Source organism: Delphinapterus leucas, chromosome 12, assembly GCF_059928025.1.
Source record: "Delphinapterus leucas isolate spDelLeu-1000000601 "Yukka" chromosome 12, BTC_Dleu_Yukka2, whole genome shotgun sequence".
Taxonomy (NCBI): domain Eukaryota; kingdom Metazoa; phylum Chordata; class Mammalia; order Artiodactyla; family Monodontidae; genus Delphinapterus; species Delphinapterus leucas.
The window spans coordinates 93633986-94087613 of record NC_143140.1 but is presented as its reverse complement, the minus strand read 5'-3'; the positions used below and the strand labels follow the sequence as shown (position 1 = coordinate 94087613).

The 453628-nt window shown below is 48.8% G+C and overlaps 4 protein-coding genes and 1 long non-coding RNA gene across 14 annotated transcripts; 4 read left to right on the top strand and 1 right to left on the bottom strand.

Moving 5' to 3' along the window:
* Positions 1 to 22500: 22500 nt before the first annotated feature.
* RPS6KA2 (ribosomal protein S6 kinase A2) lies at positions 22501 to 371283 on the top strand. Of its 8 annotated transcripts, none has more exons than XM_022560954.3 (23): positions 73244 to 73365; positions 73457 to 73507; positions 281042 to 281158; positions 286726 to 286807; positions 292633 to 292698; positions 301069 to 301149; positions 303616 to 303695; positions 306467 to 306573; positions 309747 to 309784; positions 312109 to 312251; positions 316237 to 316307; positions 317978 to 318066; positions 329837 to 329901; positions 337670 to 337772; positions 344651 to 344781; positions 345792 to 345917; positions 355738 to 355827; positions 357550 to 357708; positions 359199 to 359360; positions 361911 to 361987; positions 363216 to 363333; positions 367396 to 367533; positions 368195 to 371283. In XM_022560954.3, exons 1-23 carry the CDS (start codon positions 73324 to 73326, stop codon positions 368318 to 368320), a joined length of 2262 nt encoding a protein of 753 aa, XP_022416662.1. In that variant the 5' UTR covers positions 73244 to 73323; the 3' UTR covers positions 368321 to 371283. The 8 variants fall into 8 exon arrangements, 7 of the variants coding, with proteins under 7 accessions (XP_022416645.2, XP_022416662.1, XP_089778371.1 ...); XR_016395277.1 differs by lacking the exons at positions 73244 to 73365; positions 73457 to 73507 and adding an exon at positions 208537 to 208818 and having other exon boundaries at positions 368195 to 368489; positions 368789 to 371283; XM_022560937.3 differs by lacking the exons at positions 73244 to 73365; positions 292633 to 292698 and adding an exon at positions 22501 to 22542.
* On the bottom strand, positions 133682 to 140482 carry LOC115802039 (uncharacterized). The gene is made up of 3 exons (XR_004022413.2): positions 139471 to 140482; positions 138831 to 139014; positions 133682 to 137812 (listed from the first exon to the last, which is right to left on the bottom strand). It is a non-coding gene; the product is annotated as an uncharacterized LOC115802039 (long non-coding RNA).
* Positions 371284 to 388021: 16738 nt separating the features above from the next.
* On the top strand, positions 388022 to 399434 carry MPC1 (mitochondrial pyruvate carrier 1). 2 transcript variants are annotated; one of them, XM_089922243.1, is made up of 5 exons: positions 388022 to 388215; positions 393149 to 393152; positions 397726 to 397822; positions 398454 to 398586; positions 398910 to 399434. In XM_089922243.1, the coding sequence occupies exons 1-5, from the start codon at positions 388145 to 388147 to the stop codon at positions 398932 to 398934; spliced, it is 330 nt and encodes a 109-aa protein (XP_089778369.1). In that variant the 5' UTR covers positions 388022 to 388144; the 3' UTR covers positions 398935 to 399434. The 2 variants fall into 2 exon arrangements, with proteins under 2 accessions (XP_089778369.1, XP_022416617.2); XM_022560909.2 differs by lacking the exon at positions 388022 to 388215 and having other exon boundaries at positions 388569 to 395457.
* A 26586-nt stretch (positions 399435 to 426020) lies between these two features.
* Positions 426021 to 441553, top strand: SFT2D1 (SFT2 domain containing 1). 2 transcript variants are annotated; one of them, XR_016395276.1, is made up of 9 exons: positions 426021 to 426154; positions 433612 to 433698; positions 434316 to 434398; positions 435543 to 435624; positions 436568 to 436603; positions 437986 to 438044; positions 439564 to 439593; positions 439717 to 439792; positions 441022 to 441553. XR_016395276.1 is itself a non-coding variant. In XM_022560880.2 (8 exons), exons 1-8 carry the CDS (start codon positions 426092 to 426094, stop codon positions 441059 to 441061), a joined length of 480 nt encoding a protein of 159 aa, XP_022416588.1. In that variant the 5' UTR covers positions 426022 to 426091; the 3' UTR covers positions 441062 to 441553. The 2 variants fall into 2 exon arrangements, 1 of the variants encoding a protein (XP_022416588.1); XM_022560880.2 differs by lacking the exon at positions 439717 to 439792 and having other exon boundaries at positions 426022 to 426154.
* Positions 441554 to 449249: 7696 nt separating this feature from the next.
* Positions 449250 to 453009, top strand: PRR18 (proline rich 18). Its single transcript, XM_022560875.3, has 2 exons — positions 449250 to 449494; positions 449592 to 453009. Exon 2 carries the CDS (start codon positions 449623 to 449625, stop codon positions 450424 to 450426), a length of 804 nt encoding a protein of 267 aa, XP_022416583.2. The 5' UTR covers positions 449250 to 449494; positions 449592 to 449622; the 3' UTR covers positions 450427 to 453009.
* Positions 453010 to 453628: the final 619 nt, after the last annotated feature.

Here is a 453628-nt window from a genome sequence, read left to right as displayed (position 1 = left end):
GCATATGGTATTTGTTTTTCTCTTTCTGACTTACTTCACTCTGTATGACAGACGCTAGGTCCATCCACCTGACTACAAATAACTCAATTTTGTTTCTTTTTATGGCTGAGTAATATTCAATAGTATATATGTGCCACATCTTCTTTATCCATTCATCTGTAGATGGGCACTTAGGTTGCTTCCATCTCCTGGCTATTGTAAATAGTGGTGCAGTGAACACTGCGGTACATGACTCTTTTTGAATTATGGTTTTCTCAGGGTATATGCCCTGGGATTGCTGGGTCATATGGTAGTTCTATTTTTAGTTTTTCAACGAACCTCCATACTGTTTTCCATAGTGGCTGCATCAATGGACATTCCCACCAGCAGTGCAAGAGTGTTCACTTTTCTCCACACCCTCTCCAGCATTTATTGTTTATAGATTTTTTTGATGATGGCCATTCTGACTGGTGTGAGGTGATACCTCATTGTGGTTTTGATTTGCATTTCTCTAATGATTAGTGATATTGAACATCCTTTCATGTGTTTGTTGGCAATCTGTATATCTTCTTTGGAGAAATATCTGTTTAGGTCTTCTGCCCATTTTTGGATTGAGTTGTTTGTTTTTTTGATATTGAGCTACATGAGCTGCTTGTATATTTTGGAGATTAATCCTTTGTCAGTTGCTTGGTTTGCAAATGTTTTCTCCCATTCTGAGGGTTGTCTTTTCGCCTTGTTTGTGGTTTCCTTTGCTGTGCAAAATCTTTTAAGTTTCATTAGGTCCCGTTTGTTTATTTTTGTTTTTATTTCCATTTCTCTAGGAGGTGGGTCAAAAAGGATCTTGCTGTGGTGTATGTCATAGAGTGTTCTGCCTATGTTTTCCTCTAAGAGTTTTATAGTGTCTGGCCGTACATTTAGGTCTTTAATCCATTTTGAGTTTGTTTTTGTGTATGATGTTAGGGAGTGTTCTAATTTCATTCTTTTACATGTAGCTGTCCAGTTTTCCCAGCACCACTTATTGAAGAGGCTGTCTTTTCTCCATTGTATATTCTTGCCTCCTTTATCAAAAATAAGGTGACCATATGCGTGTGGGTTTATCTCTGGGCTTTCTATCCTGTTCCATTGATCTATATTTCTGTTTTTGTGCCAGTACCATACTGTCTTGATTACTGAGGCTTTGTAGTATAGTCTGAAGTCTGGGAGCCTGATTCCTCCAGCTCTGTTTTTCTTTCTCAATATTGTTTTGGCTATTTGGGGTCTTTTGTGTTTCCATACAGATTGGCACTGCCCTTTTTAACTGTAGGAATTCTAGTAGGTTGGTGGTAGTACCTCATCTGGTTTTAATTTGCGTTCCTCTGGTGACAAATCATGTTAAGCTCTTTTTCATGTGCATATTGGCTATGTCTGTATCTTCTTTTGAGAAGTGTCTAATCAAATCTCATGTCCATTTCAGGGGATTGTTTGTGTTTTTATTATTGTGGTGTAGAAATTCTTTACGTGTCGTGCACACCAGTTCTTAGTCAGATATAGGTTTTGTAATTTTTTGAAGTTGTAGCTCGCCTAGTTATTTCCTTGATGATACGGTTTTTGTTTTGTTTTCTGTTTTTGTTTTTTTGACAGTGCCACACAGCACGTGGGATCTTAATTCCCTGACCAGGGATTGATTCCGCGCCCCCTGCATTGGAAGCGCAGGATCTTAACCACTGGACCGCCAGGGAAGTCCCTCCTTGACGATATGTTTTGATGAGAAGTTTTTATTTGAATAAAATCTAATTTTTTCTCTCATGGTACTTCCCTCTGCGGTCTATCTAAGAAGTATTTGACTATTCTTAAGTCACAAAGGTTTCTTCTTACATTTTCTTCTGAAAGTTTTGTGGCTTTAACTGTGATCAAATGCAAATCACTTTTTGTGTAGAGTATGAGGGGTCAAGATTCCTTTTCTTACCACATGGTTATACAGTCATTCCTTTCCTCATTATTGTTTTGGCGTTTTTATTGAAAATCATGTGACTACATAAATGGGGGTCTATTATTAGGGTCTCCATTATACTCCATCTATTTGTCAGTACTTCTGCTGAATCATACTGTATTCTACTGGCTTGATTCCTGTAGCTTTTGACAAATCCTGAAGTCAGGTAGTTCAAGTTCTCCAACTTGGTTTTCCTCTTAAGGGATTTCTTTGGATATTCTAGGTTCTTTGAATTTCCATATAAACTTTAGAATCCGCTTGCCAATTTTTATTTTAAAAATCTGCTGAGATTTTGATTGCGATTGAGTCATTGGGTTGAATGTGTAGATCAGTTTGAGAAGAGTTGACATCTTAACAGTACTGAGTGTTCCATCAATGAATATGATGTATCTCTCCATTCCTTAGAATTGCTTTAATTTCTCTTAAAAATATTCTGTAGTTTTCAGTGTAGAGATCTTGTGCATCTTTTGTTGAATTTATTCTTAAATATTTTATTTTTTGATGGTATTTTAAATGTGCTTGTTTTAAATTTAATTTTCCATTTATTTGATATTAATACATAAAAATATGAATTTTGTTTTTTAACCTGATTACCTAGCACTATGTTATATTCACTTATTAGTTATAGTAATTATTTCATAGATTCTTTAGGATTTTCTATATATAGAGCATTTTATCAATAATATCCTTTCCTGTGAGAGAGAGAGATATGTATATACACACATACACATACATAATACATATATATATTCTTTTTCAGATTCTTTTCCTTTATAGGTTATTACAAAATATTGAGTATAGTTCCCTGTGCTATATAATAGGTCCTTGTTGGGTGTCTGTTTTATACACAGCAGTGTGTATATGTTAATCCCAAACTCCTAATTTATCCCTCCCCCCCTTCCCCTTTGGTAACCATAAGTGTGTTTTCTATGCCTGTGGGTCTATTTCTGTTTTGTAAAGAAGTTCTTTTGTATGATTTTTTCAGATTCTACATATAAGTGACATCGTGTGATATTGTTCTCTGGCTTCCTTCACTCAGTATGAGAATCTCTAGGTCCATCCATGCTGCTGCAAGTGGCATCATCTCATTCTTTTTAAAGGCTGAGTATATATATATATATCCCCCACATTCATTGGTTTTATTTTATTTTATTTTTTTTTGGCTGTGCCATGTGGCTTGTGGGATCTTAGCTCCCTGACCAGGGATCGAACCCATTCACCCTGCAGTGAAAGCATGGAGTCCTAACCACTGGACCACCAGGGGATTCCCTTCATTGGTTTTTTTTTTTATTTTGGCTGCGTTGGGTCTTTGTTGTTGCACGCGTGGGCTTTCTTTAGTTGCGGTGAGCGGGGGCTACCCATCGTTGCGGTGCGCGGGCTTCTCATTGCGGTAGCTTCTCTTGTTGCGGAGCATGGGCTCTAGGCGAGCGGGCTCAGTAGTTGTGTCTCGCGGGCTCAGTAGTTGTGTCTCGCGGGCTCTAGAGTGCAGGCTCAGTAGTTGTGGCGCACTACTTCTCTGTGGCATGCACAGCTTCTCTGTGGCATGTGGGATCTTCCCAGACCAGGGTTCGAGCCCATGTCCCCTGCATTGGCAGGCGGATTCTTAGCCTCTGCGCCACGAGGGAGGTCCCCCCTTCGTTGGTTTTAAAACCAGAAATTCTAGCTGCTGTTATCTTCCCAAATCCCAAACCTGTTTCCTTAATTCAGGGGGACCACCAGACTCTATTTAGACTCTTACTTCCTGCTCTGTCACCTGGTAACTCTTCTCAGGCAGTAATGTGGGGCAGTCCTAGGCTTCACCTTATCTGTTTCTCTTCTTTCAAGCAAGTGGTCAGTGGGATCTGTGTCCTGAGCTGAAATTTAATATGTCCAGTGTCCAGTCAAAATGATCAGCCAAGCAAAGGAACAGAATATGATCCATATCCATTGTTTCACATATTTTGAAAAATATATTTGTCTCATATCTTTTTATTTAAGCTCGGAGGGCAAATCCAGACCCTGCTACTTCATCCTGGCTGAAAACAGAAATTCCTGTGGGTTTTGAGCAGTTTTAGCTGAACCGTACTGTGAGGATGCCCAAAAAATCATAAAATAAGAAACTCACCGTGTGTTATTTCTTAATTCCAAATTTTGTCTCCCTTCCAGAACCTGCTTTCGTTTGTCCTCAGAGCCTTCGGGTAGTTGTTTTAGTATTTTGTATACAGTCAGTGATTGTTACTTTCAGGGGGTTGGTTTGTTGAGTGATGACAACAAAGTTTATCTTTTCTGAAAAAAAGCGTTTTACTTAATCCTTAAACACTACTCCTATCAATACTGTCAACCAATGTAAAAAATACCCTCATGCTGTGGTTCTTTTTCGCCTGGACCCAGTGTCAGTCCAACCTGCAAACTCCCCTGATAAACCCATGCTAACTTCCTCCCCTACCATCTGGCCTGTTTTCTGACCTGTGCTGGTCCTTGGACCACTTGACACACAGCTCCAGCTGGAATGAGGTTTGATCATTCTGTGACGGAAGCAGTGTTAAAGTTATAATAATAATTCACTTTATTAATTCATTGAGCAAATTCCAAGGCATTCTGAAGGTGTTAGAGATAAAGCTGAAGAATTAAGGTCTCAAATCATTTGATTCCAGGTCAGAAGACTGAACAGGCGGGCATAAAGCATCAGGGTGTGAAAGTAAGTACAACACACTTAGGTAATTGTTATAAAGGTCCTAAGGAAATCCAGTGTGGATTTAAGAGAAGGCTTGTGCAAAGCAGCCTGGGAACAGGGTCACTGCATACAGCTGTGTAGGCACAGGACAATGCTAGTGGCACCATTGACATTACAGCCCCCCTCCCGCCATGAGTTGTGCCCAGTGGTACACAGTGGCCTTGGAAGGATACAGGAAAGCCTCAAGGAGAAGAAAAGAAAGCCTCAAGGAGAACCAAATTTTGAAGGAAGACTTGAAGTACGAATAATCAGTCACCAACAATGATAGAACACATTAATATCTGTAGAGTTGATCGTGATAGACAAAAGCCCTCCACACTTCCACAGGCATTAACACACTTGACCCCCTAACAACCTGGTGAAGTTAATAGAGGTGACAGGTTCCCGTCCTCCATGCCCAGCTGGGGCTCCCATTCAGGAGGTGGTGGCCGGCACATGGAGGAGGGAAGACCAGCCACCGAGAGCACCGCTCTCCCGACCCAGCAGGACTCACTGTCTCCACTTATTCCAGATGCTTCACTGAGCACTTAGCTCCCTCACCATCTGACCCATGGACAGCTTTCAGGGGGCAGCCCTTCCTTCCTGGGTTCTGGGTTTGCACCACTCTGTAACGTAAGTGGGAGATGCTCCTGCCTGTCTTGGAGCCGGGAAGCTCACTGATCATCCTGGGTGTGTTACCGACCAGGGTTCTTGGCCTCTTTAGCTGATAAGAGAAATTGATAAGAAGCCAGACAAGAAATCCAGGCGAGGCTCTATTGGGGCCCCTGCTGCAGCAGGGCGGAGTGAGGACAAGTAACAGTTTCCCTTGATCGCTTGCTCCAAGGTGTGGGGAGGGTCAAGCTGGTTCCTTATTTGGGGTGGGGGTGGGGGGGGTCATTAGGTGGTCTGCCCACCCCTTAGGCGGTGGTGTGTGCGGGGGGCATGCGCAGTGCCCTGCTTCTGCTTCCAACACCCTGTTTTTGCTCCTGGCTCTTCAGAAGTGGCAGTTGGGTTTTTGGTGTTTTTGTATCTTTTTGTCCATAATTTTCCCCAGCTGCACATGCACAGTTATTTTTAGTCCCTTATAGTTTCTTTGTATTTTGTTGCTGGAGGAGACGTGTGTCCAGGTGCAAGCCCTGCAGCAAAGGCACCCAGGTCCCAGGTCCCAGCCTGTCTCTGGTGTGAGCTGTGGTGTCCAGCAGGTGTGGCTGCCATCGTTGGTGTTTGTAAGGCCAACATTCTTGTTGCTGTGGAGGAATTGAAGCCCAGAGAAGGGAAGCCATCAACCCAGGTCACGAGATGAGTAAATACAAAGCCGGGGTGTGGACTTGGGTCTTGGGCTTGGACTCTGTGGTCTTTTTAGCCCAAGCTCGTGTTCTTTCCGTAGTGGATTTAACACCTTCTCTTTATTCACGCTCAGGTCATGAGTCATCTGCTGAGCCGTCTGCTCAGGGGCTCACTCGCCGCCTTCCCCCACCTTCCCGATTCTGTATTTTATGTGGGGACTATGCGGCACCGCTCTGCTCTCGCCCTGATCTGGCCCAAATGAATCTAGCTTTTTAGCTTTGTTTTGTTTTGTTTTGAATCCACTTGGAAGTTTTCCTCAAGGCTACACGGTGACGTACATCCCTGTCCTTGCGAAGAGTACTCTGGACACACTTGTACATTTCACCGGCTCACCTTGAGCTGCCGTCTGGGGTCCTACGTCTAAACGTACAGTTGCATCCTGGTTTCTTGGAACATTTAGATCAGATGGCAACCGTTAGATCACCACCAAGAATGTAAGCAAAAAGAAGTCTATAATTTACCCAATTACTAATTTTTTAATTTTTGAAACTAATTTTTGGACAGATGGTTCATTAAAATGTAGCAGAAAACATCAAAAGTGTTACAGACACGTAATGAAATAGAGGTATAATGCTTCAATTTCATGTTTGAAGAGACGCCCTCCCCCCAAATAGGAGAGAGGCAGAAAGTTTTGTTTCTAAGCCAAAAAGGAGAGGGAAGATTTCATAAATATGTTCATATTAACAACGATGTGGATTTGTCCATCTATTTCAAATGTAATTACATGAATTATGCAAAGGTGGTCGTGGCAGACCTTTTCTGTCACTTTGGGATTTTAAGTATAGTCTTTAAATTTTTTTTTATTTTTGGTCACACTGCGTGGCACGCAGGATCTTAGTTCCTCGACCAGGGATCGAACCGGCACCCCCTGCCGTGGGAAAGCAGAGTCTTAACCACTGGGCCACCAGGGAAGTCCTTAGTCTTTAAATTTTGTGTAGACAAATCTGTTAAGTCTATTCCTTGGTGATTTATTCCATTTTTATGTTTAAAAAGTTATTCCCCAACCAAGTCACATAAATATTCACCTATATTTTCTTTTTGTTGTTATGATTTCATGTTTTATAATAATGATTTTAATTATCCCTAATTTTGTGTATTTGGGAAGTGAGATTTAAACTACTTTTTTTTTTTCCAAATGGTCAATTTCCCCACAATAGTCTCAGATAATCTGTCACTTGGTAATTGGTAGTCAGTATTTCTTCTATCATATTTTAAGTCCCTGTATATTTTCTGCAGCTACTAACTGAACTGCTCTCACCTACGGTTTGTGTGTATTTTTGTCCCATTACCACTTTGTTTTAATTAATGTGCCTTGAGAGTGTATGTTATATCTGATATAGCAGGGGTTGTTCTTGTTATTGTTTTTTTAAACTCTTATTTATTTTCTTAAATAATAAACCACAATTGGATTTTTTACTGTAGTCACAATACAATTAAAATTAATTTTTGTAGACTATACACATATACATTTTTCAGCTTTTCTAGTCAGGAACGTGGCATAAGACTTAATTTATTCATGTCAGTAAGTCAATCCGTTTAATGCTCCCATATCTACTTTCATGAAAGTCGGCCAGGACGGAAAGTGTGTCTGAGCTGTAGAAATCTTTCAGGACACTTCTAACATCACCCAGAGAAGCAAAGCTCGTGTCGCCTATTGTAAGATGAACCTCGCATTAAAAGCTATTTTATTGTAGCGTATAACAAGAGGCATGAAAACGTTCATAGCCATGTACCTTGCAAGGCCACATTTGGGGATTTTCTGAAGCACAACACAAAAGCTGTGTGCACAGAGGTGTTCACTGGAGCAGAAACAGTCCTCTGTGGGGAGCGATTCCACAAATTCAAGTATGTCAAAATAATGGGATGTTACATAGACATTTCCAGTGATTCTGAGGATGTAATAGCGCTGGAAGCATTTTTAATATGCTGTGTTTTGAAAGATGCCTGCAGGATGGTGCGTCACTTGTAAGCGTTTCTTCCTTATGTTTCCTACTTCTTCCCCTTTCGCTCCCTCTCCACCAGCCAGACCGCCTCCCTGATTTTTCTCACACTTGCACATGCCTAGGTCATGGCGCCCTCAGGCCTCTGCACCTGCTGGCTCTGCTGGGACGGTCCCCCCACCACCAGACGGCGCATGACCGTGCCCTCGCCATCTCCAAGTCTTTCCACAGACTCTCTTCCCGTGCGGACCTCCTGGACTGTTCCATCTGGAATTTCAGCCCCTGCCTGGCTCCCCATCCACCTGCCAGTCGTCATGTGTCAGATACAGAGTGCTTAGCTGTTGGTTTCTCGTCGCTCTCCTCCAGCTAAAATGTGACCTGGACAGGGAATTTTGTCTGTTTTGTTCAGGTCATATACCCAGGCCAGATGGAAAGGCACCTGGGCACATAAACAAGTGCTGTAAGCAAAGTTGAAGTGATAGAGGGCCTGGGACCATTGTGTTACTGATTTTCTCTTATTTTAGCTACATCAGCTTGTCAGTGAGGATGGAGAAAGCTGGCTTGGCTCCTGCTAGAAGCAGCTTTGCACACCCATCCGTATTCACTACTGAGGATCTAATAGATAAGAAAAAAACGGGGAGGAGGGACAGGGGCTGACCCGAAGGGGCTACAGCCGGCCAGTTTCTTGAGGGCGGTCTCAGAACAGCTGGGAGGGCGCTGCTTCCCTGGGTGAGAGTTAGGTGGGAAGGGTGTCGCCATTTCAGCGGCGGAGGAGCATATGCCCTCCCCGCGCCCCTCCCCTCCCTCACTCTGGATTGGGCTGGAAAGGCTCCCAGGTTTCAAGCAGGTGTGAGGACCCTTACCTATGAGAGTGGCCCCTGCTCGGGACACTTCCTGCCCCCCAGGGTCTGATGACTTTGAGTCGGTCAGGGAGGGAGAAGGCAGATGCAGAGAGAGGCTCAGGGAGTGTGGCCTGCGTATCGCGCTGGCCAGACTCAAGCCGACATCTCAGCCTCCTGCCCTTCTCAGAGGAAGGCATGGTTGACAGCTGGGCATCGCCTCTCACACCCCCGTCCCCCAGGCTGGTCGACCAGACGACCAGTGACACACAGTCTAGACGTCCTAAAAAGCTATTCTCCCTCTCTTCCGGCTTTCCGAAAAGTTGTTTAGAAACTATTTCTTCAGAGACAGTAAAGATTTATACGGATGAGGGATCGGCATGTGACAATGCAGAGAAAATTCCATAAGCTCCAATCAGAAAACATCTATTTTTACCGAAGAAAAAAAACGTCTAGCTGAGCCTTCTCAGCTGACGGAAGTGCCACCTAAAAAGGCTGCGGTCACCAGCTGCGTGGAAGAAAGACACATTCAGAACACGAGACACAGGCTGTTTCTAGAGAAGATCAAGCCAGATAACAAAAAAAGCTGGATGAGATAAACAAATCAGAAGGCTATCTGGCTTGTTTTAAAAAACCCAGACTTCAGTATTTTTATGTGAAAGGAATCCAGGATACGAAAACACGTAATGAAATCGCTGGCAGAAAGTGTGAATGTTCTGGTCCCACGGTTCGGGCTCCAGGTGGGTCCAGCAGGTCCCCAGAGAGGCGGGACATGGATTTGAATAAGCACTTTGATTTTAGCTATACTGTGGGTGCGACATGCTGGGGATCAAATGTAAAAGCTGGAAAGAACAGCGCAAAGTAATCTTCTTTCATTATCAAGGGTGTTCAAGGTTGCCCAGCTCCACACCTGATTTCGTCATTCAAAAGCCCAGAGGTCTGACAGCTGTGAGATCGCATCCAGGGCAAGGCTGACCCCCTGTCCATCGCAGGGAAAAGCTAACGCGTGTTAGAAGACCCAGCCTGTAAACACAGTTGTGCAGAAACCGTTGCATTTCTTTTCTATAAATCGAATGAATTTTGAGATTAAATCCCAGACCCCTGGGGGACCTCCGGAGGTCTCCCCCTAGTTATACGATGGCTGTATAGCACTGGGGTCCTCTCTGGTCATCTACTGCCCCTTCTCCCTGTCCCCTCCAGGTCCAGCTGCTTCCCTAGGCATCTGTGTTCATCCACGGGGAACCTGTGTGGCTGCGAGCTTGGGGTGGTTGGGAGAGGAGGGGGTGTGCTGTGGGCAAACGGAGGCCCCCGAAGCCGTGAATCCTTGACGCAAACTCCTGCTTAGGCCCAGAGGGCCTCCCTCACTGGCTGGATGTCCCAGCTCAACCCAGGAGCTCTATCTGCCATCACCTTGAAGGATCGGTTTCCTGGGGACTTCAGGGGGAAGACCCAGAATTAGCTTAACCGAAGACTTCTTATCCTTGCAAGAAATGCATCCTACTTAATTCCCTACATTAATTTGAGAATTCAAGGTTAGGTTGAACTGTTCTCAAGAAATACCTAGCAATACTAAAGGGACACCTCCATTAAAAAAAAACAATGTCCTGCTATGAAGATTCCTTTACCAGTGTTTTCATTAATGCACTCAGTATTCATCTTAAAGAATTTGCATTTAAAACTGGGGGAAAAAAATCATCACTCTTCTACCCCTATAACACTTTGGCAAAATCAATGATCAACGCATGCATCCTGGGAGATAGATCTTGCTGGGTCCCATCCATTGTTTTTATGTCCTACCCCTACCACTCCTAACAACCAACCCCTCAAATATCCCTTTATCCAGCAAAGACTTGTCCAAAGACAAAATGTAGACCCAGTGCTGTGCTTGTCTGCTAAGTGAGAGTCCTGCCCTCGGGGGGGCCCACAGCAGAGCCACAGCCCACGTGGTTTTGCTTGGAAGAGTGAAGAACCCGACAAAAGGGGTAGAGAGTGCTTGGCAATTCTGGAACTTCATTTTTTCCGGGAAGTGCATGGGTTACATGTGCACAAACACACACACTATTTTGCTGACACCTTAAAAAAAATCCCCTTAGCAGCTAATCAGTTATCATTTATTAAGTGCTAACACATATTCAGCACTGCATTGGCTGCTTTGGTGAATGCAGAATAACTTGTCCTCTAGCATTTATTGGCATCTTGGTTTACGTTAATAAACATAAACCCTGTTCCTGAAGGAGGGACAGAGCTACCCCAACCAGCCTGCAGGTGAGTCTGAGGCTCTTGGGCCCACACACGGGACACCTCCAGTCTTGACCAGGGGAGGACTGTCACTGCAGCATTTTCTCACAGACTCCCTGACATCCCAGCCTGAAAGGGCACCTCTCTGGTTCGGAGGAATTTTCATGCGCCCTTTGAGACCCGTCAGGGTGAGGGCGAGTACGGTGTTAGGTGTGATGGCGGTGGTGGTCCTTCGGTCTTATCGGCTTACTATCCTAAGGGCACCTCTCCATGCTTTTGCTTCGCAGGATTCCTCTCAGATCTCAAATGCTGATGCAGAAATGGCTCTGGCCACTGTTTTTACTGGTCTAGTCATCCCTTAAGCTAAATGCTTCAAAGAAAATCCTTCTTCTTGTAAGACCTTGTGTCAAGGTTAGCTTGTTCGCTCTGTGCTTACATTTTCCTAACAAGATAAGCAAGCGTGAATCTTTAAAAAAGAAAATCAGATGTAGACAAAGTTAAGAGCATGAAGAAAAACGAGTCCACACAAGCAGAGGAGCCAGAGCTGGGGCTTCCGGCACCTAGAATTTGGGTGTGTTCTTGCAGTTGGAGAAGTGCATCTCACATTGGAAATGCTCCTGCCCTTGGGTTCCTCTCTTGAGGAGCCTAATTCAGTTGTGGTTTCAAATGGCCCATCTCATTTCCATTTTCTCCAATAAAACAGAATTCTGTACCACTATAGTAATTATTCTGTAATTGTGACTATTACCATGTACTTCAGGTACTTTTCACCAGGAGTAGATACTTGATTCCGTAGAGTATTCGGAAGATTCCTGTGTTTCTAGTGGTTGTTTGTATTCTAAGAGAGTAACTCTCATGGTTCTAAGAATTTACCAAGTACCATTCGTGCATATGCTTAATTTTTCTGATGTCAGTACAAATTATGACTGGTTCCAATTCCTTCCAAGGTCTAGTATAGAGTCTGGGGCAGAACGGTCTTCAAAGTTTTACTATTTATGGTCTTTAGTTATTTTTATTGTTTCTCGCCTTCTTGCATTCTTAACCTGATAACTGATGGTCATTTCTTTCTTAGTAAAGAGACTCAACTATTATTAAAACATAAGTAAAACTAAAAATAGAGCTATTATATGACCCAGCAATCCCACTCTTGGGCATATAACCAGAGAAAACTGTAATTTGAAAATATACATGCACCCCAGTGTTCATCGCAGCACTATTTACAATAGCCAGGACATGGAAGCAACCTAAGTGTCCATCAACAGATGAAAGGATAAAGAAGATGTGGCACATATATACAATGGAATATGACTCAGCCATAAAGAGGAATGAAATTGAGTTATTTGTAGTGAGGTGGATGGACCTAGAGATGGTCATACTGAGTGAAGTAAGTCAGACAGAGAAAGACAAATATATGATATTGCTTATATGTGGAATCTAAAAAAAGGGGGTACAAATGAACTTATTTATATAACAGAAGTAGAGTCACAGATGTAGAAAATAAACTTATGGTCACCAGGGGATAAGAGCAGGGGGAAGATAAATTGGGAGGTTGGGATTGACATATACACACTACTATATATAAAATAGATAACTAAGAAGAACCTGCTGTATAGCAGAGGGAACTCTGCTCAGTACTCTGTAATGACCGATATGGGAAAAGAGTCTAAAAAAAAAGAGTGGATATATGTATTTGCATAACTGAGTCACTTTGCTGTCCGAATCATCAGTCTGGGCTGGTTACTGATACTCTTCACTTCTCCTCAAGGCCAGACACTGTGTCTACGGTTTCCACAGACTTCACACTGTCTTTTTAAAGAGGTATTTTATATATTCAGCTTATAGATATCAACATTAATATTTTTGTTTTCAAAAGGAACCTGAGTTGTTTCAACAGGGAGTGGTTTTTTAAAAAACCTAGAAATATATTTATTTTCCTTTAACATTCTTTTTTTTTGTGTGTGTGAGGTACGTGGGCCTCTCACTGTTGTGGCCTCTCCCGTTGCGGAGCACAGGCTCCGGATGCACAGGCTCAGCGGCTATGGCTCACGGGCCCAGCCGCTCCGTGGCATGTGGGATCTTCCCGGACCGGGGCACGAACCTGCGTGGCAGGCGGACTCTCAACCACTGCGCCACCAGGGAAGCCCAGCATTCTTTCTTGAAGGCCATGGTTTCTCACGTGAATTCCAGCAGAAATGCCTGGTATTTGCAAGGCCAGCATCTTTCAGATGAGGACTGGCTTAGGGGAAACGGCAACGGTCCCACATCTTTCATATGATGTTTTGTTCCTGTGGCGTTAGCTGATGTGCTGTATGGTTAGGCTATGAAAGTGGAAATAAATTTTGGAACAAACATATGTGGCTCAAAGCTAAATTAAATAAATCCCTGAAAATTACTTAACTGACAATTACTGCAGCGTATACCGAACTAGAAAGGAGGACAAGCCCGGCAAGTTAGTAAGACTCCCAACCGGGAGGCTGCACATCACCAGGTGGTTTTTTTTTTTTTTTTTTAACATCTTTATTGGGGTATAATTGCTTTACAATGGTGTGTTAGTTTCTGCTTTATAACAAAGTGAATCAGCTATACATATGTTCCCATATCTCTTCCGTCTTGCGTCTCTCTCCCTCCCACCCTCCCTATCCCACCCCTCCAGGCGGTCACAAAGCACCGAGCTGATATCCCTGTGCTATGCGGCTGCTTCCCACTAGCTATCTACCTTACGTTTGGTAGTGTATATATAGTATTTTTACAAGATGGTGCTAATTTCTGGGAAGCGTTACATGTGGGCGAAAGAGTGAGTTGAAGAGGTCAGTGTAGCTATTTCATCATTTTTACTGTCTTCTGTATTTGCCTGTGCATGTTCTTTCTTACGAATGACATTCATGCGGCTGGAGCCCAGGGCTGTGTTTCTACCCGGAGGTGAGGTGCCCTCATGGCACAGAAGACCTGGGGCCCAGCTGAGGCGGCCAGAGCTCCCGCGGCTGGGGTCACACTGACTTTCCCCAGCAGAGATGAGGCGTTAGTTGGGAAGCCTGCAAACAAGGCTTCTTCTTTAGAATGTTCTCCTAGCATATAATTTACTTTTCATAATAAAGAGATGCTGTTTACTCTGTGCTCAGCCGTTTTTTCCTCCTCGTGCATAATTTCTTCTGGAAAGAAGCCACGGTTCTGGTTCAGCGTCACGACTCTGTAGTGTTGGAAATGGGGCTTTGGATTCCAGTGAGCTTTTGTGTCTTTCTGGACCAAACTGCAGGATGTTAGTATATAAAGTGGCTTCTGGAAGCCTCTTTGGAGACTTAGGCTTCTTTGAAGCTTAACAATCGCCAACTGAAATGTTGTCCCCTGTGCCCTGGCTCGTCCCTGAAGAAGGAAGGCGTGAACCGGGGTCTCCGTGAACCAGTCTGACTGGACCTTTGGGTCCTCATCACTGTGGGACTCCTGATTCATTGTTATAGCCTCCCCTGGTCCCCTGGGGGGTGTTAGCTTGGCTGCCATAACAAAGGACCACCAACTGAGGGGCTTAAACAATAGAAATTTCTGTCTCTCAGGTGTGGAGGCTGAGAGTCTGAGATCCAGGTGCTGGCAGCCCGGCTCCCTCTGAAGGCCCCTGGGAGGGTCTGCCCCAGGCCGCTCTCCGGTTCTGCCAGCTCCCTGGCTGTGGCAGCAGAAGCAAGTCCTCACAGGGCCTCCCCCTGTGCCGGTCTGTGTCCACATTTCCCCCTTTTGTAAGGACATCGGTCGTAATGGATTAAGGTCCACCCTACGCCCGTATGATCTCATCTTTGCTAATTACAGCTACACAGACTCTATTTCCACATAAGGTCACATTCTCAGGTAGTGGGGTTAGGACTTCAGCTTGTGAATTTTGTGGCAGAGGGAGCTGGGGAAAATACAATTCAGCCTGTAACAATGGATACCATGCCTTTCTGTTAAAATGAAAATTAATTTCGTTTTGAGGTTTTTGGAGCAATTGAAACCTGGAGAGTGAAATACCAAGGCTGGTGATCACTTCACTAGAAATGAGTAATTCTCTTCACTTTACCAAATCCTTTGGTCACAGCAACCTGCAAAATGGAACAGCCCTGGGTAAACCGTTGGGTCATTTAGTGCGGGCGTCAAGCCCGTCTTATCCTCTCAAGTACCCGGTAACTCGAAATCAGCCGGGGTCCCTTCTTTTAGGTCAGGAGACACATTTACACACACATTTCCTGCCGTGTTGTCTGTGAGAGAGACCCCAGCATGCAGACAAGAAGGTGAACTGCAGAGAAGTTGGGTCTTGGTGGCAGAAGTGGGGCCGCTATCAGATTTTCTGATTCCCACCTCTGTTCCGGGAAGAGTCCTTTGGCTGTGGAAACCACAGGGCGAACGGGCTCTCTCCCTCCGCCGCCCCCCCATCTCCCTCCTGCCCGTCTTTCTCAGAAAAGAGACCCCTTTTAAGATTCAAGGCGTAGTGAGTACAGGAGGTGCTGGGAATTGTTCATTAGTTCAGGAGAGAGAGGATTTTTGTTGGGGGCTGGTTTCCGTGAGTTTGATGTCAATTCGCACATCTCGTTTCACAGTGACTGTGACCAGGGGCTCTTGAGACACTCCCGCTGCTTTTAGTCTGCAGGCTTTGCTTCGTGAAAGACTCATTTCTGCAAGGATGCTTCAACTACTGTTTCTTCTTGGAAATTGATGCTCGTGTGTGGGGTTCTTGGAAATCAGCTTCTTTAGGTGTTGTTGAAAAAGTTGTTCAAGTTTTCTTGGGATTTAGGACTTAATTTCTTTGTCCTTTATTTGCACCGTTATCCTTTTAGTTATTTGGGTGTCATCATTATTTCCCTTCTGAGAAATAGTCCTCCTCTCATTGTTCCCGTTTTCTAATTCGAGCTTTACAAATGGGGCTAATCTTTTACCGGACAGATACATCTTTTTGAAAGTTGTCTTTTTTACTTTATTTTATGTTTTGGTTTCCTAGGTAGTCTGTTCTTCTTTCCTCTCCATCCGGGATGCTAGGTACCCTGTCTGGGCAGGTGGCACCCATGGAGGCAGACGTGGGAGGAGACTTCACTGAGGTAGTTGTTTGCTTTTGAGTAACAATCTTCCGTGTTTGAAAGGCAGCCGTGCAGAGTGCAGTGGGCACGGACACGTGATCCCAGGCTCCTGGGTACAGAATCCAGTCCCGCCCCCTTGATTGATCACTTCACTCCTCCAAGGAGCCTCTGCTTCACCTGCGAAACCGCTGAATAGACTTCAGTCTCTTTATCAGTGTCACATTTGCATAGTTTAAAAAGAGATGACATGCTAAACGATGCACTGTGTTTTCAGCGACTCCTAAGATATACCTTTATTATGAGCTCTTTTGTGTCTGCAGACAGCTCGTCTGATCTGTACGATTCCAGCCCATCAGCCCAGGGATGCAGGCGGCTGGTCCATCACAGGAGGTCCCATCCAGCGTTCCTTTCCCCCTTGCTCCTCCCCCAGACGAAAGGACCAGTGTTTCCCTTCAGTCTGCCCATCTCAGAATACTTGTGGAAAATTCCAGGAAGTGTAGGCTTTATGAACTCCCAGTAAGGAGCCCCATTTTACTTTTCTCCCCACTGCGCTTCAAGATCTCCCTGTGCTCAGTCCTTCAGATGGAAAAGTCTTGACATCTCGTCAGCACTACTTTTTACATCAGTGATTTCCCTCTCTTTATTACGCAAAACCATTTCAGTTTATCTGTTATTAATCTGTGACCTTTTACTTTATGCCCCAAATTACCTTACTTTGGTGAACACATTGGAACCCTTCGCTCTGATCTGTCAATCAGTGAATGCAAACTTTGAAAACAAACAATACTGGTATTATTTTTATTTTAATGGAATTAATTTTTAAGATCCTTACTGGTCCCATTTTATAGAAAGATAAAGTGACTTTTGTAAATCAACACTAAGAACGGAAACTTTACTGTTAATTCTGACTATATTTTTTCCTCTGAAACATGAAGTATCTGGGAATTGAGCGAGCTTGTTGTTGTTTTTCACTTTGATAGTGAATTGGATTTCTTAGGGATTTTATTTAAAAATAAAAACAGAGATTACTGATAAGTTTTGGAAGAAGTAAGCCATTTTCTTAGATACTTTTCCCAGAGATAAAGGAATTTTCCATAGAAATGAATACACTTCTTCCAGAAGCAGCATTAAATTGTATTAGACTTTAACACCATTTCCCAAAAGAGGGAATCAAAAACAGATTAGCCTCAGAAATGTGGGGAGATGAATGTATTTCCATGTGCACATGTCTTTTGTTCTAAGACAGAAACGGTGTGAGAAAATAGACAAAAGAGACCAAGAAAAAAAAAAAAAGAAATAAAGGAGGGAAATGTTCCCTAGAAAATTGCACTCCTGGTTTCCCTCCTGCAGAAAACTGGGGTCATAGATCCTCAGCTGAGTCAGCCTGGACTTCACTTCCGGTTCTGCCACTGGGGGAGTGTGTGTCTTTGGGCAAGTTCCTCTCTCTGAGCCTCAGGGTTTTCTCACCTATGAAATGGGATGGTAAAATCCACATCAGATGGAAAATTAAATGAGAAACTGTGCGTGGTGCACGCGGCATCTTGCCTGGAACTTAGCAAACGGCTGATAGTACGTTGTTTGGATGAACGTTCCTCCCTGCCCAATCCCTGTACGGACTTCAACAGATCCCATCGTTTGGGAGTTTAAGCAGCCCACCCTCTTTTCATCCTGTCTCCCGAGAACAGCACAGCTGCTACATTGCCGAGGTGCTGCGGCCACACTTCTGCCCCAGGGCGGCTTTGGCTGGAGCAGGACAAGCCGAAGGCCTCAGGGAGAGGCAGCAGGGCGCCGGGACCCTGGGCTCACTCCCAGCCTTCCTGGGCCCTCCTTTCCTTTTCCCCGAGGGTGTTGTCCTAACGCTTGGGGGGGGCGGGCGGGGGGACCCTCTAGGGGAGAGGCTGCTGCTCCAGCTGCCCCGTCAGCGGCAATTCCACGATGCAGGGAGTTTCTGAAATATTGATGTAGGAAAAGCAGCTCCCCGGCACCTGGCCTCTTGCCTTGGCCCCTAGTGCTCCACGGGGCTCAGAGGAGTCCTTGGCAAAGGGAGGGGTGTGTGTGCGTGAGTGCACGCGCGTGTGCGCTGGGAGGGATCAGGGCAGAACCTGCTGCAGGCCCCCTCCTCTCCTCCCCTCTTCCCCAGCCCTCGGTTGCTATGAGGTTTCTATGGCAGCGGCATCCTCAGACCCAACTTTCACCCATCATTTAGAGCCAATTAAGGTAAAATAGTGGGGGGAGGGGAGGGAGTGGCAATGTAAGGGGGAGGGGGCGAAGCAGGGAATCCAATCCGAGGCTGCGAGGGGAGCGCTCACTCCGCCAAAGTCGCAGCACGGAGTCTGAAGCTGCAGCTCTGTCTCCTGCTTCCCCCGCCCAGCCCGAGCGAGCGGGACGCAGCCGCAGCCCCTGGCGCAGCCCCAGGGCCGGCGTGGGGCGGGGGAGGACGCGCTAGCAGAGCAGCCGTGTTGAAGCCCCACGGCCCCCTCCGCACACCAGGACCCCAGGGCCCCTCCGGCGCCCGCGGTCGTCCCGGCCTGACTTCACCCTCAGCAGCCCCCTTCCTGCCAGCAGCGCCGGCCTCCGCCGCGGGCTCTGACGTCCTGTCTGGCCATCTCTGTGCTGTTTGGGGCCTCTGGTTATCATCTTTCTCACTCTCAGTACTTGATCAGAGGGAAAGTTTTCAAAGATGCCGATTGCACAGTTGCTGGAGCTATGGAAAAAGATAGAGGTGGAGCCCATGGAAATAGAGGTGAGTAAGGGCGAGAAGAGTGTCCTTTTCCACAGTATCCTGAAAAACCCTGGCTCTGCGGCCGGCGGACGGTCTGTTTACCGTAATGAATTCATGTTTATTGAGTGGCTATTACGTGACCGAGTCTGGGATTTTTAACGAGCATAGCTGTGTATGTGTGTACACACATATGAACAGTACATATCTGTGTGTACACGCACCCACACAAGGCGTCGTGTGTGGTGTAACAATATGAATGAAAATGAGTGAATTGAAGAAAAAAAAATGGTTGCTCTTAAGCCAAACTTCAGGGTGCTTCTTAGAGTCTGTGTTTGCCTTAAAGGAGTCACATGCTTCCAAACTAATCTGCCTCAGTGTGATTTCCTTCAACAAGTGGCTTTAAATGCTCAGACCTCCCCAGTTGCTGCAGTGCAGGATAAAACCAGAAGGGAGAACCAATGATGAATTCTTGTTTAAGAAACAAGGCATAAAGATTATGCAGCCTTAATAGGGTGTATGTTTGAATAAAGGGGAGCGATTGAAGGTGAAAAGATAGTGAAGTGAATGTGTCAGGGCTGGCTGGCCTGTGGGGAGCACGTCTGACACCGCTTAACTATATTCTCCCCCAGGGACATGGAGCTCTCCTTGCATGGATTTTGATTTGTTAAATTTGAATCAGAAACAATCAACGTATATTTTTCCTAGAAGAGAAAGTTCCCCGAAGTTATTAAACCTATTAAATTGATATGCCTGTGCTGTGTTTATAGCAACTCAGATCGCATTTATAAATGGCAGATTTTAGTAACTGACTACCTCTTTGCAAAATCCAAGCTTTAACTTTTGCCTTATCTCCTGTATGCGGCATTATAAGTTCAATTCTTACTATTTTAAATGTTACTTATTTTTATATATACGTACTATATACTGAGACATTCACAGAATTTTAAAGAGGAGGATTCTGTTTTAGAAGAGAAGTTAGTTAATATTTTACATTTAATACTTTTTCGGAAGCCCGACTAACTTATTCATGCTTGGAATGTATACTTTGGTCAAAGGAGATTGTCTGGCATAGCACAGATATTAAGCCTAGTGTTTAGATGGAACAACACAGACGCTTTGCTGGTGAGAAGCACCTAAGTGGAAGGAGATGACAGCACGGCTCTCCGGGGCTATTGATGCCTCTCTGCACACCATGTTATTCTTGGTGGCGGCGGCAGTGCCTGAGAAAGAGCCTCTCGCTTACAAAGGTTGCCAAGTCACGTTTATTTTTTTCTTTTGAGAAAGATTGGGTTTTTAAAAAGTTGAATTAGCGATGGACCAGAAGTCCCACTCTTATCCTGATGCTTTCCGAACCCCTCCTGGTTATCTGAACTTGCTGGTGGTGGTAGAGGCCCAGCTGTCAGCCCCTCAGCAGCCAGGCCCCGTGAAGGAAGCCCTTCTGTAGGGGGGAGGATTTGGCCCTGGGCTTAGAAAAAAGAACAGGGGCGAGGAATGAAGGAGGCTTGGAGAATGTCTCCTGGGACTCTGGACTCTACGTCGTGGCCGCTGACCCAAGCTCTGAGGAGTAGCGTGTGCTTAAAATACTTCCAAAATGATTGAAAGTGGACCAGCAATGAATATACTCACATCATTAAAAAATGATATCATGATCCTAGAAAGACCTTGCAAACTGGAAGGATCTGAAGCAGAGCTGGCTGAGAGACTGCACTGCCTTGCCACCCCATTGAGAGGGCAAATTTATAAGTTTTTGAGGTTGATGTGTATATGCAGAAACAAATGATGAAAATGCCATAAATTCAATGGTCCTGAGGCAAAAGAAAATTTCTTCAGGCTTCCTGGGTAAATGTTTTTCGGGTAGTAGATCCTATGCAGTGTGTTAAGGTAGAGCATTTAATCCCTGCTTATTTGGAACCCAGAAGTGAGAGCTCTTTCCACAGAAAGATTAAACCTCAACTATTAACCCTGAGATATTTCAGGTTCTTGGGAAAATATGAAATCTCTCTGTTTTGGAGCTCAGAGGCTGATTTTACTTTCCAGTTTTGCCCATGTTTTACGTTGTGTGATGTTAAAATAGCTCACATATCAGGAAATTGGGCAAAACCAGATGGAGTACATTTGGCCTCTGAACTCCAAGTTAAATGTCATAAAATCCTTGCATAAAGAGCATGTGTGCTTTTCATGAGAAAACCTGCTGCGTGATGTTAGTGCTTACAGTATCTGCTTTTACACGCATTTAACATGACCGGTCATTGGTTTTCCAGGGGTAGCAATCAACGCTCTTGGATTCTAGGTTTTTCCTGCCTCTATGAGTTGCTTCCCCTCTAATCTCTTTTCTCATCTGCAGTGAGAGGGAACTGAACTAGGTTGGATTTGAGGGTCAGTGGACTGTATCCTCGTGTACTGTATCCTTACAAAAATCATTTCTGCTTCAGCACACAGACCAGGGGAAATTCATTTCATTGTCTAGGAAAAGCATTTATGGTTTATGAATTGTTTTGAGGTATTTTGGAAGGCGTATTTTACCCACGAATGAGGCATGTTGAGGAGGAAACGTATGCTAATTAAAAACTGGGACCTCCATAAAATCCCGGAAGGAGCTGGCATCAAAAAGAAGCATGCAGTGTTGTGTGAATGGTGTTTCAGCGAGTTAAACGCACGTCTCCAAAGCAGGACTTTTCAGTCACTGCCTTCAGCGGGGGCCCAGCACCCAGGGCATGCTCTGGGGAGAGGTGAGGACACTGGAGGTGTCCTGAGGAAGGCAGTGCGGGAACCAGCCCACAGGGGTCGGCGGCCCATTTTGTTTGTTCCTTCCGAGGAGTGAGCATGATTTCTCCTTCGGGGATGTCATCACGCATTAGAGAAAGGAGAAGCTCCATTTTTAAACGGTGCAGATCAAACAGGACTCCCTGAAGTTCACAGTGTAGCTTGTACAGGGATGATTGTCTCACGGCTCCTGGGCTAGAAGTGAAGCTAGGAGAGGTGATGACAGCATCCGACTCTGAGTGTCCACTGCTCGCTCAGCAGAGCCAGTGCTAAGTGCTGTGAGGTCTTATTTCCCTGAATTCTGTCCGTGTCTCTAGGCGGTAGATATTCTTATGGTCCTGATATTATATATGGGGAAAGTGAGGTGTGGGGTTAGCAATATTGCCTAAAGTCATTAAGTGGTAAGTAGAGCTCAGACCCAGACCCTCCTGTTCAAGCCTTACCTCGTGCAGAGACACAACGCTTTATGTTTTTATGAGCCGGAGACTTGACTCTCTCTGATTTAATTCATCCTCTGAGCTTTGGCCTGAGATTCTGAATTTGTTCCACTCAGACAGCTCCCCTGTAACCTGTTTCTGTCCTGACAGCCCGAGTCTTTCAGGGTCATGTAAATCTACACCCCGCCCTCACCTTGCTGGTCAGGGCTTTATATAAACCACCTGCTTCTCCTTGCAGTTGTGGTATAAGCCACACACATTTGACTGATCTAGTAATTTGTAATCATGGATATAAACACTCACTGCCTTATTTGCCTCCTATTATATAAAGGAGCTGTCTCTGGCATGAAGCATCATAGGGTTTCAAATAAACTCTGGTGGAAAGGGACCTTGATGCCATTCCCATGTCCTACTGTCCTAATACCGAGTCTCTAGTTGGTCATTTGCGTTCATTACCTGTGTGATGCTATTTACAAGAATGTAGGCATGCTAATAGCATTTAATGTGTATCTTTTGTCATCAGGCCACCGCGGAGGATCTGAACCTCGACTCGGAGCCCACCGTAGCAGACGCTGTGGAAGAAGTAACTTTATATAGTTTATTATCTGGGGGAGGAAGGTGGGGTAGAGGGAGGAAATGGAAGATTGAAATTAATAGCCCCCAAGTGGTTATTTTAGTGAAATATGTGTATATATACATACATACGCACAAACACGCGTGCACATGGATAGGTTGCATGCATATTATAGTCAACAGTTTCCCTCAAGAGGGATACTTAGAACACAGGAGGAAAAATTACCAACCAAGGTAAGATTCAGAGCCTTCCGGTGTGAACTTGTCAAAGGAGAAAAGGCAGGTAGGTCACTGCCAATTAAGGCAAGTGTGGAGAAAGCCAGTCGGGCATAGAGAAGTGATGAGTCGTTTTACCTGCCGGATGTCAGGTAATGTAGCCTCTTAGAATGTTTGGTGACATAGGGTCGGAGCCCCGGGCGGAGGTGCGCTCCCTTTGCCAGGAAGCAGCCCCTGCAGCGGTGGCGGAAGGAGAGGCGTGCGCCGGCGGAGGGCCGAGAGGGTCTGGAAAAGGAGTGATGGGCGTTGCCGGGAGGGGGGTGTCCTGCGGTGGACGTGGAAGGGAACAAAGCGCATTGGCATCGCTGACCGCCTGGTCCTCCACTTCCTGCCCGGGCGGCAGGGGCCCGATGGGCTCTCGCCGAGGGGAAGGTCCAGGCGGCATTGGCGTCGTGGGGGAAACGTGACCGACGAGCACTCTCAGAGGGCACTTAGGACATCCAAGAGCTACATCCAAAGTAGAATGACGCTGTAGTAAAGGAATCCTGTTTAAGCAGACGTATTTCCACCCCTTGTAAAGAAGTTCCCTCAGCAGCTGGAGCCTTGGAAAGTCGACAAGGCAATTAAATGGAGGCCTCAGCTACCGAAGCTGCTCAGCCCTGTGCCACTTGGAACCATAACAGTTGTAAAGTTTTGCAACTCTGTGGCCTTTTAAAAATGGCTGGTGAGGGGGGTCCGCTGGGCTGGGAGGGGCAGATCCGTGGACACTGCGGGCTTTGCGAACGGTCTGCTGGGATGCTGAAAAAGCGTGTCACTTCCATCCAGACGTGTCCGCACCGCACACGTTTTAAGCCCAGTGCCCCTGGATCTTATGATCACATGACGTATCATGTGGGTTAAATAAAGAAGAAAAGCAAGAAGCTGCCTCATCCTTGGCTGGCTGCTTTCCTTCTGTGCTTTCGTCACTGCTCTGGGAGCGTGGAGCCTAGCTGTGCTCCTGGCTTTGCGGTCATCTTCCTGCGTTCACGAAGAGAACATTTGGGGGCTTCCCTGGTGGCGCAGTGGTTGAGAGTCCGCCTGCCGACTCAGGGGACGCGGGTTCGTGCCCTGGTCCGGGAAGATCCCACATGCCGCGGAGCGGCTGGGCCCGTGAGCCATGGCCGCTGAGTCTGCGCGTCCGGAGCCTGTGCTCCGCAACGGGAGAGGCCACAACAGTGAGAGGCCCGTGTACCGCAAAAAAACAAAAACAAACAAACAAAGAAAACAACAACAAAAAAGAGAACTTTTGGCTGGTAGGTGTAGCCCTGCTTTTGCCAGTTCCACAGAGGTCAAAGGGTAAATAGACAGGTGAGCCCCTGGCTTATTTGAAGAGATGGATATTCAACTGCATACCTGCCCAGGGGCAGGGGCAAGTACGGAAGGAATACCCACCCCTGCAGATGAGCGAGGCCCCAGACCAGGGTCTCCGAGGATCCAAGCCACGCTGCGCCTGCCACTGGGGTGTGTGGGGACTCTGATTTCCAGGGAACCTTCGGCGTATTTCTTGCGTACAGACTGCTGAGGTCCTTCAGCTGTCAGCTGCCAGAGGCAGGCTCTGCAGTGCTCACGGTGGTGATCAAACTGGCGACACGATTGCCTGTGTACCAGGACCCCCTCGACAGTCTGTTACTTCATGAACTACGGTGATTTCCTGAGACCTCCTGGTCTCAAGTCATCTGATCCCTCACACTTCTGATGGAAAGGTGGGTGTTAATTTACCGCAGGAAGGCAGTCATATCAGCGGACCCCCTTGAAGTTATTTATTTATTTTTTGGCGGTACGCGGGCCTCTCACCGCTGTGGCCTCTCCCGTTGCGGAGCACAGGCTCCAGACGCGCAGGCTCAGCGGCCATGGCTCACGGGCCCAGCCGCTCCGCGGCATGTGGGATCTTCCCGGACCGGGGCACGAACCCGCGTCCCCTGCGTCGGCAGGCGGACTCCCAACCACTGCGCCACCAGGGAAGCCCCTTGAAGTTATTTTTGACAACAGAGCACGAGATAGAGGCAGTGATGACAGTTTCCCCATGTCACCTAGTCCGGATGACAGAATACCAGTATATCTTTGGCTCTTAATGAATGCGGAGTATCTTAGGAGTATTTTACAGGACACAGCGCTGATGTGTGGGCGCATTCGTAGCGCTTGTGGGGCTGAAGGACATGGCGTGTCCAGCTGTTGGCGGCTGCTTCTGACAGATGATGCTGAAAACTCTGCTGCAGGTTCAGCCCAGCAGCGGGTGAATGTCACCTGGGGGTTCTGAGCGGTTGTCTAATTTTTATTGGGGCCAGATTTCCCCTGTGCGTCCCCCTTAGCCTTCAGAGTGGCGCTCTGCAAGCCATCTATAACCAGAGGATTTGTGGCTCAGATCAATGAAATCAGATGGCAACCGAACTGGGCGTGAAAGGCTTCACACCTTTTGCCAGTCTGAAGGTGTACGATGACTAAAAAGTCTTGTTTAGGGAAAAATATGATTCACCTCAGCAACAGTGTGTTCGTCCATTCAGTCGATCACGAATATTTATTGGAGGCCTGTGGGTAAAGCCTCATGCTCGGTGTGGAAGTATGAGCGGATGAACTGGAGTGACTGTGATGCTTCCAGCCTTGTAGCACCTTTAACTGATACGGCTTCTTGCGTGTGGAATGTTCTTCAGGTACGCGTGTGTGTGTATATTAATACATATATGTATAAAGTATAGGACACATTTGGGATATTTTATGCATAAGTATCTCCACATGTGACTCTTGTCCACTTGTATCTCATGCCACAGCTCTGTCCAACCTCTGAAAAAAGAGCTCTGGTGAAGGTCAAGACTAAAGATTGAAAATGAGACAGGAGTCGGTGTCAGAAGCTGCGTGTTCCTGCCACTTACCTCTTCCTCACCTCTGCGGAGGGAAAGGCTTCCTCTCTCGGAGAGTCCATGTCGTGTAGGGATTTGTGTCATAAATTCACAGGGGGGTGACTCAGCATGATTTCACTTGACCTGTCAGAGGCCATCACCCTTTATACTCTGGAAAACAAAACAAAACAAAACAAAAAAGCCTCAGCAGATCCCATTAGGAAATATTCCCTCAACTACTTGTTCGAGGGGTTCCTGGAAGGGGCCAGGCAGAGAGAACAAGTCTGAGGCACCTGCTCTGTGGGGTTTTGTGGTCCTATTTCCCTGCTCCTTTTGGCAGGTGGTGCGTAGCAAAGCCAGTGGAAATGCTGGGAAATTAGGACACCGAACAGAGTTAAAAGTTTAACGTGGAAGCACATGCCTCGGTGGGCTGGGACACTGCGGTGCAGAGTGGGAGCCTCTGGAAGGTTAGTCCAGGGGTGACCGCAGCCTCCCAACCCTGCTCACAAGAGCCCCGTGGTTGATCTTGAAGGTGGGGGAGGGGTGCTGTGTGGAAAGGGGAGAGCGAGGCCAGGGGAGCAGCGGCCCGTGGCTCCGGGCTGTTTCCACGTTGCAGAGGTGGAGGTGCTGAGCCTCTTGGTGCTGGTCAGCAACAGCTCCTGCATCCTTGCTCCATCCTTCAGCCTTCCGTCTCCAGGTATTTCAGACACATGGGGGATTTTTAGGCGAGTTTCTGATTTCACAGAACAACCTGTGGAAAACATTAGAACTTGTTGCATGTATTTTCTCAAGTGCTTAGATTTCAGGAGTCTGTTTATTAATAAAGACCATTTTCTTCTCTGGTCAACCTTAGAGACCAGGTCCAGAGAAGCTGTTTCCAACATTATCGTGGTTTCACTTTATTTCCTCGTGACTCCTGGGGTGTTTCCCTCTCCTCCTAAAATTCTACCCTCGGTTTTCATAGCAGAAATTCTGGCATCTTGGAGGCAGAATGGAGCGGGGGTGGGGTGGCAGTCCTGTTGTCAGCCATCGGTTGGCAGGAGAGCGCTGTTGTCACAGGGACCTGCCCCCGAGGGGTGTGGAAGAGGGAGGCAGATGCAGCTCTCAGGGCTGAGTGAGGATGCTTCAGGATGGAGTGCCAGCTGCCCGGCCCCTACCCTCTTCTCGGGGGTCAGGGGATGAGCGGGCAGTTCCTCGGGCAGGCGTACCGTGACTCCCAAGCATCTGTCGGCTTGACCTCCTTCAATGGCCAGCCACCTGACTTCGGAGCAGCTGCAGCTTGGACGTCTGCAGTTCTCTGCTGGGGAAGAGGGGCGAGGGGCAGGACAGGGACAAGCTTTGGGGGAGCCCTTTAATAAAGCTTGAAGGAGAGAATGACCCAAGAGTGTTTTCAAAGCCCTTTGGCCTGAGTCATGGGAACAGCAGGCTCTCGGCCAGGTCAGGACTGAGCCGCCTGCACCCAGGTCACCTGCAGATGCCAACAGATTGCCTCTTACCTGTCCCGCCCCGGGAATCTAGACAGTTTCATTGCTCCTTAAAAAAAAGAAAGACGGAAGAAACAATCCAAACTGGATTGCATAGAAATGAGACAAGAAGAGTAATGAAACCTCAGAACGAATAAAGCAATTACAAGCAGTGCAGTTACAGCTTAAGAAGATGGTTGCGAGTTTGAAAAGAGATGGATAGATGATCTTCCCAGCCTGCTTGTTACCTGCCGGCAGTCTGCCTTCACAGCATCCACCTGTCTCTGGGGGCTGGAGTCGGCAAAGGCATGTCGACTACGTCACTGTTTGCATTTGCGTTCCGTGTTGTTTTCTGCCCAGCAAAAGGCAGGAGTCCCCGTAAGCCTTACGGAAAGTCTAGAAAAGAGCAATGTCAACACAGTGCATTTTGGAGAAAGGCTAATGTGACTAAGCCACCGTTTAAATGCCCTGCACGGCCGTAACCGTAACATTGGCTTCACCAAACAGCGCTTACTGGGGCAGACACGAAGGAAAAGGCACGATTTGGGGCTGAAAATTGGTGGAGCGTATTTGATGTGTCAGTGGTAGTTATTTGCAAGAATCAACGTGAGCCAAGAAGCCTGGCTCTGTCATCAGGAGACATCGGCCTTTTCGTTTATCACATCATCCTTAAGTGTCCGCCGTAACCACTGTTGGAAGCCGGAAGCCGGCTTGCAGCTATTTTCGGTTTCTGCGATCCTTGTCTTTCTGCTTCTGTAGCCAAGTCAGCAGGAGCACGTTTCAGAGTGCTTTCTCTCTGAGAATAAAAGGACTACTCCGTGCTAACAGGAACAGTCTCTAGAACCCTGGGCACCCGTGTGGGACGCTGTCTGCTGCCGCCCCATCTTTGGGCGAGCAGAGCGAATTGTTCACATCTTATTGGGTACCAGCTGTCACCCGTGTGAACAAGCCAGCGGCTTGCGTCTTCCTGACAGCCCTGGGGGGCAGGGCTTTCCCTGCCAGCACAGTGACTTCACGGGTGGTCTCGCCGGGAAAAGGTGCCCACCCTGTCATGGCCAAGAGTAACCTCCTGTGTTGAGATGGTTGCCAAATCATGAAGCAAAACCGCTAGTCAAAGCTGCCCTTTCCCTGCAATTTAATGCATAGCAGTGGCTTGGAGGAAGCCCTGGGATCGAGTTTGGGTGTCTTTTAGGGCCTCCTGTGTTTGAACCCCCATAGGAATGACCATGCACCTCTGCCTGCAGAGATGCTTTGTAAGAACCCTGCTTTTAATGTATCTGATTTATATCCTCTTCCATCTTCCCAGACTCGGGGACCTGGAAGGGAGGTCTGTTACTTTCCCTATTTTTCAGGTGGTGAAATTGAGGCGTCACAAGTGATGTAATTTGCTAATTATAGCAGAGAACCAACGAAAAGGGGACTTCAAAGCTTTTTCTACTGGCTTATTTTCTCTTCCTAAAATCACTGATTGCCCTCAAGATACCTGACGTTAGGTGGTAGATTGTTGGCTAATGGAATCAGGGCCTGGGGTCAAAGGCTACACTCTGTCCTCTTCTCTGGGTTTAAAACAACATTACAGGTGCCTCGGGGACCCTGCCCCGTGTCCCCGGGGGCTTAGAAGCAGCCTTGCTGTAGCCCCATCTGTTTCCAGTGGCCGCGTGGAGCCCACTGACCCTGCAGTGTCACTCTGCTTCTCTCCCCTTTTCTCTTTTCAAAATTCTCTCTCCTTCTTCCTTCAAATTGGGAAAATAGAAAACTTGATCTTTTTTTATGTGTATGGAAAACACAGGGGAGCTTGAGCTGGAGGTCCTGTTGAAAGATTACACACCCCACCCCTGCTTTTTTGGCCGGTGTCTTTGTCATGTGTGGGATACATTGTTGACTTACTAGAATCACAAAAGTTTCTTATACTTTATTAACATCAAATGGATCATTTGAATAATTATGGTAAGAGAGGATATATATATATATAGAGAGAGAGAGAGAGAGAGCGAGAGAGAGAGAGAGAGAGCGAGAGCGAGAGAGCGGATTTTCCTCCATAATAATGCTGTACATGTGTGGGTAAGATTCAAAGTATGAGATAGAAAATTGTGTAGTGTCTTATCCTTCAGATATTTTGAAGTAAAACAGCCCCCTAAAACCCTTTTGCTCTTGTGACACAGATGCAGCTGGGAGCTGGGTGCGGAGACATGGACTTTGCAATTTATGTGAGTCATACAAATCTCTAGGGAATCATTCAAACACTTCTTCCGAGATGTGGCACCAAAACAGCCCACACTGCCAAGTGCACGTTGAGCGAGTGCCTGGCTCATTGCAGCAGACGCCTCCCTGACTGCTCCCTCCTCTGGGCACCTTTGGGGACACCAGCCGGGGGTCCCGGCTCCTCCATCCCTAAGTCGGTTCTCACCTTCTGTCTCAGGTAGAATGAACGGAGCAACCGCATGTAACATATACGGAGAAGACAAAAGAAGGATTCCAAGTCCCGATTTGAGGATTCAGACACATAAGTGCCTATTTTTAAAATAATAGGATAAATACAAGAGGGTGATTTGTAGCACCCTTCCTAGAGCGATGGACGGTCTCAGGTGTATCCCGGGTGGGTGTGGCAGGTTGCCTTGGGCAACACAGCCCACGGCTATACATCTGGCTCAAGCCAGTTCTCCCTCCCCCGCCCCTGCCCTCCCTCTGCCTCCCTTTTCTTAATTGTTTCGGCAAATGTCTACTGAGCGATGGTGCCGACTCAGTGATTCAGATAAATGAGGCCAGCTTGAGTCTCCGCAGCACGCACCTTACATCTCAGTGTTCTTGCAAGTGAACAACTGACTAATGAGATCATTCCGTGTAGCAGTGAGGGCTATGGAGGGAGAAAGCAAGGAAAGCGAGAGTGATTTGAGCTGGGGCCAGATTAGCAGAGCAGTGGTTAGGGAAGGCCTCATCCAGCAGGTGGAATTTAGGTTGGGACTTAAACGATGGAAGAGACCAACCCCCCAGACCTGGGGGAAGATGGTTCAAGGCAGAGGCAGCCGCAGGGCAGCTGGGGGGCGGGGGGGGGGGGACGGGGACGGAGCAGCCCCTGCCTGCAGCAGGCCCAGGCTGGCGGGAGCTGAGGGAAGAGAGGAAGGCCCTGTGAAGGGATGCGGAGACCCGGCAGGTCTTCGGATTTTATTCTGAGTTTTCTGGGAAGCCACTGGTGACTCCTAGGCAGGAAAATGGTGTGATGGCGTAGATTTTCTTAAAGCACAGTCCCTCTGGTTGTTGGGTGGGGAAGCAGGGAGTTCGTGGGGAAAGAGTGAAGGCAGGGAGACGGGTTAGGAGGCTGCCGCCGGGTCCCGGCGAGGGGCGGGGTGTCGGGGTGCAGAGTCCCGAGGTGTCGCTGCGTTGCAGCTGGGCCTCTTGCGGCCGCGGTACCGGATCCTTTCCTGGGCTGCAGAAGGAAGTTCCACGGACGGGGCAGCTTAGACAACAGCAGTCCGTTCCCTGGCTCTTCTGGAGGCTGGAGGTCAGATCAAGGTGTCAGCAGGTTGGTTCCCTCTGAGGCTGTGAGGGCGAATTCCCCCCAGGCCTCTGGCCCAGGCGTCTGTGGCGGCCGCGGTCCTTGGGGCTCCTTCCCGTGTGGACACACCACGGGTCTCTGCCTCTGTCTTCCGCGGCCTCTCCCTGTGTGGTTTTCACCTGGCCGTCTTCGATGACGACACCGGTCGCATCAGAGCGGGGTCCACCCTGATGACTCTCCTCCTGACTACGCCCGCAGAGACCCTGTTTCCAAATGAGGGCACTTTCTGAGGCGCTGGGGCTTAGGGCTTTGACAGATCTTCTGGGGACAGAGTTCAACCCATAACAAATATGACACTTGGGACTCTCAGTTTTGTTGGGTTCAGGTCTCAAAAGTCTTGGCCAGAGACCGTGCTTTTCCGGGCGTGAACTAAACCCGTGAATGTCCACGGACTGGATTTCTGTGGCCCTCTCTGGCTCTCCTGCCCCCGCCAGGCCGTGTGCTTAGTCCCATCTGCTGCGCTCTGCCCGGCACACACTTTCACGCAGCAGAGGCCGGGTCACTTTTGAGGCTTGTCTAAGGGCACCAGAGCACAGGCGAGCACCCGAGACTTGGGCCACCCCGAACTCCCGGTGCTGGGGGCGCCCAGTTTGAGACCAGAGAATACTTTGCGGTGGTTTTGCATCAGACCCCTGTCCTCTACCTGCATGACCCTTACCCTGGCCAGTCCTTGTCCCATTTAGAGGGTAGTCAGCTGGGTGTCACACTGACACCAGTGAAAGGGAGGAACACGACACAGGTCCTGTCACTGTGCTGTGGACACCCTCTCTCGCCTTCTCTCAGAGAGGGAGCCCGACAAACAGGTCCTTTTCTGACCCGGCCGCCATGCATCTCTGGGGGCCCAGGTGCAGTCCCCGTGTTGTCCTCTTACACACCTGTAAGAGCTGCAGCCTCACACCTTTTCATTTCTGTTTTCTTGCTCTGCAGTTAGGTTCCATTCTTGTCCCGTCATCTTTCTTCCTGTAACTTTGAAAGGCTGTGTCTTCTGCAGCTTTCCTGACACCTGACTCGCTTGTCCTCCGCCCTTGGTGGCTGGTAGTCCTGACCTGAGACCCCTGCCTCCCAGTGGCCACTGCAGAAATTAGAACACGTTTGCGGTTCTGTGTCCGGAGCGCTGCTGATGAAACTGGCGAGGAGGTGAAGTCCGGTCCCTTGGCTTTTGGTGGCACTTTGGAAGCCACCCCCCACCACCATTTGCCCAGCCCTGGCACAGGCTGTGCCAGGCAAGCTTCCTGTGGCCTTCGGACCTGGGCTGCCCCACAGAGGGTCAGCTGTGCCCAAGCTGGGAGGAGGGATGAGAGGGAGGAAGCCATCCAGCTCCCCGGAGGTGCGGACCCTCCGCGGGCGTCGGGTCCTGTTTGCCGAGCTCGAGAACCCCCTGCAGGTGTTGACGAAGCTGCACGTCAGCATCAGTGGGCCTCGGTGGGCCTGAGAGTCTGCATTTTTAATTGGCTTCCTTCCCAGGGATGAGGTTCTTCTGGTCCTTGGACCACACTCCGAATTCTAATGGGGACAAACCCTCAGAACAAGGGCACGGTACTCAGAGAAGGCACTTCTAGGAGCAAAGGAGCCGCCTGGGGCAGTCTGCGAGAACACTGTCTGTCACTGGCTTCCAAATCCTTTTTTCTCCAAGCAAGTGGCCTTGTGGCATCTGCTTTTTTGTTGTTGTTGCTACTGTCTACTTTTATTGCTGTGTCACAATATTTTGCAAAACATGTGACTAATACTAATTTTATTCAGTGGTTCAGCTGGTGATCTCCTGGGGAGGTAGGCTTTTGTCCTTTTCTATTTTAATTATTACTAGTTTTAAATAACACAAACTGGGACTTCCCTGGAGGCGCAGTGGTTAAGAATCTGCCTGCCAATGCAGGGGACGCGGGCCTCTCACTGCTGTGGCCTCTCCCGTTACGGAGCTCAGGCTCCGGACGCGCAGGCTCAGTGGCCATGGCTCACGGGCCCAGCCGCTCCGCGGCATGTGGGATCCTCCCGGACGGGGGCACGAACCCGTGTCCCCTGCATCGGCAGGCGGACTCTCAACCACTGCGCCACCAGGGAAGCCTGGCACACACTTTTAATCTCACAGTTCTGGAGCGCAGACATCCACCGTCACTTACATGGGGCCGTAATCATCGTGCTGGCAGACGTGTGTTCCTTGTGGGAACCGCGGGGAGAATCCGTTTCCATGTCTCCTCCCACTTCTCAGCCGCCCACACTTCTTGGCTGGTGGCTCCTCTATCTGCAGAGCCAAGCACCCTCTCTCCTCTGTGACTCCTGCTCTGACTGTGACCTTCTGCCTCCCTCTTTTAAGGACACTTGTGTTACACTGGGATGGCATTCGTTTTTAAACCGGTAAACTCAAAAGTCTCCGTTCTAAGACGAGAAATAAGACAGTTTAGTTTACATTTAGAAAATAAATGTAAAGTAACTAAACTCTCAGATATGGTGTATTTCCCCATTTCTCCTTACTCCATCTTCTTTTATTTTTCTTAAAAGTTACTCTAGGAATAGTAAACATTTATCCAGTTATTTATCTAAGAAATATTTCTTCAGCATCTGTCCTGTAAAAGGCAGTTTACAAGACCCGGTGATGAATGACACGTGTCCACTGGTTTCAGGGTGTTTGTTGTGTAGGAGCAGTGATAACTATGGTACAAAGTATATAGTGATAAATGCATAAAATGATGCAGAAAAGTATTTTATTTTATTTGTTTATTTTTTTAACATCTTTATTGGAGTATAATTGCTTTACAATGGTGTGTTAGTTTCTGCTTTATAACAAAGTGAATCAGTTATACATATACATATGTCCCCATATCTCTTCCCTCTTGCGTCTCCCTCCCTCCCACCCTCCCTATCCCACCCCTCTAGGTGGTCACAAACCACCGAGCTGATCTCCCTGTGCTATGCGGCTGCTTCCCACTAGCTATCTACCTTACGTCAGGTAGTGTATGTATGTCCATGCCACTCTCTCGCTTTGTCACAGCTCACCCTTCCCCCTCCCCATATCCTCAAGTCCATTCTCTAGTAGGTCTGTGTCTTTATTCCTGTCCTGCCCCTAGGTTCATCAGAACCCTTTTTTTTTTTTGATTCCATATATATGTGTTAGCATACGGTATTTGTTTTTCTCTTTCTGACTTACTTCACTCTGTATGACAGACTCTAGGTCCATCCACCTGATTACAAATTACTCAATTTCGTTTCTTTTTATGGCTGAGTAATATTCCATTGTATATATGTGCCACATCTTCTTTATCCATTCATCTGTCGATGGACACTTAGGTTGCCTCCATGTCCTGGCTATTGTAAATAGGGCTGCAATGAACATTGTGGTACATGACTCTTTTTGAATTATGGTTTCCTCAGGGTATATGCCCAGTAGTGGGATTGCTGGGTCGTATGGTAGTTCTATTTTTAGTTTTTTAAGGAACCTCCATACTGTTCTCCATAGTGGCTGTATCAATTTACATTCCCACCAACAGTGAAAGAGGGTTCCCTTTTCTCCACACCCTCTCCAGCATTTATTGTTTGCAGATTTTTAAATTTTTATTATTTTTATTTTTTGCGGTACGCAGGCCTCTCACTGTTGTGACCTCTCCTGTTGTGGAGCACAGGCTCCGGACACGCAGGCTCAGCGGCCACGGCTCACGGGCCCAGCTGCTCCGCGGCATGTGGGATCTTCCCGGACGGGGGCACGAACCCGCATCCCCTGCATCGGCAGGCGGACTCTCAACCACTGCACCACCAGGGAAGCCCTTTGTTGAGTTCTTTGGTTAATTTTTCGGTGAATATTTTTTGCTTAAGTATTTTTAGGTGAAGTGTGTAAACCGTACGTTTCACTCCTAAATATTTCAATATGCCTCTCTCGAAAGGAAGAATGTTTTCCTGCATAAGCACAATGCCCATCGTGACTGAGAGGTTGATGCTTTCATTCTGCCTTTGCCAAAACCGCTGAATCAGGAAGGTCAAAAGCACTTCACTTTATAAGTTAAAAGCTACCCACCCTTTTCTCCATGTCATTTTTACTTCCTTGAAAAAAAATCAGTTTAGCTAAATTGTACCTCTGTTGGACAGAGCATTGATTTCTAGCTGTTAATTTTAACTGAGAGCATTCGCTGCTGACCTCCTCCTCCTACAAGGCTTTTAAGGATGGGGGTGCCCAGCCCATGACCCAGGCCTTCTGTGTCTACCACGCGGGGATTTGGGGTTTGTGACCTGCAGCCTTTGCCAGCACTGGCTCTGTGTGCCTTGGAAGCAGGAGTGAAAACGAGCTCTTAAGCTAACTGTGAATTAGGACAAATTCTGCTTCTTGAGTGTCACTTCTCACATGCAAGCTGTATTTAATTCTGAGGGGAAAAACACTTGGATAGGTTATCAGTAAAATCAGTAAGCAAACAATTAACAACAAAATGCTTTGTTGTTCTGGTTCTGCTTAGGATGTAGAAAAACAGAGAACATTGTCAAAATGAGAAAAAACCAGGTAACCTGCAAAGTTATAACTTTCCTTGAGCCCATCAGAGAGCAGGCAACCAGTGAACTTCACCCTAAAGGATGACAAGCCCCTTCAGGGAAGGCTGGGGCATGATCTGTTTCTCCTGGGCAGAGAACAGGTAGAAGATACGGCCACCATGAATGTGGGTGAGGAGGAGACAACCGAGTGTGGGCTCGTGCACCAGCCTATAATCCAGGGGCCCCAGGTACGGGATCCCACCCTCCCTCACATGTTCTCTCCGTGGGCCTTCCCTGGAGGTATGTGGTGTAAAGTCAGGGCCTGCCTTGAGGGAGCCCCTCAGTATGCACAGCACAAACCCCTACCCAGCACGTGATGCAAAAGCCTAAGACACTGGGAGGGCGTAGGGCACAAAAAGCATAAAATATAAAAGAAGAAATAGATATGACTTCTAAAAAACTAGATTTCTGTCCTTGAAAAGACACATCAGAAAAATTAAAAGACTGGCCACAGACTAGGAGAAAATATTTTCAAAACACATAACTGATAAAGGACTTATATCCAGATTACATAAGGAACTCTTAAAACTAGAAATAAGACTAACACCCAGTAAAAACTGGCAAACTATTGGAACAGGTATTCTAACAGTGAAGATCTAAGAATCGCAAATGAGTACATGAAAAGATGCTCAACATCCTTAGTCACTTGGGAAAATGCAAAACCACAGTGAGATACCACCTCATACATAGTAAAATTAAGAGTCCAACAATATCAAGTTCTTGAAAAACTGTGGAGCAACTGGAACTCTCTTACATTGTGGGTGGGAATGCAAAATGGTACAGCACTTCAGAACACATTGGCAGCTTCTTGTAAAGTAAACATACACTTACCATACGAGCCAACGGTTCCACCCTTAGGTATTTACTCAAGAAAAATAAAATCTTGTGTCCACATGAGTACTTACATGTGAACATTTACAGGAGTTTTACTCATAATAACAAAAAGCTGGAACTAGTTCAGATGTCCACCAACTTGTGAATGGATAAGCAAATTGTGTCACATCTCTACAAAGGGGATATTTCTCAGCAAAAAAAAAAAAAAAAAAAAAAAAAAACAAAACTAAAAAGAACATGCAGCAACATGGCTGCATCTCAAAGTTCTTATGCCAGTGAGAGAAGCCAGACCCCGGAGACAGTATACTCTAGGATTCCATTATAGAGGGACAGAAATTAGATCAGTGGTTTCCAGAGATTGTGGACTGCAGAAGGGCATTGACCCCAAAGGGACATGAGCGAGCTTTTAGGATGAGGGACGTGTTGTATATCTTGATTGTCATGATGGTTACATGACCAGATGAATCTGTCAGAATTCATTGACTTGCATACTTAAAGGAAGTGAATTGTTCTGTAGACAATTTATATTTCAATAAACCTGACTTTAAAAATGTATAAACTCTGGGGAGCTACAGTTTGAAAGATTATGTAATAAAGGAAAAGTCCACACTTGCAGCCATAAACTCCACGAATGAGGCCCTCATCAGTACGGACTGTGGATGGGTGAATCTGTGCTGCTTCTGACCCTTCCCTTTGTTGATTAAGAATGGTCTCTCAGATCACCTGGCTGGGCCTATTTCGTACCTTCGCAGCGGTGTGACCCTCTCTGTGCTTCAGTTTCATCACGAGTGAGTGAGGATAACATTTGTATCCTCTTCATGTTTTGAGGATTGAATGAGGTAATACTGTGCAAGTGCTTGGCTAACGGCCTGCATTCAGTGAGCCCTCAGTAAATGTTCATGCTAAGATTATTGACCTCGTCATGGAAGGAAAAGCTTGCGGAACATCTCAGCTAGGCAAATTAAATCGCTCTTACCTAAGGGAGCATGCTGTTTTCAAATACATTGGCAAGATGTACTTACAATGAGAGATTTTAATGTGAAAGTTACAAAATTCTGCTCTTTAAGGCATCGTGGACAAAGCTTTGGCTGAACAGTGCTTTCCCAGAATTTACTTCCTTTAATTATGAGGGCTTGAAAGTAATAAAGGTTCATTTAGAAAATATTATGCATCGGTCATGGTTTTTATTAATTCAGGCTGTTTGTTTTTCCACTGAATTCAAATTAATGACAGTGAACATTCAAAGACAAAAGTTTAGTAACACATCTGTCAATTTTCTGGTTCCTATACATTTTTTAATGTTGAAATGGTGGGACATTTTGATTTTCCTGGCACACTTTTTGAGACTTTCTGAAGTTCAGAAAAAATTTGTTTTCAAGATGAAACTAGTTTCTCTTGAGTTGACCTAACAGAGAAAACACCAATGTGATTCCCACTTTTCTGCTATTTATTACTTTTAAGAGCTGGTTGTTTCCTGTGTGTTGTGTTACGGTCTCTAGAAGCAGTAGTGGCAGACCAGGGGCAGAATGCCCAGGGCTCCAGGCCTAGAATCTAGGGCCTGTCAGAACTGGATTCGAACTGAATTCAAATCCTGGCTTGGCTTCTACAAGTTCGAGTAATTGCAAATAGGCATCAACAGTCTAGGTTTCTACTCCAGCTCCACTGGACGATGCCCCAGCTTCATGCCCAGCATGTCCAAATCTGACTCCTTGTGACCCCTCTTCTTCCTACCTTCTCTAGGCTTGCAAATGCCGTCACCACTCTTTTCTTCCTGTGTATTCTCTTTCCTTTAATCATTAAAAGTATTCCCAGGTCTCTCTCAAAGCCAAACCAGGAATCTGGTATGCATCTTGTATTCCACCTCTGTTATACGATTCATCCCACCCATTACTGTGTACACATTTCCTGTCTGTCTGTCCATCTGTCTATCCATCCATCCATCCATCTATTATTTATCTATCTATCCATTATCCATTATTTATCTATTATTTATCCATCCACCTATTGTCTATCTATGTACTGATATCTATCTATTTATCCATCCACCTATTATTTATCTATCTATCCATTATCTGTGCATCTATTATCTATCTATCATTTGTGTGTCTGTCTAGCCATCCATTTATCTGCTATATATCAATCTATTATCTACCTACCTATCCATAGGTAATCACATAATTATGTGATTATATGTGTGTATGGTGGAATATCATTTGTTTGAAATACTTGCTGTTGTCATTGCTCTTCTCAGTTTTAGAATTTCTCTGTATAGTCTTTAGCTACTTGACTAGGCACAGGGAAGATGAGAATGAACATTGCAAGGAAAGAAGAAAGAGAATGTGTGTCCTAAGGGAACTCCCGCCAGGAAGGGTGAAACCTCTTCTGCAGGAGGACCACTGCTGTCAAGAGGTGCAGAGAAGGACAAGAGAGTCAACTCAAGGGCTTTGTTCTCGTTGTGTGTAGAGTTGATCCCTTTTCTTTTGGCAGGGGGAAGGGGAGGTGTGATGGTTGTATAGAGACACGCAAAGAGGTCTAAGGGTAAATTTGAGTGGGAGGGGTATTTATCGCCTCTCCCGGCCGGCCCTAGAGTCCACTTGCTTCTTCAGGGAAGCTCTGTGGTCATGATCTCCAGGGTCGAGGAAGGTCCTGAGGGAATGGTCTCTGACAGGGCCTCTGGTTTCAGCTGCCTGGAACTCAGACTCTGAGATGAACACCTGCCTTCCAGTAAGTTTCACAGGAGTGCTCTCTGGGTCCCCACTTGTGGGGATGAAGGGAAAGATTAGGCAGAGGGAGAGGTTGTACACACGTGTGCAGTCACAGCACGGGCTTCACCAATCCTAACAGGAGGGAGGGACCGGGTCATTGCACCCCATCCCTGGATGTGGGATACCCCAGGAACGGGGTGAGATTTGGGTGAGGGGTTTCTCTGAGCTGAAGGCAATTCCCTGGAAGGTGTTAGTACCCCCAACAGCTGGAGGGGGGTATGTGCTCCCATCCTGCAGGGGTGGGGTTGGCGATCTGGGCAGCACCTCCCAGTCTGCAGTCAGGCACCTGGTGATTCCATGGTTTCAGGGAGGCCTTTCCTTATAGATGTTAACACCCCCACTGTATGGCATGGTCCAGCTGCAAAGACGAGAGAGGATCCGGCCGTGCGCATTTAGTGGTCAGGGCTCTAGTGAGATGGAAAGAGTGTGGGAAACGGTTCTAGTGTAGAAGGGAAGGGGAAAGTAGAAAAAATACCGAAAATATCAAATAAAAGATATTAAAATTTGGCGCAGAAGTCGGGATGGAAGCCCACGCGTCTGGGATCCCACCCCGGACCTGGAGAGGGGAGGTAAGGCAGCAGCGCCAACTCCAGACCTGCTTTCAGGATCTAGAGCTGAGAGAGCAGGGACTGGGTGGATGAAAAGCACACCTGTGGGAATGCAGACTGGTGTGAACTTACTGAATTGCACCTCTGGGACAACAATCCTTGTTTCACTTGCCTTGCAGAAAGATGTCCATGAACTTGGTATATATTATTTCTTGTGCATGTATTGAGAGAGATGCTTCATACTTTGGATCAATGATGTCATTCTTTGGGGGGGATAGTTTTAAAATTGTGGTAAAATACACGTAAGATTTACTATCTTAACCATTTTAAAGTGTACAGTTTAGTGGCGTTACGTACATTTGCATTGTTGTGCAACCATCACCACCAACCATGCAAGAAGATTTCTTTATTTTGCAAAACTGAAACTCTGTACCCATTAAACAATAACTCTCCATCCCCTCTTCTGTCACTCTCTCCCCCACAAGAAATAGACATTATTTTACTGTCTCCATGACCTCGACCACTTGTGTAAGTGGAATCATACAGTTTTTGTCCTTTTGTGACTGGCCTGTTTCACTGAGCATCATGTCCTTTAAGTTCATCCATGTTGTAGCAGGTGTCAGAATTTTCTTCCTTTTTAAGGCTGAATAATATTCCATTGTGTGTATAGACCACATTTTGTTTATCTGTTAATCTATCGACAGATTGGGTTGCTTCTGTCTTTTGGCTCTTGTGAATAATGCTGCTGTGAACATGGGTGCACAGACATTTGAATCTCTGCTTTCACTTCTTTTGTGTCTATAACCAGAAGTAGAATTACTGTACCATCTGATAATTATATTTTTAATTTTTTGAGGAACCTCCATACGGTTTTTCACAACAGTTGCACTGTTTTACGTTTCCAGCACCAATGCACAAGTGTTCTAATTTCTCCACATCCTTGCCAACATTTGCTGTTTTCTGTTTTTTTTTTTTTTTTTTTTTTACGGTAGGCATCCTACTGGCTGTGAGGTGGTATCTCATTGGGGTTTGATTTTCATTTCTGCAATGATTGGTGATGTTCACCATCTTTTCATGGGCTTATTGACCTTTTGTATATCTTTTTTGGAGAAATGTCTATTTCAGTCCTCTGTCCATTTTTTAACGGGAATTTTTTTGTTGTTGAGTTGTAAGAATTATTTAACATTCTGGGGATCAGCCTCTTAACTGGTATATAATCTGCAAATATTCTCTCCCATTCCCTGGGTTGCCTTTTCACTCTGTTGATTGTGTCCTTTCATACTCAGAAGTTTTAAATTTCGATGTGGTCCAATGCGCCTATTTTTTCTTTGTTGCTGTTCTTTTGGTGTCATATCCAAGAAGTCATTGCCAAATCTCATGCCGTGAAGCTTTTCCCTGCTTTCTTCTTTAGAAGTTTATAGTTTTAGGTTTTATGTTTAGGTCTTTGATCTATTTTGAGTCAACTTTTGTATATGGTGTAAGGTAAGGCTTCTTTCTTTAGCGTGTGGATATCTTGTTTCTCCAACACCATTTGTTGAATCAACGATGTCACTTTTTAAGGTACGTTGAACATTTTTGTCTCTGGCCTTCGTAAGGTTTTTTTGTGATAAGTTTATTCTCATGAGCAAAGCACTTTCTTCACTTCTACCATGGAAATAGTAAATGCAAAAAGAATTCTGGAAGAAAGAGTCAGGGAAAAAGCAGGGTATGGGGTGAATCTAAATGGTTTGTCATGTGGTCCTGGGGACTGTGCTATGGCAGCATCTTGCTTGAATTCTGTCCTGGGGCAAAGGTTGGGCTGTGGAGTCCAGGAGGAAGGGCTAGAAGGGCAGGCTGGTGGGGGTCGCCTTCCATGCCATTCTGGCTGTTGGGCACAGATTCTGCTCCCACATCCTATGGCCATCAGAGGAGTCACCACTGGCAACAATACGGGCTAAGGCTGGACCAGGACAGGGTGAGCACGGGCATCACGTGCTGGCTCCGGGTGCTGACTTTCTCCATTGTGAGGTTTTATCCGTGGGGTTTTATGTTTTCCCTCCAGTGTGTGTTCGTGGTTCGTGGTACCACATTCTGTGAGGTTGACTTGCAGCATGACATCTCTTCCATGGAATATAGGCATCTGTGTGGTTCTTAAATACGTTTGTATCTACCCTACATGCCAAGAGGAATCTGACCCACGTCATTAACGATGCTCCCAACACAATAGCCTGAAACTGAAAACCAGATCAAGGTGATGGGGAACATGAAGTGAAACAGGAGATAAATCCCATCCTCCCAACTGTTAAAGGAGGGTTTAGAATTTAACTCTGAGCTTCCCGGAGGTTGATGCAAAAGGGGAAACATTATCAGTTATGCAATTCACAGCATCTACACATTAAAACACAGGAGAATATAGCCTTTCTTAGAGCTATGTGGTCTGAAGTTAATTCTTCCGTTATGTGCCCATCAAGGGTATCCTGTATAAGGCAGTGGACATCACTCTCAGAAATAAATCTCCACAGTGAATATAGCATTGAATTTTCTATAATCCCTCATATAGTATTTATAGATATAATCTGAGAATTTACGGCAAAACAGAGGTCAGTGAACAGTTTCATGGGAGACAAGGCATGTGGTACAAGGTGGAGCCTGTGATTTCTCCAGCTTAATTTAGGGGCAACTTTATACCTTGTAGAAAAGTGCATGGGTGGAACACTTTTCTGGCAATCTCCAAGGAAAGTGATTTACCTACTAAGCTTTTGTAAGAGCCAATCAGAGTTCTCTGCATGCAGGAGGGTGGCAGAGTCCTCCTTGAATCGTGCACCCCTGACTCAAATCCTTGACCTTCCTTTCTGAGGACGTGGGCTCGCGTTCCCCATGGTGTTAGCACCCTGCTTGGGACACGGTAGGGGCCAGACAACTAGCCGCTCTTTGGGTTGATTGTATATAATAGAATTGAACATTCTAAACGTAACAAAGATGTGGAAATAGTCAACAGGTATTACTACTTTTCTGTTTCTTCAGAAGAAACAGAAACCTTCCGATGAATTTTTAGATTACAAACATAAACACATACTGACTTAGAGTTGATTCGGAGAAAACAAGGGACAGATGGGTGATGCTCCACTTACTCCAGCCACTTAATAACCTTTGCATCTGTTGTCCCCAATAAAGCTTAAAATACCCACCAACCTAGAAAATTTGCCCAAAGAGAACATCTGTTTATGTCCAAAGTGTTATTTAATGACTCATTGTTGTATTTGCCTTGATGCATTCTTTCAGGTTAATTGAATTCCGTTGTCTTTATTTTCTCTCAAGATTGCTGACCTTAAATGCAGGACAGTAGGGTGACAGCCACACCAAGGGCCCCGGTCTTTACTGCGGGGAGATTTGGTTTGCAGGGTCCAGGGTCCCCCACACCAGGGTGACGTCCGGCTGAGTCCTGGCAGGGGTGGGTGTGTCTTGGAACGTGCCACTACCTAAAATAAGAGTTCCAAGTTACCTCCTTTTAGAAAACTTTGCCTTCTGCGCAGTCCCAGCTCCCTAGACTCAGGGGTCACGGGCTGTGGGGAAAAGCAGCAAGTTCACCTTGGCTTCTGTTCCCTGGGGTCTGGTCCTGTCCCTTCCCGGCCAGTCGGCAGGTGCACACCCGCTTCCCGTTGTCCGCCCAGGACCTCCAGCCCAGGCTTCTCCATTCACTTGGAGATGCAGCAAGTCAGCAGGCTGGGTGGGCGGGGGCAGGGCGCTGGGACTGCAAGGCAGCAGGTGATTCTGACGCATGTGACGCTTTGGCTTTTAACTGTCACAATGGGACAAGTTCAAGGTTACACACAGGCATATGCGCACACACAGCCAGAAAGACTTGACCTGTAATCAGATTAAATACTCAAGTTTTATTTCAAGTGCAGTTGGGAAGTGTGTCCCTGCAGCATCTTACAAAATGAAAATCTGATTCTACCTGCTGACACAGCCCAGGGCTAACAGGCTGGACGGGCCGCAGGCTGGCGTGAGCCACCCAGCAAAGGGGGCTGTTCTGTACTTAGTGGCAGAGGATGGCCTTAGCTCCAGCGCTGGTTTTGGTTCAAGCCACACTTTCATCACTGGTCCATGCACAGCTCTCCTGACTTGTTTAGTGAGTTATTTATTTTCTACAAACATTCTTCTACACAACTCCTGGAGTATATGCAGAAGAGTTTCTCCTGGATGTGTTGTCGTGTGTGTACCAGTACATGTACACACACACACACACACACACACACACACACACACACACACCCACCACCTGAGATGGGATTGCTGAATAAGCATGCACGTGGAGAATATAATTACTCAACTTCAGGGGGAATGCCATGCCATCTTCCAAATCCGTTGTGCTAATTTACACGCGAACAGCAAAACACAAGAGATTCTGGGGCTCACCACCCTCTCCCACACTTGGTATAGTCAGACTTTAAAATTTTTTTACCAGTTAAATGGGTAGAACTGCACTTCTCAGTCAAATAAAGTTTACGTCCTTTTGTATTTTTAGTGGCTACATTGATTTGTCTCCTGTGAAATGCCTCTGCATGCCCTTTGCGCTGCACAGTTTCTGTTTTGTTTTTTTTTTTGCGATACGCGGGCCTCTCACTGCTGTGGCCTCTCCTGTTGCTCTCCAGACGCGCAGGCTCAGCGGCCACGGCTCACGGTCCCAGCCGCTCCGCGGCATGTGGGATCTTCCCGGACCGGGGCACGAACCCGTGTCCCCTGCATCGGCAGGCGGACTCTAAACCACTGCGCCACCAGGGAAGCCCTAGTTTCTGTTTTTATACATACATTTATTCAGGAAGATTTTAAGCGATAGGGGACTAACATAATGGACTTGTCTCATCCACTGCACAGCTTCAACAAGTGTCCCTCAGAAAACCTGGTTCACTTCCCCCACCCCTTTCCCCCGAGCCCACCTTCTCCAGATGGTTTTGAAGAAATTCACTACCACATCATTTCAGCTACAGCTGTTTCAGGCAATGTCTCTAAAGATAAGATGTCTCTTTAAAAACACACAGATGTGCACAAATCCAGCATAGTGAATAAAAGTTTATAATTTGTCAGTATCATCAAGTGTCAAGTCTGCAACTTTCCCCAGTTATCTGATTTTTAATACTTTGCTTGAAGTAGGATCCAAGTGAGGCCGTATCTTGTGACTGGTTGATAGGTCTGTTAAGTCTCACTTAATCTGTAATCTCCTTCCCACCTGTTGTTTTTATTGCCTTTTTATTTGCTAAAGAAACTGGATTAGTTGTCCTGTAGCGTTTCCAGTGTTCTGAATCTTACTTCCTCCTTACGGTGTCGCCGGACGGGTTCCCCTGTCCCCTGTATCTCCTGTAATTTCGAAGTTGGATCTTGAGTCTTACTGATATTCAGGTTTGATTTTCTGAAGACCTCGCCGGTGGAGACACACAGTGAGTGAGGCAGACAGGTGATGGTCTTGTGCTGATTTCCTCATTGGCTGAGAGCAGCCCACAAACAAATACAGCAGCTGGATGGCGTGGTGGGGACCATGCTGGACGTGACGTGGGCACAGCGCAGGAACCCCAGGACCAGGAGTGTGACTTAGGCTCAGCGTCCCTGAAAGCCGTCTGCGCTGGTTCGCTCGGGCTCCATAGACGTACACCACAGACTGGGCGGTGCATAAACAACAGAAATCTATATTTCTCGCAGTTCTGGAGGCTGGGAGTCCAAGGGCAGGGTGCTGGCAGGTTGGGCTCCCCTGAGCCTCTGTCCTTGGCCTGCTGCTGCCGCCTGCTGTTGCCTCTTCATGGGCTCGTCCCTCTGCCCACAGTGTCTGTGTCTCTGCATCTGGGTCCTCACCGCCTCTTCCTAGAAGGACACCAGTCACGTTGCATCAGGGCCAGCCTAATGAGCTCATTCTACCTTAATCACCTCTTAAAGACCCTATTCCCAAATACAGTCACATTCTGAGGTCTTGGGAGTTAGGACCCCAGTTTGGGGGACACACTTCAGCCCCTAAGACTGTAGAAAATGTCGAGCAGTGCACAGTTATGAGCTGATTTGCTTTAAAATTGACTTGAGCTGTGAGGACAAGCCTGCCAAGGTGCAGGGGAAGCAGGGCGCTAGCCAGGAGGCCACTGCTGCTCGGGAAGAGGCGCCCGCGCGGTGGCCTGGGAGCAGCGGCTGGTGCTGCAGATAAAGGGGGAGGCCTCGACCCGGCGGACGCCCCGGGTGTGATGGGGGAGAGGAATTCAAGGAGGGGCCTACACTGTTAACTGGGAAGGGGGACAGCGGAGAAAAGTCTGTTTGAGAGAGAAGACTTTTCAGAGCTGTGGTGTGAACACCTTAAGACGTCCATTAATGACCAGCGGAGAAGCCAAGGATTAGCTCCAGAGAGAGGTCTTGGAAAGGGCAGGAAGCAGTAGAGAAAGTGAGGCTCAGTCCCCTCCCCTACATCCAGAGCTTTCTTCCTGCCACCTGCGCCCCGGGGCCACCATCCCTCCACCCCTCCACCCCTCCACCCCACCACCCCACCACCCCTCCACCCCTCCACCCCTCCACCCCTCCACCCCTCCTCCCCACCACCCCTCCACCCCGCCACCCCGCCACCCCACCACCCCACCATCCCTCCACCCCTCCACCCCTCCACCCCTCCTCCCCTCCTCCCAACCACCCCACCACCCCTCCACCCCGCCACCCCTCCACCCCACCACCCCACCACCCCACCACCCCACCACCCCACCACCCCTCCACCCCTCCACCCCACCACCCCTCCACCCCACCACCCCTCCACCCCTCCACCCCTCCACCCCTCCACCCCTCCTCCCCACCACCCCTCCACCCCGCCACCCCGCCACCCCACCACCCCACCACCCCTCCACCCCTCCACCCCTCCACCCCTCCACCCCTCCTCCCCACCACCCCTCCCCACCACCCCTCCACCCCGCCACCCCGCCACCCCTCCACCCCGCCACCCCGCCACCCCACCACCCAACCACCCCTCCACCCCTCCACCCCTCCACCCCACCACCCCTCCACCCCTCCACCCCTCCACCCCTCCTCCCAACCACCCCTCCACCCCTCCACCCCTCCACCCCTCCACCCCTCCACCCCTCCCCTCCCCGCCACCCCTCCACCCCGCCACCCCGCCACCCCACCATCCCTCCACCCCTCCACCCCTCCACCCCTCCACCCCTCCTCCCCTCCTCCCAACCACCCCTCCACCCCTCCACCCCTCCACCCCTCCTCCCCACCACCCCTCCACCCCACCACCCCTCCACCCCTCCCACAGGAACCACATTCGTGAGCTGGGCAGCGCAGAGGCCCCAGAGTGGATGGCCAGCACCTGTGTTGAAGGAATCATGCTCTGGCTTCAGGCTCAAGTCCCAGCAGCATTTTCTCACGTCACTTTGCCTCAGATGTCCACAATACAGGGGACACAGAAAGGCTGAAAGAAACATACACTGAGTCACGTGTGTGGCGGGTTTTCCAGATTTCTGCCTGAGAGGGTGTCACGCTCTTCCTGTGGATCTTGAGGAAAGGCAGCTTGTTGACTTCTGCAGGAGAGATTTCTCAGCGTCCCCTGCAGCACAGCAGGGCCTCCTGAGTGCCTGTCTGCTGCCCCCTCGAGAAGCTGGAGACTTCCTAGAGACCACATGTTCCTTCCTGTTAACTAGGGGTTGTGTGACAAACTCTTTCCCACTTTGCAGGAAAAAAGAGAGCCAACTTCTAAAATCAATGTACCAAGTCATTTGAAGCATTTATGAGACTTGATGGGATTGATTCAATCCTTGCCTGTCAGATCGGCCTGAATTCACCAGCTCCTCTCCAGCTGCTGAGAGGCGAGGCAAGGAGGTCTTGTTTTGTACCCAGCACTTATAAATGATTTCCTGTACTTTTCACACCAGGGTGGATTCAGTGCCATCTGCATAATAGAAGACATTCCTGGTTCACTGCAATGCAGTCTTCTCTGAATGGGTATCGCGTGAATGTCACCTGTCATTCCTGGAGTGTTTCTGATGGAAAAGGAGAGTTAAAAAAATGCTTGTCTAGGTGTTATATGGTCACATCTATATTTTATTTTATTTTTAAATTTTTATTTATTTTATTTTATTTATTTATTTTTGGCCGCGTTGGGTCTTTGTTGCTGCGCGTGAGCTTTCTGTTGGGGCGAGCGGGGGCTACTATTCGTTGCGGTGCGCAGGCTTCTCGTTGCCGTGGCTTCTCTTGTTGCAGAGCATGGGCTCTAGGCGTGTGGGCTTCGGTAGTTGTGTCTCGCGGGCTCTAGAGCGCAGGCTCAGTAGTTGTGGTGCACGAGCATGTTACTCCGTGGCATGTGGGATCTTTCCGGACCAGGGCTCGAACCCGTGTCCCCTGCATTGGCAGGCGGATTCTTAGCCACTGCGCCACCAGGGAAGCCCACATCTATATTTTAAAAATAAAGTCATTTGACAGTTTGAAATAACACTTCAAATGTGCCTAATTTACACTCTTTCATCCTAATTAATGCATAGAACTCACACATCCTAGCTCAGCTGGCCTGTGAGTATAAATATGGTTCCATCAACATAGATGCTCAAATCTTAATAGCTCTGAGTCCCTAGCTTTCTCTGTGATAAAATACTATTTTGTGCTATGTGTAAAAATTTATGTGTTGGAGATACTTATTACTTTTACTTACATAGAATTTAGGCAGGGAGGAGAGATTTCAAATAATGTTCCTAAACTAGCAATTAACAGGGCACTTTTAACTCAGCAATTGATTCATTATAATTTAAGGCTATCATAAGTGGGTTATTTTTTGTTAAGGAGGCGGTTTACTCTCTTGTGACAAACATAGTTTAAAATTTCATGAGCACAATTCTTTACAACAAATCTGAGGAACTTGGTTTCCTATAACATGTGTATAATTCAGGGGTACAAGTCACCTGTTCTTGGAATCATGGAACAAACCTTTCAATATTATAAGAAAGGGTTTGGTTCTTTGCAGCAAAGAGACATTCAGTCGCTCAACTTTGTGGTAGTGAGATAAAGGGCTTGCTTTGAATCATGCACTGACAGGCACGTGAATGTTTTTTATCTTTTTGACCAGCCTGGGGACTTCACATTCCCAAGACAAAGCCTTGCCTGCTCAGGCTTCTCCTTAAATTCCACTGATGCAGCCCAGGAATCCAAACATAATTTAAACCAAGTTCAATCCGATAACTGGGGCTCAAGGGAGAGACACTGAACCCAATCTCAGGTTGAGGTAGAGGAAGGAAATTGGGGAATACTTTACGGAGGAACGGTTACTCCTCGTGGCCTTACTTGTGTAGCCAGTTACTGGAAACAACCTATTGTTGTTTAGGCAACTAATGGAATAAACTGTGGGGCATCCACAGAATGGAGTGCTGTGCAGCCCTGAAAAAGAATGAGAAGGATCCCTGTGAAATATTATGGGGCTGATTTCTGGGATTTACTTTTAAGTTTTTCACTAAAAGACTTTGTAAAGTATAATATGTATATAGCGTGTTATATATATACCTTTTGTGTAAGAAGTGAGGGAAACGGAAGGGTAAGCTGGGACAATGTGAGAGAGTGACATGGGCATATATACACTACCAAACGTAAGGTAGATAGCTAGTGGGAAGCAGCCGCATAGCACAGGGAGATCAGCTCGGTGCTTTGTGACCACCTAGAGGGGTGGGATAGGGAGGGTGGGAGGGAGGGAGACGCAAGAGGGAAGAGATACGGGAACATATGTATATGTATAACTGATTCACTTTGTTATGAAGCAGAAACTAACACACCATTGTAAAGCAGTTATACTCAAATAAAGAAAAAAAGTAGAAGTGAGGGAAACTTAAAATGCACATATATACTTTAAATATTTAGAAATATGAAGTATAAATATAAATAGTTGCTTATTTTGTAAAAACAAACACCACACAGAGGGGATACACCAAAAATGAATAGAGCGTGAGTAGGAATGGTGCAGAAAGCATAAGGGTTAGATTGAGACTTCTCAGGTACTTTTAATATACTTCAAACAGTTTATTTTTGACTTTTAAACGGGGTGTTTATATACCAACAGCCATAACTTCATGGCTTTGTCCACTGACAAGGATTTCCAGGAGGGCACCCCAGTAGTCATGAGAGAGCCTGCACCTAGATCTTGTTTTCTGAGTTACATCCCCACTGAAGCGGACGGAGGATGCCTGGAGTGGCGATGATTCCAGGTCTGGAGCAGGCAAAGCACAGGCAAGCCTGGTGGAGACGTGTAGAACATGTAGCCTTCTTTAGAAGACCTATTAACCAGATTTTGAAAAGTTATGCAATAAAACAAATAATAGTGGCAATAGATTATCAAGCCTAGAATGTAAAAAATTGATGAATCTATTGTGATACTAAAAGGAAAAAAAGTGAGAGGGGCCTCTCACTTTTTTTTCCAATTTTTAAAAATTGAGGTGTAGTGGATTTACAGTGTTGTGTTAGTTTCAGGTATACAGCAAAATGATTCAGTTTTATATATATATAAACATTTATATGTGTGTGTCTATATATATATATATATAAAACTGAATCAGATCCTTTTCCCTTATAGGTTATTACAAAATACTGAGCACAGTTTCCTGTGCTATAACCTTGCTGGTTGTCTGTTTTATATGTAGTAGTGTGTATATGTTAATCCCAAACTCCTAATTTATCCCTCCCCTCCCTTCCTGTCTGGTAACCATAAGTGTGTTTTCTATGTCTGTGGGTCTATTTCTGTTCATTTGTATCATTTTTTTAGATTCCACATAAGAGATATCATATGATGTTTATCTTTCTCTGTCTGACTTACTTCACTTAGTATGATAATCTCTAGGCCCATCCATGTTGCTGCAAATGGCATTATTTCATTCTTTTCATGGCTGAGTAATATTCCATTGTATATAGACAACATCTTCTTTATCCACTCCGCTGTCGATGGACATAATTAGGTTGCTTCCATGTCTTCGCTATTGTAAACAGCGCTGCAGTGAAAATTGGGGTGCATGTATCTTTTTGAACCAGGTTTTTCTCCAGATATATGCCCAGGAGTGGGATTGCTGGGCCGGATGGTAGTTCTATCTTTAGTGTTTTAAGGAACCTCCATACTGTTCTCCATAGTGGCAGTATCAATTTACATTGCCACCGAGAGGGAGCTCTTCTTAATAGAAGGAAGTTAGTTAATAAATGACAAAGGAATGATAGAATTCGAAAATCACCATTTCAACCTCCAGTTACTAAGGAGTACAGGCAAGGATCTGGGGTGGACACTGAAACCACCGGGTGACAGGTTGGGAAGCAGGGCAGTCACACAATCTCCGTGTATCGCCACACAAACCACTCGTGACCAGGGACTAGGAAGGGGACCTTTGCAGTGAGAGGTCTGGCAGACACCTCCTTTATCATCCGATCACACATGGCATGAGCAGTAACATTCCTCTGATGAGGGGCAAAGGACGATACACAGCACCACTTCCGCAGCCTTCTCGCCAAAAACAGCCTTGGCCAAAAAAAGGTCTAATCTCATTCTAACAGGAGGAAACAAATAGAAAAATTCAGGTTGTGGAGGAGTCTGCAATGCAACTAGCCTGGACTCTTCAGAGATAAAAGGGTGAGGGTTTTTCTAGATTAAGTGAGACTAAAGAGCTGTGACAGCACAATGTAGAATAATCAACATTTTGATCCTGGCTTAAAAAAATGCAGCAAAGGGCTTCCCTTGTGGCTCAGTGGTTAAGAATCCGCCTGCCAACGCAGGAGACACGGATTCGAGCCCTGGTCCGGTAAGATCCCACATGCTGCGGAGCAACTAAGCCCGTGCGCCACAACTACTGAGCCTGCGCTCTAGAGCCCGCGAGCCACAACTACTGAGCCCGTGCACCTAGAGCTCGTGCTCCGCTACAAGGGAAGCCACGGCATTGAGAAGCCCGTGCACCACCACAACTAGAGAAAGCCCGCGTGCAGCAACGAAGACCCAACACAGCCAAAAAAAAAAAAAAAAAAAAAATTTAAAAGATTAAAAAAAAAATGCCGCAAAGACATTTAGGGACAATTGGAGAAATTTAATTAGAAACTGTACATTTTATAATATCATTAATTTTAAATTTCTCAGACATGATAATATTATTGTGACCATGGAGAACATCCTGGATCTTAGAAGAACATGCTGAAATATTAAGAGGTTGAAATGTCAAGATGCTTACAAGTTACTTTTGATAGGTTTGGCCAAAAAAAATTCGTATGTAATTATATAGAGAGAAATAAAAGAAATATTGCAAAATGGTAGCAGTTGGTGAACCAAAGCAAAGAGCACATGGGTGTTTGTTGTTCTGTCCGCCTTTCTATGGGTTTGTGATTGTTTCACATAGAACATTTGGAGGAAAAGCTAGACTCTCAGCAGATCTCAGAGGGGGTCATAGCAGCTGGCGGGCAGGTTTTTAATTTTACAAACCTGTGTGTGGTTCTGCTTTGCTGATTGTGGTCCGTGGTATGTGTGTGCGCAGTGTGTGTGCATGTGCGCAGTGTGTGTGCGTGTGCCCATGCACGTGTGTGCTGCTTTCTTGATTGGCTCACGAGGATCTGTGTTCCCGTCTGATTACAGAGCAGTGATCTGTGCATGGCTGCATTGAGCCACCAGGAGTGGTTGTGAATTTTGTGGCTGGGAAATATCACGGCTTCTGGTGACATTTTCACATCCAGTGCTTATGTCGTGGTGCTGAGGGAGAGAGGCACAGGAAAGGGAAGAGCGTAGCTTTTTGACATTCAGGTCAGATTTGTGACTTTTATTAGATGCTATTAGAATGAAATACATATATGTTTTATTCCTTTTGACCCTTTACTCCCAAAGGCTCACACATTTCATCCTATTTCTGTACAAGATAAGAATCTGACTTCTCTGTTGGAATCCCGGTTTAGGTCACTGCAGCCCCATCCGGAGGAAGCCTGTGCGTTTGTGTCTTGGGCGTGGACTCCTGGGTGCATGAGCCCTTAGTGGTCCCGACCCATGTTGGACCCAGGTATTTGTCAGTGGGTTACTGCTCTACGGACCAGTGCCTTGTGAGTTATTTTTTTAAACAGTATCTGTCTTAGGAGGGAAGCATATGAATCCGTGTGAAGTTGAAACTTTGCTTCTTTTCCCCTAGTTGCCCATTTGATAACCTCCTGAGAGGTTATCTAATTTTTTTAATGCTTCCACTGAGTAACACATACAAGAAGTTCTGGTTTCAAATATTTTGAAATCAGACTGAGTCATTTTATATCCACTTACCATTTATTTTCCTCAGAGAACGAGTAATGCGGAAGGTGTTCCTACCATCTTCCAGTTCAGTTCACTTCAGTGATGTCTTGAGGTCAACGCTGCGCGCACACTAAGAAAACGTAGACCCTGCAAGGTCTTGCGATGTGGCACATGCAGCTGTGGAACATACAGCAGAATTCCCATGTAAAGTTGTGGAAGGGTTCTTCCCTTATTTTAAAATCTCAGTGGAAGTCTTTTGTATATCTGTCATCCATACTCATGTTTTAAAAATTGCGGCATAGGGCTTCCCTGGTGGCGCAGTGGTTGAGAGTCCGCCTGCCGATGCAGGGGACACGGGTTCGTGCCCCGGTCCGGGAGGATCCCACATGCTGTGGAGTGGCTGGGCCCGTGAGCCATGGCCGCTGAGCCTGCGCGTCTGGAGCCTGTGCTCCGCAACGGGAGAGGCCACAACAGTGAGAGAGAGGCCCGCGTACCAAAAAAAAAACAACCAAAAAACCAAAAAACTTGCGGCATAGTTTTTACACTTCTTCATCTTTGACATCTTTAGAACAGGCATCAATATCAACAGCGCTATTTTTTAAAACTACTGAAAACTGTCTTATCAGCTTGGTGCTGTGTAGAAGCAAATAGTACGGCTACTACCCTCGGTGAGCTACGCTGTGGTTTTTATTCACTCCTTTTATTTGTAGAATGAATTAGTATAGATGGAAAACTAAGGCAAAGTAGGCAAAGAGCAATACAATATCCCTGTCCAGGGTACTGAGCCCTCCTCGGGCTAAAAACTTCTGGGATTGTTCCCTGCGCACTCACTCAGCAGTTCCTTTGAATTTCTCTTTTTATTGTCTCTTTCTGTCTGATTCTGTTGCCATGGATACATCTCAGGCCCTCGCGCTCTCTCTGAAATGCCTGTCCTGTTGGCTGAATGGGGGGAAGAGATGGGAATGGACCCTCAAAGGCAGCGCCACCTCTCAGTGGGAATTTCTCCTTCTGAGCACTGCACTGTTTCTTAAATTAATTAGTATCTGTAGGTCTTAAGTTATAGGCTAGATGATACAATTTTGGTAAAGTATGTTCGTTTGAATTTAGGTTTCAATAGTATGTAAGTCATACGGGCGTTATCGTATGTTAGCAGTTAGAAATCAAAGGAGGCTGAAAAGAGTAACAAACTATCCCAATAGCTCAGCAGTTTGAAGAAGTAAGGGTTCATCCCTCCCCGTGTCACGTCCAGTAAAGTATTTGGTGGGCAGCCTTTGCAGGCAGTGCGCTGCGGCCCGGCCCCTTCAGTTGGTCAGTGCCACCACACCCTGGTTCACCTCGCAGGTCTCACTGGGTCCCCATGACAGTGGGAGGGGAAATGGAAGAGATGAGAGTTCTTCTAGACTGCAGATTGGTGGCTGCAGAATAATTTCTAAATTCATGTTTCACGTTCATAAAAAGCGATCTTTGATCATTGTTTCTTTAATGGATCCTGCACAGGAAACGGCACTTCCCTTGGAGCTCTCTAAAATGCTAGGCTCAGATAGATCCAGCTTTAGAGAAGGCATTAGCACGTGTTGCCAAGATATTTTCCTTTAGCTTCAGTGAATAATAATGGGCAATTTGAAAGGTAGATATTTATTCTTGCTCTGCTGTGCCTTTAGATAAAAGGGCTCATATGATTTTTAGATTAGATTTTAAAAATATGTTCTCTTTTTTTAAAAAAAATGTGTTCTCATGGTTCTTTATGGGTTAACATAGCCAACATTTGAAAATGGTTCTTGATTATAATTGGTTTTGCAGACAATCCTTTTATAAAACATAATATCTTTGATGTGGTGTCCCAGTAAGATGGTCTGGGTGCAATTAGAAGTCTTGGGCATAAAGCCATTCAATATCTTTGAAAAACTTTAAATATATTTTATGTTTATTATTCTAAAAATGTGTGTATACCAGTGACATGGAGTTGATCAGTAACTATCAACCAACCAGTCAATATTTATTGAGTGTCTGCTGTGGGCCAGATAGAATACTAGGTACCAGTCATCCCTCAGCCCTGACGTACAAGACAGTCCAACTTAAATATCCATCATACATGTGCTGGAGGAAGGTGAAGTAGAAATCTAGTCTATCTCCCATGTTATTACTCCATAACGTGCTCTAAATTCAATTATAATTTTAACATGCTTCCTTTGGAAAAAAAAAAAACAACAATAATGTCCAAAGAGTTTTCTTTATAGTGAAAGTAAATGTTCCAATACTATGTGTTACGGGTTGACTTGAGCCCCCGCTAAAGATGTGCTGTGGTCCTAACCCCCAGTATTTGTGAATGTGACCCTTTTTGGAAAGAGGCTCTGCAGATGTAAAGAAGCGAAGGTGAGGTCTTCAGGGTGGGCCCTGGCCCAGCATGGTTCTCAAGAGGAGGAGAAGAGATGCAGACACACACGTGACAACGGGGACAGGGGTTGGGTGATGCTTCCACAAGCCCAGGAGCACCGAGGGTTGCCGGCCACACCAGGAGCTGGAGGAGACAAGGAAGGGTCCTCCCTGCAGCTTTCAGAGGGAGCCCAGCCCTGCCAGCACCTTGACCTCAGACTCCCGGCCTCCAGACTGTGAGACAAGCACTTCTCTTGTTTTCATCCCCCCAGTTTGTGGGGCTCTGTTATGGCAGCCCTCGGAGACTAATACAATGTATTATAAATAAACTCAGAAAACAAATGATAAAATATAGAATCAGTTCCTTTTAATCTTGTTAGAGCGCAACATAATCGAATCTGGTTTTAGCAGAATCACCTTATAGGTTTTGCTGGCTGTAGGAAGCTGGTCGTGGGGGTGACAGTGAGGTTTGGGCGGCAGCAGCAGGGAGGGGATTTGTCAGATGTGGCTCCTGGTTCCCGCTCTGGGAGCCTCCATGTCACCTCGATCCCTGGAGGGTCGAGAACACAGAGACAGGACCCAGAGGACACAGAGACGCCCTCACGAGGGTCTCATCATTCAGTTTGAGTCATTTGAAAATACAACCTATGAGACCGCTTTTCCTCTGAATTGTCTTAGTTATTTTCATTTAGGAAGGGAGAGTTTTCTGACTTTTACAGGAAGTACTCTTTATCTGGGCGCTGTTTAGTTTGGGACGGGATCGTTGAATTTATAGCCCATCAGACGCTCCTTGGCAGATTTCTCAGTGGAGGAACAGTGGACCTAAAAGGTGGAAAACCCGTGACACTGTTAAACTGATCTGCTCATTAGATCACTCGAAAACATGCAACTGGGTAGGGCCTTTCAAGGTGTTTGACGCTTTTAGTTTAAAATTACTCATAAAATGAGGTGTGAAGTTGCAGGAGCCTGCCTGAGAAGGTGCTGGGAGCAGGTCACCTGAGCTACTTCCTGTTCACTGTCGAGTCAGGGGAGGGGGCCAGGTGTCCAACACACACGCGGCATCAGGGTTTCCACTGTGCTAAAGGCCAGGAAAGAAACACAGAGGACACTGCAGGCTTGAGAGGGTGTCTTAGGGCACAGGGGACTCCACTCCACAGTGCTGCCTGGGGGCCCCCCTCTTAGGGTGATGTTTGGACTGAAGCCAAAGGGGGCTGTATCGATGGGTTGGACACCTGCTTTCATCCCCTCATCTTCCAAGACGAGATGGTGGTAAGGTTTTATAAGACGTTCTGTCTGCACAGTTCTGAGCCTACAGTGACTGGTAACCATTGTTCAGCTTTATAATTAACATCCTGAAACAGGTACTGAAATACCTGAGATGACTTTGGAACCCCTGGAGAAAGAAAGGCTGCATTATATTCCAGGCAATTTTCTTGTTAAGTAGGTTTTAATTTTTGAGAGCTATTGTTCTAGGCATTGTATATATGATGACTTAAGAAGAACAATTAACCAAGACTTTCCATTCCTTGATCATGCAACTATAGCTTGCATGCTGGACTCAGATTTCCAAAAATGCTATTTTGGACTTATTTTGAAAGGTCGGGGGATACCTGCCTTTGATCCAAAGATTAAAAAGAATTTTTGAACATGTGAACTATCTTTTTAAATTAGTAAGTGTTGATTCTAGAGTAAATTTTTTCTTTTCTTTTTTTTTTTTTTGTGGTACGCAGGCCTCTCACTGTTGTGGCCTCTCCTTTTGCGGAGCACAGGCTCCGGATGCGCAGGCTCAGTGGCCATGGCTCACGGGCCCAGCCGCTCCCCGGCATGTGGGATCTTCCCGGACCGGGGCACGAACCCGCGTCCCCTGCATCGGCAACCACTGTGCCACCAGGGAAGCCCGGCACATTTCTTTTTAATAATAATAATAATAATAATAATAATAATTTCTCAGGAGGATAGGGGAAAGGCCAGCCTGCTGCCTTGGTTGCTGGACCTGCCAGTGCACTGGTTTCCTTTTGCGGGTTCACTACATGCATTTTCTTTGATTGAAGGCTAAGTATTTGGGATGCTTTTCATCTCCCAGCTCCACGTCACCTCTCCTGTCAGTGCAGGTACACAGATCCCTTCCGTTCAAGGAGAGAATAATCCCCACAGGGGGATTCCAGAGGACATGAATGCACAAAATGCTTATATCTTTCATAGAATTTTTAACATTAATGGATAATAACAGAAGAGGGATAAAGTACACAAATAGAGGGTCCTTATATACAGATAAATATACAGTACTCTTGGTAATGCCTGGACCTTTCATGGTGCTCTTTATTTTTATGGGCCTGAGGGTCATAATTTATCTTATGATAGGAAACTTTAGTGCTAACTGCAGCTTTATTTTCTTTTTTAAAATTTATTTATTTATTTTTGGCTGCGTTGGGTCTTCGTTGCTGTACGCGGTTGCGGTGCTTGGGCTTCTCACTGCAGTGGCTTCTCTTGTTGCAGAGCATGGGCTCTAGGCGTGCAGGCTTCAGTAGTTGTGGCACGTGGGCTCAGTAGTTGTGGCTCGCGGGCTTAGTTGCTCCGTGGCATGTGGGATCTTCCCAGACCAGGGCTCGAACCCATGTCCCCTGAATTTGCAGGCGGATTCTTAACCACTGTGCCACCAGGGAAGCCCTAACTGCAGCTTATTAATGAATTTATTTTTATGTCTATATAGTCTCTTAGTCATATTTATTATTTCACATTGTAGTGCTTAACTTTTAAAAACCAGTTAGGGAGATCAGAAGCATAATCGAAACAACAACCAGAATCTTCAAGACTTTAGGAACCTGACAGAAATTTCAAGAGGAAAATTCTCAGAGGCTCATGTGTGTACAGTATGGGTTCCACAAGAACAGACTGATAATGACATGTGATTTCAGTGGCAGTTCCACAGCAGCCGTACATCTAGCCATCCTCTAACATCTTAAAAGCAATTTTCAGCCATTTTTGCTCATCGCCTCGGGAGTTTCCACGTGTGAATCTTAGAAAATGGCTTAGAAATGCAGCTATGGAAAATTCAGGGACATTTTCTAGATGTTATGCAAATTAAAACATCACATGCTTCCCAGCTCTTCCCTCCGAGGTGACCAGAAGCAACGCAGAAGAGCGGAACAAGGCCCCGCCCTGTGGGTGCCGAGTCCCAGATCCTGTAAAGTCTAGTGTGGGACGTGGTTTGCAGGCATTTGGCGCCCGGTGGTCCTGGCCAGGCCTGTGATTCAGGTCTCGTTGCCGGGCTTGTCGGGATACTTCCTGCCCTGTGATTGCCACGACTCAGATCTTTAGGTAAACTGCCGGTGTGGGGCTCGTGACAGGGATCCTTTCTTCTTCTTGCTTCCTTAGTGCCTCCTTCCTTTCCTGCTAGAGCGCGTGCCCAGCCCACGTCCTCCTGCTGGGGTTTCAGGAAGGACCATGGGACCCTGTGTGGGGGCAGGACCCTCACCAGGACCCTTGCCCCCACTGCCTTGCCCACGGGGGCTTTTCGTTCTCAGTGGCTTCTCACCTGTGCCTTCTCCCATGTCTCTCACCTCCTCAGCGTGGCCAGGTCCTGGATGAAGGGCAAGGACACCCTGGCTGGGGTCCTCACCTCACAGATCGACCAGGTGAGCGGGGCTTAAGGGCCCATAACTGTGATGTCCAGCCTGGCTCGGGCCTCTGTTTCACAAACAAAACCACGTCTGAAATAGAAGGGCTGTTACTTGACACTTGAGTCTGCATCTCGGCATCCTGGTGGAGCATTTATGAACTGTGGGCACGGGTGCACTTACTTTTGGTACAATTACGCTGCAAATGTGAACACGTTTTACCTGTCCAGGTAACGCCCAGTGGGCTTGATGACCGATTTGCTTCTCGTGCACTTCACCAGTGGAAGCTTCATGTCTCAAATACTTTTGATTTTCCTTTTGGAGGATATTTAGTCAAACTGCACAATAATTTCTGGGTCCCATTTCTGGACATTCTCTTTTTAAGGCCCTAATTAATTAGTCTGTACAAAACCTCAGGGCCAAAGAGACATATTTAATACCCAGTATTTAAGGAGTATTGGTTAAAAGAAATGACATACAGTCAATTTAGGTTTTAAAAATTGTTCTACTTGGTCTCATTTCATCATTTTATAAACATGTTAGGTGCTGTGTATCATTTGATCACAGAGATGATCACTTTAATAGTAGTAACTATACTTTAAGTAGCAGTTTAACCTTATGGTTACATACGAATAAATTATTTTGTGTTTATTAATGAGGTGGCTTGTCTAATTTTCTCTATTTCTTAGTAAAGCTTCCAACCACTGGTTAAACTTTGCTCTGATGTAATTAGTCCAGGGAATCTTCTGGGTCAGTGGTGGGCTGGGCGCACCTGGCTTAGTGCTCCCAATTCCCGTGCCTCAGTTTCTCCATCTGGGGGTTGGGGGTGCCTGCTGTACCACACCCCCTGCCCCGAGAGGGGGACCTAAAAACATCCGCTCCGGTGCCTGGCACCTGGCATCACCCAGCAGAGGTGGTGGCTTTGCTGTGGGAATGTCCCCATCTCCTGGTGTCAGAATTCTACCTTATTTTAAGCACTTAAGACCCTCCAAAATCTAAGACTGGGTCTCATTTTAAAATCTTATTTTATTATCTAGTCTATTTTTTCGTGAATAAGTTAAAGTAAAGAGCCCCTACAACTAGCTGGAAGTAATTCACTTCTCTTCTGTGTTTGCTGAAGTCTAGGGAGGGATTTAAAAAAAACATTTTCTGAAAACGGCCCCCCGCCAAACCCTACCCTGGCTTTTTGAAATTGCACACCTTTAAGACTATGAAATAATTATTCCTCCTAATCCTTTTCCTTTAATCGGTTATAAACTATTTGCATAACTAATAAGTGATAAAACATAAGTTGAACAAATTTGATTTCTCAAAATATTAAATTTTTTGCAATCAAATATACTCATTGATTTAAAATTATGTGTGTGAATATATGTATGTGAAACATTTTTAATATAAAATTTTTAGAGTTTAAAAGTTGAATATAATTATAAAAGTAAAACTTGTTTCATTAAAAGTTGTATAAACCTTTCTTTTCCCTTTACCTCCCCTCCCCCCTGCCCCTCCTATTTCATTTCTCTTTTCTCTGGATCCTCTATGTTTTACCTTTGGATCGATAACTTTATCAATTATGCTTTTTCTAGCTCTGATATGCTAGATAAGTCTAGCACATCAGAGCCTTTTAAATGCTTTAAATTTCTTTAAAAGCACACAGTAAGTGTCCTTAAAAGATACACGGTTAAATTATTACGAAACCGATGACAACACTTCTGAAAAACCACTTACGAAAGTGCTAATTCCCAGTTTAAATCGTTTTCCTTGTCTTCTTCCGCAGAGACATTGAGTCCGTAAGAACCTCATGAATTTCTCAATTTCACTGTTAATTCTGTTATATCTAAAACTTTTGGCATTTATCCAGTTCCTTTTGTAGGGTCGAAGTTTTATTCCTTCTGGATTCTTCCTGTTTAAAAGCTGAAGTGAAGAATCATATGTCAGTTATTTTACATTATAAATGTCCTTTGCAGTTAAGAGCAGACTGAAGCCTTATGCTTCCAGTGCCTCTCATGAAGTAAAGTATTTTCCCTGGGACAGATTATGAAGTTAAGGGCGAGGGAGTTTGAAATCATCCCGGGTGAAGGAACGCTGACTACGCAAATACATACAAGTGCGATTTGGCGGGTAGCGCATTCTTACAGTTTACATTTCCCTTCTCAACCCCTTCCTTTTTAAAAAAAACTTAGCCGCTCACAGCTCCTGATATAACAGGGGACCAGGCCGTGGAGATGGACCGTGTCAGGAGCTGGGCTGCATCTCGTCCCCTGCCTGTGTTCTGGGTGGGCTGAGGGCAGACACTGCCACAGATGTGTCAGAATCACCGAAGACCTTTTATCCGGACTCCTACTCTGTGGGCCTAATTGCACCAGAGTGTACTCCTATCTGGGACTCAGATGAATCACTGACTTAAAATATTTTTCTAGAACTCCTGAGGAGTTGTCCTAATTGAAACAACTATTCTCCAGGATTTAAATGAGTTAATCACATCAGAGAATGCTAGACTGCTAGAAGCAAAACAAGTGCCTGATTTTTTTTTTAACATCTTTATTGGAGTATAATTGCTTTACAATGGCGTGTTAGTTTCTGCTTTATAACAAAGTGAATCAGTTATACATATACATATGTTCCCATATCTCTTCCCTCTTGCGTCTCCCTCCCTCCCACCCTCCCTATCCCACCCCTCTAGGTGGTCACAAAGCACCGAGCTGATCTCCCTGTGCATGCGGCTGCTTCCCACTAGCTATCTACCTTACGTTTGGTAGTGTTTACATGTCCATGCCACTCTCTCACTTTGTCCCAGCTTACCCTTCCCCTTCCCGTGTCCTCAGGTGCATTCTCTAGTAGGTCTGTGTCTTTATTCCCGTCTTACCCCTAGGTTCTTCATGACCTTTTTTTTTTAATTCTTAGATTCCATATATATGTGTTAGCATATGGTATTCGTTTTTCTCTTTCTGACTTACTTCACTCTGTATGACAGACTCTAGGTCCATCCACCTCACTACAAATATCTCAATTTCGTTTCTTTTTGTGGCTGAGTAATATTCCATTGTGTATATGTGCCACATCTTCTTTATCCATTCATCCGATGATGGACACTTAGGTTGCTTCCATGTCCTGGCTATTGTAAATAGAGCTGCAATGAACATTTTGGTACATGACTCTTTTTGAATTATGGTTTTCTCAGGGTATATGCCCAGTAGTGGGATTGCTGGGTCATATGGTAGTTCTATTTGTAGTTTTTTAAGGAACCTCCATACTGTTCTCCATAGTGGCTGTATCAATTTACATTCCCACCAACAGTGCAAGAGTGTTCCGTTTTCTCCACACCCTCTCCAGCATTTATTGTTTGTAGATTTTTTGATTATGGCCATTCTGACCTGTGTGAGATGATATCTCATTGTAGTTTTGATTTGCAGTTCTTTAATGATTAGTGATGTTGAGCATTCTTTCATGTGTTTGTTGGCAATCTGTATATCTTCTTTGGAGAAATGTCTGTTTAGGTCTTCTGCCCATTTTTGGATTGGGTTGTTTGTTTTTTTGTTATTGAGCTGCATGAGCTGCTTGTAAATCTTGGAGATTAATCCTTTGTCAGCTGCTTCATTTGCAAATATTTTCTCCCATTCTGAGGGTTGTCTTTTGGTCTTGTAGGGCCCCTAATCCCAGTGGAGCTGCTACTTTGCAAATCCCGCACCAGACAGAGGGGTCTCCCTAGCTGGGCGTGAGGGGAGGGGCCGGCAGATAACCCTTTTAAAAGAGTTGCATCTAACAGTAATTTTTGTTCGTTACAAAGGGGATATCTTCTGACATTTAAAAACGTTGGTATTTCCAAAACGTTGGTATTTCCAAATAAAACAATTGCAGCACTCTTAAGCGTTTCCCCTGGAATCTAAATGCTGTAGCAATTTGATAACCTACCATGATTCTTCTGAAAAAATACATGAAAATGCTTTTCTCTAAACAGGCAAAAATATTTTGTGACTCCTTTTTCTCCTTGAATTCAGATTTCCGTCCCACTTGCCACTTAGAATATTATCCTAATGTGATATACATGAATATTTGCTAGAAAGTCTTTTATTCCTTATATTCTGGCAGAAAAAGTCTGTTCATAAATTGAAATTGATTTTTAAATTTAATTTTCTGTACCCACAAGACTCAAGTTTCTTTTCAATTATTAGAGTTATTGGTATACAGTTGATTAAAATAAAATATTTTAACTTGATAATTATTAAATATAACAAGTAAAATGATGGGAAATTCAGAGTATGTGAGTGACAAGGACAGCCCCCCAGGTTCATGTATCCACAGAGTGCTGCCACAGTGAGCAGGACCAAGCATCAGTGTTTTCTTTAGTTTTCATTCTTACGAGCTGAGGCAACGTGGTCACATAAATAGAAGTGAAAGATGGAAAAGGAAAAAGATTTGACAGAATAATGTCAGGAATGTTTTCAAGCTCCTTCCAAGCTGGATGCCAAAAATCACCTTGTGATTATTTCTAAAGCTCTTATCAGCTGAAAATTTGAATAAATTCTCCTTCAAATTTGTTGAAAGTAAAGAACTGGAAACTGTCACACTTGCTAGAAGATTGGTTCCTCGGTCATCCGAGTGCAGTCAGCTACTCGTGTTTCAAACAGGAGCTCTGTCCACACTCGGGGTTTCCATCCTCCAGAGGAAGGTTTGGGGAGGGGTGAGAGGTGTACCTTTATTTTGCAAAGTGGAAGCAGAGATTGTGAAGGGGCAGGTGGAAAAGGGGAACTGGCCAGAGGAGTTCTTACATAACTTTTAGAAAAGAGTTGAGGATCTGGAAATCATACACAGCTGCTTTAAAAGTATTTAGGGGCTTCCCTGGTGGCGCAGCGGTTGAGGGTCCGCCTGCCGATGCAGGGGACGCGGGTTCGTGCCCCGGTCCGGGAAGATCCCACATGCCGCAGAGCGGCTGGGCCCATGGGCCATGGCCGCTGAGCCTTTTAAAAACAAAATGCTTTTAAAAACAAAATGTTTGGAAGCAAATTATAATGGTTAAGAATATAGGCTTTGGAATTCAGTGAATTTCAGTTCAAATCCTAGCTCTACCAGCTGTGTGACTTTGGGAAAATTTCTTACCCTCTGTCAGTGTTCGTTTCATCATCAGAAACGTGGAGTTCGCACCTCGTGGCGTTACCATGGGGACCGAGGCAGGGAGGCATCTAATCTCTTTGCTGTTCTTCAGATGTCTTCTGGAACACTGTGTACAGGAGGTAATTACTTTAGAAATAATAAACCTTGTAGTAAGTAGAAGAAAAGAGCAATAGCTCCCATAAACCAACAGGGCGACTAGTGTTTATCCATCCTTCGAACCCCTGACATGGCGGTGAGGCCTCTAGAGCCGGTCTGAGCTGCCCAGGCAGCCTAGTGGGTGGTGCCGCGTGAAGTGTCAAAGAGAAAAAGCAGCGAGTCCCTTCCCTTCCCGGGGAAGGGGGAGATTTCACATCGAGCTGGAGGGTTTGAGTGTTGCAAGGACTGTGAGAATCCTGTCATTTCAGGATAAGAAGTGCCCTTAGGAATGAAAGGGACTGAGCTAGTCAGGATTCCCCAAAGAAACAGATCCACAGGATGTATGTGTATATCTGTACAGAGAGAGACAGGCAAGAAATTTATTATGAGGAATTGACTGACACGGCTGTGAGGGCCGGCAGGTCTGCAGTGTGCGGGACGGCCCGGCAGGCTGGCTGCTCCAGCAGGAGCTGAGGACGTAGCCTGATGCGCCATCTGGGGGCAGGATTCGTTCTGCACGGGGACCTCTGCCTTTTAAGGCCTTCAGCTGATGGATGCAGCCCACTCACTGCAGGGAGGGTCATCTGCTTTTCTCGGAGCCTAGTGATTTAAATCTTAGCCGCGCTGCACCTGAAAATAGCCTTACGTCCACAACTACACTGGTGTCTGACTGAACTCTGGGCACCGTGGCCCAGCCCAGTTGACACATCAACTCGCCATCCCGGGAAGCAACGGCGTATCTCTGGCTGAGGCTGAGCAGACAGGTCCCAGGCGGGGCTCTGCGCCCATCCAGGGCAGGGGCAGCACCAATGTGCTGGGAAACTCCCACATCCGGGGGGTTCGTGAACACATTCTAAGCGCATGCTCCTGCCCTGCACACATCCTGGTCTCTGTCAGGCACGAGGCTGAGAGGTGGGGACCGTCCCTGACAGCAGGGAGGCCCTGGTCGGTGCGGCTGGCAGCTTCCCTCTGGAGCCTGGTGTAGCCGCTCGCCTCTGCCCTGCGGATCAGGCCTGGAAGGATCCTGCCCGTGCCGAGGGACGGTTCACGGCGGCTGGCCCTGCTCCCTGGGCCTCGGAACCCAGGCACGCTTTCTCCTGGTGGCTCTGACCTTGAGCTACAGTCTTAGTACAGGGCTTCTGAGCTGTTCTGGAGAGCGTGGCCAGGACCTGTTAACGGCCCCATGTGTGGGTGTGAGTCTCCTGTGATACCCCGGTCCTCGGCCTCCAAACCCGGCCCGCAGCCCCGACAGGCTGGAGTTTTGCCCCTAAAGCCCTGGTTGGTTCTCGCTGAGAGGCGACCTTGCCCCGCCCCGGCCCGGGGGATGCCTGACACTTTGCGGAGATGGTTTTGGCCGTCAACGAGGGCGGCGGCAGCGCGTGCTCCTGGCACCCGGCGCGTAGAGGCCAGGGATGCTGCTAGACATGCTACAGGGCGAGGACGGCCCCCCGCACCCCAGGTGTCAGCGGTGCTGAGGCTGGGACAAGGGGCCCCAAATGCTGGCTCCAGGTACCCCGCCAGCTTCATCAGCCGGGGTTCAGCAGCAGAGAAAGGGTTTATTCACGGGGGCGCCGTGCAAGAAGATGGGAAGACAGATCTCAAATCCACCTCCCCGGAGGCGAGGGCCTCGCGGCATTCACGGGGTAAAGCTGAGGTCTGGGGAGGAGGGGAAAGGTGACTGGAGAGAAGAAAAAGGTGAGGTCGTCAGGGCCCTGTGAAGGCTCACCTAACGCACAGGCTTCTCCCTGGGACGCATGGCAGCGTTGGCCTGCTCCGAGGGTGGAGTTTCCGGCGTCAGATGGTCACCGAGGGGACACTCGCGCATGCCCAGTTGGCGGGTCGTGGGTCCCAACCAGTCTTAACAAACTTGAGCTCGAACTGGGCACCGCTGACTCCAAGCTCCCGAAAAACCACTCAAGCAAACATCTTATCGCTTAGGCCACATGCCTCTTGGAGGACGTGCAAGATTTTGTGAAAACAGAGCAAGCTCGGTCGGGGAAGGCGGCTGACAGGTGTAAGTAAGGGATGTAACTGACTGCTCATCCGCGATTCCCTGGGAAGAGCCCGCCTCTGGAACCTCCCGGATCCACCCCTCCTGTGTTCCGCTGTCTCGTGGTTCACGGCTCAGCCCCCTCTCTGATCTGAGATGCCGTGTCCACACCTGGCTGCTCTGCCCTCTGACGGCAAGAAGGCTGCCCTTCGGTCCCTCCGTCGTTTGCAGCTGGGCCTGCCGGCAGACCACCTGCCCAACCCCAGGAGTGTACGGGATACCGGGAGTCGGGGAGTTAAGTAGGAACACACTCCAAGGACGGGAGAAGCCCCTCATATTATCTCAAATAATCCAAAAACGCACCATCAATTTGTGGACAGTTAAGAATGAAATAGCTTCTAGCTTCTTTGGGAGAGTGGTTGATACCCAACTTGGTCCTAAATACCCTTGTTTCCAGGCTGGTGGGAGAGGTGGGTCTTCTCCACACCCGGGTCCTCTGCCCTCAGTTTAATCCGTATACAGATACAGATTGGTCTTCGGAAGGCACGGCCTTCTTAAACGGAGACAGAGAGGAAGGAGCGAGATGGTTTGTGTTTCCATGAGAGGAGAGACTCTGCCCCAGAGTCCTGCAATACTGTTTACTTAGACGGATTTCTAGTCCTCAAAGGCTGGGAGAGGGCCTTGGTGTTCTAGTCGGATTCGATAATAAGTAGATAATAGTCTCTTTGTAGTAGCAAAACAACACAGGACATCCAAGCGGTTGTGATTTGGACAAGGTGGCCATGGGCCACGTGTGTTACTGAACGAGCAGTGATTGCTTGGCGTAAGACATTTCAGAGTCAGAAAAACTGGGTTTGGTGACCATGGTGACCACGCAGGACTGACTTGCAGAGCAGTGCTGTGGACGCCTGAGTACTTTAGCTAAGCATGTATTTTCTACAGGTGCAGAGAAAGGCTGTAAACAGCACGTTAAGCGCGCATAAGACAATCCCAGTGGACTCTTCAATGTCTAGGATTGGCTTATATTTCAAGTCTAATTACTACAATTGTTTAAATACTCAGTGGATATTTTGACCTAGTTCTCTCGCTATTCTGGGTTGACCCACAAAGGAGTCCTCTGGCTTCCATGACTCTTCTGTCAGCTAGAGGTGCTGTAACGGATACCATGACTGGGCAGGTTAAACACCAGAAATGTGTCTCCTTTCAGTTCTGGAGGCTGGATGTCCAAGATCGAGGTGTCAGCAGAGTTGGTTTCTTCCTAAGACCTCTCTCCTTGCCTTGCAGATGGCTGGCATCACCCTGTGTCCCCATGTGGGCGTCCCTCTGTGGGTGGCTGTGCCCTAGTCTCGTTATATGTGATTAGGGGCACCCACATGACCTTATTTAATTTAATCACCTCTGTAAAGACCCCATCTCCCCACACGGTCCCATTCTAAGGCGCTACGGGCTAGAGCTTCAAAATATGACTCTTTGAGGGAACACGACTCAGCCCACAATAGTTTGTATTTATAAATGATAGGTGTGTTTTAAATTTTTACATGGATCCCTTTTGAAACTTACTGTTTAAAAAACTTTTGGTATTTTTGAGGTTTATTCATGTTGCTCATGTGCTTCTGTCGCATTCATTGTAAGTGCTGTGTAGTATTTCATGGTATAAAAAATACCAGCTTATTTTTCTGTTCCGCTACCAAGGAACCAAGTTAGATGACTTGCATTGTTTTGCTCTTCTAAGCGGTGCTCAGTGGAAAATCTTGTATGTCTCATGAACATACACTAGAATTTTTCTCCCTGGTCTAGAGACTTAAAAATGAAATTGTTGCACAACGAGACACGTGCATTTTCAAATTAACTTGGTATTGAAAAATTCCTCTGCAAAGTGGTTAACTCATTTATTCTCCTTCTAGCAACGTTATGAGATTTCCTGTTTCTCCAAGTACTCGCCAGCTGCCGTTGGATACAATTTGTCCCACTCATGCTGTTTGTAGGAGCAAAGAAATTCTACTCCTAGATGAATACCCAGGGACTCAAACCCGGACATGCATGTTCATTCATATACACGCACGTTCATACATGTACATACATGGTCATAGCAGCATTGTTCACAAAGGCCAAAAGGTGGCAACAGCCCAAGGGTCCATCAACAGAGGAATGGATAAACAGACCACGGGGTGTACAGACAGTGGAATGAAGTAGTGACACACGCTACAATGTGGACGAGCCTCAAAAAGTTGATGCTAAGTGAAAGGAGCCAGACACAAAAAGCCACGTATTGTCTTGTCAACCTTAGAGAGAACAAAGAACAATTTTATTTAAGCAAAAATGAGTTTACTTGGGAAGAGCAGAGGAACTGCAACTTGGGACAAGCAGGCTATGGTAAACCGTAGCCAAATCCAAAGAGACGAGGGGAAGATTGGCCTGTATTAGGTTTTAGGAGGAAATTGGGGAGGGTTGTTTTGAACCCAGGTTTACCAGGGAAGAACCTGGAGTTTGAGGTTTGGCGATTTCTCATTGGCTGCAAACAGCAGCTAGCGCCTTATCGTTGGGGCAGGGAGGGATCGGACCTTCCTTCTCTTCTTAAAGCAGGAGATGAAATTCCTGGGTGAAAAGTGTCCTTCCTCGTCAAAATGATTCTCATCTTCCTTCTTCCCGCTGGTGATGAAGGGCTGGTGTACAAGGGAGCGTTGCCCCTTCAGGGCTCCCCAGCTCCATTTAAAATGAGGTTCCTTTATTTATTTTCACAGTCTGATTCCACTGGTGTGAAATTTCCAGAGGGCACATCCGCAGAGACAGAGCGTAGACTGCTGGTTGCCAGGGCCTGGGTGCGGGCGGGGAGTGGGGAGGGACTGCCTGATGCGCATGGGGTTTTCTTCTGAAGTGAAACCATTTTGGAACTGGATAGTGTAATGGTTACACAACACCGTGGATGCACTAAATAACCACTGAACTATACATTTTAATTGCTTCATCTTACGTGAAATTCACCTCAATGTAGAAAATTTTAAAAAACCTAAACAGAGGTTGCAGACCCCAGGGGTGGTCCAGCCCCCTGGGCCCCCTCTTTTAGCCCCCGTGGGTTCACCTCTCCTTGCTTCCTTTTTACAGCTCAGTTATTCATTGAGCCACTTTCTGTTCTGTTTTCCCTCATCTCTAAGTGTGCACAGTGACATAGTCCTCGGGTACCTTTATCTGCTTCTCACCGGAGGCAGATGTCCTGTGAGCAGCTCTCCGTCCATTAATCGCGGGGCAGAGGGGAAGGAGCCGCAGCTGCCAGGAGGGGCACCCATTCCCATCCAGTCAGGGCTTGGCCTCCCCCGCAACTAGTGACACACCCCTTGGTTTGTTTTATCTAGAAAGGACACAGGTCACAGCCCAGAAACCAGCAAACGGCTGAAGAGGGCAGGTTTCTTGGCTGACACTGTAACACACCTATTAACCCCTTAGAGCCCGTGGAAACCCAGACACGGCCCACGGATCTCTGGAGCTTTGGGTCCCCAGGGAAGGGGGAGAGGAGGGTCTTTAAGGGAGAGGTGATGGAGAACAAGCCCTGCCTTCCCTACAGTTGGTCCGCGTGTGAAGGCAGCGCGTTATTCCCGGGAGCCTCGGTAAGGCCTGAGGACGGAGGCCTGTCCGGCAGCAGGGGCCCAGGCAGGAGGTTCTCCCGGGCTGCGTCCTGTGCTGCCACCTCGTGGTGGACGACGCCGGCTGGGCGGGAGAAGCCAGCGCGATGAGCCAGGGTCATAGGACACGCGGACCCACAGACGCGCCCGAAACGGCAGGCCCCGCTGCAGGGCTGTGTGTGGGGCAGGGGTGGATGTGGACACTGAAGCCACCGCCATGCAAAGACACTTAAGACTCAGTACGGCAGAGGAAGGGTTTATCCAACAGGTTAAGTGAACTGTTTTGGTAATTTCTAAAGGGTTCCAAAACGACAGACCCTTGCGTTGATTTGTAGCGTACTTGTTTATAACAAGTAGGATTTGGGTGGTATCCAGCGCGGTCTTGGGGTCAAGCAGGCCTCAGTCCTGTGTACCAGTGTCTCTGGTGCCCTCTGCTGTCTCTGCTTTGCTGTTCCACCTTCACAAGCCGGCAGGTGGAATAAAGGACCCTTAGATCTACTCAAGCCCCTGGATGCTGACTCCTCGGGGATCCCAGAACGGATGGCAGTGCTCGCAGACAAGGGCGGGCTGTCTTGGGGCCCCTGTCTACTACTCCACTTGGAGAGCCCCTTCATCTTCCTACAGCATCCCCGTGGCCAACACTGACTGAGGCTCCTGCATGCTGGGCGCCTAAAACGTACAGCTCGTTTCTCCCAGCTCCCCCAGACGGCAGGTACTGCCTCATCTCAGCTTTGCAAATGAGGAGACCGAGGCACAGAGGTTAAGTGACTCGCCTAGCGCCTGGTGCCCGGAAACACCCTCTGGTCTGCTGCTCCAGGGCCTGAGCCCCAGCCCCACGCTGCTGCATCTCCTGAACGGTCAGCAGTGCTGGCTGCTGGGCCGGGTGGCGGGGCCAGGCAGGAGGGTGAGCGCCAGCCTTCTCCAAGGCCGGCAGCCGTCAACTGTGTGCACATTTGTTAATTAAAGACATCGGCAATACGCCAGCCAAGTCCTGGCTTGAGAGGACCGAGCTCTCCAAGAATCCATCCCATGTACTAATCTCATTTAGGAAGTAAGAGCATATTCATTCTGTCAACTGCTTGCCTAACTAAAGCGGCTTTTGAGGACTGCACACAGTCTTCTAGTAAACAGGGGAGCGAGCCGGACCCCTCTCGCATTATAAAACTGGACTGTCAGCTTTATATACTTAAAGGCTGCTGTTAAAAGACCCACAAAGATCACATAAAGCTTTGTCATCCAGACGAGAAATTCCAAACACTGTGAACACAGCAGCGCATGCCTCTCACATGTGTCCCACAGCACACGACTACTTTCTAGAGCTTTACGAAAATATTCAAGCCACGTTTTTTCCCAAAATGGTCATTGATCATTTGTTTAGAAATGTTTGGTATTTTATTTCAAACCAATAAAACACAAAAATAGTTGCTGGCCCAGGTTTGTTTCCCACAAACAAGGCTGACAAGTTTCCTCTTCACAGAATACGCCTGGAGTTCAGTCCACTTGTACGAAGGGTCTTACATCACTGCACTCTAGCTTTTGTTCCCTAGCAGAGCTAGCCGTGATGCTATTGAAATCACGCTAGACACATTTTGACGTGAACGAGGTGGCCGGGATGTGACAGGACGGGCTCTGGGGAAGAGGAGGAAGAGGAAGGAACATGGACCGCTTGAGAGTCAGGATTTCCCGCTGGGCCGATAGCAAACCCTGAGCCGGGGGTGTCGTCGGGAATTGTGCGCATCCTCGCCGTCCCACTGCCTTCTCTGTCTTCCAGCCCACCTGCCACCTGCACGTGTGCTTCCGGGGAAGGAGGTGGGATCTGGAAAGGCACCCTGTGCTCTCCACCTCACCGGGGACTGCAGTAGTAAGGCCTGGGGCTTCACCGTTGGAGTTGAAAGAGCCCCTGCCCCCATGCACCCACGTTTGAGTTTGGCTGACCGTGGAGTGGAGGGGACGTCCGGGGGGCAGCGGGAGGGAGAGGACAAACCAATGGCGGGAGAGTGTGGCTGCGGAATGACTGGAGAATCATCATTTCTAAGTCATTCCTGATTCCCCCGTTCAGTTCTCTAAACCTTACCTGCAAGTGGGGACCCAGAAAAATGAGAACGAGGATTAGTGATCCTAAAGGAGGGCATATGCAGAATTTAGCAACTTGTCTTTTTCAGGGAGAACCCCAAACCTTGCGTGCCCGTGTGCACAGTCCCTGGGTTCTGGGATGGCCGGGGTCAGGGTGCACCCCGCATGAGAAGGTGGTCCTTGGGGCTTGGTCGTGGGGTAAGGTAATGGGTGGATGCATGGTGTTGTGGTGCTCTGGGGACCCCCATTTCTTGCTATGAGGCATTCATTTGTAAACACATCACTTACGTGGCGTCAGGGCTCCACCCTTTTTCATGCTGCAGAAGCCAAATCGAACTGGCTTAAGCAAAACTGTCAGTTTATCAGCTCCTGTCATTGAAGAGATGGCTTCTGGCAGGTGTGAATCCAGAGGTTTTGAAACTGTCAGTAGGACGCTGACTTTCTCTCCATCTTTGATTCCAGGCCCATTTCCTAGGTAACAAACTCCAGGCTCAGAGCATCTGCATAGTGGCCACCAGTGGCTCCAGCCTGGGCGGGCCTCCCCTGCTGTGGGTTTCATGCCTGTCTCTGAGCCAGCACTGCACCCAAGCATGACGGGGCCTGACTCACACCCCCGCCAGGGGTGGGTGATTGTGTTGGGGTCGCTTTCACTGGACCGCGTGGGGTTTCCTTCCCACAGAAGAAAAGGTAGCTTTTGCTGAAGAGGGAGAAGCGCTGTGGGTGGAAAGACCATAGACGTTGGCCCTATGTGCCTCGTGCGGTGCAAGCTGGTATAGGAGCTGCAAAAACAAGCAGCAAATCACGTAGAAGGAAACGTGTTCCTGCCATTTAACGGTCACCGTCCAGCTGGGGGACATAAAGCCAGGACAGAAGAGCAGGGGCCGGGCTCGCAGCCTTGTCTGCACTGAGCTGCACCTGGAGGTGTTACAGGGACCGATGGGCCAGGATTCTGTCCCCAGACGCACTGGGTTATTGGATCTGGGAGTTTGTTTCTAACGTGCATCCAATGTGGAGAACCAGGAATGTAAAGAAATTAAAGCCCTTGCAGGTAACTGTCCTCTGTCAGTGGTGTTGGGACACAGAGGCGGTGTCACCCTTGCAGGGTGAACTTGGGATGGTAGTGACCGCTGTGCAGATTTCTCTCTCGGTGGAGTCCCCCCAGGGCCCCCATTCTCGCCTGTTAGGCAGGAGCGTGTCCCGAAGTCATGGGGGGGATTCGGCCCCTCTGTCTTCTGACCCTTGAGCCACCATTATTAGTCAGGGGTGAAAGAGATTAACTTAAATGTGGCCCCTTTCTCCATCTTGTGTTTTAGTGGGTTTGAGCCCAGGAACAGAGAACAGAGGAGAAATGAGGAATAACGCAGAAAATGAAAATTGCACATCCACAAGGTCGTGTGTGCAGAAGTGGGCAGAGGCGTGATTTCTGTTCTCCAGACCCTAAAGTCACGTTCCTAAGTAAAATCTTCAGCCTATTTCAAACTTTGATTCCAGCCAAAGACAGGCTTGGGAAGAGGAAGAGTGTCCTCGACGTGTGTGTCTCTAGGCTGAACCCCGATGACTGAACATGTTTGGAATTTTAATTAGGCGTTCCTTAGCCTGTTTACAGATTAGAATTCTTCTCCCCTGTAGCTGGAATGAACACCTTCGTAGGATGGAGGGCCTTGAAGTCACCTTAAGACGTTAGCCCAGCCCCTGGTGATAAGCACAGCTCCTTAGTCAAATGCTGTGCGTTTGGAGATTAACAAGTGACTTTTTTTTTTTTCTGGTTGCGTTTTGAGGTTGGTGATGGGAACATCACTTCCTTTGGCTGAATCGTAAAAGTTGCACAAAAGTTTGCCAGTTCCCTTCTTTCGGTGTTTACTGAAGGGCTTCCTGAAAGCTAGTGAAACTCCTCAAATTATTGAAAATCATGTGGAGATTTATGTTTAGAAGCAGAAAACTGCCAGGCTTGGTGAGTGTCCGTGTAACTGTCCTCACTAAGGAGCTACCGTCAACGAGGCCCTGTGACTTAAAGGAATTTTCTTCACTTTCTGCTCCCACAGGGCAAGTGTGACCTGACCTCGCTTGAGACAAAGGCAGCCTTGTCAGCTGAGGTAAGTAGCGCTCACGTTGGCTTATCTTCCTGCATGCAAATGTCAGTTATATTTTTTTAATGTTAAACGTGAAGTCTTTTTCAATTTTCTTTGGTTATTTTACGCTGCCCAAAGTCCAGCAGAGCCAGCTGTGGTGCGCTTTCAGAAGAGCACAGCCCTACACAGTACAATTTAAATTCTTTGATGTTCTGCGTGAAACACAGAAACGCGAGTTGTGTAATAACGTCTTTGTACGGCAGGGGTCTGCCTTGTGCGTCAAACTGGGAAAGTCATCCTGCTTTCCCAGGAAGACTGAGAGTTTTATTCTGAGTCTGTGGGCCATTGGGGGTATCATATATGTGATTTTATGTGCAGCCATTCTTTTAAAACTCTATTATGTGCCTTCACAATACGCTGGCATTAAAAGCAGCAAGTGAGATATCAAAGCAAGGCAGGGCTGGGATGCCGGGTGTCGCATGCCGTCTGCCTGGGGATTGGTGGGCTGGCGGCCGGCCAGCTTCCAGACCCTACTGCGTGCGTGTTCAGGGTCCATCAGAAGCTTTTGCAGGAATTAGGCCTAAAATGAATTGTTTTAGATGGAGGTAGATTTCTCATAGTATTTCAAGTAGCTACCTGGTTCGAATACTCACATTATAAATAAGGAATTTTATGAGGCGGTTTTCTGGGTGTTTTGTTTCTCCAGCTCCCATGATCCCAGCAATAGTAATGCTATGTGTACTAGCAAAGCCGAGGCACCTGTAATTGTCGGGGCTGCAGATTCCCCGCAGGCACGGCAGGTACGATGGGCCCGTTCCCTGTAGCTACCAAACAGGTCACAGAAGCCAGGGTTCAGGTCAGCCTTATTTAATTTACGTGATTGCATCAGACTACGTTCTGTTCCTCCTAGACAGAAATACTGCTGGTTTTCGGCATATTGGCATCTTTCTAATAGTCCTGTTTCACCAGCCTTGTCAAGGTGGTGGGCCACCTGGAACCCATGCAGGTCGGGAGCTGCTCCAAGAAGTGATGGCTTCTCAGCAACTCACCGTGGGTCTGGGGTCCCCAGGGGCTGTGCGGAGCCCCAGTAGTTCCAGGACCTGTATTCCTGGAGCAAAGGAAGCTGCGGCTGTGAGTGGCCGAGCTTGCATTTGGTTGCCGGTATGCGTGCAAACAATGCTTATCACCGAATGCCAGGGTCTTACTTTTTACACACTTGGGCTTTTCCTCTCTGGGTCTGATTGTATTTTTATCAACAGCCCAACACAAAGAATTTGGTTGAAAAAAAGGTCCTCGCTACTGTCAGCTTGTATGAATTAGATTTCCTTATTAGACATAAAAATTGTGTCAGTAGAATTAAAAATTAATGATTTTTTACATGGCTGTATAAAATCAAGGTGGTTCTAATTATTTCAGCTAAGTGACTAGACAGATGTCAGGACTATTTTGAACTGCGTCCTAATTTTAGTAAACTCAGGAAGCAAAGTGAGTTGTGGCACGAAATTGATCTTTTGTACTTTTCTCATAACCTTTTCTAGGTCTAGTTTATAACCTGTTCAAGGAAAGAATAATTAAGCTCTAGCTGGTGATTCTTAGTAAAATTTCATTTGGCTTTATATGGAAGCACACAGATGTGGGAGGGACTGTGTGTCTGTTGGAAAAATCAAGTCTCATCGTATGATCCCCGTGTAGACCAGCCACAGCGAACAGGAGTGACGTTTCAGGATGAGCACGTTGCTCTTTTCTTGGTCGTAGAAATGAACGTAGGCAAATAAAAGGAGTCTGGTGGGGGATGGACTGGGTACTGGGGTGGGATAGAGATGCGGGGCCCTTGGGCATCATTTCCTGTGCAATCGATGGCCAGGCCTACAAGGTGTGACCTGTAAGAGCCACGGTGGGGACTGCAAAGCTTTTCAAGGAGGGTGGTTGTTTCCATCAGGCCTGGATCACATCCTAGTCGAGGCTTCTGGGAGCCCGGGAGCAGCTGCTGGGGGTGGCTTCCTCCCCTCTAGGACCCTTAGCCCTCCAGTGGGTGAAAATGCTTGGCCGTGTTTTCAGATCCACCTTGAATGTGATGAGTAGGGGTCCCTTCTTATACTGAGGATAAAACCCACGAATCAGGCCTGGGAGCACCTGAAAGTGTGGAAAAGGTCCTAGGACAGCCGTGGATCACAGGAGTTTTCCTTTCCCTCTCTCTCTCCCCCTCTCTTTCCATATGTATTTTTAATAAGACTTTGCAAAACTCTGTGTTAAACAGATCGTTACACCAACTGAGAGTATTAGAGGGGCTCCTGTTTAAAATCCTAACACAGATTTAGCTGCTGGGGTGTGAGCAGGTGCTCCTTACAACTTTGATAGGAAATACAATGATATTTTACCAGGAATGTCGTGGAAGATGCTGATTGGCTGACACAGCGATTAGTCATTTGCATCTTTCACGTGATAACCGCCCCCCCGCCCCCACCCCCACCCCCCCCCCCGACGCTGGCCTCCTGTTTAACAGCGAATTGAATTTCCTCTTTTTCTATTATGGTTTCACTCTTTATTTGATTTTATAAGAAGAAATTTAAAAAGGAGACAGAGGAGGTTAAAATTCCAAGGGGATGACGTTTCTTTGCCCAAGCACTCACCCTGCACAGGACAGAAGGGTGGCTTCTTTAGAGCAGCTTCTGCCCCTGTAAGGGTGGTTTTGGTCTTTTCCCTCTTTTTCCTCTTTTTTTTTTTTTTTTTTTTACTGCTTTGGAATGAACACACATGCCCTTTTTAGAGAGTGGATTGTTCAGTGAGCTATTGATTGGGCGGAACTTTATAAGAAAGAAAAAGCAATTGTTCCCTCAGTTTCCTGCTGTTTGGAGCAGAGGAATGAGGCCACTCCTGGTCATTACTGTGCAGGACTTGAGGCCAGACTGCAGCTTTACCAGGGGAGACGAGGGCAGACATACAGTCTTGCACGAAGATGAAAAGCAAGGCCAAGGCTGTGCCCGGTTGTAAGGTCAGGCCCTGTGCCCCACACGCACCTGTCCACCGCCTGCCTGACATCAGGGTGTGTGTGTGTGTTGTGCTTGTTTGGTGTTTTTTTTTTTTTTTTTAATAAATTTATTTATTTATTTGTTTTTTATTTTTGGCTGCGTTGGGTCTTCGTTGCTGCGCACGGGCTACTCTTTGTTGCGGTGCGCGGGCTTCTCATTGCGGTGGCTTCTCTTGTTGCGGAGCACGGGCTCTAGGCACGCGGGCTTCAGTAGTTGTGGCTCGCGGGCTCTAGAGCCCAGGCTCAGTAGTTGTGGTGCACGGGCTTAGTTGCTCTGCGGCACGTGGGATCTTCCCGGGCCAGGGATCAAACTCATGTCCCCTTCATTGGCAGGTGGATTCTTAACCACTGTGCCACCAGAGAAGCCCTGATGTTGTTTTAATTCCTAATAATTTCTGAAACAATCCATTCTTTTGCCAGATACCTCAGTATGCAACTAAATAAGGTGGTGACTCAAACTTAACCCTTTGAAAAGAAACTTAGTTAAAACTCTGCTGGTGTGCGTGGAACATGGTGGCCACTCAATAAATATTGGTGGAATATTAACCCGGCCTCGCCTCTTTTCCGGAATTCCTGGCGAGTGGAGGCCCGGCTGAGACACTCCTGTATGACAGACAGTCCCCAGCTGCGTCACAAAGTAGCTTTCAGTTTCGCAGTTTGAAAGGGGAGCATGAGCTGGCTTCTCTTTTCTGTTTTGCCTTGTAATGACCATGCCTTAAGCTGCTCATCCAGGACCAAATTGATCCTCTGAGGATGTGGAGCCCTGGAATAAGGGTGATTTTTCTGTTTTACTGCGTCTTTGTCATCAGATCTTTTCTTGCCTCTGCCTTGAGTCCTGAAGCGTATGAATTGATGCTCACAGGTGCACTCTGCATGTTGATGAGGTGACGGTGATGGGTGACATTAACAGATGTGTGAAGCAGAGGGAATCAAAGGCAGGAATCTGGGTTTTCAGTCTGTTTCCAGGGACAGAAGTTCTACCATGGAGCTGAGCTGCCTCCACCTCCACTAACTCAGCTCCGGGTTAAGGCTCTTCCCGCGTTCAGGCCACAGTGGGTGTGTGGACGTCTGTGCAGGGCAGGGGTTACATTGCCCCCCCCCCCGCCCCATCGCAGACCTGGGGCAGGTAAATGAAGGTACATCAGGACTGCAGTGTCACAAGGATGGGTGCAGACATCTCCACGGGGCAGGTGGGGCACCAAGGGACGGTTCCAGAGCAGTGGTGGTAGCAGAGGAGATGCCTACAACTAAAAAGAAGCACAATGCAACCTCTGCGCTTTTTTTCATTCCCTCCTTGAACAGTACGAAAGAGACAAATACAGTCTCATTCCTATATTTCTGTAGTTGTTGGACGATCTCTCCCAGTCTGCCTGTAGCCCTTCAGTGGAAACTAGCTAAGTATTCCGAGGCACATGTGGAGCTAGGAATATCCTTTGATCGAGGTCATACTTTTAAATTTCCTTTGGGGATATCTGGGGAAAAAACTAAACATTAATTTTAGGGAGAAACTCACCCCAAATTTTAACGTATTCAGCTACAACTTAATTCCCATCCCCCAACCAAAACTGACAAGATTTACAGGCAAAAAAATCCCAGAATTCCTAAGCCTGTTCATTATGTTCTAGGATCCCAGGTGATCCTTTTTTCTTCCTCATGCTTTTCTTTAATTTCCAAAGAAATCTAAACTACTAATGCAATAATCATATCTTAAGAAATAATTAACCAAGACTCAAGTCATCCTAAAAATATTAAAATAACCATAATCATTGGGTGATGATTATATTACAGATGTCTGGGGTTTAGTAACAGATGGCTAACTAATAGCTTACATAATTTCACCAACTGAAGGGGAAGTTTAGTGGCATTTAGTGACAAATGGCATGAAAAGAAGTAGTCAGTTCATTAATTGACAAGTCATTGTCAGTTATACACCCAAGCAACCCAAAGGGTTTGAGATTTCTGCTTGACATTTGTAGTTCACCTTGTAAATGTCTCAGTCATAATCAGGGCTGTAATGACATTGCCCTGTGGCGAATCAGAGAAGGAGGAAGTGCTCTGTTTATTTCTAACGGCATTAGGACTGTGCCCTCGTGAAGGCCAGCACCTCACTTCCTACTCACTCCCTCCACTCATCAGAGCTGTGTACCTACCATCGGTCAGGCAGCTTCACGGGGTCACTGTTTCCTTACTGTTGTTACTGCTCGTACAGACGAGGTACTGGAGGTCAGTACAGCCGAAAGGTGATGCTTAGTCTTGTGTCTTTCAAACAAGCAGGAAGCTTTTCAGTTCTCTCTTCTAAATGCCAGCTCGCCATCTTACACCTGGTACTGCAGTTTAGGGTAGCATTTTCTAAATCATGGTCTCATGGGGGAGAAAAGAGCCATGGGAAATCAGAGCTATCTTTTATAATCTCCTAAAAGTTAAACAAAGCTACTATTGTTTTATTACAAGTTGGCCTTGTATGAGGCTCTATACTAGTGTGCACCCGCCTGTCGATCAGCTACAGATGCAGTGACTCCAGGGGGGATTAAAAATGTCAGAGTGGAGGGGCTTCCCTGGTGGCTCAGTGGTTGAGAATTCGCCTGCCAGTTCAGGGGACATGGGTTCGAGCCCTGGTCCGGGAAGATCCCACATGCCGTGGAGCAATGAAGCCCATGCACCACAACTACTGCGCCAGTGCTCTAGAGCCCGTGAGCCACAACTACTGAAGCCCATGTGCCTAGAGGCTGTGTTCCGCAACAAGAGAAGCCACCACCATGAGAAGCCCGTGCACTGCAGTGAAGAGTAGCCCCGCACACCACAACTAGAGAAAGCCTGCGCACAGAAACAAAGACCCAACGCAGACAAAAATAAATAAATAAATTTATTAAAAAAAAAAAAAAATGTCAGAGTGGGGAGCTGCTTGGCCGGCCAGCCGTCCCTGACGCACCTGCGGAATAGCAGCCAGCAGTGGCCCCGGCAACGCCTGGGAGCTTTCCCCAGCCCTTGGTTTTCTGTGGAGCATAGCCTGGGAAACACAACTTATTGCGCTAGAGATGCCCCTGGCCTTACGATGTCAACACCCGTGACTGGTTCAACAGAAAGAGCTCTCCATACTCCTTTCTCGAAGGCGTAATGTCGCCCTAGTCCTGTGATGCTTCTCATATGATTTTACTTGGGGATGCTTCCCTTCCTCAGCACACAGCGACCGCTCTTTATACCGTTCGTTACAGCACTGGTTTTGGCCAGTAGTGTGGTCACGTTGTAGGGTTAGAAGAGGACCAGACCAGAAGCTCACAGACCTGGGGCGGAGTCCTACCCTTGCCCCACTCGGCTACTTGGTAAATATGACTTTGGTTAGAGGCCAGGTCACCTGGCTGGGTGGCTGTGAAAGGATGGAGCTGAACAGGAGACAAACTGTCAGATCTTCTAAGTACTTAGTTTTTCTTCCATATATATATTTATACATATACATAAACACATACAGATATACTCTCTCTATAAATATATAAATGTGTAGTATACAAATGATACGTTCACAAAAATATAGATACATTTGTTGCTTGTGGTCTCCAGATTCTTTTCACAAACGTTCCGCTCACGTTATTAGAAGTTGCTCATTCGTCATCAAGGGTTTCCACGGCACTTTTGAGAGTATTGACCCTCCAGCTCCGGTGCTTGGGAAGGCTCATGGCCCTGACTCGAGCGGGTGGTAAAAGGCCAGCATCCCGCCACCCCCGGTCCTGCACACCTGCTGGCAGTGGGCTGACCAGCCTTCCCGTCAGGACGTCCCCTCGTGTCAGCTTCGCCCCTTCCCACCCCCAGCCCTCTCTGTCTGCCTGTGACCTACTCTGGTGGCTTCGATCTCACCACAGCCGCTCTTATGAGAAGGGAAACGTGCTCCATGTTGCTAGATCCCCTGCATGGCCTCCTGGTACGTTTCCAGCTTGATCTTCCAGCAGCGGCGGTAGCGTGGACCACACTCCCTCTCCGGAACGCCCGCTCCCTTTAGCGGTGGTGGGTCAGGCCCCTGGCTTCCCCTTGCCTTGTGGTTCTTCCTTGTGGGCCCCCTCCTTTGGCTCCCTTTCTTCCACCCACCCCTGAAGTGTACCTAAACCCCAATGTGCTCTCAGCTCCCGTGCGCCAGGAGGGCCATCTATACCCCTCCCCCACTGGGGGTCACCAGCCCCTGAGCAGTGATCCCCAAAGTGCGGGTGTGACCACATGCTCGGTATTAAGACACTGACAGCAGCCCTGGTGTCCGCAGACTCCACACATGTCCCTTCCATTTAGAACTCTGCGTGCTTTCCACTCTTTCTAGCTAAACAGTAAGAATCCTAAAATAAATGACCTTAGAGGAGTTCTTGAAAAGCGTTATGTGTGATATAATCAGTATTGGATGGTGGACGTGTGGACAAAAAACGAATCATGAGGTCATAAATTTGAGGAAAAATCTTTAAAGGACTACTTGATATTTTGCTCTTTCTCAAGATAAAAGGACATTTGTATCTCTTGCTTTGTTGATTTCTTTGGTTTTTATTATTTCTTTATTTTTTGTTTTCCTTTAATTTGTTTAACAAACCCTCGTATCATACTTTTATGTCCCAGGCACTGCTCTAAGCACCTTACAGACATTAACTCTTTAATGCTCATATCCGTATGAAGTAGTCACCGTGATCGTTACTGTCCCCGTTTTACAGGTGGGAACACTGAGGCAGTTACTGCTCAGGGTCGCACAGCCGAGGGTGGAGCTGAGACTTGAACCTGAGCTCTCTGGCTCTAGGGTCTTAGCCCAGCGATGGTGCTAAGTTGTAGACATTTGCCAAAATCAAAGACGGTTTTCTCCTGTGATTTCTTTTGTGGAAGTAAATAACATTTTTACATTCTCTTCATATAACCCTTTGATGACTCAAAAAGAATTTGAAATTACTCTTAGCCTCCACTTTTTCCATGCTAACCAAACGACATCAAGCAGGGTTCAGCTAAGCCTGGAAGTCAGAAACTCTGAGGCAAGAAATCGGGCTCCTCCTACGATCCTACTCTTTGCTCCAGGACCTCTAAGTCAGCGGGTACCCAATTTTTTTTTTTTTTTCTTAGTATGAGACTCCTTGTTTAAAATAAAAACAACAATAGTAAATCACAGGCCGCCCAGCCACATCCCAGTGGTTGCATTTTTGTTATCCATGCATTGAGCAAAGCTGCATGAATCCTTCGGCGCCTCTAAATGAAATGAATTGATTCATCGTGCTGTTCGTACTTGCAAGCTACACCACGTGTACATTTATTTTTTATTTTATTTTTTAAGGGGCTTCAAATGCTTGGCTATTTATTTATTTTTGTCTGTGTTGGGTCTTCATCTCTGTGCGAGGGCTTTCTCCAGTTGTGGCAAGCAGGGGCCACTCTTCATCGCGGTACGGGGGCCTCTCACTGTTGTGGCCTCTCCCGTTGCGGAGCACAGGCTCCAGACGCGCAGGCTCAGCGGCCATGGCTCACGGGCCCAGCCGCTCCACGGCATGTGGAATCTTCCTGGACCGGGGCACAAACCCGCGTCCCCTGCATTAGCAGGCAGATTCCCAACCACTGTGCCACCAGGGAAGCCCATGCCCTTTTAACGTCACTTGCACTCCTGATCCCAGCTGTGAGGACTCAGCCACGTGGTCCCATCCTAACCAACCCGCCTGCATCCCGGGCCTGGGAAGAGGAAAGACGCAGTGAACCCGTGGGGTGGCTTTGGACACTACAGCTCTGAGATGTCTGTCTGATCCCTTGGGGGCCCAGAGAAGTGGAATTCTAGGTTTTGTAAAGGAAGCCACGGCCTGATGCTTCAAAGGTGACATTATGGTGTCATGGAAGCACAAGATGGGTGCTTTTTAGAGTGGGGATGGTGGTTTATTTCCTGGGCTTGATTGTGCCACAGCATTTTTGATTCGGCTGCTGGAGGACAGATGCCCAGTCTGATAGCGGTTCCTTTCAAGCAGGGACCAGAAAACAGTGGTAGCTGTTTTTCAAAATAATTTCTTTTAAAAATGTATTTGGAAGATGAGTAAGCCAAGATTGTCATGACAATTTTCTATGGCATAAAATAAAAGGCAATTTCTTGCTATAGTCACCATGGCAACATTCAGTTCACATACTTACACATACCTGCCGTTAAATTCCATCGGCAGTGAAGGGTTTCTATCGCAAAGCCACTAGATCTGACATGACCGTGGCTTAGCCAGAGACCCAAGACCCCATCTTTTTGCTAATGCATTTTCCAAAGGACTAAGCCCGAGGTAATGACCTTTTAATTCCTGTGGAAGTTTGAATTGAACTGCGGTTAGGATAGTGTTACAAAGAGTCTGATCATTTTAGGTCGGGGTTGTTCAGACAGACAGATACAACGTTTACTTGGATAAATGCGTGTTAATCAATTCTCCTATTCAGGAAAAAGAACATATAGAATATGTGCTCCAGAAGCAATGGAATGAATGATAAGCTGTTTTGGAAGAACAAATTTCCTGGAATAGCAACCACTTGAGAAACAACAACCGTACTTCAGCCATTTTCATTTGATTGGAAAGATGTGTTTAACATATTAAAGGACGAGATGGGCAGGGCTGTGCACTGCCCCAAATCTGGGCCATTTCTGTCCATTTCAGTCTTGAATATCCTCTTTATCTTCAATTCCTTCTTTTCAGGCCCTATCATTTTATACCAATATATTTTTACACCCACACCCTTAACCATGACTTGTATTATCCGTCACCTAAAAAGCTGATTGTTAGTTGGTAGTTTTTTCATATTTCATGTTTAGGTCTTCAGAGGAGGAGCCTGTTTATGTATTAAAAAGAAGCTTAAAAAAGGAAACTCTTAACCAGCAAAGGTCCACCTCTGAGCTGCTGCTCTCCTCTCAGAGGTTGCTTTGATGCTGCACCTTGCATGCTTCTGGCTGTACCAAGACACAGCTTGACGCACAGCCATACAGGGCTGATCGTTCTGGAGGAAACATAGGGATTCAGTTTTCACAGGGAAGGCAAAGCAGACTTTTTTGTTACCCACATGGGACATACTCCAAGTTGGCCTGCAGTAGATGGAGAGAAAAAGTGCATGTGCATGGGAGAGCGTGCACCTGTGCACGTGTGTGCACGTGTGCATGTGTGAGTGTTGTGTGCGTGCGTGTGCAGGTGTGTGTGTGCATGTGTGTTTGTCTAGGCGTCCATGTGGAAGGATTACTTAAAGGACTAATAACACCGGATAACGCAAACCTTGCACAATCAGTGCGCATTAGTTGACCCGGTGCCACCTGAAAAAATAAGCCACCGTTTTTTATTTTGCCCCCTCCTCTATCTGTCTCCTTCTCTCAGTGCCTGGGGGTGCCTTTCGCGCGCCGGCAGGTGGCAGGTGTGCTGCGGCGAGGGGCTCACAGCCCGCCTCTCGTGGCGTCTCTGAAAATTTCCCAGTTTTGAACACTTGACTCGGTCCACGTGGACTCCGGCTTCGGCGATTCGGCCGGAGGCCGGGTACACCTGTTGAGGCTGCGAGCACTGCGCGTTAACTCTGCGAGGAGACGGACGCGGGCAGCCTGGGGGCTGGTTCTCCGCTCCTTCCCCCCCCCCCCGGTGGGCGCGCAGGCCGTCTGGGCTGCGGCCAGAGCACGTGCGTCCCGCCGCCAGAGCCGTGTCAGCCCCGCGGACGTCCTCTGCTGGGGGAGGGGAGGGGCGGGGAAGGCGGGGGGCGTGGTCCTGGGCGGCGGCCGGGATGCTGGATGGGAGGAGGCGGCGATGCGGGATGCGGGACGCGCGATGGCTCAGACCAGCCCAGCAGCCCCTGGGCCTGCGGACGGAGGGGACGGAGGATGATTGGGCTGCCGCGCAAGAAGCTGCAGAAACTGTTTCTCAGAAAGGTAGGGCGAGCCCTCGCACTAGAACTGGGGTCCGGGGAAGTTTTGACGGTTTTTATTTTCTGCTGGGAAACTGATAATGTGACAGATATTGGCAGGTGAAGGGCAAGTTCGAAAGTTGTTTTCTGGGACAGAGTGAAATTCTGTGTGTCCTTAAATGTGAAAGGGTCATAGGTCACAGATGGAGGCAAAGAGCAGGTCGGCAGCTGGCGTGAAGGCGGTCGCCCTCTTTTTGAGGTTGTGTTACAGCCCGAATGGATTTAATCTTATGCTCTCGTGTGCTTTCACAGTCGAGGGGAACCGGGGCCACTCAGTCATTTTCCTGCAATTTTAGAAGCGAAGGGGAGAAAATGTGACAAAGTTGATGTTTATTGAAGCTGTTACTAAAAGGTAAAGTTACTAAAAGGTGAAGAGAATCAGATTTAGAAGTTTGCCCTTAAAAACATTTTTTTTGCCTTTTTTAGAACCTTTTTATTGTAGTAAAATATACATAACATAAAATTTACCATTTTAGCCACTTTCAGTGGCATTAAATACATTCACATTGTCGTGCAGCCGTTGCCACTGTCCGTCTCCAGAACGTTTTCGTCTTCCCGAACTGAAGCTCTGTGCCCATGAAATTATAACTCCCCATTCCTCCTGCCCCACCCTGCCGAGTTGGCCCGTTTTTAAGTGAAATAACTCAAACACATAATAGTCATATGTAATAAGTATGCCTCAGATTACAGTCCAAACCAGGTCATGCAGAATAACTCCTGCAGTCTGTTCTCTGGATTTGTTAGAGAAATTACTTTGAATTTTATCTCATATAACTGTCTTTAAAAACGATAGGTATGAAATGCAGGGTTTTAAAAATCACAGACATACGCAGGGGTATAGGATTTGTGAGTCATAACACTTTTTTGAAGAAAATCTGTGACTTTCCAACAACGTGCATATAACTTTTTTTAAGTTGGGCAAGAAATGTTCTGATTCTCTTGTTTTAGTAACTATCTCCAGGTGTGCATATGCATATATGGCAAACTTGTGGTTAATAAATATTCTTTATGTGTAGATCTGTACGCATGAAAATATAATATTGAACTAAACTTATGTTTCACTTTAAAATCACTCCTGAAATAATATTTCTAATGATTTTATAAAGGGAAGTGAAAGACGTTTCCTTCCAGTTTGGGGGTTAAGAAAACTGAGGCATTAAGGAACCGGGCACATGCCCACTTTCAGAAGCATGAACAGATCTACTCGTAAAAGCTGCACCCTCTGGATCCCAGCCCCTCACCCAACCCAGCCCTTACGTCTGCGACGTCCTTACCCTCATTCCCCATGTGGCCCTTTGCTCTGATGTAAATGAACCTCACATCTCTGGGAGTATTTCCGTACTGAAACCCCTTCTTATTCCCAAAGACATCGATAAAGTTAGCAAATACATTCAATAAGAGATTAAAAAGTGAGTAAATGCAGATATGGAGGCAAAGGAAGCAAGGCACAGCAGGCTGGAGGCCAGCTCTGAGCTGGCTGGCTTCCCAGGGGTGGACACAGTGTGAGCTCACATCGCAGACAACAGCCCAGACCCAGTTGTTCGGGTGGACACATCTCTTTCTGTCCCTGAGCCCAGAGAGGAGCATCTCCCACGGGTCCTCCTAAAGAGGGCACCGCGTAAATGCAGTGAATGGTGTGCCTAAGGGTAGCCTCTGTGAAGTGCAGCATGTTTCTCAGTAATGCCTTTTGTAATGCTGTGAATTGTAAGCGGAGGGGGTCAGCCCAAAGTACAGAGCAGAAAAGCACTTCTATCCAAAGTCAGCTGTATGTGGTTCAGGTAAACAGCTCTCTGGAGAGCTGCATCATCCAGGGACATTTGAAGCCATCTGATGTCACACCCCCAGACAGTTCTCCGTAGCTTTGGGGAGGAAATCCATAAATTTCGTTAGGATTTAGTTTGGGTTCCTTGACAAGTACAGGAGTGCAGATTCTCTATGTTGCAGGTTACGAGGAGGGGCTCATAACATTTGGAAGCTGGAAGAGGTCTTAGAAATCTCACAGCCCATACACTTCATTTTCTAGATGAAGAGACGGGGGGCCTGAGAAGCTGAAATGCCTTTTGCCCAAGATCACAGGGTGAGTGAGTGGCAGAGCCTGGGCCAGACCTGAAGCTTCGGACACCCACTCCTGAGCTCTTCCCTTTATCCCATGGTGGGGAGGGTTCAGCAGAGCCGCTAGAGGGCTGGAAGTGTGTCTCCCCGCCTGTGTTAACCCTGTCTGTATTACGGGGCTGCTGACCCTGGAGTGACCGCGCTGTCCCAACGGGCTAGCTCAGGCAGATTCCAAATCCCTTGCTCGGGAGGGCACCTTCCGTATACAGACCAACCACCCAGAGCCCACACCCTAACCATTCGCTCTGTGGCGCTCTCCCACTCCAGGCCATCGTCCCCTGCCCTGATCACCCCAGGGCCAGGTACCCGACGGCTGGGGACAGCCCCGGGAGGGGTTCAGACTAGCCTGTGCTGAGCTTTGCTCACCCAGCTGTGCCTGTTCCTTCCCGTGGAAACTACTGTAAAGGCTCACCCCCGCCCTCCTCCCACCTCCTGACTGGTCGGCCTCCCGCCGTGGTCCTCCCCACACAGGGAGCCAGGGGCTTCCTTCCCTCTTGGGAACTGTGGGTAACAAACCGTCTTCTCAGTGGTCGTTGTCTCCTGATCCACTGGCCTGGCCACACCTAAATAATAATAATGAAACCTGGACTTTAAGACACTGTTAGTTGTTTTTGAAACTTTCAGCACGTATGTTGTGGGCAATGAGACAGTAAGTAGGACCAAGTTCCTGAAATTGAGAAACCACTCCAGGTGAGGACGGGCACAGGAGTGACTGTAATGAAAGCAAAGACCACACAGATTCTGCTTTAAGGAGAGGCTGCGGTGCTACGTGCCCTGTCCTGCGAGGGGCTGAGATAGCTAAGGGCTGCAGGTCTGGGGCCGCCCAGCCTGGGGGGCAGCAAAGGAGCGCGTTACAGGTGAAGTGCGCAGCTGAGCAAAGGTGTCTCCCAGAATCTGGGTTCCTCGTCATTGTTGCGTTGGATTACTAGGTTACTGACACTGATCTGTCCTGAAATTTCAGGTAAGTGAGCATCTTCATGGTTTCCTGGTTAACCCCGATAGCCCACGGGCAAAGCAGTCCTGGATGTTTTTCCAGCTTCACAGATACTGAGGACTGTTTCGCAGTCACACTGCCTGTGATAATAATAGGAACTTCGTGATAGTCACACATCACGCTAACAGTCTACGTAGGTAGCAGTCCAAATGGGTTTCCAATGATGTGATGAGTTCCCATGCTGACAACAGTTCATCTGTTTCCCTGTGGGTACATTTCCAAACTGTGATGTGATTTTATTCTCAGAGCCATCTGAGTCAGTATGTTTTGTGCTTTTACAACATGAGAAAAGACAGCTGTGGAAGAATGTTGCATAGCGTCAACCCAGAGATGGTGATTTTTATATAAATATAGGACATTTTGTGTTTAATGAAGGATGAGAGGAAAACTTCTGACAGCATCATACACAGCTATTTTGTGATATAAAGTGTAAGCAAAGTTTTGACTTGCTCAGATTAGGGAGGAGAAATGTAATTGTGTTGTCTTAAAAACGTAAAATTGTGACAGATTTCTACCACATTTAAGAGCCACGGACAGAGACGCATTTTTGTTTTTTTTTTTTTTTTTTTTTTTTTACGGTACGTGGGCCCCTCATTGTTATGGCCTCTCCCGTTGCGGAGCACAGGCTCCGGACGCGCAGGCTCAGCAGCCATGGCTCACGGGCCCAGCCGCTCCGCGGCATGTGGGATCTTCCTGGACCGGGGCACGAACCCGCGTCCCCTGCATCGGCAGGCGGACTCCCAACCACTGCGCCACCAGGGAAGCCCCAGAGACGCATTTTAAAAAGCAGTTTATATTTGAGATGATGTGAAGACGGCTAATCCCAAACATTTGCTGTTTGAATTGTTAAAAAGTGGCTGCAGAAATACATGACCCACGTCAAGGAGGAGAGGGCGGGGTCTGCAAAATGTATCCAATAAACATTTGCCAATTTATTGATTCTCTCTTCCCATGTTATCAATGAGAACTTATGTTCCGAGGAAGTTCACAGCAGCAGAGCTTCAGAGAAGCTGAGGAGACAGGGTTAAGAAGGTCAGCAGCTAGAATCCAGGGAAGAAAGGGTCAGTGTTCTTACTGTGGGTGTGACTCCAATAGCTTCGGGGCCATCCTTGTGGCTCTTAAAACCCCTTGTTTGTGGCGGTTTGAAAACAGAGTGGAAAGAAACGTGGATCCACTTTCTGTCATGCAGGGCGGTATCAAGAAAATACTGAGACGGCCCCTGCCTTGGAAAATATAAGAGATTTTAAGATATAGGGTCTTTACAGAGATTAATTTTCTGAAGTTATGGCTAAAGTTTTAGTTGCAAGAGGGTTATTTTGAAATGGACAAAGAAAATTGGGTGAGTCCCGCTATATAACCGTAAGAGATGGCATCTCTTTGCTCTGCCTGAGGACGATGGTCCATCCCCTCCATAAATACTTATTGATGGGGCACTTGATTTGCACCACCTGGGGTCTAGGGGTACAGCCCTAACAGACAGGTGGGCTTACGCTCAGTAGCTTACAGTCTTGCAGGACAGTCAGCCCCTGTGCCCTAGATAAATGATGCTGAGGAGTGAGATACAGAAATAGCATAACTGCAGACGAGAGGAGTTCGTTTTTAATGCAAGGGAAACGGCATCTTGTTTCTGCCCTCTGCAGTGACTACACCCACAGAATAAACTTCAGGATTGGGCCCTGTGTATCAGAGCAAGTAGGCCAGGTGCAGTTGGTGCATGGAAATATTTAGCTCCTAGCAGAATACATAAGGCTTGCTACGAGGATCAGGGATGGGGCCTCGGCAACCTCCCAAGTAAATCGTCCCCAAGAGCATCCATCCATCTGGCCCAGAGTTCACCAAGAAATGAACCGACACCAGCACAAAACTGTGGGGAGGATGTGGGGGGCGGGGGCGGTAATCTCAACAGATAGTAAACGATCTCCAAGGCCAAGAATCATCCTCCTCTATGATAACCTTATCACTCACTATGGATCTACCATCCTTGAGTTAATTTAAATACTTAATAACTCATTAATATTCTATACCAGTGTCATCTTTTGAAGTAACTCTCCCTACAGTTTTGCTATCTACTGCATAAAATGAGATTTCTCTCTCTCTTTCTGTTTATTTTAAATTGTCTCCTTAAACTCAAGTGCCTCCTGCCGTTCTTGAACCTGAAGCAGCAGTTTTCAAAGACCGTCTGTGCTCTAGTTTTCCCTTCAACGTCGTGGGTGTGTTTCACAGACCCACGACTCAGAGGCTGTGCCCCTGTGTGAAGTCTCCAGCATGTGTACAGATGGGCCTTAGGTGGGTACTGCCCAGGTGACTAAGGCTAGCCCTGTCTGGAGGGTCACAGATTATTAATAACTAACACAGAAACGAAGTCTTTATGTAAAATTATATGCATCAATTGGATCTAGTTTCTAGTAAATGCACATGAGCCATTGATACAGCCTTTAGAGCAAGATTTTTAAAATGTCAACAGCCAGGTGCAGATTAAATGCCCTCTTGTTTGGACAGGAAGAAAGCGGTAACTCGCAGTCTACACAGCCCCTGCCTGGTCTTGCCTCTGTGTTCTTTAGGGCCCCTTTTCATGAGATGACTGGCTTCCGCTTTTCAGGATTTTCTTTGCTCCTCGGGTATGACTATGAATGTCACGAAGACCATTCTGTTTGGTCTATAAATTTCCAGGAGTCTGTGCATCTGTTTGGCTTTGCATAAACCCCCCCAAATCAGCTAAGTATTAGAATCCACTAGTGATACAAAATCCGATGCATCTGGCTTGAGCAAAAAATGGGAACTTACGGGGCTCACAAACTGAAAATTTAGAAATCCGTGATTCAGAGTTCAGAGACACTCTCCATCCAGGCTCCTGGCCTGGGTGTGTTCTTCCCAGGCTCCACCTTGTGGCCGCCGGCTGTTTCAGACTCATGTCCTCACACAGGCGGTCCAGCAGAAGACAGGGTCCTCGTCCCTGCCTGCTGTCAGCATCTGGAATCTGTCACTGAAGGGCAGTTCTCCATGGGGACAGGCCCTGAGACAGACAGGCCCATACCAGCTTCAGGCTCCCCTCTGAGGGTTCAGGCACGTGCTGACCGTCTCCTGCAGTGGAGCAGATTGCCCGCAGTGAACCTAGAGAAGTCCCCCCGTGACTGGGGTTGTTGACACAGGACTGTGCAGTCCCCTCCCCTGGAATTCATCCGTCCCCTTGGCCTGTGAGATTCTCCATCTGATCTCTCCTGGCCACAGGGTCTTCCCACACCTCACCTATAAAGAACAAGCCGACAGCTTTTTTTTTTTAACATCTTTATTGGAGTACAATTGCTTTACAATGGTGTGCTAGTTTCTGCTGTAGAACAAAGTGAATCAGTTATACATATACATATGTTCCCATATCTCTTCCCTCTTGCGTCTCCCTCCCTCCCACCCTCCCTGTCCCACCCCTCTAGGTGGTCACAAAGCACCGAGCTGATCTCCCTGTGCTATGCGGCTGCTTCCCACTAGCTATCTATTTTACGTTTGGTAGTGTATATATGTCCATGCCACTCTCTCATTTCGTCCCAGCTTACCCTTCCCCCTCCCCATATCCTCAAGTCCATGCTCTAGTAGGTCTGTGTCTTTATTCCCATCTTACCCCTAGGTTCTTCATGACTTTTTTTTTTCTTAAATTCCATATATATGTGTTAGCATACGGTATTTGTTGAAGTCACAACTGTGAAGTTTTCAGGGCAGTGTGGGGTTAGCAAAACCTCCTGCTGATTTGCCGAACTAATGCTGTAATATCTTATTTCTGTGCTGATTCCCCGCTGACCCAAGGAGGCTGCCGTGACCTGTAGCTGCAGGTCTTAAGCCTGGTGAGCTCAGCGGTTTGCTGACACCCCAAGGAAGGACATTTCACACCTTCAGTGTGGCCAGGATGCGGCCCCGCCTCTGTTTAGGGCAAATAGAATTTGTCCCCCGAGAGCTGTGCTTCCTCTCTGGATGTGATCCCACTCTACACAGCAAGAGGGAGATCGCACCCCTGGGCCAGTTTTGAGTGACTCAACGCGGGGAGCTTGGATTTATGGGATTTCCAGCTTCATGGGTCACAGCGACGCGGCAGATCTGCTTTACTGCATCTGCCCCTTCCCGTGGATGGTGCACCTGGAGGACCCTGTGTCGGGACACGGGCTTCCTTCTCGCTGTGGTCACCCCACAGCGGGAGGCCCCACTGTCCTTCTGCTGAGGCAGCAAAGACACCCAGCAGGAGGGTCCCTGGCCCGGGAGAGCCGGCGTGAGCGTGCACTGGGTGCCCCGCGTCCACACTGTCGAGGCCTCCTGGCAACCAGGGTGAGCAGGTTTGCCGTGTGAGGACACGTACTCCGTCTCGGGACTCAGGACGGGCGTTGCTGGGGGACGTGGAGGGGGCATCCTTAGCACACAGTGGCCACTAGGCAGCCCCGTCGTCCTGAGATTGTTGTCAGGCGCTCTGGGTACTGCCTGGTGGCATCCTCACTGGGCACCCGCGGTAGCACCACGAACGTGCCATGGCTCTTTCCTATCAGCCCCTGTCTTCTGAGTCATCTGTATTTGTAGGGACGATGGATTACCATCTCCACATTTGGTAGATCGTTTTAGACAGTGACCTGCTAGAGACTCTTTGCCAGGCCTGGAGTCCCCCAGGGCCTGAGGTAGGTGGAAAAGCGTTGCCCGCACAGACTTGTGAGCTTGTAATGCTCACAGCAGCAGCCCTGGCCGTGCCTGCCTGCTCCCTGAATGAGTGGCCTGCAGAAACTCAGCAAGTGGATCCAGTCCTTGTTAGGGGCTGAGCTATGCCCTCAAAAGTCCACATGTTAGAGCCCTCACCTCCTGGGCCTCAGAATGTGACCATATTTGGAGAAGGGACCTTTGCAAAGGCGAGTAAATTAAAATGACGTCATTAGGGTGGGCCCTAATCCCACATGAGTAGCGTCCTGATAAGAAAGGTGATCAGAGCATAGACACACACAGAGGGACGACTGTGTGAGGACACAGGGGTAGGACAAGGAGAGAGGCCGGAGAAAGCAGCCCTACTCACACCTGGTCTCGGACTTCCAGCCTCCAGACTGTGGGATGAGACGTCTGCTGTCCGAGCCCTCAGTCTGGCTGTTTGTTACGCAGCCCTCGCTGACTCATGCAGTGAAGAGTGCTGAGCAGGAAGGCAGAGGGCAGGGGTGTTCCCACTGCCAGGACGCATTGCCCTGGAGGTTGGGGTGGTGGCCCCTCCTCCCGAGGGCGCTGCGTCCAGTCTGCAGCTGGAGTCCAAGTTCAGGCTCTAGTCACTGAGTGCACTGGGGTGATGCCCCTGCAGTCCTTCTGTAAGTGGGGACGGAGCACCGCCAGCAGGACCCCCATTCTCCCCGGTGTTTGTGGCCTCGCCCTTAAGGACGCCGCAGTGTGTCTGAGCCGTCAGGCAGGCGGGTGCAGCCCCAGCCTCTCCGGCTGAGTCGTCATCCCTGCGTGCTCTCTGCCCTCCTCCCTGTGCCCCTCTACCTGCGGCTCCGGCTCTCCGTGGGGCAGAGAGCCAGCCCGATTCTTTCTCCTGCCTGTTGTCGCGGAGGCCTGTGTTTTGAAAGGCAGGAAATACCCCTGGTGCGCGAAGGAAAATGCTCAAAACTCCCTTGTCCCTCCGAATCTCCGTTTTCTCTGCTTCTGCCTCGAAGGGAGACCAGGCCCAGCCCAGATGGGGGGCCAGGGCCTGCATGATGTGGGCCTGGTCTGTACTGGGTCCCATGGTGGGAAAGGTGAGGAGGGACAGGGAGAGGCCCCCTTGCAGCATCTGTGCCCATAGGACGGTGCACAGATCCTCCCAGTAAGTCAAAGCCTCGTCAAATCCTCGTGCGGGTCTCGCTGCACCAAGGGTCCCGAGGGAGCAGGGTGGCCCCCTGGGTGCAGGGGGCATAGTGTGCTCTCCACAGAGTAGCAGGGCTGTTGCTGTGTCAACCGGGGGCCACTGACTTCCTCTGCCTGTTCAAGTATGCACGGCCAGAAGCACCTGCCCGATGGTGGTTTTTGTTTTTAATTTTTTATTGGCGTATGGTTGATTGACAATGTTGTGTTAGTTTCAGGTGTATAGCAAAGTGAATCGGTTGTACATATACATATATCCAGGCTGTTTTTAGATTCGTTTCCCATATAGGCCATTGCAGAGTACTGAGTAGAGTTCCCTGTGCTCTACAGCAGGTCCTTCTTAGTTATCTATTTCCTATATAGTAGCAGATGGTGGTTTTATATCCCACACGCCTTAGGCCGCGGGCCGCGGTGAAGCACCGGAATTCAGAATGCACTTAGATTCAGGCCTGTTCTGCACTCTGCCTGGGCGTCTGGCTCCGTGGTTTCCCACGGGTACTGCTCTCCAAGTCCTCCCCAAGGGGCCAGTCCTGCCATGTGGGCCGAGGGGTCCTCGCCTGCCACGGGGCCTATGAGCCTGAGATGCTGGGACATAAGCTCTCCTGGGCGCCTTCCTGGAGGTGGTGGCTCAGTCCCCAGATGGTGCCTCGAGGTTCCCTGTGCGTCCCGTTGTGGGGCTGACAGCTCAGCCCCGTGCAGGAGGGTAGTTCTAGTCTGCCCTGGCTCTGGGCCTGCCTACTTTCTCAGAGAAATATGCGGAAACAAAGTACAGAAAAGGCAGCTCGGGTGGCAGCGCAAACAGATCTTTCTTGTCTTCTTTTTCCCTATCAGAATAGTCTTTGGGGAAATATATTAACTTTTTTTTTTTACAATTCCTTAGCTCCATCATAAATGTCTTGGGGAGAATTCTGGCGCTGGCGGGCGGATGGCTGGTCGCGGTCTATCCCAGCGCCTGTATCCCCAGCAGCTCCGCTTCCTTCCGGGAGCCTCCGTGGTGTTGGGGTCTCTGCGTGTCGCCCCACCGTGTGGGTGCAGGCACCACCTGGAATGTGGTTTGTCCTTGTCCTCTCATTCCCCGGATGGAAATTACATTTGAGTAAGCAATTCATTAAGTGAACGTTGTAAGTAGTAAAAGTATACGGAGGCGTGAGACAGTGATGCCGTGGAGAAAAGTAAAGGGCGGAGAAGGAATAGAGCTGGGAGGGAGGGAGGCTGAGGCGCGAGTGGAGGGGTGAGGGTCCAGGTTCAGCCACAGGCACGAGCACCCGGAGGAGGGTGGGCTGTGTCTCCGCCCTCACACAGCTGCTGGGTTGGGCCCTTCCTCACTTGCACGCGGGGTGGGTGTGAGCAGGACATGAGTCGTCAGCACATTCTTAATGACAGGAGGATCCTAATTATCCCGATTCAGTTAGGTGTGTGCTCGTTAGGGGCTGTTGAGTTACTCTCAAGTGCCAGCTTGTTTGTTTGTGTGAGTTTCCATTTTCAATTAGGAGGAAATTAAATTTAGGGACCTGTAAAGGATGATTTGACATTCAGCGTCTGAACTCAGATATAACACCCAGTACCCACCGCGCCAGAATAACATAGAGTATGTTTGCTTCAGATCGTGTTAAAATCAACCAGAGCCCCCTTCGAAAACCCCCTCAATCCCACCCGCCACCCAGTCCCCGCCAAAGGCAGCCACTGGCTTCAGTTGGACGTGTGGTCGGTCCCTCTTCTCCACATCTTTGTGTTTTAAAGCGTACGTATAACCAATCTGTGTATAAACAGCACGTGGAACTGTTTTATGCGTTTTCAGCATTTCATCAGTGGAATTACAGTGCACAGGTTTTTCTGCCACTGCCTTTTTCCTTCAACATGTTACTGATTGTTTTATCTTTCCCCTTCACGGGCACTCACGTTATCTCCACTTTTGGGCTGTTAGACACGGCTGCAGTGGCAGCCCGAGTTTCCTGCAGTTACAGCCATAGGAGTGGAATTGCATCGTAAAGTGTGTACATTTTCGACCTTTTTAGGTGCTGCCAATTGCTCTCTGTTTCAGTTTCTACTAAGTGGGAGGACTTGGTGTCTTCAGACTTTTTTAAACATTTTGCCAAACCTGTGCATGAAATATTTTGTGTTTCTCTGTTACTGGTGAGGTTCGGCATTTATTGAAATATTTTGTTGGCCATTTGGGTTTCCATGTGAATTGTCTGTTCACGTCCTTTGTTTATTTTTCTGTTGGGTTATGTCTTCTTCTTAGTGATCCCTGACGTTCTTTATAAATTTTAGACACTCATCCCTTGTCATTAAGGCTCCAAATAACTTCACGTGGTTTGTTGTCGTTAACTTTGTCTGTGTACGGGGTCTTTTGCAATACGAAGGTTTTGAGCTCTTCAAACCCATCAGTATTTTTGTTGTTTTTCTCTTTGTTTGTCATTTAAGAAGTTCTTCCTGCCTAAAAACATAAAGACCGTCTCCTTTTTCTCCTAATACTAAATTACTGTACTAAATTTGATTTTGTATATGGTGATATAGGAATCTAATTTTATATTTCTTGTAGAGAGACAGTTGTTCTCTGTGGATCCATTGCACAGTCCATCTGTGAGTTGCCCCTTTTTCTGTCTGTACATTTTAGGTGCTGTGAGCCCCTTAGCCGCCAGGGAGGTAAACAGATTATTAGGCTGAAAATTATTTTTGACGTAGGCACTAGGACACGTGATCATTCTGAATCATAGTTTTCAACCATGCTGGACTGGAGTCAGATTGTTTCTTAGGATGCAGAAGAAGAGGCATTGAATCTGGACCCGGAGCAGGGCCGATCACACCTGGTTACTGTGTTGTGCTCACACCTTGTGCTCTGCAGGGAACAGAAACCAGGAGGGGTTCATAGACGTCTTAGGGGCACCCTTCCCCCACCTGCTAGAATGTAAGGGCCTTGGACATGGGCCTCGGCACTTGGAGCAGGCCTGGCCCTGGAAGGGGCTCCGTAAATACTTAGTGAATAAGTTCCTGTAAAGCATGTCCTATAGGAAACAATGAAGGAACTGGTGTCGTAACATGCGGGAAAGAGCACAGTAAAAACAGGCTAGCTTTCCAAATACTTGGCCATTTTGTGGGGAGGGGCTCTGGATACTGTGGGTGCAGTGGGCAGAGGCCGTGGGGAGGCATGTCTGGTTCACACGAAGCTCTTCTCAGATTTGGAGCCTTCCCAGGATGCAGTGACTCACCTAAGTGGACATGTGTGTCCCGCCCTGGGGGTTTATGTGGGGTGGCATTGGCCAGCGGGTGGGCTGTGCAGAAGTGTGAGTGTCCTCTGTGATCCTGGTGGTCCTCAGCCTGAGGCTCCCGGTCCGTCAACAACAAGCTGCTTCTCTGTCCTCTATGGAATTTACAGGGTCTATGCTCTTCTGTCTCAGTCACCTGACTCAGGTACAGTGAAACCTTAAGAAATGGAGCCGATGGACTCCTGGTCTGGTCTAAATGGCGGTGCCCAGTTTTTAGAGAAAGGTCTAATAAGGATGTCCCTGATTAGAAGCTAGAGTGTTTTCATAAATGTTTAGGGTTATGCTATTGACCTAACAGTCATGTTCAAGTGATCCATTTGGGGAGCCTTATACCTAGTGGGTTTCTTGGAGTGCATAATTCTATCTGACCAAGGATTTTTTTGCATCACAGCTTTAAGTGACTTGCAGGTTTAGAACTATTTAAATATGGAATAGCACCGTGAAAAATATCAAGGCAAAGAGGAAATGTTAAAATTGGTGAAGACATGAGTTTAGACAAGTTAAGTCTGAATGGCTCGTTGCAGACACTAAGCTTGTCCTGAGTTTTATAAGTATCTGCTATAACTCTTGTAAGTTTTATTTCTGATGTTAGGGTTTATTTTTTCTCCCTCTCCGTTTAAAAATAACTCTTGATTTCTTCTACAGTCTCCATTGAAACAATATTGCTGGCATTTGTATGAGACTGTTCACATTTTTTTTTTTTTTTTTCGGTACGCGGGCCTCTCACTGTTGTGGCCTCTCCCGTTGCGGAGCACAGGCTCCGGACGCGCAGGCTCAGCGGCCATGGCTCACGGGCCCAGCCGCTCCGCAGCATGTGGGATCTTCCCGGACCGGGGCACGAACCCGCGTCCCCTGCATCGGCAGGCGGACTCTCAACCACTGCGCCACCAGGGAAGCCCGGGACTGTTCACATTTTCAACCTGTATGTGTTTTCACAGATACTCATCTTCTAAACATACAATCAATGTGTCTGGGCTCTAATCACGCCCCTGTTGTGTTAGGCTCGGGAATGTGTCATGGAACCATTGGCAGGAAAGGACTGAATAACCTCTAATGCCTTTGGGTATTTTCTTGGTGGCAGATCCCATTCCTGGAATCAAAGATTTCTTCTTCAGGACTTTTCTTTTGAAACTCCATGGATTGGTACCACCCAAGTTCTGTGTAAAAGTTTGCCGTCTCCCTGGCTCATCTCACTGTATCCAATTATGTAGATTTTTTAACTCAAGAAAGCCATATTCTCTTTCATCTGTGAAGTGGGACACATTCTGGTAATACAGCTTCTAGGGCTCTAGGGACAATGGAATTGGTCAAGCTTGGAAGACAGTTAAGTATGCCAAAGTGTGAGGCAGCACCTGGCTCAAGGTCACCGTGAAAGGCTCTAGTGTGAGCTGCTGCCAGCACTGCTGTCTGACTGTGACGGCCACAGTGGAGCCCTCTGTGTCACGATGCCTTGGCCTTCTTGCTGCCCAGTACCTGGCTCTGCTCTTGAATGGTCTTGGTACCTGGCCCTTCCTTTCTCCCTGCGCCTGTCCTTCCAAGTCCTCCTCCAAAGCTGGGCTCCATTGCCTTCCAGTAAGTAATGCATCTGGGGGACGGACCTATGGAATTTTCTGGAAGCGTTTCTAAAATGTTGGGAGACTTCCTCCCAAAACAGTAGTTTTTTAGGATTGTTGAGTTATAACTTTCCTTTCTGTCATTTTACTTATGATAATAATGAACTGGAAACAACCTACATTAATATAGGATTATATAAGTATATGACTGTATCCTGTACATTAATACAGAATTGGAACATTCAACAATAAAATAGATATTGAAATGTTAGTTGATAAAAATATCCACATGTATGAAATGCGAAAGGCGAATTATGCAGTCATTTGGCAAAAATTATATTTTAATTAAAAATGAGTATTATCTATACATACAGATTCTAGAAGGACATAAAAGACAATGTCAGAAGTGGTTCTCTGTAAGTGGTAGTGTTACAGACTTTTTATTTTACTTGGTATACTTTTTTCCCATTTCTTTTGTAATGAGAAATAGTAGTTTTTTTCATAATTGGAAAAATAAGGTTATTTCTCCTTATGAAAAAATTAATAAATAGGGTAAAATAAAGGGGATTTAAGGTTCATCTAAGCAGGGAATATAATGCTTTCAGAGTATTTTCTGAGCAGTGAGGTGGGCGGTCTGCTTCTGTGGGCGGTCTCTTGTCCTCTAATTGTCATGTGACTCCTGCCCTAAATTTTCCAAAAGTAGAGGCATATTTTTTTATCTCTAAGTTACATCAGGTAATATTTGAGCTCTTCTTGTGTACATAGCCACATCGGGGCTAGAAGGATGTTGGCACTGATGCCCTCGGGTAGCATGTAATCTAGCTAGGACCATAGGCTCAAAAAACTCTGAGACAGAGTTTCTGAGACAGAAAGAGGCAAGTACAGTGATGACAAGAGGAGAAGACAGATCAGGTTGTGAAAGTACAAAGGAGGGGAGGGGGGAGAGGGTGGGGGGGACCAAGAAATTTCCAGGGGGAAGGTGGTGTTTGGACAGTGCAATAAAAGAGGAGTGCATTAGTTATCTACTGCTGTGTAACAAACCACCCCAAAACTTAGTGGCTTAAAATAACCCAGGTTTATTACTTCACAGTTTCTGTGGGTCAGGAATCGGGGTCCTGAGCTTCAGGGTCTTTCACAGGCTGCAGTCTGGGTGTTGGCCAGGACTGGTCTCGAATGAAGACTCAGCTGGGGAAGGACTCACTTCCAACCTCACTTGGTTGGACCAAGGGCCTCAGTTTCTTGGCATACAAGCGTCTCGGACACAGCAGCTTGCTTTCTCAGAGCCTGCAAACTGAGAATGCAGTAGATCGCTAGCAACACGAAGTTATAATTTCTTGTAACCTACTTGCAAGAGTGACATTTCCATTGTCTCTGCTACATGCTGTTGGTTAGAAGCAAGATACTGAGTCTGACCCGCGCTTGGGGAAAGGGGGAGCACAAGGGGATGAGTCCCAGGAGGTGTGTTCACTGGGGACCATGTCAAAGGCACGTGTGAGTTCTTTGTGCAGATTTGGGGGTGGGGTGGGAGACTAGCTCGTTCAAAAGCAAGGAGCAGTGAGTAAAACAAGTGACGTTAGTTTCAGACACAGAGCCCTCCTCATAGCCCTTTCAGAGAAAGCACATCCCTTTTCCGTGCTTCGCTTTTCCTTCCCTGGAAGGGAACCACTGGTTTTCTCTACCGCTCGGCCCAATTTTTCCGATGTCAGGGTCGTTATATGAGCTTCTGGATCACATTTAAAGTGGCAGGATCGCAGCTCCTCTTCCCACAGAGACGCATTCCCTTGGTACCACGTCTTCGGGTTCACGAGTGTCAATGGCTCCTTTACACCAGGAGCCAGTCAGGGGACCTCACACCTGTGGGCCGCATCCTGGCGTAGGCAGGCGTGGCCGGCAGGGCTCCTCGCTTGAGTTTGTCTCCGTAGCTTTAGAGGAGTACGTGGTAGTTTCCTAGGTGAGAAGGCTCATTCTGTTAACTTGCAAAGAGGAAGTTTGGAATTGTCCTCCCTGCCTCCGGAGTGCACAGCGCCTTTCTCGTTTACCTACTTTTCACTGTATGATGCTGATTATGGTAGAGGTGGGTGAGTACACAAGTCGTTTCCCAAGGTGCCTGAATACACACGCCTAGGAATCAAAGGAGGTAATGAAGCACTTTTTGGAGTAAAAAGCAGACTGTGAGTACATGCCAGTTGTGTTACACCACGCTGCAGCTGGGGTGAAGGCCACGGCCCAGCGTGATTTATTGGGTAATAGGACGTTGACAGCTTTGCAGGCCTGTTTGCTTATTAGTAATTTACAAGTGCCGTCCCTTTCTCTGTAGATAGAGCACAGAATAATCAGTATCTGGCAACTGAAAGGAAATGACCTGAAAATTTTGTATCTTATGATTTCTCAAAGTCTAGGACCTTCCCGGCAATAGGACAACCTGCCTTGTCTATCCTGTTGCCCCTGTTAGGTCGATCTCTCTTGCCTTCTCTTCCGTTCCCTCCCCCTCCTCCCCTTCCTGTCTTCCCTCCCTTTAATCAGTCTGGTTCTGGAAGTACAGGTCTTCAGGGATTTTCCAATTTTGTCAAATCTGCCAGGAGGTATTTTGCATTTCCTCTTGCCATTATAACTGTCAGCTAGGCTGTGGTTCATGAACTTTCTAACTGGAAGAAAAAGGCTTCTTCTACTCCCTCTGAAATTCCCCTCATCAGTTAGCTGCACCGCCCCCTCCACAGAGAGCCTGCGCCCGAAAACTGATCATCCCCAGGGGTTGTGCAGGGATTGGGGGGTGGGGTAGGGGGCTGAGCCCAGGGGAGCTGGCAGAGCAACAGGACTGCTGTTTTGACAGGATAAGCTGTTGATATTTTAGCGTTTTTAGTGTTTTGCGTATTTGGAATGGATTTTTCTTGTGGCCAAGAAGAATTTTTGAGTGGTCTTGACCTTCCCCACTACACGCAACCTGGGTATTTTGTGCCTGTTTCTTGAATTTGGATAAATTTTACTGCCAAATGAAAAGGAATTGGAAGAAAAAAACAGCAAAAACATTACAGAGTCCATTCTGTTGATTCCATTGAGATGGCAGTGGTGGCAGAAATAAAATTTTAATTTGGGACTCACCTGAGAATAGTGTGTAGGTGATACACAGTGACGATGTGCTCTTCCTGTATAAAATCATTTTGTGTGGCTCTTGAGAAAAATCTCAACAGAGATCACTGCTTTGAAGTAATATCCAGAAAAGAACAGAACAGCATGACTCAGTGGGTTGAATATGTTTTGAGACAAGTAACTTCAGCCCTATCTTGTTAGATGTGAAGTACAGATGTCTTTAGGTCCACGAGCCTCAAGAATTTTCGGAAGGTAACAGAGATAATGTCACATGTGCAGATTTAATTTCCAAATTATTTGTATATGATTAATGTCATTTCAGTGGTAAACAACTAGAAAATTGGTTGTTCTGCATTTGTTGATGGGTCTGGCTGTTTCAGGGAGTTTTACCATGAAGTTTATCATTTGGGAACCTACATAACATATTTTTAATAAAACAGTCAGTACATTTTTCAGTGGGATTCAATTTGTACCCATAAATCATACATTATACTGCTTTATACTCTCTTAGCTTTCCAGAGCTCTCTGTTGTAGTGTCCCCGTAAACGTAGACTAGTCCATCATGAGGGTATTTTTATCAATTCTCTCACCTGTAGACATTCAGGATTTTTTCCTTTTTTGGTGTTATTATTATTTTGTGTTGCAAATCATTGTCATCAACTCATTTCCTTGTGCATCTATGGCATGTGCCTAAAAGCAGAGCAGCTGGGGAACAAAGGACAGTCATTGCCAGTGTTCCTTATGCTGTCGATGGCTCTCCCATATGGACAAGCAAAAGGACTTCTCAGCGTTCTTTCAGATTAGATGGAAATTTAATCTGAGATCGTCTTGCCGTGAACCAAGACTCAGAAACTGAATGTAAAGTTGCACAAGGATATAGGTGCAGAGTTTTATAGTTTGTAACCTGAGACTCCTTTCTGTTGGAGTAATGTTCTACTGATTGTGGAAACAAGGAGATAGGAACTTTTCAAATCTGCGATATTTTATCGTTCTGTGTATGAAAAGGCTGTCATGAGAAAGGTGAGGTTGCTTAATATTTCATGAGACAAATTTATAAAATATTTAAATACCCCCGAAAGCGGAACTGCTGTATAAATAAAGCACGGCTTCGCTCAACACTGGCTCAGCATCCCTGTCAGGTGTGCTGAGTTCAGCAACACACGCTCTTGTTCCCGTGAGCAAGTGTGAAAACACACCTGTCATGGCTACTCTGGCGGTGCTGTCAGGGCCCGTGTACCTGTGTGGAAGTTCATTAGGTCTCTTAACACCCTTAATGAATAATGACTGAGTTAATTGGCACATAAAGGAAATGACGGCTGGAACCTCCTAATTGCTTTATGACTCGATGCTCACGCATACAGAGTAGTGACGTCCTCCTGAGGTGTAAGATGCTGATGCGATTGCCGACACCTCATGTCTGTGTCTTGGAGTCTGAGCACGGGGAGGAGAACCCATTTACCTGACACTGGAGTAGATGGCGCTTCAGGAGAAAACTCTGTAACCCGTTGCAGTTTAAACACTCAATCCAAAGGGCCCAGGTCAAAAGCTCAGACCTCTGCTAAAGAGAAAGAGAAAACTGGGTGGTAAGAGTGATCACGTACTGTTAAAGGCATTGGAAAAGAGCAGGAAGAAGAACAGCTAATCTCTTGTCCTCGAGCTCAAGCCGTGCGCCATTCTCTTGCCTGTTTGTCAGGGGCCCCCTGAAACTGTCATCTCTCTTCAAGGCCCTCCAACTTCTAAACAAATGGCCTCACCTCCTATTGTTGGAGAAAACAGCAATCCATTTGCAGTCCGTCAGATGACCTCAACTTCCTGTCTCTCTTAATGAATGAATCTTTGCCTGGACCCACGTTCACTTACTGTGCACAGCCTCTGCGACCAAGGGCCCTCTTCCTATTTGAGGTCCACACCCCCTAACGCGGCAGCTCTGCCCTACCCTGCAGCATCCTTTGAAACCTTATTTTGTTCATTTTACCACCTCTCCTGTATCACCAAAGTTCTCCCTTTCTATTGGTGCACCCATTGAGCCTATAGACATGCTCACGTCCTTTCTCACGAAGACAGCCTGGATGGTTTAAGACGTGCGGTTGCGATCTCCACTGTGCCTTCCTGTCCGATGCTCTACAGCTCTGTAAGTAAGGTCAAGGTTGCCCTTCCCACAGGCTACACTGATTCCGAGTAGCTTGTCGGGCTAGTCAGTCAAGAGGAAGGGGTCAGAAATCCCAGTAACTTTTTAATAAACTTCCATTAAGAAAATACTGTATCTGTGTTTATAGACGTTATTAGAAATGACACCAAAGCCACAGCTGATGACTTTGCTCTCCCTCTCAACCTTTGCTGTCCCGCCCCACAGTTGTCCTAGGACAGCACGGCACCTGGGCGTGCCACCCTCCGCGGCAGACAGGAACGGGACCCCGCTTCCAAACCTCGGAGACTAGTAACCTTACCGGGTCATTCAAGTAAATATTTGTAGTGAAGATCGCGTCCGGCTTGACGACAGCTGAAGCTTGAGCACCCGAGAGGGCCCAGCTCTCCTGAGAGTGGGAGCTTCCCCGCTGGCTGTGTCCCCACCTCCCCGAGACCAGGTTACACAACTGGTATGTGAGGACCTCGGGTCACTTTGAAGGTCAAATAAGATGACCGTGTAAATTACTCACTCAGCAAATAATTGTCTCTCAAGAAAGGAAACAAAGGCTTGAGAGAGTAAAACTTCTAAAAACTATCATTCAAAGAACAAAGATAAGTTTTAAAATTTTAATTAAAAAGTATCAGAAGAACCCTGTAAACTTTCTTAATCAAAATAAGACCATGCTCCGGATGAATAATAGGATCAATCAAATTCTCTTTTGACTGCGTGGCAAAACTGGGAAAGTTGGGTACGTTTTCTTTTCATAGTTGGCCAAAAGTGTAGTATATTTAGTTACTAAGTTCTTTTCTACTTAAGAAATTATTTTTCATAATCCATAACGTTTATTGCTTGGATGCTGCCCTTAGTGGTGCATCTGAGCCACGAGCAAGATGCAGAAAGCTCTAAGGACACTTGGCATGATGGAGAACACCCCAAAGTCACCAGAATCGTGAGGAAGGGGCCTGGCGACAGGTTTTATAAAAATTGTGGTTGGGGGGCTAGAATGCGTAGCTGGGCTAGAATCTTTGAGGTGCTAATGTGGGAACCCAATTAAGTTTATTCTGTTCAGGTCCAGTGGATAAAACAGGAACAAATGTGGAGAAGGGGTTGGGGGGAGCCAGTCAGTTTTAGAGCAAGGTCGCAGCTCCTCCATCACAGCCAGGGCTGGAGTTACCTCCAGAGACAGTGGACTCCCCATTCTTGGCTCTTTTTGAAGAGCAGGTACCTGAGTGATGCTAGGGAAGGGCCATCCTAAAGGGGGTTTTGTATCTAAAATGCATCTAGATGGCCTCTGTGTTCTTTTCAATCCTGAGATTCCTGGACAGAAATGGCAGAACTTTATCCTCGTTAAAAATAATGGAAGTTTCATTTAAAATGCTCTAGAAGTCCAGTGGATGATAAAAAGAATTAATGTAGAGATAGCATCCTTTTTTTTTTTTTTTTTTGTGGTACGCGGGCCTCTCGCCGCTGTGGCCTCTCCCGTTGCGGAGCACAGGCTCCAGACGCGCAGGCTCAGCAGCCATGGCTCACGGGCCCAGCCGCGCCACGGCATGTGGGATCTTCCCGGACCGGGGCACGAACCCGTGTCCCCTGCATCAGCAGGTAGACTCTCAACCACTGTGTCACCAGGGAAGCCCCCCTTAATTTCTTTTTCATTTATTCCTGATCTGATCTTTATGATTTCTTTCCTTCTGCTAACTTCCGGGTTTTCTTGTTCTTTCTGTAATTGCTTTAGGTGTAAGGTTAGGTTGTTTATTTGAGATGTTTCTTGTTTCTTCAGGTAGGATTGTATTGCTATAAAGTCCTTCTAGAACTGCTTTTGCTGCATCCCATAGGCTTTGGGTCATCGTGTTTTCATTGTCATTTGTTTCTAGGTATTTTTTGATTTCCTCTTTGATTTCTTCAGTGATCTCTTGGTTATTTAGTAATGTATTGTTTAGCCTCTATGTGTTTGTATTTTTTACAGTTTTTTTCCTGTAATTGCTGTCTAGTCTCATAGTGTTGTGGATGGAAGTGTACTTAATACAATTTCAATTTTCTTAAATTTACCAAGGCTTGATTTGTGACCCAAGATATGATCTATCCTGGAGAATGTTCCATGAGCACTTGAAAAGAAAGTGTATTCTGTTGGTTCTGGATGGAGTGTCCTATAAATATCAATTAAGTCCATCTTGTTTAGTGTATCATTTAAAGCTTGTGTCTCCTTATTTATTTTCATTTTGGATGATCTGTCCAGTGGTGAAAGTTGGGTGTTAAAGTCTCCTACTATGATTGTGTTACTGTTGATTTCCCCTTTCATGGCTGTTAGCATTTGCCTTATGTATTGAGGTGCTTCTATGTTGGGTGCATAAATATTTACAATTGTTGTATCTTCTTCTTGGATTGATCCCTTGATCACTATGTAGTGTCCTTCTTTGTCTCTTGTCATAGTCTTTATTTTAAAGTCTTTTTTGTCTGATATGCGAATTGCTACTCCAGCTTTCTTTTGATTTCCATTTGCATGGAATATCTTTTTCCATCCCCTCACTTTCATTCTGTATGTGTCCATAGGTCTGAAGTGGGTCTTTTGTAGACAGCATATATATGGGTCTTGTTTTTGTATCCATCCAGCCAGTCTATGTCTTTTGGTTGGAGCATTTAATCCATTTACATTTAAAGTAGTTATTGATATGTGTGTTCCTATTAGCATTTTCTTAATTGTTTTGGGTTTGTTATTGTAGGTCTTTTCCTTCTCTTGTGTTTCCTGCCTAGAGAATTTCCTTTAGCATTTGTTGTAAAGCTGGTTTGGTGGTGCTGAATTCTCTTAGCTTTGCTTGTCTGTAAAGGTTTTAATTTCTCCATCGAATTTGGATGAGATCTTTGCTGGGTAGAGTAATCTTGGTTGTAGGTTTTTCTCTTTCATCACTTTAATTATGTCATGCCACTTCCTTCTAGCTTGCAGAGTTTCTGCTGAAAGATCAGCTGTTAACCTTATGGGGATTCCCTTGTATGTTATTTGTTGCTTTTCCCTTGTTGCTTTTAATACTTTTTCTCTGTATTTAATTTTTGATAGTTTGATTAATATGTGTCTTGGCATGTTTCTCCTTGGATTTGTCCTGTATGGGACTCTCTGTGCTTCTTGGACTTGATTGACTATTTCCTTTCCCATATTAGGGAAGTTTTCAACTATAATCTCTTCAAATATTTTCTCAGCCCCCTTTTTTTTTTCTCTTCTTCTTCTGGGACCCCTATAATTTGAATGTTGGTGCATTTAATGTTATCCTAGAGTTCTCTGAGACTGTCCTGAATTCTCTTCATTCTTTTTTCTTTATTCTGCTCTGCAGTAGTTATTTCCACTGTTTTATCTTCCAGGTCCGTTATCCATTCTTCTACCTCAGTTTTTCTGCTATTGATTCCTTCTAGAGAATTTTTAATTTCATTTATTGTGCTGTTCATCATTGTTTGTTTGCTCTTTAGTTCTTCTAGGTCCTTGTTAAACGTTTCTTTTATTTTCTCCATTCTATTTCCAAGATTTTGGATCATCTTTACTGTCATTATTCTGAATTCTTTTTCAGGTAGACTGCCTATTTCCTCTTCATTTGTTAGGTCTGGTGGGTTTTTACCTTGCTCCTTCATCTGCTGTGTGTTTCTCTGTCTTCTCATTGTGCTTAACTTACTGTGTTCGGGGTCTCCGTTTCACAGGCTGCAGGTTCACAGTTCACGTTGTTTTTGGTGTCTGTCCCCATTGGGTAAGGTTGGTTCAGTGGGTTGTGTAGGCTTCCTCTTGGAATGGGCTGGTGCCTGTGTTCTGGTGGATGAGGCTGGATCTTGTCTTTCTGGTGGGCAGGACCGCGTCCGGTGGCGTGTTTTGCGGTGTCTGTGAACTTATTATGATTTTAGGCAGCCTCTCTGCTAATGGGTGGGGTTGTGTTCCTTTCTTGCTAGTTGTTTGGCATAGGGTGTCCAGCACTGGAGCTTGCTGGTCGTTGAGTGGAGCTGAGTCTTAGCATTGAGTTTGGGATCTCTGAGAGAGAGCTTTCGCCATTTGATATTATGTGGGGCTGGGAGGTCTGTGGTGGACCAGTGTCCTGAACTCGGCTCTCCCATCTCACAGGTTCAGGCCTGACACCCGGCCAGAGCACCAAGACCTTGTCAGCCACATGGCTCAGAAGAAAAGGGAGGAAAGAAAAAGAAAGAAAGAAGGAAAGAAAAAAGTTATTAAAATAAAAACTATTATTAAAAATAAAAAAGTAATTAAAAAAAGAAAGAAAGGAAGAAAGAAGAGGGCAACCAAACCAAAAAACCAATCCACCAATGATAACAAGCACTATTAACTACTAAAAAGAAAAAAAGAAAAAACAAAAAGCAGACAGAACACTAGGACAAATGGTAAAAGCAAAGCTACAGACAAAATCATACAAAGACGCGTACACATACACACTCACAAAAGGTGAAAAAGAAAAAATATATATATTAAAAAAAAAGGAAGAGAGCAACCAAATCAATAAATCTACCAATGATAATAAGCTCTAAGTACTAAACTAAGATAAACATAAAACCAGAAACAAATTAGATGCAGAAAGCAAACCCCAAGTCTACAGTTGCTCTCAAAGTCCATCTCCTCAATTTGGGATGATTCGTTGTCTATTCATGTATTCCACAGATGCAGGTACATCAAGTTGATCGTGGAGATTTAATCCGCTGATCCTGAGGCTGCTGGGAGAGATTTCCCTTTCTCTTCTTTGTTCTCACAGCTCCAGGGGCTCAGCTTTGGATTTGGCCCCGCCTCTGCGTGAAGGTCGCCGGAGGGCGTCTGTTCTTCGCTCAGACAGGACGGGGTTAAAGGAGCCGCTGATTCGGGAGCCCCGGCTCACTCAGGCCGTGGGGAGGGAGGGGCACGGAGTGCGGGGCGGGCCTGCGGCGGCAGAGGCCGGCGTGACGTTGCACTAGCCTGAGGTGCGCTGTGCGTTCTCCCGGGGAAGTTGTCCCTGCTGCATCCCGGGACTCTGGCAGTGGCGGGTTGCACAGGCTCCCCGGAAGGGAGGTGTGGATAGTGACCTGTGCTCGCACACAGGCCCCTTGGTGGCGGCAGCAGCAGCCTTAGCGTCTCGCGCCCGTCTCTGGGGTCCGCGCTTTTAGCCGCAGCTCGCACCTGTCTCTGGAGCTCGTTTAGGCAGCTCTCTGAATCCCCTCTCCTCGTGCACCCCGAAACAATGCTTCTTCGGCAGGTCCAGACTTTTCCTGGACTCCCTCCTGGCCAGCCGTGGCGCACTAACCCCTTGCAGGCTGTGTTCACGCCGCCAACCCCAGTCCTCTCCCTGCGCTCCGACCGAAGCCCGAGCCTCAGCTCCCAGCCCCGCCCGCCCCGGCGGGGGAGCAGACAAGCCTCTCGGGCTGGTGAGTGCCGGTCAGCACCCATCCTCTGTGCGGGAACCTCTCCGCTTTGCCCTCCACACCCCTGTGGCTGCGCTCTCCTCCGTGGCTCCGAAGCTTCCCCCTCCGCCACCTGCAGCCTCCGCCCGCAAAGGGGCTTCTAGTGTGTGGAAACCTTTCCTCCCTCACAGCTCCCTCCCGCTGGTGCAGGTCCCGTCCCTATCCTTTTGTCTCTGTTTATTCTATTTTCTTTTGCCCTACCCAGGTATGTGGGGGGCTTCTTGCCTTTAGGGAGGTCTCGGGTCTTCTGCCAGCGTTCAGTAGCTGTTCTGTAGGAGTTGTTCCACGTGTAGATGTATTTCTGGTGTATCTGTGGGGAGGAAGGTGATCTCCACGTCTGACCCCTCCGCTGTCTTGAAGCTATCTGCAGTATACTTTTAATTTTATCTGGCATATTAAGAAAGACACTTATTTCAGATAGCAAGCAAACGCTGTGTTTACATTATGTTCTCTCCACCCCTAGGGACGCTTCCAACAGGGAGGCATGAGCAGTGATGCTCCAGCAGGCTCAATGTTCAGGGAATGAAGCAGCCTGTCAGGTCGGTCCAGGTCATCCTTGTGTATCAGATGCCTGCGTTAGAAAGCTGAGCACCACTTTTGAAGGGGAGAGCTTTTTCCTTTTATAATAAAAGAAGTTTTTCCTTGTTTGTCTATGTGCAAGGGGACCTGCTTGTGGAAGGAGAAGTGGTTCTCTTTGCTGTCAGCTCCCCTGGGTCCCACTTGGTCAGGGTCCTGCAGCACAGGGGAGTCAGATGGCTTGCCCATTGCCAGGGTTTCCGCCTCATGGGGGTAAGGTCGCTGAGTGTGGCAACGTCAGCGACTGTGGCAGGAACACTGCTGGGGAAGAGTCAACTTGCACAGGCGTGCACTTCCTGAGTGCTTAGAGGTTGAGAAGTGCTGGATGCAGATGGGAATTTATTATCCCTGGACTTCACACCCATTCAGTTCATTCATTTGGCAAAATGGATTGAGCACTTACTTCCCTATTTCGGGAACCCAGGAGTCTGGACTCCAGGTCAGTGCCCAGGTGAGATGGGCAGGGGGAGGGGGGCTGGAGGACAACATGGCTGGGGACACGTGCGTGTTAGAGCCTCGCGGGTAGACTTAAGAAGCGTTTATGACTAATGGAATGCAATAGTGCAAAAGCAAGAGCCCCAAATCAGACCCCAGTCTTTAGCCTGGGCGAGCGGGGAGACTGTGATGCTACTTAAGATAGGAAATCTATTTGGGGGGAAGGAGGTAAGTTTATTGTCAGACGTGTTGCTTTTGAGATTTCTGGGGTACTTTCTTCCTGAGTCTCCAGGTGACGTTTAGAAATGCAGATTTTAGAATTTAGGACTTAAATGGCAGCTTGAGGGAGAAGATGAATTTTTGACATGTAAGTGGCAGTAGAAGCCACATCACTGGATGGATGTCCCCAGGGCGAGCAGCAGGGGTCACCCCTGGGGAGGGGAGGGGCCGTAAAGGACTGAGGTGGTGGAAAGCATGGTGAGAGGGCAGGAGGAAGTCGAGGGGCGTGTGACAGAGAGGTCGCTGGGGCGAGGGCTGGGCTTGGGGGGCCATCGGGAAAGGCAGATGAGGGGTCAGAGCCTGCTGAGCAAAGGGGCAAAGCAGGTGGTGCAGTGGGGGGTGGACTCGGACGGGCAGGGCTGCCCAGAATGGTAACTAGAAGGGACACCAGTGGATGCAGGTTCCAGGGCCGGGACAGAGTCGGGAAGCAGCAGGCGGGGTGGGCGTGGGAGAGTCCAGAAGACCCGAGGGTGGAGGATGGGTAACGGGCGACTCGCGCCGTACGGCCCTGGCCTTCTCTGTGGAGCAAGAGCCCGGGTCTCCTCTTGAGAGTGACTGGGACGCTGGGCACCTCTCGGCACTTCTAGGACCAGCAGCAGGAAGGCGGCTCATCTCGGGGGTTTCAGAGGTACTTGAGCCGATAAATGAGGAGACATAATGGAAAGGACACCCTGCCACCTGTCCTCGCTCCAGGCTGAGTCTGTGTCCTGCAGGACGTCCAGCACGTCCAGCTGTCTGGCCGCCTTCTTTCTCCAGGGAGCAACCCTGGCCTCTCCCCCAGCACTTCTGCACTTTGCCGGAGACCGTCGCCTGCTTCCTCTCCCCTGTGAGTGGGTCTTTCCCTCCTTCAACTCTCCTGATCTAACTGCTCAACAGCAGAAGAGCAGGGCTGTCAGATTCTGAGCTTGAATAAAAGCTTGATACATAAATGGACAATGTGTATAAAAGCAAACCCTGGCTTCTCCACGTGGCCGTAGAATAGGGGAGAGAGAGAAAGGCACAGCCTGTCGCAGCCAAGCTCAACCAACCAAGCTCAACGTGTTCATAGGACGTTTTCACTCGGAAAGGGGAGTTTTCCTTTTAGGGCTTTGGTCACACTCTTTGATAGAGGATTGACTGTCCTCAGTTGTGTTTTACCCATCACAGTTACATGAATTCTGTGATGGTAACTTCAAAGTGATTGCAAGTATTTTACTTCCAGTAACTTAGACATAAAAGGCAGTTTTAGCACCTAACAAGATCTAGGTCTTGAGAAAGCTAAGACAAAGTTTGCTCATAATAGAATGTGGAAGCAAGTCAAGAGCTGATCATGTTCACCATCAATTTTTTAAATCAAATACAAGTTTGAATATTTGTCTTTTTTTTTTTTTTTTGCCGTACGCGGGCCTCTCACTGTTGTGGCCTCTCCCGTTGCGGAGCACAGGCTCCGGACGTGCAGGCTCCGGACACGCAGGCTCAGCGGCCATGGCTCACGGGCCCAGCCGCTCTGCGGCATGTGGGATCTTCCCGGACCGGGGCACGAACCCGTGTCCCCTGCCTCGGCAGACGGACTCTCAACCACTGCGCCACCAGGGAAGCCCGAATATTTGTCTTTTGATATGTAAGATTCTTAAACCATTATCTGAACGTTCAGGTTATCTCAGATGATTTTCAGTCATAATTTTCAACAAGTTGGTCACCTTGATATATTATAAATAAAGATTAAAAAATAAGTTGTAGAACTTAGGATGCTATAATACATACAGTTTTTCCAAATGTTATGTTTAAAAGAGAAAACATGTGGTGGCATAATACATACATAAAAATGTAGTTCTGAACCTAGGTTGTCTTCAAAGGTAAGGAAAATTGAGACTTTTTTTTTTTAACATCTTCATTGGAGTATAATTGCTTTACAGTGTTGTGTTCTGCTGTATAACAAAGTGAATCAGCTACATCATATACATATATCCCCATATCCCTTCCCTTGAGACATTTTTTTAAATAAAGGAGAAATCAGGTAATGGTGCAATGTTAATAAGCCTTTCTTTAAAAAAAAAAAAAAATTTAAATTAAGCCCAGCAAGCCAAGGGATATAGGGAAAGCCATGGAAAATAGAAAACATTGAGTCTATTTAAATACAGAATCAAAGCCAAATAACTGCGGGATTTTGTTCTAGAAGAGAACGTAAATGTCACCGACTTGAACCATGTAAAATCGGAACGAGCAGACATGGGATGGGGAAGATGAGGTGGGAAAAGCCTGCATCTGTCTCTTCAACGCTCAGAGCCACGAGTCAGGAGAAAGTATTTCAAGTTGATAAATCAAGCGTAAAGTTTTTGAGTTACTAGAAAAATTAAATATTGTGATTTAATAAACCAGAAATGAAAAGTAGAGGGGAGGTGGAGGAAGTAAGCAAACATGTTTGTCTTTCAAACTAGGTCACCAAGGGAGTCTGTCTAAGATTGATGAATCAGGGATAAATGTTTACATTTATCATAAAACTGTTTAATTAAAACAAGTGGTCCAAGCTAACAAAGGACAAAACTCAGGAAACAGACAAGTGACAAAACACAGAAGACAAAAGAAACAAGAAAACCGAGAAATATGATATGAAATATGACAACAAAATTAAGACCTAGCATAGCTGTCATTTCAAAACATATAAATGGGTTAAACATACATTTAAAACATTCTCAGATTAAGTTAAAAAACAAAACCTACCTATTTGTATTTAAAAAATGCATCCTAAATAGTGTATCTGTGAAAGATTGACTCTAAAAGTCTGGACTAAAAGGATTTCAAATAAAAAGGGAAGCAAAGTCTGCAAGATGCATAACAAAGAAGGTTCAAGCCAAGGACATTAAACGACACTCGTTATGACGATAAAGGTACAATCGATAATGAAGTTCTAACTGTCATGAAGCCATAAATCAAGCAGCAGCGTCAAAAGCCATGAAGCAAAACCTGCCAAAAATACAAGAGCAAAGAATCCCCAAGTTAGGAAATTCCAGCTCGCCTCTGTTGGGATACATTGGTCTCCCCAGCACTCTCCTTGCCCCCAAAGTGTGTCAGATCCACCTGTCATCACCCTGCACCCTGGGGACCACCAGCAGCTCCAGGGGGCTGGTGTCCGTTCTTCAAGGGGGCAGCTGGAGTCAAATTGCAGAAGGAAAATGAAAAAAAAGTGAGGACATTATTTGTGATCAGAGAATACGCTGTGATCAGAGACTATGGTCTGAACTGAAGCTACTTTTAGGAAATGACAGAGCTTTTCTCTGAGGACAAAAATCAGAGTACATTTCCCTAATATGCTTTGTGGATGCTTCAAAGGCAGGTAGAGTCTGTTTTCCGGTGTGGATTTCTCTCTCTGTCTCTCTCTTCATGTCTACGTCACACACACATGTATGTATCGGTAGGTTTGTATGCGTCCACATGGCGTCTCATTGGTCCTGAGGAGTTAGGGTTTTACTTTTCAGAAGGGGGACCTTGGAGATTCTTCACCGAGCCAGGGACAGGACCCTTGGCCACGGCCTAGGCTCTTAACACTGAGCTGGGTCCTCCTGAAGGCACACCTTCCCTAACTCACCTGTGGTTTTGTGTACTACCTTATCTGGTCCCTATTCAGACAGTATTCTAGGCCCTTGTACTGTTCATCTTTACAGAACGTCTCTGTAATTCCCCCTGAGAATACAGGCCCAGAAGATTGCGGTCAGCATGCAGATCTCCCCGAGGACCCCAGTACAGGGATGGACCAAGGTGGGAGGGGTCGGTGCCACGTGAAGTCATGAGGAGTGGGGCTGCTCAAAGAAGAGTGGCTGAAATTACTCCAGAAATGCAGAAAGGAACAGGATTCATGAACTGAAAATGAAGTGGTTGATCCCACAGAAATAGAAGAATAATTGAAAGTAAAATCTCAGTAGACGGAAGAAGGGCAAATCTCCAAAAGGGATGCACAAAGCACCAGATCTTTTGGAGGACGAGGTCAAAGAAAGTGAAAAAGCTTTCTGGCCACAACAAACTTCAGGCAACCCCAACTGAAAGGGGTCCTGGCATTTTTCTTCTAGAACTGCAGAGAAAGGATGATAAAAGAACCAACGGTGAACCCAAATCGAATGAGCATTTTACTCCCATCAGATGGTTGATAGACGGTGCTCAGCTCCATAGTGTATGACCCAGTGGTCAGCTGGTGCCTCGGGATGCGGCACGGGTATTTTTAGAGCCATGACCCATTTGTCCTCACGACCAAAAGAAGAACCTAAGATGTGGTGAGGCTTCCTACGAGCTTTGCCTCTGTTTCCCCATCCCCACTGCCCCTCCATTTCTTCCTTTTTATCTGCTTTGTTGAATGTCTGCCGGACCTTGCAAAACACTCCACCTTAAATCTGTTGTCAACCCTTCCTTCCCCTTGAAGAAGAGAAGTGGGATCTCTGACCTCTAAGTGCATGCATGCCCTGACATGACTTTGAAAAGAGGTTAGAACACAGAGCCAGAATTTGGAATGACCTTTGGGGATCTCTGAACCATTCCCTACTTCCATGTAACCAGTACCCAAACTGTATATTGCCTTTCTGGGCAGTCCAGTGTTTCAGAACTAGACTCTGAGGAAACCAGCACCTACTGATTTATTCTGCTTATATTTTCTGGGTTTTTTTCTGATTATATTTTGTCTCAGTTTTATTTTCTTACTATATTTTATATTTACTCTGCTATGACATTCCAAATAAAATCGACTGCCCTAACGACTATGCGTGTGACATGGGTAGCTAACTACTTCGGTGGCATCCTAGCAGGCAGAGCCGTGTAGTAGCAATAGGGCTGTTTTTGGATGGAAGGACGGGGGTCTCTGGCACTTGCCTTTCTGCTCTGAGTTGGCGGCCCCTGAAGGCAAATGGCTCAGCTGATGGACAGAAGTTGCAAAACAAAGAAGGGGCTTACTTTGAGCTCCCAGTTCTGCTAATTCCATTGCCATCCAGGGAAACAGCCCAGAGCAGCTCCGTGTGCTGGCCTTTCCTTGGGGTTCTGCCTTGGGGGAAAGGACTCATTCGCAGATCGACTGGGATCAACCAGCATTATGAGGAGAGCACACTATCCTTTAGTTTTTAAGCAGTTCTGGCATGTTCATATGTGATTTTTGCTCAGAAAACAAAAAGCCATTTAAAAAGCTACATCTTCAGGCTTCCCTGGTGGCGCAGTGGTTGAGAGTCTGCCTGCCGATGCAGGGGACACAGGTTCGTGCCCTGGTCCGGGAGGATCCCACATGCCATGGAGCGGCTGGGCCCGTGAGCCATGGCCGCTGAGCCTGCGCGTCCGGAGACTGTGCTCTGCAATGGGAGAGGCCGCAGCGGTGAGGGGCCCGCGTACCGCAAAAAAACAAAACAAAAAAAAAGCTACATCTTCTAGAAGTTTTTTGTGTTTTCTTTAACACCCTCTTTAAAAAAAAAAAAAAGAAATCCTCGGTGAGAGAGGGACTTGAGAATGGAGAGATGCAGAGGAGAAGGGCCTGGCCACGTGTGCCCCCTGCGGGGAAGCGATGCCAGGCTGGAGGTACAATTCCTTTTGTAACTGTCTTCACTGGGTGGTGAAAGACAGAGCTGGAAATGAGAACCACCGGCTGCCCAAAATCAGATTCTCTCCAAAGATGACAGAGCTCCTTTCTACATCGTTGGCCCCGTGAAAACCCCTGTAACTTCCACCACTTTCTGTCTTCTGCAGCTCCCAGCAAAGAGCCTTGCAACGTTTGAATGAATGAATGTTCTCACAAGGCACTTTAAAACCCCGCCTTACCAAGTATCCGCCAACCAGGGTAGCCAGTGGGAAACAGCAGGAAACCATGAATGGCACAAGGCTGCCCATATGGGGTGCTGCATGTAAATGTACTTAATCAGCTACAAAGCACCTTGGGAACGTACAAGAAAGTCCAGATGGTCTCGGTAGTGGACATCCTGGTGGTGGGCGTGAAGACCGAGGTTTTGTCCTGTTTATTTCACAAATGACTATACGGTACAGTACTTGTTATGTACGCGCCAGGCACTGTTCTGAGTACGTTATCAGTAGTAACTTATTTAATCCTCATAACCACTTATGAGGTCATACTATCATTACATTTTACAGAGGAGGAAACCAAAGATCAGAGAGGTTAAGTAATTTGCCCAAGGTCACACAGCTAGTGATAGGTGGACATGGAACTTGAACCTGAGCATCTGACTGCAGCGTCTGCTCCCTCACCCACTACATGAAGTTCTGTGTGTCGTGATGGACAACGTGGGAGATTTTCATCGGCTGCAAGACTGTTTGTTTAGTCCATTGATACCTGCCCACCTCCACTGTTCCTCCCTGTAATCCTGCCTGACTCACCAGGGCGTTGGCATCATACCTGCCAGCTCTTCTTTTGTTGGCGTCCCTTTACTCTGTAGTGACAGTTGTGGCTTTAAACAATATTGAAGTCTTTGGGGAAGTCAGTATTTTGTTACAGGTGCATAGTTAAAGCGCTGTACAGTCTACAGCTGATGTTCCTGTCTCATTGATTCCCAAACCTACCGTGTGAAGTACAAATGTGGTCATGATTATCCATGTTTTCCAGATGAGGAGACTGGCTCTCAGAGAATCCACACCACATGCCCAAGCCTCTGGTAGTCAGTGCAGGGCTCAGACCGGGGGTCCTGACTCCAAACCTGGATGCCTGCTCTGCAGTTTCTTCTCCATAAAACACAGGGCCCCAAAGTCCTCCAAGCTCATCCAAGACCCCGTTCACACGCTCTCCCACCCTCAAGGTCCCTCAACTGCCCGGGAGGTCCCTAACTGACCATGACCCAGGCTCTGTCCGTCTCCAGGGGCTCCCTGCTGGCCAGAGTGGGTGCTGTGGGCCGGGTCCCAGTAGCTGGGCTCCACATCCTCTCCTGGGCTCCACATCTGCTTGGAGAAGCTGCTCCAGAGGCAGGTGCTGCCAGAGAGAGAGCCTGAGAGCCCAGCGGGAGGCCAGTTCCTTAGGACCAAGCTCCCAAATAAACCTGGACCACTGAAGCCTTAGGGTGGCTAAAATTACATGACAGATGCCCTAGATGCAATTTATTTTTCATGATTATTTGAATATCAAGTCCTTGCTAAAATATAAACATTACAGATAAGGTGAAAGTTTGCTGGACCATAGAGTGTACTCCTGCCCTAAAATTCCCATCCTACCAAGCGTACCTGTCTCTAGAGTGGGTTTTCTTCTTATTGCAGAAACGTATATTTCGTTATATAAAGTGTACAGCAGTACTTTGAGAGGATTCATATAATTATCATAACTGCAACTTGCTTTTTCCCTCAACAGCGTGTCTTGGAGGTAACTCTCCATTATCCTTTTCAACAGCAGCTGGCAGGCATCGTCACCTATTAAGTTATTTCCATATAGATGGGCATTTAGAGCTGTGGTTTTTTTCTGTTGTTAACAATGATGCATGAGTATCTCAGGACCATTGTTCTGCTAACTGCCACCTGGCCCGAAGAGTCTCCTGCTGTAGCCTTAGAGTTGACAGAATTTCAGAGCTGGGAAGGACCCAGCCCTGTAGGCTCCAACTTCCTCATTTTAAGGATGAGGAAACTCACCAAGTGACTATTTCCGTCCACACAGAAGCAGACTGACTTCCGGCAGCTCCACTGAACCCCACCTGAAACCCGTGGTGTTTGTTTGGCTTCCCCGGCAACACAACCTCCTTTCACACCAGCCCCATGGTGTGGAATCAAATGTTTTGGACGTTTTCCCGAAGGGTGGCCTTCCACACAGGGGTCCTGGACAGCGAATCCTCTTCTAAGTTCACTCGGTTATAACTCTTCCTCTCAGGTGCTTTAACTTTTTGTTGGTGGCTGTGAGCGCTTTGGAAACTCTGTCCAAGTGGCACCATAACGCTTCAGGCATTGACCCTTTTGTTATTTCATTTGCCCTCATCTATAATTGTTTCCAAATTAAACCACTTTATTAGTCACACCAATTTTAACTACGGGACTTTGAGTTGAGATCCTCAGGGAATCGTTAAGCAATTTAGTCATCTCATAAAATAACATAGAGTATTTGTATGAACTCAGGTGTTATAAAATATGCAAGCCGGGAAAGTCACTTCCGTTTTCTGTGACATTTGTATAACAGGACTTTTAACAGCAAAATTACCCTTTATTATTGAACAAGCAGCTTCTTAAAAAGTATCTTCTTCTCAAGTATCTTAGGTTAAATATGGGAGTTTATTATGTGAGCACTGGGGCTCTTGGTGGGAGGTGATAGGAAGTTCGTGATGATTTAACAGGAAGAAGTGAGGTTGGTAATTACTCAGTGCTAGTTTCTCACTCAAGCACTGACTCAGTTTCCTTCGATAATGCATTTTTTGTCTTATGCCTTTTTTCTTGAAAGGCAGTTTTCTGTGGAGGTTGACGGCTCTGTTTCTGGGTGAGACAGCCTTGGGTTTCCTCTGGGCTCCTGGCTTAATTTGGGGAAAAGAAGTACATCAGTGGTATTCAACTTTCCACGCCATCTCTCGATTGTGGAGAGAGTAGTTCTTTTGTAGAGTTAACATATTCATCCATTCATTGTAATTATTAGAACATTACTCTTTGTAGTGAGCTTGGAAGATTAGTTAATATCATGCTCCCAACTCAAGGGTTTATGAAGTAGCTACCACATTCTTAGCACATAATAGGAGTTCACTAAATGGTAGTGATTGTTATACAGGATTTTCCAAATGTGAGTACTTACCACCTAAAATAAAATATGAATAGATATTTAACGCAAATGCCTATATTACATTTTATTTAAATACATATATTGAGTTATTACAATAAGAAGGGCTTATATAAGTGAAAGTCTTATTAATAGTAGTGATAAGAAGCAGCTCTTAAGGGGCCTAAGGACTTCCCTGGTGGGGCAGTGGTTAAGAATCCACCTGCCAACGCCGGGGACACGGGTTCGAACCCTGGTCCGGGAAGATCCCACATGCCACGCAGCAACTAAGCCCATGTGCCACAGCTACTGAGCCTGTGCTCTAGAGCCTGCCAGCCACAACTACTGAGCCCACGTGCCACAGCTACTGAAGCCCATGCGCCGAGAGTCCGTGCTCCGCAACAAGAGAAGCCACCGCAATGAGAAGCCCACGCACCGCAACAAAGAGTAGCCCCCGCTCGCCGCAACTAGAGAAAGCCCGTGCACAGCAATGAAGACCCAACGCAGCCAAAATAAAATAAATATATGTTGTAAATCTTTAAAAAAATAATAGTTCTATTTTCAGTTTCTTGAGGAACCTCCGTACTGTTCTCCATAGTGGCTGCACCAATTTGCATTCCCACCAACAGTGCACGAGGGTTCCCTGTTCTCCACACCCTCTCCGGCGTTTGTTATTTGTGTTCTTTCCGATGACGGCCATTCTGACGGGTGTGAGGTGATACCTCATTGTGGTTTTGACTTGCATGTCCCTGATGGTCAGCGGCGTTGAGCATCTGTTCGCGTGCCCACTGGCTGGCCATCTGCTGTTGATGAGTGTTTCGATGGTAAGTGAGCAGAATTTGAGATGCATCATTTAACCATTCCTTCATCTGATATATTTAACAATACATTATCGATCAGTGGACTGGAGCCGGAATATCCATCGTGGGGTTGAAGAAAACCTTTCAAAACAGAAGTGGATACACAGAAAAATGAGACAACGTGTTGTTCAATTGACGGTATTTCAATGGGAGAGAAGGCAGAGTAGGGCAGCACATACATGACTTCGAAAGAAATGGAGTTTTGCTCCAAGTTCTACCTGATCTCAAACCTCGCCTGCTTTCTGGTTGTGTGACATTTGGAGAAAGAAGAAGGCTCCGTCAGTGCCTGGGGCCATTTCAGCAGGTGGCACTGAAGGGTCAGAAAGCATCATGGGAAGACCAGAAAGTGGACAGCACCAGAGGCCACCCCCAGAGCAGAGCGGAGAGGGGCCTCAGGAAGGGCCCGCTCTCTGGTCCCCAGGAAGGGCCAGGACCCTCCTCTTGGCCTTCCCACCGGTTGGCTACCGTCCATTCCCAGTTTCATCACTGATGTGGTCATCCTTTGTTGACCCTCGAGGGATGGAGGCACCACAGTCCCATGTCATCAAGCCACTGCCCACCACCTGTCTGTGTGGTCCTTAAATTTAGAAAGAGTTTTACATTTTTACATGGCTGGGAAAAAATCAAAAAAGAATATTTCATGACCCATGAAAATTATGTGAAATTCAAATTCCAGCATCCATAAATAAAGTATTATCAGAACCCAGCTTCGCTCTTTAATTTACCTATTGTCTATGGCTATTTTCCTGCGGCAGTGACAGAGTTAAGTGATTGTGACAGAGGCTGGGTGGCCCCTACAATATTTCCTATCTGCCTTCTACAGGAAGACTTTAATCCACTGACTCTCAGAGTCAACCTCTGGTTGAATATTGAGGATTTCATCCCTGTGGTATTAGACAACCCTCAGGTTCTTTGGCTTCCTGCCATTCTTAGTAACTTTCAGATGTCCAATTACTTATCAATACACACATATATGTACATGTACACAGACACACATACAAGTAAGAAAAATATCTAATGGCTGGATTTGTAACCTGGTTGACCTTTTATTTACCACCACCCCCAATTTTATTTGCAAGCAAAAGGTCTGTTCAGTGTGTCTAGAAATATTGGGATCTCACTTTTCATAACCTCAAGGTCAGCTATTGAGACATAACTGATCTCAAAGTGTTTGCCAAGTTCACGTTGCCCGTGTGTGTGTGTGAGGGTGCGGATATCTTACAACAGTGGGTGAGATTTTGAGATATGTCTGTGTTGAAATATGTGTTAGTTACTTTCTTAGAAACACCTCATTAATCCATGTTTTGGGGTCAAGTTATTTTGACCATTTTAAGAGGAATATATGCCCAAACTCTTTTGTCTTATATTTTCAGGCATATTTGTATTTTACTGTAGGGTTAAAAAGTCAATATGTATCGGTTTAGATTTTGATACGGTCTTAAGATTATTCACTCTATTCAAACAAACATGGAACGCTTAGTCTTTTTAAAGGGAAAAGGCTTTATTTTCAAAGGCTTTTAGTTTTTCCTGATGCGCACTGGCTTAGGTTTCCCCTTGTGAACTAAAATTCAGCCTGACAGATAAGGCTGAGCGCTGTTTTCTAAGGACCATCCTGCAGTAACTTCCTCCCAAGGCCAGCCCCTGATAACTGCTATCTGCAGACAGAATGGCAGCCTGTGGGAGATAAGATCTTCGCTGGTTCCCTTTGTGCCTGTAACTAAGGAAGCTCTTAAGGGGAAGTGAAGGTAGACTCATAAAGCTATTTTTGTCTTTGTAGCAAAGTGCCCAGTAAAACAGTCATGAGTGGAAAATCTCTGTCAAGTGTACCTGCCTCAAGAGCGAGCTAGTTACGAAAAGCACTGCTGATGAAATGTCTGGGGCATTTCCAGGATGCCGGTTTGTATTACTGGGACATTCTGGAGCTTACACAGATATGCTCTGTGTGTCCAGCGCGCCCACCCCCTTCCCCCCCATCCTGTTCTTGAACTTCCACCTTTGTCCCCCCTTTGTCTCTCCTCCCAGGCTTGGTCCATCCGCCCATTTTCTGTCCTGGAATTCCAGTCCCTCCCACTCACTGGGCCCTTCTCAGCTTATAAACAGTTTCCTTGTTCTCTTACTAATTTGCATAAGCTCATTAGATGGCACATTAACTCTTTGTTATATACATGTTATGAATTATTTTTTTTTTGCAGTTTGTTTCAATTTTGGTTTTGATATCCAAAAGTTTTAAATTTAGTCTTGATTTCATTTGAAAAGTTGCATCCATCAAAGGATGACATAAATGTTGTTTTATTTTAATACTTTGGTCTAAATTTGTCACATTTAGACTTTTGATTTTTCTGGCATTTTAGGTTGTGAGTTGTATCCTAGGGATTTAACTAATTTTTGCCAAATTGCTGACCTATTCTCTAATCACTTGTTATTATAACTTTTCTGTTCTGACTACAGATATCACTTATGTCCTAAACTCATATATACCTGCTCTGTTTTTGGATTTTTCTCCTATATTAGTCTGCCTCTTCATACTGTTTCTTCCAGCTTTATTCAGATATAATTGACAAATAAAATTATATAAATTTAAAGTGTACAATGTGTTGATTTGATACACATATTACAAGATGATTACCACCATAATGTTAGCTAACACTTTCATCACAACTTATAATTCCCATTTCATTTTTGTGGTGAGAATATTTAAGTTCTACTCTTTTAGTAACTTCCAACGTATAATACAGTATTATTAACCACAGTCACCATGCTGTACATTACAGCCCCAGAACTTATTCATCCTATAACTGATCTTTGTACCCTTAGACCAACACCTCCCCGTTTTCCCCAGCATCTGCCCCTGGTAGCCATCATTCTGCTCTCTGTTTCTATGAGTTTGGCTTTTTTTAGATTCCACATATAAGTGATATCATACAATGTTTGTCTTTCTCTGCGTAGGACTTATTTCACTTAGCATAATGCCGCAAGGTCCATCCAATTTGTTGAAAATGGCAGAATGTCCTTCTGCCTCATGAATGAATAATGTATATATCACACATCTTCTTTACTCATTAATCTGTTGATGGACGCTTAGGTCTGTTGGTTGTTTCCATGTCTTGGCTATTGTGAGTAATATTGCAATGAACATGGGATTACAGATATCTCTTTGAGATCCTGTTTTCATTTCCTTTTGGACATATGACTAAAAATGGGATTCCTGGATCATATGGTAGCTCTATTTTTAATTTTTTGAGAAACCTCCATACTGCTTTCCACAGTGGCTGCACCAGGTCACATTTCCACTAACGGTCCACATCCTTGACAACACTAGTTATTTGATGTCTTTTTGGTGATGGCCATTCTAACAGGTGTGAGGTGATGTCTCAGTGTCGTTTTGATTCGCATTTCCTTGACAGCTAGTAATGTGCAGCACCTTTTCATATACCTGTTGGCCATTTAGATGTCTTCTTTGAAAAAATGTTTATTCAGTTCTCTGTCCCTTTTAAATTAGATTTGGTTTTGCTGCTGAATTGTATGAACTCCGTATATATTCTGGATAGTAACCTCTTATCAGAGATATGGTTTGCAGATACTTTCTCCTATCCTGTAGGTTGACTTTTCATTTTGTTGATGGTTTCCTTTGATGTGTAGAAGCTTTTTAGTTTGATGTAGTCCCACTTAGCTTTTGCTTTTGCTGCCTGTGCCTTTGGTGTCACACCCAAAAATTTGTTGCCAATTTTCATACTATTTTTGATATTATATTTTACACTTGATCTTAGCCGAAAGACCGAGAGATATTATATTTTAATATTTGCTAAGATAAGCTGCCTCTCATTCCTCTTCTTCTCCAGGAATTTCTGGGCTATTCTCACAGATTTAGTCTCCTAGATAAGTATAGTTCCTTTTATTTTATTTTTTTGTGTGATTTTTTTTGAGATATAATTGACATATTATATTAGTTTTAGGTGTACGACATAATGATTTGATATTTGTAAATATTGCAAAATGATCACCGCAATAAGTTTATTTAACATCTGTTGCCACATATAGTTACATATTTCTTTTCTGGTGATGAGAACTTTTTTAAAAAATGGTGAGTCATTTCTTTGTGCATTGATTAACCAGTTTGTGAAATACTAAAGTGCATAAGTAAATTTTGATCATAAAATTACCCCCACAGATATTCAGTTGTTGGTACCTACTATAAAAAGATCAAATTATATTTTAATCATAAAATTACCCCCACAAATATTCAGTCGTTGGTACCTACTATAAAAAGGTCAAATTATCTGTAGGACTCATTTTATTCCTGTGCACTCTAGAAATAAAATTGGAGATTGAATGTCCTTGAGCTTATGATGGAGTATTTCACATGAAAGCTATGCTTTTTAAAGAATTTGTTTTGATGGGTGACAGACAAGTTGAATATTAAAGTGATTTTAATGTAATGATGTGACTGTTTTTTGTTTTTTTGTTTTTTGGAATGGTTTGTTGTTGAAGTCTAGTTGATTTACGGTGTTTCAAGTGTGCAGCAGTGAGACCTTCCGAGAACTCTTCTAGCAGCTGTCAGGTTATCAACTTATTAACTATAGTCGTGAGATGTGTGTTACATCCCCAAGTCCTATTCACCGTATAACTGGAGTTTGTACCCTTTGACCCCCTTGACTCACCCCGCCCATACTCCTTTATAAAAGGCAGCTGGTGGGGCTGGTAGGGCTCCCTCGGCAGGGCTCACATGCCCACCTGAGAGCTGCGGGCCAGGAGGGTAGTTCACGCCCCGAACCCCTCCTCCTGAAGTGGAGTCTTGCCAGCTCACCTGAGCCCAGGTGTTGGAGCAGGGCACTGAGGAGCGTTGGCAGGGGCTCTGCTCACAGCTGCCTCCCTCACAAGGGTTCCTCCTACCCGTTCTCACTGTCCCCTTGCAGAGGCCTTTCCAGGGCTTCTCATGAACCACTGTGTTGATGTGGTTCGGTGTTTATGTCACCACGTCCCTAGGCTGGATCCAAAGCCAGAGAAGCACATGGCAGGACACGAGGCCAGGTGAGGGTGGCCACCTCACACGTGCCCAGGGCAGCATGAGGCCTGGGCCCTCAGACCATAGAGAACAGTCTAGAACACGGGGTTCAACACATGGTGCTGAAGCCAAATTGTGCCTTCTGACAAAAAGTTGCCCAGGAACAGGTAATAGTGTCCTGGGTGTGCCATCGTGAGGGTCTACAGACTGGGTGACGTTGCAGGAATTGAGTTTCCCACAAGTCTGCAGCCACACACTTGAAGGGCGTCAGCAGAGTTGGTTCCTCTAAGAGCTCTGAAGAAGAATCTGTTCCATGCTTTTCTCTTAGCTTCTAGAGTTGTGGGCAGTCCTTGGAGTCCTTGGCTTGTAGCCACATCACCCCAATTTCTGTCTTGTCATCACAGGACCTTCTTTTCTCTGTGTGTCTCTGTCTTCTCGTCTTATGAGGACACCCATCATATCAGATGAGGGCCCCCCCTAATGACCTCATTCTAGCTACTTACATCTGCAAAGACCCTATTTCCAAGTAAGGTCACATTCTCCGGTTCTGGGGTTTGGGATATCAACATATCTCTTGGGAGGACACAATTCAACCCATACTTTCTTTCTCCTCCTTCGTCCTCCATCTCATGGCTCTGTCTTCTTGAGACCTGAGCCTGCGTTATGGGGCTCAGCTCTGAGTCAAAGGCTTTTCTGTGAACCAAACGTGGTCCAGAGTGTTGCTTCCACATGAGGATGTGTCCATGTTTCAATCCAGTGGCACACCATCCAAACTCAAGTACCTTGCCTCCCTGCTCGCCCCCTGCAGGATGTTGGGGATATAACCAGTGTAGCCGTGTGGGGCTGGAACGACTGGACAGGTCAGGAAGAAAGGGTCCACCATAGACGATTGAGCAGGGAATGGACACGGTGGGGCAGGTGTCAGGAAAACTAGCCCAGTAGAGCTCTTGAGATACTTGGGAGGGAGAGTCGGGGTCAGACCAGCTACCATGGGGGTTGAGGCATGAAGCAGTGAGGCTTGGGACTGGGTGGCGGCCACAGTGATGGGGTTAATGTGGTGACAGCAGAGTGACTTTGTGGAAAACATCAACAGGATATGGGGACTGGTCGGCTGTGACGGGTGCACTGGTGAGCTGGTCACCATGACATTCATCACCTACGCAAGTAACATGGCCAAAACTGACCCTCGGGCAAAAAGGTCTTATTTATTTTTTGCTTCTGGTTTCACTCTGAATCTTTCATGAAGCTCGGAGTGTCGTGGTTTTCACTTGCTCATGTAGTGAATCTGAACAAATGACTCATTGGGTCTGGAATAATCTCACTTCTGGGACTTGTCATCCATTCCTTGTCTGTTCTTTTTGTGTTTTCAGCCACTCCTAGATATTCCTCTTCTTTGTTTTCCTTCTGTATCATGCATGAATGTTTTTATATTTCTGCTCAGGGCTATGACCCAGATATCTAGACATTTGTTGTTTAAAAGAACAGAGCAAAAAGCAGTAGCTGTTTTCTATATTTTTCTTGCACAATCCATCTGCACAGATTGCACCAATTTTTCATAAAAATCCTCTCTGTCATGCCCTTCAGTATCCCTTAGATTTATTTTTCTCATTTTATTCAATCAAGTATGATTTTTTAAAAAAACTCTTACACTTACTTTCTCTTGTTGTGTTCTTCTAGTTTATAGCAATCCAACTGGCCACAAGGTCAATCTGTGGCTACAGGGTTCCTACACTTTGAAGGGGAAAAAAATGTATTCTTAGACTAGGGTGGTGAGTAAAAGTCAGTGGTGGGAGAGTGTAGGTGGTGAGGCAGAGCGTCTGTGCAGGGAGATGTGATAGCCAGGGTGCTACAGGGGAAGGATGGAAACTCATCAAAAACTAAATTTGGGACCGAGCCCTGGAGAACGTGACCAATGATGCAGCTTTGGAGGAAAGACTGATCATTCCTAGTGATTTTATGACTGTGTTTTCATGATCTGTTCCTGTGGTTTTTGGCTTAATTCTAAATAAGCTGTCAGGAAGCCAGACCTCATTCGTGGAGAGTCCTCTCTCTTCCCAGCAGAACCTTCACTCCCACCTGAGGGCAGCAGAGCAAGTAATTAAACACAAACAGCTGTTACAGGAATAACTGCCAGGTGGAAGGTCTCAGATGCTCAGCTCCCAAATCTGCATGCTGGTGTGTTCTAATTAACCCACCTCCATGAGATACTGAGTAGCTTACTTCCTTGCCAGTAAAAGAAGAAAACTCGGGATAAACTTTATGTCTCAGTGGCCACATGTAGATCACGTTTGTCCATCCACAGAAATCATGACGACATATAGGATGAGGAACTGAGACGGTAGAGCCCTCCGGCTTCAGTAATTTTCTAGACATGTAGGGACACAGCACAGCTGTGGACCTTGGTGGGACCACATGGAGACAGCTCGGGGAGAGTAGTGGCCTCCCCAGGGCGTGCGGGGCTCATGCCAGTGCTGCAGGCAAGCGGCGCCTCTCTCCCCACGCTCTCATGGCCCCTCTGGGGTCTCCTTTTACCACCAGACTGTAAGCTTAGCCCAGCTCCTGCTCATCGCAAAGACCCATAAATGCTTATTAAATAAAGCCACATATAAACCTACAGGATGGGTGTTAACTCTGGCCCCAAATCCCTAGTAGTCTTCTGTATCTTTTAACTCACAGTCATCCCCTCACAGTAGCAAGAAAAAAATCTTTAATAAGTACAGTCCTTACACCTGGACAAGAGGAGCCTGGGCCTGGGCCCTGAGTACTAGAAGCTCCCTCTGGCCTGCACTGGCCTTGCCCCTCACTAAAGGTGTGCTCCTCCAGATTCTGTTCCCCTCCCTTCTAGACTATGCTCCAGGTGCCTGGGATCCAGAATTTCCTGCACCCATGACCACCAAGCCTCCTTCTTGAGCGTCTGTGGGACTCCTGTGGAGGTCCATCCACCCCAGGGGTGGACCACGCCAGCAGTGTGTCCGTCCCCATGTCCATTCCATCCATGTTGTCAAATATGTGTGCTGAGTTGTCCCTAGGATTCCCCTGTTAACCTTTCCGTGTCTGCAGGGTCTGTAGTGATGTCCCTCGTTCATTCCTGATGTATTTGTAATCTGTGTCTTCGCTTTCTTCTCTTATTTTCTGTTAGTGTTGTTAGAGATTTGTCAGTTTTATTGATCTTTTAAAAAACACAGTTCTTTGTTCCATTGATTTTCTCTTTCCAATTTCATTTATTTCTGTTCTTTCTTTCTGTTCATTGATTCACTCATTCATTTCCTTGTATTTATTTATGTCCTTCCCTGTGCTTGCTTTGGGTTTTAGTTGCTCTTCTTTCTTTAGGTCTTTGAGATGAGCGTTTTCTATTGCTTAACTCTCCGTCTCACCCGCTCCTTCCTCTTTTCCCTTCATTCAGCTACTTGAGCTCAACCTGTGAATTTTTATTTTGGTTATTGTGCCTTTCAGATTCCAAATTTCCACTTAGTTCTTCTTTATATCCCCTGTTTCTTAGCTGAGACTTTCCATCTCTTTGCTGAAGTTTTCTATCTTTTTTTTTTTTTTTATTTGTTTCCAGCCTGTTTGAAATTGCGATGCATTTTTTTTTCATGTCTGCTTTGAAATGTTTGTCAGGTAATTCTTCACATTTTTGTCATCTTGGTTTGACACCCATGGTTCTCTTTTTCACTCTGATTGAGATTTTTCTGGTTCTTGGTATGATGAGTGATTTTTTATCGAAACCTGGACTTTTGGGGTATTTTGCTATGAAACTCTGGATCTCATCTAAGGCTCTTGTTTAACAGGCGTGCTCGGACACCACTCCAGCAGAGGAAGTGAGGGTCTACCTCATTACCACAGGGATGGGTGCAAGAATTCCAGGTTTTCATAGCCTCCACTGGTACCAAGGGGAAGGGTGTCAATACCACTGGGCAGTGGTTGGAGCCTTTGTGTCCACTGGGCGTTGGTGGTGGTGTTGGGGCATCTTGTTCCCGCCTGGTGAGGGAGGACAATAGGCTTCTCACATGAGACAGCAGGCTTTTGTTGGGGCTTCTTGGTTTTTTTTGGTCTGTGCCCATTGCTATTTCTGGGTTACTGGTTTCTTCAGCTGCAAGTCTGAGACACACGAGGCGAAAAGCAAACCCGGGGAGCTCATCACCACTGCGTCGTTCCTCAGGGCCTGAAGTCTTCAGCTGCAAGTCTGAGATACACAAGGCGAAAAGCAAACCCGGGGAACTCATCACCACCGCGTCGTTCCTCAGGGCCTGAAGTCTTCAGCTGAGGCCTTCTTCTCTCCCCCTTCCAGAGTCTTTATGTCTGTTTTATATGAAATGTCCAGGGTGTTCAGTTGTTCATAATGAGAGGAATAGGGAAAGGAGCATGTGTTCCATCTTCCTGGAAGTAGAAGACGTAATATATGTACTTCCAGGAAAAAATTAAAAGAGACGGTGTTGGACCACACACACATACACACACACACCACACACACACGTGCGGGTGTGTGCATGTGCACCTTGTTTTACAAGAAAGTATACTGAAGAATTCAGAGCAAAGTGCATTCTGCTGGGGAAATGATCACAATACTGAAGGCAGTGTTTGCGAATATCTGTCCATTGTTATTGATTTAAAGCCCTGGCATGCTTCAGGGATTAAGGCTAAAGTTTTAGCTTTAATGCTCCAGATTTGAAATAAGGCTTAACATAAGCAAAATTGGACTGAATCTTGCAGATGTTCAGAGATTCAAGTTATACATTTTTCAGTTGACTTGCCCATGATGGTACCGAAGGAGTATCGTTACAGCAATAAATCAAGAGATTGGTAAGGAAAGGAGAAGAAGACATTGCATGGTGATTTTAGACATAAACATGATTAAACTTAAGTTGCATTGATTTCATTAGTATTCCATGGTTATTTTGAACATTATACTGTCGGTTCTAGTTAAATATAGAATATGGCGTCTATGAAAATTGAAGCCCTCTCAGATGTTTAAAGATGTCCTTCCATTTAGAAAATCATGGTTGTTCTGTACATGATATGAACCTTTTTAACCCGTAATTTGCTTTCAGCTGTGTTGAGTCAGAGGCAGACGCAGAAACTGAAGTGTTTACTTGAAAAATACTTCTTGATGGTAATTAAATCCATCCTGGAGAATAGAGGCTATGTTTATACATCTATAAATCCAAGAGATGGCAGGGACCAGAAAGATTGCATACAGCTCACTGAAGAATGGACCAGGATTTAATTCATCCTTTCTTCTCTTTTGTTATTTGACATTTACTGATCCTCTCAACCCACCTCTACCTCAGGGTCTTCACCAATTTCATTGGAGATTCTGACTTTCCTGAGAACAAGGTGGTGTAAAGATTAGGAATGATTAGAAATGGAATTTGAGGGACTTCTTTGGTGGTGCAGTGGTTAAGAATCCGCCTGCCAGTGCAGGGGACGCAGGTTCGAGCCCTGGTCCGGGAAGATCCCACACGCCTCAGAGCAACTAAGCCCATGCGCCACAATTACTGAGCCTGTGCTCTAGACCCCACGAGCCACAACTACTGAGCCCACGAGCCACAACTACTGAGCCCGTGTGCCACAACTACTGAAGCCCGCATGCCTAAAAGCCCGTGCTCTGCAACAAGAGAAACCACTGCAATGAGAAGCCCGCGCACTGCAACAAAGACCCAGTGCAGCCAAAAATAAATAAATAATTTTTAAAAAAAGAAATGGAATGTGATTTGAGATTAAGGTAGCGTACAAAGTTATCTTAAGTAGTTTCTTCTTCTCTGCATGTATTTATCCTTAAGTACATGTCCGTCTTTTTTTTTTTTTTTTTTTTTTTGGCGGTACGTGGGCCTCTCACCGTTGTGGCCTCTCCCTCCCGTTGCGGAGCACAGGCTCCGGACGCGCAGGCTCAGCAGCTGTGGCTCACGGGCGCAGCTGCTCCGCGGCATGTGGGATCTTCCTGGACCGGGGCACAAACCCGTGTCCCCTGCATCGGCAGGCGGACTCTCAACCAGTGAGCCACTAGGGAAGCCCCATGTCCGTCTTTATTTCTGGCTTCTGGGGCCATTGTTCTTATTCCTCCATCAATGAAAGTAGTGATTTGTTACATTTGTGCCCAGCTTGACGGGCATCTCCACAGGCATCATCCCTGTGATGACCCGGGGAGGTACGTATATGAATTATGCCCAGTTTAAGTAAGAGGTAACTGAGCCCCCGTTGGGATAAGTGATGTCCCAGGTGGCAGAGTCAGGGATGAGCCCTGTCCAGGCTCCCGGCTTGCACGTGTGTAACCCTGCTCCTCCTTTTCTTCTCTGACGGCTACACACTGTCCAGCTCATGACTGTCTCTTATTCCTCCTAGCTGTGTACATACTTAGCTCAGCTTAAGCCACAGAACTCAATACATTTTAATTTGGTGGTACAACTGATCATGTCTATTATTTCTTGCTCACGGAAACCAGTGGTGGGGACTTCAGTTTAGAAGTCACCTATTCCGATCACGTAGTGAAAATGTAAGTGTAAAGATCTCAGTTGTTTGGGAAAGTAAGCCATGGTGGTGAAACCTAGAGTAAGTTAACAGCTGTTAATTGTTCAGCTAGGGGTCCCCGACCCACGGGCCGCAGACCGCTACCGGTCCGCAGCCTGTTGCGAACCGGGCTGCACGGCAGGAGGTGAGCGGCGAGCAAGGGAGTGAAGCTTCACCTCCTTCCCCATCGCTCCCATTGCCACCTGAGCCATCCCACCCCACCGCCCCTGTCTGTGGAAGGATTGTCTTCCACCAGACCGGTCCCTGGTGCTAAAAGGGCTGGGGACCGCTGATTTAAGAAGCAGCACAGGTCTGCCTGGTTCCCAGAGCACACTGCTGACCACAGGCGCTTCGTCTACGAGACGTCATCCAGCATCTTCTGTATTCCTGGCTCCGAGCCAGAATCACAAGGCAGGACAAACGGGAGCTGCAGGGAAGAGCCTTTGTTTACACCAGTTACTTTTTAACATCCTAACAAGCATCCTGTTTACAGCATCCTAATAAAGGAGGCCATTGGTACAGCTCAGCTGTTGAGAGATGGAAATTTTCTGTGTAGAATCCAAGTGATTCAACTCTGTATTTGATATCAAGCTTATTCCTAGTATGTTTCCAACAGAATTAGTCATGACAAAAATATGCTGAGTTAAATTAGTTTTTTTCCGGATCCAATAAAGAACACAAACATTTTAATGAACTAAATATGAATTTTAACTGTCAATACACAGATATAATTACACTAGGGAATATTTTCCTTTTTCTGTGATTGTGCAATTTTAGCAAGAAAAAGTCTCTTCTTTAAAGATAATGAGCAGTAATAGGGACTTCCCTGGCAGTCCAGTGGTTAAGACTCCGCCCTCTCAATGTAGGGAGCACAGGTTTGATCCCTGGTTGGGGAACTAAGATCCCGCATGCCACACAGGGCAGCCAAGATAAATAAATAAAATATAATGAGCAATAATAATAATAGATAATTCTTTAGTCCACTTCTCAATCTAATTCCTCTTCACCTTTCTAGAATAACTCTCTCATAATTGCCCTTTTTCTTGTTAACACCTTTATTCTATATTTCTTCCATCATTTTAAATGTGCCCAGACATTCACTAACCTTTAGTATAAGTCAAGATAATTTGTAAATTTATTTATTTTTGACTGCGTTGGGTCTTCATTGCTGCGCACGGGCTTTCTCTAGTTGCGGCGAGCGGGGGCTACTCTTCGTTGCGGTGTGTGGGCTTCTCACTGCAGTGACTTCTCTTATTGTGGAGCACAGGCTCTAGATGCGCGGGCTTCAGCAGTTGTGGTACGCAGTCTCAGTAGTTTTAGTTCTCGGGCTCTAGAGCGCAGTCTCAGTAGTTGTGGCACACGGGCTTAGTTGCTCCCCGGTATGTGGGATCTTCCCAGACCAGGGGTCAAACCCGTGTCCCCTGCATTGGCAGGTGGATTCTTAACCACTGCGCCACCAGAGAAGACCTAAGTCAAGGTAATTTGAATTCTTCTGTTACCGCTAACCCAGCTTTGTCCCTTACCATGCCACTGAAATTGTTTCTAGAAGGCTACTGTTTACCTTTTCCTTAGTAAATCATCAATATTTCCTCATTAAGACTAATGCTGCATTTGGAAACTGATTTTTCTCTTATTCCGGAGCTGTAGCTATCCAGGTGAGATGGAGCTGGGTTCTAGTCCTGCTGTCTGCTTTTAAGGAAGTCACCTCTCTATCTATGTAAAGAGATGACACCGCCTACTTCAGTGTTACTGAGAACATTTTATAAGATGATAGATGTCAAGCCCTAACCACAAGGTAGATACCTAGTAGATGCTAGGTTTCTTTCTCTTTTCCTACTAATTCTCTTCCCTAAGCATCCTTTATTCTAGACTTTTCTGGATAATTTTCCTCTTCCCAATCACTGATTATGGATATCTCGGACTTGTTTTATTTTGACCCTATTTCCAAATAAAGTCCTGTTCACAGGCCCTGGTGATGCGGGGGCATGTGCATGACGGGTTACTTGCTCGCCAGCTCTTGGTGCTATCGTTCTTTTAAAATTTTGTATAATGGTTGTAAAGTGACATCTCCTCATTTTATTTTATTTTTCTCATCATGTTTAATGAGTTGAGAGTGTCTTCATATACTTTCCGGTCATGTAGATTTCTCTTGCTCCAAACTGCTTTCAAAATTTTCCTATGTTTCGATTGGGTTCCTGTCTTTTCTCATTGATAAGTACATTAACCATGTGATTATCTCTATTGATACAGAAAAAGCAGTTGATGAAATTTCAACACAGAAGTTTGATAAAAACTTTGTTTATTGTAGTCATAGAGAAATACTATTGATTTTTAAGCAGATTTTATATCCCTCAGTCTTTTGGAACTTTCATTAGTTTTAAGTCCCTCTGTTCTGTCGGGATTTCTATGGTTAGGACTGTGTCATCTGCCAATAAGGATATTCTTTCACCTTCCCCCTTCCAAACCGTGTGCCACTCGTTTCTTTCCTACCTCCTCTCCCCCTTTTTCTCCCCTTCTCCCGCTCCTCCCTCCCCTCCCCCCCCCTCCCTCCCCTCCCCCTCCTCCCTCTCCTTCTTTTATCTCACTGCATTGGTAAGGACCTTTGTTTAACAGTTGTGATGTTAAGGAAGAATCCTTGCTTCTGATTTTAAGTTTTCTCCACTAAGTGTGATATTTGCTAAATGTTTTGGGAATGTGGCCTTTACCACATTGAAGACATTTTCTTCCACTCCCAGTTTTCTGGAAGAGTTTAGATGGGGGTTGGTGATGTGCTCAGTCTGGTGTCTCTTCAGGGTCACTTTGGCCATTGCATTTGGAGGGTCCAGAGACGGGCTGCTGCGGTGGCCCAAGTCCAAGACTGCAGCCTGCGTCAGGAGGGTGGGTGGCGGTGGAGACAAAGAGATGTGAGTCATTTGAGGACTGCTTAAAGGGAGATTAATGGGACTTGGTGATAGACAGGATGTGGGGAAGGAGGAACAGGGAATGTCAGAGCTGACTGCCAGCTCTTGGCTTGCAGCTGGGAGGACGCCATTTCTGGGGTAGGGAACACGGCAAGAGGTACTGGCTGCACAAGGTGACATGGACGTGTCTTCGAGGTAGTCACAGTAGGGTGCTGGGTAGATACAGGACCCAGGGGCCTGGAGCGCAGAAGAGGGATCTGGGTCAGTCTAGACTCAAACCTCATTGAAAGCTAATGGATATGGACCACTAGGAAACCAGTGTGAACTTCAGTATTTTAGATGTTCCAGAGGGGCAGAATGGAACAGCAGAAACGGAAGCAGTAATCAGAGACACAGCTGAAAATAACTATCTGGGAAAAGATCAGAATACCCAGTTTAAAGAGGTGTTGCAGGGGAAATTGAAGAGGCTCCCATTCAGGCAGAAAGTTTTGTTCCTAAGGGCTAAACATTACATCACAAATTATAGCAATTGTACCTAAATGTCTAGGTAAGTGAATAATTATAAACTCCTCAAAGTTTTAGTAACAACTGTGAACTATGAAGAAACGAATATATTTTAATTACATGAATTATAACTCCGTACATCCACCACCATAACTGGGTTAAAAGTTAGTGAGACACTGAATGCAGTGAGCTGTTTTACCTTTGAAGTTTTCAGGAATGGATTGGCGGTGCAGGTGTGTTACTGTGAAGTATGCATCCTGCAAACTCATCCACTGAAAATAGCAAGGATTTGGGAAGATGTAGGGTTGGGATAGAATACTCAAAACCTTGGAAATTTTGTAACCGGAACACTAAGCAAAAAAAAAAAAAAAATCCTAATTAAGATCCTTGCACAGAAAGGGCGTATGAAATTCCTGATAGATGAAGTAAGCTGCGGTACACACAGAACTTTAATAAAGAGGAAGGCAAAGGCGGCTTGATGAAAGACCAGGGGAGGACGGGTGGAGGTGCCTGGCCTTGGAGACGAGGACAGAGGTGGATGGTTACAGGCAAACGCAGCGATGCCAGCGCTGGCCGTTCTGGACCACTGTCTGCGCTTGTTCCTTTTGACAAAGATCCGGAGACGCGTGCAACAGACACTTTCAAGGCGGAACATGTGACCAAACGGGACCAAGAGGGACAGCGTGGGGTCAGAGGGCATCGTTTATGGAAGAGCACGCCTCTGCGTCCTGCCCTGCTCACTTGTGTTAGCCTTTTGTGTTTAGTGTCGTGACTTACAACCCTTGTGTGCCAGAGACATTGGTCCACGCCCGCTGCAGCTTTTACGTTATATTCACACCTGATCGGTCCCAACTCCATCAGTTACACATGCATGTTATAAAACACGTGCCCCTAGCAAACCCGCTGCATTTCATCCACAGCTTGCGTATCTCTAGATGTGCTTTTTGTAGAGGGTCCAGTGGTGGGGAGATGCTGACTGTCTGCAGATGCATCTGGAAGGAGAAACTGACCTTGAACCACCTTGGCTGCAGACTGTATATTACTGTTCTATCTGAAGATTTCCTTGTAAGTGTGAGGGGTATTTAAGCGTCTGTTACTTATGATCTACTTGAACTTATCCTAATTATTTGGGAGATGGGGCAGTTCTTTTCCAGATGCAGCGCTCATATCTTACGCAAAATCAAGTTCCAACTCCTTGATTGTGAGAAAAATTGAGCCAATTTCTTCAAAAAAATGAAAATAATATCCAGAATTAATTTAGGTCCTTCTGAAGACAGCAGTTGGAAGAATTGAAAGGTGACCCCTAAGACAAATGTTCCCCGAGGAAGAAATGCCAATCTCTTCCATTTTTTTAATCAGTTACATTTCATATTCTCATAATTTATTTCATTCTCCTTTTGTTTTCTCTTGAGTGGAAAAAATTAACACCTTAAAGCAGAAAGGTACGCATAAGGTTAATTGAATTGCAGAAAAGAAATTGGAGGCTGCCAGTTTTTCTGAATCGTAATCACAGTAAATACAGTTTTGCATTCTTCTAAACGAAACCCTGGTTCTTTGATTTCGTGTGCTATGTATTACTTTTTCTTCTTCTTTGTATTTCTTCTGTGAAGAAATTTTGAGCAACCAAGGGGAACACTTGAGAAGAAGAGAAGATGTATTTTTAATGACGCAGGTTCCGAAAGCAATGGCACACCCCTGGTGGCCGCCGTTCTCACGGGACACACTGTTGACCTGCCTGAGCTCTGATTGTGAACTCACTCCCCTTCAAGGCTGTGTCTCTGTTTGATTAACGTGGCAACTTGGTAAAATCATGGTCTCTGCTTCCTCAGGAAGTTAAAACATATATTCTTTGAACTTAAAACTGATCTCAGCTCATGTGACTTGAACCCTGTGTACAAGCTAGGGTGTCAGTCCAAAGAAAGCTGTCATCCCTCTCCTATGGCCTACGGTATAGCATAAAAAGATAATTAAGATTCAAAATGTGTCCAGTTATTCCCATAATGACATAATTGGAAAAGGGTGTTTAAATCAACATGCTTAGCCGTCGACATCCGCCGGTGAATAAGTATTCCGTGGGTTGTAAACTTAAAATGACAACATAGTTGATAACATGGCTTTACCCGTTTTGCTTGGTGAGATGAGTCATGGTTAGAGAGCGACTAAGAAAGTTTTAGCAGATTGAGAGAGACGGATGGATGGGGGAGTCAGAACGAACGATGCTGTACTTGCTGAGCCCCCAGCAAAAGGCCTGTGACTGCAGGGAAATCCGTGGGTCATCAGGGGAAGCCAGTAAGGAAGGAGATGGGAGCGGTTTATCGGGGGAAGTCCGAGCAGAGGTACAGGGGACAGTTGTGTCACGGAGGACGAGCTGGGTGGTCAGACGTGTCCCAGGCTCCAAGGAGGCAGGCCTTATGAAGCAGGTGCTTTGATAAAGCCAGAGGGAAACAACTCCCAAGAGACATTCTCAGTGCACAATTTAGGCGATGCAACTTCACGTGGTCCTAATGAAAAGGAAAAGGGAGAAATTATTTTCAAAAATCCAGTCTGATCCCACAAGTAGCTTCCCAGGGGCAGCTTGGAAAAGCACAGGTGGGAAAGGCCAGAAGCAGACACACCAGGGGGATTAAGACAAATCCCTCATCACAGCATCAGAAGGAATCAGCCCCCGCTTAGGAAACAGGCATTTTGAACCTACACGCCGTCTTATGTTTGCCCGGAACTGTGAATGGTCAGCTGCACTCCTGCTGTGACCGTGAGAGCACCGTGTACCTCTTACCGCTCAGCGGCCACACTGGCGTACGAGGCAGGCACCGTAGGGCGCTTATCTCCCTTTATAAGATGAGATTACGGTTCTTGGCTTGTGGGACGCTCCCTGTAGCCTTCTCAAGGTCGCAGGGCTTGTAAGCGGCAGAGCCAGGGCTCAGAAGACCTGTTCTCAGGGCCCAAGCTTTCTTGTTTTGGGGATACACAAGGTTAATAGTAATAGAGAAAGGAGTATAAAACCTCTCTTTCGAAGCTCATTGTGGGTCCCAGTCTCCTGGTCTGGACAAGGTTCCTCACCGATTACATGTGTACATCAATCTATGAGTTTGTGAAACTGAAGATGTCCGAAGCCCGTGGATGACTAGATGAAGTCCAGGACGGACGGTGTCCACAAAGGACGGTCCACACGCATCGACGACAGGAACGGCAACTGATAGATAAAGGACCGGCCATCTCAGACCGACCCCGTTTACAGCAACAGACAGATCGTTCGGGAAGGTACGGTAGAGTCTCTGTCAAGGATGAAAGATGGAGTTACAGCCGTCGGATGAGTTTGTCAACCCCCAGGAGAGTGTGCAGCGGTCCCTGCAAGCTGACCAGAGCCTGTGTCCCTTTGTCGCGTCACCACTCAAGGTGCAGCCTCGTCAGCCAGTTGTTACCGTTCCCACACTCATGCCCTGTCTCCACACAGCCTCCCAAACCCAGCCTTCGGGACGTGCCTCTCCCCACCCACCCTTCCCGACTCCTAAACGCTCCTCTCGTATCCCTTCTGCTCTGTAACCGCGACCTGGCTGGTTCCTGATCCTTTGGGATCCTGTCCAGTGGAGGCCGTTTGCCCACCCACTGCCCCTCACGCCCGAGCGCTGGAGCTTGGGTCACTGTCTCCCTGCCCTTCGGGTAGCCTTCCGACCACAGCTCTTCTCTTAGCTGTTAAGCTTTTGCTCCTTTAAATCTCGCAGGATCTGGCCTCACCGCCTTCCCCTCCACTCCTGGCTGTTGTCTGCCCCACTTGGTGTGGCCGTGGCGCCTTCTCTGGCCACTTTGAGAGCACCCTTCCGTAGGGCCCTCGACATCCACACCAGGAACTCATCTCGTACACACGGTCTCTTACTTCCTTTGCCCCCTCACCCGCAGTGACGTTTTCTTCTACTCCAGACCGGCCCCCTCCTCTCAACTTTGTCATGCTGGAAATTAATCAGTCTTAATTTACAAAACCATTCTGTTTGCCTCTGTTTCCTGTCCTAACTGGCCAGGTATGGGGCCACACTGTAGGTTCTCACCCTCCTGTTAAGACCCTCCAGGCCATCGATGCGTCCAGCCACCTGCCCCACCAGCCCTTCCTGCCACCACTTCCCTTTCATCCAACAAGGGTCCAGCAGTTAGCCTAGTGTGATTCTCTGAAACGTCTTGTCCTATAGCCGTTTAATTCTGTTCATCTGGGAAAAGCACAACCCTGGAAGAAGCCAATCCTTTTCCGTCCTCCGTGTCTGTGTCTGAACCCTGACAGTAGATTACCAGGGAAACACATACCGGGTGGATCGTTACTGTAACAGCCTCATTAGCGAGCCTTTCAGGATGCCCCTTTCTTCCCAGCGTGGTCCTGCGCTCACTCTGCTATTTCTCCACGATGACTGTTTTCAACTTCCTCTGCTCACATCAGCTGGGCCCCTGTTCTGGGCACCATTCTCTCCAGTGGTTCACCCTGCTTCCTACTCTATAGAAAGAGGAAAAAAATAGAAGCCAACACTCAGAAACATCCTCAGATACCTGCTTCTGACCCTACAGCTGATACTTGTCTATACCCAGCCCCTCCTTCTTCCCTTCCAGCAATGTTAAGAAAGTATCTTACCCCCGCTAAGGGTAATCAGGAAATTCACAAGACTGTTCAGTACTCATTTCTTTTGTCTCACTCCTTTCTCATACTGTATGTGTTCCATTTTTGTTTAGCTCTGCCCTTGTCTTTGCTGTGTCACATTCACGCACACGTGCCTTCATTCTCATGCAGAGACACTCAGATGGTTCCTTAGAGCCACTCCCTTCTCTTCAGCAGATCTTTGTAACAGACATGTAACTCGATACCCTCGCCCCACTTCTTCACTTTCCTTTCAGTTCCAATCTGGCACTGACTCCCCCTATCTATTCACTCAACACATACTTGCAGAGTGCCTACCATGTGCAGATACCAGTAGTTCCGTCCTCTGGGCTGCAGCAGTGAACATAGAAGACAAATGTCACTTCTGTCCCCGCTGTGTGGAACCGCAGTGATTCCCCATGTGCGTAATCCCATGTGTCTGTTTCAGTTATGATAAAGCTGAACTGCTGTAACAAAGAGACTCCAGAATATCGTGACGAATAGGGGAGAGCTTCATCTCTCTAATGGAACGTAGTCCAGAGATGGACCGACAGCCCACGCTGGTGTGGAGGCTCCGCTCCATGAGGTCATTCAGGGGCCTTGATTCCTTCCATCTCCTTCCTCCAGCATCTTTCAGAGCGTGGTGCTTGTCCCTGGGGTTAAAAGCGGACCATTTTCTTTTTTTTTTTTTTTTTTTGCGGTACGCGGGCCTCTCACTGTTGTGGCCTCTCCCATTGCGGAGCACAGGCTCCGGATGCGCAGGCTCAACGGCCATGGCTCACGGGCCCAGCCGCTCTGCGGCATGTGGGATCTTCCCGGACCGAGGCACGAACCCGTGTCCCCTGCATCGGCAGGCAGACTCTCAACCACTGCGCCACCAGGGAAGCCCGGACCATTTTCAAATTAGGTTTCCAACCTTCAAAAACCAGAAGAGGTAAAGCTCTAGGAAGATGACTTCACCTTTACTGAGATGTCCTGGAGTTACATCAGTTTCCCCTCATGTTCCGTTGGTCTGACCCTAGCCACACAGCCGCACTTAGCAGTATACAGGTCTGCGAGGTAGAGCCCCCAGCGGGGTGGCCATGCACCCAGTGAAACTCTGTCACAGTCCAACCTACATGACTTTGAAGTAAACTCTGGCCTCATTCTCTTTCTTTGCTCTAGAGTTTATTGATGACATCAGGGTACCCTGTAACTTATATGAGTTTTTCTGGGGGCTTTTGTGTGTTTCGTTTTTTACTTTACCTTCCTCCCAGGCAACACCATCCCCTCTTTGGCTGATGTATTAGTCAGGCTTCTCCCGAGAAACAGAACTAATAGGAGATACATATATATACACTATATATATTATATATATAACACACACACACACACACACACACACACACACACACAGCGAGAGAAAGAGAGAGAGAGAGAGAGAGACAGAAGGGGATTTACTACAAGAAATTGGCTCATGTGATTACAAAGGCTGACAAGTCCCATATCTGCAGTCAGAGCTGGAGACCCAGGAGAACCAGTGGTATACGTTCCAGTCTGAAAGCTGGCAGCCTTGACACCCAGGAAGAGCCAGTGTTCCAGTTTGAGTTCAAAGGCAGGAAAAGGCTGATATCTCGGCTCCAAGGCAGCCGGGCAGGTGGAAGTCTCTCTCATGTTTGTTGTACTCAGGCCTACAGCTGATGGGATGAGGCCTCCCCACACTAGGGAGGGCCATCTGCTTCACCCCGTCTGCCGGTTCAAATGTTAACCTCATGCAAAAACTTCCCCACAAACGTGCCCAGAATAACGTGTGACCAAATTCTGGGCTTCCTCTGACCCAGTCAAGTTGACACATAAAATTAACCATCACAGGTGATTAGCAAATGGTAGGGCATTTGCTATGATAAGGAAAAATGGAGGAGCTGTTTGAGTTCCTGGCTGAGTCAGGGGAAAATGATGAGTTCAGGCTGGACGTGTTACTTGAGTCTCCAGGGAGATCGTGGAGTTACAGTTTCCAGCAGCGAGTGGATACGTTTGTCTGAAGCTTGGTAGATAAGTCTGGGACGGAGATAAGAATGGAGATACCATGTGAGTATAAATGGTGTTTCTCTAGCTAGCTACCCTGTCAGGTTTCTGACCATCACCTTTGCCCTCTCAGTTTTGTCCGCCCGTCATCTGGTCCATCCCCAGTCCAGCTGATGCTCCCGCCGACGAGATCTCCGCGGGCCTGCTGTTCACCACGCCCTGGCCCAGCCCCACCCGTCTGCTTCCTGCAGATGTGCCAGCACCTCTTACCCTTCTTTTCCAGCTCTTCCTGGATCAGAGTCAGTTACCACACAGAGTGTAAAATCGGAGAAAAACATTCTGATTAAAGCCCCTTAGTGGCCCCTTGCACTCAGGACAGAACCTAAAGTTCTGGAGAGGAAGGCGGGCCCCTGTCCTCCCTGGAGGCCCCTTCTCACGGGCGTTGAGTACACCAAGCTGTCTCAAGCTCGGGGGCTGTTCACATGGGGTTGGCTATGTTTTGATCAGGACTCCGTATTCTTTGTGTGGGTGGTTCTCTTCCCTTTTTTCTTTGCCAGGATAATACCTAACTCACCCTTTGCTTTTCATTTTCCCTGGGGCTCCCCTGTCTCTCTGGCCTGGGATGAGGCCCTCCTGTTACCTGATCCCATGACAGCCGTACATGCACAGTTAACTATGTTGTCATTTGTTCCATGACTGCTCCCCCACCAGAAGGCCAGCTCCGTGAAGCCAGCATCTCCCTGTTCACCACTGCTTCTCCAGAGGTTATTTCACAGCCTCAGGGATTAGTACTGATTTCCTGAATAAATGGATATTGCGAGCAGAATTGCGTAAACACATAACACACTGATCCCATTGGTAGCTAAGACGAAGCTGGAGGAAAGGTGAATTCCTGAGGTGATGGAACCAGAGTCCAGACATTCTCTCCTGACGACCATGTGTTTCAGCTGTTGATGGGAAACACACCTCAAAGCTGGGATTTTCTGAGCGGCTTGATGTGTTAATGTGAGTTAATTCATGGTATCTTCTATCTTGATAGAGAAAGAGAGTCATTAATTCCTTTCAGAAATGTTATTGCAGTATTAAACAATTCACATAGCTCTTAAATTTGCCTGTGTAACCTTAGACATGTATACACATGCATTTCATTTCAGAAATATTTATTGAGCAGGCAGGCTGCCAGTGCGCTGTGCAATCAGCGACCGCTCTCACAGCAGACCCGGAAGTGTGTAAGTGGAGGCCCTCCTATCCCATATTTTAAAACATTTAAAAGTTGTAAGTAAAACATGTTATCTGTTCCCACCCCAACAAATAGAGTTGCCAAACACCAAAATTTCAAAAAATAAGTTTAAAACTATGCGTTATCTATGATTGAAAATCAATAAAATACCCATAATGACTAAATTTAAATATTCATGTCTGGTTGGTGACAGGCTAATGACAGTTGGATGAGTAATAAAATTAAAGCATACATAATGTACAAAATATGTTATTCCATACATTTTATTTTTCTTCCCTTAAATTCAGCAGAATTAACTAATTATGCTGTTATAATCAGGTTTTTCACATACACTGTGCTTTATGAGCAGTAATGCCAAATTACATAACCTTTTTTGAGTCAGCGTACTTAACTTTTTATTCATTTAATTTTAGAAAACTTTAATTCTGCCAAAAGCAACTGAAATCATCCATAAAACTCTTTAAGGCGTACTTAGATTTAGATATAAACTGAGAATTTTGTATATCCTGCTCCACCTTTGTAATGAGGTCTCATAACTTTGTTATCAGAAAAAATTTTACAAAACGTTGTATTTCATCATATAAATTGATGTCACTCATGTTGATGTTTTTACCATCTCTTAGAGGAGCCTCTGTTTCCACACAGTGGAGGTGAAAGAGTCAGCAGCATGTTCATGCGTGTGTACGGGTACTTAGGGGAACAGGTACACGTTCAGGAAGGATGCGAATTGTTGAATATTGTAAAATCTTCCTCAGCTGCCCCTCGCAAGTTTTGCAGATCCCACAGTGCTGCTTAAATCGTGCATCGGCACGTGAAGAGAAGCGAGAAAACGTGCAGGTGGCACCAGTGGGAAGGGCATCCACACTGAGAGCGGGCTTGACTCGCCTTCTCTAGCTCGGTGCGGCCCGTCCACACCCGCGCCGTGGACCGTGTCCGTCTGTCTGTCTGTCTGTCTCCCAGGTCATCGCACTCACCCTCACCCACCTTCGTGGGGTTTGACTCTGCGGCTGGGAGTTTGGAATAGCAGTTCCTGGATCCTGAACAGAGCTGGTCACGACACCGACCCCTCGGGGCGTGGGTTGTGCTGAGATTGTGAAGGCGAGGACCCCTGAAGCGCGGGCCCAGGCTCTGGGTCTGGGGGTGCGACTGTCCTTATGAGGGCAAGTAAGGTACCCCCCGGCCCGCAGGGCCCTGCGGACAGGGGGCGACAGAGCAGGACGCGGCTGTGTGCGGGCAGGGTGGCCCAGAGTGCTCTGGAAGCGCAGAGGGTGGGTCAGAGGTGCCCCCTGAGAGCGGAACGGCGGAGCCAGCGTCCGGGCTGAAGGTGCCGAGCCGAGGAGAGGGTGGGTGATGCCGGGCTGGCAGAGCGGGAGAGCAGGTCGGGCCTCGGGCGCCGATCTCAGGGGTTTGGGCTCCTCCCTGAGGATGACGAGGGTCCTGGAGGATTTGAAGTTCTCATTTTAGAGTCGGTCTGGATGCTCCGTGCAGAATGGGTTGAGACGGAACTGGACCTGGAGGGCCCGGGCGGGGCCGGGGGTGGTGATGCTGCAGGAACCCAGGGGATGTGCAGCACCCGCCGGGGGGCCGAGGCTGGCAATACAAAGATAGGGCGGAGAGACGGGTCAGTGTGGGGAACAGAAACCACTTCCCCTTTTCTGTCCTGAGTCACTGGGTGGAGGACGTGCCGTCGCTGGGACCATGTCCTGCGCAAGCAGGGAGGGGGTGGGGAAGGAGTTCCGTGTGGATGTCTGGAACCGCGTTGCCTGCTGGACGCCCAGAGGACCTGTTCAGCAGGTGGTAGGTGCCGGGTTCTGCAGCTCAGGAGTAGGTGTCGGCTCGAGACCTCGCTTGGATTTGGCAGTCTGTGCGTGATGTTTAGAGCCGTGGGTAGAAGCCAGCCCCGCCTTCCTGGGGCCTGGAATTACAGCCTCAGCGACAACAGCCAACAGTGTCCCCTGCCATTTACTCTGGCCACACACATCGCACATAATGGGAGGTGGAGGCCCACACGGCCAGCCTTGGCACTGGCAGTTTCAAAGATCTTTTCATTTGATCAGGAACTCCATCCTCATCTCTTCCACGTTACTGGAAATCTCTGCACTGCAACAGTTACCGAGTCTAGTCACCACGATGCTGACTTCACTGTACTGGAAGACGATGGGTGGACAGAGGGGTGATTCCCAGCGACACGGGAAAAAAAGCAGACGAAGTTCTGCTCTTCTGAGACCCAGGTGATTGCTTCACCAGGAAACAAACACGTGGTTTCTGTGTAGCTATGATCTGCCCAGTGGAATTCTTTCCCAAGCCTTTAGTCTCCACGTGGTAGATAAACCACGTGTGGGCAGTGGAGAGCGTTTGGATGGGCCTCCCTGGGAGATTTATGGGCACAAAGGTACTCTCTACCTTCTTGTTAAAGATGATCCTTGTTAAAGAAATTTCCGAGGAACAGCAAATCCAGGTAATGCACGATAGAGACATTTCTTGATTTTGTCATTCAGCAGAATGGTGAGACTCATAATTAAGTGAGGGAAGAATGTCCTTGCAGGGAGGACGGAGAGACACTTATAACTAAGGTCATGTGAACTGAGGTTCCGGCCCCATAGCTCAGCAAACCAGGCCAGTAACCTTTGACTAAGAGGTGTGTCAGCCAGAGCATGATGGGTGGAGTTTATTTTGTACGAATTGCCTTTATTTTGCTACTTTCCCCCAAAATTGCTAATCCCAATTCAGCTGCTCTTGGGAAAGCACAGAACAAAAATCTAGCGTCTGTGGCAGGAATTTGAAGTTGGTGGACCTGCTGTACTAACGGGGAAACAGAACAACGCCGCCTCGCCGCTGTAGACTTTTTTAACGACATCATTACAAAACTGCTGGGAACATTGTCTGAATAATCTGAGTCTACTTTAGCTACTCGTGGCTACAGATTGGGAGAGAGGTTCTGATTTAGGACCGTACGGAGAACAGCCTGGACACGAGGAACAGAGAATCCTCTTTGTGGCTTTGTGGTCAAGCTGTGTGGCCTCGGACATAGTTCTCCCAGTGTTAAGTTTCTTCCGGAGAGGACCTACCCAGGGTGCAAGGAGGTCAGAGTTTCAAAACGACACCAACAGAGTCTCCAGGAAAAAAAATGCATAAAAACAATATCAACAATGCCATTAAGAATCCCTTTCTTGGAGACCACTTTGCAGCCTTCCAGGTGAGCGGAGGGACCACAGCACTGCACGTGGCCGTGAGGCCAATGCCCGCGGCTCTGTGCCGCCCTGTCACCTTTTGGCTGCACGACAGTGGCTGGCTCAAGACAGGCAGGCTTGCAGCAGAACAGGTGGCCAAGCTTGGAAAGCTTGCCACCCACGGAAATAGCAGACCCTATATTAAGTAAGTGACCCCAAGGCGCTCGATTAAGTCAGTTACTAAAAGTGGTTCTGACTTACCCTCGCCCCAAGGAAACGGAGCTGTGTCCTCGCCCCCTTTTCGGGTGGCGAACCTACCTGAATGTTTACAAACTTCTCTTGGAGTTTTGCTCTCTGACACATGGATGAGTAAGAGCCTCGATGCCTGAAGAGGAAGGCTGCTTGGTTCCCCGGCCATAGCTGACATCATTTCTCATTAGGGGTCATGCTCTCCTGCCTCCACCAAGCCTTCTCCAGATTCTGTGGGGCACTGTTAGTAAGTACCTTGGCTTACGTTTCTACAGAGCCCTTTGGAGTGTGCAGGGCTTTCTTTTCAACACGGTCCCCAATCCTATTTGGAAGTCAACTGGCCAGTCACTTAGGTAGTGATTTTTTCAAAGTCATGCATGACATTTGTAACCCTTTTTCCCCCTCTCTCCTTATTTTCGTTAATGTCAGACTTCGAGTATGATTTTTTAAACATTCACTTTTCTCATTTTTGTCTTCATTTGGGTCCAATCTCGTTCTCTTTTATTTCTGTTTTCCTTTCAGTTTGGGCTCGCAGAAGCGCCCCATTCTGCAGAGCAGGCGCTCTTTCTCCTGTTACTTAATCTTGTTCTTGAGTTTGCTGAAGTTCATTTTGTCCCGTGTGTCTCTGCACAGGTTCTGCCCACAGGGCTGCGTGCTTACGGGGGACGTCCCTGTGGTTTCTTTACAGTGAGGGATGATTTCAGTTTATCTGAAGCCTCAGTACTAGCCAGTGGGAGAGCAGTGTTTTCTTTTCTGTTTCTCTCGTACTTCTTCTCTCCATCTTTCCTTTGTCTTTTTCTCCTGATTTTATCCTCCTTTCCTCCTTTTCCTCCCTATACTTCCTTCCCTAAGGTAGCGGGTGCTGCTGGGAGGGTGACGGTCAGCCGGGAGGTGGGATCCTTGTCCTGGGCCTGGTCTGTGGGACTTTGTCTCAAGGACCCTCACTCCCATCTCTCTGTTACCCCTCTAGAATGTTGTCCGATTTAATTGCATCTTTGCTAATTTGTAGTTCTTTTCCCCCAACACGGGATACCCTGTCCCGTTACTGATCCCAGATAAAGGGGATGATTTTAATTGATGGACGGTGCTTCACTGAGCATCGTGAATGCTGCAGCGGCCTGCGGCCTGGGTAGCTTCCTTCCAGCCTACTGTGCTTCTTGCTCTTCTTTTCTAGTCTGTGGATAAGTAAGTAATTACCTGAGTAAATGCCTGAAATGTACTGAGCACTGTTCTTTGGAATGTGCCTTCGGTCCTTTTGAGGATAAGCTGTTTAGATAGGGGTTCTTAGAAACCGTTCCATCCCTCGTGTGTCACGCACATGGTGGTGTGAATGGAGGGTGCAGACAGAATCCGGAGTCCGGTGCGTGCCGTGGTTAGGAAAGCATCACGGAGAGGGTCAGGCCTCGCTGGGCCCTGCAGGGTTGAAGGCGTCCAGAGGGGACACTGGCTGAGAGCCCTGTGCCCTGGAGGACTGGGGATGGGGGGTGCAACGTGGGAGCGTTGAGTGCAGCGGGCCATGGGGAGAGGGAGGCGTCTGAGCGGCCGGCCCAGAGCAGAAGTGTCTGGGGACATTGGCCGGGCAGGTGTCACGCTGGACCGCTCTGTGTCCCAGAGCAGGTTTGACTAGTCGTTCTGGATACATCGTACACATTAGTGTGAGAGCCTCGGACAAAGGCCTCTGCAGCCCCAACAGTGGAGCTAACGACGGGTGTGGAGCTGGGAGGTGACCAAGGGCAGGGGTTCCTGACCGGGACTGTTGCATCTGGGGGTCAGGGATGTACAGCTTCTCGCCTTTATCTTCCCCCCTCCACTCCCACCATGGACTTTCCCTGGACAGGCCACCTCCCGGGGCCCTCGTGGGAAGGGATGCGGTCAGGACCCCTGGCTCCGCCAGCAAGATCGGGGACCTCGGAGATGCTGGTGGTCCCACTCCAGCCTCCTGTCAGTCAGCTTGGAGGCAGATGCCAACCTGGGGGTGGCTTCACCGGTCACGGCCTCCTTCTGCAGTGTGGGGCGCCCTCCCAGCAAACCGCCCTGGGGTCTGGGCTCAGCCCCGGGCAGTGAAGGCCCGGCAGGCGCCAGCTTCCTGAGTTCCAGGTGGACAGTTTTGTTCAGAGAGGTGCCAAATATTTGCGTAGGGACTATGTGGGGGGCACTTATTTAAATGACCTTATTTACAAAACAGAAAGAGACAGACGTAGAAAACAAATTTATGATTACCAGAGGGGAAAGGGGGGAGGGGTAAATTAGGAGTCTGGGATTAACATATACACATGACTATATATAAAATAGATAAAGAACACGGACCTACTGTACAGCACAGGCAACTCTATTCAGTATTTTGTAATGCCTATAAAGGAAAAGAATCTGAAAAAGAATGGATATATGTACGTATAAATGAATCACTTTGCTGTATATCTGAAACTAATGTGATACTGTAAATCAACTATACTTCAGTTTTAAAAAAATGGATGTTGGATATTGTCTAATGCCTGTTAGCATCCAAGGATCTGAAAACAATAAATGCACGAGGCGGCTATAGCAGCTGAAATGGTTGCATCTACTGCCCACAGCTGTCCTGTGGGGTCCGTCCAGCTGGTCCAGGGCTGCGGCGGCAGCAGGAAGGGTCTGACCCGGGAGGAGCACTCTGGGACCTAAGTGGTGGGACTGGCGCGGCTCAAACCCGACCTCCTCCCCTCGGCATCCTTTACTCGCTCATCCAAGGAGATGGTGCCTGTATTTTTGCTCTTTTCGTCAGACTGAGGGGACACACGCACACATACCCGTGGCGGGGCGCTCAGAGGTCTGCGTCGGAGGTTTCCTTGAAATTGTCACGATCTCTGCTCTCAATCCCAGGTGCCCAGGTTTGAGTGTCTCTTCCTGTGAATTCAGACATGAATTCTGCTTGCAGAAGGGGAACCAGTCCTTCTACAGTAGAAGAAATAGTGTAAATTCATACAGAAGCGTGAGGGACCTGGGGTTGGGAAACCAGTGGTTTTATGGCATGAAGTTCTTAGGGCAGCAGCCTTGAGTACCCAGAGTGAGGTCTGGGGGCCGGCACTGATCCCGGCTGGTCTTACACGGAGCCGAGAGGAGGGTGGCTTTAGAGGCCGCCTTTGGGTGGAGCTTGGTTACGTTTAAGTGGTTTCAGTTGTTTGGACTGAAGAAAGGGAAAGGTATCTCTACTCAGCTGAAGTGCTTCACTTCCATTCAGAGGACGGCCAGGCAGAGGCCCTTTCTCAGGAAATGTGGTCATTTGACAGAAACAGCCAAGGTGAAAAGCAGGCCCGTTAGGCAGCTGCGTCTTGGAGAAACAGATGCTGCCCGAGCCCCGTGGGCAAAGGGACCGTCCCTTTCTCCCCAGAAGGAGCTGAGCCCGGCGACTACTGGGCAAAGGCGGCCTGAGATGGTGATGGGAAGGGACAGCACCCCGTGGCATCACGGACGGAGGTACACGCACCTCTGGGCTGCGTCTGCCCTCCACGTGCTGGCAAATGCGCTCCTTGTTTCCCAAGCCCGGGCTCTGCTCCCTGATGAGTGAGCTTTTCTGAGCAGGGGGGACGGTGCAGATGAGGGGAAGGGAAGGTTCCGGGCCAGGAGAGGTGGGCGCGCCATGAGTCGGGGTCTTGGGGGCAGCGGTTGGGATCTGCTGGAGGGACAGGCTGCCGTCAGGGCACAGCGTGTGCTGGGGCAGGTGGACGGCCTGGGGTTCATTCCTTCCCGTGTCCCTGGAGTCGCACTCTGTCTGTACACCCCGTGGATTTGGGGGTCTTCCTTTGTCTTTGGCCTCCACCTTGAAGGGGTTCCCTTTGCACCATGAGCCCTTATCTGCTTACTGGGGGTTACGCCGAGGTTTTCTTGATGGTCATGACTTCCTGGGGCTCAGGTGTGCGTGGGTGTGCAGGTGTGTGCAGGTGTGTGCACGTATGCATGGGGGCTGACCTGTGGCTCACAATCCTGGGATCCCTGACCCCTGCGCTGGTCCATTTCCTCTCCACCTTTCAGCTCCGACCTCGCTCCCATAGCTACCATGACAAATATGTTCTCACCCAGGGTCTTTCCCTAATTCACTGACTCCGTGATGTTAACAAAGCCAGTCAAACTCTTTGGACCTTAGGTTTTAAATCTGGAAAGTGAAGTTGGGGTAGAATCCGAGGTTCTTTTTTTTATTGATGGATAGTTGATTTAGAGTATTGTGTTAGTTCTGGGGGTGCAGCATAGTGATTTGGGTTTTTTGCAGATTATATTCCAGTATAGGTTATTACAAGATATCAGGTATAATTCCCTGTGCTATGCAATAGGTCCTCATTGCTTAGAGATCTAAAATTCTCACTCCCCGATTAAAAGTTTGCCAAGTGCATCCCACATAATAATTCATTTACTCTTCGTAATTCTTGGCCCCCCCACCCTGCACAATTACTATCCCATTTTACAGGTGAGGAAACTGAGGTGCTTATATGTGAGTATGTCGGTGGGTATAAAGCTGTTCCCAAGCTCTCCTCGCATACAGGATCGCGTCGGGCAGCTGACCTGGGCGTTTTCTCAGCCCCGCACACACCTGTGGTTCTCCTCTGTCACCCCGGCTCCACTCGGCCGGCCTCACCCACACCTTCCCCTGCCCCGGTGTCACGTCACTGTGTGCCCTCGATTAGCTGTCTTTCTTCCCTAGAAATTTATCAGTGAGGATAAATTGCTTCTGCCGTTTGCTGAGTTTCCACGAGCGGACGTGGTGAGGCTAACCGAGTGCTGACCTGGGACGCGGGGTCCTCATTGCCGGCCTCTCCGGGAGTCCTGCCCTCTGCAGGGGTGTGGCTCGCGTGTGGGAACGTGACCCCCTAGCGGGGACCTTGGGGGTGAGAGAGCAGAGCCTCCACCCCCTGGCCCCGGGCCCCTGTGGTGCAGTGGGTCCACCAGGCGCAGATGCAGACTCGGCTCCTTTTCAGATCGCCCCGGATGTCCCCATGTGCAGCTTTTTTGGGGAGCAGGGAAGACAGGCCCAAGGTTCTGAGGGGCAGGCAGAGAAGGAGAACGACTACACCCACCATCTCACAGGAAACCCAGAAATCCTGCTGCATCTTCTACCTCCAGACACCCCCACCCGCTGTACCCCTGCCCTGGCCTTCCCACCCCCAACGCACAGCCTTCCCACCCAAGCCCAGGCCCAGCGGCCCCTGCTCGAATCCCCCCACACCTCCCCCCCTTCCCCCTCCCTCCTCTCCCCTATCTCCCTGCCATCAAATTCCAGTCCCACCCGACCGGGAAGCAGAGCTACTCTGCTTGCCCAGCTCTTCCCAAGCTGGGAGGTCCGGACTGGTGATGAACCCCTCCGGCCAACGGAACCCTCCCAGTGCAGGCCGGAGCCTTGGTCGTGAGCACACACGCAGTGCGAGAGCAGTTCTGGGGAACACGGTTACTCGCGGCTGTGCTCACTGACAAACCCTGATAGCGTCTCACACGGGGCGGTGTCTGCGAGCCACTGCCGCTTGCTCAGAGACGGGGCTGGGCCTTCTTTAAACATTCCCAAATTTAATTTGTTTGAACATTCTGTGTTTGCTGTTCAGCACAGAAAATCAAAGTCTAACAAGCTCCATCTGGGCAAATATAAATGATTGGATACATGCAATCCAAATAATGCAGTAAGCTGTCTTCAGGGAGAAACAAATATGATGACATCAGATGGACACCAGCAGTTTTATAAAATTTCTTAGCAAACTCTTTTTCCTCGAAACCACCTGTTCTTCAGTTTTAGTGGCAGGAAGTTCCACTGCCTCTGCGGGTCTGGCCCTGACCCCCAAGCCCCTGGAGGGATGCCCCAGGACAGGGAGGGGCTGCTGCCACCCTTTCAGGAATGAGTATTTCAACAGCACCAATTTACCCTCCACAATAGCGGGTTATACCGTCAAGCGCTTGAGCATGTAACTGTCCAGCGCAGTTCACAGCTTCACGTTCCTCGTCTGAAAGTTGGGCCTGAAGTGGGTGCCTGCCTCTCAGCCCGAGGTCAAGATCAGGTGAGGTCAGGCAGGGCTAGCGGTCACCTCTGCTCTGCACACAGTAGGCACTAAGCACGCGAAGCTGTTGTGATTAGGGGCTATCACGTTGTCAGAGATGGTGGAAGCAGGAGGGGGGAGGGGAGGACCACGTAGCTGCGCTTCCGTTTCTCTGGCCTCGAGCAGTTGTGGGCAGAAGTGCAGGTGACCAGAGACTTGGCCCATTTCCTCTCTTCCGCGTGGGTTGTTCCAGCAGCACGGGGAAGGGCTGCTGTAACCGTGACCTGCAGCTGCATCTCACACTGGACTCGGTCCTTCCCGGCTTGTCCTGGGGCCTGACTCTGCCACCACTGATGAAGGAGCCCCACAAAGACGAATGAGCACTCACTGCAGAGACACAAAGATGAACACAGGGCCCTCAGCTGGACTGAAAGCATTGCCACAGATGTTGTGGAAAGACAGATGAAAGACGTGTAATGTAGGGCAGGCAAGGCAGGCTTCCTGGAAGAAGTGGCAAGTTCCACGGGAGAAACAGGCTGGGCCAGGGGAGGCAGAAAGGAGGGCACACAGGCTGGGGCACAAAGGGCTGTGGGTGCGCCTGAGTCTGCAGGCAGAGGACAGGCTGCAGGGCGTGGTGTGTGCTGGGCAGGGTTTATCCTGAATGACCCGAAGGTAGAGAGGAGGGCAGAGGCTGAGGGTCTTTCCACTCTGGATCCAGTAGCCGAGGCAGGAGGGGCGGGAGCACAGTGATGGAAGCGACCAGGGCATCATCGTCCCCGCAGCCCTCAGAGTCCCTCCGTCCTCGCACCCGTGCATTTGTGCCAGTGCTTAAAGCCTCTGTGAGCATCTTCACACTGCTGCCTGCTGCAAGGGGCTAAGCAGGAGGCCCTGGCGGGCTGGAGGCTGCTGCCCAGCACCGAGATCTCCCCGCCCCCAGCATCCTTTTTGGGAAACAAATCAAGCTGTTTGGGGGAAAGTGTTTGATAAACGTTCGTGCTGAGAGGTGAAGCTTGGGGGAAAGTGTTTGATAAACGTTCATGCTGAGAGGTGAAGCTGATGAGAGCTTGTGGGGTCCCTGGGCCCTCTGGGGCAGGCAGCCGCGAGACCCCAGCCCTGCCTGGGAGGGCTACCTGGCCCTCGGTGTCTGCACAGCTGGATGACAAGACCTCCTAATAGACTCACGCGCTCCCCTAGTTTGTTGCTGGACGTGTGGGACTGATGGTGCAAGGTGGAATTCGGGCTCTGGAACCCTTTGCTGTGAACCCCAGTGGGCTCTGGGTCTCGATGCAGGAGAAGCTCGCGGGAAGCAGAGGGATCATTGTGTCGCTGGATGCCTGCGGCCGGTCTGGGTCTGATCCCGAGAGGCCAGGTGGCGGCCGACGCTCCCCAGACCCCTCTCTGGCTCACAGTCTGTGGCTGGTGTGGGGACCGGCTCCGCCATCTAAGCCGTGGGTTTCCACCCCTCAGGGTTCAAGGCTCTGGATACATTCTCCCTCTGTGCTTCTTAATCCGAGATGCTCTGGGGGCATTTCTGTGTATATAGTGATTTTCCTGACAGGGACGCCCTGCCGGGAAAAGGGACCTTTATTGATTAATGGAGGGAACTGTTTTAGTTCTGGATCATCCTTCGACGAATCACCGATTTATTGCAAATGAAACTGGACATTACGTGACCACATAAGTAATTAGGTAAATTCAAAACTAATCGTCCACACTGGGACCAGTTGAAATATTTCTGATCTCTGGGACGGAGGGAATGTGGCCTGTAGATTGTAATGGACTCCGAGAGGCAGACGTTTTGTTGCTATTTACTTGTTGCTGGATTTGGAGAATATTGTGTCCTTTCTTGCCTTTTCAATGTTTTCTCCTAATTAAGAGAACATAAGTGCGTATCATTTCTAAATTAAAACCTTCTGAGACCCTAGACGTCTGCGATCTGCAGTGGTTGCCTATACAGAGGCCCTAGACGTCTGCGATCTGCAGTGGTTGCCGATACAGAGACCCTGTATTAACTGTGATTGAGGATGCATTGGCTTCTGTGTCCAGCTTTGCCTCTGTGGCCAGGGTGCTGACAGAGGCCCTCCTGCCCTGTGGGTGACACTGGCCTTGGGGTGAGGCGGGAGTCCCTTCCGACAGGAATGCAGCTCAGTGACCTCAGGGCTGGCTTCACCAGACCAGCGACTGGACCACATGTCCACCTGCTGCCTGACCTTCCTTCCCATCATCCCTCATTTAATTTTCTCATTTATTTTTTCACTTTTTAAATAGAGTGATGTGGCTGTAAAGAACATGATGATAAAAGTTAGGACTCGAATGACTAAAGGTCTTACAAGGAACATCAGTTACAGAAGGGAATGCAAGTCTTAGGACGCCATGGAAGCACGGCTGTGTTTTTCCTTCAAGTGGGAGGTCAAAGCACATTCTGAGGACAGACAGACAAGGCAGTGGTTTTACTGGGTGGGGGGTGGAGGCTTATTTTTGGTTTCCAATTTCATTTCAGAGTGTCTGCTGAATCATCTTGTTCTAGGTATGAAACAACCCCTGTCTCCTTTGTGTCACTGTGTTTTTCTCAGCAGACTCTGGGGGAGCCTCAGAGCCTCCACCCCCTCTGGAGCTCGCCCTCTGCACCTCATCCCCACTCTCCCAGCCTGGCCTGTACAGGGCCAGCACCTTGCGGGCTGCGGGAGCTCTGGGCTCCGATGGAGCGAGGTGAGTGGACGTGCCCTGCTTTGACGGTGTGAGCTGGGTGTCAGCCCCGAGCACTAATATTCATTGTCTTACAGTGGCCTTTCAACACCAGTGCTTTATTAAATTAAAGGGACTGAAGGAAGAGCTAAGTGGTGCATGTGCCTTTATTTATTATTTTAAATATTTTTTTATAATTTTATTTTATTTATTTTTGGCTGTGCTGGGTCTTCATTGCTGTGCGTGGACTTTCTGCAGTTGCGGCAAGCAGGGACCACCCTTCGTTGCAGAGCACGGGCTCTAGGCATGCAGGCTTCAGTAGTTGCGGCATGCGGGCTCAGTAGTTGTGGCTCGCAGGCTCTAGAGTGCAGGCTCAGTAGTCGTGGTGCATGGGCTTAGTTGCTCCGCGGCACGTGGGATCTTCCCGGACCGGGGCTCGAACCTGTGTCCCCTGCATTGGCAGGTGGATTCTTAACCACTGAGCCACCAGGTAAGTCCCTGTGCCTTTAATTTTAATTGAGCTTTTATGTTCCCCAATTCATTAATGAAGGAAAAGGAGAAGCTGGTACATTTTATTGCCTATAATTATTCAGTGGAAGTTTATTTTGAAACATATTCCTTGGGTAAATTGCCCACAGGTTAAATGTAAAAGCAGCATCTGAAAACCCTTAGAACTCTCCTTAAGGATGAGCAAAATTTCACAATAAACAATATATTGTGTAGGCCATTTTTCTTTTTATATTCTTATTTATCGTCATAAGATTTAAACCTAAGCCCCCATCCTGAGAGAGAATGGCCTGGTGGGGGCTGAGAGACATGCAGAGGGAATTGAGTACAGGGTTCCCTCCCAGGACCGCTAGCCAGGGGCCCTGGAGGGTCGACGGGATTAGCATCCTGGGGGATGTGTCGGGGGTGTCAGGGCCCCAGCCCCAGCTCCTGGGGGTCAAGATGGGACGTTTGTCTCTGAGAGAGAGGCCCCCAGGAGCAAATCTGGAGCAGAAACTAAGCAGAAGCGCAGTTCTGGGACCTGGGATCTCGTGAGGAGGGGACTGAGGCTGGGAGCCACCCAGGCACGGTCTCCCCTTCGATGCCCAGAATCCCAGGTGCAACCAGCAGAAAGAAGGCTCAGCCTTCCTGGGGTCCAGGCCAGCACCAGGAGGCAGGCGTGAGAGAAGAACCGAGGGCAGTCCTGCCGGGTGAGGGTGCCGAGCGGGCTTGCTGATGGGGGACTTGTCCTGTGTGTCCAGACAGAGCTTGGAACTGGGACTTGGCTTCCAGCGGGGCAGTGATTCCGTGTATACTGTCGCCTCCCAGGCCGTCGGGTTTGCCTCGTTTTGCTGGGGTAATGAGGGTCATTTGTATTAGGGATGGTAAAAGTCAAGCCCGCCATGCGGCCCACTGATTCTTTCTGTCTTGGAGTGTGGTGTCTATTTCTGGTCCTCGGATGATTCTTCAGAGTGCGGTGTTCTAAGCTGTGGAGTCTTGCTTATACGTCTTCGAGTTTTTCCGGATCTGGGTGATATTTCGTGGAAAGGATTCTTTTGCTCCTGCTCTAACGTTCACTCCCGTTTTCCTTCTGGCTCTTTTCTTTGACTCCCCTCCTGTCTTTGGTCTTAACTGCGGAACAAAGACTTACTTAGAGCAGAAACGGAGAAGAAGAGACAGAGGAGACAAGGGACTGATGGGGAAGAGAGCACACTCCTGATTCTGGAGCTGCTCAGGCTGCCCACAGGCAGGCCTCCCAGAATAAAAGACGAGAACGGCCGTGAGGCGGGAGCATTTCTGACTTAACATCTGGCTGAGACTTGACCTGCGTTGCTGCTTGCAGAATGTCTCCTTTTACATTTATGTCCTCTTTTTGACTATGTCCTGCATGTTTTCTCAGCTTTTCTTAATTTGCATTGTCTTAAATGGCAAATCTAAGTGAAAATATTTATAGCCATCTCTCAGTATCCTCCGGAGATTGTTTCACAACCCTCGCGGATACCAGAATGGGTGGATGCTCAAGTCCATTATCTAAAATGGTGTAAGATTTGCAAGTAACCTACATGCACCCTCTGCCGTAATCCTGTAAATCATCTAGATTGCTTATAACACAGTGTGAACGCTATGTAAATAGTCGTAAATACAATGTAAATGCTATGTAGATAGTTGCCAACACTGCAAATTCAAGTTTTGTTTTTTGGAATTTTCTGTAATTTTTTTTCAAGTATTTTTAATCCACAGTGGGTTGAATCCAAGGATGCGGAATCCACGGGTATGGAGGGTAGACTGTACTACTTTTTTGTTGTGTTGGGACTTAAAAAGCAACCTCTCCCACTTACTTGTCTTTTTGCTTGCAGTTTTATTCTCAAGACTTACTGTTTCCTTAGGTATTTGTGCTGCTAGTTGGTGAAGCCAGGTTTTGCGATGTGAACTAAATCCTGTAGAATTAATATTTGTGGTTAAAAAAATTATGGTTTTATGTACTAATGGAAGTGATCCAAAATTTATTCTAGGAAATAATAAATTCACTTCTGGGATACACATCTAAATCTGCACAGTTCCTAGAGTTTTAAACTCTTTTGCCACACTTTAGAAATTCATTTGCGGTCACCAAATATTTCCGATGTACTTGTGTGTTAAATATGGTGAGCAAGGCGGGCAGGGGCTGCAGCAGGAGGTGTAGAAACTGGAATGCTGGATAACCAGCAAGGACCTACCATATAGCACAGCGAGCTATACTCAATATTTTGCAATGAGCTTTAAGGGAAAAGAATCTGAAAAAGAATTGATATGTGTATACATAACCGAATCACTTCACTGTACACCTGAAACTAACACAACATTGTAAATGAACTATACTTCAATTGAAAAAGGAAAGAAAAGAAAAAACCACACTTTGAGCCTTTTGGGCCGCTTCCCAGCTGGAGTCTGATGCAGGTCTCCTGGCCTCTTTGAAGCTCAGTCTCTCACCTTGCCTCACAGCCACCCCTCCCCTGGGTACGAGTCATGAATCACAGTAATTCCCATGTATCGGGTGAGGTATGAGAACATCTGCAGAAACGATCTTACCTGTTGGGAAAGATGTTACTGCATCATCCTCACCTGGCAGAGCTTCAGTCTTAGGAGAACCAACATTTCTTATGTGAAACAAAGGAGAGAAGAAATGAAGGCAGAAACTTGTGTCTTTATTTAAATTGCTTTTAAGTAAAATAAACTTGGAGAAGACTTCGAGCTAACTTGTTGTGGGATTCATCTTCGTTTGTTCCGTGGACCTTCGGGGCATCTTGAAGACTGTAGCTGTGGATGGATTTGATTCCACGGGTGGAGGCTGATGGCACATTCAGGGGGGTGAGGAGATGCTCTGAACAATGGAGCAGCCTTTCTAGGGAGCAGAGAGGATCTGAGGCCCTGAGAGCAGCTGAGTGGAGGGAAGTAAGGTGAAACGGGGAGGGGGCTGAGGACGTGGCCCCCCACGGTGGGAGACTGTGGTGAGACGTTACAGAGCCTGGCGGCCGTGTGTCCCTGAGCTGGGCTAGCCAGGGGGACACCGCACAAGTGCGGTTCAGTGTAGAAAGTTAGTTCTGTATTTGCTCAGGGTCCCAGCTACGTCTGAGCACACCGGCTTTAAAAGTGGCTTATTCCATGCTGCTCTGGGAGTGGTTTTGGTATTAGAAGCTTTTTAAAAGCCATAACCTCTACAAATAATGTACAACCACAGTCATTTGCTTGAGAGGTTAAATCCCTTCCTGCAAGCACATATAGAAGAAAAGAAAAGAGTTGAACAGACCTCCATGGATGTGTCACCACAGTTATATAATTTCAAAAATTATCAAGGAAAAGCCAGTCTTATTTTATTTATGCATCTGCCCTCTCTGCCTGCCCCCACTCCAGATTATTTTGAGACAAATCGTAGTCATCATATAATTTAGTCCAACAATGCCCTCTCTCAATTTTTTAAGTGGCAAAAATTAAGTAGCACCAATACCTACTTAAGGTTGGTAGATGAACTTGATGTGGACAGATTTATTATTATTTTTAAATTCTCTACGGTGAGATCTCGTACCTCCTCCTGTGTGTGCCTCTTGCTGGTCCCCATTTCTTAGTACCAGGAGATCCCACCTCCTGTGTGTAAAATCCAGCCGAGTTGGGTCTCCGGGGAGGGGAGCCAGCACTGACCCAGCTCCCTGGGGGAGTTGTTGAGATTTCCAGAAGTTCTGTCTTTATACATTTTCAAAATAGGCAAACAGCTACACGGAAATTCCCCTAAGTTTGGTAGAATTGAGTCCATTTGCGACAGGAGAGTCTTCCCTCAATAGTAAGTGATCGGTCAAAGCGTGGAGGCAACGGGAAAAATAGTTCATTCGTGATGATCAGCCATGACCGTGCTCGGTGGTGCAGGTAACATGCAAAGGTGTGAACTGCCGGAGTTTGAATCTGACTGGGAGTAAGCGTGTAGACTCTCAGTGGTGTTCATACCACAAGTTCAAACGTGTTGTCCGGCGGGGGTCCACAGAGTCTGCTCCCGGTGGGCATGGCAAGGGGGCGCCCCCGGAGCGGCTGCGCAGGAGGAAGCAGGAACATCTGGGGCCTCCACCTGCTCGGGGTGGGTGAGATCTTACCTTCATGACTGTAAATGAGAACGAGGGATTAGGAAGTGTGAGACAGATGCGGAGCCACTGAGGATTTCAGGAGCAAAAGGGCAGGGATGGAACTCACTTCAGGAAACTAATCCGCCCTGTTTCATAGGGGAGGCAGGGAAGGGCTGCTTCAGAACTTCAGGAGGGAAGAGATGGATAAGGATGATCTGAAGCTGGTCCACCCTGGAGCTGTCGTCTGTGAGCAGTAAATTCCTGTATCGAGGCAAAGCCAGTTTGCACTCGGCTTTCTGTCCTTACCTGGAGAGAAAACAAGACAGTGACCTCAGAGAAGCAAAGAGAGCTCGGGGAACAGATGAGACTTTAAAACCCGAGAGATCTGAGAACATACGGCACTAGAGCCATGACTAAACGGGATGGGATGAAGAAGGAGTAATCGAGGGAGAAGAAAGCATTCTTTTAGACTTAAAACATATTTGCTGGGCTTCCCTGGTGGCGCAGTGGTTGAGAGTCCGCCTGCCGATGCAGGGGACGCGGGTTCGTGCCCCGGTCCGGGAGGATCCCACATGCCGCGGAGCGTCTGGGCCCGTGAGCCATGGCCGCTGAGCCTGCGCGTCCGGAGCCTGTGCTCCGCAACGGGAGAGGCCACAACAGTGAGAGGCCCGTGTACCGCAAACAAAAACAAAAACAAAAACATATTTGCTGAAAAAAAAACCCCAGAAATAGTGGGGAAATGCTGACGAATTCTTCTAGTACGAAGGAAAAAGACACAGAAAATATGATTGAAAAGAGAAGAAAGTTCCTTAGATCTTCATCTGTCATGGCGGTGAGTCCGTCGCGTTCTTAACTCACCAGGGAGGAAGGGACCCGGTCATTGTGCACACCCGCGGAGGGAACCACCCAGAAGGGCTGAAACCAGGACCGGGTGACACAGGGGGCTTATGAACTGAGGGGAACCACAGGGCGACTTGGGAGCAGGGCTGGGAGGGATTGAAGGTGCCGGGGTTGGGGTGGGGGATGCGGGTCCCCTCCCCTCCCCCGGGAACAAGTGAGGGGCAAGGTTCCACAGGCCTGCCCGGGGCTCTCTGCTTCCTCCTGAGTCCTTTTCAAATGAGAAGGTGGGTGCTGACACCGACCGGGCGCTTGTCTGTCCGCGAGCTGGGCGGGCCAGTGCAGAGCCCAGGCCGAGGGCCCTGGAAGCAGGAGGAGGACCTCTGGAACCTCAGGACCTGACTTCGTTGTTACCGCAGATACTGTTCATGTATCTGTGTTAGTGTCAGAAATATTTTGTAGAAACACGAGTTGAAACAGTTTGCTTTGGGATCATGGTGTTTATTTCTGGTTCCCTTCCCACTTCTCTCAAGTAGGAGCTCTGTCTGCAAATAAGTCGTGAGCGCCTCCCTAGATTTCCTGTCCTGTGCTTCCTAATTCCCAGATGCTCAACTCAGCCGCCCCCCTGCAGAGGCATCAGCCCGTTGTTCTGTGTCCGGCGGGCTTCGCAGCCCGCTGTCCCCTCAGACCCAAGGCGCTGACAGCTGGCCACCTCCCTCCCTCCCCGGGACTGGACGGAAACGCAGTGTTCCCCTCCCTACCTGCTGCCCGCTGCCCGGCCCGGCAGGGTTCCCGCTGAGGGCCCACCCGCCTGTGTGTTCAAAGCACTGTTGTCCTTAATCAGAGGCAACAAATCTTCAAATAAGAGCATTCCTGTTTCGCAGAGATAACTTCCTGAATGCATTACATTGCTTTCCTTTTAAAAATAATCTGTTTATTGCCACGGATGACTATAAAGGAGTGTCTTGGTGAGGAGCTCTCGACATTTCCTGTTTTTGGACTCTGCAGGGATGTGAGAGCACTGGTACCCATTTTCTTTATCAGAAAGAAGAACTCTTTCCCCCAAGATAGCACCTCCCCTCGGTGCCCGTGGACACTCTGCGGACAGGAGTGTTCACAGCGCACGTCGCCAAGGGCGGGAGTCCTCGGGCTCTTTTTTGTTTGTCGGATGGCAGCCTGTGTGAACAAGCACATTAGGACCAGTGAAAATCAAGGCTATTTTTAGTGCAAATGGGGAGGAAACGGTGCCCGCCTCGGAAGCCTGGCTGCAGTCTGCACACCCTCTGTGTGTGCCCTCGGCCAGCGCGCGCCCCGTCCAGCATACCTGCAGGTGCTCCGGAGCTGGGGTCGGCCGGGGACTCAAGGATCCCCTTCAGGAGGGTCCCTGGCAGGTGACCAGGCGGCCAGGGCCCACCAGGCCGTGGGCTCCGTGCGCTGCCCGCCGGGGTCGGCAAAGGGGGAAGAGGCTCCGGCCCCAGGGAGCAGTGCTCCCCAAGGCCTTTCCCAGTGCAGAGCCCAGCTCTCAGGCCAACTGCCTGGGGCCCTAGATGTGTGTGTGTGCAGAGGACGGAGGCTGAGCACGGGGCAGGGGGCACGGAGGGGCCCAGGTCCCACGGGACTGTCCTGATAGTAAGCGTGTGTCTGACGGGGAGGTGGAAGGAGGTGGGGAGGGCGGGAGGAGGGCTGTCCAGGGCTGGACCCCCTCCGGCCCCTTTCCCGTGGCTCCCAAAGCCGGGGGCACAGGAGACTGTGAGGCCTGCTTCCGCGCAGGCTTCGGCCCAAGGTGAGGCTTCATCCCTCAGCCGAGAAGGCTTCCCTGTTGAGAGGCAAGAACTTCCTGTCTCTATACGCGGAGTCAGAAGGCTTCCCGGGACGGGAGGGGAGGCCACATGTCCCGAGATGCTCTGGTGTCTGACGAGCTTACCCTGTCTGAGACCGTGTCCTGGTAAAATGCTCACAGCCGTCAGAATCACAACAGATGGTTTACAGGACTGAGCAGTTTCTGAATTTTTCTTGTCTGGGATCAAGGAAAGAATGCAGAGAGATCTGATGAAAGTGAAATATCACCCTGTCTCCACTGCACTCAAAGAACCAAGATAGAGATTTGAAAATTTTCCACCGATTACTAGCTGAGTGTTCAAAGAGGGGGAATTCAGGAAATACTGGGATTTAGTACCTGTGGGTTAATTAATTGCTTGTTGTCTGGTGTGTGACACTAACAGATGCGTGTCGCCAGCTGACTGTTCTTACCTGCCCTGAATTTTGGAGGAACGTCACTTGGGTTCCAGAGGCCTGCGGCGCTCTCGCTGGTGTGTCCCCTCTCCCATCCCGCGCCCGCTGTGGCAGGGCCTCCTTCTACGGAACTCTGTGTGCCTTTAGTCTCCACTGATTATATCTCAAAACCATTTTCTTCTTTGTTTTTATGTATTCTCTCCAGACAGACGTCAGAATATACAGACAACCTGTAATCCCTCAGCTGGTAGGACCCTCCAGAGACTCAGGGACTGTGTACGTGGCTCCGACTTGTTAGTCAGGATGAGGTGGGCAGGGGCTGCCTCTGGCAGGAAGGCTGATTTCAGACCTTCAGCGTCTCCCCCTCCACCGAGCATCGACCTTTCTGATTCTGCCCCGTCTCCCTGTAAATCTGAGCCTTGGAGAACTCTTATCCCGATTCAGACCTCGGAGGCTGCTGGTTCACAGATGTGGAATTAGAAAATCCAGCCCCCCTGAGATTCCCAGCGTGGGCTGGTCCAGCCCTGACTCTGGCTTGCTGGGCAGCGTCTCCCATTCAGCCGGTGTCTTCGCCCAGGCTTTGCATTTCTCCCTTCACTCGGTTGGTCTCAGAGCCTAGAGGTGAAGGTGGATGCCGGTGAAGCTGACGTAGCGCCCTGAGGCTGTGCGATGCCTTTTCCCAGCATGACAGCTTAGCTGCGCTGGTACCACTGAGCGTGAGTGTCTGTCTTCTGATGTTGAAGAGAGTCATGCTCTGGGGCGGCTGTCCCTCCACCGTCCACACAGCACTGGGGGTGACACCACCTGCCTGGGGAATTCACATCCGGTAATCACAGCTGTTAATAAGAAATGCCTTCTACCTGACGCAGCTGCGGGTTGGTGCGTTGTGTCCAATTTTGCGTCGAGGTGGTTACCAGACACACCTGCTCTAACACGCTCCGCTTAGGTGGGACTAGAGGGATGGATGAGATATGCTCCTTCTACCCGAGTTGCACTTCACTTAAACCTGTCTGACCTTTTACTCTGTGGTGCGCTGGCAAAAAGGGAATCAGGAAAATTGCATGTAAGTAACACTTTGGACACTTAGTGGAATTGTAGAGCAATGCCTTTCATTCCTACCATCTGTAGGAACTATAAGTTGTCACATTTCAACGGTGACAAGTAAAATGTCGGATAAAAGGCTCTCGGAGGTGAGGATCACACTGTGACATGGTGCACAGCTGCCTGCTTTACTTTGGCAAATCTTGATGAATTAGCACATAAGATTATGCTTATGTTTAAAGAGGAATAAGCATTAAAAACTAATCATCTCAAAGTCTGGGAGTCGAGTCATGTTATCTCAGAGTTAAGTAGTATGTTTCAGCTTTTTACTCCCTGTATTAAGTACCTTTTAATGGTTAGCAATGTACCCCAAAACTTATCGGCATTAAAAAAACAAGCATTTTTTAATGCCTGTGGCCAGGGCTGTGGTCTCCCCTGAAGGCCTGACTGGTGGGGAATTGCTTCCACGCTCGCTCATGAGGCTGTTGGCCTCCGTCCCTCGCCACATGGGCCGTTCCGCAGGTCTGAGTTACAGCATGGCAGCTGGCTCCCCCCAGGGCGAGCCATCCAAGGGGTAACGAGGAAGCACCGAGTCGGAAGCCACAGTCTTTCTGTAACTTACATCCCGTCACTTCCGCTGTATTCTGCGTGTTGAAAGCAAGTTACCGGGTGCAGCTGGAATTCAAAGGCAGGGGATTGTACAAGCGGGTGAAGGCCAGGGCCAGGGATCATTTGGGACCTTTCGGAGGCTGCCCAGGACACTGTTGCTTAAGACAGGAATTATTCATTTCATGGGGAAAGAGGAGAGAAAGCAAGATCCCAGCTAACCTCTTCCTTCCGTATTATTCTGGTTCTTTTGTCCGGAGAAGAGGATCATTATTGCTGTTATTTTGTCAGCGTTGTGAAAATCCTCAAGGCCGTGAGACTGGAAAAGAAGGATCACTCCTGAATCACAAATTCTATAAGCAAAGTTCAGATCTTATGGAGGGTTAATATTCACTGTTGCCTAGATCTTTCTGTAGTCGGCATGAATTTCTTTTACAGTAATAGCATGGATATAAGAAATGCCATTTAAAAAAATCCCTTTAAACCAATTTAGTCTGCTCCGAGTCTGTTCCCCCAAAACTAGCAAGGGCGGCCCAGAAATTTCAGTCCTGTCGTTGTTCTCTTCTTCTTTGTGTTTTCCCGTCCCAAGCCCCGTCAGGAAACTCCATGGCATTCTTGAACAACCAGGAGGACACGTGGGGAGGACTCTCGTCTCCAGTCAGACCCGGTGGAGAAGCGCAGCTCGCTTCCCCCAGGGCAGAGAGTGCGACAGGGAAGCCCCATCACACGAGTGTCAGTCACGTCAGCCAGCGGCCCACCGACCAGAGCAAGTCATGGGCCGAACTCAGCATCTCAGGGTGAAGTGGCTGCGGGTGACGTGGTAGAGCGCAGGGCTCCGTGGGCGGGTGAAGAATTGGGGCGTTGGTGCCAGTTACCCTCCTGGTTAGTGACACTGGGAAGGCCGTCCTGAGGACGGGACTTGAGCGACGGCACTGACTGGGAAAGAATATTCTCTATTTTAAATTAAGGTGGTGGTGCTTTGCTTTGCACGTCTGTGAGCTTGGTCAGTGCGAGCCACCCGGAAGGGCTGAGGTTCTGCGCCTGCACGTGCGAGGGCAGCCCCCAGACCTGGTGACTGCCGGGCCACGCCTCCCAAGGAGGATGTTCTTGAGTGTCTTTAGATCGCGGTCTTTATATTAAACACTTTTTGTTAAAATAACTGGTGTGGTTTCTAGTGCCCTGATCAGCCCTGAGTCGTCCCCGTGCCGAGACTGTGCCCGGCTGCAAGAAAGTGCGTGTTTGGATGCTCTGTGACTCGGGGATGAAAACGGCCACAGTCAGGCTGGAAGCAGCGTGTTCTCGGCGCTGAGTCAGCCTGTGAACTTAGGGGCAAAGTTCAAAGGGCCCCTAAGCGCGGAGGAAATCCGGAGGGATTTGTGACCGTGCTTTTCCGTTCTGGGCTGTAGGCGGCCTCCTCACTCTGTTTTCTGCAGTTTGTCCAGATGCTCCAGTAACCCTTCATCATTGCTCCGTGGTCTCACATTCCAGGATCAGCCCCCAGATTTGTGTTTGCCCCTCTGGCCTTCCAGGGCCCCCATGCTCCCGTGCGCTGTCTGCTTCCATCAGGGAGATTTTGTTCAGTGGGGAGGTTACTCACTTCCCGAACTTCTCCTGGGCTCCCACGAAAGATCCTGTATTGTTTATACCAAGTACTCTGGATCCCACATCCAGACCTTCCGAATTTCTTCATATTCAAAATATGTAACCAATGGCGTTACAAGTGTGGTTCCCCCAAGAGTTGTTTATGATGTTCTGTTTACCCGGCCACTGTCTTCGGCACATGTTTCTACATCCTCACAACGGGCAGGATTGCAGTGGGCTCTTTTTGACCCATCCAGGTGGTCCAGAGTGGGAAATTTTGAAGGCTGCTGTCTATAAAGAACTGTGCATTCTTCTGATACATTTTGTTGACTAAATGACATGAAATCTGGCCGGTGTGCCTGTTCTGTGAAGAGGTCTGACAGTTCAGATTTTGCACAGATACATGCAACACCAAACGTTTCAGTATGAATTATAAATTCAACTATGGTTCGATCATGTTAAAACAAAATAGCAGGACAACAAGCTGTTTTCATTGAGTTTATATCTGCAGCAGTTTTTCATCCTCACATTAAAAAATTTTTAATTGTGGTAAACGACACGTAACGTAAAATTTACCGTCCTAACCATTTCTCAGTGTCCGGCTTAGTGCGATTCAGTGCGTTCATATTGTTGTACAGGCATGATCACCACCCATCTCCTCATGCATCTCTTTCTCATGCAGACCTGAAACTCTGCACCTATTAAACAGTAACTCCCATCTCCCTCCCCCTGGCCCCTGGCACCCATCCTTCTACCAATGCTTTCTGTCTCTGAAGCTGGTGACTCTCAGTAATTGTCCTTTGTGACTGACTGACTTCACTGAGCATAAGGTCTGTCTTCAGGGTTCATCCATGTTGTAGCCGGTGGCAGAACGTATTTCCTTTTTAAGACTGAATAACACTCCACTGTATGCATGGACCACATTTTGTTTATCCACTCAACTGTTGATGGACGTGAGTTGCTTCCCCCTTTTGGCAATTGTGAATAATGCTGCTATGAATGTGGGTGTGCAGATGTCTCTTTGGGACTCTGCTTTCAATTCTTTGGGGTATATATATCCAGAAGTGGGATTTCTGGATCATATAATAATTCTATGTTTAATTTTTTGAGTACCTGCCATACTGTTTCCAGAGCAGCTGTACCATTTTATATCCCCACCAACTGTGCACAAGAGTTCTGATTTCTCTACATCCTCACCAACACTTGTTATTTCCTGTGTTTTTTTTTCTTTATTATAGCCATTCTAGTAGGTGTGAGGTGGTATTTTCAAAGTGGCTTTGATTTGGATTTCCCTAATGATTAACAATGTTGAGCATCTTTTCATGTGCTTGTTAGCCATTGGTATATCTTCTTTGGAAAATTTATCCTCATGTTTGACAAATGAAAACAAAATATATTGGCATCTTAAAATGGTACTTTATAGTACTTCTACAGATGAGACAAATGTCCGATTCAGATACCTGACTGACCATTTAACCAAATGGAGCATTATTGACATCAGCAGGAAGAGGGATTGGTTTAGAAACCACCACCAACATTTAAAGAGTGCCCCTGTGGCCTGTGTCCCCGGGAAGATGCCACATGACCTGCTGTCTCTCTGACATATAGGAGAACATGCAGAGCCTAGTGGGCGTGGGTGACCCAGGCGTGCCTTATAGAGCGAGTCTCCAATTTTAGAGCTTTTGCCAAGGTCACGAACTTCTGACAAGGGTTCAGCCTTTTTCTTCTGTCATTTCTGGATCCCTCAGCTGGAAGAAGATTGCCTTTCAGTAACTCTTCTATTTTGGGATCGCTAATCACTGCTCTTTTCAGCTCACAGGCCCACGGGAGGATGAAGTGGACGATAAGCCCCCTTGATGTTTCCCACTTTGATGTAAGCCGTGCGTGTGTAATCTGGCTCAGCACCCTGACTCAAGGCAGATTCTCAGGACTGTGAATTTCTTCTCTGAATTTCCCTGCAGCGGCAGCCGGGCTGCGCCAGCCAAGCAGGGTCATCTGCTCTGTTCTGAGCCGCTCCTGCTTCTGCAAAGGTCCCTGATTTCTCCCTCCCTCAGCTTCCTTCTTGGTGACGTGGGGACAGAAAACCAAATTAGTCCCCAAGCGAAGCTCGGAACGAGTTCTGAGGGATGCGCTTTTCATTCCACCCTGGGTTTTGGTTGGGGCTTTGCTTGCAGCTCGCTGGGTGATCTTAGAAAGTAACTTCCTGCCTCTGGTCTTGTTCCGAATGAGGGTTGCACCAGCTCTGGGGTCTCCCAGAGTGTAAATGTGACCCTGAGTGTTTCTGTGCTTGTGCTTGGTTCCTGTACTTGATTCTTTCCTGAACTGTGATTGTCTGCACGAATGGGGACGGCCACCTGGAGGTTTCCCAGAGGAGAGGGTGGGACTGAGCTCCCGGAGGTTTTGTCTGACCACTGCTGCAATAGAGCCTTCGTTAGGTTTGGTAATAGTGCCTGTAGACGCACCGGAGAAAGCCCAGTGCCAGTTGCAAAAGGTTTTTTTTTTTTTTTTTTTCTTGTTTGTTTGTTTGTTTTTGCAGTACGCGGGCCTCTCACTGTTGCGGCCCCTCCCGTTGCGGAGCACAGGCTCCGGACGCGCAGGCTCAGCGGCCATGGCTTACGGGCCCAGCCGCTCCACGACATGTGGGATCTTCCCGGACCGGGGCACGAACCCGTGTCCCCTGCATCGGCAGGCGGACTCTCAACCACTGCGCCACCAGGGAAGCCCTGCAAAAGGTTTTATAACATACTTTGATTCCTTTAAGCCTTTACTTTGTATTCTTAACACCAATTTAGGGACGCTGTGACTTGAGTGCCCTGTAAATTCAACCACGGTGTGTGTGCCTCACGACAGATCCCCAGGGATCTCCTTCACCTGCCTCAGCGTCATCCGGGGCCGTTTCTCTGTGCACCTGCCCTGTAGAGTTTGTTCTGTTTGCAGAGCAGAACCCACCTGAACATCTCAGCAGCTGTGAGACTGCAGGCTGGTTTTATTTAGTGTTGATCTTCTGAGTATAAATGGATACACTTAAGAGGTGTACTGCCTTTCCTTCCTGGAGAATCCCATAAACAAATGTCTCTTTTCAGCACTCTGGTAGCTTCCACACTCCCCATGTTTCCAATGATCTAGAACTCTTCTCCTTTATTAAAAAAGAAATATTTTTGAAAGCTATTTCAAATACAGATAGATGGCTATACCGAAACTTGGTAATAGACGGCTCTGTAAAGTCATTCTTACATGCGTTCTTCACATTCGTTAACCATCTACTGTGGGCCAGGTAGCTATAGGATTCCGATGGACTCAGGTCTCAGTGGAGCACAACTGGGACGTGCAGCCCTCGTCGGTGGACGGTTCATGGGCTAAGTGCTGTGGCTTCACGTTCAGTGCCGTGATAAGAAACAAATGAAGTACTTTGTGCCAGCCGGCGAGGTGCCTGTCGAGGCAGGGCACCAAACCACCCTGTGTAGATGAGCCGGAGAACAGCAGGACAGGCGGACGTGATGGCATGAGCAAAGGCCCTGAGGCACAGAGGAGAGTGGGCCTTGGAGACGCGCACCAGTTGTTGGAGGAGGTGTTGCCGAAAACAGAAGCTAGAATGTCAGCTAAAATAATACCCGCAAAGCACCACGTGGGACATGCATGTCTGAGCCCACGGGACAGGAATCTGGGAGAGCGACGTGCTCAGACTTATGCAGGCAGGTTGGAGGGAGGAGGGTATTTAACGAGGTCACTGTGCTTTTCAGGGAAGAGCTGGAGAGCTGCAGAGGAACGCGGATGAGAATTCAAGACATTTACGGTAGTAACATTATCTTCTTGGCATAAAAATATTGGGCCCTCTAGCTTATGTTTATTAAACTAAGGATTAAAATAGGGCCATTATTCTCAACTGGATACGGAATCCCGTAGCTTCATTTGTGGAAACATGCTACAGGCTTGTGAGGTAGAAATGACCCCGGCTGTACCGGGGAGGAGGTGAGGGTCCAAAGGCGTCCAGAGCTTTTGCCAAGGTCACGCCGCCGTGTGGCTGAACCACGGCTGGACCTTGGTAACTGGTTATAATTTTTATTCATTTACCATCTTTTTTTAGTATGTATGCCTGCTGTTTGATATAGAAGAAGCCAAAAAGCTAGGCTGTATTGAATTTTGTATGTGGATAGTGGGGATAGAGGGGAGAGTTCACGCTCCAGACATCCACAGGCCTGTGGAAGGTCTGCTGGAAATTCCAGCAGCTAATTTTGGGTACATACACTTTGGCCAGAAGAAACCATGCTGTAGCCTTAAGTAAAAGATTGATTTGCAAAGTTTGACACGGCCTGCTTGAATTGGTGATCAACCAGTGATTAGTAAGATCTTTTTTTTTTGCGGTACGCGGGCCTCTCATCGCTATGGCCTCTCCCGCTGCAGAGCACAGGCTCCGGACGCGCAGGCTCAGCGGCCATGGCTCACGGGCCCAGCCGCTCCGCGGCACGTGGAATCCTCCCGGACCGGGGCACGAACCCGCGTCCCCTGCATCGGCAGGCGGACTCTCAACCACTGCGCAACCAGGGAAGCCCCTAGTAAGATATTTTTAAACATCCGTTTGGTCTTTACCATTTTGTTGTCGTGTTGACCCAGTGCTGGTATCGGACCGTCTGGCTCTCCCCAGGTCTAAACCCAGAGCGAACACTCTCACCTTGAAGATCTTCCTGAGGCTGATGGCTTGGATTGTTGCTGCCACTGTTCAGTCACGGGGGTGACCGTGAAGCAGTGACCCTTTCGCCCTACCTTCCCCTGCCAAGCACGGCCAGCATGACTGTGCAGCCCAGAGGAAGCAGAAACGCCAAGATGAGCCCGGGTGCCCCCCTCGTCCACCACAACCACTGGGACATCCAGAACTCTGGAGAGCCACAGCTACTGTCTCTCTGCATTAGCCAGCCCAGCCGGGAGTTCAGAGACCTCACCCTGCAGTCCTCATGGGACAGTCCCTCGATGACCTCCTGTGCTTTTCCCACCCTGGTGCTGGGTCGCGAGCGCACAGCAGAGCGGAGATCAAAGCAGCATGACTGCGGTGTTGTTGATCCATACGTGGTAACACAGTCAGGACCGTCCAGCCTGAACTGATAGCCGTGGAGGGAAATGAATGGGACGCCCCTTGACAGGTGTAGGAATCCCGTTGATACACCTGTTGGCACGGTGGGCTTCCAGAGGGGCTCCGCCACGGACAGGAAGTGTCCTCTCATCCTCCCACATCCTAAGCCTGTGTGTCCAGTTTCTCCTTACACAACTGCGTAGGTGACAGAGAAGAGTGCGTAAGACGAGCCAAGCTGGGCATCTTTGGTGATCGTGTGGCCGCGATTTGGGGTTCAGACACTTGCTCTTGATCTCAGAAAGCAAACTGGTAGCGAGCTGTGAGGACACACCTGGAAATCGGTCCCAGCTTGAGGTTTGCTTCTGGTGCTCTTCTGCACGTGCTGTTGTGTGGATGGCGTTGGACCCAAGTTCAAGAGCCTGGGCTCCGTCCCCAGATGGTCTTAAATGTACCAGGGTCCTTAAGCCTCGGGTTCTTCATGTGCAAAATAAGACATTTGACGAAAGCAGTGGGTCCCAGCCTTCTAATCATCTTTGTCATTATGTTTCCATGTTTTCTAAGACTTTTGTATCAAAACTAATAAGCAAAATATATTTTCAGAGAACTTCTATTATTCAAACACATAACTGCCAAATTCTGATCAGGATAAGTCAACCAGTTGTACAATGCCAAGTAGCTATAACTGTAGCCAAAAGCATGGAGACTTATCTCTTTTGTCAGTTTTATCATGGGAAAAAGTTTTATAAGAGCCTTTTCAAAATTTGAAAATCTGGGAACACGATTACTGCTTAAGAAGGCCACAGGGATCCCAAGAATAACATTCTTTGTCAGGTTTCTAAAGCTTCTTCTGGTGTCAAAATTCTATGATTGAGGGACTTCTGTGGCGGTCCGGTGGTTAAGACTCCATGCTTCCACTGTAAGGGGTGTGGGTTTGATCCCTGGTCTGGGAGCTAAGATCCCGCATGCCACGCAGAGCAGCCAAAAAAAAAAAATTCTATGATCAGTGCAAAAACACCCAAAAGACCTTATTATTTTCAAAAAAAAATTTTAATACAGCAGGTTCTTATTAGTTATCCATTTTATACATATTAGTGTATATATGTCAATCCCAAAAGGCCTTATTTTTTAGAGCGGTTTTAGATCACAGCAAGGCTGAGAGGAAGGTGCAGAGGTTTTCGATATGCCCGCTGCCTTCAGTCATGTACAGCCTCCTCCACTGGTAGCATCCACATCAGTGTGAGCTGGTGGACTTCCATCGACACACCGTACTCACCAAAGTCCATAGCGTGCCAGTTACCCGGAGTCCATAGCCCACAGCTGGTGGACTTGCATCGACACACCGTACTCACCAAAGTCCGTAGCATGCCAGTTACCCAGAGTCCATAGCCCACAGCTGATGGACTTCCATCGACACACCGTACTCACCAAAGTCCATAGCGTGCTAGTTACCCGGAGTCCGTAGCCCATTGGGGTTCACTCTCGGTGTTGCAGTCTATTAAAATTAGTAAAATTTTCAAGGTATAAAGATAAACTCGATGGACGAATGGGTAGAGAAGATGTGGTACGTATGTACAGTGGCATGCTGCTCAGCCATAGAGAGGAACACAGTTGGGTCATCTGTAGATACGTGGATGGAGCTAGAGGCTGTCATGCAGAGCGAAGTAAGTCGGAAAGAGAAAAACAAATATCATATATTAACGCATATATGTGGAACCTAGAAAAATGGTACAGATGAACTGGTTTACAGGGCAGAAATAGAGACACAGATGCAGAGAACAAACGTATGGACACCAAGGGGGGAAAGTGGCGGGGGGAGGTGGTGGTGGTGGGATGAACTGGGAGATTGGGATTGACATGTATACACTGATGTGTATAAAATGGATAACCAATAAGAACCTGCTGTATAAAATAAATAAGATTTTTAAAAAATTAAAAAATAATAAACTCATTACTGTTATACTTTGGGGAAGGATGAAGCCAAAATGGAAAAGGAAAAGTTGACTTTTGTGTAGGCACCACTGTCTCAGGCCCAACGTTATGAAGTTGGGAAATGAAGTCCTATTCTGGAAAGTAAGGGGGTCAAATGAGGACCGCATCCCCTCATCGCATCTCTCTGCCTAACCCGTGCGCTCGGCGCCCGCGGCGGGAGGGGCTCCGTGCAGGGGACGGGACGCCAGGGCGGGAAGCCCAGGCTGCTGGGGGTGGGTCTCGTCCAGCTGGAGACACGCCAGTGAGCGAAACCGTTGAGGTGGGAGGAACGCCGGGTGAGGAAGAGTCAAGAAAGGCGGCCGTGGACGAGGGGAGGCGAGCAGCCTCCCAGAGGAAGCTGTGCTGAGCCGAGGCTGGTGGCAGGGCCTCCAGGGAGTGGACTGGGCCCCAGGAGGTGCAGGTGGAACGTGGTGACTTGAGACCTGCGAGAACTCAGACTCCCCAGAGCGTGAGTGGTGAGGGGGGTTGAGTCTGGGAAGGAAGGTGGGATGCGGGTTTGGGAGACGCGTCCTAGATGGCAACGCGGTACAGGGTTCAGGTGGGGGCAGAGAAGAGCCGGGGCCAGGGAGGCTGGGGGCCTGGAGAGCAGACAGGGACAGCCTGTTTGCAGTCAGTGTGGGTGTCCAGAGCTGGGTATGTGTTTCATAAGGCTCAGAGACCTCCCTGCAGAGTTACTTTCCCTTAAACCCCAGGATAAAGTAAGGAAGGCGCGGGCCCACGGGGGCAGCTGCAGCAGCATCACCGACCAGGCTGGTGAGGCCGCCAGCTCAGGCGGGGACCAGGCCTGGCCGTGGCCGCTCTGTGCCCTCGGGCTGCGCTTCAATGGCTCACAGAGGCCGCAGCGCCGCTCTAAGGCTCCCGGTGCTTCTGTCGGCAGGACCGTGGACTCAGAACACCAAGCGGTACACTTTGCAGAGGGAGGAGAGGATGGTGGGACGCCTCCCCTGTGACCTGTCGGAAGGAGCATCGTGGCTGGAGCCCAGGGCTGTCTGTGTCCCGGGAGCAGCGCCATCAGCTCCCAGCCCCGCAGGCTGGCTCACGAGGCCGTGAGGGTCGGTGAAGCCCGTGGCCCGTGCCCTGCCTCTGTCAGGACAGACACCGCCACACAGCTTCGAAGGGACACCTGCTTAGCAAGCTGATTCCGTGACCAAATCCTGGCAACGCCCCTTTTCCTGACAACCGCCTCAATCCCACCAGCTCAAAGTCTTCAATCTTTGGCTGAAATTTGGATTTAAAATCAGATCAGGATTTGAACTCTGATTTTGTATTCACTAACTGCGAAGTGACTTATTTGCTCTGACTCTCAACTTCCAAATCTGCGAAATGGAGCCTCTGCCCCTGGGGTGGTCATGAGGATTATGTGATTTAAGGAGAGTGAAGCCTGCCGTTTGCACCCCAGATCTAGGAGGTGCTGTCAGTTGTAACGTCTCCTCTTTTCCTAGTCCAGCCACCGTGGAATAATCTCTCACAAATACCATGTAACAGGCCATTTTCTTCTTCTGTAGGTTCTAAAATATAATATACAAAATTGTAATTTTAATTTAGAAATAGACAAAATTTTGGAAATTGAATGTGACTCAGCCTAATAATTTGTTTATTATACCATTCAAAATTCTTTACCGATGGCTTTGCAATTCCTATTCTTAAAGAAGTAAAACACAATGAAACAAAATAAAACAAAAGGGGGTGTATGTGCGTAAGTATTTGTGTGTGTGTGTGTGTGTGTGTGTGTGTGTGTGTGTATTAATCTCTCAAGGACAGGCCCTTTAAAGCATCTTTTAAAGTCCACATTTGATACTGAGTATTTGTATGAGTGGTTCTAAGAACATTTTATTCGTAAGTGAATATCCCAAACATTGGCCGTGACTCTTGTCTCTCTTAAACTGTGTTTATTTTCCATTTGCTGGTGGCACTGGGCTTTGTAGGAAGAGGCATAATGCCTTGTTTGTTGCCAAGGTTTACTCAGAGTGATGGCCAGTAGAGACAAAAACAGAAACATCATGGTGATGTTCATTATGGCCTTGGAAGCTGAACAGAACAAGGGAAATTAAATCAAGTCCAAGCGTGATGCTAAAAGGAGTGGCCTGCGCCATTTGCTACGTGCAGATGGGCAAGTAAGATACTAAGAGTTTCCTCTATAAATAGAAAGTTTACAAAGCATTTTCAACCATTACTGAACTTTCCAGAAAACCTATGAGTTGGGTAGAGCTTGTCCTGTTTTACGGGTAATAAAACTGAGACACCTCTCGTCCGAGTAGCCTGTTTAAAGACCCACCGCTGACGGATCACCAATTCAGAGCTCAAAGGCCGGCCTGGACAGGGAATCTTCTGCCGCTCACTGGTACTGAATTCCTCCCTTTCAGCAGTGAATGACTACAGCGCCGCATGCTGGTTTCCTGGGCGCTCAAGCCAGTCGCCGTGGCCGTGTTCCCGTTCTGTCTTCGGGGGCTCTCCTCCCCCCTGCCACCCCCTCCTCCAAAGCCCTTTCAGGAGGAGGTGAGGACCTCCAGCACCTGCTTCTCGTCCAGGTGCTGTTCTAGGTGATCCAGGTTCCTTGAAGGACAGTGGGAATCATTATTCTAACCATCCAGAAAAGAAGGTACTCCTTTTGGAGCAACAAAGGGGGGTGCCCCTTTCATGCCCCCCATCCTTTGGGGCATCCCTGGAGCACCCCTCAACATGGTGGGGAAGCCACCTGGTCTCTGCGTTTTCAGGGGTGAACTCTGGGTTTTGGGGGTGAGTGGGAAGCAGGGGCTCTGAGCATCACAGCTGCAGACTGCAAGGCCCTCCTACTCCCCCAGAGCTGTCTTTACAGACTGCATCAATGGCTCCCCGGTGAAGCCTAGCGTGTCAGAGGAAAGATTTCATTCTTACGGGCAAGTCCAGAGAGGACGGTTATCCATCGGTTTTTGTTTCATGACAGTGTTTCAGTTCAGATCCCTGGTGGGGAAGCAGTGGACATGCCAGTTTTCTGTTAATGTACTATTCTCCTCCGGCTGCCATAGCAAAGTGCCTCAGACTGGGCGGATAAAACAGCAGACGTTTATTTCTCGAAGTTCCAGAGGCTGCAAGTCCAAGACCAAGATGTCGGCAGGGTTGGTTTCTTCTGAGGCCTCTCTCCTCCGCTTGCAGTCGGCCACCTTCCTGTTGCCCCTCCTCATGGCCATCCCTCTGTGCAACAGCATCCCTGGTGTCTGGGCCCAGATCTCCTCTTCTTATAAGGACACCGGTCAGATGGGGTCAGGGCCCACCCTAGGGGCCTCTTTCTTAATCACCTCTTTAAAGGCTCTGTCTCCAAATACAGTCACAGTCTGAGGTCCTGAGAGTTAGAACTTCAACATCTGAATTTGAGAGATGGGTACAATTAAGCCCATAACAGTTACTTTTGTTTAATGGGTTGTGATGAAATGTTGGATTTATACGCAAAACCAGAGAGCCCAGGTATGTGCTGCACGGGTCACATTTCTGTGCCCCCAACACTGTGTCTGGTTACACTCACATGCATTCAGTGATGTCGCTGTGTTAAGCTTATTTTGTTTGCTTCCACATTTACACTGAGTGCAGTGAGCCAGGCAGGCACAGATGGTTCTGCACGAGGATGGGCTGCTTCCAGACGGAATGTTTGTTCACCTGTTGTGCTTACATTAAGAAATCAGTCTTTTGTATTCCATTTCTGGTCTCTTTCCATATTTCTGCATGCCCGGACCTGGTGTTAATTGATTGATGTTGATACATAAACAACCCCTCATAATGCTAAGTGACGCTTTCCAAATATGGAAACAGGGAGGTTGGGCTTGCAGGCAGAGCTGTTCCTACAGCCCCACCCCCGAAAGCAGACAACTCACTGGAGTCCTGTAATCTGCAATCTGACGAGTCTCCGTATCCCCGGAGCCAGCCATCTCTCACCACTCCTGCATCAGATGTGGCCACTGCCTGCCCACTGAGAGCTAAATTACCTCCCCCAAAAGCCTTCACCCCAACTTTGCTTCACATATTAGAATGGCAACATCCCAGAAAGAGGAGGACCAAAGAATTAAATTCATGTGAAGCAATGAATTGTACAGCAGTGATAATCTTAAAAGAGAAAAGAGTAATTTGGTAAAATCTAAGGTGTTTGTAATCTTAAGATAGTAAATAGTTAGAAATATTTGTAAGATGGTAAAGAAAACCTGTCTTCTTCACATAAGGCAGCACTATTAAGTCAGGAACAGGGCAAGGATTCCCACAAACCCCACGAAGAATTCGTGTCGGTGAGGTGCTGCACGGGGTGTAACAGCCTGAGGCAGTTCTTTAATACTTAGTGTGTGATGGAAGAATCCTCAAAATTGGGGGAGATATATACGATCAGTAAGTCATGTTGGAAAGTTGAGTATGAGTCATGAAGACCCTCACTTTATTATGTGCTCCAAAACCAACTCCAGACGGGCTATAGTTAAAGAGAAATTACTAAATCATAAAGAAATGAAAGTATGGTTGAGTATTTAACTGATCTCAGAATGGGTAAGGGCTTTCAAAGCATATAATGGAAAGGGAGGAAAAAATCTCACAAAAAGACATCATTTGATTTGACTTACTAAAATATTGAGAACTGAATAATTTGACATTATATGTTAAATTTTATAAATAAGATGATAAAGCAATAGACTAGGAAAATATATATACCCAAACTTTGATAAAGGGCTAATTCCTTAATATATAAAGAACTCTTGGAAAATAGTGAGAAAATACTAACTTGCCAATAGAAAAAATGGGCCAATGATATGCATATACTTTACAAAATAAAAAAATACAGCCGCCAATTTTTTAAACATTACTAATACTGAAAAAAAAGCAAAATAAAATAGTAAACAATTTAAAAATATTTATTTATTTATTTGGCTGCGTCAGGTCTTAGTTGCGGCACATGGGATCTTCATTGCAGCACGCGGGCTTCTCTAGTTGTGGCGCACAGGCTCCAGAGCACGCGGGCTCAGTAATTGCGGTGCGTGGGCTTAGTTGCCTCACGTCATGTGGGATCTTAGTTCCCTGACCAGGGATTGAACCCACATCCCCTGCGTTGGAAGGCGGATTCTTAACCACTGGACCACCAGGGAAGTCCCAGTAAACGATTTTTGACCTTGCAAATTGGCACTTTTTTAAGGGCAATACTTACTACTAGTAGGTGTTCTTTGAGTGATGTGGCTTAACTCTGCTGTGGAGCGTGAACTGATTCAGCTTTTGGAAAACAACTTGAGATATGTATTATTAACCTCAAAATTTTTGTGATTTTTAACTCAGTATTCCAACTTGTAGGAAAATATTCTAAGAAGATAAGACGTTAATTAATGATTTATGTTCAAGGATACTCCTTGCAGTATTATTTTTAACTCAAGAAATATAACAATGGGGAAATGATCAAACTGCACTACCCCATATCATGATACGATGATGAAACCGTGAGAAAGCCTGTGGAAATGCCTGTTACACGGCCAGGCTTGAAAACTGAATGTCCCGTAAAGCCTTAGTTTGGTGGGTGTTCTCCTATTATACACTCTCATGTCACCCAAATTGTTCTTTGCGACACTTGACCTTTTGTGATTAAACCATTAATTGTGAAAATAATTGTTTGTGCTTTTCCAGATAGAATTTATGCTCCTGAGGTAGGAACTGTGTTTATTTTAGTTGTACCCCCAGGAAGGATATTCCCAGCATGCTGTGTTGTGTGTTAGGCAGACACTCAAATATTTGTTCAATAATCTCTCTCTTTCTCTCTGGCAGACACACACACACACACACACACACACACGCACACGCACACACAGAGTGAGATGCAGGCAGACTCACACCCACACACTGGAAGAGAATATACCAAAATAATAGTACTGTTATATAAGTAAGATTCTTTACTTTAAAAAACATGCCATTATGTTTCCATCCAATTTATGAAACAATTACCCATTATAAGTACTGTAAAGGAATTAAGAGAGTGAAATTCCTTAGTCCTCCTAGTGGGAAATATTAATGCACTGCACTTATCTAGTGCTTTCCAGTTTATAAAACTAATTTTTGAGTATTCTTAATTTCCCTTGAGTCCTTTGATTCACTCACTAAGAGCAAACATCCCCCCGTGTTCCCACTAAGGAGATGGGGTCCAGGAGGTGCTATCCCTGGTCACATGGTTGGTGTAGGAGCCAGAGGACAGCAGGACAGGGGCTGGAGAGTTGAGGCCGCTGAGTCTGGACACTCACCCCTGTGCAGTCCCATCACTGCCTCCGGGACCAGCGGCACTGAACCACCCTCCTCGTTCCACCCAAGTCCCTGGAATTAATAACCCACTACACTTGCAGGAAGTGAAATGCACATTCATGGCTCTAGTCCCAGTTTAGGAAAGAAGAAAACAAAACTTGGAAGCAAACACTTTCTTTGCAGGGTAGTGAAGAAAAAGAAGTAAACCCATCACCCCTGAATAACCTCAGCTCTGTCCTTCTGCAGAGCGGGTGAGCTTTCTGCGGCTGGCATCACCCAGAGATGTCCTAGGACTGTCAGGGCCAGCAGGGAACAGCTGGGGGAGATTTTTAGTGCAATTAGTTTTCTCGACCAGTATTTAAAAGAAAGACTTAATGAGTGATGCGACATAATTTTAAATTTGATTTTTAATTAATAGGGCTGACGTTGGGAAATGGCACTTTTTGTCTTCATATATTTACCATATTTAACTTGTGTTTCTTCCTAGCGCTGCATTAGCACTTCCTTTCAGACATCTGTCCAATTTGTATCTTCAGCTGGTGACTCCGTGGTCCCCGTGTAAGTGCCACGAAGGCCCCTGGCAGTGAAGTTGCTTTATGGTCACGTGCGGTGGGGCTGAGGAGGGAAGGACAGATGGTCACATGAATGGGGGAGTTCACTTGGGGGGGGGCAGATATGATCCTGGAGGGGCTGGAGGTTGGTACTTGTCGGGGCAGATTTGGCGGTCTTTGTTCCAGGGTATTTAATTATCCGGTTAAATGTCAGGGATGTTACATCAGGGCTACGAGGCGTGTTCCCAGCACGTCCCCTCTCTTTGTCCGAGCGCTCCTGTGTCACGCGCTGACACGCGTGTTGCACAGGGCAGACAGGAAATGGGGCAGAGTCGGCTGAGCTACCCTGCGTCGATGCCTCCCTGCTTCCCCGTCTCGGGCGCAGCCTCTGCTCCAAGAACACACCGCTGGTCCACGTCCAAGGACTCACAGCCGGAGTCTGTCCACTCCAGCCCCCAAGGACAAGTTCCAGCCACAGCTCCTACTCTCTTGTCTTCCTTGTCCTCTGCTGTCGGGGACGGGGGAGTTTAGGGTCTTGCGTTGCCGGGATTTATGTGGCTCAGCAAGCCCCCTGGAGATGCTGGAGGTCGGGATCGCCCACGTGAAAGCCACAGCCGAACCACGTGGGGAAGCCCAGCGGCTCCCACTTTGGTGGGTTTCGTGGCTGTTTCTGGTGTCTTCTGCTCCCAGAGCCCCTGGATGATTCTGTTGAGGTGTCACGGTGCATCCTCAGGTTGATGATGGCTCTTATTAAGCCGTTTGGCCTCTTTGTCTAAAAGACCTTCAGCACATAATTTTACAGTAGCCTCTGACTCAGGATGCTGACCTGCCCTGATGCGAGTCGTGTCTGAAGCCAGCATAACGAGAAGAGGCCACAAGTTGCAGCGGCAGAGGGTGTGTGATGCTGCCCGGGCAGGGCTCGGATGGAGCCTGGTCCCAAGTCTTCAGCTTAAACTCCCGCGGCCTCGGTCACCTGTGTACCACGGGCTGTCGGGAAAATTAGGGAGAATCTACATGAGCTCTTGGCAGGGTGATGGGCACAGAGTAGACGCTCAGTGTTGACACCTGTGGTTAATCCGGGGCAACCTTCCTCATTGCTCCCCATCTGTCACAAATGATACTCGAGTCAGAAATCAGCCCTGGCTGAGAACAGTCAGTTCATCCCAGCTCACCTTCGGCTGAACTGCACCTAAGTTTCCGTTCTCTTTCATAAGACGTCTCATATGTATTTGCATGGCTTCTTGCCTCAAAACCTGCTTTTCCCCATGTCCTTTAGGGGCGAAACCTGCTTAAATGTGAGGCTTTGCCCCTCTCCAGTTCCTCCCCCCGACACCCTTCTGCACATCCTGGCTCAGAAAGGATGCGGCTCTGCGTGTGCTTTCCGTCGTGTGGTCCTTTGCTGCGAGCTCCACACAGCCTTCCTGCAGTTCCCCAGAGGTTAGTCTTTTGTTACAGGAAATGAGGAATATTACGGTTATGCATATTTGAGCCTCATCTATGCCATCATTTGGTGAACTTCCTTTTTTTAATCATTAAAACGTACTTTTCTCTCCTAGTGTCTATTTAAAGCTTCCCTAAAGTTTTCTTTTTTTAGAAAATCAGCAACGGTGGGACAAACTATTTAGCATCTAGCATTTACCCAACACAAGGACACTTGTCCTGTCACCCAGCCTTACTCATTTGTTCTGTTTCTTTAAACTGGAAATGACACCCTCGCCCAGGTGGTGGATTTCATATCCCGTGATGACTTTTTAAAAATTTTATTGAAGTATAGCTGATTTACAGTGTTGTGTTTAATTTCTGCTGCACAGCAAAGTGACTCAGTTACACACACACACACACACACACACACACACACACACACATACATATTCATTCTTGTTTATATCCTTTTCCCTTATGGTTTGTCACACGATATTGAATGTAGTTCCCTGTGCTCTACAGTAGGACCTTGTTGTTTATCCATTCTATATATACTGGTTTGCATCTGCTAACCCCAAACTCCCACTCCATCCCTCCTCCACCCACTCTCCCCCTTGGCATCCGTAAGTCTGTCCTCCAGGTCCGTGAGTCTGTTTTGTTTCATAGATACATTCATCTGTGTTGTATTTTAGATTCCACATATAAGCGGTATCATAAGGTGTCTGTCTTTCTCTTTCTGGCTTAGTTTGCTTAGATGATAATCTCTAGGTAGATCCATGTGGCTGCAAATGCCATTGTTTCATTCTTTTTAATGGCTGAGTAATATTCCGTTGTATACAGGTACCACGTCTTCTTTATCCATTCCACTGTTGATGGACACTTAGGTCGCTTCCACGTTTTGGCTATTGTGAGCAGTGCTGCTATGAACATAGGGGTGCATATATCTTTTCAAATTATACTTTTGTCTGGATATATACCCAGGAGTGGGATTGCTGGATCATATGGCAACTCTATTTTTAGTTTTTTGAGGAAACTTCATGCTGTTTTCCACAGTGGCTGCACCAATTTACATTCCCACCAGTAACGTACGAGGGTTCCCTTTTCGCCCCACCCTCTCCAGCATTTGTTATTTGTAGACTTTTTAAGGATGGCCATTCTGACTGGTGTGAGGGGGTACCTCGTAGTTTCAATTTGCAATTCTCTAATAATTAACGGCGATCAGCATCTTTTCATGTGCCTATGGGCCATCTGTATGTCTTCTTTGGAGAAATGTCCGTTTAGGTCTTCTGCCCACTGGTGATGACGTGGCTCCTGGGGCTCAGGGACCAATGACGCTGCTTTTTAGCCTCGAGCCCACCTTCTGTCTCTTATCTCATTGGCTCGTCCCCTCTCCTGACTAGGTGCTTATTCCCATTTTGTAGGTGAGAAAGCAGAAACCCGGAAGGCTGAAGGCTCTTGCCCAAGGCCATGAAGGGAGTTAGTGACTCAGATCCTGGTCCTAAGAACAGAGCAGCTGTCCTGTCCTCTTTTTTCGGTCAAGGTCTCAGCAAACCCAGATGCTGACAAGAGTAGCTCTGTTGGTTGAGCACCGTCTGTTACCAGGACATTTACCCGAACCATCGGCTGTTGGTCAACAGCTCTTGGGAGGGGCTGTATCTTCTTGGACAAAAGGGGTTGAGAGGTTCTGTAATGTTCCAGCCTGTGCCAGAGCCTGTGTTCTGGGTCAGGGCCGTCCCCCTGCACATCCTGCCTCGCTCCATGCTGAACTGAGTCCAGTGATGGGCAGAGATGATGTCTCTCTGTGGACCTGTCATGGGCATCCTGGTGCCCATGGCCTTCAGCTTGCGGTGCAAACGCTTGTCTTCCTCTCAGCCTAAATCGAGAGCTCCTTGAAATCAGGCACCGCACCGTGCTGCCTTCTAATCAGTGTCTGAGCACGGAGGATTACGTAAGCACTGATCGAACCGCTGCGTGCTGTGCTGATCAATATACACTTGCTGATTTCAGCCTCCTGCGAGTGGCTCTATTTTAGGCAACTTGCAGTCTCTAATTCGGGAAGCACACAATGAACTAGGGGACACGCACGGTGTCTGAGTCACACCTTGTAAGGCATGTGGGGTGAGCACCCACACGGTCAACAGAGTTCCGGGCTCACGGCACCTCAGACCTCGGAGGAGCCATCTGAGCTGGGCTGGGAGGAAGAGCATCTCTCATTGGTTTGAAACACAGTTCACATGCACGAAGGGTGCCTGGAGGACAAACATACAGCTGAAGAAATGACAAGACGCCCCACTCAGGCCGGCCAGCCCTCCTCCCCTTCCAGAGGACACAGACGCTCTGGCTCTGTTTCCTTAGAGTTTACCCCCGCAGCATGTCCTGAGCAAGCAGTGTGTTTCCCCTGTTTCTGAAGTTCATGTAAACAGAAGCCATCTTCGCCATTTCTCTTGTGTCTCTCTTCTCTCGCTCATCCTTACACTCACGAAGAGTCTCCGTGTCACTGCGTGTGGTTGCGGCTCCCTGTTCCCTCGGTGGAGATGCTCTCCTGCCTGCTCTGCCTCGGTGTGTGTGTTCCTTCCACCACGACAGGTCATTTCCAGCGCGAGGCGGCTTCCTGGGCGTGTCTCTGAGCACTCAGCTGCCACATTCTATATGGTGGCTGAGGTCTGCAGTCCTGAGCCACGGGGCGTGAAGACCTGCAACCTTCCCAGATGGCTGCTTTCCAGACTGGTCACACCAGCTTACTCTCTTCCCAGCCTGTTGCCCTGCATTCTTGCCAGCCTTGAGTAGCAAGCAGGGTTTTCACAGCTGTCAGCTATTTCGAATTTCAACAAGAAAGGAAAATGGATCTTTTCGATACTTTTAATTTTTTATTTGCTAACTTTTGTGAAGTTAGTAACAAATAGAATCTCTCTTGTCCGACCTCCCATCACCCGCTCACCAGCCTAACCTGCTCTCAGCCCCGTCCCATGTGCAGAGCATGCAGCCCACACCCCTGGGCTGCACAGCCATGGCCATGCCAGGGCGGATCCTCCAGCAGGTCGGTGTGGCTCAGCTCCACCAGTGAAGTTACAGGCTTTCCAAGAACCACCTGTACTGGTTCCCTAACCTGTGTCCACGCTACTCTGTGTGCGTGGCATCATTTACTGTAGGAGTGAACACCGTCACTGAACTCTGACGCTCCTTACAATCACGCTGTGTCACATTGAGTGGGCAGTGTGTCTGCGTCCTGGGTGGGGTGTAAATAATAGTGCCCCCTGCAATCAGTGTTACCTGAGGTTCACGAGGTATGATAATTAATTACTACAAACAGATGAACCTTGAGTGTGGAGAAAAGAAAGCAATATCTATGGAAGGTAAATTGAATACTTTGGAAACAATCAACATACGTGAACACGAATGAGAACTGCTACTGAAAAGCGTTGGGTGAGATACTCGTAAACATTTGGGGAGGAGACTTACAGTTGTTTCGAGGGAGTCTGCCCTTGGGGTGCTTTGCAAAGTTAATTTAAATTCTCCCCTATTCTTCTACTTGAGAATTCACACCTGGAAATCGTGGGGTGCTGGAAACCGCTGGTGACCACCCACGTCAGCTTCTCCCTCTCTTCTTCCCAGGGTGCTGAGTTTGTTCAGGTGTTCTCCCCTTATCTCTACACCCATGTGTTTCGGGACAGATTCATCTCAGCCCAAGAGTGGGTGCACAGCCCACCGCACTAAGCCCTACTCCCTGCGGCAGGCAGCATCTCACTGGCACCTGACATTCTCTTACAGTGCTGTTGGTCTGGGCGTGAGCCTGTGACCTAAACTGGCCAATTAAACCAAGGGTAAAATTTCCTCATATCTCATTGGTGCTGAGATGTACCTTTTTTTACATGTTAATACTACTGAAAATGGAATGCATTTTAGAATGGGTAGCATGTCCGAAGAGATGAAGTATAGGATTCCATAATGGGGGCGAGTTCTCACTTCCCAGCTGAATGGATGGAGCCCTGCTTCACTTATGACTCTGAGGAGAGATGCACTTTGCATCGGGCTGACCTTGTGGATTGCAGGGGAGAGTGGGAATGAGCTGGGACCTGAGCTGGCATTAACCCTTGGAGCCCTAGATACGGGAATAAGGAATTTGTTATTACTTATGCCGGTTCGAATGGCTTGCAACTGAAAATAGCCTGCTACAGCCCCGTATGCGGGGGTATGGTTTAGCCAAAGAAGAAAATGGACCCACATTCAAAGAAGCATACCTAAAACATTTGGCAAATAAATACATGTGTTTTATGTTAAAATAGAGTGTTTGGGGAGTTGATCTCATTTTTTTCATAGCTTCCTTTATCTTAACCAAAACTTCGCATTTCCTGATACATTGCTGGTGGTGACTGGTCAGGTGAGACAGTCTCTGCTGAGTCCTGGGAGGAAACAAAGGCGTAACGGGGCGTGGAGGGGGGGTGGTGGACTCGGGGGGCGTGGTCTCTCCAGGGTGCCCGTGTAGGCTGCCTGTGAGCCCCGGAAGCTGGATACCTTTCAAGCTGGCTTTTGGAGGCCGAACACACCCGCTTGTATATCTGAACGCCGAATCTGTAGGCTGAATGGTCTTGTGCTTCGAGATGTGACAGCATTTAGCACCCCTGCTGCCCTGGTCCCTGGGCTATGGCAGGAGTTCCCGCCCTTTCTTGCTCATAGACAGACACTGAACCCTAGGACTTCCTGTGATGATGGAAATGTTCTGGAAATGTGGCCAGTGCGACTAAGAAACTACATTTTGTTTTGTTTTGTTCCGGCTTTTGTTTTGAAATGCTCATAGATTTACAGAAAAGTTGCTAAGATAGAGGGTCCTTGTACGCTCCTCACTGTTTCCCTATGTTAACATCTAAACGGCATGGCCACAGTACGATTGTCAAAACTGAGAAACCAGCATCGGTGTGTTATTATTATGAACTAAACTGCAGACTTGACTTGGATTTTTATCCGTTTTTCCTTTAATGGAGCTCAGCTTTAAATTGTATTTAATCTTAGTTAATATGAAGTTAAGGAGCCTCATGCGGCAGGTGGCTCCTGATTGGACAGCTCAGCTGTGGACTGTTTTCACGGTGACAGCCGAGGCCCCTTGGCGACTTTAGCTGGAGCTGCCCCTCCCGTTTCCCTCCCAGTGAAAGCCGAGCTCTCGCCCTGCCTGCAGGCGCCCCACACCCCCCATACTCCTGTCCCTGGACTCACCCCACCCAGCATGGCCTCTGGGAGCAGAGGGAAGTCGTGGTGCTAGTTACCAGTTTTGGTTCACATCACACAGGAAAAGACCTTCTTTCTTAGCTGTGCCGGGTCTGCAGGTGGGAGAGCGTTGGGCTCCAGAGACAGGACCACCTGATTCATTCATGGCCTCAGCATGTATGTACTGCTGGTCTTTGCCCTGCCAGGCCCTCTTCTGAGTGCTGGGAGGACCACAGCGGAAGGAACAGGCAAAGTCTCCATCAGCAGGGAGCTTGCCTTCTAATCGGGAGAACCAGAAAACGAAGCGATAGAGAGAGGTGTAGAATAAGCCAGGTGCCGATAAGTCACATGAAGAACGTAAAGGAGACACCTAGGCGGTGCTGCTGTCACTGCAGGTGCCTCGCATCCCAGCTTCACGCCTCTCCAGCCGAGCGTTCTCGCACCGGGAGCTCGCTTTGCTGGTTATCAGTGTCGTCATCGGTAGGATGGGGCTGTGCGTCTCCTTGATCACGATGAGGATGAGGTGGGATATTCCCGAGGTGCCCAGCGGGACGCTGTACGTGCAGGCGTCCTAGTAACCTTCCTGTCTTCTCCTTCCTCCTGATTAGAACCTTTGGCCACAAGGTCGGGAGGAGGGTGCATTTACCAGAGCTTGGTTATTCGTGTAAATGCGTAACTATATTGAGGGGGAAGGTTTAGAACGCACCCCCGAGAGCATCCATTAGAAACCACGCATTATAATCCAACTGCTGAGACTTTGCCCAACAAACCGAATGTATCTTTCTCCAGTTTTCTTGGGGGATTTAGTAAATAATACGGAGAGAGAGGAGCAAAAAGATCGTTATTTTTTCAGGCAATTTCCTTTACATTTCTCCTTCAAGATGGTAAGACCGTTAGGGGAAAGTTGGTTGGGGCACAAGTTACATAATCTGAACTTGGGACACAAGTTACGTAACCTGAACTATCTGTCACACCTATCATCCCCGTCGTGCTCATCCGTCACAAAGGGAAATGTCATCTTTACAAAGAGGATCTCACCAGACGGAACGTGGTAACTCAGTGACGGTCACTTGGCTTCCCGGGCCTCCGGAGACAATGCAATGCCAGGTGCTCTGGTTGCCTGCACTCTTCCTGCAAATATTCTATCTTTACCTCTAATCAAGAAGAAACAACGAAGCAAGTCCAGGCTGTGAAGCCTCCCCCAGGACAACTACCTGGGGCTTTTTCACAAATGTAAATGTCATAAAACCAAACACAAATAGAGGACACTCCCGTAGATCAAAGAATACTACGCAGACTTGACAACTGAATGTAAAACTTGATCCCTGGTTGGATCTTGGATGGAGCAAAATAAGCTGTTTTAAGGGTATTTGGGCGAAAATTAGAGAAATTGAAAACGGACTGCCAATTAAATAAATAACATTGCACATGTGCTAACTCTCTAGGCCGTGTTAACGACTGTGATTGTGTCGAGTTTGTTAGGAGATGCATGCTGAAGCATTTTAGGGGTGAATGCTAGCTACAGTTTGCTTTCAAAACCACCCAGTGAAACCATGTGTAGAAATAGTTATATGCATACGCATATGAATGAGAAAAAAACAGTAAATGTGGCGAAATGTTCACAAATTGGTGCATTTAGATGAAAGGTGTGCAGGACCACTGTACTCTTTCTGTAGGTTTTCAGTTTTTCAAAAATAAAAAGTTAGAGAAAAAGAAAAAATGCAATGGCAGACTAACAGGCCTTGAAGAACAAAGAAGCGTTTGAAATGACATCTAATAAAACTCTGGGGGGAAATAAGTGACGTCACCACTGGATTTCTCAGGTTCTGGGAACTCCCTTTCCAGTCCTAAGCTGGCTCCCGCTGCAGGCCGATGGCCATAGAGGGAGTTGGCTCCATTGCGTTCCTTGGTCTAGTGGGTCCCTGACAACATAACCAAGTCATAGGGTGACAAGATGCAGAGCAGAAGGCGTGCAGCATCCCTTAGGCCTCTGAGGCCCGTGTGGCCTCGGGGTCCATAGCAGCTCTTCACCCTCTCAGGGGCTGATTACCCACCCCTACTCCTGCCACGTGGCTCTGGGTGACGTGGAAAGGAAATGCCATGTGGAAAAAGAAGCTCCATCAGGGAGACATCCTGATGGACTGTATTTCACAAATTCCCAGTAATTTCCTCTTCCTTAAGAAAATGAGATTCTTTGATCATAACGTATTAGAAATTATCTGTGAGATCATCCAGTAAAACACACTGACTTTACAGAGGACTAAAGGCTGAGAGCGATAAGCTGCCTAAGATCATAAATGCAGAACGCAGCATAACCCCACCGTAGCCTCAGCCTCACCGCCCACACCTCTTCCCCACCTCCTGTGTCTGTGCGAAGGTCTGTGTCTGTGTGAAGGTCTGCTGTAATTCACGGAGCTCACAGACGGGACCTAAGCCCTTTCATACCCAATACAGCCAGTAAGGTTGCTTGTTCCGTGTTCAGTACTTGATGGAAAGCATTTGATTATCTTTATTGTGGTTCTGTAATATTATCTGCAGAAAAATATCTCATTTTCAGAAGAGTAATGTGCAGCAGTGGCTGCTTTCTTTTCTAGCATTTACTCTTTTTCCTTTTAATAGTTTGGAGGCAAACACTTACTAAATCGAGGACATTAAGAATCTTTTACCCCGGAGTATGGGGAAGTGTTTTTGAAAACTTGACCAACATGGTTGAAGAATAATTCAATTTAGCTAAAAATACAACCTGCTATTAGATCTCATTCGTCTTCCTCATCTCACAATAGATATTTTTCATACGAGGGTTCTGCGTGGCATCACAGTGAGGGGTGGGAAGGATGTCCTTGTGACACAGGTTGAGACTATTCATGACTTTGGCAAAGCATTATGATCCACAGTAGTAAGCATTTGAAAATGTGTTTCTATTCGGTGCCACTCCATTTATTTCTGTTCTTATTATAAAGAGGAAGCCCCTACTTAGAGTCGCACAGCACTTCTTAGACCTAATGTCAGTTATCGTTCCTTTCTCTTTTCCATCTGTTTAGTTGATAAAATGAACCAAGGGTCACAAATAAAATGCCACTAGCTATTTTCATCAGGTCATAGGAAATCTGTACCAGGTTGGGTTCCTCTGCACTCTGCACTCCTGGTTATTAATAGGAAGTCCAGGGAACATCTGTGCTTTTCTAGGAAGAGAAGATGGTTCGCGCAAGGGCTTACGAGCCTTTCTAAATGCTGATGACAATGTAGATTCTGTCTTCTTGCCTGATTCACGAACAGAGGGGCCCAGCTTGATTGGAGCTCAGACCAAGATTGAGCCTGGTGGTTTGATGAGAATGATTTACCTCCTCAAAAGAAGACTTAGGAGAAAAGAGTGGCATAATGAACCACACCGTGGCAGGTTCCGGAGTTCAGGGCTACTCTAGGGAACAGATCTCCCGCATCCCGACGTGCAGCCGGGGGGGATGGCATACCACGTGTGCTCGGTGTGGTTGATGGCAGGGAGAATTTAAATACGGCGCTTGCCTGTTTAATTAAAGAGAGCGTCTCTTAGTCTACACTGACCAAGACAGGGGGCTTGAAGACCCCGGAGCAGCTCCCAGGGACCAGCAGTCCTTCCAAGCCGCTGGACATGCTCTGACCCCAACGAGGTGCTTCGAGCAGCATCGGATGAAGTCACCTTCTGCCACGGGGGCGGGCTGTTTATCAAGGACGTAAAGCAGCTCCTTAGGAGCAAAAAAGAGGAAATAATTTGGTTCAGCCAAGAAATGGTGACTGGGTTCATGGTCACATCACCTGAAAGCCATCTCCCTGTGTCTTTGGCTAAGTTCCTCAAAGATCACAAAGTGAAGAGTTAAACTTCGCCTGGTAACATTTAAAGGAAAGCAAACGGATTTCTTTTATGTTGAAGACTAAGCACTTTGAACCATGCTTTGAGTAAACCCAGTTGGTGTGAATTTCCCAAGAAAAGTTAGTTTGGCTATGTAAACTGTTCGAAGTTGGGAAGAGAATCGGAATGTAAAATGCACATAATAATAAGTTTCTGTCAAGACTTTTTTTTTAAATAGCAAAGAGAGATGAGAGGGTGTAATACCCCAAAATGGCCTTTGCCACATGTAATTTTCAGGTTTTTCCTCTTTCCGAGGCAATCTGCAGCGCTAGCCCTCCGACTTCTACTTTCTGTGTAGTGAAAATGTTCAAAGGGCAATATTCTCCTATAGCCTCTGTTTTAACCTTCTCTACCATTCTTAAATTCTTTTAGCATCAGTGGTTTTGAAAACCCAAGAGTAGAAATAGACGAAGGTCTAGTGAAAGCGTAGCAGTAATGAAAACACGCTTTCAAAAGGCCGCCTGCCCCCAAAACCTGTGCACTGCCAGCATTTGGGGCAGAACAGAGAGGGACTGGTCTGGCCCACAGTGACGTGGGCGCCTGAGATAATACAGAGCAGCAGCTCACACGTGCATTCCTCGGGAGAGAGCACTTTGCAAATGGGCCCAGGGAAAAAGCTCTCAGGATGCGTTCAAATGAATATTCAGCTGACAGTGTGCTGTATCCATGATTCAAATTTTTTTTCTTTTTTTTTTTTTTTTTTTTGCAGTACACGGGCCTCTCACCGCTGTGGCCTCTCCCGTTGCGGAGCACAGGCTCCGGACGCGCAGGCTCAGTGGCCATGGCTCACGGGCCCAGCCGCTCCGCGGCATGTGGGATCTTCCCGGACCGGGGCACGAACTCGTGTCCCCTGCATCGGCAGGTGGACTCTCAACCACTGTGCCACCAGAGAAGCCCTTTTTTTTAAGATTTATTTACTATTTATGTATTTTACTTACTTTTGGCTGCGTCGGGTCTGAGTTGTGGCATGCGGGATCTTCATTGAGGCATGCGTGATCTTTCATTGTGGCTTGTGAGCTTCTCTCTAGTTGTGGCGTGCAGGTTTTCACTTCTCTAGTTGAGGCACGCAGGCTCCAGGGCACGTGGGCTCTCTAGTTGAGGCGCGCGAGCTCAGTAGTCGTGGTGCCTGGGCTTAGTTGCCCCGCGGCATGTGGGATCTTAGTTCCCTGACCAGGGATCGAACCCGCGTCCCCTGCATTGTAAGGTGGATTCTTTACCACTGGACCACCAGGGAAGTCCCTGTATCCACGCCTCTTAAGCATACACACATCACTACCTGAATGTCACGTGTCATCCCATTCATACTACTTAAGAATCCTGCGTAAGGGTTGTTGGCGTCTCTCTGGCTTCTAAGCTTAGTAACTGGTGGCATCTTTGATCGCTGTCACCAGGATTTCAAAGTGACAGCGTAAAGTGCTTCAAGGACATTTTTTCTCCCTTCCTTGAGATAAAAGCAGTCATACTTTTCCTTGGGTTTCCTTTGTCATCCTGTGAAGGATTGTTTCCTATTGATAAAATGCTCTTGCTATGCAAGGAAATAGCCTAGTGGGTATCACAAATCCTTTGCAAGGTTGAGAAATACAACAGAAGTGAATCAACTGCACATCTCTAGTTTTACTCCTTGTAACGGCCTGTTTTTCAGGTGCACTTACATAATGCTGTGCATTGAGGTAATTGCGTAATCTGGTTAAAAAAAAATCTTTGAATCGCTGCCCACATGATACAACACTTTTCTGTACTTGCTGAGCTGCACACATGGTTGCAGATGGTCGATTAAAAGAAGATATGTTCTGCTTTTCACCAAAAAAGATTATTAAGATGTAACCATGAGGTAGAGTAGAGAAAGGGCCACAGTGAAGTTGAAAGCTCTGGGTTCCAACCGAAAATGTGCTCGTGAGCAAAGCACTGGTGTTTCCTCGTGGGCAGGTGTCCCCAGCTCTCAGAGGGGGTGCTGGGTGGGGCTCTGTAATGGGGTCCCCTCGGGTACAGGTCCTGCAGACAGGGGACCTTTGCACGGAGCCGTCCATGGGACATAGTTTTAGATGCCGGAAACAAACAAAATGGCCTGCCCAGGGGCTAGACCCAAGCCGACCTGAGCATCCTCAGCTTCCGCACCTTCTCAAACCCGAGAAGCTGCCCAACGTGGATGAGTCTTGCAGTCCTGTCCGAGGTCCCGGGGGGAACCTTTCTACAGATGGGTCTGAGGGTCGACACCACTTAGAATTTCAGCTGAGACATCAGGGAGAGAGAACGAGAAGGAGGGAAAGAGAGAGAGCGGGAACTGGGGAGTTTGAAGCCAACAAATTCAATTCTTCCCACCCATGGAATGTCGCCTTTGCTTACATGCCTGAATCAGCTCACCTTTACGCCCAGCATTACAGGAATATTGATGCTTTAGGGCTTTGCGTCTGAGGCAAGCTGTAGCGCATACAGGACATGGGCGTGAAAAAAGGTCATCATTTCTTGACGCTAAAGTGATGCTAGTGGAAAGAGGACGATGAAAAGGGACCCCCACTCCCTCTGCCTCTGGGTGGCAGGAGATTCTCCTCTCTTGTCAGCCTCTCCTAGTGCCTGCTGCAATTCGGATGTCGTATTGTTTCAGTGTCTGTGAGTAAGAATGCAGTGATGAAGGACTTCCCGCGAGGACCCCAGAATAGAAAGCCCAGGAGGGCTAGTCTCACTCCCACGGAGGGAGAAAGGGAATCTGGCTCGGCAGCTTGGGGTGTAAGGAAATGGTAATTCCCAACAAAACAAATGAGCGTGATGCTGAGGGATCTTCCTCTTCAATATAAATCTCCGCTTTTAAGGGACAAGAGCCCATCATGTTACCCCGACGAACAGCTCAGCCTTCAGGCCTTTGTTCTTTTAAGGGCAACAACGACTTTTTTTTTTTTTTTTTTTTTGCCGTACGCGGGCCTCTCATCGCTATGGCCTCTCCCGTTGCGGAGCACAGGCTCCGGACGCGCAGGCTCAGCGGCCATGGCTCACGGGCCCAGCCGCTCTGCGGCATGTGGGATCCTCCCGGACCGGGGCACGAACCCGTGTCCCCTGCATCGGCAGGCAGACTCTCAACCACTGCGCCACCAGGGAAGCCCAACAACGTCTTTTTAAATCAGAGTAGTTTAAAGAAAGACCACCATCTTTCTACCCTCACGGTGACCACTACCTGTCAACTTAGGTCTGACACACGATTCCAGATTCTGTGCTAGGAGCCCGTTGTTGTGAAAGGTGGCAGAAAGACAAGGCTCCAGACAGCCCTGTGCTTCCGGTAGCACCAATCATGGGAGACATCACCGTGGTCCCCGCTTCACCTGCACACAAGCCCGCATGCCTGACGAGGTGCAGGGGATCCTCCGGCATCAGCCCACCCAAGTGTCTGCAGTCCAGTCCCAAACCCTAATCTCTTACTGAACACCTGCTACATGCAAGATGCTGTCCTCAAAGTGGAGGCCGCATGGAGTAACGTAGATCCCTGCCCATAGGGAGCATATGATTTAACAGGAAGGATCACACAACAGCGAATACAGGCAGGCCTCGGAGACACTGCGGGTTCGGGTCCAGACACCGCAATAAAGCGAATATCACAATAAAGCCAGCGACATGAATTTTTTGGTTTCCTGGTGCTTATAAAAGTCTCTTTACCCTATACTGTAGTCTATTAAAGTGTGCAGTAGCGCTATGTCTAAAAAAATAAGGATGTACAACTTTTAATTAAAAAATACTGTATTGGGCTTCCCTGGTGGTGCAGTGGTTGAGAATCTGCCTGCCAATGCAGGGGACATGGGTTCGAGCCCCGGTCTGGGAGGATCCCACATGCCGCGGAGCAACTAGGCCCGTGAACCACAACTACTGAGCCTGCGCGTCTGGAGCCTGTGCTCCGCAACGAGAGAGGCCGCGATAGTGAGAGGCCCGCGCACCGCGATGAAGAGTGGCCCCCGCTTGCCACAGCTAGCGAAAGCCCTCGCACAGAAACGAAGACCCAACACAGCAAAAATAAATAAATTAAAAAAAATTACTGTATTGCTAACTTATCGAAAAATGCAAACGTATCACTCACAGCAGGGGAGGTTGAGGGCTGAGCAGTGTAGAGGCACGAGTCTGTTAGTGACGTGTGAACTCTGAAGTTGAGGAAGGAGGTCGGCGAGGAGAGCCTAGACCCGGGGGCAGAGGTGGTCGACGGGAAAGTGAACCTTTGAGACGCCGCACAGGTGAATTCCACGGGGCCTTGCAATTGATGGAACGCCTAAGGGGTAGCGCGAGGAAGGAGTCAACGCGCGCTAGTGCCGGGCACCCTCGTTCCGAGTCTGAGAGCTGAGTGAGCAGGGGACGGGTGATGCCATTCTGAAGGTAAGGGCCTTGGAGGAGATGCAGGTGTGGGAATAAATCTTACAAATACAGATCGGAGCGTCCAGATGGAGCCATCCAGCAGACAGTTATAAATATGAGATCGGAGCCATCGAGAGCTGTCGGAGCTGGAAGTATAGGGTCAGAAATTAACTGTGTAAAGGTGATAGATGAAAATGCTCAAATGGTGAGCCCCTGAGTGAGAATCATTGGTTCACAAATACCTGAATTCTTTTATTCATTCAGTCAAGGAACATCTGTTAAATGTCCCTCTGGTACCAGTTGCCTTCTTGGCAGCTGGGACACAGCTTCCACTCCCTTGGCTGTTTGTCCAGTCACAGATACAAAGGCGAATGAGCTATCGTGGTGGTTGTAAAGTGTGTGATGCATGTGTGTATATCACAGCGTAGGCGCACAGGCATGAAAATCACAGAGCATGAAAATCAGGGGTGGGGCCATGTGTGTGTGGGGATGTCTGTATCAGTGTGTGCACACGTGTGTGCACGCCTGTGTGTGTGTGTAGGAAAGTTTCCCAAAAGAGGTGGTTCTAAATGAATTCTTGAAGGATCAGAGGAAATTGGACAAACGAAGATTCTCTTTTTTGAGAAATAACAGAAACACTCTGTCTGGGTGATTTCAGGTAAGTCAGAACCACTGTAGTGAAGAGTTCCTATTGTTGAGAAGCAAGGAAAGAGGTTGAAGAGGTACGTGGGCACCTTGCGGGTTCATCTAAGGGACTTGACCTTTTTCCTTAAAAGTATGGGAAATCATAGAAGTCATAGATAAAGGGGGGCTTGACCAGACTTTTAAAACATATCCGAATGGCTTGTGGAATGACCCCCAAACTCAGAAGCCCTCACCGCATACCTGAGAGGGTCCTAGGGCCACGGGAGGCAGGTGGCTTCCCACACGCCCTCCACAGCCGTTTCCTGCCCTGAGCGCGGAGGCTGGCATGCTGTGGGCACAGCGGTGCAAGTGTGTAATACCTCGACCAGCAGAGGTCAGTCTGCACAGCCGGGCTGTGGACAGAAGGGAAAGCAGCTCAGACAAGGGAAGATTGAACACGGGAAGCATGGATGCCCATCCTGAGCGGGGCTGGGTCACCCCACAATCAGTACATTCCCAGAGGCCGTAGGAGAAACAAAACAAAATAAATCTTCTACCAAAAGAAGAGCTGTAGTATTCAAAGAACAAAATTAAGCCGTGGAATTGACTGTCAGCGGCATTGACATGGAAAGGATAAGTCCTAGGAGAGGAGGAAACCCCAAGTAGTGTGGGTCTACTCTTTTTTCCAGAGGCTGTGTCTGTGCAGAGGGAGCCCCCCGCCGGGGTGGCCTGTCCTGGGGCTCAGCCTCTATCCTGGACACGTCCTCCTGGCTCACCGGCCCTCCCTGAAGGTGGGATCATCTTCTGGGATGCAGTGTCGGGGACCCTAATTCTTTCTACAGGGGGGCTTCTTGCACCAGCACTTCTCAAAGAAGTGACCCCCAAGGCCCCCGCCCTACCCCCGGCTCTCATGATGCTCTCCCCTTGCCAAGGCGTTGGCAGGGCTGTGCTCTCTGAAGGTGCTGGAGAATCTGTCTCCAGCTTCTGGTGCTGGCGAGTCTTGGCACGTAGACGCATCGCTCCAATCCCTGTCTCCATGGTTGCATGGTATTGCATGGTATTCTCTCTGTGATGTGTGTCTTACAAGGGCACCAGACATTAGATTTAGGGCCAACCTTCATCCAATTGTGACCACATCTTCACTTGATTGCATTTGCAAAGACCCTATTTCCAAATAAGGTCTCGCTCACGGCTTTGTGGGTTGGGACTTCAAACTATGTCTTGGGGGACACCAACCACACCCCCAGTCATGTTAATGCTACATGAAAACGACAAATTCCCAGGTTTTTCACATTTTTAGACCGTTGTTTAAAATATTTCCAAGCTAAAATGCTTTTGCAATATGCTTTCATGTTTGCAACTTCAGTCTAATCCTTCTTGAGAAGGTTGGGAGATTTAGCTGAGGCAGTTGCTCCTGGCAGAGGGTGTCAGGATTGGAGTCTCTGACTTCCTGGAGTCACCAGACTCCCCAGCCAGTTGTCCCGGGAAGGAAGCACAGTCACAAGAATAACCGGAAGCAGTGACGTCACGGGCTGGAGAAGCAGACACAGGAGATGGGGCACGTTGGCTCAGAAATGTGGGTTGTACACAGCGTCGAACTTCAGGATGTACCATTGTGAGTCTAACATCTGTTCCCTGCAAAAGAATTCTCTTTTTTTTGGAAACTATATGTCATATGTCCTTAGCATACAGCTGATTTGGCCCTCAGTTACGGGAGGCGATGTGCTAATTACTGGCTGAAAGACAGGAAGAGGGAGGGAGAGAAGAAGAGGGTGGGCATCTGATCTTTGCAAGTCAGTCCTCATTCTACCCTCCGTCCTGCGTCACAAAGCCCATCGTGTTGAAAGCACTGGTGGCTCTCGGCCTGGCAGTCCGCTGCCTGATTCGCTCACATGTCCACTCAGCAGATCTTTGCTTTGCACGTTCAGGCATCATGACAGGCAGTGTGGTTAGTGGTTTGCGAAACAGACACGATTCCTGCCCTTGTAGAGTCTGCAGTCCGTTGGGAACGAGAATTAACCGACTTGTCGCACGTGTACCCCTGAGTATATTCCAGTCTAAATAGGTTCTGTCGCCTTAAGAGCATCTCAGGTGGGACTGGCTGACTCGGGGGGTTCTTGCAAAGCATCTCTGAAGGACTGCTGTCGGAGGCGAGAGCTAGAGGTGGAGTCTAACCTCGTGAGTGCGAGTGCGGGCACAGCGGCGTCCAGCGGGGGTAACTGGATGTGCAGTGGCCCCGAGAGAATGAAGAGGGGGCATATCTGAGAGCCGAGAGCAGGTCAGTGTAGCTGGAGCCCGGGAGCAGGAGAAGAGTGTGGAGAGATGAGTCGGAAGGGCTGAGGTCAGTTCAGTTCTTACATCAGGCTGTTTCCATAGATTTGGGTGTGACTGGCCGCCCTGCTTGGGTTTGTAGGGAAAGAAAGGCAGCCCAAGGCACTGATCTGGAAATAAGTTTGAGATTTGTGTCAAAGCATTATGGCTGGGCTTCCCTGGTGGCGCAGTGGTTGAGAGTCTGCCTGTCGATGCAGGGGACACGGGTTCGAGGCCTGGTCTGGGAAGATCCCACATGCTGCGGAGCAACTGGGCCCGTGAGCCATGGCCGCTGAGCCTGCGCGTCCGGAGCCTGTGCTCCGCAACAAGAGAGTCCGCGATAGTGAGAGGCCTGCGCACCGCGATGAAGAGTGGTGCCCGCTTGCCGTAACTAGAGAAAGCCCTCGCGCAGAAACGAAGACCCAACACAGCCATAAATAAGTAAAAAAATAAACAAACAAAATTAGCATTCTACAATTGCAACACAGTGGCAATTATTAAAAACAAAAAATGATAAACTGGACTCCATCAAATGTTTAAAAAAAACCATTATGGCTGTTTCTTAAAGCCTCTGATAGAGGGAATCCTATTAAAATTGTACTTAAAATTTTCCCAATCATATGGGGTTATTAATAATGACATAAAAGTGATCCTTGTGGTGTGGTAAGAAAAATCAATCTGCATGGCAACAATTACTTGTGAGATTGTGTTTTAGATGGTTTAGATAGTCGTGCCTAGATTAAAACATGGTCAACTTTTTGTGACTATTTCATATGAACTTGGAAAGAATGCACAGTCGAAAGTGGTTGGATATATATACATATTCTTTATGTCAGCTTTCTTAAATGTATTGTTAATTATTCAAATATTTACTGGTTTTTGTTCCTCTGCTTGATTTATCATTTATTGCGAGATGTGTTGGATATTTCCCCAAACGATAATGGATTTGTCAGTTTCTCCTCTTGATTCTGTCAATTTTTGATTAATATATTTTGAAACTTTATTATCTGGGGCATGCGAGTTTGGAAACATTGTTATCTTCCTGGTGAAGTTAAACTTGATCAATATGTAGTGAGGTTTTTATATCTTCAAATGCTTGTTGTGTAATTCGTATTGCATTTATATTGCTTCATCAACTCTCCTCTCATTAGTATTTGCACGATACATCTTTTCCATTCTTTTATTTCAGATCTTCTGTGTCTCTTATTTTAGAAGTGTCTCTATAACTAAATTCATTTTAAGCCAGTTTGGCACTGTTTGTCTTTGAACTGGAGAGTTTAGCCCACTCACACTGATTGTAATTTTTGATATATTTTTATTTGTTCCTATGCTGTTAGTTTGTGTAAGGTCTAGGATCTGACTTTGCCTTACTTTCAAACTAACAATTAGCATGTTCCTGTTTTATGGGTGTTGCAAGAAGACATAAGCTTCCAGGATCAGAGAGAAGGGACCTTACCAGTCTAGTGACATGAGTACCATATTTGCATTGGTTTCCTTTGCCCCCCACCACTCAAGGTGCAGTGAAGGGGAAGCAGATGGATGCTATGCTCACAGTGAACCTGCATCCCAGTCGAGGAACACTGAGCTTGGCGACCTTGTGTTTATAGTAAGGGGTAAGCAAGCCTGTTCTTTGTCCTGGAGGAAAATGTTACCTCATCCTGCAAAGTTGCTCGCTGCAAACACAAGCCTGAGAAATGGGTTAAGAATGCTCAGTGTGCAATATGTTCCTCACACGCCCGGCATGAATGGATGACGAATGCAGAGACACGCTTGCCCCGGGTGGTTGCCACTCCCAACAGCTTGTGTTTTCCACTTATCCTCCTTTTTCTGAATTTCTTTTTTCCCTTCTTTCTTGTCCACTTCTGGAATATTTTCTTGCTCTATACTTTTGTCTCTATTAATTTAAGAATTCCAGTCAGCTCTCCCATATCTGCAAGTTCAGCATCTATGGATTCAACCAACCTTGGATCCACCGATGGTACGACAGCGTTTTATATAAGGGGTTGACCATCTGCAGACTTTGGTGTCCGAGGGGGTCTTGGAACCAGTTCCCCATGGACACCAATGGACAGCTGTACACAGTGAATTTCTGCTTTTTCATTGGTTGCTCTAGAAATTTTAGCATGTACATTTAACTTAGTCTAAAAGTAATCTGCATCTTTATTGACTTCCAGAAAAAATACAAGGACGTTAGAAGATTGTAACTCTGATCACCCTCCTTATGCATATGCTGTTTTTTCAATCAAGGTTTCATTTCTAACTTGATTTTTATTTCTTCTTATGCAGTCCATGAGCGTTTAGCTCTCCCCATATGTTTTCATTGGTAGTGAACTTCCTCAGCTTCTTGATCTGGAAGTGTCTTTCTGGTTTGCATTCTGTCCATTTTCAGCAGATCTAACTTTTCCTTTATCAGCTCTTCCTTGGACTTTGTCTAAAGTGCTGTTTAATCTACCTATTTTTAAATTTACATCATTACGATTTTATTTATTTATTTATTACTATTATTATCTTTTGCGGTACGCGGGCCTCTCACTGCTGTGGCCTCTCCCGTTGCGGAGCACAGGCTCCGGACGTGCAGGCTCAGCGGCCATGGCTCATGGGCCCAGCCGCTCCGCGGCACGTGGGATCCTCCCGGACCGGGGCACGAACCCGTGTCCCCTGCATCAACAGGTGGACTCTCAACCACTGCGCCACCAGGGAAGCCCACGATTTTATTTTTAAAGTTCTACTTTTGTTTACAAATCTGCTGGACCATTTTATAACCTCTAATTTCCTTGTAATGTCTTCAGGCCCCCTTTTTGGTCTTTAAACATATTAAGCAAATGTATTTTATATTATTTATACGAAAGTTTCAGCCTCTGCAGTCTTCACACATCTGATTCTGCAACTTGCTGTTTCTACTCACTGTTTGCTCCCGGTGGCTTACCTCCTCGTGTATTTAGCAATTCATGATCGTGAGCCCATATTCCTGATAATTTTCTCTGTGGTTAAACTTTGAGACCCCTCCAGAGTACTGACATTTGCTTCCATGTGGTCCTTGGGCTGCTATAAGCTGGGATGTTTAAAAAGTTGGGCTTCCCTGGTGGCGAAGTGGTTGGGAGTCCGCCTGCCGATGCAGGGGACACGGGTTCGTGCCCTGGTCCGGGAAGATCCCACGTGCCGCGGAGCGGCTGGGCCCGTGAGCCATGGCCGCTGAGCCTGAGCATCTGGAGCCTGTGCTCCGCAACGGGAGAGGCCACAGCAGTGAGAGGCCCGCGTACCGCAAAAAAGAAAACGGAAAAAAAAAGTAAATATGTGGCTTGGAGTTTTTCAGGGTGTGAATTTTGGCCTCCACTAGCATGAAGAGGAGTCACAGAAACATCAAAGGAGAATCTCTTTCTCTTTCCAGTGCTCACACCTGCGTAAGCAGCTCTCCTCCTGCAGGGAGAGAATTTCCCAGCCTACCTTAGGCTCTGCCCCACCAGGGTCCTGACTTTCAGGGTGGGTCTGACCTGCCCTCCTACCCTGCGCATGGGCCCCAGGCTTTCTCCAGTTCTCCCCCAACCCGCCCATTCCCCAGAGCCTGATAAGACCTGGGTCTCGATCACAGGGATTGACACTGGCTACAGGACAAATGTTGCTCAGAATGCTGCTTACCTTTGGAGAACATCTTCTCATGCTCATCCTTTGTCTAAGTTTGTTTTCCCCCACTTACTATTGGCTCCTCCGTGCTTTAAAAAAAAGAGAGAGGATTTTCCCTTTGTTTTACGTATCTCAGGAAATCTGCCTCTACATACGTAACCCGCTGTATTGCCAAGAATGCCCTCACCCTGCCCCAGCCTGATCCTGTGGCCTTCTCATGGGATGATGAGGGATGGACCACAGGACACTACACGCCATGGAGCCTAAGCCCCTATGGTTTTGTTTTTAGTGTCCCTGAGTATTTTTTAATGTGCTTATCTAGTTCCCATCCCTAAAATAAATATCTAGTGCCTGAAAGGCTGTAGATGTCTATGAAATATTTTTTAAAAGATGAACATTTCCTGCTAAAAAAAATTCTGGCAAGGATTTCACATTCTCCTTTGTACCCAATTCCAGGTCTTGAGAGACTTTTCTATTATAAGAGGTCTTTTTTTTTTTTTCTTTTTAAGTTGCAAAAATCCTTCCTGCTATAGTTGTAACCTGTTTCCTCTTTCCGGCTAACTCCCTTCCTTTTAAAGTTCCTCTCTCATTTATGTATAGGCCCAGGTTGGCAAGAAAAAGCCCTTATGTCTCTATTCACGGGTCAGTTTCCTCACATACTGTTATTCCAGATTCTCCGTTCAGTCGTGAGCCTTCCTACTGACCATCTTTGTCATGAAGGTTCACTGCACATTTGTGGGATGAGGAGTGTGTTCGTCTCCACAGCAAAGGGCTGCCAGCACAAAGCCCCACCAACAGGGTGGCTTCAAACAACAGAACTGTATCGTCTCATCGTTCTGAAGGCCACAAGTCCAAGATCAAGGCATCAGGGGGCCGCTGGTCCTCTGAAGGCCACAAGTCCAAGATCAAGGCATCGGGGGGCCGCTGGTCCTCTGAAGGCCACAAGTCCAAGATCAAGGCATCGGGGGGCCGCTGGTCCTCTGAAGGCCACAAGTCCAAGATCAAGGCATCGGGGGGCCGCTGGTCCTCTGAAGGCCACAAGTCCAAGATCAAGGCATCGGGGGGCCGCTGGTCCTCTGAAACCTGTAGGGAATCTTTCCTGCCTCTTCTAGCTTCTGGCCACGCCTGCATCCCCCCCTTCTCTGCCTCCGTGCACGTAGCCTCCTCCACTGTCCGCCTTCATGTGGCCTTCGTACAAGGACACCAGTCTCACTGGATTAAGCCCGCCCCACTCCAGCGTGACCTCATCTTACTGTGTCTGCAATGACCCTATTTTCAAATAAGGCCACATTCTGAGGTCCTGGGGGTCAGGGTTCTAACGTGCTTTTAGAGGGGACACAACCCAACCTGTAACAATATGTAAACAATAGTGAAGCTCAAACCCGGAAGTCCTACGGATGCTGTCGCCTCCCGCCGACAGACTGTGGGGTTTTGCCCCTCCCCCCTTTAAAACACTGATAATTAGAAAAGACCAAGTGAGAGCACCGGCATTAATGTTTTCAAGTGTCCTACCGCGGCACGGACGCGTAGTCAGACGCCTCACCTTGGCGTCCCTCCGCTGCATCCTGAGTAAACTAAGTTTTCACAAGGAAACCTAGGCTTTCTGCTCCCAGAGGCACTCACGCTGCCTGTCCCCAAGGCCATAATGGAGCCGCTGGCGGCTGCCACCCGGACTTCTGTCTGTGAGATGCTCTGATGGCAGACCCTTGGCCCCAGGGGCATTTCCTGGGCAAGTGCAGTTGTCTAGGGAAATGAGGACCCCAGCCTGTCACCCCTTGGTTGCCACCCCTTCTAGTGCTTTCTTTTGGTGCCCAGCCACTATTGCTTGATACACTGTGAATCTGTGAGGTCCTGGATATGCAGACCTTGTCTGAATTCTTCTCTTGTTGTGTCAGTTTAGACGGTTGGTTCACCTCCCTGGGCCTCAGTTTCTCCACCTCATAAGATGGGGTTCACTGTGTCTGTTTCATGGAGTTCCCAGTGTGTTACGGAGATGGAATAATAATGTAGGCCCAGATCTTCATAACCAACAAATCCCTGATAACAGTCACCACAGAATCCCTTTAAGCCAGCACGCACGGAGTGCTTGCTCTAGACAGTGGCCATCCCGAGTGCTTCCAGGTGTGTAAGAGACACGCAGAAGCCAGGAGTCGTAACCCAACGTAGTAAGTAAAACAAGGACCCCAGGGGAGGACTCCCTAGCACAGCCTGCGGGTGCAGGGATTCCATTAGGCTTCCCAGCAACAATAGTGAATCTTGAAGAAGGTGGGAAAGCGGGTGGGAAGGACGTCCAGGCAGTGGCCACAGCGCAGTGGAGGCTGGACGTTCCTGTTGACACAGGTGTCCGTGCAGCGGGCCCAGGAGGGGAGGGCGCCGTGATGGAGGAGAACACGGCCTCCTGGCTCTGGGGTTGCACTTCATTCCTGCAGATGCTGGAGCTATGGCGTGCTGTTTGCTTCTAAACAGATTGCTTTGGTAGTGGGATTGCAGACGGGTTGCCGGGGCGGGTCGGGGGTGGGGGCAGCACTGAGCCAGGAGTTACTATATTCCTGCACCAATGGTTACTGATGCGGGCTGGAAGGAAGGGAGACAGGAACGCTACTTAGAAAGTGTCACAAGTCTGGGTCGTTACACATATGGAATGAAGGAGTGACAGAGTGGCTATTTCTCATCTTCTGGTTCAGGCGGTGGGGTGACTGGCCGTGCCCTGCACAGGACAATAGAGTTTAACGGAGAGAGCGTTCAGGTTAAAATTCTAGAAAAGGGGGATCTACTCCTTTCCCAGGCGTGTCATTGGTTTTTCTGTGTGAAACTCCAGGATTTTAACAAGTAGCATCTTTGTTGAGCACTTTACAATTTACAGAGCACTTCCTCATACTGGTTTACTGTGTGGAGTTGCCAGTTTTGTAGGTGACAACCTTGAGGGGAAAGTAGACAGGTTTCTCCCCTCCCCCCTCCCCTCCCCCGCTCCCCCTTCATCACACAGTGTGGGCTTTCTGGACCTCAGCGCTGACGCGTTTTGGATGGGATCGTTCTTGGTGGGCATGTCCTGTGCACTGTGGAGATTCGTCAGCACCCCTGGACTCTGCCCACTAGATGCCAGCAGCATCCTTCCTGTCACCCCCAGTTGTGACAACCCAAAACGTCTCCAGACATTGCCAAATGTCCCCTTGACAAAGTCACCCCCAGTTCTAAAGGCTCAGAGGATTTTGGCAAAGGTGAAGTCATAATCGGAACAGTGGGTAGAAATTTAATTCAAGATGTTTCACTTTCTGACGTACGTTCCACGATGCGATGCTTCTTACCACTGTACATTTTTAGATATCGCTCCCCGAGCCACAGCTATATCGTATTTGCTCTTTAACAAAGAGGACATTTACGTTCAGCTACATCTGGTCCGTGTCCAGGACTACATCGTTTCATTTCCAGAAGTATTTTATTCATTTTTACCGTCTCTTGTTCATTCGTCGCATTTTCATTTCTTCCTTTTATTTCCTTAAAACATGTTAGATTTGATAATTTTCCATTCGACGTCGCTAAGTCCAGCAGCTGAAGTCCACGCGTCTGATTCTGTAGTCGGTTGTCTTGCTGGCTTTGCCGATACCCCGTGTCCTTGTGAACTGTGCGTTCAGTGGCTGTGAGCTTGTGCTCCTGGTAACTGTGTGCGAGGAATTCTTTGAATCCTAGGTTTAATGTGGATTTCTCTAGAGAGCATTTCTGTGTGTTTCTGCTGGGCACCTGGGCTCAGAACCAGCTGAGACCACTTTAAGTTCTCAACTTGAGTTTTCGTTGTTGTTTTTGGTTACATGGAAAGTGAATTAGGTCCACAGGCCTGTGTCAGGGCTGGCTGTGCTCTTTCCCTTCCCTGCCACCCCACCCTGCGTGGCTGGGCGTCTGACCTCTGTGGCCCTTGAGGGTTAAATTTGAATCTCCAGGTTGCAACCCTGGACGGCATTCTCGACTCCGCACTGACCACTTCCATCGTAACTGGTTTGTTGCACAAACCTGGCTTGTGCTTGGATCATCACACACCTTCCACTCTTTGTCGGAAGAGTGGACAGTGAAAGGACACTGGCAATTTCGACGGCTTTCCTTCCCTTTCTTGAACGAGAGACAACTGCGTTCACTTTAGGTTTTAAACTTGATCAGGAAGTTAGTGTTTCCAGTCCTAGGACTGATCAAACTCAGACATTCTCTTTGCCCAGCTTGAATTTCCATCACCCTGGAAGCCTGCAGCATCCTTTTCAGGGTCAGAGCGGGAGGAGAGGAGAGATGAAGACGTACTTAGACTGCTCCTGGACCAGCTGACCCCTTCTCTCAAGGTCAGCTGTCTCGTCTTCTTGCGAGGTTATTGTGGCTGGAGACCCTCCCCCCGTGCCCTCCCTCCCCAGCTGCAGCCCACTTACAGGACAGCGCCTTTCATTTGGGGGGTTACTTAGAATTCTTCCCTCAGCCTTGGGCCTGGTGCCGGGCAGGGCCTCATGGACCTCCAAACGTGCCCGTCTCCTGCACAGCCACGTCTCATCTGTCGGAGACATTGGTATATCCTTTTCCCCACAAGCCCTGGGAACGCAGGCCACTCCGTGAGCAGTCCCTCCTGGTGCCTCCCCAGGGCCATGGCCGCCCTGCTCCCTCCTTTAGAAGCCAGGCCCCAGCACATCACAGCTGTCATGGTGGGGCTTGAAATAAAGGTGGGGGCATCCCCCCAACCCCGGAAAGTCCTTTGGGTGGAGGGAAGGGGAGGTGGAATGGCACAGATTTTGCCAGTCACCTTGCTGACGAAAGCCTCCCTCCCCTTCCTGCCCAGGGCGTCCTGTGTTCTCAGAGAAGGGGCAGCTCCAGGGCTTTGGAAGGCTGTCGGTTATCATCCTTGGAATTCTGAAATCATTAACCTCTTGTGTATCGGGGACTTGGTTGGAACTTTACTTTCCGTTCATCAATCATGAAATTCTGTTTGTTCCAAGTTCTCAATAATCTTGTTCTTCCGCAGCTGGGGACCGCGTCCCCTCTGTCTGTCCAGGACCCGCGTCCTTGTCCGCGGAGCTCACCCCAAATGCCGCCTCCTCGGCTTCTCCAGTTAGGATTCGCTCCTCATTTATCTCTGTTCTTGTAGCATTTTCTTACATGTTTCTTTCACATTATGTAAAACCTGCATCCGATTTGTCTATTCACTTCCCTTCTCTAACACACGGCCGTGAACTTCTGGAGGTCAGGAGCCGTGCCATAATCACGTCCGTTTCCCCTGGGCCAAGAACTGGGCCAGGTGCTCAGAGGAGCTTCATCATCGTGTGTTCAACTGAATCGAATGCACACCAGCCAGTCTGGTCCTCTCTTGGAAGCAGCATTAGCCATGGAATTCAGTCCCAGACCGATCGTGCTTAAGTCAGGGAGAAACTCAAGATGATCAGGTGTCTGCTGAGCTTTTGGTCTTCTCTCCAAGCTTCCCCACCCCATCATCTGGGCACCAGCCCAGCCTTTATTAAGCTCACTTTTTCTTTCCCAAAATTTGCTAGGGATCATTTGGACCCAAGTTAAAGTGGGCCCTGATACCTACCCCAGATTTGGTGGTCTGGAGGGTTTGGTGGTAAATGATTGCCAGAGCCTTTGATATACCTCTGTTTTACTGGCAGAAGGGCAAACAGACTTGTTCTAGCAATGAAATGAATTTCTCAGTTGAAATATGGAAGCTGCTTTTTCTTTTCTTTTGAGATGTCCAAGTTCAGTAGAGCCATTTTGTAGCACTCAGCTGTGAGGGATCGTGGATGTCCCATAAGACCCTGCCTTCCCAGTCCTGTTACACCAGGTCAAAATGCTCTTTAAAAAAAAAAAAAAATTATTTATTTACTTATTTGGCCGCACCGAGTCTTCGTTGCAGCATATGGGCTCTTAGTTGCGGCATGCGGGATCTAGTTCCCTGACCAGGGATCAAACCCAGGCCCCCTGCATTGGGAGTGTGGAGTCTTAACCACTGGACCACCAGGGAAGTCTCAAAATGCTCTTGTTGGTAAAACGCAAGCCTGCCCCAAGGCTATTGCTCTGAGCAGGGTGCCCCTGAGCTAGCATCATTGACAAACCATACTCCTGTCTCTGACTAGTTGTACCATGTACTCACAGCCGGCTTCTTCCTCATTCTTGGATCAGGTGACCAGCCCGATGTCTGATGTCCGTCAGCTGCTGTCTTTTCCAGAGAAGCAACGTGGCACAGCCCTGGTGTGTCTTTGTTTGCTTAGAGCTGGGATACCTGAGTGGTGGTGGCGGGAGACCCAGGGTGGCAAGAAGCTCATTCCCAGCGTAGGGATAATGGCCCTCCAGCAGAAGAATCCTTGCGGGAAGCAGGAACCGGTTTGGGGCATATTTTCATCTTGGGGATGCACAGTGGGAACACAGAACATGCAAGTGTGCTGAAGCTCATCAAGCAAGGAAGTGCCAGTGCCAGCGTCGTGATGCCAAACTGTGCTTTTACCACCACTGAACCCCGGGGAGACTATCTGACCTCACCTCTTGACCCAGATGCAGCACGAACTGACCAGTTCTTATCTGGGAGCATCCGCTGCCTTTACACACTTCAGCAAAGATAGCCTGACACAAGTATTAATGCGACCTTTGATTAAGCCAAGGGATGATGTGACATGTAGATTTTTCACAATCTGCCTAGCAAAGCGGTACTTGGCACACAGCAGCGGGTGCAAGAACGCTTCTGGACTTTTCAGGGGCTGGTGGCAGTATGCTAATGAGATTGTTTGGCCCTGTTTTAAACATAAAAATACGTGTACAGTGCACAAGAGGAAAACAAAAGGCTGCACCGAGTCCTAAGCTCACAAATCTGGAACTGCCTACAGCCCTCTGGTGAGCATTTCTAGGAAAAAAAGAAAAACAAAGGGTGTTCCCCTTTAAGGCAAATCCCCTGCAGCCCTGCAGCTGGTTTCTGAGAGCCCTGACTCAGGACACTCTGTGTTTGGGCCCTGATAATCATCCGTTTGGATAATTTTCTATACATGGAGTCGGAGGTCATGGAGAACGGATGTGTCTTTGTTCTCCAAACACTGCCCTGGGAGGCTTCCCCAGCTGGCTGCCGGCGTCCAGGGCTGCGTGGGGATCCTTTCATCACCCGGGCAAGGACTGGCGGACCCCCAGGCCGGGCGCCCGGGCCGCGGGGACGGGCTCAAGAAGAGGGCCGCAGGGGCCAAGGGGCGAGGAGAGGTGCAGAGCGCACATGTGCAGGCTCATGGTGCACCCCTCCACCCTTTTGTTCCAGGTTCTAGAAGTGTTTGCTAATCAGCAATTAAAGTTTTGTACGGCACAGAAGAGCATGATTCCAAAGTCTGTATATGGGTGCTTTAAGGAAAGAAAACATGACACCCCAAGCTAGAAAAAAGCCCAACAGGCCAACGAAGTAGAACAGAGAGCAAGCGACAGGCGCAGCTGAGCTGTCTCACCGCCCGCCCCGCGCGGCGCAGCAGTCCTCCTCGGGCTCATCAGGCATGCGCCTCTGAGGGCGCTGATTGGCGGAGGGGTGGTGGGCGGGGCAGAGCCGGAGAGAGCGAGTACTTGCAGGCGGGGGGGGGGGGGTGGGGAGGAGAAGTGAGAGCCTGGGGCTGTAGGGCGGTGGGCGCTGATTGGTGGTAGTGGCTGAGAAGGAGGAGGTGGGCGTGGCTGGGCGCGCCGGCGGGCTCTGATTGGCGGTAGTGGCGGGGGCCGGCTCCTCCCTGGGCCTGAGGAGGAGGAGGAGGAGGAGGAGGGGGAGAGGGAGGGGGAGGGAGAGCCTGGGGCGGCGGACTCTGATTGGCGGTAGTGGCGGAGGGCCGGGCGGGGCGGCAGGTGCTGATTGGTAGTAGTGGCTGGGGACGGGGTGGGGCGGGGCTGCCCGGGGCTGGTCCTCGCAGGCAGCAGCAGGAGGAGGAGGAGGAGGAGGAGGAGGAGGAGGAGGAGGAGGAGGAGGAGGAGGAGGGAGCGCTGGGCCCCCGGCCGCCGTGGCCGGCTCGGCCTGCCCTTTGTGCCCGCAGCCCGCGCCCCGTGCCGATGGCCGCTGCGCCGGGCTTCCCGACCGCTCGCGCCCGCAGACGGACCTAACCCCGCGCGCCTGGGATGCGCCGGGGATGCGCGTCCTCCGGCCCTGCGGCTCCTCGCGGCTGGGCGCCGGGCGATGGAGCTGAGCATGAAGAAGTTCACCGTGCGCAGGTTCTTCTCCGTGTACCTGCGCAAGAAGTCGCGCTCCAAGAGCTCCAGTCTTAGCCGACTCGAGGTAAATGCCCTAGCCTCTGAGCGCGCAAGTACCCAGGTCCCCGCCGCGCCCTGGAGGATGCTGCGGGTCTTGGGGCCATCCATCCCGAGCCCTTTCCTATTGTCACATGCACGGTCACCCTGAGATCCATGTCAGGGAGTTAAAGTTGAAAGCTGGTCCGGTTTTCCTAAAACCGAACGTTATTGTTGGGACTTACTGATAACTGGACCGGTCCTCGGGTCCTCAACAGGGACTAAACTTTGCCCCCATTGAATTTCTAACTAATTTTGTTACACGCTCTGCGCAGGGTTTGGGGTAGTCACCCTGGGTGCCCACAGGGGTGCTCCGGGTGGGGAGGGCTTTTCAGCCCGTGTCGCTCGCTGTGGCACCTCAGAAGTCCCAAGTACAGAACCTGCCTAGCCCCACCCTAGGCTGGTGTTGATCGGGTTTGTTTTGCCTTTTGACCCAGAGCCACACAAATACTACCATGTAGTGTAGATTGTTCGTGTATTTGAAATCAGTGTAGAATTGACAAAAAGGGATTTTTTCTTTTTTAAAAAAAGGCAGCAACACAATTTACTTGGACCAGTCTGAAACGGTGCTCAGTAGTAAAGTGCCTGAGGCAGTATCTCTGCAGCTCGGGGTTTGATGTAGATTCGTCCCGAAAGCCAGAGGACCCTGAAAATAGTGTCCTTTCCTCGGGTCCTGCATCATGTCACGTTCAGGTTTCCAAGTCATCTGTGGACGGCTCTCTAATGCGTTTTGTATTTCAACAATCACATCTTATTCTCTTCATCCCACTGTCCAGAGTACATGGTTGAATCTATAGATGACCTAACTGTGAAGCATGTTTAAGTAAAAAAAAAAAAAGAAAAAGACATTGTGGGGTTTGGGGGGAGGGGGTGGGAGGTGATGACACAGCCTAGAGATTTCTTTTGACATTGCTCTCGCCTGTGCCACAAGGCTGGCACCTATGGAGGTTTTGATGTGTTTTTTTCGAACGAAGTCAAATCAATTGGAACAATGTCACATTTTTCATCTTGAGTTTCTTTGTCCTGGCTGCCATGATATTAGATACAGGCATGGGTTCTGCAACAATTAAGAGGGCTTTAGGGAAAGCTCAGGAATAGACATGAAAGCAACAGGGAATTACTTGTTTTAAAAGTTTCTGTTATGATATCACTAAATCAGAATTTTAAGAACTAGTTTAGGTTTCTGAGGGTAAAACATATCTTTCAAACAAATGCAGCTATTCATTAAATTGTGGAGGAGGGCTTGCTTTAAACCTCATGCTGACAGAGATGAAGCATAAGTTCATTGAGATAAGTCATTTTCCTGGGTCTCAGGCACTCAAAAAACGAAAGTGGACAAGAATAGAAACTCAGGAGAGTATTCACCTTTATACCTAGCATGTCTTTATTCATGGGAATGCCAAGTTTATTATTCAGCGCCTTGTCTCCTTCCACTTATTGTCCTTGTCAAGGCGAGGCAGTAGAGTCGCGGAGTCGTTTAAGAAGAGGGGCATAAACACTGGCAAAGCCGTGGGGTCAGGAGTCCTCTCGGCACAATATACTCACCTCTGGTGTTCTGGTTCGGCAAGGAGAACCGGGTTGTGGAAGCGCCTCAAAAAAATATATAATAGGAACCAAGTGTTGCTTAGAAACGATGTTGCTTCAATGTGAAAATAAAATTTCTGTATACAAAATAAAACTATAAATGAACCATCAACTATGCAGAAGGTCAAGCCGACGAGGAAGAAATGTAGTCTGTCAGCATGTGGTCAGTGAGCACTTTGTCTGACCCAGGTGCCTGTGCTGGGGGCTGGGCAGAAGGTCTGATAAAGATGCCCAGCACTGATAACAGCGCTCTGTTCTTTGCAGATGCTTGCAGTTGATACTTGTGAAAATCCAGGTAGACATGTGTTACTCTCCCCATCCTACTGCTAGGGAGGAAAAACCCTGAGAACAAAACCTGAGAATCATGCTGAAAACCGAACAACTAATTCACTCTGCAAGTGTTTACTGAGAACCTCCTATGTGTGCAGCTCTTTTCTGGGCATTGTAGGTCCAAAAAATATAAGATGGAGCAGCCCTGGCCTCATGGTGCCTCCACCTAGTGGGGGATCGAATCAGTGACTGACTGACCAGTGCTTCAGTCCAGTAAATTCCATGTTCCTGCCCGGCTACCTTCCATCATTTCCCAAAGAAGCCTGTCTATTCGTTTGTATAGTCAGAGCAGATTATAGACCAAGAAGCACTCACCAAAAATTGTGAAAATTAGGAGGCAGGTTTGTCAGTCATTTGAGGTTGAGAAGTAGGACATATAAAGTACTTAACAGGGATATGTATGTAGTCCTCTGTTTGGACTAATGAAAAAGATAACTCATTTTGTAAAAAGAATCGTGGTTATTTTTAAACTCTTTCTGTGAAATTTATATTTTAAAATATACACAGAGACTTTGAAAATTTTTGTTTACTTTCAAAATCTAGTGATATTAACAGGAAAGTAACAGTACTTACTTTAAGGTTGAAACAGTATCATCTTTGTCAAAAAGGCTTTTAGGGAGAGGCTTAGTGTTTCACACTTGCTTTTAAATTTGACTTGACTCTCTGATCTAGAACTCAGCATTTGGTCAACTCTAACCACCAGAGAAGCCAGGTTGTTTGATCAGATTTGGAATCAGTTTATGAATTACAGCTTAAATGTTTTTACAGTGTATCAGCATTGCAGCAGCTGAGACGGCTAGACCTTGGACTCTGACAAGGATGATTTTGGGGGTTTCTAAAGGCAACTTGGATGTCTTGCACAGATTTCTTTGCGCATGGCCTAGAATGGTTTCAGGGCTCAGCGTCTGCCAGACCCTCACCCCCGAGAAAGCTCTGATATCAGGTCATTGACAACATTGCCTGAGAGCCATAGTACCTCTAGAAGGTGTAACCATTGCTTCATCTAACTGTCCATTTCATAGATGAGAAAGTGGGGCCCAGGGAAGCAAAATGACTTGCTTATGCTCCTAAAATGTTTGACAGGGAGTTCTTTACTATAAGAGCACATGTACTGTTTATTATTAATTTTAGCCATTTCAGGTTGCGTGGTTATTGGAGTTTACCAAGTATTAGATGATGCATGAATGAAGGCTGTTACAAGTTTTAAAAGAAAACGACTCTAGGGGATATTTTGGAATGTGCTTCATAACCTAAAGTTATTCTAGAAAACCTTTTCTGGAAGTTAGAAAGTTCCAGGTGAATTTGGGCTTTGCATCAGATTTACTAAAATTGGATTCTCACTTTTACCTCTCACAGCAGGGCAGTTCCTTCAGCTCCCTAAGCCTCATTTTTCTCCACTGTGAAATGGGGATGGTAGTAGTTCCTGCCTCTTGGGGTTAGTATGAGGGGTATGAGCCACCATATGTAAAGGCTTAATGCGGAGTCTGGGTGATAAAATCAATAATCAATCATTGTTAGCTATGGATATTGATAAAATATTTCCCGGGTTCACTGATATTTTTCATGTTGTTCAGTGTCTGCTGGTTCTGTCTGAAGCTGAGGTTGCCCCTACGGCCTGCGGAGCCCATGGCTTGTGCTGTCTCCCAGCCTGGTAATTAATTAATCGTTGAGGCGCCCTTGCTGAGTGCCTTGGGGAAGAATAGGCAGAGATCAATCCTCCCAGGCTGGATTCCAGCCTGTTTCATTCGATAGGACTGGCCCCATTTGCTAAGATGACAGCCCCAGTCCGTCATCTGGCTGGGATGGTGATAGTCCTTTTCCTTATCTTGCCTGTCACCCTGGGATCCGAGAATGCATTACAGTGCAGGTCCTGGAGCCGAGGCACCCAGAGCTCAGGCTGCTTCTAGAGTCAGGACCTGCCCCAGCGTCAACGTCCGGACTTCGCAGAGCTTTGGGAAGGAAGCCTGCCTGCTCATCCTTCAGTAGCCCAGGAAAACCTCCAAAGTGTGAGCCGACTCCAAAGCCTAGCCTTGGGGCTGGGGAAGGTTGAGAGAGGTTGGCCAGGAAGGGCTTGGGAGGAAATATTGGGTTTCAGTTAGTGAAAAGTGATATTGTTTACTCGGGGTAAGATTTATCTACCAATCTGCTAAACGTATCAAGACTCAGTGTCGGTTCATTTAGGGAATAGTTAGTTTGCTTGAGGTTATCACCAAAGATGGGAAGTTGGTTCTCTTTGTTTACCTATCATTTCATCTGGTTTTGACATTTTTACTGAAAGACAGCTGGGGGTGAGTGAGAAGGACAAAAGATAAGTCCTCTCTCTGGGGTATTGATAGTGGTAAACTGTTGAGTGGAGAAGAATTTCATTTATTTATTAGCTCAATTATCTACATACTCAGACTTTTTAGTGTATACCGTGTGCATTGTGCAAAGCAGTTGAGATATAAAGGTCTGATCCCTGCCCTCAGTGAACTTAACATCTAGTGAGAGAGAGAGGCAAACACGTAAATGGAAGCCTGCTATGTAGGGTGTAAGTCCTGTGAAATTATTGGCATCATTGGAGTTCAATGGTCTGATTACATGAATTGTCAATCTGTTCCAATTTCCAACGCTCACAGATAATCAAGCATTATCTATGTGCACATGTGCACACATGAGTATATTTTAATTGCTTACCCCTTTTTAAAGGAAGCATGGTATCCTAATAAATTAAATGTTAAGGGACTCTTAGTAAATAGAGCCGTGTTGGCTCCGGTCATGAAAAACAGAAAAAGAAAGAAAACTTCCTGGAAAGTTAAACATTCAAGCTTATTCTTGGTCCTTCACTGGTAAACTCTTCTTGATATTGGGAGGTTTCCAGGAAAACCATTTCTAATTAAAAATAATTTACAGGTAATTTCAATAAATGCACCCGACGAAATTCTGTGTTAATTCTGATTTTGCTGGGCTTTTGGATAGCAATAACAACACCAAAAAGTCAGAGAAGACCACAAGAAATAGTCCATTTTAGTGAATACTTAACTTGCTTGTTGTTTTGCCTATTTATGCTTTGTTCTGTTTTGAAGACACTAGACTTAATTCCTTATTTGTGGTCTGCCTTATCTTTGCAATTTCATTACATACTTTTCTCTCCTTAACATCCAAGAAAACTCCCCAAAGTACTGTTTCTTATTTAAAAATATGTGAAAAGACAACCCAAAATATTACTTCACCCCCCTTTTTTTTTTTTGCGGTACGTGGGCCTCTCACCGCTGTGGCCTCTCCCGTTGCGGAGCACAGGCTCCGGACGCGCAGGCTCAGCGGCCATGGCTCACGGGCCCAGCCACTCCGCGGCATGTGGGATCCTCCTGGACCGGGGCACGAACCCGTGTCCCCTGCATCGGCAGGCGGACTCCCAACAACTGCGCCACCAGGGAAGCCCATACTTCACCCCTTTTTTAAAAAATTTATTTTATTCAAGTATAGTTGATTTACATTGTTGTGTTAATTTCTGCTGTACAGCAAAGTGATTCAGTTATACACATATATACATTCTTTTTCATGTTCTTTTCCATTATGGTTTATCCCAGGATATTGAATATAGTTCCCTGTGCTCTACAGTTGGACTTCGTTGTTTATCCATTCTATATATAATCGTTTGCATCTGCTAATCCCAAACTCCCAATCCATCCCTCCCTCACCCCTTCCCCCTTGGCAACCACAAGTCTGTTCTCTCTGTCTGTGAGTCTGTTTCATAGATTCACCCTTTTTTCTCTCCACCTCTTTGACCTATTCATTCTGAGACTCTTCCACCACACACCCCGATGCAGCAAAGACTCTTTATGTATATTTTTCATGCATTCCGAAGTACAAGAATAAACTGAAATCACACTAAGTGAAAACTGGAATATCTGATGTCCACATCATCTGACTTGCTGCTTACCCAGGATTTCGCTCTGTTTCTTGCACGCTGGGTGGGCGATTTCCTAGATGTGTCAAGTTTATAAGTGGGTAGGAGGCGTCGGAACCCTGAGGCAGGGAGAGAGCAGGGGCTTGGGCAGCAGGTGAAGAGTGAGCCTTGTGAGCCGGGGATTAGTCAGTGCAGGGCTCCAGTGGGGAGCGCTTCTTCCAAATGTAGGGAGACTGGGGGTGAGCTTGTTCTCTATGACATCCAGTTGGTAACCAGCAGTTTAGCCAGAAATGCTCTTCATCTTTGGTCCAAGCTTCTGTGCTTGTTAAGTAAGTAAAGCCGGTGCAGCACTAAAAGCATTCTCTAGAATGCTCTGCCTTTATTTCCGATGGCGCTGGGCTCTGTTGTGTTGTATTTTTCCCCCAGCGTCATATGTTTGCTGATATATTTTCACTGGTAAAAGCTATTAAATTAAACTCAAGTAGGAATTATCAACAAATAGTTTGTTAAGCTACAGTGTGATTTAATCAGGCAAATGGCTCAGACACAAATGTATTCAGTATAAAATACTGTTCATCGTGTCTGATTTGCAGCTGTGTAGGAAGCCTTCCCTGCTGGTGAGCTGGCTAAGGAGACGTAATGGCGGTGCGGCTATACTTAAACCTGGGAACCTGCCCCCCGGGCTATGGGGGTGACTGCAGTGGCCGCATCACTGTGGTTGATCACCAAGTGGGCAAGAGCCAGTGTTTGGAACCACCGAGATGCGCACTGACAAAGCTCTCCTCCCTCAAACTTTAGCCTGGCTCTCCGGCCCCTCTTTTCACCTCGGCCGGGCCTTGGGCTTCTGTGTCATCCTTGCTGGGCTTGCAAAACCCGGTTTAGCAAGAATTCTGCTGAGTTGATTTAGAGAGCACCCCGATCCATCCTCGGCCTTTGATCACCCTCTATATCTGGTCCAGTTCCCCATCCCCACATCCCCAGGTGAGATGAGATGACCCTGACCTGCCTTCAGCTCAGTTTAGAAGGAACTGCCCTACCCCACCGCCCTGCTCCTGCCCCTTGCTGCAGATCCCCACATGTCCTTCTTGTGTGGGGTCCGAGCTCCATCTCTTACCCCTGCGGCAAGCCCCACTGCAGTGGTCCCTTGAATAAAGTCTTCCTCACCGTCTTTAACAAGTGCCAGAATAATTTTTCTCGAGCAGTACCTATTATTAGTAGTAATTTGCATGTGTTCCTTGAGATCTCTTAACGGGGGTCCCAGGAACACCACTGGTCAGAGAGCCCTACTTGATTCCAACTGCAGACACTCAGCAGCCTATCTTTCTCCACGAGCTTTGGTTTGCAAAGGTCCCTAGGGTCTGCAGGCCGCCCTCCCGCTAAGAGCCCCAAGATTCTGGCCCCGTGGGCCAGGCGGGTGCTTTCCCCCTCGCCCTGCATTGGGCCCCCTTCCCCGGCCCGGGGCTCCCACGCTCCCTCCACTGGATGTGCCCGGATCTACTGTTCTGCTGGCCCTGGGCACTTCCTTCTTCTGCTGTCAGCCCCACCAGCCCACTTCATGCTTTTGAGCTCCTGTCTCCTCAGCTGCAAAACAGGGATTGCCCCGTGATAATGCTGTGTCCTCAGGTTATTAAATGCTTAGAAGGTGAAATGCGCCTGGTCAGGGAAGAGTTCGCCCTTGGCATTCTGTGATGTCACACAAATAAGCTGGCTTTGATTGGACCCCGTCTGGAAGGGGGTTTGCACTACATTATGGGGGAAGAAGGCTTTTCCTCGTCTGCCAGCCTCCTCGCCCTCACGCTTCTGAGGACTCATCTGTTTCAAGTTAGTACTGTCACCACGGAGCCAGCTTTCCTAGGTTGTAGCTACGCTGAGCTTCCTGGGAGTGACGCTCTCATCCATGTTGCTGCCACTTTAAACATAATTCATGGAAGCAGCAGCTCTTGTAAAGCAGAGAGGTTCATGCTGTTCCTGGTGTCAGCCCTGTAGCCAGGGGCTGAGGAACTGGTAGAAATGATCTGACTTCTTAGGGAGAAGAACTGCTTTTTCTTTTGGCTAGTCTACTCTCCTACGTTAAATTAATAAGATTCAAAGACACAAATCTGAGGAGTGTTTACTTTGTTGGCCTGCGTGTTTCCTCCTGTTGCCCAAGAAAAGAAGGTTCTGAATAAGACTGAAAAGCTCTGAAAAATCTGCCTCACACACTTGGGTGATTTGTGTGCCGTATCATCAGTCTTGGGATTTTCGGGTGGATATTAGCCAGACCTGGAGTCCGGGACCTCTTTGACGTGTCTGTGTAGTCAACGTAAGCCATGACATTCTTTGAGTCAGGACACCCAGGCCACACCAAGGCTGCCCGAGGTGGCTTTTACTCCTTAAAACGTGCGGTCAGATCTTTAAGGAAAAGGGATGGAGGGATTTACTTTGAAAGACTCTCTTTTGGAATGCCTACGGTGGAAATGCTCTAGTGACTACCTAGGAAATCGCTCATTCAGGTCCCAATTGTAACACTTTTGGCCCGGGATAATTGCAAACTTTCCACGACTAAGGAAAGTTAGTTATATTATCTAATATAATATTAACCTCCAAATATATATTTAACATGCAAAATATAGTGTGGACAATCAAAATATAGTGTGGACTTTCTAAGAATGAAAAATCAAGAAAACTTCTTATTCTGAAAAGTGAGTAGAACGCAGATCGGAGAAGGTGCTCTGGAGAGCCTTGACGGGAGGGAGGCTGGGGGTGCAGGTGGGGAGGGCAGCGGCAGAGATGAGCTGCAAGAGCTGGGCGGCTGGGCGGGCTCTGTGTGCCCCAGGACCCCCAAGCTGAGCGTGCAAGGGGGCCACAGGGGACAGACACTCTTGCCTTTTGACTTGCTACAGTGACTCTGTTTGGTTGACTTTGAAGATAAAGTAAAGAAAAAACAACCAGAAAAACCAGAAAGGAGCACTTCCTTTTAGAACACCTTCGGCTTCTTGCATCCTGCTTAGTTTGTAATCAGCTTAGGGAACAGGGCAGACGGGCTGCTGGAACAAGGTAGCGATTACTGCTCCCTGCCTTCGCCCCAGAGAACCCCAAGAAGCAGCGTGAGGTTGGGTGTGACTTTTGTATTTCTAGACCTCAGCAAAAAAGAGAAGGCGTGAATTTTTTTTTATATATACTTATATTCTTAATAGGATTCCCCTTCTTCATTCTCTCTCTTTTTTTAAAAAATAAATTTATTTATATATTTATTTACTTTTTGGCTGTGTTGTGTCTTCGTTGCTGTGCGCGGGCTTTCTCTAGTTGCATTGAGCAGGGGCTACTCTTCGTTGCGGTGCGCAGGCTTCTCGTTGCGGTGGCTTCTCTTGCTGCAGAGCACGGGCTCTAGGTGCGCGGGCTTCAGTAGTTGTGGCACATGAGCTCAGTAGTTGTGGCTCACGGGCTCAGTAGTTGTGGCACACGGGCTCAGTAGTTGCGGCATGTGGGCTTCAGTAGTTGTGGCTTGTGGGCTCTAGAGCACAGGCTCAGTAGTTGTGGCACACGGGCTCAGTAGTTGCGGCACGTGGGCTTCAGTAATTGTGGCTTGTGGGCTCTAGAGTGCAGGCTCAGTAATTGTGGTGCATAGGCTTAGTTGCTCCACGGCATGTGGGATCTTCCCGGACCAGGGCTCGAACCCGTGTCCTCTGCTTGGGCGGGCAGATTCTTAACCACTGCACCACCAGGGAAGCCCCCGAAGGCATGAATTTTGATGTGTGACTCAATTAAGACTTTGCAGAATCCACCCCGACAGAGATGTGAATAAAAATATTGAACCTGGTCAGAAGATGCTGAAACCCATCTGTGAAGGGTCGGCGTGCAGGACAGCTGGGGTACTTAGAGCCCCGTCTTACGCCTCCATCAGCGTGTCCCACTTTCTTCTTTGACTTCTTGTTGAGGTTCGTCACAGTGGAACTCCAGCAGTGGGTGTAAGGAAGTGGGACTGATTTGTCAGAATGAACTGGCTGTAGTCGTTGTGTATGTGCACGAGGATGGGGTTTATGCTCAGCGGGGTGACGGGTGTTTGCCAATGCCTCCACTTCCCACCCAGCTGAGTGAGCTCGCAGAGCCCCTGTCCCCCTCCGTGAGACCCCTCCTTCCCTCCACCCAGCCTGTTCCATCTACGGCCCCCCTCCATGCCCTCCCTCCTGTGACTCCTGCCACTCAGGCACATGGCAGCCCACACCCATCCACCTGCTTCCATTCCCAGCCTCCCCCTTGGCTCTGAGCTGACCCGTGGCTTAGATTCAGGGCCATCGCTTTCTTCCGAAGATTCTGGCCTGCGGCACTTGGATTTGGACGGGGAAGATCTGTGGGAATTGGGGAGGAGTAGTCATTGCCGTGTGGCCCAGGGTGGCGTGGGGCCCGCTGCCAGAGTCGGGGCCTGCCAGGGCGGTTCGTGTTCATCACACCCTATCTCCAGAGGAGGGTGCTGGGCAGAGAAGCCACTAGAAGAGTTCCTCCCGGTGGCTTGGGCTCTGTCATCCGTTTCCGTCAAGTTCTGGGTTTAAGGAAGTTCACTGGAATCACAGACCATCCCGCGGGGCCAGGCCGGGTCCGGGAGCTGCGTGCTGCCTCCGCTGTTGGGGAGATACCCCTGTCCTCTCTGAGGGCATCCTCCGTGTGGACACCGCCCGCACCTTTGCGCGAGCTCCGAGCCTCGCCTCGTTGCTGTGCGTGAATTTGCACGAAACCTTCTTTAGCCAGCTTGTGGCTGGTCTGGGACACGTCAGGCTCGGCTCCGGTGGCTCTGTGTCCAGGGACAGCTGTGGGTGGCTGTCGGGACCCTTGCCCTGCTGTGTCCCGCGCACGTGTTCTCTGTGGTGCGTGCCTTCTGGGTCAACGCGTGAGAAGTCTGCGGAGGTCTTTTCGGAACTTCCGTCTTTGGTATTAACTCAACATTCACCGTGTGCCTGGCGATTATCTGTAGGACTTGCGTTTAGAGGGTTAAAAAGTAGAAAGAAATGGCCTTGACCTAAGACTAGTTGTGGCGAACTAAAACCTCTGTAGAAGTGAAGTAACTAAGAAGCCGTTACAAAAGCTCACGCCCGCTTGAGGTAGGCCCACATACGCAGCTCACAAACTGCAAGTCTGCTGTTTGGCATTTAAAATCTTCCATAGAAAGAATGTCTCATCTACATTCACAGTATAGCTGAGAGAGTGTCACCTGCAGGAAAAAGTATGGAAAAACCAAAGAAATCATTTTCCTCACTTAAAAAATTTTCAGGAAAATATCTTCGAAGGGTGAAAACTGTCAACATTTTAAAAGCAAATTCAGAAATTTCAAAATGTTTGAATACTAGCAATTTTTAAAAACTGAAAAACACTAAAAGTCAAGGGGGCTTTTATTTTAAAAGCCGGTGCTTACAGAGGAATAGAGTTAATTCCAGGAAGATGGCTTTTATGACATCTTGAAGCAATTTCTGGTCAAATTTAAAAGCTTTTGACTTCCTAACGTTGAGTTTTGTGATGCGCGATTTCACTTTAAAGCCTACCAGCCCACGACTGTGCCCTGGAGAGGGAGTGGAGTGCCCTCCTCTCAGGAGGAGCCCGGTTCTCTGAAGGATTCCCTCTGTGCGTGGGACCTCGGGCCCCTTCCTTAGGGACACAGCGGCCAGCTGGGCGCCCTCTGCTCCCAGCGCCACACCTGGGCTCGCAGCCCACGGAGCACGTGAGCCTGCTGCCCTGTAGGAAGGCCCTAGTGTGCCCCACCTGCGGCCCCCCAAACCCTGTACCTGGCGGGCCGATCGCTGTGCTCCACTCCACCGTCCTGGGCGTGTGGCCCAGGCCAAGGCAGGAGCAGGACAAGGCCGGCCGGCCTCCAGGGACCCCAGGAGCAGGTGCCCGAAAGCCCAGGGTCCAGTTTGTCTTCCTGGCGTCTCCGGCCCCAAGCAGCCCCCAGCCCTGAGAAGGAGCTCCACCCACCCCGTGGGGAGTGTAGCTGAGACGACCCCGCTCAGGAAACAGGGGTGCCTTGCTGGTTGCTGGCTGTGCAGGGCGTTAGCCTTTGCCAGTGACGTGTGGTTATTTCTCCTGCCTTGGCTTCACCCCTCACCCTGACCTGCACCACAGCCAGCTAGGTTGTTCCTGCCTGTGACACAAGTGGCCGGTGGGGTCAGAGGAGACCCCACGTTTCTGTCGCTGCTCAGCCACTTAGTACTTGTGTGACTTGGGCAGGTGGCCAGCTAACCCTTCCTGAGGCTCAGTTTCCTCCTCTGAAAATTGGTACAATACCTGCCTGCAGGGATCTAGCCAGGAATAGATGGAATGGCCTGTCCACGGGCCCCGGTGGGCACTTAGTTAAAAAAAACAACTCCATGTTTCCCATTACACTGCAATCTGTTTACAACACTCAGTCCTAGCTTCCTGCAGCACTGCTTCTAGTCTGTACACCAGCCTCAGGGTCCCGCACGCCCGTCACTGGGCCCCGCACACCAGTCTCGGGTCCCGCACACCAGTCTCAGGGACCGGCACGCCGGCCTCAGGGTCCCGCACGCTGGCCTCATGGTCCCGCACACCAGTCTCGGGTCCTGCACACCAGTCTCGGGGTCCTGCATACCAGCAGCAGCCAGATGTGCTGCAATCAGGGGGTTTATTAAATACAACATCAGAAGCATTAGTAAAAAATTACAAATGCCACTTAACGTGAAGGGTTCCAGGCAGAGGCACTCACATTTCAGGACTGGACTTTTTCCTGACTACTAAATCAAACTTCCCTTCCAACCTAGAAAATTCAGGTGCATGCTTTTCACTAAAGGCTTGAAATATAAGGAAAGGTTCTGAAAATTTAATACAAATGGACGGCTCCATTTCCTGTGGCTAAGCCTTCTCTCTGAGCCCTGATAACACCAAACTGCTACTTAGTTTTGAAAGGTAATAGAGGAGTGGGACTGGAGGAGAGAGAAGGGGGGCGGGGAACAGGGAAGGGAAGAGGAGGGGGAGGATGAGTGAAAGAAACAGGGAGAAGCCAGCAGCAGAGGCCATGTGGGAGCAGGGACAGGCGGGACAGACACAGAAAGGGAGATGCATTGAGAAGGAGGGGGACTGGCATTGAGGAGATTTGAGGCGGCCGCTTAGGGAAAAACACCAGAATGTGGGAAGCAGTTACATGCAAACTGTAGAGTCTGGCCACCCTCACCCCCCGAGCGTGAGAGCAGCACACGCCTAGCCCTGTAATAGACGGAGTGTCACCTGTGGCCTCCCCGAAGTTGTTTCTGGCTAAATTAGAGTCATAGGGTTAGACACAGTCAAGAGGAAAGGGCCAGCGAGCAGCCAGCAGGGATCCTAGACAGAGCTCCTCACTCTGGTGCCCTTGCCCTGTTTGTAGCTGAGGCACAAGGCGTGGGAAGTTCCAGAACATGAACCTGGGGTGAAGGCTACATTCCTGTAGGGGACCCAGAAGCATGTGAAATCTTCCTTCTAAAGAGGAGCTAGGATTCAGGATTCCGCCAATGCGCTGGTAGGGAGCAGATGGCCGAGGTACCAGAAATACTGGAGTCGCGGATTCCTTGCTTATGCCATACCTGGTGGACACGGCAGGACAGGACCGGGAATCTCCAGGCCCTTCTTGGGGGAACAGCCGAAGACATCCCTCCTGCCGCCCAAGCCCTCCCTGAGACGAGTGGGCAGAGCCTGGCATCCAGGGCTGGAACAGCAAAGAAAAACTGGAGGAAGAAGCAAACAGGATTTGGAAAGGGACCTTGGACACAAAGTCATAGGCTTCGTGAATTCACAGTGTCTCTCCTGCAGTTAGCAAATGCAGCAGGTACGGAGAGCAAGCTGGCCCTGCTCTCAGAGGATGCTTGTACTTAGGTGACTGGCTGCCCGTGCACAGCCCCCCACCCCCTCTCGAGATCCACGTTTGTGCCTTCCCCCCAGCCCAGTGGGGACATCCCTGGCTCACTGGTGGGGCAAGATGAGTTTTGAAAACGATTTAAAGCTTTATGGAAATGTAGGAAGGTACTGTATTGTCATCCACACAACAGTGGAAAACATTTCTTAGGAGCCCACAGGACTGATTTTAAGAGTTTTTACAATGTCTGTGATGAAAGAATCCAGAATGGCAACTTACAAGGGTTTGTTTCGCTTCCGGAATTCTTCGTGACCAACGTATTCTATGAATGTCACTCTTTTACAGTCTTATGCCAGCATCAGCAGCTCACCTTTGTGTTTGAAAAGACATGGTTATCCGTAATTACCGCTCAGGTGCATTTCATGTTTCCAAGACACACATCTGCCACTGAAGTAGTGACAGATACTCTCACTCCCAGAGCTCTTCCATCTGGGAGAAAAAAAGTAGAGACAAAATCAGGATTAAAATGACTATTATTTTTCCAGCCAACAGGTCTTTCATGCAGTTTATAGGTTTTAAGGTGAAGGGGTCTGAACCATTTGAAAGCTAAATAATACAAGTTTTCTTTCTCAGCAAAGACGAGTTTGAAATATTCACTTTGACAACCTGGAGATGAAAATGATCAGCTCTCTATAAATATTTAAGTTTTTATGTACATATGTTTTTAACTACATGCATGTGTGTGTGTGTATGAGTGCGCACACTGCATGTGGCGTTTGCCTGGCCACGGTGATTAGCTCAGAGTTGAGCGTGCGGTCCAAGACAGTCAAAATGGGATGTAACTTGGGACCTTTGTTCATCGGCTGTGGAGGAACAAGGAGGCGTGGAGCCTGGGAGCTTTCTGAGACCAGGAGCTTACCCAGCCTACAGAGCAGCCAACACAGAGAGGAGAGGAGAGCCAAGAAAACCGTAGAGAAATGAGGTTGGAGCCTTGATCAGCCCATGCCTGAAGTCCTTATTACCTTGGGACATTTTGGTTATGTGATCGAACCAGTTCCACTTATTGTTTAAGCCAGTTTGATTTGGGTTTTCTCTTATGCAAATAGAATCGTCCTGATACACTTACTATCTAATTAACTCTTTACTAGAACCCTAAAAATGAGTACAATTATATTCTTTTCATAGATGAGGCAACTATATTAAAAGATCAAATAACTTGACTGAGGTCATCCTGATAGTATGTGGGGAATCAAGTATCAAACTTGGTTCTATTTGCCTCCAAAGCTTGTGCCTTTAACCACTGTGATATATACTAGACCTAAAATAACACGTTTAGACTAGGTAATTCTGTTCTATTCACACTGGCCAGGAAACTGCTCTCCTGAAGACGTTTTCTGTCTAAAAAAATCACAAGGGGATTTGCTTACAGGTTATATACATTGTGTTTAAGGTTTGGGCTGCCTTGTAGCAGGTGCCTGGTGTACCTAGGTGCTCAGTTAAAATAAGTGGTGAAGGAGTGAGCGTGTGAATGCTTCCTGGCCCTCTCCTGGGGAACCCGAGAGCTCAGTGGGGCCAGCCCCTCCAGGTCCAGGGTTCCAGATTCCACTAAAACACAGTGCTGTTGTTGCCTTTATAATTACAGAAGAGGCATGTCCCCATCTTCCTTTTTGCTCACCTTTTGTGTCCCGAGGTAAAGGTCCCAGTGAGAGGCAGGATGAGGAAAGTACAAGTGAGGCTTGTACTTGTCCGCAGAGGTCGTTACAGCCTGTTGGCATCTCTGCCTGGGGGCTGGGTCCTGCTGATGCATTTGTGTTGTTGGTTCATTTGGATGAAGGGACATATGTGGTATATTTAACGGTTTTGCAAATGTAGATAGAGCTCTGCCAGATGGCTGTCAGTGAAGAATAGGGACGTGTCATCATAGGATAATAACATACATTATTTGGAAAATGTAATAATACCTTTAAATTTATGTTTCAAAACATAGTAGAAAGACTTTTTTCAGATTTTCCAGTTTAATTGAGATGGCAAATTGGGAACATTAAAATTAAATTTTTTTATTCATTAAAAAACTGATGTGTTTTTTAAATTTTATTTTATTGAAGTATAGTTGATTTACCATGTTGTATTCATATCTGCTGTACAGCAAAGTGATTAAGTTATAATATATATATTATTATATATGTATGTAATTATATATACATTATAATATGTATAATATATATATTATATATTATATGTATATATATTTGTATATATATACAATCTTTTTCATATTCTTTTCCGTTATGGTTTATCACAGGGTATTGAATATAGTTCTCTGTGCTAAAAACTGAAATGTATCATTTTATGTTTGCAATCATTCTTTCAGTGTGTTTAGTGGGTCTAAGAATACTTTTGTTCCTTTTCTGTCTACTTTTCTTTGTCATAACTATCTCCAGTCTAAAACCTAGACTATGTGAATAATAATTTAAAGAAATAAGGAGTCACAAGATAGAAGTGGTATTGATTCTAGAAAGAGTATTTTGTTTATTATACTTAGATTCCTGCTCTTAAAATTATTCAGCCATATAACTCTATGTAAAAATGGATTTGCATATATTCATTTTATAGAATACATTTTGTGAAAACACTGTAACATTGTTTTCTTTGCCATTATTTTTCATATACTTTTTTATCCAAATTTTTGCCAACACTACCTTTTAACTGTAGTGGTCACATTTTGATAAATTGCTAGAAAGAATTTGTTATATAAAACAATGTACAAAACTATGATATATAAGATAAAGACTCGTGAGCAAGCAGCCTTTTCTACCCTGGAAGTATCCACAAACTTTGTACTCAGTGCATTTCTAAGTGTTTGGCATCATGGAACGTGTAACCTAATTGCATAGGATTTTTTCTTTTTTAACCGTCATGAGTTCTTTCCTTTGAATTGCGTCCTTGATTTTTGCTTATAAATGATGGACAGCTAATTCCTTCAGAATTCAGGAAATTCACATTAATTTCCTGCGCCTCGCTCTGCCACCAGTGTCTGTGTTGGTTTGATTGTCTTTTTATTCACAGGGATGAAAAAGAGAGAGCCTTTTCATTTTCTTCCATGGTGGTGTCATAGTGCTTGATTGGAGAATAATGGCTTGCTTTCATACATTTATTAAATGATAAGCCACACCCCGTAGTAGATGCCTTCACGCTCACAGAGCCATTTCAGAAGACCATTTTTACGTGATATTTACCAGTAAATATTGCTGTTTCTAGCAAGCTACTTAGTAGTGAAAGATATTGTCTCGAAATAAATAGCAAGAGATATAGTAAGGAGAAGGGAGCGGAGAAATAAATTAAAACAAGAAAAAAAAGAGTAAGAAGGATAGAAAAAGAACAAGAATAAGTGATTTAAAACTAATAAATTCTCTTTATCTTGAAAGAGTGTAGACGGATATTATCTGATTACATGAGTATTCTAGTTTGTGAATTCCCCATTTCCAAGTAAGTACAAATTAACAAAATATACTTGGCACTAAAACTTCTCTGAATAAAATTAAGCTTTTGATAATTCAGAATGTACTTTATGATGTTTCCCTATTCCTAGGTCATCAATATAAATATCCAACATTGTGGTCCAGCACCGTAGCTATAACCATACCGTAGTATCATAGAAAAATGGTGGAATCATTTGATCTAACGGTCAAGCAGCTCAGCGGTCCTTTCTGTAATTACCCTGAAAGTAAATTTGAATCAAGGTTTTTCCATTTGTCTATTACACTGGAACCCTGTTTTCAAACATCTCATGCGGAACTGCAGTACATGAAACAGATTTTGAAGAAGAGCCACTTTGGTTGCAAGGGGATGAGAGGGTCTTGGCCTCCCTGTGGCCTCCCCTCTCCCCCATCGATCTGTGGCCAGATCACAGGACCCCAGGGTCCCAGAGAACCCCAGTTTGAAAAGCAACCAGTCTAGACAAGCAACTAGATAGCAGCCTTGTCCCCTTTATTGTCTCTACACATTAGTCCTAGAGCAAAGTTGACAGAGCAGCCTGCTCTCTTCTCTCCAAATGTCAGCAGAGGCCAGGTTGGCTTTGGGCTGACCCTACTGTATGTCCCTGAAGTTGTGCTTCAGAGTCAGTCCCCGATCCTAAATTGTTTAGTTATTCACGTTTAGTTCATTTTTCTCTTCCATAAAAGTTCTGTTTTTTAAAAATGTCCTTAGCATCCTGGTTGTTTGGATCTGGGAATAAACATGACTTTACGTCTAGCTGTGTATCAGCTGTGGAAGACACAGAATAAACACCCCCATCGAAGAGAGCGGCCACAACTGAGAAGGTCTTTGCTCATAGAGCAGGGCTGGCAAGGGGTCAGGGAGCCTTCTGTCAGGCTCGTGGGGAGAAGTCCTCAGACCCTTTTACCAAGCTCTGCGGGGTGGCCTCTATCTGTGTGGGATCCAGGGACATTGCTTTCATATATGCCTTTTAGATCTAAACGGTAGGCAAAATGTTATGTTTTCCCCAAGACTCAAAAGTTACTCCTGCTTTCATCTCCCTCACAGACGGAAATAATTCCGAATCTGTAGCTGGAAATTCTGGATGGGGATTTTTTTTCTTCCATGTACTGATAGATTGTTAAATTAGATGTGAGAATTTTGAGCCAAACATTTTTGTATTTTTGTAGCACCAAATTGGATTAAGTTTTCTTGGATTTAGAGATACTTGTTGTTACCACATACAATTAAAGTTATCCAACTTCTAAACTGTGAGTGGTTGCTTTATACCATTGTTAAGGGAGGGTTGTCTATACCCTGGAAACTCTGTTTCCAAAATGTGTTAAATGCCCATCCTAAATTCTCTTGCACTGTCAGTAAGCAAATATCCTGGGAGACTGCCCATCATACATTCAGCCAGTATCTCCTGGGTGTGTGTGGGGGGCTGTCTTTGTGAAAAACTCCAAAAACTTTCCTGAGAACTGACGCAGAATTAAAATCAGACACGTGAGAAGCGTGTACGCTACTTCTTTTTTTAACGTGCACTTTCATGAAAGGTACCAAGAAAGTTCTCCTTTGAATCACCTCAGTAGTTGTTCTGTCCTAAGTTCCCTTGAATACTATGACTTTTTTCTTGTTTCTATAAACAGCTTTATGAGATCTAGTTCACATACCACACAATTCACCCCTTTGAAGTGTACAGTGCCAAGGTATATTCACAGAGCTGTACAACCATCACCACAATCTCGAACTTTTTCATCACCCCAAAATAAACTCTGGACCCATTGCCCATGACCCTCCATTTCTCCATCCACCGCCCCCTCCTTCCAACAGCCCAAGTTAACTGCTAATCGCTTTTAATCGCTATAGCTTGGCCTGTTCTGCACATTTTATATAAGTGGAATCATAGAATAGGTGGTGTTTTGTGGCGGGCTTCATTCATTTATCACAGTGTGTCCACGGTTCATCCGTGCTGTACCAGATACTTCTCTTGAGCACCAAATACTCCATTGCGTGGACATAGCACATGTTATTATCCAGGAATCAGCTGATAGACATTGAGGTTGTTTCCACTATTTGGCTATTGTGAGTAAAGCTGGTGTGAGCATTTGTGAACAGGTTTTTGTGTGGACGTATGTTTTCATTTCTCTTGGGTAGATACCTAGGACTGGAATTGCTGGGTCTCACGGTAACTCTATGTTTAAGCTTTTGAGGAACCTCCAGACTTTTCCAGAGCGGTTGCAGCACTTTGCGTTCCCAGCAGCAGTGATCGAGGGGTCCAGTTTCTCACCAGCACTCGTTACTGTTCACCTTTTTGATTAGAGCCATCCTAGTGGGTGTGAGGTGGTGTCTCACTGTGGTTTTGGGTTGTGTTGCCTGATGACTAGTGGTATTGGCATCTTTTCATGTGTTTATTGGCCACATCTTCCTTGGAGAAATATCTGTTCAGATCACCTTTTTTAAATAGTAGGTGATTTTTTAATTATGGAGTTGTAAGAGTTGTTTTTTTTATATTCTGGATACAAGTCCCTTACCAGCTATATTATTTGCAAATATTTTCCCCCATTTTGTGGGTTGTGTTTTCGTTTTCTTGACGGTATCATTTGCGGCATAAGTGCCGTGACTTCTGTGTTAACCCCATCATCCCACCGTGATTTGCAGTCACTTTCAAGGCCCTTCTCAACCCTGCTGGACATCCAGATTTCCAGGTGGGTGTTGTGTCCGGGATATATCTTTTTTTTTAACATCTTTATCGAAGTATAATTGCTTTACAATGGTGTGTTAGTTTCCGCTTTATAACTAAGTGAATCAGTTATACATATACATATGTTCCCATATCTCTTCCCTCTTGCGTCTCCCTCCCACCCTCCCTACTCCACCCCTCTAGGTGGTCACAAAGCACCGAGCTGATCTGCCTGTGCTATGCGGCTGCTTCCCACTAGCTATCTCTTTTACATTTGGTAGTGTATATATGTACATGTCACTCTCTCACTTTGTCCCACCTTACCCTCCCCACTCCCCGTGTCCTCAAGTCCATTCTCTAGAAGGTCTGCGTCTTTATTCCCGTCCCGCCCCTATGGGATATATCTTTGAAGAATTGAATTCACAGGGCCACTTGATTTTCTCATGTAATAAAGCAAGGAAGGCAAGGGAGACCCTTAGCTTGGTTTCCCTACTGTGAACAGGTAGGCGTATTTCAAAGGAATCCATTTTAACTCCTACAAGTACTCAGGTCTACGGGTCTCAAAAGAAATAGGGTACAGTTGGCTGAAATCTGATCTATTTATTCTTGTACTGCGTCCACCATCTTGTTTTCAAATGGGCAGGAATTGCTGAAACCACAGCCCAGGGCTGTAGCTGTAACAAAAAAGGATTGAAGAATCTCATGTATGGAGTCTGCCTCGCTCCCGTCCCATCCCAGTGCAAGGGTAGCCTTGCACTGGCTTTGCTTTCATGTAAGCCTAATCAAGGTTTTGAACCTGCAGTAGGGAATCAGGACCCAGAGGCCAATGATCTGATAACAGGTGGTGATTTTGTGCCTTAGGCTAAATTCGTATCAGCCTGCAAAGTAAAAAGCTTTCTATTTGGGTTGTCATGTCTTTGGCAGGATAAAGCCTTTATATCTCACCCATTGATCATATATTTTCATTTCAGGCCTTATTACCAGAGAAAGCAATCTTTGGGTTTGCTCTTTTCAGTAAAATGTGTATGCTATTTTTATTTTATGTCACCTTTAGAACATCTCAGCTGAATGCGTAACAGGGAGTGTATGGGTGTCTCTGCCTGCATTTCTATCTAAAACGCCTACCCCGCAGCCCTTTCACAGTTAGAATCATAGCCTGCATGTTCATTTGTTGCTATAATGTCATATCAAATTTTAAGTGCCTAGAGAGAAAGCATGATATTTTAAAACTTAAATAGGAAAATATACTAGAAACTTACAAAGATAAATTCTGATACTTTAATTGGATTAAGCCTAAACAAGCAAGTTTAAGCTCCAAGCCAGAACTTTAGGACCCCGTATTTCATCTCGTTTTCAAGGCTAAGTGATGACCCAAGGGTTGCCTTTTAAGGAGCGTATAATCGAATTAAGGAGAAAAGAGTAATATTCTTGCAGTAATTATGAATGCTGTAAGATTTTGTCACATGCATGGCATAAATTACCTATCATAAATCTACTATTGTAAATCAACCGTAAGACCATAGGGTTTGCGAAGAAAGGGAAGTCTCTGAGGGCGGAGCTCTTCATTGATGTAATGAACTCATGTCCGTTGACCCTGGGCACCAGGACCCGAATGCAGATGACTTGTTGCAGGTTGCAGCTTCCACCCAGCCGGAATCTCTAGAGAAAGTCTGATCGGGGGAGGTTTTAGGAGAGGCACAGAGGGGGTAGGATGGCGAATGTGAGAGTGGACGGGTGCTCCGAGCGGGGACACCACGCCGGTGAAGCCCCTGGTGGAGCTGGTAGGGGAGCAGCTGCGGGGAGCCTGTGTGCACAGCCCCGGCCGGCGCCCGTTAGGTGCGGCAGGCTTGCGCGGGCCTCTTTGTGGTCTGGAGTAACGTGAACCATTGCTTTGCTGGAGAAATCTCCGCGTTTCTTAGTGGTTGGCTTCCTCAGGCCCCAGATGCACTGTGCTCTAAGCAGGCTCCATATTTATGGGTTTTTTTAAACATCTTTATTGGAGTATAATTGCTTTACAATGGTGTGTTAGTTTCTGCTTTATAACAAAGTGAATCAGCTATACATATACATATGTTCCCATATCTCTTCCCTCTTGCGTCTCCCTCCCTCCCACCCTCCCTATCCCACCCCTCTAGGTGGTCACAGAGCACTGAGCTCATCTCCCTGTGCATGCGGCTGCTTCCCCCTCATATTTATGTTTGATCCTCACGGCAGCCCCACGATGTAAGTGCTTTTATTCACTTGCCCTGCAGGTGAGGCCGTGAAGGTACCAAATGATTCCATGACTGGCTGAAGGTCCGCGGGACCACGTGTGCGTCCCAGCCTCACCTCCAGCTCAGCTGGCGCCAGCCCAGAAGGCCTTCCCATCCTGTCTGACAGAAGTCTGCTGTTTGCACGCTAGTTGAGTCAGCTCAAGACGATTTCAGTCCCTCTCGCAGGGAGCCATGGGCCCCTGTGGACAGTATTAAATGTGGAGTTTGTCCCTTTATTTGCTGCTGGCTTTTTCCTTTTTCCTTTTTTTTTTTTTTTGAGTTTTCCACAAGCTCATTCCAAAACCCCCAGATAGGTCACATAAGCAAACCTCTGTTGGGGGAAAGTTTTAAGAAGAAAGTAAGACATTTTTCTACTTTTTATTAGTGCACTGTGATGTTCCCATTTAAGTAAACTCCGAAACTTCGAAACACTGGTTTTAAAGCAGTTGTTTCCTAGACCATTTGTCCGAATCTCATCTCGATGCCGGAGTGTCTGCAGGGGAAAGTGTTAGTACACATGTCTTCTGAAACACTGTTGCTCACAGTGAAAACTTTAAATTGGAACAGCCTCCCGCTTGGGAATGTTTCCACGGAGGGTTGGTAAGAACAGAGCTTTTAGAAGTGTTTTCATTATCACTTGTTTTTAAATATTTTGGCGTCTCATTCCTCTTACTCTGCAGGCCTTCGCCTTTTTCCTTAGTGACCTTTAGGAGGGGCAGGCGTGGGCCCGGCTGGAGAAGTTCTCAGCTACAGCCGCACCCCCCTCCCGCGTGGACACGTGGCGCTTGCCCAGTCTCTGCCGGCGGCAGCATTGGCTGCCAGCTTGGCGGCTGTTGGGGGAGGGGTCTTTGGATCCTCCACCAGCCCTGCCATTCCGCCCTGCTGCTCAGGACCGGGGGGCTCATTTGGTGCACCTGGGCCCGCCCCCTCCCAGGCTCTGCGCTACTGAGGGTCCTTTGTGATGCCTGTGGCTTTGCTCACCTGGCACCTGGGTCAGCTTGAACTTGCCATCTTTCCTGGCACTCTGCCAGGGAAAGGGGGGAAAACCACCGTTGAAATCCTCCCCACGACCTCTCAGGAACCCCAGTGTCTCACAGGAGAGCTCTCTACCCAGGCGTCCTCGGGACGCCCCAACGCCGATCCCATTTCGAGCCAGATGAAGCATTGCAGAGCCCACGTGTGACCCCAGCCCCGTGTTCCTGGCGGATGACGGACTGGAAGGAGGGCGTCACCCCGCTCCCATAGCTGTGCCGCCGCCCCGCCCCACCCCGTGCTCCGAGACTGCATTCGGTTCCTGAGTGACTACGTGAACAAAGGAGCACAGTGCTTTTTGGAAGTGCCACGCCCATCAAGGCAAGGACGCACCTGGCGGATTCCAGCACAGCTTCCCTCCCTCAGCAGCCGTGGTGTGGGTCACGTGGCTCTCAGAGAGGCAGGAGTTGGCAGAAGGAAAGGTCTTCCTGGATCTAGAATATTCAGTTCTTGACCTCCCTTTTACACTGAGGGCTTATATCATCATTTCAGAAGAACATAACGTCAGCAGCCTATGTAGATTTAAGTGAATGTTCACGTTGACAATCACCGAGCTTTGAGCCTTCGGACAGACTCATCCAGAGGGTGAAAGCCACGTCTTTCCACATTTCGCGACTACGTACGTAGCCTATTGCTCTGCAGAAAAGGGCCTCAATTCAATAAACAGAAATATTGACTTAACTCCTTTCTCATTTTTATTACGAGATATTTCAGACATAAATGCAAATAAAAAATACCGTAACAGACACCTCCATACCCATAATTCAGTGTAGGAAATAAACATGATCAATACAGCTCCCCGACCTCATTCCTGTCCTTCTCATCCAGAAGTTACCGTTCCCGGATTCTATGCCATCATCCCTCTTAATTTCTTCTGATTTTTCCTATGTATATATCCTAGACACTATCATAGTTTTTCATGATGTGCATGCTTTATAAATGGAAGCACATTGCATATATTTTAATGCACTGTGATATTGTTGGGATACATTCATGTTGATCCAATAGCTCGGTTCCTTATGTTTGCATCTGTGTGGTGTTTGCTATCTACTCTATGAATATTCATCACCAGTCCTCCTGTGGGTGGACGCCTGCAGGCTCCTTCTGTCTTTACTGTGAGGAGTACTGCTTGTACGCATGGGGGAAGGTATTTTCTGGGACATATTCCTGGGAGTGAGGTTGCTGGGCTGTGGAGCACAAGGTCTTCAACTTTACGAAATGTTACCAAATTTCCCTCCGAGTGGGTGGTATAACCCATACCCCCAGGAGCAATAGACGCGGCCCCGGTCTCCGCATTCTCGCTGTCAGCGGGCGTCGGAAGTTAGGTGTCTGCCCAGTGATGCCTGTGGGGTGATGTCTCGTGGTTCTAACTCACTCTGTCCACGACGGGTGCGGTTGGCCCTCTTTCACGTGTCACTGGTCATTTGCATTTCCAGTTGCACTGCCCCTTTGTGTAACTGTTTTTAATTCTCCTTTTCTCTGGCTCTTTAATTGTTCTCTGGGAGTTGTTTATGTATTCTGAATAAGAATTCTTCATCAGTTAGATGTGAGGTAGACAGCTTCTAGTGCGTGACCCATCTTTTACCCTTTTTATGCAGAAGTCTTTAGTTTTTATGTAGCTGAATCTCTCAGTCTTTTTCTTTATGGTTGGCGCTTTCTGCGTTAAATCTGTCCTCACTCTGAAATCATAAAGACAGTCTGTTTTCATCTAAAAGTTATAAAGTTTATTTTGGCCTTTAACTACTGGCCATGAATTCTTTTTATAGCCTTTGTATATGGAACTAATTTTGTTTCCTGTCTTTGTAAATAATGTAACCATTTTCTCAGCCCCACTTATTGAATTGTCCATCTTTTCTCCACCGCACGGCCACTCTGCCACATCGCGGGGTTCCCAGAAGGACTGGGTCCATTTCTGTCCCATTTGTCTAACCTGTGCCGAAACCACCGTCACTTCCTATTGATTTAAAATAAACCTTGGTATCAAATTCAGCAAGGCGTTCCTACCTCCACATTGTTTTCCTTCAGTATCATCTTAGCTTCAGTGGCAGTTTAGCATTGACACAAATCTTGAAACTACCTGGAGTAACTTATTTTCAGGTTAACTAAGATGTTTTCTGTGGAAGTGTTTTATAAGCAGTGGGGAGCTGCACAGATTTAAGTTGTGGGTATTTACATCACGAAAGCGTTGTGATTTCTATGGATTTAAGAAAATTTCTATGGATTTAAGAAAATTTCTATGGATTTAAGAAAATTTAAGAAAATTTAAGAAAATCCCATGGATCAGCTAGTATGTAACTTGCTTACAAGTAAAGAAATATGGCCTGATTTTCATTGTTTTCTCTTTATAATGTCATGTAGCCTCTAGGTGCTCAGTAAATATTGTCTGAATGGAATCGTCAGTCAGTCAGGCTCAAGGTCGATGAGTTAGCTCTTCGGTTGGTTGGGTTTTTTTTTTTTTTTCTTTTTAGTATTTCTAACTCTTCCTTCCTTTATTCACATCTTTTTGAGGTGAGGGCAGGAGTTTTTTTTTTCTTTTAAGAAGTACTGGATACACAAGGTATTTTAATAAATTGCTCCCTTTGTCTACTAGGCAAAAGCAAAACAAATTTAATAGGAATATTATAATAAAAATGGCTTCAAGTTTCAAATTTAATTTCCTACTGATTTTGATAAGACCATTTGCCATTGTATTCACTTTGTGAACTAAAGAGCTTTTTTCACTGATTTCTACACATTCGGAATTTCATTTCACTTTAAAAAATTCTACATGCAGCTTTATTATTTAGTCAGCAACTTTTATGTTAAAAGAATTATCGTTTCTTCTCCCGTCATTTATTCAACCAGCCTTTGGGCGTGATACTCTCACAGGTGCTTGTTCAAAGATGAATTAGGCACACTCCTTGCACTACAGGATCTTAAATCCATCAAGAGTAAGAGATGTCCCTGAGTTCCCCAGGAGTATGTCAGAGAGGACAGGTTAGGTGAATTCGGATAGGAAAGCCACATCTGACGGAATGACTCGTTCATTTCTTTGTGAACACGTCCGTATGGAATTTCGACAAAATGCCAGGCGCCGCCTTGGGAAAACCTCCAAGAATGAGACAGAGACCGTCTCTGCCCTCGGAGCCCGTGGTCGGCTTGGGAAGACAAGACGTTGGAGCAGCAGTTTTAGCGTCCTGAGTGGAGTCGTAGAGAGTGCCGTGGTGCATGTAACTGAAGGGTCTAGTCTGGGAGGGGAGGACAGAGAGACCAGCACAGGCCGAAGCCCAAGAGTGTGTCTGGGAGCAAGTGTGGCAGGGCCCCACTGGACGTGACCTGACCCGCCCAGAGAAGACTTACACTGTCATCTCCCTGTTGCGTGTAGAGCTCATCCCATCCATGTTACCATCACATGGTGAACTCATGTTGGGCTAAAACCTGTCGCTACTCTGGCTCCTCTAGTCTGTGGCTTATTCGTTTTTTGTTTGACAAGAGTAAGACCTTACGTTTATCTTCGTTACTTTAGCTTGTTGGTAAGTTCAGCCTTGCAATTTATCGGTACTTTTGGTGACATGTATTCTGTCTTCTTGCAAAGGACAGGAAGCATCCTGCTTCACACAGGCACCCGGACAAACGCTGCCTAGAAGAAGGCAAGGCTGGCCCGGCAGAAGCTTTCCTGGTTGGCGTGGGTTGGTTAATTACTCTGCTCTGGTTAAGGCAGTGAGGCAGCTAATACTCCATCGGTCATTATTTCTTCGTTTTATTCAGTGTACCAACGAGAAACGTCATAAAACGTCTTCCCATGTTTACCATCTCCCTCGCCTATCTGTCAGGTAACCTCAACGACGTAGAAAAGGAAGTCTGCCTGCCTTTAGTATAACCCTCTGATTATGGTTGATCCCAGCTTTCTATCTCACATGTTCTCAACTGCCCTCAGGTCTCCTGGCCTGTAGTTTACAGAACGCACCTTTCTAAAAACCTTTGCATGTCTTCAGTTCTTGCTTATCAGTTCAGCCTCTTCAAAAATCACCAAGAGTAGGTCTTCAAGTCGCAGTCACTGAGCTGTGACACAGGTATAAACCCAGGTGAGCAGTTACAACATGTTAGATGTACAGGTGACCTGGGCAGTGCCTGTACACCTGCTTCCCAGCCATCCCTCCCCTCCTGGGTCGTGAGGGACCGGCGATCCATCCCGTCCTCTGAGAGTGGCCCAGGTGTCTAATGGGGCTGAGTCCTAATCCACTGGGAAGGGGACAGAGATGGAGGGAAGAAAGAAGAGAGGCAGAAAAGAGAGATGCTGGGTGCTTAGACAAAGAAAACCCTCTTTGTTTCCTGGATCGTGACAGAATCGGGACACGATTTCTCTTCCCCGCCTCCATTCTCCAAAGAAAACAGGCTTCCTTTTCCTGACACAAGAGGAAAGAATGTTGTATAAACAGAGGCACTTAGAACCAAAATGTTTAGAGCTTTTACCCACACAAACCACACAGGATTTAGTTCATGATGAGCAGATTCCAGGTTGTTTAACCAAAAGTCTTGACGTTCAAAGGGTCATCTTTTTCCAACTTCTCTCTCCAGAGCTCGCTCTGAAGTTGCATCAGCCCTGAATGTGGGTGGCTTCTTAATCGCTTCGTTTGCCCTGCCTGTCTCCACTGTGGAGTCCAGTGTTAATTCTGCAAACCATTTCATCCATCCATAAGCCTCTTTAAAAATCGTTCCTGTAAGAGCATACGTGCCCACGAGAAAATAAAACGAGGTATGTCTGCCCCACCGCCTCCGGCAGGGACCCCTGCCCACCAGGCTAGGGAGGAGGGCAGAGGGGTGAGGCCCCAGGAAGCCGAAGCCTTCAGCAGGGGCAGCTCCTGTGCTCCCACTGCCCCCCACGCCTTCTCTCCCCTCCCTCCTGAGAAGTGTTCTATGTGCTTTCTGCCTGAGAGGTGAACAGTAAGGGGAAATAATAGCAACAGTTATGGCTGTTGGGAACCCCTGGAAGAGCAAACCGTGTCCCAGTGGGGCTGGAGGTGTCTCCTGAGCCATTTGGGTGGGACCAGAGTGGCACGTTTTAACAGAGGAAGGAGAATGCCATTTGCACAAAAGCTCTGCTGCATGACTGTGGTGCTTCTAGGAGGCGGGCAAGCAGTCCCGATGCAGCCAGAGATGCTGGTGGAGAAAAGCCCAGCCCAGGCCGGGTGCAGCGGCCGGCAGAGTGGAGGGCAGAGCCGGGCAGCTGGACCACTCTCATCATCCTCAGGCTCTGGACCTGTTTCTCCTCTCCTCTGCCCTCCACGGGGTCGTGCCCCTTGGGTACTGCTTGTCTCTTTATGTTTAATTATTTGAAAGGTCCATGTGGATGTTACTGTTAAATCCAAAAAAAATCGTGAACGTTTTGCTTTTGCCTGTGTTATCGATCAGATCAACAGTTTTGTATATCATCAAAATCATTTCATTTCCTTTCTAACATCCCTGATATTTTCGTTGAACTTTCCCTTATCTACTGAATATCTTTATCTGCACACCAGTCTCTCCCCCTCTTTTGTTCCGGAAGAAGAGAAATTCTTCCTTCTTTTCTGACGAATTCTCCCTTAGCTTCCAGACCCCTGTCTCCCCTGGCTGCAGGCCTCCCTCCTTGGAAACGCTTCCCCTCCTGCATCGACAGCTGCTCCTGCGCTGGGAGGATGCGCAGGTCCCTGGGCCATACCGGCTGCCAGCACGTCTCTTCCGTCTTCTTCCTCTGCCCTCTTCTCAGACCAGGGCCGCCTCACCTACTCACCCACCTCTCTCCCCCTCACCGGCCGCGTTCCAGCTTCAGCCCTGGAGCTGCGCTTTCTAGAGCTTCGTGCCAGCCAGCCCCTCTGAAGACCCCGCTTTTCTCTACGGTTGCACAGCCCTTATCTGGTACCACCTCCCCTCCCTCCCTCCCTCCCTCCCTCCCGCCACGTGGCAGCCTGTCTTGTTTCTCCTCTTTTCTCTCTAGATCCCACTCAGCGAGGTGTTCGTTGATTTCTCCTTTCCCCAGCAAACGCGGCGGACTCCACAGTTAGGTGCTTAGAGTCCGGTTCTCAGCCCTTTCCCTGCCCCAGCTGCACACCCCTCTCCTGGTCCCCCGTCTCTAGCTGCACAGCTGCGGAGGTAGGCCACGTGCGCCTCCAAAGCTCCCTTCTCCGTATCTCTATGTGTTGGTTTTGTAACCTCTCTCCTAGTCACAGTGAAAATCTCAGTGGTGGAAACCCTCCAGCCTCTCATCTCCCACGTCCAGGTCACCTTTTCCTTCCTTCACTCTGGTCCTTACCCTGTCCCCTCCCCACGGTGACTGGTGACCACGCCTTCCAGACTTTTCCTGCATGTCACCTGCAGAGCAGCGTCCCTGGCATCCGAGTGCAGTTCACAGATTTTAAACCCATCGAAACGCTTTCCCTTCCTGCAAGGTCAGATACCAGTAAGTGTTCAGAGATGTCTATATCCAGACCCGGCTCTAGACTTCCACGCTATCTTATTTTAAGCTTGTTAAAGCTGACTGAATACCGTTCCCATAAATTCTAAGAGGCATTCCACGTCTAGAGGTCTTGATCTGTGATTGGCTTGGATTGGTCATCAGGCCGGCCAGTAAGGGATCCAGTTCGTTGATTCGGTAATAATCAGTTGAATTCGTTATAAGCTCTTCTGTCGTTCTTTTCTGTCCTTTACGCATCTTTGTCAGAGTAGATCAGGTCAGCACAGAATGTCTCTGAAGGTCAACGCACATTAGATGAGTCTCTAAAACGTGTGGGCTGGGTCTCCTAACAAGACGGCTTCTTAGCGGTGTGGGTCTCAGTGTTGTTACATAGGGTTTTGTGAAGTTATGACGATTTCTAGAGGTTACTAATGTGTAAAAATATGTGCTTACGCCTTACTGGCAAAATAGAACCAGCTGTGACTGTCCCCCAGCTGTGACTTTTCTATTTTTCAGAGTGGAAGAGGGGCTTACGATTAAAAAGTTATCTGAGGAGTGAAGTCCCAGTGGATGGGCCTCGTCTGGGGGGACCTGGGGCCCAGCCCACCTCCCTGAGCTTTCCTATTGTTGAGCCCCGGGTTTTGGAATTATGACACAGCATCGTAGACTTTCAGAGGACAAAGTTGCGTTAGGAATTATATGAGGGTATAACCTTTACGGTATTTTGCTTCCAAACACTTAGAATTCTTTTTTCAGGATCCAAAAATCCACATTGAGATTTCAGGATCCCCAGATACACGTAATTGGAGCTCTCCAATTGCTCTCCTGCAAACAAGCACTTTCGTCACAGAGGCTGCGGGGTGATCAGCTCCGAGGCCTTGAATAACTACAATACCTTTGTTTTGCCCTCTCGTGTGATTAATACTGGGATAGATGTTGACTTAGAGGTTCAAGATCCTTCCCCTCCAGGATTCATGCTGATGATTTTGTTCTCAGATGTCTAAGGATCCCTTGTTATTGATTCATACTCATGAATAAATGAATGTAATTAGGAGAGGTTGCTGGTATGGTCTGTTCTCTCCACAAGCCTCTTCTGTAAATAAGAGAGGACAAGTGGAGGGCGGTGTTCCCGTCAGGCAGCAGGTGGGCTGGGACCCCGCAGGTTGCCAGGTAAGGATGCTTCACTGGAAGAAGTGCTCCAGGCAGCCCTCTCCTCCAGGGCTGCCTGCCTGCTCTCCCCACTCAGATCCCGCCCCTCCGTGCCTCTCTCTTTTATCCCCCGGGGTCTGATGTGGGACAGGCATTAATTAACTCAAGTTCCGACTCGCTTCTTTCCGTGTATCTTGCGCTGTAGTAGGTAGAGTGGTCGGAAACCTTGACTCTGGGTCCTGGCCTCAGACTCCACTTGCTAGTCAGGTGAGGAACTAGTCAGTTACTTTGTTTCCCTTGTGTAAAGTGAGCTTATTAATAGCAGGGCCTAACTCATAAGGTCGTGTTAATCCGTTAGCGCACGTGGCGCTCTGAGGACAGGCCCTGGCACGTGGTAGCCACTAAGGGTCAGCGGTCACTGTCAGTGTGCGCAGTGCCCACGCCAGGCCCCTTCTTTCCCTGGAGAGCAGTCCTCTGGTTTTAGTTGGAGACAACACCCAGCTGATGTGCTGGAGGCCAGCTCTTCCCAGTGCAGTAGCTCCTCAGTTACCCTGTTGATTTCCTCGTGACTCCCACCTACTATTTATAGTTTTTGACCCTGCAGTTCCCTTGAGAAATAGTTTTCTTTCTGCTGATTTGTAACATCAGTTTCCTCTTTCCCACCTTTCAGGCTTTCTGCAAACTTTCCCATCCATTGCTGCATCCTGACAGGTTGTCCAGCAAGGTTGTAGGGTGATTTTTTTTTATTAAGTAAATCTTCCATCATTTTCTCATTTTCTAAGCTCTGATCAAGTTCTCTGTCACAGATGTTCTCTGTTCCTTGAAGATACGAGAGATTCTTCAGTCCTCTGGGTTGGGGCTGGTTCAGGTTTGGTCGCTGTTATTATAAAATTTGTGATACTGATTTTGCAGAGTAGTAGGCGAACTCGGAAGGGGTCACGGTGGGTCACTGCGGGCCGTTGGTGTCCTGGTGATGGTTTAGGAAAAGTCGCGGTGCTGGGTTCGTTTCCTGTGGCTGTCAGAACAGACTACCACAAACCAGTGGGCGCATCAACAGAAAGCCATGCCCTCACAGCTCTGGAGCCCAGAAGTCTGAAGTCAAAGTGTGAGGAGGGCCGTGCTCTCTTCAAGCCCCTCGGGGGGCGGTGGGGGGGGGGTCCTGCCCACCTTCTCCAGCTTCTCGTGGCTCCAGGTGCTTGTTGGCTTGGAGCTGTGTCACTCTAACCTCTGCCGTCACCTGGCTCTCCTCCGTGTGTCTGTCTTCACGCGGCCTTCTTACAAGGACAGACTGCCTTAGGCCACCCTACTGCAGCCTGACCTCGTCTTAACTAAGTACCTTTGCAGTGACCCTATTTCCAGATGAGGGCACATGCTCAGGGACTGGGGGCTAGGACTTCAACATATATTTTTGGAGGAGACACAATTCAACCTATAACACATGCCAATGACCATTTTGACCAGAGCAGTCCCACCACTGCCCGTCTAAAACCATACTGCTAATGCCACATGGAAGTTTTCCATCGCCCAGCTTTTAGCTTTGTTCCATATCTTGACATCACTCAGATACGCTTTCAGTACTTTCTGGAAGAAGACGGCCTGGTCGGTATCTTTGCTGAGGCCTTCAGATCGGCTCTGTTTCCATTCCCTGCATCTATTAAAAATTAAAGCAGTCCGTCTCATGTGCTCCATGCCCTGAAATAGGATCTTCTCTCTCCCACATCTGAGGGAGATCTGAGGTCACATCCGATAATCTGTAAATGAATTTTAAGTTGATGTTTTATCTGCCAGACCCTAGTGCCTCTCACGCCTCCCAGATCTTGGGGCGTCCTTGCTCCTCTTGGCCTGTTGACGTGGAAACTAGTAACTTGCTATTCTGATCTTATTTCCGACTATTTCCAAGTTTTATGTAAAAAGTAAAAAACAAAACAAAACAATGGCAGACGTAGTCTCTATTGTTCGAATGGCGCCAGCGCCAGCCCCTGTGTCTTTCACTTGGGCTGCTTTGTCCCTCCTGGAATGCCCTGCCCCACCGTAAGCTTCGGTCCCTCCCGGAAGCGGGCCCCAGCCACACCAGCCCGTCCCCGCTCCTGTGACCTCTCCTGCTGTCATCATTCGTGCATCTCACGTTGCATGTCCATGATCTTGGACATCTGTGTTTGGGGATAGATGATCTGCCTCTCCAGTTAGATTACAAGTTTCTCTCCATTCTGTTCATTTTACCGAGTTCACTTTGTATTGTATACAAAGTAAGGGAGTTAGACATTTTGAAAATGTTTCTAACAGTTACCACGTTGGGCCTGAATAGTCCATGAGAGTCTTTTTATGAGACTGACATTGCACGCCCTGTTTTAATGAAAAGCTGTGTCTCTAAAACGCAGCCCTACTCTGCACTGCATTTCCTCTAGAAATCGGCATTGAAGCGAAGCTGCAAGTCCAGAGGTCCCGGTCTCCTAATGCACTTTTTGAGCTGGGTTAGAAGTTCTTATTAATAAAATGGAATGGAAGGAAAAAAATAAAATAAGGATAAAACAGAAGACCTAAGGGCAGAATGGCATCATGAGTGCAGTTTTTCTACAAATCATGGCTCATTTCAACTGATTTCCGGTTGGAAGTTACAACCCCTCCTGCCAGGAGGAGAATCGATTCTGATCACGGGGGCAAGGTCGTTGGGCCAGTGAGTCAGGCTGGCTGACCCTCCAGTTCCAGGGTGGATAGTAAGGGTGGTAATTTAGAACATGTGTTTGCAAAACCTCCCACTTAGTCCAGCAGTTCTGCAGACGAATTCCGCCCGTCCCTTTTCTTTCTTCCCGTGAAAGTGAGCAAAGGTGCCCACGAGGACTTCCGGCTTCTGCGGGTGGCAGGAGGCAACCGGCCCCTTGGCCAGTGTTTTCATTTTCAACCTGACCATCTGTTTCCAGAACGTCTGGGCTCTTTTGTAAAGCACTTAATTTTTGAAAGAGGGGCGACACCCCGATGTCCTTGGGAGGCACGTTACTGATTTCAGTCATGATTCATCAAAGGCTGAGAGCTTTTTCCTCCTGTTCTGCAGTGGGCCGACCCTGGCCAGCCACCTCCTAGGTTCCCTGACCCAGTCACTCCTCCTTGCCCGTTCACAAATAAGCCCTGCGGGAGCTTCCACAGCCGGAGGGGCGGCACCCGGGATTCTGTGCAGAGTCTCCTGGTCCTGTGGACACGGAGCAAGGGCGTGTGTCTGGCCCTGGACTGAATGTGCAGCAGCGTTTTCCTGGGCGCTGCTACCTCTCCTGCGCTCTCGGGTCCCCGGGCCTCCAGGAACCCCTGGGTCCATCATCAGGGCCACAGTAGAAACCCTGGGCCGCAGGTGTTCCTCAGTCACCCCAGCCACCAAGTCGACAGCTGTGGGAACTGAGGTCAGGGTCCACGCTGCCTCTGATGGTTTTCCTGTGGGAATATGAACCAAGCTCGTGCAGAGCTAAAATCAGCCCTGGAAACCGCTCCCAGGCTAGGTGCCCTCAGCCTGGCCTGGGTGAGGGGTGGAGGCTGCAGAACTTCCCGGCCCTGTGCTGGGAGGCCCTCCCTGGAGAGAAGGCGGTGAGGCGCGTCTGTGCCAGCAACGGGGAGGCGTCCCCTGAGCCCCGGAGTCCCAGCAGCCACGTGCCCTGGGTCCATGCGCCCCTGAGTGCCCTGCTCACCCACCCAGCAGCGACTTACTCCTTCCCCGCCTGAAAATAGTGACTCATTTTTTTTGAGCAACTTCCGTGTGGCAAGCCTATTAAATGGTGCTTTGAATATTTCTTTAAAACTTAAAATTTTTTATCTGATCCTCAGAATGATCTTACTGTAAATATTATCTTCCACGTCGTCCTGATGAGGAAGAAAGTAGGTTCATGGAGGGTAACAAAGGTCCACGGCTGTTAAATGGTGGAGGTGATGGAATTTAGCGCAGATTCATTCGATCCAAAGACCAGTGCACACACGTGCATGCACATACACTCACATGCATGCACACACACACACACATACTGTTTCCGTGAAAACATTTGATTATGCTGCCCGCATCCCCTCTGAATGTGGAGCAGACTCCTTGGAGGTCTCTGACCCTCTTTTCAAACCTCACGCCAAAAGCAGCCGAGGGTGGAGGGTGAGCGGGGGGGTGGGGGGCTGAGTTCCCACCTTCTCCTTGGGCGCACCTGGGTTACTTCAGATCTCGACTTAGGCTTTTGAATTGGGGAGCAAAATGGAGGAACCTCCTGTTTCTTTAGGAGAAGTCCAGGTTTAGTTCCTGGTCCTAAAATTCTTGAACTGTCACAAGTGAGGGGGAGCTCACATCTATGCAGGGCAGGGGGCCAGGCCCTCCCAACGCTACAGGGAAGCAAGTGTTAGTGAAATCGTGCCGTATGTGCCACTGTCACCACCATGAGAGCCAGGAGGAAATCACACTGCTGAAAATTTCAGCAAGACCAAACCTTTGGTTTTATCATCTCAAGATGCATTTTCTTCAGAGATTCAGGCTTTCCATCTTACGCTTCCAAATTTGTTTATGTATCATGTTTATTTTGTGATGGTTTGCTTTCTCGATCTTTTACTACAGAAGCACGAACTTTTTCAAGGAGGGTGTTGTGTCACCGTATCAGATATTCAGGGATCACCATCATAATGTCTCACGACAAGTAGTATTTTGAGGGCCTGCCGTGTGCCAGGTACTGTGACGAGTGTTTTGCATGCGTTACCTCCTTTATTTCTCACTTCAGCCAATCAAGGTAGGATTGTCCCATTCGGCGGAGGAGGGGACGGAAATGAAGAGTAAGGTGCCTGCCTAGAATGACAGTGACTGGAATTGGCTTGGGTGGGCGGCTCCCCAGCTTGTGCTCATTTATTCTGCAGTCACTTTGTCCTGACCCACAGTGTGTGAGCTTAGAAGACGTCCGCTAAGCCAGCGTTTCTCGGGCTGCAGCGTCACCCGGGGGCTCTGGACTTTACTGCTGTTTTGGTGCCGTGCCCTGTGTGATACTGCAGTGAGGTACCAAAAGCAAGATTCGTGTCTTGCTCAAGTATCAGCCAAATGTCAGTGTTCCTGGTCGGTGGGCAGTTTTCTTCTGCACCAGGTTAGGGCTCCAGGCTCCTTCATCTTACAGTTCCACCCCTGCCAGGGCCTGGAAGGCTCTGCATTCCCAGGAGAGGGGGGAGACTGAAGGAGAAGGCAGCTGTTTCTGAAAGGTCCACCCTTGCTCCCCTCCCATTGGCCAGAGCTTGTCACGTGACCACACCTGGCCGCAAGGAGCGCTGGGAAATGTAGTTTGGGCTGGGAGGCCCTCATCGTGCCTCCCACCTATGAGGGGAGAAGGTGGATTGCTGTTGGCGGTGGTATTCAGGAAATGGGACTCCACGTGTAACTGATTTACATTGTCTGTTACTACTTCAGAATAAACCTTGGTAATTCTATGGAGTAGTTCCTAAGCATTATTAAAAAATCTTTTGATAGCGTGTTTGAGTTTTTCCCTTTAATGTTATAAAATCATCCTGGGCAATTGTACACAGTTATAAATAAATTTCAAAATTAGGCCTGTACTTAGGTTGACAGCCAGCCATAATGGAGAACTGTTAACTAATCAATACAAATATGTGAGCACACCTCAGTTCCTCACTTCCCAAAGGGAAACACTTATAATTCAGAAGCTGTAGTTGAACGTGTGAGAATGAACTGGTACCCCAGTGGGGTGTCTTGATTTCCCAGCCCTTGTACTCACTACCACCTACACGTAGCCAGTGTCATATCTACTTGTATCTACTTTGGGACATTCTGGGGGGAAAGGAAAATATGGAGAGAACCTAGGCTTCCAGAGCCCCCATCCTTGCAAGCACTTGTCTGTACGCACGCGGCCCCCAGAGGGGCAGAGACGCCGAGAAGCGTGCAGATCCCCGCGTCAGTTGCCATAGTAGAAATCTGCTGTGTGTTTCTCAGACACTCTGACGTGCCACCGCCTCCGATGACGTTAAAATATCCCCCGATGAATCTTTAGTCGCTGTTGTTCATTTAAACCCCCGAGTTCTGCCAAATGTTCCTGAGTTTCTGGACCAGTATCTCATTGCAAATAGATCATTCACGATCTGCTCAATGGGAGATGATTCCTTTTGGAATGATCTTTGTGTCCACAGCTCTTCCCTGAATTTATTGACTGAAAACTTGGCATGGCAGCCTAACTGCTTTGTCTCATTAAACTTTCAGTTGGACCCACTGTAAATTAAGGTTGGAAAAGTGACAGATGTGATCACAATCACAGATAAAAATGAGCCAATTGGGTGCGCTGTATGACTCAGTATGTTGCATACTGTAGGGCTGTGTGCTAGGCATAGAGTGCCTAAGCATTTTTCATTTATTGACAGTATTTCATGGCATGACTGCATGGTATATCCTGGCCATAAAATAGATTTTAAGATGTAAATTTTTATTGGCCCTTAATTGGAGTGTCTCTCTCACCACTGGGTGAGCTTATGAAATTGCTCTAAATAAATGGATTGACTCTTGCGCTGTTAGCTACGTCACCATTAAATAGAACCTGTGGTACGTTTATGGAAATAAAATGCTGTAGAAGAATACGAGAACCGGCAAACGTGCACATTTCTTTTTGAACAGATTCATTTCTCACTTTGTACAGTGCTTCCTCGGTGGAGATGAACCTAAACAGAGACATCCATGGCCCCTGAGAGTGGGGAGCCAGGAATCTGGTGATAGTTGTCATTTCTTTGGGCTTTTAATAAACATCCAAAAGGAGTTTGACGGGCTTGGCCTAAGTTTCCTATGTCATACTGTCACATGCAAACCTTCCGCAGGGGTGTGAGGTGGATGGTCACAAAGGTGTGGGGCGAGCAGAATCAAGGGAGTCATTCCCACAGGTCAAAGGGGACAGTGTGATGGTCCTGCCCGGACGCGGTCATTTAGACCCTGATCACTGACACTGGACATCCCACAGATGAGGGCCATGTGCTTTCTTTCTTTTTTTTTTTTTTAACATCTTTATCAGAGTATAATTGCTTTACAATGGTGTGTTAGTTTTTGCCGTATAACAAAGTGAATCAGCTATATGTATACATATATCCCCATATCTCCTCCCTCTTGCGTCTCCCTCCCACCCTCCCTGTCCCACCCCTCTAGGTGGTCACAAAGCACTGAGCTGATCTCCCTGTGCTATGCGGCTGCTTCCCACTAGCTATCTACCTTACGTTTGGTAGTGTATATATGTCCATGCCACTCTCTCACTTTGTCCCAGCTTACCCTTCCCCCTCCCTGTGTCCTCAAGTCCATTCCCTACATATGTGTCTTTATTCCTGTCCTGCCCCTAGGTTCTGCAGAACCTTTTTTTTTTTTTTTTTTTAGATTCCATATGTATGTGTTAGCATATGGTATTTGTTTTTCTCTTTCTGAGTTACTTCACTCTGTATGACAGTCTCTAGGTCCATCCACCTCACTACAGATAACTTTATGTTGTTTCTTTTTATGGCTGAGTAATATTCCATTGTATATATGTGCCACATCTTCTTTATCCATTCATCTGCTGATGGACACTTAGGTTGCTTCTATGTCCTGGTTATTGTAAATAGAGCTGCAATGAACATATTGGTACATGACTCTTTTTGAATTATGGTTTTCTGAGGGTATATGCCCAGTAGTGGGATTGCTGGGTCATATGGTAGTTCTATTTTTAGTTTTTTAAGGAAGCTGCATACTGTTCTCCGTAGTGGCTGTATCAATTTACATTCCCACCAACAATGCAGGAGGGTTCCCGTTTCTCCACACCCTCTCCAGCATGTATTGTTTGTAGATTTTTTGATAATGGCCATTCTGACCGGTGTGAGGTGATACCTCATTGTAGTTTTGATTTGCAGTTCTCTAATGATTAGTGATGTTGAGCATCCTTTCATGTGTTTGTTGGCAATCTGTATATCTTTTTTTGAGAAATGTCTATTTAGATCTTCTGCCCATTTTTGGATTGGCCATGTGCTTTCTCAACAAGCACAAATTCAGTGCTTTTAGCTCATAAATAGTAATTTGGTGGTTTCCAGGAACTAATTTATGTGTAATATGATACTTTGAAAAAAACACCCAAAGTTAGAGTAAAACTTATCAATTGAAAGAGAAATAAAGAAAACCATCCCACTTACAGTGGCGCCGGAAAGAGTAAAATACCCATAAATAAATTTAACCACGGAAGTGAAAGACCTATATGCTGAAAACTATAAGACATTAGTGAAAGAAATTGAAGACACAAATAAATGGAAAGATAGTCTGTGCTCATGGATTTCAAGACAAGCTCACAGAAACAGAGAACAGACGGGTGGTTGCCAGCAGCAGAGGGTGGGGGTGGGAGGAATGGATTTTAAAATTGCTGTATCTTAATTAGAATTGATGCTGGAATAACTATTTTGTTTTCCAAGTTCAATATTTATATGTGCTTTAATTCTATTTTCCACAAATGATTTTTTTGTGAATAAACAAAATTAAATTGAATGTATTTGAAAGTAGGTTCTGAGAAAGCATGGAGGATAAAAATATACTGAGGTGTTTTTCCTTCAAACTACTGTCCACATCAAATTACAAAAGATATTTATAGCTTTTACTGTTCGACGTTTTTTTTTGTTTTTTTCCCTACTTGGTAAATTGGATGCATAATAATGTTCCTTACATAAAACTATAAAAGTTTCTTTCAAAGTATTCTGGCTTTTTCAGTTAAGATGGAAATCACAACTAACATTTTTAATAGTGGAAATTTTATTACTGTCTGTTTATTTTTTGGCACTTTTTCCATAGAGAAAATAAATGCCTATTAAATTTTGTATGCATTTCTGTTATGCTGTGAATTTGGTAAAAATTAATTGATGCTATAAAACTTGTGATTAAAAAAAGAACTCTCACAGTTCCGTGACACATTTGAGTTGTGAAATATAATTTGTGCTTCTAAGGTTACTGCACGTTCATGGACACCGGTTAATGAGGTCACTGGTGCCAGGCCGCTGGGAATGGTCCATGCGATGGGTTAGTAATGGTCATTTAAACATCTTTCACTTTCCCTAGAAGTTTGGCTTTATTGGATGTGCCCCTGTTCAGATACAAAGGCTTTATTTCAAAGAGTTCGTGTCCCTGGAAGCCAGCCTAGCAGATCCAAATAACGCTTGATGACCCAGAGTTGAGATGGGCCCTGGCCTGCATTCTCCCGGGTCCTTTGTCTGGGCCCTCCTACCCTGGCTGCACCTGCTCAGCCAAGGTGAGATGCAAGTGATGATTTCCAGGGGCTTTTCAAGTCATGCGTCTGGGCCCACGTCCACGTAATTCAACGTGAAGGGTACAGTGGAGGAGAGGTTCGCAATGACACCAGCCGCCCAACCAGCTAGAAGCTGACCCCTCATCTACGGCCTGGCCTTCTGCTCGGGCCTCTCCCTGGGCTCTTGGGAAATACTGGATCCCTTCTCAGGGGAGGAAAAACTGCCAAGAGGGGACATCAGCTCCCTTGCTGGGTGGGGTTGGGCGGGGGTCAAGGTGGACCCAGGCGCCCAGGTGGGGGTGGGCCTGTGGCGTGTCTGGTGGAGAAGGCCTGGCGGTCAGAGAGGGCCGGGGGCCACCGGGCTGGGCACCTAGGCAGGCTCGGCCTCCTGTGTCCATGTTCCTGGCACATGTGTCCCAGGGAAAGTGTAGTGGGAAAAGTAGACGATATCAAAGGTGGACTGCATATTTGAGTGAATTTTCAAACAGAGAATTATAGGCAATATGGATATGCAGTGGGGTGATTTAATTGCTGTGTTTTGTCTTTCTCCATTTAAAGGTTTAACATCCCCACTCATTCTCCCTCCATCAGACCCAACATCCAGTCCTCCCTCGGCGGCTTTGGTCTCCCCCAGGGGCAGGCAGCCCCAGGAGGGAGGGGGCTGGGCTGAACTCCCACCCCGGGTGGGAAGTTCCCCTGGCAAGTGTGACCTTGACCTGTGCTACCCTTGGTGGGAATTGTCCACGGAAATAATCAATAAACAATCTATAAAAGGAATAGAAAAGAGTTTTATTTGTGCCAAACGGCATGAGACTCTTGGTGGAAGTTCACGTAGCTGAACCAGAGGTCTGATTCAGCAGGCGGGCCTGCCCCCTGCATTTCAGCATCCCTACAGGTTCACATGCCCTCTGTCCCGGAGGACCAGTTTTGCAAACCCTCACCTCCACATTTGAGCCAAGAGGGAGTGTTTAAGCCAGGAGAGAAGCAAGGAGTGGTTACAGTGGGAGCCAAGATTCCTCACATGCTCGCTTTGCTCTGAATAATGTAACGTGCTTAGACTTCGCTGGTGAAGCCCCCCCCGTCTCTGCTTTGCAGAAGAGAGAAGTGAGTAAGGTGCAGAAGGGCCACGGTACTTGCCGGGGTCACGCGGCCCATGATACTGGTGCCAGGACCTGGACCCAGGCAGCCCCCCGACACCAGCATCCTCCAGGCTCAGTGCTCGTGGGCTACCGTGCTCTCCTAAGGTGTATCTTTCAGACTCACTGTTTCAGAAGCCTTTTATTTCCTAAGATTTCCGAGTGTAAACTCATTTTACGCAATGTCTGTACGTCTGTGTGTGTGGCAGCCACGTATTCGGGGCAGGGATGAAGGGCCACAGCAGGTGCTTCCCGATAGAAGGAGCACTAGGTGAGTGTTGGGGTCACAGGACCCCGGGTTCCAGCCCTGCCTTGTGCTGTTAGTGACTCCAAGTCATTTCACTCTCGACTTAAGAATCATTTCTTCATCTGAAATGATGGATGTCCTGACGACTTCCCTTTTGCCTGAAAATTTTATTCTTCCAACTGAATCCATGGAGAGATTTCTGTTTTAAAAAGACATGGTGACCCTTATTGGTAAAGAGACAACAACCCATCAGGGTTTTTTTGTTCTTTGTTTTTCGGTTCATCCAGGGGGTGGGTGTTGTTCTGAGCTCTTAACTCTCTTCAGATAAAGTGTTTAGTAAAAAAAAACCTGCAAAAGAAGTTAAGTGGTGAGATATTTCCAGACGTAGAGAGAATAAACAAAAAGTAACACCAAACACATTGGCAAATCAGTGCATCATCAATAAAAACAGAAGTTGCCTTTTTTCCTCTGAAAAGCTCCACTTCTCACATAAACGAAACAGGAAATGAACACTCTCGCTCCTATGAAGTGCTTTTTGTCTTGGCAAATAAGGTACCCACTCTTGCTGGATTTGGCAAGTCTGGACTCCACGCCGAAGCCAGCGCTGGAAATGGCTCTTCTCAGGACGTTTGGGAGAAGCCCTACCTGCTTCCCCAACCCCGATCAGGCATGTGACCTGGGGTCACGCTTCTGACTTTTTAATGTAAAGACAAAGAGATTCACAGAAGCCATTGTAATTCTTCACAGTTTAACTTCACCATTTTATATTTTAAAAAATCTTCCCTCCAGTGTGGTATGAGACGTTGTAAAGCTTTTACCAACGTGCAGCTCGTAGAAGCAGAAGCCGTGCGCAAGGAGCTTGGTGATTTATGTTTATAGTTTTGGCTGCGGCAATAACTCTGGTTGTTGGGAAGTGAGCACCGTGCGTTTTTAAGTATTTGCTACATCGTGGTTTGTTAGTTTAAAATCATTCTTGTCTGTTGGTTAAAATAGGACCCCCTCGGAACTCTTCCTGATTGTCTTAATAAGACTATTATATTTTAAAGGAATAAAAGCTTTATTTTTATGAAGGCCATTACTCAGATATTTTACTCCTTCAGAAAGTCCTGCTTTTCAAGCCGCCTGCTGAATTAACAGGGTTTTCCTGCAGTTATTTGTATGGTTCCTGTTTCCGTTTTACCATCATATCGATGTACAGTTACATGCGACATACTCTTGTGGGCCGCTGTGAGTCCGTGCATCAGGACGTATGGATGGAAAGTGTGTGGAGTCCGTGTGTTACCTGTCTGTGGAATAGAGAGATGTATAATTACCTGTGATGTTGCCTAACTGCATCTTGATCGGACTGCATAGAAATGGGTTTGAGTTTATTAGAACTGAAAATCTTTTGCCTTTGAACTCTTTAAGGTTTTTTTTGGGATATCTATAACTTTATTTCGAAGTTGGCAAAATCCCAGACCACTTCACTCCCCAGCTTATCGATTCTAGGTTGGACTCCCTCCCTCTCCAGCTCTAATGACCATGGGAATCTCAGGAAGAACTTATCCCAGGACAGTCGATACAATAAGCCCGTGGGACCTTTAAGGTCTGTAAACAGAGTGATTGCCCTGGATGCTCCCGGGGCGGGGTGCACGGAGACACCTGGCCACCTCCCCGGCAGGTGTCTGTCGCTCCCCCCCTGGGTGAGAAGCAGCAGCCCGCTGGTGGATGTGCACACGGCGCGCTGTCCTCGACCCCGAGAAGGACGGATGCACCCTGCAGGCCTCGCCCTTCTCCGCAGCAGCAGATCGCAGGGTGATGTCTGCGTCCGTGCGCACAGAGCATGCGGTTCAAGGGCGCTAACCAGACGTCAGGGCGGCTTCTCCGGGGCGTGTAAGGCCCGGAACTGGTGAGGCGTGGCTGGGCTTCGCGGGGCTGGCCTGGTCTCTGAAACAGCCTTTCCGCCTCTGGTGCAGCTTCACAGATGGAGGATAAGGCAGGAGGCTGTCCCCGCCAGAGAGGGAGGGGCACTTCCTAGTGGTTCCTGACAGCCCCGGGCACCCGCCGGCACCGCCGTCCCCTGGTGGGGGAGGGGTCTCCCCACCCCACGGCCTCTGTGCCCGAGCCCGAGTGGGCTCTTCTCCCAGACTGTAGGGACCCTGGGGCCCTGGGAGCTCTGGTCTCGCATCCTCCGTGTAGGGGGCACCCATGGTGTCCTTAGTGACCGGTCCAGGTGTGGGTCCTGCTGCCTCTCGGGACCCGGGCAGCCGGAGGGACAGGAGCGCTGGCAGGTCCGGCTCCACACCCAGCGTCCCAGGTACGAAACCCTGCCCAGGGGGCCCGGGGTCTCAGCCGGGAGCCTTTGACGAGGGGACCGGCCACCGGGAGAGCCGATCAGGGACTTGTTTCATTCGTGACCCGTAGAAAGCATCTCAGTCCTCTAGGGAGCTGCTCCCAGCGCAGAGCTGGAGGGGTCCTTCCCGTGAAACCTGAGGAGTGAGCATCCCTCCGCGCTCAGGAGCGCCAGGCGACGGCCACCGCCACCGGCTGCTACCGGGAGGACGGTCCTCTTACACTGATCAGTTTTTAATTAATTTAGCTTTACAAGAGGTTTTTGTTCTTTTCCTAATATAAAATTAGTAACTGTGTATGCTTATGTCAGAAATTGGAAACACTTTCCTTCTTTTTACCAGTATTTATTAGCTACTCTGTGGGAGACACTACAGCAGCGTGCAGAAAATGATCAAGAAGGTCAGAATCCTTATAACTCCCACCACTCAGACCTAAGCAGATGGCATTCGGGGACGCTTTCATTCTTTCTGAAGTGCGTGCCTGCATAATTTTGCTATAATTCTGAACACAGAATTTTGTATCCCTTAAAATAACTGAATATTATAGTATGTTTCCATGTCACTAAATATTATCATAAATGAATTTTATTTTATATGTAAAGATCTGTTGTATGTCTTTAATGTATTTAAACAACACAGAATATTCAGTGCTTTTCTTTTCCCTCATGTGTTTCACTGTAATTAATGCTAAAATGGCATCCTTACATCCTTACATGTAAGTATTTGTCCCTCCCTCTGATTATTTCCAAAAATTTTGAAAGTGAAATCACTTGTTTCAAGATTAAGGTTTTTGGTACAAAGGTGCCGACTTGCTTTCCAGAACAAGTGTTTAATCTCAGTTTGCCCTGACAGTTGCCAGCAGGTGATCACTACAATTTGGCAAACGTTGGATATTTTTATTTTCAGCATCTTGGCTAGCTAGGTAGACAAAAAAGTCTCATCTATTTAATGGTATAGGGAGTCCAACCTAGAATCTGTGATAACTGGTGAGGTACTTTAAAAAATAATTTTCTTGGAGATTTAATTTCCTTACATGTAAACCCTCTCATCTTTCCATTGACCACTTTTTCATTTTGTAGTGCCGGCACCTGCACGCAGACACACACACACATCACATCACAGACATACACACACATCACACCATAGACACAAACCACACAAGTCATGCCACAGACACACACACACACACACACACACACACACACACTAACTGTTGCTTTGGTTCCAGGTATTTTTCCCTGTTTGACACTGGCCTTTTAGTGTTGTTTATGGGCTCTTAACATCTAGAACTTTTTCCGTAGTTCCATCTCTTTCTGCTTTGCCCCTGCCTCTCCCTCCTGTCCTCCCATCCTGAAAGCAGGAGGCCTTCATGTCTGCATTTCCTAGTTTTCCACGGTGTGTGTGCCTTGACCTTAAACCAGCCGGAAGGTGTTTTGGTAGCTGACGTTGGCTGGAGAGGGGCTGGGTTCCCCCGATACCAGGCTGTTCTCCGCGTCACCGAGTGCCGGCTCTCCCCCCCAGGTCAGCCTCTGTGTCCAGCGGGTCTGCCCACCAAGCTGGCAGCCCCTGCACCTGCTCCACACTTGATACCTGTTCCAGACTGAACAATCTAGGTCAGCGCTTGACAGGCAAACTCCCCTAGAATGCTTTCCGTTTCCCCCAGATTTCTATCCTACTCTGTAAAATTTAGAGAAATCATGTCTTTAAAAAATCTCTAAAGAAGCCCCTTAAAATTTGAATTTAAACAGCGTCATAAATATGTGAAGTGGTGGATGTTAATTACCTCGACGGGGGGAATCCTTTCACAATGTACACGCAGATCAAACCACCACGATGTACTCTCAAAATATCTTACAATTTTATTTGTCAGTTATACCTCAGTTAAGCTGAAACTTTAGAAAATTTAAAATAACAGAAAAACTGAGCTAAACATCCATTACATTGGAAAGAATTAACAACATCCAGCCTTCGCAGCATTTCCTTCTACTCATTCAAATCCACTTTTGTGTCTCCGTAATGTTTTGGTCTACTTTTCTATATACCATTTAGTTGTTAATTTTAATATTTTATTACTCCTTTGAATGTTATCTAGTTTCCCTGTTGCATTCACTGTCTTGATAATTTTGAGTTATAAGGATGGAATTGAGTTTTGTATTTTGTTTTGCATCCAAACCTCCTATCATTAGATCTAATATATTTCTTTTGGTTTATGCTAAACATACTCGCTACTGCCTTTGACTTACATTTGTAGTTCTTATTTCTATTTCTGTGCTTATTGCATTTTCTAGAATTTCCAAGGGACTGTTAAATAATGATGGTAATTATGTGTGTTTTTGCAAGCCCTGTAGTTTGCGGGGGGCGGGGGCGGTTGTTTCTGTTTTTGCAGATGAAATACGAGAAAGAAAGATGAAAGCGTTGTCATTGGCGACGTTAATCTCTGACTGTGGACCGGTTATAGCTGTCCAGGTAACTTCCTATCAGGTCGGTGGGCAGAAGGCAGCTGAGACCAGATTGCGTGACCCCTTTGTGTCCTTGGATGGCTCTTGGGAATTCTGGACATCCTGTGACACGTGTCCTGCATGTGTGCCCTTGTGTGATTTTCTGGGAAGAAGAGGCCAAGGATTCTGTCACATTCTCAAGGATTTCTGTCACCCCAGGAAAGTTGAGATCTGCTGCATGCAACGAAGTTCCCTTTGGTGGTTACAGGGGGCGGGGAGCAGCAGATGGGGGACGGGGTGATTCCTGGACCCGCAGGTGAGGGCACTCTGGGCAGTGGGCGTCTGTCCTCATCCTCCAGACCAGAGATGAGACCCAGCCCTTGGGTTTCCTGGGAGCAGGGCTGCCCTGACGTGGATGCTGCAGGAATTCCACTTCCGTGCTGCTCTTTCCGCAGTCGAGTTGGCTTTTAGATTAAGACAAAGGAGATGGGTTTCTCTGGGCCATTTTTTAGCAGACGCTTGGTGAATTTAAGTTGATCCCGGATTACCTGAGAGAGGTGTATGCTCCTGTGTTCTGCTGGTCTGAGCAGGTCTCCCTGTCGTATTGCAGCACCCTGGGTTTCCTCTGAGCAGACTTTCCAGTGCAGACGGGCTGGGTCTCAGTCGCGGCTCCATTTCAGCGATGCAGTGAATTGCACATCCTGTTATAATCACCTGCTGGTGTGGCTCTCTCTGCTTGGAGCTAGCCTCCCGGTCAAAAATTATTTTCTTGGATACCTAGTACTGTTAACACGTCAGCATTTCTGTGTAGTTAATCTGTCCAAGTCTACACTCTTATATTAAATTGGAGCCCTGGGAAATGGACCAAAATTAGTTCTCTTCTTCTTATTTCCCCTCTGGGTGTTGCCCATCTCTTACTGTCTCTCTAACTTGGCCGCCCATTTTTCATTCTGGTTTTTGAGTCACTGCTCTGAATCTTCTGGTTGCAGCTTCTGTTAATCACTCATGCCCAGCCCCATGTATGGAAAACATATACCAAGATCAGGTCCAGGCTTGCAGGCCAGCAGCCAAGGACCCGGGCCGTCACTAGCAGGTCCCTGGAGCACCACTTCTCAAGTCATGGTTGACCTGTAGTCAACCCAATTTAAGAGTCTGTTTTTAGCAAAAAAGGTATTTGCAGAAGAGTGTTAAGAGGACCCCTGATGTTTTAATGTCTTCCTAATTTACCTCAGTAGCTCATCATGGATCTCTTTATCCATTAATTCATCTGACCCTGTTCTAGAAGCTGTTTTCTGCATACCCCCAACTCTTCGGGCCTTCACTTTACATTTGCCGTCTGCTGTGTAAATAGGACTTTACTTTTGTGAGTCAGTACAATCTGAGGGAAAATCCCTTTTGCTCAGTTCACCCTCTGTGACATGATGGCCTGTGCTCCTCTGGCCCTAGGCCTCTGGGCGGCTGCTGTGTGACCTTGAGCCATCATTGAGCCTCTCTGGGCCCAGGTGGGTGCAGGTGTGAGGAGGGAGCGCTCTCCCTCCAGCCTCTCGGCAGGTGGAGCCCCTCGCCCAGAGGCCTGGGGAGACTCCAGGCCAGCGCTGGGCGATGCTCAGAAACTGGGGAGACCAGACGCAGGGGAGGCCTTGGGGAAGATGACAGGGTTTTGCACGAACGCCGCTGTCCCCACCTGGTGAGTTCTACCCCAACGGGACCCCCAGGGCCGAAGCGTCCGAGTCGTCCAGAGATGAACCTCTGGCCGTACGGGGGCAGAAGCTCCACACCCACAGGGACGTCGTCAATGAAGGCGACAGAGGGTGGGCAGCGTGGTCCCCTCAGGAGGCCGCGACCCGGCACGAGTGAGGGTCCCTTGCAGCAGGTGAGGACAGCCCCTCCTACGGAGGAGGCGGCCTCGTCCCACGGCGCTGCCAGTGAGAGGCTGGCTTTGGACACTGCGGTTGCGAGTGGGAGAATCTCGTGCCCACCTGATGCTAAGTAGTCACGTATTCAGGCGTCACTTCCAGGCGAAGCCCTAAATTCTAGTCTGGGTTGATGTGAAAACCTTTCATTCTTTTTCCCTTCCCGGCTTCCAGGTGTCTCTCTTGAGAGGTAGTTAATCAGAGCGACGTGGCAGCTTTACACCCAGACAGGTGGCCTTCCTCCTGGCCTCCTGGCTGCAGAATTCATGGGCAGTGTCTCCTGAGATGGCCCGAGGTGACTCTGGACCCACTTGGGATCCTGTGTGCCTGCACGCGGCTCAGAGCTTGCCGTCTTCAGGGATGCTGTCTGCGGGGGGGAGTCCACCCTGGTCCATGCTGGCTCTCCACAGGCTGCACACCACCTGTCCGGGCTGGCGCTGGGCTCCCCCAGCTGGTAGTTGACGGGCTCAGGGCATCCACTACTGATTATGGTCTAAACCATCTGGGCCTGGCTCTGCTCTGCTGCCAGGTCCCGGCACAGCTGAGGAGCAGAGAGCTGACAGCACTTGGGGACCAGCCAGGCCCACTTGGGGAGCCGCTACTGGGCCACGTGTGCAGCTGAGGGGCCGAGCACACTCAGGGAAGCCCTTCTGGGCTGGCGGCGGGGCAGGACCACTGAGACCCTGACCGTCACCGACGTCGCCCAGGGTCACTGCCAGCTCTGACATTTGGATCCAGGGCCTGGTGAGCCAGAATAAAACACACATCGAGAGCCTCCTGGGGGGTGCTGGAGAAAAGACAAACGTAAGATGTGAAAGAGAGAATCCAGGACTTTAAGATTCCTTCTCATCGTCATGGCTGACTTTCAGCTTAAAGAGTGGGCCTGTCCCCTGAGTTTAATGATTTGGAATTGGTTGTAAATTAAATTATTTGGAGGGGGGAGGCGCAGGGGAGCCAGAACCCGTCAGCAGGTGGCCGAGCAGAGTCATTCTCACGCTGCTCTCGTGTCACAGGCCAGGATGAGCGGGACCAGTCTTAGGACTGTTGAGCTTTTATAAGAGCCCCGTGCGAGCCGTTAACCTAGATTCACTGCTTAGATTGTAGAATACAGTTGGCTTCTCTGAAGCACATCTGCATCGTTTAAAACAATTTTATACCGTAGAACACGAAGTGTGGCTTTGGGCGAGATTTTTGTAGAAGACCCATTTCCCTTTTCTCTTTTAAGTGTTAGGGATTTACTTCATGAGCCTCTGAGAGGAGACAAGCTGATTCCTTGTTACACAAGGGGCTGTTTCTATTTCTTAAGCCCCGTGGTCTTGAAGTCCCGTTGGATGAGGGGGCTCTTCTCACTCACATGAACTTGGAGCAGGAAGCACCCTTCCCACCTCACCCGGCAGCCGCCGGTCGCCTGCCCTGCTCTCTGCCACACCCCTTAGGGGTGGTGAAGTCACAGCCCCTCAGTTAGCACTGCCAGGCCATGGCCCCAGGTGGACGGCTCCGACACGGGGCATCCCGTACCCTAAGGCCTCCGTCCCCTCCTGGACACCCGGGTCTGCTGAGACGAGGCCTGGCCACTCGGGGCCGCTGAGGAAAGGCGGTCCTCCGCCACGGTTGACGGACACTCTAGTGGCGGCCAGGATCAGGTGACCTCGAGGAGAGCACGTATGCACACCCCAACCTGGAGGAAGGTCCATTTAAATTATTGGTACTACTGCTGAAAGTAATAGCCCTGGGTTTCTTTTCTTTTTGAAATGGTCGGTAGGTTGAACACACTTCCCTCAGGGTGGTAGCGAGGGCTTGCACCCCAGATGCACACGCTGGTGAGAGGCCAGGAGCCCCGGGGAAAAAAACACCACGTTGGGCTGAGAAGCGCTCCCAAAGGACCACAGGACAGGCCACCTGCATGGGAATGAGTGACCACTGGTGGCATTTCTTGGGACCTACGCTCGGGGAAGGGTCAGGGAAGAAGAAAAGAGAAAAGAAAAATAAGACAATTGTAAGGATGGCGCAGGCTCGGACCAGGAAGCCGGTCTTTCCCTTCGCGGGGGAGCGATGGGGGGGAAGGTGCACCCGAACCCGTCTCCCCTGCAGCACTTGGTCCCCTGTGCCCAGCGCCCGGGATGTTGGTGACAACTCCATTCTCTTCTTCTGCTACTACTTACCTGTCCCTGTGGACGTGGGTTCTGTGCCCCTACCCAATGGCACATCCCCTCTGGGCATGTCAAGACCCTGAACCCCATCTGAATTCTGATCACATATCTCAAGGGGCGGGCATGGAAGCCATTGTTCCTTACGCTGCCTTGTGACACATGCCTTAGGAGAGTCATTTCTTCAGGAAGACAAAGCAGGTAATGTATTAACTTTGTATCTTCCTTCGTTGTGCTTGGTTACTGTTTATTGTAAGGTGCTTGTTAAGACCTTTAAAGAGATGCTGAAACTAGTTTTTCTTTGAAATAAAAATCTATTTCATTGAAGCACATTGAAATACGTGCTTACAGTCCCAGGAATTGGACAGTAGATCCAGACCCATAAGGTAGGAAGGTGTGGGGCGCGGTGTGCGTCGGTGTCGTGGCTCATGGCCTGTGTCCAGGTGTGGCAGGGGGTGTGCAGTCTGAACGGAGCACACATCTGTGTAAACAGCTCTGCTCTGCACCTTGCAGCACTAGTGACCAGGAAGCTTCCCGTGGTGTGACTCCATGTCAGCTCACACCCGCATCTTCTCCAGTGTCTTCCTGAACACCATAAGAAATGATTGATAGCTCTTGGAAAATTGGGCCATTGGTCCTAGCATAGATGTCCTCTTTTTGGTAGCATTTAAGAGAACACGATGACCATTTTTACTCAGACATGTTACTGAACCTCAGCAAAGCCTACTAGTGGTATTTTAGGCCTAGGATGTGTATATCGACTACAGTGTAATTATGAACTAGTGTTTAGTAAGGAAAGTGTTCATCACTTAGCACGATGCTTTTCCACCCATTCTGACCGAAGGTCTCAGTGTCCAGAAACTGTTTGAGGACTTGCACGTTTGGCTGATGGGTAGACGTTTGGGAAATGAGGTGGTACCAGTAAAACTCATATGTCATATACTCCTGCCCCAGTGTCTCCTCCTGAGTTATATACTTGGAGCTCTCTGTGTGTTGAAAAAGAAAACACAAGCTCTCCTGAACCCCTGCTCTCCGCACTCCACACATCAGGAGATGGCCGTGCCTGGAGGGTCACACTCCAGCCCCAAAGGCCTCCAGCTCCACCCAGATCTAATCCTCTTGTGAGGACTTGGATATCCTCACAATACTCATTTTTGAACATCAGAACCCTGTATTCCCTCATTCTAAATGGCAAACGTTATACTATGTCCCCAGCTCCACCGACTCAAAAGCATAATCCTTTTCCCCGAATATCGCTAAAACTCTCTGAAACTCCAACAGGATCATCACCCCAGGATTCCTGTCTGACTCAAAGCACGGGAGACCCAGGCTGGCTGTCCCCGTGTTCACAGTGGGGTCCGTCTCGGACGAGCCACGGCTGACATCCAACTGCACAAGCTCACCTCTCAAGTGTCCTGACTTTGAACTTCCTCCTGCTGGGCAGGCTTCGCGGCCCCTTAGACTCACCCACTTCCTTCATGGGGTTTTCCATCATCTTAGAGGACATTTCCTTTCCCCAGGTGGGGCAGACGACAGTGACACCCCACACCTGTGACACCTTGGGCACGGCCCCCATCCTGTGGGAGGAGAGCAGCCTCTCCCGCCCTCTCATCGGTCCTGAGGGCTGTCGCTGGGGCACACGTGTGGTCCAGGCTGTCCCAGGCTTCCTGCATGGCGGGTGAACTGGGGGGAACACGTCCTGCAGGTCATTATAGGGAATATTAGGAAAGTGAGGGTTCAGACATGGGGATTCCGTATATAAATTAGAGCCCAGAATGATTTCAGGTTTTATTTTGATCTCTTGATACTTGCCTGGGAGTAACTTGACTGTCTCGTAATTTATCTCTGTTACTTCCTTACATTATAGAAAACCCTAGATGTTTTAGTACGTGGCATTATATCTTCATTAACATTTTTTTTTTGCTAACGCACAGCCATGCAAACCCAAAACCAATTTTTCTCCTTTCAGCTTGGGTGACGGAAAAACTCTCTCAGTTAGGATGTTGGGTAGAGGAGATATTGGCATAATTCAGTCCGTTCATCTTCCCCAAGCTCCACAACAGAACTTCAAGTTAACTTGAACTGAGTCACAGCCAGGCACCACGAGACACCACTCAGCGTGAGAATAGTCCAGTTCCGGGGTGACCCGAGCTGCCCGCTGTCGAAAGTCTACAGGGGCTTGGTTACCAGGACCCCATTTATGTTGGTCAGAGAGGCTTCAGGGCTTCATCTCCGCAGGCGAGCCTGGGAAGGACGCGCTGCAGCCAGGAGTGTGTCCTGTGCACTCAGGCCTCCGTTGTGTCTGCTGCTGTGTGTCCACTGTGCAGACAGGATGAGGGCGTACTCACCGTGGGCTCTCCCCCGTGCACAGTCAGCGCCATTGGACGACCGGAAAAGACAGCATATTTGGTAAAGCAGGGTATGATTCGTAGGTACTGGTTAGTGCCCCTGGCATCTGGGTGTTGGCATTTGGCTTCTTGGCACTGGTCTAACTGGGAAGGTGTGGAGCTGTTGGGACAACGGACACCAGTGATACACCCAGTTCATGCCCGTCACCCCAAGACTCCAACAGGCTCTTAAGGTGGCCTTGGTAAGAGGATGGAACACGTTTCTTAGAGCAGTGTACTCTTACCAAGAGTACCCAGACAAGCCTTTGGGTTTGGTTTGGTGTCTGGTAGAACTTTTCGGAAGACTGTAGATCCTTTACCTGGAATAAAGATGCTCAGTTCAGACAATTGGATGCGAAAGTATTATGTTCTGCATGAGAACAGCAACTTCAGATTCTCTCTTGATAATGGTCCTCTGTTTAAAGGAAGGTGTGCGTTGTCTCCTGGTTCATCTGGCCTCACCAAGTGCTACCTGCCCACACGTGAGTCTGTTCCAGGCCGTTCCCGACGGTGTTCCTTCCTGGGCGTGGGATTCTCCTGCCCTCTAAGTACTAAGTGATCTTCAACCGCAGCTCTTATGGAAGTTCACGTTCCTTCTAAGATGAAGGACCAGTTTGCTGAAAAAGACCCAGTGTGATTCAGAGGGGAAATGAGCATATTTAGGTACTTTTCAGTGGGTGTAGGAATGGTCTTTCCCATAATGTCAAGTATTAAGAGGAAAGCCTTCAGGGGCTCACAGGTCAAGAAGAATGAAAATGCGATGATAATGACACAGAGGAACCCATTCGGGTGAATTGAGCACCTAGTGTGCAGGGCCAGGTCCTTCAAACGGCCGTTCACATCACGGCAGGCAGGCGACACAGGTGCTTAGGAGCTGGAGTGGGGCCTCCTGTGGAAGGGAGGCCTCCTGATGACCTAGAGCTTGGGAGAAGGAGCGAAGAACGGCCCGGGAACAGACTGCTTGCTGAATCCCCAGAGATTAGCTCTGGATGAAGGACGTGCTGATCATTCCTGGCTCATCAGAGACAGAGAATCAGAAATCACCTCTTCTTCCCCCAGATTTCCAGACACGGCCCCTCCGTTCGGCGCTCACTGTCTCCAACGCTCTGCCCCCTCAAGAGCCGCACATACGTACTTTCATGCTTGTCTTGGTGCATTCAGGCTCCTGTTACACAATTCCACAGACTGAGTGGCTGATGGACAGCAGAAATTTACTTATTGAGGTCCTGGGGGCTGAATGTCCAGTTCAGTGTCGGGTGAGGGCCCGCTTCCTGGTTCATGGATGCGTCTTCTCGCTGCGTCCTCACGTGGCAGAGGGGCGAGGAAGCTCCATGGGTCTCTTTTGTAAGGGCAGTAATCCCATTCCTGAGGGCTCCACCCTCCTGACCAATCACCTCCCAAAGGCCCAGCTCCTCTTACCATCACATTGGGGTTAGGGCTTCAGTCTTTGAATCTCGGGGGACACATTCAGTTCAAGGCAGTGTCCTGGCACGTCTCTGTCACCTTCACCCTTAGTGGTCCCTTGTCTAGAGGCCAGCGTCCCTCAATCCCTTTCCTTTCCTCAAAAAGGATGCTCTTGATCGATGATGACTCTGTGTCCTCTGTCAGAATGAAGAAATCTCAGATTTTTTTTGTGTGTGTGTGGTACGCGGGCCTCTCACTGTTGTGGCCTCTCCCGTCGCGGAGCACAGGCTCCGGACGCGCAGGCTCAGCGGCCATGGCTCACGGGCCCAGCTGCTCTGCGGCATGTGGGATCTTCCCGGACCGGGGCACGAACCCGCGTCCCCTGCGTCGGCAGGCGGACTCCCAGCCACTGCGCCACCAGGGAAGCCCGAAATCTCAGCTATTGAAGCTGATAGGAGTGTCTCATAGAGAGAGGTGTGAAAAGCCATGATGTGGAGACGGACCCCGCCTTGTCCGTCGTGTAGATCCTGCCACGTACCTGCAAGGAAAGCAGCTTTGTTTGCTTAGGTGCAGTGTTGCTGGTTCAAGCTGTTTCAGTACATCTGAGTCCAAACTGCTGAAGAAATGGGACATTTTTACATGGTGTTTATTGAATGGATGTTTTCTGTCATCACTTGGACAGTATTCTAGCTACACGGGGAAAATTTCGGTCAAGGAATGAAAAATCCCTAAACTCATTTCAAAATCAGGTTTTTAAAATTACCGATTAATTTATCTTTGTAAAACTCGTGACTGCCTTTCGTTTGCTGGGCCCTGAGTGTACGTGCAATTTGAGTATTTTTAAGACTTTCGAGAGAGTTGCTGGTGGTGTCGTCCAGAGTGTCTCCTCAGCTTTACCCGGGGTGGAAGGTCACACTGTTTTCTCAAAAAACCAAAAAAGGAAACCCGCAACTCTTTCCGACAGCGCGTTGACTTGCCTGCTTGATCTCATGTCTGATGGGCCAGTGTGTGTCCTTTGGGGACCGTGTCCTCACTGCCACCAGCACCTCTGCCTCCGTCTTCTCGTCCAGCGAAGGCTCGAGTCTCAGGCATTATTCCTGAGCCTTTCTGTCCACCCCCTCCAAACAGCGTGCGCGTCCGGGGAGAGGCGGGCACGGAAGCTCCCCTGGGCTTTTTATTCAGTCAGCAGCTCGCAGTCCAGTGTTTTCACAACAAAAGAGACAGGTTAAGCTTTGTCTCACATCCACCTTATAAAGCGGGCCTGGCGATCTGGGAATATTGTAGTCACGAGGCTTGAGACAGAAGTTGAGGTGTGCACAAACTAGTGAAAATTTGCAGAGCTCGCACCTAAGGAAAGGGGTAGGAGTAATTTCCCAGGGAATCATTATTTGAAAAGTTCGAAGGATAATGAGAAAACTATGTCACTCTGTGGGAAGAAGTAGCTGAAAGCTGAACTTAATGAACTGTGTCAGCTGCGTCACCAATCATTCCAAGAGCTCTTCACTCCAAGAGCTGCTTGAGATCATTCCCTGGAGTCCCCCTGTGCGCACACACATGCACACGCACACGGAGGGCTGGGTGCAATTTCAGCCACCACTTTGGGGCAGCCTGCTGGCGAGAGCCCCTTCCTAGACACAGATGCTCTTTTCCCATGAACAGTCTCTGACCTAAACCTGTGATTTTTCCAGTGGGGCTCAGTTCTGGGTAAGATCCAAGAGGACGCTGGAAATCTCAGTGGGATTTGCACTGGAGTTCCAAAGCCATCATTCTGGGAAAGGAGAGCAACTTGGAAACATTCAGAAACAGATGACAGTAGGCTGGTTGTCCTTCTTCAGTCTCTCAGTGTGTAACTGCCGACAGAAAACAGCCAAGTCCATTTAAAGCCGTGCCGCGTTTGGCTCAGGAACAAAGTCGTCGACAGGGAGATGCGCCACACGTGTGATACTGGGACAGCTGAGTCAGGGCAGGACCCAGCGGGGAGAGAGAGGAGAGGGCATTGGGAGGGAGGGTCCTTGCTACTCTGCCCGGGATGCTTGCTACTCAGGACATCACCAGTGGTTGCCAGTCTGTTTAAATGAATCCTGGTCCTTGTAAGCATTGCTTATATCAAGGAGTTTAACCAAAAAAATAGAAAAAATAGTGTGAAAAAAACATGCGTAAGTGGCCAAGGTACTTGATACCTACAGCGTATGAGCTCAGCCTACCGCGAGAATTTTGAATCCGGCAGTATTATATGAGTGTGCCCATATGCTAATGATCATGGAACCATTCAGATCGGACACTGTTGACCTAGCCTGGTAGACGGCATGTCACAGCTTGACGGCAGAAGTGACAGAGCACCTGCAGCTGTCGCCAGGCTCCCAGCCTGCATCCGAGGTTCAGGGCTTAGGTGTAATGGTTGGTTCATCACTGCTGTATCACCAAGTAAAGAATTAGCTGTCTGTAGGAAATGATAGAACTTTTACTCAGCAGTTTGGGATAATAGCCTCAGCTGAAGGGGTTTTCTAAACAAATTTTCAAATCACTTTTTCCTGTATAAATAATTTTTGACATACTACTACCAGAGTCTCAGAAAAGTCTTAGGATTTTCGCCACCATCACTTAAGCCTGTTGTAGACAAAGTGTGTGATCTTGAAGTACAGCAAGATATCTCGAATTGCTGGACGGGGCTGAAGCATTTTGGCAAAACCCAAGCTAGGATAGACTTTTACAAACTTTTATAATATGACTTCTTTGAATTTCAAAATCGTATATAATGCAGATCATGACTCCACGAATGTGGGAAGTTCCCAAGCCCATGTCTTACACCATGAACCAGGTTGCGTCTCAGCAGGTTGGCTCGGTTGTGCTGCAGGCCTTGTTCAGCAGACGTACTCTGGACCGAGCATCCCATGGGATAACAGACGTGAGGGCGTTCAGCGCACCTTGGTTAAAGCACCCACAAGGTCTTCATTTATTCCTGTACAAACACGTATCGAGTAAATGCTGTGTGCTGGGCGCTTTGAGGTAGGAGGGTACCACCGAGAACGAAACAGGTATTTGCACAGAGGGGCCAGGCCGATGGGGGATTCAACTGATAATGACAGTGATGTTGCATCCACCCTGCGTGTAATCTCTGATTTCTCCAAGAAGTGTTTGCAGGTCAGCTGCTTCTCTCAAACAGCCTCACAGGTCATTGGGTAACAATCAGCTTGAGTCAGATGAAACCCATCTACTGTGGAGTAAAATTTCAATTGTCCAGATCCCTTGGTGGCCCTGCAGGGGGTCCTTGGATTCACAGTCTCTGGTGCTTTGGGAACCGTGGCCATGCTGGTCGCAGGGAGCTGCATGGCAACACGGCCACTGTACCCTCTAAACCAAATCAGTTTGTCACCTCACTTGACATACTTCATCTGTGCTCATGCCTGTTTGGAAATCTGCATCTTTGGCTTGTAGTGGCAAAAGCTTACATATGTGTGGAGTTCACCAGTTAGCTTCATTCCATTTGAGGGGTCACTTGGGGCCGAGTTCTCGCAGCTCTGACAGCTCCACCCTCGGGGTTGGAGGGCAGTGTGATGTGGATGGGCTGATGGGGGCATTTGAAAACTTTAACACGTATCTGATTTTTTTAGCAGAATGTTTTATAATTTTTTTAAATGTCAACTAAGTTGGTTTTAAAAAGAGGAAGAGGGGTGGTTATTCAGCTAACTTCTTTGAGGTTTTTGGCCAAAAGTTTCATCTTTTCAAAAGTTTGGAAAGCTGATAAAAGCACATTATCACTGAAATTGTTTAAGCTTAATTCCGAAGGTCATGACTGTTCTCTGTCTGGATTCTGTGTGTAAGAATCTTCGGGATAAGAAAGGGGATACAGCCAGGGCTAGCTCCATGTCATGTGTGTTCTGAGACTCCAATAGCCAAACTGGCAGTCTTCTCTAAGGATATATGGGATGATCTACTTCTAGCAGGAAAAAATGGCTGGGACCAGAGTATTGACAGTAGTTCTAGTCTGTTGCCCTAAGCATTGCCCTCATGCACTGGCCTTGTATGGGGGGGATGCCACTCACGTGGAAACTCCCCTCGAAGGTTTGGGGATTATTGATCCAACGCGCACACACATTACAAAAGTGACTACAGTTGATTTCACTTAGATTGCTACTCATGACTGTTGAAGAAAAAAAAATTTAAACCCTTCATATTTATATCTGTGAAACTATTTAAGAAAAATAAATTTATCACACAAATCATTTTGTCTAATACGCCATAGCAGACAGTCATCTCTAATTTCACTTTTAAACCTTTTTTCCTCATTTTTCAGTTTCCAGTAAATTCACACACCACCCACCTCCCAGGAAAAAATTCTATTAACTCCCTGGCCGCCCGCCAGGCTGGGAAGTTTGTGTTGGTCTCCGTGTTGCACATTCGTGTGTTTACCGTCTGCGCCCTGATTGGAGATACTGTGTTCCTCCACAAGATGAACCTTGCATGTTGAGTTTAAAAATTTTAATAGCTTTAGGGCTTCCCTGGTGGCGCAGTGGTTGAGAGTCCGCCTGCCGATGCAGGGGACGCGGGTTCGTGCCCCGGTGCGGGAAGATCCCACATGCCGCGGAGCGGCTGGGCCCGTGAGCCATGGCCGCTGAGCCTGCGCGTCCGGAGCCTGTGCTCCGCAACGGGAGAGGCCACAGCAGTGAGAGGCCCGCGTACCGCAAAAAAAAAAAAAAAAATTTTAATCGCTTTAAAAATATCGAGCCTTTCTTTTTCACCAAATGGTAGGTTTATTCTTCGCATCCAGAAAAGGTGTCCAGATTCTTTCATGTTGGCTTCCATCTTTTTGTATTCTTGCAGCAAGTTATTTGATCTGATCTGCTTTTCAAAACTCACAGTTCATTTTGCATAAACTTTCCATTGTATTTCAGTTTAGCTGGATGTGATAGCCGTGGGTGAGTATAGGAATCCCACATCTGTGGTTAACAAGGTGACTTTATTGATTTAAATTTCCTTACATGGAAGCCTGAGTCTTGTTGCTTACGTTTACATTTCTATATAAAAGATTTAGAAAACAAAGGAAAGAAAATTAACCACTTATACTTCTCTAACACTGTCACTGTTAACTTCTTGATGTATTTCCCATTAATGTTTCTCCGACAGCTCTTTTAAATGTCAGTATAGTCATCATATACATAAAATTTATTTACTGCCTTCTTTAATTTAAAATCTTATAACAAGGCTCTTTCAACATTGCAAGTAGACTTCAAAATCACTTTTTAAAAATATTTTATTCTGAAATAATTATAAAATAGCAGAAAGTTTTAGAAACTGGTACAGAGGTCCTATCTGCCCTTCCCCCAATTCCTCCACTGGTAGTATCTTGTATAACCATAGTACCGTATAAAAACTAGGAGTTTGACACTTGATGCAATCAACAGAACTTATGCAGATTTCACCAGTTTTACACGTGCTCTTTTGTGTGTGTGTGTGGTTCTGTGAGTTTCATCACACGTGTAGATTCATGTAACCTGCACCACAATCAAGGCAGAATTTTTCCATCTCCACAAAGATCCCTCCTGTTACTCTTTTATGCAACACACACACATGCACACCTGCACACGCGCACACAATCGCTTACCTCTGGCAACCACTAATCTCTTCTTTTTCTCTAAGATTTTGTCATTTCAAGATGTTATAGGGCTTCCCTGGTGGCGCAGTGGTTGAGAGTCTGCCTGCCGATGCAGGGGACACAGGTTCGAGCCTTGGTCTGGGAAGATCCCACATGCTGCAGAGCATCTGGGCCCGTGAGCCACAACTACTGAGCCCGCGTGTCTGGAGCCTGTGCTCCGCAACAGGAGAGCCCGCGACAGTGAGAGGCCAGCGCACCGCGATGAAGAGTGGCCCCCGCTCCCCGCAACTGGAGAAAGCCCTGGCACAGAAGCGAAGACCCAACACAGCCCAAAAAAAAAAAAAAAAAAAAAAAAAAGATGTTATAAAGGGCTTTCCTGGTGGCGCAGTGGTTAAGAATCCGCCTGCCAATGCAGGGGACATGGGTTCGAGCCCTGGTCCGGGAAGATCCCACATGCCGCGGAGCAATTAAGCCCGTGCGCCACAACTACTGAGCCTGCGCTCTAGAGCCTGTGTGCCACAACTACTGAAGCCCATGCGCCTAGAGCCCGTGCTCTGCAACAAGAGAAGCCACCACAGTGAGAAGCCCGTGCACCACAATGAAGAGTAGCCCACAGCAACTAGAGAAGAGCCCGCGCTCAGCAACAAAGACCCAAGGCGGCCAAAAAAAAAAGATGTTATACAAATGGGAATCATATTGTTGATGAAAAATTAATCAATAGTCAATCTAAGAAAGAAATAGAAATTTTAATTTGAGCCAATCTGGGCATTATAACCCTAGAGACAGTCTCTTAGAGAGCTCTGAGGACTGAAGAGGTAAGGGGGAGGCCAGTATATACGTGATTTTGACAAAGGGGGTACATGCAATCAGGCACACACCTTGATAGAAGGTTACTGCTATGTACAAGGAAAAGACATCTTAGTTAATGGTTTTAGTGCTTTTGTAAGTATGGGAAGATGCAAGAATCCAGGTTCATAAAAAACTTCTCCTGAGAATATCTAACTCTCTGAGGGCCGGTTCTGCCCGTTTTCCCAGAGCACAGAGGGTCTCATCCTTATCTTTGTTCTGAATTCCATTCAGGGTGTCTTGTAGGTCAGCAACTGCGTGGCTAACGATTTGATTCTTGTAGAACTGGATGGTGGGCAACAGTCTTTATTTTGCAATCCCTTCCCTTTCAATCTTAGTTTTGACCAAGGTTTAGGAGGCATTTCCTGACCCATTTGCCCCAAGGCGCTAGGAATGCTCATCCCCGGGTCAGGGGAGGTTTTTGTCGAGAGGTCACTCCAGGTGCTGTTACTGGACTAGGCCCTGTTAACGGCAGCCAAAAGCCTGTGGACCACCTGTCTTACTGGTCTGTTGTGGTCCAGGAAACAGTCCCCTCTTGTGGCTTCTTCCCAAATCTAGAGTTAACACTGTTAGGACTATATGTTTGATTAATCCTTTCAAGTCACCTAATCATTGTTATTTTTATCTGAGACTCAGTCACACAATTGGTAATGCAAGAACCAATAATCTTGTAAAAGAGGCAGAATACAAGTAATATAACTGGTAACATTAATAAGGTCATAAGTAGGTATTTAAGCTAAGACCTTCCGTTAGGTGCGGCTCAGTATCTCCCCAGTTGTTTTACCAGACTGCTCAGCACCCATCACTATCTTTAAAGGAATCCATGTATTGGCATTGGACGTAAGGCTTGTCTGCACGGACAAGGCTAGTGGTGGGTGATCGTGACCCCTTACAGGATTGAGGAAGGAATGCTATCTTCTAAGGAGTTGTATGGCTGACACAGAAGGAGTAAATTTGATCTTCGTGGCTGAGCTGGTATTACTGCCATTGGGGAGGTCTGGTTAATGTATACTGCAGACGCACAGAGCAAACTAGAGGGGAGGGAGGGAGGCCCAAACAGGCAGAGAAAACGTTTTATGTTTACATTTCTCTTGTGTTGCCTCCAAATAGGAATTTTTGTTTCATCAGGATGAACATAATCTTCTGAGGCTGGCTTTTTTCACTCAGCACCATTCTGCGGAGACTCACTCGTGTCGTGTGCATCCTCAGTGTGTCCCTTTTTATTGTTGCTGCTGATGTGTCGCAGTTTGCTTAGGCATTTAACTTAGAGGACGTCTGGGTTGTTTCCTGTTTGGGTATAAGGCTGCCGTGAGCTATCACCTTCAGGTTTTTGTGTGAACGTACCCTTCATTTCTCTGGGATGAGTGTGCGAGAATGCAATTACTGGGTTGTACGGTAAGTTCGTGTTTCATTTTGTAAGAAGCTACCTGACTGTTTTCCAGCAGCTGATCCATTTTCCATTCCCACCAGCAATGGATGAGAGATCCAGTTTCCCTGCATCCTCACCGGCACTGGATGTTATCACTATATTTTCTACTTTAGCCACTGACAGGTGTGTAGTGATATCTTACGGTGGATTCGCCTTTCTCTCATGGCTAATGATGTTGAATATATTTTCAGGCGCTTGTCTGCCATTTGTATATCTTCTCTGGTGAAATGACTGTTTATCTCTTTTACCCATTTTCTTTTTTTTTTTTTTTTTTTTGCGGTACGCGGGCCTCTCACTGCTGCGGCCCCTCCCGTTGCGGAGCACAGGCTCCGGACGCGCAGGCTCAGCGGCCATGGCTCACGGGCCCAGCCGCTCCGCGGCATGTGGGATCCTCCCGGACCGGGGCACGAACCCGTGTCCCTTGCATTGGCAGGCGGACTCTCAACCACTGCGCCACCAGGGAAGCCCCCATTTTCTAATTGGATTATTTGTTTTATTTTACTGTTGAGTTTTGAGAATTTTTATTTGTTATAGCTACAAGACCTTTGTTGCATAAGTGGCTTGCAGGTGTTTTCTTCCAGGCTATAGCTTCTCTTTTCATCTTCTTAGCAGAGTCTTGGCAGAACAAAAGTTTCAAACATTGATTAAGCTCAATTTACTGATGGATCATGCTTTGGAGATCATATCTAAGAATTTCCCCCTTATTCCTAAGTCCTGAAGCTTTTCTCCTAAAAGTTTTATAGTTTTATGTTTTACATTTAAGTCTGTGATCCATTTTCAGTTCATTGTATAAAACGGGATTTTGGTCTGTTTTTTTTTTTTTTTTTTTTCGCCTTGGCGGTCCAGTGCTCCAACACCGTTTGTTGAAAAGACTCTCCTTCCTCCACTGAATTTCTTCTTCAGCCCTCTCAAAAATCAGTTGGGTGTATTTGAATGGGATGGGTTCATGCCCAGGCTCTCTGTTCTGTTCCATTAGTCTGCGTGTCTGTCCTTCCACCAGTACCTCACCGTCTTGATTACTGTAGCTACGTTGTAAGCCTTAACATCAGTAGAGTGATTCCTCCCACTTTATTATTCTTTTTGGAAATTGTTTTTAGGGATTCTAGGTCATTTGCATTTCCATATAAGTTTTATTTTTATTTTTTTATTTTTAAGTTTTTATTTCTTTATTGGAGTATAATTGTTTCACAATGCTGTGTTAGTTTCTGTTGTACAACAAAGTGAATCAGCCATATGCATACATATATCCTATGGAGGTTCCTTCAAAAAACTAAAATAGAACTACCATATGACCCAGCAATCCCACTACTGGGCATATACCCTGAGAAAGCCATAATTCAAAAAGAGACATGTACCAATGTTCATTGCAGGACTATTTACAATAGCCAGGACGTGGAAGCTACCTAAGTGTCCATCAACAGATGAATGGATAAAGAAGATGTGGCACATATATACAATGGAATATTACCCAGCCATAAAGAGGAACGAAATTGAGTTATTTGTAGTGAGGTGGATGGACCTAGAGATGGTCATACTGAGTGAAGTAAGTCAGAAAGAGAAAAACAAATACCGTATGCGATTGCATATATATGGAATCCATATAAATTTTAGAGTAAGCTTATCTGTATCTACAAAAAGCCTTGTTCAGGCTTTGATGGGAATTGTGTTATGCCTACAGATCAATGTTTGGAGAATTATACTCTTTACTGAGTCTTCCAATCTGTGGACATGAATGTCCCTTCAGTTTTTTACCTCTTCTCTGATTGTTTTCAGTCGCGTTCGGGAATTTTCAGCACACAGATACTGTACGTGTTTTGTTCGTTTTCTCCTAAGTACTTCATGATTCTGGGAGCAACTGTAAATGCACACTAATCACTTTTAATGCCTTTGTAAAATTTCATTTGGTGGATGTCATCATTTACTTAATTCTTCCACTGTTTTCTGGACATTTAAATTGTTTCTCATTTCTTCACTCTCATTAAAAAAAACATCGTAACAAACAGCTTTCCATATTCAGATTGTTTTGATAAAGTCTGAGGAGTGAGATCCCTGGGTCAGGCGGTGTGAACGTGTGTGCCTCTTGGTGACCGTGGAATTTGTGTGTGAATGAAAGCAGGCTTCCCGCTCAGTGCCCACCAGTCTGCCCAGCTGTCCAGTGAGACCAATGGCTTTCTGTTCATAGTGGCATATATTTTTCCAAGACGTGGACTCGGTGGTTTTTAGATCCTTTCCTGCCTTGTGACTGATTACTCTCTGTCAAAATATAAAATTCTTTGTAGGGCACCACGATCGCTTTCCCAAACACGTGACCTCATCCTGTTCACTTGCCCGCATGTTAAACTGTGTTGCCGTCGTTCCACTCACCCAAGCGGCAGCTTGTGATCCTTCTGCGAGTTATTCCCGTTTGCTAAGATGTTACCGGTTTGAATAATTCATCCTTATCTACACCCCACGGATCCACCCTCATGAGGATCACAAACATGCTTGCTAATGCATGTTTGCAACTTGCTAATGCATGTTTGCAACGTCACTTTTTTTTTAAATAAATTTATTCATTTATTTATTTTTATTTTTGGCTGCGTTGGGTCTACATTGCTGCATGCGGGCTTTCTCTAGTGGCGGCGAGCGGGGGCTACTCTTGGTTGTGGTGCGTGGGCTTCTCATTGTGGTGGCTTCTCTTGTTGCAGAGCACGGGCTCTAGGTGCACAGGCTTCAGTAGTTGTGGCGCACGGGCCCAGTAGTTGTGGCTCACAGGCTCTAGAGCACAGGCTCAGTAGTTGTGGCGCACGGGCTTAGATGCTCCGCAGCATGTGGGATCTTCCTGGACCAGGGCTCGAACCCGTGTCCCCTGCATTGGCAGGCGGATTCTTTGAAGAAGAAGTGATCTCTACGTTGAGGAAGGGCTATAAATATAGACATTCCAGCATAAGACTTTCCCAATCATAGCGATCAGTTTTAGTAACTGTTGCTGTGTGTTTTTTGCACCATTAAAAAAAGCCTGTTACTTTAGCAGTGTTTTCTTTGCAGAAACCAAATGGCCCTTCTCCACGTAAGTGTTGCTTAGAGATGCCCAGTCAGTGCCTGCTCACTGGACAGGAGGGTGCAGTGTACTGGTCTGTGGTACCCGAGTCAGGCGTCTTCAGAGGATGTCTGAGTGATTGGATGGATACAGCCCAGAGCTTTTGCTATAGTTTGGTGTTTACCCGTGAGTCACTGTATATGTCTAGTGTGCCAGTGGGTGCTGGCGGATCTGTACTTTCGTTACAATTTGTACCTTTGGCTTAAATGTTCCCATGCACAAATGTACAGTGATACTCTTCCCAGTAGAGCAAGAAAAACACAAACAATCCACTAGACGTTGAATTTTCACATTATCTTTGAGAATATTCTTGCCCTTTTGAACATTGCAACCTACCATCTGACGACCAGCTTCGAATGCAAAGACGTTCTTACGGATGGTTCTGGAGGACCTTTGGTTTCATACCTGAAGAGAAAAATAAGTGAAACCTTTGTAATGATGCTGGTAGATGCTCTCCGCTAATTACGTGTCCCTATGAGTCTGTCACCTTTTACTAGAGAAGGAGCACGAGCTGGCCTCATGGAATAGTGAGAATTGATATCCAGCTGTCTGTACAGGTGGCTCAGCCCGTTTCTGTTGTGGAGAGAGCACAGTTGTGAGCGGGGAATGCTGGGCCTTCCGTTGACAATAGATACAGAGACTTGGAACAGAAAACAGCCTGGCAGGAGGGACGCGTCCCACGGGCACAGAGTCCCTGACAGCAGCTGACTCAGCATGTCCTTACCTCTATCAGAAACATCACAGTTATCAACAACTTGTTCTGATAGAGATGTTTACCGAAATGTTGATTTTGAAAAAAAGAATTGGATATCAAGTCAGAAACATGTAAATAATTAAGCCTTGGAGATGATGATATTCAGATAAGTGAAACTTTCCCTTTTCTGGAAAAAACCGTGAAGCTGTCCCAGTCGATCTCACTGGGATGAGACTATAGTTACAGTGATAGTGGGTGATCGTCGCGGAGGTTTTTCGTTTGGGAATTTCAAGCCCACGTTGTCAGCTTTTCTCAACTCTCGGTGCAGCCTCTCTCTCTTTCACACCACACATCTCAGATCCGAAGTGACAATGTTCTGAGTATGTGGACGGATGGGAAACGGTGATAATTGCCTGTTCTGTTCGGTGCACGGCAGGCAGGCAGCCTGGTATCATTTTATCACCCTCTTTACTCGACACTATTTTTAAAGTTGTACTAAAGAATAAAGACTTAGCCCCGTCAGCACACATCCCGCTGCCCCAGGGCAGACACTGTCCCCATACAGAGCTGTGTGTTCCGTAAGGAAACTTCTCTGCTTCGGGACCTATAGCGACATACGTTTCCATCCACAGTTTTGAGGCCCTTTGGCGATTCCTCAGTGCCTCTTGACAAATGCAGATAATGACTTCCTCATCCGTGTGCAAAGTGACTCTTTACAAAGCACGTCCTTGAAGGTGGCTTTCCAGGTGAGATGGAAATTGTCCACGGCCACATCTAGAACCTGCGCCTGAAACACCACACCCAGGTTCCAGGGCCTCTGTCACTTCACAGCTCATGTTCCACAGAGCGTTGCTTTCTCCGGGGGCTCAATGATTGATGGAACTTACTAGAACTAACCCACCTGAGCGACGTCGAGGTGTCAGAACCTGGGAGCCTGCAGCGCGTGTGTTGTGGGCGCCTGTGTCTTCCTCTCTCTGTGCAAGGAGGCCCCTGCAGGAACGCGGCTCTGTCTGCCCGTCACCGCTATAATCACAGCTTCCAGGGCGTCCAATTTGCATAGACTGTGATTTATAAAAATACCAGCAGACCGAGAGGCTTTCAGAAGGATGGAAGGGGAGATAATTTGAGGGAGAGACAGGCAACGAGGGCAAGGAAAGACAGAAGCCGTGAGGGGTGGCACTTTCATTTAAAAACAGAGGGAAAAGTCCACCTTGCCTTTAATAACAAAATTAATAAAAGGGAGGTAGAGGGCAAAAGTCTGGATGGGAAGGAAAAGGCAGAGAATAAAAATGAGACGTGTCTTGGTTGTTTCTCCTCCCCTCTCCTCTGAGTTTCTTCACTTCCCCCTGCTGTGATGTCTGAGTCCCAAGTTCGGCCCAGTTCAGTCCTTGAGGGGCTTCAGAAGCAGCTCAAGGATTCTTTCTGAAGGCGGACACGCCTGGCTGGTTGTCCCTGTGTGTGAGCTACTGCCATGACTGCCCTGGGGGCTGCGTCACTTTCTTTGGTAAAAAAAGGGAAAACGCCATTCCAAGATGCATGAGAAAAGAGTGCCCTGTGTGCACTGCACGATTTGTCCCTCGGGGAGTTGCAGCATCCAGGCGGGCATTGCACCAGGTGGGTCTGCGGTTCAGGCCCTGGACCACACCCGGTGGACCCCAGGCAGGGGCCACCGCTCTGTGCATCGTCCTTCTCCTGAGTCTCAGAGCTGCTGCCCCCGGCCTCTGGTTTCCTCCAGCATTTTCCTTTCTCGTTCCCTTGCTCCTGTGCCTTCACGCAGGGTTTTGTTTTTCTTCAGTGGGCCGTCCTTGTTCTGTCTAGAGGCCAGCAAGTGCCCGTAGAGCCAGCTGGAGTCCCACTCTCGTTGGGGAAGTGTCGCCATCCTAAATGCCTCAGCTTATATTTAGCCCTTTGGAAACAGAGTGGAAACTTTCAGTAGAAATAGTTTCCCGAGGAACCGATTGGACCAGTGCAGCTGGTCCTGTAATTTCATCTCACATTTGCTCACGCCAGCGGGAGCAGACACATTGGCGGAGATGTGTGAAGGGCAATTTAAAGAGCAGAGAAGAGTCTGCAGTGCATGAGCCACTGCGTCTCAGAAGCTTCCTCGGGCGGGTGGGAGAGGAAGCCGCGCTGCCCGGAGCCTGCATCCCATCTGGGCCCCTGGAGGTCGGGATCCACTTGCGGCTCGGCCCCTGGGTTCCCTTGGAGAAGCCACCAGACCTGCCTAGAAGGAGGAGGTTCCTTCTGGCTCTGAGTCTGAGGCTCACGCCTGGTCCTTCTGCCTTGTGTTATAGCGTGTGCACAGCGTCTCCTTGGGGGTCTTTGTAGTGAACGGCCTGTGTCGTTGATTCTGGACGCTTTACTGGGGGTGGGGTGCGCCTCCCCGAGGGACTTTTCAAGGGTCCCCTGTCTTCACAAATAGACAGATGAGCTACTTGGTGACTTCTCTCCACTTTCAAAGCATTTCTGAACTTTGTTCCTAGCAGTACGGTGGGCTAGGTGTGGTGAGCCCTCTGTCTAAAAACAGTTGAAAGTATGGATAAAACATCTCTTTTAAACAGTTAAATGCATTGATGAGCTGGGAAGTGGTAGGAATACTCAGAGGCCAGGCCCGGCCCCAGGTCAGAGCAGCTGACAGGGCAGAGGGCCAGCAACAAATGCCAGGTTTGCCCAGTAGCCCTCTCCCCCGCCCGCATGTAGCAGAGGCCCCGGGAGGCTCCCGGCCCCCGAGGTCTCCCCGACCTCACGCGCACACTCAGGACCTCACCTGGGATGAGCCTCACGTCTGGAGTTCTGGGGGCAGGTCCAGACCTGAGAGCTGTCGGTGTTCAGATGGTAACACAAAGCCCCGAGACAGGACTAGGTCCCGAGGGGGTGATGACGGGGAAGAAGAGCCGGGGTCCAGGGGATGTTGGGAGACAGGGAGATAAGGAGACGGGAGAGAGGGGGTGTCGGGAGACCCGGGGGGTGTGATGTCCCGGAATCCAAGTGAGGGAAGCGTTTCGAGGAAGATGGGGTGATGGATGGATGGTGCCCAGTGCGTGGACTCTGAGGTCTGACCCCTGGGTTGAGCCCCGTGGAGGGTTTTGATGACTTGATGAGGTGAAGAGAGTGGGTGGCAGTGGGTGTGAGAGAGGAGAGGAGGGAGGTGGGGCAGCGAGTGTGGAAATCCCTTCAAAGAGCTGGTGGGCGGCGGTGGGACCACGCAGTCTGTGTTTCCTGAGAAGCATGCGGACAGGACAGCCTGTTTGTGTGCTGCAGGGAACCACCCTGCAGGACGGGGAGTGGGGCTTGAGGTGAAGCCCCGTCCTTCGCAGAGATTCCAGGCTCCGTAGTCCCGCCCGGGGCCTGGAATCTGCATTTTTAACGAGTTCCCTGGTGGTTCTGATGCAGGGGCACCACGGCCACAGTCTCCAGAACAAGATGTCATTCCCTGGCGAGGACGTCCTGTTTTGGGCTCTAGAAGAGGGAGGCGTGGTGCCCTGATGGGAGATGCCTCGAGATGTCGGCCTCTGCTGACCTGAGCTCCCGGCGGGACCCCGGAAAGCCAGGCTGCAGTTCTCCGGCCACCGCTGTGTTAACAGCGCCCGGAGTGGGACGGGGTTAGCCTGGCAGGACTTGCTCAGAGCGAGTCAGTTTCGGTGATTTCCTTGTTCTTTTCTGCACTTTCACGAGTCACCCGTTTAATAACTTACTCTTTGCTCTTTCTGAGAAGTGATATTCTGCATGCAAATCAGTGATTTCTAGAATGACCTTGTCCCCCTTTTTTGGAGACAAAGCTAACGCTTGCCCGATTCTTATTTTCTACGTCTTTGTCATTAATATTTCACAACTTGTTTTTTAACCTCTTTATGGGAGTATAATTGCTTTACAATGGTGTGTTAGTTTCTGCTTTATAACAAAGTGAATCAGCTATACGTATACATATATCCCCATATCCCCTCCTTCTTGTGTCTGCCTCCCTCCCTCCCTATCCCACCCCTCTAGGTGGTCACAAACCACCGAGCTGATCTCCCTACGCTATGCGGCTGCTTCCCACTAGCTCTCTATTTTACATTTGGTAGTGAATATATGTCCATGCCACTCTCTCACTTGATCCCAGCTTACCCTTCCCCCTCCCCGTGTCCTCAAGTCCATTCTCTACGTCTGCGTCTTTATTCCTGTCCTGCCCCTAGGTTCATAAGAGCCATTTTTTTTTTTTTTAGATTCCATATATATGTGTTAGCATATGGTATTTGTTTTTCTCTTTCTGACTTACTTCACTCTGTATGACAGACTCTAGGTCCATCCACCTCACTACAAATAACTCAATTTCGTTTCTTTTTTATGGCTGAGTAATACTCCATTGTATATATGGGCCACATCTTCTTTATCCGTTCATCTGTCGATGGACGCTTAGGTTGCTTCCATGTCCTGGCTATTGTAAATAGAGCTGCAATGAACATTGAATATTGCACAACTTTTAACCTGCGTTTACTTTTCGTAAATATTCTCCCTTTAATGACATGAAAAGCGGATGATTCAGAACAGAGGAAATTACCTTCCAGGGTGACTTCAGAGCGGGCAGAGCACGGAGGGCACCGCGACGGGTCCCCTCCGGCCGTTTCCATCACTGCCCCTGTGTCTCTAATACCTGCACAGGAATTTCCTCCATCTGTCAGAATTTCAACAGGGAGTCTAAAATTCACTGTCATAAATTATTTTGTCCTATGTTGATGTCATTTCTCTAGTTTTTCTCTCTCGCATTAGAACATTTTTGAAATCCTTGCTTACAGAGCAAGGGCCTGACCATGACACCAGGTTCTCCCCACAGATTTCTCAAGTTATTTAAAAAAATACTCTTTCATAGGAGTTATGCTACAAACCAAATTTTTAGTGCTATATGTAGAGGGAACAGACTTTATTTTCTTAAGGGAATGGCATTAAAATCCACATAGAATTCTAGAAAAAATGACCTGCCTCATAAAAGGGAAAAGGCATTTATTTCAAAATGAAGCACAGACACTGTTTTATATCTGGTTGCCCTTTAAGGCAGTAGTCACAAAATGATTCAGAAAATATCACTGTCCAGTCTGGAAACAGTTAGAAGCAGACAGGCCCGGGCACGTTCCCCGTGCTCCCATCTGGGTGTTTCCTGTGCACACAGCAATCAGCATTGGATTCCAGACCTTTTCTCTTTTTTTTCTTTGTTTCTTTCTTTTTTTTTTTAATTCTTGGGAAAGAGGAAAACAAAATATCTCAAGCAAGTTCAAGCCAAAATGTCACTATGAATGCAGAACTCTAAAATCTAAAATGTGAAACTCTTGGTTCCTTTTTCTATGGGTAGTTGAGAGTCTTTGCTGTTCAAGACCTTACTGATTTTAAATGGGACATTAACTGCGTTGTAGCATCATCAGGGAGCAGCCTGAGGTTTTAACGCCCTTCCTGAGGAGGAGGTTAGGTATGTGCTTTGAGTGCGTTTGCTGTAAGTACTTGGACAGCAAGAATCTACACGAAATGCAATGTTAAGAGAGATCTGCTTCTAAGCCTTTGAGTCGAAATGTTCAGGCAGTGATGACTCAGGAAGGTGAATGCTGACGTGTTGGTGGGATGCGCTGGGCTGGGGAGACCTGATGGCCTGGGTGCTGGGCTGCTTGTTCACAGGAGGGGTGACGCGGGGCCCTGGGCAGGAATCCTGGAGTCCGGGGCACGGACCCCTCCGGGGATGCTGCACTGCAGGAGCTGGGTCACCTGCCTGCCGAGGGGGTCACAGCAGGTTGAGTGACCTCATGCACCTCCCCACAGAAAAACGCCTACTTGACAGTTTTTCCATGTCAAATAGCTGGTGGTGGACAGGTGGCATACCCCCTTACAGGTGAAGTAGTGCGTCTCTGGGGACAGGTAGTTCTCTGGTGAGAGTTTGTAGTGATTTCTGCCAGTGCTTTAATTTAAAGATCAAGGGCTTTTTTTTCCTACTGGGAAGGCTTCTGGACTGGCAGAAAATCCTATCTGACTGCTTCTTCTGAAATATAAGCTCTGGGATGGCAATGAATCATCCTTTGCATTAGCTCTGGCAAAAATGTAAGGGCGAGTAGAATTATAAGAAGGAGGAGAAAAAAAATCTGCATTCACAGACGACTTCTGCCTGTGGATCCCTATTGGTGACCTTTTTTTTTTTTTTTTTTTTTGCGGTAGGCGGGCCTCTCACTGTTGTGGCCTCTCCCGTTGCGGAGCACAGGCTCCGGACGCGCAGGCTCAGCGGCCATGGCTCACGGGCCCAGCCGCTCCGCGGCATGTGGGATCTTCCCGGACCAGGGCACAAACCCGTGTCCCCTGCATCGGCAGGCAGACTCTCAACCACTGCGCCACCAGGGAAGCCCCTGATAACCTTTTTGACCACAGCAGTGTAGACGTTAAGACAGATTCTCAGAGGTTCGTTTTGTTCCATGGTTCCCACATTCCTCCCTGTCCAAAATTTTGCCCAAACTGTTAAGAAGCAGAATGGATTTCACTGAGATATTGGCAAGACCACATGACACAACTCCATGGGGAAAGGAAACAGTTACAGGCTCACAAACGGAATCCTTGGTGTAAATAAGCAAGTTGATTTTGTAAAGCTCTGTGGTGTCACTGCTTTAAACTCCTATCCTGAAAATCCATAACGTACCCGACTTGTTGTAACTTCAGAGGACGAATCCAGAGGAACCCCTTGATTTGTATTTTTGTCATTTTTCTCTTGCAGGAAGAGGGCATCGTGAAGGAGATTGACATCAGTCATCATGTGAAAGCAGGCTTTGAAAAGGCCGACCCTTCCCAGTTTGAACTGTTAAAAGTTTTGGGACAAGGGTCCTATGGAAAGGTAAGTTAGGTCCATGGTTCCCTCCAAGTGGGTCTCATTCCACTGGGGCTGGTCCCGCACGTCAGGGCGAAGCACTTGAATGTCTGGTGAAGGAGACGGCAGAGGTGCCTCCTGAGCCCAAGGGAGAGGTGGCCCCAAGCTGAGGGAATGAGAAGTACAGGCAGCGCCCACATGGTGGGTCCCGTGGTGGCTGGAGCTGGGGCCTCGGTTTGCCTGAAGCCCGTGACCATGGAGCTGAGCTTAGGGACACCACACACCTTCCCTCTCCTGTAGCTTCCGTGGGCCTTTAGTGTATCACCGTGCTGGCTAGGGTCCTTGAACTTGAGCCATGCATCTTTAGAAGTGCATACCCCACAAGTATTTCTCAAAAAGAAGGAAAAAGTAGGAGAACAAGGAAGAAAGGAACAGAGAAGGTGGCGCCCTTCGGGACCGGTTCACGTGACCGTCACCAAGGAGTCAAAGAGGCTGGGACTGCAGGCTGGCTCGCCTCACCCTCCGTGTAAACTGTGCAGGTACTTTGCCTGTCCAAGCCTCAGTTTCCCCATCTATGAAAGGGACATCATGTGAACTACTTTCTATAATTATTCTATGGATTAAATAAGACATGACTCCTAGACGTCTAGCAATCGTCTACGATGAATCTGTGCACTAGAATTTTTCGTTTCCTTTCTTTTTCACCTTCAAATTAAAATGAAAACTGATTTCTCTCAGGAAATGAGAAATAGTTGTCTCTTTATATAGGGCCACATCCACATACAGCACGATGTCAATACATCTTTCACGAGGATAAGTGAATTATTCCAAGGCAGTGCTAATATCTCTACGTCCTTGGTGTAACTGTTAGAAATTATACAGACTTACGATTTCTAGAACATGAGGGCCTGAGGTAAACCATGAAGCCAACCTTTCCTAGAGTTTAAGCAGAACAGAGTCCTGGCTTTTTAAAGTAACTATTTTTGTATGTGTGGTATGTGGACGTTCACCAAATTTCCCCAGTCTTCATAGGACTTTGTGCCAAGATGAAATCCAGCGCATGTCGATTTCATGTAGGATTAACAGTTCGTTAGTGATGTTCTAGATAACCTCTTACAGACCACGAAAATTTGATTGTGAAACCTCTCTTTTGCCATTCTTAAAAGGTAGAATGTTTTTTTATTTTATTTTTTCTTTTCTACACAATGTGGTATGGAACATGAGTTTATACTAATGTATCTACAGACATGTTTGTTTGAACCATATGAAATTACCAGTGTTCAAAGTGTTGTGGCCTCCAAAAATGGCTATTTCATATGGTTTATAAGGCATTTATGAAAGTAGGGAAATGAAGATTTCAGGCTCTCAGGGTAAAAAGCTGTTACTAAAACATAGTGACATAGTAACACCTATTTATGTGGTAATGGACTGTCTTCCCATTAATTAGAAATGTTGGAAAAAGATGAAGCGGCATAAGTCTTTCTCTAAGAACCATGACGTGGAAATAGGGACGAGCAAGGTGCCCCATGCTCCCTTTCAGAGCTGCTGCCCACGAGTTGTTTCTTGAGGACACGCGGGACCAGTGCAGCTGAATCACCTCTGTCCCCAGTGATGGAGATGGGGACCCACCTCGCAGGCGGGGCCCAGGGTTGCTGGGTGGGCACTGGCTGATACCCCGGCCTATTGCAGGACCCTGATTTCACCGAGCGCCCTCCCGCCAGGGTGTCTGGAAGCAGCAGAGATGGAAAATGCCTTCTGAGCTCAAGGAAAATGGATCTGAGTCTGTCCGTTCAAAACTCGGCTGAACAAAAGCTACATTGACGACACCCTGCTCAGAGATCTGGGCATTAAAAATGAAAGGAGAAAAGACTTTTTCCGATTCCCTGCAAAGTTTGAATTTCAATTTTGATTAAAAAAAAAAAAATTCTTTGGGAAACCAGTGAAATCCTGGTGTTGGGCGGAATCCCCTTGGAATGATAAGCTTCGTAACACTCCACACTTTTCCTTCCCAGCCATCATTGTATGAGGCATAAAAAAGTAAAGTTTAAAAGATTAATATCTTCTGGTATTAATAAATAAAGAGATAAATTAAGAGATTAAAAGTAAGTGAAGAGAAATCAAAGGAAGAGGCAGTGGCAATGCCTATAGATGTTTAACCTCCATTAACTACTGACTCACGAGCTCAACCACTGCCTGTGTGTTGGGCCTGGTCACCGGATCAGGACCGTCGCGGACACTGGAGGTGAGGTTCAGGGTTCCCGGTGGACGAGGCTGCTGTGCCGACCCAACAGGGCTCTGGAAAGCTCCACCCAGACATCCCCTGTGAACGGTGGGCACTAGAGAACCACGATGACAAATCTTATGTGTCCACACAGCAGCATTTGTTACGAATGTTTTATAAAAGCCAAACTAACGACAAGAGGGGGAAATCCATATGTCCTACTGCCCATATTATTTTATTCTTCATCTCTAAATGGAAATCACATGTCCTTATGCAGGAGTATCTTCCTTTTGCTCTCGGTAAGAGAGAAGAAGGGCACGACTACATGTTTGCATCCTGGAGGAAGCTCCTGTTACACAGACGTCTCTTGCAGAGACTCCAGAGAGTAGGGAGCTGGCGTGAACCTGGGCTCCGGGCTCACGTTCACCCCCCACCGGGTCCCTGTGTTCTTTGTCTCACCCCTTCAGTGACTGCAGCTGTTGGAGACGCGGAAATGGATAAAATGCCACCAAGACCTCCTCGCTCGTGCCTGCTGCTGGCCGCACGCTGCTGCTGGGAATCGCCCAAGTGACTGTCCTCCGTCCGCACCCTTCACTCCCCTTCGTCAGCCCCCGCTCTCCCCTTGTGCAGCCGGAAGATCGTTGCTGGAAAGGAGCAGCGCTCAACCCCAAGGGGGGCCCGGCTTAGGCTTAGGGTCTGTCACAGGGATGTTTGAGGCTGGCGGCCTCAGGATTGTCCCCAGACGGGACCACACAAGGGGCAGTGTGCACTGCCATCCCCACGCTCCACCCTGCAGAGCCCAGGGAGCCAAGTAGCCCGTTTGCCGAAGGAATTTGCTGGGAATAATGGGGACAGTTTCCGGCCATTAGTAATTTGGTCAGACCATGATTATTTCAGTGATGGCCGGAGAGCAGGGGGTCGGTAGTGCTTGGGACCAGAGGAAGACAGCCTATCCTTAACGGCCAAGCAGGCGGTGGGAAGGCAGTGAAACACTCTGAGGAATGGGGCAGAGGGTGTCCGAGTGTTAAAATGCGTGGCGCTGCCCAGATGTTCCCCGAGACCTTCAAGGAAGGTGGAAACAAAGCCTTTGCCCCCTCCCTGGCTCATCACCCGCCCCTCGGTCTCCCCAGGCAGATAAGGACCGGATTGTGATACCGCGTTCTGAGGTGGGATCAAACCCCAATGAGAAACGTCCTTGCTCCCCCGTGACTATCTGTAAATGTCTTCCTCTGGGGGGAAGTTTGGTACCCTGGCGTCCTCTGGAAGCGCACAGCCGCCATCCACTCGGGTTGTGCGCTGGGAGGACACTGCAGACCAGTTGCCAGGCTCATGTGTTGAGGGGACGCTGCAGACCAGTTGCCAGGCTCGTGTGTTGAGGGGACGCTGCAGACCAGTTGCCAGGTTCCAGTTCTGAGACAGAGTTGAAAATCTCGCTCAGAGAACGAGGTAGTGATTTGGCTGATCGCGGTAATACATGGAGACTAGGGCAGCTTCGGGTGACACGGCATCTGTCGCCACGTGTGCTCACGGAAGGGCTTTGCAGAGTCTCGGCTGAGCTTCTGAAGAAGCAGCTCTAAAAATAAAACGCGGGAGCACATGGAAAGTCCCCTGGGTTAAGTGTTAGAGATTCGGCAGCTGTCTTTGCTGAAATTGTCCAGTCGTTCGGGAACTTATCTCACTGCGTTAGAATGTGTTCCTGGATCACGTTAGGATGGAGAGGCGAGAGGCACGGGATGCCTCGGACGGGAGGGCTCTCCCCGGGCAGACAGAGACAAGCTCTTCACTCGTATTAAGTCCACTTTTAAGTCAATTGTTACCGTATTTTTGTTGTTTCTCTCGAAATGCGTTTGTCTCCTGTCGGGTGCTCTGCTTGCTGTAGGGTGTTTCTTGCAGGACCTGGCGTGTGGCAGGGGCCTGACAAATATTGGTAGTGTGGAGGTTTTCTTCCTGTTCTTTTGAAAATCAAAGTAGAACTCCTTTTTAAAACAGATGAATATAGATAGCCATTATTATCCATCATCTCATTTTTATTAATAAAACCTGAGTTGCAGTAAAAGAAAACAGGTTCATGAGAAGCGATCCATGCAAGATTTGCATCCTTGAAACTAAACCATCATGGTCAGATGCCATGTGAGCACGGCCTTCTGTGTGGACTTGAGTGGACAGTCTTCCCTACTTCTGAATCCACGCATGTACCTCATATACATATTCATGTGTGAGTTCCTACGGACCCCCCTTATATTGTGGGGAAGAGGCAGAGAAAGGAATGAAAAGGGGGACAGAGAAGACCGACTCTGGGTATTCCCTGAACGCACATCCTGCATATACCTGTCCTCATTTTTCTCCGTTGTCCCCTCGTTTTGAAAGAGGGGGTTTACTCTTGTCACTAGCGTTCCCATGATGAATGCCTCGTCTTGGGGTAATGAGTCGTCTTCACTGCAGTACGGTGGGTAGATCACTCTGTCCTACAGCCCCTGCGGGTTTGAACGCGATCCGTGGCGACTGCACGCGGTGAAGCTCCAAGCACACATGAGGGCAGCACCTGTGCTTTCTGGACACACATGTCATCTGCACCCGCGTCTCTGTCGTGATAGCAGATTTTTGCATCTATTGGTAAATACTGTTAGGAAAAGCAAATACTGTTGTTTCATCTGCGTGGAAGGTGTTCTGTTCGTAACGGATACCCCAGGTTGGTTGGTTTGTTTTTTACTAATTTTGTTCAACAACTGTGAATGGGACTTTTAAGCTCAGCCTCTCAACAATTGTCTTTTCCTCCACGATACACGTCACAATGTATCCCAGCAGATGTGTCCACGTGAGATTATGTGAGAGCCATTTAGAAACCAACTCCGACTATAAACTTAAGCTACTCAAAGCTGAAATTTGGGTGAAGAAAGATCAAAATAAGAGAGCCTAGCTCATCTTGAGAGCCAGAGTGTCCTGTGTGGTTGGCAGTGACTCTCAGGGTGGTCTTCGCCTTGGGGATTTACAGGGCATATTTACAATAAACCAAATGACCTCCCTGAAAACTTCTGAATAGTGTTTGTTTTTCTAAACAACTGGTCTTTTTTTCAAAGGAGGGTGCTATTTCCTCTGATGTAAAATGTTTCGTAGAAAGTGAGTGGTGCCGAAAACAAATGTGATTCTTCATACGAGCACGTAACACGGCTCCTCACAGGGTTGTAATAAATTAGATGAACTTTTCCTGACATCCCAGATGTTGGGGAAGATTTTACATTTAGGTTTTTCCTACAGTGTATTTATTTTATTGGAGTTTCCTAAACTCCCTGTGTATCCCCGTGTCAAATCAAATAAGGAAAATGAATTTACAGTCATGTCAGCTGCAGGTGTTCTGTGTTCTCTTTCTCACCAGGTGTTCCTGGTGAGGAAGGTCAAGGGGTCGGATGCTGGGCAGCTCTACGCAATGAAGGTTCTGAAGAAGGCCACCTTGAAAGGTGAGAGGTCACAGAGGGGGAGACACGTAACTGTGGTTTAGCTTCTGCTTGTTATTGGGGGAAATAGACATTCCGTTTAGTGTTGCATGATTTCTGTATGTCGACACGTTACTCTCTGATTGATAATACACAATACAAGCATGCTCCTGAGTATTTAACGGAGCCCTGCACAATTTCCACGATCTTCAGAGGGAAGGCCATATTGTGTAAATACCATCCTCCACATATGCTCTGCTGTAACGTACCATTTGGGGAAAAGAGCACTGAGGAGGAAAGCAAAAGAGGTTGTTTTGGCTGTATTGGGCAACAAATCAGCCTAAATTCATCCTTCAGACTGGATTGCTCAGTTTTAAACAAAATGTGATTCACGGCTGTATTATTTCCCTTTCTTCCCCCGGACTGGGTTTTAGAAATTCAGTCCAACACCTGATTCCCTGCTTCTATACTCCTCCCCTCCAGAAAAGTGTACACACATAACTCAGGTCAAGGTAAGCTATTATCTAAAATCTCTATTCTAAGCTCAGCGTCATTTAGCCAGCAGTACGTACAGCTGAGCACCAACTACGGCAGCTCTGACCACCTCCTGTTCACCCACTGGTGAGGGAGGGACCCGTGTCCTAAATAGTGCTAGAGGCTGGGCACACAACACCTGGCCTGGGCAGGTGAGACGACAGAGTTTATCAGCCACCTGTACTCATCCCTGGGGAAGGAGGGCACTGCACAGCACGCTGGGCCACGAAGGGCTGCACGGGAGCAGAGTGGGTTGCAGGGACTGTGACATTCAGGCTTTGTAGTAACAAGAGGGTGGGGTGGCCCCTGGTTCCAGGGAAGATGTGATGGGCTTGTTTGAATAGTTCTGTGGGCTGGCAGGGAACTGAACATGTTAGGTTAAAGACCAGATGGGGTACAGCTGGTCTGGCTTATAGGGAACCAGCAGGGTGGGGAGCCTTTCCTGCTAGATGGGGGGCATATCTGTCAAGGGCAGGGGAACTCATGGTTAAGCCTTTGGGGCCCATGAAACTCAGAGATGTCAAGGCAGCTCTTGAATTTTTAGATCCTGTATCACAGTGTCCTCAGCACCTACGTGCAGGGGGCAGCACAAAAATACGTCATTCTCTGCCTTCAAGTCACTTACTGTCTAGCTGGTAAATAAGATCTATTTTGAACCACATAGAACCAATAATATAGAACAGTAAATGCATAGACCAAATATATATAGACCTAAACATTTTAGATACAAAGGAAGAAAGAGTTCTTCCACATGAGGCCATTCAAAAAGGATTTAGAGGGCTTCCCTGGTGGCGCAGTGTTTGAGAGTCCGCCTGCCGATGCAGGGGACACGGGTTCGTGCCCCGGTCTGGGAAGATCCCACATGCCGCGGAGCGGCTGGGCCTGCACGTCCGGAACCTGTGCTCCGTCCGCGACGGGAGAGGCCACAACAGTGAGAGGCCCGCGTACCGCAAAAAAAAAAAAAAAAAAAGGATCTAGAAGGTGAGCAAGACAATTCTTAAAGGATGGGTAAATATTTCTATAGAAAACAGCAATCAAGTTGACATTGTCAGCACAACCCATGAAAGAAAATAAAAAAACTGCCCACTTTGGCCAGACTGGAGCCTACATCAGAATCACCTATGTGTGTTTGGGGAAAGTTGTTAAAAATAGATCCCAAGGCCCCACTTCTGGCCTACTGGATTGTAATCTCTTGGGGCAGAGCCTAGAATTTGAGTTTTCTAACAAACTGTCCCAGTAATTCTTCTGTACACAAAAGTTTTGGGTTCTATGATACAGTTTTGGTTTTATAGTTTATTGTTGACACTGGAGTTTTAAATTCAACAACATAATTTAAACCGTGCTATTTATAGTGAACGTTTTTTTATTGTAGCTATAATAATATTTCTAAAATTGTTTGTCGATTGATCGTGGCCAAATAGTCCAAGATCCTCATAATAATATAATTTTAAAGAATTGTTCGTTAAAAGATGTATAGGAAACAAAGCAGGTTTTGACTTTCTATCCCCAACTTTGAATAAAATAATCTCTTCACTAAACAGTAGTTCCATAGCAATAGAAAATCAAATTAAACATGTTAGTTCAAGATCATCGGACTGTCTAAAAAAGTGAACAGCTTCTCTGGCACTGCCTCAAAAGTTAAATAGAGTTACCACATGACGCAACTATTCTAGCCTAGGTATAACCAAGAGAAGCGAAAACATACATCTACACAAAAACTTGTACATGAATGTTCATAGCAGCACTAGCTAATTCACAGTAGCCAAAAAGTGGAAAACCCCCAAATATCCATGAACTCATGGATAAAGTATGGTACATGCATACAGCAGAATATTATTTGGCAATAAAAAGAAATGAAGTATTGATGCATGCCACAGCCTGGAGAAGCCTTGAAAACATTATGCTGGGTAAAAAGAAGCCAGTCCCAAAGTCTCCCATATTGTAGGACTCCATTTATGTGAAAATCCAGAAGAGGAGAATCCACAGAGACGGAAAGTAGATGAGTGGCTGCCGGGGCCTGGGGCGTTAGGGAGATGGGGTGGCTTAATGACTATGGGGTTTCTTTTGGGGGTGATGAAAATGTTTTCTAATTGACTGTGGTGATGGTTGCACAACTCTGAATATTCCAAAAACCATCAAATTGTGCACATTGGGTGGATTGAGTGGTACGTGAATTATATCTCGGGAAAGCTGTTATTTTTAAAATGAACAGCTGGTACATAACATGGCCATTTGCTAAAACCCACTCTTTCATCCTCAAAGCATGGAGGTTTACTCTCTCAGACACAGAGCGGGCAGCTCCCTGTGGTTGAAGATGAGGCAGGTCGAAGCAGAAGCCATGTCAGCTCATCCTCTGACCAGATTGTTCCTGGTGAGATCCCCCGGCCATCTCACCTTCCATCAGCACATCTGATAACCTCACCAGCACGTGCTCAGTGCCCTTAAATTGTCCCCTTTCTCCTCAAGTTGTAACTGTTCCTTCTTTCCCATCAAATACCATCTCACCCTCTCCTGCCCCCAAAGGAGGAAGAGGGAGAAGTGGGAGAGAAATTGGAACCGTGGGGGAACTTGTGTGTTCACCCTGCTCTGGAGGCGTGAGAGAGAGCCAGGAGCTGGGCCGGCGCTGCCCTTGTTCAGCCCGTCCATCGGCCTCAGCCTTGACCTCTTAGCGCGTGTGCAAACACTCATCTCGGTGATCTCAGCTTCCACGGGAACGCAAGTCTCCACGGTTGTTTATGATCCGATCCAGTGTCCTTGAGAAAGTGCTCCTGATACAAGGTTACATGGATTAGGCGGGATATAAAACTGTGTTACAGAACGATAGTGATGTTGTTAAATGCACGCATGCCTCCACGTGTACAGGTGTGTACGAATATTGAATATATGTCATGCATGTAGGAAATATGCCAAAACGAAAACACTCATAGGATTATTGGGAGCTTTTATTTTCTTCTCTGCGTTCTATATTTCAACTTTTCAACAAACATAGAACATGTTTGACTTTGTATAATATAGTTTTTTGTGTAATATTCCAGAACAATACACTTGACTATGTAAAATCATTTTTACATTGTGAGAATGAGCCACATAAGCGTAAAACTTAGAAGCGTGAAGTCAGAAAAGTTTCCCACTTCCGAGTGCTCCTTTAAAAGCCAGCTTTTGAACCAAACGTTATTTTGTATCATCTACTATTTTAGCTTTTCAAAATGGTCCATCACTAAAGAACAGATTTTTTTCCCCAGAAGTGCAATCAGAACTTATTTCCCTAAGAGAAGATATAGAAGATTTACAAAACAGTCCTTTGTGTGAGGTGGTGCTTGGACCCACGATAGGAGGACCAAGGACGTCCAGCACGGAGGCCAGGTCTCTGAGCCACCGAGGGGCCTTCTGAGCTTTCTAGACCTTCTTTTCTCCTCCCTTGTGAAAGAAGCCAGTTGTTTAGATTTGTTTTGGCTCCAACACCTCTGCATTCTGTTAGCCTGAGAGATTCGAATATTCGTAAGCCATTCTCCATCCTCAGAGCATCACCAGTTTGCAGGCTCATTAGTGAATCAGAAGAACGGGTTAGAAAAGAAATGTGGGTGAGAGCGGTGCCCTTCAGGAGCGCAGACCAGGAACTTCAACAGTGAAATTATTTTGAAAAGGGGAAAACGGAGAGCGGGGCAGAGGACCCACGGCAATGACTGCAAACCTCCGGATGGTTTCTCAGAAACGCGATGGCTCTCCCGTGTACAGAAGGGAGCGTCGTCGTCATTTGGATTCCAAATAACTTGGCAAACGGATAATAGTCTCTGACAGCTCTGCTTCTCCTTTAAATGGGTTTGGAGGGGTCAGGTGCCTGCCCCTGCCTTTCTTTAAAGAGGTGGCACGCCATTTCTAAGGGAAATGTCAACGGCTGAAGCAGCTGACTGTGTGACGAGCAGGCAGGCGTGAGCCACCCCCAGGCGAACCCGCAGCCCCCCTCGCGAGCATGGATGGCGCTGCTTGTGCCCCCGTCGCTTAAGGACCCTTTCAAAGTGTTCAGTGTCTCTGATTGACAAAGTTTCTGTATTCGTGACTCAACACTGAATTATCGCAGGTGACAGTTCTACGTACGGAATTCCAAACATAATGAATTCCAAAGGGTGACGCCCCACTTTGTGTTGTAGAGGAATTTGGTTTAAAAGACTGTCAGCGTGGGGCTTCCCTGGTGGCGCAGTGGTTGGGAGTCCGCCTGCCGATGCAGGGGACACGGGTTCGTGCCCCGGTCCGGGAAGATCCCACATGCCGCGGAGCGGCTGGGCCCGTGAGCCATGGCCCCTGGGCCTGCGTGTCCGGAGCCTGTGCTCCGCAACGGGAGAGGCCACAACGGTGAGAGGCCCGCGTACCGCAAAAAACAAAACAAAACAAAACAAAAAAGACTGTCAGCGTATTCCCAAGCATGAGACCACAAGTGAAGCAAGCCTGATCTCCATATGCCCCATTTAGTGAGCTGGCAAAACGTTAATAAGGTGGCTCCCAGCCTGGGCCACAAGCTGGAATGGCCTGCAGGACTTTCACAAAATGCTGGGGTCACTTCAGGTCAACTCCTCGAATCCCTGGTCTGGATGTGGTCTGGGCATGAGTATCCGGGTGTCTCTAGGGTACTGCCAGCAAGAGGACCCTGATGCAGTGGCTGGGAGCACAGACACTGGACTCTGGGACCCCATCCGGCTTAGACTCCACTGGCTGTGTCACCTTGGGGAACCTCTCCTGGCCTCTGTTTCCTCCTACTTAAATGAGATGATGTCAGTAATAGTATCTACCTCACAGCATTGTTGATGTGAGGATTAAATCCATCAATGCACGTGAGGTGCTGCTGGCACAAGGTTCACCGTCAGCTGTATTCATTTCTGGTCGTTTTCTCCATGAAAACTGGCATTGGAGGTGTGTTAGGAGTCTTCTGGTCTAGGTTTGGCTTAGGTCTGATTAAGTGGGGGGCAGGGGGGGCGGCGAGGATGAGGGTTGAGCGTTAATTGTCATCTGGTTAGAAAGACTTAACGTCTCTGTTCAGCCCTGGTTCCTCCCGCTACGTGAAGAGCCTGTGATCGTGTTAGTTACCAAGGATGCCTGGTACCTGCTGGGGACCACAGACTTCACCCCAGGATGGCTCCTTGTGTAGAATTCCGTTTCAGTGAGGATTGAGACACCGCTCCACGATGTGGGGAGAGCTTCTGTGTGAAACATGTCTTTGCAGTGACTTCATCTGTGTTCTCATGCCTAACTAACTTTTCAGCCGTTTTCCTTATAAGTCAACTTTCTAAGCCCAAAGGTAATACATGCTCCTTTCTTTGAAGGAAAGAAGTTGTGTCCTGTTGATTCTAAAGGAAGAAAATATTATTCTGGCAAAATCTCTTTGTTTAGTAAGTAACTAATAGACCGTTATGGTCACTTCACGGGTGTTTCTGGCCAGCTGTGTGGGGGTTACTGCCAGAGCCTGGCTGGGAGAGAAGACGGAAATGGTCCCGAACGGTGCTTTCTGAGCCTGTCGGATTGTCCTTTGGAGCCCAGTTTCTGTCACTCCTCTATCCTTTCTTTCAGTAGAGCTCTGATTCCATCACTCGAATGTCAGCAGATACAGGAGGGAATGCGGGAGTGTGCGGGGTGACCAGGACAGAAATGCATGGATTACATTCACGCTGATGACAACATTTTGAAATAGCCCCTGGTCAGAGTCAGCCTGGTTGGTTTCAAACCTCAGAATGTGGTTTCCGACACCATTTTATTTCCTCTTCTCTTACACCAAGATGCTTTGTTTGAAAAACACTGACTTAGAAACTAAGCTTCAATCGGTGCCTTAGTTTGAGCAGCTGTTGTTTTCACGCTGACGCATTTATGTCGTTTGACTCATGTTGGGATGATCACAGATTCCTGGAGGCGGGGGGAGGTAAGACAAATCCCAAGCACACGTTTTAAGTGCCCTTATCCTCATTTTACAAATGAGGAAACTGAGTCACAATGCAGTGAAGCCGCACACTCAGAATCACATGATTTGGAGGTGGCGGGGTCTCTATCCCGTGTTCCTCCCCTCCCAGGAGGGGGGCACCTGGGACCAGCCGTGCCCCCCACCCCCAGGGCATCATTTCCTCATCAGGAAGCCTCATCCATCTGTCCCTGGGATATTTACTATTTAGGGGAGCTGTTTCCCCAGTAGATGATCTAAGACAAAAAGTAACATGTAAACATCATCCTTAAGTAATAGCTCTCCGGTTTGTTGTAATACACCGGCTGTGTGCCTTGGCATCCTTTATGTGTTCATTTCTACCAGAATTGCATTTCTTACACTGTAGAGAAAAAGTAGGAAATAGATTTTTTTTTCACTACTTGCATCTTTATTGCCTGTAAATATGAAAGCATAATGGGCTGAAGATTTACCCACAGAAGGATTCTCTGGTAAAGAAGTTAGTTAAGTAACCATGTCAGTCTTGGGGTTTTTTTTTTTGCGGTACGCGGGCCTCTCACTGTTGCGGCCTCTCCCATTGCGGGGCACAGGATCCGGACGCACAGGCTCAGCGGCCATGGCTCACGGGCCCAGCCGCTCCGCGGTATGTGGGATCTTCCCAGACCGGGGCACGAACCCGTGTCCCCTGCATCGGCAGGCGGACTCTCAACCACTGCGCCACCAGGGAAGCCCCAGTCTTGGTTTAAATAATCTAGTGTAGCAACAAATCTTGTGCCTGATATGATCATCAATGTGGCTAACGTTTTAATTTTCATCATTCATGGTTTTCTTCCTTTTTTCTCTGAAGTGATGAGCAGTACAAAGTTTTGGCCACCAAATGTTTAGCAACACAACTTCCCACGGGAGGCCCCTCTTTGCTATGAATTAGACCTTTGAAGGTTCAAAGATATTGTGTGAAGGTGGATTTTTATCCTGCATCCAGGAGACCGCTTGGGATATAACTGCAGACCTGGCAGGTTTTTGTGGACAGAGGCAGGAGGCAGTAAGTGTGGTCACTCAGCCGGGCAGAGCCTGAGTTCTTCACCAGCCTGGTGTCTGGCTCCAGTTAAAAGGCTCAGGCCTCCCCGTGACCGCGGCCACCTGCAGATGCACGGCTGCGTGCAGCGCGTGCGGCCCCACGCCCTGCGGTCCCTGAGGGATGTCGCAGCCCCGTCCACAGCGACCCAGGGCTTTTCTAAGGTGTACCTCCTACCTGGCCATCTCTCATCTTCACCGTGACCGATAGGACTTGTTTTTATCTTACGCTTCATTTTCTTTTCAAATACAGTCTCTATATAGTAGAATATAATGTAACGTAATGTAACATGATATGACATGATATATAATGTAGCGTAAAAGTAATGTGTATTGATGGAGGTCATTTAAAAACAGGCAAATACAGGCAATGATGTCCAACTCTAACGAGAGGATTTTGGTCCCAGCCTCGTTGCAGGTGGAGCTCTCCTAAGTAAATCCATCCTCCAAAGTAGGTTAATTATTCTTACCAGGGATTCTTATGCAGCTTGCAGTTGCCACGTACTTCAAGATCAGTCTCATGAGCATTTCCCGACTGGCTCTAGGAGATCGTATGGACCATTTTTCCGAGAGTTGTGGTGACTCGCAGAGGGTGGGGATGCAGGAACTCCCAGGAGGCCTCAAGGCTCAAATCCGCTCAGGGCGCCAAGCTGTCGGCTGGCTGGCAAAAGGCACCTGCGTGCATTGTGGTTTGTCACTTGCCAGAGACTTCAAAGGGCTACAGATGTTGAGACCTTTTGTTAGGGCACAAGGGGCATTAGCCAACTTTTTAACTCCACAAGTCCAGAACAGGCCACGTGGTTGAGGAAAGAAAATCAGCAGGGTAGCATGTCCTGCACCTTCGGTTCCACAGGAGCACCTGGGAGCAGGTGCCCCTGAAGTTGTCTGATGGAGAGGGGGGCGTGGAAGCCTTGGGGACGTGGGCCCGATCCGAAAAATGTATGTGGGGGGGTTCCAGAAAGCAGCTCTGGTTTTGTGTTGTGTGTCACGTCCAGCAGGGTAATCCCACAGTGGGCTTCATCCTCTACTTTCCTGGGAAGGAAACTGTGCCCTTCAGGTAGGACAAATTTACAGGCACTCCCGCCTTCACGTCAGCCCCAGGGGCAGCCCCGGGCCCGGAAGGCTGAAGGACACGGGAAGGTCACAGCCGGCACCTGGAGCTGCAGGTTACCGTGCAGAGCAAAGCAACCGTGGAAAGCACGTCACTCTAATCCTTCACGTCGCGGGTCAGCCACAAGTACAGGGTTGATGTGAAGTATAACAGATTTTAATTTATCACCGATGTCTGCAGTTTATTAGTGAATCTCAGAGTAGTCTAGGACATCTGGGTTTTTCCATCTATACGGTCAAGCCCCGCTCGATTCCAGACTCACATGTCTCATGCCAGAGAGTAAAGATCATGGGGAGGCAGCGGCCTGGCCCCAGACCCTGCGCCGGTCCAGAACACCCAGCGGCAGATTACTGGGGACATTTCGCCTCAGGCTGGCGTGTCTCACCATTTCTGTAACTCGTTGGCACGGTAGCAATGGAAGGATGTACGAAGCATCTCTCTGGGCTTTTTTTTTTTTTTTTTTATGCATCTGAGTCTCGGGACTCAAAATCCCTTGGAATCCTTAGCCTCCAGAGGCAGCTTGAAATGCTCAGCCTCAGAAATGAAGCACTTGCTCTCACGTCGGTTTTCTTTCTTGGTGGAGGGACCACTCTGCAGCTGCCCGTCAGATGGCTGAGGCACCGTTCAGGGCCTTTCCCTCCATCCCTGGTGGCCCGAGTGACTGCCACCACCCAGAGCGGGCGGTGGTGAGGTCAGGTGCCGGTTCAGCCCGGCAAAGCGAGAACTTGCAGACCCGGAGATGCCCAGTCACCTTTGCAGAGTTGGCCTCACGCCTGCTGTTCCACATCTGAAGGGCATTGCCTGTGTGACAGCTGTCCTTCCGCATCGTGTTAGCTTGGCCCCGGTCACTTCCCCCGTGGGCCATCTGCAGTGATAAAATCCTGCCCCTGCATGAACACAGCCTTTCCCTTTTCCTGCCACCTTGGACCCAGTATGCTTGTGTTCCAGCAGCTTATGCCCCGGGGGTCAGTCTTACCAGACATGTTTGTGAGAGCATCTTCCCCAAACCGAAGTGTCTTATCTGTGCTCCATTAGGTTCACTGTTGGGGCTGGAGTCTTGGTTTCTCCTCTGTTACTTTAGACAGAATAAGAGTGTTTAGAGAGTGTGTGCATTTAGGCTCCTGGCCCTTTTTCTGTTTGTTTCAGATAATCTCTGAGTTTTTTGTCTGCCTTTTAATTTTACGGCCTTGTGGATGGGAAATCTGTTTGGTAACTCAGTCTATCGCTCTCTCCTATGTTATTTCTTCCGTTGCTTTTATTTAAAAAAAAGATTCCCACCCAGACATCAGGTGAGTATATTCGTCTTTGTTACCGTTTCTGCAGCTTGTTTTTTAACACCTACCTCTTTAATCGATCTTGGATTTATTGTTGTGTAAAATGTAGGGAAGAAATATATATTTATTTTACCCCTATAACCGGACAGCCCCTTGGAAATTTGAATGTAAGCATCTTTTTCTCATTTTGTCACCAGGCTTATTATAGCCTTTGCTCTCCATTACAAATACTATCTTCATCAATGATAATAACATCAATCCCATTTAGGGGATTTTTAGATCTTCTTAACCAAAGTCAAAGAGTGAGCTTTGCAAGGAGATGGCAAGACGGGGGTAGGAACACGGTGTTCCGGTCCTCTGCCACCTGCTTCACCAGATCACGTCATGGGGCTGGGAGTGGGCCAGGGCTTCTCCCCAGAGGAGGACGTGCCTGGGGGTGGCAGTACATGGGGGTGACAGAAGACTGTCTCCCGCGGGCCCTTCTCAGCCGGCTCCGCGCCCTGAGGCAAAGGACACAGGAGCCTGAGATGCGTCGGATGAGGTCCCCACCGCGAGGAGCCCATGGGTCCGCACAGCAGCAGCTCAGAGAGCCGCCTTGTCAGCCAGGGCTGGGAGGGGCGGCCCCAGGCCCCCTGTCACTGACGCATCCCCCCTTCCTTCCTGTGACCCTGTCCCACCCAAGGTCTCCTTCTCAGCCTGCGCACGTGTTTGGAGAGACGTCTTTTGGATCCCATTGCTTACGTGGGATCCCTTTCTTCCTTCAGGGTCTTTAGCTGGCATCCTCTGTGTCTTTTATTGAATGAATGGGTTTCAGCTTTTGCTTCTGTTGACTCTCCTGAAACCCTTTCTCTGCTGTTCTCCCTGGCAGAGCCACTGGAACCTGTAACTCGGGATAGACAGGAAATGGAGAGATTCCTTGTACCATCTGCCTGGGAATTGTCTGCTTCTGCCCCCTTTGTTCATTCTCCTAAGTGGCGGCCGTGCTGGGGTGTCCACGGCAAGAACTACCAAGGGAGGAGCTTGTGTTGGGAACGTGTCCTGATGGAGCTGCACAGATGCTGCCATAAAACCTTCTCTCTGGTGTAGCTGCAGTCGTGTTCAATAACAGACCCTCTTATTTTTACCGATACCAGAAACTACTTTTTTAAAGGATGAGTAGATGAAATGTGTTTTAGTTAAGAAGCATATCAAAACTTCTTAAAACGACACCAAAAAAAGCCACCCAGAGACACCGACCTCTCCTCGGGTCTTGCCCAGCGACCCCATCACACACCCGGTGTCTCGCCTCCCTCCAGAGGGGTGGACGCGGTCATGGCTGCGTCCCCAGCGGAGGAGCTGCTGCCCTCCCGGGGCCCCTGAAGGTGGCACCCATGGAGACTTCCCCGGGCCCCTGGCCCCCGCTCCCCCGGGCACACAGCCCTCGGGAGGCTCCCCTCTTCCTTCTTCACACTGTGGCCCCCAGACTCCCACTTGCTGGGGCAGCTCTGCGTCCTGTGTGCCGGCACTCGGCCCTTCCAGCGTCTCAGGGCGATTTGGGGCCACTGCAGTCATAGGGGTCTGTATCGGACCGGGCACAACCAAGCATCAGAGCAGAAAGAAAGATGAGGGACAAGCCCTTGCCTCTTATCATGCAGTGAAGCCGACTCCACGTACTAGGCAGCAAAGTGACCCCAGCGCAGGCGTGGCCTGGGCTGTGGGACCAGCACCATCGTGCTCACACGCTACCCGTTGTTCTCGTCGTGACCCCGTGAGGCAGGTGCCATCTTCACCCCAGATTACAGAGGAGGAAGCTGAACGGAGCCACCCGTGCACTGGGAGAGACGGGGCCCGGCTGTGTGTGCTCCAGGCCGCGGGCCCCAGGCTCTCAGCCACAGACCTCCCGGGAAGGTGAGCGGCCAGGGCGCCAAAGCAGAGGTGGACCCCAGGGATCCTGAGCTCCTGAGTGTGAGAGAGGAAACCAGTCATGGAGCAAAACGCAGGAGACTGTCCTGGGGCCCAGGAACAGGAAGGACTTCTGTTCTCTTTAGTTGTGATAAAATATGCATAATAGGATATCCATCATTTTAAGCATTTGTAAGTGGTGTTAGTAAATACATTTGCGACGTTGTGTGACCATCGCCGCTGTCTCTACCCCAGACTTACTCATCACCCCAGCAGAAGCTCTGTCCCCATTAAACGCTTCCCCACTGCCCTCCTCCAGCCCCTGGCACCTACCCTTCTGCTTTCTGTCTCTATGAGTTTGACTTCTCCAGGGGCCTCATATAAGTAGAATTATATGGTATTCGTCCTTTTCTGTCTGGCTTACTGTGCTTGTGTAGTGTTTCTAAGGTTTAGCCCTGCTGTAGTGCGTGTCAGGATTTTATTTTTAGGGCTGAGTGATAGTTCATTGCACGGACAAACTCCCATTTGCTTACTCAGGCGTCCATCAGTGGACCCTTGGGTTGCTGCCATATTTTTGCTGTTGTGAATAATACTGCTGTGAACGTGGGTGTCCAGTATCTGTTGGAATTCCTGTTTTCAGTTCTTTGGGGAATGGAATTGCTGGGTCATATGGTATTTCTGTGTTTAACTTTGTGAGGAGCTGCCAGACTGTTTTCCACAGTGGCTGCACCATTTTACGTTCCCACCAGCTTCACATCCTCACTCATGCTTGTTATTTTCCTTTTTTTGTGGGTTTTTTTTATTATTATAGCCATCCTTTGGGAAGGACTTTTTTTTGCGGTACGCGGGCCTCTCACTGCTGTGGCCTCTCCCGTTGCGGAGCACAGCCTCCGGACGTGCAGGCTCAGCGGCCATGGCTCACGGGCCCAGCCGCTCCGCAGCATGTGGGATCCTCCCGGACCGGGGCACGAACCCGTGTCCCCTGCATCGGCAGGCAGACTCTCAACCACTGCGCCACCAGGGAAGCCCATGGGAAGGACTTTTTAAATAAAACTTTAAAAGTACATAAGACCAAAGTATGAACAACTTAAATACCTGGTCCATACGGTGATATTCATCATACTTGTCACGCTTAGAAATATTTGAGGAAAGTTTCTGCCTTCACACACGCGGGGCCGTAGGACGTCACTCGGACGTTGCCCTGGGTGTACCAATTTGCTTGTGGAATCTTGGAGTTGTCCTTATTCTCAAGTGGTGATTTTGTTTGTTTTTTTGTTTATTTTTTCCTCAAAACGAATCCCATCTGTATTCCCAGATGGCTAAACTTTAGGCAATGTCAGCACTGAAAAGAATAATATTGTAATTGGTTATAACACACTCATTTTTTTAAAAATTCCATAATCCGTAGTTATCCTCAGGAAGAGGAAGAGAAGGGATTTTCTCTTGATTTCTAGTCCCATCAGAAATGAGAACATTGCCATTTTGTAACCCTAAATGACTCAAGCGTCCTTGATCTGTATAAGCAAGGATCGTATACGTAAGCTAACAGATGAAGGATTGTAAGGGAACCCACAGGTCATTCCATACCAAAATATCACCCCTCACGTTACTTGTTACTTACAAGGGGATGTACACATCTTTGCAGTGAGAGGCTGATGACTTGCCACCTTGACCCAGTGGAATTTAGCCTCACTGAGCAAGGGTAACGCGGCACCCCTCCCCCCATCTGCTGCACCTTGAGGCCTGCAGCATCACCCGGGAGGTATTTTCGCCAAAAATGTTTCGCCTCAACCTTATAAAGCCTCCAGACCTAACCTCGGTTTATAATAAATATAGGAGTTAGAGCAACCAGTAAAGAAACAATCAGACACACGTAGGAACAATCTACAAGAAAACTGACCTGGACTTAACCAAAAAGCCCACAAAAAGCACAGGGGAAAAAAAAGATGCAGGACCATTGTATTCTAGAAGCAAAAGGAATAAGGAAATATAACAACCAGATCTAACGTGGGAACCTTGACCGAATCCGAGGTTGGAAAAAATAACAGCTATAAATGACACGGCAGGGCGGGCAGGATTGGAATGTGGACCAGCTATTAGATGATGTTGTGGAATGAGGTGAATGTTCTTCAGGGCGACAGTCGTGTTAGGGTTATGTAAGAGATTACCCTGTTCTTAGGGAATGCTGCATGTAAATGCACCTTGGCGTTGAATGTCACAGCGTGGACAATTTATTGTCAGATTTGTGGCTAAAATGCGTGCATGTGTGCGGAAAGAGAGGGAGATAGAGAGAGGGGGAGAGAAAATGTATGGAAATGTAGGGAGCTGTTGAGTCTAGGTGGAGGGCTCAGGGGTGGTCATTCAACCTACTCTTTCAACTTTTGTGTACGTTTGAAAAGCTTGTAACAAAAAGTCGGGGGAAATTATTTATATCTGATGTCTTGTGTTTCACATCCTGCCTTTGAAAGCCTTCGATTTTTCTGTCTTGCAGTTCGGGACCGAGTCAGATCGAAGATGGAGAGAGACATTTTGGCAGAAGTGAATCACCCCTTCATCGTAAAGCTTCATTACGGTAAAGGGAGGAAAAACAATTCCCTACTGTTGAGAGGACCTAGACCAACCCTCCCCCAGATCAGAGGAAATCGGTGTAGATTCCTTGTCTCAGCCTCCGGCCCTGTCTGGGGTGGAGCTTTCTCCCCCCCGGGTTCCTGAGCCTCAGATTCTCCTTCTCTGGGGGAGGAAGATGCCCTGTTTTCATCTCGAAAAACCGAATCTGAGGGAGCGAGAGGTTACCCTTAATTAAATCATCATCATGGAGAAAGTGGTTTTAAAAAAAGGTCTCGACCTAGATGGGGTGAATCTATGACATATTTTTGTGTTGTTTCAGAGTAGGGTGCCTATGGCCCCATAGTTTCTTTAAACCAGAGTGGTAACATCTCCTGCGCTCTAAGTAAAGACGATATTTTAGGCATTTGAAAGACGGTAGCGCTTTGAGCCTCAGAACTGCCCTTCAAGGTAGGCTATTGTTTCCAGTTTTCAGAAGAGAAAACTGAGACTCAGACGGAATCATTCTGATTTCTGAGGCCACGTATCTGCGACGCCACACAAGGCTTCTTCATTTGCTTTCTGCCGTTTTATCTCCTCGGAGAAGCAATAAGTGAAACCTTCAAATTAAAAATAATGAGATGGTGGCTCCAGAGTCATGGCAGACTGCATTACAGCTTTGTGCCCTAATTGAGTAATTAATGTGGGCGAAGCGCTGGGCAGAACAAGGACAAATCCCGTACCTTGTTGGTACAGGGGCTCGGGGGTGGGCAGAGTTGTAGGAGACTGTCCGTGACTTTTACCGACGTCGGGAGTGAAGGCATGAACACACGCAAAGCCAGGAGGACAGGGCTCTTTGCTTGTGAACTTCTGATATTCCTAAGAAGACAGTTTAGAAAGTCCTGTTTGGAAAGCCCATGGCCTCTCCTTTCAGAAATAATAAGAGCCAACATGGATGTGACCTTGCGGGCAGCCACGTGGTGACCGGATCCCTCGGGCCACGGGCAGGTGCCCTTAGATCCCAACGGTGGCGGCAGGCTGACCCCCCCTTTATCACATGGCCGCCTCAGCGCTGCTGATTCGCTGGTGTCAGATCCGATCCAGGTGTCGTTTCGGTTGGTTTCCCAGGTGTTTTTCTGAAGAAGTTGAGAACTGGGATCTTGCAGAGATTTTTAAAGGCATCTTCCACGTTACCTCTGTGATTGATCAAAAGATACCTGTCGGGCTTCCCTGGTGGCGCAGTGGTTGAGGGTCCGCCTGCCGATGCAGGGGACACGGGTTTGTGCCCCAGTCTGGGAAGATCCCACATGCCGCAGAGCGGCTGGGCCCGTGAGCCATGGCCGCTGAGCCTGCGCATCCGGAGCCTGTGCTCCGCAACGGGAGAGGCCACAACAGTGAGAGGCCCGCGTACCGGAAAAAAAAAAAAAAAAGATACCTGTCCTCTATCTGCCCGTCAAGCCCTAGGACAGAGCATTCATCCACGCTGCAGTTTACACAATTCTGACAAAGGGGTTTCTAGTTAGAGGCTTTATGTTTCTAAAACCCCAACATTTATAATGCTTCCGGCATTGACTTTTAGAAAATGAAAAGTTCCCAAGTGTGTGGGGATGTCAGCACCCCTTCCAGCCATACTTCCTTTGTGTGTAGAACAGATGCCACGTGCCAGACCAGCGGGAACATTGAACTGACCATCCAGTAGCCACGGTGGTTAGTTTCTCTTGAGCCTCACGCGCATGCACCGTCCCCCCCTTTGACCAAGGCGTGCCCTTGCTAGTGGCGGGCGGGGGCTGAACCGTGAACTCCATGCCCATAACTGTGGCCCTCAGGGACCAAACTGAGAGCACATGAGCGCTGCTGCCACCAGGTACAGGTAGCTGGGCCGACCCGTCCCCAGCGCAGCCGTAAAAGAAGGAGCAGATGGTGGATATCCTTGAGCCCTGAGTTGTACAAAACACAACTCCATAGGAAGGGGAGGGGACTCGTCCCAAACGCTCACGACGATCGCCCTGCTCCTTACCAGACACCTGCCAGCAAAGCCAAGTCTCTAAGAAGACACGGTTTTGCCCAAAGCCCCACGTCAGTAGTGGTGATGAGAACAAGTGGAACCTACACATACTTTTCTCCATGTGTCTTTCAGTCCCTTTGTGATTAAAAAAAAGGCAGGAAGAAGGAGAGAGGGAGGGAAGGAAGGAAGGAAGGAAGGAGGCGGGGAAGGGGTGGGGAGAGGAGGAGAAATGACCTCCAGACCATGAGTAAAAGTGAGAGACAGAACTCATCACCGTCCACTCCCTTCCCCAAGTCCTGCCCTCTCCGCTGTGCGGTCTCCAGCCCGGCCCCAGTCCTGTTTCTGAAATGACCCAGGGTTACAGGCTACGCAGTATTGTTTGAGCCAACGAGAGACGGGCTTTTTGCACTCAGAGCCTGGACCCAGGGGAATGATGTCCACCGCAGGGGACCGTGACGCCGAAAGGCTCTCAACTCTCTCCTTCCGCAGCCTTCCAGACGGAGGGAAAACTCTATCTGATTCTGGACTTCCTGCGTGGAGGAGACCTCTTCACCAGGCTCTCCAAAGAGGTACACGGAGTGCAGGCTGTGGGTTTCTGCCTAGAATTCGAGGAGAGCAGGGGGCGGGGTGTGTGTGTGTACGTGCGTGTGTGTGTGCAAGGGAATGTGTGAACGTGCGTGTACATGCACGCACGTGTGTGTGGTGGGTGGCGTGTGTAAGTGTGTGTGTGGTGTGTGTGTGTGTGTGTACGTATTTGGTGTGAGGGTATATGGTGTGTGGTGTGCGCGCGTGTTTTAAAGATGTCTCACGAGTCACACAGAGAAGAAATCTGTTGTCCTCGAAAGACCTTAAGAAAACGGACTCTTCCCAAGACCCCCGTGGAGCTCTAGAACCTTCCCTGTGTAGAGCAGATGGAAACTTGATTTATGTTACATAGGGAAGACTTTATTTCACAACGTTTCACTTTCCACCGTAGGAAGACGCTATTAACACGCTGACCACACATCCTGGGAGGGGCGTCGGGAGTGTCTAATTAGGCTTCACCCGTGAGCGCTCCGTGCCCCCCAGGGCTTGTCCGTGACCCCCACTGCCTGACTTAGGAGCTTTCCGGGATGTCTTGCAGCGCAGCGTGGAAGCTCTCTGCCCCCTGCTTCATGGGATGGAAAACCCAGCACCCTGCTCGAGGCAGTGATGATGCCAGGCTTTTAATCCTGTTGATTCTGTGCAGTTTCCTTTATACAGAAGAGCATGAAGAAGGTGACAGTGTGTTGACACGCTGCTCAGAACAGGTTCCCGGCCCTTCTGACGCAACCTCACCCGGCACCGGGGTTCTTACTGGGCTGTACCAGGGGGTTCGGGCTGGCCTCCCCCTTTCCTCACTGCCCACTTTTACAGCAGGAGATCCCTCCATCCTGTGTGAAACTCCGAAGTGCCGTCAGTCAAGGTGAAGCGGCAGTGGGCTCCCCGAGACCTCGGGCTGCTCTCTCCCTCTGTTTCCTGACGGTCCCTCGGGCAATGGCACAATTGATGTATTGGACTCTTGGCGATACGGGTTGAAAGCACAGGCTGAAGGATTCAGATCCAAGTTCTCCAAAACCCCTTTTGGATCGGGTCTCTGGTCCCTTAAACTGCCTCACAGCTGAGCTCACGTTTCCAAAGATGGCGAATCATTGACCTCGGCCAGTTTCTCATCTGATGCCTATTGATTTGCTCCCTTCCCACCCCGGCCGAAGGAAGTCAGGCCACTGGGGGTTGGTCTGTCCAGAATCCAGTGTGACACACCCTGTTGTTGGGCTTCTTGACCAAAAAGGCAACACGCAGGGTACCCATAGGACCCTTTATTTCAGAGTAGAAGTGAAGTTGTCCAGCCTGGGCTCAAGAGGGTCTCAGTTCACAGAAACACAGGAAATGAATGATACCCTAACCCTAACCCTATGTAAAAAAGTACTTCCCTTCCATCCTCTTCACCGAGTCCACTAGACAACATCCTTGTGTGTGTCGGTCTCCGTACTGACTGCCTTCAAGAACTCACATCCATGGGTGTTTCATTCCCATAGAGAAACCCTTTGTCATTTGCACTTGGAGGCCACGCAGATCTGTGCCCTAAGAGCAGCCAAGGAGAGTCATACGGCCGCCCCTGAGCACTAAGCTGTAGATGTGCCTGTGTGGTTATGGACAGAGATGGAGGAAGTCAGGCCAAAGAGAATTCGACAGCCAGCAGGATTTCCTACAGGGAAATCCTTCTCACAGGGAAGCCCACTGAGTATGCTAACCAATGTAGAAAAGAAATACTCAACCAGGAAAGGTGCTGGTCGAGTGTGGATGGCAGAACAGGAGATTCCAGAGGCCAGAGGGGCAACGAGGGTTGGTGGCACCCAAATGTCGTCCAGGACTTGGGGTGCACGTCCTCCCCACTGGGAGGCATCCCTTTTGTGAAATGGATGTGCTCCACCGTCATTAGCCTGATGTAGTCACTGTTCAGTTCCCCAAATTGCCCTTATCCTGAGCTTTCCAGGCAACCTTCTGATCATGTATTGACTTTTCACGCGTCTGCCTTCAGAGAGAATTCAGTCATGACATGGATTTCTAGTCTCTGTGACATTCATTTCTCATGGTGCGGGTAAAGAATGGTTTCTGATACCATCTGGCTTGCTGGTAAGGTGACTACCAAATTACATGCGGTTCTCACAACCGCAGGGACAGGGAAACAGTAGGAGACAATGACCTTGAGGTGTGCTGGGCGCCATGGCCTCGTGTGTGTTTTAGCTAGACCAGGGTCCCTCTCCCACCAGCCTCTCCGGCAAGGGGCGCCCACCGATGCTCCACGGGCGGGTTGTATTTGGTGGGACTCGTCCCGCTTTGGGGAGATGGCAGTTCCTAGTTTGCATAAACCCAAGGGGGGAAGAGGTGAACTTGAAGGGAGGAGGGATGAAATTTGAGACATATTTTCAGTAAATCCTTCAGGCCTGTTTGTACCAGACCTTCACAGTGTGGTTTAGTTTTTTGTATTAAAGTGTTACATTAGAAGCACACATATTGAAACATAAACCCAGAAATACACTCCAGAGCTGCATGGTTTGTGGGGCAAGAAAGGTCGGGGGAGGAAACTCTGCCCGGGTCTCCGCCCACAAGGCCGAGGGGCTTTGTGAGGAGTGCCCCCTCCCCTTCACTGGTCCTAAAACTTTGCTGAGAACTCATGTTTCCACTGTAGGAGTCGGAAGAGCCTTGTCTGGGGGCCGCGGTCTGCAGAGCGGAGCGGAGTCTTCGTGGGGCTGAGTGCCTCTGTCTTTAAAGCCAGCAGCCACAGAGCAGGCTGAAGTCTTGTTCTCTCTCCTGCCAGGTGATGTTCACGGAGGAGGATGTCAAGTTCTACCTGGCTGAGCTGGCCTTGGCTTTAGACCACCTGCACAGTCTGGGGATCATCTACAGAGACCTGAAGCCAGAAAAGTGAGTGAGGACAAGGCAGGGCAGGGCCCTCTTGCTGCCCACGTCGTCTTGTCCCTGTACTTAATTCCCCAGGGAGGGCATAGCCTGGGGACATTCCGGTGCTAGCACCCCACAGGCAGGGATTCCACCTGCCCGCCCCTGGAAAGGTGCCCAGACATAGCTGTGGCTTGTGCTGATTTGTGTGGGATGGTCCCAGCCCATTCTCACCTGACCCTCGTAACACCCTCCAAGGGAGGCAGGGCCGGGCCTGCATCCCTGTGGTCCAGGGGAGGCTGGGCAGGTAGTGGAGGCTGGTCAGGTAGAGGAGGCTGGGCAGGTGGAGAGGCTGGGCAGGTAGAGGAGGCTGGGCAGGTAGGGAGGCTGGGCAGGTGGAGAGGCTGGGCAGGTAGAGGAGGCTGGTCAGGTAGAGGAGGCTGGGCAGGTAGGGGAGGCTGGGCAGGTGGAGAGGCTGGGCAGTTAGTGGAGGCTGGGCAGGTCGCGTAGGCTGGGCAGATGGGAAGGCTGGGAAGGTAGAGGAGACTGGGCAGTTAGAGGAGGCTGGGCAGGTAGGCAGCCCACCATTCCTCCTCCCACACCCCCTGCCCTCCCTCCTTAGGTGGGACCCATCCTGCACTGGGAATGTCTCACCCGCCACCCCCTCACTAGTGTGTGTCTTCTGTGCCGGTCTCTTGCCCATCTCCACCTCCACCTTGGGAAGCCCTTTCAGCTGTCTCGACAGGCCCACTTCTAGGTGACGAGTCAGATGAGTCTTTCGGAGTTTTTCTAAAAGACAGTGGCACCAGATTCCCAGCCCAAATTCCAATAAGATTTGTGTATCTTTGGCAATGACCACCTGTAATATTATTTCTAGGATATTTTGCTAATCCAGTCTAAACCTTTTTTTAAAGTCCTTCCAGATAATAATGTTCTTACTTCAGGTTTTTTTCCTGCTGTTTTCTGTGTGGAGCTGCACAAACTAGGAGGATCCGCTTGAAAAGGAAGGGCCTCGAGGACGCTGCTTTAAGCGCATCTGGTTGACCTGACAGTGGTCCCTGCAGCGAAGTTGATGATTTTCTCCCTCTGGCCTGTGACGTGGTTGATAACGGCCCCCTGTCCCCCTATAGACTGAGGTCCATGCCTGTCCCTGGATATGTGGGGCCTGGTGGGACCCCAAGGCTTGGAGCACAAGGCAGCCCAGGCCCTGAGGGCACAGGAAGTAGATCCCAGCCCTTGTTCCTGGTCCCTTACTTCTTCACCTGCAGGGAACTGAGAAAAATGCAAACTCTGCTCTGAGAAGTGGCAGTGGTTTAAGGGAAACGCCTGGGTTTGCCTAGAGACCAGGAACATTGTGTATGTCCCTGATGCAAAGCGTATTTGCCTGTGACCAGAGGGAAGTGCTCCCCACGCACGGCTTCAGCTTAACCACCAGCCGGGCACAGCATCACTGCCTGCACGCGTAAATGATGTTTAAATAACCGTGAAAGGCTCTCTCCTGAGTATCCCCATAAGAGCCACGTCCTGCAAACTCAGCATCGCCTTCGGAAAACAGGCGCTGAGGCCACTGTCACAGCCAGCTCTGCTGACCTGCTCCCCTCCTCTGTGAGCTCTGCACCATGAAGGCAGCACCCCGATTCTCCCTCTAGTTAAAGGTCAAAGGGATCTTTATAGTTAAAAATAGTAATATGTAATTGCAGGATGGAAGAGAAAGGATTTTGTTTCCATTAGAATTAGTAGGGCATTAATCCTGAAAGTTGCTCACTTCTGGGCAAAGATTAAGTATAACTGAAAAGCAAAGATAAGAACCTTCGCTTCTTTCATTATAAATTGTCATCTTAATTATACACTGTAACTTTTTCTTTCCCATTTCCATAAAATAGTAGGTATGATTTTTATTCCCACGGCAGCTTTTTAAAAATTGAGGTAAGATAAACATGACATAAAATTTACCACCTTGACTGTTTGCCAGTGCACAGTTCAGTCGTGTTAAGAGCATTCACACCATCTGTGCAATCGTCTCCACCATCCATCTTCCAGACTTCTTTCATCCTGCAAAACTGACACCCTGTCCCCATGAAACACTAACTCCCCACCGCCCTCCCTCTGCCCCGGCACCCTCCCTTCTGTTTTCTGTCTCTGTGGATCTCACTGCTCCGGGGACCGCACGTAAGGGGGGGGTCACACAGTATTTGTCCTTTTGTGGCTGGCTTATTGCCCTCGGCGTGGTGTCCTCGAGGTCCATCCATGTGGTAGCCTGTGTCAGAACTTCCTTCCTTTCCCACATGTGTTTAACGTACCACATATTAATCCTCACAGCCCACGTCCTGGTCTCTTTAGATCCAGGCTGGTGCCTCCCAGGAGCTGGTGGAACAGAGTTTAATTACAGTAAAGAAAGAAACAGGGCAAGCCAGGAGCCCCGGGGGCCTGTGGGCTGATGGGCTGGAGAAGGGCCTCGTGGAAGGCTCGCCTGCGTCCATCCCCTCAGACGCTCCCTCCACCCTCCCGTGGGCGTCAGCCTCGCTGTACTACAGAGAGCTGGGAGGAACAGGACAGCGCTCCCCGTGGGGCATCTGGACATTAGATGCCGGCATATTGAGAGCTTGGTCCAGGGCACCAGGAGGGACCCCGTGGGACCGGCTCCCACAACATGGCTCCTGGGGGCTGAGGCCTGAGGTGTCACAGACTCCCCCGGAGGTCGCGGTGGTCCCCAGGGTCAGGCGGGGCTCGTGGAGGGGTCTGGCCGGAAGAGCAGGCTCTAGCCGTCGAGGGCCCGCCTGGGTTCAGGAAGTCCCCTCTGAGCAGCTCTGCGTCTGCACAAGCCAGGGCACTTGCGGACCCTCTCAGGCCCATTCATGCAGGACAGACAGCCTGGGGGGTCCCCAGACCTTCCCCTGGGCTTGAGAGGGTCTCACACCTGCAGTCCCCAGTGTGAGCCTGCTGAGCCAGCCACAAGAACATGGGGGTGCCCTTTGCCCCCCGCACACTGCGGATGTGCCTGTGCTCCTGACCCAGCAGAAGCTGCAGACTAGGGAAGCAGTGGTCTAAAGGCCACGTCTGCGAACAGCAGGTGACCTGCCGCCCCCCAGCCAGCACGGAGACTGCTGCCCAAGGGCCTGGGCGGCTCCCCTGGGGTCTCCGTGCCCTTCCGTATGTCTCATCTCTTTTAAAGCATCTGTTTCCCCCCCCTTTCTTTCCAGCATCCTCCTGGACGAAGAGGGACATATTAAGATCACAGGTTTGTAAAATTCCACCCGCCACCGACTGGTGACGTCACCCCGGCGCCCCTGGTACCTGGGGGCCGACCCAGAGCTCAAGCCCTCTCTCTCATCACACCAGCGTGTGCACGCAGGGCTGCCTTCCCCGTGGCCGTGGCTTAGTTCTGTTGGTGTGTGTCTTCCCGGGGATGCTCGCGCTTCCCAGGTCGGCCCTCCTTCCTTCTCTCCCTCTGACTTAAGAGCCTTCTAGCGCCTTCCTGCCGATGCTCAGCGCCACTGGATGTTGTGTTCAAGAATCTCATCTTAGCGTGTCTGCGGGGCCGATCTCCCCGCTGAAACCTCAAACCCCTCCCACTGCCGTCGGTTCAGCCAGAACGAGCACCGCCCCCCCTTGTTCCGTGTCACCTGCTTGTGCTAGTTTCCTCTTGCTGTGTCACAATTACCAGCCTCGGTGGCTCAAAACAGCATCAGCTCATCATCTTAACAGCCCTGGTGGCCACAAGTCCAAAACAGGTCTCACAGGGCTAATATCAAAAGGGGTGCACTCCTTTGTGGAGGCTCCAGGGGAGGATGGTCCTGTCGCCTCTCCGGCTGCCCACTTCCCTGGGCTCACGGCCCCATCCTTCTCCTTCAGAGCCAGGGGGCAGCACCCCAGTCTCTCTCTGACTCTGGCCTCTGCCCCCAAGTCCACGTAAGGACCTTGTACTTACTGTGCGTCATCCTGGCGCCCCGGGATAACCTCCCTTCTTGAGATACAGCAGGGCCCCCCTCTGCCAGGTAAGGTGACCTATTCATAGGTTCCAGGGTTGGGGCGTGGACGTCTCAGGGCCATTCCGCTGGCCCCCTGCTGGCCGGGTCCTGGCCTGGTCTCCAGTCACACCCGCTCCCCGTGTCCACCAGTGGGCTGTCCCTGCGCAAATGCTCCCCCCTCGCCTCCAGTGGCAGCTGTCTCTGCTTAGACGGGACACCTGCTCTACCCCGTTCTGTCTTCAGAGCCTCCTGTCCTCTGCACCTTAGCCCCACGCCATGTGGTCTCGCTGCTGCCTGTTCCCTTCTCTGGGCTGGTTCACCCCGTTCTTGATGGACCCCCAGTCCCAGCAGAGTGCCCAGAACAATTGACAGTTACTGCTCGTTAATGTCAAACAGTGAGACTTCTTAAATTTCTCATGAGTTACGCACAAGAGCACGGCACTCATCTGACTGACCCTTTAGACGGCGACCTCCTGGCAGGGGCTGCACAGGTCCAAGGGCGTCCGCAGTGTCTGCTGGTGGGACCTGCCCCCCGCAATGAGTCCAGTTTGACCTGCTGGGGCCTTCTGTGCCTTCCCATGTGTAGAACAGCAGAAGAAATTAACCCTTAACAAGCTGAGAAAGTAAACCTGACTTGACTTCTACAACTGGTTAAGGCAGTTCAAAAGTGCCCGCGTGGCGTTTCGTGGAGATTGAAGGGTCTGCTAGTACTTGACCGGTTTTCTCTGCTGAGTGAGGAACTGCACGTGTATTATATAAATCTCACGTGTACAGAGGTAGCTGGAATAAGTATGAGCTACCACGTTAAATTTATGTGTCATATTATAGAGTTTTGGCTTCCTCTGTTTTAGTCATTGTGGTCAAACAAGCCCCGAGACTCTGATGTGCCGAGTGAGTCACTTCGGCAGTGAGGGAGCAGCCCCACGTGGGTGCTGGAGACTCTCACTTAGCCGTGAGCTCACTTGGTCCTCACGTGGCCCCAGGAAGAAGGGACGTCAACCTTAAACTCACAGATGGTGATCGTGGAGGGCTCTGTAATCTTAGAACCAGCGTGTTCACTGCGTCCTTCATCCACTGGGTGCAGTAACACGGGCACTGGAGGACGACGGCCTTGGCGGAAGGTTTTCTGGACAAGGTCCAGGGGAGGATACCCCATGGCAAATGCTCTGAAGCCCCGCCCACCTTGTCTGCCTTCTCCTTCATGCCTCACCAGCTGGGGACCTCCTTCCCGAGTGGCCTCCTGCTCGTAACCCCTTTCCCGCCCTTTCCTTCAGAACAAGTGCCGTCTTCCTGCCCTTCCTTCAGAGTAGCCCCACAGGCCTCTCCGCTGGGGCCGCTGACGTCCAGGGTGTCCTGCTAAAAACAGGCTCCCGGGGAATTGGTGTCGGGCGTCAGGAATGCAGTTTCTAGGCGCCCTCGGGAGCACTCCTGAACGTGTGGGTTCCTATAGAAGCTCACCGGGAGGTGTCGGGTTTGGTTCAGCTTCTGTGGGCAGCTCGGCCCCAAGAGGACAGCGGTGGGAGGTGGGCCGGCCGGGCAGCAGGGCTCCAGGTGCCGCCCGGAGACTGAGCACTGTGTGCTCTTTCTCTTTTAGACTTCGGGCTGAGTAAGGAGGCCATCGACCACGACAAGAGAGCCTATTCGTTCTGCGGGACCATCGAGTACATGGCGCCCGAGGTGGTGAACCGGCGGGGCCACACGCAGAGCGCAGACTGGTGGTCCTTTGGCGTGCTCATGGTATGGTATGGCATGCTCATGGTATGGTACGGCGTGCTTGTGGTATGGTGTGCTCATGGTATGGTATGGTGTGCTCGTGGTATGGTATGGCGTGCTCATGGTATGTATGGCATGCTCGTGGTATGTATGGCATGCTCGTGGCATGGCATGCTCGTGGTATGGCATGGTGTGCTCCTAGTATGTATGGCATGCTCGTGTCATGGTGTGCTCGTGGTATGGTATGCTTGGGATATGATGTGCTCATGGTAATATGTGCTCGTGGCTTGACGTGCTTGCGGCGTGGCATCTGCGGTCCCCAAGGTGCCCGCGTGGCTGTCCACTGAGCGCCCGCCCACTCCTGGGGTTCAGAGGTCCAGGAGTGACCCGAGGAAAACAGTGCCCGTTGTGTGACTCAGGACAAGGGGGGCCACCAATTCCTGACCCTAGCATTTTCTGGCAGCCTCCTCTCTGTCCCCCCTCCAGACTCCCACCATCAGGAAGCAGAGCTGGGATTCAAGTTAGGATGCAAATGTGTTAAGAGTCAAACCTTTATCCTTAACGCTCTTACGGGTTTAGCAGGAGGATTTGAAGGGATGCAGCTATCTCCAGATTAAAGATATTTTTCTTATTTCAAACACGGAATCCCTCCACTTAGTCATCAAAATCACCATGAACCAAAATACACGTAGAGTGAAGCATTTTTACATCTGCATCTAGAAACTTGGATTTTCTTTGGGTCACGTGTTCGCAGACAAAGCGTGCAGCAAACGCGGTCTAGCCGGGGCGGTCTGTAGTCACAACAGAAGCGGGCTTGGCTGCCGTCCCCCCCGCCTCACGCGGTCCTTCCTCTCCTCCCTTCCCCCTCCCCCCCCACCCATCCCCCGCAGCCGGGCCCGCCGGGCCCTCGGCGTGGACCAGACTTCCGAGGCTGTGAGTCTCACATTGACTGGATGGGAGGAGCATCGTGGCATTCCCGGCTTGTCAGCCCCCTCCTTGTGCATTCCACAAACGAGGAAACTGAGGCGCGTCGCTCAGCCAGCACTGGCAGAGCCTCCTTCCCACACGCATGCCTCTCGCCCTGGGACCTCTGGGCTGGGTCCTGCTCACGGTGCAGGGCATCAGCTGGGTGCCCCTAGGCTGGTATCCAGGAGGCCACGCTCAGTCTCTCGGTTCTGGTCCCCGGCCCCGTGGGCTCGGAAGCGCTGGCTGTGTTGGATTTGTGGGCACGGACGGCTGACCCTTGTCTGTGGGGGGCAGACACGTCAAACCAGCTCGGGAGGCAGTTCCCACGGCTCCGGCCGGGATGCCAGCTCACGGGCGTACAGTAGGTGACGTCACACCACGTGGGGCAGTGCCCCCGTCTCCAGGGTCAGTGCGTTCTGCCCCCGTCAGCCACCTACGAGGGAAGTCAGGCTGTAATGAGAAGACCGCTCCCAAGACAGAATCACAGCAAATTAAGCACATTAATACAGGCAGTGACGGGCCCAAGCTCGCGATCTGACGAGGGCTCCGTGAGCGTCAGCTGCCAGGGCGCTGGTGACGCTTGCTGTGTTCGTGGTTATACAGACCTTGAATAGCCTCTGCTGGGGTGCAGTCCGTCTCCACGCCAGAAGCCACAGGGACGTCCCGCTCTGCTTACCTTCCCACCGATCACCTCTCTTTAGATACGTTGGTGAGACCGTCAGGGTAGCCTCTTCCTCTGCAGGGTAACTTTGCATCCTCGGCTCTGCTCCTGTCCACGTGGATGCTTCCCCGTTACCCTGTCTGGAGGGTGTGTAGTGGGGGGCGGGCACGGGGGCCTCTGCACCCTCGCTGCGGATTTTACTGGAAGTTTGATGTTGTCTTCCCGACACCGGCTCCCAGGTCCGAGGTTACAGCTCTGCATCTTCGGGAGTGATTCCAATTCTTAAGTCCGCATCCGCCTGAGAAGCACGTTCCTCTGGAGGGTGGGGTGGGCTCCCAGAGGGAGACCACAGGCTTCATCCTGTCCCTGGATCCCAGGGATACTCGCGAAGCCCTTAAAGATGTAGGCTGGGGGCTTCCCTGGTGGTGCAGTGGTTGGGAGTCCGCCTGCCGATGCAGGGGACACGGGTTCGTGCCCCGGTCCGGGAAGATCCCACATGTCGCGGAGGGGCTGGGCCCGTGAGCCATGGCCACTGAGCCTGCGCGTCCGGAGCCTGTGCTCCGCAAAGGGAGAGACCACAGCAGTGAGAGCCCCATGTACTGCAAAAAAAAAAAAAAAAAAAAGATGTAAGCTGGGCTCACGAGTGACCATACAGCGGTTCTCCAGGGAACCCTTGCCTGATGCTCTGAAGTCACAGAATGCCACGTGTGTCTCTGTGGAAATGATATTTAAAAGAGCAGGAGGCCGGCCCAAGCCTGGAGAGAAGGACTGTCTTACCGGCCAGCACAGCAGAGAAAACTGCAGCTAAAACCACACACACATCAAAGCCACCTGGAGTTAGTTTTGTGAGGTTTCTGGGGGAGAGGGGAGTGGGAATATGCCATCCCCCTCGTCTTTTTCTAGATATATTAATAAAATCTGTCCCATAAATATAAAATATGCCTTTCATACTTTTTTCTGATCAAAATCATTGCATGTTAAAGAAATAAATGGAGAGGCTGAAAGCAAATAAAAGGGGCAGTGAGGACATAAAAAGAAAGATGGAAAGAAAAACAACTGAGAGAGAAGAGAAGTCAAAGGTAGCGAAAAAGAGGCTTCCCTGGTGGCGCAGTGGTTGAGAGTCCGCCTGCCGGCGCAGGGGACACGGGTTCATGCCCTGGTCTGGGAAGATCCCACATGCCGTGGAGCGGCTGGGCCCGTGAGCCATGGCCGCTGAGCCTGCGCGTCCGGAGCCTGTGCTCCGCAACGAGAGAGACCACAGCAGTGAGAGGCCCGCGTACCACAAAAAACAAACAAAAAAAAGGTAGCGAAGGAGGAGGGACAAGAAAGGGAGGAGGAAAGTGACTGCTCTGAGCTGATGCCCCCAGTCAGGCTTCTTCCCACTTGTTTCCTCCACGCCTTCCCCAGGCTCCCCACACTCACTTCTGGAACCTCTTCTGGTTCCCCAGCTGCCGATGGCTGGTGCTTTGCCGTGACGCTCTTACGGGCCCTGTCATCTTGTGTTGTGAACACACCTCTCTGTGAGGGTCTCCCGGGCACAGGGCATGACCTTCACGCGTCCCTAGATCAGGTGGCGGTGCCCGTGCCCAGGAAGGTCTGTGCCCCAAGGGTCCACAGGGAGTGAGAGCAGAGCGGGCCTGGGCTCCCCGGGCCCCTGCGCCTCCTGCCCCCATGAGACGGGAAATGCCCCTGGACTTTGGAGAAGGTGACCGGAGGGGTTGGCCCCTCGCCTCTTCCAGGAGAGGCCCGGCCTCTGCTGTCTGCCACGGTCCACATGCCAGGAACGGTCCCGCCACCTTGCTCTCGGGCACAGGACATTCCTCCCTGAATTGCTCACTCCTTTGACAGACTCGTCCCCTCCACTTTCGGTGTCTCGTAACAGCTGGGGAGGTGGGTCACAGTAGCCTGAAGGAGGAGGGTCGTCACGGTGATGAGTCTGTGGGGCACTCAGGGTCCGCAGAGCACCCTCCCATTCGACCTGGACCCGGAGCGCTCTCTCCCCACCCCTGTCCTCCCCTCCTCGCTCAGCCCCTCCACGGCACCCTCCAGAGAAGGACGGGTCCTCAGTCGACCCCGTGGAAGGTGTGTGGCCATGGGCTGCAGGCCCCCATCCGCCTCTCCATGGCACTGAGCACCTTCTCACGGCCGTAGAGCTGAAGCGTTTACTGTGTCCATCATCCATCAGTCTCCCCACTGAATGCCAAGGTCCACAGTGCAGTTCTGTTCGCTGATGCACACCAAGCATGTAGGCCAGCGCCAGCACTTAACTGGCCAGATTTTGAATGGGTACGTGAACTCGGGCTGCATTTTGCCTGTCTGGGTCTCGCCGCTGTGAAGTTCGTTGGTTCTGAACTCTTGCTCCTGTTCTGTGTTGGTCTGCAGTTCGAGATGCTCACGGGGTCACTGCCATTCCAGGGGAAGGACAGGAAGGAGACCATGGCCCTCATCCTCAAGTGAGTAAGACACCCACCTTGGGACCCACCCCAGTACGTGTTAGCGCCTTCTGATATCGAGAGCTTCGGTCTTCAAAAGCGGGACTGTTCAGTGGGCAATCACGGTAATGAGCGTTCTTGGCATGTTCACGTCAGTGGGTGAAGCCAGTGGCATCTCTCAGTGATTCTGATGAAATCTCCTACCAAAGATAAAGTTTTCCATCAGTAAAAATCATCTAAGTTGTCCAGCAGCAAGGTCTTTAGACATGATGGTTGGTGACCTTCAAAAGTGCAGGTTCAGGGGGCAGAGGGCCGCAGGGGCCCCTGAGAGAGCCTTCCCTTCTCTGCCTGTTGACCCGTTCGTGCACGTGCCTGAGCTCTCCTGCCTGACATCAGCAGGAATCATATGGCCCGAGTCACTGAGTACGAACATAATTTTCTCCTTAATTCTCATGAAGAATCTTTTAACACAAAAATGGGTTTTGCTCTTAGAACCCTAGAAAGAAGTCTAAACCCAGAGCCAGTCTTGCTGTAATAGCTTTTAAAAAACAAACAAAAGAAAAAACAAACAAAAAAACACATCATTTTATTTTTTTGGCCGTGCTGCGCAGCATGCGGGATTTTAGTTCCCTGAGCAGGGATCGAACCCATGCCACCTGCAGTGGAAGCGCAGAGCCCTAACCACTGGACCGCCAGGGAAGTCCCTTGCTGTAACATCTTCATCAGAGCAGGCTTCCTCTGAGCGAGATGTCAGAGGGAAAACTCTGGGAGAGAGAAGCTGACGGAGGGCGGACGGGGTGAGGAAGTGGCCCTGGAATCAGGCAGGCTCCAAGTTACTGTCTGCCTGCTCAGTGAGAGGCTGGGCCCACTGCACCTGCAGGAGAATCCATGAAGGTGCTTGGCCTCACGACCAGCTCTCTCAAACTCTGCTTGCAGGTGGACACGCAACGTTTATAAAACCAGGAGGCACCTGCAAAGCTTACGGTTTTGTAGATACATCATTATATAAATAGGAGAGCAGTTCTTGGAAGACACCCCGTAGGGAGGATGTAAATGGTGTTTCCCTGTATCACGTGACCTTACACTATGGATGACATGTGTAGCTACAGTCTACTATGTTTTTTTTTTTTTGATGGCCTTTGTTCCTTTTAATTTTAAGAGGGAACAAGACCTTTTTTTCTAAAGCTATAGAATAATTCCCTCCAGCAAATCCCAGGTGTAAACTTGTAACCTGTCGTTGGGAGTGACAGCATTTCTGAAGGAGCAGCAGCAAACTGTGGACACGTGGTTCCCAAAGCGAGGTCCTGCGAGGCCCTCCTTTCCCAGATGTTGCCGCAGACCACACCAGAGGCAGAGGAGAGAATCCAGCTGTCTCCTCAAGCCAAGAGGAGAGTCCTAAAATGTCAAGCATGCTGGCATCTCTCCAAAGCCTTTTTGCTGTTGTCTTGGAAACCATGGTTAATTTCCATTTAAAGTGTTCTGTATGTTAGTGAGATCATTCTTGTTTATTTTTAGTGGCCTTGTTATTTTAGTGAATCATTATCTAGCTGTTGTAAACAGCTGCTCTGGGTCACGTGGATGTGATTGGATTTGTCTGTGAATGCTGACTGCAGAACCGCAGAGCCCTGAAGAAAACCCTGCTCCCTTTGGGGCTCATCCTTCTTACCCGAAAATACGACTGTGCTTTTCAGAGCCAAGCTGGGCATGCCGCAGTTCCTCAGCGTGGAGGCTCAGAGTCTTCTGAGAGCCCTCTTCAAACGGAACCCCTGCAACCGGCTGGGTAAGGCTCCCTGAGACCCCTGGGCCCGCCCCGGGCCGCCCACATGCTCACACCCTGCTCTGGTCTGGCCCCGCATTTCACCACGTTCTCTGACAGCAAAAGGCCCTGACGCAGGGGGGGAAGTTCTGTCACGTGTTGTCCGAGCTCTGAGGATTTCAAAAACACATGGTCGCTGCCCAAGTATTGTTAGCTAACAGTCACCGTTTTTACACAAAATGGTGGCACTTTAGAACTCCGTAAACTAAAGACAGAACCATCTAATTAGATGGGGTGGAAAAGCCACCCCATCTAATTTGTCTTTGAATGTTACAGAGAGATCATAATGGTTTGCCCAGTTCTGATTTGGATCATGAATTAATTGATTACTTTTCGTTAATGCCTCCATCAGTTCAAGAGAGACACTGAAATGATCTCTGCTAGTCTAAGGCCAACTTGTCGTTCAGCTCAGCAGATCTTAACCCGATTTAGAACACACCTGCCTCAGAATCCGGTTTGCAGAGCTGTGAAACCTCAAAGTGCACGTAAACATCTTTGCACATCGTTTCTGCCCCTGTCTGAACCCCTGAGCCTGCCCAGTCTAGAGCCCCATCCCCATCTGGTATCATCAATCTTTTAATGTTTGATCCCAACAGTTACTTTGGGTTAATTACCCCTTTATTTTGATTCTGTGACTCCTTCCTGGTGCTCTACCCCCATCCAGTGTAGACACAGGCTCTCCGTACAGCACTGAGAGGCCAGGGGGCTGGGCAAGGGGCAAGGCAGGCACACAGCCTCTCACAGTCCTCTGTCGATTGGTTCTTTCACAAACCAGGTAAATAAGTCATTTCTCTTCCTGAGCCTCTGGTTCCTCTCGGGATGACAATGATACACATGGAATTCTGCACTAATAAAATTATTATCTCATTCAGATCCTCACAATACTACAAAGTAGATAAAAGGAGAAATGTTAGATTCACTTACGAAAAGAGGTGTATCCCTAAGAATTGCTTTTAGCTGCAAAGTAAAGAACTCTTAAATAATTTAAAATTATTTAACCCAGCTAATTTAATGTTTCAAACTGCAGTTTATTCTTCTCATGTTACAAGCCGTGTTGCAGTAGAGGGTTGTAAGCGTTGGCTGGGCGGCTGAACTGTTGCTCTCAAAAGCCCGGTAGGTCTGTCTTCTTCGTTTACCAGCCTTAGTGTATTTTGCCTTTTCATCCTCACACATGGTGCCTTACGGTCACAAAGTAGCTGCTGCAGCTCCAGGCATCACACTCGTGGTGAAGGGAGCATGAGGCGGCTCCTGGCCAGAGCCTCCCAGCCCTGCGGGCACAGGGTCCCACGTGTACCCCCACGCCCCCGGGATCCCAGGGCCCCCTCACCTCATCATGCATCCTGGGAAACCGGCCCCATCATAGCTCATCTTCTGGTCCCTGTGGTTGGCGGACTCTCATCATGCATCCTGGGAAACCGGCCCCATCATAGCTCATCTTCTGGTCCCTGTGGTTGGTGGACTCTCACCATGCATCCTGGGAAACCGGCCCCATCATAGCTCATCTTCTGGCCCCTGTGGTTGACGGACTGTGCAGGTCTGGGGCACCACGTCCCTCTGGTGTTTCAGAAATGCCTGCTTTTTAGGCAACTGGGGGAATACTGGGTCTCCGTACGGATGGTCTCAGGCTGACCATCCACCTTTGGGAGGTAACTAATTAAAAACAGTCCCGCCCAGTTTGACGGACTCTCTGATGGGAGTGATGGAGAATGACTCGGTGTTTCGTGTAAAATAGGATATGGGGGTCTCTCGCCCTCCGCCCTCCTTTTCTCTGCAAGTCTCAACCCTCACCCTCCCTCGAACTATCTTTAGCTCACAACTTGATTCTTTTTTACTTTAATTTGAGCTGAGGATATAATTCTTCTCCCTTCGCCTGTAGCGAACTCCCTGAAACTTCACTGTAATTGGATTTAATGAATTGTGTGAAAATCTCAACTTGTTTTCATTTTACATGGAATTTTCTTTCTGCGGAAAAATTGGACAAAAAGTATCAAGATTTAGAAAAACACAGGAAGATAATACATAACATCACAGTCTTGAGGAATAAAACGGTGTATTTATCAGACCCAAGCACGAGGTGAGGGTTTCAGTTTTTACCTCAGGACCTCCCTATGTCGTAAAGCGGCTGTAGCCAGGGCAATGTTTTTCTTGCTTTTCATAATTGCTATACTTTTTAACCAGTGAGTGCCTGTACAGTTCTTTGTGATATCGTATCCCCCTCCTGTCTTCTCCAACTGTGGTAAAATACACGTAGCAAAAAGTGTATCGTCTTAACCATTTTTTAAGGGCACAGTTCAGTAGTCAAGTACATTTGCAGTGTTGGGCAACGTCAACACCGTGCATCCACAGAACCCTTTTCATCTTGCAAAACTGAAGCTCTGTCCCCATGAAACAAGAAACCCCCATTCGCACTCCCCCAGCCCCTGACCCCCACCCTTCTGCTTTCTGTCTCTGTGTTTTGACTCCCCTTGGGGCCTCATGTCGGTGGAAGCATACAGAATTTGGTTTTTCGTGTCTGGCTTATTTCACTTAGCATAATGTCCACAAGATTTATCCGTATTGTAGCAGATGTCAGAATTTCCCTAATTTTTAAGTTGAATAATATTCCGTGGAACGGGTGTACCGCACTCTGCTCATCCGTCCTCCATCCGTGGACATTTGGGTTGACCCACCTTTTGGCTGTTGTAAATAACGCTGCTACGAAGATGGGTGTGCAAATAGCTCTTCAAGACCCTGAGTTCCAGAAGTGGAAATTCCTGGATCCTGTGGTAATTCTATTCTTAATTTATTGAGGAGCCACCTGACCATCTTCCACAGTGGCTGTGCCCTCTTCCTAACTGTAGAAGTGTTCTGGACCCTTTCAGCCTCTCGGTCCGGCATGGCGGCCCACGTCTGGAACCGTCCATTGTGGTGAGGTGTGAGGACAGAGGAACCCTCGGCAGGGGGTGCTTTTGCCCCGATCTTTCCATACATCAGTTGAAAATGTCTATCAAAGTAAAGCACATACTCTTCATCCAAGTAATTCCACTTCTGGGATGTTTCCTAGGACGTAGTCGCACAAGTACCCAGAGACGTACGGGATGTTGTTAGTGCAGGAAGGAGGGGAAGAAAGGAGCCCGCGTTCCCACCACCGACGGATGGTTCAGGGAAGCGGGGTCCATCTACCCGGGAGGTGAGGCAGGTCTGCACCACTAGCTCGGAGATGCGTCTCAGCCAGAAATGAAGAGTTAAGGAAAAATAGCAAATGTCCAGAATGATCCTATTTTTAGAAGAGAGGGAGGGAGGTGAGCAAAGAAAATTTCTGGAAACACACAGGTAGCTGTTAGCAGCGAGTGTGGAGGGCCGGGTGGGGAGGTGAGCTTTTCCTTTCACCCCAGACGCGTCAATAGTTTGATTCTTTCATCAATAACACACACTCGTTTTATGATGACAAGCCTAGTTTTGTAAAATTTGGTTTTGAGAGAAACACGGGATATTCAGAGACTCCTGTGTGGTGCAGGAACCCATCCTTGGCCTCGGAGCTGCCCAGACGGGCAGATGGCAAGAGTGTGGACTCGTCGGGGGCTTGGGGCCTGGCCTGCCTTCCTGTCGGCAGATACTAAGGGCCCTTTAATTAGGAAGGAGAGGGACGATGTATATGTGACCCAGAAACACACACACCTTCACCGGTTCCCTGATACTTTCCAGGCTCTGGCGCTGGGGAAACAGTGGAGCAAAACTGTGGCCCTCGTTCTCATGGGGCCTCTAGGATGGTAAAAGATGGGGCACACAAACACCCCTCGGCTGCCATGAGAAAGAGCGGGGGAAGACCTCAAGGGACAGGAGCCGGGGGGCCTGCTGGAACGTGGAGGGAGCACAGACGTAAGCCGGGGAGGGAGCTAGCGAGGAGCCCTGAGTGGCAGCACCAAGCAGAGGGGCGGGGATCCACCCCCCCCCCCCGAGCAGTTACTTGCTGGGCAACCTTGAGCAGATGGCTGCCCCTCTCTGTGCCTGCTTTCCCGCCCTGTGCACCGAGGGTGATAGCAGAACCTCTTCAGAGGGTTGTTAGGAAGACGTAAAGAGCTGGACCAGTGCCTGACACGTAGGAAACACTCTAGGGTGTTTGACAAATACATGCATAAAAAAGCAGAGATAGGACTTCCCTGGTGGCGCAGTGGTTGAGAGTCAGCCTGCCGATGCAGGGGACGCGGGTTCGTGCCCCGGTCCGGGAAGATCCCACATGCCGCGGAGCGGCTGGGCCCGTGAGCCATGGCCGCTGAGCCTGCGCGTCCGGAGCCTGTGCTCCGCAACGGGAGAGGCCGCAACAGTGAGAGGCCCGCGTACCGCAAAAAAGAAAAAAGATACTAGCCCGGTGGAGCCCACAGAAGCATGGAAAATGGCCCATCCACGGCCAAAGATTGCCCTTCAGATAATTTCTAAAGTGAATTATCATAAAGCCTTCTAGGAGTTGTGGACCATCCTGCAGCAGTATTTCATATCCAAGATGTCCAGACTCACATAAAAAGAAATTATAGTCGGAATTATTACTCACCCAACTTGACCCGGGTCAGCTACTAAATTTAACTGCCTGAAAATCTTTAGCCTTAAGGTGGAAATTATGTCGAGTAGATTAATCTTGGTCTGCACAGGGAGCTAGACTAGGAGGCTGGGACTCTTCCCCCTCTGATTGCCTTGAGCCTTGTTCTTGACTCCCCCCCAAAAAGTCCACTGGCCATTTGGGGAGTTCGTCAATATCAGAAGGCCTCACCCAAACCCCGGTTCCTCACGTAGATCTGTGGTTTAACCACATTACCTTCAAATCAGCCCAGATCTCTGTCTCTTGACACTTGAACTGTTGAAGAGACCTGTCTGTCCAAATTTCCCCTCTTGATCAGGACAGCGGTCATATTGGATCCGGGGCCACCCTGCCCCAGTGTGACCTCATCCTCTCTAATCACATCTGCGACGACCTCGTTTCCAAGTAAGGTCACATGCTGAGGTTCTGGGCTTAGGACTTCACCGTCTGAATTTGGAGGATCCCAGTTCAGCGCCTCCGAGAGGGTGTCCGTCTGGATTTGGAGGATCCCAGTTCAGCGCCTCCGAGAGGGTGTCCGTCTGGATTTGGAGGATCCCAGTTCAGCGCCTCCGAGAGGGGGTCCGTCTGGATTTGGAGGATCCCAGTTCAGCGCCTCCGAGAGGGTGTCCGTCTGGATTTGGAGGATCCCAGTTCAGCGCCTCCGAGAGGGGGTCCGTCTGGATTTGGAGGATCCCTGTTCAGCGCCTCCGAGAGGGTGTCCGCAGCATTTGCAGTGGAAGAAACGGCAGAGGTTCTTCCGCTTGATGTCACACGCTCGGCAGGTGACGAGACCGAGGTCCTCGCCCCAGATCACCTGCCCAAGGCGGCATGGCTGCCGAGGCTAGAGCTGGCGTTTCCCCCTGTTGTCCCCTTAAGATGCATTGCCCTCACCCAAAGAGTCTGAGTCTAAGTCTCCAGCCCACCGCTGACTGCAGTGTGCACTGCTCAGTGAGGTGCCCCATGCGCCTGTGGCAGGTGCTGGTGACACACAGGTAGAGGATGCTGCCGCGTGGGAAACCTAGCCGTGTGGGCAAAGAGGCCAGAAATCTCGGGTAGAGATCCCCCCCGCCTTTCCCCTGCAGACCTGAGACACCTGAGGAGCCAGCCAGAGGGAGGCCCCTCCTCCAGGCAGGACGCCGGGGCTGAGGGGCGGGGGCAGGGCCAGGGCGGTGCTGGAGGGACAGACAGATGGAGAAGGCAGACAGGCCCCCACCCAGGCCGGGCCTGGCAGGGCTGGGCGGTCAGTGGAGGGGAGGGAGGGAACGGGTGGTTTTCCGTGCCGTGAGTGGAGAGATTTTACTCTTGTCAAAAATGGAGTCAAATTTGAGTTTATTTCCCCCATGGCGGCGTGTGGACCTGGCAGCTGGAAAACTCGATTGTTTGGGTTTCGCACTTGATGGAAGCATGTGCAAAATGCCCGCCCAGCAGGGCTGCCTGGGACCCTTGGGCGGCATCTGCAGGCTTGTGCGTGTGCTGGGGAGGGGGCAGTGGGGGGCGTGAGTTCTGGGCCCGAGAACGTCAGAGGCGCAGTTGCAGAAGCGGAGATGACTAGCACGTGAGAGCACGCGTGCCCTCCAGGCAGCCTGGGTGGGGGGCTGAGAGGGCAGGGCAGGCGGAGCAGCCTGGGCCAGGCCGGGGCGGCGACGTCCCCCGGTCGGGACCCTCGTAAGGACACAGCAGGCGGAGCGCGGCAGTCCTGTTTCTCAGAGGATCGATCGTTCTAGTCGTGAATTAGCGAAAGACCCTCTTGGGGCGTCTCTAGCTCACCCCTGTGAGCATCTGTAACTTAAGTCCTGGACATGCTGGACTCCTGGGGGCACACGGGGCAGAGGTTAGAAAGGCGTTAGACGTGCCCGTGAGCATAAAACAGCGCAGCCGGTAAACTACCGCTGGTGAACGGAGAACACATGTGGGCAGGGCCCGTCCACTCGCCCAGGACTTCTGTTTTTCGTGTTTCCATTTTCTGTTCCAGACTCGATCTCCAGAGGGTGTGCTCTCCTGATCTGACTTCCAACACAGTCCGCTCTGGGCTCCAACCATCTCATTCCAGTCCCACGGGCATTGCTGTGACCTCTTGTAAAGGGCCAGCCTTTGACGGCTTGGTCAAGGCTGAGCGAACGCCCCAGCCCCTGGCTTGGAGCTGGTGGTCCCAAGCCTGCCCTGAGGGTGCTGCCAGGGCCTCGCCTCAGCCAGCAGGTCCCAGAAGACACAAGCTACGCCAAGCAAAGATTTTAAACAGTAAATGAAATTTCAAGCTGACCGGCAATACTTTAAGACTAAAAATGTGTAGATGATCTATAAGTGATTGAGAAGTGAAAAAGCAGACCTGTTGTTCCAATACTGGGTGGCTACGGACTGGCCTTTAGGGTGTGCGGGTCCGGTAGACCAGACCCGCACAAAGTATGCAAGGAAAAGAGCCGGACGTGAGTTTATTCTGAACATGCCCAGAAGAATTAGAGAGGGACTCTGTGTGACTCTCAAACGACAAAAACAAATATTTCAACAGAGTCACAAAGGGTCCAGGGATTAAACATTTCCCAAAGCTACCTGTGGACAGGAAGATTCAAGGAAAACATTTTTGGCCGATCCCCAAACCTTCTGGGGATGATTTACTGTGGAAGTGGAAGCCCGTTGATGATTAAGCCCAGGAGGAAAGGAACGGGGTCGCCTCGTTAAAAATGTGAGGTGGAAGGGCTGCAGGTACCCAGGGCCATAGAACAGGTCCCAGCCTCAGGCACAGCGCTGCGTTTTACAGCCACGTGCCGGTGGAAGACAGTTCCAGTGGGATGCAAAGCTACCCCTCAACCAACGCGGAGAAATTGAGACAGGGGCCCAGATACAGAGGTTCAGGAAGACAGCCCAAAAGCGATTGGAACAAAAGTAATTAAATGTTCATACACCAGAGAATAAGCATGAATTCTTGAATCTGCTGCCCCAGTGAACTCTTTCTGCGTATTTGCCAGGCATTGGGGATCTTAATCGAGACTCGCCAAACTGCATAGAGAGAATGCTGTTCTTCCGTTCTCCATGTTTCTGTCCATAAGTACCTGTTCTTGTCAATTCTTCGTGAGCCCTCCTCTTCGGGACAGAGTGAGACTTGAGTGCATTTGGTGATGATCCCACAGCAAGTCAGCCGAGACTCAGAGACAGACACAGACACAATCTCTGGACTGTCCCAGCTGGGACCTCTGCTCGCTGCCGTTGGTCAAATGTATTAAACAAAAAGGAATTGTCCTGCACAAAGTAGACTCTTTTAACATGTTTCAAGAGAGGATAAATAGAACTAGAATCCAAAATAATGACCCCATGTGCCCTAGGAAGGTTGACAAAGGCTTTAGAGAACTCTGTGCAGAAATTCTTTCTCTTTTACCTTTTCCCCTCTTTGGAACACCTGGAATTTTTGAGTAATAACCAAAGTGTTAATTGGCTCTCGAGTGTTTGTTGAGGCCTCGAAGCACGAACGTGGTGCAAAATCTCACTGCAGTGGAAGAACGAAGACGCAGATAAAAATGTTCTGAGTAGGCGCCTGAGACAGCCCAGCTGGTACCAGCAAACAACTGTAGCTACACCAACACCTGTATTTCCTCTGTTTTACTTCATTTTGATTCTTGCAGAGCATTCTTGCAAATGACGAATGAGCATGAAATGCAGTGGGTACAAAATGCAAAGTAGATGTTTCAAAGTCACACAGCCAGTGAGTCACTGTACAGGTGCCTCTCCCTGGACTCAACGTGTGAGCACCAGTCTCCCACCTTCGACTAACCCACAGAGCTTCTGGCAACGCAACCCGCCTTCACCAAAAAGAGCGGGAAGAGGTACAAGTCAGAGGCGGTTTTTCGTTTCTCTTTAATCGTCGTGGCCAGAGGACTTTTTCAGTCCCGAGCTCTGGTCTCCATCAAAGGAGGGCTGCACGCAGGTGGGCACGAAGCCAGACGGTTCATTCTCGACATCTTGTTCCAGCAGCGGCTTGGGCACCTGTGGAGGGCCTCTAGCTGGGGAGGCCCAGGCTGAGACCAGATCTCCGGACTCAGGTCAGGGGTTTACACAGCAAGGGATGGACACGGACATCCGGGGGGTCCTCAGCGTGAGGTCCTCAATAAAACTGTTTCTCTCTACTCATAACAACACTCCTGACACCAGACGTGTGGGGTTTTCCACACCAACTGATTCTCCACTTCTCTGCAGGCACAGACTGTGTGTCCTACGATTCAGCTCAGTTCTGGCACTGACCACCCAGAGTTATCTCGGACCCCAGGGTCAGGGTCACTCCCACCAGACACCCCATCTCCGATGCCAGTCCCAAGTGCCAGGTTGTCCATGTGCTTCTGGCCCACCAGCTGTAAACCCAGGGTTCCCAAGACCCCCTCCTCAGCTGTGATAATTCACGAGAACAGATCACAGAACTCAGGAAAGCGCTTTAGTGAGTTACTGTTACCAATGTATTACAAAGGATGTTCTACAAGATCAGATGAACCGCCAGATGAAGAGGTGCATAGGGCGAGGTCCAGAAGGGTCCCCAGCCCAGCCGCTTCTGTCCCTTTGGGGTTTGGGGGGAGCCACCCTCCTGGTTGTTCACCAGCCCAGAAACTCCCCTAACCCTGGTGTTCAGGTTTTGTTGGAGGTTCCGTTATGTAGGTGTGATTGATTCAATCACTGGCCGTTGGCGACTGGACTCAGTCAGCCCTTCTCTGCTCCCTACAGTTGGGGCATGTGGGCGAGTTCGTCAGAGGTGGATGAAAGTTCCAAGCCTCGTCACGGGGTTGGCTCCGTCTGTAGGGTCTTTCCACAAGTCACCTCATTAAGACAAATTCAGGCGTGGTTGAGAGGGGCTTATTATGAATAACAAGAGATGCCTCTTTCACGCCTGGAGCCATTCCAGGAGCCAGTGACCAAAGCCAGACATCAAAACAGGAGATGCGGGCTTTCCTGGTGGTGCAGTGGTTGAGAGTCTGCCTGCCGACGCAGGGGACATGGGTTCGTGCCCCGGTCCGGGAAGATCCCACATGCCGCGGAGCAGCTGGGCCCGTGAGCCATGGCCGCTGAGCCTGCGCATCCGGAGCCTGTGCTCCGCAACAGGAGAGGCCACAGCAGTGAGAGGCCCGCGTACCGCAAAAAAAAAACAAAAAAAAAAAAACAGGAGATGCTTCCATCATTCTTACCACTCAGGAAATTACGAGCATCTTAGGAGCTCTGGCCAGGAGCCCGAGACAAAGACCAAAATATGTATTTCTTATTATATCCTAATGTCTCAGGAGAAAGGCCAAATTGGATACACACGTCGGGGTGGGGTTCAGGGGCGGGGAGCGGAATCTGTCTTCCAGTTCTGCTCCTAAACTCCGGTTTGGTCCTGGGCACGTTACCCAGCCTCCTTCAGGCTGGTTCCTTATCTAGAGAGTAGGGATGGTGTCCAAGGCACTCTGGGTGTTGGTGGCATTTAGCGGGAGAACGCCTGTGATGTGTCTGCCCCGCGGCACTTCCCCGTGTCCCTAGAGGGGGAAATTCCGGGTCTGACAGCTTCCTCCCCTTGTTCGTCCATTTGCGTACCAAAGTGACAATCACCAGGTCACCGGAGTCCAGCGTGGTGACAAGGCCAGGGGCTCCTCTTTCCCAGGGTGCTGCCCTGGCCAGGCTTCCCCAGGGAGTGGGAGCTAGCTGGGCCCTCGTCCACCTAGAGGCGACCCCGATGCCACGGGCAGCTTTGCGCCTCCTTTTCTGCCCATGTCGCGGCTTTGACCAGGAAACAGGGCTGGAGATGACAACAGCAAGCCATGAACCCACAGCGGGCTGTGTCTCCCGGGACCCCCGGCGTCCGGGGGGAGAGTCCTCCCGCTTCTCAGGCTGGACGGCGAGGCTGGGCAAGGGGCTCCGCGGTGACCACGGCGGCTCGGGGGGCCTCGCGCTGTCCTCCACACCTTCCTGCTTCCAGCCTCCCAGCCGCCTGCCTCCCTCCCGGGGATGAGGGGGGCGGCTCAGCCTAGTGGGGCAGACGCGGGCCGAGCCTCTGAACGGGGCGGGGCTGGGCCCCAGCGCTCGGGGTGCAGAACCGGGAAGCCTGTGTGGGCCTCACGCACGACCTGGTCGATTGAGATGCAGGACCGTTTCCCCAGACAAAGCCGGAGCAGGAGTCGCCTGGCCCGAGGCCGCCTGCTACCCCTTCCCGCATCTGCGCTGCTTCCCGGCCCCTCCCTGACTCACCTTCCCATCCTGGAGAGAACACAGACCTCGTGGGGCCTTAGGGCTTGGCTGTTTGAATTTTGTTTTGGGTTTTTTTTTTTTTTAATTAATAGACTTATTTTTAGAGCCATTTTAAGTTTGCAGAAAAAATGGAAGAGAAGGTACAGCGAGTCCCACATGCTCTGTCACCCCCTGCACGCAGTGTCCCCTGGCGTCAGCTCTTGCTGATTTGATGCGCTTGTTAGAAGTGGTGAAGCAGTATCAGCACATCGTTACTACCTGAAACCCACAGTTCACATCAGGGTTCACCCTGGGAGGGATAGCTACGGGCTTCAGCAAGTGCATGACGACATGTGTCTACCATTAGGTGTCCGAAGTCCTTTGCACGCCCTCACCCATCCCTCCTCCCTTGGGGCTCAGGATTTCACATAAGCAACAAGGCAGGGAGAGATTAGGCAGAAGGAGCCGGCGAAGCACTGTACACAGTGTCCAGGTGACAAGAAACCTCTGTCTCGTGCAGGCCCAGGTGGACACAGGCCACCTCCGTCTCTCTCCAGGTTCCCGTCCTGCTAGAAACAGCCTCTCCAGGCCCTGGCTTCCTTCCCCTTCCCTGTAAGCCCCAGAGCAGCCTTATAAGGCTCTCTGTGCTGTAGCCTCCACCCTGCCCTCACCGGCGTTTTCTCATCCTCTGGAAGGCCCGGCCTGATGCTGGCTCTAGTGGAGACTGGGATGGGCCTCCACTTCCTTGCCCGGATGCCCGGGCATCCCCGCACCTGCAGCAGGAGGTTCTAGCCTGCCCGGCCCCCTCTCTGCCACCTCACCTGGTCACAGCTCTGCAGGGCTGAGTGGTGGCCTCTATGGGCTGTGAGGGGGCAGCTGGCAGGAGAGGTCGCAGCTGGGGGCTCCTTCCCCCTGGAGGGCGTCAGGACCCCAGCCCCCTCCCTGCTGCGTCAGAACTGCAGTCACGGGTTTGCTCTGATGCTCATCTCTGCTCTGTGGTCACGGCAGGTGCTGGCCTGGACGGCGTGGAGGAGATCAAGCGCCACCCTTTCTTTGTCACCATCGACTGGAACGTAAGTTGCAGGCCAGGGTCCCGACTGCACAGAAAGCACAGGGAGGTGGGGCAGGGGAGTCGGCAGCTGCTGGGCACAAACCCGAGGTCAGTATAGACCCGTCACCTGGGGGAGCGCGCTCCCTCGGGGGATTCTGAACGCTCAGGCATTTCCCCGGCGCAGACCAGGGACTGCCACGCCTTCCCTGCGGCTCCAGGCCTGGAACCCCTTCCACACTTTCCCTGTCAGAGACCGGCCGGCCTCAGTGGCCCTGCAGCCGGGCCACCTCCCTGAGGGCAGAGCAGAGGCCACCCTGGGCCCAGCAGAAGGCTGAAGGGGCCCCTCGGCCGCTCCCGGGCTGCACAGAGCTTTCAGTTTGGGGCCTCTGGGCGCCCAGATTCGGTACTGCTTCCTGCCTCTAAACAGGATCACGCCCGCACTCAGCAGTCCTGTAGAAGCTGCTGCAGAAAAACTATCCAGACCAGAAAAGACAAAGCCATTCAGGACCCTTGTTAAAGACATAAAGAAGACTTCACTCAGGGGGCTGTCGAGATGGCGTAGGGACCACTGCAGGGGGGTAGGGGGTCCAGCCGTCAGGAGAGAGATGGGGCTCAGCTCCGAATACAACAAGGAAGGAGGGTGCGTGTCAGGGGCCAGAAAGGGACCAAGAGGAAGCACCAGGGTAAGGGGCCTCCGGCTAAACCCGCCGACCAGGATTCTTGCTGAGCTGGGTCAGGTGTCCAGACAAATCCATCTGTCAGGCCTGCTGGGGAGAGCTCGGGGGCCCGGGCAGGTCGGGTCAGAGTCAGGGGACGTCACCGGCTCCGCACTGCCGGATGGATGTGGACTGCGCCCCCCGCCGCGCCAGGGAGGACCCCGGGTCCAGCGCTCCCAGCCGCCCGACTGGACGCGGCGTGGAGCTGGACGCCGGCTCAGAAGTTCCCGACTCTCACCTCCCCGGCGCCCGGCTGCTGGCTCTGCGGGGGAGGGTCAGGGCAGGCGGCTACCGGGGTGCCAGCCGACCACCGGGCCAGGCTCCCCGTCTGGAGGCGGCAGGCCTCCTCTGGGAGCAGGTCCTTGGTCCTTTCCCACTGGGTACGCACGGCTCTTAGCTTTGGGGTTTTCTTTTCCTGAGCTAGGATTTGACCAGAATGTTTACAAAGTGAAAGTCTCTCTATGCTGCAGGGGGCAGTGCCCGTGTCTGCCCGCCCCCTCCCTGCAGAGTGTGGGGTGTCCGCGAGCCTCGGGAAGGGGTGGCACCTCGGCTCTGGTGGGTGGGCAGGCCCCGCCCCAGGTCTCACCTCTGGGGACATTTTCGCACAAACGGCACGTAAAACCCGCTGCTCGCCGAGCTTCCCAGCCTCACCCCTACAGCCTCTCCTCCGCTCTCCACCTCAGCCCAGGAAGCACTCCGACTGGCAGTAGGGGCAGTTTGCTAACCTACTTTTAGATGCCGGTGATAGAATATGTGCACACACTTAGACTCGGTTTCAGAGGTAAGAGTAGAGAGAAACCTGGTGACTCTCTGGTGACGTGAGGCGCCTGGGAAATAGGGACAGCATCGCTGGGGCAGGGGCTGCAGTGGGAAGGGACCAGCACAGAAGGGGAAGGAGGGGGTCCCGGCGGCCACACCACTCAACACTAGAGCCTGGCTGGAAGGGGGGCCGTGGGCAGGTGCTGGGGAGATGCTCACCCCAGGACGGCGCCGAAGAAGGGGCTTGTCACGGGGGGATCCAAGTCAGCTTCGTGAGGTGCGTGGGATTTTCACAGCGCAGTGGCCCTGGAACACTGCAGGCCGGGTTCCCGTGCGTTCCAGAAAGCCCAGGTCTGCGTGAGCTCTGAGCACGAGCTGAGGCGCCCGGCCATTTAGAGCAGCCCTGGTGCACGGCTGGGCCTGGCTCTGTGGTCGGCGCAAAGCCCCTGGCTTCCTGTACCAAGAAGGCGGCACTTCTGCGTCACGTCAGAGCGATCAGGCTGGAGTTAGGTTGGGAAGTTTCTTCCGTTGCTTTTAGCGTTTCGTTTCATTTCGTGTTGGTTTGGTTTGGTTTTTGAGAGAGACCCTTCTGATGCACTCAGACAGCCTTACCTACTGTCATTTCCATGCTTCCCCGAGGATGACCAGGCAGGGCCAGAGGCGCGGAAAGACCTCATTGCATCCCTCGCTCTGGATGAAGCAGCCAGAGATAGGGAGGACTCTGAGACCACTTTTGTGGGCATTGGTGTATTTAATGAATACTTGGGGCTCGCGCGTGTCAAGGTGAGCAGGTGTCTGGGACATAACGATGCAAAGACACAGCTGTCCTCAAGCTGCTTCAAGTCAGGGGGTGCAGGCGTGCCGTCATCCAGCCGCGGAAGAGGCGTGCGGTGGGGCTGTCCCGTCTGGGAGGGGGTGACGCCGCAGAGATTTGAGGAGGATTGACAAGGGGGGAGCGGGGGAGGGGGCAGCAAAGATCTCCTGGGACCGCAGCCTTGCTCCAGCCGCTCGGGCCCTTCCCGGGGCGATGAGCTGTCGTCCTCTCCAGCCCCGGCACAAGCTGGTCAGCCCCGTAGGGGCCGCTGGGTCCTGGCCAGCGACCGGCCCCGGCTTTAGAAGGACGTGCACGGGATAGATTTGTCCAGATGTGCTCGTTCTGCTTTCGGCAGCTTAGATAACTGGAAACCACAAGGGAGGGAGATGCATTTGCAAAAACCGTTAGTACCAACGGGCCTTCCCACTGCCAGGGAGATGCTCGGAGTGACGGTGACAAGGCATCTCCTTGACTATTCGAGTCTACCCCTGAGCCGGCCTCAGGATCCAGCTTGGGACATACAAGGATATGACTTCACCTCTGCTTCCTTCTGTGACCCAGAACTGCCAGCAGAAGTTTCTGGGTTTTTTAAGTAAACACCTGTCGTCCAGCGCTTCTCCCTGGGGTGTTCGGGTTTCCTGCTGGGGCAGGGTGAGTCCAGGGACACTGCACGTGGGGGCACTGCCCCGTTTGTCCTGCTCTGCCATCACCTTGTCCTCAGAGCCTAGCAACTAGCACCTGCCCAGGAGGCATCCTCCCTGAAAGCTCGCTCCCTGCGATAGGAGAAATGAAAAATTACAAGTTAACTATAGACTGAAAGCCTCTGCAGCCGGTGATGGGAGAGTCGGGCACAGAAGCTGCGTTGACTTTTCCCCTGTGGCTGGAGCGGTGCCGAGAACACAAACATGAGCACAGACCCCAAATAAGCTTCGTCAAAGTTAATCACCTCGGGCCCCGTGAGCCGGGCTCCCCTCACAGTGGGAATAACGCTTCCACAGCCAAGGCCCGCCCTGTAACTATGACGACTCATTCTTCCAGTCACTTTTATTAACGCTGGGAGTGTGCTTGTGCTGTTCGTTTTACTTTCTGAAACCCTTCCAAGCACATCACCGGTTGGCGGGTGTGAAATGGGAGGGATTCCCCGGGGGGAGCTGAACCCAAGGCAGTGAGAGGAGTACGCACCATCCCTGGGCGACCTGGTATCATGTGCAGAGCCCCCAGATCGCCGGCCATGTGGGCTGGCAGGAGGAGAGTGGGGCTCCGGGCCGCAGAGGGGGGACCCCTCCGGTTTGGGTCCCAGGAGCTACCCGCTACTGCTTGGCATCTCACCGTGCGTGGGCCCCTTCCACGGCCCACTGGAAGATTGCTGTCGATCTACCTCCATGTTAAGTACACCAGGAGAACTCACCCTTCCAAGGAGCCGACAGGTGTCTGTTCAAAGACTTAATCGCCCTTTGGCTCGGGGGTTTTGTAAACCCAGATACTGGGGTTGGAGCAGCTCACGGTGGGGTCACCAGTGGAAGCAGAGCTCTGCACCTCGTGGACCAGACGCCCCAGATCCGCCCACGGCATGCTGCAGTCATTGAAATTCTTCGTGTTCCTCCTCCTGTCCTGCCGTCACTCTGCATCTGGATCTGCATCATTTTTGCGTTGCTATTTCAGGAATCATCTCTAACGGTGCCCTTTGCCTGATTGGAGCATGTTGATTTTGAAATGCCCGGAGCCAAAAGTGCTGGCAGAAAACAGACGTTAGGTCTGTGACCCCGAACTAGAATCAGTCTTCTCTTCATTATCTCTTCAGTTGCTGTTTTTATTTTGCTCCCTCTCTCCTTCCCTAGTCACCTGAAGGTCTTTTAGGTATAAGTAGAATTCCGATGCACCTGCAAAGAGCATCCCAGCCTGTACATGTGCGAGGTGAAATCCGTTCCAGCGTTGCTACAACTTGCAACTTGAGATCATCGTCCTGAGATCCTGGGACAAATGCCATGACTTAAAGTGATGCCTGGTGGTTTGGTCGTGAGATCCCACCTTCTTTCCATCAGTGTGGGGTAAATTGTTCCAGAGGCTCAGAAAGGGGAATCTAGGTCAGAACTACGCTGCATCTCGTCAAGCTCAAAGTCCACAAAATGCATCTGCCTGTTCTTTCTCCATTTGACCCCGTGCACAGCAGCGGACATTACAGAATGAGAAGCAAGGTCACCTTTTCCCTAAATCCTCAAACCCACTCCTAGGTTTGGACACCTGGAAAGAAAGAAAAAACATGTGTAAGAATAACACATATTAGCACTTTCCAAAATGTTTATCCAGTAACAGGAAGACATTGACAGGCCTCTAGGACTGCAGCAAACAACAAGGGTGTATCCAAAGGGCAGGGTGACCAAACACCCCAGGTGGCCTACACAGCTCTTTGCTGCCCACTTGAAACCAGGACGAAACCACAGCAACCGCCGGAGACAGAGAGGGTGGAGGTCTGGGGGCCGGTGGGCAGATTACGCTCACAGGCTCTGTCTCTGCAGGGACCAGTGTCAGGGTGAAGAGGGGTCTTCGAGAGGACTTCCTGCTGCCCTCCTGCAAGCCTTGGGAAGCTTTCTTCCACGCTGCGCCTCGGGTCAGTCAGGCTCTCCGTAGCTGACGCACAGGCTTACAGAGGCGGTTTGGAAAATGCAAGGGAACACAGACATGTGCTTGCACACATTGCCATGTGAAGCCAGAGGTTGTACACGCTGCACACCGGGTTCTGGGACTGGCTTGGTGGGCGTCTGGAGTTGGGATTCTGCACAGGGCAGGGTGGGGCAAGCGTGAGCCGAGCACCGTCCTGGGCGGGGAACCCCGGGTACCACGTCCTCTCTTGCTTCCCGAGTCATCGCTAGGTACCTCAGTTAAAAGGGTGCAATGCTCTCCACCCAAACCAAGTCCACAGCAGCTCACGGCCAGGGGACAGTCTGATTCCGACGAACTCTTCTCCTTATGGCTGAGGACTTGGAAGTCAGGGGCTGCGTCTTCTCCCAAGGGGTCAGCCTCCCAGCCAGGACCAGTGAGCTGCAGTCAATGGAGGCAAGTAGAAGGATCGGCCTGGGAGTTGGGGTGGGGAGAGGAACTGAAATGTATGAGCTTCAGCCTTCAGATGCAAAATGTCTCTCATTTGCATGAAATGACAAGCAGTTCTGTGTGTGTGTGTGTGTGTGTGTGTGTGTGTGTATTGAGATACAGTTGACATATAACATTATGTTAGGTTCACAGTTTGCAAGGCAGAAATAGAGATACAGATGTAGAGAACAAACATGGACATCAAGGGGGGAAAGCGGACGGTGGGATGAACTGGGAGATTGGGATTGACATATATACACTAATAGGTATAAAATAGATAACTAATAAGAACCTGCTGTATAAATAAATTAATTAAATTTTAGAAAAAGAGACAGCGTGGGCTGTAAAAAACAAAAAACAACCCCCCCTAAAAAAACTTGGTCATTTGTAAGCTAAACAACAAATAAACTGTTTGAAAAAGAAAAATAAAAAGTAAAAAAATAAATTAAAAATTAAAAAACCATCATGTTAGGTTCAGGTGTACAACATAATGATTTGATCTTTGCATTGTGAAGTGATCACCCCAATAAGTCTACTTAAAATCTATCACCGCACACTTATAAGAGGTTTTTTTCCTGTGAACTTGCAGCATGGTCTTACGAACTGTAGCCACCAGGCTGTCCCGTGCCTCCCCAGGACTTATTTATTTTATAACCGAAAATTTGCACCTTTCGATCCTCTTCCTTTCATTGGGTCCATTTCAGCCGCTCCAACCCCCCTCCCCAAACTCTCCCAAGCCCCACCCCACCTCTGGCAGCCACACGTGTGTTTTTATAATGGAAATCTCTCCTGTAAACAAATCCCCCCTCGTCGTAGAAGCAGGAGTCCTGCTGCGGTGGAGATTCCCCTGTCCCTCCCCCTTCTCTGGGAAGTTACAGGAGGACTCGTGAAGGCAGAGGGATGAGGATGTGATTTTTACTGGATCGGGACAAATATTTATTTAATAACCCAGCTCAAATATCGCTGGTGGGAGGGGAGAGCTGAGCCCCGCAGGCCAGGCTGGGCAGCATTTGAATCGGGGTGCCGAGCTCGCCCCTGCTTATTAGACTTCCCCTGAGAAGTGCATGCATCAGGGAGGTGCATTCCCTCCCTACTGGTGTGTCCGCGTGGAAGGCAACCTCTTTCTATCTGGAAAGGGTTTATAGAGTAACTCAATTCGTAATGACATCTCTTCACCCAGGGCAGGAAATGACCGAATAATGCTCCACTGAATTAACTCGGTTTTTTCTCCTCCGGTGGCTCCCAAGTGCACTGCGCCCCCCACCCCAGCTCCACATGTGCGCCTGCAGCCGCGGCTGCTCTGAGCCCTGGGATTGAGCCCAGCGGCCACCGGTCAGTGCAGCTGTTTGATGGCGCCTTCTGGAAGGGTGTGCTCTGGGCGGGGTCTCCCCTGGGATGGGAAGAGTCTGGAGACCCAGGCCCTCCTCCCTTCTGCTCCTTCGTCGCCCTTGACCCTGGAGGGGGTCTTACCTAATCTTAGCCTATTTCCTTGTCTGGAAACTCGGGTGACAAAATCTGCTTTACTGTGTTATTGAAAGATTGAGAGCGGATCTCCACAAGTCACTGGCTCCATTTCCAGACTCCCCCGACCGGGGTGGCGGGGCGGGGGGGGGTCCTGAGTCCAGACCTGGTGAAACAGGAGCTCCGAAAAGTGCCTGAGCCTGGTGTTTCCAGCCGGGAAACAGTCCTGGATCAGGACCCCTTCCAGCAGAAGGGGTCCTTGCTGGGCCTGCGAGGCTTGGAACAGTGCACATGAGGGTGTGGCCTCTGCATCCCACCAAAGGCAGCGCCACATGTGGCCAGTTCTCTGGCTGGTGCTCGTCAGGCCCTTAAAGTGCACAAAAATGTGTAACTAAACCCAAGAGCCCGACGCAGCCCCTCGACTTGAGCAGAGGGGTCTGGACGCCCAAATTTGGTGGCAGCCGGAGTAGGTGCCCCAGGGAGGTGCACAGGCATTGAGGTGTGGGTGAGGAAGGACCTGGATGGGGTCTGTGTCCCCGCAGAGCAGGGTCCCAGGTGCTGGCTCCGAGATCGCCTGTGCGGGAAGCACTTGCCAAGGAGCAGGGTTCTTCCTGCTGTTACCTGGGGGTGGGGCAGGGCATAGCTGTCCTGTCAGATTTTACTTGAAGAAGAAGATTCTACTGCCCAAAAGAGGTTGAAAACCATTGCCCTAAAATAAGAATACTTAGCTGTCCCCAGACCCTTTTCCCTTGAGCTATGGCTTTTATGTCTCTGTATAAACTATATTCTATGTCGTATACAATAGACATCATATTTTATGTGTGTTACTAAACGTGTCAGAGCTCTGGGAGGGGCTGCCGTGTGCTAGCACCTGATTGGCAGGTGGCACAGATGGGTTTCCCGCCCGCATTCTCCCTGCTGGCCCTCAGCGCCCTGTCTTGCTGTCCACGCAGAAGCTGTACAGGAAGGAGATCAAGCCACCCTTCAAGCCGGCGGTGGGCAGGCCAGAGGACACCTTCCACTTCGACCCCGAGTTCACGGCGAGGACGCCCACAGGTGTGTGCAGGCAGGGAGAGGGGGGCGGGCCTGTGTGTCTTTCCCATGGTGGGTCCTCCAGCCTGGCCAGGTAGGGACAGGCATCCAGGAGCCAGAGAGCGCCATGTTCAAGGGCCCTTCCATGGGATATAGTCCCGTCCTCTTGTTCCTCTGCTCGTAGTAAAGGCTTACGTGATAGAACTACTTATCAGTTAGCCCCCAGGTAACACCCAGCTGGGAAATTCCCCAGGTGTTCTGTATGCCCCCGCCCACCTCATGCTGCCTCTTGGCCTAAGTTGTCAATCCAGTGACCACCTGTCAGAGGGACACACCCGGGCAAGCTCGAGAAAAGAACCTCAAGGCAATGAGAATCTCTTGTTTAATTAGGGAGGTTTTATGGGAAGAGGGAGCCTGTCTGTTAAGTCTGTTAATGTGCGGACTATTGTTCTTATTCATACAAAAAACAAACACCTGTTTGAGAACTTGCATCAGCTACTCTATCTCGGCACAGCAGGTGGACTTGTGTATTTAGCCTCTATGACACGTCTTAAATTACTCCTAAGGTCTACCAAATTCAATCAGAACTGGTCAGCTCCCTTTAAAATTTGTCATTTTGTGATATGAATAAATTAATATTAACCTTTTTTAGATATGGTAATTGTCCTAGTCTACCCAGGCGGCCATAACAAAATACCACAGGCTGGACGGCTTCAACTAGAGAAATTTATCTTGGTTTCCCGTGAGAGCTCTCTTCGGGGCTTGCAGACGGCCTCCTTCTCTTTGTGTCTTCACATGGCCTTACTTTGTGCTCAAGGAGAAGGAGAGAGAAGTCCGTGGTGTCCCTTCTTCTTATAAAGACATCAGTCTTGCTGAATCAGAGTCCCACCCTCATCACCTCATTTAACCTTAACTGCCCTCCGCAAGACTCCTTCTCCAAATATTGCCACATTGGGCTTCAGCACGTGAATTTTGTGGGGCACGGTTCAGTTCATCCCAGTGAAGGTATGGTGATTTTGTCTAAAAAACAAATTAACATGCCCCTTCTGGAGATATGGGTGGGAAAAGTTCAGCCAGTTGGTAGCTCTTGGGGCTGTGTGATGTGCCCATGGGGGGTTCCCATGCTTTTCTCACTGTTATTGCATCTGAAATTTTCTGTGATTAAAAAAGGATCATGAAACAAATAGATGGTCAGATAGAAAATATCAAGTAGATAAAGTTGCAACAGAGAATCCACTGGGCTCCCTCTGGTTTAAGCTGTTGGTGAGAGCCTGTGTCCCACACGCCGGGGGCGGGCACATTAGGGGTGTGAGCTCTGTGCAAACACAGAGGGTTGGGGGCATCCATGGGGCCGCTGGTGGTCCCAGGGCATCTCCTGACCCATGCAGCAGGGGCTCCAGGACCAAGAAAGAAGCAAATTCTGGGGGCTATCAATGAAGGAGTCAGGACGCAGACGCTCACTCATTTCTTTCGGGTCCTCGTGCAGCCCCCAGATAAAACTAAGACTGTCCTCAGGGACAGAGCTAGGGTGATGCCTGCTGTCACAGTCTGGGGTAATCGCTGCTGCGAGATGTACCGTGGCTGCCGAGAAGGTGGAGGAGATCTAGGTCTGTCCTCTTTAGTAGAGACGGTCCAATGTTTCTCCAGTTCTCAACGGCCTCAGAAAGTTCTTGGGTGTTGGGGTCAGTCCTTCATGTTGACAAAATTGACCACTTCACAGAATCAGATTACTTTTTAGCTTCAGAGTTTGGAAAGACGGGGAAGGATTGGGGATTCCATCCCGGGTGTGCCCGCAGCTCACCTGAGCAGGTCGCTTTCTTTCTCCTCCTGTGGTTTACCTGAATGTAAAGGAACACAGAAACGATTAACCCTGACAAAGGACACTGCCTGTGACCACCACCCACACGACCTCCCGGTCCGTAATGAAATGTGCACTGTTTCACCGAGGGTTTCCGGCATTCGGACTCTGTGCTTAAAATACTGAAATAAAGACCACGTTTGTGCTGCCTAGCAAGAAAATGCTCATACAGCCCACTCGAAATTATTCGCCTTTACGTGCTTTTTGTGTTATCCGTGAAGAATTTAAACTCCGACCTAGTCGGCCTCTGTGATTAGCAGGCTTTTTTTTTTAGCACCTCATGAACGTTTTGTGCACAGAGAATTCAAATTTATTTTATTATTAGCCGAAGGAAAACGTAATTAGACACCATGCATTTTAATGACGTCCAGAAATGGCTTTTTTACTCCTTACTATTTGGATTTCTCCAATTGTACTTAAAGTCAACTTATTGCAGGACACAGTTTGCCTTTGAGGAGGTAGTCATTGAAGTGCCGAGACACAGAAAAATCATTCTCTCTATATATTTATAAGAGAGTAGAATTTTCTAAGCACATGAGCTGAGCGCACGGCTCTTAAAGGGCAGCAGAGGCGACGTGATTCTGAAACAGCGGGTAATCCACATTCTGCGTTAGACTCGGATGCTGCACTGTCGGAATTTTTTGTAGTGGCCTTAAAGTCTTTCTTTTTTAACTTAAACCGATGCTAAAGCTGGTGGATATTCCCTGAAGACACACCAGCTGCCCATCAGAGCCTGCTGACCGATGGGAGATGCCACTCTAAGATTTAAAGACCCAGAAATGTATTGCACAAGTCAGAAATCACTCCTAGGATCAACGAAGGTTGACTGTACTCACCTTTAAATTTCCTTTCATCCGACTCACATCTTTGCTCTTCTCTTAGTACCGAGCTAAGAATCGGCGTTCCCTAGCCACTTATAAAGCGTGTTAAATGCCGTTGATACCACCTACCACGTGGTCACCATCTAGCTACACGGACCCAGTGTTGGCTGTGACAACCTCTCGTGAAGTACGTGTGAACCTCAGCTGATCTCTTGGTCTGAGCAGCCCGAGCTGAGCACACGGAGAGGCAGCCCAGGCACAGAAGGCATGGCCCTGGGCTTCACGCCTCCTTGGTGGTTGAAAGTCCTTGCTTATTTGATCTACAGACTTCCCATTCACTAGGGAAGGTGTATCAGTTCAAGTTCACCGGACGGTACCTCTCCACCACGCGCACACTCCCAGGTGCTGTAACTGAGCCTCCATGCACTCGGCCCTCAACCTTTGCACAGCTCACACTAGTTCCTGGGTCGGGCTCCAGTTCTTCCATCTAAAACCTGCGCCTCGGGGCTTGACGGTTGCTGAATCGACGCTATATCCCTGTGCTTGGTGCAGACCCAGGGCAGGACACGGTAGCCTGGGGGATTTTTAAGAGCAGGCAGATCTCAAAGCCAGGGTTCTCTGCAGGGCAAAGCAAGGCAAAGCGCAAAGCCAGCCCGGGAGCAAAGCCCAGCATCTTCAGAGCACACTTGCTGCCTCTGCTGTCTTGCGGTGCATCATTTCCAAATTCTAAAAATGACTCAGCCGAGCCTTGTGCTTTTTAATTAAGCTTCTCTAGCCCCGCAGCTTATTTCCAAACACAGTCAGCTCTGATCTCATTAACTCCGGGGTGACTCTGGAGCTCTTTGCGAGGTAACAGGTACGGGGCTGAGACCCGAGTCCTCTCCCTCGTGGTCCAGGATGCTGAAGGTGCGGTGGGCCAGGCACGTGAAGCCCCCTGTCACCTGGCAAGGTCTTCCTGGAAGAGCCGTGTGGGCCACCGGGTCGGCCGCTTATCTGCAGGGAGAGATCCCACATCACGCAGCTCGTGGTGTAGCTCCCGGGTGTGGAAGGAGCGCCCCAGTCGCCTTTCCCTCAAAATAAAATGCTCAGGAATAAAACCCACATTCTCTGCAACAGCTCACCCCTCCAAGCCCCCAGCCACCTGCTCCACCATGGAAGCTTTAGTGTATAGTTTCCACATCAAAGTGAAGTATCAAGACCAAGTAAAAAGGTAAAAAGTAGAAAAGCAAACACCCACTCCTAGGGCCTTTCCAGTCCCACTCGCCAGAGTTTTCCACATAATATGGATTTAAATCTTACATATGTACATTGTAAGAAAAATTTAAATCCACATTATATACTTTATGTATTATTATAGATTTATATATATATATAAAATGCCTAAGTGATAGAATTTATGTTATCATATTGTTATATATTGCTTATGAGTTTATTGTAATGTGTTTTAGTACATGTATAGCTGATTTCACTTTGTTCTACAGCAGAAACTAACACACCATTGTAAAGCAATTATACTCCAATAAAGATGTTTTTAAAAAGTTTTAAAAAATTAAAAAAAATTTTTTCCTACAGTGTGTACATTCTACAGCTTGTTTTCTCTTTTTTGACTCGACAGACTATTGTGTCAGTTCACACAGCCGTGTCTCATCCCGGGTATCGTAGTCTTAACTAGTGTTACCTGCACGCGTGAACGTTGTTGGTCTTGTGCATGGTTTCCCCAGTGGTGAATATTTAGGTTGTCTCCAGTTTTTGTTTGTTTGTTTGTTTGTTTTGCTATTACAAATATTGCTAAGACAAACATTTTCTTTTTTTCTCTTTCTTTAGAGTTTTTAAAGATCACATTTTGTTTGTTTTTAAATTTTATTGACATATAGTTGATTTACAATGTTGTGTTAATTTCTGCTGTACAGCAAAGTTACTCAGCTATACATATATATATTCTTTTTCATGTTCTTTTCCATCGTGGTTTATCACAGTATATTGAATATAGCTCCCTGTGCTCTACAGTAGGACCTTGTTGTTTATCCATCCTATGTATTATAGTTTGCATCTGCCGACCCCAAACTCCCAGTAATTCTGTTCCCCACTCCGCCTTCCCCTTGGCAACCGTAAGTCTGTTCTCTATGTCTGTGAGTCTGTTTCTGTTGTGTAGATAGGTTCATTTGTGTCGTATTTTAGATTCCGCATATAGGTGATATCATATGGTATTTGTCTTTCTCTTTCTGACTTACTTCGCTTAGTATAATAATCTCTAGGTCCACCGTGTAGCTGCAAATGGCACTATTTTATTCTTTTTAAAGGCTGAGTAATATGCCATTGTATCAGTATATATCTACACCAAGACAAACATTTTCTACATTTATTTGTAAGCACTTTTGAAAGCAATTCTGTCAGATAAATTCATAAAAGTCTAGTTGCTCTTCAAAAGACAGGTGTATTTTATACTTTGGTAGATAACTCCTCTTCTATCTTGCAGAGATTATGCCAGCTTAGGCTCCCACCTACCACCGCAATGTCCAGCCCCAGCCAAACCTACATGCAGCTGGTTACTTTACATTTTGCTAATTTGTTAGGCAAAGTGTTACCCCAGTTAAATGTGTACGTGCCCCCATTAGAGGGACTGAGCACCTTCTCAGGTAGGAGAGCAGTCGGTATCTGAGTCCTGCCCCCATTTTTCTTCGGGGCATGTTCCTTTTTTCTCATTGATCTCTGGGAGCTCTTTGCATAGTAGAGAGTTTGGTCCCTTGTCTGTTGTATATGATGCAAATATTTTCTCTCCACCAATCTTTTATCCTTTTGTTTTCCTTAATGATAAACTTGAACTGAGACCCATCTCAACAGCAGTCAAGCCTTCAAACAAATCGACAGAGCTTAGAGGGGTCACGATTGAAGGGCTTCCTGAGGGTCCCCAGGAGCAGAACACCCTGCATGCTGCCCTCGAGCCCCTCAGGCCTGGGGCAGGGGGGACAGAAGAGTCACCAATGCCCGGGCCTGCGTCCCTGTGCCCGGTTCCTGCTGACCTGAGAAACTCAGAGGGTGGCCTCCTCTGGCCTGGCCCGGGAGTGACAGCTCACCCCGAGGTTGCTGGCGGCTCTGGGCTCGGTCTGGAGTGCGCAGGGCAGAGGGTTGCCACTGAGAATGAATATCTAGTAAGTGAAGATCAATGATTACCCTCAAGTTTTTGTTCTGGGTATTTTTGCCGGGTATCAAACCACTGGCACCACCCAGAATAAAGTGTGGTTTCATATGGTTCAGCCTATCTAATCTCCGTTTTACCCCATTCTCCAACACACACACTCACCACATACACACACCTCACACCTGACACACACACACCAAACACACGTGCACACACACCTGACACACACCGAACACACACACGTGCACAACCTGACACATACACACATCTGACACACATACACCTCACACCTGACACACATCTGACACACACCTCACACCTGACACACACCTCACACCTGACACACATCTGACACACACACCACACCTGACAAACACGTGCGCATGCACCCGGCACACACACTGAACACACACGTGTGCACAACCTGACACACATACACACCTCACACCTGATACATACACTTGACACATGCACACACACATGCACACATCACACAGATGCACATGTGCGCACACACCTGGCACACACACATCTCACACCTGACACGTGCACACACACATCACATAGATGCACACACACCTGGCACACACACCTCACACCTTACACACACATGCACACACACATCACACAGATACACATGTGCACACACACCAACCACGCACACATGCACACACCTAACGCGCACCTGACACACACTGAACACACACGTGCACAACCTGACACATACACACCTCACATCTGACACACACCTCACACCTGACACATACATCCGACACACACACATGCACACACCCCTGACACATATGCACACACATGCACATACCTCACACCTGACACATGCACACACACCACACGCACCGAACACACACCATGCACACATGCACACACCTAACACACCTGCACACCTGACACACACACATGCACATACGCACACCTCACACCTGACACACATGCACACATCACAGAGATGCACATGTGCATGTGCACACATGCACACACACACCACACACACACGCACACATCACACACCCACAGGGTTACCTCACCACGTTGTGGCTGTTGACTCTCTGGTTGTTACCTGCAGACTCACCTGGCGTCCCCCCCAGTGCCAACGCTCACCATCTGTTTAGAGGATTCAGTTTTGTGGCCTCCAGCTTGGCGCAGGAGCCCTCGCAGCAAGATCTGCACAAAGTCGCGGTTCACCCCATCGTGCAGGTAATCAGCCCCCCGTGGTGCAGGGCATCCCGTAGAGCCCGACTCTGCTCACCCCCAGCAGGTTGGGGCAAGGAGGTGGCCGCACTGAGACGACCCGTGGACTGAGAGCTGTCTCAGCCGAGTTGGGGTGCACTTCCTTCACGAACTCCTCCCCCCGCCTCCCCGGGGTCATTGAGATGGTGATCTGAGCCGTGCTTCACGTTTGTCCTCAAGACAGAAAGAGTCCTGAGAAGGATGTCATCGTGGTGTGGCTGTGGCTGGAGCCCCAGCAGGGCTCACGCTTGGGCGTCTCTGCTGTGCAGAGTCGAGCCAGCACCGCGAGAGAGTGGCTGGGTTTGTGGGCACCAATCCCCATCGCGAAATGTAGTCTTTGGGGCTCAGTGAAGGTGCTGTTTTTATAAGGAGTTTCCCACCGTATTAATACGAGCAGAGGTAGGGAATCTTAGAAGGGATCATGACCACGTTTCCTTGAAGAGCCGAGGCAGGGCACAGCAGATGGCGTTGGACTTCCATGCTTCTCTCCCCAAGGGCCTCCAGGGAGACACGGCGTGTCTAGAGTGGACACTTGCTGTGGCAGCGTCCACGGTAATGGGTGACGCTCTCTGCGCTCTTAGTCAGTAGGGTGAGGGTGGCGAGGGGGCGTCAGGGGGTCAGATTCCCAATCAGACGTCGGCATCCGGACACCGCTCTGGACACCAGCGTCAGAGCTGCACCCGGTCTCAGGGCCATCTGACCTCTCACCTCTCTCGGACCTTTGTGGGGAAGCAGGCAGGTCAGCTGACACAGGCTGCTGGGTGTCTGAGAACAGGGTCCTGACCCGACAGATGGGGAAGCTGGGTTGAGATCTGGAACCACGGCCAGCTAGCTCCGTGACTGTGGTCCGAGGACGCCGCCACCTCCTGGCCTCCGTGTCCCCACGTGCAAGGGCTGAAGCCTCCTTTGCACCACATTCGGTGCCCTTGCACGAGAGGCCCCTGATCGCGCTCTCTGCCCGCCCGCTCTCTCTGCAGCAGTTACACGGGAACAACACCCGCTTCACCGATGGCTATGAGGTCAAGGAGGACATCGGGGTGGGCGCCTACTCCGTATGCAAGCGCTGTGTGCACATGGCCACAGACGCCGAGTACGCCGTGAAGGTAAGAGTGGGGCACGCGGCGGCCGTATCTGCAGCTGCCCGGGCCCCAGGCCCCGGCGGGCACGCCCAGCCTCGCAGACACTCTCCCTCGGCCTCTTCTAAGCTCTGATGCGGGGCCATTCCGTTGACTTTGATATTAGGTCACCCGTTAAAAAACTATTTTGCAAATCATGAATATGTTCTGCTCCAGCCGACACGTAGGTACTGACCACCTTTAGTAACTTTCTACATAAAACACGCTGGGACAGAGGCTCTGGGCACTCAGCATTTTGGAAAATATAGAGTTGGGGGCCAGGCAGAACATTTGGGGAAGGAGGGGAAGAAGGAGGGAGGGGGCGAAGGAGGAAAGGAGAAAGGAAAGGAAGCTACAGTCACCAAAACTTAAAGAAATAAATAGAATCAAATATTTTGTAATATTTGCAAAACCTTAAGGAGAGAGCTGGTAGTTTTACCCTGAATCATCAAGAACAGAAAACAGTAACAGGGAACTTCTCTGGTGGTCCAGTGGGTAAGACTCTGCGCTCCCAATGCAGGGGGCCGGGGTTTGATCCCTGGTTGGGGAACTAGATCCCACATGTGTGCCGCAACGAAGAAGCCCGCATGCCAAAACTAAAGGATCCCATATGCTGCAACTAAGACCCAGTGCAGCCTAAATAAATAAGTAAATACATAGGAAAAGAATAACAACTACAGCCCAGTTTGGCACTCTCTCCATCCTGCCTTTGGCTTCTATAATCGTTGCTAAATTAAATATTTGATCTGGAAATCCAAGTTACCAGTTTCTTGCGTTTCCTGGTGTGTAAAAGCTGAAGCATTCTGCTAAAGTCATAATCTAATTTTTGTAAAAAGCATAAATTGTACATTCTCCCTCCAAGGGAGCGAGAGCTGGTCTGTCCACCACTCACCCACTCAGCTGACCTGGAGGCGCTTGAGGACCCAGGTCCAGCTGGTGTCATGGTGACCAGACCATCCTGGCTTATCCCAAACTCATCTGGAGCACATGACACTACCCTGCTCTTCAAAGAACTTTTGGGGACAGATGGAGCCTGTCCAGCAGGCAGCCGTGTAAGAGGAGTCATTCCGTCCGTTGTGATTTTCCTAAGCTCTGAGAAAATTGTTCAAAACAGTGACGATGAAGCGATGGCCTCGTTCCACCTCCATGGCTCACGGCCACTCTGTGGAAGCAGATACACCCTCGTATCTGCTGGGATGTCTGCACAGTGCTTCTGGCCCTGAGGAAATGCTCTGCCCTGTCCAAAAAGTCACCAGCCCCAAAAAACGCAGGCCCGTTGGTTTACTTTGGGGTTGGGAATTTGCGGCTTTTTGGCAAGTTTATCTTGAATTCCTCAAACAAAAAAGAATGTTTACATTGGAGGAAGGTTCAGTGTGTGGGTCCTTTGGGTCCATGGTCATCAGCCTGCCCAGTGTCTTGAACATGCTGAGGAGTGGGTGACGGGAGGAAACATCGCACGATTTAAAATTCCTGGGAGAGGGGGCTTGAGACTGCATGGGAGCCACTGGCACGTGGGCCTGATGTATTTCGGGATTTGGATCATTGAGGAATTTTATTTTTCCCCATCCTTGGGAGAGTTTGTAGGGGAGCTCGGGTGATGCCGTTCCCGTATCCAGACGAGCCAATGATGGAGAGGAGACACTAGTCCTACCTCAGACGAGAGAATTTCATTTTTACTTTAAATATATTTCACATACTTCGGAAGCGTGCATAGGCATCTTAAAATTCTTTCTGCATGTGTCATTTCTCGCAGAATTTCTTTAGACAGTTTGCCAGGTGACCAGCAGCAGTCCTAGAAACAATCGCGGCTTCCATTGAGTGCAAAGAAACCCGTCTAGTGTTTGGCAAGCTCGCTGACCCTGATGCCTTTCTAGAAAACAGCCTGATGCTGGGAGGTGTCTGAAGATAAATCCCCAGACAAAGGCAATAGTGTCCTATGTCTCCATATCCAGCTCTCACAAAAAGACACCATCTGAATCAGCTTTGTCAACAAGTGGCTTATAGCTCGATCCCCAAAGATCAGACCCCGCGATGGGAATTTCTGGGGAATTTCAGCCCCAGCCTCTCTGGCAGCAAAGCCAGCCAGAGGCTGCAACTGATGGAGAAAGAAAGAGCCAGGCGCCCTGTTTCTGTTTTACAAGCCTTGAAGTTCCCGGGGTGAACTGGGCAGGTGGACGTTACAAGGCTTTTCCTCATCCTCTCCGAGACTCGGGTGGGTCATAATTCATTGTCTGGAAGATGCTTGAACTACCCGAGCACAGGAAGAAGCAGAGACTTTCCAGTGAGATGAGTGCCCCGGGACCCAGGGCTGTTTCGGGGCACGTTTTAAGCCGCACGCTGCAGGTCGGTTCATCCATCCGAGGGCAGATTTCCTTCAAAGATGGAAGAGCAGGAGTGCCATGGCAAAGAGTGTTTAGAATGAGCCCGTTTGCTACCCACACTGCTGTAACCCGCCTAGGGTCACTATTCTGTTCCCTTTCCAGCGTTTTCCAGGTAGAACGTAGCTGAAATGTGTTTGGGCTTTTTTCTACTCTGTATCTTGATGGGCAGAAGTATCCCCACTTACTGCTGGAGGAACTAAGAAACTGCACGGCTCAGCGTGTTCTCGAATATAACATGGAACCAAGGGTGCCATTCAGTGACTTGGTGAGAGTGGATCCGCAAAAGCCCCGTTGAGATTCAGCCACTAGAGTTTAGCATCACCTCTCTGGGCCACCACAGTGTGCAAACCCAGCTCTGCAGATTCTTGGATGGAAAACGGTGTCCGTTTCATTTTGAGAGACAATCCCGTCGGGGCCTCCATCCAGCTACGGGGAGGGTTCGGGAACTTCCCCACTGAGTACAGAGCACCAGGAAGAGAGCAGGTCCCCAGGGGACTGTAGCCCTGTGGCCCGAGTACACGGGCTTTGCCTGAGGCCATCGTATTGGGGTGATTTTGCCCCCCACCCCGGGGACAATGGCAGTCTCTGGATACCTTCTGATTGTCACACCTGGGGTGGGAGTCGCTCCTGGTATGTGGTGTACAGAGGCCAGGGTGCTGCCCTGCCTCCTGCATAGGACGCTCGCCCACACACCTCAGAGACTCACCCAGCCAAAATGTCTGGGTGCCGAGGTGGGGAACCCCAGCCGAAAGCATAGAGTTAAAGGGGTATCTTATGTAGATAAGTTCCAGCAGCTGGTATCCGGAGATGAGGCAGGGTTTTCCCTCTATGTTGAGCCTCTGCTCACTGTTCTGGCAGCAGGAAGGTAATAGACCAAGAGCACACTGGCTCCCACCCTCTGTGCAGGGGCAGGAATCAAGTGCGGTCCTTCTGAGGGGACGGCAGTGCCAGCCCTTAACGGTCAGCCTCCAAACTCAAGAGTGTGGGATACAGTGGGTCTCACATTCTTGGAAATACCATTGTGTCTTGCTTTAAGTTTATGTCTGTCTTATAAGTACCTAATTTTGCACAATAATTATTCTGTCATCATATTAACCGCATTTGAGTTTAACTTAACCGATATACGTAAAGCAACCTGCCCCAGTGTATCCCAGGCAACAAGCAACCTGCCCCAGTGTATCCCCAGGCAACAAGCAACCTGCCCCAGTGTATCCCCAGGCAACAAGCAACCTGCCCCAGTGTATCCCCAGGCAACAAGCAACCTGCCCCAGTGTATCCCCAGGCAACAAGCAACCTGCCCCAGTGTATCCCCAGGCAACAAGCAACCTGCCCCGGTATATCCCCAGGCAACAAGCAACCTGCCCCGGTGTATCCCCAGGCAACAAGCAACCTGCCCCAGTGTACCCCAGGCAACAAGCAACCTGCCCCAGTGTACCCCAGGCAACAAGATTGCTGGTTTTGCATTTGCTCTCAGCTGCATACTTGTGCGCAGGCCCTAAATTAGTGAGACCAATTCTAGCTCCCACGTAACAAAACCTTTAGGACAGTGCCTACATGGAATAGCGACTCAGGAAGTGTGGGTTCACTCAGGGTCTGGGTCCCTAGGCTTGGTCCCTCCCTTCTGCTGTGGCAAAACACCATCAGGCCGCCCGGGATCCTCCACCGGGAGAATCTGGCCTCAGAGGACAGGGTGCTGACGCCCTCCACCTGCTGGGGGTGTCCTCCCAGTGCACCTGCCTTGGGCTAGGATGGCTGAGTGAGAAAAACCGTGACGTCCTCTCAGACACACCCCAGTGAACAGATGTGCCCTACTTTCTAAGATCTCGGAGCTATTTCTTTTTTTTTTTTTAATTTGATCTTTATTGGAGTATAATTGCTTTACAATGGTGTGTCAGTTTCTGCGTTATAACAAAGTGAATCAGTTATACATATGTTCCCATGTCTCTTCCCTCTTGCGTCTCCCTCCCTCCCACCCTCCCTATCCCACCCCTCCAGGCGGTCACAAAGCACCGAGCTGATCTCCCTGTGCTATGGGGCTGCTTCCCACTAGCTATCTATTTTACGTTTGGTAGTGTATATATGTCCATGCCTCTCTCTTGCTTTGTCACAGCTTACCCTTCCCCCTCCCCATATCCTCAAGTCCATCTGGCTGCGACATCTGTCACCCCATTGATCGCCAGGGTTGATTCAGCTGATCTGGCTGGCTAGGCGGGTGTCCCCTTCCTCCCTCACCACTCCACGTGTGTCCCTCCCAAAGCTGTGCGCTCGGTCGAAGAGGACGACCTTCCCCGCTAGAGGAGGACCGTTCTTCGGTCAAGGGTATACGAGTAGCTGCGCTCCCCTGCTGGAACCTCCAAACAAGCTCTCGGAGCTATTTCCATGGGACAAAATAGCTCAGGAGTCTGATGTGAAACTCAGGTCCACCTTTGTCTTCATAGCCAGCCCCAGAGGCTAGCGGTAGGAGGTGAAAGTGTATAGGACTTAGAAATAAGCATGACATAATGCTGCATAGATGCCAAGGCATTAATGCACCTGTCATTTAAAATAAGACTGGAATGGAATCAACGACGAACTGCAGAAAGTAACTGTGATAGGGTAGGATTCAAAGGGGAGAGGTGTATTTGGAAGGAAAAGACAATATTCTTATTTCATGAAAGGTTCTGTACTCACTTTACAGAAATTGCACAAGGTTTCATTTTTACTTCGGTTTTAGGTCTTTGTGGCTTGACATGATCCAGGATCTGGACACTGCCATTTGCACAAACCCCCCTCTCCAGTGGTTTCTGTCTCGCTCACGTGGAGCCCAGATCCTTGCAGTGGCCAGCAGGGCCTCACAGCCCCGTTCCTGGAGCTCCTCAGGCCCCTCCTCTGTCCCCAGCCCTCTCCCGCAAGGGCGACACACTCTTCCCTGAGCCCAGCGGTTTCCTCCCCAGCCTGGGTGCTGACCTCTGACCCCGATGTGGTCCTCCCCCATCGTCCTCGCCTTCAGTACCTTCTTTAGGGCTTTTGTAATCCCTGACATGCTTCGCAGCTCATTTCCTGTCTCCACACCCCCGTCATGGTGCTTGGTGGTGTCGAGGACCAATGTTATGTAAGAGAGAAAGATACCGGAAGTTCCCTGGTGGTCCGATGGTTAGGACCCCGCGCTTTCACTGCCGGGACCTGGGTTCAGTGCCTGCTCGAGGAACTAAGATCCCACAAGCTGAGTGGTGCAGCCAAAAAAAAAAAAAAAGAAAAGAGAGAGAGAAATATAAATCAGGAGCTTTTCTCCAAATTCGAAATCACCTCATCCCCTTCTTTGGCTTTTTTATTGTCGAGTGGGCAGTACGACTGCTCCAAAGAACATTTCTTGTCTCTAGAATGCATTTCATCCTGCAGGGACTCCCCTGTTCAGTAACCAGTTCCTTTCATTCGTTTTTACAAATTTTTTATTAACGCTTTTTCCAAGGCAGACGCAGTGCTAGGTTCCAGGCAAAAACAAACCTGTTCTCAGGGAACTCACAATCCAGCCATGGAGGGATTTTACTGATCACAGAACCAGAAGCCATAGCAAAAAGGGGAATGTCATTGAAGAATCAGAAGCTAAGGGAGCTTTTCTGTCACTGTAGCCTTTCCTGTTGGCCTGTTTTATCTTCCAACATGCAGACACACGCTTCTCTTCATTCAAAGCTCCACTTGCACATTTGCCCCCTTCTTTGTCTGAGAGGCTCACTCAGGGATGGATGGATGTCACCAGCCGTGGCCACGTTTTCCTGGAGGGAAGCACAGCTGCGTGTCCTTTCAGGAGCAGATTTTTGTGTTATTAAAGTAGCAATAGAATCAGGTGAAAATAAAGTGAGATCCTTGAAATTGTACAGGAGTCTGTGTCATGCAGTCCTTAATTCTAGTGAAGTGTGGCTGATACACTCAGGGCTGAAGCTGGGCTGGCTCTCTCCAGAAGGAGCCCCAATTGGTATTCACAGCAGACCGTTGACAATTACATCGCGTTTCTGGGCTCATTTTCCTACTGTGTATGTAATTTGTCAGCCAGAAAAAGCAATGGAATTGACAGATGCCTGACGTGAATAGAGCTTATTTTTAGAAGGAAAACTGATTGGCATGGACATTTTAATTTTTTCCGGCAGGAAAACTTGGAGTCCTTTCTCTGTGTCATTTGTTTAAAGTAATTGAACAGGAGAGGGTATCTGTTGAATTTTACAAGGGGTTCCGTGCTGTACTCCTCCCGTGTCAAATGTATGGATCCTCTCGACACGTCAGCAGAAACGCCCACCTCCGGAGGGTGTTCGGCCGGCCTGTGAGCTCAGGCCGCCTCTTGTCCACCTCGAAGCCCCACGCCATTCAGTGTCCAGGAGGGGAGCCTGCGCTGGAGAGAGATGGGCAAGAGGGAGATGGGGAAACGCAGAGACCAAAAGGCAGAGGGGAGAGTGCGTGGATGGTAGTGAAGCCTGGACCAGTCCTGCCCCCGCCTTCAGCCACCAGGAATAAGGATGTACCGATGCCCACCTGCACGCTTCACCTGCTGAGGAGAATCGCGTTGTCTGCCATCCTTTGTTGGGGCCAGCCTCGCTTCACGGACTGTGGAAATATACAGCTTGCCAAACAGCGGCCCCGTGAGAGTCTGGTTTGCCAGGCCCGTTGGGTGCTGACCTGTGGGTGGCCTCCTGCTGAGGGTGAGGACAGATCCACCGTTCCTCCCCGCTCGTGGTCCGTCAGCATCATTTGAGCATCGGCATGGAGAGAGGAGGCCTTGCGGGTGAGCATGTTTGCCGAGAACGCCTCCCTCGGTTTTGCTGCATAAGCACGATTATAAAACAATACTGTTCTCAAGGTACGGGACTCGATTAACCAGGGCTCGCTTGAACTAGAAGCCAGTCCCACAATAGCAATCCCGAGAAATGGACCCCACGGAGAAGAAATTCCTTCCTGGATGCGTCTGAACAATGTGCTCAAACCGCCCCCCTCCCCCAGGCTCCGCTGTACCCCACAGGCCTGGGCTTTGTGCTCAGGGACCAGTCATCACACCTCACTGCTCTGTGTCTCTTCTTCCTGACCTTTCTCCCAAAAACATCCCGGAAAAAGATTTGTGGATGAAGCTGTCAGCCTTTGCTGACAGCGATCAGGATCACAGCGCTGGGTCTGAACGGAACTTGCTCCCATGTGTCGGTCCCACGTTGCCCAGACTATAGGAGAGGCAGCGGCCGGCTGGGCAGGTGCAGGAGCCCGTGCTTGCCTCCACTCCCCGGGGGCCTCCCTTCCAGGCAGGCACCCACCCTCTCCTCCATGCCCGCTGGGGACCCCATCACCCCACCCTGCCTGCCCTCTGGCTTCCAGTCGGTTCTGCCGGGGTGGACGCCACAGGAGGGAGGAGGGTAGAGCCCCCAGCCCCTGTGGGTGCCCTGTTCGTGCAGCCGCCCCTCTGGTCCCATAACTGCTCCCTCCTCCCCCTGCTCTGGGCCATCGGCATAGAGAAAAGGCTTCCTCTTTCTTGTTTATCTTGCATCCTATTCTATTGTGATTTGTGCTAAAAATACATTTCCTTTCTCATGAAATTTTATTTGAAAAAATATGAATCTACCACTAACTTTTTAAAAAAACCACTAGTGATTTTAACCTTCTCAAATTGCAAAGGGATCGCAGCCCAGGGATTGAATGGCCCGGCAGGCAGCTGGGGCAGAAACGGTCCTAGAACCCTGTTGGTCAACATGTGATCCAGGCAGTGTAAGGATCTGCCCCGTGGCTGCCTAGGCACCCACATGTTAAGGCATCCCCTCCATCACCCACTGAATGAGCCTTTAAAAAAATCTCCTCTAGAAGGATGCATTGTGTGTTGGCTTCTATCAATAACAGAAGTAATCCCAGTGTCCTAGCTAGAACTTTAGTAACAAAAGGGGGAAAGCTGTGTCAAGAAAGGAAGCTGGGACTTCCCTGGTGGCGCAGTGGTTGAGAATCCGCCTGCCGATGCAGGGGGCACGGGTTCGAGCCCTGGTCCGGGAAGATCCCACATGCTGCGGAGCAACTAAGCCCATGTGCCACAGCTACTGAGCCTGCGCTCTAGAGCCCGCGTGCTGCAACTACTGAGCTCACGAGCGACAACTACTGAGCCCACGTGCCACAACTACTGAAGCCGTGCGCCTAGAGCCCGTGCTCCGCATCAAGAGAAGCCACTGCCGTGAGAAACCCGCGCACCGCAGTGAAGAGTAGCCCCGCTCGCCGCAACTAGAGAAGAAAGCCCGTGCGCAGCAACAAACACCCAATGCAGCCAAAAATAAACAAAAAGTAAATAAATTTATTTTTTTTTTAAAAAAAAGAAGCTTGTGTTTTTCCTTGTTGAACAACGTGTGTCATGGGGCTCATGGTCCTGGGCGCCAGTGTCGTCAGAGCCTGGCAGTGGGTTTAAAACTGAGAGAAGCGCGGGCACCATGACCGTCTTCCACTGCAGTGAAGGGGCGGCAGGGCGTCGGGCGGGCAGAGCTCCAACACTGGGTCCTGTGCCACCTGAGCATTTAGTTCATCTAAAGAAGAAAGTGAGTTTCACGCAAGCCTCCGCTCAGAGCCTTGGACGTGATAGAGAGTGGAAGTGAACTTCCCTCACACTCTAGCAGCGAAATGACTGCACGTCGTCCACATGGCGAATGTTTTGAACTTGGGTGAAGCTAATGCACAAAAACCATCCTCCTCTCCTGAGTGTCGTTTCCCACACATGTGCCGTAGCCTTCGCGTGAGTGGGGTCCCCTCCCCAGCCAGCTCCATCCCCGTAAGAAGCAGGAGCTGGGGCCCAGGAAGCTGTCCCCAGAGGTTTTAGTGACTATCCACCAACAGGTGACCCCTTGTTTCCAGCTGGGCTTTCATTCATGACACCCTGTGATTGGAAGCCATCTGTTTTCATGGGGTAAGAGGATTTTATCTGCCATCCTAAGACCTGCGCTACACATGCCAGGAGGAGGAGATAGGAGCCAGAAGGAGCGTCCGTACGTGCAAGTCACAGCGCAGCCTCGGCACGCACGCCGCCGTGGCGTCTCTTGGTGAGAACCACACTGGGTCTCACTTTGTTGCCGGCGTGTGACCACCAAACAGGGAGAGAGATGCACGGCAGCCGGAGGCCCACTTTGGATGGGGCAGGGGGCACAGGCCGCCAACCCAGAGCCTGTGGAAGAGCGCCTTCTGTTTTCGGTGGTGCCTGTGTGAGCGCCCCAAACCCACCCTTCTCCATCCAGCCCTGTCATAGCTTAACATTAGCGTGTGGAGGCAGGTGCTCTCTTTTTTTAATGTCAGTCTCTTCTGCTCAGTGGGAAAGCAAGGATTGCCGTGAATTCCTAGGCAGTTGCGGGTTATCGTGGTTGAGCTTGAGCCGGAGGGGAGGAGGGGCAGAAAGGGTCCCAGCCACAGGCGCCAGCTGGAAGCCTCACGTCCACCTCTGTTTGTTTCAGATCATCGATAAGAGTAAAAGGGACCCCTCGGAAGAGATTGAGATCCTCCTGCGGTACGGCCAGCACCCCAACATCATCACCCTCAAAGACGTAAGCGCCTTCGTGCAACAGTGGTGTCGCTTGCGCTTTGTGTCCCTCCAGCTGGCGCCAGAAGCCACCGTTGATTTGGTGCAAGCTGGCTGCTCGGCTCACCAGCTGTTCCTGGCGCCCAGGAGCTCGGAGCCGGAGGGGGCTGCTGCCCGGACAGCTCGGGGTCACCCGGCAGCTGGGTAGCCCGACCTGCCGGGCCGTTTATTCACACCCCATTGACAGCACCCCACTCCTCCCAAATCACAGAATGCGCACGTGTGAAAGAGGAGAGAGAGCTGGTGTGGATTCTAATCCGGGAGTGTTTCACCTCGCTGTCATGGAGAGCGTGACATGGAGTCCATGAGATGGACTCCAGCTCTGAGACTCCAGACCCGGAGCCCCTCCCAGCTCCCTTCGCTTTCCCGACTGAGCGATCTGTGGCCCTTGTCCCTGAAAGAGGGGAAGGGAGCAGGGACCAGTCACACTGGAGCCAGTTGGATGCACCTGGCAGCATCCATAGGGGCCTAGGGCTGGGCGAGAGAGCGTTGTCTTCCTCTCCAACTCCAGAGTGATCCCAGCGTCGTGAACCCAAAACCTCAAAATAGTGGGGCCACCTCAGTTTCCTTTGGGCCCCATAAATGCCTGGAGTAAGAGGCCTTCCAAATGCCAATTCAGTTCTGAGGAAAGCATGAAACAGGCCTTGTGTGAGCAAAGCGTAAAGTGCAGCCCAGCTGCATCCCTGCGGGTCACAGTCAGCTCCCCTGCACGAGATCAGTCCCCTTGCTCTTGCCTTTGTCGTGTGTATGTGAAGATCCACAAACAGAAATCAGCGAATTTTAAAACTCCCGAAGAGCTCTGACTGTGCTTGGGATGAGTGATGTCACCCTGGGCACATTCTCGAAAGCAGAGCATTTGCTCATAAACTCAAAAATAAATACAACAAGATGAACTTTACATCCTTTACTGAGCTCCGTGCCAGCCAGGTTGTTTTAGTGATTTGTTCTGAAATCACTGGCTTGGAAGCTAGAAAGTCACCGTATTCAGGTGCTTTGCTCCGTCTCTCTCTGGTTCTTCTCAGCACTTGGGCGGCCCCTCTGCTGGGCCATCGGCCTGACAGAGACCCAGAGCTTGTTGGCTTGGTTTGTCGTTTACGTTCAGGAGATTAATGCTAGTATGACTAAAGCTCTCTTCATCTACTGCTTTTCTGAAATAAAAGCAGACCAGCCCTCCTGTCTCCTCTCCTCCCGGACTCCCAGGGCTTGTCCCCCGCACAGAGCACAGCAGCGTAGAGGGCCCCCGGGGTCAGGCTCCCCACCAACCACCTGCTCGGTAAGGTTTGAAAAGCGCGGCCCTGGAGAACGCCGCCACCTGGGGCTGGGCCAGCATCGCGTTGTCCGTCTCTGAACATCGCTCTCCCGGAGGTGGGGCAGTACCAGGGTTCACTGCAGCTAAATCCATCCATGCAGCTCTCAGCGCTGCTGACCCATGCCCTGCCCAGCAGCAGATCATTAAAGCGGTTTTTTTCCCCAAGAAGAGCCTCGTCTGGCATGACTAGAAAATCCTCACTCATTTTCTACAGAAGTCTTGTGTCTGCTCCCAGCGGGGTACTGGGACTCCAGGCTCTATGCACTGACGCGCCCCCCTGCCCCTGCCGGGGTGGCCCCTCCTTCCCAGTGGCCAGCAGGCCCGTGAGGGTGACCGCGAGGTCCCTGAGGCCTGTGTGTTCTCCCGCCCCACCCCCAGGTCTACGACGACGGGAAGTTCGTGTACCTGGTGATGGAGCTGATGCGGGGTGGGGAGCTGCTGGACCGTATCCTGCGGCAGAGGTACTTCTCGGAGCGGGAGGCCAGCGACGTGCTGTGCACCATCACCAAGACCATGGACTACCTCCACTCCCAGGGGGTAAGGCCACGCCCCACCCCCACCCCGGGCAGCCCCGCAGGGAGGACAGAGGAAGAGCGGGACCCGGGGGCGCTCAGAGGCCACGGGCTCAAGAGCTGGGAACTCAGGTGTCCTCGTCTTCCTTGTGAATCACAACCATCCCTCTTGGGTCTGAATGATTTTAGACACACACGCTGTGTGTCCAGGAGCTAGGTCAAGAAATTAAACTCACCGAGACCAGGTACAGCAAAAAAGTAGTTTGGGCTTGATAAAGGGAAATTTGGAATGTTCCTCAGTTGCCCTGTTTAGAATTGAATTCCTCCACCAATGCCAAGGAATATGGTGGTAAAACGAGAGCGACCGCTGAGGCTTCCAGGTGCTGCTCTAAGCTCTTCGTCTGGGCAGTTCTAGACTCTGGATCACACCCATTTCACAGATTAGGAGACCAGAGCGCAGAAGGGTTGAGCATCGCGCCCAAAGCTGCACACACAGCCGGGTTCTAACCCAGCACCATGCTTCTAGACCCCTTGCCCTCAGCCCCGGACCCCCACCTTCTCAGCACCTCCCAGGAAGCAGCAGTGCTTCCCTGGCCAGCCGTGCACGTGTGGCTGTCAGCTTTTAAAATGCAGCCCCGTCTGACCAGGACGCTCCTCCAGGGCCACACGATGGTCATTTCCCAGGACGGTCAGACTAGCAGCCCTGCAGATGGTGGTTTTGCAGATTGGCTTCTGTTGCACGAGGGGGGGCAATAGACCTGGAACCGAAGTCTTTTGTCTCCCGGCCATCGGAGCCCCTGTAAGCCGGCTGCCGGCCGTGGCCCTTTAATCTCCCTTCTCTGTCCTCTCCCTGGGTATTAGCAGGACAATGAGACACGTGGGCCCCAAGCCACATGCAGACACACCACATGTTCTTACAATCGGCCTCTGTCCCCTTCAGAAGAAACCGCTTTGTGCCCTGAATAGCTAAATAGCCGTTGTGCTTTGAGGCGCCGCTGGCCCCGTCCGTGGTGCTCAGAGCGCCGTGCGGCTCACTCCGCACAGATGCGGCTCTCAGATTTCTGTCCACTGGCCATGTGCACATGACAGAGGCTCCTTGTCTGCATCACCCGCTGGGGTGCCCGACACCTGCCCGCTGGAACGTGGCATCACACAACAGATGTTTATCTTTAGAAATCTTCCATCCGTGTTACTGAGCTCACCGCCAGTGTCTGTGTGATGGCCCCAGCGGGCCTCCCTGATCTTGGGCACATGCTTACTTATCTCTTCATCCAAATACTCATTGACCATCCGAGGGGCTTAGGTGGGGTCCCCGATTTTTGAGTGTCAGTGTGAGAGAAAGAGAGGGGGGAGGACCTACAGAGATCAGAGCATCCCAGCCGACTGCTTCCTGCCTCAGGACCTGCCCAGAATAAACGACTCCAAATAAGCCCTTATCTCCTGAGTGCGTCCCCGCTTCTGTCCCCTGCTCCAGCCTGGGCCCCAGCTCAGGCGTAATTCCTCCTGCCTCTCTAGGTCGTTCATCGAGACCTGAAGCCGAGCAATATTCTGTATATGGACGAGTCTGGAAACCCCGAGTCCATCCGGATCTGTGACTTCGGGTTTGCCAAGCAGCTGCGAGCTGAGAATGGGCTGCTGATGACCCCCTGCTACACAGCCAACTTCGTTGCCCCGGAGGTGAGAGGGCCACTGAGCCAGCGGGAAGACGGCCCTTTCCTACTTTCAGAGTCACTGCGCGGTTCGGTGTATTGGCGTCAGCAGTAATTCTAGAGGGCAGAAATGAGAAGCTTCGGTCTCTTTTTGCTCAAACACAGTTATTTTATCATTTTATTTCCTATTCGTAAAATTTGTAATGGTGAGGTTTGCACGTGGAATTGTCATTTGTGCTCTAGACGATTTCGATCCAATCTGCCTGTCTGTTAGGAGTTGCGGTGAGAAATAATGCGTCGGTCTCTCCTACAACCGGGCAGGGAGCCAGTGGGTCACCTGGGATCAGAAATCTACCCAGCAGCTGCGCCAGGAGAGAGCGCACGTGCGTGGACTTGGTGCCAGAGCTCTTGATCTAGGTTGTTTCCCGAAGCTCCAGGGGCGAGTCAGGTGCTATGGGACCGAACGCTGGGGTTCCGCCGAGATTTGCGGATGAGAGCGCACGTGAATCCCGCGGGCCCTCCCTCCCGCCCCCTCGTCTCAGGGCATCAGAGGCCTCGGCAGCACATCTCGTATGTGCTGTGCCCTTTTCAGGCTCCTGGGGATCATTTCCGGTAGGCCCTGAACTCACTGATGTGTTCATGAAGACAAATCCAGTTTCTTGCTTTTTAGAAAAGCAACCAAACCCAAGATGCTGGTGAGAGCAGAGCTGGAAACAGAAGAGGCTGACGTTGCTGATGGGGGCGGGGTGGGGGGGGGGAGGTCAGGAACGAAAACAGACGTTAGGTTCTGCGTGGATCCCTCTGGTGGTTGGTGCAGCTGCTCCAGGGTGGCCGTGGTGGGTGCAGTGACAAGTACAGAAAGTCCTAAGAGAGAGGCATGCTGGCCCCTAGTGGCCAGTCTGTGAGCTGAGAGGTGACCCAGGTGGGGTCCACGAGGTGACCGCGGCCAGTGGTCCACGAGGAGGATGTCCACGTGCCTGCCAGGATGCAGATGGATACGCAGCTGGGGCCATCACTAGGCTGTCCAGATGCCACCTGTAGCCCCTTTAAGAACAATCTGGTTCTATTTGAGCAATATTGTTGCCTTATTTGATCGCTACTAATGTTAATAGTATTGGTTTTAGTGATTAGAGACTACCTTACGTTGGTATATTACTTTACCATTTACTGAGCACTTTTACCAGTATTTTTCGCTTTTATCCTCCTATACCACATGGAGTGGGCAGGGTAGATACTGTTAGCCACAAACAGCTCACAGGTTAAAAAAAAACAGACCCCATGTGTTGAAGGGACTGAAGATCACTCAGCTAGTGAACATGGGCAGGGGCTTCAACACCGAACGCTTGGTGTGTTCACACGCCTCGGTGACCTGCCATGCTGCAGGCACCACGCCTGAGGTGCAAAGATCCCGGCCCTAGTGTCTAAGGAAATTGAACACGGCTCTCCTGACTTCACGTTCAATGTCAGTCCAGTGACCTGCAGTCACCCGGAGTGCTCGTGCTGCTTTCTTTATTGTTATTCAACTGTAAACGTATCAGAGGATTGCCCTCCCCTGAAGTGTGTAACCCCGGGACACGAACACTCTCCCGTGTTAACTAGTCCTCAGAAACTCAAACACAGAACTACCAGGTGACCAAGCAACTCCACCTCTGGGTACAAACCCAGAAGAGTTGAAAGCAGAGGCAAGAACAGGTATCTGTCCACCCGTGTTCGCAGCAGTGAAAAGGTGGGAACAACCCAAGTGTCCGTCGATGGATGGACGGAGCAGTGGAATATTAGCCTTAAGAAAGAGGGAAACCCTGTCCTACGCCACAACATGGGTGAACCTTGAGGACACTGTGTTGAGTGTGATACGCCAGGAAGAAAAGGACAATTTTGTGATTCCTCTTACATGAGGGACCTAGAGTTGGCAAATTCATAGAGACAGAAAGTTAAATGGTAGCTCCCAGGGGCTGGGGGGAGGGGAGGGGGAGTTGTTGTTTCATGGGGACAGAGCTTCAGTTTTGCAAAAGGAAAAGAGTTGTGGGGATGGGTGATGCTGACAGCTGCCCAGCAATATGAATGTACCTAGTATCACTCAACCGTACGCCTAAAAACGGCAAAGATGGGAAATGTTATGCTAAGTATATTTTATCAGAGTAAAAAAAATTCTTCTGTTTTGTTTTGGTTTTTGTTTGGTTTGGTTTTGGCTTTTGCCACACCGCACGGCTTGCAGGATCTCAGTTCCCTGACCAAGGATTGAACCTGGGGCACCACAGTGAAAGCCCGGAATCCTAACCACTAGGCCACCAGGGAACTCCCAAAATTCTTCTGCCTTAAAAATTAACTGTTTCCTCTTCAGTCTGTCGTGTATCTGGCAAGAGCCAGGGCTCCCTGTGTGCGCGGGTCTTTGGGGAATCCTACTGCAAGGAATTAGGGTTGGCTTTGCGGCGATAAGCAACAGTTCCACTGAAGTCACCCCGCATCCCCAGCCATCCCCCCGACCCCCGCCGGCGTTATGGATCCATCACAGCAACATGCTGTGACCCTGAATTTTCCCTGCCAAGTGCTTATCCGTCGTCTGCTTTTCCCCTGGCAGGTCCTGAAGCGGCAAGGCTATGACGCGGCTTGTGACATCTGGAGTCTGGGGATCCTGCTGTACACCATGCTGGCGGGGTAACGCAAACCCTCACGTGGGTGTCGGCGCTCAGGGCGCCCCAGCCGAGGCTGCTGGCCCTTGTGGGCCTGTCCCTGTGCACGGGTGTGGGCCCATACCTACAGACCTTGAGTTCAGTCTCCCGAGGCCCCCGCAGGACAACCAGAGAGCAAGGGCAGAAAGTCATGCCTTGTCGTTCAAGTGTGTCTCTGGAATTAGGGAACTGGGGCTCCACAGCTCAGCCCAGCTCATCAACAAAAACCCAAGCCTCTGACCGCGGGTCCACGTTCTCGCCTCTGCACCACGCATCCTCTGCACAGAGGTCACAGCATCTTTCCTTACAGACATCTTCTCGAGCCAGGAAGCAGCCGCGTCTCGAAGAGGCAGGCAGCCCAGGCTCCGGGGTCATAGATTCACCCCCACTAGCTCTGCTCCCGGGTGAATCACAGGAGTGACTGAGAATGCCCTGCTTTTTGCGTGGCCTCAGTGAGGTATTTCCTAGTCAATCAGTGACTAGTGTCGCAGTGGAGGGGGGAGCCCCGGCGAGCCTGGGGCCGTGCCCTGAGGGCTGCAATAGCAAAGGAGGCCCTGCAGTTTCTTCCCAATGCCACACTTTGTGATTCTTCTGGTGCTTACTTTGCCAATACATAAACTAGGAGTACAAACCCTGCCACTGAAGGAAGTGCGTTAGGATTACATATAAGTTTCTTTCTGGGGAGGCTACACTGACCCACCCTGGTTTGTGTGAAGGGGTGACAATAAACATCTATCACACACTTACAGTAGGGCAAGAACCGTTTGCGTTTTGTGTGTGTTTGTGCGTACCTGCGAGTGTATTATTCTGCCCATGTTGCAATTGAGGTTCAAAAAATTCATTCGTCAGAGAAGCCAGAGTTGGTAATAGATCGACCATGGGTCTCTCAGACTTCAAATCCCAGGCTCCCATCCACTATATACCACACTGTCACCGTGGAAACCGCATCACCGGGCAAACCACTGTACCACACTGTCACCAGGGAAGACAGAAACGGTCCAGAAAGGCTCATCCTTGGGTCCACAGAACTTTCTTCACTGGCCGAGTAAGGAAAAGAGACACAGCAGTAAGAAATAAATTACACTTTACCCTGAATCCTGGATTTGGGGCATGATGGGAAAGAAAATATTATTCTTTTTACAACAAAGGCGAAATGAACTTTATCTTAGATTATAAAATGGAAGCTCATTACCACAAATTCTCTCATCACACAGATTTACCCCTTTTGCAAACGGACCAGATGATACCCCTGAGGATATCTTGGCAAGGATTGGCAGCGGGAAGTACGCCCTTTCCGGGGGAAACTGGGATTCCATATCTGATGCGGCAAAGGTGAGTACATTGCCCAGTGCTCTTCTTAGGTATGGAGATTCTGCAGTGACCATTATCTCTTTGAGAATACTAGAGGATACTTTTCGTGTAACTCATGTAGATATTTTATACTCATAGATTTTTTTAAGAAACACAGCTAAAAAAAAGAAATTTTGCAAAAATATTTCATCGCACTTTTCACATTTTCTACAGCCTTGGTGTATTAAGGTTCTCCAGAGATACAGAACCAATAGGATGTGTATGTATAGAGACAGAGACAGAGAGAGACTAAGACAGAGGATGAGCTATTTATTTTTACGGAATTGTGGAGGCAAGTCCAAAATCTATAGGTCAGGCCAGAAGCCTGGAGACTCAGGAAAGAGTAGATGTTGCGGCTCTAGTCCAAAGGCCGTCTTCTGGCAGAATTCCCTTTTCCTCGGGGACTTCAGCCTTTTTTCACTTAAGACCTTCAACTGATTGGATGAGGCCCACGCACATTACGGAGAAGTTGACAGATTTAATTGTTAATGTCACCTTCACAGAAACATCTAGATCACTATTGGTTCTTTTTTTTTTGGGTGGGGGGGTTGGCCTCACCACACGGCCTGGGGGATCTTACTTCCCCAACCAGGAATCGAACCTGCACCCTCGGCAGTGAAAGGGCAGAGTCCTAACCACTGGACCACCAGGGAGTTCTCTAGACGAGTGTCTTTTGTTTTGTTTTTCTTTTTTTTCATTGAAGTATCGTTCATTATGTAAGTTGCAGGTGTACAACATGGTGATTCACAAGTTTTAAAGATTGTACTCCATTTATAGTTATTATAAAACAGACAGGTGTTTGACCAAACACTGGGTACCATGGCCTAACCAAGTTAACACAGAAAATTAACCATCACACTTTTAGGGATGTTGCAAAATGATAGCCCTGAGTGTTCGCAGACTGATCAAGTAAAACTCTGGTACAGGGGTGTATTTCTGTTATTAAAAAATACTTTGAATTGGGGCTTCTCTGCATCTGCACCATTTGTGACCAGCCCTGTTTCTCTGTCCATCAGACTTGGAATTCCTCTCTAATCAAATAGTAAATTATAGTCCAACCACGGTAAGAAACAGCATCAACAGTCTATTTCCTGTGTTTCTATAAAATGACCAGAGGAGGAGAAATTCTGGGGTTCTGATTCCAGCTCTGCCATTACCGTCTCTGTGTGACCTCATACAGTGATGGTGGAGGAGATGATGGAGGTGATGAAGGTGGTGAAGAGGATGGTGGAGATGGCAGAGGAGACGATGGAGGTGATGGTGGATGTGGTGGTGAAGGTCATGGTGGAGATGATGGGAATGGTGAAGGTCATGGTGGAGGAAGTGGTGGAGGTGATGGTGAAGGTCATGGTGGAGGAGATGGTGGATGTGGTGGTGAAGGTCATGGTGGAGATGATGGGAATGGTGAAGGTCATGGTGGAGGAGATGGTGGAGGTCATGGTGGAGGAGATGGTGGAGGTCATGGTGGAGCCGATGGTGGAGGTCATGGTGGAGGAGATGGTGAAGGTCATGGTGGAGCAGATGGTGTAGGTCATGGTGGAGGAGATGGTGGAGGTCATGGTGGAGGAGATGGTGAAGGTCATGGTGGAGCAGATGGTGGAGGTCATGGTGGAGGAGATGGTGGAGGTCATGGTGGAGCAGATGGTGAAGGTCATGGTGGAGGAGATGGTGGAGGTCATGGTGGAGGAGATGGTGGAGGTCATGGTGGAGCAGATGGTGAAGGTCATGGTGGAGGAGATGGTGGAGGTCATGGTGGAGGTCATGGTGGAGGAGATGGTGAAGGTCATGGTGGAGCAGATGGTGGAGGTCATGGTGGAGGAGATGGTGGAGGTGATGGTGGAGCAGATGGTGAAGGTCATGGTGGAGCAGATGGTGAAGGTCATGGTGGAGGAGATGGTGGAGGTCATGGTGGAGGAGATGGTGGAGGTCATGGTGGAGGAGATGGTGGAGGTCATGGTGGAGGAGATGGTGAAGGTCATGGTGGAGCAGATGGTGAAGGTCATGGTGGAGGAGATGGTGGAGGTCATGGTGGAGGAGATGGTGGAGGTGATGGTGGAGGTGATGGCAGCCGGCATTTAGTGAGCACCTCCCCTGTGTCGCACCCTGACACCCGCATTGCTCCTTCCATCCACTCTGTTTTGAATGGGTATGGGAATTGTCTTAGTTCTGGTTCCCACAGTAGAGCCACAGACCAGGACTTGGGTGCTGGTGGTTTCTTTGAGAGGTGATTTCAAACAGGAGTGAGGGGCAGGGAAAAGGTGGCAGGAAAGGAGTTCCTCAGGTACAGGACACGTTACCAAGGTTACAGCTGCAGGGAGAGGGCTTCGCTACCTCCCAGGACCTTTTGCCGGCTTCTCCCTGCTCCTTCCCTGCCATATCTTCCCCTCGCTCGTTCCCCTGTGCCTTTCCCCCCTCTGTGCTCGCCACACAACAAAACCTCCAATCCTCCGAAAAGAGGCAAAGCCTATGGATTTGTATGTTTTTATAATACTTTATCCGCCTCCTGCATGCACTGTATAAAAACACACTGCTTTACTGTGAGTTTTTTTTTTTTTTTGGCCTTGCCACGCAGCTTGCAGGATCTTAGTTCCCCAACCAGAGACTGAACCCCTGCCCTCGGCAGTGACGGTGCGGAGTCCTAACCACTGGACCACCAGGGAAGTCCCTACTATGAGGTCTTGATCAAGTCAATAAAGGTCTCCCTGCTTTCATTTTCCACACATGGAAATGGGGAGAACAGTCCTTCCAGGAGATATTTGTTTCAAGAAGTTACCAAGATTAATGTTATCAAATATCAAAAGGCCTTGTATTTCTCTGTAGAAGAAGGATATTTTATTAGTGTATAATATTTCTTTGTTGCGGTTGGTGACCACAAATTCTGTTGAGTGATGCAACTTCACATTAAACAGATACTCTAATTGATTTCATTTCATTTTGGGATGTGATGGGGACAGTAAAAGAAGGAGAGGAGGCTAGCAGAAAAGCACGGATTCTCGCCAAGGCTCTTCCTTGGGCACTTGGTGAATAACTATACACATCACGTCTTCACCTACAAAACAGGGATGTGATATTCACCCTCTTTCCCCCAAGGACAGCCCTGATGACTCGCAAGAGCAGGTGCCTCAAGCGCGTGAAGACAGTCTCATGAATTCCATGCAGATGCAACTCACAGTTCTGATTGTACGTGTGTGTATACGTAGGTACACACATTTGCATGTATTGCCACATGTAAATCTAAAGTGGAGCTCAGTCTTTAAACCCATTGTAGGAGTTTTTGTTGCTATTACGTTACAATCAAATAAGAAAATCAGGGCTTCCCTGGTGGCGCAGTGGTTGGGAGTCCGCCTGCCGATGCAGGGGACACGGGTTCGTGCCCCGGTCCGGGAAGATCCCACATGCCGCGGAGCGGCTGGGCCCGTGAGCCATGGCCGCTGAGCCTGCGCGTCCGGAGCCTGTGCTCCGCAACGGGAGAGGCCACAACAGTGAGAGGCCCGCGTACCGCAAAAAAAAAAAACCAAAAAACGAACAAACTCAAATAAGAAAATCACCTCTATGAACATGAGCCCCTTTGGACACAAGTAACAGCAGCGGATTTATTAGTTCCACAGTTGGTGATTATTTGCAGCAAACATTTGTGGATTTGAGGATAGTAATATTTATTATATGTGCTAAAATGTAACTGAGGACATTGTTATGATTGGTTTATACCTGTGGGATAGTCATTATTTCAACTTCTCCCTTTGGAAGATTATCGTTTTTACTCAGATGATATTTCAGTAACTTACACCTGCTATTGAACGCTTCCACATTTGATTTCTCTTCAGACATAAAATCTTTAATACTGTATGAACCTGGGGTGATCCACCAAATTGACGACGGTTAAAACTTTAAAAAAATTCACATGTGTATAAACCTGGGGGTAAACGTTCGGCCCCAGGCCCGGAGCTTCACTGTCAGCATGGTGGCTGGGTGTCGCCGTGAGCAGGGGAGGACTTGTCTGGGAGCCCCTGAGAAGCAGCGGCACCCACTGCCCTCCCCCCACAGGATGTCGTGTCCAAGATGCTCCACGTGGATCCTCAGCAGCGCCTGACAGCAGTCCAAGTCCTCAGACACCCGTGGATTGTGAACAGAGAGTACCTGTCCCCAAACCAGCTCCGCAGACAGGACGTCCACTTGGTGAAGGTACCGACCACTGGTCCCCACGGCAGAATGGTGGGAGCGGGGATTCTGGAGAGCTGCCCCGATACCCACACAGCTAACCCCAGGGGTCACGGGGTGCCGGAAGGGAACCCGCAACAGGCCCAGATAGGCATCCCAGGTGTATTTATGGTTACTTGGTTCATCCCATACGTGCAGTCACATGCCAGACTCTGAGTAAGTGACAACTTCTGTTAACAAAGAAGGGGTGGCCCCCTCTTCTGGGAGGTGTGCACGGCTGGGGTTCTCCTGCTGGGAGCTGCCCGTTCAAGACCACCCGAGGGTTTAGAGCTGCTCCAGGAGTGGCCCAGTCACCCAGGTTGGTCCCGGATCCTCAAGATTGGCAGAGCTGGGGTGCCATTGCCAGGAGGGCACCCCAGGGACCCAGCAGCCGCAGAGCGGATCGGGGGCCGGGAGAACCTCACCCCGGGGCTCCCCGGGAGCCCAGAGCGTCTACCCCCAGTCACCGCACGGCTCACAGATGGGGTCGGGGGGGCGGGTGGACACGGCAATCAGAGCAACACCCTGACGTTTGAGAGCCGGTGCTCCGTGGCCCTGAAGGAAGGCCTCCCGTAGCCCAGGCTCAGCGAGGCCCAGGCCGGGTCGGGGGCCGGCACAGCGTCACCGCCGCTCGCTTGTGTTGCAGGGAGCGATGGCCGCCACCTACTTCGCTCTGAACAGAGCCCCCCAGGCCCCGCGGCTGGAGCCCGTGTTGTCCTCCAGCCTGGCCCAGCGCCGGGGCATGAAGAGACTCACGTCTACGCGGCTGTAGCCGAGCCCGGCGCCCGCTCATCCTGCACCTTCTCGGGCAGCCGGAGAGGATCCAGGCGGGTGACCTCCCGACGCCTGGCTGTGCTGACCTTGCCATCTCCACCCCCAGCCAACCAGACGGAGTCCTTCCACTGCGGACCGTGCCGAGTGCCTGGAGGCTCCTCCAGCCCGTGGGTCTTGCACAGTCATGGCTTGTGTTTCCATGGAGACATGTGTTTTCCAGTTATAAAGTCAGTGACCTGGTCTGATTTCGGGCACACGCAGCCCAGGTGTCACGGTGCGAAGGTGACAGTTAACGGCAGAGCCCTGGGGGCCCGGCTTCTGCGCCTCTGCCCTTGCCCACGGCTGAGTGACCGGTGGGCACAGGGCACCTAGGAGCAGATGCCTGGTCCCTCCAGATGATCCAAAGAGCCCTCGTCTCATTGCCCCCCACTTGGGACTGAGGCCCCCATGTTCTCTCCCGTTGCAGATCTGATGGGGCGAGGCCACCCCGGCCCCGGGAGCAGCAACTTCGACTCGGTGGCCACGTTTCACAAGAATCGCTCGCGTCCCCGGGAGGGAGCCAGCCCAACTTGTGCCCATGTTTTCGCGTTCTCCTGAGGACCGGGGTCTGCAGGAGCGGCTTCTTCACACTCCTGTCCCGGCTCAAGGGTCGCCGCGGCCGCCCCGAGCTTCCGAGAGGGCCTGGGCTTCCCTGAGTGCTGGCTTTCCCCTTTCCTGGAAACCCTGTGGCCCGTGGGAACCCTCAGTTGGGTTGCCTCCCATCAGTCCCTTCTCGGTTCCCCTGGAGACCCCTGCCCCCTGCCCGGGGCCAGAGGGGAGCAGAGGATGTGTTGCTGAGAGCAGGGGTGCCCTTTGTGGAAGCTGTGCTTTTGTGTCGTGCTTTGTGTTTCTGTTGCACAGGTCTGTCCTCACCTGACATGTCAGGGATATTTAATGTTTCCCCCGGGGCGTGTGAACACAGGAGTGGGTGTGATGCAGGGCGAGCCACCACCGGGGCCTGGAGGACAGAGGCCTGTGTCCTCCCAGCCGGCCCCAAGCCAGGGGGCCGCCGGCCGGCTGACTGGAGGGCCTTGCCCACTGTGCTGTGACTGGCCAGCATCACTCGGCACCCCCCGCCCTCGGGGGGAGGGGGGCACCTGTTGGTCTCAGCCGGGTTTTCACCCAGAAGACAATTTCTGAAAGTCCCTCCATTTTAACTCACTCTGGTACCCAACTCGACCGACAAAAACAAAAACAATGCCGCCTTCTAAAAATTAGCTCCCTAGCTTGGTCTAATGGTTTTCAGACCTGAAAATATAAACGTATCGCAGAAGCTTTAATTATCCCGTGAGCCTTTTTTTTTTTTTTTTTTTTCCTCAGAACCACAAGGAATAAAAAGGTGGGGACAGATTCATGTACCTGTTTTCCCAAAAAGCCCTCTTGGGCACTTGGCATATTTCTCAATAGAAAGTGCTTTTTCCCAAGGCTCAAAAGACTTCCACCCACAAGAGTTTTGTTTTAGGTCAGAACTATTTTGTCTGCTCTTAGAAACTTAGGAAAACCTGGGTGGCCCCAGCTCACAGATTTTGCCCTCCCAGAAATCGACAGTGGTCCTTGTATCTTGTGTTTGCCGCACAGGCAACGGCCGGTCCATCAGCCGTCTGGGCCTCTGTCCTGGGCTTGTTGGCACGTTGCTGGTTTGCTTGAAGTCCGTGTGTTGTGATGGAAGGGGACAGAAAGGAGAGACAGAGATGCAGCACGGCTGGGAGAGCGGCCAGCGCGTGTTTTCTGTGCGTCACACCAGCCCCCTTACGTGTGCAGCCTTAGTTCTGACCGTTCAGAGCCCCACGGGGACCCCAGGACTCGCCCCGCACCAGACCCCGCCCGTGGCAGGGGCACCCCGGCTCTTCCCCACTCTCTCCTGAACCAACTCGAATGCCCTGAGATACCTCCACTCCCTCGCCCTTCTGCAAAACAAAGTGGTACTTGAAACCCTTCTGCAGAGAGGCAGCCTAGAGAAGCTGAGAGCCTGTGTTTGATTGAACTGGCTTAAGTCTCAAGTAGCCAGTGGCTGGGCTTCCTAACCGGCAGTCGGTATGTGAATGAAGGTGCCATCACCGCGTTATTCACCTGTACGGGGCACCTCCACCATTCACGCAAGGCCTTGCGGGATTTGCACACGTGGTGTGACAGCCCAGCAAGTTAACTGGCTGCCCTGCCCTCCTGTAGAGTCAGACCTCCTCTGGATCACCAGAACCAGACTTGGTTGTGATAAACCCGAGCCCGGGGTCTCAGGCCTTTGGCCCTGCCGGTCCCCCTCCGTGGCACCCACTGTAGTCCCATCCACCCCGGCGCCTGCCCACTTTAAGAGAAACACCTGACGCCCCCCGGAGGGAGAGCTTCGCCCAATGCTGCCCCCCACATCACACTGGGCAAGAGTGAGGTTTCACTTGTTCCCCAGGGGCACTGGGGCGTGATTTCAGACTACTCGCGTGTGTGTTGCTGCGCGGACGGCTGTCAGGGCTCAAGTGGCCACGGCTCCGATGCGAGCCGGCCCTGCTCACTAGTGGCGTGACCCAGCGCTGCTCTGGGGTGGTGGCCTTGCTTCACTGGGTGCCTCCAGCACAGGAGGGATCTGATCTGCACTCGTCCTCTCCCATGTGGTTTGGTGGCCCTCACCGCTCCGAGAGCCGTGGGATTCTGGAATGGAAAGGACGCCGCAGGCCCTGAGTGACGAGGAGAAGCCACCCGCAGGCTCAGGGCGTCACCGGGAAGGGACCCGCCAGCTGCAGCCGAGCCCGCGCTCCCCTGAGGACTCCGCCAGCACTCTGTGTCCCTGCCCGCGTCCGTGTTTACAGGGGACTCTCGTGTTCACGCTTTATATTTTATGTTGGAGATGGGCGGCCACTCTACGGTATTTATTACGCTTTCCAGACTTTCTGAATAGATTTTTTTAATAAACATGGGTTTTATGAAGTGTAATATTTTTCTAGCATAACTGTGATATTGGACTTTCTAAACCGTCACGAGTAACAGTCTGCAGGTGAGCTTCTTACCAGGCCCTCCCCCTCCCCTTGCACCGCCTTCTGGCTGCTCCCGCCTCTGCTGCCACCAGCTGGCCTCTTCCTGGGGGCGGGCGGCACGGCCATCCCCCACCCTGAGAGCTGTGCGCGCACGGGGCCGCGCGTGCGTGCACGTGTGGGTGTGTAAGCGCGTGCCCAAGTGCGTTGTGTGATGCGTGTGTGTGTGCATTTGCACGCGTGAGCACATGTGAGCACGTGTGTGTGCGTCCGCTTCCCGTGCAGCCCGGCAGGAGACGGGGTGGTCATGTTGGTAGTGAAGCAGGTGGCCCGGGTGGGCTGCTGGGCGCCATACCCGCGGTCTCTCGCGGGTGTGCCACCTGCCACCTCACGCCCAGCTTTTCTTCGTACAGTAATAAAACAAGAAGCTACGCTGTCGGTCGTGAGCTCTGCAACCTAATTTCTTCTTCCCTCTTGGTCAGTTCCTAACCTGCGTGTGTCAGCCGGTGGGACGCCCCCCCCCACGCACACATCTCTGCCATCGTTTTGGGGCTGCTTCCCCAGCAGCTGAGTGATCTTCCCGAGATCCTACAGCCTCACGGTGCTGCAGGTGGACGCTGAATTTCAGGGCCAACAATAACGCCCAAGGAATTCTTTCTCCTGCTGCCCCAGAGCGTGCTCAGAAAACGCCAACTGGAAGAGATTGAATTGGAGGAAGCATCTCTTACATCCGATGTGTGTTATCTTTTATTGCCACTGTGATAAATTCCCTTAACCTGGTGGTGCTGAACAATTCGTTATGTGATAGTTCTGGAGGTCACAAGTCCGAGATGGGTCCCATGGGGTGAAATCAGGGTGTGGGCAGGGCTGCATTCCTTCTGGGGGCTCCAGGGGAGACCTTTCCAGCCCTTTCCCAGTGTCCCTCCAGCCTCAGAGCCAGCCGCAGGGGCCGAAGCTACGGTCCTCACATCTGTCACCCACCTGGAGCACCCAGGACACGCTCCCTTCTGTAAGGCCAGCTGGTTAGCAACCTGAATTGCCCCTGCCACCTCAGCTCCCCTTTGCCCCGGGACCAGCACGTGACATGTTTGCGGGGCCCGTCACTCTGTCTGCCGGGCCAGCGAAGATCTGCCCACATGTTTCAGCCTGTGTGTGGTTCACAGGGGGATGAGATTCAGGAAATGTGTCGCTTTGGGGCTTTGCTTTCTCAGAAGCTGACAAGTTACCTGCCGCAGTCTCGTGGATGCCGGACCGAGACACGAGAGTCCGGGTCAGAGCCCAGCCACCCCCATAGCAAACAGCGAGACCCCGTGTGTGTCAGTCCCCTGGCCCCCCCGTCTCACGGGGGTGGTGGAGTGTGGCCCAGGCCGAGGGTTGCCCAGAGGGCTGTGTGACACCTGGGGCCCGACTTGGGAAACACCAGTCATTTATAAAGGGCTGCAGGCAAACACCCATCCTTTGCCCGGGACGGGGGCGCAGTCCTGTCTCCCCGGCTGTGCAATGTCTCGGGGGACGTCCCGCTAACTCAACCGCAAGCGCACACATCCATCTTTTGCAGGATGTAACCTAGTCCTCCAGGTGCCTTTCATGCAGAGCGTTGTATCTATACTTGCAAATCCAACTTGCCACTTGTCCTAAGTAATGCCAACCCAGACCACTGGCCGTATTTGCTTCCCAAGATGCTGGAAACGTGGGGCGGGTAAGGGAGCCTCGAGCCTGGGCTCCTGCTTTCCAAGGCAGCCCCCGGGTCACCCAGTTATGCCGCCCACCAAATCCCTGGTGTTTTATCCGGTCTGTGACCTCCTAGGTAAAATGAGTAAATCTCGTGTACGAGGGCAGATGGCAGGGCAGCTTGTGACTCAGGATCCCGAGTCAGAGGCTGGGCATGGGGTCGGGCTCTGCTGCCAGTGTGGTGTGGACACGTCCCCATCCCAGGGCTCGGATTCCTTGGCCGTACAAGGGTCGAGGGCACCTCCACTGATGGGAGGACAACCGCCCCAGCTGTTTCAGCTTGTCAGTGCTTTCACATAGTGACAGTCATTTCATCCCTGGCATGTGGAAACTCAGACTAAACAGATGATCCCTCATAGCAGAGATTCACTCAATCAAAACACATTTCCTGAGCTTGGGCCACACTCCCATCGCTGTCCTAAGAGGTTCCTCAGCCACAGGGCAGGGCCCTCCTCTGGTGACGCTAAGCTTCCAGCAGGGGAGAAAAAGCAAACCAGTAACAGCACATAAACGGTAGATGCCAAGGTGGCGAGCGCTCTGAGGGAAAAAGCAGAGCGGACCAAGGGGACTTGCCATTTTATTCAGGAAGGGAATTCAGAACGTGCACTAATCCTTAAGATTTGCTGCTTCTCCTCAGCAGCAGATGTTACCAACCTTCCAATGTTGAGCCCATGACTTTTGAATTTTATTTAATTGATTCCCTGATAATGGCTATAATTCAGGATCCAAAATCAAGAACACTCGTTTACGACATACGTCCAGTGTGGGCACGTGTTTGTCCTTTACCGTGGTGAGGAGAGACATCAAATAAATGTTTGGCAGAGAAACCACCTTCACTGTGCTGTTTTCATCACACCTGAGCTCGGACAGGAAAGCCACGATCTCCAATCACAGCTGTGGTTTTAGCTCCGGAGCGTCATTGTTGGCAGCAAGTTCTGTTCATTTCGGTGTTTTCCCCAAATTTTATCACACGGGGTTTTCTTTCCTGAGGGAATAGGAAGCCAGTTTGGCCCCTGATCTCAGCTCTCCTGGGTTCTGCTTTGGGCTGAGGGATAGATGATTGTGAAATTGGAAACTTTGATCAGGCGGAGACACGTCAAAACCCACAGACTTTCAAACCCTGCTTCTTTATGGACTTGGAAACTGGATCGATCAGGTTTGTTTTTCGTCCTAAATAACAGTTGAATAAGTAAGTGTTCAGACTAAAGAAAAGATTTGCTTAAGAGAAATTGAGAGCAGAGTTAAGCTCTTCACGTAACTTTAAAACACATTTTTAGAGCCTAAGGTTTTGCTAACAACGTAAACCCTCGCCTAGTTACAAAATATCCCCAGTGAAACCTGGAAAGCATCCAAGGAAACCCAGACTCACATAGAACTCGATCTAAAAGACTTTGATATGAGCAGTAGTGAAAGTTTAATGTCTAAGCCCTTGAGAAGATTAATGATAAAATAATAAACGTTGGCCTCACAGGAACCGGACAAGCGACTGTCCCTGACATTTTAGACAAAAGGAAGCCAGAGGTCAGTACGCCTCCCAGACTACAGTTCACAGGCTGGGACTCAGGCTCCCACGTCCCCCGAACGTTCTAGTGACTCCAGACTTCGTTTCCTCCAACAAAACCTTCCAGGACCCCCTGCGGAAATGGGAGAAGGCAGTGACCCCTGGGCGGGGGTCTCAGCCTCCTGACGGCTGATGGAGGCGCTGTAAGGGGAGGGCCCACCGCAGGGGGTGTCCAGTGCCGTCCAGGAAGGGCAGGGCCCTGAGCCACTGTCGGGGAGTTTCTCCGTCGGACGGCTCTCGATCTACTGGTTCATTCACACAAACATTTCCTGACACCAGCTCTTCGCCAGGCACCAGGGAAGCAGACAAAGCTCTCTGCCCTCCATCAGCCTTTTTCCTAGTGAGGGGAAACAGAAGAAACAAATCACACAGAGGATGTGGCTCTCAAACGGTACTGAGCGTTGTGGGAGAAACAGAGGACAAGGTGGGCAGCGGTGGGCAAATTCAAACAGGGTCGGAGGAGGCGTCACCGGTGGGTCAGCACGTGGCGGTGGGGGGCAGGTACTGCAGGGCAGGGAGGGTCACATGAGTTCATTTCCTCCCCCCAAAGCTTCACTACAGCCTGGGGCACAGAGCAAGGGCTTTCCGTGAGTTTGCAATTATCAAAATGTGCCACTAGAGTGCAGTGTTGAAAGTGTCCCCTCCCTCCCCGGCACCCCTCCCAGATCGCAGCTTCCCTGGGACGGTGCGGGGATGGCAGCTGTCCCCAATCCTGCCCCTGGTTCCTTATACCCGGTCAGGGACTGCCAGCCTGAGCTCTCGGCAGATCTGGGCGTCTGAGATCTATGTCAACGTTGCCAAAAGCTGTGTGAGAAGCACAGATTTACACACCAGGAACATACACGGCAACACATCAGGCTCCTCTGGGCTTTGGTTGGCTTTACATTAACTTTAATTATCTCACACATAGGGGAACTTTTTAAATTTCACTTTTAAAATGCTCCTGTAGAGGAGCAGAAAAGTTACTTAACAAATATATCTTTATTAGACAGTCTTTCTTAAAACAGGTCTATAGGAAAAACAATTTCAAAAAAGGTCTTTGATAGTGAAAATAGCTGTGAATCAATGACTCTGGTAACCACCAAGGAGAGATGCTCAGACAATAGATTTGGAGCATACCTGTAGTTTTAAAGCATCCCTGTGATTCCATGGATCAACCCTGTTGGAGAAGCAGAATACCATGCGTGGCTCTAAGTTCCAAAAACAACCAGGTCCTACCCTGGCTGGACACCCAAGCTGCTGGCCACTACAGGCTGCTCGTCGCCATGCGGACATTTGCCAAGCACTTCATCCTGGTTCATCAATCCTGAACCTGCGTCTTCACCCCAGCCTCCCAAAACTTGCCGCTCCTTCCTGATCCCCGAACTCAGTGGAGACACTTTGACTCACACCATTTCCAAAGGATCCATCCAGAGATGGATCCATCCTTTGGTCCAGAGCCTCTCCCCCAGCCCCTCCCGCATCATCAACCTTCAGATCCTGCTGGTTCGCCTCCTGAGCCGGGGCTTCCTTTCATTCCCGTTATCCCCGCTTCTCTCTGCTCACCTGGGCAGCCGCAGTGACCTCCTGACTGGGCTCCCCGCTGCAGCACTGCCCCCCAAGCCCATTGTCCACGCTGAGGCTTAAAATTCTATCAACAGACAGTGGCACCCGTAACCCTTCACTGTGTTAAAGGAAAAGCTTCTTCTGGAGAAAGTCCAGCCTATTTATCTGATACTTGGTCCCCACGACCTTGGCCGGTGTGCTCTCTGCTAGTCTCGAGGCGCACCCCACCTTAAGTTTATAATTCCGTGCCGTCCAACGGGGTGCACTCCCATCACGGCTATTTAAATTTAAATTGCTTAAAATTAAATAAAAGTCAAAATTCGGTTCTGTGGCCACACCGGCCACATTTCAAGTGCCCCACGGCTGCAGGAGGCCAGGGCTCCCGGGTTGGACAGCTCAGATTCTAGAACATTTCCATGAAGGCAGAAAGTTCCACTGGATGGCACTGTTCTAGTACATTGGTCAGGAGTCTTAGTTACAAACAAGAGAATCCACTTTAGCAAGTTTAAGCAGAAAGGGAATTATTATAGAGGAGTAAGTACCTTGCAGAACTTTCCGGAGAGCAGGCCTGGAAGCTGCACGGCCAGAGACAGCTCACTCTACCCCCTCACCCCAAGGCTGCTGGCAGAGCCGTGGTGGCTCCCTGGCCACCTGCTGCGGCCAACGCCCTCCCTCACTAGCATCTGAACTGGCTGGGACTCTGTCTTCCTTTTCGTCCGGGCCTGTGTCTAACGTTCTCTGCCTCTGGCAGCTCTCACTGTGTGGTCCCCGGTCCCCCATCAATATTCCCCACTGGGCGAGCTGTGCGTGGGGGCCTCCTCCCTCCCCACTGTAGCAGGAGCCCTCATCCACCGCCGGCTCATCAGGAGAGGTAACCACGCGGTGACAGCTCTTGACCTGCGATGCAGCCTGGTGGCATCTGACAGACCGGCTTGATACAGCTGCATTTGTGTCCCCGGGGAAACACTCTCCCCTCGCTCCCCACTTGCAGCGCCCAAAGGCACAGGCAAAGCCAAGACACGGGTTGCTCATGGCCCACTGGGTCCCGCCAGCACCTGCGCCCCTCATTCTCCAGCCCCTCGGGCGCGACAGAGAAAAGCCCCAGAACTGCGGTGTCTCAGTGCCCACCGCCTGGGCCGGGACCACACCCCAGTCCCCGCACGGTGACCTCTCCGCGGGCGGCCCCAGCGCTGTCCTACCCTGACACCAGCACAGGCCTTAAGGAAGCTGGGCAGGACCCTGAATCCCGGAGGCATCAGCCTTCAGGCAGAATTCCTCGGGCTGGGGGCTGAAGCAGCAGACAGTCCAGGGGGCCGGGGGTCTAAGGTCGGGGCGCCCGCCCACTCGGTGCCTGGTGGGGACCCGCTTCCTGGTTCAGAGAAGGCTCTGGCCCCTTCATCTTGTAAGAGCCCCTCCCCACATGATCCCGTCTAACCCTAAGGCCCTCCCAGCGGCCCCCCTCCACATGCCATCACACGGGGGTTAGGGTTCACCATATGGATTGGAGGGGATGCGGCATTCAGCTCCCCGCGCCCCCTTTGCTCCGAGCCCCTTGGGCAGAAACGACACTGGGCGGGTCCATGGTGACGGGCGCTCGTGAGCCCACAGCTGTTGTGTGAAGAAGCCTGATGGGGGCCGTCTGATCGCACAGGGCTGTCTAGGAGCTGGGCTCACTCAGCCAGTCCGGGAGGCCTCCCCGGAGGCCATGTGGAAGATGCCAGGGGGCGGAGACACCAGCTGACATGACACACCTGTGTTGGGCGACCAGCCCGGTCCCTCACCCCGACTCCCAGCTGTTTCTCTAACAAAAGGAGGTTTGGTCCTCTCTGCCATCTCCTCTGCCCCGACACCCTTCCCTAGCGGCTCCTGCTGGGGATTCAGGCCTCAGCTTCTCAGAGAGGCTTTCTCCCATGATCCCACCCAAAGCAGCAGCGGGCCCGCCTAGCCCGCCCTGTCCACGTCCTGCTCTATCTCATCACCCTGCCTCCCCCTCCTGGCGCTTGACAGAAGCGCATTAATTCGTTCTCTTTGTCTCCTTGTCTGTCTGTCTGTCTGTCTCTCTGTCTCTGCTGGAATGTGAGCAGAGTCCTCACCTGTCTGAGTTTCCCTGAACCTTAGGTGTGCCACCTGGCATCTCCTGGGCTCTCAGGCAGCACCTGTGGGACGGATGGAGACTGGAGGGGGACCAGCATGGGAGCAGCGCAGAGACGGTGGCGGGGGGGGGCATGCAAGATCTGGGGTCACTAGATAGAGAAAACCTCCCCCTTCCGCTCCCCACCCCACCCAAAGTCACTGGAAGACTTCATGTCCACAGCCGGTACCAGCCGTGTGTGAAAATAGAAAAGCACGTTCCCTCTGGCACCTGGAAGCCACAGGCTCAAGCCCTGGGCTATTCTGAGCTGCGTGAGGACCTGTCCTGTCTCAGGGGCGTCGGTGAAGGGAATGTGGAGTGAAGTTGGGGCCGTCCTGTTTCTCTCCCCAGGAGGGGAGCTGCGTGACATGTGGGGACCACGGGAGGTGCCTCACGGGTTCCCTCTCTCTCTCGGTGGAAATGTCCAGAGTAACTCTTATTGCTGTTGCAGGCAACGCCTCCTTCAGCTAAATGACCCCAGGACACTGGCGTTTGCTTGATCAGCATAGACTCCTGTAAGGCTGCATCTTCTCTTTTGAAGTGTAGACCTAGGCCGAGGATAACAGATGAGGACAGAGCAAATATTAGCTTTTAGATTCGCCACTCAGAACTGCAATCCAGACCACAGGGCATGGCCCATGTGGAAGTGTCTTTGAGGTCAAGTCAATAGACTTAACCCAGTCAAACTTTAACCCATTTTGTGGGTGAAAGATTTCTGAAGAAATTGATTGATCTTATCCTGGGTTTCAGTGTTTGTGACTATACTGATAGGGTATGCACTTCAACTATGCCCCAATGCCACCAGCTACTTTCATCTGTGTCCTTGTTCCCATTTAGAAGAGGTGTTAACTGAGGCCTAGTTGGAGCCGTTAGAATCCAAGCTCCCAGCCCACTGGCTTCAGCCTGAGATGAGGCACCGCTGTGGAAAGCTGGCAGAGCTTGTGGGGTGTTCCGCAGGTAAAACAGGAAGAAACCAGGATGGGGCATCAGAGGAAACGGTCTGTAATGTGTCTCGAAGAAACTAGCAACTGACACAGCAGGGCGGGCACTGCATGTTATGATAAAGAAAATTCATATTCATGAAAAATTGGTGGCAAGTTGCCAATATTATGTATTCAGAATACACCCATCTTTCAATTGCTCGAAACATCATTTAGGTTTTCAAAAGGTAATAATAATAAATGGATCTAAAACGCACCTAAACATGTCGAATATGGAACGAGATATGAAATGAAGGAAGATGGCATGGGCTGGTCCAAGGCTGAAGCCACGTACCAGGCCAGCAGCTGACTTGCAAAGGTAGGAAGAATTGTTGCCAATTCGTGGCCTGGAAAATAGAGCCCAAGGTGGGCATTTTGGGGTCTTTTAGAGCGTCAGCTACAGGTGAAAAAAACGGGTGTAATTTCTAACACAATGGATGGCGCTCCAACTATGTTAGCGGAAATCAGGAATTTGGGGGAATTGTTTATTTATTTATTTTGGCTGCACTGGGTCTTCGTTGCTGAGTGCGGACTTTCTCTAGTTGTGGCAAGCGGCGGCTACTCTTCGTTGCGATGTGTGGCCTTCTTATTGCAGTGGCTTCTCTTGTTGCGGAGCATGGGCTCTAGGCCCACGGGCTTCAGTAGTTGTGGCATGTGGGCTCAGTAGTTGTGGCCCACGGGCTTAGTTGCTCCACAGCATGCGGGATCTTCCCGGACAAGGCCTCGAACCTGTGTCCCCTGCATTGGCAGGCGGATTCTCAACCACTGTGCCACCAGGGAAGTCCCTGGAATTTAAAAACATGACACTGATGTTTCTCTTATTGCTTTGTTCCGTTGCATGATGCGTATTGAAAATATTCGCATCCGGTTTTCTGAAGCAGACACTGCAAAGAGTGTCATAAATAGTTTTTCTTTTAATTGTTCCTTAAATATGTGCCAGTGCTATGACTCATCCTCAGTTTGATGGTTTTGTTGAAAGAACCCATTAAGGACGAGGAATGTAATGATGTGTGCCAATGCTCACTGGCAGAGTTTTACTCCTACTTTACCTCCAGTTCAAGGATTTCTTGAAATAAAGGGACTGTTGGCCAAATATTCAGTAATCAAAGGCAACAAACAGCTGTGTGATTTGGGTTTTCTCCCCAGCATCACACTGCATATGAATGAGCTAAACCTGAAGCTTAAAAACTTCACTTAAAATGTGAATTTAGGGGGGACTTCCCTGGTGGCGCAGTGGTTAAGGCTGCGCGCTCCCAATGCAGGGGCCCCGGGTTCGATCCCACATGCATGCTGCAACTAAGAGTTTGCATGCCGCAACGAAGACCCGGCACAACCAAATAAATAAAAAAATATTTCTTTAAAAAAAAGTGAACTTTTTCACATTTGTGTCCTAGCTAGACAGGTATGAGAATTTATTTGCAATTGAAATTCTTGGACTACAGATCAATAATAATGATTTTACAAAGCTTTCCTAACATGAATACATAGGCAGAACATTTTAATAGTAATAAACAGCATTATGTAAATTAACTGCAAAAACTACCCTCAAACTAAAGAGATGCTTTTCCATTTAGGCAATAACTAACCTTTTTTTAAAAAATTAATTTATTTACATTGTATTTTTGGCTGTGTTGGGTCTTTGCTGCTGCACGCAGGCTTTCTCTAGTTGTGGTGCACGGGCTTCTCATTGCGGTGGCTTCTCTTGTTGCGGAGGACGGGCTCTAGGCGCAGGCTTCAGTAGTTGCAGCACATAGGTTCAGTAGTTGTGGCTCGCGGGCTCCAGAGCACAGGCTCAGTAGCTGTGGCGCATGGGCTTAGTTGCTCCGTGGCATGTGCGATCTTCGCGGACCAGGGCTCGAACCTGTGCCCCCTGCATTGGCAGGCGGATTCTTAACCACTGCGCCACCAGGGAAGTCGGGCAATAACTAACCTTTGACGTTAAGGTTAACACGACTGAGTTGAAACAAGAGTAGGTGAATTTAAAGTGAACTGATGTAATTTTGAATTGTCAATGCAAATGCAAAGGTTAAAGGAAAATGATTTCTTTTCTTTTTTCTTTTTTGGTTCAGTTTTGGAAATTTTTTCAGTATGTTTGGAACAACTTGGGTGTGTAAATATACTTTTTTAAACTGTAAATGTTATGAAATTTAAATATAGATCAAATATTGCCAGTGAAAATTTAGCATCTGAATGAAGATTAATTATAAGTGTAAAATACACACCAGATGTTGAAGACAGTACAAAAGAAGAAAATAAAATATTTCAGTGATATATGTTATTGATTATATATTGAAATAATATTTTGGATATATTGGGCTAAATAGATGCATTATCAAAACTAACTTTATCAGTTTCTTTTTACGTTTTTAATGTGGCTACTGAAATACTCAGAGCTTGGGTTGTGGTTCCTGTTACACTTGTACGGGGCACTGCTGATCTGGACCATCCTCCTTCCTCAGGCCAGGGAAGAGAGGGCTTCCGTTGTCCTGTTGTCCTATTAAAATGTTCCACTTACTGGAGAAGCTGGGTCACTCCCTCACTAGTTTCCCTTGACTAGTTCCTCTAGCACCTTCATTTCCTGGGAACTCGAAGACGGACCCACGTGCCTAATCGGATTCAGGTTCAAGATGCGGGGTGGGGGGGTGGGGGTACTGTAGGCCAGGTGCTGCCGGGAAGCACTTAAGAGTCAGCTGTGATGCTGAGTAGGTCCAGCTGCATCCCTCCTTGCAAATTTGCGTTTTCCCCTTTCAGACCAGCAAATAATCCCTGGGATAACACTGCTGCCCTGCGAGCCCCAGTTCCCGTTCCTTTACTGAACAGGGTTAGCGTCCTTGATGATCTTTGTCTGAATCAATATTTCACTTGGGATTACAGACTGTTGTTCTTTTAATTCTGCCATTCCTTCATATTTATTAGCTGGACTCATTCTGAAAAGAAGAGCTTTCCTTCATGACTAGGGCTGTCTGAAATAGTTCATACAGATAAATGCTTCTTCCCCTTTAATTACCAAAAGTTGGTGTACCGATTATAACAAAGGGGTTTCAGGATTTTTGCTGTTTGCTTTTCTGTGCATCTTTTTAAAGATTTTTTTTTCTGTTAAGTTTTTAAAAATAACTTTATTGGGATATAATTCACATATCCTACAATTCATCCCTTAAAAGTGTACAAGTCCATGGTTTCTAGCATAGTCACAGATGTGCAACCATCACTACAACCAATGTTGGACCATTTTCATCACCCCAAGAGGAGAGCGTAGACCCATTAGCATCTCTGTTTCCCCAACCCTCCCAGCCGGAGGCAGCCACCAGGCAACTTACTGTCTCTACAGATTTGCCTACTCTTCACGTAAGTGGAATCACAGGACATGTGTTCCTTTGTGTCTGGCTTCTTGTACTTTAGCAGTGTTTGCAAGATCTGTCCATGTTGTAGCACCTGTCAGAACTTCATTTCTCTTTATTGCTGGACAATATTCCATCTTATGGATATTCCATATTTACCTCCTCACAGCTGACTAGACATCTGAGTTGTTTTCACTTTTTTGCTATTATTTACAGGGCTGCTATGAGCATTCGTATACAAGTGTTTATGAGGATGTATGTCTTCACTTCTCTTGGGTGTACACCTAGGAGTGGAATTGCTGGGTCACATGGTAACTCTGTGTTTAATCATTCAAAGAACTGCTAGACTGTTTTTCAAAGCAGATGCACCATTTTCCTTTCCCACCAGCTGTGCACAAGGGTTCCTATTTCTCTACATCCTTACCATTTTCCATTTTTTTGATTGTAGCTATACTGGAGAGTGTGAAGTGGTATCTCATTATGGTTTTGATGATCATTTCCGTGATTGCTAATGATGTTGAGTATCTTTTCATGCGTTTATTGAGCATTTGTCCATCTTCTTCAGAGAAATGTCTATTCTGATCCTTTGCTTATTATTTAATGGGGTTCTTTGTATTATTGAGTTCTAAAAGTTCTTTAAATATTTTAGATACAAGTCGCTTGTCAGGTGTATGATTTACAAAAATCTCCCATTCTGTGGTGCATCTATCTTTTTGTTTTTTCTTGACAGTCGTGAACTCACAAAATCGCATGCATGTTTCCATTGTCTGTAGTCATTCTTTTCAATACTCAGCCTGTCTGTGTTTAGCCAGGGGGAGACCCTCCAAGGACGGCTTCCTGTTCTGTCAATACAACACCGACTGTCTTCAAGAGCGTCCTCACAGAGGTAGAATTTCAGGTCAGTGTTAGCTGGAGATGAGAGAGGACTTCCCAGGCCCCTGTAACCACTACCCCAGAGCCCCTCACAGGGCTCAGGGCCAGCTCCCCCTGCAGGGTCCTACCACCAGCTAAGCCTGGGTCGGAGCTGGGAGCTACCCTTTGGGTGGACCTGGTTTTCCCCCAACCTGGTTTTCCGCATATACAGAACCAAATGATCGTGCAGGAGAAGCAGAGATGAGCACCCCCACCCCCCACCACCACCCCGGCCGGCGAGCTCTGACCCCTCCGACCTTCCTCCAAGGACAGAAATCCACACAGATAACCTCTCTCCACCTTTGTCCTTCAGGAGAGTAGATAATGCTCAGAGGATTAAAGGGTGGTGCAAGGTACAACCTCTCCCTAATAATAATGATAATAAAAGAAAGAACACAGTAGCAAAAGACAGGAGGGCAGGCGGGAGCCCAGGCCCTTCCCAAGGGGGACGCAGGGAAGGAGAACTGGACATTTATATCCTAAGGGGATGCAGGGAAGTGGAAATCTACTGTTGACAGTGTCAGGCTTTGCACAGACACCATTCCTTTTAATTCTAACAAAAACTCAGCAACGTGTATGATGTGATACTTATTGGTTCCACTTTATAGATTAAAAAACTGAGGCCTGGGGGGTTTGAATAACTTGCCAGCTAAAAAGTGGGAGCATACGCCTGGTTGCAAGGCCTGAGTTCCTCGCCACGCCCTGGCTCGGAGGGCTGGAAGGCAGGAACCCGGACACTGGACCCGGCGGACGGACAGTCCATGAGATGCTCCTTCCGAAAGGGCTTCATGGTTAAGGAAGTTTGGGAAATGCTACGTAGAATAAGCTCCTTTTATGCTCTCATTCACGGGAGCTTAGTAAAGGCTCTCTCGGAAGAGCTGCAGAAAAAAATAACCTTGTCTGATTCAAGTAAGTTTTTGAAAACCTTTGACCTAGAAAACTGCTCTCACCATTTCCCCCTAAAAACTCCAGAGGACACAGGAGTTGGGGAAAGCTGTCCGTCTCCACGGTGTGTGGAGCCTGTTTCCCCGTGACCAGCAGCCAGCGACTGTGGGTGACACCCGGGCACCTTGGGAGGATTCAGCTCCTCTCACCTCTCCGTGGATGGGTTCTGTCCGTTGATGATTGCCTGAGTCACACATTTCCACACGAAGGGCAAAGCAGTGATGTTTCTATTTTCTTTATTTCTTTGCCATTTATTCACCAGCAAATTACTGAATCGCTAGGCAGAGTGAAGACTCCTGGCCTGTGAAGTGTGTGGTTTCCCTGACCTCAGCACTAGAACATAACCTGGGAGGAATCTCATTCTCCAAGCCCTGTGGGCAGCGCAGCTGGGGGCAGCGCAGCGGATTAATTTCAGGCCAGACAGGAAGAGCTAACTTGGCTAAGATATTACGCCTTCAGATTCAAAAAGGTACTTTGGCTTTTGAATTTAAGTGTCATGGCTCTCGTCAAAGTCCTGGAGTTGCTTGGTTTACTCTAAGTTAACCAAACTGACCCGTGCCTGCCTAACCGGAACCCAAGAAAGGCAGGTGTTGGGACAAAAGAAAACTGGGCAGAAGGACAAAAACAAGACCTCTTTACATTTATGACACTTTTATCATCCACTAAGTACTTCCTCAGATGTTTCCTCTTTTCATCATAACAGATTATATGATCTGTGACCTGTGGAATTCAGTGTGTCAGCTCATAATTAGACCTACTGTTTAATTTTTTTTTTCTATTTTGATACTTAGGTGAGAAAATACAGCTTGTTTATACCATATGGAAGCTCTTCTGTACGAAGCATTGCGGAGCTGCGTGCCGTGAAGCTCTCCACGGGACACCCAGCCAGGGGACATCCCCGCCCTTCTACAGCACAAGCACTGCCGTTGCACACACCGTATGTAAAACACAGTCTGTACTAACAGAGCTGGCCATGAGGGTGCTCTGAACCCGGGGCCCGCCTCCCTCCAACCTCTGGCTTCAGCAATCTGTCAAAGCTCACAGTCTGCTCCTCAGCCAACAGGGAAGCTCAGAGTGCAGCCTCGGCGGTGACTGCCTTTCCTGGACTTGGATGGGCATGAGGGTTCCCACTCACTGCTAGGCCTTTGCAGTCACTTTCGCAAACCTGGGATTCAAAGCAGCCAGTGACGTCTGCATCTTCACCTCCCATACTCTGTCCGTGCAGGGACCACGGAGGGTTGGGCCTTTCTGAAGATTTAGGAATAATGTAGCTGGGTTTCTTATCTACTGTTATGTTTTCTTATACATTAGCCCATACTGCCTGCTCCATATTTAAAGCAGCAAAGATACTATTAACATGAAATCCTCTTTGTCCCAACATCTGAAATAGTGGAGAAAGTATGGCTCTCAGAGTAAGAGAACTGGGTTCAGATCCCAGGTTAGCTACTTAGTAGGACATTTATATATTCCTTTATCCAGTATATTCCTATACTTAAATACTCCAGTTGACATTCCTCCACACAATGGGAAACCAATGGAAAGCTCAAAGGCCCAGCTGAGGCCCAAATGGGAAAGCTGAGTCTTCGAGGCCAGCCGAGAGAGGACAGCAGTAATTGGGACAGATGACCTCAGCAGCCTTCCTCCAAGTGCTGTCACTTGACAATGAGGCTCAGGGCTCCACTCTGGACCTCCTGAGGCTTTGAGGTTGGGGGCTCTTCTGACAGCTCAAGTTTCAGAACCACTGCTCATGAGGGAAAGAAAAACATTAGGGGATAAGACTGAACCACTGAGATCCAGGAGCCCCTTCTCACATGGCAGGGGGCCAGGAGCCCCTTCTCACATGGCAGGGGGCAGACACAGTTTGGTTTTATTTAAAAAGCCCTTCAGTTTCCTTACACCCACCTTCTGGGTTGATGTGAGGAGGAGAAATTACATTTGAAAAGTGCCTCTTGGGACCTCCCTGGTGGCGCAGTGGTTAAGAATCCGCCTGCGAAAGCAGGGGACATGGGTTCGAGCCCTGGTCCGGGAAGATCCCACATGCTGCAGAGCAACTAAGCCCGTGCGCCACAACTACTGAGCCCGCGTGCCACAACTACTGCAGCCCGCGTGCCTAGAGCCTGTGCTCCGCAACGAGAAGCCAGCGCAATGAGAAGCCCGCGCACCACAACGAAGAGTAGCCCCCGCTCGACGGAACTAGAGAAAGCCCATGCGCAGCAACAAAGACCCAACACAGCCAAAAATAAATAAATAAAGTGCCTCTTGGTCAACAAATGGGAGGTATTAATGATATTATGAATAATAAAGACTGCTTTGGTCCTTCTAGGTCGTACATTCCTCTCTCCACCATAAAGCACCAGTGGAATCCAACGGCCTTCCTGGTGTTATTATGGGATTGCAACATTATGTATTAAGATATACTTTCACAGAAGATCAAGGTTAGGTGTGACCCATAGACAGCCTAACAGGAAATAAATCTGATTCAATGAAACGACTGCTATTTTAACTCTCAAAGGCATTTTGTTTCTTCTTTAATGCTTTTTATTTTGAATAGACAGCATATGTTCATTTTACACGCTTCAAAAGGAACAAGGGTATACAGTGAAGTTTCCCTCCATCCCTCACCCCCTTAGCCCTCCCTACAGGTAGACACTAACATTTCTCCTCTATCTTTGGAGACAAATTTATACTTTCTTTGTCCCTATGTACAAATGACTGGCATACTTCACACAGGATTCTGCACCTTGATTTTTTTCCCTATAAATTTTAAAGATCTTTCCATATCAGCACACATAGTTCCCTTATTCTTTTAAACTACCGTATAGTATTCGATGATGGAATGGATGCACCACGATTTATTTCACTCTGTCCCTTTGCTGGATACGTAACTCAATTCCAATCCTTCCATATCAAAAATAATGGTGTTTACATTCCAACTGAAGTCCTTGCTAGAGATGCCCAAGGGTCTCTGCCCCCATGCTCTCATCCGGGGCATTTTAGATGACGCAGCCGTCTACAGTTTTGGCCAGGGTAAAACATTTACAATAAACAAAAACAAAACAAAGCCCTTAACAGCCGGAGCCTCCCACGTCTCCCTCTCCACGCGGTGCGCCCCACACGTGGCGCTGCGGTTCCCGCGCTGGTCCAGAGCTAGCGGACCTGCTCTCCGGCACGTGTAGCGGCAACTGCGGACGCAGCCCGCGCGCCGCTGCTGCGCTCCTCCCGGCGCCCACCTCCAATCTGGAGCCTGCAGGCCCGGGCGGCCGCAGGGGCTCGCGGAGGCTGCAAAGGCCCACGAGATGCGGGCGGCGGGCAGTCCCGCGCGCCCTCGGACAATCATCTGCCCGCCCGGAGCGCGCCAGCGCGGGTGCCTGGCAACCGCCAGCCAATCGCCGCCGGACCCCGGCCGTTTTACGGCAGCAAGCCTCGCCCCCACGCGCGGCCGAGGGGCGGGGAGGAGGTGTGCGGCGAGCGCGAGCCAATCCGTGCCGCCGCCTCCCGCCCTGCGCCCTCTCATTGGCCCAGAGTCAGGTGGCGGGCCGCGACCGTACGGTGGGGCCGAGCTGTCGTGAGGCTCGCCGGCGAGCGGTTGTGGTGTCCGCGCTGTCCGCTCCGCCGGGGGTCATTGGGCTCCGAGGAGCGGCGCCGAGGGCACCGCGGGCGGCCTGGTGTCTGGCACGGCCATGGCGGGCGCGCTGGTGCGGAAGGCGGCGGACTATGTCCGGAGCAAGGACTTCCGGGACTACCTCATGAGGTGACGAGTCCCCGGAGCCGGACCCACCGAGGGGTCCGGGGTGCGGAGCCGACGCCGCCGGGACGAGGGGCCGCGAGGGTGCGGGCAGCGGGGTGGGCTCCGCGCAGCGGGGCGGGGATTCCGGGGCGGCGGGGCGGTGGGTTGCGGACAGCGGGGTTGGGGCTCCCGGCCGCGGGGCGGGAGTCCAGGCAGCCGGGCGGGGTCCCGGGGTAGTGGCGCCTGGGGCTCCGGACAGTGGGGCAGCGGGGCGGGCCGGAGCCCTGGCGGGGGGACCCCCACCCCGGCGCGGGCGGGCGCCGAGAGCGGGCCCGGTCCGGCGAGTGGGGCCGGGGCTCCGGCTCGCTGCACCTGCTCGGCAGGTGTGTGCCCAGGTGTGCGGCGGACCTGCCCCGGGCGCGGGCTGGGAGGGCGCGTCCCGGCATCGCTCGGTGGAAGGTGAGCCCCAGGTACTCCTTTTCCGCGACAAGGGCACTGAGCCTGCCCGGTCGACCTCGCCCTTCGGATTTCGCAGCTTCAGGACGTCAAGCGTGGGACGGAATCAAATCTAACATACGAATATTCTGCCAACCAAGGGCATACTTTTTAATATTCTGCTTTCCATGAAGTCTTTATTTTCAATGAGAAAGAAAGGGCAGTGGCGGGATGAAAAGCCTACTTCCTATGTTTTATTTTATTTTTTGGCTTCGCCGCTCGTCAGGCGGGGTCCTAATCCCGCCCCCGCACAGGGACCACCTGCGCCCCCTGCATTGGAAGCGCTAGTCTTAACCACTGGACCTCCAGGGAAGTCCCACTTTCTGTATTTTATTTTCGCCTGTAATCTTGAGATGCTTGCTTTTTATTTCATTTATTTAATATAACTTTAAAACCGTCTTAATATAGTTTATTTAGGTGTATACATTTTAGTTTTTCTTTGTGTGATTTTTTTTAAAACCTAGGTTAGTGTAGGGCTGCAGTATTTTTCAACAGGTTAGTGTAGTAAAGAGGTGAAGTGATGACAGCTGAGGAGAAATAACTATCCATAGGGTACAGTATGAAGGCAGCTTCATTTTACCAGTAAAAGAAAAAAAAAAGGATTATTTTTTTAAATTCTGAATTTTATTGCAAATACTGCTTGCTTGTAATTTTAAAGGGCAGTAGGGTAAGAAAAATAATCGTCTGCCACGTGGTAAATTTGGAAACAGAAGCTTCACCCTTGGCTTTCCAAACATGAACTTTGTGTACTTGCATAGGACCGTGGTTAATTAGGATAGATGTTTAGCACAGCGGAGCAGTGTATGTATCAGAGTAACGTGTTGGGGAGATCGGAGGAAAGTGGTCATGGGAGGCTGTGTTATTAGTCCCTGCAGTCAAGTTTCTCTATGACTTCAAATATTACCTTAGGTTTTACTAATGTTTCTCCTTTGTATGAGCCTTCCTAATAGTTAAGTACAGCTAAGGGTAAAACTGTATGACGTAATTAAGAATAAAGTCGTATCCGTATTAGAAATATGCTGACGATTACCTAGCGTTCTATTACACAAGAAGAATTTGTAAAATATATGTATTTTCAATGAAGAGAGTTAGCCCTGCTTTTCTAAATGTATGTTTTTTTTTACTAGACAGGTGTCTGTGAGCCAGGTATTTCAACTGAATACTTTGATATATGGTCTAACCTTTTTTCGAAGATTAAGTTCATGTAGCTTTAATGTTTACATGCCTTTTCTAGTATTGCTTTAATTGTATCAAGCTCTGACTAAATGAGGAAAAAAAGAGAATTGCAGTGTCCAGGAATAGTGCTGCCTGGTAGGACATCCAGCTAGGATTCTGAAGAATGACTTCTAGCCGAGGGATTCCCCAGCAGGCAATCCCAGTGGACTTTGTTACCCTGTCTGTGAGATGGGTTTAATGACAGTGCCCTGTCTGGTTGGGTTGTTGAGAAAATTAAACCAGATGAGGGATGTGAAAATACTTGGAAACCCCAAATCACTACGTATTTCTAGTATATCTTGCTATTTTTGTAGCAGAAACATTTTAAAAAGTGTACTGATATGGGAAAAGTTAAAATCTTAAGTGTGAGTGTTACTGAACAGAACTTGAGTCTGTGCACCCGACACACAGCAAAGCCGGTCTCCTGACACTGGTTGTGGGGAAGGAAAGTGCAGCGTTTACCGCAGGGCGCCTGCCAACCAAGGAGAAGGGGCAACTCATGCTCAAGAGACGCAAACTCCCAGATGGCTTTCAGGGAGGGGTTTTTAAAGACACATTAGGAGTGAGGGTTGCAGGGTGTGTGATCAGTTTGTGGACTTCTGACTGGTGGGTGGTGAGGTAACAGGGTGATATTTTGGGAATCTCAATGTCAACCTTCTGGTTCCAGCTAGTCTGAAGGCTACTTCTTGTGGTGGGAATGTAGTGACCATCCTCCACCTGGGTGGGAGCCTTAGCTCCTGCAGAACAACTCAAAGATATGTGTTAGATTGATATGTGTATCCCTTCAGGAGGAACTAGGGCTCTGTTTTATCGCTGAACTATTGTTTAAGCTGTCATTACTTTTCTTGCTTAACTGCTTTTCCTTCTTCCTGCATTCCCTCACTTCCCTCGTTAGTAACTGCTTGAGTCCGCCCTTGGGAACCTGGGTAAGGCCTGGAAGACTAAAGCCTTTTTCTACAACAAGAAACGGGGGACACAGAGGGGCTTTTGTACTCAGGAAGGCCCTGCAGGGTCCTGCTCAGTTTCATGAGGCGTAAAGCTCTGCGATTTTGACTTGGAAGTCCTTCTGTGGACTGAACAGGTGAAGTGAGATGTCCACTGGCCTTGTCTTCCCTGCTGCTCCTGGCAGCAGTGGGACTTCATGCCAGCCTGCAGAGCAGTGATTGAGTGACTGGGCTGATATCAAAACGCTCAGCAGCAGCTCTTTCATTAGCTTTTCCTCCAGAAAGGAGTCCCTTCTCCCCAGCATTTATTAGAGGAACGTTTCCCCTGTTTGTTCCTCTAGTCTTCTTGCTTACGGCCCCTGCTTTGCTTTGGCAAATAAATAAAGCCATAAGGAGACAATTTCATATTCTCTTCCAATCAGAGACGGGGCCCTGTGCCTTCTCGCCTCGTCAATCATTTGCACTCCTGAACAACTCAAGCTCTCTAGCGTTCTTTTTATAGCCTGCCGAAGGGGTGTAGAGGTTTTCCAAACTAGAGCTGCTCTAGAATTTTTAAAGTCATTTTATTAACAACATAGTTGAAGTTTTTAGCAAAGATTTAAAGTCATATTTTACATAGATTATAACCTCCTGTCAATTACATTTTATGGATAAGACTGAAATGTCTTTCTTACTAAAGTGAATTTCCAAGTGTATTTTAAAATGTTGATTTTTTTTTTTCATCGAGGAACAGGAGTTAGAAGAACAGGCTGTAACCAAAGGCAGTGTGTGGACTTTGATTGGATCTGATATGGGAAAAAACAGCTATAAACGGCATTACTGGGACAACTGGGGCATTTAACTTGGGTCTTAGTATTAAACTGTTAAGTAATTCCTGACAGTTTTTGTTGGAAGCGATGGCAGTAGTATTACACCTATAGGTGATGGGTTTGATGATGGGTTTGCAGCCCAGCCCGTTTGCTTTCCAGCTGTGTAGTCTTGGACAAATTGCTTGGTGTTGGGGCTTTGGTAGCTGTTTGACAACACAGCACAGCGCTGTGTATATTACAAAAGTAAATGTTCTATTGTTATTGTTATCAGTATTCCATGTTTAATCCCTGGGCTCCCAGTGCTCCTTCTGATGCCTTCCATCCTTCCTTTCACTGATTTCTTCTTACTTACTTTAATGAAAATCTTGAATCAAGAACCTCCTGGATCTCTATTATCGTTTTGTTTTGTTTTTTTAAATAAGCTATTTCCTCACATACGTTATTGGTGGAGTAAAAGAAGATAGCTGTCTCTTTTTTGCCCTTATTCTCCCTCCTGAATTTTGGTTAAGAAAAATAAATTAGAACGAGCGACTAAGTTTTGAGGTAGGATGTATGTTCTAGTGGCTGAGTCGGTCAAGGTCTGTGTGTATTTATCCTAGAGATTTACTCCCCTCCCTCAGAGAAGTGAACAGAGGTATACGTGCACATATGTATTTGGATATATGTGCAAAGAATGCTTCCTTAGGTAGAACCTAGATCACGAGTATTTGAAAATCAGTTAATCAGTCAGCATGCTCTTGTAAATCCGAAGTGAGTCGGCTGTTGGCGGTGAATATTCTCCAGTTAATGAGGTTATCTATTCTAAGTTATTTTAACTTCTTAGTTTCCAGGAGAGCTTTAAGAATTTGTATTTACTACCCAAGTGAGAAGTTGCAGTGGAAAACAGGGAGTCTTTCACAAGTTATAGGATATTAGAGCTGGAATGGACCTCAGACATCAGGTAGTCCAACACTTCATCTGCCATATGGAAAAACAGATCCAAACCAGGCGGAAAAGTTGAGACCCTCTGGATGCCAAACCTGTGAAGCCAAAACAGGAATGTCATTAAGGTGACATTAAGATTTAAAGGGAAATGGTTATGCACAAAAGTGGTTTTGAAAAGAAGGTTTCAGGTACTTTGTTTGCGCCTGCTTTTCCTGTGTCTGCCTCCCTTCTCTGCCCTGCTGCTTGCATTCCCGGCCCTGGCCTTACTTCCCTGCATGTGAGTGGCCTCAGAGAGTCACTGAGACTGGAAGTGTTGGAGTCTCTTTTCTGCCGCCCAGTTTAGTTTTGACCATCTAAATACAGCTGAATATCGCACACTCTGATTGTTAAAACTCCCTCTCATTTTAACTTGGGCTAGAAAATGAGGTACAAGTTGCTGAGCATAACTGAAATGGCAGTGAGCGTTTTCAGCCTGTAGGAGGACTGCAGTCTAGAGCGTCTCCAAGCCTTACCCCGCTCTCAGTGATGACATAAACAGACTATGCTGGGCTGCCACTTAGATCCTTCCAGTACTGTGTAAGCAAGTTATAAATTACTCACAGTACTTTCAGAGAAAGCTAACAGTCACTGCCAGTAATTTTAGGAAAGGAAGAAACAGATTGGCAATGCCGAGAAGACACTGAGAAAATAAAAATGAGCTTAGAAGAAACCTGGAGCCAAACAAACAGTATTCCAGATTAAGGAGAAACAGAGGATAAAGTTTATTCAGGGTAGTCATCCTCCTTTGTCACCTCCATCATCATTCTTAACGGCGGAGATCGGTTTTTCCTCCACAAGAATTCAAGGTCATAAGTGAACCAAGAAAACCCTTATGCATTTTGAGGTTGTTTTAACCTTCACTGAAATAAAATACAGGCAACATACCGAACAAAGAGAAAGTCAAGGGTATTTTCCACACAGTTTTAACATTATTGTCCGCCAACTGCAGTTTGTGTTGCTTATAAGTTTATCTTTCTTTGGAACAGAAACTAATACATACTAGGAAGCTTTTCTTGTCCAGTTTGGCTCTGCACAAGTATGCTTCTCAGATTTTTTGCCTGAGTACTTGATGCATGTTTTGGACACAGTTCTGACGTAGAATTAAGGGATGCTGAGTTGTGGCTTTTTGTATTTCCCAGGGATGTTTAGAATAAATTTATCCTCAGATTGGCTTATCGTCATTAAACCTCTATTAAAGTGATGTGATCAACATTATTTTTGCGGTCACTTTCACATAGGACTTTGGGATTGAGCAGGGTACGATGGCAGAAGTTACTCCTCCTTCGCACTCCTTTATAAGCTGCCTGTTGTAAAATAGGGTAGAATTTGAACTATTGCACAACTCAAGGAAAGAGTCCTGAATTGAAAACTCAGTTATCTCCGAGCTGACAATTTCGATTTTAAGAAACACATCTTTTAAAATATTTTTGTAGGAAAAAAATGTGCCATTGGTAATTTATAGATAAATAAAAGGCCTGTGTTCAGATCCTGAACAAAGGAGAGTGACGCCACAGGTGACTATAGTCCATAAACTACTGGATCCTGCCCTCTGACCTGATAAGGGACTCACCCTCTCTGCCGTCCAAACACTGTGCTCAGCTTGGACTTGCTGTGAAATACAATCTTGGCAACGTAATTTGTTACCGCAGTTGAAACATTATCTATTAAAACAGTGCACTTAACATTGAAAGACGGACTCTTTCTAGGCTGTTCGTATTTCATAACAGAACCTATTTGAAGTATATTATTAGCATCGTCAACAACTACTCTCATGCTGGAGATTAGAACCCCCTTGACCTCTACATCAAAACAACTAGCGGAGCTGTTTGGACGAGACAGTGTGCATAGAGGATTTTATCATTTTATTTCAGTAATTCTTTCAGGAGCTACACTTTTAAGAGTTTGCCTTATCAGAACAATTAAGCTATATCCTGAAAAGAAGAATTGCCATCTCAGAAGTAAAAGTAATTCGACGTATTTCTGAATGGTATTAATTTTAACATTCAGGAAAACAATTCACTTAACATTAGAAGACTTTTCTCTTCATTCATTCAGCAAACATTTTTTGAGTGCCTTGTGAATTCTGGGCACCACTTGGGCCAGAGTTTCAGCTGTGAACAGAATATGGAATTACACGCCTATTTTTAGGAGCTTACATTTTGGTGAGAGCCTGTTGGTACGTAAAAATGGAAAGTCCGTTGCTGGTAGAATTCTGCAGCATTGTGCTTCTCTCCAACTTGTCATTTTCAAAGAAATGCCCCCTATAAGCCCGTGCTGTCCAGTCTGAGAGCCACAAGCCCCAGGTGGCAGGGGAGCTCGTGGAGGGTGGCCAGTCCAAGCTGAGCTGTGCAGCGGTGTCGACACCCACCGGATCTCGGAGACTCAGTGCCGAAAAAGAATGTAAAATACCTCATCAGTAGGTTGTTATTGATTACGTGTTTGAATTAAAATATTTAGAAATGTTGGAATAAATAATAAAATTAACTCCTGTTGTTTTTCACTTTTGTTAACATGACTTCTGGAAATTTTTAAATTTCATGTGACTCCTGTTCGTGACTTGCATTATATTCCTGTTGGATAGCTCCACTCTAAGGATTAAGTTTACGTTTCATAAAATTAAGGTTTACTTTCAGTAGGTCAAAGTTATTGACCTAATATCACTAGATCTTCTCAAGGAAAAGAAAAGAATATGTGCTGCTAGTGTTGTAGTTCTGTTACTGAAACTTGAACGCATGTATGAGGTTAAAGTGACCGAAATCTTTCAAAGCATCTGATCTTTTTTTTTTTTCCCCTCATGTCTCTCCTGTCTGAACCTCGGTGACTCCTCACAAAATAGTACGGTAAGAACCTGTCGCTACTTCATATCAGGCTTCTGCAGGCTTTCGGCATTAACAGAGTATGGACAGGAGACAGCCATCATGCCGCATCCTTGTGGGTCCCGGGCTAAGGGCACCTCCAGTGACCCCTCGGTCCTCCGGTTCCACTCTGGACACTAACTTCTCTGCAGGACCAGTGCATTGACTGATGAATGTCTGACAGAGCACAGACCAAACATGTATTCCGGGAACGGGAAGTGAGAACTCGAGTCTTGTACTCGATAGAAAAGATGTATTATTAACTTTCTGTGGTTAGATATTTTAGTGACTAGTGTTGAAATTATCTTTACCTTTTATGTTCTTTTTATGAACTGTCTCAAGTATATCTCAATGCTTATAATCACGAGTGTATATATAGCCCTTAACTTGCAGAGCGCTGCTTCATATAACCCTACACTCACCACAGTAAAACTCTGAATACTGTCTTGTGACCAGAAGTCCCCCGGGCTGCCTCAGGTTTCAGATTTATGCCGTGGCCTCTTACTACCTGGCCGCAGCTGTGAGCGCAGACGCCTGGCACGGCTGAGCGCCTCAGGGCAGCCCTGAGGGGGCGCGTAATGCGGGGGTCTGGGGGCCACCGCGCAGAGTAGAGCAGAGCGGTGGGAAGTGATTAAACAGCCAAGCGATGGGAATAGACTGACGTGGCCAAAAAAAGGAGGAGAGAAACATCACTGGAGTAACAGAGAGTTGAAAGTGAAGGGACACAAAGGAAAGGACAGGAGGGGAAACAGGCGGGTAGGTGAGGAGGGATAGATACTCCATCACCAGAGGTCTGGAGGATGAGGAAGGAGGAAAATGGCCAGGCTTCATCTAGGTACAAGAGACATTCAAGTGTCAGCAATGAGTAGCTGAGACAGAATCCAGTCTGAAAGCAGGAGGACTAAATAGCCCTCCCCAGAACCTCAAAGATCCTTACCAACTGTGCCTGAGGTGCGGCGCCCATCACTCAGGTGTGGGATTCTGCAGTGCTCACCATGCTGGCAGTAGAACAGCTCTGACAGTTTTATAGCTATTTAAGGCAGAGGCCTCGTGCTTACATTAAACACGTTATGTAAATGTTTCAAAATATTCTTAAATCATGACGAAGGTAATTCTCACTTATTTTTCTTGCATTTCCTTGTTTCTCATTCTTACGGCGTTTTTGGATTTTAATGACTCTTGGTCAGTGTTAGAAACGCAGGTCTAGAAAGGTACTTTGCAGTCTGCGTGTATCTTAAATGCTCTGATAGGCAGAAATAAAGCACTGTTTAATGTTCTGATAACTGAAAAGGGTCTTCACCCAACAGTGTGTGGTTTCCTTCATATTTTATTTTATTTTTTGTTTTTCACTTTTTTTTTGGCCGTGCTGCACTGCTTCCGGGATCTTAGTTCCCCATCCAGGGATGGAACCCGGGCCAGGGCAGTGAAAGCACCAAGTCCTAACCGTTGGACCGCCAGGGAACTCTCCCTCCTTCATATTTTAAAGCATTATTTGCAAATCGTACATAAATAAAACAATTTTTAATTTAAGGGGGAAAGCCCCTGGACTTATTTCAACCTCAGAAGTTAAACTAAATTGCATGTTGCTACTGTTCAACGTGGACAACTTCATTTCGGTACCCTGGGATGGCCGTGGTCGTACATGAGAAACTCCTGATCCATTTCTTAAATATAGGCTGTTCCTATTGCTTCAAAATTAATTTTCAGTTTAATTTCTCATTATCTGGGGGTCTGAGTGTAGATTTTTAGGTTCTCTGATCTTCATATAGCTCGTATGAACTGAAAAGCAAGTTCTTCCCTTATTAAGTTACTTTCTTCAGAAAAAGTATCCAACTTAGGGTCTGCATTTTAAGAGATGTTGACAAATAAATACCTTAATGAAAATTTGAAAAAAGTTTGATAGATTTAAACGTTACATTACAGAGAATGGTCGTAACAGGTTTAAGTTGTAGCAAGAGTGACTTGTGTAAGAATTGAATCTCATTTGAAAATTCTCTAAACGGGACGGTCTGAGATTACTTAGTTGTGATCTGGAAGCTGGTAGGGACCTTGGTAAAGTGTCTGATCCCTTCTGGTTTGGGGCTCTCACCTTGTGAGAAATGCTGATTCATAGGCCCGTACTTGCACACTGAACGCCTGCGCGGTAACCTTCCCCAGTTAACCGCACATTGCACGTCACTGTTTAAGAGAAGTTGTAGCTGTTCATGCTCTGTCTTCACTTTTCCTCTTCTTTCTCCCCTCATTTTTTTACAGCACTTTTGGGGCCCAGTAGCCAACTGGGGTCTTCCCATTGCCGCCATCAATGACATGAAAAAGTCTCCGGAGATTATCAGTGGGCGGATGACATTTGGTAAGGATGCAGATTTGAATAATTGGGAGGATCTTTATCTATAAAATTATAGCATAATACAGCTCCTGCTTACATTTCAAGTTTGTAGCACCAGACACTAAAGTCACTATTAGAAAGTAACGTAAAGCGCCTGACGTCATTGATGGGTGTTACTCCTCACGGTAAGGAAGGAAAAGGGTTACTGTAGTTGGAAGTATTTGTTAAGGTCCCGTTTGCCTTTCAGATGTAGTCCCCCTAGTTAAGGAGTGTGTCCTCTTGAACTTTATGTGGAAAAGGTATCTTAAAGTTTACTTGAAATCCTGATATTTGAACATAAAACTCGTGGAGGCGATTAAATAGCAGTTCTTTCAGATAAGGGACTATAAACCACTCTAGGGGACAGAAAAGGAGGTTAGAACTGATGTCAGTTTACCGCCATTATGTTCTTTCTTGGACTGTTTAAGTAATAAGTAACAGAATGCCTAACAGGGGAGCCACCCGTCTGATGAGTTTCCCATTCGTGGAAGCATCTGAGCAATAGCTTTCATCATCTGTAAAGGTTTTAGCAGAAGAGGTTCTTTTTTTGAGGCAGTTGAGCCCTGTCAGCCCTCAGCTGGAGGCTGTAGGTCACTGTCCTGCATGTCCCTGGCAGCCCTCTGCTGTTACTCGCTGACGTTCATGAGATTCGCCTACAAGGTGCAGCCTCGCAACTGGCTGCTGTTCGCCTGCCACGCCACCAACGAGGTAGCCCAGCTCACCCAGGGGGGACGGCTGCTCCGGCACGAGTAAGTAGATCCCGCTGAGCCTTTGTGTTCTGAGGAGCTGGGGACGCCTGTGTCTGTCGTGGGGCGGGCTGTGACTGTGCAGCTGGGGAGACTCGATGCAGAGCAGAAATACGCTGAGAAGCGACTGCGCCGTTGAGACAGTGCGATGAGAATTCACTTATCAAACATGAAAATTAGCATGAAATAGGGTATTACTGTTCTTATGACATCGTGAGTTGAAATACACGTTAACGTAAAGGTGTCTTCTTAAAGCCCTCCAAGGCCTTCGAGGCTGGCGGTGAAGTTTTGTTTCTCATTGCATTTGTCTTTGTGCTCCTTCCCAGGATGTCTAAAAATGCCTCAGCATAACAATGGAAAATGAAGAACCGGCTTCTTGAAGGAGTGGCACTGCCAGCTGCTGCTGCGTCACAGAGTCCACCCTAGTGGATAGTCTTGCTAAGAGAAACATGCGGAATGCTATTTTTACTAACCAGACGATTCTTCTAGAAATAGCAGGGAGTTCCCAAACCCACTCAAGTACTGAATGTTTTACTTCTCTTCAGAAAGCGCAGCTCACATATGCGATCAATGTAATGATCCCCAGTGATGGTTCTGTCTGCAGTAATATGTATGTTATCTGTGAGAAGTTACTTAATGAAAAACCGAAGAGAACAAAATTTGTAACCATCAGCATTTAAGTACTCAGAAATCCTGACCTTTCGTTTAATGACCATGAGACAGCTGGCAGCTGGCCACATAGCTAAAATCACATTGCCAGTGTTTGAAAAGGTATTTGTATTTCCATGCAGTGTGTATATTGAAATGCTGTAAATTAATGGCAATAAATGATTTAAATATTTGTCAAATGAGCATGATTAAATGCCTTATTAAGAAACTGAAGAACTATATCCCTAAAAGGTCAATTACAGGTGAAAAGTGGAGCTCCTTGAAAATGATTAAGATGGCTAGGGAAGTGACAAGCTGGGGGCCAGTTTCGGGAAGGCATCCACGTTCCCAGCTATTCATAATGCGCTCTTGCAATGGGCAGATATTAGAAAAGGCACCCAGCACTGCGCCTAGAACTGCCCCGAACTAGCTGACTGCAGGCTGCCCGGAAGCATCCTGGGCTTGAGTTTCCCCCCGAGGCAGGTCAGCTAACGTCTGCGCTGTTTCCAGGGAAGCCGTGGGGCTTGCAGGCCCACAGCACGCGTCGACGGCCTGGTGGCCAGCGCCGCGCTGGGCCCCGGGAGTGGAGGCTGACCTCTGGCCGGGGAGCCAGCTCTGCGGGGCAGGGGTGGACCCGCGGCCCGAGAGCGTCCTGAGAGCAGAGTCCTCACGCCTCAGGTCACATCACGCACTTAGTTAGAGTTTTTCAACCTTCACCGTGAACGTGAGCACGGTTTCCCATCTCCTGGCAATAGTGGACGAGAGCAGCAGGCGCAGGGCTGACGTCGGCGGGTCTGTGTTCCAGCACCTCCTCAGCTAGCCTGTCCCCCCTGAATCATTCCTGTCACTTTTTCTTTCCTTCAGAGGCGTTACACCGCTTTCAAAGCGCTTTCGGATGCGTTCCTTGAGCCACACGCAGCCCTGTGAAGCCGGACTGGTGCGCTTCCACGCGGGGTACAAGGGGGTGTGCGTGGCGGGGCCTCCTGACACGCCGGCTGCGTCTGCCCCGCCACCCGGGGCTGGGGGCCCTCAGGCTCATTCCTCCACAGCTCGCTGGAGTTGAGGGTGGTTGAAAGCAGCTGGCGATAAGAGCCCAGATGGGTTTAATTCAGTTAAAACCGTGCGTCCTGCTTAATCTGACATACAAGTAATATAACTAACTGGTAAGAAATTCAAACTATACAGATGCATATAAAGGAGCCACCGCAGGCTCGTGCCTTTCTTCCTGTCCCGTCTGTCAGGAGTCACCACTGTTAGCTTTTGTGGTTTTGGATCTTCCGCTTCCCTTTTCACCTTGGGAAACTCGTCCTACCTACCTGTCTCTAGTGCTAAGTGAGGAGCAGGGATAGCCCGCGGGGGTCAGCCGAGCTGGAAACCGAGATGCCGCCCCAGGCCCGGGACAGATGCCGCCCCAGGCCCGGGAGAGATGCTGCAGAGATGGGAGCAGGAGAGGGCCCGATAACGTCAGTCAACGGTCTGCTTCCCTGAGCTGCTCTCACACCTGGTGAGGAAATGGGGCAGAGGCCAGCAAGGTCAGTAATGCTCTGAATGAACACGGATGAGCAGGGCGTGTGCGCGGGCAGAAGGTGTGCAGGGAAGGGGTCCCGTGGGAGCCGCAAGGTGGACGGCCCACATCAGAGAGGGTCCTGAGGGGCCCAGACAGAGGACACGGGTCTCGTACCCTGGCAGCTCCCTGATGGGGTCTCGGGAAGGCCCCAGCTGTCCTCTTTCTCTGAGCACAGTGTCCCGAGTACTGGCAAGGACAGAGGCAAGGATTCCAAGTGAACAATGAGAAAAGGTGGGGCAGGGTGTGCAGTGTTCCACGGCTGGCACCTGACCCTTAATTTCCTACAGCGTCGACACCAACAGGAAAAACTGTGCTCTGGAACAAGATTTTGTAAAGGTTCTTGGTTCCTTTAAAGTGACCAGTGTCTCATTAGCAAACAGGACACTTAAAACAAGTGGGCGTTCCATTTATAACTGAAAGCCTCGTCAAGCAGACTGACCAAAGGGCATGAAAACTTCGTTGCCGTGGGGACTGGACAGGAGCCTTCCTGGGAGCACCGACTCCAGGGCCTGGGCAAGCTCAGTGCTCTTCCTGGGAACTTAAAGAGCTCTGTCTTGTGGAGACATCTGAAGTGTGTCATCACAGAATGGTGGTCAACACTGTACATCAACTATACCCCAATAAAGTTAAAAGAAAAAATGTGGCTCTTTGGTCTACACTGTGAGAGCAGTGCCTGCTCCCTTCAGGGTGTCCTCAGGGCATCATACCTGAGCATTGGGGGTGTATTAGTAGAGAACACTGCCAGCAATGTAAATACGTAAATACGTTAACAATGAACAGGAGTTCACATTTACAGTAACAGCTGCACAGCTAAAACATGAAAACACAAGGACTGGGTTGATGCAAAATGTAATTACTCTAAAAGCCCAATGATCCTGTAACCGAGCAGGACCCGATGGGCCTTCCTGGAACAGGCCCCTCCCCCAGGTCCTCTACATCAGCTCCGCCCCGGAGCACCCAGATCATAGTACCTGATGCACCTTTCCCGAGTTGTTTTACAGACGCTAAAACCGCCACCAAATGGAAGACATTAACTACTTGACGACCATGGGCACGTAGCCCCCGGCCCTACTGGCACCTAAGGATTGATCATGTGAACCCCTGTGACCCCGCCCTGTGACCTCACCATCCACCAATCAGAACTGTGCACGAGCTGATCACACACCCTGGGACCCCCCTGCTCCCTCAGCTGGCCTTTGAAAATGCTTTCCTGAAATGCATCAGGGAGTTCGGGTGTTTTGAGCACAAGCTGTCTGGACTCCTTGCTTGGCGCCTGCAGTAAACTCTGCACTTTCCTTCCCCAAAGCCCGGGGTCAGTGGATTGGCTTTACCGTGCGGGCAAGTGGACCCAGATTTGGGTCGGTAAAAATACATTTCCAGATTTTTAAATTACCACATATAACGTTGTCTCTAAAAATACTCAAGATCTCAAAATATTTTTCATTTCAAATAATAAAATACAGAGAGAATTTGAAGCTACGAATGCACTATGCCACCTCCATGATAAGGGACACTGACTGTCAGGGCCAAAGTGCCACAAGGGCTTCAGCCAAGGAGCATGTCCTTCCTCTGACAAGTCACGGGACAGAGGTGACAATCGTGAAGTGCGTCCTGCACTGCCCCATCTTTCCCACCCACAGCGTGGGTCCTGGGCTGGGACGTGTACCTCCCCGGGAGCAAAGGGTGATAAGCGTCGGTGGTGACAGTTGCCACACGCCTCCCTGCAGAGCTCAATTACTCCTTTTGACTTTCTACATTTTCATCCAGGATTTCTTAGTCGTTTTCTCAGGTGCACGTGTACAGAAGGTTTGCAGACAGTAGCGGGAAAGCAGCAAGAGCTGTTACAACATCTGAGGTCCTGACACCCGACATTACATCAGAGTTCTTCCCAGTCATTTTGAGGCTGGAGATAGATGGGCTCCAGGCTGGGCATTTACAACCAGCCTCCTGGCTACATTTCCTGAGGCGGGAGGCAAGTGGGATCCAGGCTAGATATTTACAACCAGCCCTCTGTTTGTACTTTGAGATAGAAATAACAACAGGACCAGGGTAAATAGTTGGATTTTGCCTCCTGAGGACACTTTAAGATAACAGTAGCGGCAGGAACAGAGAGGAGCTAACCCTTGTTTGAGTAATAGATCCACAGGTCACGTATCTCCCATCCTTGGGGCAAGGGAGACATTGCGCATGTGCAGAAAGGCTCCTTGGGGGTCAAAAAGGAGGGGGCACCACCCCATAATATGTGACGCCAAGGCCCCCCATAGGCCTCTGGGCTGGAATCCATCTTGGAAAAAAGTTGCACACGCACGGTGGGGAGGGTCCTAGAGGAGGTCAGGTGTGGAGAAAGATACCAGATAATTGGCCTAAGGCAAACAAAGACCTGGAAGGAGTGTCCTGTCAGTGACTTAACTGCCTCTTTACCGCGCTCCTCCTCGTTGGTGGGGGGCGCCCACACCCTTTCTCTGCAGGGGTGCATCTCTGCCCTGCTTCTGTCTTAACTAAACAAACTGCTTCTCTGTGTGCTCTCCCACTTGTGGTGCCGTGTCTCTAATAATAAACTTGTACCTGTTTTTACAGCTTTTGCCTCCTTGGGAAAAATGCATTTTTCTTTCTTTATTTTTCCCATCAGCATTGTTTATTTTTTAAATTAATTTTTATTGGAGTATAGTTGCTTTACAATGTTGTGTTAGTTTCTACTGTACAGCAAAATGAATCAGCTATACGTATACATGTATCCCCTTTTTTTGGATTTCCTTCCCATTTAGGTCACCACAGTGCATTAAGTAGAGTTCCTGTGCTATATTCTCCTCAGTTATCTATTTCATACACAGTATCAATAATATATACGGGTCAATCCCAATCTCCCAATTCCTCCCACCCCTCCTTCCCCCTTGGTGTCTGTACATTTGTTCTCTACGTCTGTGTCTCTACTTCTGCTTTGCGAATAAGATCATCTGTACCATTTTTCTAGATTCCACATGTATGTGTTAATATACAATATTTATTTTTCTCTTTCTGACTTACTTCATGACACTCTCTAGGTCCATCCACGTCTCTACAAATGACCCAGTTCCTTTTAATGGCTGAGTAATATTCCATTGTATATATGTGCCATATCTTCTTTATCCGTTCGTCTGACGATGGACACTTAGGTTGCTTCCATGTCCTGGCTATAGTGAATAGCGCTGCAGTGAACATTGGCGTGCGTGTGTCTTTTTGAATTATGGGAGAAATGCATTTTTCAGTGGGGGAAAGAGCCAGGGAAAATTTGCTTGTCTGGTGGCTTGCTGGTCTAGCAGCTAGGATTCCTGGTTTCCATCCAGGCTACCCAGGTTCAATTCCTGGTCAGGGAACTACGATTGCGCTTCAAACCACCAGCCACTGCTGCCTCTCTGAGATCAATTTCATTGTCTCAAAATAATTTGTTTTTTCAGGCCCAGGAGAGAGCCAACAAGAGCAAAGCTTGGTGACTGGGGGGCGGTAGCCCCAGGCAGGGCCGTGGCCTTGGAGCCATGGGGGGTGGGAGGAGGGCGGAGGATGGCCTGGGGGGAGGTGCCGGCCAAGGGGTGGCCACGGGGCTCCCAGGATTGTGATGGAGCTCCCAGCTCCACAGAAAAGCTGCATGAGAATCAGCTACCCTCCCTGAGAGCTTTACTACAAAAGCTGATCTCAAAGCCAAGACCTGCTTGCTGGCAGGCATCTCGGGCAAACGTTCCTTAGGCGGCGGGCACAAAACGGGCTGTTGGTCTATATTCCTGATGGAGCCCGGCTCTGAGGCTCTGATTCCTCTCAGTTGCTCTGAAGGTCCAGCTGAGGCCATCGAGACAATATTTCAGCCCCAACTAGTATTTCTCACCTAATCATTCATGAGGGCCGCTAGACAGTGGCGTTCTATGTCCAGTTATCAGAGGGCCTTCTATAATCTAGGGCTTTACTCCATTAACTAAGACTATACCCTAACCTGGACATGCGCCCTACTGAAAAGGCAGGATAAATACTCAATTCTTTCCTTTTCTGCCCAATTTTTAAAGTATAACTGGTTCAATAGCTGTTTCAGTTGTAACACATTATTTTGAATTAATTTTTCTGGCGTTTTCCCTTTTGAGCATAACAGACTCACGAATTTTCATAGATTGAAAGTGTTTTTATCAACAGTGTTTATTATCATTTTTTGGCTCAATCGTCGTATAACTTTGGCCACTGGGAGCCCCCCTCCAGGTCTCTTGGGCTTTGATCCCATTAAGCCTCCACGTTTCCTGGCACGATGCCTCCTGCCCACTCTGAATGTTCGCTTCCCCACCACGAAGACATTTCTACGTGTATGGGGAGCGCGGGCTCCATGTATATGGGGAGTGGGGTTTGCGCCCTACACACGGGCTCTCGGTACCCACTTGCTGCTAGAGGTACAGGGCTTCTTGGCCAGTTCAGCGCACAGTACTCAAAAGGACTTTAAAAAGAAATCATGCATTCATACTGATACTTCCCTGTCAATTCTACTATAGTACCTCTACTCTCTTTCACTTTCGTAATTGAATCTTTTATACTGAATTGCATTATTTCTAACACAAACATTTCATTACTTACTTGCTTTACCCAACAATATAAAGAAAAATGGTTTCTCAGTCACACCCTTATTACTGTAAACAATGAAACTACTGAATACAAGCCCGAAATTTCCCTTATTCTTTGTCCTTGGAATGAACGTCCCAAGTATGTAGGTTCCAAGTAATCGTTCTAAATTCACTTAAAATAGTCTTTTGTCTCTGCTACGCAAGCACTTCCCCAATGTAGAGTTCAACACAGTTGTTCGTATTTGTTTTCGTTGTGAAGGCTCTTGCATTCTAGCGGCTGCTACTTCTTAGGAGGTGGCAGCTCCTGGCTCGTGTTCCTAGTACAGGAAATTGGAGGCCAGGCTAACAGTTAAATGACTATCCGGGAAATTCCATCTCTATGATCGCTTCAATTCTCCAGTGTAGACGGTGAAGTCTGTCTACACTCATGGGTTCTGGCTGAACAAATCAACTCTACCTTTTCCTACTTAATTTCTAGTACTGTTACAACCCTGCATAGTTTAATTTTTTAATCTGGTACTGGCGTGCAAGTTTTATCTTGTGCCCTTTTTGAGCTATCACTTTTCTCTTTAAATAAAAATAATATCCAAATTTTCTGCATACCACGCTCTGTATTTTCACACCAAGGCTTACATTACATACATTCAAATAATTCTCAGTTAGTATTTCCTTAACCGCATGCAGTCAGTGTTTAATTTTCTTGTAGGGAGATTTTGAGGAGACACATGGTCCCAAGATTCCACAGGGTAAGCAAAGGCAGCACATGTAAAAACAAGCTCTCTTTATTTTTTAAATTTTTGTCTGAAATCCTCTCTTCGCTCAGAAGTCAAAATGCAGGGTTTGCTTTTTTAATATATTTTTAATATATTTTCTAGCACAAATACCCTCTAAGTAGTTCACCCACCTCAAACCTTATAGTGACTATAGTTATGATCTTTAAAACACAAATAAAACACAAGAGTTTAGCCAGACCACATGTGCTTAGTTTGCAAGAGCAGCACCACTTTTGACACAATTTTTGCCAGAAGTCAGGGTAAAGGTCCAAGCGAGCCAGCTGGAAGTCTAATGTGTGCAGCAGTGACTTTCGCTGCAGTATCTTTGCTTCTGGCCAAGAGTGAAACAAGAGCACGGGGTGAAACGCGTTCAAACAGGCTCCAGTCACCTGCCCTGGGCCTGCCGAAGTCCTTCCTCTGTATTGTTAAACCAGCACTACAGATACAATAATCTGCATGATTATATAGATGATAATAACAGTCTATAATGGATGGATCCAGTCTTTCAAGTTTTGCTCCATTTAAATCCAACCACATTCCATTTTCTTCTAAAAGTCTTTCTAATTAAGCCTCCCTGGCAGCCGGGAGGCTTGGAGGGCTCCCTCTGTGTCACACAGGCCTCCCAGGTGACCCTGCGTTTGGAAGCGAGATCCCAGGAAGCAGGCTCTCCACACAGCGTCCACTTTGCGGGTCCACGTGCAGCTTCCGTCACTGAGAAGGGGCGTCAGTTCCGGCAGCAGATGCCCAGGCTTCAATCAGGTGGAGGCCGCTTTCTCACTTGTCCAGTCGCATCGCACGGTCCAGGTGTTGGTCCTGGAAACATAGTCTTAAAACTCATTTCCATTCTGCACGATTCCGTGGTGGACCTCAAAGCATTTAGTAAATCCCTTTTCTGCTTAAACTGGTCCAAGTAGATTCCACTGTTTGCAATCAGCAGCTCTAACCATCCTGAGACAAGGAACGTGACGTCTTAGGCTTCACGTCCACAATTCCTGATGAGACATCAGTAGAGCCATGGGCATCTGGAAATATCCTTTACGATTAGCCCAGTGTGATGTCTTCTTAGCGAAGGCCAGGGGATGGGGCTCCTGTCTCAGCAGGCCCAGAGTGCCTAAGGCTGTGAAAGCACTCAAAAATTAAAATGTACTGGAGACAAGAGGTGCAAAACAAAATCCTTTTTAAAAATTTGCAATAATAAATATACGTCTCACATAGACTGAAAGAGCTCCTGTTGGCAGGATAAGTGACTCTCTGCATTTGACTACAATAAAGAGTCTGGGAGTGAAAGAAATTACAGCAGGAGTCACTGGGACATAGATGGAGGAAGGGAAGGAAGGAAGGAAGGAAGGAAGGAAGGGAGGGAGGGAGGGAGGAAGATATGGCTCAAATGGAAAGAATTCATAGAAGACCAAGTAGGGGACAACAGAAAATCCACAGCTAGGGACTTCCCTGGTGGTTCAGTGGTTAAGAATCTGCCTTCCAATGTAGGGGACACGGTTTGATCCCTGGTCGGGGAACTAAGATTCTGCATGCCTCGGGGCAACTAAGCCCCCGTGCCACAACCCCCGAGCACATGGGTCACAACTACTGAGCACGCGGGCCAGAGAAGAGGATCCTGCCTGCTGCAACTAAGACCCAACGCAGCCAAAAATTAAATAAATAAATATTTTAAAAAAAGAGAAAACCACACCTAAAAGTGTTATAGCAAAACCCAAGAATATCAAATGAAAGAAAATTCTAAAAGCTTCCAGAGAGAAAGAATTAATCATCTATAAGTGGGGTGACTAAACCACCTGTAAGTAAGCAGAGTATTATGTCTCAGTTTACGCAGGGTCATCCTGGTTTACACCGACCGCCCAAGCTTAATTACTGGTAGTGCCCTCTTCACTCTCAAATGTGTCCTGGTTGAACGATAAATTTTATCTTCACCCTAACCTATAAAGGAGTAAGAGACAGACTGGTAGGGAAATGGTACAAGGGGATACTGTTGTAATGGATTTAAAGTAGTAAAAGTAAAGAACTTTGAATGTCAGATTTTTTTATCCAAATTGTCACTCAGATGTGAGGATATAAATATTCTCACTCATATAAAGCCTCAGAAATGTTATCACACAGTGGAAACGCTCTTGAAGGAAGGATTCAGACAAGAAAAGAGACAAATTCAGGAGATTGCTATAAGAGGTGTGGAACTAAGGGTAATCAAATGCTTAGGTAAAGTCCACTATAGGACCCAAGTGGGAAACAGACTGTCCATAACAGTCTAGAACTAAAATATTAGCACTATGGGGCTGAGGGAAGAGGGAGACCAAGGGACCTGATCGTGGGCAGAAAATCCTGACTTATAAGGGCACAATAAGACATTTCTAAGTTTACTACTACAGGTAAATATGCATAATTATAGCTTTTAAATAGAGGATAGCCACAGTAAGAACGAAAATATAATGTTTAACTTTTTAAACTGGCAGAATACTCAAAATGACCAAAGGAAAACAGGAAAAGAGAATAAAGGAAGCCAAAAAAAAGTTCAATAAAAGCAAAATATGAAATAAGATAAATCCTAGTATATGGTCACCATAATAATTATAAATAGATAAAACTTACAAATATAAAAGATAAAGACTCTCAGATTGACTATTAAAAACAATGTCCAATAATATGATGTCTAGAAGAGACATAATTAAAACAGAAAGATACCAAAAAATTGCATATAATGGATGACAAAAATACAAATAAGATGGTAGCAAGTAGAAGTCAATACCACATTAAGAAAATAATTCACCATGACCAAGTGTGACTTATTCCAGGAAAGCAAAGTTGGTTCAATATTCGAAAATCCATTAATATTATTCACATATTTACAGATCCAGGAAGACATCATATAATTACAGTATCTCCACAGATGCCGTAAAAGCCTTGGACAAAATTCAGAACACATTCCTGATCAAAATTACTCAATGGTTTTGAAAGATGGATTCTTTTTTTATTGTTGTTGATAAATTGATTGGTTGATTGATTGGTTTTTGGCTGTATTGGGTCTTCGTTGCTGGGCGTGGGCTTTCTCTAGTTGTGACGAGCGGGGGCTACTCTTCATTGCGGTGCACGGGCTCTAGGTGCGCAGCTTCAGTAGCTGTGGCGCGTGGGCTCAGTAGTTGTGGCTTGCGGGCTCTAGAGCGCAGGCTCAGTAGTTGTGGTGCACGGGCTTAGTTGCTCCGCGGCATGTGGGATCTTCTCAGACCAGGTATCGAACCCGGGTCCCCTGCATTGGCAGGCGGATTCTTAACCACTGTGCCACCAGGGAAGTCCCCAGATGCTTTCTCAATATAATAATAATAAAGATAACATACATATTCCTTGGTCCTGAAGCCAGCATCTTATTTAATGGAGAAACATTAGAGGCACTTTTAGTAAGATCAAGAACAAGGTTAAGGATGCCCAGTATCTCCTCAACTATTCAACACTGTACAGGGATACTAGGCAATGCAATTAGAGAAGAGTAATCAAGTACAGGTGTAAGAATTGGTAAAGAAGAAGTAAAAACTCTCTCTTTATATATGATATGAAAGTATACCAGGAAAACCCTAGAAAATCAATGACAAAACTAACTCAATAAAATAATTTAATGTAGTAGCAAGATATAAACCTCACATACAGAAATCAAGAGTTCTTTTACACAAACAATAACCAACTGGAGGACACGGTAGTAGAGAAAACCCTATTTACAAAAGCAACAAAGAAGATGAAATACTTAGGAATAAACAGAAGATGAAATACTTAAGAGTAAAAAAATCATGAAATATACAAAAACTATAGGAGGAAAACTTTAAAGTACTCTGGAAAGACACAAAAATAGACTTGAACAAATGGAAAGACACCACCTGTTCTTGGATAGGATGATTCAAGCTTATAAAAATGTCAGTTCTCCCTAGATTAACTTATGAATGCAATAAAACCCCAATAGAAATAAAAATATCCATAGGCTTTTTTTATAGAGTTAGACAAGTTAATATTAAAGTTCATTTCGGGGACTTCCCTGGTGGCGCAGTGGTTAAGAATCTGCCTGCCAATGCAGGGGACACGGGTTCGAGCCCTGGTCCGGGAAGATCCCACATGCAGCGGAGCAACTAAGCCCGTGCGCCACAACTACTGAGCCTGTGCTCTAGAGCACGTGAGCCACGACTACTGAGCCCACAAGCCACAACTACTGAAGCCTGCGCGCCTAGAGCCCATGCTCTGCAACAAGAGAAGCCACCGCAATGAGAAGCCCACGCACCGCAACGAAGAGTAGCCCTTGCTCACTGCAATTAAAGAAAGCGCGCGCGCAGCAACAAAAACCCAATGCAGCCAAAAATAAATAAAAAATTTTTTTAAAAGTTCATTTGGGGGGCTTCCCTGGTGGCGCAGTGGTTGGGAGTCCACCTGCCGATGCAGGGGACACGGGTTCGTGCCCCGGTCCGGGAAGAACCCACGTGCCGCGGAGTGGCTGGGCCCGTGAGCCATGGCCGCTGAGCCTGAGCGTCCGGAGCCTGTGCTCTGAAACGGGAGAGGCCACAACAGTGAGAGGACCGCGTACCGCAAAAAAAAAAAAAAAAAAAAAAAGTTCATTTGGAAAATTAAACATGTAAATATAGCTAGGAAAATACTAAAAAACTATGAGGGTGGCTTATCTCTGCCAGACATTAAAACACCCTATAAACCTTTTAAGTTACAATACTGTGGTGCAGGGGAGTGGGCAGACAGAGACCAGTGGCAGAGAGCAGGAAGCCCGGGATAGATACAAGCACATATGAAAATTTAATATACTCAGGTCGCTGGGGCAAAGAATAAGTCAGATTGAAGTGGACTTCTCAATAGCAAAACAGGACACCAGAGGACTTTGATAAAGTGAGAGAGAGGCATGGACATGTATACACTACCGAATGTAAAGTAGAGAGCTAGTGGGAAGCAGCCGCATAGCCCAGGGAGATCAGCTCGGTGCTTTGTGACCACCTAGAGGGGCAGGATAGGGAGGGTGGGAGGGAGACGCAAGAGGGAAGAGACATGGGAACATATGTATATGTATAACTGATTCACTTTGTTATAAAGCAGAAACTAACACACGATTGTAAATCAATTTTACTCCAAAAAAGATGTTAAGAAAAAAAAAAGAAGAAGAAGAAGACAGTCAAAACTCTAAAAAAAAAAGAGGACTTTGATAAATGTTGCTGAGACAACTGGGTAGCCATTTGCAAATAGACATTGTCACAGTCCTACGTCACACCATACAGGAGGATAAACACCAAATGAAACAAGGACATAAGTGAAAAAGGAAACCATTCAAACACTAGAAGAAACCATGGGTGAATTCCTCTTTAACATTAGTGGACAGAAAGGCTTTTTAACTATGACTCAAAATTCAGAAGTAATACAAAAAAAGGTGATAAATTTGACTTACCAAAATAATTTTAAAATTTTGCATGGAAAAAGCACTATATGCAAAGTCAAAAGGCAGCTGTCAAGCTGGGAGACAATATTTGCAACTCATGTTACAGAGAAAGGGCTAATAACTATAATATACAAAAAACTCTTTAAAATTGAAGAACAAAAAACCAAATTGTGATACAAAAATAGGAAAAATACACCATCAGACAATTCACCTAAAAGATATTAAAATGGTACTTAAATGTATGTAAAACATGTTCACACTCACTCATAATTAAAGAAATCAAAATAAAACAACATTGAAATATTTTTTACCTGTCAAATGGGTATAAATAGAAATGCCCAGTGATGCATCGTGTTGTCCAGGCTGTGGGCAAACACACTCGTACATGTGACTGGTGGGGATGCAAATCTGCGTAACCTACCTTGCGGGGGAATTCAGCGATGTCCAGCAAACCTACACACACGGACTCTGGCCCAGCAATCCTCTGCTTTACCCCGAAGATACATTCTGTGACAGGCAGGCTCTGAAACGGCTCCCCGGCATCCCACCACCTGGAATTCAGGCCCTCGTGCACTCCCCTTCTTCGAGTGTTACCTGGACCTAGTGACTCACCTCTAATGAACAGAATGTGGCAAAGGGGTGGAATGCCACGTCTGACATTAGGCCGCAAAAAGCCTGTAACTCAGGTCTTGTTCTGTCTTGCTCGCTCGCGCTGATGGAAGCCAGCTTCCTGTGGACGACCTGGGAACTGAGAGCAGCCTGCAGCCAGCAAGGCTCTCAGCCCAGCGCCACCGAGTGACTGCGTCCTACCAACAGCCGCGTGAGTGAGCCTGCACCTGCATCCTCTCAGCTGAGACCGCCGCCCTGCTGGAACCTCGACAGCACTCTGGGAGAGACCCGAGCCAGATGACCCAGAGAAGCCGTGCGTAGATTCCTGAGCCCTGGATTCCGTGAGGTGATAAACGTTCGTTGTTTTAAGATATTATATTTGGAGGGAATTTGTTATGCAGCAGTAGATAGCTCATAGCTCCACATACACATATGTATGTATGCATGTGTGTGTGCATATATGTATGTGTATTCATGTATGTATATATACATGTATCTATATATGTATGCATTAAGTTATTCATTGTAGCGTTATTTGTTATGGAAAAAATGTAGAAAGAACCTAAGTGGTCATTAAGAAAACTGCAGAATACAATGTAGCATTATGCAGCTTGCATGTGTGTGTGTGCGCATATATGTATGTGTATTCATGTATGTGTATATACATGTATCTATATATGTATGCATTAAGTTATTCATTGTAGCGTTATTTGTTATGGAAAAAATGTAGAAAGAACCTAAGTGGTCATTAAGAAAACTGCAGAATACAATGTAGCATTATGCAGCTTGCATGTGTGTGTGTGCGCATATATGTATGTGTATTCATGTATGTGTATATACATGTATCTATATATGTATGCATTAAGTTATTCATTGTAGCGTTATTTGTTATGGAAAAAATGTAGAAAGAACCTAAGTGGTCATTAAGAAAACTGCAGAATACAATGTAGCATTATGCAGCTGTTAAAAAAAAAAAGAAGAAGAAAATGACCTCTAAGAACTGATATGGATATTCCAGAATATATTGCTAAGTGAGAAAAGTGAAATACGAAAGAGTACCTTAGTATACCAGCCTTGTGTAAGAGAGAAGGGTGACCCAGGAAAATACGCATGTATCTGCTCTTTGTGCAAAAGAAATGCAGAAGCACAAACTAGAAATTAATGAGATTAGTCACCAGCCAGGCAGGTGTGGGAATGGGGTGGAGACAGTGAAGGGAAGGGAATGAGGAAAAGGCGGTGAGGGGAGAGAGACACCTCTGTGTATCCTTTGGTTCTAGAACAACTCCCTCAAATAAGTACTTAAAATCAGCCAGGATGTGGGGTAGCCCGGATGTAGTGCACTGGTTCCAGATGAACCTGGCTGTGGGGAGACTGAATGACACAGGCAATGAAGCGAGTGGGGAAGAAAATCACTAACCCGTTACGTTTGGAAAACGGTATATTGACTGCACGGTGAAGCTCGGGACAAAATGATCCATATTCAAATATCTCACTCTCGTTAGGAAATGTGTTTCCCAAGGAGTGAGGGTAAGAAGTTGTGAACTGAATTACATTTAATCTAGGACTGAGCAAATATGTAAATACACCACGGATGATAAAAGCCAGGTTTCTCACTGTCAGAAAAAGACAGTTATGAGTCAGGCAAAGGGGAGGACAGGATGAATGGGAGGTGTAAGAATAAACTCATGGTGTCTATATATTGATCCAGTTCTGTCTGCTTGGGTGGCTGAGAGTCAAGGACACCCAGGGGCAGTGAGCACACCTAGAGGTCAGATACCCGTTTCTAAGTATGAGTTTCCAATAAAGGAAACAGTACTCCTTGGAAAATGGTCAACTCCAGCGTGGGGTTAGGAAAACACACGATGAGCTTGGAACATTTTTATGGTGCCAGAAATTAAGGAAGTGCTGAAAAAATCATGAGGGCATGTTGAAAGAACACAGGAGCCTGTTTGAAGAGCCCCAGTGGCCAAATCTGGGACAATTTTGGCAATAAAATAGTGATAGTAATTACTAATCCATAGAATGAAATCAATACCCATAAGTCCATAGTCATATCAATGAAGAACGAATGAATGAATGGATGAATGAATGAATACACACACACACATACATACATACATACATGCATACAGCAGAGAAGGGACAGTTCTTCCTTATAGTAGAGTTACAAAGGTAAATGTAAATGATGGAAATAGAAAATTTCCCTTAGACTGATACCACAGTAATAATGGGCCTAGGCCAGAACCACCTACTGGTGCTAAACGTGGTGGGTGTGGGCATGATGAGAACTCATAGCTGCAGTCTCAGCGTATCTCCTCCAAGCTGTGTACCAATTACAGATGGAAAACAGTGACTCTACAGCGAGGACACGCGGCTGACGCCACTGGAATAAAGTTACCAGAACAGTCGTCCCTCATCATCCGAGGGTGATTGGTCCCAGGACCCCCCTCGGACACCAAAATCCACAGGTGCTCAAGTCCCTTGTATACAATGGTGTAGTATTTGCATATAACCCATGCACATCCTCCTATACTTTAAATCATCTCTGGATAACTTACAATGCCTATTAAAATGTCAATGCCATGCAGTTGTAAGTACAATGTAAATACTATGTAAATATTTGCTGGCACCTGAAACTTAAGGTTTGCTTCTTGGAACTTTCTGGAAAATTTTATTTTTAATGTTTTCATTCAACCTCGGTTGGTTGAATCCACCAGATTCGGAACCCATGGATACGGAGGACCGAGTGTGTCTGCAATAAGACATATCAACACACGTCTTTCCTGACAGGATGCACTGAGAATTCTGCGGTATTCTTGCCCCAGAATGCGTAAGCTCAGTGTAATTGTGAGGAAATATCAGATTAGCCCAAAGCAAAGGACATTCTACAGAATCACTTGCCAGGAATCTCCCAAAGTGCTCAGGTTGTGAAAGAGGAAGGAAGCCTGCAGACCCGCTAGGGGCTGAGGAGTCGTGGCCGCTGAACCCATTGGGACTGGGTCCCGGACGCAAAGAAGCACGTTAGGGGGACAGTTGGAGAAACACGAATAGAGTCTACAGCTTAGTTAATGGTATTGCATCCACGTTAATTTCCTGGTTTCATCCCTGCGGTCTGGTGATGTAAGATGTCAACATTAGGCAGAATTAGGTGAAGGGTATGAGCAAACTCGACTATAAAAATTATGACATTATAATAACAAGTGTATAGGAAGCACTTAAGACGCTCTGGGTACTTTACATCCCACTATGTTCCCTCTTCCACAGATAGAGACTGGACACAAAGAGGTTAGATAGCCTGTCTGAGATCAGTCACACAGCACGGGGCTCAGGGTTTGAACCCAGGTCTTTAAGACCAGAGCCCACCACCCAACCACTAAGCAACATGGTCAACCTCAGTCCCCAGTAATCGTGGAACGTTCACCTAAGACAAGTTCTGACGTGTTAATTGCCGGTAGTCGCAGCAAAGACGTCTGTCTTATTTTACCTGATCTCAGCTCAAGTTCCATAAGAAGAGTACGGGCATCTGCCGTCCAGCTGGTGTTTTCCTAACTGGAACTCAGATAACACACAACAGTCAGAGAAAATAATTTTCATCCTGTGGAAGCAGCACAACCAGTACGAGAAGAAGTCCTTCCAGAAAGCCTGGAGCAAAGAGCTGCCTTCCCAGGTGCAGGCCTAACCCTCTGCGCTTTCCCCTGTTTACACTGGCACTTGTGGGCTGCTCCCCAGGCAGAGGTGCAAGATCAGGGCCAAAAGAAATAAAGGGGATGGGGCTTCCCTGGTGGCGCAGTGGTTGGGAGTCCGCCTGCTGATGCGGGGGACGCGGGTTCGTGCCCCGGTCCGGGAAGATCCCACATGCTGCGGAGCGGCTGGGCCCGTGAGCCATGGCCGCTGGGCCTGCGCGTCCGGAGCCTGTGCTCTGCAACGGGAGAGGCCACAACAGTGAGAGGCCCGCGTACCGCAAAAAAAAAAAAAGAAAGAAAGGGGATGGAGTCTCCTAAATATGAGTTAGAAAGAAAGAAAGAGAAGGGCGGGGGGCGGGGGGAGGAATTTGTGTGTCGTCAGTTTTAGCAGCCAATGAAATATTTGGGGTTTTCAATAAAATACACAAATCATTAAGATCTCCTATGCCCTCCACCTGTCTGCATAAGTTGTGATGCCCCAGGGACACAGTCACTGGGTTGGGCTGGAAGAGACTCTGCCCCCGGCTTTGGGAGCAAGGAGCACCTGAGGGAGAAGGTAGAAACCGCAGACACCTGCTTCTCCTCCCGGATGCAGGTGGTTCCCAAAGCGGCTTTGCCCTCCTCGGCTCTCTCCAGGCTTGAGACTCTTTTGTGGCCAAATTACGCCCCCTTGTGGCCTCACAAGATTCAAACCCTGAGGTCATGGAGTTGTGATTTGTGTTCAGCTAATGTTTGTTGTAAGGAATATAACAACACTTTTAAAAACACATACATCCTCCTTATTAGAATCTCCCTTTCACCTCCTAACATACACAAGAAAACCTAGGACAAAAAGTTCACACGTTTCTCAGATTTAGCGTCTGGGCCAGTTCAGGCAGGGCCAAGACTGAAAACAAAATGCTTTAGATTGTACAACTTTTATTTTTTTGTTTGTTCGTAACCAACCCTTCTGCAAGAGTGATTAACAATGAAATTGATCCAAAAACAAATCTACCCCTTAACCACCTTCTGCTTCCATAAATATCTCTGGACAGGAAACGCAAGTGGTGAGTGAAGAAGACCCTGCATGTCAGGAAGGATGTCTGGGAACCGTCCTCATGACCTCTCTCCCACTCAGGCCGAGCAAAATGAGCCAGTCTCGTCACCAACGGTCTGTTGATGTGGGTGACATTTGCTCAGCTCTTAACCAGCTGTAAGACTGCAAGAATGTTACTGAATGAGGATGCTTGCCTTATTTATTTAAAAAGGAGGAAAGATGAGATAATTTCTAGTGAACTGTTGGAGTTATAACTTTTTGTTCGTTCATTCATGCAAAAAGTATTTATGGAACATTTACTATGTTACATGACTCTGCCAGACTCTGGGAATACATAAAGAAAAGGAAACAAACAGAATGACATCGATGTGGTACCTGAGTTCAACAAGCTTACCCTGAGGGGAGTTGTTCCCCCTCTTCACTGGGAAGAGTGTACAGTGTCATGGGCAGGGATACCACAATCACAAGTCCAGACTCTGATCCTAGGAAAACCATGCAAAAAGCTGAGGAAATCACCTTGTACCTGCTCAAACACCTTATAGCTTATGGAAAAATGACCCTCTACTTACTGTGATACACCAACCGCCGGGTAAAGCTGGAGAGCCCCCATGGACATTTAATCCAGGTATACAGGTGTGCTCCCCTGGCAAAGGTTCTAGAAGGATTATTGAAAGCCTAGTTAGAAAACTAGTGCACACATCTCTTGGGTTACCCTGGCTTTTATAATAATTGTCACAAATCATCCCATTTACATCAACAGAAACTCATATAAGCACCTAGAATGGACAGTTTGCCGTTTAACTTTTTAGGCACTTCTATCAGCATCAGTTACATTTCCTGCACTTGCAAGAGCTTTTTATACAACATATGAAAAGTCCCTGCCTAAATTCCTGTAAAATACATTCACTGTTCCGATGATAGGAAAACAAAGACAGACTTGACAATCATGACAGACGTCTAATACATTTTCTGAAGTTGAAATATGCATTATTTTGGCGTAAAGATAGCTTGTGATTCAGTCAGCCCGCGTAATGGAGTACCAAGAAAGAGAGTGCTGGGTGCTAAGTGAGACCCCAGCTCATGCATCTTGGATGTTAATATTCTTTGTAGCAGCACAAAACAGATGTTTCCTTTTAATCTTTGCTTATCTTAACACAAATTTGCAATTCATTTTCTTTATCAGGGAATAGAATTTCCAAAAGCAACGGAAAACCTGCACAAGGTCACAGCACCTAAGAGGCCAGGCTGGAATATAATTACAGGTTTATCCAAATAAATGATGCTAATACCCATCATCACTGAGCAAGCGTTCAGTGTGTAGCAGGCACAGTCCAAGATCACTACTTCACAACATCCCTATCATGTCCGTACTATTATGATTCCCAATTTACAGAGAAGAAAAAGGAGACAGAGACAAATATGAAGTGAACGGGTCATATAAGTGACAGGATTCAAACAGAGACCCAACATTGGTATAAGCGGTGCCCAAGCTGTCTGTAAACTGACTTCCTCTTCAGCCAAACCAGCTTCAAGGACTCAGGGGTATGGGTCTAACTCAGCGCTCTCCGTTCCCACATGAGTCCCCCTGTGGCCAATAACCTTTTCTGGCCACGGCAGCTGTAGCTGCATCTCCCCGCCCCACTCACACTGGCCGGCTGGCCATGGCTGCTGCTGACGGTGGCTTAGCTCCTGACACTGACCTTGCAGTTGGCCCCACGGTGGTGCTCACTTCTCCTTGGTTCCCAGGCTGACCGCCCCTCTCACACGTAACCTCGGTGAAGCCACTTGAGTGTTGGCTGAGTCCTCTTGGGCAATGGCCGCCTCACACCAGGTCACGCCTGTCCCCAGGGGCAGTGACAGATGGACACAGAAGTGGAGGCCTGGACCTTTGCCCTCATGATGGGTTGCCTCGCGGGATGGACTCGAAGCCTCTGCCTAGATTTTATGCCATCGTCTGGGTGCACACCTGCTCCTGTCACGCCCCTGCCGGGGCTGGTTCTGCGTCCTGCACACAGACGCCTGCCGCACTGTCTCCGTGGGAACCCAGTCGGGGCAGGTGGTAAGGACCTGACCTGTCTGTAAGGGAGCCGCACGCAGGTGTGAAAGCCGAGGGGCTGTCACCTGCGTTTCACTGGTCAGCGGGATGGGAGCCGCATCAGAGTAGAAGAAGGGATGCCCGCCGAGGGGGGCCGAGGCTTGGGCTCTGCAGAGAGAGTTGAGATGGAGAAAGAAGAACGGAATCGATACAGATTTGGAAAGTAAGGTCTCTGGAATTCGGCAGCAAATCCTTGTTTTTATACAAGTATCCCTCCAAATCCGCCTCCTAAATAAAGCTGCCTCGGGATCTCCCTGTTTCCCTAGTGGAGGCCAGCCCTTGCACACTTCACTGTGCATATTCATCACCCGAGGGGCCCGGTAGCGGGAAGCCCTCACTCCAGGGCCTGAGGCTCTACGCTTCCAAAACCGTCCCAGGCGCTGCCTTCAGGGGCCACGAATGTCCAAAGTTAAAATTCACCCTGTGCTGTCTTGCTTTTGTTCATTTATGATTAAATATCATTTCAAAAATTAATTTGCAACTTCTTCAAGGGTGAGATAGTATCTTTTTCTTCTCTGAACAAAATAACAAGTAACAACAAATGCACGTTAACCTACTAATTCCTTAAAAGGCAGATTGGGTTATTTTTAATTGGATTGTAATTTAGTTGCACTGATACACACTCTTTTTCTATAGATTGCATCCTGGTCGCAGTTACCATGGGAACATATTTTAACCATTCGTGTAATACTGCAGTCATGTTTCCATCATCCAGTAGGGATATAGCAAATGGAGCGGGAGAAATAAATTATCAAAATGCTGGATTTACCTTTGCTTTTAAGCAAGCAACATCCAAAACTCGTTTATAGCTGTTCACTCATTCAAAGTCGTGAGAGGGTCCCTTGCTTTGAGGAACTAGTAAAGGAGTTTCCTGAAGACCTCAAATGGACATTAATAGGGTGACTGGAAGCTCCATCTACAGCAGAGCTGTGACCTCAGCAGGGATTTTATGGCTGACAACACTACCTGTTGACAGAAAGACAGAGAAAGAGCAGAGTTCTGTTCTTACCTACCAGGCTGTCTGCTCTCTCTCAGGAAACAGGATTTGGGGGTGGCATTTTCTCTCGTCAATGGGTTTGAGTTGCAAAAACTTTTCCCCTGGGGAATTCCCTGGAGGTCCGGTGGTTAAGACTTTGCCTTTCAATACAGGAGGTGCGGGTTCAATCTCTGGTCGGGGAGCTAAGATCCCACATGCCTCGGGTCCAAGAAAGCCAAAACATTTAAAAAAAAAAAAAAAGAAGTAATATTGTAACAAATTCAATAAAGACTTTAAAAATGGTTCACATCAAAAAATCTTAAGAAAAACAAACAAAAAAACCCTTCTCCCCTGGAAAGACATAATGCCCAACAGATAATCATAAAAAGAATCACCTCTGTGTCTTTCTTTGGAATAACACATTTGAGCAAAATTAAGAAGCAGGATATTTTCCAAAAGAGCAGATCTTTGGGGGACACACCCCTTCACTCAGCACTCAGTGGTTCACGCGGCTCAGTGTGTGAGAAGGGAGCCTGAGGGTCAAAGCACACTGCACACCACTTAGCTCACACATGGCAAAGGTTCGGACCTTCTCCTCCTCAGTAGTGGAGTGAGGCCCCGTGAGCACCCATGGTGGAAGAAATGCCTGGCTTATCTGGGCCGTTTGAATGCTCAGCTGTATCTTTCTAGACCTCACCAGCCCGCTGAAGGGACAGCTACACACAGAACATGCTCAACACATAACTGTTCATTTATTGACACCTAGATTTACTTTCACCCCTACAATTAACTTTAGATGTCGTATTGAGGCAAATTATGTCTCAGATTCTTTAAATATGCTCTCGTTATTGTTACTCATGTATTCATTCTATAAACATCCTCTGAGCTTCTATCATGGGGTGGGGTCTGGACACAAGGCAGTCTAGTGGGATGACCGACCTCGGCCAGGCAAAGCTGGGAAGAGACTGGTGACCCTGCTTAGGGATGGACAGAGCATGAGGAGGGCTCTGGGCTCGGGCCCCTGGCCACATCGTAAAAGGTCCGGGAGGGCTCCCCCGAGGAGGAGACCCAGAGGTCAAGTGGGCATTGGCCAAGAAAGGAAGTTTGGAGGAGTTCGGGGTGGGCCTTGGGGGACACGGGAGGCAAGATTTCAAGCAACGAGAACAGGCCTGTGGATGCTACAGACACTGAGCACGGAGGCCTGGCTAAACAGGTGGGTCTCCACGTGTGTTTACACGGTGTGCGTGCAGGCATGCACGTACGTGTGCCCCTGTATGTGTTGTGGAAAGACAGATGTGGTGATGTGTGAGGCTGGAGAGAAGAACCGGGGCTGGGTCAGGACCAGCTCTGTGCGTTTCTCTAATCTACCCTGCCCTTTGTTATCATGATAGCGCCCTTTACTCTGAGGCTGGAGTGGAGTCCTTGGAGGTTTTTCAGCAGAGGAGTGAGATGAATAGATTTACAATGACCTCCACGCCACGTGTGGAGAACGGCCGGCTGCGGGGCCAGACGAGGGGTTGGCTGGAGCTGACATCGGCCACTTCTGTGCCGTGTGTGTCCTGGGACAGTGGCGTTGCCAAACCACATGCTGTTTGTCTGCCCGCCCGTCTGCCTTCCCCTGGGTGCGGGAGCGGTCTGGCGATCATCTCAGGGTCCCTGCTGACCCGGAAGCGTGGCGACAGCGCCCACCTCCTGTTCCAGTGGGACACTCTGAGTGTCGCCCTTATGGCAGGGCTTGTCAGGGCGCTCTGCTTTGTTTCCAGGGGTGTGGTCGGGAGGCAGAAAGGAATGAAGGTCTCTCCATCCCCACCCCTGCACAATGACAGCTGGTCCCCACCCTCTGCCTGGGGCAGCCTCACGGCCTTAACGGGCAGCCGACTTGGTTCACTCACAAAGCATTCTGGGGCCTCAGTCCTCAAGGAAGAAAAGCTATTGTGTTACATTTTGTGCCCAGCTTTGCTATCATGTCCAGAGAAGGGATTAAGGCAAGCTTAGGAGACAGAGTAAAGGGCCAATGATGAACTGTCACCAGCTCTATCCCAACTCATGGCTGCTGCACTCTTTCTAAGGCCCTTCTAGCCGCTCAGGGGCTCAGATTCAAGTGTAATTTCCTACCTGAATTGTCACTGGAGAGTGTCTGATACATTTTTCTACAAAGTACTGTCTGAAACTTAAGAAATGGGAATAGGAAACTTGAGATGTTTTGTATTGTCTTTGTTTCAAAATGCTTAAAATGTTTCCATGGGGAAGGGTTCCCGCAGAGGCTCACCAGGTGTTACCTCTCCTAAGGCCCCTCTGGGAACCCAGCCTCTTTCACCACAGTCAGCTGGTGAAGGGGTGCTGGTTTGTGCGTGGGGCCCCTTGGGGGCAGAGGTCTTGACGTGGGATGGAGTGGCCTCTGGGGGGTGGGCTGGCCCTGGGCTTGCCTCCGGAAAGGACCACACGTCTCCCAGGGGGGACCTCAGCTTCCCTGACCGGGGGCTCTGCTGGAACTTGTTGTTGCTTCCTTCACTCGGGCTCCCCTGCGGGCTGGTGAAGGGACAGAGGGAGGGTGGGTGGAGGGAGGAGGGACCGATCGCAGGTGCGGAGACCCCCTCTGGCGGGCCTGGAAGGAAGCGGGGAACTCTCATCTCGGGGCCCAGGAAAGATGTTCTCAAGCTTTGCATCTCACCACTTGGAACCGCCTTCTGCTTGTCCGGCTGCCTCATGTTTGGATAGGCCATTGCCTCTGGAAAGCTCTGTGGCTGAGAAGCAGGAAGAGGAAGGAAGTAGGAAGCTCCCGGCTTTTGTTCTAGGATTCTGGGCACGAAGTACAAGCTAACTTCGGGCTTCCTTACAGACTGTTCACTAGGATGTGTCAGCCAAAAAAAAAAAAAAAAAAAAATGCAGGGTGCAAATAGGAAGAATCTATTTGGGGTCCTAAGAATTGCAGTCTGGGAGACAGATTCAGGGCAACCCCAAAGGAGTGTTCCAAGGAAGAGAAAGGATCAGAGGCTTCTGAAGACACAAAGCCAGGAAAAAAGAAAACAAGCCAGGAGGCTGTTAAATGTTGCCTGGCAAGAACCGTGATTGACAGTCGCAAGTGAGAGAAGATTTGTCCTCAAGGCATCGTCAGTTGTTTTAGGGCAGGGGTCCAATAAGTAGATAGACTGTCTCAAGTTATTTTAGGGTAAGGGTCCGATAAGTATCTTGCGTTTCTGGCAGGTGCTCTGGACAACTTCATCAGGTCAAAAGGTCAGAGTCCATCCAGGCTGAGGCATGCACGTCACCTTCCTCCGTTGCTTCCTGGTTCCAGGTCACAGAGCTCTCTGAGCAATAATGACTCCGTTTAGATTTTCCTTTCACAGATGGGAAGGGAGACAGGGACCCAGAGCAGACATTAGACACGATGAAACAACAGTAATGGTTAGAACGACAAAACCCAGCATTTGTTCAGCACTTGGCATGTGGTAGGCCCCGTCCTTACACCTATAGTCGATCCTTGTCATCTGCAGGTTACGTTTGATAAAGTCGCTGCAAACTGGTTTGCGAAGACTGAGGCCCCACTCCTGCAGACACGGGTCAGGGTCCTGCGAGCCTCTGACTGCACGTTCCTCAACTGATCAACCCATAACCTTGTCTGAAGTGATTCTGTTTAAAAACTTCGTAATCAGTATGTATTATTCATTAATGTGGAACTCACAGACATCAGCATACAACAGCCTGAATGAAGCTTCTCTAACACATACTTTTTTTCCATAAGCCTTCTTGTGCTTAGGACCCTAGACAGCACTTCAGCACTAGGCTTGGGGGCTATTTTAAACAGTGAGATCACCAAGAAAAGGCACAAGTATGCGAAAAAATGTAGGACTAAGCAGACCACAAAAACCGCGCCTGTTTGCAGTATGAGCTGAAACAAGAAGGCACATCACGGCCTTGTTCCACCCCAGCCGTGACGGTGAGTGTCGGGTGACTAACTTTTCACTGTTCTGCACATGTCCTGAGTGACTGCAAAAGTGCTTGCAAGTATTGATCTCGGGGTTACAAATATATTTTGGCATGTAGGTGAATTTGTAATATAGAACCCCTGAATAATGAGGGTCGATTGATGTATTATTTAATCCTCATAACAACCCTGCAAGGTAGGAACTATTATCACCTTGATTTTCACATGTCAGAAAGTGAAACAGGAGTTTAGGTTGACTTGCCCCAAACCTCACAGCTACAAAACGGGGGAGCCAGGATTCTAACCCAGGCAGTTTGACTATGGAGCCTAGACACTTATTCAATTATCTCCATTGGCTTATGACTTCAGTAAATTTTATGTGGTATTTTTTAGGAAACTAAGCTTGGCTCATAGGGCATGAGAAGTGAAAAGGCCCAAATCACATTCTTAAATCTTCAATATTCTTTTCTAAGTAAAATTTCTTACACCCAGGTACAGGTTGAAAATTATGAAATTGCCCTTTTTAGGTTAAACACAATTGGACACTGGCAAATTCCATGGCTCAACCTCACATATCCTTGGAAAGCTTTCTCCCCATTAGTAGAGGTATCAGTTTATTTCATCTTTTTGCATAGGCAAAACTAAAGATACCATACTTCAAATGGAAAAAATTTAGGGAATGTATAGATGTACTCTTATTATAGAAGCACACAGGTTTATTATTTTATAGCATTTTTTCCGCTCTATTTTCTGATCTTTTTAAGTTAAGGACAAAAGAATAGGATCTCACACTTCAGTATAAACAGGCCAAATATAAGTATTTTCCACCTAAAAGATGCTGAACATTGGACTGTTTTATCAGAGCAAGTGTATCATCTGTGTTTCTAGGGGTCTTACCATGTGTTTTCTATCTCATTGAGATTAGATAAAATTCTACTGAAGGCAGTAAGGATGGGCAATAAAAGCCTTTGGGGCTCCACCTTTTAATTGTTACGTTTTAGGGAAGGAACGGAGTAGGTGATGTAATAAAACAAAACAGTAGGCATTTCATCACGATCACACCAAACTGGAAAGCAGGAGTGTATTTATGGAAAACTCCTGGATTCTCTGGAATTCACACTGTACAGGAAGCCCTAGTTTCTCCTCTCTCCTTAGCAAGGTAGAGAATAAGAGAGAAAAGAAGTCACTACCGGCAGACCGAGAAGGTGGCAGACTAGTGTCTCCGATAAACTATCTTATCGGGGTTTGGATGCCAGTTTCTTTTATAGCACAGAAAGGGGTTAGAGACGAGGAAGCAAAGTAAAAAGGCCATACGTTTTGCAAATATTCCCTGGAACTGCCAGCCATCTACAGGTGGGCAGGGTGAGACTGTCTCCCTGGGAAACGAAGAGGGGCTCTTTAGTTTAACATTCAGGCAGAGGGGCAGGGTTCCCTGGGGCAGGCCGTAATATATGTATATGATTATACCAACAAAAGCGACGAAAAACAAAGGCTGAGATCAAAGAAACAGACGGAACAGGGAGTCGGATTTAGCTCTTCCCTATTACACCACCAGCGCCCAAAGCCTGCCCCTTGTCCCCGGACTCCCTTCGAGCGGAGATACTCGGCGAACGGCAGTTTAGAACGGAATCCCTGCCAGTACTGGCACAAGGGCCCCAGCCTTCTTCTGTCGGGCCTGGAAGCGAGTCTAGGGCACGGGGCCTCAGTACTGGACCTGAGTCTGCAGACCTAGACTTCTAGTCCCGGCACTGGAGCCCGGGGCCGCAGGCCTGGACGTGGGCGCAAGGCACGGGGCTTCGAGGACACTCGTGAGGATCCGCGTTCGTGGGTCTATTCATCCAACAAGCAACGGCTGTGCGCACCTCTGGGTCCCGACTCCCGGAGGTGGCAGGCAGCGACTGCTGAACCCGAGCGCGGGAGACCGCGGCTCTCCGCGTCCTTCCCTTACAGCTTCCGCCCCGCGGGCCGGCGAGCAGCTAGCACAACGTGGACGCCATACCCAACGCACCCCCCGCCCGCGGCCACAGGGCCCACACAGGCCAGCGGCGGAACCCGACGCGCATGCGCACGCTGCTACGGAGGCCGCAAGGGCCGCGCCGACGCGCCGGAAGCGGGATACCCGGACTTCCGGTCGACCACAAGAGTTTCCGGTTCCGGGTTTCTCGGCGGGCGAGAAGGGCCGTTGCGGCCCGGGAGCAGGGCCATGGAGAAGCTTCGGCGAGTCCTGAGCGGCCAGGACGACGAGGAGCAGGGCCTGACTGCACAGGTAGGGAGCCTGCCTCCGGCCTCTGGGGTGAACGTGTGTTGGGGCGGGGCCGCGGAGCGTGGGCAGCGGGCCTCTTCTACCTGCAGAGGTGATGCGGGAGGGCGCCACGGGCCTCCCGGGAAGAACTTGGGGCGCTTTCCAGGTTTCCATGTAGTCTACAGAAGCTCAATTTGAGACCCCCCCCGCCCTCCAATTTGGCCTTGCGACTCTCAGGAACGTACTTCGCTGCATGTCTTCCTTTCCCAAATAACCCATTTGCACCCACGCTGCTCTCCACCAGCCTCCGCTTGGTTTTCTGCGCCTGGTGTGGACTTTGAACTCGGGCTGGCAGCGCAGTACCTGTGCGGGTACTCGTCCTGTCAGCTGCATAAGCTGAAATCTTAAAGCTTCGTTGCATCTGTTAGACCCTGGAATTAAGTGAGGTGTTGTGAGTGTATGTTTTTTGGAAGGAGGGAGACTGGAGGGAGAAAAGAAAAAACACAGGTCATTGAGAAGTGAAATAATACTGAATTAAAAGTTGTCAGTTGAGCCCTCATAAGCGGTTTTTTAAAAAAACAATCCTTGTCTGCGTACTTTACCCACGGGACTTGAAAAGGGTTACTTCCTTTAAAAGGAGGGATAAAAATAGTGCAGGAGGAACTGCTTTATAAGTATCTTTGTTATTTGCATGCAGACAAATTCTTGCCTGCCTGTCACAGAAGTGGAACATTTAAAATGAAATGGTATTACATAAGGACCTTTTATTTGTCCCTTCTCTTGTCCTAACTTCCTTCCTTGTTATAAACAGCACCTCTTGTGAACAGGATTCTGGACTAGTCTGTGAGGGTTCAGAGACTGAAAGCCAGGCATCTGCTCTAAGTGAACTCTAACCAGTTTGGCAAATCGTAATGGTAATACAAGAACCTATAAATGGTAATATGAGAAACGTCCATTAGGCAGCAATGGCTTACCCAGCTCATTTATTTATTTAATTTAATTTTAATTGTTTTATAAATTTATTTTATTTTATTTTTGGCTGCGTGGGGTCTTCTTTGCTGCGCACGGGCTTTCTCTAGTTGTGGCGAGCGGGGCTACTCCTCTTTGCAGTGTGCGGGCTTCTCATTGCGGTGGTTTCTCTTGTTGAGGAGCATGGGCTCTAGGCGCGTGGGCTTCAGTAGTTGTGGCACGTGGGCTCAGTAGTTGTGGTGTGCAGGCTCAGTAGTTGTGGCTCGCGGGCTCAGTAGTTGTGGCTCACAGGTTCTAGAGCGCAGGCTCAGTAGTTGTGGTGCACGGGCTTAGTTGCTCTGTGGCATGTGGGATCTTCCCAGACCAGGGATAGAACCTGTGTCCCCTGCATTGGCAGGCGGATGCTTAACCACTGTGCCACCAGGGAAGCCCCCAGCTCATTTATTAAACCACTGTTTTGTGCTTCACGTTATGCTCTAGGTCTGTGCTATACAAACAGTAGCCCTAGCGACATGCGGCTATTTAAATTTAAGTTAAATAAAATTTAACATTCCTTTTTCAGCCATACCAGCCACGTTTTAGGTGCTGGGTGGGCAAGTAAGTCAGTGGCTGATGCATAGGACAGTACCTGCTTGGGGCATTGCATTGCAGAAAGTCCTGTTAGACGGAGCTGCTCTAAACCTTGGGGCATGAAGGTGGTGGTGCCACTTCTCTTGAGCCCACTCTCTAGAGGGGTGAAAAATTATGTAGAGAAGTCATTGACCAAAGATTGGAGTGATTGACTGGAATGGACAAGTGCATTGAGTTCGGAGGAGGTGATCATTTATTCATTCAACAAATATTTTGGTGCCTGCATATGTTTGGCTCTGTTCAAGATGCTGGTGTTATAACAGTGACCAAAACAAAGGCCTCCCCTACATGGAAGTTACATTTTAATTGGGGAAAACAGTTAATAAACAAGTAAATATAAAAATATGTCAGCCCGTGATAAGTGCCATGGAAGAAGGTAAAGTGGGTGGATGAGGTTGGGATCATCTTGTTGTGTTGGATGGTCAGGGAAGATGTGTCTTTTAGGGTGACATTACAGCATAGATCTGAAGAGCACTGGGATATCTGGGTAACCCGTACAAGTAAATATCTCCCAACTCATGCAAATATAGATCCTGAGAACAGGCTCAGCACGTTCAAGGCCCGTAGAGAGGCCACAGGGTGTCTGGAGCCAAGGGCCAGGGAAGCGGGAAGGTGGGAGGTGGGCTCCAGGTCATGTGGGGTCTTGCAGGACACAGTAAGGACTTCAGCCTTTACTCTGAGCGTGCTGAGGAGCTGTTGGGTTTTGAGTAGAGCGGGCATGTGACTGCCTTGGATTTTAAAGGGTCGCCCTGGCTGGTCTGTGGAGAACAGACTGCAGGGGCAAGAGTGGCAGCTGGAGCCTGGTCCGAGGACTAGGGTAGTGGTCCTGGGAAGAGACCTGGGTCAGGGAGGTGGGAGTGACGGTGGCCTAAAGTGAGAGTGGCCAGGCTCTGTAAACGGTCCGAGCGCAGAGCTGACGGGCTAGGTGTCAGAGTGCTGCTGGAGGGGCCCGGGTGCCTCTGGTTTTGACCTGAGCCGCTGGAGAGATGGAGTCGCCCTTGACTGGGACATGGAAGGCGCACGTTGGGGGGTCATCTGGATGTTGAGTGAGATGCCAGCTAGCATCTGAGTGCAGATTCTAGAGCTCCTGGGAGGAAGTACGTGAGATAACCAAGCGATTGTGGGTAAGTAGAAAAGGGAGGAGGCCCAGGGTTTGACCTCTGGAGCTTTCAGTGAGGAGCTCAGGAGACTGGGAACCTGGAGAGGGCCAGGTCCTGGCAGAGACGAGCTCAGCAGCTCAAGCAGAGCCACAAACGAAGGGGCTAATTCAGCCGCAGATCACTTCCTGCGATGTAACCAGCCCGGGGCTAAAACCAGGGACGGGCGGTGATCTGGGGTCTGATGGGGCAGCGAAGGCCTGGGGTCAGGCAGTTTTATGGACTCTGAGGTCGGGGGAGGAGGGCGATTGGGAGGGCCGAGGGGGATGAGTCAGGAGGAGCGTGTACCCTGTTGGACATGGAGCTCTCCTAAGGGCCTCAGACAAAGAGCCTCGGGGCTGGGGGTGCAGGGAGGTGAAAGGGCAGGACCAACTGCTGTCCTTGCCTGCAGCTCCTCTCAGGGGCTGTGGGCCCGGCAGCTTCCCCCCGCCCCCCCCGTGCCTTTTTTTTTTGCGGTACGCGGGCCTCTCACTGCTGTGGCCTCTCCCGTTGCGGAGCACAGGCTCCGGACGCGCAGGCTCAGCGGCCATGGCTCACGGGCCCGGCCGCTCCGCGGCACGTGGGATCTTCCCGGACCGGGGCACGAACCCGTGTCCCCTGCATCGGCAGGCAGACTCCCAACCACTGCGCCACCAGGGAAGCCCTCCCCCCGACCCGCGCCTTTTAACCAAGAGCCAGGCCCTCACCCCGCATTTAGCACCCAGGAGCACCCAGTAGGTATTTGTTGAGTGAATCAGTGAATGACTGAGCAGAGGCTGGAGGGTGAAGTCAGGCTTTTTGTCTGTTTAAGATGGAAGAGGCTTACGCGTGTTCACAGGTTGATGGAAGGGGGTCTCCGCAAGAATGTGGTTCACTGTTGTACACGGGGAGAAAAGCCAGCCGTGTCAGTTCCCTGGGACGTCAGGGGGCTTGGCCTCTAAAGCAGGGCGGACACGTTGGCCTTTGCCCCTGTGCTGTGGTCCGGGGCCAGGAAGGGAGGGTGAGTGTTCCCAGGGTGAGCTTGGTGTTTAGCAACAGCAAGCGGTGCAGGCATCCCCACGGGGCTTCCGTGTTCTGTGGGAAATAGAGGCAGCGTGTCTGCTGACTGGGGAGGTGCCAGGGCAGGAACTGGAGGTTGAAATGGAGGTGGGTTGGCAGGGTCAGGGGGTGACAGTGAGAAGGCAGGTCAACTTAAACAGCAGTGCACTTGGGATGCCTGGCAGGCAGTGCCCAGGGCCCCCTGAAGTTGGCGATGACCTGGTTAGGATGCCACGTCCTGCCGTGTGACTCCACCCAGAGGAAGAGGAAGGAGGGCTTGAGTCATGCCAGGGTTTTGCTGGTGGATAGAGCAGAAAGGGAACTTGCGCTTTTGTATTGAAGTAAAGGAGGGGATAAAGGGGCCCGAGAGGCTGCGAAGCATCCAGGCAGGAGCCCTTGAATCAGTGCCCTGGGGAGGATGTCGCAGCTGGAGAGCAGTGTGGCCTGGACTTGGAGTGATTTCGGGGAGTGCGAGTCCCAGGGTCTCTGAGTGGAGGGGAGAGCAGAGGCTGTCGGAGAGGAGAGAGTGAGGAACAGAAAGGCTGGGCTGTCAACGTGCATGTAGAAAGCACCCGAGACTCTGCTAGGATCTGGGGCAGGACCTGTGGTTGGGGCTGCTGAGTGAGAGGGGATGCCTGGGAGAGCGGTGGGTGACGGCGATGAGGAGCCTCTGAGTCGGGGAGGGGACCCCTGGGGAGGTGGGTCAGGACCGCACTGGAGGGGCCGTGGGCGTCTGCTTCTGTGCTCGCTGTCCTCTCGTCTTTATCTCATCGTCCACCACTGTCTCTGGAGGGGCAGTTCTAGGAATTCCATGTATGCGGTGGTTCCCTTTATTCGAGTGGTGGTGGCCCGGGAGCCAGGCCCAGGTGCCCACGCTGTTCCCTTGTGATGGTGTCCTTCTCCTCCCGGCTTCTCCATCCCCTAGGAAGGCAGCTCGTATCTGTGCCATGGGTTCATTCATTCACCTGTAATGTTGGTGCTGTGGTGAAGACATTTTCCTCCATTGTTTCCAACTTTTTTTTTAATAAGTTCTGGTTCCAGGTGAGGTTGATTTATTGCAGCAGGAAGAGGGCACCGGCGAATGGGAGAGTCGCTCCTGCTCTCACGAGGTTTATTCTTGGCTTCCTCTTCCTTTAATAACAAATAAGTAAAATAACTGATGGCCACTTCAATGTGTATTTCTTTGCTAAGACTAAATTTACAAGATCAGAATAGTTGCTGGTTTTGGTGGGCTCCTTCCTGATCCCGTTGGACAAGCACGTCACACCTACAAGCTCATGCTAACGCGGGTCTGCGGGGTCAGGGCTCCCTCCGTCTCCCTCATGGACAGGGCAGTGCCTGGTTTTCTTGCACGGTGGGCACTGTATCATTTTCCCAATTGGGAGTTAGGGAATCTGTGACTTGTTTCTGTATCCTGGGCAATCTGAAGGGCTTGCGACAGGTCATTTGCTTGTGGATCAAATATTCCAAATTTACAAATGGAAAGAATTTGTTACATGTTTAGATTTAAAGATCACTTGGCTGATGGTAATGAGAGGAAAAATATCTACTATTTATACAAATGACTCTGCTTAATACTGAGTTGAACTTAAGAACAATGGGGTGATTGAAACTTGTAAAGGAAGTAAAAACAGATGCTTCTTCCACTCTCATTAAGTCCTCACATCATTGTGTATTCGCACTGACCACTTAGAAACCCTGCTTACTTAGGGTACCGTTTCTCCTTTTTTACAAACCAGTGATTCCCTGTGCGATATGCAGTCTTCTGGGTTTATTCTGTTCTATGTGTATTCTACCTGATCAGATAAAAATGAAATTTAGGCAGGTTCATTCTTTGTTTAAAAAACAGTGATCAGTTTTAGTATAAACAGATGACATTGCTGGAAACAAGAATGTCTGTGGATTAAATCAGATTTTAAAAAATATTTAAAATGTGTTCAAAAGTGATGGATGTTACATTGACAGAATCTTTAGTTGTTTTTATCTGCTTTTCATGCTGCATAAGGATTCACAGATCAATCTATTGAGGTAAGGAATTTTGAGCTTTTGCGTATAAAACTTTGTATTTTTGCATCATTATTCTTGAAAATGCATTATAAGCATGTGGTCTTTTAAGTATATGATAATGCAAGTTAATAATAATTTTGGAATATAAATCCTTATTGTGTATTTCTAGTTTCTTGAAACATCTGTTGTTGATACTTTTTCAGCCTTGTTGGGAAAATGAGTTTTAATGGTGTACTTTAATGTAAATGTGTGCTTACCATTTGCAGCAATGCAGATGGACCTAGAGAGCATTAAGCTTAATGAAGAGGAAGACAAATACTGTATGTTATTGCTTATATGTGGAATCTAAAAAATAAAACAGATGTGCATAACAGAACAGAAGCAGACTCACAGATATAGAGAACAAACTAGTGGTTACCGGTGGGGAGAGAAGGGGGAGGGGCAATACAGGAGGAGGGGATTAAGAGGTACAAACTGGTGTGTATGAAATAGCTGAGCAGCTGAGATGTACAGCACAAGGAAATGTCCCCGTTATTTTGTAGTAACCTTAAAGGGAATATAATTTATAAAAGTATTGAATCACGGTGCTGTACAGCTGAAACGAATGTAACATTTAAATAATATAATAATATTGTTAGTACTTCAGTTCCGCGGTACTTCAGTGGAAGGAAATGTGTGCTTAATCGTTTCTGTGTGCCGCATCATCGTGTGACGTGTGTGGAGTGCGGCCCCGTATAATCTGGTTGGAGTCCACGTGACATGCGGGGATGTCGTCCCCCTGCAGTTAATTCGCGTGTGTTCCAAAGTGTGTTTCTAATAACGGTTGTGAGGACGCCGGGGCTTCTGTGACTTGTAGCTGAGGTTGTCAGATGTGCCCCGTGGTAGACGCTGCGGGGGCTCCCCAGGTCCCAGTCACTGGGCGGACGTGCCCGCCGCCCTGTAGCTCACAGCTGTCCTCTTGTGCTCACGCTGTAGCTCCTGCAGCAGCCTGGGCCCTCCGCCCTCTGCCTGCAGCCAGCCACCAGCTGCTGGGAGGAGGGTTCCAGAAGGGCGGCCTGGCCTCAAGCGGCACAGACAGTGAGGTATGGTGTTCACTGAGCTCCAGCTGCAAGCAGGGCCTCACTCGTCCCTCCCCTTCTCTGGCCAGCTTCCCTCCCTTGCCTGAGGGCTCCCTCCCCCCCCCCCCCCCGCCGCCCCCAGAGAGGTTCCGGCAGGACAGTCCCCATGTCAGGCTCTGCATGTAGGGACTTTGCCCAGATGCCCTCGGACATAGAGATGTTGAGAGAAGGTGTGTGTCCATGAGTCCCCCTCAACACCTGTCAACATTTTGCCCGTCTTGTTTCATCTTTCCCCTACTTTTCAATCAATGAGTATTTTATAAGGTATCTCATAGCTTACGTCATTTCATCCACATCAGTGCTTCTCCTGTCCCTAACAGGTGAGAGCTTTCTAAAACTGTATAACACAATAATGCTGTTATCTCACCTGGCAAAGTTAACAGTGACTCCTCAGGACCGTCTCATTCCCAGACCTGTTGATAGTCTCCTTTACGGCCATGGAATCGTAATATTCTTAACACTACAATGTGCAAAGTAAAGCAGACTCATTGTCTGTATTAACATGAAGCTTTGCTTTAATGTAAAGCATCAGGTCGGCAAGTGATGATGTAAAAACACGTTCTAATTCCCCTTCTCTCCTCAGGTCCTGGACGCCTCGTCCCTCAGTTTCAACACCAGGCTGAAATGGTTTGCCATATGCTTCGCCAGTGGCATCGTCTTCTCTATTCTTGTGCGTTAAGGCTGTATGTTGCTCCGTAATTTCTATTTTGTGTGAGACTGATCATTCCATTTAGTCCCAACACACAGTCCACTTTATCTGGACTGTTCTGATGGGACATATTTAGTCCCCTGAAATAAAGGGGTAGAGATCAATAAAAAGATGCAGAGATTAATATTTTGGGGGGTTTATGGATTGTTAAAATAATTTCATTTAAGAAAGATCAGTGTGTATTAGGAGAGTTGCAGTCAGTGATTTAGATGTGATTTAGATTTTTGACTTGCCATTTATAAAAAGAATACTTAAAAAAAAAAAAAAAAAAAAAAAAAAAAAAAAAGAATACTTAAGTAGAGTGAGACTTAGATGGATAAAGAAAGTTATGTAATGGCTCATTTATATATACTTATATGCAAATAGGCAGAAGATTCAAATTAGCAAATAACATTGAAAATTAACTACTTTTTAAAAAACTATATAATTAGAGACTATACATTAACACATTTATACATAAACTTTATTATATATATATTCTATTATTACTGTTTTATTATTACTATAGTAGCACATTTATATTTTAACCTGTTACAGTGGTAAAATTACTTTTAAATAACTATAATGTCTTAACTCAGGGAACTGGATTGCTGTGGCTTCCTGGTGGCATAAAGCTTTTTGCAGTGTTTTATACCCTTGGAAATATTGCTGCCTTAGCCAGGTATGTACAGAAGTTTGGCTTCTCAAAATATTTCATTTGCTATCATCAAAATTTTCTTTTCTAATAGGATATATTTCTGTAGATCTATACATACTGTGAATTCAAAATTTACATTCATTCAATAGATACTTAGACTCCTGCTGTGTGCCAGCTGCCATCATAGAGTGTTCATGGTGAGAATAGCCAGCATTTGGAGGTACTTACTGTGTGCCAGGCCCTATCCTAAGTGTTCTGTGTCTGTCACCCCATTTGTGAGGTGGGCACTGTTATCACCCCATCTTATAGCAGGGTGTAGTAGCACGAGGCGGGGGGGAGGTCACTCCCCAGGGAGGTGCCTAGTGAGGTGACCAGGCCTGGTTCCCACCCGAGAGTCCTCCGGAGCCCCGGCTTGTAGCTGCCTCGGCGAGGGGACCGTCAGATGCCCAGCCGACCAGCGGCGGAAGCAGATCGGGGGTGGCAGTGCCGGGCCCAGGAGTTGGACAGGGCCACACAGTGGCAGTGACTCTGAGGACTGTGCACTGGGCGTTCAGGGAGTCCCCCCTGGGGGCCTCGGGTGCATCTCTGGGGGAGTTGATGTCTGTTAGCGTAGTTGTCACATTTACGAGCTCTCAGCTTTCAGAGGTGAGCTCCTGCCTCTTCAGGGACGTTCTGCATCAGAGGTGCTGCCCAGTGCAGGGGTGTGAGCCGTGGCCAAGCTCAGCCCACTCTCCTGGGCTCGCCCCGATGCCCCTCCTCAGACCGCAGCCTGGAAGAGGCCTGAGGGCGCAGTTGCACACTTTTGCCCTTAGAAGCTTTACGCCGACAGTGCTTGTGGGGCTGTTCTCTCGTTATGACGGGGAATGTGCGTAGAGGTGAGGAAGCAGTGGCTGAATTGGCGCCAACGGAGAGCAGCCTGCCTTGTCAGCCTGGACCGGCCTCAGCGGTCGCGCTCACCGGCGCTGTGAGTGATTTGTGAGAGGCGTTCCTGTGTCGCAGAAGACAGAAGGATTAACGCTTCCTTCTAATGTTAAGGAGAAATGCAACAGACTTAGTGAGATTTTCTAATTAAACTAACATAGGATTTCTTTTCTTAAAAGTACTTATTTTTACACAGCCGGACAAGTTAATAGCTCCCTCTCTCCTTTCTTTTATTCGTTTCAAATAGTACGTGCTTTTTAATGGGACCTGTGAAACAACTGAAGAAAATGTTTGAAACAACGAGATTGCTTGCAACGATTGTTATGCTTGTAAGTAAATAATGATACTTTTAAAAAACTTTTTTCGAGTTTTTCTTTTCTTTTTGCATTACTTTGGGAGGTACTAATGTTATAATTCTCTTGTTGAATATGACAGTCACATTCTTCAGGCTGTGTGTTTAAAGAGTTTGGATTATGTAGCATTGCCTAAAATGATTGGCTGGGTGAATCCTGTTTTCTTTTGTGTATTCTAACAGTGTAGCTCTGTGTATTGCACGTGAAAATGAGAGCTGCATGTATTTCATTTTCGGGCCCCATGGAGCACCTTAATGGACCCCTGTGTGTACTTTCTGGAGGGTGGGCCTGGAAGACGGGTCACCTCTGGGTCCATATGAGGCTTCTCAGGGAGAGTTGGCTTAATTTTGGTGGCCTGTCACCTGGCCTTTGTCGCTCCCCCGTTGGACTGTTGCACAAATACCTAGGCCTCTGTCTCCACGCCTGCCCCACTGCTTTCCCTGCCTCTCCTCGTCTCTCCCCTGCCTCCTCTGGGGGACATAGCTGTGGAATGACAGTGCAGTCTTTCTGTGTGAAATCATTATAACAGGTTCCTATGTAAAGCTAAGTAAAACAGAACTTACTGTACAGGAGCGGTTGTACTGAGTCCTGCGGTGGCGGCTTGACTTAGTAAACGTTAGCGCCAGCATTCCTAAACCCATAACAACAGCCGCTGTTACTCGTTCATTCTCGAGACAGTCTCTCTGTTGGCTTAGTCAACAGGTGATTTATTATGTGCTTGCAATTTGCCGAGGAACATTGCAGCAGTCACAGACTTTAAAGTAATACTCAGGGAACGTATAAGGACAACTAGAGTAAGCGGTCTCATTAATTTTGTTCTCTAGCGTGTTATCATGCAAATGAATGCAGAATAGTGTATGCATTTTTGTTAAGCTTTGGAAAAGGCTCAAATTGACAATTTTTCTTTCCTTTCCTGTAGTTGTGTTTCATACTTACCCTGTGCGCTGCTCTTTGGGTAAGTTACCTCAACCATATCTGTTTTCTACTAACTGTGTGGCCCCTCACCAGGTAGACTGTCATCGCACCATCATCTCCAAGGAGCTCAAAGTCTGGTTTCTTAAAACCCACCAAAGACTGGGTGTCCCTAAAACCTAGTTAGTGGCTAGGCTTGCAGTGGATTCTGCCACCTAAAACAGACAGAAGTGAGCTCGTGCTTGCGTCCAGGTCAGACTGGCCCCTCTCTCAGGCCCAGGGCCGTGAGAGGCCCTCGCTGAGGGTCTGCGTGCTCTGTCTGCTGTGCTGATAGCCTCGCTGTGCTGTGGCTCTAGGGTGGGGAGTGCATCGTGAGCATCAGGGTGTCCACACAGTGAGGAGAAAGGGCCGGAAAACAAACCCAAACAAATTAACACAGAGGGACAAAAGGACTTAAATTATTCTTGCACCACTTACGGATGAGGTGAACGGCTCCTCATTAGCCTTCAGAGAAGTTACTCTATTACAATTCAGTTTACTCGTCGATGCTCCTGATTCTTCATTACATTTGCTTATTGTTCCTTATCTACCTCCAAAGGGGTCTGAGGAGGTTCTTGAGCTCCCAAGAACACAGCGCACTTTAAAGAAGATGGGGTGGCATACGACACACTGCAGAAACGTTCATCAAAAATGTTCTGCTTTTAATTTTGATGATTTAAGGACCGGACTTTAGTTGTGCAAGAATGCACTTAATACCTCATTTCCCAGTGATAACTTAAAAGAATTTTCGTAAACAATCTTCGCATTTCCCTATAGAAAATTGATTTCTGGTTTGGAAAGGTCCAGCAGTCTGTTTATAAGCAGTAGATTAAAAATAAGTGAAAAAATAAATAAATAAAAATTTAAAATAAAGATGGACAAGAAATTCTAAAAATAGATCATTTTAAAACAACTGTGGAAACTTTATCTTACATTATTCCAGAAGATCACAATAAAATACAGTTTTAGTTCAAAAAATAACTCAAGAAAATGAACAAGTGTGAATGAGAAAGATACGTAAATTCCGCATAGGATACAGATCTAATAATCAAGTGGGTATTTTAGAAAGGTTAACCTTGACTTAAAGGACCTAACATGAGAGAGATTTAATATTTTCGGCCTATGCACATTTATTTCATTAATGTTTAATGCCATATACTTAGCAGCATTTGAATAAATGGAATCAGAGGATTCTAGAAAGAAGATACAATTTATGGATATGTAATTCTCAGATCTCCTGAATCTTAAATTTGTCATACTAGGATTTAATGAAATAAGTTGGAGCTATCGTTTATATTTTTGAAGGGGAGGAACTGAACTTGCTTGTGAAAAGTATTTTTTAAAAAAATGTTTAACTCATTATTTCTTTGTCTTTGCTGTTGTCAGTGGCATAAGAAGGGGCTGGCCTTATTATTCTGCATATTGCAGTTCTTGTCAATGACCTGGTAAGTCTTACACTAAATAGAAAGTTAAAATTTCCTAAGCAGTGCCACGCGTTTTGTTCTGAGCCTGTAAGCCTAGGAAGGTCATTGGCATTTTACCGGGTCAGGTAAGCCTGTGCCTTGGAGGGGAAGGGCCTCCTGAGAGGTCAGGTGCCTGAGGTCTGCAGTGTGTCCTGGGGGGCCTAAATGTGGGAGAGCTGAGGAGAGTTGGGGGCTGTGCTTGCCCAGGCACACAGGGCTGCGTTCACTTCTTCTCTAATGTGTGAAAGAGAAATGCTGGGAAATGCAGGTGGTGCCACACGAACCCTGAAGTCCAGGCCGAGCCACAGGATGAGCCCGAGGGCACAGCGGGGAACCACTCGCTTTGCCTGGTATTGCTGAGCACCTGCCGAGTGAGTTCGTTCTGGTGCCGACTCCTCAGCGAGGCTGCTGTGCCCTTGCCTCTCCCTGAGGTGTCCTCCCCTCCGAGTGTTCAGTCACGCCATCCTTCCTGATCGCTCCCTCCCCAGGCCACGTTCAGGTCCTGGGCTGAGGGCCCAGCAAATACGATTGAGTTGAATGTGCCCTCCTCGCACGCTCCCACGTCAGACCAGAAAGGTGTTCTTCACGTACAAAATATTTCTACGAGTGTTTTCCTTTTCCTTTAGAGCTCAGTCTTGTTTGCTTCCTTGCAATCGTCAGTAGACCCCTTCCTGACTTTGCTGTTTTAAATTTCTCCTTTTTGATATCACCCAATCTGAGATCAGTGGGGTTTTTTTGTTTTTGTTTTTGTTTTTGTGGTACGCGGGCCTCTCACTGTTGTGGCCTCTCCCGTTGCGGAGCACAGGCTCCGGACGTGCAGGCCCAGCGGCCATGGCTCACGGGCCCAGCCGCTCCGCGGCATGTGGGATCTTCCCGGACCGGGGCACGAACCCGTGTCCCCTGCATCGGCAGGGGGACTCTCAACCGCTGCGCCACCAGGGAAGCCCCAGTCTTTGTTTTGATGCTGTTTCTACCTTTCCACTGATGGAATGTCAACAGCTGTTAAATGCAATTCTCTACGTGTTACAAAAGAACCTTATGATGTTGTTTTACTCTTTTTCAGTGAAATGCGGAAAAGTTTAAACCTTTGTTATTTTCTATTAATATGTTGCTTTTTATTGTTAATCTGTACTTAATGATTGCCTTATCCCTGAAGGAGAGTGCAGTTTATTGTTATTTTATAGTTTTTATTTTTGAAAAATAACTCGAAAGGGGTAATACAACAGGCTTTTTATTACAGCAGGCTTCAGCAGGCATCAGAATCAGAGTTTTTTAAAAGCACATTGCTTACTGAGATGCAGTTTCTCATTCAGGAGGTGGGGGGGGGCAGGAATCTGCGTTTTTAACAAGTTCCCCGGTGATGCTGTATGCCGTCAGGGGTCATACTTTGAGAATCACTGTGCAGTAGTCTACTGCTTCATTTTTTATGGTGTTAGAATATGGCCATTTGGCAAAAAGGAAAACATCATTTAGTTTCAACGTTCTTGAATTTTTCTTGCAGGTATAGTCTGTCATACATCCCGTATGCAAGGTGAGCTTGTTTCAATTCTGTCTTGTTTCTGCTCCTCTAATTCTCTTTACACAGATACGTGAATTTTCATATTAAAATGTGATTTAAAAGGCTGTTTTTGGTTGACTTTGACTTTTTTCCCAGAAGGAAATTATTTTTTAAATGAGTGGAATAGAAGCTTGCCATATCAAGTAAAAAACATGTTGAACAGATGTAACAGGTAGGCTGGGAATGTACTTCTGATTTACCACCTGAACATTTGCAGTTAGTGAATTTTGGCAAGAGATTCTAGATCCTTTCGCGACTGCAAGTATTCAGTAAATAGGATATGGAGACTTCAGCAAAAATAAATTCTACTTTAAAAAAAAAGAAAGTTAATGAAAAAATGAATCTGATACAGAAATGTTTGTTTTAAGCCAGTAGAAACATATTTATTCTGTATGTCAAGAGGTAATTGCTGTTTTCTTGTATCTTTTCAGAGAAAGGTACTAATTTAATTATGGAGGAAAAAACAAATACTTAATTGCAGTCTTCAATCTGACCGGTTTGGAGGAATATTCTGTTGAGGCACAGCTTTGTTTCTTTGTGAAATTTGGAACATAGGTTGCATATGAAAAACAGCGGAATTGTACGCCTGATATAACAGTGAAGGAAATTGATAGCAGTTCTATTTTTATTCAGTTTCAAATGGATGATTCTTTTTGATGAACACTTAAAAGGAGAAAAAGCAAAGCAGGGTCAGCTAAAGGAGAGCAGGCTTAGAACAGGAGCGCAGAGGTAACTTGCCAGTCAGTCCTCAGGACCTTGGCTGGGAGAGCTCTTGCTGTTTCTCAACGAGGGGAAAAGGTGCCCCAAATGATGTCCACTGCAGTAGAGCTGGAGCTCACAGCCAGGGCAGGGCGTCTGGGCAGTGACCACCCTCCCCAGAAGTGTCGGACCCTGCCCTTGAGAGCAGCATACAGTCTGTCCGTACATCTCCAGTCTGTTGGTGCTCGCCTTAACAGTCCGTATTCATATAACAACAGTTGGAACTAACTGTTGTGAAGAGAAATGTGAAAGGCCAATGAGGTTTTTCACATGAATTTTTTTGGAATTCTTAGGGACATAGTTATAAATGTTCTCCTTTTTAAAATTCAGTTCGTTGTTTCTTTTTAAAAATACTTTTGTTGTTTTGGGTATTTACATTTATTTCTTCATAATAAAATTAGCATATGTGTTGTTTAAGATTTCGAAACAAATACCATTTTAGCAACTAAGAAATTATTTCCATGTCTCAGTTCTTGATTTCAAGTGATATTCAACAAAGTTTTAATTATGGAAAGGTACTGGGGTTCCGCTGAGTTCTGACGGGAAAAGGTGATCGTGTGTTTGTCTCTCGGCAGGAATCTTTTTGCAAGTTCACTCTGGAGGCAGATTATTATATTGTTTTTCCTCTTGTTTTTTCACCAGGGATGCGGTAATTAAATGCTGTTCTTCTTTGCTGAGTTAAAAATCAGAAACTCTTTGAAAAGACCATTTGAAAGCTGATGTTCTGGTTTTGGTGAAGTATACTTTTCCTGATACAGTAATCACTCCAAAAAAACAACTGCACTGACCATTTAAGACCATTTTGTATACTGATAAAAACTACATGCTAATTAAACTGTTAAATGCTTGTGACGTTAAATTCATTTTGTGTCATTAAGATGCTCTTCCAGAGATAAGGAGATTTTAATCATTGCCACTTGTAAATGATTTTTAGCCAGTTTTTTAATCTTTTCTAAACAGCACCTGAGATGTGTATATTTAAGGGTAAACCTATGCTGCAAGATATATTCAGCTTTTTTGGTGGTTTTAAAATGTCTACATTTTAAAAATATCTTTTTAAAATAAAAACTTTAAATGTGAAAATTTTTATAAGCTAAAAATTGCTAATTATATGTAATAAAAATAATATATAAATCTTTATAATTTTGAAATAAACCCACACTTGGGAAAAACATTTTCTTGATCAAATTTATGTTTTAAGTGGGTGGTGGTACATTGATTCAGTTGAATAAAATTTAGTTTGGCCACTTATGCAATCTTTCTGCAGAAAAACGAGTAAGATACAATCTCTGTCCTAATAATGGGGCTGAGCACAAATCTGTGAAGGATGAGAGGGCCGAGTAACAGTGAAAGCATTTATTCATCAGTGTGCTGTTCAGGGTGCGAGCCCGAACACAGAGCCGGCCAGGACGGCCGCCCGAGGAGGCGGGCAGGCAGGTCGGAGCAGAGGAGCCAGGAGGGCTGACCGGCCAGGTTGGGTCGGGGAAGCCTGCCGAGAGGAAGGAGCCGGGCCGCCGAGGAGGGAGAGCCTGCGAGAGCCTGCGTGGCCTGCAGGGAAATGGCCCGGGGCCCGGTGCCGGCACCACACCTCCCTGGGCAGAGGGAAGGCGGCCTCGGTGAGGAGAGCGGGGGAGGATGGGCTCCCGGGAGGGTGTGGGAGAAGGACTTGCTGAGTCGGTGAGGGGTCTGCTGGGGACCAGCACGAGGGCTGGGCTGGTGAGCAGAGAGCAGACACACCCCGTCCTGGACGGGGTCCTCGTCTCCAGTCGAGCCCACGGTTGGAGTCATGCTTTAGAGCCACGTGTCTGCAGAGTCGCTGGAAGCCCGTTGCTGTGTGGGTGCAGAGGATCCCGGGACGGTACAGAGCAGCTTCGGGTGAAGACTTGCCCCGTGGAGGTGGGGCGTGGCCTCGGGACGGGGCGGGGGGGGGGGGGTCACTGAGTCCGCTGAGATGGTGCGGGAGGGAGGGACAGAGCCCTGAGACAGCCGGGCTGCGGCCCCTCGGAGCTCTCCGGCTTCACGGGGACCCTCTGTCCAGCCAGGCGGCAGCAGCGCAGATGCTCCTGGCGTCCCCCCCGTAGCTGCTCCGTGTCCCCCTACAGGGGGTGGGGGGACAGTTCAGTGAGCTTCAGAGCCTGTTGGCGTGAGTGGGACACGGTGCACGTGTGACCCCTGCAGGAAGGGGCGGCGTCCGAGGTCTGCCCGCGCCGCGCTGGGCCCTGCCTTGTGAGGAAGTGCGGACCAGTCTCTCGTTACTTGCAGAATTCCTCGTCAGACTACTTCCGGCAGCCCTTCGGCAGGGGGGTCCCCCTTGGGAGGGGGCCTGTCGTGGTCGGAGATCCGATCCACAGCAGGATCATCCCCAGAGCGGCCCTCACCTCCGGGTCACCGCTGGCCCTGCGGCCAGCCGGCAGCGCGCACGGAGAGCACGGCGGCCCAGGCACCTGCCTGCGCCTCCCTCTCGGCCTCCCCGAGAGCAATTCGTGCTGCTGCGGTCCCCTGGCGGGTCCCTGGGGAGGCTCCCCTCGTCCCCGCACGTATGCAAACCTTAGAGCTCCTGTGTCCCATCGCTTTTGCCAGCTCCTCAAAGGCACTCCCCCCTGAAGTTACAATCTATCGTAACCCCTGAGGGGCCTCCGCTTGAGGCCGCGGCAGCCGTCAGGAGGGGAAGCGGGGCTCGGTGATCTTCACCAAGACTGCCCGCAGCTTGGCCACCCTTTGGAGGACAGCGTGTCTCGGGCGTGGGGTGGCCCTCCCACGTCTGCCTATTCGAGCTTGGACAAGGTGCTTACCTCTGTCAGCTTCCATTTCCTCATCTCAAGAAAATGTCTAAACATGGGGTTCTACCGGTGTTTGCCCGGCAGGATGGCTGGGAGGAATAAAGGAGTGAGCAGTGCCTGGCCGCGGCCTTCTGTAGACGGACGATTAAAAGAGCCTGCGGGCATCTGTTGGAAAGGCTGCTTTACACTCATCTCTGCGAGCCTTTGGGACACAGTGCATTGTACCCGAGAGGCCCCAGAGTGACCCTCAGGACTGCGGGAGGGGACGCCCAGCCCCACAGGCCCGAGGGCGTCAGGATCGCTGTGTAGGAGCTAACGCGGGAAGCGGTGCCAAGGGTGTCCTGCTGGAAATGGCAGCGATGACAGGGTTTTGGGGCGGCCTCTCAGGTCCTGGGGCGTCAGTGGCTGGCGTCCAGTCAGGGACTGGGCTGGGAGATGACGGGCCCCGTGTGGCAGTGTCCACAGAGCACCCGTGGGGGTCTGGGAGAAGGACCCGCACCGGAGTCGGGGTGGAGCAGGGCGAAGAGACAGCAGCTCCTGTTTGCAGATCCTTCATCTTCTCTCTCCCCGACTCGTGTAACCCGGGAAGATGGGGACTTTGCTCTGTGCTTCTCTCCCAGTGGTAATTAAGCCATCTCCTGACGTATGAACTAGCTGTGAAAACATCGCAAGGTCCTTTAAAGTCACGGTCTGCTTCTGCAAAGCCGCTTTAAGGCTGTCGTTGCACCTGTAGTGCTGGGTTGGGGGTGCGGGACACGCACGGGAGTCGCGGCCCACGTGGGACTGTCTATGTTAAAGAGCGCCGTCCTCAGTGGCCTTCTCGCCATCCTTAATTTAGGCACTTTTCTTTCAAGTGAATTATTTAAGGAACAGCTTACAGCGAGATACTTTTGTGGGGTGAGGAAGCACATCACGCCACCTACCTCTCGTGGAGACGTGTATTTAACGTGTCATGGGGTGCGTGGAGGTGAGCAGGGGTGCAGTCACACAGAAGGGTTCCGCCCTGAGAAAGCACGCTCACCTGCGGGTAATGTGGGCGGCGAGGCCCCAGCGAGGCACACCTGCCCAGGTGACGGCAGCGGTGCCTCCACAGGGCCGCTCGGACCACTGCTTTTCTGTCCTCCAGCCCCATTTCTTTCACTCCACCAGGACTGCAGCCACCTAACTCCATTCTCCATTCCCGGAAGCATCTGCTGGCCTGGGGTTTCTAAGAAAGCGTTCATCTGCACGCACGTCCCAAGCACAGGGTAAATGAGACTTACAGCTGCTGCTTCTCCCTGCCCTATGGGAAGACTCTAAGTACATTTCATACATCTAAAAACCTGAGCTTTGCAAGAAAAAGGGGTAATATAAACTGAAGGCGTATCATTTTTAATAGTACAGCTTGTGACTTTTCTTCCTGTATGATCTCATGGTTTTACTTGCTTCCCTTTTTTTCCAGGTTATTACAAGAAGGAACCAAGTATTAAGTTTTGCTTTCAAAGAGGAGGACATGATGATGGTGATGGTTGGCGACATCAGAGAGGTGTTCCTTGTGCCGCCTGGCAGGCAGTGTAGCAGTTCTCAGTGTGGCCCAGGCCACCGACATGCCTGGGCGTCCCGGAGACCCTTTCAGGGTCCACTTTGGTAATTACCCCGACACTGCACTGTTCACTCTACCGTGAGTGCACAGCGGAGTCACGAGGCTGTGGGCGTGCGATCGCACAGGGATGGGGCACAGAGCCCGCCACTCATCTCTGACTTGTTTAGAAAATATTATTTTCGTTAAACGTATTAGTAAACTTTTTTTTTAAAGTCTCGGTTTAGAGTCTTTTTTTTTTTTTTAAATCCTTAAGCCAGCTATTTTTTTTATCATTAAGTTATTTTTGGCTGTGTTGGGTCTTCGTTGCTGCACGCGGGCTTTCTCTAGTTGTGGCGAGCGGGGGCTACTCTTTGCTGCGGTGCGTGGGCTTCTCACTGCAGTGGCTTCTCTTGTTGCGGAGCATGGGCTCTAGGCACGCGGGCTTCAGTAGTTGTGGCTCGTGGGCTCTAGAGCGCAGGCTCAGTCGTTGTGGCTCGCGGGCTTAGTTGCTCCGCGGCATGTGCGATCTTCCCGGACCACCGCTCGAACCCGTGTCCCCTTCATTGGCAGGCGGATTCTCAACCACTGCGCCACCAGGGAAGCCCCTCGGTTTAAATTCTTAACAAGGTTAACATCAGTAGATAGAGGCCACAGAACAGAAGCCCTTTGGGTCCTGAGAGTGTAAAGGGGTCTTGAGACCCACTGGCACTGAGTGGTGAGCGTGCTTTGGGCTCTCCCTCCCTGGACGGGTATTGCCCCCGCCATGCTCTGGGGCTATTTGGGTAAACCTTAGTTTCTTCATCTGTAAAATGCAAGTGTTACTGCTTCTTCTCTCATAAGACTCTCAGGAGGTTTCAGTGCAGTAATCTCGATAAAGCGGATTATTATCTCAATGATGGGAAAAAAGAAAGACTAAAGCAAATAATATCTGAACAATTTCCTAAATGTTTTCTGCTCGCGAAGGCTTTCACAGTAACAGACCAGTGTCACAAGGAAAAATGGAGGTGTTTTCCAGTTATTGGCCACATTCTCTATGTCTCAGTAATAAAATAGGATTTTGAAAACTAGAATGAGCTTTCCATGTTTTAAAATTCAGATTTAGTTTTAGTTCTAGATGTTGGATCTAGAACATTTACTTCTCGCTCTATTAAGTAAAATGCTTTGAATCAAAATATAGAAATGGAAAGAGGGTGTAACTGGAAAAATAAGATTGATTTATTTTCCTTTTTGAAATTTTTCTGAACATTGAAGTATATGCCTTAGTAGAACCAAGAACCTAAAACGTTAATGAGGAAAATGAAACATTTCTTGAAATAATGGCTAATTTCCTGGTATTACGGTGCGATCACTGGCTGTAATTTAATCAACTGGTAACTCTGTGGTGATGACCAGTTGATCACACGTGTCTGTGTGATAAAGAGCACACGTCCATTTTGGATGTATCTGTGGGGTCCAGGTGTGAAGTGGGAGCATGTCTACAGCCATTATTTGCAGAGCGGGGTCATCATACCACAGCCTCCATAATTTTCAGTTCAGTTTCAAACCTGTGGACCAGTAACCCTCTATAGTTTTACTTGGGATATACTCCTGGATATACTCTTCTTGGTATTTTATTTTAATGATTGAAATATTTTCTGCATTTATTTTACTCATCCTGGAAATACTTTAAAGGGTTGTTACAGTGAAAAGTCTTTCTCCATACACTGGCTCTGCTACAATAGTAGGAGGAGAACTTACCATTAATTTCCAAACGGTGGAAAAGTATTGTCCTTGTTTATTTGAAATTTGAAAATAGAATAAACATAATTTGAAAATTAAATATCATAAAAAATGTGGACAGTTCAAATACATATATCTGATTTTTCCTTTCAAATTAACAAGCTTATTTGAAAGAGTAAATTTCACATCCTCGAGGTGAAAGGTAATCATCGTGTTTTTTGGAGATCAACTCTTTCTGATGGTCCCAGAAACATGTTTGTGCAACTGATACGCTCACCACAATATTCTAGTGCTAAGTTGTACTATTTAATATATAAACAGTTTATCCCCAATGTTGTGTTCTGGCCTTGTTATGCAAAATCCTATGTAAATTACGAATTAAATTGTACTATATTTCTTGACTAATCCCATTTCCATCTGAACGTAAGTTCGGCAGTCTTCTCCTGGTGTGACTTGCCTTACTGGTAACTGTCACCGGCTAGCAGCTCAACCAAACAGAATGTGTAAATAGATTCTTTAACAGCCAGCTGCCCGTGACAGTGCCGAGACCCGTGCTGTCTTCCCAGGCTCCCTCCCAGGCCCTTGCTGGGGTTTCTAATTTTCGAGGGGCTGGAGGTTTCAGGTAGAAGAGGTCGCGGGCAGGGACCAGTAATGCTGTCATTTGGGTGCGTCAGCAGAGTCTAGAGGCCGGAGGCCCTTCAGAAATGCTAACTCCCCTGTGGCTCCTGGGACAGCAGACCACCCGCCACGAGGCACGGGAACTCCTCTTCCCCCATGGGTCCGGGGGGACTGTGGGGCTTTCAGCGGGGAGGGGGCAGAGGAATGCCCTTCCGACTTGGGCGGGTGACGGGGAGCAGGCACTCAGCATTTACTCTCCTGCCTCAGAGGTCTGGCGGATTGTAGCCTCCCAAGTCCCCAAGCTTCTGGGCTGGGACAAGACATGGGGGGGGCCTGGGAGAATCCCAGTGACCAGTCTGGTCAGATGTGCTGGGCAAACTGAGGACTCTCACTTTCTCTTGGGGGAAACTGCTCAGTCTCTGCTGGTGTGGGTGGTGGAGGCTACTTACCCCCATCACCCCTGCCCAAAGACTGTCCTTCTCTTCGTTAGTGTGATGGCTCAGACGCGGCTCTGGAACCCCATTGCTGGTACTGAGGCTCATCTCCATCCAGTTGGAGCCATGTGTTGTTGGGAGGTGTTTCCGCACCTAAGCCCCCATTTTCTAGTAGATTGGAGATAGTCAGAGGGGTCAGGAGAGTGCCTGCCACGTAGCACGTCAATCACATCCCTTAGCTGTTATAATTATGAGATGCCAATCCACACTCACCTCCGACCCTCACCCTTCAACTGTCATTACTTCTGAAGCAGCCTAAGAATTAGGAAATCGGAAGGAGAGAAACCCAGTCGCTGATACGGTTACAGCTTTTGAACTGCTGGGGTCCCTACTCAAATCGCTGGGCGTCCAGCTACCGCTGGGCTGTGCCTGCAGAAGTGGTACCATAGCCCCCTCCTTGTCCTCCGGCCTCCAGCCCCCCCACCCCCCGTCTTCACTGGCTTCACCTCATCTCCTGCCCTCCACGCTCCCGGCAGGAGTGTCCACCTGCTGCCACGGCTAACATACCTAGTCCACACCCACCCAGAAATACCTGGAATAAAATGCATATGTGATTTCGGGACCTACAACACAGATATCTTATGACCTAAACGGTCTCAAACGTATTCACCCAGGGCTATGGGAGGAGACAGGTTGCCTCGAGGCCCTGGTGGGGAAGGGGAGAAGGTCCATGTCTGGAAGCTGTGTTTGCATATTTTATGCAGAAGAGGTAAACGGGGGGTGGTGGGGTGGTGGTGGTGGTTTTGAGGGTGCTGGTGGAGATGATGGGGCCTAAACCTACCCCCGCCCCCAGCCGTCATGAGAAATGTTTCTGGTCACCTATCAAGTTTCCTTCTTGCTGTGCCTGACCCAGTGGGGACACATCGGAGTAGGCAGGGGGGAAAGTGACCAGTGCCCTCGTGGCCACCGACCACAGGGAGGTGCCGGTGCCACGACAGGAGCGTTCAGAGAGCTGGGCGGGGCCGCTGGGGCCGTTGGTCACATACGAGTTTACCCACATTTGAATGCTCTTAGCTAAGCTGGGTCCATACCCCACACAACCTACTTACGTTGCTGGGTTAGCCCAGAAGAGCATATCCTATGGAAAATGTTTTTTTGCAGATCTAAACAACCGACAGTTCTCCATAAGTAATGCAGGGACTGCTTGTATGAAACTTTGACTTTATGACGTATTGCTCTGGTGAAGCTGTCTCATTCATTCTGAACCACTGTTGCAGCAATAAATACTCTCCTTTGCTCACAGGAATCACTCCTGAAAAGAACTTAATGTCTGGTACTTCCTATATCATGATTTAACTGAAACTGGTCTATTTTGACTATTCAAGGAAAACTAGGTTTTTAATTTTAAAATGACAGTCTTTCAGCAGTGGCATCAACATTATATAAAAGCAAAAGCAGGAAGATTCCCTGAAATGTCTTTTCCCCACCTCTGAGTTCCAGCCAGCTTTCTCCTCCGACACCGGACTGCGAGGCCGGCCGGCCATAGGTACCACCCGCCGCCACCGCCTGGCCCACCATCTTAAAGGCACCGAGAGGCTGCTCGGGATTTTCTCTCCAACGTGCAAGGACTCCGCCTAGGGCTTAGGACACGCCCGGCTCTCCCCGCCTCTGGTGGATTAAAACTAGCCCCTGGCGGTGGAAGGCCAGCTGGGGAGCCTCGCCCGGTCCAGTCGCTCGTGACACCAGCCGGGCGCAGCGGCTCCTCGCCCCGCCGCGTCCTCGGCCACCGCGCTCGGCTCCTTCTCCCGCCGGCGCGTCTGGCTCGGCGTGGCCCGGGCGGACGGTGCTGTGCCCGCCGAGCCAGGCGAGGAGACCCGAGTCGGGGCAGAGCCCCCGGCCCCAGGAGGGAGGGAGGAAGGAAGGAGGGAGGGGTGCCTTGGCGTGAAGCCCTGGCTGTGGGCACCGGGACGTGAGGAAGCCGGAGATGCTGCGGCCGGACCGAGGTGGGTGCGGAGCGAGGACGAGGGCCAGACCCCGGCCACCCACGGGGAGGGCGCTGAGCCCCGCGCACCGAGACTAAAGCCGCTCCTCTCCTTCCAGGGCGCTGACGACCCGCCGGCCTGGCAGCACCATGCCGTTCCCGCCCCTGCCGCCGCCGCCGCCCACCCCCGCCCCGGGGGTCCCGGCCGCGCGCCCACCGCCCCGGAAGCCGGGCGCCCCCCGCAAGGCGGCCGTGCCCGCCTGCGCCTCGCCGGGGCCCTTGCCGCCCGCCGCGGCCGCGGAGAAGAGACGGCCCGCCGAGCGACCCCCGGTGCTGCTGTCCAGCTCCTGGCCCTCCGCCACCCTGAAGAGGTCGCCGGCCCGCCGCGCCCCCGGCCCGGCCTCCCCGCGCGCCCCGCCCCCGTCCGCGCCCGGCCGCCCGCGCGCCCCGGCTCCGTGCACGCCCCGGCCGGCCGGCTCCGGCGACGGCCCCGCGGGGGTCGCCACCTCCGGGGCCGGGCCCGACGCCGCCCTGCGCTTCTCCCTGAGCCTCACGCCCGAGGCCGTGCTGGTCATCCAGCGGCGCCACCTGGAGAAGCAGCTGCTGGCGCGGCCCCGTCGGGCGGCGCCCACGCCCTCGACCGACGCCGGGCGCCCGCTCGCCCCCTGGCCCCGGGCCCGGGCCGCAGGCCTAGGCCGCCGCCCGCTGCTGCCCGGCGGCCTGCAGGGCCCCGACCCCGGCCCGCGGCCCGCTGACCTGCGCCCGCTGCTCAAGGTGTCGCTGCTCAACGAGCGGCACAAGTACGACGACGTGGAGTACGAGGAGGAGGTCGCGGCCGCCGACGAGGGCCTGGTGCGCAAGTGCACCGAGTGGCTGCGCGGCGTGGAGTCGGCGGCCGCCGCGCGCGACCGGGCGGGGCCCCTGGACGCGCTGCCGCACCTGAGCTCGCTGTGACCGCGCCCCCGGGGGGACTCGGCCTCGCTGACGCCCCGCGCCCCTCCCGGGAGCCGAGGGGCCCACGCGGGACGCGGCCCACCTCCCGCGGGGGCGGACGGCCGCCGACCTCTCCCTGCCGCACGCCGGGGCCTGTGGGTCTGCCTTCTGCACCTGCGGGCCTCTTCCACGCCCACAGGTGTCCTCGGGGCTCGTGGTGGTGGGGGGGATGAGCGGGGGTGAAGGTGCCTCTCAGCTCCCACTCCTAAGGTTCGCGTAGGTCCCGGAGACCCTTCGCGGGGCGCGGGCCCCCGTCTGTGGGTGTCGCTCTGCGGGTGCGCTACGCCAGGTGCCCTGGTCCGAGCAGTGGGTGACAGCCACGTGTGGGTGCGGGGCGAACCAGGAGGGTGGCCGTCTGGTGCAGAGCTGGGCACGGTGCTGCACTTAGGATTTTGTTTCTGCTGAGTAGAAACATGTCTCGGGGACTGGAAGGTCTGGGGCCTCAAGTGAACTGAACTTCCCAACGGGAAGGGGGAGGGTAGTGACAACCAGGAAGGTCCGCCTGGAGAGTGGGCGCTGTGACGGGCACAGTGCTCGGTGGTCACAACACTGACTCGTGGGGGCTTTCGAGCTCACGTACACACACACGCACACTCACGTGCTTACCCTCACACACACGCACTCAGCTCTCACACTCATACTCGTGCTCTCATGCCCACTTCACACCTCACACTCATGCTCCTACAGGCACACATGCTCACACATCCTCACACTCACACTGGTTCACATGCATGCTCTTGCCGGCAGTGCTGTCTCCACTCACAAACCTCACGCGCGCGCGCACACACAAGGCTTTCTGAAGCACAGCTGCGGGAATTGTTTTCAGCGCCTGGGGTAAGGTGTGAGCCGGAGCGAGGCTCAGCTTCTGGAAAATGCATCCTCTGTACTTGAAGTGCTGCTCACAAATGTCTTTTGTGCTACAGAAAGGAAGGGTAGGCAGAGGGAGGGGGCAAAGTGCAGAGAGCTGGACCCAGACGCAGGACAAGATGTGCCGGGCCAGAGAGCCACTTGTTTAGGGAGAAAAGTGGGGAGTGCAGAGCAGATGTGTGTTTTCAGTATTTTTAATCGCTGTGTGAAAATCAGTGACGTGGTGGCTTTGTACATTTGTATATAGTGATTTGAGAAAAGGAAATTTCTATTATTTGAACAAAGGGTGAGACTCTTCCGCCTTTCAGGGGTCATGCTCTTCCCCATTAACTCCAGGCTGATTTTTCTAGATTTGTTTTTTTCCATGCATCTATTTCACTGGAAGGTTGAGAAGGGGGGAAAATGTTATAATCAGATAAAGCTCGTTATAGAACAGTGTAATGTATTACCTCAATTTTGGACTTATTTTGTAAAAGTTAATAACTAGTTTGATGTTTATCTCATTAGACTTTAATGTGTCAAGTCTTGATTATATTTACATTGAAGCTTTACATTTTTAAAAACCAGTTTGTATTTTTCTTGTGGAGATCTTTGCTCTAATCTCTCTCTCTCGGGCCAGGCACAAATCTAGGTAGACACGGAGCATCTAATTTTGTGGGAGCTAGATCAGCCACCAGATGAGATGCAAAACCAAATACCCCGCCCACTGAATAGCTTGCCTCCTGTTTGAATGCACAGAGCGACTGTCTTTTATTTTAAATGAGTGTATTACTACCAGAGATGCAAAGTCAGCAATCGTTCGGAGGTGAAATTAAGACACGTGTCTCATGAATGCTCCGGTCACCCCCGGTGGCGTCTGCAGAGTTGGGTCCTGGGGGAGAAATGAAAGCTCGTTCTGGACGTCAGCCAGCAGGTTGAGAGTGAACTGTGAGTTCAAGGTGGGCAGAGTCGTAACTTGGTCTCATTTGCACTTAGTGCAAATACTGGTGATTAAGAGGCCCAGGGTCCTGCCCATCGTGACGATAACAGCATTTTAAAGACTTTGCTAAAGGAATCGACGTTTGCAGAGCGTCTTTCTGCGTCTGCCCGTGTGTGTCTGGGTCCTGCTGCTGGTCATGCGTGGTCTCTGTGCCCCTGTGTTATCCTTTGTCTGTTTCCCTCTCCTCACCCTCCCCCCTTCTCTGGGCTCCTAGCCCCATCTCGCTCTTAACTGGCAGCAGTAAGACACCACGCACATGTTTCTCCCTTGCGACGTCGGGTAGAGTTGTGTGCCTTGTTCGTCACTTTAAAAGCAGATGTGTGGAACGTTTATACTACGCTGGTTGACGACCCTCAGTAAAACGCGAGAAAGGTTCTACACATGACACGTGACGTCTGTTCATGTTGTAACTGATGTTTTCTAAGTCACTGTGCTGCAGCTTCTCAATGCTTAAATAAAAGAGAAATCTGATGACTGTATTTCTTTTTAGGAGGATATTAAACACTGGTCAGGAAGAGATCACCGAGGTATTTAGAGATCTTCTGAGGGAATTCCCTGGCGGTCCAGTGGTTAGGATTCGGTGCTTTCACTGGCGAGGGCGAAGTTTCGATTCCCTGGTCAGGGAACTAATAAGATCCCACAAGCTGAGCAGTGAGACCAAATAAATAAATAAATAAATAAAGTTCATCTGAGATGGTCTCTCCGTGGTGCTGCCCCACCTGGGGCTTTGGAATTTCCAGGGGTTGGCAAAGGGTCATTGGCCTTAATTACTTGCCAGCAGTGACCAGGATTTTAATAATTCTAATGCTAGTCAAAGAGTATTGAAATAAGGTTGGCAACGGTACTCAACCTCCTGTCGTGGCACAGACCCCCCCATGAAAGCCATATTCAGATATACTCCTAAGGATAAGTGGCAGAGCGTCTTGCTGGAAAGCAGATGCGTCTTTTCCGGAAATAGCAGATGCCAGAAATCAGAAACTTCAGTTTTGTGGTTTCACAAGAAATGATACAATTCCGTGGAAGGTGGTGACCTGTGGGATCTGGTTCTATTAAACTGACTCTGAAATTGTAATTTTGTACCTTTGACGTTAGCATGGACATTTCTGCCAACTGTGAAATGAGCAGTAAAAATACTTGCGTGTTACAGACCTGCACACAAACGCCTTGTCACCAGTGAGGGGCCCAGAGTGGCCTGGTTCAGACCAGCATTGCCTTTGTCCAGATGCTGCCCTGTGAAGAGGGCTGCTGTTCCCGTGGCCTGGCATGGTGGCCCTGTGCTCAGCTTAGAGACTGAGCACCTCCCCAGTGTGGTCCAGG

Bases quoted from the DNA above. Each gene is read 5' to 3' on its own strand.
- RPS6KA2 (XM_022560944.3), top strand. From the start codon at position 208,720: ATGGAGCTGAGCATGAAGAAGTTCACCGTGCGCAGGTTCTTCTCCGTG. The intron at 355,828-357,549 runs GTAAGCGCCTTC...CCCCACCCCCAG, and splicing joins ACATCATCACCCTCAAAGAC to GTCTACGACGACGGGAAGTT. The intron at 359,361-361,910 runs GTGAGAGGGCCA...TTCCCCTGGCAG, and splicing joins CCAACTTCGTTGCCCCGGAG to GTCCTGAAGCGGCAAGGCTA.
- MPC1 (XM_089922243.1), top strand. From the start codon at position 388,145: ATGGCGGGCGCGCTGGTGCGGAAGGCGGCGGACTATGTCCGGAGCAAG. The intron at 397,823-398,453 runs GTAAGGATGCAG...TGTCCCTGGCAG, and splicing joins CAGTGGGCGGATGACATTTG to CCCTCTGCTGTTACTCGCTG. The intron at 398,587-398,909 runs GTAAGTAGATCC...GCTCCTTCCCAG, and splicing joins GGACGGCTGCTCCGGCACGA to GATGTCTAAAAATGCCTCAG.
- SFT2D1 (XM_022560880.2), top strand. From the start codon at position 426,092: ATGGAGAAGCTTCGGCGAGTCCTGAGCGGCCAGGACGACGAGGAGCAG. The intron at 434,399-435,542 runs GTATGTACAGAA...CGTTTCAAATAG, and splicing joins AATATTGCTGCCTTAGCCAG to TACGTGCTTTTTAATGGGAC. The intron at 438,045-439,563 runs GTAAGTCTTACA...TTTTTCTTGCAG, and splicing joins CAGTTCTTGTCAATGACCTG to GTATAGTCTGTCATACATCC.
- PRR18 (XM_022560875.3), top strand. From the start codon at position 449,623: ATGCCGTTCCCGCCCCTGCCGCCGCCGCCGCCCACCCCCGCCCCGGGG.